This window comes from Syngnathus scovelli, chromosome 18 (assembly GCF_024217435.2).
Source record: "Syngnathus scovelli strain Florida chromosome 18, RoL_Ssco_1.2, whole genome shotgun sequence".
Classification (NCBI taxonomy): Eukaryota; Metazoa; Chordata; class Actinopteri; order Syngnathiformes; family Syngnathidae; genus Syngnathus; species Syngnathus scovelli.
The window spans coordinates 11,658,052-12,124,802 of NC_090864.1; the positions used below are offsets into that span (position 1 = coordinate 11,658,052).

Sequence of the window (466,751 nt, forward strand, 5' to 3'; positions counted from 1 at the left end):
CCAGACATTTGACAAATGTTATCTGAGGTGGTTGGAAAAACAATCACAGCTCTCATGACATCTGAGAAGAAAACATATCATTTTGGGGGAATGGAAATGAAAAAGTTCTGTGAAAAAAACAAAAAACTTTAAGAATAGCCTACACTTACATCATATCTATAAGTTAAAAAAAGTAAAAGAGCGGTTTAATTTTATTGTTTTTATTTTAGAACAAAAATAGAACATATTGCGAGAAACAAATGAAAGTACAACGACGCGTATACGTTTTGGATTCCCTGAATTTGACCCTAAGATAGCCAAAGTGTACCGTGTGTCGCCCTCTGCTGGTCAGTATGAGAAATGACGCCGCGTATATTCGTTTTGGTTTCCCTGAATTTGACCATAAGATAGCAAAAGTGTACCGTGTGTCGCCCTCTGCTGGTCAGGATGAGAAATGCTCCCGTTGATCAATTCCGGGAATCCAAAACAAAATATACGAGCCGTTTCTTGATTTGCATGTAGTGTTGTATTAGAAATAAAAATAGAAAATCCATTTTTCTTTCTACCAATCTTTTCAAGCAACGGTTTGCGATTACAACGCAACATATGAATGCTTGCATTGCAACTGTTCAATGACAATTAAAAGAAGTCCAAAAGTTGAAACAGACTTAAGAGAGTTCTTGATTCTCCAGTCCTCGAGCGGCCGCGTTCCAATATGTTTTCCAAGTGACCCTCGTTAAGCGCACCTGCGTGAAAAGTTTTAGCTCCTGCAGAACGCGAAAGGAGCTAAAACTTTTCACGCAGGTGCGTTTAACGAGGGTCACTTGAAAAACATGTTGGAACGCGGCCCCAAGGACAAGAGCTTGACACCTGTGACCATGATATTTCCCTAATAAAGTGGCTACTTTATTATCTTGTAAAATATGTTGGAATGCGGCCCCAAGGACGAGAGCTTGACACCTGTGACCTTTCACCATGAGATTTCCCTGATAAAGTGGCCTGTTATTAGGTGCACTTGAAAATGGCGGTGTACCTAATGGAGTGTCCGTGTGATTCCCTCGTTAAGTGCAGGTGCGTGAAAACTTTTAGCTCCTTTTGAACGTGAAAGAAGCTAAAAGTTTTCACGCAGGTGCGCTTAACGAGGGTCACTTGGAAAACATGTTGGAACGCGGCCCAGAGAACTGCCATTGGCTGCCATTGGATGCCATTGGCTGCCATTGGATGCCATTGGCTGCCATTGGATGCCATTGGCTGCCATTGGCTGCCATTGGATGCCAGTGGCTGCCATTGGATGCCAGTGGCTGCCATTGGCTGCCAGGTAGAAATAGCCGTCTGGTGAGTGACACGGGCTCTTGCTCGGTAAGAACTTGGTTCGATCCCGGGTGTGAGAATATACCTAAATGTGCTTTTATTGTGCAACTAACCCTTCATTTATTTATTCTTTTTTTTAACCTCGTGTAGTGTACCTATTGAAGTGTCCATGAGGCGTACCTACAACATATTGTCATATAAAGCAGTTAACCAAATGTCTGATTTTTCTGTTTTAATTGGCGAATAAAGAAACAAGGAATAAAACACCAGACAAGTTTTAACATAAATGTTTATCAATAATATTAAAAGTACATTTCAAACCAGCAATCTAATGTGAAATTGCAGTAGATATATTGGCTAACAATACTTAGGCGTATGTATGCATACACGTTATTTAAAAACTACTATAAGTGTTATACTACGATACAAGCGTTTACCAGCTCAGTGGCCTAAGAGGAGAGTGTCCGCCCTGAGATTGGGAGGTCGGGGGTTCAACCCCCGGCCGGGTCATACCAGTGACCATTATAACAATGGTACTCATTTCTTCCCTGCTTGGCACTCAGTGTAAGGGGTTGAAATGGGGCCCCCGCTGCTCACGATCATTGGGACTTTAACTTATCAAGATCATCTCCCCGTTTTTGCATAACGGCGCATCCCTTCATGCAATAAAGTTAGCCGTTAGCTTGCCTAAAAGAAGTGGTGCTTCAGTGAGTGGTTCTTTCTTTCCTTGGCAAATGGTCAATCGACATTCTGGCTTACATAGTTGACGCCAGGCCAGAAGGGAGACGCAACACGTTCACCGACTGATCCGTTGATGCGCGGGGGGGAAGGAAGGAAGGAAGGAAGGAAGGAAGGAAGGCAAGCAGTTGACCCACTGCCTCGTTCGCGAACGGGAAAGTCAGGATACATTCCCTCACTGATCCGTTCTCGCGACGAACTACAAATGCGAATCACTCACTCACAAATTCGTTCGTTGGTGAGCGGGAAATACAATTGACGACTCGTTCGTGAACGGGAAGCGACGTCATTTTCTTCTTCGTTTTGTTTTACGGCGAGGTGGCACCAGCTTCAATGGGCATTACTGACACCTATTGGTTGAAGTCATGAACTTTTTAGAACAGAGAAACTGCGCATGCGCCGCGGCCGCGGCGTTTTCGGATAAACACAAGAGCCGCACAAGTAATGAACAGCTGGATCGCAAAGGACCAACTCGCTATTCCTTTTGGGTCAGAAATAACATTAACGGTTGCAACAAATCACTGCTGCTTTGGTGTCTGCCGGAGCGACTCGCGATATGCTGACCGGGATCATATGAGGGGAGTTTTCTTCATATCTTTCCCAAAGCCGTGGAAGAACCGAGAGAAATGCTTTCGCTGGGTAGAGGCTTGTAAGCGGCAGGGATTTACAGTACCTAATGTCATGAAAGCCACATATATATGCATATATACGTATATAATTGACAATTATTCTCAAAGCATCCCCTGATCTTAAGCTACCAAGAGCGCAAGGAAAAACTCAACAAAAAAAACTAAAAGAAAGAAATAGTCGTATCATTTTATTTCATCGTATTTATATATTTATCATAAATGTATTATTTATTCATATAAAGGCCGCAAAAAAGGTTGGGGACCGCTTGTGAGCTACTTCATAAAACCATTAAAATTCCAAGGGAAAGGAGCGAGGCTTCCATAGTGTAGTGGTTAGTGCTCAAGGCTCTCGCCCCAGCGACCCGGGTTCGAATCTCAGTGGGGCCTAAACATTTTTATCATAGAAAATGTGCAACACGGTTGCTCGTGTGCTGCCCCATATAACTGTACACCTCCCTAAAGCATAGGGTTAGAGCTGGAGCTAGGGTTAGGGTTGGGTTTAGAGCTAGGGTTAGGGTTAGGGCTGGAGCTAGGGTTAGAGCTGGAGCTAGGGTTCGGGTTGGAGCTAGGGTTAGAGCTGGAGCTAGGGTTGGGGTTAGAGCTGGAGTTAGGGTTAGAGCTGGAGCTAGGGTTAGAGCTAGGGTTGGAGCTAGGCTTGGGGTTAGAGCTGGAGCTAGGGTTAGAGCTAGGGTTGGAGCTAGGGTTAGAGCTGGAGCTAGGGTTAGGGTTGGGGTTAGAGCTGGAGTTAGGGTTAGGGTTAGAGCTGGAGCTAGGGTTGGGGTTAGAGCTGGAGTTAGGGTTAGGGTTAGAGCTAGGGTTAGGGTTAGAGCTGGAGCTAGGGTTAGGGTTGGGGTTAGAGCTGGAGTTAGGGTTAGAGCTGGAGCTAGGGTTAGGGTTAGAGCTAGGGTTGGAGCTAGGGTTAGAGCTGGAGCTAGGGTTGGGGTTGGGGTTAGAGCTGGAGTTAGGGTTAGAGCTGGAGCTAGGGTTAGAGCTGGAGCTAGGGTTAGGGTTAGGGTTAGAGCTGGAACTAGGGTTAGGGTTAGAGCTAGGGTTGGAGCTAGGGTTAGGGTTAGAGCTGGAGCTAGGGTTAGGGTTAGAGCTGGAGTTAGGGTTAGGGTTAGAGCTGGAGCTAGGGTTGGGGTTAGAGCTGGAGTTAGGGTTAGGGTTAGAGCTGGAACTAGGGTTAGGGTTAGAGCTAGGGTTGGAGCTAGGGTTAGGGTTAGAGCTGGAACTAGGGTTAGGGTTAGAGCTGGAGCTAGGGTTAGGGTTAGAGCTGGAGCTAGGGTTAGGGTTAGAGCTGGAGCTAGGGTTAGGGTTAGAGCTGGAGCTAGGGTTAGGGTTGGGGTTAGAGCTGGAGTTAGGGTTAGGGTTAGAGCTGGAACTAGGGTTAGGGTTAGAGCTAGGGTTGGAGCTAGGGTTAGGGTTAGAGCTGGAGCTAGGGTTAGGGTTAGAGCTGGAGCTAGGGTTAGGGTTAGAGCTGGAGCTAGGGTTAGGGTTGGGGTTAGAGCTGGAGTTAGGGTTAGGGTTAGAGCTGGAGCTAGGGTTAGGGTTGGGGTTAGAGCTGGAGTTAGGGTTAGGGTTAGAGCTAGGGTTAGGGTTAGAGCTGGAGCTAGGGTTAGGGTTGGGGTTAGAGCTGGAGTTAGGGTTGGGGTTAGAGCTGGAGTTAGGGTTAGGGTTAGAGCTGGAGCTAGGGTTAGGGTTAGAGCTAGGGTTGGAGCTAGGGTTAGGGTTAGAGCTGGAGCTAGGGTTAGGGTTAGAGCTGGAGCTAGGGTTAGGGTTGGGGTTAGAGCTGGAGTTAGGGTTAGGGTTAGAGCTGGAGCTAGGGTTAGGGTTGGGGTTAGAGCTGGAGTTAGGGTTAGGGTTAGAGCTAGGGTTAGGGTTAGAGCTGGAGCTAGGGTTAGGGTTGGGGTTAGAGCTGGAGTTAGGGTTAGGGTTAGAGCTGGAGCTAGGTTTAGGGTTAGAGCTAGGGTTGGAGCTAGGGTTAGGGTTAGAGCTGGAGCTAGGGTTAGGGTTAGAGCTGGAGCTAGGGTTAGGGTTGGGGTTAGAGCTGGAGTTAGGGTTAGGGTTAGAGCTGGAGCTAGGGTTAGGGTTGGGGTTAGAGCTGGAGTTAGGGTTAGGGTTAGAGCTAGGGTTAGGGTTAGAGCTGGAGCTAGGGTTAGGGTTGAGGCTAGAGCTGGAGTTAGGGTTAGAGCTGGAGCTAGGGTTAGGGTTAGAACTAGGGTTGGAGCTAGGGTTAGAGCTGGAGCTAGGGTTAGGGTTGGGGTTAGAGCTGGAGTTAGGGTTAGAGCTGGAGCTAGGGTTAGGGTTGGGGTTAGAGCTGGAGCTAGGGTTAGGGTTGGGGTTAGAGCTGGAGTTAGGGTTAGGGTTAGAGCTGGAGCTAGGGTTAGGGTTAGGGTTAGAGCTGGAGTTAGGGTTAGGGTTAGAGCTAGGGTTAGGGTTAGAGCTGGAGCTAGGGTTAGGGTTGGGGTTAGAGCTGGAGTTAGGGTTAGAGCTGGAGCTAGGGTTAGGGTTAGAGCTAGGGTTGGAGCTAGGGTTAGGGTTAGAGCTGGAGCTAGGGTTAGGGTTGGGGTTAGAGCTGGAGTTAGGGTTAGGGTTAGAGCTGGAGCTAGGGTTAGGGTTAGAGCTGGAGTTAGGGTTAGGGTTGGGGTTAGAGCTGGAGTTAGGGTTAGGGTTAGAGCTGGAGCTAGGGTTAGGGTTAGAGCTAGGGTTGGAGCTAGGCTTAGGGTTGGGGTTAGAGCTGGAGTTAGGGTTAGAGCTGGAGCTAGGGTTAGGGTTAGGGTTAGAGCTGGAGTTAGGGTTAGGGTTGGGGTTAGAGCTGGAGCTAGGGTTAGAGCTAGGGTTGGAGCTAGGGTTAGGGTTGGGGTTAGAGCTGGAGTTAGGGTTAGGGTTAGAGCTGGAGCTAGGGTTAGGGTTAGGGTTAGAGCTGGAGTTAGGGTTAGGGTTGGGGTTAGAGCTGGAGTTAGGGTTAGGGTTAGAGCTGGAGCTAGGGTTGGGGTTAGAGCTGGAGTTAGGGTTAGGGTTAGAGCTGGAGTTAGGGTTAGAGCTGGAGCTAGGGTTAGGGTTAGAGCTGGAGTTAGGGTTAGGGTTAGGGTTAGGGTTAGAGCTAGGGTTAGGGTTAGAGCTGGAGCTAGGGTTAGGGTTGGGGTTAGAGCTGGAGTTAGGGTTAGGGTTAGAGCTGGAGCTAGGGTTAGGGTTAGAGCTGGAGTTAGGGTTAGGGTTAGGGTTAGAGCTGGAGTTAGGGTTAGGGTTAGAGCTGGAGCTAGGGTTAGGGTTAGGGTTAGAGCTGGAGTTAGGGTTAGGGTTAGAGCTAGGGTTAGGGATAGAGCTGGAGCTAGGGTTAGGGTTGGGGTTAGAGCTGGTTAGGGTTAGGGTTAGAGCTGGAGCTAGGGTTAGGGTTAGGGTTAGAGCTGGAGTTAGGGTTAGGGTTAGAGCTAGGGTTAGGGTTAGAGCTGGAGCTAGGGTTAGGGTTAGAGCTGGAGCTAGGGTTGGGGTTAGAGCTGGAGTTAGGGTTAGGGTTAGAGCTGGAACTAGGGTTAGGGTTAGGGTTAGAGCTCCAGCTCTAACCCTAACCCTAACTCCAGCTCTAACCCCAACCCTAACCCTAGCTCCAACCCTAGCTCTAACCCTAGCTCCAGCTCTAACCCCAACCCTAACCCTAACTCCAGCTCTAACCCTAACCCTAACTCCAGCTCTAACCCTAACCCTAACCCTAGCTCCAGCTCTAACCCTAACTCCAGCTCTAACCCTAACCCTAACTCCAGCTCTAACCCCAACCCTAGCTCCAGCTCTAACCCTAACACCAGCTCTAACCCCAACCCTAACCCTAACTCCAGCTCTAACCCTAACCCTAGCTCCAGCTCTAACCCTAACCCTAACTCCAGCTCTAACCCCAACCCTAACCCTAGCTCCAACCCTAGCTCTAACCCTAGCTCCAGCTCTAACCCCAACCCTAACCCTAACTCCAGCTCTAACCCTAACCCTAACCCTAGCTCCAGCTCTAACCCTAACCCTAACTCCAGCTCTAACCCCAACCCTAACCCTAGCTCCAACCCTAGCTCTAACCCTAGCTCCAGCTCTAACCCCAACCCTAACCCTAACTCCAGCTCTAACCCTAACCCTAACTCCAGCTCTAACCCTAACCCTAGCTCCAGCTCTAACCCTAACCCTAACTCCAGCTCTAACCCCAACCCTAACCCTAGCTCCAGCTCTAACCCTAACCCTAGCTCTAACCCTAACCCTAACCCTAACCCTAACTCCAGCTCTAACCCTAACCCTAGCTCCAGCTCTAACCCTAACTCCAGCTCTAACCCTAACCCTAACTCCAGCTCTAACCCCAACCCTAGCTCCAGCTCTAACCCTAACCCTAACTCCAGCTCTAACCCCAACCCTAACCCTAACTCCAGCTCTAACCCTAACCCTAACCCTAGCTCCAGCTCTAACCCTAACCCTAACTCCAGCTCTAACCCCAACCCTAACCCTAGCTCCAACCCTAGCTCTAACCCTAGCTCCAGCTCTAACCCCAACCCTAACCCTAACTCCAGCTCTAACCCTAACCCTAACCCTAGCTCCAGCTCTAACCCTAACTCCAGCTCTAACCCCAACCCTAAGCCTAGCTCCAACCCTAGCTCTAACCCTAACCCTAGCTCCAGCTCTAACCCTAACCCTAACTCCAGCTCTAACCCCAACCCTAACCCTAACTCCAGCTCTAACCCTAACCCTAGCTCCAGCTCTAACCCTAACCCTAACTCCAGCTCTAACCCCAACCCTAACCCTAGCTCCAGCTCTAACCCTAACCCTAGCTCCAACCCTAGCTCTAACCCTAACCCTAGCTCCAGCTCTAACCCTAACTCCAGCTCTAACCCCAACCCTAACCCTAGCTCCAGCTCTAACCCTAACCCTAGCTCTAACCCTAACCCTAACTCCAGCTCTAACCCTAACCCTAACCCTAGCTCCAGCTCTAACCCTAACCCTAACTCCAGCTCTAACCCCAACCCTAACCCTAGCTCCAGCTCTAACCCCAACCCTAACCCTAGCTCCAGCTCTAACCCTAACTCCAGCTCTAACCCCAACCCTAACCCTAGCTCCAGCTCTAACCCTAGCTCCAACCCTAGTTCTAACCCTAACCCTAGCTCCAGCTCTAACCCTAACTCCAGCTCTAGCCTCAACCCTAACCCTAGCTCCAGCTCTAACCCTAACCCTAGCTCTAACCCTAACCCTAACTCCAGCTCTAACCCCAACCCTAACCCTAGCTCCAGCTCTAACCCTAACCCTAACTCCAGCTCTAACCCCAACCCTAACCCTAGCTCCAGCTCTAACCCTAACCCTAGCTCCAGCTCTAACCCTAACCCTAGCTCCAACCCTAGCTCTAACCCTAAACCTAGCTCCAGCTCTAACCCTAACCCTAACTCCAGCTCTAACCCCAACCCTAACCCTAGCTCCAGCTCTAACCCTAACCCTAGCTCTAACCCTAACCCTAACTCCAGCTCTAACCCCAACCCTAACCCTAGCTCCAGCTCTAACCCTAACCCTAACTCCAGCTCTAACCCCAACCCTAACCCTAGCTCCAGCTCTAACCCTAACCCTAGCTCCAGCTCTAACCCTAACCCTAGCTCCAACCCTAGCTCTAACCCTAACCCTAGCTCCAGCTCTAACCCTAACCCTAACTCCAGCTCTAACCCCAACCCTAACTCCAGCTCTAACCCCAACCCTAACCCTAGCTCCAGCTCTAACCCTAACCCTAGCTCTAACCCTAACCCTAACTCCAGCTCTAACCCCAACCCTAACCCTAGCTCCAGCTCTAACCCTAACCCTAACTCCAGCTCTAACCCCAACCCTAACCCTAGCTCCAGCTCTAACCCTAACCCTAGCTCCAGCTCTAACCCTAACCCTAGCTCCAGCTCTAACCCTAACCCTAGCTCCAACCCTAGCTCTAACCCTAACCCTAGTTCCAGCTCTAACCCTAACCCTAACTCCAGCTCTAACCCCAACCCTAACCCTAGCTCCAGCTCTAACCCTAACCCTAGCTCCAGCTCTAACCCTAACCCTAGCTCCAGCTCTAACCCTAACCCTAGCTCCAGCTCTAACCCTAACCCTAGTTCCAGCTCTAACCCTAACCCTAGCTCCAACCCTAGCTCTAACCCTAACCCTAGTTCCAGCTCTAACCCTAACCCTAACTCCAGCTCTAACCCCAACCCTAGCTCCAGCTCTAACCCTAACCCTAACTCCAGCTCTAACCCTAACCCTAGCTCCAGCTCTAACCCTAACCCTAGCTCCAACCCTAGCTCTAACCCTAACCCTAGTTCCAGCTCTAACCCTAACCCTAACCCTAGCTCCAGCTCTAACCCTAGCTCCAGCTCTAACCCTAACTCCAGCTCTAACCCCAACCCCAACCCTAGCTCCAGCTCTAACCCTAGCTCCAACCCTAGCTCTAACCCTAACCCTAGCTCCAGCTCTAACCCTAACTCCAGCTCTAACCCCAACCCTAACCCTAGCTCCAGCTCTAACCCTAACCCTAGCTCTAACCCTAACCCTAACTCCAGCTCTAACCCCAACCCTAGCTCCAGCTCTAACCCTAACCCTAACTCCAGCTCTAACCCCAACCCTAACCCTAGCTCCAGCTCTAACCCTAGCTCCAACCCTAGCTCTAACCCTAGCTCCAGCTCTAACCCCAAGCCTAGCTCCAACCCTAGCTCTAACCCTAGCTCCAGCTCTAACCCTAACTCCAGCTCTAACCCCAACCCTAGCTCCAGCTCTAACCCTAGCTCCAACCCGAACCCTAGCTCCAGCTCTAACCCTAGCTCCAGCCCTAACCCTAACCCTAGCTCTAAACCCAACCCTAACCCTAGCTCCAGCTCTAACCCTATGCTTTAGGGAGGTGTACAGTTATATGGGGCAGCACACGAGCAACCGTGTTGCACATTTTCTATGATAAAAATGTTTAGGCCCCACTGAGATTCGAACCCGGGTCGCTGGGGCGAGAGCCTTGAGCACTAACCACTACACTATGGAAGCCTCGCTCCTTTCCCTTGGAATTTTAATGGTTTTATGAAGTAGCTCACAAGCGGTCCCCAACCTTTTTTGCGGCCTTTATATGAATAAATAATACATTTATGATAAATATATAAATACGATGAAATAAAATGATACGACTATTTCTTTCTTTTAGTTTTTTTTGTTGAGTTTTTCCTTGCGCTCTTGGTAGCTTAAGATCAGGGGATGCTTTGAGAATAATTGTCAATTATATACGTATATATGCATATATATGTGGCTTTCATGACATTAGGTACTGTAAATCCCTGCCGCTTACAAGCCTCTACCCAGCGAAAGCATTTCTCTCGGTTCTTCCACGGCTTTGGGAAAGATATGAAGAAAACTCCCCTCATATGATCCCGGTCAGCATATCGCGAGTCGCTCCGGCAGACACCAAAGCAGCAGTGATTTGTTGCAACCGTTAATGTTATTTCTGACCCAAAAGGAATAGCGAGTTGGTCCTTTGCGATCCAGCTGTTCATTACTTGTGCGGCTCTTGTGTTTATCCGAAAACGCCGCGGCCGCGGCGCATGCGCAGTTTCTCTGTTCTAAAAAGTTCATGACTTCAACCAATAGGTGTCAGTAATGCCCATTGAAGCTGGTGCCACCTCGCCGTAAAACAAAACGAAGAAGAAAATGACGTCGCTTCCCGTTCACGAACGAGTCGTCAATTGTATTTCCCGCTCACCAACGAACGAATTTGTGAGTGAGTGATTCGCATTTGTAGTTCGTCGCGAGAACGGATCAGTGAGGGAATGTATCCTGACTTTCCCGTTCGCGAACGAGGCAGTGGGTCAACTGCTTGCCTTCCTTCCTTCCTTCCTTCCTTCCTTCCTTCCCCCCCGCGCATCAACGGATCAGTCGGTGAACGTGTTGCGTCTCCCTTCTGGCCTGGCGTCAACTATGTAAGCCAGAATGTCGATTGACCATTTGCCAAGGAAAGAAAGAACCACTCACTGAAGCACCACTTCTTTTAGGCAAGCTAACGGCTAACTTTATTGCATGAAGGGATGCGCCGTTATGCAAAAACGGGGAGATGATCTTGATAAGTTAAAGTCCCAATGATCGTGAGCAGCGGGGGCCCCATTTCAACCCCTTACACTGAGTGCCAAGCAGGGAAGAAATGAGTACCATTGTTATAATGGTCACTGGTATGACCCGGCCGGGGGTTGAACCCCCGACCTCCCAATCTCAGGGCGGACACTCTCCTCTTAGGCCACTGAGCTGGTAAACGCTTGTATCGTAGTATAACACTTATAGTAGTTTTTAAATAACGTGTATGCATACATACGCCTAAGTATTGTTAGCCAATATATCTACTGCAATTTCACATTAGATTGCTGGTTTGAAATGTACTTTTAATATTATTGATAAACATTTATGTTAAAACTTGTCTGGTGTTTTATTCCTTGTTTCTTTATTCGCCAATTAAAACAGAAAAATCAGACATTTGGTTAACTGCTTTATATGACAATATGTTGTAGGTACGCCTCATGGACACTTCAATAGGTACACTACACGAGGTTAAAAAAAAGAATAAATAAATGAAGGGTTAGTTGCACAATAAAAGCACATTTAGGTATATTCTCACACCCGGGATCGAACCAAGTTCTTACCGAGCAAGAGCCCGTGTCACTCACCAGACGGCTATTTCTACCTGGCAGCCAATGGCAGCCACTGGCATCCAATGGCAGCCACTGGCATCCAATGGCAGCCAATGGCAGCCAATGGCATCCAATGGCAGCCAATGGCATCCAATGGCAGCCAATGGCATCCAATGGCAGCCAATGGCAGTTCTCTGGGCCGCGTTCCAACATGTTTTCCAAGTGACCCTCGTTAAGCGCACCTGCGTGAAAACTTTTAGCTTCTTTCACGTTCAAAAGGAGCTAAAAGTTTTCACGCACCTGCACTTAACGAGGGAATCACACGGACACTCCATTAGGTACACCGCCATTTTCAAGTGCACCTAATAACAGGCCACTTTATCAGGGAAATCTCATGGTGAAAGGTCACAGGTGTCAAGCTCTCGTCCTTGGGGCCGCATTCCAACATATTTTACAAGATAATAAAGTAGCCACTTTATTAGGGAAATATCATGGTCACAGGTGTCAAGCTCTTGTCCTTGGGGCCGCGTTCCAACATGTTTTTCAAGTGACCCTCGTTAAACGCACCTGCGTGAAAAGTTTTAGCTCCTTTCGCGTTCTGCAGGAGCTAAAACTTTTCACGCAGGTGCGCTTAACGAGGGTCACTTGGAAAACATATTGGAACGCGGCCGCTCGAGGACTGGAGAATCAAGAACTCTCTTAAGTCTGTTTCAACTTTTGGACTTCTTTTAATTGTCATTGAACAGTTGCAATGCAAGCATTCATATGTTGCGTTGTAATCGCAAACCGTTGCTTGAAAAGATTGGTAGAAAGAAAAATGGATTTTCTATTTTTATTTCTAATACAACACTACATGCAAATCAAGAAACGGCTCGTATATTTTGTTTTGGATTCCCGGAATTGATCAACGGGAGCATTTCTCATCCTGACCAGCAGAGGGCGACACACGGTACACTTTTGCTATCTTATGGTCAAATTCAGGGAAACCAAAACGAATATACGCGGCGTCATTTCTCATACTGACCAGCAGAGGGCGACACACGGTACACTTTGGCTATCTTAGGGTCAAATTCAGGGAATCCAAAACGTATACGCGTCGTTGTACTTTCATTTGTTTCTCGCAATATGTTCTATTTTTGTTCTAAAATAAAAACAATAAAATTAAACCGCTCTTTTACTTTTTTTTAACGAGCTTTCACATTTACCGTAGGCACGCTAATTCACTGTGGTGATGTGCATTCGAGTTCTTTTAAGTGAACTAAATCTTTATAATCAATTCACTCAAAGATTCGTTGAAAAGAATGGTTCACCAATTCTTCTTAGGCTCAAACATGTAGCCCTTTGCATCTATTAGCACCCAAGAAGTGAACTGTCAACTGAAAATGGAAAAAATGGTTCACACACACACTCATCGGTTTCATAAGCTTTTATTTACATGCAATAATGCTACAGCTCATGTTGGAGCACACACGCAGAAAAAAAAAAGACAAGCTACACTGTGAATTTCCTTCATTTTTGCTGGCACAACAAAGGCGTAATACAATACTTAAAACAGCGATGTGAGAAATACTGACACCTGTCACAGGTGGCTATTTTGGTAATGAAGCAGGTATGGCTTCAGCTTATCGGCGACTGATAGAAGGATGTCCACAATCCCGTTCAGTGACTTGAAAAAAAAATAAATAACTGTACAATATATCGTCTTTTTCACACAATGTGGTTATTTCTTTACATAATCGATAAAAAAAAGCGTTATTGACAGATCTATAAAGACGGTGTTGGAATGAGCCACGTGACAAGTGCTGGTTAAAAGGAATGGAAAGGACAAATTTTGAATTACTGTAAAAAAAAAAAGTTGCAGAAATTTATTTTTTTTAGAAAAAATGTATATTTTCTAAAATGTATTTTCTTAAATTAAAATTTGCTAAGCAATTGAGAATTCTGAATAAAATTTGCATTATTAACTCGTGACAAAAGAGCGGAACTCTTTGAATAGAACCTCTTTCAATATGAAAAGATCCTTATAGACAGTTATCAAACAGAGTATGTACAAAGGCATAAATACATAAATATTTGTGGTAAAAAAATAAATAAGATTTCTCTATAAACATTTTTTTTACCCAGTTGCTTCACTGGGCGGGACACTGGCTTCCTGTACGGCATCTTGGGATTGCGGCGTCGCGGCGGTCGACGACGACGTGGTGAAAATTCCTTCGTCTTCCAGAGATACGACGGCTGGGAAAGATGCCAGCTCTGCATTTCGAAAGAGAGAAAAGCGTCAGGAGGGATCGGGGGGGGTTAGGGTTAGCACATGAAGGCAACCATGACGTCTTCTTACTGTGTTACAAGTGAGCACTGGCTATAGTTGCATCGTAAAAGATACAAAAGTTCAATGAAGTAGAAGTCATTAAACGGAGAAAAACCATTTAGTACCATTTGTTTTTTTCTCTTTTGTTAAAATGTCTGAAAAATGTACTTTGGGAAAGCTCTTCTCCTGCCCCGTCCCCGTCCGGTGTGGACTCTTGCTGGCCGTCCAGGTGACGGGAAGACCCCAGTAGCTGCAGCGAGGAATCATCAACCGACTCAAACATCTGCTCGTGGTGCTCAGAATCACTGAGAAAACAAATCAGTCATGGGTTTGAAGGTTATCCCAGGTCAGCTGGCGTCTGTACGTTACGTACCTGGGGCAGAAGTGGTACCCGTTGGCCAGTCCCTGCTGCGGTAATAACCTGTTGCACTCCATGCCCATGTCTACCTCCTCCTACAACAAATGACACCCCATCAATACAAGCTCCACCCCTACCCCACAAGTTGTCAAGTACCTGATGGAGCCCTGGTAGCCCGTGAGCCAGGTGCCCGTGGTGGGCTTTGCCGTTGTGCTCGCTGGGAGGGTAAAGTGCGTGCGGGACGGCGAGGTGGCCGTCGGCGGGGCAGCGCCTCGCCAGGGCCAGACCCTGCAAGGGCACCATGGTGTACTGGCACGGCGACGACACGGGGGCGGCCGCGGCCACGGCCGGGAAGCACAAGTCTGACGTTTGTTCTGGGTACAAAAAAGGCCCCTTGTTAATTAATAATTTTGCAAAAAAATCATTACAAATCCATTCGACAGAATCATTACTCTGCTTGGCCCAGGCCCTCCACAGGCAGAAGGGGATGAAGACGACAATAATGAAGACAAAGGCGCCCAGGACCACCACGATCAGGTAGGGCAGGTCGCCGGGCCGGGGCACCAGGCCGCCCGAGCGGCCCGTCTCCCGCTCGGGGCCCTCGGAGGGGACGGGCCTGTGATGGTGGGGGCGGGCCTTGGTCTCCAGGATGACCACATTGCCAAAGTCGCTCTCGCCCTTCTCGTTGAAGCTCTGCATCTTGATGTCGTACGCCGTTTCGGGCTGCAGGTCGCCGATGGAGTGCCAGTAGCGGTCGCCCTCCACCACGTCCTTCTTGTAGTCGCTGTCGTTGTCGCTGTCCGTGGGCCGGTAGTAGATGTAGAAGCCGTAGATGGGAGTGTTGTTCACCGGAGTGTACTGCGGAAATTAGGAAAGAAAGGGAAAAATGAAAAACAGGAATTGAATTGAATTGAAGTCGAAACAATCCAAAAGTCCTTACCGTCCACTTGAGAATGACGGTGGTCTCATTGATGGCTTCGTTGTAGGTGATGTAGGGTCCGTCTACGGGGCGTTCGTGGGTCCTCCCGCCCACCACCGTGTAAGCCTTGGAGGGGGCGCTGGGTGGGCTGGACCCGATCACGTTGACCGCCACCACTCGGAACTTGTAGGACGTCCCTATGGGCGGCGACCAAAGCGTTAAGCGCATTTGCGTTCAAACCGTGGCCATCCAGTGGGCTGACCTTTCTCCAGGCCGGTGATCTCCACCGAGAGCCGCGAGGGCGGGATGTTCTCCACCGCTGTCAGCCAGTCTTCGCCCGCCTTCTTCACCTTCTTGTATTCCACGCGGAACGACTGGATGGGGAAGCCACGGTTGCCGCGCGGGATCCACGCCACGTACGCTGACGTCTCCGTGGCCGTGGACACCGTCGGCTTGTCCGGCGCCTCGGGAGCTGCACCCGAGTCAAGAACAGATGAGGACTTGTTTTACTCATTATCTGCCATGATGACTTTTTTTTTTCCCCCCAAACAAATATACTGTATGACGACAAATATTGCACATTTTCAGCAAGTTAGGTTTAGTTTGAAAGAAACTTACTGAGAGCTCATCCAGAAGACAGAAGTGAAAGAGAGACTGAGAAAAGTGGATGTTAGTAGTCAAGAAGGACATACAAGTTAATAGCGTGCGCCAACGGAGCAGGGCGACACTCACGCAAGAGGCTTGGCGACGGAACAGCGGGAGTTTTGGGCAGATCGTTATGACCTCCCAATCCTTTACGACCTGAAAGACACAAAACCAAATTTCAAGAGCAAACTTTGGTTAGCCCACGTGTTAGCCTGAAGCTAGCAAGCATAGCGGAGCTACCTTTCCCAGTCCTGAAGGTCATCATGGCCGGCTGGCCCAAGCCGGCGCAGTTCTTGGCCGCCATCTCCACCTCGTACAGGCTGTCTGGCTGCAGCTTGGCCAGCGTCAGCTTGTGCAGGGAGCCCGAGATGCTGCTGGACGTCCACTCGGCCGACGGGTCGCCCACCTGACAAGTGGCGTGCGGTGCTTTTTCATTTCAAATGCCCTCGGGTACCTACCGATCGCTCGCTCGCTCGCACACGGTAACCACTTTCTTACCTTCCTGTACTTGATCATGTACTCCAGAACGGGGGCTCCCCGCTCGTGCCGCGGCCTCCACGTGAGCTCGTAGTAGTCGGCTCTGCCCGTGCGAGGCTGGCTGAGGATGACGGGCGCCTCAGCCGGCAGAATCTGACCCGGGAGCGCCGCGCAGTCCAGAGGCAGCGTGGCCCCTGCCGCCCCGGGCCTCACGGGCGGCTGCTCCCTCAGAACTTTGTCCGGGCTGAGCGGGCGAAAGATGGAGGGCAGCTTGCCCCTGGATGTGATCCCTGGGAGGGAAGACAAAGCGGCATAAGTCCCGCTGCGGCGGGCGGCCGGACACATCGGGGGTAATCCACAACAAGAAATAAGCGGCTCACCGGTGGATACGGCGATGAGTCGAGCGGATGCCTGCGAGCTGCCCACGCCGTTTTCCGCCACGCACTGGTACAAGCCCTCGTCCTGCGGGCCCACGTTGGAGACGCGCAGCATGCGGGGCGTGAGGCGGTGTCGTGGCGACGGCGACAAGGGGATGGCGTTGTGCAGCCAGGTGACGGCGGGCGCAGGTTTGCCTCGCACCTGGCAGGTGAAGCGCACCGTCTCGCCCAGCGACACCTCTTGCTGCTGTAGCTCCACTGCCACCTGAGGAGGCTCTGCCCAAAAAAGTAGCATCTCTCAAAATGAAACCATAAAAAACTGGCAACGCCAATGAAATCCCCAAAATGCTCCAAAAATGGAACATGGACGCGTGCTGAGTTGATGGTTGACTTGTTGTAAATCAAGAGGGGGAGGGGGAGGGGGGTGCAGAGCTCTTTAGCGCAGAGCCGTGACTGTAATTCAAGGCAGCTGCCACAACATATGCAGAAAATCACTGGAAAAACACAAAGCCATAACCTGGACAGGAGACAAGCGAGATGTTTGTCTGCACCAGCTACTCTTCGGTTTACGCGAGAGCTTGGGTGACCGCATAGTGCTAATTTGGTGCCATTTGCAGAAAGGGCTGCTATTTGTCTCCAGGGTAAAAATTGTTTTGTCTTAACACATCTCTTACCAAACACTTGCACATCGTAGAGCACGGTGGCGGCCACGGAAGCGGCGCCGACGCCGTTGTCGGCCCGGCAGGCGTACGTTCCCGAGTCTCCCTCGGCGGCGGCGGCGATCAACAGGTTGCTGAGCAGGAAGCGGGTGTTGTTGTGCACGCGCAGGTCCTGGCCATCCTTGGCCCAGGTGACGTGCGGCGTGGGGATGCCGCTCGCCACGCACTCCAGCACCAGCCGCTGGCCCCGGGTCACCATGATAGAGCGGGACGCCGGCGGGTAGATGATGCGGGCCGCTTCCGACGTGGAGCCTGGGAGGAGGGCGGACGTCGGGCGGTTAGAATTTCCATCTTGGAATCCACATCACAATCCAGTGTGCACTTTCTTCCTTTGAACAGCGTCCAAGCGTTTACGAGAATTATGGCGGCCAGGCGACATCAAACGAACCGACTCAACTGGCAAGTGCGCGCCACATGTGGCCTACAAAGTGGCGGAGCACTATCAATCCGGGCGGGGACTTACGGCGTATGCGTAGGCGGTCGGCCGAGGACGACGTCTTAACCTCCTGAGTGACGGGATTGTAAGCGGCGCACTTGTACGGGCCCTCGTCCTCCCGCGTGGCATTGGCGATCTGCAGATTGCCCGACGGCATGATGAGGTAGTTCCCTGTCCAAGGAGAGAAAAGGAAAAACGTCTCTATCATTTCCTCGCAGATAAGCAAGCGTCTGCTACAGCTCGCAGGCATTATTAGCATACCGGCCTCAAAGCACGGACGCTTTTCTTCTCGTCCGGGCAACTTTGGACGTAAACACTTTGGAAAAATAAACAGCCCACAATTGCTGCGTTTTAACATTCTTGAGATAATCCGCCTTATCGGCGCTTTAATGATGGCCTTAGATAGCGGCGCTATGGCATTCCAGTAAATTATGGAGATAGGATGGGGAAGTCATGGGGTGGGGGGGTGGAGGGGCAAACCTTTGGATGTCTCTAGCCATTCCTGCTTGACGCTGTAGCGGACTTGCGCCTTGGGTTGGCTCTCGGGTAGGTGACACTCGATCACGGCCGTGTTGCCTTCGTCCACTTCGATCTCCTGCTGGTCGTCCGGCTCAAAGTCGCGCAGCTCTGAGGAAAGAAAAAAAAAAAAAAAAAGCGCCGGACGAGTCAGTTTGCACGATGGCAATGACGTTAAACGGACGACGGGAATGTCTGGAAAAGCCATTTGGAGTTGAACGCGTGCTTTATCCGCAGCTAACTTGATTTCCCAAAGCCTCCAAGTCGTCACAATTAATCCTGTCAAACTTTCTACTGGGGCCAGCTCACGTTCTGTGGGAAACGTGGGAGGGAATGGGATTAACGGGGGAGGGAGAGGCATGTGCCGCCAGAGTCCCGCAGGCAGACACACAGTCTGCAGACACAGATCTGACCCTTGAACCCTTCAACCCCCTGGCGGAGGGGTCAGAGGTGTCCGCGCTCTAGGGTTTCAGGGGCATAGATCTAGTTTGGGTCTGGGGAGGAAGCACCACTCACTGCTCTTAAGAGGCCGGAAAAAAGGCAGGGGGCTGATAGAAGGAGACGATTAAGACAAAAACAACACATTTTGTCTATTGTTTTTCCAGAAAAGCCGTGTGATGTATCCTTTACAAAACACGAGCTCCATCCATTCTTTTCCACGGGAAGGTGTGTAGCTCTTGGCAGATGGCTGGCCCGGCCCGGCCCGCCGCGGTGATTTGCTCAAAGCCAAAGAACAAACGGCAAGGCGGCTCTTGATTTACTCGCTGGGTCCTGCTGTCTGTCTGTCTGTCGGAGCTATAAAAGGGGGGGGGGGCGCAAATGCACACCTTCCCGCAGCCAAAGACACGTCAAGCTAAGTGCTGTGAGCGCTCCATTTGCAAAATCAATCAGGTGGTGTTTTTACAGCCGCTGCCCTTCCCCTCGTTTCTGCTCACCTTTCTCCTCCCACATTCTTCCCCGCATATGGGCGCCTCTCAGGTGCGTGCGTACATCCGAGGATTGATTGCGTTCATAAACCCGAGCGGAGCCCCCGCACCGGAGCACCCCCACCTCACTTAAATCCTTCATCTTTATGGATTCCCAATTGTAGTGCAAAGGGAAGATCTGTTCAAAGTACCCCCCCCCGCTAAAAAAAAAAAAAACACATGGAGACGGGAGCAGGCACGTACGCGCTCCCTATGGAGCAACTCACTCGGAGGAGTTCAAGGCCCGGCCGAGGGTGATGACATAGTTAGGCACGGCCTGTTTTGAAATGGTCAGTTCAACAAAGGCTGATTTTTGATTTTGGTGTTATTACACCGCAACAGTGATAAGGAACGAAAAGTGACGAGGAGACGCACAATGTGACAGCCGGGAAGATTTTCTGCGGGGGGGGGGGGGATCTTGTCTCGACTGGCCCTGAAACGCCTCCTGGTGTCATCTTCATCATCATCGTGGCATCCGACAGCCTCACGCATGGCATGGCATGGCATCACGCATGGCTACATGTTAGAACCTCATCACAGCACAGGGGCCAGCTGTCGGGGTTGAGGGCTACTCGCCAAGTCCTGGTCCCTCTTCCTGTTCTGACTGGCCCCTGGTGTCTCCCCCCCCTCACTCCCCTCCCTTCCATTCCTGTGCTTCAGGTTACACAGCTTCAGGCCTCCTCGCAGTCCCTGGACGCATATCAAATGTAAGCTCGCATACTCTCAACCCCATTAGAGCAAGGCAAGGCCAAAAAAAAAAAAAGTTTGGGCTAGAGTTCTGTAAAAGTATCCAAAAGGCTTTCTGTGGCGCAGAGTAGGGGTGCGCCAACTCTGTCAGGATGTAGAAGGGGGTGCTTGCTCAGAGTGTTTTTCTTTTTTGGGAAGAAAAATACAACAACTTGTGTTTCTTGGATGTTCTTTTTGGACAAAGTGGAAAAAAGTGTACAGTGTGCGTCTGTGTGCGGCGGCGCTTTACTCACTAGCTGCGGTGACGTCAGCGGGCACACTGGCCAGGGCCCCAACCCCGGTGGTGGCCACACACCGGTAGCGACCTAAGGTCACGTTGGACAGCGTGGCGATGAACAAGCCCGCGGGCCCCAGCGCCACGCCCAAGTCTCCGTCCGTAAGCTGCCGGCCGTTCAGGCGCCAGCTGATGGAGGCGGAGGCGGGGCGGGCGGCGCAGCGTAGGCTCACGCTGCCTCCGAGCTTCTGCACCACCGAGCTGGGCTCCTCTGTGAACTCTGGGACTTCATCTATGGGGTTAGGGTTACACAAATACGTCTTCATTCCAGTTCATCAGCTATTCGCCATTGACACGCAATATCGACCAAAATTGCATTCTCTAGTTCCAAGCAAATTGCAGCTGCCAGACGCGTTAACACGCCCACCCTGCCAGTCGGAATATTTTGTCCTTGGCAAAGCTTACTCGGCGCCGAAAAAAAGGCATCCTTGTACTTCTAACATACACCAACGTAAAGATCTACTCACCAGAGACGGAGGCGCTGCTCTGAAGGCAACATAGCAGCACGGCGCCCAGAGCGCACAATACGGGAGTGCTTCTTTTTCTCATCCATGTAGTCCAGTCACGTTTTCCAGACATCTTCCATGCAACACTCCTCTGAAACACACACACCCAAAAAAAAAAAAAACCGTCAGTAACTGCCATACTTCTTTGCATTTCCCCCAAGTGGTCTGGGATGAATATTACACTGTTTTAAATCATCTTTGCGAACAACACAAATGATATGCGACTTTCCATTCCAACTGCACATAAAGCAACAGGCGGCCATTAGGGAGGCATCCTCAGCGGCAAGCGCACAAATGCAGCCTTTCTTTGCTGACCCCGTCTACCTGCAGCCCCCCCATCCAGCCTCCTCCCCTTACCTCCAGCCCATCAAAAAGGCTCCCTCATTCTGTAACACGATGCCTTCCTGCTCAGGTGTAACTGATACAGGTAGAGAGGGTTTGGAGGGAGGGAGGCAGGGAGGGATGAAAAAAAAGAAAAAAAAATACAAGAAGGTCCATTGACGGGTGGGAAGAAGTCCAGCTAATAAGTACTAAGAAAATATGATGGAAAAAAAAAAAAAAGGAAGTAAAGCTAACCACCAAGAGACCTAAATACTAAATTCAAATAAATATTTCTAATGAATTGAAAATAACAAGAAACAGCAAGACTTCAAGCTAACAACTAATAGACTTAAACACATCAGGCCTGAGAACTACAAGCAAACAAAAAAACAAAAAGCTAAATAAATCAAGCTAATAAACCACCAAGAGAACCAAAATCAAGACCCAAAACCACCAATAGCTCCCCAAAGACGTCACCCTAACCACTGCTAATAAAAGCTACCTATAAGAACTAAGGGTAACATTTTACCACTAAAACCACCTAAAAAAAATAATAATGAAAAAACGATGCTAACTATGCTCATTGAGCTATGCTAACACAAATACTCTGCCTTTTAATGGTTAATGCAGAGAGAGCGTGCATCTCTTCTCCCTCGTTGCTCGCTGCCAAGTTTCCTGAATTCTTTCCTGGCAGGTTAAACTAACAACTTCCCGTCAGGATGAGGAGGGTGGTCCCGCGCCTCTCAAACCTCCCATTCTCCCCCCGGTACCAAACATGCGTAATATTCATACCGGGCTCCGTGTTCATCCGCATATCTGTGATTAACCAGGCCGCTGGGAGACAAAAAACAAAGAGGGTGAGGGGTGAGGAAGACGAGCGAGGGAGGGAGGGAAGAGGATGGAAAGGCTAAAGTTAAAATGAAGAGCTGATGGAAAAACTGTTGTGAATGAAAGCCAATAAGTCTGACAGACGAGCACAGGACCACACACTGTACGCCGTCAATGAGAGAGAGAGACAGAGAGAGAGAGAGAGAGAGAGAGAAAGAGAGAGACAGAGAGACAGAGAAAGAGAGAGAGAGAGAAAGAGAGAGAGCAATATTGGATTAGCGACCACCCTCCAACAGACCCACAAAAAAAACCCACACATGCCGTAATAATCACATCATTTATCCAGCCTGCTTTCACTTTTCTTCCCACAAATGTTCATTTTTCTGCAGTTACGAGCATTTTACAGCGATGCTGCTAATGCCCTGCTAATGCTATCCCAGGCAAAAACAACAAACACAACTCACTTTAGCTTCTTGTCATCCTACTGGTGTCATTTTGTATTATTTAGTCAACCACTGTTGTAAATACAAATTGGATTGTTATGAATGAAAGTGACCTTCATTAGCATATACAGGTGTACTGGTCATGAGAAAACAAGATGGCGCATCTCCTTGGCAGGCAAATATTTACCTGTTGGAATGGCGGCCATACATAAACAACCTGCAGCGTGATCACACACGCTACTCTTACATTTACAGGCTCGCTCGGGGAGGCCATTTAGTGGCGAGCGCACACGGTAAACAAACAAAGTGTGCGAGCCGGCGTGAAGGCCCTGCGGCTTTTGAGGCCGAAGCTGCGACAGCTGCTCATAAAAAGAGGCAAGCGTATGTGAGCATCCAGCCAGCACCTGTGCCCACAAGCGGGCTTACCACCACATTTTGATTTGGCGGGCAAAAAGAAAACGGCATCGCACAAATTAAAATTGTTTCGCTTCGGGCTTGATGGCTGGGAAGAGTCAACTATTACGTCTACAAAAGTCCATTTTCTATGTCGAGGAGAAGGGAGGACAGGCCCGACAGGAGATGAATGGTTGCCAAGACGGCAGTAATACGTCAGCCGTGCCTTAAAAACAGCCCTCCTACACATGATTCATTACTCAGCTGGGCCTGGTGTTTGCTTAGCGGATGGATACCCTGCCTCCAGATGAAAAGTTGCCCTGACATCTATGTCCAACTTTTTCCATCCAGGAAAAAAGAAAAAGTCAATAGCAGCATCCAAGCTGATGGAAACCAGAACAGTGGCCCCCACCACAAATCTATACATGCTCACCAGCAGCCGTAAAAACTCTTAGCGTACATGACAACAAGTGGCGCCTTCTATGTCCATGGTATTTGTGGTCACGTGACAGGACACCCCCATTGCCCCCCCTTCTCATTGTGGTGCCAGCAGGGCGGATAAATTCATTTTGACAACCTTGCTAATTGAACAAAACCAGGCTGGAGCCCCCTCCCGGAGTGCTCACATTCCATCTGCTTTCTGGCATGAGGACGACGACAAGGAGGAGGAAGGGGCCGTGGTGAGGATGGGGGGCTTGCTCGTAACCCCCCAACACTCTGTTGCATATTTATCACTCGCCTACCTCCCCCAACTTTTACGTCTTCTTACGCCCCTCCCTTACTCTCTTTCCTCCCCTTTAGATAAACACATGCGGTGTCAAGTGTGAGGAGTGGCGGCGTTTCAACAGGCCGCCACGGCCCACAATGCATAGCTGCGGCGCGGGAGGCCGGTTGCCCCGGGCGACGCTAACAGGCAGAACGCACCTTAATAGAGTGGAGAGTCATTGTAAAGCAGTGAGCCGACGCCCGGACAAAGACCCCCGCGGACCCCTGGAGAAAGGGGAGACGCTGCTCTGAAGGGCCCGGGGAAGAGCTGATGGGCCACGCTCAATGACCAAAGAGGGGGGATGGAAAGGGAGAGGGAGGGGGGGGGGCCCTCAATGACTAAGTAGGAGTGAGTGGAGGGTTTTATGGATTGATGGAGGACGGTGACTCCCACCAAAAGAGTGGACGAGCCCTTCAGCGACACAATGTGCCAACATATTTCCACCAAGCTGCTTGCTGGCCTCCGGGGCCCGTGCCACGGGCGGGTTACGAGGTGCTTGGGGGGGTTGGCGAAGGTCCGCGCTCTGCTTAACAAACAAGCCAGTCAACATAAACAAGTAGCGGCTACGTATGGTTATGTTCCCAATTCCCAGGCAACAGGTGGAGAAGGACTGCTTCTCACATGCCATTAAATTCCATACAAAAAGCTATCAGAGCATTGCTAACGAGACGCCCCCCCCCATCTTTCAATCTAATAATGAGCTATAGGTCGGTCCAAATCCGCAGCTCGGTCCCTGCGAACCGACACTAACGAGCTACACGGCGTCTTGGGGGGATTAGCCAGGGAGATCTGGACAGGATTGAAAGCTGGCTGCCTGGCCGACGGGCGTTCAAATCAATTAGGCGGCGGCGACCAATTTGCATGATTTAGATAACCGAGCCGAATTAACGGCGGTGGGCTAATTACAGCTCACAGACGGACGCATTCCTGCACTTGCCGTGAAGCGGCGGGGCCATGGGAACAGGACGCACTTTTAAAGAAGGGATAGAAGCCAATCACATGAGAGGGAGGAAAATTGACAATGGGACAAAGGTAGCTAGCTAGCTAGCTAGCTCAAGCTAGCCAATCAATCAAAGTGGTGCTGCAAAAGCCAACCAAAACAAATATCTTTAGTTAGTTTTCAAATCATTCCATGGAGTGACAATAAAAACAACTCTCCATTTCTCAACTATGTGAGGAAAAATTGAGTGTTGTGGCGAGTCATTACTAGATTTGGGCATCCAAACACGCACGCTGAGAAAGCTAACATAATAGTGGCAATTTTGCAGCACTCATCACACACAAGCACTTACATATTTTGCGTGGCCACAAGTATGTTTTCTCTGCCCGCCCGCGCATACGCGAGCAATCACACACATGTCCCCATTACATGGTAAAAGTATACTCACACAGGCGCAGAAAAATGCAAACCTCAGGATATTTCTTGCTTTTTCCGATACACATAAAAACAGCTGCCAATTAGATGCTAGATGGTGTGGCCGTGCGCAACATAAGGCACGTGGGCCATATGGAGCTCCTTTTGGTGTTCAATACGGCCCATCGAGAGTCTTTTCATTTCTTTAAAATACGTAGGTGAACTCACAAATATGCCATTTTAAAAATCAAATCATTGTTCTGTACTAACTGAACTTTTCAAACGTCATGAGGCACACGCAGATACATATATTTATTTGCTGAGTCTACCCATGTGTGTTCCTGCATTGCAGAGATTGGAGAAAGAAAGAAAGAAAGTAAGGAGGAAAAGGAAAGGGGGAAGGAGTGGGGTGGGGGGGGTGGACTTTCTTGCAGACTGAATGGAACCAATTATAAATCAAGAGCAATTTCTGCCTATTATTCAGCAGGAACCCGGGGAAGGATCCGCCGCCCGGCTCGGCAAGTCTCAGCGGGGGTACGGGGGGGTGGGGGGCTCAAATGTTATATGAAAAACAGACATTGGGAACTTGAGATAAGACCCGGCCGTAGAGTCACAAGACTCGTGTATAGGAAAAGCAGAAAAAGGAGCAGGCGGGAAACTGAAGTGAGAGCTTCCTGAGAGGAGAACCAGCTGGACTAAGATTCTGGAGGTGGTTAGTCTTTTTTTGTTCCTTTTTTAAAGCACAGCCGCCATTTGTCCTGTCACTCACAACCCTGGTTGTGTTTTCTCCCAGGAGGAAGGGCTGGCTGGCTGGCTGGCTGGCTGGAAGAAGTCGAAAATAGAGTAGAATCGCTAAGAGGCTGCTTGTTTGTATGAGCATTGGTCAAGGGATGGAATCAAATCAAATCTCAAGAAAAAGCAAAATGCACAGCCAAAAGGAACGGCTTGCTGAGCTGAAGTCTCGCTCTCACGCTTGATGCCGTCCGACTGACAGGAGAGGACGGTGGAAAATTCCAGCCCTCCATTACCCCGAGGCACCGGTGGGCTGGGCCGGGCCAGGCCGGGCTGCGGGGACAAGCATCGCTCTACCAGCCAAAATCAAGCCCTGCCAGCCTACAAGTGATTATCGCTTAACGGCCTTGGAACGGCGCCCGGGTTCCCGAGCGGGAAAGTCGATATGCCGGCATTTTTTAACACAATAATTCATCCAAGACGACAAGGTTAAACAAATGTGTGTGAATGAGCTATTAGCGCGTCGCTAACAACACCCTGTAATCTCTGTCCAAACATCTACTACACACACACACACACACACATACAGACACACTCCTATTGGAGTGGATCAGTGAGCAAACAAGCACTTAGACTTCACAATGTGTGTGAGAGGGCTGACTTCATTAGCGCAGGGTTTCTCAAACATTCTGGAGCCAGGGAGCCTTTTTTTCAGGGGACAATTTTGTTCCAAGGACCCCTGACAGGAATTAAACCGACCTGCCATGTGAGCCCAGTCATACTGTTTTCAAGAAAAAATATTACTGAGGAATAACAGATAGGTAGCCGGTTCATTTAGCAAGCTAACAGGATTCAGAAAGAAAGAAAGAAAAAAGGCGCGTGGGAAAAGGTTGCACATGCCACCAAGAGGCACCTGAAGCGGAAAGGGATTTCGTGCCGTTTGATGGCGGCATGTTTAATTAGCCTCAGAAGTCCTTTTTTTTTTTTAACTCTCACATTCCAACCCCTCAATGCTTTCCTGGTTGACAGCAAGGATCAGAAGTGGAGTTGGGGGGCACCTGCTTGGCCAGGTGTCCTTCTACGGATGGACAGAGAAGCCCAGATTCCTCCCATCAATCAGTACAGAGACAGACAAGGAAGAACGCTTTACATTTGGCTCAGACGAGTTACAAGCGTAAAAAGAAAGGAAAAGTAAGAGGCCGGCTCTCTATTTCTTCCCGTCCAGAAGGACCACACAGGTGAGGCCCTCGACCGCCCCCCAAAAAACGTCTGTTATGGCTGCACCAGCGTCCCGCTGTCACAGATGAAAGCGTGCCCTCGAGGATGGAGATTTCATTCTTCCCCTTCTCTTTTGTCGCCAACAGGGGTGGGCGACCTTGAGCCCGCGGGCCGTATACTAAAAACAACTCAAAGTCGACAAGGACTGGTCAAAAAGCACCATTGATTATTAGAATGCTAACATAAAACAAACCAGCGAGAGTAATCGAGGGCTTCAGCATTCAATCAATAAACAAATAGGTTCCCAGATTAGACCCCACACTGGAGTCGACGTCCGTTTTTAAACGCTGGCCCGCAAACGCAGCACGCTCCACAACAAGCTTATGGCATACATTTGGGCAACCACAGCACCAAAATACACTCCTTGACGGGTGCTAAACATGCTAATGCTAACAGACCACTGAACATACTTGCAACTCCTTTTATCATGAATTCATTTTATAGCGCAGCCTGCTCAGCTTTGGCAACTTGAGTATAAAAAAAGTCAATTTAACCTGAAAACTGTAACACAGGCAGCAGTAATCCCAAAAAAAAAAAAAAAAAAAATCTCTTCTTTTTAGTGTATTGGTCAATGGGGCTGGTAAACAAGCAGATAATCAGAACCGGAGTCAATTAGTTCAATTCAGGCCCGTCGCACTTGTCAGAACTGATCAAGAACAAGACAAAGAGTTTCTCCATTTGCCTCCAAGCATTTTTCAAAGAGCTTGTGCTCATTAGTTGTGGGTGAGCTGGACCCTATCCCACCTGAATTCAGGCCCGGACTCCTCGGCGGAAAATCGCAGGGCACACTCATTAACGCGCATTCAATTTAGCGTTTACAATCTTAATTCCTTTGATTTTCTCCATTTTTAATTCGAGTGACACTTATGTCTGTCACTGAGCTTTCGCAAAAGGCCTAAAAAAATCCAAACAATAAAACCAACACCTGTGCTGAGGAAACTTGAGACCACCCTTTTCCCCCCACGACCATCACAGTCATCAGCAGGAAAGCTTAGGTCAACATTTTCTTCTCATTAAGCAGGAATGGGATGCTGCAAAAACACCCCATCAGTTGTTTGATAGAAAGCACGTGACCCAAAGGGCACTGTTATGATTGGCCAGCATCGAAAGACGGTCAAGCAAATGCACCCACCCACACATACAGTACATGCACACACTCAATCTCTGCAGGAGAATGATGCGTTCCATGTACGCTGGGCAAAACACTTCACCACAGAGGTCCAGCAAACATTGTTGCTGTGGGGGTACGTCAACCTAGCAGAGCCCCGATGTGTTTATGTTCCCCGCAATGGTGGAAACGACATGGGCTGCATGCGGCCTGTACAACGTGTAATAGCGTTAAATAAACACGAATGCCAACCGCAAAAAGTCACGCAACGTGTTACTTTCTCCTCCAAAATACGCTCAAGCGGGTTAAACGTGATTAAAGTAGAGTGAAAAAACAGAGACGCTAACAAAGTAGTCCCGTCGTCGTGCGTCCACATGCCGAAATCACTTTTTGGGTAAAGCGCAAAACGCGCATTTGAGGTACAATTAAAACTACATTTTGTGTAGTTTCTCCTAAATCTCCATCGATAGGGTGCACTAAGGGGCTTCAAAACTCCACGCATGCTACCACGCTAACGTGCGTGACCAAGTAGCAACACGCGAACATCACTTTTGGAGTTTTCTTGGTGAAAGTAATCACAAGTTTGGCATCTATGCAGTGTCGATTTGATTTCAAAGTAGGGAGCGCGGAGGATTGAAACTCACCCAAACTGCTCGATTTAGCGCTTGCACCTCGTTTTTTCTCAGCAAAGCGATCTTCAGATGGACTTTCCCACCCCAGTAGTCCTCGTCTCCAACAACAAGAAAAACAAGGAAAAAACGTTTTCTTCCTTCTTATTCTTCTCGTTTTGCCTTTTTATTTACTGCGGCGGCAGCGACATTTTCTCTGCGTGCTCCCCCGAAAAAGGTTCTCACACTGAAAGGAGGTTTTTGGATGACTGAGCTCTCAAACAATTCTCCCCCCCACTCTCCGCCCTCCCACTTTTTTTTAGCGACGCCTTCCCAGTCCTCCCATTTCCCAAAGCAGGAGGAGGGACCTTAACAATGCTGGGACTGGATCGTAGACCCCCCCCCCCCCCCCCCCCCCAAAAGAAAAAACACCGCAAACACACACATTACAGCACTACTGCTTTGCATGCCGCAAACTGCAACCAAAAAGTCCACCTCACTGTTCAACACTTAATTTTAACACTTTAAAAAAAAATGCTCATTTCCAAATGTGCTGTAAGGGGCAATAAATACCCCCCCCCCCCCCCCAGCACTCCTGTTGCTTCCCTCCTCCTGATTTGGTATGCGCAGTTTGTATTGACCCCCCCCCCCCCCTCCTTTTTTTGTGGCCTGCAGGCCCTCCAGTGCAGCTGTGTTGTGGGTCAGTTTTTTTTTTTTTTTTTAACTGTACAATACACCCACACTTTCATACTACACTGATCACAGCTTCCCCGCTCCTCGCACTTCCTTCTTTAGGAATTCTTGACTTACTCAGCATATTTTTGGGGAAATGGAGGCAATCATTCCTGCTCTGTTCAGTAATCAATAGTGTGTGTGTGTGTGTGTGTGTGTGTGTGTGTGTGTGTGTGTGTGTGTGTGTGTGTGTGTGTGTGTGTATGTGGTCAAGTGTCATGGGTATAATCCTGTGTTCAAAGTACACAATCGTTTTTTATTTTTGACCGCACAATAATGGGCTCGGTTTTCCACAGGGTCTTGGAAAACATTGGCCGGATAATGAGACACAGAATAATGATGACAAATTTGATACAAGAAGAGAATAAGGGCAGCAAAAAAAGTGGGCTGCTGCAGCCAAGAATAAACAAGTGATAAGGAAAAAAATCGTATCGTTGATTTTTATCCAAGAGAAGACCACGGGCAGCGAGAAAAGGGTTCGCTGCAGCAAAGTGGAGACTGAGGACTATATTATCCCTAGTAGGGCTTATTCGTAGAAGGATGAGGACATCCAGAGGACACTGTGGGCCGCAAGTGGAACGTAACGCTCCATCCATCAATGATGGAAGTGACACAGCTGTTGAGGCAAAGCGGAGTTGGTCGTCACGGTAACCAAGTCAACAATGAGCCGTGGGGACATCTGACGTGTCATCGCTCCAGACCCTTGAGGGACAAATCGAAGCAGAGCGCTGCATGCTAGGATTGCATCCCTGCTGGGAGAGGGGCATTCGAGGGGAAGCGAAAGAGAGAGAGGGGGGTCCCACAGGGCAGGGCCTCAGGGGGATGCGGCATGTTTAATGGGCCTTTCATGGCCGGCCCACAAAGCCCTTTGTCCCACGCTAATTCATCCTGCCCGGCCGGCATGGACAGCGAGAGCAGGGACGGGGGGAGGGCCGATTTCACTGGGGAGCTGCGGGCCTTCCTCTTGCTGGGTTATACATGTAAACAGCATTGGCAATGGGGAAACTACCTGGTCAGCCAAGGTTCAATGTTACACTCCACATTCTCCGCTTTTTTGCATTTTGGCTCATCCCGGAAAAAGTTGGTCTCATCACTGAGAAGTAAATAAACGACTCCTATTGGTTAGACTCCTAGGGGTGCCTCTTAGTCTCCCCTTGGATTAAATATGAAGAATTCTGAAAAGGTTGCCCCCATTTCTATTTTCTTTCCCACTGTACCCAAACAGCCACGAAAACAAAATCTTGTCGTTGGTCATTAATCTTTGGTTGAGGCTTACATTACATCTCTGAGTCATAGAAAAATTAGTGGCTTTTATTACATCTTTATTTTTTTCCTCATGTTTTTGCTGCGACTTGAAAACGCCACGCGCGGTTTATGCGGGTTGACGACATGTCTGTACGTGCACGTCGCTGCGTCGTATTCCTTCCCGGCTAACGTCGCTAACGTCCGCGTTTTATGCGGCGGCGACGTCAATTAATGGAAGGAACCGCAAGTCAGCCTCGCCTATGACATCCTGGGAGCGGAGTCATTAACTCCAGATTTGATCTGAGGGGAGACTGAGGGCAGCGAGGAAATGGAGCACCTACAGCATAGTCGAGAATGCGGAGCATATGACAAAAAAAATGATGTTGCGTCTCCCGGGTTTACGTCTTCGCTTCTCGGTAAGGAAGCAGATATTGCCCCAGAGGGCCGAGCGAGTACGGCGACGGGAAGACTTGGGGAAATATAAAGTTGAACGAGCGGAGCCGCAAAAAGCGCTCGGTCGCGGTTCAAATCCCAACAATAAACGAGACACTTAAACAACAGGTGTCATTCTGCGTGTCGGTCAGAATAAGCGCGATTAATGAAGCATGATGGGTGGGAGGTACGAGTTTGCAGTATAGCGGCCCGAGCGCCGCCGCTTCCTGCGTTCGCCTAAAAATAAACCCACACGAGCTGAAAAAGCGCAGAGTCGAGCATATGTCAAAAGCTGGACGACTCATTGGTCTTCCTCTGCTCCTGAATGTATCAAAAGACTCCGAAGAACTCGTGGGAAAATGCGCATGATGAACGGGAAGAAATACTAGCAACTTTTTTTCGTGCAAAATATTTGGAAGGAACAGAGCAGGAAATGCGCTACAGAACCACTACATTTGAAATGAAGTAAAAGCAACTTGAGTAAAAAGATGTCGAGAAAATATCTTCCGCTCTTTACGGCATCATTTTTTAAACAATGTAGGCTAATCAATCAAAATCACTTCAAATCTAAATGTGGACTGTCTATTGTTTGCCAGCTTCAATACGCTTTTTACGGTTAAGCCACCGCAAAAATCCCTTTCAGATGGCAATATAGAGACAATATTGTGTAGCATAAGCCGGGCGGATATTGCGCGGAGCTTCTGCGGCCGCTGCCTTGCGGAACAAGCTTAAAGGATGCAAGAAGGATTCATTCCAGTTATGAATTTTTGGGACGTGGACGTTGGCGAGCGCTAGAAGAGTCGAAAGGAACGTTGGCCAAACAAAATGACATCCCGTCGTCTCCATGGGCAGAAAAACAACAACATGGAGTCATAGGGAGACACACACACACACACACACTAACTCACCCTGAGGTCCGACCCCACCTGAGCTTGGATGTGTGCCTCAGCAGCACAATCACCCTGGAATGAAAACACACACACACACACTGAGTAAGCTTTAATAATGGAATGAAAAAGAACAATAAAATCTCCGGATATGAAAAGTTCCCGAGGCGATGACACACGGCTAAACTCAAACTAGCTTCACATGCATGAAAGTCTGTGAGTGTTTTTTTTTTTGCGCATGAATATGTACTGTCGCTAGATCCATCTAGAATTAAAACAACAACAACAGTCAATCTTGATGACTAGAATTGTTTCTGAAAGTGGAAACAGCAAATACAATAAAAACAGGACAGGCCCCACAATTGAACCCTGTGGAACACCATACAACAAGGAAACTGATCATTCCCTTTCTTAATGTGCTCTGTGGAGTGGTTAAGAGATTTAATATAAGTATTGAATCACAAATTGACTTAACGCATGAATGGTGTCAGATTCATTCCGAATGATTCTCGTTTGTATGTTCAAAACAAACTGTTGTGGCGCTTTGACAGGAAGAGCCGCAAGCCTCGCTCCCTCCGTCTGGTGTCTGAGTCCCACACGTCATCAAGTGTCGTCGTCGTCTGAAAAACTTGTGAATTTATATCCCTAATGGCGCGCGGTGCGGTGCGGTGCGGTGCCGTGCGCTTCGCCTCTCTAACTGTGTCCAGATGCGGCAGACACTGGTAATTGGACCTGGAGCCAGTCAAATCCCAGGCCAGCTCCAGCTCCAGCTCCAGCTCCAGCTCGCCACCGCAGCTGCTCGGCCCACTTTTTCACTTTTAGGCCTGTGTGTTTTAAGTCACTTTTTTTAAATTTTTTTTTATTCAAGCGCAGTGTGTGCTAGGTGATGTTTGGTCTCAAGCAAGGCTCGGGGTCGGCCAGAGGGGGGGGGGGGGGGGGGGGGGGGGTGACAAATGGATGGCAGAAGAGGGCCAGACAGTAAAGTTAAGTTACGAGCGCAAGCTGGTTTTGCCTGAGAGAGAGGGTCAAAAGGTGGAAAAGCGGAGAATGCGGCTCGGCCTGGAATGCAGAAATAATCACCCCCACGTGAGTTTGGACTAATTGAACATGCTTTTGACGCGCAATGCACAAAATAGAAGAGCTACATTCCCAAAGGTGGGCTAAACTGGGATGAAGGCAGGAAAACGCACCTGGTTTTGCCATCCAAACTTGACTTGGATGTCTCCATCCTCCCTCATTGTCGCTCTCCCTCCCTCCCTCCCTCTCTCCGCTATCATCTATCTACCATCCCTCCCTCCCTCCCTCCCTCCCTCCGCTATCATCTATCTACCATCCCTCCCTCCCTCCCTCCCTCCCTCCCTCCCTCCCTCCCTCCCTCCCTCCCTCCCTCCCTCCCTCCCTCCTTCCCTCTTTCCATCGCTCCCCTCTTGGACTTCCTGCTTTCCAGGCTGCCAGACGGTCGTAATTAACAAGGAAAACGATAGTCCCCCCCCGGCCCTCGGGAGCCCTCCACACTGGCCTGAGTGCGTCTTTCGCTATGCATATGTGTGTGTGTGTGTGTGTGTGTGTGTGTGTGTGTGTGTGTGTGTGTGTGTGTGTGTGTGTGTGTGTACCTCCAGAATTGGCCAACGGTCCCACTTCACTCAATGCGTCTTTATGTTGGAAGCATGAGCTCACCCGCTCCAAGAAATACACCCAATGACTTGCAGGCAACAGAGCCGCCTGGTATCCAAGAGAAATAACACACACACACACACACACACACACACACACACACACACACACACACACACACACACACGCACACACACACACACACACACACACACACACACACACGATGGCAAGACGGCTGTCTAAGCTCCACATACAATGTTTGCGTGTTCTCCGTACCCTCTCGGGCTGCGGGGCCGATCACAGGGAGCAGCCGATAAAGAGCCACGATACACCGATGCTATCTGTCAGTCACAGCCAGAGGGCGGGACTCTGGGTCCCGATGGGGTCAGAGGGCCCTTTCTGCTTCGGTCCCTCGGCACATGGCCCCCCCCCCCCCCCACACACACACACACACACCCACCTCCTCCTTCCTTATCTAAACAAACAAACAAACAATGGCTCCTCGAGAGGCGCACACATACACAGAAAAAAACAGATTATGCAACATCAAAGAGCAAGTAGACACACAGTCTAATGGCTGCAATTTGCTATTTTACCCCAAAAGCACATCTTGAATATGGTAGCAAGAAAGCCACATTGTTAGATTTCACTCAATTGTAAGCTAGCTAGCTTAGCAGTTTTCTTGTCCAGTCTTGTATGTAAACATTCAACTGATGCTTGACGCTAAAAAAAAAAAAAAAAAATATTGATATATTTTGACTGACTCCTTCTATAAGGACGCGAGCAAAGTGTTGTTTGTTTGTAAAAAGAAGCGTCTGCGGAAAAAAAGCCACGCTGTTAATTTTCAGTTGCGAAGCCACAATGTTTCTCCAACTGAGAGTGGAGACGCTCCTCTTAGGGCGGTGGCAAACATTGGCCGGTGCCCAACGTCAGCGTTCGGCTTTGACAATGTCCCACTGACAGTCGCCTATTTTTTTCTTTTTTTTTTAAGCTCCCCAACGACAAATCATACGTGTCGACAATTTTCCAAAGCATGTGGAAAACATTAAGGTTTGGGAATCATTTCACCCCCCCTTCCTCCTCACCTCCTTTTTTGCTTCAGTCAGTTATTTCTCCCATTGGGGAATTCACGAGCACATCCATCAGCACATCATCACTGCGAACGACTTGCTGATATCGCAATACTGACACCATCATTGAGATAATGGAAGAAAACATGTCATTATCACAAGAGCTCATGGAAATGAAAAAAGTTAAACAGCTGAATCCTAATAAAGATTGAAAAGTTATGCCGAAATAAATGGTTTTAAAGAAAAAGTGAACTGAACTCGGTCATTCTTTCTTGTATCACTAGAGGGCGCGCATCAGCACGTTACAAATTGTTATATCGACTTCAAAATAAATCGGATGGGGATATAATCGTCAAAAAAACGTCAGTCGGATAGGAATCGCGATTTACTCATTTTGTGATTTTAAATCGTAATACCGATGATTTCATCCTGATACGGCCAAAATCACACCGCCGCAAACGTTTGAGCAAGTGCGTCCGAGCTCCAGTGCGAGTCGAATGTGTGCGCATGTGTGTTGGTGTAAATATTGTGTTGCGCTCCAGTAGCAGCTCTCGCAGTAGCCGCACGCTTTGGCTGTTTATTTTCTTTCCTGACGGACGACTTCTTATCAAATAAGCACACGCCGCCCTCCACAGGAAGAACCCCCTTCCCCTTCCCCTCCCCTCCCCTCCCCACCTCGCGGCTAATTAATGACTGACAGCGTGTCGGACCACAGATGTGGATGGCGGACGCTGAGGTTTGTCTTGCGACTGCTATGTCTGCGCTCGGATGAAGATAAGACCTTCACAATGCACCCGAAAGGAGTTGATGTGGGTTTCGGGAGTCACAACACAAAGGAGAGGATGAATTGAGCCAATCAGACGCTTAAAACGCACAAGCACGTTTGTTGTCGTTTGCGGCGGCCATTTTGGGAACGGATACTAAATAACATCAGATGGTGACGAAGCGGAAACTGGACTTGAAATTTTGAATCTTGACCTATTTTGCCCATATTGCAGCTCTGCTTACCTAGCAGCTCTGACATGAACGAAGCCCCTCTTTAAAGTTCAATGTTAGTCCACTGAAAGGCCACGATAATTCGATTGAACCAACTTTGCCGGCAAGAAGCTTTCAAAACTAAAACAAACAACAGTCATAACGTCTTGACTCTTTTCAGCTGTTCCCGCGAGCCACCAAAAACTCCAGCGTACCTGACTAAGAAAACACATTTATTTTGATTCTTCGTCCGCTTTCATGAGAGCGCGCCCTAACTGAAACCACCTGGCCATTATGAGACCCCCTCCAACTACGATGGGTGGGTCCTCAGCTTCATGTTTACGTCCACGTGTGAGCGATGACGTCGACATCACGGTGCGTTTGTGTGTTGGCGAAAGTGCGTGTGTGTGTGAGAGTTGTGAGAATAAACAAACACGGCGTGAAGGGGACTCACGTGGCGCTATTATCAGAGCTTGGAGAGAAGACAAACTGTTTTTTTTCTCCGCTGCTTTGATTCCAAGCGGCCTCTGCTGGCTTCCTCCTCGCTTTCTGTGACTACACACACACACACACACACACAAGCACACACACACAAGCACACACAAAAACGCACACCATCAATTCAACATGTGGCTCTAATCAGCACATTATTTTTAGATATTTTAATCACTCATGATTTTGTTTTCACCAGCCACGCACTAAAGAGCCTTGTCAATGAAGCTTTCCCGTCCTCTGACCTCTGAGGTCAAAGGTCGCCACTCTTTTTTGCTTTCTTGATTGCAATCAACGGTGACTTCTGGTGAAGCGGCCAAATCCGATCCAGTTTCTACCGCGAAGAAAATCCGCAAAATAAAAAGTTTGGTTTGGAGGCCGCAGATCAACCCACCTCCGACACAAACACACACGCTGGCTTGTACAGTCAGCATGCACACACACACACACACACACACACACACAATTTGTGGTGTAGTGAGGCATTCATCCTCCCTTCTTTTTTCCTCTCTCGCTTTCTCTCATACACACACACGCACGCACACACACTGACATACACTCATTAATCTGGGCCGACTCAGGAAACCGCTCCAGTAAGCTGGCCGGAGGCCCGGCATGGGAGGGAGAGTGATTTTGGAGCAGGGGAAGGGGCGGGGTGGGGTTGGCTGTCATGAAAGCCGGCGAGCAATATGCAATAGAAAGACGAAAGACTCAAAAGAGAATGGACAAGAAAATGTATTTTTTGCGTGGAGAAAAGGAAACAAGTTATTCCGATTTTCATGACATTGGCATCTCGCGTGCACAGGTACAGTTTTAGTCCCTTTTGTTGCGCGATTGAAAATAAATAAACATTTTATTTTCTATTCAATGTAACTGAAAACAGAATTGCCCTTGTAGCGGCATTAATAAAGGCTTGTTCCATTCTATTCTATTCTATTCGACTCTAATAGATCCCCTCCACCCCCCCTCAAGTCTTACAGGACAGAAAAAAAAAAAACCAAAACAAAACAATAAAAGGTTCTAGCAGAGCGGACCTGTGGGGGTCACCTACCGCAGAAGCCACCAACCCGCCCCTCCTCATTACTAGTCTCTCAAATATACAGTAAAAGGGAACATTTACGTTACAAGTGGCACATGTTGCTGCTTAGACGCTCCAAATGCAAACTCGGGAAGCTTTCACGTCATTGCCGTGTCCGCCGCCGCGAACCCCTCGCTCTGATTAGGTTGAAAAAACCCCAGAATGAACAGCCAGATTTCTGGGTGGTTTTGGAGCCTTCTATTATCCAACACTGGATCCCTTTCAGGAAGAATGAGTTTTGTGTGCCTTCGGTCAAATAGGATTGCGGGAACCAACAATTTCTGGAAAATACGCCTCAAATATCTAATCTAGGTATTGGAATTGAGATTTGAACCCGCTTGCCATTGTGAACCACTACTCCACTGTGCTGCGCATGGGCAATATAAAACATTGTGTCTTTTGTTTTTGTTTGTCGACGGTTATTTGCACTCAAGGTTTTGTTTTTCTTCTTTCAAGTGGGTGAATCAATTGCTCTCCTCCCTTTGAGCAGCTTGTATCATCCGCCGACACATCCCGACGCGCGCCGGGCCGTAGCCTGAGCCCAAGTGCCCATTACGGCGCCGCAAAGGCCCTTATTAAATGTATATATAGTCACGCTTCAGACCGTGAGACAGCAAGCTCTCGGGGAGGGACGGCAACGGGCCCAATCCAAAACGGCCCCGACCAGCGTGGGCGGGCGGGCGGCGAGGCCGCGTCGGGTTTCACGGCGTCCGTGCCAGCAACACACATACAGGCACACAAAAACACACACAATGACTCCTTCTCCTAGCCAGCTCTCATTAGGAACATCTCACTTTAGGCCAGCGGTGTTATTTTAGTGTTTGTAGTTTGTTATGGGAGTGTGTGTGTGGATATGTGTGTGTGTGTGTGTGTGTGTGTGTGTGTGCGTGCGTGCGTGCGTGCGTGCGTGCGTGCGTGCGTGCGTGCGTGCGTGCGTGCGTGCGTGCGTGCGTGCGTGCGTGCGTGCGTGCGTGCGTGGAGTTTGCAGAGTGTGATTCCAGATGTATTTTTTATGGTCCTGGCAGGGATGACAGACCTTGTAAAAAAAAAAAAGAAAAATCTACGGGGAGGGACGTAAGAAGGGGAGGGGTGTGTAGGTGTGGGGGTGTCATAGTGTTCAGAGGTTTTGGGAGACGTTCGTACACGGGCAGGCTTTAAGGCCTGGGGGAGTGAAATGGAAAGGCGGCAGGATGGAGGGAATGAGATTGCTTTTCCTGGCAAAATAACACTCGGCTTTATTGGCTCAGGTGTGCAGAGCTGTGAGCAAGTGTGTGTGAGTGTGTGTTTATGATTGTGCATAGTGCGTAGTTGCAGTGTGTGTGTGTGTGTGTGTGTGTGAGACAAGAAGCAGATAAACAAACAAAAACAAGACTAGATTAAAATTGAGGAAGCGGGGGGAATTGGCGACGTGTTTGTAAAATGTGATTATAACCATAGAGCTGAAAGAGAACTTATAGCAAAGTAGTAGAGTAGAGGGTCAGTGAGCCAAACACGCTTGCTTCGGGAATTTCACCATCGCGCTACCTACGCTAGCGTCATCAGCGAAAAAACATGGCCGACCGACATAACGACGACGCGGCTCCTGCTGTAGCTCATTAGCTGCGCTCGTTAATATGCGTCTGTTTTACGGTCCGGCTTCAAAGATCGTTTCATCTGCGGCCTACCTTCTGGAAGGCGGAGAAGAATTCGTCAAGGTTGAGGGGAGCGAAAACAGCTGCCAGGTCACCACCGCCGTGTCCTGTCCGGTGCTGGAAAAGGACGTTTGGTTGCTTCTTCACTACGAAATAGAAAGAAAGCACAATATTATTCAGTTATTTCCCAAAAAAAAAAACCTATGAAGAAGTCATAATGCAATAATATATAGCGTAGCGTGCGCTTCGTATTCCTAGCGCTGGCTTTTTGTTCTGTTCTGTTTGCTTTACACGTCTCGTTTGTGATCAAAGCTGGCCGTAGCTCACTCGCCCTCACGTACTACCTCGAGCCTCTACAGGCAGGTCTGGAGCGCAAAGCATTCTGGGGGATCACAAACAGATGTGCGCTTCTTCTCTCAACACGCACGCTGGCAGCGGTTCAGAACCGGCACCAGGACCCAGCCGGAGGCGACGGCCATGCGTGACCCTGAGCTTGACCTGGTCCAGCGGCACCTCAGACAGGAAAGGGCCGCAATTGCCTTCAGCTGTGACCCCAGCAACCTCGCTTTCTCATTAAGACAAACTGTTTTCAAAGGCAACGCCGCTTTCACTACCACTAAAGCCAACACCCCGGCAGCTCCGAAGGGGAGGGGGGAGAAATATGGCGGGACGGGGAATGGAATGAGAAACAAGTCAAAAGTGGAGCCATGGGGTATGAGGGAGGGAGGGAGGGAGGGAGAGAGAACAAAAGATCAAGATGAAGGAGAAAGTGAGACAGAAAAAGGGCAAAGTGTAAGAAAATCCAGACTGGGGAAAGATCGGGCAGGAGGAGGGGGGGGAATAAAAATCAGCCATATCACTTGCAGCTGTTGCACGCTTCCCACAATGCACTGCAACTTGGCACGCCGTACTTTTAATAAGACAGGGTGGTGTCATGGTTACGTTCGTGTCGAAGCATCCGCTACGGCAGCGGCGGAGGGGAGGAAAAAAAGATGACTGCGATGATAATGACAGATGAAGCCACGTAATCAGAAACATTCATTTCGAAATTCTGACCCGACCGACTAGGGGTCGCTCGCGGCAAGAGACTCGTTGCATCATACCCATAAAAATAATAATAATATAAAAAATAAAAAAAATATTGGAGAGCTGCACAACCCTACATTTAGTTTAACCAGGTTTAAGTTTAAAAAAAAAAAAAACCTGAATGGAAAGTGTCTGTCATTGAGTCTCTCCCAGTGCCCCAATTTGCACAATTCATGTTGCAAAGCCAAAGAAAACAAACTCAAGCGAGCATGCTGAGTGTAATGTGGTGGGGTAGGGGCTTTTCGGGGCTGACTGATGTGCATCCCAAATTGATTTATGAAAACGGCCTTTAATCAATTAAGTGTGGAGAAAGAGGGAGAAAGAGCGCATCTCAGTGGGGGGGGGGGGCAGAACGTTTGTGAAAGATGCTCTCTTTTTTTGAGAGGGTGGGGGATATGGGGTGCATGTGACGGATGCCAGAGCGGGCCACAGGTGTCCGACACGCTGGATGGCGTGTTTTGTCCCGTGGTAAAAACACTCGAAACATTCAATGGAGCTGATCCGAGCATCCATCATGGACTGCGAGTGTTGTGCATAAAGCGGGGGACTTCTGAAACTGGACTTCCTGGGCTATCGTTTGAAAACGTGACAATAAAACCCTTGGAAAGATTTCTCGCTGGACTCAGAAGGTTTGAGAATTGCCAATGTAAAAGGCAGCGACAAAAGTGGTGTTAGAGGGGCCATCGTAATTTCCGATCGCCTTAAATGGTGATTGTATAAAATTGGAGTTGAAGGTAATACAACTTTTCATCCATGCATGGCGACAAGGGGAGTTGTTTAAAAAGCCCTTTCCTTGCTCGGCCCATTGTGTTTGAGACAGGCATGTGGATGTGTGTGTCAGGAAGATGGGGGGGGGGGGGGGGGGGGGGGTCATGCTGAGAGATCGTTTCTCCTGGCTGTCAGAACTCTATCTGGGATCCAGCCGGAACTAATCAACTCCAAAAGGCCTCCCCCGTTACCCAGAGTGCAATGGGCCACGGGTCGGGGGCTGGCCGGTGGGAAACAGATACTACGCCCCTCCCTAACCCAAAAGGCTGGCCCTACACGCACACACACACACACACACACACACACACGAACACAAGTAGAGTCCCTGCACATACAACACTCCCACTGTTTCACGCCGAAGCAATAATAAACACTTGCGATAATATTTTCACAGCAAGCAATGGGCCGCTTCAGATCAGAACATTGCGCAGCTGCAGGAGACACGCCTGCGCACACTGGCACACGCGTACAAATAGCAACCAAAACACACGCACACACACTCCACAAAACATTCCATTCAGAGTCCAACTTTGAAATATTCTCAAACAGTCCCTTTAAGAATACTGTTTTTAAGATTCCGTGCAGTAACTACAATATTAAAAAAAAACGACATTTCTACGTTTTCTTTTGCGATTTAAATCTGATTTGAAAGTTCTAAAATAGCTCCAAGAGGCCTCAAAAGCCGTTTTATTGCAATAATGTCTCCCTCTAGCGGCAATAAGAGCCATTATCTTGTATTCAATTGAAATATTGGATAAGCAACTTTACTATTTGTACATTTTCAGACTATTTTTAAATGTTTCCAATGAAAACAAATATTACAGGAGCAAGTCACAGGATAGTGGCAAAAAGGTCCATAAATGGAATCTTTTGCCAATGAGAAGACATGCGCAATGTGTGCTTTGAACCTCGGCAACGTACGAGTGTGTGTTTTGCTGAGTGACTTGCACCTCCTTCACGGGGTTGAAGTGGGGGCACGTGGAGATGAACAGACCAATGCTACCCCCCCATTCACCCCACATGTCATTGCAAGGATGAGCCCGATGGAGTCTTAAATCCATATTTAATCAACGCGGATGTTATTATTTTACTTCATCATGACGCATTTGCGTGTTTATCTGTAAACAAAATGTCAATGTAAAAATACATTTATTTTAAGGTCAATCACATGAGAAAAGTCTTGAGTCCCCATGGTGATTGTGTGTGTGTGTCGGGGGGGGGGGGGGGGGGGGGTCATTGAGAAGCGCTCGGGTGGGGTTAATCCCCATTCACCCTTAACCCTTCACTTTCCCGTCCGGTCACAATGAGCTCTGACCTGCCATCCACCCCCATTTTTTTTTTTTTTTTTTTACCTCCTGATTAGGTTACATAGAGTACTACGTTGTAGTCATTCTTGAATTGTTAAAAAGTGCTGTATAATTTGGGTTGTAACATTATTTTCAGAGTGGGGTTGATTAAAACATATTTTTAAAATCTAAACAATCAGTCAGTTTAACAATGCCACACTTACCGTTGAGGCTTTGGGAGTGACTCCATGTTGCCATCTACTGGCTTTGCATTGCATTGCACTGCACTGCAATGGATCGCCTCCTGTCCGCTTTCCCTGCACACACCGGAGACCTTTCTTCGGTACTAGAGCTGCAAAAGGTGACCACGTTAAAATGAGACAACTCGTCAATTGAATTGAGTGCAAGAAAGACAATTTATTTATTTGCGTTCAAAGCAAAACATTGAATTATGACGATTTGGTCAAAGTGCTTTCCTTGTCATCATACGTGTGCAGACAGAGCAAAGCAGCTGTCCTGTACTTGCTGCGTTTGTGTTTGCTGTGGAGGGACAATGACATGTTTATATGCAGTAAATGAAATGCCTGACACACATCAATTGCGTTTGTGCGTGTTTACCGGCGTGCTTCCATCCCTCTGAGCCTCTTCATAATGCCGAGAAAAAGCTTGCGAACCGGCTGATCTATAGCATGAGGATTAAACAAGTTTTTATAAGATACCTTCTCAAATGATGAGGAGTATTTAAGCTCACCGTTTGTCGTCTGCTGGTTTCAAGAGGGATCCGCCGTCCATGCTTCCACTGCCACCTAGGTGACAACAAGACAGCCATCGCTTACGATCGATGAGATTATAATAAAAACACAAGGTAGCCGTGCCTAACGGTCTACCTGACGGTCTCGGGCTGAAGGCCGAGGGGGGCACGGGGGAGACGGACGGAGACACTCTGGCAGAAAGGGTTTGTTTCTGCTGCTCGATCAGATCCAGCAATCGGCCTCTGGCTGCTGCGCTTTTCCTGTTGACCTCCAGGAGGCGCTGTTGCACATTGCTCACGCTGTTATTATTCAGAGTCCCCTACAAGAAAGGCAAGGAGATTTGGGCCAGTTTATGAAGTCCTTGATGAAGTCTTTGTAGCTCACCTGATGGTTCACTTGGCTGACATGTTGACCGAGCCCTGCAGAGCTCTCAGGCCACGGCAACGTCCTGTCAGGTGTCACTCTGCCTGTGCCGACGGAAGCCGAGCGCTTCTGCTTCGTGCCGCCGTTGCCGGGCGACCCGCCGACGCTTCGGGCACGGCTACTCTGGGCATCGGCGATCACGTCCCTGAGGTGGCAGAGCTTGGCGATCTTGGCCTCCAAGACGTCGGGAGAGAGTCGCAACGCGAGGGGGAGGCTGGCGAGAGGCAGGCTGACGAGACTGGACGCCGAGCTGGGGGATCGGAATTCCTTGTAGGCAACCTGATCTGTCTCTGTGAGAAGATGATTTTTTTTTAATGAACTAAGTGTCTGACTAGTGGTGGTAAACAAATTGAGGTTACCAGGAATTGGCTGCAAGGCATCTCCCTGTCCAGGTGAGGAGAGTCGGATGGCGGGAGATACGGAAACCGGCGGTCGCTCGGCAACGGGCTGTGGAACTGGACAACACAAGGCCATTAAAGAGCAAATTTCCTGACTCCTGTGATTCTTCAAAAGCGCTACAAAGGCCATTAGTGCAACATTGGCGCCCTCTAGTGGTATGCAAATTAATCACAGTACAGACAAAGTTAATATGTATGAACCTGGAGCTATGACATCAGAGCCTTGTGGTTGGTTGATGTGCGTCGCCATTGCCGACACCACAGAGTCCAGCTTCCTCTCCAGCTCGGCTGCCCGCTGCTCCAACTCTGCCTGTAGACAAGAGAATTCTCAAAAAAACGGCCCGTGCAAGACAGGAAATGGAAAGTCTACAAACAGCTGTGTGTGTGTGGGGAAGTCCAGCCCACCACATCTCACCTTCAGTGAGGATGTCTCCTCTCTCAAAATCATGGTCTCTGCAGTGAGAGCGTCAATCAAGCTTCGTTGCTCTTTCAGCTTCTCCTCGAGCTTTTGTTTCTCCTCAATCGCAGTCTGTGCGTCATATTCTCGCTGAGGAACACAATTTCATCTCTGAGAAGCTCAGCATGTTATCCGTGAGGCCTTTTCAGACATTACGTTTTTGAGGAGCTGAACCAGGCGTGCGAGATTGGAGACCAAAGCTACGGAAAAGCCGGTGAAGCCTTGTGCCGAGCGTTGCCGACTCTGTGTCGATGTTTGCGGGCTCAAGGAATCCAAGTCGAGCTCCACTTGAGCCAGCATGGTCTGCAGCAGACCCAAGCCGGACGGTTCCGTGCTGAGAGAGGCCTCGGAGGACCCGTTCAGCTCTGGCGTCTTGCAGGCGCGCTTCCTGGCCCTGGCCGAGCGACAGCGGCCTACGGGATAATAACAACATTTACGTGCCAGTGTGTTGAAAATCATGATTCAAGAGGGTGTGGAGTCTGTTGCTACCTGGGAGCCTGGCTGAAAGATCAGGGTTGAGGACTTGCGAGACCAGGAAGGAAGGCTCCTCCACAGCTTCCTCCGAATGGTTGCGTCTGGACCGTAAACGCTGGACAGCTGCCGTGGCATTTAGGACTGAAACCAAAACCAAGATGAACTGCCGGCACATGTGGATAGTATTTTAAATCCAACATAAAAACAATTACCAGTTTGGGCTGGTGCGCAGGGAGTTTGAGGACTTGCAAATCTGCGCTCAGAGACACCGGGACGAATTCTTTGACGCTGGGGACCTCCCATCTTATTCTTCACCTGAAGTTTACTGTAAAAAAAAAAAAAGCTACGTGAATGTGTTTGACTTTAATTGTCGGTTTAGATTCAACGGAGAAGTGTTTACCTCTGGAGTAGTCGTCTAGTTGCGGGCTCTTCATCACTGTAGTAATAGTTGTCGTCGTCTGGTTCAAGAACAGCCTGAAAAGTTTGGTTTTTATTTTAATACAAGAGTATGTGTTAGAAGTGCAAAAACATTGTAGAAACAATTGCGGTACAGTCAAACACCTGTTGATCCACCATGGAGTCATTGAGAGGTGAAAGCCCAGTGGAGCCCAATGGAGAGTCCAAGATTGGAGCCACCGTCACACTGGGATGTCCTTTGAAATTAGACAAACATTGTGTGCATTTACATGAAAAACAAAATGTGGGACGTTAGTTATTCTACCAGTCTGCCTGCGTGGTGAGTCTCCAAACAGGTCGTTGACTACGGCCAAGGCTCTGTCGGAGCGGGCCAGCACATCCTGCAGCAGCAGTTTGTCAGAAAACACCTGCAAACAAATCCAATACAAATTTTTCCAAGTAGGAAAAGAATATTTGAATAAACAAACCTTTTTGAAAATAATGCCACACCTCTCTGATGATTGTTTGGCTGGCTTTATCCAGAGGACTACATCCAGCCTGCCTGAGGTGAGCTTTCAGCGCTTTCTCTCGCAGCTCCCACTGAGCGGCGGCCTTGTTGTGCGACTTGCGGATCTCATGGCGATGGTCCTGAGGACACACCAGGCAGGAATCAAAGTCAGTTTTGCTTGAAGACGTTTTAGAACTAAATCCTTAAATGATAGTTACCAGCTCTGCGGGGGTCATCTTGTGCACGGACAGGTCACTGATGGTGCTCTTAAACAAAAATGTTGCTTATAAGGGGGTAAAATAAGCAAGAGGTGACTCGCTAGAAATCTTTGAATGCATTATTTAAAAGTAATTTACAGCCTGCTTACTGTATGTTAGGGGCAGATTAGGCAGCGTTCCTATTTACGTACACGTTCATTTTACGTCAATAGCGTCGTAATCCGAGGACTCACTTGTTTTTCTGCTTAATAAATGAGGTTCATAAACGAGCATGTACTCACCACCCACTCTCTTTTGGGAGGAGGTGCTGTCTTCTTGGGGCGAAGGGGCTTTTTCAGGCCCTTGCCATGTTGCGTCCGACATCCACCTCTAGCAAATGACATGATGTACGCGGAAAGAAAAAGAAAAGCTATTTGACACGTCAGCGGTGTTGGCAGAAACGAAAGTTTGTGTTAGCATTAGCATTCGCCACTACCCAATTTCACGTCGAGCGAGCGAACAATTGAACTTAGCGCTTACTTGGAAAAGTAAACGTAAAACTCCCCGACGTTGCTTTAACAGCTGACGGGTTATTCTAAATGTTATATACGCCCCAAAATGTCAGTCGAGTTGTAACATTCAAACGTGTCTTTCGTAGTTTGTTGTGTGAGTTTTTCAACCGTCCCGCGCCACTTCCCCGTACTTGACGTCACGTACGCAAAGTGCATGATGGGAATTGAAGTGTTGTCGACCAGGGGTTGCCAATTTTTATTTTTTTTTAATTACCATGAACGGAATAATTCAGAATCTAAATATTGTTTAAGTAAACAAGTACACTTACGTGCAAAGTTATTTTTCTTTTTCGCATCTTTGCGCCGAGGGCATGACGGGAAATGTAGTACTTGGCGACAGGAACGTCTAACGTACAACCTTTTACCGTTTTACTTGAAAAACATCTGGTTTGGGCTTGAGAAAATACTGGTTCACTGTCTGGTATAAAATTGGTCGTGTAAATATCCTGCCTTTTAAAAAAAATAATAATAACACGATTTCGATTCGAAGTGAAATGATTACAAATTTTCGCTAGATGGCAGTGTTACAATGCAATTGATACTGTACCTCCCTTAGCCACCACGTCTAAAAAAAAGTTACACGAGTAACGAATGCAGACAGTGTCATTATATTTATATTCCATCTCCCCATTGCCTGAATTTAATTTACAATTGAATATATTAACAAAACAACGAGTCATTTTGATTGTTTTTTATTGGGTTAAACCGTCAATACAGTATCATTCGATTGGTGCTATTTTACCTGGCCAGCTGTCATTCCAGACTCTCCCCACGCCCCATTTGTGACGCAAAGTAGGATGTCTCGGGCGTACAAGCTTGGCCTGACCCAGCAGGACCTGGACTTCACTTGTGCTCTGTTCTCGTTGTGACGCCCCTGTTGCAAAATGCGAGACGCCACTCACGTTTGCAAGAGGCGCTCACGGGACCGCACAGACACTCGGAGAATACATTGGAGACCCCTCTAACCACTCCGCGGACTGGATTTACTGCAGAAAAGTCGCATCTGGAGACTCAAGTTGAACGTTGGGGGATAATCGCGTGGAGTCCTTTTTGGAAACGCAATTACGCACGGGAATTCTCAAACCAATGCCAGCGCATGAGTTGTGCATCACTTTTCTTAATTCCCACGGCTGCCCTCATAGTTCCGGTGAATCCTAGCAGCGGGCCTCTCTTTCTATCGCCCCCACGATGTGGGCCGGAGGACTCCCGGCCGCCGTGGCCGTGACCCTTCTGCTGGTCACCATCGACGTGCAGGCCAGCGGTGAGTACTGCCACGGGTGGCACGATGCCCAGGCAGGGTGGAAGGAAGGCTTCCAGTGCCCAGAGAAGATAGATGGCGTGGACGCCATTATTTGCTGCGGAAAGTGCGAGCTGCGTTACTGCTGCTCCAGCACGGACGCGCGGCTGGACCAGGGCAGTTGCGACAACGACAGGCGGGCCCTGGAACCCGGGGCCGAGGGCAAAGAGACCAAGGACTCCGATGCAGGTACGAGCATTCGCTCGCTCGCTCGCTCACTCACCCACCCACTCACTCACTCACTCACTCACTCACTCACTCACTCACTCACTCACTCACTCGGGTCTTGGTCATCCAGCACAGGGGGGAAATGAGTTTGGAAAGTACATTTCCAAACGCAATCCATTGTTGTCTTGAAATCTCTCCCGAACCGAGATTCTTCTCACGAGGTTTTAAGATTGGATTTGGACCGATTACACGGTCCCATGAAGCAAGCGCCCCGTGGTGCTGGTGCGTACACTAAGTCAGCAGGTTGGCAGCAACAGCTGCACAACAGACACCATTTGGTTGCTACGTGGGGCTCCCAAATGGTCCTAAAGTGCACTTTTAAAAATAGAATAGTGTTTGTCGGGCGCTGGTGGAATCAAGTCAGGACTCGAAGTGGATCGTGGGCAGTCGGCTCGTGCGCTGACAGCTCTGGCCCGTTAAAACATAGGCCCCTTCTCAAATCACCTTTGATTTTGGTATCCTCCCAACTTTTAAGACCATCATCTGCTGTCCAGGGATTCCTTCTGCTCAGCCACTATGACCTCCAGCATTATGGAAGTTTTAGAATTAGATTATAACTACAGCATGAATAACACAACTCTTAATATCTAGATTGAAATTTGTGGGTAACATTCATGTCCAGTTTTTTATCATGTGTGATGACTGCAGGAACTGCTGTATACATTTCATCCGCTGGCTCCCGGCCAACCTTACATTTTTTACCCCCCCCCCCCCCCCAAAGGCTCAGTTGCATTTTATCCATTTTCCTACGCTTTACAGGCTATTAATCACTCAAGGCAAGGAATACACACAGCGGCTTTGATGACTAACAGGCAGGACGTTATTAATGTGCTCCGTCATGAGGAAACATGTGGCGTTCAGGTAACGGGAGAATACCCGGAGGGCACGGGTCCGAGCGGCCCGTGTTCCTAAAAGTGGAGCTGCGACAGGTGTGGGACAGGCGCTGTGAGAAAAAAAAAGAAGACATTTGCAAAGCCATTTGTATAGCTCAGCTGTACGCCTTTTATCCCACGACGTTTATCAGCTGTGACGTGAATTTTAACCTTAGAAAGTGCTGGAAAATCTCCCTCACGGTTCAGGCATCTGTAGGCGGTTAGTCGAGCCCTGAACCGTTCAGATTTACAGATTAGCAGGACTACCTTGATGTGCGCAGATGCATAGGGCATCAGGCCAGGCGATACTCGCGTGCTAATAGAAGCAGCACAGATAAGATCATCGAAATGGTCTGTTTATGTTCATGAATAAATACAAAAAATCACAAAGAATTGCTGTTGAGAGGCCGAAAATGGTTCCAAACAACAACCTCAAGTACCTGAAGGCATTTTCAGGACATCGCATACACGCCAACGTGAAACCGTCAAAACATAAATACGACAAAACCCTGATGAAGAATACAATTGAGAGTGGGAGAAAGAAGGATACTTGATGCCCATATAAGTACAAGAAAAGAGCCCAGTGACCCGCCCACGTGCTCCCGGCCGGGCCCGAGGGACATTACCCCTATATGTGTAGCCATAACAGACTTATAGAAAGAGTTCCTGTGAGAAGCTGTTTATTAGGAGCGAGGTGTCGGGTGAAATATGTTAGAAGTTGACACCTCACTTCTGCCTTTGGTGTCACCTGTCCTCCTTTTCCTCCTCCTCCTCCTCCTCTTCTCCATCACGCATGCCCTCCTACTTTTTAAGTCGGAAGCCTCACATGCTGTAATCTGCACTAATACCTCTCTGCTTTTGATGGGCATTGAGAGAGAGGGGGGGGGGCTGCAGACAAAGGGAAATTGGAGCTAGTCGCCCGGTTCTCCACGTTACGCCCCGTGACACTCCTTCAGAATGGAAAAGAACTGCCGAGCCGAGGGGGGCAATCAAATCGCTCGTTCGTGTTTTGGTTGCCATTGGGAGTACACACTGGAAATGATATGGCAGGGAAATGCTTCTCCTAAAATTGTGATACTTTCAGTAATAAGTCCATTTTCACACAATTACCCCGCTGCCGCCCACGTCCCATTGTTCTTTTTCTGTGGATTGCTGTTAGATAAACCGAAGGACAACTACTACTCTCGCTACGAACGTTAACCATGACAGGAACGATAATTCAATCTTGAAAGCAAACTAATGGACACTCGGCTTATTTACAAAGGCCTCGCGAAGCTGGCAGAGGTCACTCGCTCGCTCTCCAGTTGCTCTTTGGGATATAAAAGTCGGCCAGACGAGACGGGCTCGCTTCTTTGATTTTCATTAAATCATTGGACGCTGAATGCCTTCTTTTCTTGAAGCGCAAGCCAAGCGCTGCAAAGTCCGGCCAGGAATAACTGGCTCAAGAATGTCCCCCTCCACTCCTAACACATAAATACCTTGCTTACACTCGCTGGCCACTTCATTAGGTACAAACGCACTGCAGTCTCCATAGATGTTTTTTATATTATTTTTTGTTATAGCAACTGCTTTGAAAGTACACAGAGCACTTTGGTATTTTTATTACGTTTGTGTTCCGGGGAGATGGCGCTGCACCAACTGTCAGGATGTTGAACTGGGTGCGTAGCTTCAAAAGTTTGGGAAAGGCTGCTAGAAAACACTTTTAGGTTGTTTTTTCTTCAGGGTGTTTACGGCCGATAGGGTGTGTCCCAGTCTAAAGGGACAGCGAAAAGAAGTTGGGAAAGACCCCTTTAAAGGAACCGAAAAGGTTTGCGCTGGATTTTTTGCCTGCTCGGAGGGGTGAGCACCAAATGTTGTTGCTTAAAACGTTTGGGACAGGCTGCACCGTTGCGGAAGTGGTCACAGCTGAAAGGTTTTTAGCTTAGCGCAAGACTCAATCTAATACATTTGGAATAATATCAACTGTCAGGAATTCAAATACTCAGATGAGTTGTCAAAGGAAATTCATTATTGACCAAATGACGTGAAAATGATCCATGTCTACTTGCACGCCGTGACAAGCGACACACAGTGAAGTTAGAGGGGACGCAGCAGGGGGGGCTGCGGATTAGACCAGATCAAAACAAAGTAGACAAGTGCTAATGAGAGTCTCGGGCTCCCTGGGAAGCAAATCCCGCCGCACCTTTCGCTCCGAAGGGGGCAAGCTTTCTGTGTCCTTGTCTCGGCCAATCAGCACTCAGTTGTCAAGACAGGCAGGAAGTAGCGTTCGTTCGGGGTTCTTACTTGACATTGTGGTGTCTCTCCGCAGTTCCCATCTACGTCCCATTCCTCATCGTGGGTTCGGTGTTCGTGGCCTTCGTCCTGGTGGGCTCGGTGGTGGCCATGTGCTGCTGCCGCTGCCTGCGCCCCAAGCAGGAGCTGGCGTCAGCAGCGGGCGGCGGCAGCGCCGCCGCCAGTGGCCGTCTTCTGGAGACCATCCCCATGATGTCCAGCTCCGGCACCTCCAGGGGCTCGTCGTCGCGCCAGTCCAGCACCGCCACGTCGTCCAGTTCCTCCGCCCCGTCCGCCGCCGCCAACGCCCGTCCGGGGGCCCTGGCGGTCCGAGCGCAGGCCTCCTGCTGCCTGCCGCCCGACGCCAGCGTCTTCGTCAACATGCCCACCAACTTCTCGGTTCTCAACTGCCAGCAGGCCACGCAGATCATGCCCCACCAGGGACAGTTCCTGCATCCGCAGTACATCGGCTACGCCCATCCGGTGTCCCCCGCTTTTATGGACCCCAACCAAGGTGGGTACAGACCCCTCCAGTCCCCTTGCCCTCCCCCTCAAGCCGGAGTCTCCAGTGAGCAGAAATACCCCCCAGTGACGGTGTGATGACCCGTCAAGCTCCACCTGAGCGGCTTCTGGTGCGTTCGTGGGACTTCCGGTGTTCGGTGTCGCCAGTGAGCCGAGCTCAGCTTACAAACGTGGGCTCCGGAATACTTGCAAGTATGAAAGATTTGTGTGTTTGTAGCAGCGATGACTGGGGTGATTTATGCCGCCGCGCGTTAGCAAGGTGCGCGCGTGCGTGCGCGAGCAAGCGCGTGCGTGATGACAAGCGCAGGCGGTCTCCCCGCGGACTATTTAAACGCTAATGAAGTGAGCGAGGCGCACGGACCGTGACGCTCCAGAATGTTTTTCCCGACGCCGCCCCGGCGTGAGAAAGCGCCGATGTCACCCAAAGGGTGGTGAGGCGGCGCTTTGAAGACGATACCCCCCGCACGCAACCCCCCCCCCCCCCCCCCCTCCCCTCGAGGTGTGTTACTGGATTTAACACTAGCACAGTTGAGTGCGTGTGGCGAGAAAGCAAGCAGTCGCCCGTTGCCTTCGAAATGCAGGAATGTGCACTCAGCTTGTGCTGTTGGTGGTGCGCTGGTGCCAATTTTCATATCAACATGGAACTAAATAAAAACAAAAACTGTCATTTTCAAGGAGGCTTGTGCATCTTGCTTGCTCACTTCCACAATCAAAATAGACCAAGAAATAAAAGCCACAACACACCAAGGAGCAAAATCCAGACAGAGTTGGCGCACCCAAGCCCTGGTTCAGATGGTGCGCAAATAGCTTGTTCACAATTTTTTTCGGTCGGATTCTTAAAGCCCTTGCAAGACACTAATGACACATTGGCAGACGGCTCCACCACCCACATCGGATGCTGGAACAAATTGCCGTCACATCATCAGACGCTCTCGGCGGGACGGAGAAGAACAAGGGGGGGGTTTGGCAAGGCGCGTACTTACAGTTAAGTAGCTCCGGGAGTGGATGGATTCTCCATACTGCGGCAGCTGCAAGTCCAGGAAGGTGGGCGGGAAAGGCATCTCCACTTGGACACGAGAGATTCGGAAGGGGGGGGGGGGGGGGGGGGGGGGGGGGGGGATGCGCTCATTCTTAAAAGGTCTTTGTAAATTGGATGCTGTAAAGCTCGGGAAAAGGAACAGATGAGAACCATACAGGAAATCTATAGGGGGAGGAAAAAAAATAACTGTAAACATAAAAAAATAAGTGCAACAGCCAATGGTTCCAAATAATTTACTAGACATTTCAATTTAAAAAAATAATCAAAATAAAATAAGCAACAACAACAAAAGAAGTTAGCTTTTTTGAAGTTTTATCATAGCAAGACCCTGAAACGGCTCATTTCACTTTTCACAGGAGATCAGGTTGTGTCGTCAAAATAATCAAAAAATAGATTTGCCCGTCAGTTTCCATTTGGCGCACACGAAAATCAACGCCGGGACTCGCACAAAACGACGATTGTGAGAGCCGCCCGATGGCGTGACCAAAAAGAAGCAGCAGACAGGAGGAGGCAGACGCGTTTCGGGATTGATTGGATTTAATGATTAGGACTCGGACGGACAGACGGGACAATGCGTCCCCTCTCTACAAGCCGTCATCGTGGCATTCCTGAAGCAGAGCACCGTCCACACAACAAGACGCCACATTCACAAAAACAAACAAAAAAACGACAAACAAAATACACCAGACCAAAAAGAATCCCTTTTTGTTCATTTGGATGCATACTAGCGCTCTTTCGGCCCTATCCTACTCGTGCGCTGAATTGTCTGAGCACCACAACACGCCAGTGCGCCTCGGTCGGTCCTTCTTCAATTGTTTTAATGGTCAATAATTATATTAATGCGTCCAATCTTCCTACTAGTGAGGACAAAGAGTAAAGGGACAATTCAGTGCATTAGTAGGACATCAAATAAGAGTCCAACGGCTCGCCAAAACTAGGTCAAGTCCAACATTCCTTCTGTAGGACTTTTGAGTACAAAAAACAGACAAAGAAAAAAAAAACGTTTGAAAAAAAAAAAAAAGATGGGCAAGATAGGAAGTGAGGCGATAAGGAAGATGGATGTTCCACTAGTTGGTTGGGAGGGGTGGAGAGGGCAGGAGAGAGGAGGGGAGGGGGTGGGGGGTCTGGGGGTGGGGGGGCGGGAGTCCGAACGTTCCGCCTCAGTCGCATCCCCTGTGGCGTTTGGCAGCGCTCGGAATGGAATTCATCCGTGCATGTTTATTTGGACGTGACCCCCCCCAACCCACAGTTCCCTTCTGATGTCGGCATGTGATGACTGAATTGCGAGGGGTGGGTGGGTGGTTGAGTGGGTTGGTTGACACACACGCACACACACGCACACGCACATGCACAGGCGAGTACAGCGGAACGCACCAATCAGGTTTCGCAGTCTCTGATTTGCGGTGCTTGAAAGCGTAGTCCGGAATAATCCATACGCTCAGAGTCCTCGGGGGTGGGGGGGGGGAGTTCAGGGGTTAGATGCTGGGCCGTTGGCGGGTGGTGTCGTACGAGCGCACCACCTGCGATTGGGACACCACGCCGTGCTCCTCCTGGGAGAAGGCGTAGCCATCTGTGGATGGATAATTGGTGGTGGTGGTGGTGATAGGGGTGGGAGGGGGGTCATGCGGTATGGCGTGCCGGTGGAGCAGACGTTAGCGGAGCCATTTTGCTGATGGTTAGTCACCGGCACAAGTCGTACTCACGCGTGACGGGCTGCTGCAGCGAGTTGGAGCGTCCGATGCTGGAAGGCGTCTTCCTAAAGACTCTTGTCAGCAGATGGGCACGTTCGTTTAGACTGCGGGCAGGCGGGCAGAGAGACGGCAGACGTTTCATGGTGAGGTTTAAAAAAAAAAAAAAAAAAAAAAGTGGGGGGGGAGGCACACACTTAAGCGCTAACTATTGACTCTACTGGGTCAACATTGATTCTGTTTACTGTTGCGGGTCGAAGAGCTTGGCGCACAACGCGGCCGTTCAACAAGAGCATCCTTGAGGACCTCAACTGAAAAAAAATGACAGTTGACGTGCGTGCGTGCGTGCGTGTTTTTTTTTTTTGCTGTTGTTGTTCAAATATATACCGACCGCTTAAGTTGCACTAAAGTTCAGTTAAAGAAGTTAAACTCGTTTTTTGACGGCAAATAAAAACGAGTCCGCTTTTCGCTCTTATCGGCGATAAACGTGCAGAACTAGCTAACATCGGAAGTTGCCTCTGACGAGGTGAGTTTTGCCAAACAGGACGTCCACAGTGGACTGGACCTTGGGCAACCCCCCCCCCCCCCCCACAAGAGAAGAAGACTGGAGCCTCTGTGTGAAGACCACACGCCGTCACGGCTGCTCTCCTCTCCCGCCGAACAAAAATAACGAAGCTCCTCGTCATCGCATCGCCGCAACATTTGCTAAAGTCGCAAAGCTGTCTTTTTGCAAAAGGGAGTTTTCCCGAGAGAACGGGACGAGCGAGTCGGCCGCCAAAACAAACGCCATCCGTTCAATAGAAAGCATAAAGGTTGCGCACCATTTCAACTCCTTCTACCTTTGCGCTGCTTTTCCCATCCTCCAAACACAGATGTGCTCCCCCCCCCCCTCACCGGACGCTATACTGTAACTCGCCTCATTCCAGATGATGAGTGGCAAGCTTCCTCACCCCGTGTGGACTTGATGAAAGCAAGCCGCGCGGAGGCCGGGGTTCGTGCCTATGTGCGTGCATTGCCTACGCTCGCTCTTATAGAAAAGCGGCTTGTGTGCGTATAAAGGAGCATTTGAAGGGAAGGCCGCTAATTGACGTCTAAGTGCAGCAGCAATCGGCCCGGTTGACTTGTTAACGACACACTTTGGAGGCCAAATGCAAGAAACTACTGCTTACTTTCTACCACTTCTACACACACACACACACACAACAAGTGTATCTCAATACAACACACCAAGTCCGTGCAGCAGGTCAAATTGGTCCACCTACAAAGCGTTACAATTTTGGGTTTTTTGAAAAATGAGAGGGAAAATAGAAATGATCAGCATGCAAAAACAAGGGCGGGTCGGTAAAGGTCAGAGGTCACACAGCGGGACAGTTGCCACGCGGGAGCGACGACTACCTCCGTTTCGCCTCTAGGGGACCTCGGCCTGGCCTTTGGTTCTGATAATGACGATTATAGTTATCATGAACTGAACTTTACGCCTATCCTAACATTAAAAGTAAATATATAAAATCATTTGTCGCTGACATAGAAAATATGGAAAATCGACGGGGCCGATGTGGTCAAATACGGCAGTGATGTCGTACCTGCGTCCGCTGGCGTCCCTGAGCACGGCGGCGCCCGGGTCCACGGCGCGAGCCTCCAGCTCCTGCACTTCCTCCAGCAGCGACTTCCTCACCGACCGACGCGTCCTGTCGACGAGCGTGGGGATTGGCTCAAATCAAATATCAGTGTGTGCGCGTGTGCGTGTGCGCGTGTGTACTTACGCCGCCCAAACGAAGTCCTTGAGCAAACAGACGGCGGGCACCAGGAGCAGACCTAACCAGAAGTACCAGCACTGCATCACGTTGCCAGCCTGCCAGCACAACAAGCAAAGCATATATTGTGCTCAAAATGGCTGCTCCCGAGCATAATGGCCGACTTTCTGTTCAATTTCAGGCGCGTTATGACAGATGTGTCCGCCCAATTTTATGCTGATCTATGCAACTGGTGTCAGAGGTTCATTTTCTTCCCAACTTTCCAGTGGCCCTTGTGTATCCTTTTTCATGACTAATCAATCAAACGGTCATCCCACTTTGGACGCCGTGCTCTGCTTAAAAAAATAAAAAAATTGGCCGCGTGTCTGTCTAGCATATCCGTTTGTGATTAGGGCTCGTTCGTTTGGAGCCATTCCCGAGTCGGTCAAAGTACGAGCGCTGGAAGCAGCTGTGGCCTCCGAGCAACTATAAAGTCCACGCAGATAATTTGGTTCCTCTCTGGGGAAGGACGGGATGCGGAAGATGCGGAAAACTATGAGGAAATATCTCTGGCAACAGTTGGAAGCAGAAATCAGAGCAAAAAGTCATCCAACAAGGCTTTTGAGTTATTAGTCACAGTTGGGACACAAATAAAGTTCCGACTTGGAAAGACGCAGTCGTGAGCCGCACAAGTCAACATTTCTTCTTTTAGCCATGCCACTGATGTAAATGACATTCAAAAAAAAAAAGGGTCAAAGACTGGTTGTCGCCGCAGTCGCGGGGGTCTCGGCCGCCCCTTCCGCAGTCAGCCGGAGCAGCTGCTGGGATATTTGAGCGCATTCCGGATCCCTGACACAAATTGAATTAATGGGCGCCCAGCCCCGACAGTCCCTTCCGCCCCCCCCCCCTTATAATCCCCCCAACGACTTTCTCAAATCACCCCGCTGTCTCTCTTCAGCAGCAGGAGCCACAGCAGCCCGGCCTCTTAAGTCAACACCTCCGCAGTAAAAAAGGTAGCGGGGGGCTCGGGTGACGGCAGGTGCGGGACGCCAGACTGCCCCCCCCCCCCACTACGCCCTTCCCCACCCGACACGGAACACCCAGGAAGAGATTCTTGACGAGGAACTTCAACCCTTTTTGTGCTGCACTTATCGGTAGCGTTTATGATTCATTCGTTGCTTTACCTGGCCAAGCATGTCGGGGGCCATGGGGAAGGTGGGCCAGATGGACGAGTAGACTCCAAAGAAGACCAGCCACAGGAGCATGCTCCCCCACACGGCCAGGTGGGAGAACTGCGCACAAAAAGATGACCAGGTCAAATAGCGCAAACAGTCCACGTCTCAATTTAGACAACCGGTGGTGTCGTAAAAGCCTCCAAAAATGTCCCTCTGTGTGTCGTGTTGCCGTTTCCACGCTCAGCTGTCGGCCGGCGTGCCTGCCGAGCTTCCGTGTCGACGGCGTTAGCCATGCTAGCGTGTGGGCGCACGGCTGTTAACAGCGCGTCAAATGTGTCAAACATCCGATCTGTTCCACATGTCTTGCCATGCAGGAGGTGGCGTTATATTCCATTACCACAGTGCGGGTCGGTCGGTCGGTCGGTCGGTCGGTCAGGTGGTTTGTGCGTATGCGTGTGTGGAGGCTCTTACCCGGGTCCAAGCGGTGGTCTCCATTCCGGCTTTGAGACACACTGTGACCACGACGTACTGCAGACACAACAATCCACAAAAGCTCTTTAGATGGCTGCCTCGGTACACGCATAAAAAATACCTCAAAGGTTCTCCCGGGATGCTAGGGAGGAACATTTCGATGGTGTGCGTCAGACGGAGACGGGAAGAGACCCTCCTCCGCCCCCCCCTCCCTCGCAAATATCATGCAAAAAAAAGGACAACTCACCGTGTAGACCATGTTGCCAACAAAAAGGTAGTCATTGCCCTGACCGGTTTTGAAGGGCGAGTCTGTGCAGACAAAAAAAGTTAACAATCATTTTAAAAAAAGAAACCTCATCATTTCAGAAAAAGTGTTATCCTCACCGTGCTCCAGCATCTTGAGAGGAAACCAAAAGAGAATAATCGAGTGAATCAGTGCGTTGATACAGTGACCCCAGAACACCTGAAGACACACACACACACACACACACACACGATATTGAGCACATGTAGGACAAACTCCAGACGGCCAAAGAAAGACTCCCTTATCCCAATCTCCCGAGGGACGCCATGGAAATGACCCAAGCCCGCCTCTTTCTGACACTTGTTTACTCGCCGCCCGTCGCGCCAAACAAATAGCGAGACGGCCAAAAAAGAGCGCACCTTGGTGTTGAAGCCCTCGGCATTCTGGGTGATCCGGTAGAGTTGAGGGAAGCGCAGCATGTTCTGCTGGCTGCACGGCCGGTCGAAGATGCCCAGAGTGAACGGCGGCAGGGCCGTGAATATCTGGCAAACAAAAGCGCTGGGGTTGGCGAGGACGGGGAGCCCACCAGCCCAGCGGTCCACGCCCGAGCTTCCTCACCACATTGTAGAGGCCGATGCACCAGCGCTCGAAGAGGATCTGGCCCGAGAAGCCGTTGACGAAGGCGAACCACAGCTGAGGACAGTGGGGGGGGAGAAACGGTCAGGAGAACCTTGCTTGACGTTATTTACTTCCGGCTTTTGTCCCACTGCTGTCAGTTTTGAATGGCGCCATGTTTGTTGTTGCCCCCCAACCTCGCTTGGTGTAAAGTGGAACAGCACCTGCTGGCATCTTTAATGTCAGACAGCTGTCAGCAGAGACAGGCAAGGGCAGCTGACTTCACACGCATATTACCGTAGGCAGAAAAAAATAGCACGATCATTGACCAAAATAGAAAAACAGGAACAAATATGGGGAGGAAAATACAATTACTACATTAGGGAGAATGAGACGTATTTTTTCATTTTTTACAAAATCGGAACTACAAACATCAAGTATTGGCGCATTTCTCTGTAGTCATGTTTGCGTTCTACAATGGCATTTGTCCCAAAAAAGCCCACTTTCTGTCAGCGTGCGCACACACACACACACACACACACACACAATGCTGATTGTCGGAGCCTCAGCGGCGCCTATCTAAACATTGGACACAAAGCAGACGCCACAAGGGCACCTCGTCCATCACTGTCCGACGTGTCGGGTAACAGCTGCAAAAGGTCTGTGTGAATGCAACTGTCGGTCTGTCAGTCTGTCTGTCGGTCTGTCTGTCGGTCTGCGTACCTCGATGATGTAAAGCACCACGTTCTTGTAAAAGCAGTAGAGGATGCACTTGGTCACACGGTTGTAGCTCCACGCGCCGTGCACCAGCAGCAGCTTCTCCAGGTAGGAGAACTGCCAATCACACACACAATCATATAGATTTGCCTTCATATTTAGTTATACATTATTGATCCTCTGTCAAGACCGACTCATATTAGTGCCGTATTGAAGAGGTGAGGCTAGTCGCACACCAGGAAAAAGAAAAAAAAAAAAATCTATATACCGTATTTTCCGGACTATAAGTCGCTCCGGAGTATAAGTCGCACCAGCCATAAAATGCCCCAAAAAGTGAAAAAGCCATATATAAGTCGCTCCGGAGTATAAGTCGCATTTTGGGGGGCAATTTATAGGACAAAATCCCACACCAAAAACAGTCATGAAATAGCAACAACAGGCTAAACAATAGCAACAACAGGCTAAACGATAGGTATGCTAATGTGACAAATACAAACAAAGAGCTGAGAACGGGCCTGACGTAACATATAGAGTGATTAAGCACAACTATTACATGAATAACATGTTTATAAAACCATCGGTGTCACTCCAATTCATTAAATAGCAACAACAGGCTAAACAATAGGCATGCTAACGTGACGAACACAAACAAAGAGCTGAGAACGGGCCAAATAATAATAAATAATAATAATAAATATAAGAGGAGCAAAAATAGAGCAAGTGTACATGCAGCAGACAGTGGACTTGGATATGGTGCTTTAAAGTGTTAATTGCTTTATTTGATGTTTTCTCTATTTTTTATGTTTTGAATATGTTCAAGATAAAGATATAAAAGCATGTGAAGTGATCAACTATACTAAAATTAACATGGGAAGTGGTCAACTATACTTGTAAGTAAGTGATGTCTTAATGATCAAGTAAAAATTTGTGAAAAAAAAACATATATAAGTCGCTCCTGAGTATAAGTCGCCCCCCCACCCAAACTATGAAAAAAAGCGCGACTTATAGTCCGGAAATTACGGTATGCGCTTAGTGAACCAATATGAAGGGGAAAGTGCAGACTCGTGTCGCCGCGATGGGCGGGCAGATAACGCCACGAGCCCTTGGGGGGCTGCCAGATAAACAACAGTGTCAAATGACAGTGCGCGTGTGTCCGTGTGTGCGTGTCACACTGACAAGATAAACTCCGCGATTAAGGCTTGAAATTCCTTTTGCCTTTCAATGTATCTGCTTTGGGGGATTTTTCCAATCTCACCTGCGCGATGGAGTAGTCGGAGGAGTTGGTGGCCTGCATGCCCTCGTTGCCGCTGATGCCCACGCCCACGTGCGCCGTCTGGATCATGCCCACGTCATTAGCGCCGTCGCCGATGGCCAGCGTGATGGCCTTCACGTGCTTCTTCACCATGTCCACGATTTCAGACTTTTGCAGGGGCGACACTCTGCCACACACATAGACGCACGCGTTGAAAAACAACAGCAATCGTGTGTGTGTGTGTGTGTGTGTGTGTGTGTGTCTTTCAGGTGGTCCTCCAGCCTCTTGACCTGTCCGCATCACCGATCTCGTGTCAGTTCTGTCCGTCCGCAGACAATAGCAAGGCTCCATTTGGGGATACTTCCCTTGAGGGCTACTCTGAGAGCAGTGAGGTCACAGGCGGAGTCGCTAAAACTAAAAATCCCACCGTGATTTCACCGATGTTTAATGTCGATATTAAGGTCGAGATCGATGCTAGCAGTCGCTAATTGCGTTAGCACAATGACGTGGGTGGAAAGCAGCCAATTCTGAAAGGAGAGATGAAGGACAGACAATAACGAGCCGGCGGTTTGTTTGCAGGGCCTCGGAGAGTAAAAGTCCGGATACAGCCTGGAAATGCAATGAGTCAATTACTCACCCCCCCCCCACACATAAAAGACAAGTAGTGGAAACTCTTTTGTTAAGCATTACAACTGCTTGTGAGTGGAAAAAAAAAAAAAAAAAAACGGAACGGGAAGTAAACACTGGAATGAAAGCAACGCGGCAGACACGACCCACCGGCAGCAGATGACGGCCTTGCACGATAGGGCCAGGTCCAGGAAGGCCTGGCGCAGCTCGAAGGACAAAGCGTACTTGAGGGTCTGGCCGTCGATGATCAGCGCTAGCTCGTTCTCCTTTCGCAGGGAGTCGCCCAGGGATGAGCAGTGCTCGGTTAGCGTGGAGCGGGTGGCCTGCAAAAACAAAACAAAACAAATTCTGTCAGGAGAAGTGTGACAACCCGTAATCTCCTGTTAATCCCTTCATTATGTTTGTGTTTTGCCTTCATTTGGGGGGGGGGGGGCGAGTAAAGGTGAATACAAACAGGAATTCTGGTATACAAAGAAAAACATACAGCCCCGGGCTGAAAAAACACGAGCGGGAATATTTAGGAGGAGGAGGGACGCGTGTTTGGGAAGACCAAGAAAGAAAGGCCGCATTGTTCGCGTAATTGTCTTGTGTGGGCTTGCGTGTATTTGGCGCTGTCTGAAAAAGCAATCCACATTTAAATTCAAGTTTGGGTATAATAAGCGCATTTGTAGGTCAAGTGTTGCTTTTTGTGGCGCTTCCTCTGAAAGGCATTTTCAGCAAGCAGCATGGCCTACTACTAGGAGCCGCTTTAATAGTCCCATAACTCCAATAAAGAGCCCATTAGTGCTTGTTTTGCACTCTCGTTAAAATCTTAAATGGCAAAAGTAGCTGAAAATTCTCACGTCTTCTGGCCGTGGTTTTCATGTGCTACGTTCGGACATCCTGTGTAAAAGACACTTGAACGGCATGCGGGTAATGAATTTGCCAGACGTAGACTCAATCTTAGGAACTTCATTGCCCTTACAATAAAAAATCTGTATTATTCGGAGAAAAAAAATCCTTTCATTGATCCAAGACTCAAGGTGGCACCAAAACAAACAAACAAACAAACAAACAAACGGCCAAAAATGCCTGAGCCGCGCTTTCTTGCACAGATCAAAGACGAGACAAAATGCTAAGTAGCTTTCTCACGCTAAATGGCCGCTTATTTTTGGAGGCTGAGGGAAAACGCTGCCATGCTCATTTGATTGCAACTTTTTTTTTTTTTTAATCCTCCAAACCAAATATTTACTTATCGCATGCATCTGAGCTCGAAGAGGCTGGAAAAACACACGCGCACACACACACACGCACTCACACTGCACTAAATTTTATCTGGATTATATTTGGAAGCCCAGACACGGAGGCGGGTTTGGTACAATTTGGAAGCCAACCAACTTTCTGTGGAAAGAAAATGCCCCGAGAGTCGCACTAACAACATCACGTGAGATTTCAGCAAATCCCGTGAGATTTCAACTTTCCGTCTCTCGGGGGTTCCAAACACGACTCGTGTGTTTTGATACTGTTATTGCGGATGCCACCGATGACGAATGCCCAGGAAATACAGGCGGCCATATTTGTATATATAATACGCAATGTATATGTATACAGTGCTAAGTGTGTGTAAAGATGATTAATGGCCAGTTGTGCGGGATTGTGGGAAAGTTGTAGGCGTGTGCGCTCATGCTCAGGAAGCGGGTCGCTGATACCAGCACCGATATCAATAACATGATATCATAATTCCCTACGTTAAATTGATACAAACTTAAAGGGAAATGGAACGGAAGCTTTGAGGACGCATGAGGTGTGATTGATGATAAGCAAGTTCTGGTTCAAGTCACACTTTGAAAGCTGTGAAAGGTTATTTTAAGTGACAGCAAGTGTCGCCAACACTTAGACACACTCACATAGACAACTTTGTCATGCAGGAATAACCCGAGGCATCTTTTTTGGAAGTCAGCGTTGACTCCACTTTGCAAATACGGTTATCCAAAGTCTATTAAGGATAATCCACTCATGCGACTAATTCCATTGGCTAAATATGTCAAAGAGTCAGACGTGGGTTTTTTTTTTTCTTCCTTCGCCAAGTGAGTCAAATAAAGACAACAAAACTTTCATTCATGGAGGAAGCACTTCACATGCTACATTAGGTGTCCAGTATGCAGCAGAAAACATAAAAGGCCGGCAATGTTTTTCAACCAGAAGGTTCCAAAGGCATTGAGTCACCATTTTTGGGATTTTTTTTTATTAGCTAAATATTAGGTTGTCAGGCAAGACGACGTTGGCAGAGCGGCCGGCAATTCGTCATTTGTCTAACAACCGTGATGAAGTGAGAAAGTTGTGAATGTAAATAGAAAATGTACACTTGAGCACATTTGGACAATAAACGAGGCCTATTTGGCTTTCACAATCTCCATGTGGCCTCAAAGTGTGTGTGCGTGCGTGCGTGCGTGCGTGCGTGCGTGCGTGCGTGCGTGCGTGCGTGCGTGCGTGTGTGCGAGACAGACACACGACAGGACAGGACAGGACAGGACAGGACATGACGGGACCATATCAACTAGAGAAGGCGCTGATATTGCCACTATCAATATTCAGTTAGTATCAACATTCCAGTATCATTGGGCCAAAGCCGGCGAGGATCGTGTGTGTGCAAAAGCGCCACAAAGACAGACAAAGCTGTCTCCAGAAACGCCGCAGGGGACACCGGAGACTTTAATTACCTGCGAGCGCACAAAGAGCGCCCGCCCGCCCGCCCGCCCACCGCCCACCCAAGTGGGACCACGCTCTGGTTCCCACGGCAACCGTACACGAAGGAGAGCTAGGGCGCTACTCACATCCAGGGAGTCCTCATTGACGATGATGAGGGACATGCCGTGCGTCACCAGGCGGCACGAGTAGCCGATGTTGATGGCCGTCTCCTGCTTGTCCCCGGTCAGGACCCAGATCTTGATGTCGGCCCGCATCAGCGTGGCGATGGTTTCGGGGACGCCGGCCTGGAGGCGGTCCTCGATGGCGGTGGCGCCCAGCAGCAGCAGATTCTGTTGGGTCGGTCGGTCGGGTGACAAACAACATTAGGAGAGATTCTTTTTTATCGTTTGCTTCATGCTTGATTTATTTAGGTATTGGAGATAGGTCCACGTAAGCGATACCCACCTTCAAATGAAAGTCGGCTTTGCTTATCTCTATTGATATGGCTATAGGTCTCCTTGTGCTTTTTAGTATGGAAAGTGTTGTAATTGCTAACTGCGGCCCGCTGCAACTCCTTCTATCCGTCCAGTAGGAATGTCCAAGTGCAAATTGTGCGGGACGGCTTGTGCGTGCATGCGTGTGTGAGGGCTCTCATCACGCCAAGAACATCATTCACTTCCAATTATGACGACGAGGGCCGTTGCGGCTCTTTTGGACGCCCCGTGACTTGAATGGCAAAAATCTCTCAGCCGGCGCGGCGCGGCACGGCACGGCACGGCGCTCCCCCCCCCCCTCCCCTCCCCTCCCGCCCCGCCCCTTGACTTCAATTTGCTCAGCAATTAAACGCACATGTATGCTTATTAGACACACTCAGACGCGCACACAAACATTTCCCCGCACGGTAACACTGCCGTGTTGTTGACTGCACTTTTATGGGGGGCTCTTGGCAGGCCGGCATGCGGGCTAATTAGCCTTGTGGTCTTCAAGTCTGAGCGCTCCTTCTCCTCCTGCTTCCTCTTTTTACCACCCAGCCTCCTTTTCGCACCTCCAAATCCTCCCTCCACCTCTGGCGCTTAAAGGCAGAGCATGCAACTAAGCCGACTGGACGTTACAAGTACGGCAACCGCGCCACCTGCTGGTAGTCGGGAATATCACACGGAGGTGATTTTTGACCTTTTCCAGTAGTTCATAGCACTCCTCCAGTTTTTGCGCCCGGTCTTTGAGTACAGTGCTGACGTCGTTGTATTTTTTCAGCCACTCCTGGTAGGCGTCCTCCCGCAGGTCCACGTAGGCGAAACACAAAGTTCTCAGGCCTGCGTGGACGGCAAGAGCTTGAGTAAGGCAGCGGAAAAAAGATAGATATCTACACTATATATATCTCCTTCCTAGCTGTGCTGGCATCGCTTACCTTCCGTGGCAAACTGCTCCAAGTGAGCGATGGTCAAGTCTTTGTACTGAGAGTCCTCGGTCAAACGTTCAAAGATGACATTATCCTGAAACACATGAGTGAACTTTGAGCGGTATCACGGTAGCAGTTGGGAGCACAACTGGAGCTGAACATACCGCTCCTTTGCAATAGAGCCTCAGCCGCCCGTTTGGGGTCCTCACCACCGCCGACATGCGCTTGCGGTTACTGAAAACAACACGTTGAATTTTCACAACAACCCTTCTTGGGAATTCTAGAACACAAGCGATACCTGGAAAACTCCAACACGTTCAGCAACTGGTAGCTCATCTCCTTGCCTCTCTGGAACAAAACAACACCACGTCGAGCCCTCTGCGGATCCCGACGGGATCGCTTCCGAGTTGGAGACTTACGGCTTCGATGATGACCGAATCGGGCGTCCGGCCCGTGAAGACGAAGCCCAGACCCTTGGCCCCCTTGACTAGAGCGCCCTCATCTGGCGAGGAGGCCTGGTAGATGATCTGGTTGTCGTTGCGCTCGGGCACCACCGTGTGGCACACGGCCATCATGGTCAAGAACTCGCAGATCTGAGGGGACGTCGGCTGCAAAATATTGATGACATTGTTGTATTCAATTTCATTTGGAAAAATATCAGCTTGACACTTACGTGGCCTTTCTCTATGTTCTGGATGAGAGCCGGGTCGTCGAACTCGGTGGAGTTGTTACTGCTGGATGGCAGATTGCTGTCGAGAACAAAAGCAAACAAATCAATCGGGAGGCTTCGGGGGTCACCCGTTAAAAAAATAAATAAATACAAATCAAGCACGCCTGACGGGAGGAATTTCTGACAGACGGACCGGAAGGGCGGCGGTGACGGCGGCGGCTCGACTCACCTGAAGTCCTCCATGGAACGATCGCAGTCGAGATCGGGGAAGTGGCTGCGGTAATGAATGAGGTTGCGGAAGGGGAAATCAAATGGATGAGTTGATTAGTTTGTTCTCATCTAGCATGCCGGAGTTAAATGAAACGAGTCAGTTGTTTTCACGAAGAGAGAGTTGCAAATTAGTAAACGATTAGAAGGATCGGGAGGTAGAAAAAGTCAAGCGAGAAATAAGATGGCTCACCCGTAAGTGATTCCCGCTATGGTGCACTTTTTAAAGTGCATGACGTTGCAGGTGAGCGTTCCTGTTTTGTCCGAAAACAAATACTTCACCTGGGAAAAAAAGAATTCGAATAAAACGGGTGAATGATAAACAAAACGTTTAACACCAAGCACGAGAGAACCTGGCCCAGCTCCTCGTTCAGGTTGGACGTTCGAGCCATGGCTGGCGTGTCCGTCTCGGCGTAGTACATCTCCACATCCTTAAAAGAAAAAAAAGTTGGGTTAGCCTAATCGCTAAACAGATAAGCTTTGGATATGCGTACCCAGTTGATGAAGAGGGCCTGCGTGAACTTGACCACCTCCAGAGTGACCAGCAGGCTGATGGGGATCAGGTTGTTGTACAGGATGATGAAGGTCAGCAGGTTGTACGCAAAGTTGGTGGAGATGTCACCTGGAATCCACAACAACCAAACATTTTTATGGATGAAAGAACGCGGGTCAAAATGTGGGCCTCACCTTGCCGGGACAGATACCAGCAAGCTTCCTCGGTGTACTGCCTGTTCCAAATGGCGGCGCCCACCGAGCTGACCAAGGCCATGACCAGCAGGATGCCAAACAGCACCAGGATCTGCATGTTGGTCACCCGCTCCACGTTGGAGCGCTTCAGGGGCGCCTTGGTGGAGTTCTTCTCGCCGGGGGGGGGGGGGGGGGGGGGGGGGTGAAACGTTTGAGTGGCGATCCCCGCGCAAAAAAACACGCCATCTTTTCTTACCTGCATGAGTTTGGAGTCGTGGCCGGTGTAGACGACGATTCCCACCACCCACTGGGTGTTCCGGATCTGGGCGCCACGTAGTAGGACCTGGTCTGGGCCCAGAGGAGCAGCTCTGAGGATAAAAAAATAAAAATAAAAAGAGACGTTATGCAGTGTGTGCGTGCGTGCGTGCGTGCCTGCCTGCGTCAACGCCTGTGTCGTACTTTTGATTTTCCAGCCGCAGGGTTCCGGTGAAGTCGTACAAATGTCTGTTGGGACCTTCGCACTCCAAAACGCCAGATAACGACAACAGGTCCTCGAGTGTCTGGAAGCCCGCTGTGAGCGGGAGACCCTGCCAGCGCGTCCACACCACCCCGTTTTCAAAGAAATCAACACACGCGTCAAGCGCAATGCCAGGACGTACCTGTCGGATCTTCAGGTTGGTTTCCCCATCCAGGTTGGAGGTCTCCGTGTAGCACATGGCCTGAGGTTCACTGTGGAGCAACAAATGAAGTCGTGAAAACAAAATGACACACTTGGACAGCAAAGGTGCATTCGCTGGCAGCCACGCTCTGACCTGGATGACACAATAACCATGTCGGCCGGAAGATGCTGGCCGTTGGTCACCTTCACGATGTCTCCGACCGCAACCTGACGGTCGCCACGGCAACGGCATGGCAAAAGCCAGGTGGGGAGGGAGGGAGGGAGGGATGGAGGGAGGGGCGGCAAAACAAGAAGAAATTAGTGAGCAGCCATCAGCGATGACATCAAGTGACAGCCGGCACGGCGGGACGTTGCTTAATCCGGCTTTCCAAATCATATTGTCCAAATCAGGACGCTTTGGCTCCAAAAATATACGGTTGCAAGTTTGCACCATCCGTCTCTTAAAATCTTACAACAGCGCAATACCAAACCCATTTGGCATCGTTTGTTGGCTGGATTTCTTCTCCCCCTTCCTTACCTGCTTCCAGATGATGGTCTGCCATGCTCCGTTACGCAACACTGCCAGACAGGAAGGACAGGAAGACAGGCAGCTGTCAGTCAGCCTATAGAGAAGAGCTCTCATGCACTATTCATAGCAAAGCGTCTGATGAGCCACGCACAACAGCCCAGACCAAACAAAATGGCAGACACGCAGAGTAGAAGCGAATTCCTTAGCGCATACCGGTGGTCTTCTTCTTGTTGACCGTGTTGTCCGCTTTATGTCGTTTCTGGGCGGAGACAAAAGTTGACACGCTTTTTAAACGCCGCCGCCGCCTTGGTCGCCGGCGGCGGCGGCGGCGAGGTACTCACGTAGTCCTCGATGATCTCCTTGATGCCAGCCACGGTGAGGATGAAGATGAGCGGCACCAGCGTGGTGTAGCGGCCGGTCGGGGAGACGTCGGGGATTTGCTGCCGGAGGGCAAAGGTTTAGGGAGGCTCGGACAATCAAAATCTTAACCACTTGCTTACCTGCATGAGTGTGATGAAGAGGAAGAAGGCGTTGGCGGCCCTGCGGATCTGCTCGTACATGAAGCGGGGAAGAAAGGAGAGGACGCCATACTTGGTGGTACTGACGAGGAGAAAGCAGGAAAGACAAAATGGCCCTTTGAAACCTCGGAGACCTCACGCCTATAAAGACATGACCACTCCTGCAAACTAAATTTGGAGCCACGTTGTGATTGATGGCAACTTTATATCGATCACGTAGCAGTATTGAGCGGCTCCTAAAAGGCCTTCAAAAAGGAACGTGTCGATCCAGAACCTGATTGGCGCAAAATGTACTGCCGTGACTCCAAGGTTGCGATCGGCGTGCATTTCCTGCAAGCAGGAGGCCCGATCGGTGCCAGCCGGCCAGCCTAATGGCATTACGGTCCTGGAAATGCAGCGGAGGTCTTCCTGAAACCCTTCGATAGCCGTATTGATTGCAGCTTTTATCTGGATCCTCTCAGCAGCTCCATATTTCACCCTTCTCTCTCTTCATGCAACCTGTGCATTAGCGCTGCTTTCCTGCACTTAGCGTCCACTATACAAACCTGTGTTCTTTATTTTTTTTAATCCTATAGCTTTAGCGAGAAGGGCTGGATTGTTTTTTCCAAAAACAGAAGACACCGACGGGGGGAGAGCTCCACACCCGCTGTGTGCAGCTGCTTACGCTAGGCCAAGAAGAAATGGAGATGGAGAAATACACAAAGTGGAAAAAACTATTTGCGTGCACGTATTGATGGAGTGAATTTTCAACTGTGGTCCACTTTGGGCCTCTCACCTTTGGAACTACGGCAAATAATCACATAATGGATGAGCTATTAAAGCGCCTGCCTTCCTTCCTTCCTTCCTTCCTTCCTTATTTGCTTCCACAAGTGTCTTTCTCTTGAAGACCATAACATACTTTTCAGCAGAAAATGGTATTAGAAAATGTACAGGAGTTAGAAAAAGTCAACAAACACCTGTTCAAAGGTCAGCCCAGAACGTGAGCGAGAACTTTTAAAAGCCAATCGGAATAAAAAACCTTATCAGGAGGAAGTAAGAAGTTCAAAAGTGAGAGAATGTGTTTGCACAAGTGTGCACACCCTCACATTCAAACGGCGTGTTGACTACGGTGGCCTACCTGACGTGGTTGTCGCAGAACTTGGTGGTCTGGGGCCGGTTGAGCAGCACGGCGCGCGCCGTGGCGTCTACGGGCTCCGCCTGCGACGTGGTGCCGGACATCTCATCATCTGCCTTGTGGTAGCCGGCCGACGAGCAAGCGGGTCCTGCGCCGTTGGATTGATGAGACAGAGGCGAGGCTGGGTGAGTAAGGGGTGGGGGTAAGGGAAGGGGGGGGTGAAGAGTTGGAGATAGACAGACAGACAGACAGACAAAAGAGGGTGGGTGGATGGCAGGTGACACACACACACACGCACACACACTCAAAAGACATTTACTGTAGGCTGAGCGTGTGTGTTGCCTTTTAGTGCACCCGTGGGACTCCCATCCCGCTCTTACTCCCCCCCCCCCCCCCCCCCCGTGCTAATAATGGATGTGCTGAGGGGTGCACAATAGGCAACAAACACACTGGGCCCACCTCCAGCAAGCAGCACATGGAGAACCCTGACAAGAGGATGCAACAGTCCGCTCCGCCCACCCCACCCCACCCCACCGCACACCGTTGACTCAGCTGCGGACCTGGACGGACAAACGGAAGGACCCAAGCGACGGCTCCAAGTCCGGATGTCAAGATGTGGGCCGGCTCGGCGGCTGCCCCATTAGGAAGCTCCCTGCTACTACTACAATCGGAGGCGTCTCCTCCCTCCGGCGTGATGGCGAGTGGCGCGTCGTCGCCGCCAACAACGACGGGAAGAAGCCATATGGAGTGGAAAGCCTCCGCGAGTGGGAGGAGGGAGAGGTGGGGGGGTAAACTCGGGGCTCCGCTTTCTTAAAGGGACAGTAGCGTCCAAACGGCGACCGGATTCAGGAGTTTTACTGTGCTGATTCCAAACCTTGGTCGAAGGGGTTACGATAGTTTGGGATTTTTCAATGTTTTTTTTTTTCTTTCATTTTGACATTTGTTTTTCAAATCCTTTCATTTCAATTGTTTTTTTTTTAGAACAATTTGACTTGTTTCTTTTTTTTTTAATAGTATTAGATTTTGCATTTTTTTCATTACGTGAAGAATATTTCAAGAGCAAAAAGTCATTTTTGTATCTCAAAGTCTGATATTGTTATTATGAGACAGATTATTTCATGACGTGCGTTTGATTTTAAAAATGCATCTTCAGTCACAATTGCTATTGAAAGTCAATTTTTCCACAATCACTGAAACCTAATCCTCATGGGAGTCGGTGTGATTGTCTGCACTTTTTCTTTGCAAGTGAAAACAACAGGCGGGCCGGCCGGCCGGCCTAGTGCTTCAATAATTTAAAAGGCAATAAAGCCCGTCGGAGTCTGGTGGATTGAGTATCCCGCAGCACTTTTGCCATTCTACACCGAGCGGTCAGATCTCCGCACGGGTCAAAGTCCTTTAACGGCCAAATGATAACAAATGTCTTATCGGGAGATCTGCGAGCGGGCTATTACCTGCGGGCTAGTAAGTCACAATGGCAATCGCTCCACAGAGCAGATCAAGATGAGTCAACACTTGACCCCTAATGCACATGCCGCTGTCTACAAGTGACTTTTGTTACGCCTGCACCATTCCTGATCAATAGTGATATATTCTCCGGAGCCTCCTGAGCAGATCAACGCTCGGGTTACTCAGCACCTCTTGATGGGCGTCTTCAGCCGCGCAATAAAACAAAGCGGAGCGTGTGCGGCGAGTCCGGGAGGGCGGTGACGCGTTTGCGCTAACCTTTAACCCGACACTCGACAAGATATTGCGGCCTGATAGCTGTTAGTCTGTAAGTCCAATTGAACCATTTTGCTAATCGCTAAGACTCACTGGACGCCACATCAATTGCAAATTCACAATCATGTGGCACAAGGCAACGAGGCATTTGAGAAAATATTTTTGTCGCATTCAATTCAAATGTTTGAAAAACTACATCTATTTTTGGGGAATATATTTATTTATATATTATTGTGAGGAAACATATTTGTCAATATCAAAACACACAGACCTTTTTACCAAGCAGATGCTCTCTTAAATAAGGCATCACGGCTAATGGCAAGCCAGAGCAGGTTGCCTTGCTGCCTGGCTGCCTGGCTGCCGGCCTTGCTGGCTGGCTGGCTGGCTGGCTGGCTGGCTGGCTGCCTGCCTGCCAGCCAGCCTGCCTGCCAAGCACCACAACTGTCCATTACACAACAAAGCAATTTGAAAAGTCGATCCATGAGCAATGATATACAGTGCCGGGACTTTTAACTTGAAGTACTGTTAGCCTAATAGCATAATTGCTCCAGTCACGCTTAAGCTACTGAGCAGAACAATTTTATATATCGCTCCATTAATTGCATAATCAAATAGTTGTCGATTCATTTTTGCAACTCTCAGACAAATCACATCTTGTCATCTATGTATCTAAACAGCTTTTTTTTTTTTTTTTTACTTAGCACAAAATAGGTCAAGGGAACTGAAACAAGAAAAGCATTACCAACAGAACGCCGCCTGCCCGTTTGGCCGTTAAGCCCCATGGCGACCCTCGGCGGGGAGCCCCCTACTCCCCTTTCTTCTCTACTTGCAGGTTCTGCCCGACCGACCCAGACGCCCGCTTCGCTGCGGGCTCCATTTCCTGCATTGTCACGAATCAGCAAGGAGCAAAAAAGCTTCTTACGGGCCCAAGCATACAGTACGCTAATCCTCGCTATGTCTGCTCTGCAACTTTACCTGCCGGCTAAGCCAAGACACGCTGGTAATCCTCCACGTGAGAGTCACGTAACAACAAAGGTTCCTGATGCTATTCATGTCAAGTGCATTCATTCTGCAAGTAGGCCAAAAAACATTCATCCAATGACTCAAAACAATTCAAATAGAAAAATGCAAAGCAATCAGTCTCACACGCCAATCTGTGCAAATGACAAACATATTGGAGCAAGGTCCAAAACGTTGGAACAACACATGAATCAAGTCATTTGTTTTTTAAATGGCGTAATGTAATTTCACCATATTTGTACACGCATCTTTGCTCTCTTTTATTCGCATGTAAATAGATAGATAAATCATGCAAGGTCACGACATGCACGCGTACATTCTGCCGTTTGCAAAACATGTCCATCCATGACATGCATGTGTTGCACAGCATGCATGGGCTTTCCAGTGAATCGGCCATTCAACACTCCAGACCCCGAGCAGCTACACTTTTCACCTGGCGCTCACCTTTGACGCTTAACAGAACACTTCAGGCGGCAGGTTGCAGCTCTCGAGGGCCGGGTGGGGTAGGGGTTCGAGGGGGCATCTACTCCCGGCGCGCATGCACCTTGGCGGACGCCATCCAGTCCCGCATCACTCACTTTTGTCAAACCTGTCTGGGGGGCGGGCACCCGCCTTCCGGCTGGGGTCCTGGGGCTCAGAAGGGGTCTGCCTAATGGCAGTCAACACTAACTGCTCTGTGGGCCACGGGCGGGCGGGCAGGCAGGCGGAAAAGGCCGGGAGAAAACAACACACAACAAGACAACAGGTAAATGGGTCAAAGGGCTGAACAATTCATCCAATTCAAATCGACATGACAATGAAGGAAAAAGTAGCTTCTAAGGCGCAAAGCCTCCGACTCTTTCAAATGAATTCATATTTTAGCATATCCCATGGGACCAAAACATTTACGTATTTAAAATCTAACAGGGATTATTGTAATAGACAATTATTTATTGCTTGTTAAAAAATATATGGGAAGAGGACCTTAAAAAAAGACCAAATTAAATCTTGGGGTAACATTATTTTTCAAAATCGTTCAGCCCTAAAGAAACACACACAAAGAGCACACATTGGTACATGTGTGAGGAAAATGAATGGCGTTGAGGATGGCGGTCAGTCATTTACCACACAAGAGCGCCCCCTGTTGTCCAGCACCACGAAATACCCCAAGGGCCCACACACCCTTCCATTATCTACGCAGCACACACACGGTGACAGTTGGCCGTGCCGCACGGCCAAACACTCACACGACCCCAACCGCTAATAATAACAGCCTCCAAGCTAACAAATAAATGCCACATCTCAATCAAGCTCCGAATTCGAGCAAAGCCTCAAAAGCTCGCATACTGGAGAGACACACACAATTTCATTCCATGACTAATGATTTATCTGTTAATAATTTGCCCTGCTTTCTATTTGTGGAAGCGGCATGCGCAAGCACGCACGAACGCACGCACGCGCGCACGCACGCACGCACACACACAGGCACACACACAGGCAGACAAGAGCATAGCAGCAGCTATGTGCGAGTGACTTTTAAACTCACGTTCTACTCTCTTCGAGGGCATTTAAACTCACGTTCTACTCTCTTCGAGGGCAATCCACTGCAGTCTGTGCAGTACGTGCATGTCTCCATAGCGTTTTTGTGCTATCAAGCTATTTTGCAATTTTATAGTGTTATTGTAGCATTATTGCTGTCGCATTGCTTTATTTATTTGTGGCCGAATAGGATTATAAGCTTATGGAATGTAGTTCATCATTGCATTGCAGTCTCTCGACGCCGTATGGCGGGTCCGTCGTAAAGCGAGGACCGCCGTTCGTTCCTCTTACCAGGTCGGGCGCTCTTCAGACGGTCACGTGACCGTTAAATCGGCTTGCTAATAGGCTCGTCCTCCAGCTGGTGCACAAATCTTTGGCTCCAAACGAACACAGGACAGGAGCGCGCGAGCGCGCGCGCTTCCATCACTCGGCATGTCAAAACGACGCCGAGTAAGAAAGCTCACCTGCATAACGGACGCAAATACGACAGCGACATCACGACCCTCGTCTTTGAAGGGCGAGCGGGCGGGCGGTTAGACGAGGCGACGTTTGCGTTGTTCTCACGTCCATGGTCACCTTCCATACATACGCACATCGTATCGAGCCACCATTGGCGTCAGTGCGCAATTCATTATTGCAACGCTAATAAAAGGCTACACAAGCCGCTCGCTAGTGTACTGTTCGTTCGTTCGTTCGTTCTTTCTAGCTTACCTCCCTCGCTGTGGATCTTCTTGGCCCCCCGGTTGAAATACATCGTGCCAGTGGACGTGCTGGTGGTAGTGGAAGGAGCAACGTGGACATGCTCGCTTACGGCTCGCCCGCAGCGGAGCCGAGGCGAAGGCGAGTAGTAGTTACGGGCCGCGGCCGCTGTTGCCGCTGACGACCGGGTACCATGTTCGCTCTGACCGCTTCACTAGTGGATTAACAAGGTGGAAACAAGTGATAGGATAGCTAGTTCCGTCGGGTTGCTCGCATGTCAAAATAAGACGCAATGAGCGTACGAATAAGCTAAGATTGCTCCGTCTAACTATTTTCTGCATCTTATTCACAGTTTCACTAAAGCTTAAAACTGTTGGGACATGAAAGACACAAAAGAAATACGCACCCATACTTTTACTTTGAAGACGCCCTAGTCGTGCTAATAGCTTAGCTACTTCCGCAAGTTAGTTGTACATTTCGAAATAAAAGGTTACAGTCGCACAATTAATCTTATATAGTCCCCCTCACACTCTGTCATGTGTCGAATTTCGCAGTCCATGTTTGTAAAACCTGGACTCAAACAATAGTTGGAAACTTACGGGTAGAATCGAAAGATATAGCCATCAAAGTTTTTATTTCGGTGGGTAAAATGACAATCGCTTCTTTTCCGTCGCACGGTACGACACTGCAACTACACGAATGGAGCATCATAACGGTAATGAGTTCGCTGGTTCCGCTGCAGTTAGAGATAAAACGCTATACATTCATCTAACGATAATATGCTGAAGCTAACCCTCATTTTTTATCATTTCCTTCTAGTTTAACAAGTGTAATACAGGAAGCTTCGCATAGTGGTTATGAATTAAAGGGCAGGATCGAAAGAAATGCAATGAGGTTTTATGTTGAAAGAAATATAATGACGTCTACTCATATCCCATCAAACTTTACGCTATTTTGGCGTCCATCCACGCGAATGCGCCTCTGCGTAACGTCGCGTACATGTCAATACTCATTCAGGAAAACGTGGAAATAAATAAAGGCTTTTGAAGTTTGTAAATCGCTGACACAAGCATAGCGAGCACACAAACGCGTCAGCGGGCATAACAAAGCAGCGTTTATTGTTTTTGTCAAGGAGCAGAGTTTGGGCCCACCCACTCCCCACATAAGATTAGGGGGCACATAAGATACCATTTGAGTGTTTATTCACTGTCATCACATGGCAACATGATTTACACATTCGTGGTTTTCAAATTTCTTCATCTCATTAAATAGAAACGGAATAAATATTGACTAGTGACACCAGGAGCCTCTGCCAGGTCTCAAGAAAGGTGAATTCCTTCATTTGCACATTCTGACAGCTCATGAAGCATGACTTTGCGATCATAGTTTCTTTTTTGCTTTAATCTGTATGTATTGCACAGCTAAATGTCAACTCTGAATTCCTGAAAAATTGGAAAGCAATTGGCTTTTGGTATTAGGGTGGCTTCTGCACTGTTGTGTGTGTGTGTGTGTGTGCGTGGGTTGGGGAGGGGGGGCTTGACAAATCATAATGAACCTAGATTAATACAAAGTTTATTACAAATTAAATACAGAAACTCAAATACATTTGTCTTCATCCAATGATAGTGCTTATTTTATTTGTATGCAAGTTGGCACCCTCAAGGTAACCCTCCCTCCATCCATCCATCCATCCATCCATCCATCCATCCATCCATCCATCCATCCATCCATCCATCCATCCATCCATCCATCCATCCATCCATCCATCCATCCATCCATCCATCCATCCATCCATCCGCCCGCTTTGCCTCACGTGGGTTGCAGGCGGGGGACACATAGACAACCAACCACACACACACACACACACACACACACTCACACCTACGGCAAACTTAAGAGTGCCCCAGAATTCATTTTGTTAAAATGGGGACAATTTGAAATTGCGTCAATTATCGACTTGACCTGTGGTCAGATATTTACAGTCTACGGTGGACAAATGAAATTAAAGAGTCCTTTCTGATCAGGGGAAAGGTCTTAATGGTGTTGGACTGTGTGCAACAAAAGTTCACTCGCGGACAAAGTTCTGTCAAGACACAGAAAAGAGAAGTGAAATTAAAAAGCCTAAAAAAATAAAATGTAATTCTCTGGATTTATGCCTTCTCTTCTCTCCCTCTCCTGAACTTTAGCTTCCACGTTCTTCTCCGTCGAGTTCCTCACAGAAATGAACGCACTTATGTACAGGCGGCTGCAGAAGAGGAAGCCAAAGCGGGTCAGTCGTGGTGCACTGCGAGGATGGGCTGCCTGCAGATGGGGCAGGTGTTGTTCTCCGAGAGCCAGCGGTCGATGCAGTGGATGTGGAACTCGTGCGCGCAGGGAAGGCGCCGCAGCTTGTTGCCCTGCGCGTACTCGTTGATGCAGACGCTGCACGCGCGGCCCGCCTCGCCCTCCAGGCTGGCCTGGCCGTACGAGCGCGTGGCCAAATTGTCTATCTGCTCTTTGGTGAGGCCGCGCGGGTGCTCGTCGTCGTCCTCGTCGTTCAGCAGGAAGAACTGCGCCAGCCGCAGGATGGGCAGGGTGCCGTTTTCCACCAAGTTGTTTGTGTCCCGGCTGGTGGGCGGCGGCCGTCCCTCCGCCGCACTCGCCGCACCGCCGCTGAGCCTGGCCTGGCCGACCGGCTCCTCCTCGCCGCCGCTGGCCGGGCCCACTCGCTCTTGATCCTGCCCGCCCGAACCCGCTTGGACCGCTGCGCTCTCACTGGCGTACAAGCGGTCCGCGGGGCTAGCGTTTGTATTCATAATACCGACGTCCACGTGGCCGGGAGTCTCGGAATCGGCTTCCGTCTCCATGAGGGAGCTGAGTTCTCCGAAGCCAGTCATGATCTGGCGCAGGATGGAGCGCAGCGCGGTGGAGTTGGGCTCGCCCAGGCCCGTCTCGCTGATGCGCCGCAGCGGGATCCGAATGGTGCTGACGTAGGTGCGGATCCCGGCACGCTCCGAGCGCGAGATGGTGCGACGGAAGCCGCCGCTGTCGCTCTCAAAAGTGACCGTGTTCTCCGCCACGCGGGCCCGGGAGCGTGTCCTGCTGGCGATACTGTCGCGATCCCGGTTCTCCCCGGGTCTGATCCGCCTCACCTGCAGGTCCAGCATGATGGTGGGATGTCGGCGAACCGAGGAGGAGCCACCCGCGCCGGCCGAATGCGATTCCTGCTCGCCGCTCTCAACTGTCGGCTCTGCCGCGGTGGCGGCGAGTTCTGCCGCCGCCTCCCCCCCTGTCTCCATGGGAACCGAACCCGTGCCCGCATCGACGATGTGGATGCTTGAGCCGCTGATGGCGCTGCTGGACGCCGGCGTGCTCGTGGGGCTTCTGTGCAAGGGGGATCGACTTCTTCTGGACGCGCGGGCCGGGATGCCGCCGTTCCACGCGGCCGCCACCCGGCGCCAACGGCCACGCGATCGCATCCGACGCGCTTCCTGTCCAGGCGCCGGTGCCTGCGATCCCGACTGAGGCGACACTCGGGGACAGTCAAGAGATAAAGTCACATTGTCCTGGCTTTGCTCAAGTTCTGCATTGCTGGGCGCACGAGCGGAAGATGCCGACTCGTCCGAATGAGAACTCGTGGGCTGCGGTACCAAAGAGTGCGTGGCGTCGCCTCTCCTTTGAGGTGGGGGCGCAAGAGGGGCTGAAAGTGCAGGTGGGGTCGCGGAGAGGGCGCTGCTGCTGCTGCGCGTGCGCCGGGTCTGCATCCTCCTGCTGAGGGCGGGCCGAGGCATGGGATAAGGGGACGGCCTGGCTGTGCCGGCCGAAGAAGCGGCGCGGCGGGGCGGCGAGGTTGAACCCGGGACGGCGTCGGCGACGGGCTGCTCGGCCGCGTCTATGGCGTCAGCGTGCTCCCCCGCCTCGGGCTGGTCGTGGTTGATGTTGATCTCCAGGCTGAAGCGGAACTCACCGCTGTTGGGGTTGGTCCGGCTGACGGCGCGCCACGTCTGGTTGCCGCTCTGCCCGCTGCGGGTGGCGTTCCCAGTGCGCCGGAAAGTGTTCAACCACTCCAGCAACGAGTCCCCGTTGGACGATTCTGGCCCTGGCTCTGCGCTACCTGCAGAGAAAGCATGAGTGTTGATTGAGCAATACAAAACAATCAATCAATCAATCAATGATTGAGCAATACAAAACAATCAATCAATCAATCCAGCCAGCCAGCCTTTTTGGTCATGCTTATCCTCACTAGTGCGGCAAGTAAACTGGAACCTATTTTGATTTAAAACCCAAAGAAAAAATCAGAGACCGCCCAGAGGTAATCCTACCTGCTCCTCGTCTCCCGCTGGAGCCTCTCTCCTCTCCGCTACCGCCCTGCTGCTCCACTGGCTCAGCGGCAGGCAAATGCTGCTCAGTGCTTGGCTGGGATGACTCGCGCTCCTTGGCTCCATCCAGACGTTGCTGGAGCTCTTCGGCTGTCACCTCCCCTGTGTGACAAGTGGGTCGGGTTCTGGTTACGCGCTCTCAGAAATAATAGCAAGAAATTCAAAATCGGGTGCTAGTTAACTGCAGGGCTATTTGGGCCAATTCAGCATAAATGACATCCAAAAAGCGGTTGAAATATCGATTTGAATTGAAAAGTTGACGTCTGCTGGTAAAGATGAGTGCAAGGATGTTAAGGTGTTTTTGCCAAATGCTGCAATTAACACGCAAACTCAAAGCATCCCTCCTCACCGGGGGTCCCCAACAGGTTGCTGTCTCTCATAAGACGATACTCCTCTTCGCTCAGGTCATTTATAAAATGATAGTAGGCCTCCTCCCTCCGAAGACGCTCGGCCTGTCTCCGACGCTCGTCTCCCCCGCCAGGAGGGTCCATAACCATGAACAGTGCTGGTAAACACAAGACGGCATTGTCACTTGTTTCCGCTTGACCCACTCCAGTTATGCAATTAAAATCGCCGCCTAGGAAACCAAGAATAAGTCAGATTGCCTTGACTGTAAACAGCTACATTGTCAGCGTCATCCATTTTGCCTCGAAACACACTGACGGAAAGGAAAGGACAGTTAACGCGCTTAGCCCGAAGACCGGCTGCATGAACGCATTGTAAAGCGAACGTTGTCATCATTGACCCGCAAAAGGGCCGTTAAAGGACCCCCTCGCGTCGACGTGTTCGTCGCGGTCGTTAATACTGGCCAAGTTTCTCCTGACAGGAGCTCCAGAAGGCCACGTTGAATGAAGACAGGGGCGATAAAGCCAAAGCGGTGCTGTCCTCCCTGCGATTAGCAGCCAATCGCCGGCCGGCTGAGGCGGAGTGACAGGCCGAGTGACCAATCGTCGCCGCGCGGAGGTGGGACGACGCGGAAAGGACAGGGACTTCATGTAAACGAAGGCAAAGACAAAAGAATGTTCTGTTTTCCTTGTGTGTGAGCAAAAAGGCGATGACGGCGAAGCGTGTGTCGCCACGAAACGCGGAATCGGTTGGGCGTACACCGCAATGACACAAAGAAACATTTTGAATGCGCAACGCCTTAGTGGCTAGCCGTGTCCTAGCTAGTGAGCGCAAGCAACGATAGCGAATAGCAACCCGAACACGTTAGCTTGGTTAGCCGACCCGGAGCCGAATAATTTCCCCGATACACATGGGATAAACACTTATTCTATTAAGTCGACGTGTGCGATCGATAACACCAAGCACCGACGTGGATTTAGGTGAGATGACAACGACGTATAAATGGCACAGTACCCGATAGAGCAGCTGTAATATGGACGGTTCCCTTCGTTTTCCCTTCTCTCGCTCTACCCAAGATGGGACCAGATGGTGTTACGGCCTATACGGTCCGGGTTGTAACATAAGTTATTTCGGCTACGTTGGTTCCCGAGTTACCAAAAGACCAGTTTTGTAACGTCATTTTTCATAATTTCCAATATTTCATTTCATTTAGCCTAAAAATATTTTCAAAGACATTCATGTTCTGAATTTACTACATAACAGTTACAGTTGTGCATGCAGCCCTACTTTTTAAAATGTATATTTTTGTGTGTGTTTCAACAATCATACAAACAAAAAAAGAGGGGGTTTCTTTTAAATACTTTGTTAGACAATTAAAAAGTGCACAAACATGGAGTGTTACGTCTAATGTGGTTCGTGCGAAAACCCTAAAACGTGAACAACGTACGAATGTTATGTATTACTATGAATGCCCTGACCTTTCTTTGCTGCTTTTTACTTCATCTTTTTAAATGTATATCGATTAGTGTTGTTGTTTTTTAAACTCAATTTTAGCGCATTTGAACATGTACAACGAACGTCACTTTCCTTTCGTCAAGCTAAGATCAAAATTCACTGTGTGTGTTTTGCTACTATAGCTTTGTTTACACTGTAGCAATGTTTATTTGCATAGGGCCAATGTTAATCTTTTACAATATCCCTTTCCTCGACTTTCTCCACTGCAGAGTGCTCGAGCTGTCTTTTACGACATTTTACGACAGTGCCGCGCGTGAATACGACGTCGTTATCGAGTGAAGTGCGTCTCTTTGGAGCAGATACCGGCTGAGGGAGACGCAGCATCAGAAGAACGGGCTATAGATCGACGCCCGCTTTCCTAGCCGGACCCTCCGAGCACCGCACGTCCCCGCCGGCGTACCGAACTCGCCCGGATAGCCCGATGTGGACGCTGAGCTAAGTGAAGAAAGGGCCACGCCGGGGAAGGCAACTCGCTGAATTACCGAAGCCGAGCTCATCGGGAGTAGCCTCGTCGCCTCCCAAAGCGACGCTTACACAAAAAGAAAAAGAAAAAAAACGAAGAAGTAAGGGGACGACGCGTTTAAGGCCCTTAACAGCGGTGGGGAAAATGGACTATGATTTCAAAGTGAAGCTGACCGGAGAGCGAGAGCGAGTCGAGGACCTGTTTGAGTACGAAGGATGCAAAGTGGGCAGAGGCACCTACGGTCATGTTTTCAAGGCGAAGAGAAAAGATGGGTGAGTACGGGAGGGAGGGAGGGAGGGAGGAGGTAAGCAAGCGAGGCCTCCGTGCAGGTCGACCCACATCTACCGACGCCTTATTCTGGGCTTCCGTTGGGTGTTTTATTTGTATCTTTTTTCAGACGCAAGAGGGGAAGCAATTGCGCCTGGAAACACGCACCGCATATTTGTTAAAGCACTCAAGTTTGTCATTTGGACACTTTTCCAAGTGCCACAAACACACACAATTTGTCTACTTTTGCACGAGTACACCTGCCACATCCAACGAGATCAAAATATTGTAAGAGGCATATCATTTTTCTCTCAATTCAAAACCATCTCTTGAGATGCCACGACGACTGGAAGTTTCACAACTACTCGGGCTATGTGAATAACTTAAGTCAATTAGATCGACACACACCCAACACGCGGGACTGCTTGCCGACTGTACACTCACTATGCCAGGCCTCGCCTTCCGAAGCCATACATAATCAAAGTCACAGCTACAACGGTAGAACGTGACGTTACGGCCCAAAGCGGACAAAAATAATACCTGCACTGAATTGTGTTTGTGCAAATGTGTGTAACATTGCATCATTCAAATCGCCATGTGATCCATGCTGCAGTTTGTTTGCAGTGCGTATTATCACAGCTTGAGCCATTTCTCACTCGCCAGATTGGCACAAATGACCACTAAAAAGCCTTTTAGGGATGTTTGCATTGGCTGCTGTTTATGAGGGGCGAGGCACAAAGCACGGGTTTATACGGGAGCAGGGGAGGGGGGTGGCGTGCCAATCCATTCAAGTGGGGAGTCCCCCGCCAGCTGCCAGACAACTATTGTAGCCAGCCTCAGAGGTGAGCTTGATTACACAAATCTGGAGGTAATGCAAGTCAGACCCCCACCCCCATCTTGTGCCAGATGCCAAGGGATCCCGCCCCCCCCTCCACCCTTACCCGCTTTGTGGTCCATGGTCCGGTGTGGATATTGCTCAGCCTCACGTGTGTTCATAGGAAGGACGATAAGGACTACGCCCTCAAGCAGATCGAGGGCACCGGCATCTCAATGTCAGCCTGCAGAGAAATCGCAGTAAGCGGCACATTCGTTAACAGCAAAATAGCCATTACGACCGGAATCGGCGTCTTCCCTCCTCTGACGTGGCTTCCGTCTTTTTTTTTTTTTTTGCAGCTCCTGCGAGAGCTCAAGCATCCCAACGTCATCTCGCTGCAGAAGGTTTTCCTGTCGCACGCCGACCGCAAAGTGTGGCTGCTCTTCGACTACGCCGAGCACGACCTCTGGGTACGTTATGAATTGACCTATTTGGTGATCTGTCGCAAAATGATTTAGTACTTATTCTTATTTTGTCTTGTTTTTGTCTTCCTGCAGCACATCATTAAGTTCCACCGAGCGTCCAAGGCCAACAAGAAGCCACTTCAGCTTCCCCGAGGGATGGTCAAGTCTCTGCTCTACCAGATCTTGGACGGCATCCATTACCTCCACGCAAACTGGGTCCTCCACAGAGACCTTGTAAGCCGCTTGAAAATGAGGGGGGGGGGTTGGGAAGCGAAAACAAGGCAGAGTTCAAGCATCACTTCTGTCTGCATGTGATTAGTCACGGGTCTGTTGTTGTTTTAAACGGGGTGTTTTATTTGCTGTTACATTGCATTTCTATTTGCACCGTACAAATCAGATCAGTCATTCTGCCGTGTTCCTACCGTAAAAGCCTTTAAAAATATCTCAAACTAGGCTAATCTTGTCAAGGGATTTACATGAAACCCTTTCATCGGCAGCTGCAGTTGTTTCATGTGTCCACTAGGAGGAGTCATGTAAAGCGCTTGTAATAATTGTCTCTTTTGCCTCCTCAGAAACCAGCTAATATTTTAGTGATGGGCGAAGGACCCGAGAGGGGCAGAGTAAAGATAGGTAGGTGTGATTTATTTGGATTTGAAAAAAAAAAACAAAGGCTCTTGTTGTTTCATTCACGAGGGGGGATTGATTCTGTTGTGCAGCTGACATGGGTTTCGCACGTCTCTTCAATTCACCGCTGAAGCCTTTAGCCGATCTCGACCCGGTGGTTGTCACATTCTGGTATCGAGCACCCGAACTGCTGCTGGGGGCCCGGCACTACACCAAAGCCATCGGTGGGTAGGACACACGCACTCTGTTAAGTTCTCTCAACCCAACGTGTTCTCTGGCAGACATTTGGGCAATCGGCTGCATATTCGCCGAGCTGCTCACCTCCGAGCCCATATTCCACTGTCGGCAAGAGGACATCAAGACCAGTAACCCTTACCATCACGACCAGCTGGACCGCATCTTCAATGTCATGGGCTTCCCCGCTGGTGAGACACCGCAAGATGATCATTCTTTGTGTGTATCACAAGGAGATGGAGAAAGAATACCAAAAGAACTTTTTGTCAGATATTTATTTCGGTCCAAAAAACCATTCCCCCCCACGTTGGCGGTTAATGTGCTGTGAGAGCGCTCGCACAAGTCGCAAGCAGAAACATCCACTTGATACGGGTTCTCTTCCAGTTCAGTGAAGAAGCCTTCTTACTCTTGTTGCGTAATTCACCAATGATTGAAATTGTCAGACCAAAGCATGTAGCCTGGATTTATACTGCAGGTCCAAGCGGCCCATTCACATTGAACTATATGCAACCCATGTTGCCTTGACGCTCCTCCCCAAAAAATGGCATCGCTTTAACCATGCCCTTTAAATCCAGCCTAAAATGCTAATCCTAACTGGACAAGATGGAAGCAAGGGATGGGGAGAGGTGGTGGCTGTGACATGTTGTAATCTTGCCTTCATCTGACAGATAAAGACTGGGAGGACATCAAAAAGATGCCTGAGCACTCCACACTGATGAAAGACTTTAGGAGGAACACGTAAGTCTGGCCAGCTTGTCCCACTTCTTTCATACACTCACTGTGCTGGTTCCACATCCTCAGGTACACAAACTGCAGCCTTATAAAGTACATGGAGAAACACAAAGTCAAGCCAGACAGCAAAGCCTTCCATTTGGTGAGTGGCGGGCGGGCGGGCGAGCGACAAATCGTTGCCCCAGATTTGCCGCCTAATGTTTGCGCTGTGATTGACAGTTGCAGAAGCTACTGACCATGGACCCCATTCGGAGAATCACGTCGGAGCAGGCCATGCAGGACCCTTACTTTTTGGAGGAGCCGCTGCCCACGTCCGAGTAAGTTTCATTTGATGCTAGCAAAATGAACCAAAATAATCTTGTTGTTTTTCTTCAGCGTATTTGCAGGCTGTCAAATTCCTTACCCTAAAAGGGAATTTCTGACAGAAGAGGAGCCGGACGACAAGGCGGACAAAGTAAGACCAGTGGCGTGCCAAATTCGAGCTTTATTGTATGAAATATTTGCATGCTTATTTCATATGCACGCTACAGCTGAAAAAAATTGACTATTCATGTTTTGCCAAATTGAGAGTGTGTTTGTTTGCGCCCGCAGAAGAACCAGCAGCAGCAGCAACAGGGAAACAACCACACAAACGGGGCGGGGCACACCGGCAATCCCGACAACAGCCACGCCCAGGGCCCGCCTCTGAAGAAAGTGCGCGTGGTCCCGCCCACCACTACCTCAGGCGGCCTCATCATGACCTCAGACTACCAGGTAGCCCCTCCTCCTCTGCTTTTACCTGCTTATGCATCACACCTGGCACCCAAAAGCAGGTGTCTGTTGTAGTACCAAGGCTGACCTGTTAGAGGCAGTGTGGTATCTTTTGGCTGGGCCCAATAACTCCCAGAATGAAAACGTCTGTTGTGCTACCCCGCAGCGCTCCAATCCACACGCTGCCTACCAGAACCCTGGACCAAGCACATCACTGCCCCAAAGCAGCATGGGATACTCCTCTACCTCCCAACAGCCTCCGCAGTACTCCCACCAGACCCACCGCTACTGACCGCATCCGCACGTTGTCACAGCCACACACACATGACCCCCCCCCCCAACCCGTTACCCTCATTACGCCTGCCTGAAAGAATGTACTGAGGGACGTGGTGCGCCCCCTCTGCTGCGGTCCCCCCCCCCCCCCCTCTTCTTGTGAAGATTTACAAACAAACAGCCTAGCGCAAAGTGTTAGCCACACTGCTACATCGCAGAAAGCCAACGAGCGATAAACCACAGGGACGGGCGACGAGTCCACGCCCACGTCATGTGCCCCCCCTCCGCCTATGTGCCCACCCCAGCCAGCCGTCACTGTCAAAGCTCGGGACGAGACTGAAAAGCTGCTATTTGACTGCCAGCGTCGACAGATTCCACGTCCGTCTGTCCTCCTGTTTGTCTCGTCTGTCTCGTCTCTTTCCTGGCGTGGGCGCCCTCCCCGGGCGAGGACTCTCAACAGAGGTGCTGGGAGAATGGCGCTAGGCCACGCAACTGTGGTGGATTTTTTTGTTGTTGTTGTTGTTGCTCCGAAAGGAGAGAGAAAAAGTGACATATTGATTTTAGTAGTTTTTAATTTAATCCGTTTTTAAGCAGCTTGACCAGCCCCATACGTAGAGTGGACATGAGAAGTCGACACACTTCGACTTTTTATATCCACCTTGCGTAGGCCATGGGCCTTTTCAAATCCAACCAATCGCATGGAGGAAGACAGATGGAAATGCATTGTACTGTATTGTATTGAGATATTTTCCATGAAGCAAGTATCCTGACAATTAAAGTGAAAGCAGTCCTATTTTTGGTTATGTAAAAAATACCGACATAACTAGCGCGAGTCCACCGTTGCCTTTCCGAGCTGCACGTCACATTCAATCACAACAACCATTTTTAATGTTTGACTGCATGTTCCTCCAGCATGGCTCTCACTTGAAAATTACAACTACAGTCTATTATTTATAAAATATAAGGATGGGGGTCATCTGAGGTCCCTTCTCGAGGTTTCTCAATAGTATCAAGGAGTCTTTCTACAACCAGCTTTAAAACACCAGATCTATTTAAACCCCATAGTAATCCTCAACTGTTTTTTTTTCTCCACAGGATGCTGACTTAGCATATTCTTTTATGCACTCTAATACCGTCTCATCTCAACCTTTATAAGTGTCATCAAATTTTAATTGGGACTGCAAGTACAATTTAGAAAATCTAAACAACGCCCCCCCCCCCCCCCCTAATTGATATCCATGTCATTATTTGCTACTCCGCATTTCATTGGCTGTTACAAACGCCCGTCATGTGTCAAAGCCTCCGAATCGAGCTCTCATTGGCCAGTAGGGCGTGTCCCTCTCCTCAAAAGATTCCCCCCGGAGTGGCAAGACAGGCTGTGGGGCGGGGGGGGGATGCAATGTTAGGATGGCAGTGCTAATACGAGTATCTAACGGGACATGCGGACCGGCTGATTTTCTCTGCTAATTCAACAATAGGTGAGGGCTTTCTTATCATTTACTTCCAACAACCGTCGTCTCTCTTGATTAAAAAAACGAAACACGAGGGAGTATTTATATTTAATTGTCTTCTAACTCAGAAGTCGAACCATTGGACTAAGCTAGCTAACCGAGTGGGAGTCTCAGCAGCCGAAATGTCTTCTCCCAAATGGCCTATTTCTCGGTCTGCTACCTTACTCCACGCGTATTTTATTGCCTCTTTGTGTTAGGTAGAAACGGGTGATGTAAACGCCCAAAACGGCGGCGTCCGGCTTTGAGTTTTATAGGCTGTGGGGATGTAGGGGTGCTTCCGATGAACAGATGTGGGTCAGCCCATCAGATACGGGAAGCGACGGTGCGGAACGCTGATTGATTGCGGTTGCCATTCATGTTTGCGTGCGCGTGCGTGCGTGCGTGCGTGCACGCGCGTGTGTAAGAGAGAAAGTAGTGAGTGCTACTGACTCAGTAGTACTGAGTAAGTGTATCGAATGTCAAGGCATGATGCGCATGTGACATTGCAAACAATAATGGTGGCAGAGAAAGCAATCATGACATTGACCCATTGACCCTTCTTTAAATTGCTCTTCATCCATGAAAATGCAAAATCTATTCATTTTAGGGCTTCGCAACAGAAAGTCAGTCCGTAACACCCATTTGAAAGTTACTTTGACACTTAACTTAATTTGCCTATGGTAATACTAGTCGTATTAGCATTAGTCCTGTGGTTGTAGAACACCATTGCGCTACTTTATATATTCACAGTCTGTCACAATGATTATCCATCCTCTACTACTACTATCACTACTACTAAGAAGCTACGCTGTGCACCAACCCTATGATGAATATTTAATCACAGGTACAAGTTTTACAGCAGAAGGAGTGACATCACCCACGGAGCAGAGTGGCAGTGACGTAATCTCATATGCATTATTCACCAGATCAAAATATAGCCCAGCAGAGGCGACAAGCACCGGCTCATGAATTAGCGAGCTCTCCGCTCTGACATTTTGACACATATGTAGCCGAGGTGGCCATCTTGGCGAGGAAGCGGTCACCACAGGGTCAGGCATCGTTAACACACGGATTTGATATATCCTAACACAGCAAATGGCAGGACATGACAAAAAATCACATCAAAGGATAAATGAATGTAGTACATATTTTTAGCATCAGGCAATGAGTAGCACTGCATGTGGCAAGCAGGCATGAATAATAAATACGATCCATGTGGAAGTGATTCTCCAATAGCAAGTCGCAAGAGTCTTCCCAAAATTGACCATGTATTATAAAAGTCTGGAAAGAAGGTTTTCAGAATGAAATAACAGCATTGAAATGAATGTAAGCAGTCAAAGCTGGTGAGAAAAGTACCACGGGGTGTCTGGGGGGAGGTGGAAGAAGAGGAGGCGGGGTGAGAGGATGGATGCATGGGAGAACTGCTGCGGTTGCCGTGTGAACGCAGCACCATTGTCCCGGAAACCTTTCAATGTGGCTTCCCCCGAGGTCCCAATTTCAGTCATCACCCCCCCCCCCCACCCCCCCTTACTCATCACGTAAACACACTAACGCTACACATCATTTTCCACTCAAACGCACTCTCATTCATTTAATGGTCCACCCGTCTTAGCCTTCCATTTTGTCTAATGCGAAGGAGGTCTGCTCCCCCAGTCCAGCCGCCCCCCTTCCCACCACCACCAGCACCTCGCTGCTCATTATCTCGCCTCATTGATGTGATTGTCATGGGCGAAATGAAACACACGCACACTGGTCAATAGGGTGTTGCCGCGAGCAACTGCTGACAGTCTTGTGCAGTCTCACCACGTGATTTTTTTTATTTAATTTTTAAATAGCTCTTTGTTTACCTCATGTCTTTTTAGCCAATTGCTAACAAACAAATCAGGGCCCCAAATGGTCATTGAAATAATATTTTTCGTATTATATTTTTAGTTTGTAGTTAGAAACAGCGTCTCTCATTGGAATTAAGTTCAATAGATCTATTGTTGACATGTTGCTCCAACGCCAGATTGCTTTAACAGGTTCCGTGCTAATCGTAGCCACACAGGTCCAACGTTAAGTGGCAATGGGAGTCTTTTGTTCTCGACTTGCTTGTTGAAGAGTGGACAAAACACGATTGTTTGGACGGGAAGAGCAGAGCAGAGCAGAGGTGACACAGGCGGGAACAGGAAACAGGAATAGGCTGCCAAAATGGGAAGCCGGTCGCTGATAAGATGGCCGCTCCCATGAACGTTGGGATTTCTCCCGCTACTATGGAAAAAAAGAGTCACCAATCTGATCACAAGACATTTATTTAGTCATTTCACTGTAGTCGCTTGCTTTTGTACATGAGCTTTGTCCATGTGAGAAGAGCATTCTCGCTTTTTCCATCCATCAATCTGCGTTTGTGTCAAGTTTCCAGCTGGGCCGCCGACAGGCCGCCCTCGGATTAGCCAGCACGCTGCATCTTGCTATCGCTAATGCCTTAATCCTTGTCGACGGTCGTCGTGCTTGGCCCACGGTCATATGTCATTTTATAGTCCCCTCAATTTTTTTTCTCACATTTTTCTTTGTATCCATCATTTTTTGCCTAAATATTGTGTCCCAATTCATTTTGGTGTCTTTCAATTTGATTGTAATAGTTTCTGTCTTACGTGTGTGTCCCCGACAGTGGTGCGCTGGGTGTGAAGCGTCGCCATGCCGCTGGTCAAGAGGAACATCGAGCCGCGCCACCTGTGCCGCGGGGAGCTCCCCGAGGGCATCGGCAGCGAGCTGGAGTGCGTGATGAACAACACGCTCTCCGCCATTATCCGACAGCTCAGCAGCCTGAGTAAGACGCGCGCGCGGACACACGCACGCACGCACACACACACACACACACACACAGAAGGCCACGGCTATCCACACCCTGAGGGTTAGGAGGCTGGCAAATCTCCGACAGCTGCGTGTGTGCGTGTCTCATGGTGTGGTCATTCATGTCCTTTTTGTTTGGGAGCACTTGCAGCTGTGTGCGTTTATATTTACATTGACGTGCTCACGCGCACACAGTCGGACGGCATGCGTGGAAATGGTCCAGACGGGCGGCGGCGTCCGTAACACCCCCTCAGGGTGTGAGGTCAGAGTTGGAAGGGCTCGGCGCGCCGCATCCGGGATTCTTCCTTCCGCCAAATATTTTGTCCCGAAGCCCATCCTGTTAGCGGGAGGGTCGCAAATACCCCCCCCACCACCGCCTGGTATTTCCACTCCAGGCTTTACAGAAGCCGTGCCTGCCATTCAGTAACAAATTATTGATATGTTTTTCTACGTTTATGTTTGACATCACATTTTTAAAAGCAAACAGGTGCAAAATATTACACTTAATGAGTATTAGCCTGTCTATGGCGTTTTGCATTGTGCGTTAGCAGTAAAGTTGGCAGCAAAGCAAAATGTCTTCTCACCCGTTCTTTGCGCGGTCCGTCAGGCAAACATGCAGAGGATATATTTGGCGAGCTGTTCAACGAGGCCAATACCTTCTACCTGCGCGCCAACTCTCTCCAGGACCGCATCGACCGGCTGGCCGTCAAGGTCACGCAGCTGGACTCCACCGTGGAGGAAGGTGGGCCGTCGGCTTTTTATGTCCATCTCTCTTCTTATATTTTCTTCTTTACTTTCTTTACTGTCCATCCTTGAAACCGGGGAGCACATCATAGGCCATAGAATTATTTGATTCATATACGTATATATTATATATTGCCATACTATTTGAAATAAAGTTAAATGAATCCAAACATTCCTGCTCACTTGTCGTGTCCAGTTTCCCTGCAAGACATCAACATGCGCAAAGCCTTCAAGAGCTCCACCACTCAAGACCAGCAGGTGGTGTCCAAGAGCAGCGTACCCAACCCGGTGAAGGAGATGTACCATTTGAGTGACAAGCCTCCACCACTCAGCATCCTCTCCTCCTACAGGTTGGACATAAACACAAAAGAAAATCATAATAAAACTGTGAGCCTCCGTTTGGAAGTCAAAGTGTGAAGGAGGGGGAAAATAAGCACACAAAAAAAATCATAATAAAACTGTGAGCCTCCGTTTGGAAGTCAAAGTGTGAAGGAGGGGGAAAATAAGCCAAGAAAAATATTTTTGCAGGGATGACAAGAAGGAAGCGCTCAAGTTCTACACCGACCCCTCCTACTTCTTTGACCTGTGGAAAGAGAAGATGCTCCAGGACACTGAAGACAAGAGGAAAGAGAAACGGAAGCAGAAGGTGCCAAATTGCAAGCAGTTATTCTGTGAGGATGATGAGGCCAAGTGGACAACAAGAACCCACCCCATCAAATCTATTTCCACTCAACCCAGGAACAGAAGCGCTGCGTGGACGGAACATTGCAGAGGGAGGTGAAGAAGGTCCGCAAGGCGAGGAACCGCCGGCAGGAGTGGAACATGATGGCGCTGGACAAAGAGCTGAGGCCGGACCACCGTCACACCATACACAGAGACAGAGGCGCCTCCTCCGAAGGCTCCATGTCTCCGGAGAACAGGTAAGAATGGATGTGAGAGCGACGCAGACGTACGGTGTGTACAAAAAGTCGATGGCTTCACCCGTCAGGGCTCACGGGATGGACCTGCACCACTATCCTAACGCCATGAACCACGCCGGCCACGCCCACACCTACTCGGGCCCGCCGCCCAGCATGCTGGCGGCCCAGATGGCGGCGGGCCACGGCCCGCGCGCAGGAGGCGACCACGACGGCAGGGGCGGCAGGGGCAGGGCGGCTTATCAGGGCGGCACGCTCGGCCGCGCCCACCAGCATCAACAGCACGTCCCGCTGCCTCCTCCGCCCGCCGAGGCCATGAACGGCGGCTCCGTTTCCTTGCCTCCTATGGACTACAGGTAGCATTTTTAAACTTTCTCGTAAAAGTAAATGTGTTAAGAATGAAGCGACACCTGCGGCCACTTTATTCGCTGTGTGCAGCCTGGATGGTTACGCCAACACGGGGCCTCCACCCCCGCCCCCGGCTCCTCTCATCCCCTCCGCCCTGACGGCCTTCGCCTCGCCACCCGGAGGGCCCATGTCTCCCGGGGGCTACGCTCCGCCTCCTCCGCCCGTATGCGGCGGAGCGGCCGCCCCGCCGCCTCCTGGGCCTCCGCCACTACTTCTCCAAGCAGGTGCCTCCCACGCTATGGCGCACAAGATGTCGTCGCCCGTGCCCGTGGAGAGCAACGTGGTCAACGATGCTCGCAGTGACCTCTTGGCGGCCATTCGTATGGGTATGTGCATGTGTGTGTGTGTATACTATGGATGTACATTCATTTCACATTTGCCCTGCAGGCATCCAGTTGAAAAAGGTCCAAGAGCAGCAAGAGCAGCAGGCCAAGCGGGAGCCCGTGGGCAACGACGTGGCCACCATCCTGTCACGCCGCATCGCGGTGGAATACTCGGACTCCGAGGACGACTCTGAGCTGGAGGACAACGACTGGTCCGATTGAAGCGCACGCGCACACGCACACGCACACACACACACACACACAAGCACTGTAATCACATGCTGTATAAGCTGAAGGGTCCACAAGCTGTAAGAAGCACTGTAAAGAAGTCCATATACTGTAACCTTGACCACTTCCCGCAACTTTAACGTCTTGCTGGATGCTTTTCAAGCACCGTGAGGGGACCCCCCCCCTTCCCCCCAGCGTGCCTGTTGTAATGCTGCACTCACACGTCTCGTATCATTTGATGTATATGCCACTTGTGTTAGATTCAGCTAAAGACTTTCCTCCTGAGCTAACCCCTTCCTTTTTTTTTTTTTTACTCAACATGCTATAGATCCTCAGCTACAGCAGGGTGGGGCAACCTGTGGCGACAATGTGTTAATTCTGATCTGGAGCGAGGATTTGAAAGAAATGGAGAGTGTCAGGAGTGGAGTTAATGCATCTGTACAGTTTGACCAGTAGAGGGCGCCTATGAATCTCATAGGACACTTGCTTCTACTCTGACCTTGTTGAGGTGAGTTAGTACAATTTCCTGTCTTTTGGAAAATCACCAAACTTTGCCCACAACTCGCACTCCTTGAGTGCTTAATTTTGACCCTAAATTTGCGACTTCAAAGCAAAATGACAGACCTTCATGTCTTTTTGGAAATTGCTGCTTTAGACTTTTTTTACGTGTCTGCTCTGCTCGTGATAGAGATGTTGACCAAACTTTAAGTTTCTAAGTGAAACTGTCTTCAGTGGGCTAAAGAAGTGCAACCATGTTCCAAAGCCCAGATGCTTATAAAATAATCAACTCCGCTCGCTGGCATGCCCCACCCACCCAGACGCAATGACGACAACTCAAATTACTCCCAATCTAGAGTGCCTGTTGTCGCACATATGTAATTGAAATTACATAGCAATTGAACAAAATCTCTTGTAATTAGCCTCAATTCAAAGCAAATTGGCAGACTTTGTGTTTTTTCAAGAATATTTTCATGAGACTTTTTTGACTCAAAATAGACAAGTCCACCAAATATAGTTAAATGAAACCATTTCTAAATGCATACTATAGCCCAATAGGCATATTGGTTAAGCCTTAAAGGACCCCTGGAAATGTCCAGAATGACTCTAAAATGGCCGCATGCATGGATACATTTTGTTTACTGAAGAAAAAAAAAGGTTGCCCAGCCCTGCTGTGAACAGCGAGGAAGTAGATGTGATCAAAATAATTGACAGTCGAAGCTGTGTCATTTATACGGTCTAGTGTGAGCTTTGTAAAACCAGAGACTAATAATAAATAAATAAAACAAAAACATGAATGGAGCACACCGGCTGGCGACTCTCCTCACTGTTCGCTGCTGTCGTCACGCGTACTGTACCTGGCTCCCCTGTTTCTATGGTGACGGGAGCAGAGTTGCCACGGCAACCGGATAGGAAGCGGGGGGGGGGGGGGGGGGGGGTGAAGAAAACAGGCGAGGCGGGTGTCAAATGCACAGCACGTGTTTGTTTGTGTGTTTTTTAATAGAAAATTAACTAACCAAAGCAATAAAAAGTACAACTAGAACACTTTGGAAAAATAGACAGCACAGACTTCACACACGTTTTTTTTTGTGTTTTTTTTTTTGTTTTTTACAGTTAAATTAGTGCATGTTGATTTCTCATTTTGCAGATACTTCAATTGTGCCATTTTGATCCCCCAACCCAACCGAGAAAATAACAATAAAGTGCATTTCACATAAAAAAAACAACACACAATGCTGTTACCCCCCCCCGAGACATTCACAGGCCCCCCCTCGAGTGTCAGGTTAGTTAGCTCGAACCACTTCCAGCCCCTCATTGGCTACAATTCTGTTCACTGTGTTTGTGTGACGGATAGGTGTGACAGTCTTTTGCTATTCTCGGATACAAAAGCCCTTTTTGAACACTTTGACTATTTCCGGGGGTGGGGGGAGGGGCAAAAAAGTGGTGCGACCCAACTCCTTCCATTAAGAGTGACTGCTTTGGTAGCACCATGCACGGTGGTTAAGTCCCCCCATTCGGAAAGCATGCCGTATTATTATCATTATTATTATTTACACAACGTAGCCCAAGAAAAAAATCATTTTTGTGTCACTACATTCAGAAAAAAAGGCTTTACAGCGCCGTGATATCATCGTACAACATAAGGAATTCAAGCCGAAAAAAATAGAACTTTTCAATGAATATAACAAAATAGACTTTTTTTTTTTTTTTTTTTTTGTCGTCGTCGTGATGTCAACATAGACGGACGGGAGGGGGCCACGTCCCAAAAGTCTTGCGAGATCATTTGGAAGTGGCCCTCTTTAGCTCATAAGATCATTCAGAGGTCACTTGACCGATTTCCGCTGATTTCATCGCTCATCCTCTTTCGCTTTGGCTTCAAGTAGCGGCGCTTTTTAGTCCGATGACGTGGCGGCAGCATGCGGTGTAGCATTAAAAAAAAAAAAAAAAAAGCATTGTGGGAATTCTCTCCAGATGGTCAAGGAAGACTGGCAGCAGCGGTGGCAGCATCCGCGAATAGTTAACACCCATCTACGTATGTAGCGACACAATCCTCCAATCCTTGAGGAGCCCACATGCGGCCATGCACGACAAACAACACTTGTGGGAGCTTACAACACTCAGCTCAGGCAGCTCAGGACGACAAAACAATGCGCTGATACATTAATGACGTCCATCAAGATGTACTGTATTTTTCTTTTACCTTGGTACAAGTTTAAACGGCATCCATTTGCACCCCAAAAGAAATGTGCTATATCATCACATGAGCTCACAAAGCAACAAATGAAGCTTTAGCCTTTGTCACGTTTGATTCTATCCCCCTCCCTCTCTTGGCGTTGCTTCACTCTGCGGGAAGAAATCACAGTAAGGGTGCGTAGATGTTATTGCTGTCTGAGTATTGCTTCACCACTCTGAAAATAACTACCGTTCCAAAGGTTAGTTATTGCTGATAACATGAGAAAAACACTCAAGAGCTCTTGAAGGGCCTAAAAGCAGATGCGTCACCTTTAGAAGAGGACTCCATTAGAGTAGTTGTTTTCTTTCAAAAAATTATGGAGCACTTATTGTAAAACTGGGAAATCACCATGTCGACTATAAGAGCATAAAATGATGTACATTTATGAGGTTATGTATTAAGTATAAATAGAACTTGATTGAAGTGCTGTATTTTAAGGAACTCTAGAAGTAAGAGTTATTTCAGTAAGAATAAGGTATGAAAAAGACTTGTTTTTTTAAATGGACTAAATGCATGACAAATTCAGCATTTATAAATGAATTACCTTTTGTTTAGAATTAAACGGGATGTTTTTCACCAGATTTCAATGAGAAGTATAATGAAATGATGATCAAGATCATAAATCAGCCCAAAAAATTAATACGTGCCCCATAATCGCGTTGGATCAATCTAAGTGCCCTACAATCCTTTTGTCATTCTAATGTTTGTGTAATCCCATTTTGTCGATTGGATGAGAGAAGTCACATGGTTTTAATAACATCCTCATAACAAAATGGTGGAATTATCTTGCAAGGGCTGCATTGCAACCTTGCGTCAACATTCCAAAATTAAGTGAGGTGATAGAGTTGACACTGCAGCCCCCAGTGAGATTACAAATAGGGGGGGGGGGGGGGGGGGGGGGTGATGTCGAACACATTCACACAAGAATCCAATGAAAGACAAGAAGCGTAGCGAGGCCTCCTCAATTCCCCAAGAGAAGCCGGTGTCTATTTTTAGCTTGCCGCGCCTCGCCTCTTTAGCTTGCCACGCACGTTCAGTGCAGGCGGCGGGCGGGCATGCGGGCGGGGTGGATGCTGCTTCAGACTTGCTGCTGGGGGGGGAGGCGGAATAAAAAATAGGCCTGCGTGCTTGTCGTCGTCCGCCTGCTTTTTAATCTGCCTTTTGAGCGAGCAATAATCCCGAAGGACGAGCACGTGGCGGCCGAAGCCGCGTCGCTCCCCGTGCGGGAGCATGTGATGGCCACCATCTGCGGAGCGGAGCGGAGTGGAGTGGAGTGGGCAAGGGCGGGGCACCGGAGAGGGCGGACAAGGCTGACATGGTGAGCAGCATGCAACATGGCCGTGGCCTCACGTGAGGAACACAGAGGTAGAACACCTCATGTGATGATGTGAAACTCCCATGCTGCCCCTGGTTGTGGGCGCCAGCCTCCAAATGCTCTCCTCTTCGACCCGCTCTCTGAAAATCCATCCAGGTGAAACAAACCCTAACCCTCTCTCAAGTCCGACCCATTTCTCTTAAAACCATCCATTTGCCGACCGACCAACCAACCGCCCCTTCCTCAAATCCCACCTGGGTCAGTCTGTCACTTGGTGAAAACCAACCCCTCCCACTCTCTCTCTAAAACCCAAAGGCTCGATCCAACTGGGTCAGACATCGCTGGGAGTCCGCGCCCGCTGTGCAACACTGGCAGGAACGCAGCCGCAGCACACCAACCACAAGGCCTTCTGGATCTCCTGGTTCCGGAAGGCGTAGATGACCGGGTTAATGACAGAGTTGTAGGTGGCCGGCACCAGTGTGGCGTAGGTGTACAGCGGCGGGTACGTGTAGTCGGCGATGAGCGAGTAGACGGTGAAGGGCATCCAGCAGGCGGCGAAGGTCCCTAGGATGATAGCCAACGTGGAGACGCCCTTCCGCGTGGTGACGTAATGCGGCGAGGAGGCCAGGAAGTGGTGCTGCAGGGCGATCTGGTGAGCGTGTCGCATCACGATCTTGCAGATCTGCACGTAGAGCTGGAGCATCAGGCCGAACAGGAGCAGGAAAGAGACGGAGAGCACGGCCACGTTGTTCTTGGTCAGCGGGCGTACCACGCTGCACGTGGCCTCCTCCGCCAGACAGTTGACCCCCGTGACGGGGAGCAGACCCAAGCACAGCGAGAGCCCCCACAGGAGGACCAGCATGGTGTACGTGAAGGCCGCCGTACGCTCCGAGTTGTAGGTCAGGGCGTAGTACAGAGACAGGTAGCGGTCAATGGTGATGGCCAGCAGGCTGAAGACGGACGCCGAGAAGGAGGCCACCACCAGGCCCACGGTCAGAAGCTGGGCCGAGTCCGACTGGAGCAGGTAGGCGCAGGTGAAGTGCAGTACCAGGCCCAGGCCGGCCAGCAGGTCCGCCAGAGCCAGACTGCCGATGAGCAGGAACATGGGCGCTCGCAGAGCCGGGTTCTGCCAGATCACCAAGACCACCAGAGCGTTCTCGCAGGCGATGAGAGTCCCCGACGTGCACAGGACGATGTCCCACGGGTTGACCAGCAAGGGTAGCTGGCGGGGCGCCAGGGACTCCTCCGCCGGGACGCTGGCGTTGTCCGTGGGTCCCCCTCCGCCGCTGGCCCAAGCCGTGGGGTCGGGGCTCAGCCAGCTGGGAGTGGCCGCTGGCTCTGCGCTCATTGTGGCCCCCGTCTGAAGACACAGTCGAGCTCCGTTAGGACATAGACTTTCTATTTCGGGATAGATCTGGACGTTTAGCATCCAAAAAATAATCACATCAACCCTAATGCCAAAAATTCATGATCATGCCTCGACCGGACCGAGTCTGTGATCCCGATCACCGCATTTGGCAATACTTCAATGCCAGCATTACTAAGTAGATGCATTTCTCATCATTTTCATTAATATGTGAGTGAATCATCTGGATGAGAAGATAATAAGCCTAAGCACTTAGTGGGATTAAACTCAAACTACTCATCTGTTTTATGCACTAGGGAAACTAAACCCAGGATTTTTGTTCACATCTCAAGATAATATTATTTCGATATTTTCTCAACTTTTCCTGAATTTGCCATGTGCCCATGTTGATGATGTAACTTCATTGACCTGCCTCGGCGGATGTAGTCGCTTATGTGAAAACTACTCAGCTGATCTCCACCAAACTTTGTGCGTGGCCTAAGGAAACGGACCTCATGAGATTCTAATACAAAGAAAGATTTTACAACAATTCTCAATGAATCATGGTGACTCCCACATGACCAAATTTGGTTATACGGGCTGAATATCCAAAATGCTAGGCCCTTGGGCTGACAAGAGACAAGCATCCAAGCTCTATCTTTGGAGGATGAAAGGCATCATAACGAACGGAATGTGAACGCCGAGCCGAGCCGAGCCATCCCGCCCCCCGCACCGGCAGCGTGCACCTAAAGTGCATGGCCATATGTTACCGCGACCGATATATTCCCGCTCCTCCACGTCAGCACAAAAGATGCCGGAGTAGGAGGAAAAGGGGTGTGTGTGTGTTGGGGGGGGGGGCGAAAAAGGATCGGTTAATTTCCCATCCCACCCCGAGTGTCATGGGCGCCTCTTACCTTGAGACTCGGTGAGCTGAGCGAGCGAGCGAGCGAGCGAGCGGACGCCGTTCAGATGCAACCTTTTACATCCATGGTGCTGGAGGAGGGAGCGGTGGGTGGATGGAGACAAGAGGACAGGAGAGGAGATGAGAAGGGGTGGAGGGAGGGAGGGAGGGAGTCAGGGGGGATGCGGCTCTTCTTTCGGCTCGGTGATGCGAGGATGGAGAGAGCGAGAGAGAGAGGACAAGACTGCGGCTGCGTGAGGACAAGAGGGGAGGGGAGGAGTGGGCTCACGCACTGATGGAGGAGACAGGAGGAGGCCCACCCCCACCCACCTGCTTCTGGTCATTGTTTCTTGTACCATTGATCTTTAGTGAGCAGGGTTACCCCAACCAAAGTGATTCCATATACTCGAATTGGCCTGACAGCACGGTGGTTAGATGCCGACTCACAGTGGTGACCTTCTAGGTTTGGATTTGGCTGGCTGTGTTATATATGGACAGAAGCCGGTAACACATTTTTGGGTGCTCAAAAATGACGAGCTGTTAGATATCTATGGCCTCTTCTTTGTTGTTGCCACGCCTACCCAATTTCATAACTTTCTCGTGCAGCCCCAAGCACGCACCTGTCCCTAAGGGACTTCGAGGTGTTAAAAATAGTTCTTGTTGCAGCACAAACGAACGTCACAATAGCAGGTAGCACCACTAGAGGGCGACATTAAGCTGCTATGAGTCATCACTGACTTTGAAAGAAAAGACTACATCGCCTCAAGACTGGCTTTATTTCTTTTTCTTTAAAACAGAAAATGATCACGATTCAGGCCTTCTTCTTCTCCTCCTCCTCCTCCTCCTCAATTGCTCCCTCACGTTAAACTTACCAACACCTACAAAACGGTATCAAAAGTGCACCATAGTGTTATTAATACATCTCTGACATTGTCCAATAATATCTTTTTTTTTTTTGGTAATATTTATACAAATAACATTCTGTACACTGTAGAAATACACAATTCTTGTTACCCCTTGTGTCTTCTTAGTTTATGATGATTCCCAACTCAGGTAGGGGGAAAACTTATGAATGATCCAAGATTCATTCATCTCTCAAACTAGAACGCCACTCATAAATGAAACATCTGTACAAAGAGGCGCCGCGCTACACCCTTAAAAGTATCCTCTAGGCCATTTTGTTTGTTATTAGCCCACGGGCCGTTGCGACGCTACGTTCAATTGTCCGTTTGGCAACGTTCCGAGTTTAGTCCCTGGACTGGTAGAAGAGGATGTAGCCTGACTCGGAGTTCTTGGATATTTCCGAAGTGAGGCCGTAGAACTCCTCGATGGCCTGCGCGTCGATTTTCTGCATGCGCATAAAGCAAGCGATTAAAAAAAATAAAGAAATGAAATGTGTGTAAAGCAGGAAATGACATTTTCACCTCCACGATGTCATCATCAAACAGCAACCAGAAGTCGTGACTTTTGACGATGGCGATGTAGTGACCTCTGTTCGGACCACTGGGAAGGAGAGCCGAGAAAAAAACTGAAACTTTGCTAAATTGATCTTCAATATTCTTTTCTCCAGGTTGCTCCCGTACCTCCCACAATGCACCACCACGGCGACCAGGTCGTAGAGCCTCTCGGGATTGGTGGCGTCTCCGGACGTGTTGAAGAGGCGCAGCTCCAGCGGGAAGACGACGCGGTACGACAGCTTGGTGTAGCGCTGAAGCTGCTCCATGTACTTGAAGCGCTTCAGGTGCAGGGCCAGGATCATCGGCAGCTTCTTCACGCGCATCCTGCGGCACCCACGGCGAAAATTGGTATGGACCCGAGCCAGCTAATGATGTTCAATCATACCTCTTGTGCGCTTCCTGCTTGCTTCTACATTCTTCACAGTAGTATTTGTACTCGCTGCACAGTGTCTCCGTGTTGCTAAAGCCTCTGAGGGGTGGAAGGCGACTCAATTGAAGTTGGGCCAATCAATGGACGGAAAGCGGGCCATACGAAACGGCCGTTACCTGAGGCAGTGTGTGATGGAGGTATTTTGTTCTACATCCACAGAAAGGTCCAGAAAATCCTCATCTTTGCTGCTTATCTACGAGGAGAATATGGGACAAATGTGACGCAGTTCCACTCCAGGCGCTATTATAAAGGCAACTGAAAATGTGAGGTAGCATTATTAACACATTTGAATTGAATTGGTATTTTAAACGGTGTTAAATAGTTTGTCATTGGTGCCAAAAGATGGTTACCGTCTCGCAGGTGAGGCAGCGGGTCTCGTTGGTGAGGGTGCCCTGGAAGATCTCGTGCACCCAGGTGGGCGCGGGTGTGGCGTTGCTGTTGTTGTTCTGCGAGTCCAGGGTGCCGTTAGCCAGGCGGCCGTTGGTCTTCTCCTGCTTGCGCTCCTCCTGGAGCAGGTCGGCGATGGTGTTGAGCAGGTAGTTCAGGAACTCGTGGGCGTCCTGCTGCATGTAGTTGTCAAACAGCTCTGCGCAAAAAATGAGGAGATGGGGTTAGGATATCAAATGATCCCCCCCTATCAAATCTGTGCAACGTCTGAGCATTGTTCTTCTTACAAATGATCCCCCCTATCAAATCTGTGCAACGTCTGAGCATTGTTCTTCTTACCATTCTCTTTACGCAGGCGCGTGATGAACTTCTTTGGCGGAATGACGCCGACTTTCCTCTTCTGGTTGGCAATGCTATGGAAGAGGTCGGCCAGGCAGGTGAGCAGGTTCTCCTTGCGCCGAGGCTGCCCGCGATATGCCAGGATCTTCTCCCGGAACGGCCGGCAGAAGTAGAGCGCCTGCAACACCGAGTTGCAGTAGCAGGTGTTCCCAAACTGGAAAAGAAAGGAGCTTGTGGTTTACTTGCTTGGATCCACCCAGAAAACACAGCGACTGGTGAAGGTGACGTACGTTGACCAGGCCGAAGTAGTGCTCATTGACCGGAAACTGCTCAGATCCAATCTCTTTCTCCAGAGCAGAGGCATTGGCGCCCTGTGAAGGCCAAACGAGACGGATTGTTGATATTCATGTCATGGCATGGCATGGCATGGCTTGGCATGGCATGGCCTGCAGGTCACGCTAATATTTCCCGTCCGTCATTACGACTTTACTACTCCGTTAGCGTAGGCGGATACAGAATCGGGCGCGTTCCTACGTGCGTCGTAAAGGGAGGAATCCAGTTTGGTATGTATATGCGCTTGCAGTGGCCAAGGAGCTGGGAGGGAACGCTCCACAACTGCGCAGCTGATGTTCAACAATGTCGTCATTGCCTTGCGTTAGGAATACCAAGTAGCTCGGGCCAAGCAAGCATCTCAACTTGGCTCTTGCGTGCAGTTCGTTCCCTCGCCCAACATCATGCAATCAACGCGGGCGGGCGGGCTGCGTTTGCTGCAGATGTGCGCTCCAGTTGTTTGCGCGCTGTCACTTGTAGGCTGCTTGTTAGCCTGTCATTAGCTAGGTGGCTAACTAGCGCCCTTCGCTGCTTCGCTGTGCACACTCATGGACACAATCGACGGTACGGAATGCAAGCAAAGAAGCGGCCGAAGATCGCACTACTCTCACCATGGTACAAAAAGAGGCAAATTTGGAGACTGTCATTAGGATTTCCATTCAGCCAGCGCCATCTTCCGTGCACACCGCCTCGCTCAAGCAGATAAGCTCTCGATGACTGCTTTGCTAGGGCAGGAGCAGCAACCAGGCAGGCAGGCAGGCAGGCAGGCAGGCAGGCTCCCAGGCAGCGGAGGCGTCCAGAGGAGAATACAGAAAAGCGAGAGGATTCACTGCGTGTTACTTCCGCATTGGGCGGTACCTCCCACCGATCGTTGTTTTGGTTTGTTTTGGCAACAAGTATCCATCATTTTAGTTCGTACAAGCCACACGTGAAAACGAATGAAAGTCGTATGCTAAACACGTTCGACAAGCGTGATCATGTCACCAAAAACGACACAGTAACTCCAACTAGTACACGGATGGAGTGTATTTCTTGCGCATGCGTGTTAGTGATTTATGAAGCATCTTTTCCGCCTGTATAAAAAAATACTACTGCAAACAGAACAATTCACATTCATATCATGTACAAGACACAAAGAAAGATCACTTTACATTGTTCTTGTTTACATGCCAATAAACGCCCACTTTGTGTAGGGAGACAAGCAAAGTAAGAATTGTATTGCCCACTGTTACGGTTTACGGCACGTAACAAATAAACATTTTGAATCTTGAAATGATCATTTCATAATGAAGTAATGTCATCTACTTACTTTTGTACATTGGCTTTTTTGTACAGGCAATTACACAGGGTAGCCCCGTTACTCCGAGTATCAGCCAGCAAGGCGGAGTTTGAGGTCCTCAAAGTTCTCTTTCCGCCGTACCCGCCATCTTGTTGAGACCCGGGGTAAGATGTTCTCCGGTTAAAATCACAAATTTCCTCCACAAACATTCCCGTTTCATCGACATTTGCACTCACGTATCTCGCACAAGACCCCCGTTGTACGATTGTTGTGAAAATATCTTATCTACTCACCCGGAAAAAATAGTAATGTCCGCTTAAATGTGAGTCGGAGCTGCGGCGTGGTTATCCATGTGCGGGCCTCGAAGGCAACATGATCACATTGGACACGTTCGACATTTGTAACCTGTTTGACGGCGGTAGTTGTCAGTGTTACGCAGTCTTCTCAAACATTCTCGGATTGTCCTAAGTATCTGCATGTGACGCAGAGCTGTTGCCACATGTACAGCAATAGAGCGTAGGTTCAATCGACGAGTAAATGGTTAAAATCCTTGTCAGTCACTTCTGGGTAGAAAGCGTTCGTGGAGGCACATTTCATATATATTTTTATTTTGTTTCTCAGTAATCAGGCATCATGACGAACACCAGGGGCAAGAGGAGGGGGACCAGGTACATGTTCAGCAGACAATTCCGCAAGCATGGTGAGTAGTTTTCCGCAGTTGTGCAGTCAGTCAGTCGCTGGACGCCGTGCACGTTTACACGGAGTTTCTTTCCAATTTTACAGGCCCGATTCCCCTGTCTACTTACATGCGCATCTACAAGAAGGGCGACATTGTTGACATCAAGGTAAGCATTTGACCTGTAAATAACTCGCCTTTGTTTTCGGTGCACCAATCAAATATTATTTTGTATGCATTGAAAATGATGCATGTCATTGACATTGTGACTGCTTGTGCACATGTTCTCCTCCCCAGGGCACAGGTACCATTCAGAAGGGGATGCCGCACAAATGCTACCACGGCAAGACCGGGCGCGTCTACAACGTCACCCAACATGCTGTCGGAGTCATTGTCAACAAGCAGGTCAAGTAAGTACACATCAACACACAAGTCTCGAGTGGTTCTGCAACCCCATGTTCACTTTCCACTTGGACTTTTCGTGTCCATTGTCGTCATTCACGTGGGGGAAAGCACTCGGACCCTCAGCATCGTCGGCTTTGACGATCATGTTGAAGCTGAGGTGCTAGCGGGGGTTACAGTTAACATAGGCAGATTATTTATTTATTTATTTTTTAAATCAGGGCTGTGGCGCAAGTAAGCTTAAAAGAGCAAATTCCCCAATCTTGTAATGTTTGGGTGCTTTGTGCCTGCAGGGGCAAGATCCTGGCCAAGAGGATCAATGTGCGCATTGAGCACGTAAAACACTCAATGAGCCGCGCCAGCTTCCTGAAGCGTGTCAAAGAGAATGACAGCAAGAAACTGGAGGCCAAGCAGAAGGGCACCTGGGTCGAGGTCAAGCGCCAGGTAGGAAGGAGGAGCTGAGCCAGCTGCCATTTGTGGGGTTGTTGGCAATCTGCGTTTTGAGATCAATGTATTTTGTCTGCAGCCTGCTCCTCCCCGCGAGGCTCATTTTGTCAGCACCAAGAAGAACCAGCCTCAGCTGCTCGAGCCCATCCCCTATGAGTTCATGGCATAAAGTGGATGTTAAAATAAAAATGTTTGTACACAACGGTCACTGCCCAGGCTTCTTTCTCTTTTGAATCTGCAATGACAAATCTATTTTAAAAGCACAAAGGGATGCTTTGTTTGTTTTCACTTCATCTAGTGATGAATGTGACTCGATTTGAGTAATATGGAAGCAACCGAAATGATTTGAGATGCACTTATATCTGATCAAATTGTATAATTTTGGGATTAGTTAGACTGCGAAAATTTAAGTAATTTTTGTGAATGGTTAGTCGTTGTGGGAATTAAATAATATACTTATGAGATCCAAGTACGTTTTGCATTTTCGAGACGCATGTCAAAAATGTTTAACATTTTTACAAAACTTCATGGTTTTCAGATTAAGTCCATTTAAACCAGAGAAAGAAATCATACATCATCTCAACCTTGTTTAGAGAGTGCGCACTTTAAAATACCACCTGCGGCTAACAGCAAACACAAAAGTATTTTTTTTAAAAAATATAAGAAACGCTGCGTGATTTCGTCAGGAACGTTCGATCTACCTGTAATTTCAGATAAAGTCCACTAGAGGGCAGTGTGCACCAAGCTAAAACGTTTTTTGGGCTGGCGGAGGGAGTCGGTTGTTTTCTTGAGTTTTCATTGCACATTGCGGTTTATTCGTAGTACTGCAGTAAATTAACTTTTTAGTTGATTACTTTTTGTGTAGTTAACTCATCTGATTCATTTGGTAGCCAAGGCGTCCACGATCCACGGAACAAGTAGTAAAGTCATAATTGCAAATTCATTTACAATAAAAAGGATGTTACCAATGTTTTTCTGCATGTGTGGAGGACCATTTGTTTAATCAGTGCATGCCCAAGAAGCTTGACTGCTGAAGTGACAAATGGCTTATCTGTTCCAACCTTGGTACTTTATCCAATATTGACACAAATTAGCACCAAGCTAGAGCATGCGATAAAGAACCCTTTTTTGACTCTTGATGGAGTCTCTAAAATGGAAATGTTACCTGCACAAAGTGGTCCCCTTGTCTGTTTTCAGAATTGCATCAAATACTCTCATGGGCCCCAAAACCCGTTTCAAAGTTTTCCTCCTGCGAACCCTTGAAGGTCTCCCGAGGTCAGGGAATTCAGTCTTATCGTCACAGATTAGTATGAGGGATAAGATAAAAAGAAGGGAAAACAAAATGCAATTAATCAACTAGCAAGTTGGCAGTCAAAGCCCCTTCATATTGATCCAGGGTGTCTGCATTTTTGCTTTTTGTGTTGGAGATAGGAAGGGACTGATGACTTGGGCTACGTGTAGGACCATCTTGTTTTCTCATGAAGCCAAAACCTGACCAGGAATCCATGCGGTTCACATTTACGCAAAGACTCTCCCTAACTTCATTTGTTTTAAAAGAGTTAAGAACAAAAAAAACAGCACCCATGTGACAATAGAATGAGCCAGTCTAAAAAATGATAATAATATTTTTGTCAATGACACTTCACAACAGCTCACAGGTCCACCTTTGCCTGATGACTCACGGGGGGTTACTTATTCAATGAACAAGAAGTAAACACACAAGAGAAGAGGGTGAGGACACACAAGTGTGTGTGTGTGCGTGTGGGGTGGGGGGGTATTTGGATAAAAGCCGTGTAGAGTATGAACTTAATCACACGTTTGACACGCGCACACACAAACAGATTGAGCTTGTGCGCTCAGCCAGCAGCTTCAAGCAGCTGCATCGACCAGCCATGTTACATATTAACCCCTCTGCCACAATATTCTTTCTCAAATCTCGAATATATACATACGATATATATTTTTGCAGATTTTTTAAAGCGCTAATATCAGCCAATCAATCTCCAAATCAATTTGTATGCAGATTTATACACGTGCTTAAGTCGAAGTAAACGTAAGGGTGTGTGTTTGAGCGAGGTGTGTATTTAGAGTAGCAACAAAGACGGAAGGAAATCCCACTACGGGCCAAACAGAGTGCACACTGTGTCTGTGTGTGTTAGGTGTGGTGTCAGCCCAGCTGGCTTTATCGCACATTGGGGCTCATATATGTGTATGTACGTGTGCAGTGCAGACTGAGCCGCCGCGTGTATTGATTGTCAGCCTGACAGCGGAGGGGCTGGGCTGGGCCGGGCCGGGCCGGGGGATGGGGACCGGACGATGCTGATAAGCGCGTCGCCTGACCCCCACCCCCACCCCCCCGGTGCTGCGCGGCGCTCACCTGGAGCGTGGGAGGGCACCGAGGTAACGTCCAACAGGCTCTCAATAGGCCTCATTCACAGCGGCCAGTCAAAAGGTTTCACATGGGAGCAGAGGGTGATGTTTAGACAGCAAGATAGCGCTGCGGAATTCCTCACCGCTGTTTGTTTTCTTGTCATTGTTTAATTCGCTCACCTTCTTATTCTTTCATAGCTCGTACCGTGCTCTACTGATTCAAATGGAACCCAGCAGAAGCAAATACAGTGAAAACAGTAGGGGCCCCAAAATTAAACCCTGTGGAACTCCATACGACTGCGGGGCAGAGCCGGACCACAAAAACCTCTGGATCGTATTCATATGCAGTCCTTGGCATGCATTGATTTGATGTTTGAATGTATGCTATTTGTGTCAGGTTAAGTTCAATGTTTACTTTGGAACGCTCCATTCACTCCCAGTTTTGTTGTGTGCCTACGTGTGTGTGAGAGACAACTCTTACAGGATCTCGAGAAAACTATATTGGACTGCCGATAAGATTAAGTAGACAGAGAGAGAGAGAGAGAGAGAGAGAGACGCAGACGGCCGTCTCCCTGGAGTCACGGCTGACATTTTTAAAGCTGAAATCAATCAATCAAAGCGGATGAAAGAGTGGAAGACTTTTACAATGCTTGAGCAACAATGAAACTATGGCACCCACGCCAACCTTCTTCCTGTTTTGGTTGCTCTACTATAAGCCAATGTCAGCATCTTTTATAAAATACGTATTTAGACTCCCCTTTTTGTCATCCAGAGTGGTTCGATCCAATAATTGAAATCAAGCACAGGTGGAGGTCACTAATTGCCCTGCCCCTTATGACACACTTTGTTGTCGGCATCGTCAACCACAATCTGATGTTTGCTACTTCTGAAAGATGGGAGAGCAGTTGCAATGTCCAAAAAGTTACATCTGCTCCTTTTTGGAGTGTAAGGCCGAGTTCTCAAAGTCGTGGAAACTCGAGGCCCACCTGTGCAAGCACACGGGATTGGTAAGTGACCTGAAAGATTCAGCCAGTGTTTCCATAGAAGATTGTTTTTGGGTGCCCCCCCCCCCCCCCCCCCCCCACCTAGAAACCGTTCTCCTGCGAGAGCTGCGACAAAAGTTTCTGCTCCCGCTATGCGCTCACCAGGCATGAGCTCAACCACAGCGGCGAGAAGCGACACAAGTGAGAGCCTTGGCGTCTCCTCTTTTATGCAAAATGGAAGCTCTGAGATGTTTGCCGCTTTTGTCTTTCAGGTGCCCGACAGATGGAAGAATCACATTGCTCGAGTGCACCAGCACGAGGAGACACGATATAAAGTATAATTTTGAATTTTTGGGTCAATGTTGACACACTCACAGCAGTAGATAATTCCTCAATTAGGCCCTGTCCACCTTTTTGGCTACTATGTCATGTTTTTTTTCCTATTCAGTGTACACAAGACGGCTGCCAAAGTAGCTTCAAAAAGAAATACCAGCTGAAGGCCCACGTGGGGAACCATCAAGGCCGTTTGCCTTTTCGGTAAGAGCGCCCGCTCGGATGCGTGAATGCCTACCGTTCCAAACGTTTTCCGTTTTTAGTTGCGGTTTGGACGACTGCGTGCGGGAGTTCCCCTCGCTTGGTAAGCTGAAGCGCCACGAGAAAATGCATAAAGGTCAGTCTGGAAGCGCAACCTGTTTTCTTTCTAGATGTTTGTTTACAAACTTGACCTGACTTGAAGGTTACCCCTGTGAAAACGAGCTGTGCCCTTTTGTGGCAAAAACGTGGTCCGAGTATCAGAAGCACCGTAAGGAGCACAAAGGTATTGTTGACAGTTGTTTTTTCTTGCGACGGTTTGTTTTCTTTTCATTTTTTGCCGCAGTTAAGCTGCCATGCCTGACGTGCGAGAAGCACTTCAACAACAGCTGGTTCCTGCGCCAGCACGAGTTCCACCGCCACACCCTGGAAAAGGCCAGCTTCCCGTGTCCGAAAGAAGGCTGCGCCAAGACGTTTACCCGCCGCTTCAACCTGGACATCCACATCCAGGGGGAGCACGAGGGGAAGAAGCCCTTCAGTTGCGCGTACCCCAGCTGCGGCAAGAACTTCACCATGAAGGTAAACTGGACCTTGTGGACAGTACGCTGGAGTCTTCATGATAAATCCTCTTTATTAGGAAAGTCTGTGGCGGCACGGAGTGGTACACGATCCTCTCAAGAAAAAGCTGAAGGCAAGCCTGACCGCCTTTCCATACATGGTTGAGGCTTGCAGAAGACTTTTTTTTTTTTTTCTATCCTGTAGAAGTTGTATCCCAGGAAGAAGCAGCAGCAGCAGCAGCAGCAGACGTGGAGTGGCGCACAGGCCAAGCTGCAAGGTGCTGAGACCAACAAGCTTGCTGCCAAGTTGCACAAGATTCATTTAGAAGACCTTAAATCTTGAGGCTAAGTTGGCGAGAGAATTTCAGTTTGGGCATTTTTTTTTTTTTTTTTTCGGCTTAAAAATAAAACATCAAGAGTACTGCAAAGGCTTCAGTGACGCTCGTCTTGTTCTTTTTTTCAGGAAATATTTATTATAACAAAAAGGACACACATTCACATGTATAAAATTACAGCTGATGGGGCAGCTGGTTGCCATGGTGATGGAGCCTGAGTGCATGATGAGCCCCAGGTCGTGGCAGCTTTCTAAACGGAGGCCTCATTTTAGTCGGCCGGATCCATCGCTGGTGTTGAATGTGATTTTTTTTCTTTTGTTTTTTGTAATGGAGCCCTGGAATCTACAACGCTTTGTGAATATGGGTGGAAGGAGATGAATACAGGATACTGACCCCTCACCCGGGAAGCGCTAGAGTGAAGATGACATGAGCACAGCAGTGTGTTGTCGAGCGGCATGGCACGATCTCCTGGCTTTTTGGTCCCGGTTTAAATCCCCGGCGGAGCAACGGACAGACTTGACACGCCTGACTTTGTTCTATACCAGGCTGCCGGGCCAAGAGACGACGGTCAGTGCCACCCGGCTGCGCTGTTCCTTCAGCATGGGGACCAGCGCCGAGTGGCTCATTCCCGCCGTGGACAGGCCGTTGACCGCCACGATCATGTCTCCGCACCTGAAGAGGTCAGGCGTTAGATGTCATGCCAGGTCATCAAAGCGGCGTCCGACTCACTTGAGGCGGCCGTCGTAGTAGGCGGGCGTGCCGAGGACGATGGTCTTGATGAAGAAGGCCTGGTTGCCGTGGGTCTCCTCGTAGCCCCCCACGATGCTGAAGCCCCAGCTGCCGGGGTGGCTTCGCCGCAGGACGATCTCGTGGCTGCTGTGCAAGGAACTGCGGGCCAAATGAGCCCACATCAAGTTCTGTGGAGTTGGCCCCTCATTTCTTTCCTCCTACCTGGGGAGTCCCAGCCACATGACCCAGGAGGGCGACCAGTTGGCGTCAAATTCGCCGTCGTGGCCGTGATTCAGCAGCTGGTCGCGCTGGCGCTCCTCCACCATGCTCACCTCCAGCACGCGCAGCTGCACCGAGGCCGAGGCGGCGCTGGCTTTCAGGGTGCCCACCGCCTCGCTGTGGCTCAGGTAGGTCAGGTCCTGGCCGTTGATGCTCAGGAGGACGTCGCCTGACATCAAGCAAGAATGTCATCTTAGAAAAAGAGGCAGTCCTGCTTTTTACGCCTCCACAAAGCAAATTGGTTGTTTATTTTCCGCGGAGGGGGCGCTCTCACCTCGTTTGATTCTCCCGTCCCTGGACAAGCACCCGTGCGGTTGGACGCTGGTGACGAAGATGGGCAGCTCTCCGCTCTTGCTGCCCCGCCCGCCCGCCACCGTCATGCCCAGAGATTCGTGGGGCTCCTTCTTCACAGTGATGTGTTTCTCCTTGCAGGTGACACACTGGGACAAGTCCTGGAAACAGCAAAACATTATGGCAGGCAGCTGCCAAAAAGTCTGCTCCAGTCAAATGTGTTTACCCGGTGCGCGCTGGTGCGGGAGAGGTGCAAGGGCAACGGGCTGGGGCTGGTGCTGTGGTTAGGCAGGAAGTGATCAAGGCAGTAGAGATCTCTGGTGGAGCTGGATTTTGGCGGCGGAGGAGTGGCTTTGTTGGCTCGGCCGATCAGCAGGTGCACGCGCTCGCCGCTGGCCTGGATGATCTGCGCCGCCTGCTCCGGGGTCCCGTGGCGCAGGTCCTGATCGTTGACGGCCAAAACACGGTCGTTGCCCCGCAGTCGGCCGTCTTTGGCCGCCAGTCCCCCGTCCAGCAGGTCCAACACGAAGACCCCGGACTCGTCGGTCCGCCGCACCAGCTTGATGCCCAGCTGCTCCGCCGAGTCGCGCTTGTGCAAGGTGATCCTCAGCGACACGGGGCTCGGCGGCTTGCCCTCGGGGGTGGAGCAGGGGGCGTTGGGGACGGCGGCGGCGGCGGCGGCGGAAGGAGGCGCCCGCGACGCGCAGCGGCGTTCTCGAAGCACGGTCAGCTGCAGGGTGGTGCACGGTCGCGCCAGCGTGGAGCGGGCAAAACTGTGCGGCACATTGCTGATGTCCACGTTGTTCACCTTGCGAGACCAAGCCAGGGTTAATGGCGTTTAATTTGGGGTAATTATGACATGCAAGCCGGTGTGGTGTCCCTTGCACCCCTCCCAGCGAGAGGGATGGGAAATATCATCTCACTTGGAGTATCTGATCCCCCGCCAGCAGCCTTCCGTCCCGTGCAATCACGCCATCCCGGTACACTTCCTGGATGACCACGTTGATGAGGGGCGTCTCGTTGCCGCCCACGATGCTGATGCCCAGCTCCACGTACGGGTTGGCCCTGTGCACCTCCACCGCCGTTATCTCGCCTTCCGGGAGCGACGGCAACTTGACGCAGCCTGTCGGGGCGGCGAAGCAAGACGTCTGAAACGCCCGCTACAGCGAACGAACGAACGAACGAACGGCTGAACTTGATTGGACCTTCTTCTGCAGAAAGAGGAGGAGACTCGGGACAGTCCCAGCCAGAAGAAGTGGAGCTGACTGAGCGCAGGAGGTGGATGCAGGGGTTGCTGAGAGGTCGCTTCACCCTGGGGATGATGCACTCCATCCCCACCACACCTATACATAAAAGAGCACAATTCCAAACCAACTCTCTATGCGTATGTACATTTTTGGCACTAACTCACTGTCTTCCTCAGTGCTCTCCTCGAAGGCGGGGTTGTCCAGGCCGGCCTCGTCGGTCCGCATCGGCGGGTTGTCGCTGCCCAGCGGCGGCGTTCCGTCGCCCAGGTCGGTCTGCGGCGAACGAGGAGATGGCGGGGGACTTTTGACCGCCGGCCGGTCGTCGACGCTCTCCTTGCGTGGGCCGTCCACGCTGGTCTGCTGACATCGCGTGCCTGGACACCTTGGTAACGCCGGGCAACAGTCACTTAAGCAAAATGGACTTTTTTTAATATCCAAATCCTCGAGGGAAATGGCACCAAGCAGACGCGGGCTTGTCACTTTCCCTTTTTAATCACCTCGTCTGGAGTCCATCCACTTATACAACGGCGACACTCGACTCCTGTTACTATCTTGGATCTTTTAAGTCGCTAAGGGAAGCTCTGATCTTTATTTAAAAAAGGTTGGGCTAATACCAGCAAAGCAGGCCTCCATTGGTGTTTCTGGGTTACGGCCGGATTCTTCGGACAAAATCGAAGGCGTGTGGAGCGAGTGAGTGTGGGCAAGAGACAAAAAGACAAAGCTTCGAAAAAGGAGCAGAATCAGAAAAGCTTGGAAGTGCTTGTTAGCATTAGCCGGTTGATGGAAATCCCCTTTAAGATGCTCAGTGACAAGCGGATAAACCGTCATTGAGCAAAGCGCCAAAACATAGCAAATGACTTTTGAGGAACCCAAAAAGACTCCAGATACTGAGATCAGGATACGGCGGTGGCCGCGCCGTGTTCTTCAAATGCATGCAAAGCATCGGACTAGTCTTCCAATTTAATCAGAGATTACCATCCAATCGGACATTGGCCATCTACTCACCACAAACCGGGGTTGCCCTTGGCCGTCTCGCAGAAGAAGTGATTGAAAAGATCTCTGGTGTTAAAGTTGCTTAGCATGCTTGCCTTGCCAGAAGAAAAGTGAGAACGGCGAGGAGCAACTCATGACTGTATGACTTGGGAGCTACTAATCCCTCGTCACATGACCTACAGCCCTGTAATCCCCCCCCCCCCCCCAACCTTCTTCAAGGGATCGGAGCACCTGGTCCAAATGGGCCAATAGCCAAAGAATGTGAATTGAGAAGAACCAGAAGACTGATTTGAATGACTTTGAGCGCCCACCTGTGTTTGAGGTGCGCCTCCAGATCACATCTGGGCATGCTGAGCGAGCAGAGCGGCGTCAGCGGGCACGTGACCGACAGCTTGTCCAACAGCTTGTGCACCAGGATGCTGGACCTGCGGCACGCCGCCAGCTGCAGCCGCGTTCGGTCCAGCGGGCAAAAGTCTCTCTCCTGCAGGAAGCTGCGCAGGCATCGGCCGCAGAAGGTGTGGCCGCACGGCGTGTCCAGCGGGCGCACCAGCGGCTGCAGGCAGATGTGGCACACCAGGTCGTCGTCCACCTCCAAGCGGTAGTTGTACAGGTGGTTCTCCCGGCTGCGGTGCACCTGGCCGCACTCGGAGCACAGCGCCTCCGGGGTGGGCTCGGCGGTGGCGGCGGCGGCGGGCCCGGAGAGATCCGCCTCGCAACCCGGGCTGCCCATCCCGCCGGCTTTCTAGCCCATAAGCGTCACGGGGCTGGCGGCGAGGACGGACGCGCCCCCGGCCGACGATGACGCATCACAGAGGCCAGGCCGCCGCGACAGCTGTTTGGGGAAAAACAACAAGTGCGCCCGCCCGGCATTTATTTATTGGCGGCGGCGGCGGCGGCAAATACTTTGCGCACGTGAGCCCAGTGTGTCGCTCGCTCGCTCGCTCGCACGCCACAAAAGCCCCCACCCAGTTGAGATTATGTATCGCTGCTCCCGTCCACTAATCTGACAGTATAATCTCTCTTTTTGCTCTCGCCCCACTGCAATCTTCCAATTCCACCAGGAGGGAATTATCCGGGATTGAGTATGAGGGGAAAGCAATAGAAAGGGGAAAGCGGCCTGCTTTTAAGAGGCTGGAAGACAAAGGAGATTGAGTCGGACATTTTTCAGGGATTTTTTTTACTCCCCACAATCCAAAACAGATCACTCCAGGTGTTTTTTTTTTGTGTTTAACTGGGCAAGTGGTGAGTGACAACAATCACACGCTTGGCCCGCTAGCTTCATGCTAACAGACAATAGAGTCCTTTAAAACCACAGTACTCACTCATATATTCTTTATCCTTTGCAAAGAGCTAAGCCATCTCTACTGTACAGATGACAACAGTGACATTAATGAGGATAACGCAGCACATATGAAGAAAGGAAGCATTTGATTTTGTCCATTTCAAGACTGCCCTTTTAAAAATCATTCGCTGTAAAAAGAGAAAAGCAGTGTAAGAGATCAAAAAGAGTATAGAAAAAGCGTAGAGAGGGGGGACTGGGACGCATGAAAGAGATTAATGGCGTGGAAATCTTGGCGATCGAAACCAAAAATAGCTCAACTTATCAAAGGTGCCTTCTTTCTTTCTTTCTTTCTTTCTTTCTTTCTTTCTTTCTTTCTTTCTTTCTTTCTTTCTTTCTTTCTTTCTTTCTTTCTTTCACAGAAGCGTTCTGAGGTGTTTCGTCTGTGGAATGTTCCCGAAGCATGTGGATATGCCTGCACATCCAACACCAGGCCGTGCTGGCTGAACCACACTCGTCTGCCTCTCATTAGCTCCTGTTGTCGCCATGGCGACCGGGATGGGTACCAGGCCACCGAGCCTGCTCTCTTCCACGGCGCATGACATTCACAGGGTGCCGAAGAAGCATGACATGATGATCCCTCCCTCCCTCCCTCCCTGCCGCCACGCTTTTTCCAAGCCGCTGTCTCTTTTTGTCTCGTCTCCCTGGTTACGGTCCCCGTGACAACCTGTCTCCGCCGTCTCCTTAGCTACCAAGGTCCGGCTGTTAATTATTCCATCTTTTTTTTTTTTTTTTTAAAGGATGCTCTCTTTCTTTCTGCTTGGATGTGACTGGCTGCTTGTGTCTCCATCCCCGCAGCTGGACATGAATTAAGCATGAGGACACAAGGCTCCCTGTGTTTTTGTTTAAAACAAAGCTGTGACATCACCGCACCGCACTTGTAGACACCAACGAGTCGCTTGCCACCGATTTGAACATTTCTCAGTTAATCCCAAGGTTGGTGTCATCGCCTTCCTACGTCAATAAACCGTCAAACCTCATCTAATCTCACCACAATCCACAATAGGTTTTGCTCTTTGTCATCTGAGCCTTTTAAAACGTATCTTTGTGGTCCTTTTTGTGCTGTTTTTGTCTACTTTACATGAACAGGCCTGCAGAATCACCGTTTTTTTTCAATACTCATTTTGTCATTGTCCTCCATCCTGCAGGCTGGCACCGACACTGCAGTGTCACGATGGAAACGTGAGCATCTGTCTGACTCCATCTACAAGCCCTCAGCACCAGGGCAAAGCCGAGAGCCTCATCATACACACACACACACACACACACACACACACACACACGTGCACACGCGCACGCACGCACACGCATACACAAAGTGACATTGTAGACGTGCATGCAAATGTCATGTTACCTAATCGGGATGCTCCTCCGCGCCTTGCATCTCGGCACCAAGAAGGAGGAGAAGAGGTGGATGTGGTGCTGGTGGTGGAAGGATGCGATGGTTGGCGTCTCGCGCCTCAAATCCACGCACTCGCCGCCGCAAACTGGCGGCGTCCCTGCGAACCCGCACGTCAACGCCCACCGCTGTCAATCATCGGAAGGAGGCAGCGCGCGCATCTACTTCAGGGGTGGCTTGAGTAAATATGCCTGCGTGGACTAAAAACAATAACACACGCGCACACCCACGTTCACCTAATAGAATTGCTTAGAACATATTCTACAAATAGTACAGACACTCAAGTATTCCTAAATGTTTCTGTGGAGGATTGTTATGAAAAGGAGTTTCAGTTCTCTTTAATGTAGGCTGTATTTCAAATAAATATAGGTTAGCTCACAATGTGACTATTTTTTGCATAGAGCGTTTGTTTGTCATTGCAAGTTAATCAAATGAAAATTGTGTTGAAATTGACAGCAGAATTCAGCAAAATGGAATATTTACGTCCTCAAATCCGTGAAGGCTTTTCGATCAGGCATCATGTTGACTGCCTTCAGGTCCTCCAACCTAAGACCCCGGCGCCGTAAACAAGCTGTCAGTTCGTTTCTCTACAAAATCAAACAATCCATTTGAGGGAGTCTTTATCGCTTGACTTGCAGCCAACCGCGTTGTTATGACAGAAGAGGAGAAGGAATTGGAAAAGTACGTATGTAGCTGCCGTGTCGTTTCACGTTAGCTGTTTGCCCGGTTTGGGTTCAACCGAGACGCTGCCGGTCTGCTTACGAATGGCGCACGTTAAGCTCATTGGGTTCCTTCTTTTGCTTTTTGCGCCCTTCGTTATCCCTCCGAATTTTCGACCCATTTGACTGATTTGACTGCGTGTGTTGCAGACGTGCTGTTGAGGAGCTCCTGCGGGAGACCGACAGGGCTCGGCTGAGAGCCGAGACGATGGGCCCCGCAGGATGGTGAGTCCGCCGGTAATGACGTCAATATTGGTGATTCCCTTTCAACCTGGTACAGCACATTTTGAAACCATCTTTGTGTTCCTTTCTAATCAGGTTAAAATGTCCATTGCGAGGCACCAACAAACGCTTCCTTCTCAACACCCTGCGTTCCACAAGCCTGCAACGTAGGCCCGGCGAGCCCAAAGAGGGACACTCATCGCATGGTCCGAGTCGGAGGTCCCCCAGTGGGAAGAGCCGCAGCCGGTCGCCTCCCTCCAGACGGGACGGCGGACACTCGCGCAAGCAGCAGCAGCATCATCATCATCATCGCGAGGACATGTACAGCGGCGACGCCAAGAGGCGGCGGGACAGAGAGCGGGAGCGGAGTCACAGACGTAAGGGCGAGCGCGAGAGGGACGTGACGTCGGATGGACACTCGGCGGAAAAAGACAGGCGAACGTCAAAGACGAGGACGGGCCACTAGTCCGCTGGAACAATAATGGATCCATTTTCCACAGCGCCCGAGCCCGTCCTTTTTAGGTTCTTGCCTCATTCAAATAAGAAAGTGCTAGTTAAGTAGCTCAGGGAGGACATTGGCGCCAGTCACCATTTTGTGCTGATCTTGATGTCATTTTTCATTTCAATGCTGTGTTTTGGCAACATTTGAGGACACACAGATGGTTCAAAGAGCTCCCGCCATCTGACTTGTTTACACGTTTTATTGTTTGACGTAGTCGGTCGGGTAGATGTGACTATTTCACGTAAGTCAATTCCGCTTCGTAAATCGCGTTATCCACGTGGAAGATATCTTCCTTTTGAACTACTTCCTTCCTTTTCCAAAGGATGTTCAAATATAAACGCCGTCCAGGCAGCCGCCGATTGGCGTCACTTACTCTTTTATGGCGTGTGTGAGTGCCCTATTACCATGCTGAGCGCTTTATTGTCTCTGTTGGACAACTGTAACTTCACAAACTGGCGGTGGCAGTAAAACGGGGCCAAATCCAGATGAAGTCGGGATGAAGTGGGTTACCCTGTCCGTCCGTATGTGAGGAGACTGCGGGCAGCGTCACCGCGTGAAAGCGCTCGCAGTCGCCACACGCCAAGTCGCTAATTGAGTTCCAGCTTAATCGACTAACCAGGAGAGGCCTTGCTTAATGGGGTCTAACGCGGAGTGTACATAGAGCAAGACTAATGGCCGGTCAACATGGTGCGAGCGCGCCGCCTCGGAGCTGCTAAGTGCTGTTAAATGAGGCGGCCACATCGGTGTCACGGCGCGGCGCGGCGCAGGTCTAATGCGCTCACATGCCCTAACAATTGGCCAAAAAGGTTTTGGAAAAGCTGCCTGAACCAACTTTTTGGGAGGAACAAAGAACTCATTTGAACAGTTCGCCATTGGTGGTACGGCTTTTCTTTTACAGTCTTATGTTCCTATTTGATCCTCCAACTAGAAGTGGAACTGACCAGCAACTTTTTTGTCGATTGAAGATTTTACATTGGATGTTAGTTTTATTGTCTGTTGCTTGACCTTCATTCTTTTGTGTCGTCATTCCCATTCGCTTGACTCCCAGTTGAAGCCACTGCTAATGACAGAAATTGTAAATAAAAGAACTTTGATTTGGACTGTTTAACATTGTTACCCATCTTATTTTGTGACGTTTTAACTTCCTGTCATTTCAATATGTGTTTTGTATGAAAAAAAACCGAGGCTGCTGTACATAAATCCAGTGAGTCAACACGTGGCCCTATTGACTTTGTTCAATTTAGCGAAGGCTCCGCTCAGCCAATGGATGGCCTCCCAGCCAACTCACGTGGTCCCAGCGCGGGCACACCTGCACGCGCCAAGTGGGCGCAGCCAGCCACCAGAGGAGAAGGTCCACGCCAGGGGCGAGGGCCCTGTAGCGAGCGCCAGCCATGCATCGCGACAACCACGCGTACCAGCAACTCCCGTTCAAGGACTCTTGCGCGTACCAGAGGGCGGACGACTTCGCCCACAACCCGCCGCCCTGCCTCTACATGAGCCGGCAGGTGCAGGCCGGGTACCCGGCGGGAGCCACCCTGGAGCCGACGGACGGCCTGGCGGAACCCGCCTACGGGCTCTCGCTGCGGGAAGATCTCGGGATCCCGATGCTGCACCACCACCAGCACCAGCACCAGCACCAGCACCAGCACCAGCACCAGCAGCAGCAGCAGCAGCAGCAGCAGCACCCCAATCAACCACAACAGCAGCAGCAGCAGCAGCACCCGACCCAAGCGCCGCAACACCCGCCGCCGCTCACACCCGCCGCTGCCTTCGGCGACACGGCCGAGCACAGCCGATTTCACCTTCCTTTCCCCTGGATGAAAAGCAGCAAGGCCCACTCCCACGCGTGGAAGGCGCAGTGGACAGGTAACGCGTAATACATGATCATGATGATTATTAGGTTTGCATTGTATTAAGTGACTCACGGGGAATCATTTTTATGATCGGTTAACCTTGTCGGGTCATTATTGAAAACCAGGAAGGTCTACTCAGCTTTTTATTAGTTCTTATCTTCAGAAAAAAGTTAATAATCAATCATTTTAATTGGAAAAAAAAATCAAGCGATGACCTAGCCTCGTTTTAAATTCACATTCGTTCTAATTATTGTTGCACGCTTTAGATTTCGCTATTTTCCTGACCGTTTTCTCATCACATTCGTGATTTCATTATTATTATTATTATATCAATTATTTGATTCAAATTATACATTCGTTTTTGGTCATATAAATGGCAGTATAAAATAAATGTAAAATAAAACAAGAATTGTCATTTCAAAAAATAGGCTTAGTTTTCGTTCAATATGTACAGGCACTTTTGGTACGTTGACATGATGTAGGACGTGTTTATATGAATAAATAGCATTTTCACGATTGCATTTTTGATGGCATTAAGTACAAACTTACTGTTTTGAAACTGAACCCGCTGTATTTGTTCAGGTCCGTACATGATGGCCGAGGTTGAGGAGAGCAAGCGTACGCGCACGGCCTACACGCGTGCTCAGCTTCTCGAGCTGGAAAAGGAATTTCTTTTCAACCGCTACATCTCCAGGCCTCGCCGCGTGGAGCTGGCGCTCACCCTCAGCCTGACCGAGCGCCACATCAAGATCTGGTTCCAGAATCGCCGCATGAAGTGGAAGAAGGAGGAGGACCGGCGGCGGGCTCGGAGGGGTGAGCCCGACCAGGACTCGGCAGTCACCTCCGGGGACCAGGGAGAGACGGCGCCAGCGGGGGTCTCGCCACCGCTCTCCCCAGAGTCCCGCACCCTGGACCAAAAGAACACGCTTTTTTGAAGCCTTATAAAGCTCACCATGGATGGAAGCAGGAACACGGGCTATACATGTCATAATAATCAGGGAAAATTCAAGCATTTTCCATCCCTTGCTCAGTTTTTAGATGTTTCTGAACAATTATCCCAAGTGCTTTTTTCCTCTTTCCTCGTCTGCTCTTAGGGTGTGCAATTGTGTACGTATGTTCAAGCAAACCTATCACACTTGTATAGTGGTTGGTGCCTTGAGGTATGAAAAACATTTTTGGGCAAGGAAAATTACTACTCTAGAATAGTGTACTTTTTGAAGACAGGGAGGAATCAAACAATTAAATAGAGTGTGAAAAATTAAGATTGTGCATTATTATTTAATGCTGCAGTTCACTATGCTGTTCCATCTGGTGTTCCCAACCTGACCACTGGGGGCAGTATAACACTCATTCAAACACAGACGAAGAAGAAAAGACCAATTATTACAGCTGGTAACTTCATTGACCGTCTTTTTGTGCATTTAAAGACTACAAATATGCCTGTAAGTATTGTTTTTATTTATTTTAATTTATTGTTTAAAGTTCAGTGACAGTAATCTTCAACTGGGAAAGACTTTTAAGAATAAGCAGCTTCGTTTTGAGGAATTGTTCAATACTAGCTAAACTGCTGCCCGTGACTTTGGGTTGATGTCTCTGTCACCATATAGCACCATCTCAAGGCACCACTGTCAAAAATAGTCGCTTTATTTGTTAAAGTAACCGAAATAACTGAACTGTACTCAGACAGTAATATTCTTTCAATTCTAATCACCAAATGATTCCCGAGCGCGGCACCGCTGCTGCTCACTGCTCCCCTCTCCCCCAGGGGATGGATTAAAATCACATGGGGATGGGTTAAATGCAGAGGACAAATTTCACCACACCCAGATGTGTGTGTGACGATGATCATTGGGACTTTGACTTTAACTTTAATTAATGTGAGAATCCTGCCAAACTTTTTTTTTCTCATTGACCTCATGTGGCACCATGCCACCTCTCACAGGTCATTCTTGGTACTACAACAGGCAGTATGTGGTGTTTTACACGAGTTGGTCATCTGGAGGGAGACAGTACACAGTCGGAGTACTACGCATTCACTTCATATGTCTATTATATTTCAAATGTCTGTTCATCTAAGTGCCCACACAGCAAGTTGGAGATACTAGTATCTCCATACTCGAATGCTGTGGTAAAATGGTGCTTTGAATGTTTGACTGCCTCCCGGTGGAAACGTGTGCTACGACCGTATGCGCGAATCAGTACAGCACAGTATTTGCAAAAATGGTTTTATTGGTTTCTTGCCGTTTGTCACATTTTATCTTCTTGTAGGCAGCCTTTCAAGGAGACACAAGGGGGGGGGGGGACTGTTTGTATACAAATAGGAGCTTTAGGCAGACCATGGATGGAAAACTACTTATAACAACATATACATGAATACTCACAGTTCTGATTTATTTCATTTCATTTTTTTTTTGCAAAATTGGCATAATCGTAAAAGTTGTACCAAAAAATAAACGATTGTTTGAATAATCATAATTTCAATTACCAAAATAATTATGATTGGCATTTTTTCATAATCAAGCAGCCCCGACGTGTACTTTTTGCAATACTATGTCAAATTAAAACCAGCATTTCAGGCTACATGTTATGTGCCATTTAAAACTGGGCTGTGGCGTCTGCCTGCACAAGGTCCCGAAGACGCAGAGAACATATGTTCTTGACCTCCTGGATGCTGCGCTCTCTCTCCTCTGTGCACCCGTTTGCCATGCGACTGCGCATCTCCTGGAAAATACTGGCCTTGTCCCTCATGCGAGTGCAGATGACGAACGGGAAGCCGAAGCGCTCTTTGTACTCTTCGTTCAAGCAAGACATGCTGTCCACCTCGTCCGCGCCCAGCGTGTCGAAGCCCACGGTCGCCTGCTCGCTCATGGACTCTTGGGTCAAGGTGCCGGCCTGGAGGTCCTGGCCGGCGAGGTCTGGGTGGCACCTGAGGATTCCCTCTTTGCCTGGAGAGAAACCAAATGAGCCAAGATCTTTTTGGGGATACTTCCTTCCTATTGACAAAGTGACTCACCCGATTCAGACAAAGCGTCAATAAAGTCGTAGATGGCCGTCTCCAGGGCCTCGACGTCGGCGAAGGGACGCTGGGAGCAGACGGCCGCGGCCACGATGGGGCACTTCTCCACCACGTTGCCAAAAACTTTTATAAACTGCTCGTATGGAAGCTCGTTGACTTGAGAGAGCTTCATGTTCTCCCGAACGGCTGCTTGGCCACCCGAAAAGTCTAAAACAATCATTCATCAAAAGTCCAACGTCCTTCTCAACACCAGCTCGACGCGTCCGGTTAATGTTTTCACGAGGACCTTGGCTGGCGCGTACGCAACAGGATGTTTTCTTTTGTGTATACACAAAGAGACCAAATCATGGGATGTGGCTAATCAATTAAATGTACTCTGGCGTCGGACGTAACGCAAACGCACTGACCTAAATATTGAGCCGTGTCATCCTCCGGTCTCGGCGTGTCGGGCATCATCGTGTTAAGGTCGGGTTTGGTTTGCCCAGAGCTCAACCACCTTGGAAAGAAAAGAAAAGAAAAGCAAAGCAGACGTGCGTCTGTTCAAAGTCATCCAAGCTAAAACAAACAAGCCTCCAGAAAATACATAGCAGCAGTACTTTTGCAAGGTATGCGGATGCGGGAGATTGATATGGAGACACTCTCTCAGGTAGTCGTACGCCTTTGGGCCGTGGGAATGCAGAGTGGCGGCAAACTCCCGCTGCTCTTTGGTATATTCGTGGCTGTGTTTCGACAGGAGATGAACCGGAAGATCTGGAATTCAGTTAGCCCAGGGCAAATGATCGCATCGCATCGCATCGCATCGAAATGACGAGAAAGTCTTGAAATGAGCCAAAGTATTGTAACAAAAGTGAGCATTTTTTTTCTTTACAGGTCAAGTTGGCTGGCTCTGGTTTCTCATCAAGCCAGGTAATTCATTTTTTTCTTCAAATGTCTTTGATGATATTCAACAAAATATGCAACGAGGTGGAACCAAAACGGAATTGAATCGTAAAATCTTTACTGTAAATCGTGAAAAAGTTTGTGTCTATTTCACCTGAGTACATGTCGAGCCGCTCTTTCAATTCGTCGTTCAGAATTTTCTTCACCTCGAGATCCTCCTGCAGGCAACTCACGGTGTTCCTTGCCCTCCTCTCTCTGTCCTTGACGTTCCGAATCTCTCTTTCCAAACTCTCCACCCTAGTCAAGGCTTCACCGAGTTTGACCCTCAGCTCTTCAGGTGTCGAAGCGTAGGCGTGGTCCTAGTCAAAATAAGAAGAATCATTAATTGACTTATTGGATTGATTGTTTCAGTCCCGGCCGGGCCTAGCAATTTTTGACTCACAACAGTGGGCACGATTACAACTTTGGGCTCAGGCTGGGGTGGGGGATCTTTTTTTGTTGGCAGCGGCTCCCTGGCCTTCTGGGAGGTCTGAGACATCCGGGGAGGCTTTGCATTCAGAAAGGGGGAGAAAGAAAGACATTTTCAGCAAGGGGGAGAAAGAAAGACATTTTCAGCAAGGGGGAGAAAGAAAGACATTTTCCGCAGCACGTCGCGTCCAATCTTCCAAACCTTCCGCGTTGGTGATGCATTTACCTTATTATCAGGAGGTCTGAAACAGCAGACGGGAACGGTTCCCTCTCGGAGCCGGACTGTCTGACCTGTTCTGTCAAAGTCCTGTGGCCTGAAGTGCTCACTGCATAGCATGGTGGACGAATTGGAATTGAATCCTCCTCTTCTGACAGCTTTTTCCCATTTTTTTCGAAGGACTTTGTCTTTGGGGAATCTCGATTTGAAATGAGAAAAGTTAGTCAAAGCGGGCCACATACATACAATCGGGCCAAATTTGAGCAGTTTCTTTTTTCATTATTTTATTTCGCTACAAGTCGAGATGAAAAGAAAATGTTAATTTGTGTTTATGTGGGGTGTGCTAAGAGTGATTTCTTTTAATTTTATTTTCTGGCAGTCGAGGCCAACAATGTTTTAACTGTGCAATATTTGTTGAGTCAACACCAGGAAGGGCTTCAGGATTCCTTCTTTCCCGGGGCTAAAAACAAAAAAAAAGGAGACTGGGCGATACACAGCAGTGCCGAGGAAAAGATTTGTAAATATATTTTATAAATATAAAATATGATGGAGGGGCTTAACGGATGACTGAGAGGGGCTACGGAGTTTGGATGCCCCCCTTGTGGCACCGTGCTGGCCAGTCTTGGTACTACGACCAATATCGATTGGGTAGTATGCTAGAATACGAATAGAAAGAAGCACACACGTGTGTGGCCCGGTTAAGCAACTAACGACAAAGTTTTTCCTTCAGGGGCATTTTAATTTGATGCCAACTAATTATTCTTTGGAGTTGCTTTCGCTTCAGGCATTCCAGCACCGTGCAAGGGATTAGCCACCAAATCGGCAGAATTCTGTCAGCAAATTGACTGTATGATGGCCAGATCCATCCTTTTAAAACCATAGTTCGGTTTTACCTGTGAAAGCTAATCCCACGAGCTCTGGCTTCGGCTGTAAAACGGTTGGAACAAGTCAAGGAAGAACACGAATGGGGCATCTTGTTCTCGGAGCCTCTCGACTTCGCCACATTCAAAATGGCGACGAAGCCGACGCGTGATTATGCGCAAATAGCGATGGCTACGTATGCACGTCTAGGCTCCAAAGTGTCTTGGTATTACGTATAAAATGTGATCTTTGAGGGTGTGTTGATATATCGGTAAATCCAGTTTAAAAAACGATTAGGCGTGTGATCAGAACGCAACTGTTGATAACGACGAAACAACTGCACGAGCTAATGGCGGTCGTCCAATGGCAGGCATCAACCGACGAAAAGCTCACAGTCATTGGTTGATTTCATACTTCTGTTTTATGCAGCCATTGGCCAAGTTGCCTGTCATTCATTCGCAGGCCAGCGCAGCTCATTGGTCAGTTTCTGGCGTACAGCCATTATTACTATTATTTTATTCATGTCAATTAATTATTATTGCAGGTTTGATGAATATAAAAAAAAATACAAAGGCAAAAACTTTGCAAATCGGATGCCGCCGGTTATGCAACCATCTAAATTGAATGCATATTAACAGGCAAAGAAAACACCAAACAAAAAACACAAGTAATACAATCATGGTGTACATAATGGTGCGGCTCCACTTGAAAGGCGAATGCAAGCGGCATGGAGAAATTATGGCCTGTTTTTGGCTTTTATAGATCTTTAAAAGACGCGTGAATGTATTGAAATGAATGTTTAGGTTTTGTTTTTGTCCAACTGCGCGTCGTCCACGTTCTGTTGGGTTAAAATGGAGGCGTCCAAAATGACTGACGCATTCCGGTAGTCGCTGGATGTCTGGTTGACTATGTTGTGATACAGCTGAAAAAAAAGAAGGTGCTCTGTTATTGGAGTTGGTGTCAAATCACAAGCTTTGACCTAAATTGCGATTAGAGATGAACGTACCTTCTCCTCGCTGGCCATCAGACGTTCCAACATGAAGTCCACCAATTTGGAGAAAGAGGGTCGGTCATCAGGGGCCAGGGCCCAGCATTTGCACATCATTCCGTACCTGGTAGAAGGAAGCATGAAGCACTGTGACCGTTGTTTGCGTGCCTTTCTGTGACTCTTCTCGTCTGTCCGTAGCTCTACTACAACCTGCCGATGACACCTACACAGACTCGTCAGCGTAGTAAGGGCACTCCATCTTGAACCCACTCTGAATCATTGAATAGAACCCGTGGTCCACCTTCACGCCAGGGTACGGGGTGACGCCCAGAGAGAATATTTCCCACAGGAGGATGCCATATGCCCACACGTCGCTCTTCATGGTGTACATCCCCTGGAAGATGCTCTCGGGCGCCATCCACTTCACGGGCAAACGCACCTGCCAGGCATTTGCAGTCATTTTACAGAAGCGCCACAATGGAAAAATGATCTTTCCACTTACGTTTCCCTTCACCACATAGTTGGAATCGTTGTCGATGTCCCGCGCCAATCCGAAATCGCCGATTTTCACCAGTCGCCCTTTGGTTACCAGCACGTTGCGAGCCGCCAGGTCACGATGGATGCACTGTTGACACGCGCGTGTCATACAATTACGCTGCGGCCTCGGGGGTAAAATAACACAGCGTACAGCAATGGCCTAATTGAACGTACTGTCATCCATTTTTGCCACGAGGATGAAGAAAACGTAAATCACAGTCATCATGTAAGACGGCGGGCGTATGTAGTGGAGGTGACTTACGTTTTTAGAGGACAGGAACTCCATGCCTTTGGCCACTTGGGCAGCAAAGCTCAACAGGTCATCATAAGTCAGGGCCTGCAAGTCGTCCGGCTGTCCGTTGTCGTCGCTCTCCGGGTCTGCGGACGAAGCCCTTTGATTTGAATTCTCGTCATCATCTGCGTCGTCTAAAATTCTGTCTGCGCCACAGACCTTCAACACAGTCGTCCAAGTTGGGACAGAGGAGGGCCATGCGCTCCTGCCCCCTGACGGAGGCAGGGTGCATCGGCATGTAGTTGTCCACCACGCCCTCCAGCACGCTAATGATGACGCGACAAGGTCTTGGTTGGTATTTACAAAACACAATAGATATGACAAAATCCCTACGTGGTTGAGTTTTGGTTGCGATAGAGGTTGCTGCTGCAATCCCTGGCGAAGGCGTCCACTGCTGACTTGTGGTAGCACTCGCTGCGGCTCTTCAGGTAGTTGAGCAAGTCGCCGTGGCAACAGTACTGGAATATCAGATAGATGGGGCCTGTGCCGAGAAGGCACATTGGGAACGTTGGAATACTCCCAGACATTGTGATTGAAATGAATATAAACGTACCCGAATCCGTGCACGCTCCCAGCAGGTTAACAATGTTATTGTGGTGGCCGATGTGCGTCAGCATTTTGAGTTCGGACATCAGAGCCTCTTTCTCCACTTCCTGGTGTTTCTCTGCAAGCATTTGCGCATCTTACCGAATTGTTTGTATTTGAGCTGTCATCACGCAAACACTGACCTTTAAGCATCTTGACGGCCACCTGCTGTGACACGCCGGCCCCCTTGATGCCGTTCGCCGTGGCCTGCACCACCGTGCCGAAAGCACCAGAGCCCAGTTCTTTCCCTGAGGACCACCTGGGCACTAACTTTCCAACCCTACTCAAATTCAACCTGAATAAAATGATACTAACCTAATTCCAGGTTCTCCCTGGGAAACTCCCATTTGCGATCATACTCAAAATCCTTGAAGTTAATGTAGATATAATCATTGTCATTTGGGCCCACCATCTGGATCATCTGCAGCTGGGGCTGATACTGGGGTTTCTATTGGACATGTCAGCATTAGCCGCCGCCACTGCAAGTGTGCGTACGACGCCTCCCTCACCTTCTTCTTGATAAAGCACACGAGCGCCACACTGACGGTGAACAAAGCCACAAACAGGATCACGCTGCCAACTTTTAGCGCCGTGTATCGACTTTTATCCTCTCCTGAAAGCGCTCCTGGAAAAAAAAACTTCAAATATATCAATGGATATTAGGGAAGTATATATTGTGAAAATAAACCTGTGGAGGCCTGCGGGGAAGGCGGGTAGTAGTGCGGGGCCGAGCACCGGTAGCCAGCTGAGTTTTGCAGACAAAACTTTAAATAGCGTCCATGTGCCACATCGACACCGATCGAGCTCTGGACGGTTTGTCGGCACCGTACGTTAGAGTCGCTTCGCCGAGCGTCGGCGACCTCCTCCCAGAGGAAGCGAGCGTCACAGCTGAAATCAAACAAAAAGAGCGGGAATGTCACTTTGAGTCTGTTTGACACGGTCGCGGCGTACCTTTGGTTGCCGGGTGAACACGACATCCAGGTGTAATTTGCCGGTACGGCGCTGGACGTTTGGACGCTGATGCTGTTGTTGTGGACGCTGAATTGAAATTTGGGTTCGTCTAGATCAAGAAAGGGAGAGAATATTATGTTTCTATTGTGATCATTTGTCACTCTTTGCAGAGGATAAAAAATATCCGTCGGTTGCTTACCTACAACACACACAACCACGGACGCGCTTCTCTTTTGTCCACCCGCCTGCACGTTTAGCTTGTATTCTCCTGATTTGATTCCACCGCACAGCTTCACCGTCCTGACAGAACAGAAAATATTATTGTTGAGGATTAGTCCACTAATCATCACTTTTGGAACTTAAAACTGACACTGGCGCTCCAATTTTGTTGTTTGTGCAGGATTTCTGTCCACTTGGATGTTTTTTTTACCTTTGCACGGTGACCCAGTCCTCAGTGATGCACTTGGACACGTTGCCATCGGGCGTCTCCCACGTACACCGCTGCAGCGCCGGGTGGTAAAACACGGCGGCTTGCAAACAGGCGTCACCCGCCTCTCGAGCCCAGAGACATTTTTTGCCATCCAGCTGCACCGACAGGAAATCTTCCGCTGAGATTTAAAAAAAAAGAATAATAATGAGCCTGTTGAAAATGACAAATGCACGTGTCATTTGACAGAACCGACCCTGGACGCTGACGTTGACAGACTTGCTGGTGTGGTCTTGATTCCTGCAGGTGTACGTACCGCCGTGGACCGCGTCCACGGACTCGATAAACAAGTAAGCCATCCAGCTTTGCCTGTGCGAGTCATTTCGGACGCACATCTGGAAGGAAAAAAAAAATGTCGTGGGGAGATGTTTGTTTGTGTGATGGTGCAATGAGGCCGCACGTCTTCCTTGACTTTTGCAGGGCACGCTAATGCGCCAGATGTCAACAGTTGTCCGTCTTTCTCCCACACCGCCCATCGTTGGAACTTGCGTTGAATCCGGCAGCGAAGCAGAAGAGGCTGCCCGGGACTCAAAATCACGCTGGAGACCTGCTTCAACAGGTCACTCTCTAAGTCTTAAAACACACACACACACACAATGAGGTAACCTGTTTCCGATTTTTTTTCGAGTGACATCACACGGAAAGATTAGCGGGAGGGTCGATCACCGTAGTCGTAGAGTTGGGAGCATTCCTGCCCCTGGCTGTTAGTCGCACAACACATCACTCCTTTGTTTATGAAGCCAATACTGGGGATTGTGCTCTCACTTTTTCCTACACTTGCTACGGCTTTATCTTGCATGCTGTCCACAAAGAAAGAAAGTCACAAGCAACCAGATGAGGGCTTGTAGGACGTTGGAAAACGTGCGTGACGTCTTACCTTGACCACTTCAGAGTAGGCGTTGGGAGGCCTTCAGACGCACACTTAAACCAGGGAGAATACCCTGAGATGTTGACCCGGACCAGGCTCAAATGAGGTTTTGTGGGAGCTTCTAATAGGGAAAGGGAACAAAAGTTAGACCATGACAATTCATTCGCAACACAAAAAGGAGTAGGTGCTCGCTCGCTCGCTCACTCGTGGCTACATGTAGAGCAAAGGACAATGAAAAGTTCGGGCCACATCTGAGTGCGTACTCCCCAGAATGCCCCTCAGATAGTGCCGGCAAGACCAAGCTTCCATCTCTGTCGAGAAGGGAAAAAGGCAAGAAAAAAAAACACGTACGAATCCCAACAATCCTGATCAACTCTTCTTTAATCATTTCCACATCACTGTATTGTACTGGCCCTAGTGGGCAAAATCAAATAGCGTTACATGGCTTTTACGGCGTGTGATCCTCTGCTCAGGCTGCACGCGCCGCACCCGTGCAGGCCCTCTAAGGAGATGATCAGTCTCCTCCCCGCACCCACCTCCAGACGGACTGGAGCCGATGCTTTCAGGTGCTGCGCTGGGTGGAAGCACTCCACCTTGAAATACGTACATCAGCTTGAGTCTTGACTCATTTCCACGCCAAAAAAAAAAATATTCATGGAGGACTTACCTCGTAACTTGGTACGCAGTTCTCCGGGGCCGCCGTGCCAGTGCAGCAATGCACGCCGGCAGCGCACAGCAGCAGAACAGCTTGAACGATATTATTGATCATATTAATCTAATCATAATAATAGCAAATTTCAATGTTATGTAAGTTTGAGAAAACTGTTGAATTGCCTTTTTGGTCCCAGTTGTCCCAAAAAAAAAAGAAATCAGCAAAACACCACTGTAAAACTCAAATATGTCGAATATATATTCGAAACAACAAAAATCATCAGACTCACTTGCAATCATTTGACTGCGGGTGAACATCTGTCCGTCTCCGTCTGTTTGTCACAATGAAACTCCGAAGGTTGATTGGACTTTTTTTAAGAAGGGGAAGCCACGCCTGGCAACTTAATAAATGAAAAAGTCTACTTCCTATTCTAGAAACCCACATTTAAAGTTCCTAAAACTATTGCTACTTGAATTTTTTCCCCCCTACTGCGCCTACTTCTTATTTTTGTTACCATTGGTGGGACTTTTGTGCTGTATGTACAAGTACTATAGTCCACAAATACACAATTGATTGGCTTTATTAAAGTGATCCCTTTACATACCCTAATTTGACATGAACATTGTTCAAAGATCATAAAAATTCATTTTTATTGGCAACAGATGACAAAATGATCACAAAGTGGTAGAAAATAAAAGCGTTACACTGCAACGTGTAGGCCCTTACACCCCCTTTTTCGCAGCAAATCCACACAAAAGTTAGTTTTAAAATGTTACTAATTAATAATTAGTAACTAATACGGGAGCTCCCTCTAGTGGTACGTGAAAGTATCACTGAATTCAAATGTCCACTTGACATCCATGACATCCTGTGACGTCTTTCTTAAATCAGTTCAGTTGTATTTAACGTTTAAGTACATTTGCATTTGATTAGTTGTTTATAAACATTTATTTGGGGTGGTGCATAGATTTTTAGGTGTTCATGCAGAAATATTTACAAAGCACTCTTAAAATGAACGTTTAAGGTCATGTTCCACTCACAGGTGGATTTGGCACAAAGAAAGCTTGAACTACAATTGAACATAAACCATCTAACTCTGATGTGGGCCAAATCCATTTGCGTTGTAATTTTTTTTTTTTTAATTGGATAAGAGATTTGACACACTTGCAGAGCAGCATCAGTGTGTGCTGTGTTTTAAACAGAGTCGCTTACCCACAATGCAAAGCGGCTCCCAAGCAAGCAGTGCAGACAAGCCTGGCAGTGAGCAAAAACAACAACAGGCGACACTTTAAAAAAAAAAAAAAAGCATTGAAAAGCGTCTACATGGATGGCGACCCTTGGCATCGCTGTTCCGCGCGTGCAATGATCTAAAGTCCGGAAGCCAAACATGCACCCCAGCGTGATGACGTGAGTACCGCAGCGCATTTTTTAAGTGCTCCCGACGCCACAGAGGAGGCGAATTTGAGTCCGCGGAAAAGGGGAGACTCGTTTGCAGGCTAGCCGAGCAGAGCAGAGCCGAGCTGAGCTGAGCTGGGCTAGCTCGCTAGCTCCGTGCGGTTCTCTATGTTTGAGTGTCTTCCGGCAGCAACGGCGGCGGCGACGGTGCCATGAACAGCGGACTCCCAGCCTCAGCCGCTCCGCTCGGGGGTGCTGGGATACCCAATGTCAAGGTGAAGTTTTGCCGTTACTACGCGAAAGACAAAACGTGCTTCTATGGAGACGAGTGCCAGTTCCTGCACGAGGACCCGTCCATGGCTAGCCTGAGCCCCGTCCCGTTGTCTTTACCCGGGGGTGGCGGGACTCCGACGGGGTATTCCCTCGGAGGTTCCGCGGCCTCCGGCGCTGGAGGAGGAACCGGCTTGCCCAAGAAGAGCGAAGCCATGGGGCCTGCGGGGACTTCTCTGGACGGGTCGTTGCTAGCCAGTGAGTAACGCTTTTACTTCACAGCCGGGACCTCACTTGGGTGCACACCTGACTTTAAGAGGAGCACGGTCGGACTTGACTGAAAATCTAGCCCGGGGATTGAGTGAGGCCTCCTCCTTGTCTCGTCTCGTCCCCCCCAAACTGCGTCCTGCACATTTAGCCGTCACGTGCAATTCGGCATCGTCTACTTGGTGTTGTGGAGCTCTCTGGGTGGCTTTTCACAACTGACGTGACTGTTGTTGTGTAAATGAAGCATGAATAGCCTGTTGCCGCTCTGGTCAAGGAGGCCTGATGCTATGACAGCTGTGGATATGGACAGAAAGCGCTGAAAGTTAGCCCAGTGTAGCTTCATGGCAATCTGAAACCCTGGAATATTTTATGGTTTTCATTCCAGATCCAAATCAATCATCTCGTATGCTGTTTAATCCGAGCGAGTACGCGTGTTTACATGCTTGCTAACTGTAGCTGTGATGCTAAGGTAGCCATAGTAGCTAACGTAGCCTTCCACGAGGTATTGTTTGTTTGTGTGTTTGCGCTCATTTGTTTTGTACAAATCAACCCAAAATAGCGCCAAGTTATTTTGACGTTACAATACTCGTGTGTAAGATGTCAAGTGGCTTGATAAGGAAACCATGCTGGCGGGCGCTGCGTAGAGATTAGCATCGCCGTCGCTTGCATCTGAGGAACTGTTTACATTTTTTCCTAATGAGCCCTGTGATTGGTTCCACATAGTCGAGACCGTTCCATCGTCCTAAACGTCTTCCTCTACTTGACAGCATCGTTGCTCAATATTACAAGAAGTCCTTTTTTGTCCTTTGCAGTTCCAGGGATGGAGGGAGCGAGTCTGAGCGACGCCAACCTCACCAATTCCTACTTCAGCAGCAGCTTCATTGGCGTCAATGGATTTGGAAGTCCCGCAGAGTCCAAATACTCCATGATGCAGGTATCGGCAACTTTGTGGTTGTCATGCTTGACATGCTTGTTCCCATCTTTGATAGCGCAGCTTCCTTTCTTTTCTTGTGTTTTGAATCTCTCCATTTCTTGCTAGCGAATTACCACCAGCAGCAGCTCTCCCAGTCTGCTCAACGACGGTGCCAAGAATTTCAGCCACAGCACTCACGGTGAGTCCAACATTGCTCCAGTTGCCATTGAAATGACCTCAACTTTTTTCTCCCCCCGCCCGCCACGTAGACCCTGTCAACTCCCCAACATCATCGCTCTTCAGCGATTTTGGTGCTCTTGGCATTTCTCAACGGAGAAAGGTGAGGGAAAAACAAAACAGGGTGTCCCTCGTTTTTGAGGTAACCTGCAGTCGGTGACGCACCGACCCGTCGGAACGGTTAAGGATTTCTTTGGTTTTAAGGTGTGCGTAACAATCTATTTTTCTTTTAGGCGCCCAATCCGACAGCAAGCGAGTTCATCCCTAAGGGAGCTCCACGAATGGCCACCATGGCGCCGTCTTCTGTGCAGGCCTTCCCCTCGCCTGTCTTTGCCCACCCGGCTCTTAACAGCTCCACAGCTGCCGCTTTAGCTCCAGGTGCCGTCTCCTTTCTTTCCCGCCTCATTTCTTTTCCGTCCCGCTCCAAACACGCTTGACCATCTGCTTTCAGGCATGTCTTTATCGGCGGGCTCATCTCCACTTCACTCGCCGAAAATCACGCCGCATACCTCGCCTGCCCCGCGCCGCCGCAGCCACACCCCCAACCCCAACCCGGTCAACTACATGGTACCCACCACGGCGGCCGACCCGAGCGCTCACATCATCCAGAAGGAGACCGTCGGGGGGACCACATACTTCTACACGGACAATACCCCTGCTCCCATGGCCGGGATGGTACGTGGCGGCGTTCTTCTAATGACTAATATTCAGAAAGTCATGACAAAGTTTTGCTTTATCAGTAAATAGGAAGCTCGTTGTTTGTGGTTTCACCGCAGGTGTTTCCTACCTACCATATCTACCCCCCCACCGCACCCCACGTGGCCTACATGCAGCCCAAAGCCAACGCCCCGTCCTTCTTCATGGCAGATGAACTCCGACAGGTATTTCTCCGCCGTCGGGCCCACAGACGTGAGCCGCCGCCGCCGCCGTTAACGTCTTCCAACGCCCGGCAGGAATTAATAAACAGGCACCTGATAACCATGGCGCAGATCGACCACTCGGAAAACACAGGTGGAAATCCCAAACTTCCGGATCCTACCTTGTTAGCGTGATGACAACTAGTCATCGTCGGTGCCCTGTGTTGTGCAGACGTACCGTCTGAGGTGGACAGCTACCACAGCCTGTTCCCCCTGGAGGCCCTCCCGCCACCCAACCGCATGCAGAAGACCAGCAACTTCAGCTACATCACGTCCTGCTACAAGGCGGTCAACAGCAAGGACGACCTGCCCTACTGCCTGCGGAGGATACACGGTAAGCTTAGCACACGTGCCAAAGGAATATTCGGTAGACTAGTCCATTTGACGGTTGTTCAGGCTTCCGCCTCGTCAACACCAAGTGTATGATGCTGGTGGACATGTGGAAGAAGATTCAGCACTCCAACTCGGTCACCCTGAGGGAGGTCTTCACGACAAAGGCCTTTGGAGACCACTGTGAGTTGGAATGTTTCATTTATTAGTTTTTTCTACTTTTAAAATGGACTTAAACCCTTATTTGCTTCTCCATTGCACAGCATTGGTTTTCTCTTATGACTTCCACGCGGGCGCAGAAACCATGTTCAGCCGACACTTCAACGACCCGGCGGCTGACTCGTATTTTACCAAGAGGAAGTGGGGTAAGCGGCTCCTCCTCCAAATAATGTCCCCTTTTATATATGTATTCCAAAAAAAAAAAAAAAAATTGCCCTTTGTTTTGGTGACCCACTAATAGGCGTTAATGAGGTCACCCGCTTAGGCACGTCAATCCAATTAAGGGCTGGATATCATTTGCTCCAGCGGCTAGCACGGCAAGTCAGCCATGCGTTCTATTTTGGATCAAGTCTATTATTGACTGTTGGCCACTGTGCAAGCGAAACGTGGACCTAAGGAGGAACCTGTGGCTGAAAGTGATCCTGAAGGCAGGTGCTGCTGTTGACCTCATCCACGAGAACAGAGCAGAGCAGAGCAGAGCAGTGTGGAGCCTGCAGCACGCAAAAACACGCCACACTAGTTTTTGTGTCATGTTCAATTATTGGAGCCAATTTGCAAAAAATCAATTGCTGGAATCAAAACTGATCCAGACTTTTATTGGAGGCTAACATGCTAGTTTTCAGGCCATTGTCATTTTTGAGAAGCCCCACTCTAACTTACAATAAAAAAAAAAAAGGAAGTCGGTTTGCACGTCACTCATTTCTCACAAGCTGTTTTTGCCTGATAAAGTGCGTGATGTTTTTTTTTTGTTTTTTTTTTTTGTGTGTGTGTAGGACAACACGAGCCTCCACCTCCGCGGCAGCATGCCGGCCTGTTGCCCGAGTCGCTCATCTGGGCCTACATTGTCCAGCTCAGTTCGGCCCTGCGCACCATCCACACGGCGGGCCTGGCGTGCCGCGTTATGGACCCCAGCAAGATCCTCATCACGGGCAAGACTAGGTTTGCACATGAGAAGCATAAACAACCAGATGAGATCATCTTGTGACTTTTGACGCCGCTATCGAATTTTGCGTGTGCAGGTTACGTGTGAATTGTGTGGGCGTCTTTGACGTCCTGACCTTTGACAGCAGTCAGAGCAACCACCTGGCCCTGATGCCGCAATACCAGGTGCTCGCTCGGCCGAGCCAGCCGCTCGTCATCGTCGATTGAAACGCGTCTCTTGTGCTTTCAGCAAGCCGACCTGGTGTCGCTGGGCAAAGTCGTGCTGGCGCTGGCCTGCAACTCGCTGGCCGGCATTCAGAGGGAGAACCTGCAGAAGGCCATGGAGCTGGTGTCCATCAACTACTCGTCAGACCTCAAGAACCTCATACTGTAAGAGCCGCCCGCATTTGAGCCAAGAATTGTTCCCACCGTCTAACATTTGCTTCTCTCTCCGCTTCCAGATACCTGCTGACTGAACAGTCTCGTCTCCGGAGCGTCAACGACATCATGCCGATGATCGGCGCTCGATTTTACACGCAGCTGGACGCTTCGCAGATGAGGAACGACGTGATCGAGGAGGACCTGGCCAAGGTGATGTGCCGTATGCACAGTCAACAATGGCACTTTGAGCCGGCGGGCGGCAAAACACCGTTGCCCCTGTTTTTTAGGAAGTGCAAAATGGCCGCCTCTTCCGCCTGCTAGCCAAGCTGGGCACCATCAACGAGAGGCCCGAGTGAGTCCGCCGCTCTGTCCGCATTTGCGCTGTTGCCACGTCAACGCTTCAAAGCGCCGGCCGCGTCGTGTGAATTTCAGGTTTCAGAAGGACCCCACGTGGTCGGAAACGGGCGACCGCTACCTGCTCAAGCTTTTCCGGGACCACCTGTTTCACCAGGTGACGGAAGCCGGGACGCCGTGGATCGACCTCAGCCACATCGTCTCCTGTCTCAACAAAGTCGGTGACGTTTGCTTTCCGTAACAAACTGACACTCTCCATGGCACCGCATAGTCACCAAATGTTCCCTTTTGATGAATTGGCCAGCTGGACGCTGGTGGGCCGGAGAAGATCAGCCTGGTGTCGCGGGACGAGAAGAGCGTGCTGGTGGTGACCTACTCGGACCTGAAGCGCTGCTTCGACAGCACCTTTCAGGAGCTGCAGGCGGCCTCCGCTGGCTCACTGTAGCGTCGTCCCCTACTGGCCTTGGCCTGGTGGGCGCACTACTATTGCACTACGGCGGGCCATCCACCTTCCCAGCGAGCCGGTGGAAGGCTGAGCTCGTGGAGACATTTCAACATCAGCATTTTGGGCGGGAAGGCCTCAGTCGCATACACTGTCCACCGAGAAGGCTTTTGTTTCCCTTCTAAAGTGTATTTTTTTTTTTTTTTTTAGTCTTTCCTAAAAAAAAAAAAAGAAAAAAACCTGCAAGCTGGAAAAACGGTGTAAGAGATGGACGCTTGGGACGGCGAATTTTTTTTTTTTTTTTTTTAGATTTTGGGGGAACAAACCAATGTTTGAGGTTCTTCTTGAACATGTTTTTATTGTTTCTTTCTACCGCTGTTTGTGTGGGAGGGGTTGGTGAGTTAGGCGTTTTTTTTTCCCCTCAGAGGAGCCTGCACTAAGATTTTAATTTTTCCCCGGGTTACTTTTTTATGTGTGAATGAATTGCCCACAGGGTGTACAGAGAGTCTCACGCATTTATCATGGCGCTGTTAATTTGTTTTTTGCGCCCCCCCCCCCCATCTGGGCAGTTGCCTCTATACGGAATGTCACCCACTCTTCTTTTTTAGAAGCGCTTTTTTTGTGTGTGCGTGTGTGCGCGCGCGCGTTTTCGCCAAAGCGGGAGGGCTAATTTTTTAAAAATCTGTGGACCAATGCCAGCAGTAGTGAAGGGGAACGACACGCAGGATGACAAATAAGGTAGTGCCCCCCCACACACACAAACACACGCCTGCCACCCCCCCACCCCACCCCACCCGATGATTGAATGTGATCTGCCATCATTGGTCAGGATTGTTCACAGCGCCCCCCCAACGATGGTTTTTCCACGATTCTAAACACTGCTCTTGAACTCTGTTGACCCTGAAAAATGGACTTCATGGAAAGGATTTCATTGCCTGCTTGGTGGGTGGGGGTGCTAACTGTTAGCTCATCTGATGACTGTGGTGCTTTAGAACCCCCCCCCCCCCCAGCCGCTCCTCACACACGCACACACTCCACAACCAACATTTTTTCCCCCCCCTCGTGTTCCAATGTCTCAAACTTTGCAAAATTTGTGTGTACAGCAGTATTTTAATAAAGAATTCAGAAAGCAAGACAGCATCGTCACATTGCAAAAAATAAGTAAGGGCAGTTGAAAGAAAACCACACATGACATAATAGGAATTCCTAAAAACTATCCATCCAGATATCAGCATATAATGTCAGTGTAAGAAGGGCCTTTCCTCCCTTTGAGGTACCAATACAAACAGGAACTGTGACTTTTATACTTGGCGAACTGTGTAATAATGGGGGGGGGGAGCTAGAAGGAGGGGTAAAATAGGTTGTAGTCGGGAGGAGGGGAGCCCCCCAGGTCCGAATCCCACCTGGATGACCCGTTGCTATGGAGACGGACAGCTTCCTTGATGCCCTTGCTCCAGGAAAGACGCTGCAGCTCCTCTGAAGGTAGGACCATGCCGCTGTCGCAATCCTGAAGCACACGTCAAGTCTATTCAAGTATGTCTGTGTGTGTGTGTGTGTGTGTGTTTGTTTCCTCACCTCAGATCTGTGACGCGGATCCTCGCAGGGCATCTCCTCAAATGTGTCCAGTTTGGCCACCACAGCATGCATGTAACTGCACAGTACAAGCACATTCGTGGTCAACATTTGGATCCGTTCTTCTATTGAGCAATACATGTCAAATCATGGCCAGTGGCGGCGACCTTAAGTTAGTGACAGCAAGGGGCTTTTCTCCGCTCTTCCAAAATTCCACCCGAGATCCCAGAGGAATCCAATTCTTCTCGTCCTGCCAATATAAATCAACATTGTCGTCAATATTAACGGCTTCCGACGACTCGGGTTGTGTTTGATGGACCAGTTTGACCGTGGAGCGAAGCAGATCTCCGAGGGTGTCCGCCAGGTGGGAAAAGGAAGGTCTCTCGCTGGGCTCGGCCTCCCAGCAGGCCAGCATGGTGCTGTAACTGGGCACCGGCAAAAACACCACGTGAGCTCGGTCGGGACGGAAAGCCAAAGCCGACTTGGCGTCGCTTTCTCCTCACATGTCGGCCGTGCTGTACTCCGGCGCCCTCATCCTGGTTCCCGCCTTCAGTCTGCGACAGAAGTCCTCGTCGACGTGCAGGCCGGGATACGGTGAGGCCCCTACGGTACGTGTTGCCACGACATCACTCGTTGCGTCCTAACACCGAGTTCCTCTTGCTACTTTGCCGAGTGTTTTAGGGTCAGCTCTTACCCAAAGAGAAGATTTCCCAGAGCAGGACACCAAAGGCCCACACGTCACTCTGAGTGGTAAAGACCTTGTCGAAGATGGACTCCGGAGACATCCACTTGAGAGGCAGGCGAGCCTAACAGCCAATCAGGTTAGAGAAAATGCAAAGCAAAATGTTGGAACTGAAACAAAGCTGGTGACATTTGTCGTATGCAATTTTTGTGTGTGTGTGTGTGTGTGTGTGTGTGTGTGTGTGTGAATGCGTGCGTACTCACGTCACCCTTTCGCACATAATCGGGGTCTTTGTAGATGTCCCTCGCTAGGCCAAAGTCGCAAATCTTTACCACGTTGTTGTCAGACAGTAAAACATTTCGGGCTGCCAGGTCTCGATGAATGCACTAAAGTGGAAAAAAAAACCAAATGTTGCGCGCGTCACCCATTGAAGATGATAAGGGGTCAGACCTTGCGCGACGCCAGGAAGTCCATTCCTCGCGCCACCTGGAAGCTGAAGGAGATGAGATCCTCCAGAAATAACGGCGAGTCTGATATGTCTTCTGTTGGAAATTGAAAAAAAGAATATCCCAAATATGATAGACGGTGACAAACTATTGCTAATAACCGCTGGCAGCAATTACCGCCAATGTTTGTGTCATCATTCATTTCTCTCTGGATGTTGCAACTCTTCTTTCCAGATTTTCTTCTGGCCGCCTGGAGCATAAAAAATAGAAATCAAGTCATATATACGTACGTACGTATATATTGTAATTCGGTCCAAAAGAAATGACATCACAAAGAATTTAGAATCAAAAGAGAAATAAATTGCATTCAAATGAATGACTACATTGAAAGTAAAACTAGCATTGAAATTTCATTAATTTGGTCCTAACTCAACCTATAAATGAAAAGTTGCGGAAGTTGCCATGAGAAAGCTGACATATGGTGCCGTGCCATGCCGTGCCGTGCCGTGTTGGGTTAATTGCGAGAGGCTCAGAGGAGCTATAGGGAAGTAAAGGTGAGGCAGATAAGGTCTTCATCTCAACCGCAATACAAGATTACAGAAGTGACTTTTTGTGTGCGTGTGTATGTGTGAATGATTCGACCTTTTCGGTATTGCTTAACATAATGACAAGAGAGCCCGATAGCATCTTGAACAATTCAACAGCACAGTCACCCCAAACATCTCTCGTTTGCTTCTCAGGAAGCTGGACAGGTTTCCATGGCGACAGTACTCCACAATCACCATCAGCGGCCCTGTAATGCAAACACACACCACATCAAAATTCTCCTCACCCTGATCCAAATCATAAAAGTTAAGACTTAGTCTGGAACCCTAATTGCGCGTGTGATCACGATCATCCACAAACCTCCCGGCTTGGTGCAAGCTCCCAGTAGGTTCACGACGTTGACATGGTGTCCGATGTAGTTGAGGATTTTCAGTTCGGTCATCAGGGCTTTGTGCTCGCTGACTGTGGCGCCCTCTAGCGGATGAAACGTGCACACACGTACATACATGGGGCGAAAAATCCAATCCAATGGATTGAAGAGCTCGCAGAAGACCTTTCGTACCTTTGAGCATTTTAACAGCAACCGTCGTGCAGCTGGAAGCGTTGTCCATTCCAAACGCAGATGCCTGCACCACTTTACCAAAGGCTCCTCGGCCCAAATTCTTGCCTGCTTGACAGGAACACGATACTGATTGGAGTATTATTCCAAGTGAAGACTTGAAAGCTTCGTCATAACCCAAATTCTCGCTTGGGTGTGCGACATGATACTCGCTTCTCGCCCATCCTGGAAGTGAGCGTCTGATAAGACACAACTTCCAAGGCCATCAGGAGAACATTGGACTGAGCACCACCCTTGTGGCTGATTAGTGTCAGTAAACACTGGGCTTTTAATTACCCAGCCAAAGACAATACACTGATTAATGGAACCTCCCAATGATCAGTCGATAAGAGCTATGAGAAAGTCGGAGTATCGCCGAGGCCATCTTAATACATCCTCTGCTTACATTCCTGGAAGCAAACAAACGAGAGGAATACGAAATAAGGTACCTAATTTGAGACGCTCTCGAGGGAACTCCCACTGGTTGGGATCATACTGGAGTCGTTCGGACTGCTCCCGGACGGGGCCGTCTCCAGAGTCCAGTATGATGGACAGGTACTCGGTTTTACTCTGGGAATTGTCGGGCTGTAGAAAGCAGGGACGCCGAATCGTTAAGCTAGGATCGCACAGGGGGTGGGGTGGGGTGGGGTGGGGTGGGGTGGGGTCGGGTCGGTTCGGTCTTCCTGACCTGTCGTAGTTTTCGGATCAGGAGCGTCAGGAGAAGCCACAGGAAGGTGGCCACCACGCACGTGCACGTCAGAGTAGGAATCTCCATGGACGGCGTTTCGGGCGCATTGACCCATATGTAGGCGGAGCTCTCCACAGAGCCCTTCTGGTTGCTGGCCTGGCATGTATACAAGCCCTGGTCCTCCACGGTGATGCGCTCGATATGGAGCGAGCCCTCCTTAGCTGACATCGCAATACCTGACAACGACGAAAAGGAGAGTGAGGAGAAAGAACTGCATTTTACATCGGATAGCTAGCGATTCCATTTTTGGGTTTTTACCAGATCCTGCCGACAGAGCGCGTTGGTTCTTGTACCACGTGACAGCGGGTGGCGGGACGCCCTCGGCGCGGCAACGGAGGCTCACCGAGCTGCTAACGTTTACCGTACGATCCGTCAAATTCTTTAGCAGCTCTGGAGGCTCCAGGGCTGAGCAGAAAAACAGAGGACGCAGTTAGACCCCACTCGACGCTTGGGGGCGGTGCAGGCGATTGTTGCAGAAACACTAGAAATACGTACATCCCCGTATGCTATCACTTTTCAATTCTATTCCGCTAACATCTTGCGGCGGCCAACCCAACTGTGATGTCTATCGCAGTTCCCTTTCCTGCTCCTGTACTGTACTTGATAAAACCTTGAATTGTGTCTAGTAGATTGTCAAGTCATAAAAGAGCGATTGTATCAGAACAACGAATGCACCTACGACCAAACTATTTTGGTCACTATGACACATTGCTATTAACTCATCAGATTTTAACCTCACTCACCCCGAAAGCCACTTTTCTGTTTTTTTCTTACTTGTGAAGGAAGTGGACTAATTCTTTTTTCTCACTGGTCACCCAGAGTGTGTGTGTGTGTGTGGGTGGGGGGTCGATTCCCCAAGTGGGGGTCTGGACGGAGGAAGTGGACGTGTCAGGCGTTGATTGTTATAGCGAGCGGCCGTCCGCAGACATGAAGCAAAGTCACTTAAGCCAGGCGACTGACTGATTGTTGTTTCCCCCATCTTCGGACAACAATTGATGATTGTGCGAGCGGGGGCCTGACAGTGTCTGATTGGCTGATTGTTCCCGCGGCCCAGCGCAGGGGCCTGTAAATGTGGCATTGTGGGAAGTGCCATTGTGTGCTCTTCCTCCAGACCAGATCCCATTCCCACGTGAAAGAGGTGCCGAGCAAAGGCAGGGTGGGGCCTCAGGAAGCCGAGGGGACCCGATTCCCAAAGTCCGTGAGAGACAGAGAGAGAGAGAGTGGCTGTTTGTTTGTTTGCGACATATGTACGTGCACAAAGACATCAGGATGTCCAGAAATAAGGAGGCCCTCATGCTGGGATAATTACAACACTCTGCTTGCGAGCTTAACCAGATGATGGAAGCCTGGCAATGCCTAAACGACGGAATCGTGAACTCACCTGAGACCCTCACCTGCGCCACCAAGTGGGCCTCCTGCCCTGTCAAGCGGTGGTGGGCGGTGCACATGTAGGCGCCCGAGTCTTGCGCGCTCAGGTTGCTCAGCGACAACAGCAGAGAGCGTGAGAACTCTCCCGTGGACGGTTGCCCGCTCAGGGCGGTGCCCCCGCCCCGGTCGGGATGCAAGCGTCGCCACGACAGGCTGCTGTACAGGTGCTTGTTGGCGCTGCAGGTGAGGCGCAGATCTCCGCCTTCCCTGGCGTCTTCCCCCTGGCTCAAGGCGAAGCCTCCTGGAACGTCTGATGAGATAGATCGAGTGATTTTCTTTTTTTTTTTTTTTTTTTTTTAACCTTACCACAAATGGTACAAGGGCTCCCTCTAGTGGTACGATAAGAATCGCTCAATTCAAACTAACTAAGCTTCCCAGTCCAAAATGGCTAGCCTGGTAGCTAACATTAGCTCTATGCTACAGTATACATTTCAGCGTCAAGAGCACACGATTGAAATCATTCATTACTGCCATTAATCCGGGCAATAGAAAAGTCAATCGATTAGTCACTCCCACAATTACCGCCACAATCTTCACAAAGTTTACATTTGAATCAACTTGCTCCTTTTTCTTTTTCTTTTAAGGGCTCTGGCTACAACGAGAGAGAAGGGTTTGTTTGCAAGTGGCGCCATTGGAGACAGCACCTGCCATTCACGGTGACCGAGCCGGCCGCCATTTTGGAGCACCTTTTGATGTATATCCGTGGCCAGCGTGAAGACGGCGAGAAAAAGTCTTTCTATTTACTTTAGCCCTCTGAAACTTCCCGTGGAAACGGCTCGAGAGCTTCCTGACGGCGGATTGTGTTTATCTTTCCCGAACACCCCGAGGCCTCCCGAAATAAAGCCGAGCTGCCAGTCCGAGGAAATGCGCCGTGCGGGACGAGGAGGCGGACGGGGTTAGTGGAATGATAAGGGCCCACGGGTTCCTGTTTCGTTCTCGCATACATACACAAGCTCAATTATACTCGCACGCGCTAAAGAGCAACACAATGAACCTAACCCAAATTTATAGTGAATACACAGTTTAACTTAACGGAGATGCTTTTCGAAATGTGACTTTCCGCGAGATTCTGCCTAGCAACAAGTGACCGGCTTGCTTGCGATTTTCCAATTTGTCCTTATTTGTCGGTGTGCTCACCTGTGACATAGAAGGGGATGTCCAGGTGGTCCAGTCCCACAGAGTTGGAGGCCACGCAACGGAACACACCTGACACCAGAGCCCGGGCCACGGTCGCAACACCCACCGTCTAAGCACGCACGCACGCACGCACGCACGCACACGTGAGTCCATTTCTAATCGGATGACATTAACATATGTATGTTATCACGCTGGCGTGTCATGTTCCACCTTGGTCTTCCCCTGAAGCACTTCCTGTCTGTGGCTCACACTCAGGATGCGGTTGTGTGTGGACGTGGCGGGGAGCCCCTCGCTCACGGGGATCCACACGGAGGAGGATGTCGGAGCTGCGCACCTTCAGTGAGGAAGAGGAGGACACTCAGCAGCTGTACATACATGCATACGTACAAGGTATGTTTTTGGTCTTAGTCACAAATCGGCATCAAACACCTTCCGCTCTAAATATAGATCGGATTCCTAATATGGATTCCTTCACCGCTGCTCGCTACGCGTTGGACGCACACCGAGGAACAATTTGTAAGCATTAGTGTCTCTGGATTCCGGTAGGAGGCGACGGGACTTCCTGTTTTGGACGCCTCGGAATGGCCTCCTGCTATTTTTGGACCGCAAAACTTCGATTTGAGGTCAGTTGTGCAAAGGTACAAATATCTACTTGTGTTGCTAAGTTTTAGCTTGTTGCTGACTTTTATGGAAGTAAACTTTGTGTACACATTGAATAGATCAAATGTTAGCTATTTTGTCCATGAGGTGTTACTTTCTTTTCCCTGATTGCTCTTCCTCTTGGGTTGTACAATGTGTGCGTCCCACCCAGTGCGCCTCCCACGCACGCACGCACGCACGCACGCACGCACACGCACACACACAGACACGAGCGCGTCTGTGGTACTCACTCCAAATGGAAATAAAAGTGTAAGATTTTGCGATAAAGATTTGTTAGTCACACAAAGACAAGTAGACAAGACACACAACAATCACTCCACAGTCACTCAGTGTATGTGTGTGTGGGTGTGGGTGTGTGCGTGCGTGCGCGCGCACGTACGTATTCACTAACTACACCTAACTGTTCCTGTCTACAGCCCAAAATAACCACACAGACATTTAAAAGAACAATGCACATATATAAGTGAAGTTTAATGCAAAACAACATCAACTGTTACAAACAATTTAAAAACAAATATGTTTTGACAGAGTCATACAAATATTTTTGCTCATATGTAAGTTAGTTGTATAAAATTATTAAATATTAGCTTCATATATTACTCATAGAACATCTTTATACAAGGGGCGCATTTGCAAACTTGCACGCACCCATCCGTACACACACGCACACACGCTTGCATGTCAAGTGTATGAAGGATAATTAGGACCACATGGGTGGGAGCAAAGATAAAGCATGAAAACAAAACAAAAAACTTCACTATTACGAGTAAAAAAAATCTCTATACATGTATATATAAATATACACATTATACATTATTAGTACATATAAAGTACATATGTATATGCATACACATATATATATATATTTTTTTTTTTTTCCTCCTCAAAAATCAGAGTGGCCCTGTTCATCCTTCATGCAAGTGGCTCATCGCTGTTTCCGACACACAGACAATTGGGGCTGTTCTAACCGCGACATAACTCTCTCGGCAGACTTCCTACATGGTAGGCGTCCGGCTTTTTTTCAACTATGAAACCTTGTGTCCACTCCCTCTTCTCTTTTTCGATTTCTTTCTGGAGGAAAAACAAACAAACAAACAACAAACCGTAAAAACTCACAGCTTTTGTGGATGTGTGTGTGTGGGCGGGCCAGGGCAGGGCAGGGCAGGGCAGGGCAGGGCAGGGTGTCATGTCAGGGCTCGGGCGGGCGGGGGAATGGGGGGGCGGGGGGCACGCACCCATGATAGTACCACTCTCGGACACAAAAAAACAAGCAAAGCAGCTTCGATAGATGTGGCTGGTTGCATAGCATGGAAGAAATAAATAAGTGAAGCAGCAGGTGTCTACTATGTTTGCTTGTAAGTACGTATACGTATGACTCTTGCGTGCTGGGGCTCCACTGCTCAGCAGTGTTGCAAGTCCACTCCAGCTCAACAAGGCTTCTTCCACCGAGGATGCGGGATCCAAACGAGTACGCTATTCACAAAAAGTTTGGAATATTTAGCTTTCGGCGTAAGTTTCAGGAAGACGCTTCAAGGCACCTTGGAATGCAGTACGCAACTTGAAGCCTTGTTATATGTACTGGGAGAAATGTAAGTTTAGCTTTTAGGGTCATCCTGAACTCCCACCTTAAAGCTTAATATACTTAACGTTTTGTAACTAGCGTATGTGTGTGCGTGTGCACTGGCGATGGGGGCGGCGGCAGCAGCGGCAGCAGCAGCAGCAGCAGCAGAGTTCTGGTGATGGGAAGACGTGTGTGAGGGTGGGAAGGGGAGGGGAGGGGAGGGGGGGGCGTCTCAAGAATAGATCAAGTCTTTCGGAAGCAGCCCTGTGCCACGTTTGAAGACGAAGGGGACAATCACGCTGCTGGGAAGCGTCTCGCGTCGGGAGAGGAAGCCAAACAACGAGAGGAAAAGCGCTCTGATTTTCGCACAGGAAGCCCAGCGCGCCTCCTGCCCGGGCCTGATAAGAAGAGCTGCCATTCCCATGGCCGGACCAGCGCCCGCCGGCGGACCCCGCTATGCGCGGGGACCCGAAAGAGAAGAGCTCCTGGGCCCGGCGAACCCGGCCCGGCCCGTCGCGCCCGCCGGGCCTCCTCCGGCTCGGCGTCAAGCTTGCGGTGCAGCCGGGCTGCGAAGAACAAGTGAGGCCCAGTGAGGATCCGGCACGCAGCACAAGACAAGACAAGCACAAGCACAAGATAAGCACAAACCACACATTTAGAAACGGTGACCTGCAAGTTTCCCATCACTATTAAGCAACAGTGACCTGCAAGTGTCCCATCACTATTAAGCAACAGTGACCTGCAAGTGTCCCATCACTATTTAGCAACAGTGACCTGCAAAGTGTGAGATGACCTGCAAGGGTGGGATCACTATTTAGCAACAGTGGCCTGCCAAGTGTGACATGACTATTTAGCAATGGTGGGATCACTAGTTAGCAATTGTAGCATAGTATGAAAAACAACTGCCTGCCATACAAGTGAGAAACAATTTGGGAAATCGTCATCGGAGGCTGCGAGTTGCTCATGACGGTGGTGGAAAGGGAGGGGGCGGCCTTGGTTATGGGGGTCAAAGTTCGAGTATGTGGATGATGTCACCGGCGTCCCTGCTCTCAGGTAACACTTAACCTCCGCGGCTGGCGCTCGCGAGCTACACAATACGTCTTTGACCCCCGAGAACCGTTCCGTCTCTTCTTGCCAAGTGTGCGTCTTGCGTGCGTGCGTGCGTGCGTGTGGCCGGCTGGCTGGCTAGCTGGCTGGCTGGCTGGCTGGCTGGCTGGCTCCGATAGAAGAAAAAGCATCGGAGGATGTGCTGTGCAATCACAATAATAAACAGGCCTCTCACCCTAAGCCCTGCGCAGGAAAGCCATTAAATCATCCACGTTTGATTTGGAAGGCAACAAATCGGGCCTGAGAGCACGGAACTGCCCTCTATTCAAGTCTCTCTCCGTGTGTGTGTGTGTGTGTGTTTGTGTGTGTTTGTGTGTGTTTTCCTCTCTCCTTTCAAGTCTCTCATGTTCTGTGTGTGTGTGTGTGTGTGTGTGTTTGAATGGACCATGCACACCACACTTTGCATTAAGGGATTAAAAAACAAAAAAAGAACGCAAAGACAGAAAGAAAGAGAAAAAGTGACACAATGAGACACACGCATACACACAAAGCGCACACGGACGTTCTGACACATTCAGACACACATGAAAGCGCCTCAAAGGCATCTGTTCTCCTTACAAGAAGGAAACAGTGTCTGGACACATGCTGAAATAGACAAAACATGGCTTGTTTACTCAATCACACAATGCACACACACACACACACACACCATTTAACGCACAACAATAACAGCAGAGGGGACGGGTCACTTTTTTTTTTTTTTTTTACTGTGACATTTCAGCATTGGATGTGGATGTGGATGCAACTAACCATTAAAAAAAATAATATCAGCAGTAATCTGCGTTCTAAGACGTCACAAGGACATTTATTTTTCAACTTGGTGGTCACTAATTAAAAACAATCACCTTAAAAGTGACAATGCCAATAAAAGATAAAAAACCAGAACCCTCCAAATCAGAAAATCAATGTATGATTAAAAAGTGGTCCTAAAAGTCACGGCAAAAACAAACAAACAAACAAACAAATAATAATAATTGTAATTCAAAAGTTCACCTCAAATTTGCCTTAAAACGAGCAAAGTCAATTTGACCCAAATCAAAAAGTCAGCAGGGGACAAAACAAAAAGCCTGCTGGATTCAAAACGACTTCCTAAAGGCCTCATTCAGCGTTTGCGTCGGTCGTAACGCCAAGCTAGCTCGCGTCAGGTGCGTGCGTGCGTGCGTGCTTGCGTGCGTACTCACAGGCCTTTGGGCGGACACGGGTGCCAGAGCCAGTGGAGGTGCGGCGCCGGGACGGCGTGGGACGTGCAGTGCACGGACTGTCGGCTCCCCCGGGGTACGGCGCCCGAGTCCCGCGACGACACGGCTTTCTCGCCGATCTGAGGACTCGCTGGGACACGCAAATTGGCACATGTAATACAAAGCGAGACATGGAAACAAAGCTAGGCTTCCCGTCGCGCTCTTACCGTTGACCACGAGGATTAGCGTGAGGTTCTGGTAGAGCCCGTGCTCCTGGTTGCGGACGCGCACGGTATATTTGCCCGCATCTTCCTCGGCCACGTCGCGGATGACCAGGGAGTGGCCGTCCAGGAGGTAGCGGGAGCACCGCTCGGCCGCCACCGTGCCGTCTTTCAACCTGCGGCGCCGCGGGACTTTCACGTGTTTGAACTGAACAAGCGTGCTTTTTTGCGTGCGCGCGTCATCTTACCAGATCACTTGGGGCGCCGGGAAGGCTCGCAGCTTGGGTGAAATTCGGTAGGACTTCTGACCCGCTCGGGCCTCTATTACCGAGCCTCGTCTGGGCTTCAATCGGATGAAGGGGCGATCTGGCCGGAGCAAACAAGCAATGTCCAAGCCCTGGCAGGAGGCAGGCGCCTTTGTCACCTTTCAGCGACGGCCTTACCGTAAACGGTAACGGTGACTTTCTGCTGCTTGGTTTTGTTTCCGCTGCTGACGCGACACGTGTAGAGGCCGCGGTCGGTGCGCCGCAGTTTGGGGATGGTCAGGATGTTGTAGAACAACATGTGGGTCCTGTGTTTCAGCAGACGCTTGGACGTGGAGCCGCTGCTGCTCGTCTGCAGACGGACAAATGAGCTTGTTTTCTCAGATTGTCCCGGAATTTGCTCTTTTTGCCTACCTTTCCAGGGTAGTCCCACGAGATGTTCACCCTGGTGTTCAGCTCCCCGGTGGCGGTGCAGTTGAGCACCAGCCTCTCTCCCTTCAAGGCCTGCACAGGACCAGTACTGTTGAGGTACACGTCCAAGATGTTGCTCACTAAGAGCACACGGGAAGATGCAGATAGGTGAGTTTTCCCAATCAAAGCAAAGCCTTGGTTGTGGCCTCGTCCCGGCAGGCAGACCTGGTCTGTGGACAATGTAGATGCGCGACTTGTGCGTCACGCCGTCCACCAGGGTCTGGCAGAAGAAGAGGCCGATGTAGTAGAAAGTGGGAGAGCGGATGGTGAAGCCCCGCTTGCTGTTCCACACGATGTTCCTTTGGTCAGGACTCAAGCTGCGGTTGGGGAACTGCGGGAGAAGCACATTTCAATTTCCAGAAAGGATTCCCTTCCGCTTTCCAATTGGCCCAAGTGCCGATTCACGGCGATCGGGAAACTGCGGGAGAAGGAGTTTTCGTTTTCCGGAAATGATTCTCTTCAAAATATCAATTCATGTGAGCGGAACACTTGTTTCCCAGCCCTTCAAATACATTATGGAAGTGGACACAAAATGACCTGCGGTATTTTTGGACTCCAATTTCCGGTCCCGCTCTAAATCCTGAGAGCCGTCCAGATGCTGATGAGTCCTGGCGGGCTCTGGCTTCTGTGGCCGAAATCCTTGCGTAACTCTTCTTGTGTTCTTGGAGGTCGCCGTGAGGAAATGTTTACCCGTCACGGAGAAAAAGCCTCCCACCCTGTCTCAGGGGAGCAGGTAGGAGCGAGGTGACCCTTTTCTCATTTTTTTCTTCGCCCCCTCTTACCTAACCGCAAGGTGGCTAAGAGAGGTCCGAGGAGTCAGGATCTGGCAAACGTGATTGGATTGGATTGGATTGGGGGGCGTGTCACTTTCACAGTGCAAGGCTAGTAGGGGTGGGGGGGCTCAAGGGTATTGTTGGATGGAGCTAGCCAAAAGGAAAAAAGGCATTCCAGGAAGAAAACACTCCAGAGGCCTGTGACAGTCAGTGGATGAAGGGAAGGATGAGAGCTATTTTTACATTGGTTCCCTTTGTGCTTACAAGAATTTGAGAGCAGGACAAATACATTTTGTACTGAACAAAATGTACCACACGTATGGCTTTTTTGAAAAAATATAGAATCATTTTTCAAAATGTTACCATTTCCCGTCACGCGAAAACCTTTGAAATGGCGTGGTGTAGGAGGAAGCTATTCTTGCAACGATTCCCATGACGCTTCCTCTTTGTTTTCATTATGACTTGAATGTCGCTTTGCTAATCGTGACTTATTCACAGAAAAATGAGCAATTCTTTTAAGAATGGAGTGAAGCAAGCGGCTATTTACTCATGCAATCCATGTCATTCTGGTCATTTTTTCTCGTGACTCATTTATCCTAAAGCCAAGCTTTGGCTGCATTCTGCTTGTTTGACAAATTTGCCCCGATTTAGTCATTGGACAATTGGCACGCCGGCCGGCCGGCCAGCCAGCCAGCCGGCCAGCCAGCCAGCCAGCCAACCAGCCAGCCAGCAGGCAGCCGTAATAAGAGGCCGTTCTGAGACAATGGCGCGAGCTTCGGGGGGCCGAGCGCAGCTACTTGGGCTTCCTCTTGCCAGCTGTTTTAAGCATCATGGCCAAAAAGTTGGCGGCCAGGAGTGCGACTATGAGTGACGCTGTGGGAAGTGATGCTGGCTGGGGGCCAACGAGGCACTCTGGACCTAACGTCCTGTCTCCAGCCGGCTTCAAAACAAAACAAAAAAAGATCGGAAAAAGCTTGTTAAGAAATACAAAACGTGGCCATCATTTGGGACATTTTTTTAGCCTGCTTGACTTCTTTAGCAACATGGCAGACTTTTCAGCCATGGCTTCTTGAGACAATTTCCAGTTGTTAAGTCAAACTGATTTTTTGGTTTAGTTGGCATGGATGGTCACAAAATCTCTTGGAAGCCTACCTTGACCAGCGCGCTGGTGATGTTGGGGTGGGTGACCCTGCAGGGGATGACCAGCGGCTGCTTCTCCTTCATGTACAAAACGTCGGGGCTCATCTCTGAATGCTCCACAAATGGTTGCCGACTATCTGAAAGCCAAACACTAGCGATCAGGGACTCAAATGGCATGCACATTTATCTATCTGTGCATTCAGTAAAGGTGTTCCGCAGGGCTCCCTCCGTGCCAGGGCTACTTTCTGTTCCATTCAATCAGCGCTATTTACCGTTTTGTAATGGTGTCCGTTGAAAAAAAAATATAGGAATAGGTAAGAATGTTCTAAGTCAAAAAGTAACATTTAGACATACACCTAAATGTGCTATTTATTGATGCTAATTGTTAGCATGTCGATGATGCTTTCCATGAAGGTAGCGGGGGCATTTCTAACATTAGATTAAACTGTTTATTTGTACTCTGTCGGTGGCTGTGTCCACTATTGTGTAGTCTGCAGTGCTCTGTTGTCACTGAAGCCACCGAACCTGCCCCCACCCCCCCGACCCGACCCGACCCCCACACGAATGGCCGCCAGCCGGCCACAATAAACACCCAGATTGTTGGTAGGCAATCATTGCAGCGCATTGTTTGTGTGTTCGGGGCTGTTATTCAAGGAAAGCTAATCTCTGAACGCCCCCCAAAACAAAAGTACCCCAAGGACCGACCCACTGAGCTGGGCTTCCTTCTGCCGCTGCTTTGATTTGGGCCGTAATGGACGAGGAGGCCTGAGCAATGGACGCCACCCCGCTCCTCCCCCTGCGTCACCTTGGTGAGGGCAGAGATGCTCTGCGGGGTCGAGGGAGGGGTCGACCATTGCAGACATTGTGCCTCCTCTTTGCTTTGGCGGCGGCGGCCTTCATCTTAACCTCACACACGCACACACAAACATGTTCACATACTTTGTCCAAGAGTTAGTGTCCCCCCCCACCCACCCACCTCCCTCCCAACCCCTGGCCTCCTCCCTTCAAGCACAGGATGCTGGAGCGGGGCAGATAAGGCCGATGCCCTGCATGGGAAACTCTGCCCAGTCTTGAGCCTTTCAACAGCTGGCCCATTCCACTCCCAAAAAGACTTTTATTTATATACAAATATCTGGGAATAGAAATACATGGAGAGCAGCGCAAGGTGCTGAAACGGTGCCTGAAGTGTATAGAGATCGTCGGCGTGACTGTTTTTAGCACTTCCTCTTGAAAAAGGTCCAGACTTTTAAAAAGTAGGACAGAGAAAAGCGGAGTACACCCTGGAGTGGTTGTCAGCCACTTGTAGTTTGCATGTCACACAGTTTAAGATCGTGATACGTATGTTTCCGCAGTGATTCAATGTGTTCCTTCCTTTCTGTACCGACAGTCCTTTAAATTTCCATAGTGTACGTTTGAAAGTAGCTAAATATAGTGACAAAGTTGCTGCAACAATGAGCAGCCCTAGCTTTGTCCCTAGCTTGGCCCCCGGCTGTCGTAGCAAGCCTTCAAAGTGCCCCAACGAGACAAGACGCAAGTGTCTTCTTACCTGTCACGTACACGTAAACGGACGCCTGCTGCTGCGCTCGGTGTCGGTAGCGGCACAGGAAGGAGCCCGTGTGGCGTGGCTGGGAGCCACCCAGTAGCGTCACGCGACTGCAGTGCAGCCGCTGTGACCTGCCGCAGCGGAATTCCTCCACGCGCATCTGGTCGTGGGGCAGGTCAGGCGGGAAGGACCACGACAGCTCCCAGCGACCTCTAGATGACAAGAACAAATGAAACCTAGGCGGAGCAATTTGATTTGGCTTCAATTGACATTGTGCTGCTCCTTGGCCACCAGTGGGCAGCGCAATACAGGCCTAGTACACATACATGTGGAGCCTCTTTGCGGAAGATAAAGAATAGATACGAGTGAGGATAATAAATATCTGTTGCCCCGTTGCGCAAATCGTTTATGACAAGGTTGTTAGCATTGTTTGTTAGCATTTAGCTGGAGTGACCTGCATCTGAGCTCCAGGGTCTGGTTGATCTCCAGAACTAGCTGTCTGTGCGTCCCTTCCAGCACGGGCACGCTGTATTTGCCGTCTGCCTCCTCGTCTGCACCTGCGAGACATAAGGGCACTTTGAGGCAGGTGGATTCGGGAGCAACCATAGACATTGCCCATAGGTTGGTTGGGTGAGATGGATGAGAGCGCCCGAGCCGCGTTCATTGTCGGCCTAACGGCTCCCTGCGGATGCCTCATTCACAGTAAGTTGCCTTACTCATACTTCCGAGAACACTTCCTACTCTTTGACACACGCTCTCACACATACGTAGTTTGCCTGATGCCAAGTCTATTCAAAATGGAAGATTAAAAAAAAAAAAAAAAAAACATTCTTAAAGGGGAACCCCCAGATGTTTATACCAGTAGAGATTTTTTACATGATATATTTAGTAATGAAAGCTATATTTAAGAAACCTCCCCCGAAATGATGACTGCCTAAAAAAGTCCGTTTAGATTATTTTAAAATGTAAAAAATGGCAAGGATTTGTACTGGGATGTTTTATTTAACAAAATGAATTCAAATAAACGTGTCTATTTTTTTTTTTTAACCCCAACTGTCAGGCGTTTCAAGTAAACATCATATTAAAGACAAAATAATGTATTCAACAATAAAATCCTAATACCTATTTCAACCTACTTTAAGTCTGAATAAAAACATGAAAAGTCTGCAAGAGAAAACCAAACTATTTGAATTTTTAATAATATTAGAAAGCAAGATAAAACCTAAAACATTCCAAAAGGTTAATATAGTTAAAAATAAAAACATTAAAATTAAAAAGTTGAGTAGCTCTTATGAAGGAAATTGTCCAAAAAATACAAACCAAACCCCCCAAATAATACATTTTAAAATATCATGATTACTCCAAATTGCTGATGAGTTACATATTTCTATCAAAATGTCAAATGAATAAAATAAGCATTAACAGTAGGATGGAAATAGCACCACATCAAGCCACTCAAATGGAATAATGTTGCAAACACATGAGTTTTTTAATTCATCACTTTGTCGCATGTGTGTAAAGTATCCCAAAAATAAAAGTTATAAGTAGGGTATTGCCCTGAGGGAGGGAAATTAGTACTTTGATCCAATTGAAATGACCTATCAACACACATTTGAAGACACAACAACCGAAGCGCTTCTCATCGAATTCGCGTAAAAGTAGTCGAAAGTGAGCGCAAGTATGCACGAGGGATCCAGTGATGGCTGGCTGGCTGTCTGTCCGACTGACTGACTGACTGTCCGACTGTCCGACTGACTGACTGACTGTCCGACTGACTGACTGACTGTCCGACCGTCCGACTGACTGACTGACTGACTGACTGGCGACTGACTCACCTTTGGCAAAGAGCGCGTACAATCCACAAAGCAGAAAGGTGAGCAGAAAGTTCATCGTGTTCGTCCAACCACCGATAATGAAAGACACGGGCCGTGCGTTTAAGTCCTTTTGGATGAGGAGGAAGATGACGCACAAGGAAGACAAGTGACTTGAGGGACTCCTGCGCGACGCGTTGCCGCCGTTGGGCCTTTATAGCGTTCCCACAGTGGGGGCCACCGGATGGCGGCCTTCCGTGACGCGCGCGCAAGCGCGTCCTGCCTGACACACCCAAGCCAAGCGCGTAATAGCCACCCGGTCTCGGATCCACCCGACCGGCCCTCAACTCGACTCCCAGCTTCCTTCGAGTGCTCCAAACTAGGGAATAAATCACACCGACTGGCTCTCAATAACAAGCTGCATGTACACATTTGCCTCCCTCGGTTAGAATCCACGAGGTGACTTGCACGTACGCACCTTTTTTTCCCCTCAGATCACAAATGGGAACACTGCAAACGTCCAATACGTACACACTTGTGTAACGCTCCCAGAAACCTAACTAAAATGTTTGGATATCACGCCAGGAAACAGATATCAAAATGGAATATCTCATCGTTATTTCAATTTAGTTTAGAAAGAGCCCAATTGAAAAACCGCTTGTTCTTCTCATTTGCGTAAGACTAATAGTAGTTTGGTTTTCAATTTGAAATTCCCAAAAATAGAATATCGTACCAGACACACACACACACACACACACACACACACACACACACGCGCGCACACAAAAAAGCGGCTCGTAAATTTGCTTTAGATTCCCACGACGTTATGACTGGCAGCATTTCTCATACAAACCACGAGACGGCGATAGTGTAGCGTCTGAAGACAGTCTTGTGTTATAATCCATAAATTCCACAAGCGCTCATTGCACACGGAGGCAAAACTGTTGGTCATCCTCTATTTGTGTAATAAATATCATAAACACACAAATGTACTAATATACACATCACAAACTGCGGATGGATCCTCCAAATAGAACTAAGTAGGATGGGTGCAGTACAACATTATTCCTGCAGAGGACACACTCCCTCTATAGTTGTGGTTGGCATCGGTTGATTGATAGTTTGTCACTTTCGATGCTAAATAAATTGTTAAAAATAAGCAAGCGAATTATAGCTGACCAGGAAGCCGTTTCAAAACAAACAAAATGGCGTAGTTTGTTAACATAAGCCAGCATTAAATCCGTTTGAAACCCGGGAGACAACGACATTAGTTTACTTTGAAAGCTTTACCGGAAACGACCTTGTTTTTCCATGGTCGCTTGAGCACCATTTAGAGCGCTCCAAGTGAGCCAGAGTGTCTAAAAGTGTGTGGAAGTCACATGGGCTGGCTCACTTGAAACGGGCTCGCATCTTTTTCACCCTTTACCTTTCACCACTTTTTACTACTTTTTTTTCTTTCTTGAAATTGCTGCAAAGTTAACAAGCGAGCAGCCCCCTATTTTAACTATGGCCGAGAAGGTGTAATTTTCCTTTTGTTTGGCTTTTATTTTCGACACCATGACAGAGGAGAGCAGAAGCGAACACAGAAGTGAGAGCGGGAAGGATTTGGACAAGCAGCTCCGCTTGCGAGTGTGCGTCCTCAACGAGCTTCTGAAGACGGAACGGGATTATGTCGCCACCCTGGAGTTCCTCTCGGTGAGTTGGACTTGAAAAATCCAGTGTTTACACGCCTGCTGGTGTGCAGGTGGCCGCACAGTTGGCCGCTGCCGCCGCCGCCGCCGCCGTGTACGACGAGGTATCACGGTGCACATTGCAGGTGCTTCACTCATCAAGTTAGCATCAGTGTAGCTTGAAATGCAGTGAAATAACAACAAAATAAAAACAGATATTTAAAAAGAAAGAAAAAAAACACCCATCTACGAGTTGAGAAAAAACACTTGACAAGACAAAAGACACACATCCCCGTATGTAAACAACAACAACAACAATAACACTTGGGCGTGCGCATGGTATAAACAAGTTTGGAAAGGCTCCTTTTATTCTTTTTCCTGAGCAAAAATGTCAGGAAATGCGCTCAAGTGTGCAGTGCTACAGCATCCTCATATGTGAGCCAAACAAAACCAACCCCACTTGGGGGTGCGCATATTGTACACACGTTTGGGAAATGCTCTTATTTTCGTCCTCTGTTCAAAGTGCTTTTATGCGGCCTTGTCGATATGTGATGTGTGCACCCCTGAAATGAACTGTGTACTAACTGTGCTATGCTCCAATATTTGTATTCTGTGATCATTCTTCTGCACACCCAGGGCTGTGCGTGCCACAATTTGTTAAGACCTTTTGAGTCCCATAATAGGGCCAGATTTGGTTGTATTTGCTTTTCTTCTTCCTGTAAATAGGATTCCCATTTTTTTTCTCCTCCATTGAGTTTGTTAAGCAGTACTTTTGAAGAATACCTCGAATAAACAATTTGAACGCTATGAATTGCAATCGCAATATGAGGCAGCAAAAAAGACACCATAGAAGGCTCAGTCTTCTTTTGTATTGCTATCTCAGGCCCGCATGTTTCTAATGGAGCTCATATTAGGGACGAGTGGGGATGGGGTGGATCGCAATCTGGCCTTTCTTAGAAGAGCCGTCAGAGAGTGTGTGTAATGTTGCGAACGTGTGTGCGTGTCCTCGTTCCTCCGCCTCCTCACTCCGTTTCATCTCCACGAGAATTCATTTGGGGGGGATTGGCTGCTCCGTTACAAGGCGAGTCTGTTCTGGCCGGAAACGGCGGTGCCGGATGCGTCCAGAAGAGCTGAGAAGAATCGATATGAAAAAGGGGGTTCGCTTAACCGGAGCTGGCAGATGCTCAGGGAAATGAGTGCGGAAGGTGATTCGGAAATGTTGGAGTCGGGATATTTTCCCGCACCGTTCACTCCCAAGTACTGATTATTTGAAGTGGGGAGATTTTTGGGCCTGGAACAGATGAATTCAATTCTTAGTCATTCCAAATTTAGGGGCTAAATTCAACTCAGTCCACTGTAGTTTGTTGGTATATTTCCTTTTTTTTTTCTTCTGGCGAGGAGGGGGCAACCCCTCATTGTTCCACAGCATTTCCGAAATCTCGGAGGAATTCCTCCCACAGGAAGTGTGCTTTACAAAACCAGTTCCACAGAGCCTCCTGGCCAGTGTCCACTCTCTGTGACCCACCCTGTACTTTTGCCTTTCACCTCCTTGAGCAACCCTACACACACACACACACACACACAGACACACACTTGTGTCCAAGATCAAAACAGGGACATTAAAAGTAAAATTGAGCCCACTCTACGCTAGGACTTCATTAGTGACATTTCCACATCATGTTTGAATGTATCAGGTACTCGTTGAAACCGCCGATACAAGCAACCGATACCAAATGCACACAAAAAAATCGGACATGCAGTAAGTCCTCCCTGACAGTAGTTGGTACAATACTGCAGCAAAAAATGCTATTGTTGAAAAAAAGAATTGTCATTGTGGCAAATGAAGTTTTATATAAATAAATTCGAGCAGTATCGGTGCTCGGTAACGATGATCGAAACCCCAAGAGGTGGAAGTGGAGCTATTAAAAATGACTATGTTCACACGGGGGCCGGAAGAAATGCAGCCTTTATCTTTTTTCGTGCACAAAAATAGCCGGCGGAAAATCCTGGTGGTACTAAAAAAGGTTACGAGATGTCCCAAATAGGTTTGGATGTTACATAAAGACTAATTATAACTGGAGACAGTGGGCGCTTGTGTTTATCTTTGGCGGAATGAGCTAGAAAGAAAAAAAAAAAAGACATTATGTAAACATTGCGTGTTGCAGGCCTTTGCCATTGTCATGTCTGACATGAACATAATGAGTATGACAAGATTTACGTGAGGCGTTTAAGCGCTCCCTTAGCTGCCCCTTTTCCTTGGCTGGACTACAAAGCGCAGTTGGCATACGTTTATTTCAATTCATTTGAGTGCTTTTCACAAGCACAGCCTTGATGTGAAATGAAATGAGAACCAAAAGCCTCCTGATGCTTTGGCAGCCATCTGTTGCCAGGCAGATTTTGTCAGCTGTAGTAATGGCCTGTGAAGGGGTGGAGACTAAAAAAAAAAAAAAATAATAATAATAATAATCTTTTTATTTTCATGTCTTGGAACAATTTATTCAAGAGTTTCAGGTGCTTGGCTTAAAAAACCATCCAGCGCTTCCTGTCCATTTTTTGTCTTCTTTTGTCTCAGTGAGAACTTGTCAAGCAGGATTTCCTTCCTTCCTTCCTTCCTTCCTTCCTTCCTTCCTTCCTTCCTTCCTTCCTTCCTTCCTTCCTTCCTTCCTTCCTTCCTTCCTTCCTGGCCCTCCCCATCTTTTGCATTGTGCTGCACGCTTCCTGCTTCAAGCAAGGCGCGGAGAAATCCACGTTGAGCTCAGAGGAGCTATTCTGAAAAGAAAAAGAACACAACCGCACACTGTCTTCGTTTGGATTCCATATTAAAAGCCCATCCAACTCAACAGCACGCTCGCTTCTTTGAAAGTGTCAACGGTCAGCGTCGGTCGGTCGGTCGGTCGGTCGGTCGGTCGGTCGGTCGGACGTGACGCGGATGGCCAACGAGGCCGGCCGGACATGCGTCACCGATGATGCGCTACTTGGGATTCAGGCCTGGCCGGCCGGCGGCGTCCAGACAGCCTGGATCCATTGTCGCTTCTCTGGAGCGGCGGATGCAAACAATCGGCGCTTTGCTTCGTCGCTAGTAAATAAAACAAGTCAATTAAAAGCACAACGCAATTAGGCAAATGAAGTGTATATTTATGGGCCGTCCTGAAAACGGGCTTGGATTCACAGTCGGCCCGGGTCCATAAATCCAATGAGTCAGCTTGCCTGCCCTGCCGCCTTGGACGTCTTCCAGGGCTTCCCTTTTAACGAAATTAGCTTTGCTGTTTTTCCTCAAAAGGAGCATGTTTGTTTTCTTTCCCTTCCCTGGGACTTTATTCCAGGAATAACATACACGGTGACTTCATTTCATAACGATGATAGCGAGCAGGGACCAACAGTAAACTACAAAAACGTCTCGCATGCTTAGTAGTACTGTTTATTTTTGAAAAAAAAAAAAAAAAAATCTCACTATATATAGATCTATATTAGATATATTTTTTAACATTCTTAGTTTGGCTCTGGCGAGCGTACCTATTTTTTGACTTGGAGCACTTTGTCGCTCGGGCCCTGTCGAGGTCCGTGTACTCCGTGTTTGTACATATTAGACTTGCTAATGGCATGCTAATGCCGCCCAGTGTCGGAGAGTCGCGAGGCGAGGTTGGCCGCAGAATGCTAATCAGCCAGTTGGAGTGCAACAAAGAGCCTGAAGTAGCCTCTTTTTTTTGACAACCAAAAAAAAACAACAACAAAACACACAAATTCCATCACTCACTGTTTCAATTTTCCTCTGAAGTGTTTTTCTGTAATCAACTGACACGATTGCTTGTTTCTCCCAAAAGTGAATTCAACTCAAGTTTGTTATCATAGTTTTAGATATGCAGCATTTATCTTTTGTTTTCAATTTGAGTTTTTGTCCGTTTTACAATAAGCTCAATTGTCAAACGTCAACCTGTTTTCCTCTTCCAGGTGTTCCTGCATCGACTGAACCAATACGCTGCCACCAAAATGGACAAAAACATCACGGAGGAAACGGTCAAAGTGAGGAGACTTTAATGAACCAATTTCCGGGGGGGGTGAAAAAATCAATACAACAAATTTGACAGGGCTCTTGAAAATGCCAACGCACCCTCCACACGCCGTAAAAACATTTGTGTTGAATTTCTCCTCTTGATGTTTTAAATGAGCAGATTAAAGCAGGCATGACAAAGCCGCGACGTGCTTGAGTTTTGCTTGGCCATCTTGATCCCAGACACTTTCTTCATTGACTCCTCTCAGATGTTGTTCTCCAACATTGCGGACATCCTGACGGTGCACAAAGACTTCCTGTCCATGGTGGAGGAGCTGCTGCAGCCCGACCCGCACGCTCACCATGTCGTCGGACGCTGTTTTTTGCACTTTGTGAGTGATGATTCTCGGAGTCCAAAAAAAAAAAAAAAATCTGACGTGCACATTTGTGTTGACTTTGCAGAGGCGGCGTTTCCAGATTTACGGCGAATACTGCGGAAATCACGAGAAGGCGCAGCGGCTGCTGCTGGAGCTCAACAAGATCCGCACCGTCCGTACGTGCTTGCTGGTGGGTGAGAGAGAGAGAGAGAGAGAGAGAGAGAGAGAGAGAGAGAGAGAGAGAGAGAGAGAGAGAGAGAGAGAGAGAGAGAGAGAGAGAGAGAGAGAGAGAGAGAGAGAGAGAGAGAGAGAGAGAGAGAGAGAGAGAGAGAGAGAGAGAGAGAGAGAGAGAGAGAGAGAGAGAGAGAGGACAAAGTGGCACTTGGTGTGCTTTGTTGAAAATACTTATATTTGCCGTGTCATGATTAAGGAACCTTTCTCAACCAAAACATGTTGTGTCGATAGTGCAGCCGTGCGTGAACGTTTAGTAAAGACTCTCCCCTGCCGGGGCAGAACATTAACAAGCCCTGTTGTGTTGCGTTTGAGTGAGCGAGACAGCTGATGAGCGTGGGAGGACTTCCACTTCCTGCCGCGCTCCGGGAGACTTCCACAAGGGGAGCATCACGGAGCCGGAAGGAAGGAAGGAAGGACCAAAAAAAAAAAAAAAAGTTGCATTCCCCTTTCAGCAAGGTTTGTGTCTTGTGCAGAACTGCATGTTGCTGGGAGGGCGGAAGAACACCGAAGTGCCACTGGAGGGCTACCTGCTGGCTCCCATTCAGAGGATCTGCAAGTACCCGTTGCTGCTCCGAGTGAGTTTCAGGAAATTCCAAATCAGCCAAAATCAATCAGGCCAATCGAAAAGCTCCAGCTGTGAGGTTTCGCTTCGTACCTGTCCTCCGCGCGTCACTTGTCAAATATCCGTGTTCAAAGGCTCGGGTCTCCTTCATCCTGTTTTCACGCGGCGAGCCCGGCCAGACTTTGTCCAAACGCATGCACACGTGTAAGACAAATGAGGTCATTTGACACCGGGATGTTTGGAGGCGTCACAGCTGTCAGGTCTTGTCTTGTGGAAATCAGAGTTTAGCACAAAAATACGATAAAACTCCCTCGAGTGATCCCCCCCCCCCCCGCCCTCCTGTCTTTACCAGGAGCTCCTTAAGCGGACGCCCAAGAAGCACGAAGACTACGCGCCGGTGCAGGAGTCGCTGCAGGTGATGAAGGCCGTGTGCTCCGGCATCAACGAAGCCAAGCGGCAGATGGAAAAACTGGAGCTCCTGGAAGAGTGGCAGTCGCACATCGAAGGCTGGGAGGTGCGTTTCAACATTCCGCCTTGGGGTCTTTTCATGATTAGCTCTGCTGTGAATTGTACCAGCAAACAAAAAGCGCTGGGCGCCTCCAGATGCCACCTCAACACAAATCCAAAAGAACATTTTTGACCTCAAGTAACTTTTCACCGTTTGGTCTTTCCCAATTGGTCATCCACATCTCAGCTTATTATTTCTGGCGGCTAGAGGAAATGAGAAATGAGACGAAATGATACTATTAAGGTCTGCTTTGCTTTTATGACGGAAGGAAGGAATGAAGGTGCCATCAAAATAACTAAACAGCTGTTGGAACGCTTGTAAGGGCGCAAGCTCACTAAACACGTGCACTTTTTTTTTTTTTTAAGTGGATATATAAAGTCTACACCCGCGTGTTGAAATGTCGGCTTTGGGTGATTCTCAAAATGTTACTTACATATGCACCCCCCTGTTGAAATGTCACCTTTCGGTGGTTCTCAAAATGTTACATATTTCATTCCTTTTCAAATCAAGATTTTTTTGGGGAAAAAAAAAAAAAAAATCTGCTTCGTTTGGAAAGGACCAAACATGAAGATCGAACATGGAATAATAGCGTGCCGAGGCTAATTTGAGCAAAGTGCGTGTTTAAGGGAGCGTCTGGTCCTACAAAATGACTTGAACATCTGTTTGGCCTTATTGGATGTTCAAAAGGTCCTAAAAGAGCAATAGAATGTTAAAAGACTTGCGTGGCGCTCCAGTTATTTTTAGCTGCCAATCAAACGTGGCACGCCAACTCACCCGGGAGCAGGCAAGGTGAGGGAAAAGACACCGTATAACACACGCACACACGCAGGATGTTATTCTATGGACACCAATTGAAGAGGAAGCGCTGTGGGTTTTTTCTTTTTTCTTTTCGCACCCCAGAGAGGTTGGACCGGAAAGGAAAGGCTTTTGTAATCTCCTCTCTTCCCCATGTGTGAATATTCAATATTCCAACGTCTCTTTAACACGTGCGCGTGTGTCGTCAGGGTTCCAATATTACCGACACGTGCACGGAGATGCTCATGCACGGCGTCCTGCTGAAGATCTCTGCCGGCAACGTGCAGGAGAGGATCTTCTTCCTGTTTGACAAGCTCCTGGTCTACTGCAAGAAGAAGAGCAGGTGGCTGGCTTCCACTCTGCTCTTGTTCATGTTGTTGACTCCTTTTCCTGCGCGGTCTCATACGAAAGCCGTTTGTGTTGTCTCCCAAGACGTTTGAAAAACAGCAAAGCCACCACGGAGGCTCCTCGCTATCTGTTCAGAGGCAGAATCAACACCGAAGTGATGGAAGTGGAGAACGTGGACGACGGAACAGGTCTCTTCTTTGATTTTAGTGGAAGCCCTTCATTTCCCAAACTGGCTTTCTCTCTATGATGGACGCGGCAGGCGGGCGGGCGGGCGGGTTAGGCAGCCAGGCAGGCAGCCTGGCAGGCAGGCAGGCAGGCAGGCTCGTGGGTGTCCTGCCAACACCGCAGGCGGGCTAGCATATCATGAAGACAGTTTTTTGCTTTCTGCCAAGCGCACACTTGCTGCCAGAGGTTGACAAAATGACCTTGAGCTATTTTCAAAATAACGGCAGACGCATACTGATGATGCTTGGCATGCTTGGATGGACCACACACACGTAAGAGTGGATCCAATTCAAGTCCCGGTGGTCAATAACTAAGCCTAACCCACCCCCTGCAGCCGACTACCACAGCTCCGGCAACATCGTCAACAACGGCTGGAAGATCCACAACACGGCCAAGAACAAGTGGTTTGTGTGTATGGCCAAGACGGCGGAGGAGAAGCACGAGTGGCTGGAGGCCATCATGAAGGAGCGCGAACGTCGCAAAGGTAGGTACGTCAGAAGCTCCAGCTGTCCCAGTACTTTTGCCCACCTGCTATGTGTCTGTGTGTATCCGTAGGACTGACGCTGGGCATGGAGCAGGACACGTGGCTGATGGTGTCCGAGAAGGGGGAGAAGCTCTACCAGCTGATGAGCAAAGGGCACCTCATCAAAGACCGCAAACGCAAGCTCAGCACTTTTCCAAAGTGCTTCCTTGGAAGGTGAGATTCCCCAAATCTGCGGACAAGTGACTTGATAACGGAACGGGGCCAAAATGACAACAGCTTACTTCACAAGCTAACATTGAGTGTTAGCGTTAGCAAGCTCCCCTCAGTTTTCCGCCAGCTTGCACTCCTCCCACGCCGTTCCGGCTGCGGTGTGTCTGAGAGCACGACGACGCGGTCGTTGCTCGTTCTCAACGCGCCGCGCCGCGCCGTGCCGTGTAAATTCGGCCGCAGCTATGTCCCTTCCTCCCGCGCCGCACGCTTTTAAAAATAACAGCGGTGTTATTGTAGTGCCGCCGTTCTTACCGCTCATCACTGCTGACGTGAACTCCAAACACGTGAGAAGGCCAGTTGGAATTTGTCATCTTTTAAATAAGCGCACGTCATTCCTTCATGGTACAAGTATAAAAATGTTGCCGCTGATTGGTGAGCCACCATATGCTTTTCACTTTAGTAGAGACTTTTTATTTTGACAAGTTTTGATTCATTATTGACAAAACATACGATGTTAGCTTCACAAGCTAGTGTTTTTTTCTTTCTTTCTTTCTTTTCCCCCTCACCACTCGCGCCATTTATGTTCCTGAGGGCATGAGAAAGTCCTTGCATCTTCTCTCCCTTCATGGTTTACAATTGGACATGATGGTGGAGTCTCATTTTGTCGCCGACACGTCAAGGCCAAGCGCTTGAGAAGAGCGTAATGTTTGTTTGGCCGAGGCGGTCAGACGAGGAACGTCAAGGATGAAATCACGGCGGAACGAAGCCATCAGATTAGCTGGCGTGTTTGTCGTTCCGCCACTCGTGCACTTGTGATGTTTTCGCATCCAATATTTACTTCTGTCTCTCTCCAGTGAGTTTGTATCCTGGCTGATGGAAATGGGCGAGACGGGCAACCCGGAGGAGGGCGTCCACCTCGGTCAGGCCCTGCTGGAGAATGGCATCATCCACCACGGTCTCTCACCGCAGCTTCATGCCCCTCGCTAGCCTCGTTAGCTACATGAGAAGTGCTGCTTCTTATTGGTATAACAGTAAAAATGCAAATGAAAGCAGAAGCTAACAAATGAGCCACTATTGCATTTTCACTTCTTGTCAAACGTACTGTATGTTGCTGACGCTAGCTAACCTCCTACGAGCATGCCACAATTGAGCGCATTTAACCAGGCGTTGTTTCTGTCTGTCCGTCCGTCTGTCTGTCTGTCTGTCGGGGATTATTATGAGCATTCATTTAGTTGAGCTGCAGTGTTTTAGTGGCACACTTCCTGTGTGTTTAGCTCATGAAGCTCAAGCTGCAATATGTTTCTTCACGGTCCAAAAAGAACACTCGGCGGCCCTTTATTGCTTCCCCGGAGGAAAATGAGCGTGTGGGAAAAACAACATCTATAAAAGTTGGATTTTCTTTTTCAGTGACCGACAAGCACCAGTTCAAACCCGAGCCCGTCTTGTATCGCTTCCGCTACGACGACGGCACCTACCATCCCAGGAGCGACATGCACGACGTCATATCGAAGGTAACCTGCCCGATGATTGGAAAAGAAGAGCTTGATGAAAAGGAAGCAAGTTGATTCCCTTGTCATTCGCAGGGCGTTCGCCTGTTCTGTCGGCTTCACAGCCTCTTCACTCCCGTCATCAGGTGAATTCAATTCTACAGCTTGACACGACCCAACCAATTGACAGCATTAGAATGCACAACAGCACCCCAAAATGAGCATTTAACACACTGCTCCTATTTGATAACACACGCACATGCTCAGAACCACTCCTGTCTGTAGGCAGACTTGCACCGGCCCTTTCCTCATCCCCAAAGCATGGCGGAAATGGTCTTTTCTGAGAAGAATGACAGTAATCCAGCCTTGAGGGGTCACAAAACAAGCACGGCCCATCTACCACGAGAAGAAAATGACGATCTTTATCCTCGGCCTTTGTCCCACCACAGAAATCGGTCGAGTAATTTTCGGAGCGATCCTGCCGACGACCAAACAAACGGCTATAATCGGCCATTTTCTCTTTGCGCAGCAAATTGCAAACAACCTCTTTCCAACTCAGCCTGTTTCCTCGTGCTGGACATATGGGTGCTCACCAGACCGCAGTCTGCCCCCCATTTGTCACTGGTGACAGGCTCTCCTATTCAGCGGGGGAGGGCACGGCGCTTTTGGCTGCCTCGTCCCAGACGCATCCAGTTACATAACACAATAAGCAACAATCTCCTCATGAGTGTGCTGCAAAGTCATAGCAGTGGTACTGGATTTTTCCCGGGGGGCTGTAACTTGGCCCTTGTGCCGAAAACGAGGGGGGGGGCCCCGCTGTTCATGGGAAAGTCACGGCCCTGTTTGTATCTTTGGCAAAGTGAGCGCGCAACACTGAGGAGGGGGAAGGGGGTGCGCTTAGGGTACCCCCGGGACCAAACACTGCTGGGGCCCTCTCTCGCTCGCTCACACTGGAATGTTGTTTTCCTGTCGCCAATTGTCCAGAACGTGGACTCATTTACCGCCATGACGTAGACTTTTATTTTGGGTCATTTATTATCATCATTAGACAGCGTTAGTGCTCTCCTTCACTTTGTCCAGCACAAAAAGGACGAAGGAGAAACCGATTCCGTTTGGATGTAAAAAGTCGCGTTTCATCCATTCACAGGGACAAGGATTACCATTTGAGGACGTACAAATCAGTGGTGATGGCCAACAAGCTTATCGATTGGCTTATAGCACAGGTACCGTACCTACCGCTTGTCTTGTTTTTATTGAGCAAAAGTCATCGATGGCTTTTAGCGGTCGTTTGTTGCGTTTCTCGCAGGGCGACTGCAGAACAAGAGAGGAGGCGCTGATTTTGGGAATCGAGCTGTGCGACAATGGATTCATGCATCACGGTAAATAAAGCGCTCGTCGGAGTTACGGTCCAACCTCCTGGCAACGTGCCGTACGCTTGGTTGTCGGAGCGGAGCAAAATACCACATCGTTTCTCTGAACGTTAGCATTTTTGCATTCATCAATCAGTGCTGGAGAAGAGCGAATTCAAGGACGAGCCGCTGCTCTTTCGCTTCTTTGCCGACGAGGAGATGGAGGGCTCCGACACCAAACACAAGCCGGTGAAGCACGACCTGAAGATCGTGGAAAACGTCATCTCCAAGTGTCTCCTGGTGAGGGAGGGCATCCGGACTTCCCGCCACGCTCCAGGCTTTGTGACGCTGAGCCACCGAGCTTTTTCTTCTTTCAGATAAGACCCAGTGACGCAGGCTACGGATTCACGCTGGAGGAGAGGAACAGGCTGCCCATCATCAAGTCGGTGGAGAAGGGCTCACCTGCTGAGGTGAGAGTGCTCTCAAATGATGATCGTTTGCATTGTGGAAACTCAACGTGATGGCCTTCTAAGATGGCCGGCCTGGAGGTGGGGAAGAAGCTGTTTGCCATCAACGGAGACCTGGTGTTCCTCCGGCCTTTCTCCGAAGTGGCCCTTCTCCTCAGGCGGTGTTTCCTCAGCAAGGGGCCGCTCCGGGTCCTGGTCAGCACCAAGCCCAGGGAGTATGTCTGACTTTTAAGTCTTGTGATTTCAACAACCAAACAACAGGCTGAACGAAGGAGCGCTTAGCTGAAAAAAAAACAAAAAAACCCCAAAACATTGTTGCCTTAGATGGTTACGGTTTTCAAAGCCAATTTGAACACAAACGGCGGAGCTACGCATGCAGGCAAACGATATCCGAATACTCAGAGGCGTAGATTCTTCATCCTCTTCAAGTAGGACAGCTTAGTATTATTTCTAATTCCAGGACTGTGAAGATTCCCGACTCGGTGGACGGTTTGGGCTTCCAGATTCGCGGTTTCGGCCCCTCCGTGGTTCACGCCGTCGGAAGAGGTAAAATAAAAGGACGCGTCTTACGGCAGGCGGCACAGCTTGCGCGACTCCTTGTGTAATCTGCCCTGTTGTGCTCATCTAACCTAACGCAGCATGTTAGGAAGGCCATCGAGGTTAGTACGCAAGGGGGCGGCGGCAGCATCCATTTTTTTGCTCTTGTGAATCACGTCCCTCCAGATCAACTTCCCTCCTCTCCATCCTTTCTCATCATGCAGAATGTGGAACGCGTTTCGTTTCCTATGTTGACCATCTCCTCCCCCACCAGGTACGGTGGCGGCCATGGCCGGGCTGCACCCGGGCCAGTGCATCATCAAGGTGAACGGCATCAATGTTAGCAAGGAGAGCCACGCCAGCGTCATCGCTCACGTGACGGCGTGCCGCAAGTACAGGCGACCCTCACAGGTAAAAAAAAAAATGATGACAAGAAAACATGAAGTGATGACACTCCAGACACATTGTTAGTGGTTGAAAAGTAGGAAAACAGACATTGGTCTTCATCGCTGATTTTAGTCTGGCTTCTTGGGATATGGTGGATATTAAATCAAGACATATGGGGACGGCCCTGCTTGAGCAGTCGTGCACTGCGCCACCGCCGAGCGCAGCAAAGCGTGTCAACGTTGGCCCGAAAGCCACTTTGGGGTTTTGGGTGTGGGCAGGGCAGAGCAGAGCAGAGCAGAGCAGAGCAGACGCACCACCACGAGATGGGTCGCCGCGCTGGAAAACCAAATGCCAATCGTGTTTGTTTGCACACGTGCGTGTGAAGGAAGATGGAGACGTACGGTCAAATGCAACCAGAAGTATTTGGAGCGGAGATGAAAATCTTTCTCCTCTTGGCCAATGTAGCAAGATACAATCAAGTGGGTGTATAACAACAGTGAGAGCGCCCACGAGGACAACCAGAGGAGCAACCGCGAGGCCACCCCGGAGGACAACCCTGACGTCTTTGAGTGCAAAGTTGAAGGTGTTTATTATACCCCGGACAAAAATGCTTTGGAGTTAGCGTTAGCATTAGCAATGTGCTGTGTCTCAGAGGCGATGGACAAGTTCAACACCATCGCCATCATGGACGGCAACAAGGACCACGTGAGCCTTACGGTGGACAACGTGCACCTGGAGTACGGCGTGGTGTACGACTACGACAGCACGGCCGGCATCAAGTGTCACGTCTTGGAGAAGATGCTGGAGCCCAAAGGCTTCTTCAGCCTCACTGCCAAGGTACTGGCTTCATTTAGCGCAACGCGTGGAAAGACGCACGCCTTCAACGTGCCCCTGCGTAGATCCTGGAAGCTCTGGCGCATAACGACGACGCGCTGGTGCGGACGTGCGGTAAGCTGACTTCCGGCGGTGACGTCATCCCCGAGGAGCTGCGGACGCCGTTCGATGCGCTGTGCGCCGAGAGGGTGGAGCACATCAACCGACGCATCACCAACTACAGAAAGGTGACTCTCCAAAATAGTCAACCTCATAAATATGCTGTGCGTCCCAATATTTTTGCCCAATGTGGCCTTTTGATTGATGCTGTATGTCTGTAGGCGTAAAAAGGACTCGGAGTTGAAACTGGTCTTGCATTAATTAGCGGTCATTTTATAAATAGCACAGCCACAAGCAGGCCTCTTTTATGTAACATGTCACATTCCTTCTCAAGAACACGGAAAGGGGGAGGGAGGGAGGGGGCGGGGCGGGGGGGGCAAGGAATGTCAGCAGGGAAGGAAATGACACAAGGGAAGGCCTGGAATTGTCCAATCCACTTGCGGTGCTCACCTTGTCCACCAGGATCACATCAATGATCCCTATCAGTGCTATATTGTCTCAGTAGCTTCTTTCTAATAGCATGAAAACAACAACAAGATCTTTTTCTCCAGAACAAACTTTTTCAGTGCGTCCTTTGTGTTGCATCAACAAAAAGATTTCCATTCCAATTTCCTTGAAGTGACTCAATGTGAGAACAATTATCATGACGTCCGTCGTCTGTCTGTGATTCATTCATACCATAAGAAAGCTCTTTTTCAATCATGAATTCCTTTCTTCCTTCCTTCCTTCCGGCCGAGCTGTAATGTTGCGCAAACGCTTCTTCAACTTGCTGTATTTGCAGTTTGCCCGAGTGCTGAAGAACAGGGCCTGGCCTACCTTCAAGCAGGCCAAGGGCAAGGTGTCCCCCCTGCACAGCAGCGACTTTTGCCCCACCAATTGTCACGTCAACACCATGGAGGTGTCCTACCCCAAGACCACCACCTCCCTGGGAAGCTCCTTCGGAGTGCAGCTGGACAACCGCAAGAGCACGCCGGAGAAAGGCGGGCGGTATGCTGCTGAGCAGGGTGAGGCTCGACCGACTCTATCAAGACGGAAACGACAACGTGTAGTCTGTTAAGAAATGCTTTTACGGCGGTATGTTTGCTAGCTGCCTACTTCCTGGTTCGTAGAGGAAGGGTGTCAGGGCTGAAGCACTTTTTGACTACGAGGTGGTTCCGCTGTCCCTCCAGGTAAGCTGAGCCCCACGGTCCACATCCAACACACCATCACCTCCATGGCGGCCCCCTCGGGACACAGCCTGGGTCGCACCGAGGGCCACGGCCTGCGCTTCCTGCTCCGAGAGGACCACCTCCTCACCCTGGACGCTTACCAGAAGCTCCTGGACAAGCTGGAGACCGTCGTCAAGGAGACAGAGACGCACGGCGGACATATTCACCAGTGAGTTGCGTCGCCGCGTCGTAAACAACGCTAGGCTTTGATCCAACCTTGGTCACCTTCCACCTCAGCCGTGCCTTCTGGTCTTGATGAGCCAATTGCAGGGTTCGTAGGGCGTTTCCGTGGCGACCGAATGCCACTCTACTGTGGCGGGCCTTTGTGCGAGTGGGCCCTAATGAGGAAGGATGTCTCTGCGAATATCATTTAGTTGTATTCATCTACTCAGCCTCTTATCGTCCATCACGTACCCGCCGGCGACGGAGACCAAGAGCTCGGAGAGTTTCGTATCGGCCGAGAGTGACAACGACAAGGGCGAGCGAAACGGGAAGAAGGTGTGCTTCAACGTGGCAGGGGACGAGCAGGAAGACTCGGGCCACGACACCATCAGCAACCGGGACTCGTACAGGTAATGAAGACTTCATCAGTAAATCATTCGCACTTCCCACTAGAGGGAGCCCACGTAGCGCACTTCAATATAGTTCATCTTTTCAATCTTCTAACATGTTGTGTTGTCCTTCTACTTCACCCCCCACCCCCATCCCGTCCGATGACAGTGACTGTAACAGTAACAGGAATTCCATCGCCTCCTTCACCAGCATCTGCAGCAGCCATTGCAGCTCCTACGTCCACAGCGACGAGATGGACTCGGGTACGGGCTGCCAGCCAAAGCGTCATCGTTCGTGAACGACACCCGAGACCCAACCTGGCTTATGTCATTTCAGGGGAAGAGGTGGCATCCAGCGTGTGGCTGTCTCATGAAAAGCAGAAGAAGCTTCACAGCTTCCTGGAGCACCTTTTCAGCCAGGTGAGAAGAGGCTGGCAGAGAGAGAGAGAGAGAGAGAGAGAGCGAGAGCTTGTCCATGATGAGAGACAGACATTTTCTCCTCAACTCTACCCCAGGTGGACTCCATCACCAGCATGCTGCGAGGAGCACTGGTGGCACGGGCTTTTGAGCAAACCAAGTGCTTCACGCCCGGGAGAGGCTTTCAAGGTTCGGGAAACATCCAAATGCTAAGCTAACGTACAGCTGTATCACTTTGGATTTTGTGTGTCAGAATTTGAGCGAGAGATGGAAGCCGAGATGAACTCCGCCAAGAGCTTGCGTCTCCACGTCAAGCAGGATCCGTGGAACCTTCCCGCTAGCGTCCAGACGCTCACGCAAAGCATGGCAAAGTTTGTGGAAGGTGGGACTTATTGCCTTCAAAGTCTTAGCCGCCAAGGGTGAGAAAACATTTCTTGTCTATTTTCTTGGTTTGTCTGCAGAGGTGAAGACCAGGCTGCTCTTAGTGCTGCTGCAGTATACAGGTTGGTCCCCTCGCCGTCTGCCCACCAACAGGAAAAAAAAAAAAAAAAAAGGCACATTTGATTGGACTTTATGACGTGTAATTAAAGAATTAAAAAGTCCTCATAAAGCGAGCAGCGGGCGGCATCGGTCCAACGGCGGCGCAATAAAAGGCTTTCTAACAGGATGTTTATTTGCATTTATAACCCCCACGGACCACAAATGGCGGCGATGCTCAAATGGCCCCGCATAAAAGCGGAATTTTTTGGTCCAATTCAACGTGTTCCCTCCAGATTCTGACATCCAGTTGCGTCGAGATATGGTCTTTTGTCAGTCGCTGGTGGCTGCCGTCTGCGCCTTCTCCGAGCACCTGCTGGCTGTTCTCAATCAGGTAAGTTCAATCTTTATTTATTTATCTATTTATTTTTTTAAAGCTCGTATGAACGGTGATTGTGTGTTTTTGTCTCCGTGTGCAGTTCCACTGTGCAGGCAAAGAGTCGGAGTTGGAGCAGGACCCCCAGGACCTGCAGGAGGTTCAGGAGGCCAGCAAACGATGGTTGGAGCAGATTGCCAGTGTAGGGCTGCTCTTCCACTTCCAGTCGCTTCTCTCGCCTAACCTGGTGAGAATCCCAGCGACTGAAAAAGAAAAGTGGCAAAATCTGCAACTCAGGATTCATATTTTGAGGCCATTTTGCCCTCTTTGTTTTTTAGACCGACGAGCAGGCCATGCTGGAGGACACTCAGGTGGCGCTGGTGGACCTGGAGAAAGTTACCTTCTACTTTCAGCACTTTGAAGGAGAACCCCGAGTGGCCAGTGTGTACACAGCCATCGATTTCTCCCCCCCACCCCCCACTCAGCTTGGGAACTTTATGATGTCCTCTTGTTTCCAGACATGCCTGTGTGGTACCACGTGGAGGGCACCAGGCAGCAGCTGAAGGTTTTCCTACAGCTAGAGAATTTTTACTTCTCTCAATTGCCAGCCCGGCTGAGAGCCGGCAGCGGTGTCAAAATCCATCCCGTGCTCTTCACGCAAGGTACGCTAGGATTGTTTTTTTTTTTTTTTTTTTGGGTGAAACTTTTCCGATTTTCAACACACCATCGCTGTCTAGCGCTGGAGAGCATGGAGGGCTACTACTACAGAGACAATGTGTCTGTGGAGGAGTACCAGGCCCAGATCAACGCCACCTCGTTGGACAAAGTCAAGCAGTACTACAAGAGGCTGAGGTCATTCAAAAATATGCATGCCTTAAATATTTCCCCAGCAAACAATTTAGGCTCTTGTCATTCTTCATTCTTTCAAGCACTTGATCCAAAGCTAGGAAGACAACAGCCGCGCTCCATGAAATCCATCCCATCCCATCGCAAGCCGACTGAATTAATTGCAGAGCCGTAACTTCATGGGCGCCGTCAAGTAGCCGCCGGATTTATAGTCTCAGCGCTCCGCGCGAGACAAAACATGGATTTATTGGCTTTTAATTTGTGCAAAATGTTGTCCCTGTCATTGGAGATAATCAATCGATGTGCCTCGAACGGCACCGGCTAATCTTATCTTTTCTACAAATCGGGTCGAAATAGGCCAAAATAGGAAGTAGACATCAAAATCAAAGCGGCAGCCATGTTGGGCTCAATGTTCAAAAAAAGGGTCTGAAAAATCAGACCTTAACCTAACCTTCAGTGGTTTTTGATTTTTTTATTTTATTTTATTTTATTTTTCTGGAAATCTTTTAATTGGCCCAGAGGAGCGTCTCCAGACTTGTCATATCGACAGCAGCTTTCAGCCGGCCAGATTTTCCCCGCCTTGCGTCAGCCGCTATCGATCGCTAGCTACCAATGTCAGAGAATCAAGAGAAACGCCACCGCTCGACTCGGTGGACTTGTAGTCTACCTCGCGGAGCTAGCGTACAAACTACGGACAGTCGTCGTTTCTATTGGCTAACAAAGTCATCGCTCACTCGTGTACGTAAACGAGGGTGCTGGTTAACCACGACACCGACACTTCAGCCGTCTTCTGGATGCAAGACGTGTTCTCGTCATTCTTGGCCTGAGCGGCGAGGCCGTCTTGAAGGAATTACACGGGCCCTGGCCAGGAAACAGATTTATGGGACGCTAGCCGGCAGCTGCTCTCTGGCCTTAATATCGCAGCTCTGGTCGATGCGCTACTGTACGACTGCGACGGACGCTTTAGTACAAATCCCTATCCGAGTGGAAAGCAGCAACCCTGAAAAGTCGGGTCCTGTTGACACATCGGCGGGAATGTGCACCGTGCGTCATTATGACTCGAAGTCAAAGCCCGTGCGATTCGATTACACCCACTTTCATCTAGCCTAGTGTCGCTATTCTTAGCCCGCTAGTAGATTACGGACATTTTGATGGAGTCTCACACTGCTGAGTTTGGACGACGTGGAGGACGTGCGTAACAATAATTAGGGGTGCTCCGGCTTCTCTCCCAGGGCTTTCTACATGGATCAGTCCAACGTGCCGCCCAGCTCCGCACCCAAAGCTGCTCTCCTAGATAAGGTAAGACGTTCATCCGTCGGTATTGTGCTATTGCCAGTCTACATGTTGCGCCACCGTTTGTGTTCCAATATCGATATTGCTTTCGGGGCAAGTCTCACAGGCGTTGTTGTCTGCAGCTGATGCGTCCCCTGAACGCCGTGGACGAGCTCCGCCGTCTGCTGGAGAGCTTCATCCGCTGCCGGCGCGCGGCCGCCTGCCAGTACACCGCCTGCGGGGCGTCCGGGGTGGGCCTGCTGACGGTGGCCTCGGAGCTGTGCTCGCGCCTGGGGGCCGCCCACGTGGTCATGTGCAACAACGGCGTTCACCGGTGAGTGCGTCCCCATTAGCATTGGCGCGGCCGGCGACTGACTGCCGCCTCGTGTGCCCCGCCCGCCTGCCCGACCTGCCCCGCCCGCCTTTTGAATGCCACGTCTACCTCTCACTTTGATGCCGCAGCACTTCTTTAATTAGCGCCAAGGATGTTCCACCTAATTGGGCCCATTGGTACTTACTTGCTGCATGCTTGGCTTCCCTCCACAGTCTCCACAGTCGCAGTACTGTTGAATAAAACATATATCTATCTGTAAATGGCACGTAACATACGTACATATGACGATTGTCTTGGAATTCACGTTTCCATTTGAGTCAAGGTCACACAAACACTGCCACGTGGGCTTAATAAAGTGTCCAAAAGTTTCCATTAGCGATCAGACCGGCGTGACGTGATCATCAGTCAAATGCTGCAATCGGGCGCGAGCCAGACGGAAAGATATGGATAGTGTCACGGCGGCGGCCGAGGAGGAAGACGAAAGCCGGGCGGGCGGGCGGCGGTGACAAACGATGGGGATATTTCCGTCCCGCCGCCCAATTGAGAAACGGCGGCTCAGCTCGGGGCAAATTAGCGATGGCCGGATATAGCGCTGGATGAAAAAGGAGGCGATTGACTGCGCTCCTTGCTGTCCAAAAGTGAGAGGACCAACTTTGTATTTACTTCCTGACGAAACTTAGGGCAGGAAGAGGCTCCTGCGGGAAAGGCGGCACAATATTTTCATGCAATACGTATGTATATTATATGAAGTCCTTGACTAATGGCTTCACGCTCCCAGCATGCGTCGTCACTTTGTTTTCCAAACTTTAGTCCCCGGTTTCCAATCTCTCGCACCCCTCGGGAGAGCCAGTCAACAAGCACGACAGGCTCTGTGCCAATTTTGGACACTTCTATTTGCAGTGAAAAGACTCGCAATCGATAAACCAGCGTGGCTTGTTCATGCCGAAAGGTCACCCGATGGCTCGCTCTCTTTGCGCTGCCGTTACGCGTACTTGTCACCTATGTATACGTGCTTGTGTTTAACTGTGTCAACACACGCACGCGCATGCACACGCGCACGCAATGACTCACCAACTGGTGTCAACAACTGTTTTCCCCACTTCAAACATTTTGGGAAGGAATGCAAATCCCAGCCCCAGAACCGCAGCAGATGCGCGGACAACCGGGAAATGCTCCCTCAAGATGCAAAAAAGTCGTTTTTCATCCCATTTCGTATGTTCGTTCGTTCGTTCGTTCATTCATCGGACTGGATTTTTTTGTTCCCAGTTGCACTCTGAGCGTGACGCTGGAGCAGGCCATCCTCTTAGCCCGCAACCACGGGCTGCCGCCTCGCTGCATTCTGCAGGCCACCGATGTCATGAGGAAGCAGGTAACGGCCGTGGCGCCGCTCAAATATTGACATTGCCTTTTGTCGGCGGGTGGCCAAAATTGACAAATGTATCGACAGCCCGATCGACGTTGTCAAAACGTAACAAATGCGCTTTGCTGACGTGAGCCTTGAAAATGAAAAGGTCACGGCGGATAGTCATGTGTCACATGGCGCTAAAGGTCACTGTTTGACAAACACCTTCATATCCATGCCACGTATTGCTTTTGCCTGTTCAAAATGTTGTTTTCCATGGAAATCAAAATTGTTTTCAATGTGCATGCCAGGCCACTAGTTGGCAGTGTAACAATCTGGTAGATGCGCTAACAAGGAGAAGGTCATTAGAGTGATTGATTTATCGTTAACAGGTAATTGGGACGGATGATATGTCGTCGGTTGATCAGTTAGTAGGTTGGGCTGGGCTGGGCTGGGCTGTAATTTCGCCCTTGTCCTCAAGAGGTCGCCAAAGAGCCCTCAGATCAGTAACCCGCTCAACAAGATAACGACAACAGAAAGCATCAAGCGACCTCTCACAATGGAGTCTGAAGACATTTTCAAGAGGCAGCTCACATTTTCTTGCGTTATCTCCAACCGTCCATCCTTTCATTGGCGTTAGTGGCCATCTTTGTCCGCCGGCTGTGATGGGAATGGAATAATTGCTGATGCTATCCTGCTATCAGTAGAATGTCGCCATGACCGCTCGCTCGCGCGCGTGCCTTCTCTCTCTCTCTCTCTCTCTCTCTCTCTCTCTCTCTCTCTCTCTCTCTCTCTCTCTCTCTCTCTCTCTCTCTCTCTCTCTCTCTCGCTTGTAATTTTATTGTGTGTACGTGTGTGTGGTTATTTTCTTTTTGTGTCAGCTCAGCTTTCAAAATAAAGCTGCAGTGTGTGCACCAGTGTGTGCTGACTACAGGAGCGTTAGCCTCCTGATTTTCCTGACTGGCCATAATGATAATTAGAACAAGAACACGTCAACACCATTGGTCTCGAAAACTCCTTACGACTCCATTTGATCAAATCCAGGAAGACAAAAAAAAAAAAGACCTTTTTGCTCGTCGTCTCTTCTCAGGGTGCCCGAGTTCAGAACTCCGCCAAGAATCTCGGGGTGAGGGATCGGACGCCGTCGTCTGTGCCGAGGTGAAATAGGCGACAAAAACAAACTCTGCGTGTGCAGTCTCTGAAAAAGTCACGTTGGGGTAACTTCATCTCTCCTCAGGTTGTACAAGCTGTGCCAGCCTCCGCCCCCTGACGGCGACCCGTAATGTATCGCAAATATGAAGACCCAATTTGTTTTTGTTTTTTATACACACATCAGCATATAAATATGTCCAGCCTTTTGTGTAAATAGAATTTTTCAAAAGCATACTAATATTTGCAACCTGTGTTTGGAACATCTCCACTCCTTATACGTATGTTTATTGTAAATATACATTTTTATGATGATTATTTCCAATAGTACTATGTTTTTTTTGAACTGCATTACTCAGGTTCCAGGCATATAGATTGCATATTAGCACCGATGGTAGCTCGCGACTATGCAAACTGAAAGCAGCACCAATAAGCTAGCTTTGTTTTGTTTACCCAAAATAGTATTATACAATACACTAAAATCACGTCTATGTGTAAAAAATATATATATCAGGAATTTCATATCCGAGAATGAAGTATTGTCGGTTTTTATTGCATGTGTTATGTTAGAGGTTTTTATATTTTTGTTTGTATTAAAAGATGTAATGGCTTTATATTTGAATAGCATGAATCCATTGATTGTGAGTCAGTTGAACAGCATGTCACACTGTATGAAGATTCGATAAAAATACTTGACTGTTGACGTTTTTACATGAGGTAAGCAGTGTTTTGATTTTGGAGTCGCATCAACATGTAATAGTTGATATACGTACGCGATTGATTAGAGTCAACTTCCGCCAAGTGGCTTAGGGGCAGCGATTAATCTGTTATTGGAATTTTATTCTGAAAAAAAAGTGTTGCTCTGGCTCTACAATAAACATTGTCTTGATTTTCAGTCAACTGAAGCGCATTTTCTCCACCTTATGAAGTGACCACGGTTAGCTGCCTCACTCGTGATCAATATGTTGTATTGATTGATGCCTACATCCTGTGTGAGGTGAGTTCAATTTCTGATTATTAATCAGCAAATTAAGTGGGATGTCTTATTCATGAGCTGTGCGCATGCGTGGAGAGAGAGAGAGAGAGAGTTTGGGGAGGGTGGGGGCCCGGGTGGGGTGTGTGTGTGGGGGGGGGCAGTCCACGCGTGCATCCATCCAGAGTGGGGGGCGGGAAGACTTGGAAATCTCCGCCGCTTGCTGGTAGCTTGGTTGCCACCCACCGGAGAGGGAGCCAGCCGGTGCCCGCAGCCGGAGATGATCCGCGGCCGAGCGAGCGAGCGCCAGCGTGAGGCGGGCTGCTTGAAGCGGGCGGCCGGCAGCCAGCGCTCCGTCTCGTGTCGCACGCCTGAAGGACGAATGACTGCTCAGTGGATGAACTCATCCCGCTGAAAGCTCTCTGGAGAGGGACAGGAGACCCCCCTGAGCAGCCTCCCTCCCTCCCTCCCTCCCTCCCCCTCTGCACTTTCTCCATGGCGTCTCCGCAACAGTCCAGGATTCAGTCCTATCTGGAGCGCAACAAAATTGGAGCCTTATTTGAGGTAAGTACTCTTAAACTTCTTGTTCTCATACAGAAACTGTGGGGGATTAACGCCTTGCTCATAGGCACACTCACAGCTTGCATCACGCATCCAATTTGTGGCATTGCTATTTTGAATTCCATACTACTGTATTGTTTTCAACCTGCTTGATCAATATTCTTGTTAGTACACCTCAGCTGTGAGTAGAATGGGGATCCAGATAGATCGTTGCTCACGGGCCAAATTTGCACCCACACACTTGCGTTATTTTGTTTCGTTGAACCTGAGTGACCACGCTGAGCTTTTTATTGCTTCGCTGCGAGACGGGACAAACAGCTCCATCACATGCACTTGCAGGTGTGTGTGTGTGTGTGTGTGTGTATGCTAACGTAATCACAAAGTGCTGACGTGACACTTTGGCGCATTCAGCTAGTAGCAGCACGACACTGCACACATATACACAGGAAGCGTATGCATGCTAAGCAGATGTGAGAGAGGTGTGCCGTTTCAGCACCACACACATGATAGTCACACACACACTCAGCCCTGATGTCCATTCACGACTCATTACACACAGTCCCAGTGTGCTGATTCAGTCTCAAGAACAACATGATATCAGCTAAACCATGTGAAAAATGGATTTTATATTAATATTCCCATCTTGTTAGATTGTGAAATGTAGTGGTTCTGGCATTGAACCTTGTGGAACACCAGACTCTTTTTTTCTTATCATTTCTTTACAGACAGATTGTTCGAAATGTCCACATACATCAGCCTACTCTCCTTTCCTTTTACGTACATTGAACCGAATATCTCGGTCACTTCTTGGTGGAGTTCATGATGCACTGTCTCCATACGGTGGAGCAGGCCCGTTTCCACATCAATAACAGCAGAGCGCACTTTTCTCAATTTAGCTCGAGTCAAACGTATTGGCTCTTGCCAATTTGACTGCTAATTGTCATGATTCTTCTTCTTCTTCTATTTGCCTCGAAACCAGACAAATAAGCACTCTGAGTTCACTCCAGCTCAACTTTACGGTGACCGCACATCTTTCATCCTTTTCAGCGCCCAAGAGATAAGCTTATTTCCGTAGTGTGTGTTTCTGTGCATCACCACGCTGGAGGCTAAGTTTGCCCTCTGGGCAAGAGTTTGATCACTTTTTTTTTTTATTTTTTTTATTTTGGTTGGAGGTGTAGCTTTAAAGAGTAATTACATACAGCCTGAGGCCAAGCGCATCACCAGAGTTTAGAGGATAATATGGAGAGAGCGAGAGCAAGTCCAGTATGAGGACGCTTTCCAGAGAGGTCGGCGGCGGGGATATGATTTGTGGAAGGACGGCAGCCCGGAGGAGAACGGAGGCTGCATGCTAATGCCTTAGCATGCATGTGGCATCATGCAGTCACCGACTCGCGCGCAAAGCTTGACCGACATTCTCTAGCCAATGACAGTCATGGTACTTGTTGTAATTGGCGGATAGATAGATAGATAGATAGATAGATAGATAGATAGATAGATAGATAGATAGATAGATAGATAGATAGATAGATAGATAGATAGATAGATAGATAGATAGATAGATAGATAGATAGATAGATAGATAGATAGATAGATAGATAGATAGATAGATCCATCGATCCCTTAGAGAGGCTCGACTGGTGTGGTTTTTACGCACTCATTCACCCGGATGACTGGTTGCATCTTTCTTCGTCAAATGACGTGTTTTTTGTTTTCTGCCCACCCCAAACGACAAGCAGCATCTATCACTTGACAGCAGCCCAACCAACATCAATTGTGGCCGCAAGTGGGTAAATACGTAGCGCCTCTCTCCAAGCATCTGACACTTGTTATCATAGCCCAGAGAGAGAGAGACGTTGTTTCACACAAGGACGATCCACGATGACAGTACGTCTACGTTTCATTGCGCTCGACCCAGCGGTCGTGACAAGCGTGTCGATGAATTGGACGTTTGGCTCACTCCGGGGATGGAGCCATAAATTGATTCATCCATTTTTGATGGTTGGAATCGGAACAGTCTTGAGCCCGCTAGGAACGTGAACCACGATACTATTCCAGGAGATATCGACGAGAGTCTCAACGGGGCTTGTTCCCACACCGATTGCGTGGGAGCTTCCCGGCCGGGTACAGCGACTCACTCCATCATCCGTCATCACCGTCCGCATACGGAGGGAGGGACCTGCTTATTGTTGACTGCGATGATGTCATAGCGGCCGCTGCATTAGTGTACATTAGCTCGCTCGGAACGCCAGATGGGTCGGCCGATCGATGTACGCTCGCGCGCCGCTGCTTGCCTTTTTTAAATACAGTACAGACGTGAGGTGAGTGCAGATTTGGCGGGGACATTCCTTCCGCAATGTCGGGAAGGAACTGCAGTCTGGAGAGGTTTACTTGGTCAAGCAGAGTTCATTTTCCCCACATGAACCGGTGACGGCCTCAAAGCCCTTCCGCATTTAGCATTTGATTTGTCGGTGCACCCCTTCAGGAGTTGATGACGAAACTGATAAGCGAGACCCCCGATCGTCCCATCCCTTTCCTCATCGACCACCTCCAGAGCAAACAGGACAGCCCGGGAAAAATGCACCGGGCCTTGTCCGGATCGGCGGCGCTGTGGGCCCAGAGCTCCCCGGGTGGGTGTGACGCACATGCGTCGTCTTAAATCCAATGCAATGGAAACAACTTTGGAATTTGCTTTGCTGTGTGTTCCAAAGAAAGCAAAAACACTCGAAGAGACCTGCGCCACAATGACAAGCCGTGGCAAATTCAGTCCAGGAAACCCAAGAAATCCAAAAGTGACCTGGCCGTGTCCAGCTTGTCGCCTCCCTCGCCGGAGTCCACGCCGCGTAAGTCGGCGCCGTCCGTCCGTCCGCCCGCCCGTCCGTACGTCCGTCCGTCCATCCATCCATCCATCCATCCATCCATCCATCCATCCATCCATCCATCCATCCATCCGTTGATGATATAGCACGGCCGCTCTAATTTTCCGGCTTGTTTCCCCGTCACACGCCCCACCGAGTTGAATCGCTCTTTTTAATTTGATGCGATTGTCTTGAATTGAAATTTGTCACAGTAACAGTGTTGCCTCACGCACGCAGGCGTGCACACATTCTTTATCAATGTGCTTTACTGCAGCCGCAACATAACTGCAATCTATTTCTTTGATACTGTGTTCTTTTCAAGGCTAATCATGATGTATTGGATGTACTTGTTTCTCTATAAATGACAATTCATTCTTAAATCCAATTCATTCTTTCGTATTTTATTTTTACTTATCATAACGGTATTTAGTTGATTGCACGCGTGTGTGGGGGTTTGCATGCAAATAATGTGAAAAGACAAATTGTTACAATTTGGAACTAATAATCAATGCGGCTTTTGTGCCAACACAAAATCTGGTTGGCCGGCCGATGCGGGCGTACCTAATGGCGCGGGCGCGCGCTGCAGTGCGCCGAAAACCCTGGAGACGTCAAGGCTGGGTCAAATGTGGAGCATGTCGACCATTTGAATAATTCAACTTGGTGCCGCCAGTCTATTTCAGGGTGCGGTCAGCGCGTGGCTGAGAAATGAGGCTAGGAAGTGAAGAGAGACCGAAATTCGGGATGCTTGAAGAGACGTGAGACGTATGCCCGTTGCGGCTCGGCTTGGGAGTCGGATGGCATTAAAAATACATTTCGTAGGTGTTGGTTGGGGTGCGCGCGGCTCATGAAAAATGGAAGGCGGATTGAACATTAGCACGCAAGCGACACAACTGTGAAGACGAGCGCCATTGGCGATGCAACAACGCTTGGACTTTGGTTAAGGACATTTATTCCTGCCAGGCCGGGCCGGGCCGGGCCGCCGTACTTTGGTGCATGTAAATGGACACGCACGCACGCACGCATACAACCGTTCCGTGTATAACTGTCCGTTTTCTGTGTCTATTCCAATTGTCAGTTTGTGGTGTTTTTGTCAGTGCCTCAATGTCCATCGTGGGACTGGCGGGACAGCCGCGACTTGGACGAGCTCAACCACATCCTGCTGGAGAGCAAGAAGCTGGGCCGGGCCCTGGAGAGCCTTTCTCGCAGTGAGACAGACCGCTCGCTCGCTCGCTCGCTCACCCCTTCTCATTCGTCATGTAACGCTTGTAAAAGCACCAGGCGACCTTTTGACAGTGTTGCCGTGAGATCCCTGGTGGTAAATCCCATTCAGGATCAAGCGGACCGTCTGACAAGACCACGTGGACTCTTGTTGTCTTCTTTCCCTTCATGGGATTCTTTTGGCTTTTTTTTTTCACAGGCATCGGCACCTCCGATGACATCGATCAGGTAACGCTGACTCGTCGTTTTGAAACAATAGTCAGTTTGTACGTCGCCATTTTATCATTGTGCTGCTCCTTGTGCTGTTACAGCTTTGGCCACCAAGAGGCAGTATTTTATATAATAGCAAAAAAGTCATCAGAAACACCAAATATGAATCTATTTCGAAAAGCAGGAAAAAAGAGAGCAGCGCAATGAGGCATGGAATCACAAAATGCCTTTTTTTTTTCATTCTAATTTGTCTTTTTCACATAGAACTTGGGAGGCTTCAACTCGGTGCTGCGCCCCCGCGTGGTGGGCGAGTGGACGGGTCGACCCGAGGAGGACGCAGACCCGCTAGCGGCCGAGATGCTGCGGCCTCCCGTCCCGCGGGTCCAAAACCATGTTGGCTGGAGCGGGGACAGACTTCCCGTTGTCAGGTTGGTCTTCGGCGTCCACAGGAGGAAATGAAACAAATCCCAGATGCTGCTTTTCAAGTATTGACTGAGTGTACTTTGCGTTTAAGAACAAATATTCAAATCTCTCAAGCGGGCATTCTCAGCAAGATGAGTGCCCCCCCCCCCCCCCCCCCCCCCCCCCCCCCTCCCTCCTCTCCGCCGCCTGAACTAGTGTGATAATCCCATTTCAAAGGCTATCCGGCGCCAAGCTCGTTTGGAATGAAAAGTAATGGCGCGTCGCTGGAGGCTATGGTGCACACGGCGAGCTTGTTATCAAAACATTTGCCGCCCTAAACTGCGTCTTTCCTCGACCTCTCTCAAGGCTGCTTTTCTTCAACCTGCTGCATCTTTAAGCGGCGTCGGTGTGATGTGATTTGTACCGTGGTGTGACTAATGAGAGGAACACAAACGCATTCATCACGCACGCACGCACGCACGCACGGCACGGCACGCGCACAGCTCATTTCTTTAGGCTGCCGAATGCTGGCAGGAAAATCACTTTGTTCGCAGCTTGAGTGGGGAGGTTGTGTCTAGAAAGTGTTTTATACACATGCAGTCTTGTTCTGTGGCCATGGTCACACTCATCAATGTCTTTGGTTGCCCCGCCCACCCTTCCAGTCTCAAGATGGAGGCCAAAGGCAGTAAAGGGCTGAAGGCGTTACAGCAGCATCACCGGAATCTGCTGGCCGCCAAGTTGGCGCAGGAATCCTTGGACCCGCTCCACGGTCTCACGCCGTGCCTCGGAGAAGACGAGATGGATGACCGCGATGACGACGACGACGACGCCATGGAGCTTCTGGGTAAGTTCACTTTACGGGAGTGGAAGGCCTCTGGCGGATTTGTGGCGCTCATTTAGGAAGACAGAATGTGTGCCACGGATGACTGATGGCCGCCGGACTGGCGGGCTTGGACTTATTGATTCCCAAAAGGTTGATTGATCAGCTCTCCTGGGCTGCTGAGTACTGCCTGAGTCACTTTCTCTTTTTTTGTGTTTGTGGATCATTTTTTATGGCCGCCGTCCGTCCCAGTGCGGGAGGCATGTGAGGAACTGAATTTACTAACGTTAGTGCCCTCTAGTGGTAGATGCGCGTCATCACCGTTAAATAGGGAAAGTTACAGGTGACCGGAGGGTTCCGATAAAAATAGAGATTTACTTTTTCATTACTTAGTTTCAATTTTAATATTTTTTCTTTGACATTTTTTTATATTTCAAATTATTTATTGTAGTATTTGTGTGTGTTTTTGACGTACTTGATACTGTGGATTAATGCACGTTTTGACTCAATGATAAAATATATGTATTGATATATTTTTTAATGTATATACTTTTCCCATTCCATTTCATAGCCGCAGCGCACCTTCGGTGTGCACCTTGAAAGTGCACGGCTGCTTTAAACCGCGAGAGGGCAGCATTGTTTGGCAACCGGCTCTTACTGCGCTTAGTGGTCCGTCGAGAGTTGAAACATTGATGGTGGCCGGTGTCACTTGACCCTGGCGCGGCCGGCCGGTGTCACTTGACCCTGGCGTGATGACTCGTACGTCGTGACGTCAAGTTCTGCTGCGGCGCCCTAATCCCTGCTTCTACCAAAAATAAAAATCAATAATCAAAAAGTGTGGTTAGAGGCAGTAAAAAGGTTTACAGCAAATTCTATAAAACTTTCCTCAATCCACAGGGCTGTGATGTGTGTGCTGCGACATCTGATTCCCATCACCAAGTGTGTGTGTGTGTGTGTGTGTGTGTGTGTGTGTGTGTGTGTGTGTGGTTGTGGTGGGGGTCCACCATTGGAAAGACATCATTAAGAAAGGCAATTCTGGCATGCTGCTTTTTATTACAAAGGCAAACAAATGTGTCTCCGCCACCACGCACATCAAAGTGTACGTGTCGGTGTAGCTGGCGTGGGATGGCTTCACACCCTTTTTCACATTCGTCACGGGACTGACCGGCAATAGATCCGAGGTGGTGTCCACCTTCATTTAAGCCAGCCGATAGTCAAGTCGTTCATGTCGTAGTTCACATATTTGCTAGTGTAGCGGTTGACGTTGCCTGTCATGTATTTTGTCCCCCCTCGCAGAGGACCTGGATGACTTGCGCATGGAAGGCGTGTGCGGGTTGGCTCCGTCCGGCTGTAAGTTCAGTCAAGGACGCAGCTCCTACTATTCAGAACCTCAGGCCAAAGTAACGCTCAACATCTGCTCTCGATGTGCCAGGTAGGCCTTTGTGGTCCTCCGTCCGCTAGGGAGTGTAGCGCTTCGCACAGAGTCGACGTTAGCTAGCGGCCATTCATTGGCATAGGACAAGGCAAGCTTCAAACTCGACCGTCCGTCCGTCCGTCCGTGTATGCAATCTGGCTGCGGGTACGACGTCTGGACGCATCAATGGCGCTCGGCGATAAGCGCTATCTGTCGCTACGACGACGCCGTGTCGTCATGCGCCCGCGCGGCGTGCCTTGCCTTGTTTGGGCTGTGCGGCGTGCTCGCGTCTTATCAGATGGGGAAGTTTTGGCAGGTCCCGCACCGGGAGGAACGTTATCGCACGATCACACGCTCGCGGTTTATGTAACGGCATGGCTTGGAGTGCCGAGTTTATACCCATTGCACCTTCGCGTAGACGTCTGTGCGGTTCTTTTGGGATTTATACCGAATCGACAAAATACATAGTACGTGATTATGCAGTCACGTCTCAAACGGTTACGGGGATGAGCGTTTTTCATACCTGGCCTAACTTAAGGCTGACTCGGGACAATCGTCAGCTAGCCAAAACAAAGGGAGCTGTCATGTAAACAGACTGATTCCATCTCAGTCTAAAGTTTTGAAATGATTGTTGACCCTCATGGTTTCCTCCTTGCTCATCGTGGTGCAGGTTGCAGGGCGACAGTCTGACCACCAGCAGGTCCCAGGAAAAGCTGCCACCTCACCCATCCGAACAAGCCGTGCCTGACATCTCACGTGAGTGGCTGACAAGCACGTCGCGTCCGTCATCCACGTCTGCTAACGTGCCGTCTCGTCTTTCTCGCAGCCGCGTTGCCCAGGGTGGACGCTTTGGCTTCGGCGGCGGCGGCGGGACGCTTGCAGGAACGCCAAGCGCCGTCTCAAGTGTCCAGCTCTGTGAGTGATGCTAATTGGACGGCGGCCATCTTGTTTGTTCACAATGTGGAATGTGTCATGGTTCACATATCTTGGGATCAGCATCAGCTCATTGAAACCTTGCCGCACAAAGCAATTTCAATCAGATTCCAAACTTGTGCTTGGCACGTGCTACAATTTAGAGGCCGTCGCGCCAAAGAAGGTGCTCGCTAGCTAGATAGATAGATAGATAGATAGATAGATAGATAGATAGATAGATAGATAGATAGATAGATAGATAGATAGATAGATAGATAGATAGATAGATAGATAGATAGTGTTGTGGCGCTACCCTCCAGGTGGACATGTATTAAAAAGGTTTCTTTTAATCGCAGCGGCAGCAGCGGCAGCGGCAGCAGCAGGAGCCGCCGCCTCGTGACGTCGGCCGACCCGTCGCCGGCCGCTTTGATTGGGTCTGCTCCCGGTTAGCGTGGAGCCGCTCTGCATCTGCCGCGCACACCCGCTCATGTCTCGGCTGGTTACGGGGGATTTGGGATTTTCCAAAACGTCTAACACTTGGATGGGGGCAATTATGAAAACAAAAGAGCGAGAGTGAGAGGAATGCTTTTGGAGGGGGTTAACGATGCAAAAGGGCGTCTTGGCGGCGGCGGCGGCGTTATTGACGGCATGTGAGACGGCCCAAGAGACGTTTTGGAAAAGGCATGGCAACTCCGCTTTTCTAGTTATAGCATGGGAAAGATAATCAAACTAAAAAGATCTAAAAATGAGAAAATCTATTTCAGAATTCATTTACTTTTTGACATATAGTGTACATTTTCATTCAATTCCGCATTTAATCTTTACGATTGCATCATTTGAAAAAGTGTCAAAAAAACGTGCTTGTCACTTCTTCTTTTTTCCACTTTATTTTTCCGACATTTCTTTGAAATGATGACATGTAGCTTGTAAAAGCTGTTAATGGCCGTTGCGATTGGTCTGGCCGGCCGGCCGGCCGGCCGCCCCTTGCTTAAAGGCGATAAATGCCCTGCAAATACAAGAAAATATCCCCAAAGATCCCGCCGCCTCCAGTTTGTCGGCCGGGATCAAAACCCGTTGCCTGAGTGACGGGGCCGTCAAGCAAGCAAGCCTGCCTGCCTGCCTGCCTGCCAGGGGGAAACTGCTCATTTGTTCGGCGCGAGCAGGAAAATGAGCGTGATGCCTTGCGGCTGATAGAAGGCAGACGCGGCTGTTGTGACGCTTTATGTTCCGTTTCCACGGCGATCTGGCCATGCACCGCGCGGCCCTCCGTCTGTCTTACTCTTCTTTTTATCATCTACGTTATTTCATTTTAAAGCCCACAAAGCCGCAACTCGACTCCACGTCATCCGTTTCAAACATGTAAGTTGGCGTGGGGCTCATCACTCATGGAGCTGACTGATCCTGAGATTGACCGGCAGCCAGACTTGTGCCAGTGTAGCGGTTCAACAAAACACGTGGTGCACCACGATGATGGCGGTTTCAGCCGACATGTGTTTCATATGATTCCCGGTTTAGCGTGCAATCGCTGTTGATTTTTGAACGTCTAGCGAAAGCCAAAGATGGAGTTGTGATTCCCTGCAATCTTCCATACGCACTTTCATCTCCTGTGTTTTTTTTTGTTTTTTTTTTAATACAGCCTCCCAGTTTTCTCACCCTCAGCAGATTCGGCTCTGATATTTCCAGTAATGACTGAACGTGATATGAAAGGAGCTTAATTGAAGCCTTGCTGACTGTTTTTTTTTTTTTCTCCCTTTTAAAAAGTCACTTTCACTCTTTTTTGCCTCCCTCCCTCCCTCTCTCTTACAGCGTCAGCCTGTCTGGGAGTCTGATCTCAAAGCTGGGAGGACCGGTGGCCTGCTGCTGGGGGACCCCCTCTTCTCCAAGGAGCTGGAGAACATGGGCAAGCAACTCGCTGGTGAGTTGTTCAATTTGGTTAGCAGCAGAAATGACCAGAACTGAATTTTTTATTTATGCTGCCGTATTGTATTTATCATCACGGTGAAAGCCTGCAAGGGAATCCGGAGGGCGTGCCCCCCCCTCCCCCCCCCCCCCCCCCCCTCACCCCCCTTTAACACAACCACACGCCTTGACATTATTATAAAGAAAGGGCTTATTATTTGTCCTCTCACATACATACATACATACATACCACGCTTATTTGAAGCATATTGCTAACACATTAGCCAAGACTTTGCCCCCGCTCACAAGAAGCCTCATTTTTCATTCGCAGATCTTCTCACGTGGTTTTCATTTGCACATGTCTGACGTGGGGCTCCCGTCGGGCGTCTGACTGAGCTAATTGGGCCCTTTGAAGTCTTTATTAGCCGCTAACACGTTCCACGGCGGGAGCCGTTTCATGTTTGCGATCGGTGGCGCTGAGGTCGCCCACGTCGCCGTGGCACGTTTCTGATAGCGCCTTCTGTGGTCTGGCAGAGGTGGAGAAGGATTTGGCCAAGCTGGCAGAAGTGGGGAAGATGACGGTTCGAAACAACCCCCACGGCAGTCTCCTCCGCGGTCCGCTGGGCCACCGGAGCCTCCCCGACACGCTGCCGCTCACCAGCCTCCTCTGCAGGCCTCGCTCGCCGGCGGGCAAGACGTGCGCCGCCAGCGGGCTCCCCCTCGTCAGCCCCGGCTCGGCGTCCCTGCGTCCAGGCGGTCGTGCCTACAGCAACCCCGGCAGCAGGACGCACACGCCCGGGACCACGCCCGACAACCTGCGCTCGGGCTTCAACCCTCACAAGGAGGTGACGTTCAGGAGGTGCAGGAGTCGGCCGGTCACGCCCACCGGGCAGCCGGCGCGCACCCGACCCTTGCTCACGCCGCCCGGGCTCAGCACCACCGACAGTCTGGGGGCCAGCCTGAGGGCCTACCTGGCTGAGGTAGGACCAACATCTCGTATCAAATGAGAGGCCTCCCATTTATTTAGGATTACTATGAATATTTCATGTTATTCAAATGTCATATTATTTCGTATTCAAGCAAGCTTTTAAGGTCATCGGTTCAAGTTGCCTGCCTGTCTGTTTCCCCTGAAATCATCCCCCATATTTATAGTGTAGCAATAAAACAATGACAAGCAGGACACCCAGCGTGTATAAACGGGAGCGTTCTCCGACCCAATGCTTTGGGAAGAGTCAGAGCGTGTGCGCCAAAGGGCCCCGTGCCTGGCCAGGCCCGGCCCGGCCCGGCCCGGCCCGGCCCGGCGGGGACCGTTGGCGGCGGGGACCTCCTTGGCGTCAACTACACAGCACGCGTGTGCTTGGTGTGGAGTTTCCGTGGCGGAAACCATCCAATCCATTTCATAAAGACATCTAGTATATTCCTTTCATGTAGGTGCTGTTAAACAAGACGTCAGGCCGTTTGATGGCTTTATTATTAGTTGCTTGCTTTTTGACACTTTTGGTTGCCTACGCATTGATTGATTGATTTTTTTGCTTTTGTTCTTGCCCCTGCTTCAGGATGAATTCTACCAGCAGTTGCAGGCCATGCGGCAGCCTTGGCACATCCCCAGCGACACGGACAGCGACATCGTGGAGCCGCCCGAGCAGGACAAAAGTAAGTGAACTTTCCTCCACACGTTCTCATTACATCACCGCGGCGCAAACAAAAAACGCGGATCTGAATTTTGCGTTGACGTTACAGAAGAGGAATTCCAGTTTGGCAACAATCAAAAAAACACACACAAAAAAAAAGGCAACCGCCGTTGTCGTGGAAACATAACTCTGGCGGTTGCTTATCTTACATAATGATAACAATGCTGGCACTGGGGAGCCATGTTGAATGAATCACGGTCCCCCCCAAAAAATTGTGGTCATCGGACTTCAAATATGCAAATTCTATTTCACTTTCCGGCCCCGAATAAACAGAAAGCGTGTCGAGTTCACCGAAGGGTCGTTGTGCTTTTGGATGTATCCATATGGTCGGTCTTCTTTTTGTCGTCTCAGGTGCCAGCAAGCGATCCGTCTTTTCAGGTAAGACTCTGTTGCACACTCCTGAGAAATCTGGAGCCTGACTGTCTGCTTATGACCTCACTTCTTGAATAAGCGTGCGGAAGCCACCGAACTCATTTCATTCAATTATCCTGGCGAGTTAAACGGAGGCCGTTGCCCAGTTCCATGAAGTCACACGGGGGTACGGCGTTTACGCGCTCGCTCGCTCGCTCGCTCGCTCGCTCGCTCACTGGCAGACAGAGCGCAGTCACTGACGATCCGGCTCTGTCTGCTTTGTGGCTTGTGTCTGCTGCGGTCGTTCTCTTGTGGTGGCCGCGGTGCTGGAGCCGTTTGCAGTGTGCCAGCCTGGAAGGAGATGTGAGAGAAGGCTGCTGCTTGGCTATCACAAGAAAGCCAGACTGCCCCCCCCGCGTCGCCACGGCAACACTCCGAAAGCGCAAACTTCATTTTCCAGCTTGACCGTGACACAGCAGAATATGAGTCTGACTGCAGTGCTGAACAACTCATTGTAATATCTTCAAATATAATCGGACTTTTGTGTCCTATTTTCAGGCCTATGAAGACGTCAAAGATCCCGTCCGCCAATTATGCAAGCCGCCGGACATTTTGAACAAATTCAGTTATTTTTATAAGTCCTATGAATGATATTGTATACCTTTCTTCTTTTCCACCAATATTTCCTATAGACTGTTATACTATGTATATGATATTTTTGTTTCGCATGCATGCTATGGGACTCCCTGCATGGGTGCACTTTGTGCTTTGACAACCTCTTTCCAAGGCAGTGCACAAGCGAGACAATTTCTTGCATGTCTGAGCAAGCTTATGCCACTCGGCGGCGGCAACAATTTTCAAGTGTCGGGAAATCCAATTGAATATTCTGACCGTATTCACGAGACAGAGTGCAAGTACTTTTGATACGTTCAATTTGAATAAAGACAAAGAATTATGAACAAAGATTTCCATTTTAGCTGTGCTGCAGTGTAGCGCCAACTATTGGTGAGGAGAACTACTATGGCTACTTGAGTTAGTATTAGCTTGTTTGCCTGCCGGCCTGCCTGCCGGCCTGCCTGCCTGCCTGCCTGCCTTCAAATGATCCCTTAATGATATGCTCCCTGAAAGAGGTTTTCAAACATCTCTTGGAGGAGGACACTAAAGAATGCTAGTATGCTAATAAAATGATTTGGTGCTCATCACTTTGGTGCAAGATTCCATTTCACTCCCTTTTTTCACTGCAGTACCATCAGCTGGATCTGGTTGGGTCTCAATGGAGCCCCAGCGGTGCCTTAATCTCGCCCCCCCCCCCCCCCCCCAAAAAAAAAAAAGTCTTTTCAACCTTCACATTCCACATTAGCAGTGCACCACAAATCCATACGTCCACAAATCAACCCTTTATACACGCGCTATTTTCTCTTTCAGTTCATATTTCTTCACCGCCCGGCCGTTTGTTATGTCAGCAAAAAGAATCAAAGCATATGGAAGATCTGGAAGGAGATGAAGACTTGAGTTCCCACCGCAGATGTCACTCAAAACGCTGACGCTTTATCTCCATCTGCTCACATCTGTGTATTTACAAGTCATCAAGCGCCATGACCGATTCCATGTGATCTCTTTCTCTTGACCGCGCGTGTCATTGAATGACAAATCAAAGGGATGATGTTTCTTAGTGATCCTTTTCCCCCCTCCCCAGAACCATGCTAAATAAAGTATTTGATGCAAGCAAATGTGAGGGCCACCCGTGCAGCATTGCAACTCATGGGGGAGAAGAGAAAACCTGATAAGACATGGAGCCTGTGAGCCTGTGTATTGTAAAAGTTGCAGATTCATGGGGAACAATATGAAATACATCAATAAATAAAGGGTTGCTTGCACAATAAAAGCACATTTGGGCGTATTCTCTTCACTGGGAACAAAACGAGTTCCTACCGAGCAAGAGCCCGTGTCACTTACCAGTCGGCTATATGGCCGTCTACACTCTTTTGTACTAGTGATGTGCATTCCACCTACTGGTTGAAATCATATGAACTGAAAAAAGAACGAATCACTTTAGGAAGTGATTCGTTCACTCTCGCTCACTGAAAAGATTCGTCCGTTTGAACGAATCGTTCACTCACGAGCCAACTCTACTCACTACCGCCCTCTGGCGTAAAGGAAAACGAACTTGTCTGCCAGTGACGTCAAATTGTACACGCTAACCTTTCGACCGAATACTTCTTCAAATAGACACCACAAAGGGTAAAATAAAGTTCATATGATAAAGGAATCATAAAGTCATGTTTTAAACAGTAACAATATCGCTGTAGTAATGTAAAGCTGCCATTTTAATGGTTTAATGACAGGACTGCGAACGACTCAAAATGGCGTGGGTTCCTCGTCCAACTCGCCCCAAGGGACGTTTTAAAAGGTAAGCGCATATTTTCTTGGTATTGTTTACACTTGACTATTCTCGGCATGTACACTAAACGCCGTTGCAATGCTCAATAATGAATCAAAATTGGGGTATGTCGCTTGCGCTACGCCATGGCCTTCGTTCGCCTAACTAACAGCTAGGTTAACGCCTTCGTGTAACTACTGTCCGGGTTGTTTATTTGAGTCCACATTTTCATGCAGTTTCATGTGCGAAGCAGGAGATGGCTGTCATGTGTGGAGGATGTTATTGTTGGCCCCATTGTGTGAATTAAATCAATCTATTGTTCCTCACTGGAATAGAATTTCAGCTGCTAGTTTATGGCAGATTTTATGGATCATATTGTGGCCACACGTTGGGCTTTACACGGTTCTTTTGTGTCAGTCTCCATTGTTTTGACGTGCTGTGTTCAGAGAGAGGGCAACATGGTTGTGTGATCCTCAGCAACATCATGTATTGTTGTTCTAAATCCAGGAGGATTACTTAGCAGAAATCCTGTATGATTGTGGGGCTTTTCAGACTAAATCTTCTCTCTGTTCAAATCGGAGGCCTCATTAAGTGAGCGGCAGTCCCCGAGTCATGCGGTATGTCGTGTCTTTCTATCACCCTTCACTTTCTTTTTCACTAATACATGGTTCTTGTTCCTGACCGCAGCGCCGGCCGTCGACGTTCCAGACGTTTTGGGGATCATTTCAAAGGCTTGGCACGGACCCCTTGTCGGGTGAGGCCAAGAGACCTATGGGTCCGATGACTCATCACGATCCACCGCTTATTCGGAGCCAAGGAGTCACACGCCACTTATTTGTCTGAAACACTCAAATCCACTCTTAGGCAGTGTGTGATGTTATCTGTATTGAGGTTGTTTTAGAAGAAGCAAGGACACAATCAGTCAATCAACTTTGCGAGACAGCTTCCATTTGCCGCCGTGTTTCATTGACCGTTTCATGTTTCTCTTTTATGCAAGCGAGGAGAACGCCACCGCGGAGGAGCCTCCGGATTCCTGTTCTCTCGCAAGCTGGTGGCTTGTCACCACCGCGCCTCGAGAACTCAGCGCCATGTGTAAAGGTATGCAAATATGTCCAATTTACAAGGCATGGTTATGGATACCTTGCCTTCTTAAACCAAAGAGCCTAGTAGCAATAAATAGCAAGCAAAAGTCGATCAAAAACAAACGTTGTGAGACGGCTAAACAAAACAAACGATGCTTATTTTGTCCAGATGACTAATCCTTTGATTCTAGCTGCAACGTGGTCTTAGTGAGACTTTTTCTTACAAAAGAGCGACCCCTCCGCGGTTGGTCCGTCTCGGAACTTGCCGGCCAACAATCCGTCCGCATCCTGCTTTGTTGTTGATGTTTTCATTTACATATAAACTTATGTGTGCCATGGCTTTCATAGTTAGCCTGTGATTTATTGCGCGCCGCATTATTCAAAACAGTGCAAGTCATTTAATTATGCCAAAGCCTTGCTGATGTGAGTTTGTTTGCCGAAGAAGCCACGACTTATCCGACACGACTGCTTTGAAGCTAAGTGGAATGAAAAGTAACGTTTTCGTGAAAGTCACCAGATTCTGTGAAACCTCACAAATTCAATACGCTGAAGTCATAACAGAAGATCTGACGTTTATTTGGTCACTTTGTTCAGTATCAGGTGTGCCCTCTAAAATACTTTGAAAGTGGATTGATTGTTTCTGGCGGCAGCAAAAGCCCCCCCCCCCCCGCCACACACACACACACACTCGCCAGCGAGCTTGCTAGCGCGATACACCACTTTAACAACCCAAACGAGAGTGTTCTCACTAAAACACCATCCGTCTTGCCGTGTGTTTGCGAAGCTCGGTCTCAGGTGTCAGATAACGGCCGTAAAGTGCCGTCCAATAACACGGAATCATTTGGCTCGGCGGCGTCTGAGGTCGTTTTGCGGTGTCGGGGAGAAGAAAGATGGCTGACGACTGATTAATGCTGATGGCGCTGGCGATAAGCTTCATTCAGGAATCTCGAGGGGTGCCCAGAGAGAATGAATTTCAGCCTTCTTGCACCTGTTTCAGCTTCTCCCCGTAGCTCATTTCAAGGAGGCCAAGTATCCTGGTAATCGTTGCTAAGCGAGACGCATCCGGTTCTTCGCCGGCGCCGCCGCTCGCCCCCCAGTCGATGCCAGAAAGCCTGATGTCACTTTCCCCATCATCGTCACAGCGGGAAATGGAATTGCTCGGCGGAAGCCTTTCTCGGGTGAAACGAAACATTGACGGACAAATGGGATGGATTCCGACCGGTGACTCACGGCTTTTAGCGCAGTCAATCACTGCCAGTGCAAAACAATAAATTGTTCTTAAGGGATTAACCGCAGTGTATTACGGTCAGGCCTCATGGCATCTCGTGCAAAGGGCGAATGAGAAAATGTCCATGATTTATTGGGGAAGAACATTTGGCACCCCAAGCAGTTAGGGGACAGGACAGATTGTACGAGGAATTGCTCATGTAATCATATTCAGACTTTTCGTGCGTGGCGTGGCGTGGCGTGGCGTAGCCTAGCGGTCAGTGCAGCGGACAGCTGTTTTCTTCTTACGTACCGGGCAGCTATTCAAAAGCTGTCGAGTCGAAAATCCAATTAGTTGACTAAAAGCAGCAGCCACTTCTGGCCTTTTGACGTCTTACTTTTGAGGCTTACATCTGTACTGATGCACAACTTTGACAGGAAGACTACTGGACTGTATTTTTGGATTACTAATCGCAATATGTACAATTTGCACCTCGTTTGGAGCAGCCGAAGAATGAAGAAAAGTTGAAACAATATGGTACGCTGGAAAGAAAAAGCACTTTACCACCCGACAAGCGACATTGACTTATTTCTTCCTCCAAGTTGTCCTGGTTGTTCTTTCCGCAATGGTTTTCTGACATCCTCTGCCCCTTGCGTCATCCCGGCCGGGTCCCACGCGGCATGCCGGCCTGCCTGCCTGCTTGCCGGCCGGCCGGCCGCCTGGAAAATCCCCGTTAAAAGCACTTTAGCTATTTTTGCCACACTTTGGCTCATCTCAAAGACCAGGCCAGCGAAGAAAGCAAAGTCGCTTGTGGCTAATGAGGCGGTGTTTTTCAGCGACGCCGGCGACAAGTCGACTCGTCAATTTTCACTGCCAGAATTGAAGAACGTTGCAATGAGCCAAACAATGATGGTTTCTGCGGCCGGCCCGAGGCCGTTTCCTGCGACACGTTGCCTGGAAGCCAAGAACGGGAAAGTAGAGAGAGCAGCTTTGGCATTGATGGAAGAGACCAGAAGGTCAAAGTGAGCCGGCCAGCTTCTCCACAAGAGGGCACGGATGACGTCTGTAGGACGTCATGGCCGCTTCGTACTTTCTATTTACCTTTGGTTCTTGACTAGCAAGATCTTACATGAACAAATCCAGATCAAGGTAGCCTCTGGACAACGTCATTTGAAGCCCTCAGAAATGAAGAAGCATGGACCATTTAGAGACTTAAGTGAACCTAGCATGGATGTTTTTGGACTCGTGTGGGGAAGCCGGAATACTGACGCAAGTAAGGGGGGAAACTCCAAAGAGCAAGGAACCTCAGAATTGTGAAGATGCCAAGCCAGAACCTTGGAACAGTAAGGCAAACGTGCTAACCGCCATCACTCCGCTGGCTGTTGGACCAATTGAAACGACATGTCCACTGGAGTGACGAATAGTTGCATAGTTTGCCGGTTCCATTACTTTTTTCATCAGCTTTCACTTGCAGGGATGAGTTATGAAAAGAAATGTGAAAAAAATGCAATGTAGCCTACACGTGCTATTTTATGAGCCTCCTTGGCTCCATAAACATAATTGATGGCCAAGTTTGGTGCTGGAGTGTGGACAGACGGACAACTGGTGAGACACCCCTGCGTCTTGGACGGACGGAGAAGCCACCGTGATATAGTGCCGCTCGGATCCCCACCCCCAACCCCGCCGCCTCGCTCCCTCTGTGGCCGTCAGAGCTGCACGGAGGCGTGGAAGCGACCACACAAAAGCAATATTTGTCCAATCTGTCCAAGCAAACTCCCGCAGCCCCCTCCCCCGATCGAAGAGGACCCCGACTTTCTCATCGCGCTCGTTCTGTGTAATTGAAAAAGCGATGCTCGGAATGGGAGCTGGACGGCTGGAGGTGACTCGGGGAAAATACCCGCAGAGCGTGATGGATTATAAACATCGATAACAGTAAAACCGAGCCTCGTAAAAATGTGACATTCAAATATATTTTCCCTTTCAGTCGAATATTTTGAGTGACGAGAGCGCTAGAGAAGACCAATATGAATTCACTGGAACGCTGAAGCTGTACAAATAGATTTTCAACATCTTTTTTTTCACACGCTGTACTAGATGGCCAACAAGCTGTTGTAGTACCAAGACAGACCTGTGAGAGGCAGCAGCTCGCCACTGGTCGATGCATAGAAAACGAAGAAGAAAATTGGCTACCGTTCTTTTCCGTCATGAGAGCAAGTTTGCTCAATGTTAACAAGTGAGCTTTTCGAGACGCCCAGCTTTTGCTGACTTTAATCAGAAATGTTTAGTTTGGGTTGATTGTATTTATTTTCCCTGCTTTAAATATTGAGCAGGTTTAACATTTACAAATGTCTCTTGTGGCCATTTTCCAGGCATATCCAACCCACAACATAAAAGATTGTTCAGAGCCGTGTTTCGTGCCGCTGCTGCCCAAAATGTGTCGCTGTGCGCGTTGCGTTCCCTCAAAGTTACGTGACCAAAACAAGACTGCAAGAAGTCGAATTTCACACTTAATGGGTGACGTGCAGACGTGCCAAAAGAGAGAGCCAAAAGTCCATTTCTCATGTGCCTCCACTGAGTTGCCTTATTTTCTTCAGGGGATTTTTTTGGTCCTATTTCGAAATGCAAACTATTCCAATTGGATTGGACCTAAAAGGTTCCTCTGTGTATTTTATTTGTCTGTTTTCCTTTGTTTCCCCTTTCTGACAGCTTTCCTTCTGGAGGTCGGAAGTCCCCTTTTTCAATGCAGCCCTGCTTAAATAGGATGTCGCAATCTGTGTGTGTCAAGTGAAAAGGGTTGCCAGGGTGGCCAAAAGCGACTTGTTTGCTCAAGTCCCGACCCGTAGAATGGATGAGGACACAGATTGGGGCGGGTTCTTTCTTTCTTCTGACCTCAACTCTGTTGCGTGTTTGGGGAGACATGGAAACCTCGGCGGGAACGGACAGGCATCCAATTGAACGCAGGAAGATGTCTGAATAGAGCGAGACGGGCAGTGAAAGTCGATGTGTGTGGGGGGAGGGGGGGTATTGCCATGACGTCAGTATAATGCGAGTTGTCTTTAAAACAACTTTTCTGGGTACCGGCGAACCCAGTCACCCGAGGTTGATCCAGCGGTAGCGCTCTGTCCAATACAAATCAGCTGAGTCCGGACCTTGACCTCTCCAGGCGCCACGCAGCCGTAAAACTTCAAAGTCCCGCGACGTAGGAAATCATCTGGCTTTGTTTCTCCTCCATATTTGCTTCCCTCTATATCTTCTTGTGGGAACCAAGTGAATCTCTGATAGGGTTTTTTTCCCCCCGAGAAAGTATACAACACCCTGGCCGATACTGAAGCTATGCTGTCTGTTACAATGCACAATGTCCCAGAGAGGAATAATTAGGTTTGGAATCTTTTGAAAGTACAGGCTTCAAAATCATCTCAAAAAGCTACTTGAATAAATGCAACCGAGCAAATGGAGGTCGGTCGCTACCACCCGTCCCGGTAAGTACCACTCTCGCCGGTTGTATTTTTGAGGGGTGGCTAAAAGTCTCAATATGCCCGCAGTTGAGTTGTTACGCCAGGTGACGGTGGCGGTTCATGTATCACAAGTGGGGGGTGGGGACGGACGAACGAACGGACGGACGGACGTCTGCGTTCCCACAGTGCAGTTGTGACTTGCTGACAGGTGGCGCACAACGGAAGGTGAAAGTTCACTCAAGATGGCTCCAGCGATACAAGTCTGGAAACGCTTGTGGATGCAGTCTGACAGTGTGCTGTCCTCGCTTCATCTTGTGTCATTTCAAGTCAACTGATCATCAAGCGGCGGTACGATTGTGGATCTGTAAAAACACCAACAAGTGACTCTTCCCCCGACGGTGGAAACCGGCCGGGACTGCCAATGGCAGCATGTCATCTGTTGCCGAGCGTTGCGGGGCTTCTGAAATCAGGAATACTGGCGCTATGCGGCAAACTGACTGGCTAGTAGCAGACGTCTACCCAAGGCAAACAGCTTGACTTGGCCCCCTGATTGCCAACCCTCACGGGACCCCCAGACGGGCGATCATATTCAATGGTTAAACTGCGTAGTATGCCGCCCTTGTCCTCCTCCTCCTCCTTCTGCTTGTCTTCCTCCTCCTCCAGCTGGCCAGCAGATGGGAAGACCTGTTGGCCCAGACGGGGAGCAAGAGAATGAGGAAGAGGAGGGCTGAAAGTAAATGATAGCGAGTGATAAGCACACTTGTGGCTGATGTGAACTTAGATGGCCCTGATTGAGTATGTGTATGGATATGTGGGCGGGCAATGTTTACAGGTCCTCACAAAGTACAGGAAGCCCGACCGTGCGGGGGTAGGTGATGACGATGTCGGAGGACGGGGATTTGAAAGGGAAGTCGGCATTGCGCTTGCGCTTGTGTGTGTTTGTCCGAATGATTACCCGCCCCCCATCCTGCTTTTTATTTACTTTTTTGGAGAAAGTCAGCAGGCGTGTGGAAACCAACAGGGACTGCTAAGATTCATATAAACATGAGGTGCTCACCCTGTTGCTTTCTCCGTGTGTTTATGTGTAAATGCGTGTTGTTGTTTTTTAAGTCGTACACACAGATGGTTGCAGCAGGACAGGAACTTGGCTCATCACCTCGTCGCTTCGTTGACCGGAATCATGAGTGAAAGGCTGGACGATGAATTTATTTGAAGCTAGCGGAGTCCTTGTCCATTTTGTTTCTATGACCAAACCGTACGAAAAATATTTCCATGTCGAATTTCCGGCCTAACCCAGTTTGCCGCCTCATTTAACCCAGCGTCATTTGTCCCGCTTGTTTGTTTTGACCGTCGGTCAATCGACCTCCTCCGTCGGGTGTCCATTTTGTTGTTTATTGCAAGCGGCTACGCTTTTACGGCAGCGTAAATGACAACGACTCGTCACCTGGCTTCCTCTCCTCCGCCTCCCTACCCTGTTCTCAATCGGACCCTCCTCACAAGCCCGCGTCCATAAAATGCAAATTTTTCCCATCAATTGTCTTCGACCGGGACAGTCGAGCGAGCTGACTGCGAGAGAAAACGCTCGCCTCAAGGTTGTAAATAAAGCGGGGGTCTGCTTCCGATAATATTCAGGCCTCGCTGGACCTGACCTTATAGTCACGTACTGTTGTCTACATTTTTACAGCGGTCTGCTCGGAAGGGAAGTTTCGGTGCTCCGCAATTTAATACGCTTCATTTAGCGACTTGAATAGTCGGTAGAGTCTAGCAGGTTCGTTTGAGTGCTGATTTGAACCTTGGGCTAAATGTGTTGTTTGTTTATTTGATGTACCGCAGTGTGGTTTTATGTCCGTCTGGTCTGGGTGGCGGGTCAGAAACATCCTTTGGGGATTGCCTGTAAAGTTCAGCAGTCGCCATCCCCCTCGTCGTCTCTTGGGGCGAGAACATGAATGGAAAATTGTGGCGCATTCACCAGTTGTACATGGGTGTCCAGTTTTTGTTTTTTTTTTCCACGTCAAGCACACTCCAGGTCGTGTGTCATACTGTCAGCAAATTGAATTCGTTAAATGCCGCCAGACTGTTTACACATGTACGTTTGTGACAATGTGCTGGTTTTTGTTGAGGAAGAATTCAGGACACGTTAGCAGTCTTTCGCAATGTCTCGCTCAGAATCGTGTCGATTGTCACGCTTTGCCCCCCCCCCCCCCCCCCCCCCCGATAATTTTGCCGATAATTACCACAAGAGCCAAAACGCGGGCATAACTCATCAGCACATTTTGGTTTATTTTTACAACTTCATCTTGGTTTGGGGCATTGTTCTCGGGCCGGGTTGCAGATTTCTCCCCATTAGCCACATGTCTTGTCTTGAGTTGTTGTTTCCAGAACATCTGAGGGGGAATAGCAGGTTTCCGCTTGTGAGATTGTTGGTCGCAGTGTTTGTCCCAGTGTTTGTCAGGCTCTGCGGTACTGGCGAGATGTTGTCGCGTGTGATTGAACAATGCAACGCTTTGAGTGTGTTAATGGGCTTTGTACTTTGACTGGGTTTCATTTAGCAGCAAGTGATTGGAAATGACTGTTGGGAAAGATTTTTCCCATACAGTGTCTTGTGATCATTGTGTTTTCTTTGACCCCTCCTTACTTTCTTTGACTCTTTCAAATCATTGACAGTCCTAAATTGGGCCTTTCTGGCAAAGCACACCAGGCAGGTCCCTTGTGAGCGCTTGTCTGCTTTTTCACAGCCACTTTTGGGAGCGCCCTTAATTTACGAGTCATTTCCTTGAGAAAACATTCTGTCTGAACAAGCCCTCATCTGAGGATGCCTATTTGGAGGCGTTTGATTACAGAGGAAGGCCGATGACAATGGCGACTTGTTAGGACCGATCAATGAAGTCTGAACGCCGCGGTTGAGCTGCTGGCGAGTGGCCGGCCAAATTCAAAGGCCGACTGGCACAGATGATTGCTGACGGCACGCCGGCCGATTGATTTTTGTGACCACGGTTACAAATGGTAAAAACTGGAAGTTGATCCAGGCCGCTTGGAATTGTCCATCTTCAGGATCTTCCATTTCGTCATCCAGTCCATCCTTGCGACACCCCAAGTGTTAGTTAGACCTCCGACTTTGCCCGTCTTACAACACTTTCATGTCAACCATCCGTGTCAGCAGGTGGCTTCAATTTCCATTCCACTTGAAATTTACTGGGTAGTTTAGCATCGCTCTGTGTAGTGCCACGGGGTCTAAATAAATACACGGTCGGCCTGTAATGCTGCACTAGAATGTTCTGAATTCAGTCAAGTTTTATTGGACACCAAAAGTTAAATGTTTGCAGTGATTCATCGCAACATAAAAGCCTTCACCAGGTGTTGTTGGACTCTGCTCGTAGTGGATTACCGCCATTCGGGGTCACCCTCAAGGGGTATCGTTCATATCTTTATGGGCTCACATCGTAGCTGCGGCCTTCAGGTTATAGTGTTCCATCACCCCATCTGGTTCTTTTCAGGGGGCTACAAGCAGAACCAAGTACCTGCGAGGAGGCCGCTCTATCTATAGTTGTGAACTCCCTTTCATTTTCTGGGCTGGGTGAATCCAGATGTCTTCTGCGCCACTTTTTATCGAAGGACCTTTCCGGGTAAATGATCTTTTCAGATGACGGCGCAACAATTGCCAGTTTACATCACACACCTGACTTCTCCTGACCCAGCGCGGCACTTTTTTTCCTCTCCCGCCGCCGCGTTTTTTTTTTTAATAAAGCTGCCATAGCAGCTGTTTTTCAGTCACGATGGTCTATTAGTTTACCGCCGCTCTGGTACTTAGAGGACTCACCTGACAATTGTGGCTTTTGAATCTCACTTTTCAACCTCATAATTCAGCTTCATAATTTCAGAAAGTGCCAAAGTTAACCTCAGCACCAGAGAGTATTCATGAGGGGAAAAAATGGATCCTCCCTCAGGGGTTCCAGATAAAGACAAGTCTTTACCGTTGCGGTACATATCCCAGCTGTTGTTAGCATCTGTATAAGGTATGTGCAAAAAAAAAAAAAAAAAAAAAAAGGCCCGCTTGTTCCATGGCAGCACAACACAGACATTTATCAGTGGAATAGTTCTCATAAATTCCCTGTTGTGCACGATTAATGACTGACGAGCAGACATTAATTCGCCTGGAGGATTCCGTGTCAAAAAGGAAAGAGGCCAGTTTTGTTTTTCCTAACAATACCGGCTTTCTCATTCCCCATTTTCTTTCTCTCTCTTCCAAACTTGGATATTTCTGTCTTTGGGGGCAGGAGAGAGATAGATCTACTTTTGGATATTTTGCCCTTCAGCTGAGGACCATAGGCCCCCTTCTTTTCAGCTGCGCGCAGAACAAGGTTGCTACTTGTCCTAGAATCTTGGTGCCGTAAATCAACAGACGCGCTAGACTTGGACTCAAACTTTTTTTTTTTTTTTTGAAGTCCCGCCCAATAGAGATGCTGAGTGTGAACTACCGGTGACTTTGCTTTGTCAAATCAGGCTGGAGAATGCCGCCATGTGGCTTTTGGTGGAGATCCAAATCATTGCACCGCAGAGCATGTTTTTTTTGATACACGGATAAGTCAAGACCTGCTCTCATAAATAGTGCTGCCAGAAGATTTAGCGTCTTATTTTGTCCCAAGATACCTACTCGTCTACTGCTTTGCATTTAACTCGACGGCATCGGACCCTTCCGAGATTTCGTGTTTGTGAAAGTACGGGAGAGTTTTCAAAATGATCCGTTAACTTGCCACGCCACACACGAACGACTTTTGACTCCGGGATGTCCGATTAAAAATATCTTAACGACGTGCCGGGAACATTATCTCCTTCTGCGACGACGTGGCGATAGGGAGTATGAATAATGAGCCGAAGGGGACGCGAGCGACAGACAGATGGTGTTCGCATCCCGTGTTTTTCGGTGAGCTCGTCTGGGAGCTCTGCAGCTGTGAAGTCTGTGTGAAGCATGTGTAGCGCGGAGCTGTCATTGAACAAAATCCCGGGACGGCTGGCGCTAGGTCGTTTCTTCTTAGACTGCCATAGTGAAGAGGCGGGAGATGGTCAAACTCGAGCTCTTCTAAGTGAAACGGCTTATCTCGGAGAACTGCTGCCGTGGTTGGGATTCCCTCTGTACCTCAGTGCGCAGTCACTACAAGAATTGAGTCAGTTGAGATGACGGCGCTGCTGTGATTTTCCACGGGAGCAGTACAACTTTTGGACCGCACCGGAGGGGTCGTTTGTCAAAGCTGTGTCAAGCAATGACTGCTCACTCCAGTGAGTGTGATCCCCAGCGAGATAAGGACAGGCTTGACGAGATTGGATTACCCCCACTCTCACCCGCCTCCCTGCGAGCACAGGTCTGGAGCGTGATAAAATACCTCCCATCGCCTTCATGATGTCTAATGTCTAATCTTTTCCATGCTCCTATATCCTTGACACCCATTGGGTGTGTTGTTCCAGCCTGACTCCAGCTGGAACGCTTTTCCAGGCCAAACTGAAGGGAAGGGTGTGAATGAGCGTCTGACCCATCATTTTGCATTCCAGCTTTAAGTGTTTTGAATTAGCGCCTGCAATTGAGGGAGGGAGGGAGGGAGGGAGGGAGGGAGGGAGGGAGGGGGCTTTTCAATCTGCAACTTTGATGTCTTGCTATTCCATGAGTCTTGGACTACGCATATGTATGCATTTGTTGGCCTTTGGTCGATTTGTTTTGTTTGAACTTCCTGCATGTGTGCAGTTGATCAGGCTGAAATGACCTGGATGCTTTTTCCCTCTGGACTCTTTATTGTATTTGAAAACGGAATTCCCAGTCTTCTTTGCATTCCATTTGAAAAGACTCGAGTCATTTTTTCAGGCGCCCGCCCGCCCGCCCGCCCGCCGCCACACTGTCAAGTAAGCCAAAAATAAACCCATGAAGGTAGATGAGAGCTTGCAGACACTTTTTGCTTGTCAACATGTGTTTTCTTTTTCCCCGTTGACCTCAAAGGATTCCAGTAATGTTAATGAAAGCAATTTTCAGATAAAGACGGCCTTTTTAGCATCGGTAGCATTTTAGACTCTGAAGAGCGGCCTTTGAAGTAGCCTCTGGTTATTTTTTCTGCTTGACAGATCAGAGCGGCTTCGCAGGAATCTTAAGGGGAAGTGCCCCGCTGCCCCAGGTAAACGCTAACTTTGCAACTAAGCCGGCCCGTTTTGAAAGCTAATACAGCAACCGCCGAGTTCGGGGCCATCTGGACAATTTGCCCTCTTGAAAGAGACTGTGAGCTTCACTTGTGTCTTGCGGGACTGGGGCAGAGCATACGTGATGAAAATGAAGCCCCTTTCAAATGACCTTGAGCCCTAAAATTACGCTGTGGACGCGCAGAGTTGGGACTGGAGTTATCAATCGAAAAATATTTTTCCACTTTGGTTTCTAAGCAAACACTTCACTTGTAAGCTTTGGCTTTTAATCGTGAGCAATTTACTCCTAGAGTTGACTTGTGGAGCTGGAATCTGTTTTGAGATGGTTAAGACTCGCTCGAGACCCAAACAGTGAAGTGAATTCCGGCCCGCCAGTGAAGTTGTTGACCAAGGCTATCCGGGCATGTCTGACCAATCCCCATTCCTTTCGTAGGAATGCAGGGTGCTGAAATTCTCATTTTGTGTGCGTGTGTGTGTGTGTGCGAGAAGCATCCTTCATTGCACCTGGGGAGTTCTTTCTCCCCCAAGAGAACAGTAGGTATTGAGGGATGAGACATGGCCAATTTAGCTGCCAGATGAGTGAGTTGTATTTTTTTGCAAATTCCCAGCACAAGCAAGAAAAGAGAGGAGGGCAAGGAGCGCAGCGTTTCAAAGCAATGGCATTTCGTGATCCCGCTTACCCCCTGAAGGTTTGACAACAAATACGGTGGCTTTGTACGAAATGACACAAAGCCGTAAGCTCGCAACCGATGCCGAGAGAGCACGTCTGCTTCTCGTTGGAAGGAAAGGAGGCAGGCAAGCGTCGTAAAATGATTTTTTTAATGGCGGCGTTGGATACCGTTCAAATGCAGAGCTCGCAGTTGAGTCGTGCAAATGTCTGACGAAATTCATTCTGGGGGATCGCGATCGCTTTTCCTGCCTGCCTGCCGCAACTAAATCATTTTTTGCACTATACCGCGTCATCAATGTCAATATCCTGCACCAACTTGATGGGGCCATCATTTTTAACCATTACAACAGAATCTGGCCATTATCAGCGCACCATCTTTACCTCGGTGCGTGCTGGGTGCGCTCTGGTGCTAGATTGGTCAGCATATCTTTGCAATAACAAGTACTTTGTGTTTGCCTTTCACACACAATCAAGAGCTGATATCCGATCAGCTTCTCCTATCCAATGAACGGCCAGAGCAAACTTGCCACCGGTAATGATCGGTATGCGTGTCTGAGAGACCCAAGCTGAGCTCCGCTGCCTGCCGAACAAAAAAAAAAAAGAAAATGCACCTCTGGTGTCATTCTTGTTCACTTTCACCACCTGATGACATAACACTATGCTCATGATGTTGCCTTCATTGGATGCGGCGCAAATCTTCTGCTGACAGCGAGAGGATGCAGTATGTTTTGCATGGAGTCTGAACATGTTTTAGCCCCTCGGGGAGTTACCTGACTTTTTGCTTACCGGTTCACGCCTCACACGTTGGGATCCGTAGCGCTGCATGGGAGGAACGACGTTGCTCGCAAGGATTAAATCATGGCTCGCTGTGAATCTAAACAACTGGTTCCTGGTCCTGAATCGAGCCGATTGCTTCTTCCAACTGGTAAACTTGACCGCCACTCAAGGCGGCATAGCTGACTATGTTTTGCTCCACTCCATTTTCTCCTGAAGAGCCCGCGACCAAAGTCTAATCCCTGACCTCCGTGACTTCTCAAATCCCGGTCAAAGGTCCTCCGACCTTCCCCTTGACTCTGGACGCGACACCCAATACGTTGGGGGTCAGGCTATCTGAGAGGAAGAGCGCGATATTTTAGAAGACGGCTGTTTCCTCTGGGGCTTTTCACCAAACGCAATTTATGACCACTTGACTGCCGATTCCTGATTTGTGTTTCAAATCGGGATGAAACTGTTTTTCTATCCCGTACGGGCCGGGCCGTGTGTCTCTGTTTGACTGAATTCCATGGAATAAATCTAATCTTAGCCGTAATCTGACCACAGTCATTTCCGCGACGGTGGTCTCCGAATACGCTTCCCTGATTCCCTATCTCGGAGGCTCCAGAGATTTGCATTCCCCAAGCGACCGCCGCCGCCCACGTTATTTATGAGCTTTTTATATTCAGTCAGCGTGCTGTTTTGATTCCAGCTTCAGCTCAAGTAGCGAATAAGTAATGTGTGGCGAGGGCGCCGTAAAGCATCCCACGTGCTCCATCTATCTGGGTGCGTCCGCCGCCGAGCCGAAAAGACGTTATTTCATCTTTGTCAGGAAATCAAATTGGAAATTTCCGAGTACAGTTGGCTCGCAGGACTGTTGAGTTCATTACGAGCAAGTCCACTCGTACCCAGTCGTTTATCACTTCCCTCGCCAAACATTTGTGGCTTTGAGTTAGTTTTAAGGTGGCTGATATTTGCTCCCATTGATGTGAACCATTTCTGGAAAAAGAGAGCTGGACGTATGCTGGTATGACGCGAGCCCACAGGCCGTGAAAGTTCCGTCGCCGATGGGATCCTTTGGCCATCTGGACCCGCACAAGAACAGGATATGAAGCATCAGGAACGAGTCTTGGTTTTCAAATATGAAAGCTCTCAAATGAAACTGGAGATGTTCCATCCAGCCGCACTTTTCACCTGGCCAACACAAACTGGGTTTGATGTTTTGTTTCATATATTTTCCTCCCCAGTTTCCCCCTTTTTTTTGGTTCCTTCCTTCCTTCCTTCCTTTCTGTAAACATCATAGCTGTGCACTTTATCAATACGAGTCCAGCCGTTCACTTTTATGAGACAGTGTGTTGGCTTAGCCGCATAGCATTCGCTCCACAATCTGCGGGCTATGCGAAAAGGGATCCATTGAGCATACATCTGTATAAATACGTCCACTCTTTAGCGCTTCAACTTTTCACCCTGTGAAAGGTGTCTAGGGGAAAGAAATGTCAAAAATTCCTCTTTTTGACCCTGCGGGAAATTGACGATGATGCTCATCTACGCAATCACGCATTGGCCCGACAGCTTGATTTGAACGACTTCATCGCGAGCGGCCCGGCCCGCCCGCCTGCCTCCAGCCCCTTTTGGCAACATTTCGGCGCTCCCTTTGCAGCATGTAGACGAGGCTTCTAGCTTAGCTTCTCAAGATGGCTTGTTAGCAGCCAACCACGGTGTTAAGAATGAATTGATATTTGTGCATCAACGGCTTATTTTCGGGGCTCCTCACTTCAACCACTTCCTGCTTTATTTGTATGGCAGTTTATTTTGATGACCTTGTTCCTGTTTATAAATCCCAGCGTCAGAATCCTCTCGTGAGATCTTGGGTCGTATGCGCCGCACACAATCCCTCCCCTCGACCGTCCCCCCCCGCCCCCCTCCCTCGTCATTGCGGCTAAGATCTTGCCCCGTGAGGGATGATAAGCTCTTACTCACAGGATATTCGGAATTCCTTGACAGATTGTTTTCGCCTGCGTCCCCGCTGTCCTCTGTAGTTTATTTGTTCAGACGAGAGGAAAATATGATGGTAGTAGATTTTGTCACGCTATTTTTTTTTCTTTTTTTTGTTTCTGCGTGGGTGATGGTTTGTGCTTATTACTTTCCAGACAAAAAAGTCTCCATCATGCATATTCATTCATGCCCGTGTACACACAAACTGACTCATGCTGTGAAAGCAAGCTTGGCTCTTTCATAAAGCGTGCTGTCCTGTCTTGGCCCGGAGAGATGTTGACTGCCAGCCAAGCAAGACGTTAACAAAGTGATGCACGGGAGGCCTAAAGCTCCCCCCCCCCCCTCTCTCTTTCTCTCTTCCCCATGGCAGCCGAACAGTACACACACGCAGAAAAAAGGCCTTTTTGTATTCCCCTTTCTCTGCTCATCCTTTTGTCTTTTCACTTTCCCCGACTTGGCTGCCGTCGGACAGTTGATTCCATTCGCGCGTATGAAAGGAAATGACGTGCTTAATTGGATTATTGGGGGTTTTCTTCAAATGAGTGCTCACCCAGCCAGCCAGCCAGCCAGCCAGCCACTCAACTGAGTATTTGAAAGTATTTTCTTTTTCTTTCCTGTGGAAGCCATCGTCAGCCATTTATTATGATTTTACTTTATTTTCTTTTTCTTTCCTGTGGAATCCATCCTCAGCCATTTACTGAAAAAGTATTTTTACGCTGCTGCACTGCATATTGACAGATGGTCGGTGAATGCAATCCTTCAAAGCTGGAAATGTCTGGCATATTTGTGGTCATGGCCTACTGTTTCTTCGACGCAGACATTTGAAAACAATGAAGCCGATATAAGAGCAGGTGGAGCAACTTGGCTCGGGTTAATAGCCCGCAAAGATATCCTAAACTCAAGATGGCATTACAGGAATTTGCACCTGCTCCTGAGACTTTTTTTTTTTTGTGTACTCGCGAGGGTTTTTACCTTAACCAAAATCTCTCAAACAGTATCTACTTGTTTTTCTCTCTCTCTCTTTCAGAAAGACGAATGGTGTTTATAAATTTTCATTGGAAGCTACTGACACACACATGGGAGGAAAAAAAAAAAAAAAAAACCTGGTCTGTCTGTCAGGGTCTGGCAAGTGCAATGTGGCCTTCGTCCTTGCGGTCAGTCCGTCGCCTTGGCAGTCGTCGCCGCTTGTCAGTGGCTTCTCTGGTTGACTAAGCGTGTCCAATCTGCGGCGGCGGAGGCAGGTCGTCGGGAGAAACAATCCGAGTGTCCGGTCTTGAGAGGACGTATTCATTTGGGTGTACGTTTATTTATTTAAGTCGGTCGTAGTAATCAGAAAGACGACGTCGCGGGCAACATCAGTTGCCAGTTGAATACTGGCCGAGGTCTTTTGTGGTGCAACGTTTTGGCCCGGCCAACGCAACCATCTACTTTGCTTTCACACTCTTTAATAGCTCATCTGTTTCTTTGCCTCCGCAGGAATGTCCTCACATGTAGTGCTTTCAAATGTAGCCAGAATCCTAAAAGGCGACCACCGCAGATTCCGTGTTCGCTCTCCTTTGGCTTGGCTGCCTGGCTGGTCCTATTTGCTGATTGCAATTGACTTTGGTTGTGTGGCCGTCGAGACTGTTCATTTAGCTTGTGACGGAGCAAGCGATCAGATCTCCGCTCGTATCGTGGCCAAGGGCCAAAAATAAAGCCTCTGAGAAGATCAATGAATGGCCTTTGTACCTGAGGCAAATCCTTATTCCTGCTTTGTGGGATTATTTTGAACATTGCCGACCGAGTACTCCAGCCTTTCCCTCCCAGGGGAAGCTTTTCACCTTCTCACCCGAACGGGATTAAGATTTGCGGGGACCTGGAATTTGGTGACGATGTGTGCAAGACGGACGGGAAGGAGATGGAGGTTAGGGCTACGATGACCGCGGTGGCTTTGAACGGAGTACACACAATTGAAAAGGAAAAACAAACACCCGTGGTGCGGATTGTTTTGCTGCTCGCGAGCCTGACTCCGGTCAGTGGTTGGTGCTTTCTGAATTATTTGCTAAGGCCTTGTTTGCGAGTGTTGATCGGTGTCCTGATATGTTGCTCTCTCTCGTATCATCGCGAATGAGCAAATCAGGGACAAGGGTGGCTTTCGCTCTCATCTGATCAGTTGTCGGTTTCTCTCCTAGCAGGTCTAATCCCGTTTTAAAGAAAATGTCCATTTTTAAAGAAATTCAATTCTCTGACTGGTGCCCAACGGTGAAGAAATCAAGTGAACGCCAGCTCCACAACTGTGCGTGAAGTATTGCCGGCATCTTGACGGTTGTTGTTATTTGTGGAAAAGCTGGATGTACTTTTTGGGGCCAGTAAAATCCAGTTGTAGTCGAACGTGAACTGCGGACTCAACTAAGCGTTTGCACCTGTTGATCATTCCGACAGCCGAGGAGATTATCTCCGTCCTCTTGTTTGTCCTGCTCTAGCAAAGACTGTTTCTGAACTTTTGCTGAACCTATTACATTTCGCTGCAGATCAGCTTATCTTTTTTTTTGGCATTAAATTTGGCAGCTGTACAAGCTCGGTCGGCGAAGAGCGGGACTGGGGCGTAGGCCAAAGGATAAGAACATTACATGCTCGACAAACAGACGACGGTTCCCTTAAGGATTCTGCTATTGTGATTTAGAGGAAAGCGAATGCAGGGTGAGGTCAACCAACGGCTTTAACGAGGTGTCATCATCATATAGATCTACAAGCCGTGTCGCATTTTTACCGTCCTGTAAATCCCGTCGTTTGCGGTTAACGACCTCATTCCAGGCTTGCGTATTCTCTTAGCCTATTAGCGGCTTCGCTCATTATCTCCAAAGGTGGGTCATTTTGAAACTTTCATTTGACAGGGTCTTTAAGAGCAGCTCCGTTTCGAAACGGCCCACTGTTTTGACGTCTGCATGGCCCAGCGGGATGTATTTGGAACCCGGCTGGCCTACTGTATTCATGCCTTCCGTCTGTCTTGCCTTCGCCATATTTTTCGCTCGTCCCTTTCATGATCAACTGTGCGTGTCGCCTCCCGGCCTCCGGCCTATACCTCAGCCGGCAGGAAGTCGACATGACACCGATTGTCATGAGTTCTCGATACCAGCAGGACGCCCTGCCCTGACGTTGAGTCATGGCCATCTTTTGGCCTCCCCTATCTGCCGGACCCGCCATCTCGGAAGGTCGCTGTCTGTCCCCGAGCAGATGCCGTGCTTGCCGATATGACACCCACCCTCATTGATGTCATTGAGTCTCAGAGAAAAGGGCTAGTGAAGCGAGGACTTAGCCACCCAACCGCAGACACTGGCCTCTCTTTGCACCTGCGGGCCTGGCGGAGCGGAGAGCATCCACTTGATGATAGCATTAGTCCATTGGGATGATTCCTCCTGCAATCAAGAACTGCTTTCTTCTAACTGGAGTCCATTTTACACAACGCCTTTTCGCATCTCGCATTTCTGGCATGTTTCTGGGTGCGATAACCCCTTCTTGTCCCGGTGGATTTATGATGTTTACAGATGTGCTCAGCTCCTGGAAAAACAGTCCAGCTCTCCCCAGCCCTCAAGCGGGGGCAGCCATCTTTAATCCAGTAAAGAGTGTAGGGATTTGGCCCCCGCATGAAGGCGCTTTGGAAACCCCTCGGCCGTGAGAATGGGGCGATGGGGGGTTGAAGTTGTGTGCAGGGGATGTGGGGAGTCCATGCAGCGGGTTGGGGTGGGGTTGAACCCCCCCTGCCTGCTCCCCACTCTCCATCCGCTTTTGTGAATTTAGTTAATCTAATTTGAGATCCTCACAACACCAAGTCTTTCTCTCCTGGAAGAGACTTCCTTGCCCAACCCCCTCCCCCCCCCCCTCCCCCTTTCAAACATCAGAACAAGATGGACTAAGTTTCACGCATTAGTGGTGAAAATGGGATTTGCTGGGTTTAATCCAATATCCTCATAGGAGTCACAGTAGTAAGTGGAAGCACCACCTGAAAAAGTGACGTTCAAAAGATGAAGCCGATACACTCGTCAAGCGCATAAACGGGTTTTATATACATTAGGGTTCCAACGCGCCATGTGCAAAATGGTGGAAAGTCAACTGTTAGATCCGTAAGGGTTTTTTTGTCACACATACAAAAATAAAAATGCTATTTATCAATTGGGAGGCAATAAAATCATAAAAAAGTAATTCAAAGATTTGGTTATTTTGCACTGTAAAAGTAAAAAATGAGCTCACATTTATGAATTTCAAAAAGTCATTTTGTCATGTTTTTACCTGTGGGATCAAAGTGGGATTTTGATTCCTAATGAATTATTTCTCAATTCAATGACTTCACAATTGGATTATTTAAATGTTTGCGTTTCATTTTTGCCTATCAACAGGCATTGTTTTGACTGTTTTTTGGGGGGATGCTAACAAGAATGCATGCCTCAGAGCTCTGCGTCGACGTGTTTGAGCTCATTGTGTTTTACAAAGGCTGTTCACAGGATGCAAATGGTGCGCTGCCCCCCCGCTGCCGTTTCGCACCTCTGATTAACTCACTGTGATGTCGTAGGATATCAAGTGGGCATTAACTCATTAGGGCCGTCCCCTTTGAAGTCACCGGCCATCATCAGGGTCTCGTAATCCCTTTTTAATGGGCCTGTGAGTGGTTCAACAAAATGACAGCCTTTTTTTTTTTTGTGCACGAACGAGTGGAAAATTGCCTGATTCATTTCGGAAACGAGTCACTGTTCTCCAGCGGTGAGGCGTCTGGTCCAGCAAGGCCCGACCAAACACCATCTTCCATGGAATTGTATTTGATTTTTCCCCAAGTCTCTTCACTTCTTACGTCCTCTTTCTGAGTTTTGCAATGTGACCCCCCCCTCCCCCCTTCCCCCTGCCCCTCCTTTTTTAACTGGAGGCAATAAGGTGATGAGGGCCAGGAATGCGGCCCGTGGAACTGTAAGGATTTATCACACAGAGGTGTTAGGGCCGCAGCGGCGCTGCGCCGCCGCTGCTGCTGCTGCTGCGGCTTCGACGGTGTGCAGATGTAACAGTTGAGTTCCCACCATGGGGCCAATGCCTTGTTTTACGGCTTTGCAGTTTGAGCAGGCAGGACGACAAACGGAGAGGCCGTTGACCCTTTTTCTTAAAATTGTTTTTTTTTTTTTTTTTTTTTTCTTCCTTTCGTTTGTCTTTTTGGCTCCAAAATATTCTATTCACGTTATAAAGCGTTGGGAAAGAAAAGCCTGTGAAATAAAAATTCAGCTTTACCCGACAATAAATTCCAGACATTCTCACCCCCTTTTGAAAGCCATTAAGTTTTTGTTTTTTTTGTTTTCTCATCTGCTAATCCTTTCAAAATGTCAATTTTTGGTTTCAATATAAAGCATTTTTTTCTGGAGGGTACCCACAGTGTGGGAATTCCTACAAATGCATAAATGGGATTCTCCAAGATGAAGGCCCGTATTATAATTAGATATGAACTTAATAACACCACAATTGATCAAACTGTAAAGTAAATCCAAAAGTCCACCATGCTAAGTATAGACTATAAAAAATGGTGCAATAAGTATTGTGGTGCCAACTTGTCTTAAATTCAATCAAAGAGGCCTTCAAACATATTGAGCAGTTTTTCCTCAAACCTGCAGATACCCGGGTGTCTGTCATTATTTCATGTTTGTGGCAATATTTATGAACGATATGCCACCATTCATCTCCATCTCCCTCCTCGACTTTGTCTCTGACACACACACACACACACACACACACTCACTCATTTTGCTCCCCCCTCCCCCTGCCTCCCTCCCTCCCTCCCTCTTTTAGTCTCTCAGGTTACCAGTACCAGGGCTTTTCTTGCTTCCCAACTTGTGATTGTGTGTCCTGCGCCGTGTCCTTGTCCCTGCCTCCCGGTTTGCGAGGAGCCACCCAGCAGCCGGCCTGTGATTGGGGCAGGCTAGCACAGGGTGGGAGGTGGCAGCGCAGGAGGGAGGGAGGGAGGGAGGGGGGGTCTCTCTCTCTCTCTCTCTCTCTCTCTCTCTCGACACGGCGGCGGGTGAACTGACTGCTGCGGGACGTGTTTCAACAGATGGTCGAGGTTGGAGGGTGTCATCACATCGGAGAGGGGATTAGAGGAGAGAGGTTGTCTTCCAGGAGCTGTGTGGTCCCCCCTCAGTCCTCCCTCCTCCTCAGCGCCATCAAGTCCTCTATGAGCGCACGGAACACTGGCAAGACTCCTTTTGCTGCCAGCCTGCCCTGCTCTGCCCTGCCCTGCCCTGCCCTGCCCTGCCCTGCCCTGCCCTGCCAGGTAGGTTTCCAAATATTCCGCTGGAGTCGAGATTGGTAACGGTGCTGCGTTAGGACCTCACTTTTACAACTCGGGATGACAGGAATTCCCTCTGTGGCAAATTCCTCCGTCTCAAGGGATTAGTCTGCGGCACATTCCATGAATGTCATTTTGTTTCACCGCCTCCTGTCTGAAAGTCGCGAGGCTCTCGTATGGCAGAGCGAGAATCCCAAATTTGCCCCATCGGTAGGAAAATGACAAATGTCCGTGTTCCGTTAGGGACACGACGCGCTCGTCACCGCGGAAACTCACAAAGGCTCTGAATGTCCGGGACGTATCAAATCTCTATCAACGGTGTCCATCTTAAATCTAAATGGACGAGCTGCTTGCGGAGGAGCTGTCAAGTCTTGGCGCTCCTCGGCACCTCTCTTTTGCCACTGGGTGTAACTTTACCTCGAGCGAGAAACCAAACGGTCCAGTATTTATATCCGGCGACGGGGTCTCTGTGCGCCGGCGCCGTGCCTGAGCTGTAAGAAGGCGCACGGGACGGGACGGGACGGACGGGACGCAGCGGCCGGCGGCGGCGCGAGTGAAAGCCGCTGTTGTGCGAGCCGGTGTTGACCCTGGTAAACCAGCCGTAGCTGCGCTTCCTGCCCGCTACTTGAAGTACTTAACCCCCGCTAGGTTGTGATGGTTGCGGCTTTTTAAATCAGACGCTCTTGAAAAATGAACAGATCTCGATAGGGAGGGAGACTTTGGGTTGCCGTGCTGTCTCGTGTGAAATGATCAGATTGAACGTTGCCCAGTCCAAAGTGAAATATTTCAATGGCAAATGTCGGTGTTACGCCATTCCCAGCAGCTGACGTGTCGCCAAAACTTGTCAAATGTAGCGAAGGGAAGCAACCGCACAACAGTTTTCTTGTGACTCGACCGCTGACAGGGTTCATTCATATTTGACCAAACACAGCCTGGAATTGTTCTTGGTCCACTTGTTTGCTGTGCGTCAGGGTTCGGTTCTGATGATAGTCTTCACTTGGACAAAATGCTGGAGTTGATTTTTGCCAAACCTGACAAGTGTTCACAACAGACATTGGTCTCAATCCACACTCGTCCACCCGCTTCTTTTGTGGGCCTTGGTTGATAGCGTTCCCACTTGACCAAAGGAGTTTGTTCTTCCTCTCACTGTGTGGTGGGTGTTTAGACTGCAAGGGTGATCAGTTTAAACAGTTTAGCTTCAGCGCGCTACAAACAATAACATGAGTGAGCGACAGCTGCTGCAAATGATCAGGACTTCGGAGGGTTAGGGCTTTTTGGCTCTGGCCAAGTCAAACATTATTCCAGTAGCAACTCGACCGTCTTCGGAGTCACAAAACTGCCATTCCCGCCGTCACTGAGTTTATCTAATGACTAATTGGCGGGACAAATTCTTGCGGCTCCTTTTGGAACGGTAGCAGCCAGCTATGTGTCGTATCAGGAGATCTGCTTGCGCTCCATTTTCTTAATTAGTTTTGGTTGCTAAGGGGTGGGGGGGGCATATCTCACGGATCTCTTAAGAGCGCCCTCTGCTGGTGACTTCACCGTTGAACTCATTTACACAATGTTTGGAGTGGGTGGCCAAACAAAGAGTTTTGATTGATTCAAGAGAAAGGCTATCATTGACATGATCACAAACGGGATTAAGGTCATCAATGTCCAACCTGTTGACGCTTCAGCGATGAGCTTTCGTGCGCTTATTTCTATATATTTTTAGAAGGTATCTCCAGGGGTAACACGCCATGCAGCATTGAACTATTTTAAAGCTCCCAATGCCCCTGTCCCCAAGCTCCCCCACCATGTGTTTGTTCAGCCTCTCATTTGAGCGGCGAAGGTCAGAGCAGGCAAACATTCGAGTCCTCGCCATCACTGGAAAGAATTCTCATGCATTGCTTTGCTAAATGAGCCTTTTGCTCACTGCGTCTGACCAAAGCGGGTTACCAAAGCCGCTGAAAATAAAACGGTAGCGCGTTCTTTGAACAGTTTTTTTTTCCCAAAGCCAAAATCCATAAGAATTGATCGTTTTGCTCTGTTGTCAGACAATCGGTAGCATTCGCACAGCACAGCCACACGCGATAAATAGCCGACTTTGATTGGGGCAGCGTGACAAGTGATTGGGAGGCACGAGCGTAATCTTCCCGCCTGAATAAAAGAAACATTGCAGAAGGTGTACACACGCGCACACATACGCACACCATGTGCAGGCTTTATGTGGCACCCCCCAGAGGGCCGCACTGTCCCTGCTTTGTCACCCCCCTTGTCTAATAATCCCCTCCCCGCGGAGAAGCAATCTGTTTTAGACAGGAAAGAGAAAGGGCCTTGTCTGTATCGTGTACAATTAAGCCAGCCTGTCGGAATTCGTACTTTTTTTTGGTGTGTGTGTGTGTGGGGGTGGGGGGTGGGGGGGCACTTTCCTCTCATGAGCCGCTTTTCCAGAAAAGAGATAATGGGGTGGGAGGGTCGGAGTGAAGGGCATGGATGGAGAAGGGGGCGAGAGGGGGAGTTGCAAATGAATGAATTCCTCGCCCCTCCAGTCCAGCACTTCCACTAATAGAAGCTCGCGTTTGTTTCAGCTCGCCTGCTTCTTTTCTTCGCTTCACCCCTGGAGCCGCTCAACCCATTCAGCCTCCGCCAGCCAGCGCGCCCCTCCTCTAGCCGTGCGGCGGACCAACTTGGCCCCGTGCCGCTCGCTAGCCTCCGGCCACCGTCGCGTGGACGGACGGACGGACGGACCTAAGGTACCCCCGGCTGGCCACCCGAGCGTCTCCTAGGCAACAAAGTTTACAAACGAGGTTACGGCATGCCTCGGAAAGCCGCGGGCGATGGAAACGCGAGCTCCTACAGGTTTTGATGTCTGCGTCTGTTTAACTCTGACTAATCTTCAGTGCGACCCACACGGCATACGATCGCCTCCCCCGTATCCACTCACTCACTCACTCACTCGTGAATGCCCACGGGGGGGGGAGGGCAGAACTGGCACAGGTGCAATTGGGCGAATCGTTTTTTTACGAGCGCTGTCACGTCGGCCGGCGCGGCGCGCGAGACGTATTTGTTGTTTGCGGCGCGCCGGGTCACGCTGGCGGCTTCGCGTCTTTTAAACAAGAATACGCCCGCAATGCATGCAAAGTCCGGGGGGTTAAGTTTCACTCACGAGCCGCCGCTCAAATAAAATGGACGATTTTATCGAGAGTGGCCTTAAATGATACTCCCCGCGGGGCTTGACGTTTACTCCAATACTGTGATTATGACTTTATCGGTGACTCTCAGTTTAGCTATTAGTGAAGACTCAGCTCTTTTGTGTGCTTCTCGGTACAGCAGTGTTACAAGAACTTTTGTTCTGGAGGGCGCGGGGCAATCCCAATTAGCATCATTAAGCCCTCGTTTGGAGGTGGTAAGACATTTAAGAAGCGACTTTTGCTCTTCAACTTTCCGTTTCACACATCAAAGTGGATCAGAGCGCCGCTTCTGAAGGCCGGATTCGTGGAAACGCGAGCCCGCCGCCGTATTCTCGCCAATTACCTCAGCGGAAAGCCCTTTCAAGCAATTAGCCCTCGCTCTCGTTTGCGGTCAGAAGGGGGCGATCGGGACATATTTGACGTGTGGGTCAAAAGACACGGGCGCCACCCGTGAGAGCCGCTTGTATGATGGTTCTCTTGACTCTCTCCAGAGCTCCTGCGGCCTGATGGAGTCTTTCTGATGGGGCAACGTGGCTGGAGAATTACAAACTTATTTCATTCATCGGAGGCTCACTAATGCAACTTGGCATGAGTGGGTTTTCATTGAATGCTCAGTGGGCCGTTTGTGGCCCGGAGGCCGAGTCTTGCCCACCCCTGCAGTCTGCTGGTACGACCTTGGCTGCGCGTGCTTTAAAATCATTTTCCCCTCTTAGCTGCTTCAAAATTCAGCCGACCACCTCGTGATTTGGAAAACCTTCTTGGATCAGGATTCATTTAATTACACATGAGTGACGGAGTTTGGGAGGGTATGGCCTGGCAACCTTGGCGATATAAAGGGTCTCTTACCAAGTCGGGGATAAAAATGTGCTTGGGTGAGGGAGTTCAGTATAATAGTCAAGGCTGACGTTTGGCCAAGGCAAGGTCGTTTTCCTTCAACTTGTCATGTTGATAGAAAGTCGTTTTTAAATGCAGCAATGCCGTTCGTTAGCTCGCCTGTTTGCGGTGGTTGCCGTTCTGCGTTAGCATTAGGCTAACATTGCTGTTGTTGGAAATAGGTGAACATTTCTTTTTTTTTTTAATTGCAAAGTCCCCCATGAAGGCACAGTGTCAAAGTACACATTTTTCCCAGCGCTGGATTTTGGTCAAGCAAATCATCAGATTTAAGGGTCTGAACATACATGGGTGAAGACCCACAGCCAGCGTGAGGACAGAGCTCTCCTTCAGGGTGCTCAGCGCCTTTAATGGGGAGGCCTAAGCGGGAGCTGTGCGGGACGCCGTTAGCCTTGGCCCGGCCGGCGTTGGCGGCCGACCCCGACACAGGCGCTCCTCAGTGTAAAAAGGCCCTCGTCAGTCCTCGTGGCAGCTGACCAGCCAAATTCCCTGGGATTACAGAAATATTTGGACAAGCCTCAATGTTAACATAAGGCCTTCCCATAATCATTTTCCCCCTCTGAGAGCGAGCGAGAGAGAGAGAGAGAGAGAGGGGGAAATCAGAACGCCCGGCGCTACGTCCCGGCGTTTTGTCCCGTAGACGGACCGGAATAAGTATCCAGGGATTTTTAGGTGCTCCCAAATGGCCATTGTTCTCGCTCGCCGGTTGACTGATTTATTTCCCAGCGGCGTGGCATCTGGTTTGGGTTTTGACTCGCATCTTGTTGTGGGAACGTGAACCTCCTCACCTCTCCCGCCCGCCCTCTTCATGTTAACGTGAACAAGATCCAGCCTTTTGGCCAGACTTTGTGGATACTTAAAGTGGAGAGAGAGTGGAAATACCTGGATCGATTTTCCGCCGTGTGTCGGAGCAAAAGCATCGGCTTATTTGTCTGCTCGCCGCCGCGTCTGCTGTTTTTCAGTGACAGCTGATAAATGTTCAGAGCCAACAGAACCCGAGCCAGATGCAGCCTCTTGGCCATTGTTGAAATAAATACGCGAGCCAATCCCAACCAGAATCTGACGTGACTTTGGTTACCTTGGTTACCCCCACCCCCACCTTTGTAAGCCACAGAGTACGTGCGTGCGGGTAGCCTCAGGTTGCTGAGGTTGGCTTCAACAAGCCACCATCAAAGCCACATGACCACTTGGGTCAGGGCACGGTCAGCATGTGGCTCGAGGGCCCCGAAACCAGAGGATGCGAACTGCCAAGCCAGTCAGTTCGACAGCACCGCTGCCCCGCTTGGTTACACAAGCGAGCGAGTTCCTCTATTATGTTGGGCGCACAAAGCGCACCGCCGTCGCACTAAATAACCGGCAGGAAAGCTGCTTGCGCCGTCGTGAGTTGCACAAAAATGTCTCGGGGGGGCAGGGGGAAGAAAGATAAGGTGAGGTTTTGGACGCAAAGACTTTTGGAAAGGGCCACAAATGTTTGCTTCCAGCCAAAATGCCAAACCTTTGTGGCTCTGCTCGTAATAGACATGCAATTCAATTTGAGATTTTGAAACAAAACTGGTCCCGGCCGGCCGGGGGTTATGTTTTTACGGACGCCTAAAAATTGCTAACACTACTCGAAAGGGGCCACTTGAAAGCAAAATAGTACGCCTCGTGGTTCTTTTCGGGGACGGGTTCTTGAGACCACTTTGTGGCTTTACCCGTGATAGACGACGTCTCTACCAAATTTCATGGTGCAAAGTAAACGGAGTTTTGAAGCTGCTCATGTCGTGTTTTCTTTTCTTTTTTCTTTTCTGCTTTAATGACAAAGAATTTCTGAAAATGACATCAAAGTTTCGGGGGGGGTTGTGGATTCAGCCGCAAGTGAGCTTTGTTATAAAGTGTGATTTACAAGGCAGCATGTAATGATTTCCTTCTTCAGGCATTGCGTCCGCATGAGAACGCCATTTGAGTCGGAGGATCCCACCAAATCAATCCAGTGACCTAGTAGCACCATTAGCAAACATTGGCTCGGGTTCGTTAGCGCCGATAAACCTCGCATGAGCGCGAGCGGAGCCGAAGATCGGAGGTGACGCGCAGTTGGAGCGGACGCCGCCCGGCAGCTGCGTGACCGCCGCTCGGCCCGTTCCGGACAGCGGAGCTATTGATAGCCTTTTAGCCGAGCGTATCGCTAACATGGGATTTGTGGCAAATTCCACAATGACCTTTCTTGTCCTCGCTTTAATTGGCCTCACGTGATTCTGGCGGCGGCGACCACTCGTGCATTTCCCCTTCAGGCAACACGTAGAGAGATCTGATTGGTCCCCCCCAAATATTCTCACGGCATCCAAGAGAAATGGTACAAAATGAATGAAGACACTTTGCTTGCACAAGTATTAAGATATAGAATTTAGGTTACAAACGTGGTTTAGTGGAGTATCAGTCTTTTTTTCTTTTTTTGCGTTGAATGCCTGGCTGACAGTTGTTTTCTCAAAGTTGGACAGAAATAGAGACGTGACATTTATTTTAAAGTCCCAATGATCATCGTCACACACACATCTGGGTGTGGTGAAATTTGTCCTCTGCATTTAACCCATCCCCATGTGCAGAGTCATTGTTTCTGGGAAGCGTTGCAGTCGGACCCTCACCGCAGGAATACGTGTTTTATTGCGAGAAAGTCTCTCCGAGACTTATGCCTGTGCGAGAGATTGGCTGCGAGCTTGCGTGTTTGTCCACGCGGCCGGCGCCAATGTTTGTACAGGGCTGTCACGATGACTGGCTCTGGCTGTCTCATCTGCAACGGCGGAACGGCGAGCGCACAAAGTGCTCTTAAAGCGCCGATTATCACACTTGTTGTCATATCGCCGGACGAGAAGCAGACGCGGGCGGCGCGGCAAGAACCAGCGCCTTTGGTCATTCAGTGGATTTGTTGAGGCATTTAAAAGACGTGACTACGGCCTGGGTGGATTACGTTCATTTGCAATTTCACCGGGTGCCAAGCGTCATAACAATAATGATTTCAAGGTCATGTTTGAGGGCCGTGAATATAATATTAATTTGAATAATATATAATATGGCCCACAAATGACTTGAGAAGAATTGAAATGGGACGGAGCCATCCAGCACAACTCAACAAGGCTCAGGTGAGCTGCCATTTTATGTCAAGCTCATTCCTTGTGAATAGAAAGCGCTTTGCCAAAAGCTATTTCTCTTGATGTGCAATCCAATGGTGGTCTTTTTATTAGGATGAATGTTTGGAAGTGGTTCATTTTATACTCGGCCTTGTTTTACGGGCGGGCGGCTATAGGGGCCTTGACACGGCGAGCGGCTGCGAAGCGCTGCTGCTTATCTGTGATTGGCGACTGCGGCGGCGAGGTTAATGTGGCGGAACCCTCTCGCTGCCCCCTAAACGCCTCGTCCTCCGCCTCCTCCCCTAGTGTGCTCTCATCCTCCCTACTGTGTCACGCTTGACTCATCGCGTGGGTGCAAGGAGGGGGGAGGGAGGGTTGAGTGATGGGCAGTAAGCGCTCCGCAATTGGCCCACGCAGGAGAGCGCTCGTGAGCCCGAGCGGCCAATGGCGCGGGCTGGATGAGGTAGGGACGGAGTCGTTTCCACGTGCGCCGCTTCAACGAGAGAACGTGATGTGAGCTGGTGATTGGAAGGGACAGGAGCGAGCGAGCGAGCGAGAGAGCGGCGGGCGGGCGGGCGGGCGGCCGGGCGGGCTCCTCTGTTTCTCTGCTGATTCGATTCTCTTGGTGCTTCTTCTCAGTTGAGCACAGTCGGGCGCGAGTGAGCGGCCCGGGCGGACCTCGCTCCCTCCCTCCTTCCCTCCCTCCCCTGGACCTGACTAAGCGCTCCCCAAAGATCCAAAATGCTGCCGCGGTGGCTGTCCTGCCTGGCGCTCCTCTGGTGCTTGGCTCCCGGCGTGTCGGCCTACGCCACCACCCGGGCCCAGGGCCTCAGGGGCCGCATCCAGAGGGACCGCCGCAACATCCGGCCCAACATCATCCTCATTATGACTGATGACCAGGATGTGGAACTAGGTAAGGTGGATGCAAAATCTCGATATTGAGGCTGAAAAAAAACCCAACAAATAAATGTAGTGGCTCCCATGAAATATTAAACACGGCGGCCCCCCAAATGGCCATCTGTCCCATTATCTGTGCACATTGTAATAATTGAGAGAAAATGTCGTCTGGAGCAGAAGCTTTGAGGCCTCTTCCTCTTCTTCTCCCTGCAGGCTCTCTGCAGGTCATGAACAAAACCCGCAAGATCATGGAGGACGGCGGCACCTCCTTCACCAACGCCTTTGTCACCACTCCCATGTGCTGCCCGTCACGCTCGTCCATGCTGACGGGCAAGTACGTCCACAACCACAACACCTACACCAACAACGAGAACTGCTCGTCGCCCTCCTGGCAGGCTCAGCACGAGCCGCGCTCCTTTGCCGTCTACCTCAACAACACGGGCTACAGGACAGGTGGGCCACGCTGCTGCTGCTGCTGCTGCTGCTGCTGCTGCTGCTGTTTTGCACTCGCTTGAAATTGTTTCATTGCCCTCTTCTCGTAGCCTTTTTCGGCAAGTACCTCAACGAGTACAACGGCAGCTACATCCCGCCCGGGTGGCGCGAGTGGGTCGGACTCGTCAAAAATTCCCGCTTCTACAATTACACCGTCTGTCGGAACGGTTACAAGGAGAAACACGGCGCCAATTACGCCAAGGTATGTCTTCCCGTGAAATCCTGCAATAAAACTAGAGACAGTCGATCCCTCTCACGCAATTGTTGCCCACAAAATGACAGACAGGTTAGCTCTCCTCCTTATAAACACAGACGCGGCTTCTCTTATCACAATGCTGCGCAGGAATTCTGGCGGAATTAAAGGGGGTGGGTGACTTTATTAGGACTCGCCTGGCATCAGTGTTTAGACGGTAACATTTAGGTTGCGATAAACACCGCTTTGGGCTCTAGCTCCATCAGGAATGCCTTTGTGGGAAGTCATAAAAACCTCCCGTACAGCAATTGGGTGGTAGATTGGGTGTTCGTCACTTGACTATTCTTCTGATGGCTTTTTACTTTGAAACAGATTGCTGTTCTTTCTCTTGCTCCCTTTGTGGAAACAGGCTCGTTACTATCCAGCGCAATTGCTTTATTGGTTTTAATTGCTAGCTAACAGGCTAGCTAGCACCTCTGGTCGCCTAAAGGAGGTAAATGGGTACTTCTGTCTTTAGTCTTTGTACTGTTAAGTACGGACCGGGAGTGCTTTTGCTACCTCTGAAGGAATGCGAGGGGAATTTGGCCAGCAGCTGAACGAAGATGAACCCGCCGGCGGGCGGTCACTCCTGTCCCTTTTTGCGGCCGTCTGGCCTGCGTCTTTTCCGAAGAGCTGTCAGTGAGCGTCGGCGGTGGTGTGCCAACATCTTCCCACAGTTGCCGGAGATTCATAGCTTGTCAACCTTTCGTGATGGACGGACGGAGGGACGGGGCAAACAAATGTTTGAACGGCGGCGGGAGGCACATGAGGTGTTTACAAGGCTCCAACGTGGTCAGCAGTTTGTGGTTTTTGAAGCAAATGGACACGCTATTTCCTATTTGGTGAGGAAAAATAAAAAAGTGGACTCGCACCAGCACGACAAGCAGCCCAGCCCAGCCCAGCCCGGCCGTCTCCCTTTTAGACGCTGTTAGGACCTTCTTCAAACATTGTGACCTGATGAGACTCTGGTGAACTCAGAAGCACCACAATCTGGGACTTGGGAAATACCTTTAGCTCTTTTAGCTCAGGCCTGTGCTAAATTAAACTAACAAATGGAACGGCTCGTCTATCCCCATTTTTATGAACCACTACTAAAATAGCTGGAGAAGAAATCTTCACCGTAGCGTAGAGAAGAAAACAGCTTTTCCAAAGCGACAGTGCGGCTTGTCTAACATCTATGCACACCAATTGACACGGTATTCATAAAAGCCTATTTGTGACAATCTACCTTTCCCCCCCTCACTCGGAGCACGCGGCGTACGCCAGGCTCTTGGAAACTTGGCAAATTGGGGCACATTGAAAAGCAGAAGACACTGTGTCCACAATAAAAGTTTTATTGATTTTTTTCCCAGAAAAAACCCCGAAACGAGTGACTGCAAAAAAACAAAAAACGGCAGCAGACTGTTCGGCATCCGGCGGAGTCACGTTCGATAGTGCAGGGATACCCGAGCGAGGGAACAACCCTTACTCTGTAGCGGGCGGGCGGGCGTAATGCCAGCTGTTGACTCAACAGATCGGTGCCGGTGCCGCGTGTACTCGCTGAACCCGCTTCACAGCCTTCTCTCGCGCGCTTTCCCCCGCTTGCTCTTTCAGGACTACTTCACCGACCTGATCACCAACGACAGCATTAACTTCTTCCGCATGTCCAAGAGGATGTACCCGCACCGTCCGGTGATGATGGTCATCAGCCACGCCGCCCCCCACGGCCCGGAAGACTCGGCCCCGCAGTACGCCGAGTTTTTCCCCAATGCCTCTCAGCACATGTGAGTAGTCCTCCGGACAGTCCAAAAGCCACTATTTTCGGACAAATCCACCTATTTCTGCGCTTTTTCAAAACAAGATGAGTCTAGTCATCGGTCCAAGGATATGTCAGACCATTCAACTGAAAGTCAAAGTTTAGCCTGGGCTGTCAGTGGAAGTTACAAAGAGTGCATTTGCAGGTTGCCGTGACAATGGCGAGTCTCGGCAGCTCACGTTGGCTCCCTTTAGGTTCCCGTAACGCACTTTCCAAGCAAAAAGTTGTCTTGTGACTTTCCCAGCGCCCCGCTTTCACCGTCACTTAGCCCACTTAACATTCCCTCCCTCCCTCCCTCCCTCCCTCCTGTTTGCTCTGTCGCTCCATTCATCCCCTCCCTCTGTTTCTTTCTTAGTTTTGTGCCCTCCCCTCCCTCACATGGGACTTCCTGACCCTGTCCATATCAATCAGTACTTTCTCTCTCTCTCTCTCTCTCTCTCTCTCTCCCCGCACATCCCAGAGGAATGCATTGTGTAGTGTGGAGAACACCCTTTGTGGCAGGCAATATTCATTTATATTTAGGATGACCAAAGGGGGATCGGATCATGCGTGGGATGTTTTGGTGGCGCTTACACATTGGAATGGATTTGCTTTTCACAGAGTCCATCTTTAGTCGGTGCAGGGCAGAGCAGAGCAGAGCTGAGCAAAGCATAGTCGTGTCACGGTTAACAAGCGTCACCTAGAAAAGTGATTGCTGATTTGAAAAAAAACTCCCAAAAAAGTGCAGTTGCTGTTACTATGCAACAAAAACAAGACAGCAGGGTCACCTTTTTATCACACAGAAGTGTGTGATAAAAAGGTTTATTTCTTTCAATTTTTGTAAAAATATTCAAGAGTGCTATTTTTCTTATTTAAAAAGAAGACACACGACCAATATTTATGTCTGTAACGACTTGTTTGCTATTAGACAGCGTTTCATCAAACTTTGATCTCCAGTTCCATTAAAAGCGCCACACACACACACACACGGACGGACGGGGAAGCCACAAAATGCCGCTCATAAAAAATAATACGCATATTCGTTTGTGTTGTGAGCGGTGTTGTCGTGGGAAGAAGCTCTCGCTGGCATCAGGCACCATTAAGCAGCCATAACTCTGACTGCATGGAGTGGCGAGGTGGCAGGAGTAGGCGTGGGCGGCGGCGGCGGCGGCTCGTAAATCATAAGCGCAGTCTGTACTTTGGACAGCGACGCTTGCCGGGGATGTGTTTTATTAATGCGATTAACATTCCTGTAGGTTTAACCGCTGTGGATGTGATGCGCTTTTCCCAACAGTGTAAGAACATTGAGTGTTGCTCAAGGGAATGGCACTAAGGAGATATTTCTTCCAGAAGCGAGCCTTGGTGTTATCCAAGTACCTCGTGTGACCTCCGCAGCGCCCATCTCACCAGAGACAGGTGCCTTTTGTTGGGGCTTAACAGAGCGCCCGCTCGCCCGCTCGCTCGCTCGCTCGGCTGAAGAGTTCACGCTTGCTCACAAAAGCAACGCGGCTCTCCGAGCAGCTCCTCATTAAGGCTCCCATGAGTGGAATGCGGCCCGTTCCATTTGCGGGGGAAAGTACCAGGAACATTTGGTCCTTGACTACATTTGCATTTCGCGAGAAGGAAGTATCCAAAATGTATCAAGGCACGTATTGTTTATCCTCAGCGAAGAACGGCTATTACTGCGGCTTTGTTTTTGCCGTCTGACAGACTGAACGTGGTCTCGCTAGCCACGCAGACAGGTGAGAGCCGTCTGTCAGCAGCCGTCCTCGGAGCCAAAAGCGCGGCGGCTGCTGCTGAGTCTGGTCTCTGTGCGAGAGACCGGCCCGTCTTGGCCGGAGAGGGGCGCTGGCACTGCACCGTCGAGACCTTTTCCCAGGGCGAACACAGGCGCTATTGACGCCTGTCAAGCGTGGCACCTGTTAGCCAGCCAGCCAGCCAGCCGCCACAGACGGCCTCTCGCAGCCTTGCGTGCAAACATTGCTACAAGAGGGATCTTTCGCAATATGGCCTTTGGAAACGCTATTAAGATAACATGCTGGAGTCCGAGAGAATAAACGCATTATCAGTCTACGTGTGTTGCGCCACCATCTGTGTTCGAATGAATTTGAATTTGTTTTTGGTGTTCGCTCACTCACTCGCTCACTCACTCACCGGTCGGTTTCCCACCAGCACGCCCAGTTACAACTACGCCCCCAACATGGACAAGCACTGGATCATGCAGTACACGGGCCCCATGAAGCCCATCCACATGGAGTTCACCAATTTCCTCCACCGCAAGCGGCTGCAGACCCTCATGTCCGTCGACGACTCCGTCCAAAAGGTACCTGATACAGCCTTTTGTGGGGTCCCTTATTTTGTGGCTCACGCTCTCACATTGTGCCGCAGGTTTACGACATGCTGGAGGAGACGGGCGAGCTGGACAACACGTACGTCATCTACACCGCCGACCACGGCTACCACATCGGTCAGTTCGGGCTGGTCAAGGGCAAGTCCATGCCGTACGACTTTGACATTCGCGTGCCGTTCTTCCTGAGAGGGCCCAACGTGGAGCCCGGCGCAGTGTAAGGCCACCAACCGCTGACTTGTATTTTTTTTTTTTGTATGCCTGCTGTCAAGGTGAACACTGTTGTATTTTAGAAATCCTCACCTGGTGCTCAATATCGACCTCGCGCCGACCATCCTCCACATTGCCGGGCTAGACACGCCCCCGGACATGGACGGGAAGTCCATCCTTAAGCTGCTGGAGCAAGAAAGGACCGGCAATAGGTTGGTGTGGACACGACGACGAATATTTGTAGCAAACGTTCCAAATGTAGTGCGTGAGCGCCCTCCGGTGGTCTGCAAAAGAATCACCGCTAAGTCCGGTTGTAATTGCCGTATTTATTTAATCTTTGACATTGGTTTTGTTTTGTCCGAAAATGGCCCCCGTGGCCGCTTTGTGTCAGCCAATTGGACGCTCGGCGAGAGACGTGCTTGAGGTCGCTCCGCTGCGATTTATTGTTTCTCGACACCGCAAGGGGAGGGCCGAGTGGAAACTGCCGAGTTTACTTTGTGGCATTATGGAAAACAAACAGAGAAACAAAAGCCAGATGAAAAGTATGTCACTTTGACAGTATCAAAAGCATATTTCAGCTTTTAATTGGTCCAAACCTAAATGACGGCAAATAGTTTTAGCTTCAGCTTTCTGAACGATTGTAATAGTTTAGTGTTTGTAAGCGGCGTGCGTGCCTTCCATCCTGTCTGCGAACACCCGGCCGGCCGTTCACTACTATCCGCTTCTTTGTTTTCCTAGATTCAAACCCAACCGGAAACCCAAAGTCTGGAGGGACACATTCCTTGTGGAGCGAGGGTAAACCGGAGCTTTTTCTTCCTTTCTCCCCCAACCTTTTTCACCACATCCATATCATCCAAGCACTTCTGTGAACCTCCAATGTGTTTTTCCAGGTGATGTGTGTGTGATCTGACAGACGGTTTCGGAAGTCTGTGAGGGTCAAGCAAGATTTTTTTTTTTTCTGGAGGCTAGACGTACAATATCTATCAAACTCTGAATTTTCATTCGAAACCGGAGGGAGCGGCCAGAGTTCATACGATTCATTATCATTTCTTATTATAGCGAGAATTGCCCTTAACTGAGAAATTTGATTTGTTTACTAACTGCACTATAGACCAGACAACCTCCCACAAACACATTAGGTGGAAAAAAAAGACGGCACGAGCTGACGTCTTCATTCTCCCAATAACTTTTTTTGCCCCAAATTGCCTGGCTTGGCTCTGGCTTGGCTCTGGCTCGGCTCTGGCTTGGCTCTGGCTTTGTTTTTTTCCACTCGTTTACCAGCAAACCATCTGCTGGCTGGCGCACGCACTTTGGCTCGTTTGGCAGCGGCCCTGGCTTTTCCCTCGCCCGATGTTTCTGACTTGACGAACTGTTGGCGAGCGAGGTATGCCAGGTAGAGAATAGACCGACCTTCCTAATTTAGTTATCAGCGGCAAGACGGCCTGTTTAATGACGGCGTGCCGAGCCTTGGCGTCACGCCCTCAAGCGCTCCAGATGGCCATCGCAAAGGGGCAGCTTATTCACTTGCCGTCACTCTGTCTGTGGCTTGCGCGTGAGGCCCGAGTTGGCAACGGGAGAAGAGGAAGGGGTGAGAGAAGAGGGGGAGGGTAGTTCGGTTGGCATGGGCCCGAGTGGTGCCTCAGCCAGGTCTTGCGGCGGCGACTGTGGGGCCGATGCCAAGCTGAGGTCAAAGCTGTGGAGAAATGTAGATTGTTTGTTAAATGAGCTCGACCGGCGATGACCCGGTTCTCGCCGCTTACAGGAAGATCCTCAGGAAGAAGGACGACTCGGCCAGCACCCAGCACACCAACAGCCTGCCCAAGTACATGAAAGTGAAGGAGACGTGCCAGCAAGCCGAGTTCCAGACGCCGTGCGAGCAGCCGGGACAGGTACCAAAAATGCCTCAAATCTTGTTTCATGAAGATTGTTGGAGTGGAAGATGAAGAAGGATTACGTTTAGTTTCAAATCAAACATGAAGCAAAAGTATAAGAAGTACCATTTGACTTCCAGCAACTTTACGACAACTGTGTGAGGTCAACGTGCTCCATCTCACCCCTCCCTCCCTCCCTCCCTCCCTCCCTCCCTCCCTCCCTCCCTCCCTCTCCCTACTCCTCTTCCCGTTTGTTTGCTCTGCTGAACCTCCGGCGCGAAGGTTCGGTGGAAGCGTAAAGCTAAACAGATTGTTTTCATCCTCGGCTCATTCTTTCGTTGGACCCCCGAGCGCCGGCCGCTCTTCCAAGAGGAATGTGCCCTCGTTCCCACACTACAGATGTCTCTCGTCCACTTGCCACTTTTTTTTTTTTTTCAACTTAATTCTTCCGCTGAACTGACTTCATCACGCCCGTAGAGAAAGACAGAGGATGTGCGAGAGAAAGGGCGTCGGTGTGTAATTATACGCTGACGCATTTTGGAGCGGACCCGACCAGCGAGTGCGATCGGAATGTGAAAACAAAATTTGAAAAAAAAGAAGCGGGGACTCCCCTGACACATCCGATTCATTTCGTGTGGTCGTGATGTTTGACGAGCGCCAGGCGATGAGCTCATTCCTTCTGACGCTTCCATCTAGAAGTGGCACTGCGTGGAGGAGATGACGGGCAAGTGGAGGATCCAGAAGTGCAAGGGCGGCTCCAAGGAGGGCGGCTCCAAGGAGGGCGGCTCCAAAGAGGGCGGCTCCAAGGAGGGCGGCTCCAAGGAGGGCGGCTCCAAGGAGGGCGGCTCCAAGGAGGGCGGTTCCAAGGAGGGCCCCCGCAAGAGGGCCCGCAGCCTGAGGCCCCGCAGCAGCTACGACACCCAGGAGAGGGGCTGCCACTGCTCCGACGCGCTCTACAAGGCCTCCAGGTTGGAACGGCGCTCACACCGCCAGACTTCCCCCGGACAGCGTGAGTGCAAATCAGAAAACTGGCCACCGCTTCAAAGTCACCAAGGTCACCAATTAAGTGGTCCGCGGATGTTTTGGCAGGTTATCGGCCGCGTTTCGTCCACACGCGGGCCGCCAGGTCTCTCTCGGTGGAATTCGAGGGGCAGATCTACGACGTGGACCTGCAGGCCGACGACCGGAGCGCCGTACGACGCCGCGCCCTCACCAAGCGCCACCACGCGCCCGAGGACGAGACGGACTCGGGTTCGGACGACGGCTCCGAGGAGATGCTGGCGGACGACACCAACGCGGTCGGGTACCCCAAGTCCCTGAAGGTCACCCACAAGTGTTACATCCTGATGAACGACTCGGTCCACTGTGAGAGGGAAATCTACCAGTCCTCCAGAGCCTGGAAAGACCACAAGAGCTACGTGGACCAAGAGGTGCGTTTAAAGCACACTTCAAATGGCAGACGTACCGTGCGGACATTTCACAAAACAAAATGTCGGCAGATCGAAGCGCTTCAAGACAAAATCAAAAATCTGCGGGAAGTCCGAGGCCATCTGAAGAGGACGCGGCCAGATGAATGTGACTGCGGAAAGAAAAGGTACAGGAGAAATAATAGGCATATGCCTGTGAGTGGTGTTCCACGCTATGAGATGGATGGATGGATGGATGGATGGATGGATGGATGGATGGATGGATGGATGGATGGATGGATGGATGGATGGATGGATGGATGGATGGATGGATGGATAAGGATGGATAAGGATGGATGGATGGATAAGGATGGATGGATAAGGATGGATGGATGGATGGATGGATGGATGGATGGATGGATGGATGGATGGATGGATGGATGGATGGATGGATGGATGGATGATGAAAAATCCAGCAGAGGAATTATTGATGCTAACTGTTAGCGCCACTGTTGTCAGACTGTGTGTTTGTGTCTCTCCACCAGTTTTTACAGCAAAGGGGAGAGAAGCAAGGCTGAGAGGTTGAAGAATAGGAATGATCAGCTGCATCCGTTTAAGTGAGTGAGTGAGTGAGTGAGTGAGTGAGTGAGTGAGTGAGTGAGTGAGTGAGTGAGTGAGTGAGTGAGTGAGTGAGTGAGTGAGTGAGTGAGTGAGTGAGTGAGTGAGTGAGCGAGCGAGGCGAGCGTGGCGCTTTGCAAGCTTGCATGCCCCCGCTTTGAATTCCTCAATTGAAAGTCAATTTTTAAAGCCGACGCCATTCAAGTGGCAAGTCTCAACTTTGTCCCACTTTCCAATTTCAAATTTGGATTCGTGTCAAGAAACGCAGCCTCCAAACGCAGCTATGTATTTTTTGACGAGCAGCAAAACAGATGACTTTGTAACCAGAAACATTTATTAGGCCACATTTGTGTCTGCTACAAGCAGCAAAAAACCTGACAAGCAACGGGAGAAGGAAAGCATAATAAAATCAGGAAAAATAAAAATAACGTGTCATGTTGGCAACTATTAAATTTGTCGACAAGCCTATCAAATAGACCCTTGTTTTGTTTTGTTAGCATTATGAGAAATGAAAATGACAGGGCCGTGGCTTTGATTTTGTTCCTATTGCGTCTGGAACTGATCAGGTTGCATGCAAAGACGTGATGATTCACCCAAAATCTTGCAACAGACACAAAGCAGCTGTTGTGAAGTCGCTAGGCTGGAATGAGAACGGACCACGCACGCACGCACGCACGCACGTGTCACCAAAGGTGGAAAAAAGTACAAACTATGAGTTGTGCAATTTGTACAACACGCCAACGTTTAGCATCGCTATCACCCTTCAAACTTGTAATCGAGTCGTTAGGGAGCGGCCATGTGACAGTGTGTTAGTTATTTATTTATTTTTTGATTGTTTGTTTGCATCCCAGGGAGTCGCCGCACGATCTGGACGGCAAGACGCAACTGTACAACGAGATCCGCCGGCGCAAAAAGGAGCGCAAGGAGAAGAAGCGTCTGAAGAAGGGCGACGACTGCAGCCTGCCGGGCCTCACCTGCTTCACGCACAACGACGACCACTGGCAGACCGCCCCCTTCTGGACACGTACGTCTATTACGGTCAATTCCGCTCAAATACGGTTTATCCAAATGCTGTCAACGTTTCTGCTACAGTGGGCGGCTTCTGCGCATGCACCAGCTCCAACAACAACACTTACTGGTGCCTGAGGACCATCAACGAGACGCACAACACACTCTTCTGCGAGTTCTCCACTGGCTTCCTGGAGTATTTTGACCTCAACAGCGATCCCTACCAGGTGGGACGCGTGCCAATTGACGCAATTGCCAAACAGTCAACGAAAGCACAAATGATGAAATTAGGCAAAAGAAAAACCTAGCAATAGAGGGGCAGAACGGGACTCCGAGCTAACACAAATGCTCCCATTTAGCAAAATAGCGACTAAACCAGCATCTGTTGTCGTCCGTCAGCTGACCAACGGCGTGTACGAGGTGGATCGCGACGTGTTGAACTCTCTTCACGGCCAACTGATGGAGATGAGGAGCTGCCAGGGCTACAAGCAGTGCAACCCCAGACCCAAAGGCTCGGACGCGGGTACGTCGGCACTCGCGCGCGCGCACGCTCCTTATGATGACACTTGACCCCGCGACCGACGCACGTATCCATCGGCATGTCGCATGATTGTACTGGGAATGATGAGCGGCCAACGGCAACGTAGCCAAACGGTGCTCACGGAGATGCTCGTGAATGAGTGATGTGATGTTTGATTTCACCCGCGCGCGCGCGCGCACGCACGCACGCACGCACACACACACACCCGCCCACCCACAACCTTCTTCCTCCTCCGTCTTTCTTCTATGTGTGCCTGACTGAAGTGGTGTTGAACATAAGTGAGTTCATGAGTTGAAGTGAACCATCCAGCTAAATCAAGACAATGACACTTTATGGAACATCAGCAAGCACATAACTTGGCCTCAAGAAATGATGTTAGCTTCATGCTAACACACAATGCCAAACGCCATAGGCGTGCTAACAATACTAGCATCTCTAATGGTGGTTATTCTTTGCATTTGAGCACAAACAGGCCTGTCATCTTTTTCCTCTGCAAAGAACAACCCGATTTACTGTAAGCCTGTATTTTGCTGCCTCCTGGTGGCCAAGGCAGGCACCAGAAGGAAGAGCAGCGGCTCAACTTAATTCCCTTCCTTCTTTTGCCGCCGCCGCCGCCACCGCCACCGCCGCACACACGATCAGCTTTGGTTCAGTGCGAAAGAATCTTTTTGCCCATCTTTTCGGCGTCTCCTTTGAATCAGATGATTAACAATGGATTGCTTTTATGTTCCTGATCAGGGGGTAAAGATGGAGGCAGCTTTGAGCCACACAGGTATCCACATATTTGTTTGTCATTTCTGTGGCTTTTTTATTTTTGGCCTCTTCTCCAGTCGCGTTAACACCTGCATGGGCCCCTCCTTTGCACTAATCCATCCATGACGTTTGCCAGTCTGCATGGGGAAGGCGCTAACATTTGACGCGAGCCGGCCCGAACTTTTTTTTCGCAGCTTGGTTTGTCAGGTCGGATTGCCGTCGTTTTCTTTTCGGAGCGGCGAGCGCTCTCCACCTCTTTTGGGAAACGCATGATCACAGTCCGTGTCGGCCATTCTAATGCACGTCCGTGACATGCATGACATCATACCATCATTACCATACCTCCGGGGATAGTTTGACAAATGAATATACTTCCAAAAACGTCACGTAGCAAAGTATTGGACTCCGCAGTCTCTGCTTGGCTGTCGAGCTCCCTTTTGGACAATTTGAGGCTACGTGACTAGAAACAAACATGCTTCGTTCCAGCTTAGTCTGGAAATGTTCAAACGTTTGCTTAACCCGGCCGGGAACTATAAGAAAAGAAAAAAAAAAAAAAAAAAAACCACGACGTGCTAATGTTAACTTGCCTTGCAAATATTAGATTCCAGAGTTCTTGCAGCTTGCACGCTGCTCTCACGTGAAATGAGTCGGGTCATGACAAAAACTAAACACCGGTGATCTTACCCTGAGTGAAGAACTCGGCTGTCTCCACTCGGCTGCGGTGTTCTTCTTCAACGCTGGAGAAGCAAAGGGAAATGTCAAACTATTCCATCAATGTCCACCATCATCACGATCATACTCATCTCCACGGTCATCTCATCCGTGACGAGAATCTCGATTTGACGTATGTTTGTCGCTTAGCAGGCGACAGCAGCACGGAAAGCGCTCAAAGAGGAGACCGATCCTTTCCTTCCTGTGAGTCCACTAGTCGGGTCTCACCACAACACACACAAGACAATGCATTTATTTAGCATCCCAGGAAGCTTTCATCGTTTTGCTTTCTATTTTGCATTCTGCTGCTGCTGCTGCTGCTGCTGCTGCTTTATTTGCAGATTTCTTTGGCTTTTGAGTCCAGGTTGCAGAGCGACCGCGCATCTTTTCACTTCCCGTGTGGGGCTTTGTTTTTGCGGCGGATTGTCGCTGCAGCGTGCGTTTCCTCTGCGCTTCTCGGCAGCGGCGGCATGCGTTTGCACTGCTTGACCGAATGCATGACGCTGGAGCTCCATCCAAATTGCATCCTCCCGGTTCGGTCCCATATACATCCTTAAATGTCTTTCCATTCCTCCTTCAGGGCACTCTGGGACGGACGACAGGGTTAAACTGCCCAACCTGACGGAAGAGGACGTCAACTGGCAGGGACTGGAGGATCTGTATAGCATCAACGAAAGCCTTTACGACTGGAGGCCCGACTACAGCCCGGGAGCGGACGACTGGGCCAACTTCCGCAAGGACTTGGACCGCCTCTTTCAACCGCCTGTTTTTTTTAACCAATCCCGCCCCACGCCGGACGACGAGCTGGGCTCTGGGGGCGCGGGCAGCGGAGAGGAGGCTGGGGATGTCTGGCCAGGCCAGGACGTCTGGTTTAGGGGAGACCTTCCCAGGGTCATCACGCTCAGCCCTCCGCCGTCACTAGAGAACAAACCCGATCCCGTTGTCAACGACTTACCCGAGAGGAACGCAGTCCAACCCCAGGGGGACACCTTACCCACTTCCATCCTATTGCTGACACCCGAGCCAGATCCCGTTATCGACGACCCGTCAAAGAGGCAACGAGAGCGGGAGACGGGGCAGCGACCCCGGTGCGTGACTCCGGGGGCCGTCGTCATTCCCGGCCCCAGCTCAACGCCAGCATCCTCCCCGCCAAAGAAACAGGACCCCGTTCGGACAGACTCGCTCCAGGTGCCGAGGTCGTGGCCCCAGGTGGTCCCGCCGACGCCCTCGTCTGCTCCGACGCTTGAGAAGAAACCAGATCCTGTGGCCAAGAGGCAAAGGGGGGGCCGGCCTCAGGTTCCGGTGCGCCAGCTGGAGGAGCTGGACGGGGACGTGTCTAGCGGCGAGGGCCCGACCGAGCTGGACGCACGGCACGACGCTATCCTGCGCGCTCACAACACCCGAGAGCTCCACCCCACCCACGTGGACGCCACTCACCCCGGCGCCATTGACGACGAGGGCAACCTTTTCCAGGACCAAGGCTTCCTCCCTCTGCGGCCCAACGTGAGGTCCGGCACTACCGGGAGCCCCCGAGACCGGCCCGCCCCGCCGAGTCGGGGCGCCGCAGTGCCGCCCCTCGCGTTGGTCTTGGAGGGCAGCGGCTCTCCGCCTCAACCAAGCGATCCGCAGCTCTGACCAGACACATGACTGACACGTCAGTCATTCAGACTTGCATAATGACTTTCAAAGGTATTTTTTTACATTATTATTATTAAATTTATTATTAGCTGACAGTGTTATGATTTCTTTCAAGAAAAAAAAAATTATATATATATATATATATATTTAGATAAAAGCCTTAATGCAGCTAAGTGTTGGGATTGAAATGGAATAATTCCATGCATTTTCTTTTTAAGGAGTGTGAGTGCGCGGAAAAAAAACAACGCTCCCCAATGCACTTTGGAACTTTTTTTTAATGATTTCCCTTTTTTTGAAATATGTTGGATGCTACGGTACAAGAGATTTTGTTGTTGTTTTGTTTTCCACTGGTTTAGCTCATAAAATGTTGACTTATTTACATTGTAAACACATTTAAACACTTGAAATTGTGTATGCGTGTGTGTGTGTGTTTGTGTGTGTGTGTATGGAAGGTTCATGTCCCATTAGTCATAAATAATAGCAATCAAAATGGATTTTCAGACACCAATTTCAATCAGTTACATTCATTTTTGCACATTGGTTTGGATTGTAAGGCATGGTGCTCCTGTATGATCGTGCGTGCGTGCGCCCGAACGAACGAACGAACGAACGAACGAACGAGCGAGCAGATGCTGGTTGCTGGAAAGCCATGACAATAAAAACCTCTCAACCATCCCAGCATGGTTTGTTAACGCATCACTTTTTGTCACATCGTGGAGGTCATTGTGCTGACTAAGCTCCTGGTGAATACGTGCATACTTTAACTCCAGTTTAAAAAAAAACATTTATATTAACTCTTTAATTAATTTAATGAAGTAATTTGCTCAGGTAGCCATGGTTTAACGTGGCCCCGCCCCTCAGCAGCGCTTGTTCTTCAGCATGTCGAGCACCTTCCGGTTCTTGGTCTTGAAGGCCAGCACGAAGTGCTGGGGGCTCACCTTGCCGCGGCCCTCTTCGTCCACGTGGCCCATGAAGACGTAGTTCAAGCCTGGTGAGGTCACACACACAGAGCCTGAATGCGGCGGCGGTGGAACGACGGAGGGGAGGGGAGGGGGCCACGCGTGAGAATGTGCGCCACTTCCACATGGGTACGGTGGTACTCACCTCTCCTGACCAACGGGCACTTCTTACACAGGATGACAATCTTGGTGCTCATGGTCTTCCCCGCTTGCTGAATGGCCAGGTTGCCTTCTTTGTACACGTTCATGATGGACACAGTTGCGTGGACGCTGCCGCCATGCGCCACTGCCGAAATGACCGTGCCGCTAATCACTGTCACAGACAGCGGAAGAAATAAGACAAATTGGCTGACTGTATTTTCACAAATGGTCGCGCAAGAACACATTGGCTTGTTTGGACAATTTCACACTTGATTGGCGGGCGGGCGGGCGGGCAGGCAGCTAGGGCATAGCGTCAACTATTTCGACACACACAAGCAGTTGCAGAAGTACTACATTTTCCATAATTATGCCTTTCATATTTTGGGTTTCCACCCGAGCCTGAGGTGCCCACACCAAACACGGCCCCGATGCCAGTCGTCCTCCTCTTTTCAGGAATGCCAAGCAAACCAAGTCATGCGGTAAACATCCCGCAGAGGTAAACACCGGCGGGTGAATACACGTCTTTTACGGAGGCTTAACGCCACAGGAGCGCTTTCACTGTGGCCGTACTGTATGCTCGCCTGGCCTGGCCCGGCCCGACCCGGCCTAACCTGACCCGGCCCGGCCTCGCCTGGCCTCCCTCTCAAGGACGCCTGCCTATCCAGAGGCTCCTGACTTCAAGAACAGAATCATTGTCGATAAATGCTTCAAATAGGAAGGATAAATTGCGGACAGCCTCACCAAAGTTGCTGGAGCAGAAGTTGCTCTCCAGTGTGCCTCGTCGTTTGCACTTCTGCCGGCACAAGGCCACCGAGTACTTGAGTGCTGCAAACAAATGCGCGCATCAATAATACATTGTCATTTTTCCGAGCAAGATATCAATTTGTCTGTTGCGGAAATGGCCACGGCGCATGCCCCGCCCCCTTTTAAGGCACATCCATACCACAGTGGTTTACAGTAGCTTAGGATGAGCCCTGTTTTGACTTTCCAGCAATATTGTTCGTGATCAGCCGAGCGCAATGCCCGAATGGCAAACTAACAAGGCTACATGACCGGAGGCGCTTCTCCCCGAGCGTTGTTGCCATATCCGCCGAGATGTAGGATGAATGTTGCTACCTACGTATGGGCCTGCTCGTGACCGGCTGCGTGCTTGTGGGCGGCGGCGGCGGCGTGGTGACGGAGAACTTCTTGGGCCGGAACTTGTACTGGGCGATGAAGCCGTCGGCGGTCAGGCTGAGATCCGACAGGAACTGGACGAGGAGCCGGTTCCCCTCGGAGAAGACGGGTCTGCCAAGCCGTATGACATTGGGGATGTGCGAGACGGGTCGTGACACAACGAGCGAGGCGTGAGACCACCTACGCCGGGGGGCTGTCTCCGCAGTACTTCCCGATCCTCCTGGCGTCGTTGATCTCGCCGCCGTTGAAAATGGACACGTGGTCGTAGCGGCAGTAGTTATCACGCTCCACGTCGAACTTCTCGAACTTGACTTCGATGATCTGCGACCAAGGGGGGTGGGGGAAACGGGAGTCTTCCATCATCAAACAAGATGATTAGAGGGTGCCAGTGCAGTTTGTGGGATGACGCAAAAGCATCTCACATTCCAGCCTCTGGAAAAAGGCTTGAGATGATTTTTTTCAGCTCTTTACCTGGTTCTTTGGCGCCACTATGTGCCAGGAGCAGGTGACACCGGCTGGGTAGTCCCTGTCGGGCCAGTTGGGAGTTTTGAACGTTCCAGAAGGTTTGTCCAGTCTGCCCCCACAGTACTGATCCCCTGTTGAGACAAGGTTACTTATGTCCAAGGACTTGGACAGATCCCTCACATGAATGCTATGCTATGCTATCAGCATGACGTGGACCCCGAAGTGATGGGGGAGTCCACACACTTCCTTGACACCAATGACTTTCTTACTTTTGCGTATTGTTCACTTGGTAAATCAAAAGCTACAAAGCAAAGTGATTCGAAATGCCACTTCGCCATGTCGGGAAAGAAAAACTAGTCATAAGTGAGCCCTGTGATGGTGTTTTGTTGGACGGCAGGCAACATGTTGGAGCCAAGCCAGCTGCCTGTCCTACAGTTGCTCTGGAACGGGCAACCGGTTATTAAAATTCCTCTTGGAAAGCAAAGCGGACCAAGCTAGCCTGCAGAGAGGAAAAGGCTGTCTGACCATGTATGTGTTGTTCTTTGCGGGGGGGGGGGGGTTAGGGCTCAGCATAAATGCCCGAGAAATTTCACATCCGGCTGAGGGAAGATGTTGCTCGTTGTTGTCCAAGAAGGAGAGGCTACCTCTCTCGTGCGGCTGCGCGGCAGAGAAAACGGACAGGAAGCCGCTGCCGGCCGTGTTGGCGTCCGACACCATCTGCAGCGTCATCTTGTTGCCGGTGGAAACCAGCGCCCCCGGTTTGAACGTGCCGCAGAAACGCCCGAGTCGCTGCCCGTTGACGTGACCGCTGTACACGTCCACGTAGTCGTAGCGACACAGGCTGTCGTTCTCCAGGTCGAGGGAGCGGAACGACAGCACCACCACTTTGCCCTCCGGGACCTACAGGGGGCAGTGTGGATACATTACAATTGTTAGAGTTTCCAGTAGCGGGCTCGGTCGGACGTGACATTTCCAAATGACCGAGATCGGGAAACAAAGTCATGTAAAAAATACAATGTATGATGTTAACGCTGCCTTAGCATAGCTTTGTGACAAACTACGCGATTCAGGCTACATTGTCAGAGCTTTGTCATCTACTATTACAGTATTCGTGCCATTGATTGAGATTCACTGGTACTAATAGAAGAATATGTCTTTCTTTTCAGCCCTTTGTCAATTCAGATTAGAAAGCACACGCTAATAATACATAGGAACAATTAGAGTACAATTTGAATACATAGTGGCATGAAATAGAGCCATAAATAAATTGCTTGCTTGCTTACTTACTGTGATCCTCCACACGCATTTAGTATTTGGGGGGTAAACTCCTGGGTACCCCTGACTCCCGATTATTCCAGATTGTCCAGTGATGTTTCCCCCACATGTAAAAGAGGGCCTAGGGGAAACAAAACCAGAAGACTGAATACACAATCTGCTCCATAGTGAAGACAAGTATGCACGCAGTTAACCTTCTCTCCGACTGCCCGTTACAGACTTGGACGAGGAGGGCGAGACACCACGCGCAAACCAGCCCGGACACTCTCCACATTGTCGGCCTGCCTGACTGGAGCGGGCTGCTCGCCTGCTGCTCCGAAGTAAAGTGGTGGAAGTTCCCGCAGCAGTAGCAGCGGCGGCAGCAGCGGCAGCGGCAGCAGCAACGGTAGCAGCGAGTCTGCAGTCTGGAAAAGATGAATGCAGCGTTTGTTTCGATGGAGGAGGAGGGAAGAGGAGGAGGAGGAGGAGGAGGAGGAGGAGGAGGAGGAGGAGGACTTTTTGTTTTTCTACCAAAACATTATTTATCATGTTAACATATGCACATTATATAGAACATTAACAGTACGCACACAGCATTATATATAAATAAATAAATAAATAAATAAATAAATAAATAAATAAATAAATAAATAAATAAATATAATTCTTACTGTCATAACACAAATATAGCATCGAATTACATATTCTTTACAGATAAATAGTAACCACATATGCTTTACGTTATTGTATCGTCAATATTATTTTGAATACATTAGTTTTATTGTTTTAAATGTTTGTTTTTTTAACTTCGATTTTTAAAAAAAATCCAACTCAAAATATTTCTTTTTAACATGAAGGATTCCTTCTTATTCGTTGTAATACGGACGTTTTTCGGCACTTAGGAAACATGGCGTGATCGGTACTCGATTACAAATACGTAGCCTAGCTTTCACATTGGCCTCATATGATCCATTTGTCGGTGATCGATTGTGTTTGAGTCCCACACGGAAAAATGGCGGACCGACCGCCAGGAGGTTCTCAAAAGGCTAGCGCTAAGGTGAATTCACGCTTTCTGTTTGGAACCACTCCGGCATATTAGTGTAATGTGTAAACAAAAGTCGTATTAATATGGGCCGACCGGCGGTAAAAATGTTAACGATCGGCCGCGTCTAGCGTGTACGCCACGGTTAGCACTAACATGCTAACCTTCGCTTGTGTGGCCACACTTGCTACTGCGTTAGCTTAGCAACGGTAGCAGTTCCCGGTCGCAATCCCGACGGCCGCTTAAAGCTCGACTTCGATGCATATTACAGCGCATTAAAGGGAAATGTATGTATATCGCTAGTCTTGTTACGGTGATTTCACCTCTGTGAATGGAGATTACGTTTATCCAAGAGGCCTTAGAGTGCCAGTGGTGAAGGCCACTTTATTTATGCTAATTTACTGCTAGCATACGGACAGTAACGTGAGCTTTGCAATAACCATGTGAAAACAACGTGTTTTAAACTTCCCCGTCTTGAAGTAAGCAGTGCTACTGCCACTAGCTAATAGTTAAGCATATGAAGGTGGTGATGATGACAATGCCACGTGAGTCCACAACAGCCTCTCAGTTGTACTTTGCATCCAAAGGCGCTGCTCGAGAGCAAACTCAAGTCTTTCAGCATCGGCAAAATGTCCGTGGCCAAGCGAACCCTCAGCAAGAAGGAGCAGGATGAGATCAAGAAGAAAGTGAGTGACCGACCATGTAACGAGGGAAATGTCCGGCTCGCATACTCTGCACAAGGGTACCGATAAATGGTGTGAATTATTTTTGCCATTCCTGCGTTCAGGAGGATGAACGTGCTGCGGCGGAGATCTACGAGGAGTTCCTCGCAGCGTTTGAAGGCGGCGGCGAGGGGAAGATTAAAGCTTTTGTTCGCGGCGGGATAGCAAATGCCACAAAGGGTACCTAGCGTATTCCTGCATTTGAAATGAAAGTACACAGCTGCAGTTCGTTCACTGCCCGTTGCGCTAAGGCTGCTATTTTTTTCCGAATGTATCAAATGCTGTCGGTCTTTCCTAACAGAGGAGGCGGCGACGGACGAGAAGAGAGGCAAACTGTACAAGCCCAAATCCCGCTTTGAGAGCCAGTCCAAAAGCATCCTGCCCCTGGAAACCCCGGCTCAGTTCTTACCAGTAGACAAACGACACGTGAGTATTGCTTTGGGTTGAAAGATGCGAAACACACGTACACACTATTGTCATCCTTATTTTTTTGCTGCTGCTTTGCAGTTTGCCAAGAAGACCAATGAAAAGGAAAAGAAGAAGAGCAACCTGGAGCTATTTAAAGAAGAGCTGAAACAGTACGTCCCGACGTTCACTATCATCAGAGGCAGTCCGGATGCCTTAACCAATATAGAAGGAATTGTGATTTTTTTTTTTTTTTTCTTCTTCAATTTCCATTCAGAATCCAGGAGGAGAGGGATGAAAGGCACAAGATGAAGGGGCGAGTTAGTCGTTTTGAACCACTGGGTGGCACGGAAGGAAGACGTTCGTGTAAGTGTCCCGAGAAAGCTGCTCCACTGCGTGTGTGTTTTTTTTTCTTTTCATTTTCAACGGTGCGTGTGTAGTTTTGGACGACTGCGCGCCCGGTTCCCACGATGTCGGCGACCCGTCCACCACTAACTTGTATCTGGGCAACATCAATCCGCAGGTATGATCATTCAGTCTTGCACACATGTACGAAGCGGCGTCACACGCCCTGCTTTACGTTTTAGATGAACGAAGAGATGCTTTGTCAAGAATTCGGCCGCTACGGACCACTGGCCAGCGTGAAGATCATGTGGCCCCGGACGGACGAGGAGAGGGCACGGGAGAGGAACTGCGGCTTTGTGGCCTTCATGAACAGGAGGGATGCCGAACGGGCTCTGAAAAACCTCAACGGTATGTGCTTTGTTGGAAAAGGAGGCTTTTGAAAGCGCAAATGCCGACCATGGGCTTGAATGTGTCCAACCGACGCAGGGAAGTCAATCATGAACTTTGAGATGAAACTGGGGTGGGGCAAAGGCGTGCCCATTCCACCCCACCCCATCTACATCCCTCCGTCCATGATGGAGCACACCCTGCCGCCGCCTCCCTCGGGCCTTCCCTTCAACGCGCAGCCCCGCGAGAGGCTGAAGAACCCCAATGCACCCTTGGTCCCCCCACCCAAAAACAAGGAGGACTTTGAGAAGGTAACCACCTTTTCTTGTGCGTTTTCTCTCATTTTTAAAACTAAGTTTTGTTGTTAAATGTTAGCGTATCATGAGTGAAAGGTAGCTGCTGTTAGCCATCATTGTTGCTTAAATGAATTAGCTTAGACAGAATGTTGTGTTTTTCATAGAGGTGTTGACTAGGCCAGTGTCACTATTCAAATGCATTCTTTTCTTTATATTTCCCATGTTGCCTTGTTAACAATACTCACGTTCTATGTCTATTATCTGATGTGACTTCATATACAGACTCTGTCGCAAGCCATAGTCAAAGTGGTTATCCCAACAGAAAGGTACATGCTTTTTTTCCTTTTTTTACCCCTCTAAATTGGTGCACCAACTCAGAAAGCCAAACAAAACAGACAACATCCCATAATGATCATTTGATCACTGCATGCTGCAGGGGGGCTGGTCAGTGTGTTTGAGCAATGGTTCAAGTCGTCTCCCCCTACACACACACACACACACCCGTATGTGGCCATTATCATTCAAAGTCGGTCCAAATTTGGGCAAATTCAAAGACACGAACCTCTGTTGAACACGGTTAGTTCCGTCCAAATAGAACCTCATTAGCGCAACGACGACACATTTCGACATTCATTGCATGTTCTTTTCATGTAACTGCAAGTGTATTTCACTCGTGTAGTGTCTCAGTCTGAACACTAGAGTGCACTGTTTAAAAATATTACCACTGCATGCCTGACTCTATTAAAGCCCAAATTAGTCTCGTCTTTAGTACCGTTTAAGTACCGGAACATTTCTATGAAGTCGATGGAGTGCGTGATGCTTAATTATGGGGGGGTTAAAACTTCAATGGCAGTGAAGAGATAAATAAGTTCAAATAAAAAAAACAAAAAAAAACTGATTGCCCGGTTCCCCTCGTTAAGAGATTGTCATTACGCTAAATGTTCTAAATGCTCGTTTTCAACGTCTCCCATTTTTTTGGAATCACGGCCGTGCACACCCGCCATCTGACCATTGCTCACGTTCGCCGTCCTCCCCTCGTGGCCGCCTCGAGCCAATCCGGCCGGCCCCACTGCCAAATCCAAACAAGCCACTCTGACTTAGACTAGCCATGACCTTTGACAATGGCCTTGGTGAGCAGCACACGTTGAACTGTCTGCGGCAGCGCGGGACCCGAAAAAGGCGTCATGGGATGGATTGGGAAAGTATACGGGATTGTACCCCGCCATTGGTACGATCGGCTCCAATACCAAGTAATTGTGATCTGTGTTGACATCATGAATTAATGAATCCATCAAGTCCAATTTGGCCAGCATCTCCTAAGAAAAGAAAAGAAAAGAAAGAAATCACCGTCAACGATCCACTCGGCATCAGCGCTAACTCGTTGATGCTCTTTGGCACACATGACATCATGACATGACATGACAGCAGCCGGGGGGGCAGAGTGACACGCCGAGAGGCCACGTGGAAGCGGCGTCCTCTCAGTGTGTCACACGTGTCTTTCAAAGAGTCTGAGTAGTAGTTTTAAAATCAACTGCACTTGACCAGTAACCGACATCTGGGCATTCACACAAATTGATATTTGTCCTTCACATTGAAGTAGGCAAAGTGATAGATTGATTGTTTGCAATTTATGCATGGTCACATGACGCGTTTTGAACGTTGCCTTTCTTCTCTTAAGACGCATTTTAGTCTATAGCTAGCGCTCGTTCCTCGTGTCGAGGCTTTGGTAGTTTGATTGCAAAATATTTGGCAATAACCAATGCTGTTTTGACAAATCTATTGTTTCTAGGATCGAATTAGAAAATAGCGACTTTGACTTGCGAATCAACCGCAGCTAAAACAAAGGGCTTGACATAAGCACAAATGGAGACAAGTGACTCGAACATGGCAGTCATTTCAAAGGAATAAAGTCCTTTTTCTATATCGCCCGCCGCCGCCGTTGGGGAGGCAACAATTCAAAGCGTTTCCACACTGCCGAGCATAAATGGAAGTGTTTAGCGTAGCCCTTTAGACTTGCCAGCTGGTCTGAATCTGTTTGCTTTAACTGTGTCTTTCTTGTAGGAATTTACTCTCTCTCATCCACCGAATGATCGAGTTTGTGGTACGCGAAGGCCCAATGTTTGAAGCCATGATCATGAACCGGGAAATCAACAACCCCATGTACAGGTCGGCAGGCCGCCACCGCTCACCCCTTGTTGTCCTCCGTTGCCGTTTTCACATTTGCCTTTTGTTCTTCAACCCTGAAGGTTTCTTTTTGAGAACCAGAGCCCAGCGCATGTTTACTACAGGTGGAAGCTCTACACCATACTGCAGGTTTGGAGCACGCCCATCCAGTCGAGCGAGCGCGTGCGGCCCGTTCGGATTGGATTTTCACCCATGACCTTTCCAGGGCGAAGCGCCGGTCAAATGGCGAACGGACGACTTTAGAATGTTCAAGAACGGATCCCTGTGGCGCCCCCCGCCTCTCAATCCTTACCTCCACGGCCCGTACGACGAAGGCGACGAGGAGGAGGAAGAAGAGGACTCGCTCAAGAAAGGCTGCTTAAAAGAAGAGTAAGACGCAGGAAAAAAAAAAAAAAAAAGCTCCAAATTGTTGCCAAATGATATGTTGTACGTTTTGCAGCGAGCGGGACAAGCTGGAGGAGATGCTCCGCGGCTTGACGCCCAGGCGGGGCGACGTGGCCGAGGCCATGTTGTTCTGTCTCACGCACGCCGAGGCCGCCGAAGAGATTGTGGAATGCGTCGCAGAGTCCCTCTCCATCCTCAAGACGCCTCTGCCCAAGAAGGCAAGCGCGCGCGCGCGGACACACACACACACACACACACGCACGGACGAACGCACGCACACACACACACACACAAACACACAGACGCCTGGAACGATGGCTCATTCTTTTCACTCCAATCCACTCCGCTCACACTTTTGCAGATCGCACGGTTGTATCTGGTGTCCGACGTGCTGTACAACTCCTCTGCCAAAGTGGCCAACGCCTCCTACTACAGGAAATAGTGAGTGCCCGCTTACACATGTGGAGGGAGACAAAAAGTGGCTTTTTGCCAGTAGAATTGGATTTCAAGCTAGCTACTGCCAGCCAACTTTGAGCCATTTTCTTCTTTCCCCTTGACAGTTTTGAAGTCAAGCTCTGCCAGATTTTTGCAGACCTCAACGCCACGTACAAAACCATCCAAGGTCACCTTCAGAGTGAAAACTTTAAGGTATGCGCGGGAGGGAACGAATCCCCGTAAAGTTGGACGCCGTCGTTCAGCCGTCTCTTCTCTTGGCTCCCAGCAACGTGTGATGTCGTGCTTCCGAGCGTGGGAGGACTGGGCCGTGTATCCCGACCCCTTTCTCATCAAGTTGCAGAACATATTCCTGGGGCTCGTTAACCTGGCGCCCGACAAGGAGCCTGTGGGAATTCCCGTCGAGGTGAACGGGAAGAGTACATTTATTTACGCTCAAATATGGATTGGCGCTAACTCCAAAGGAAGAAAAAATGTGTCTGAACGCTAATGGTATCTGCAGTCCGAGCCCGCGGAGGACATCGACGGCGCTCCGATAGGCGAGTTCGCGGACGGCTCGCCGATCGAGGACGTGGACGGGATGCCCATCGACGGCGGGCCCATCGACGGAGCCACGATCGACGGAGCCCCGCTGGACGACCTGGACGGCGTTCCCATCAAGCCTTCGGAGGAGGACATTGACGGAATACCTTGTGAGTCGAAAATGGCACGTCAGATGAGCGTCCGCAAGTTATGTTGAAATGACTCTTGTCTTCTCTTGTCAAGTCGACCAGTCCAAGGAGGCCACTTTCAAGGTGGCACCCTCAAAATGGGAAGCCGTGGATGAGTCGGAGCTGGAATCTCAAGGTGGGAGGCGTCAAACGTTTTATTTTCACATGCAGTCGTAAGCTGTGTCTAAACGCCTCTTTTTTTGGGGGGCCTTTAGCTGTGACCACGTCAAAATGGGAAGCATTTGAGCAGCCCGAAGAACCAAAAAGGTGAGCTGGGATTGTTTTGCAGCATGGGCCGCCTGTGGGCCGCCTGTGGGCCGCCTGCGGGCCGCCAGTGGGCCGCCAGTGGGCCGCCAGTGTTGCTTCTTAACCAGCGGGCGTGCGGGCGTGTTTGAAGGTATGCGGAGAACAGCGACGAGGAGCGGAGTCCCCGCTCGGCGGTGGCCACCCCGAGCTACTCCAACCCCGCCAGGGACGACGCCGACCTGAAGGCCAAACTGAACGAGGAGAAGAGGAGCAAGCTCCGAGAGATAGAGGTGAGGGATGAAAGAAAACTTTTAGTGACCAGTGTGGAGGCGCAATCAATCAATGGCACCATCATTAAAGGGAAATGACATTTTTTATATGAGTCACAGCAAAATGTTTGTTAACATTGCCAACAAGGTGAAAGTCATGAAGTTCCAAGACGAGCTGGAATCAGGGAAGAGGCCCAAGAAGCCCGGTCAGAGCTTTCAGGAGCAGGTGGAACATTACAGGGACAAACTACTGCAGAAGGTAAAAAAAGTGCAATTGTGGCTCTGGAAGTTTCCTACTAAGTTTCCCGTTGTGCCGCTGCAGGAGAAGGAGAAGGAGAAACAAGAGCGGGAAAAAGAGCGAGAGAAGAGGGACAAAGAGAAAGCGGACACCAGGTTGAAAGACTTGAAGAAGGACAAGGAAGACACGCCCACCAGGAAAGACAAGTGAGTCAACCTTGCGCTCGCGGTTCCTCTCCAAGTTCCTTCTCCGTAATGAGCGTTCACCTCCCGCCCGGACAGGTACTCGTCCCCGGCCGTCGAGAGGAAGCGACGACACAGCAACTCCCCCAGCCCCTCGCGTGGCAGCAGCAGCAGACGGGCCCGCTCGCCGTCCCCCCGCTCGGAGCGGTCTGAGCGTTCGTACTCAAAGGATACGTCCTCGCGCTCTTCTCACAAGGACTCCCCGCGCTCTTTGGTTAAGAAGTCCTCAAAGAGGTAGTAGTACACACAAAATGAATGAATGGATGGATGGTCGCAATCAAAACGGCTGACTAAGCTCAGGCCGAGCATATTATTATTTTTAAAATGGAAACGTGCGTTAGCTCAATTGTAAATTCAGTCGCTCTTCATTTGGCATCCTTGTGTCCTCCCAGATCTCCGTCATCACCTCGCACGCCCAAGCGCTCGCGGAGGTCGCGCTCCCGGACGCCCAAGAAGTCGAGCAAGAAATCCCGCTCCAAGTCTCGGTCCCCGCACAGCCGATCTCACAAAAAGTCCAAGAAGAGCAAACACTGACAACCTTTAACAAGCAGAGCCGCCACTGTGTCACGGAGTTGATGGGGCCGTTGTAATATAAAGACAATGAAGCGTGCATGGGCGGGCCGGGCCGGGCCGGGAGTCTCCTTTCTGTTTTATATTGTATAAAAAATCTGCGTGCGTGTGTGTGTGTGTGTGTGTGTGTGTGTATGTATGTGTGCGTGCGTGCGTGCGTGTAGCCCACAAAACAACACTCAATTTGATACGAGTGTGATGACAATAGTCCGCCGTTAATTCATGCTGTCATTTTCTGTTTTTGTAGTCCTCATTGAAAATAATTCCTAATAAAAGTTTCATTTTCATTCCGCTTTGTGTCTCAGAAGTCCTTAAAAGCCAACATCATTTTTTGGGGGGGAGGAATAACGCAGCATTTTTTTTTTTTTTTAACAGTTTGTACCACAACTGTAAAAAATGTTTGTTTTTTTGTATAAAAACTATGCATTTGTTTTACAATTGAATTTAATTGCGCACTCTGCTGTAAAAAAATGTTTTTGTCTAAAATCGACGCATTTGTTTTACAATTGGATTTAATTGTGCACTCTGCTATCGATTAAGAAGTCTGTCGTCAAGTTGAAAGGGACGCCTTTTCCTTAGTTTCGGAGAGCTGCGCATGCGCAGGACCCGGAGGTGAAAAGAGTACAATTTTCGTCACTGTGGCGTCCTAGCAAACATGCAAGCTTTCTTTTCCGAACCCCGACGGCAGCATGCATAACGAGAAGGTACATAATTGCTATTTTACGCTTTCATTTTGTGATACATGACGCTCGTCGGGTCGGTCAGCTAATCCGTAGCGTCAGCACGTCGGCGGGGAATTGGCGTCGTCGTTCGGTTTCTCACGAGCATGTTGCTCCTTTTAAGCGCTTTACACAGCCACGATGTCCTCGAATGTTATATTTTCCTCAGAAAAGAAGCATGGAAGACACCTGGTCTGCTGCCGAGCTGAAAAGACTACTTTCCAGGACTAAGGAGCAGGAGAAGGAGCAAGAGCACGACAGAAAGCAGCACCGCGGTGGAGAATCCGCGGAGAGACGTTCTAGGGACTCCCGAGGGGACCGAGACCACAGGTCATTACATAATACAAGACTCCAACTTTATATTTCATTGATTCTGCTCAGTCAAGTCATCTGAAACACAAAAAACACATCCCATCCCTGCCAGAGACCATCACGGAGCCAGACGGGACTTGTACGCAGAGGAAAGAAGGGGTGACCGGGACAGGAGGCCGGAGCGAGACAGGTTGGAGGACACGAGCGGACGTGCACGCGGCTCCAGAGAGGACAGAGACAAGCGGGATAAATGGAGGCCGAGGAAGGGACATGAGGAGGAGCGGGAAGACGCACTCAAGAGAAAGGAGGGTAAGGAGAGGCGAAAGGACGAGCGGGATAAAGAAAGACGGCGGGACGAACGGGACAGGAGGAGACACCAAGGGAGACGGGACGACCAAGACGGACGAGAGAGGTGCGACGACAAGAAGCCATCGAGGGAAGAAAGAGGTAAACCTTGGCGATTTTGTCAGTCACTTTTCCAGAGTCTCGACATGTCACATCCCCACAGAACAATACCGAAAACAAAAAGAAGAGCGAGAAAGGAGACACAAAGAGAAAGCGTATCACGTAAGCATTTCCAATGTTACCTACGGACATTTTACCCGGTGCTAGTTTGACTATTCCTCGCCGCCCTTCAGGATGAAAAGCTGAGGCGAGAAGAGGGGGCAGAGGAAGAGAGGAAAAGACGGAAAGAGAGGCGGCAAATAGGTGACGCTGAGAGACATCACAGCAGCTCCAAGGACTCCAGACCGAGTCACAGCCGTGAGACCAAGACGAAAAAAGCTGAGGTCAGTAGCTGCCTCATCCTTTCAAACCTAAATACATGACGTCGTTTGTCTACTTGATGCGTTCAGGGAACGTGGCAGCTAAAGACGCTGGCAACGTGCTAGCAACATTCCAAGTCCCACTCAACATTTTTTTTTCCCCGGTGTAGAGTTTACATTGCTTCCGATATTTTTGTGCAGGTAGCCGAGCATGAGCCTTCGCCAGACTACGAAGATGACTTTGAGGTAATATGACTCCGCCCACTCACATTTCTTAGTGCTGTGTCTTATATTCCGTTCATTTTTTTCGTACCTGTCATTTGTTAACATTTGCATGCTCGAATTGGTTTGCTTAACAAGAAAGCGGTAAGGGTATTTTTTTATTTTTTTTACGCCCGTTTGTGCAATGCATCATTTTTTTCACCATTCATTCACGTGTCACTCCGGCAGGATTACGAAGAGGATTTCGACGAACTGGACGAGGACGCAGAGGAAGAGGCCGAGAAACTGGAGCTGGGCGAGGAGGTTGAAGCCATCCAAAAAGCCATGGGCGAGGAGAACGAACGTGTCCGAGTCTCTATTTCTACTCTTAGCAAAGACAGAGGAGAGGAAAAGCCTGAATTGCCCAGAGGTTGTTCTGATGTACCATTTCCAATCAAATCGCTGCATGTGGACTAAAAATGATTCCTTCACTGTCAGTCAAAAGCTCAGATGAGAGGAGCAGCAGAGGCTCCCAGCGAGGAAAGTTTATCGACTTTGTGGCGGCGAAGCAGCGAGAAGTCGACAAGAAAGTGGCCATGAAACAAAAGTAGGCTCGGAAGATATCCGAACTGGATCTTTCATTTTTTTCTTAAAGGGCCAATTTAATTCCCTCAATTTTGCAGGAAACGCAGCGCCGAGCTGCTTCGTTTAATGGATCTGGATTTCTCCACCACCTTCTCCCTTCTGGATCTGCCTCCCGTCAGCGAATATGACATGTACATCCGGAACTTTGGAGCTGCAAACACAAAGCAGGTCAGTTTGCGTGACACGTCGTCACATTCTGTGCTGCTGCTGATGATGATGGTGATGGTGGTGATGATGATGACGGTGATGGTGATGATGATGGTGATGATGATGATGATGATGGTGGTGATGATGATGATGATGATGATGATGATGATGATGATGCTGATGCTGCTGCTGCTGCTGCCGCTGCTGCTGCTGCTGCTGCTGCTTCCGGCCAATCCCCCCTCCAGGCTTACGTCCAGTGCAACGAGGAAAATGCCGAGCGGGACGTCCAGACCGAGGAGGTGGACTTGAGTGACAAGTGGACGCAGCATCCCGCAGAGCACAGCGGTGCCTGTGGCGGTAGGACACAAACAAAACTGTCTCTCCATAAACACAAAATGTAATAATGTGTCAATTGCAACAAATTGACCATATATTGAATGAAAGAAAAACAGCTACTCGCATTTGTTTTATCCTACCGCTAGAGAGAGCCGGTGTGCCAATATAACACAACGGTTTATTTCAACAATTTCTTGCCTTTTTGTCCCGAAGATCCAAAGCGGTCACATGAAAGTGGAAACGTGAACGGAATGAACTTGGATTCAAGACGTTTGGCCGTCTTCTTGCGTGCCGCCTCCCAGGTGACTTTTCTCTATTTGGATAGCTTGTTAGCTCCTTGTCATTTTTGCACCCGGTCGACGACAGGTAATGGCGGTGCTGCTGGAGGAGGATCACACCGAGAGGAGTTCCTTCAAGGGCCGGACGACGCAATCGGACACCCTGTCTTTCAGCGACGGAAGTCTGCGGCTCAACATGGACTTGCCTTTTCTCCGCGGTGCGCAGGTGCCATCACGTGGGCTTGAATTGACCATACGTGTTGAAGTCAATTCATTTTGGTTGTAATCCAGGTCGCGCCGTCAGCCAGGTGCTCTTCTCTCAGGCGCAGAGACACACGCTCCTGTCTGTTCACAAGCCGCCAGCTTCACCCGATGATGCCGAGCAGCATCGCGACTGCACCGTCATCTGCGTGTGGAACATGTGGGAGCCGTCCAGACCGCAGAAGATCCTGCTCTGTGATTCAGAGGTGCCTGTCTCGTCTCGTGGCTCCATTTATCGCCAAGTGCGCTCACGTATGTTTCAAGCGGCCACTCCTGCCCATCTTCTCTCAGGTGCAGTGCTGCTGTTTCAGCCCGGGAAAGGCCACGCTGGTGTTCTCCGGCACGTCCGTCGGCTCCGTGGCGCTGTGGGACCTACGAGAGCCCGACGGCGACCACCAACGGCTGAAGGTGGGCGGCGAGGAGTGGACCTTCAGACGGCCTACCTTCTCTACCGGTATGTCGTCGCGTATATTATAGTTTCCATTATATTAGTTTCCTGTTCTCAGGAGGTTGCGGCCGCTTCAAGCTTTTTTGCTTGCAGATGCAGTGCCCTCGGCCCATTCCCTGCCGGTGACGTCGGTGGAGGTCGTTGCCACCAACGCCGGAGTGGTCTTTTTAGCATCCGAAGAAGGTGGAGCATCTCGTATGCCCGGCCGGGATGAGGAGGAATGTGTTCAAAGTGTCCTAATGAGAAACATCTCCTCTAATATCCAGAATTGTTGGGCTTGTCCTTCCGGTTGGCCTCTCTGGATGAGAGCGGGCTCTTGAATCTTTGGGTAGGTCTTTTTGTTTGTTTAAAAGGCAAAGTATTAAAGGTTGTTCTGTCTGCGGCCTGTAGGTGGTAGTGCAACTTCCCAAAGGCAACGAGGCAGGCTCCCAGACAGATCTAGGCAAGTTCATGTTTTGTTTTCCTTATAAACATACACTTTTGAATTGCAAATGCTCTGTCTGAAGTTGCATATTAAAAATAAGCACTTAGATTCGCATCCATCAATACGTTTGTGATGTTGACAGATTTAGTTCTTCACTAATAGCTCTGCTGGGATTCAAAAAAATCCAAATCGCCCTCTGTAAATGTCAGTCTGAGAGGGGAGAGAATGTCCAGGGCTGGGCTGGGCTGGGCTGGGCTGGGCTGGGCTGAGCTGGGCTGGGCTGGGCTGGGCTGGCCTGGGCTGGGCTGGACTGGCCTGGGCTAGGCTGGGCTGGGCTGGCCTGGGCTGGCCTGGGCTGGGCTGGGCTGGCCCGGCCCGGCCCGGCCCGGCCCGACCCGGCCCGGCCTGGCCTGGCCTGGGGACCTCACAGCTGTCTTGTGTGCCAAACATACTGCGTTGCGTGCGCTCGTATTTCTTTTGCAGGTCTGAGGCCGGGTGGAAAAGTGAAGCTGCTGCACAGCTCCGCCTGCGTGACGGCCGAGGGGTGAGCTATGACCAACATCGTGTGATGATCGTTTGTCAACGCCGGGCGAGCCCGCTCAAAATAGGCTGGCGGCCGCAATGGATTTAAGGGGAGCGGGAGGGGGCAGGTCACATGATCTTGTTGGTTATGCTGTTGATTTGATGGCCTCAGCGTTTGATGGTAACATATCTGCGCACCAGTGGTTTTTGGATGGGCATCTTAAAACCCCTGACCTTTGTCTACCTCGCAGGGCGTCAGCGTCGCAGTTGGACAAACCAGGGGCGCCGCCGCCGCAGTGCCTTCATCTGAAATTTCTTCCCACTGACCCCAGTCATTTCTTCATCGGCACCAACTTGGTGAGCATGGGCCAAATTTCAGAAATAAAAGTTGGAAGAGGTTTTAAAACGACATACGTTCCTTCCACTCAAGGGTCTGGTCAGTCACGGCACCACTCAGGGTTTGAAGGCCCTGCCCAAGCGCTACACCTCGCAGGAGTCGGCCACCCGGCTCGTTGATGTCAGCGCCGTCCACTTTTCTCCTTTCAGGCCAAACTTGTTTTTGGTAATCAAATGGAATCTTAATGACTGCTCTGTAATTCTAGCGAGGCTTTTAACGTTAACACGTTTACCTGCCAGGTGGGCTGCGGGGACGGCAGCGTACGGTTACACGAGGTCAGCTGCGAGAAACCGGTGGACGAGTGGACGGACGGCACGGCCGGCGAGGCGGTGGTCTCGCTGCAGTGGAGCCAAACTAGGCCTGCGGTCTTCTGGGTGTTGGACGCCGCATCTCGCCTTCATATCTGGGACCTGCTGAAGAGCGACAAAGCGCCTGTTGTCACAGAGCGCCTGGACGCGGACAGGTGATTTCTGAAACGCTTCGGGGAGGAACCGAGCCCGGCCGCAAATTGTGAAAATCAATTTGACTTTCTCAGGCTGACGGCCATGGCTGCATTTGGAGATCCGGGACAACAGAACATGTACTCTGGAATAGCGACGGCACACCGTTCGGGTAAAATCGAAATGCACTATTTCACAAGGGAGTTCACTGTCCAAAGTTGTGAAGAAGAACAAGCATTAGAAGCAAAGATTGTACAATCTCTTTGAAACACATTTTGTCAGTCGTGTATATAGTTGCATATGTAAATTTCAACTTTTGTGTTTTCCTTTTAAAGCATGAAAGATGACTTCACTGTTTATTTGTTTGAGAAATACGTGTACATATTGTGTAAAAAAAAAAAAATCAAAATTTTTTTTTTAATGATTGCTACATTTTTTTTAATTGCAGCAGGGTAAAAGCTGCCTATCGACAGAGTAGCGATTTAGTACACGGGACACCAAATGAGTTGGAAACCAACGTTTGTTATTTAAGAAATGAAGTATGACGACTTGTGCCGCTGCTCACCATTATGACAAAAGTTACATTCTGTTGAGTATAAAAAGATAGGAAAAGAGTACAGGGCATTCATGTCCATCATTCTGCTGAGTCTTTATCATAATTGAGCAGGTCGCAAGTGAGCACAATGTCCGAGCGTCCGCAGTCCTTCAGCACTTTTTTGAGGAGGTTGCCGGTGGCGTCCGTGTCCGTTGACTCGTCCAGAGGCCAATCCAGGAGCTGAGCGCTGGAAGGCAGCTCGGGGAGTCCCGGTTGGTAGTCCTCCAAGGGGTTGGGGTAGAGCAGCTGGCGCATGGAGGCCACCCTCGCCGCCGTCCTCACCGCCTTGACCAGGCCGGCGGTGGTCAGCGGGTTGAGGGCGAGGGCCAGGCTCCGCAGGGACGAGCAGCAGCCCAGGGAAGGCAGCAGCGAGCCCAGCAGCTCGTCGCTGAGGCCGCAGCCGCTCAGCGACAGGTGGCGGAGGCTGCTCGACGCTTGCGACAGGAGCCGGCGCACGGAGGGCAGCGAGCGGGCGTCCAGACGGTTTTCGCTCAGGTCCAGCTGCTGCAGGGAGGAGGCGTGCCGGCTGCACGACAGGTAGGACAGATCGCCCGCGCTCAGGCTCAAGTAAGGCAGCTCCAGCACCTCCAGGGGCTGAGACAGGGAACTGAAGAAGACATTGAACAACGTCTCAATAACCAAAGGAAGAAATGCTTTTAGGCGTGTCTCTACCTGAGCAGCACTTGAAGTTGTCCCGGCAAACGCAGCGCAGTGAGGCTGAGACGTCGCAGTCCCCGTAGCTGCGCCAGACCCTGGGAGAGGTCTCGGAGCGCCTCCTCCTGCCCCGGCTGGTCCCGCCGAAGGTCCAAGTTGCAGTAGTGCAAGCAAAGGGAGCTCAAGTTGGGGAAGGCGGCCAGCCGAGGCAGCAGCTGAGCCAGACCCGCCACGCCCAGGTTGCTGTAGCGCACGTCTACCCCCAGCAGGCCCCGAGGCGGCAGCAAGTCCAGCAGGGTCCCGATGCTGGACACGGAGACCTCCTCCACGTGCAGGTACCGACACTGTAGCTCCAGGGGTCCCGCCGCGCTCAGGGCCGCGCACACGCGCTCCCAAGAGCGGGCGTTGACGAAAAGGTCCGCCCTGACTTGCAACGGCGTGCCACTTTCCTTGCCGCCTCCTTCCATCGATGAGCTCTCGCGCCTCTTCTCTGTCTGCCTCACCTCCTTCACCAAATCCGCTTCCCCTGAAACTCCAACAGACCCTTTCATGCAATTGCTCGTGTCACCAGTTGCCTCCTTGACTCTCTTGCGCTGGCCCCTCTCTCGTTTCACGTCACTGTCTCGTTCCAGAGCGCAGAGCCTCTTCCTTTCTCCGGCTCGGGCCTGGACCACCATGGTGCACAGCGCTACGGTCAGGGACCATCCCCCCATAGAATCCACTGTTGGACCCTCGTCCCCTTGCAGACCGCAAAGGTCCAGTACTTGCAGGGCAGATCTAGTTGCGGGGGGGGGGGGGGGGGGGGGGGGGGGGTTGGGGGTTAGGGTTAGGGTTAATGAGCTTACTAAAAACATCAACTATGCATAAAGTGTATAAAAAAAAAAAGCAATCTTGCTGTCCCACCTTCAATCACACCCATCCCATGTTTATTTTAATTGTCATTCAAAAATGTAACAGACGCACTTTTATTGAATTAAAACCATTCTTGTCAATTGAAAACGTTGAGTAACATTGTAAATATTAGATCCAAATCAGACTAAATATGTTGGGGGCAGTTTGTGGCCGCTTCTCCAATATAAAACAAAATGTTCTTTATGATCTTCAGATTGTACGGGAGTAGCAGTCAGCATCCATCACCAACCTCTGATCGGAGAGTCCCCTAACGACAGCGAGCAACAGAGCCTGCACACAGAGGCGACTCGGCGGCCGCTGCCCTCGGTTCCTGCGCCCGCCGACTCGCAGCCGTCGCTCGGGCCACTTCTGCACCAGTTCCCCGACGGCGAGCGGTCTGCATCCGGCGAACGAGGCCTCCAGTAGCGGCCCGTACAGTTCGCGGGGCACCCAGCGCAGCCAGTGTGGCGACGAGCTATGATCGCTCACCACCTCCTTCGCGCACAGGCTCAACAAGGAAAGCGCCATCATAGAGAAGACATTCGACGTTGACGACAACACTTGTTATTATTAGTATTATTGCTTTTAAAGTGATCAGCAGCATATTAACAATGACCAGGAAGCTAGTGTTTGGTCCTTCATCTTTGCGATCGAGTGAGTGAGCGAGCGAGCGAGCGAGCGAACTGGCTGCCTACGGTAAACGAGAAAGCTCAATTCAAATAGAACCAAACGCGTTCTTGCCGAGGCTCCTTGTTTTGACATGTCACTGACGCAGCAGATATTGAATAGTCAAATATTCCTATTTTCACAATTTTGCCCACATTTACAAATGCAATGGCCTGTTATTAGGTGTGGCCAGTTATGGTGTACCTAATGAAGTGTCCAGGAGGGACGTCACAAACAAAACAGCCAATGTGGCCCGTTTCACTTTCAGTTCAGTTTTGGCCATGATTTTTCCCTGATGAAGTGGCCTATTATCAGGTACACCTGAAAATGGCGGTGTACCTAATGGAGTGTCCATAAGTGACATCACAAAGAAACCAGCCAATCAGGAGGTGGAGGTGAGGGCGGATGTGGCACTTTACATGATTTTTCCCTAATGAAGTGGCCTGTGATTAGGTACACCTGAAAATGGCGGTGGACCTAATAAAGTGTCCGTGTGACGTCACAAAAACAAGCCAATCAGGAGGTGGTGGTGGTGAGGGCGGGTGTGGCACTTTTTACCTTCAGTTAACCTTTGAAAGTTTTATGTTTTCTTATCAGCTGTCGCGAGAGCTGTGATTGTTTTTCCAAGCACCTCAGATAATATTTGTCAAACGTCTGTCTGGCTTCCCGACCGTTACAGTTGCGGCTCAGCTGGGGGAAGCAGACGGTAGGCGTCCTGGTGGTGGGGCCGGCGTACAGGCGCAGGTCTCGAGCCGCCGCCGACGACGTCTTGGGCAGCTTGACGCACGAGAAGGGCGAGAAGACTTGCGGCTTTGCCACGGACGGCGAGGCCGGGATGGGAGGTGCGGTCGAGACGAGGAGCCAGCCAGCCGATGGAGGTAGGAGAGGGAGGGAGGGACGGACGGACGGACGGACGGCGTGGACGGGAAGCGTGTCTGCTCCAAGCCTAGAACGTGAGGAAGCTGCGGCATCTGTTTACACTTTTACACTGTAGTTGATGGTGTTATTATACCTAATGTGTTTGGGTTTCAATAAAAGGTTGAACTAGGAAAAAAAAAACAACTTGTACATTGTCGCATTCTTATGACGTAGAGCGCATGAAACTGACGCAATGACGCATTCATGGGGGGGGGGGGGACAGTGAATGACCGCTAGGTAGCAGCAAAATCTCAATCTTTTTGCGTTTATGGCAGGCCTACGGCATACTGCAATACATAGTATATATATATATATATATATATATATATATATATATATATATATATATATATATATATATATATATATATATATATATATATTATATTGTTGCATGAGTCAAAGTCTTAGGATATTGTGATTATTTTTTTCCCTCTTTGTGACTTTCTTTCATACCAAACAAAATGCCTTCTGCTATTTTCAGCAGCTCGAGTGAACTCTAACTTGTGGCGTTCCTACGAGTGTTTCAGAGGTTGTGGGTTCGATTCTGACGCAGCCTTCCTGTGTGGACTTTGCATGTTCTCCATGTGCCTGCGAGGGTTTGCTTCAGAAAATGGATGGCATTTTTATGGCTGAGCGCCATTCCCATTGGTTCAATATGGAGACTCCAATCAAGCAAGCATATTGAGTAAGCGCCATAAAAGCCATTTATGACGCTTTACGACTTGCTGGAGCGCACAGTCAAACTGAGCCTCGCCATACTGGACAAATTCATGTCGTAGACGTCAGCAGGCGTCCGTGATGTGGACATTTTGGCCATTGTTGCTGGTGGCCTTGACTTTGGCGTTCTTTACTGAGCCTTGTTTGATTTCGCACTCTACCTGCGCTAATGACTCATATATACCCGAGGATTGTGCGTGCGACTTCACGGACGACCGTGGCGACGAGCGACGCTGTAAGTCACTCGAGCGCACGCACGCACGCACGCACCCGACTGATATGTTGATATGACAATAGATGGTAACTCAACGAAATGGATGCCACGGGCCTCACTGAAATGGCAACAGCAAGGAAAGTTCTAAAAGAAATGAAAAGATCTTTTCCGTCTCACAGGTTTCAACTCTAAGAGATGTGACTTTAACGAAGGCTTCTGTGACCTGATCCAGCCCTCATCGCAAGCGCTTTCTCAATGGAAGAGAACCACGGCGGTTGCGCTCATCCAAGGCGACCACACCGGCAACCAATCAGGTTTGAGACCTTGGGTTACTCTCTGCGCTAAAGAAAGGCTCAATCAATACACTTGCATTCTTCAGCCTATTTCCTGTCCCTTGTGCCTGAAAGAGGAGACGCTAGCACCGCACAGCTAATAAGTCCTCAGTTTGGGCCTGCCGACACCTGCCAGGTAGCACCAAATCCAGGCGTCTCCTTTTCAGACCGCCCGAACCGTAACCCAAACCATTTGTGCGTGTTCGTCGCTAATGGCACGCGTTCTCATTAGATGAGCTTCTACCATTACGTCTCGGCCCAACACGGAGCGCTTCAGGTTCTGATGGAGAGCGGCCCCCAGGGTCACGGCACTGTGCTATGGAAGCGGTCCACTCCAGCCCAAGCGTGGCAGCGAGCTGTTGTCCACTTTTCCAGCAACAGCACTTTTCGGGTGTGTATGGTTTTGATATTCTTCTTCTTATTTGAATGATTTTCATGGTTCAAAATGTACTTGTTTTGCTCAGTTGATCATTTTTGTCATGAAATACAATACGACTTGATTTATACGTATTGTGGCATTTTGAATGAAAGTTTAAAAGCCCAACTTTTCAATCCAAGCTTCTTCCACTTCCTCCTCCCCCACACGCCATATACGACAGTAATAAAGATCCAAAGTCACAGATAAAGACGCCTCGCGGACTTTGTCACTGCGTGCACCCAGAGCAAACCTCAGGGGATGTCGCAAAAAAGACCTCTCAAATACAAACACATACATGTCAATTACGTGACGTCAAAAAAATCTATATTTTGTGTGTTTGTCTGTCCACCAGGTGGTAATTGGAGGGAGTCTCACAGAGGACAGTGACGCAGCAGAGGTGCTGGCCATCGATGACGTTTCCTTTAGTCCCCACTGTGAGCCAGGTACTGACATGTCTACAAACATTTCTAGAATTCACGTGGAAAAAAAAAGCGTTCAAACGTGGGTTTTTTTGTTTTGTTCCGCAAGTCTTGCTTCCGAGTGTGCCCCCACCTACCGTTGCTTGCCCGCCGTCCTGGTACGCTTGCGAGGGCGGCGGCCCGTGCATCGAGGCGGACAAAGTGTGCGACTTCACCCGGCAGTGCCCGCACGGTGACGACGAAAGCGACTGCCGTAAGCGCTTTGGTCGAAAATGGATTGATTTGAAAACAATTGCATTTCGTTTGAAATGGAGCCAAACTACTGAAAAAGAGGCGATAGTGTCCGACATCTACCTACGTCTTCCTCCAGCTTCGGAATGCGACTTTGAAGACGGCTCCTGCGGCTGGTACGAGCTCACCCTCGGTGACGGTTTTGACTGGGTCAGAGGCTCGTCCGCCGACGTCCCGCCGGAGTATTACGGTCGCCCGCCTCCTCCGGACCACTCCAGTAACAGCACGGAGGGTACGAGCAGATCCCTGAACACCAAATGCTCCATCCACCGTCTGTTGTTTTTTGCTTTTGGTCCCAAGAGCTTGAGTGTGGCAAGTCTGCAGATATGACACAATTCCTCTGCCTGCGTATCATGAAATATGATCCGTACAACCTGGAATTGAAGTAGCAGTGTCAGGTCAAGGAATAGAACACCACGGGAAGCTGAATTGTCGCTCCGTTGCAGGTCACTTTATGTTCATACTGAAGAACAGCAGCAGTCTTTACCCGAGGGCGGTTCTCAGAGGACCGTGGTTCCAGCAGTCGGCCTCCGGGTGCACCATGAGCTTCTGGTGAGGCCCACGGGTGGGTCCTCAGCGTCCTATTTAGCTCAATTGCCACACGTCATGCCCTTTTGCCAACTCGTTCTAGGCATTACAACTCGGGCATATCCGTGGGGGCCGCCGACATGTACCTCCGCATCCGAGGGGTCCAAAACAACACCATCATATGGAGGACTTTGTACGAGCAAGGCAGCCGCTGGAACCGGGTCAGCGTCCAGCTGGGTCGCATCACGCGGCCCTTCCAAATCGCCCTGGCGAAAATCAGCATGGGCGTGTTTGACGGCATCTCGGCGCTGGACGACGTGTCCTTCCACAACTGCTCCATGCCGGCCGCCGCCGTCCAGTGCCCGCCGCGCACGCATTTCCACTGCACGCGCACCAGAGCGTGCGTTGATCAGCTGTTGCGCTGCGACTTGGTGGACGACTGCGGCGATGGTTCGGATGAAGAGGGCTGCTGTGAGTGTTTTTTGCCAACCCCGTCCATTTGAGTAGGTCATGAAGGATTGCCGTTCTGCAGCCCCCGAGCTGCAGTGCAACTTTGAGGAGGGCCTGTGCAGCTGGAAACAAGAGGCAAACGGCGGCGGCGGCGACGTCTTCGACTGGACCCGCACCCGCGGCCCCACCCCGTCTTTCAACACCGGGCCCTGGAAGGACCACACGCTGGGTACCAGCTACGGCCACTACCTCTACATGGAGTCTTCCGTCCCCCAAGAGTTCAAGGACACGGCGGTGCTGCTGAGCCCGGCCTTCCAGCCCACCCACGGGCGCGGCGAGGACCCCTTCGACTCCCGCAGCCCGTGCGTGTTCCGCTTCCACTACCACATGTTTGGCTCGCACGTGTTCTGCCTCGCCATCTATCTGAGGACCGCCTCGACGGGCCGCGGCCAGTTGCTGTGGGTAGGCTACGGGGACCAGGGCAACGTTTGGCACAGGAAGACTCTTTACCTCACCAGCGCTCGACCCTTCCAGGTATGACTCGGCCTGTGACAAATTTCCCGGTCAAAGAAAAGTGCTTTTATTTCCCTGCGGTGTGGCCAGATCGTAATTGAAGGTACAGTCGGAGATGATTTCAACGGGGACATTGCCATCGATGACCTCTCCTTCCTGGGCTGCGTCCCGCACCGAGGTAGGTAGGTAGGTAGGTAGGTCGGTCCGTACGGACGGACAGACGGCCGTCAGCTCAGCTCGGCGACGGAGCGATAAAGCTGCGCCTCATTTGCCGAGGAAGGCGAGCTCCCCGAGGCCAACGCCACGATCCCCGCGGTGACCACGCCGGCCCCCTCGGTTCAGCCCCACCGTTGCCCCCAAGGGGAGTTTGCGTGCGCTTGGCTCGGCCAGTGTGTGGCCCGTGGCAAAGTGTGCGACTTCAGGCGGGACTGCTCGGACGGTTCCGATGAAAACGACTGTGGTAAAAATGATGCTCTTGGAAAAGAAATGGTTGGAAACTTGATGAATTGAGCGTCTCAACCTCTTTCTTTCTTTCTTTCTTTCTTTCTTTTTTCCCGCAGTGGCCGAGGGCTGCGATTTTGAAGGTGGCAAAAGCTGCGGTTGGGAGACGATTGCCCCGTCCCCGGTCTCCTTGCACGCATTCCGCTGGTCGCCTGACCAAGGGGAGAGCGTTCACGCCGGAGAGCAGTACCATCGTCCCGTCGCCGACCACACCCTGTGAGCAAGAGCAGACTGCGTACTAATGACGACGAAGCGGCACTTTCTCTTTGCGATTGATTGACCGCTCGGCCGACGTCCGTTCCCAGGGGCGGCCCCGAGGGTTGGTACATGTGCGCCGACAGCTCCAACGGCGGCTACGGCCAAGCCACCGACCTCCAGACGCCAGTCATCGCGTCCACCGGGCCGCATTGCAGGCTGGTCTTCTGGTACCACATGGGCGGATTCACCGTGGGCTCCCTGCAAGTGAGACGGCCGAGCGCTGCGGCGGGAATCGCTTCTTGCACCTTGTTAGCGTCGACAGCTGTACTCTTTTGCAGCTTTTGCTGAAGCGTGGTAACATCACGCATGAGGTTTGGTCTCAGAGCGGTAACCAAGGCAACAAGTGGAGACGAGGTGAAGTGTTCTTGGGGCTGTCAAATGACTTTCAGGTATGGAAATGCTTTTACTCTAACACGCCGCTATTCATGAGTGCATGCTCATTTGGAGCATCTGTACATTTCTGCCAGTAAGGACTTTCTTCTTTTATGGCAAGTCATTCAAACATTCGGGAAACTCCATTTTTTTTTTTTTTTTTTTTTAACAAAATGCAGCACCGCTCATCTGTCTTGCTACCGTTCAGGCACAGCTTACAGAGCTGAATTTTCTAAATTCTTCACCTTCATTCATTTTTGCTGCCACACACAACGATGAGCATTTTTAATTTGAGTGTGGCCAAATTGTCACATCAACCGTGTGAGGCAAAATACTTTGCAAAATACTTTGCACGAGTTTGTCTTGGAAGTCTCGCAACAACCAAAATGAGCCTAAAATGGCTGCAAAAGTTGATGAGACGCCCGTTTTTGTTTTTTGTTTTTTCTCCTGTGGACTCGGAGAGAGTCCGAGTGGCCTTTTGGAATGAGCCTCATAAATAGTGAGCGTTTTAAAATTTGAGTGCTCACCGGGTGTCATCAGTCATAGTATGAATAGAATACGTATATAACATTTTCTATCTCAAAATGTAAACTTTTGTTGCCCGTCAGGTGGTGTTCCGAGCCAAGCGCGGCATCAGCTACATGGGCGACGTGGTGATCGACGACGTGGCCTTTGTGGACTGCGCCCCTCCGCCGCCGCCCTCGGGAGCGCCCTGCGGCCCCGAGCGCTACGCCTGCGCCAACGGCCGCTGCGTCCCCCGCGACAACCTGTGCGACTTCATCGACCACTGCGGGGACGACTCGGACGAGGAACCTTACATCTGCAGTTAGTGTGCAGCTGGCCTGAAATTGTGGTGGGAACGGGTCGATTTCCACTCTCTCTCTCTCTCTCTCTCTCTCTCTCTCTCTCTCTCTCTCTCTCTCTCTCTCCCCCCGTTTGTGTTTCTCAGAAGCCTTTAACGGCCGTTGCGATTTTGAGTTCGACCTGTGCTCCTGGCGCCAGAGCTCGGACGACGATTTCGATTGGCAGATCAAAGCCGGCGGCACCCCCACCCTCGGTATGGGCCCGTCCACTGACCACACCCTGAGGGACCCCTCCGGGCACTACCTCTACTTGGAGAGCTCCTTCCCTCAGGCGGCCGGAAATAGCGCCCGCATTTCGGGGCCGTTGCTGAGCCGCAGGAGCTCCCAGTGCAAGGTCTGGCTCAAATTCTTTTCCATGTTGTAACAAGCAATCATTTGCAGAAGAAAAGTCCAAAATAGATTGAGAATTATTGCTCGTCAACAAATATACGGCATCTTTTCATTTTAGACATTAATTACGATTTTAGCAATGAGATACAGTGTTTAATAAAAATCGCAGCTGTCAGCCTGTCGGCGGGATTAATCGACCGCCCCGCTCGTCTGTCGTCTCGCGCCTTCGACCTGACAGTCGCCCCATCGATCGATCACGCTAGCGGCTAAATTAGCGGCAGGGTTGCGCCAACCTCTTGAGAGAAACCATCCATCGCAGACAAATAAAGCATTCAAATCAAACACAAAATGAGCATCATTGTGACATCCCCCCCCATCCCCCCCTTCAGATGCGCTTCTTCTTCCACATGTACGGAGACGGCATCGGGACGCTGGCCGTGTTTCGGCAGAGCCGCCGCGGGGGACTCCACCTCCTCCTCAACTTGACGGGCGACCAGGGCAACTACTGGCAGATGACGGAGGTCCCGCTGAGCCACCCCGAGGACTTCCGAGTCACGTTGGAAGGACGGGTGGGGCGGAATCCCACGGGGGACATCTGCCTGGACGACGTCACCTTTTCGTCAGGGTGCCTGCTGGCTTCCTCGGACCAAGCCGCTTCTCCTCCTCCTCCTCCTCCTCCTGAAGGTACGCCCAGCAGAGGTCATTTCCCAGCAGAGGTCACTTTCCAAAAGGGAGGCCACGTTGATTTGAGTTTGTCCTTTCCAGGCGGCTGCGCTCCGGGCTTCCTTGCGTGCGCCAACGGCCGCTGCTTCTCCTCCGAGCGGAGCTGCGACTTCCGAGACGACTGCGGCGACGGCTCGGACGAGGAGCGCTGCGGCACGTCCTGCTCCTTCGAGGACGGCCCGTGCGGCTGGAAGAACTCGCTGGCGGACAATTTCGACTGGTCGCTGGGAAGCGGCTCGGCGCAGAGCGTACGGCCGCCGTACGACCACACGCTGAACGACGAGAGCGGTGTGTTGTCGCCCGCCTCCTTGCCGTTTTGTGGAACGACGACGTGACGCCGCTGGTGAAAACGTCCTCAGGTCACTTCTTGTATCTGGAAGCCACACCGGTGGGACTGAAAGGCGACAAGGCTCACATCAGCGGTTCTCAGTGGAAGGAGTCCAGCTCCATCTGCAAGCTCTCCTTCTGGTACTACATTTCTCACAAGGCCTCGGGAACCATCCGCCTGCTGGTCAAGGTAAAGCAAAGTGCATTGCCTTCCATCCGCCCTGAGCGTCTTTTTGTTCCACTTTTTCCCCCCTCCGTGCTTTGTCTCGCGTCGTTTTGTTGCGCGCGGTTCAAATGTAGTCACACTTTCCAGGAGGAGTTCTCCTTTGTAGGCTCCTAAAATTGTGCTTTCAAAGCAAAACGAAAAAGCCATGCTCATTTTTGCGCATACATGTTGGATGTTGCCTTACCACAGAACAACAAGGTTCACATGGTTTTCATTTGATTTCTCATCCTACGATTGCACATCGAAAGGAAATATGGCGACGGTTGAGGAGCTGCCTGCGGTCGGTCGTGACAGTATTTCGGTAGTCATCTTGCGAATGTAAAGCCGCTTCCTCTCTTTTGTGGCGGGCGTACGGTATTCCGAGCGAGCGAGCGTGCGAGAGGAACGCCGTCGGCCGGCCTTTTTAATCGAAAAGTCTTGATCCAGTGCTAGAGCAAGAAATGCGACCGCTTGTCACAGAAAAGCTGATTGCTGCATTAATGCAGCTTAATTACACATCTCGCTAATCACTCCCGAGGTGACGCTGGCAAGCGGCTGGACGACGCGTGACGCGCGGCCGGCTGATGGCGGCCCGCTCCAAGTCCCGCTCCGCTCCGCTCCGGGGTCGCATCGCTGGTTCGAACGGCGCATTAGTCACCATGTGGTGCCTGGCTGCTGCCATGGGAAAAGACTTGCGGAGGAATTACATACTTGGCCTCCCTCTCTTTTAATATATTCCATGTGCGGCGTGAGAGCGGCAACGATAACTGGAGACACAGTCCGAAAAGCCACAAATGATGTTAACGAGGAGCTTCGCTTGCTGGCTAATGAGTCTTGTTGATGTGTCCCGCTAATGAGCAGACGGAGAACGCCATGTGGGAGGCGTGGAACAAAACGGGCCACCAGGGGAACGGCTGGAAGCGGGCCGAGGTGGCGCTGAGGAGGCTGAGGAACTTCCGGCTGATATTCGAGGGCGTGAGGTGGCGCGACGTCAGCGGGGGCGCCGCCTTGGACGACCTGGAGTTCAAAGACTGCGCCCCGAGTGAGTGGAATGATGAAATTGCCTTTGCAACTTGACTTTTTCTTATGTCGACTTTCTCTTATTTACGCCTGCCTTTCCCGTGCGCTACTATTTTCCTCTCTACCTCCCGCCCTCTCTCCCTCTCCTCTTTCCTCCCCCTTCCTCCCTCCCTCCCTCCCTCCCCCCCTCCTTGCTGCCTGTTCCTCCCCGTCCGTCCGTTTTAAATGAGGTGCAGCAAGCGGAAAGATGCTCGGAGCTCTCTCGACATCCTTTTGTCGGCCGCTCGCATCCTTCCGTGCGGAACGGGGCAGGCTTTGTTTCAGTAATGATGAACACGTGTGTGTGTGCGTGCGTGCGTGCGTGCGTGTGTTTTATGTCCATTGCACAAAATTCATTTGTTGAAGGATATACGGGAGCCCAAAAGCACCTTGATGTGCATTTGGCACGCGTCAGCCATGTCTTTTTGAAATAAGTTCATCCGACATTCAAGTACTCAAGAGCAAATACTTCCGAGCAGGTCTGGCTGAGCCACCGAGCTGTCCCGCCATCACCGATTTTGTGTGCGACGGCGGCCGCTGCGTGGAGTCCCGCCTTTGGTGCGACGGCAAGCCCGATTGCGGCGACCGATCGGACGAGTCGGACTGCGGTGAGCCATTCCGTTCGGCTTCCTTTTAAGCGGCGAGTCAATTGATTTGATAGTTTGACACGAACCTTTAGGCGGCGTACTCGCCGTGCCGGGAGCGTGTAATTTCGAGGCGGACGACGGCCGGTGGGAGGAGAGGTGCCAGCTGGCGCAGGACACCGACGACGACTTTGATTGGCGGATCAGTCGGGGCAGCCAACGAGCGGGAAGTGGACCCACTTCTGACCACAGTCCCGGTCGGCGAGGGGCTCTCATTGCAGCCTACAGACTGTTCCGATTCTTCTCAAGCGTAGTAAAAGCTAAAGGCTAATGGTACATGCTGCATTTGTCTCCCAAAGGTGGCGCGGGGAGCTTCCTCTACATCCACTCAGCCGCTCAGCAAAACGGCGACGTTGCCCGAGTGACCACCGTTAGCGCCTTCCCAGCCAGCGTGGGGCTGTGTCACCTGCGCTTCTGGTACTACATGCACGGCTCGGAGAGGATGGGAACGCTGAAGGTGCCGGAGCTCCGTTTTGGAAAAGAGCCGCGCGTAAGAATGAGAGACACGATTGGTTTGTAGGTTTTCACGGTGGGAGCGAGCGGCGCGCCGCTGCTGATGTGGGCCTTGGCTGGGAACCAAGCTGAGGGCTGGACGTACGCCAGCGTCATCCTGTCCAACCGGGCGCCTTTTCGAGTGAGCTTCCAGGCGGAGGCGGGCGGAGACATGTGGACTGACGTAGCCCTGGATGACATCACCTACACGGCAGAGTGCGTGACTGGAGGTGAAGGCCACGTCTTTGTTTGAGTGCCGCCGCCCATTTAGCCGTTTCATTGCCTTTCTTGTTGGAGCCGGCTAACCTGGCCTGTCATCCGCAGCTCCTGTGACTCCGCAGCCTCTCACCTGCAGCTCCGAGCACTTCCAGTGCGTCTTCTCCTTCCAGTGCATCCCCAGAAGCTGGCGCTGCGACGGCGAGTCCGACTGCTGGGACCGGTCGGACGAAGAGCGTTGCCCCACGGCCGTACCGGGCACCCTCCCCCCGCAGGGCGGCTGCCCCGCCGCTCGCTTCCGGTGCTCCGACGACGTCTGCCTCCCGGCCATATTGCGCTGCGACGGCGTGGCCGACTGCGGCCGCGGCGAGGACGAGCACGACTGTCGTAAGCGTCGCCGACGACTCGTCTTTTCGCTCGGTGCCTTCTGCAAACGCTCCCTCCCGTGTGTCCAGCTTTGCTGCAGTGCCGGCCAGGAGAACTGCTGTGCGACGCCTTGTCCTCTTGCATTCCTGTGGAGAAGCGCTGCGACCGCTTTGCAGACTGTTTGCCTTTCTTGGCAGATGAGTCCAGTTGTGACGGTAAACACCCTTGCCCCAACTTGCCACTTTGAACTTGGGTCTTAAAGTAGCTTCGATGAGACTGAATTTTATACTTTTGACATCTCTGAGTGAAGCTGTGCCAAAAGAGGGCCTCGCACGCACGCACGCACGCACGCACGCACGCACGCACGCACGCACGCACGGCACGGCACGGCACGGCACGGCACGGCACTGCTCTGTATCTCTGTGAGCTTGTTAGTGAGCATATCTCCTGCTTTCTTGTCAGAATCTGTCAGCTTTCTTCCAGAATTCCTCATTTCCTGCTCTCTACCTGCCGCCCTGACGTTTGACACGGAGGCTTAAAATTGCTTCCAACTTTCCATTAATTGCGTGTCACCCACCATGTGACCTTAAAATAACGACATTTGCACGCTTGCGATGACGGCGCCAGTGTTTCTCTTGTTGCTAAGGCCATCCATCCATCCATCCCGTATCACATATCGCATTGCGTCACATGGTCAGAGAACAAACAAATCAGGTCATTCAAAAATCTGAAACCTAACTTGTGAAAAAAGAACACATTTTATTTTCATGTCATGTTGCCCAGTCCTAACAAACACAACACTCAGACTTCAGCGCTAATGTGATGCCGTTTCCACGGCAACAAAAACTGCGTACTCGAGGCTCATTGTCATTCAGTATAGGCGGGGGGGGGGGGGGGGGGGGGGGCATCTCAGCGAGACAGGCTCGGCATATGCTAATGCCATAAACGTGAATTATTAATACTACCCGGTTGTCACTCTCATTTATTGATTGGATTTGATTTATGATGCAGATTGTCCTGCCATGTTCTGCCTGGGACGAGGTCTGTGCCACGTGGAGGAGCACGGACCTGTTTGCACGTAAGCCGCGCACACGCAACCTTATCCCGCCTGGTGAGACGTCATACATAGAAATTGCATCCGTCTCGCTCCGTGAAACATGCAGCAACCTGTAAATTACGCTGGCTTTCTTCCTCCGCCAGGGTGAGCGGTTTCTCACCTTGATGTATTTCACCGCAGGCGCGACGGAATCGTTGATGGATCGTGCTGGTCAATATTTAAACACGAAGCATCCGTCTGCTTGGCGCTTTGGGACTCTTCGCTTACAATGTGGGAAGATGGTGGCTCATTCTATGTGCTTGTCAATCTCAAATTCTGTTTTGAACTGTGATGTGTGTAGGGAAGAGAGCAGCTTTTTTACCGACCTGCACCTCTAAAAAAGTCTTCTCAAAGTTTTCGGCCACACCCCCTTCAACAACCTGACAAAGTCGCCCCCCCCCCTCCCCTTGACTGCACACAAATCAAAACCTCTTGAATACATTTCGAGCAGTCTTTTCCAAATCATTTTAGCTACGCACAGCTTTGAAAGCAGCGTGTCCAAGAAGAAAGGCCCGCCCGCGGCCATGACCGCACGCACGCACGCACGCACGCACGGCGGCCCCGTCCGGCCGTTCACACGTTAGATGATAACGACATCCCGATAGATGCGTGTTCCACATTTGAAGTGCGGAAAGCCCGCTGATACTGAACAGATGTGGATTTGGACCAACATCTTGGTTTTGCGAGGACAGGGCCAAATCGTTCGCAGCTTTGTGTCCAGCTGTGAAATTTCCACCAGTACTGGAATTGTTTTGTGTGCTACATTTTAGAATGTGGACTGTGTTAACATTCAAAAGGTTGGCTTTAGCATTTAGGCACCAGAAGCTCCTAAAGGAACATCACAGGCCCAAGACGCTAGTTAGCATGCTAGATGTTAGCATTGTAACATTTTGTCTGGGTCGTTCTTGGTTTCCCCGTCCTCCCTCAGGTGTAATCCGGGCTGGACCGGCAACCGCTGTCACGTGAGGGCCAAGCCGCCGCTCTCCACTCCGACGCCACACGGGCTCGAGGCCACGCGGCTAGGTAAGGTTTCAACATTTGCGTCGATCGGCACGGCACGGTCCAATGAGGAAATAACAAATGGCGGTTGTCAGACGCGGTATACGCCGGCATTGCCGTCGGGATGCTGCTGCTGGTGGCTGGCGTGGCCGTCTGCGTCCTGGCTCTGTGCAGTAAGCGACGGCGTGCCATGTGAGTCGTCGTCCGTAATGATGTTTGGTTTTTTTCCCCCTCCCGATAACGATGACGCCGCCTCTTCCGCAGGAAGCGCAGCCCGACGGACTACGGGATGATGGATGGCCCCGCCTTCGACTGGAAGGCAGAGGTGATGGCAATTCCTCTGGGGCATCATTAGTGTTCACGGTCGTACAAATTGACAAGAGAGCAATGCCCGGCCGGTTATTGGGGTTCCCCGCTGATGCTTACTATGGCCCATATCATTTAATTAGTGAAAGTCCTGCAAAAAAATGGGATTCCCAAATGGTGATCAAAATGAACGGCTTATCTTTCATTGGATTGAATTTCACAAATGTGATGTTACGTTTCTTCATCAAGTCTTCATTGACATTTCAATCCTTTTTCATTCATGCACGATTTCAGTTTGAGCGCCGTGCAATCAGGCGCCGCAACGACGGCGGGGGTCTCTCCATCAGCGTGTACCCTTGGAGGCGGGAGACCGAGGTGAGCCTTTTTCTTTTTTTTTTCATTTTTCCTCCTCCGTTTCTCTAATTGGCAAATATCAAATGGATGCACGAATCTCATCTTCCTCACTCGGCAGAGCTCGTCCAGGAGGGACGCCAGGCTGTCCTTTGCCAACCCGTTGTACAATCATCATCATCACGTGAACCCCGATGAATATAGGAGCTCTCGGGCGTAAGATAAAAAGAAGATGGACTCAGGGAAAGGGAACACATGCAAAGATCAGTCAAATTGTGCAGATCTTTTTTCTCCTTGGTCACGTGTTGCTAGGCAGAATTCCCAAGGCTTGACCATAAGTGCCCCCAAAGGCCTATGAAAAAAAAACTGGATGTACGTAGTATGTGCTAATCATTTTGAATGAGGCTCCGGGAATAGCAACACTTGGTAAGTAGAAAACCAGAATTTCTCAGGTAACGTTTTCCTTGTCACTTGTCGCGAGGCAGAATTTACAGAGCACATCCACCGGCCAATGAACGCATATAATAGCAATGCTGCACCATTCGTCGGACTCATCCCTTGTTTATTTAGCATTGCACATGAACTGTCAAGTTATGATAAACCTCGTGTTTAATATCCGTATCATTTGTTGTGTATTTAATTGACATTTGTCACTTTGTTTTGATTCTGATCTGATTCTCTTGGAAAAACGTTAAGACAGCACAAATGCAGGGTGACTGCTTTGCAACAGGTGTGGACAACGTTTTCCAAACTCGGCTCAGCTCAGCTCAGCTCAGCTCAGCTCATTTCAGTGCTCGCTCGCTCGCTCGCTCGTTTGCATCAAGCAACCCAGTGACACTGGAAGCGACGACAATAGCACTTTATGCACCTTTATGCCAAGCTTGCACACTGGCGGGCTTTGTTTTTGCTTTTGTTGTTGTTTCGTCGTCTCTGGTCCATTCGGTATTCATGCCGCTGAATGGCACGTAGCGTAGCGCAAGCACAAGCGCTGTTTTTGTGTCGTTAGTGGGATCAGCTCACCCCGTTTGGGCTTTATCGCTCTTGTCCAAACAATTCAACCCAATTGGGATGGATGGCTTGGAAAGAAATGGGTTGTTTTGCTAGTTGTCGGGAAAATGATATGACTCACTTGAGATTGTTTTTTGCAGTTCATATGAAAAGTGTAGCTCTTCATAAAAGTTGCATTGAAATTGCATGAAAGCAGGACCAAGGCATGCAATGCGTAAGAATACATTTCACTCCAGTTTCATCCCCACCGGCACCGACCGAAATACACGGAGCGGGTGACCTTGTGCAATTGCTCGCTCACGGCCGAATGAGCTCAAGTGCACTTTGGGCTCTGATTGCCTCAATAGAAGAAGATGAATTGATCGTGATTGGACGAGATGGGAACGCTGAGACCAAACGGATTGCGAGGAAGACGCGAGAAGCTTTCCCTTGAGCGATGAGATGATCCTGTGAGGTAAATACATCACACGCTTTGCCGTCACTCTTCTCGGCGCAGATACCTTTCCGCCACGAGGAGGGCGCTGATCAAGTCGAGCTCCGAGATGTTATGCAAGAAAGCCTATGATGGGAGAAAAACTCCAGAGATTCATGAAGGTCACTGCAAATGCTTGGTAAAACTTGACTCACTTCAAATTTGCTTGGGGATGTTCATTGAAAAAAATGTCTTGTTTAAAAAGGGAAGAAAAAAGCTGTTCTGGGGCATGATGACCTTTTTTGGTGGTGAGGATATTTGAAGGCGCAGCTCTCAAGTGTTAATATTTGATGGCAGCAGCCGAGTGATCCGTAAAAGCGCTCCTTGATTTTTTTTTTTTTTTTCAGCTTTTCCGCGACCGCTCCTGAAATTCCCTCAGCGAGGAGAGTCGTCATTGCAAAGTCCTCCATCCCTTAATGGGCCAAAGGGAACGGAACGAACGCCATGGCAGGGGAAGGGAAAAACCACACCCAACTACCACCCCCTGCCAATGTCTGGCCGTCTGTGAGGAAAACACACATGGTGATGTCATGGTGACAACACTGTAGCACTTGTACCTGCTTAAAGGTGACCGTAACTACTTCTGGCGCCACATCAAGAATGGACAAAATGACAAATGTTGGCTTCATGGCACTCTTGCACCAAGTTCATATTGGGAATGGGCATACTTTGACTTTCCGATGGATGAGCCAATTTGATTCGCTTGTAAGATAGATTAGCAATCGATTGCTGTCGTCAATATTGACATCATGTTTGCTAACTATTTTCTTTCATTTGCCGTTTTTCTCGCGTCATTGTCCGTCGTGGACATAGCCGAATACGCGAATAGTAGTCAAATGTCTTACAAGCGAGTACTCGCAGCATCCAAAACGACGCCGTGTCATTGGCTGCAAGAAGGCTGTGACGTCACACGCGCACTTTCTTTTCCTCCAGGAGCGCAACATCGGACCTCACACACGCACACCGAAGCACACCGGCAGAGCGAGAGACAGAGTCAGAGAGAGAGAGCGGGCGCGCTCCGATGCCTTCAACTTGTCCCTCCCGCTCGTCACATTTGTCTTCTTTTTGGTTGACTTGAAGAGGTGGTGGACGCGCCATTGTGTGGGCGAAGCGAGAGCCGTGGAGGACAAAGCAGCAGTTTCCTTCCTTTCGATTTGCTCCGGGAGAGTTGCGGGGTTCTGCCGCCTCGGAGGAGTGGGGCGGCTCACAAGACAAGACCAGACAAGCACTGCACTGGACATGGCGCTCGACAGGAAACTGGACCTGCTACTCGGACTTGTCCTGCTTGTGCAGTGCCAGTGCCAGCGCCAGAGCCAGAGCGTGTACGACGCCGGAGCCCAGACGGGTAGGAGGAACATGCTATCATTTGCCGGTCACATTATTGGTATTGGCGTTGTTGTTCTTTTAAACCTACTAGGAAGATTTTGCATGCCATCTTTGAGTGTGTTAAACCTTCTTTGTCATCTGGTTAAATATTCAATAACATCAATACAATGTGGAGCCAAGATGGATGTTAAAAAGATATAGAGGAGGAGGAAAAAACAAAACAAAACAAAACAAAAATAGGGCTCCAGTAATCCTAACATGATCACCCTGAGCGCGCACTAAGCAATTAAGTGGCTTACAATGAGGGGGCTGGTCCTCCTGTAGGCTAAATTCATCCCATCATTTTAATTGTGATGTTATGAGGCAGCACAGCGGCTAGTGTTTGGCATGTCTGCCTCGCAGTAGGGAGGTTCTGGGTTTGAATCCTTCCTTGCTCTCGCAGCACGTATGACAGGTTCATTGACGACTGAACTGGCCATAGGTTTGAATGGGATTCACGTCGTTATTGTGTATTTGTGGCAGCGGTGGAGTGGTTGTCATGGCTGACAAATCTGGAATGAAAACATCACTTTGTCCCAGGATCATTTTGCGGAGTGTAATACAGAACTCTCTCCGTGTCCGTCCTGTGAGGTGCATTTCGTCTTGGACTGAGACCGAGAGGTCACGTCGGTTGTATTCCTGGGAGAAAAGTGGCCGCGTCGGTCGACATCAGCACGCTGCACACACGGCAGCAGCCTCGTCTGCTTGGTCCTCGACAAGCGAGCCTTTTATTGCTGCCAGTGCATTTTCACCAGACAGCGGTCGGGTGAATATGCGCAGCTGCTGACACTGACGACCGCAAATGAAAGCAGCGTGTGTTTTGTGAGCGAGACGACTCGCCGCCCTTTGCTTTTTCTATCGGGCGGCACGTGTGTCGTAGTATTTCTGCGCCAGCGTGCTTTTGACGCTTCAGTCAGTTTGCATGTGGAGCGCGTTTGAAGGTCCTCGCAGGAGGGAGATGGACCCGGTTCAACAGAAACACGCCGTCTTTTTCTTCCATCTGTGACTTGTCCTTGTTTGTGGTATGTAGGACAGACACTCCACCAGTCGGTTTGGTGCCCAAAGCACAAAACGGCACGCTTTGACAAAACAAAGCATCATATCAAACAGTACAGTACCTCTTGTTGGAAACTGTGGTGAACATCTGGGCCAAATGACGCCACATCCTGCAAGCATTTTATTTTTTTAATGCCATTCTCAGCACTGGCACGCCAAATTGAGGCTGATTTCCGAGATAATTTGCGCCCCGAGTGGAAAAAGAGATGTTCCTCTCGGGCCTGGAATGCGCCGGCATACGCAAAGAGCGTGCGTGAGAGCTGTGGTGGCCTTTTTCGATCGGAGAGAGGGAGAGGCCGGCGGAATGATGTTGTGGCTTACTTGAAATGCCTGCGCTGGAGGTTGTCCGTGTGCTAAAAGCGCCACGGCTCGGCTCGGCTCGGAGCGCACCCGAATGCCGTGTGACTTCTTTGCGAGCGGGCGGCACGGGGGATGCACGGGAAGGGGGAGGGTGGCTTCATTGTGCCGCCACAGCAGCCAAAAAGCGGGGTCGTCACCCGTACCAGCAGGCGACAGCAGCACCGGGCCGGCGCATTAGTCACGCCCTGGAACCTCGGCCCGCTGTGGGAAGAAGCTCACGAGTGGGGGGCGGATTTAGAGCTCGGAGACAAAGAGACGAGAGGCCGCTAGTTAATGAAACGCGGCCGGCGCAGTTAAGCCTCTCTTTGGCAACTTTGGCTCCTCCCTTAGCTGCGCCGCAGTCCACTTCCAAGGCCCGCTTGAAAAGGACACAAGCGGGAAGCCTCGTCATGGATAAGAGTTTGGTCGAGCAATTTCTGACATTGATAAACAGCTAGCTAATTGGCTCGAGCAACAATCGGGTAACCTGAGTCGCCCAATGTAACCCTGTTGACAAGGGAGGGCTTCATCTCCTTAATAGCTTTAGCTTGAATCCAGACTAATTTCATGTCAAAAGACCAAAGCAAAGAGATCGATCGGTGAAAGCAGCCGTATACAAACGGTGAACTTTCACACCAACGCAGGCAGGCAGGCAGGCATGCAGGCATGCGGCGGCATGCCGTAAACCTGGCCCAGGACAATTTGCTTTGTGGCAGGCCCCTGCCGACTTCAGGATATGAAGTCTGGATAAGGCGAAGAGGAGCGGCCACCTGTCGGTCAGTCGCTCGCTCGCTCGGGTGCGTTATCTTCTTTCAGCATGCCTCCCTCCGTTTCATGGCAACAAGGCATGGAGCACTTGGTTCCCCTTCTTCTCCAGGCTGCTTGAGGAGGATTATAGGCACATGAAACCATGCTTTGAGCTAGTAGCATGTGCAGGCACACCATTGTTTGGAATCAGGTTCAGGCTTCCAATTGCAAGTTTTGCGCAGGTCCTTGCCTTGGCTATCTTAGCACAGTCCCAATTGGATGAGAGTGGATTTTTTTTTTTTTTTTTCACTTGGTGTCATTTCTTCTAACGCCTGCCACGACTTCCTTTTGAATGTCTGCAAGTCATTTAGGAAGGCCCATCCATCTGGCTCTCGCTCCCCTCGGACATAAAATACTTGGCACGGCACGTCTGCGACAGGTCGAGCGAGTATCCAGCGTGAGATCACTCCATCTGGGTTTCGCATCATTGCCTCTTATTTGAGATGTTCCAGCAGGTCGAGCGGTCAACCGTTTTTTATTTTTTTATTTTGTTTGCCCATAAGAGCCGGTGGCGGAAATCGCACTTGTTTTTAATTTTTTTAGCAATGTCTGTTTGATACTGTTGGTTTTTCAAGCCCTTTCACCCCCAAATAATTCTAAGAGGGGATGCTCAGACTTGTGGGTGTGTTGCCACAAGTCTCTCCATGTTGTTGTTTTCGCCTTGCTGGGTGATCTCACCGGAGGCCGGCCGGCCGGGTGCGCTCGCAGTGATTCAGCGGGCTCGCATCATTTTAACGAGCGCCATAGATCACGTTTGCGGTCTGGCAGAGCCGACTTGTCATTTGGCAAGGCCGGGCCGGGCCGGGCCGGGCCGCATGTGGCATCTCCGGCAACGGCGGCTATTTGCTATGAAAAAGTGCATTGGCTAACGTTCATGTGCCCGCGTCCTCCCACTCTCCAATAACTCACCTTTGATTCTCATTTGGAGGCATTCTTGGAGTCTAACCAGATCCATCCATCCATTTTTTTGGAGCCCATCCTAAATGACTTATGGCGGACAACATTCTTGGTCTTAAATCAATTTGAGTAAAGAGGAGGCTCTGGTCTGGAAGGCAACAGTGCACTGTAGAAAAGTGGAATCTGAATGGATGTGCCTAGACCACCATCCAGTTGCGTAGACTCCACTTCTTGATGACAATGACGCCGCCGTCCAAGTACTGTGACGAATGGCCTTTGTTAGTCATGCTTCTTTGTAAGCAGCTGAGAGGATGATACAAATCGAATTGACTCTCGTTTGAAGGCCGTCCGCCCGCCCGCCCGCCCGCCCGCCCGCCCGCGCACGCTCATATCGCAGCAACCCAAATTAGCGTGAGCTCTTTCATTAGCCATCCACTCATTTTCTATACCGCTTGTCCTCATTACCTCTAAACATTCCGTTGGCTAAAGACTCACTATTGACACATCACTATTGGCAGTGTATTGAATCATTTTGGCTTATTTCGTAAGAGATCATTGAATTCCACTGGCGTGCCACCCCCTCCCCTCCCCTCCCCTCCCCTCCCCAGCCATTAAAAGCAGACATGTGGAACGATCTATCGATTAATTGTCTTCTCAGCTCAGCTCAGCTCAGCTCAGGGTTGAGCCAAAAGGCCTCTGGCACTGCGCATTGTCACATTGGATGCTTGCACACTGCCAATTGCGCTGACTCCAAACATAAATAAACAGTCACCTGGATCTAATTTGACATGTGCAATGCAATAAAACGTACCTCTGTTGAGTTGGACCTATGTTAACTCATTTGCATGTATTTTTAACCGGGCTGGCACTGAATGAGTTCAGAGCACTTATTATGAACTATCCAAGCGGCTGCACTGAGCTGCTCCTGCCGTACTTTGGCATGCTCGTGCGTACGCAAGGGCGCTAAACACATTGGCGCAGAAGGCGTCGGTCGGTCGGTCCGTCGGTCCGTCCGTCCGTCGGTCGGTCCGTCGGTCCGTCGGTCGGCCGCCTGCCTGCCTGCCTGCCTGCCTGCCGAAAGGCGCCACTTGGCAGGAAGCCCGGCACAAACGGCGCAGATAGTAGCTAGTATGCAAACACCAAGACAGACACGGAGGCAAATGCACAATCAACACCCGGGAGGACATTTTCCTTCTTCTACCAGCTGCTGTAAAAGCAAGATGGTGAGCTCTGCACACTATGTAGCTTCATCTCAATTCCTCTCTTGAAGTTTTTAGTCAATGAAGCATTTGCCGGAGATTGGATTTCTGGAGGACTTCTTGTCCGTCCGCTGTGTCATTCCTGGCTAGCTGCGAAGTAACGGAATGAGAAGAACGAGCGATGGGAATAGCGTGTGGGACTTCACATCTGTCCTGAAGACATAAACAGGTCCGGCCTTGTCAACAAGACAATGCACAAAAGGGGAGAATGGAGAGCCGGTGCCAGGTGGACAGCTGCACTTTGGATAACAGCAGCATCCTCAATCGATCGGATCTCTGGCAAGCTCAAAGGCAACAAGTGAAGTCCCAAAACGGCTAATGCGGTTCCTCCTCCCTACTTCATCTTTTTTAGCTATAGGAGCTGTGACGACAGCTCATATCACACATGGGATGTGAGATTTGAAAGGTCAAAGTGAGTCATCAAGCTGTGTGCAGATTGTTATTGCGCCAAAATCAACATTCATCACGGGTCGGCCGCCAAACACCACGGCGTCCGTCTTTATCCCTTCTCGTGTTCTTTGCGCTTTAGTTGGTCCTCTGGCGAGCTAGCTTTCAACAAAAGATGCTACCAGAAGAGTCGGACGGAGTAAGACCCCGTCTTCCTTTTCACGCTCTCATTTTGAAGGCATTCTTGGTATTTTTGGCCCCTTCCAAAGTGGGTCAGCGCTTCACAGAGCGTCTGTTGTGCACAATCTATGCTCCTCGAATCCGTCTGTCGACAGTCAAGGAAGGATTTTCCTTTGCGCTTAAGTGCGTCTGCCAATTAGCTCGCAAGGACAGAGTGTAACAACGCGCCAGTCGGGCATCTGCGGTCCGTAGCCAGTCCATCGTCCGCTCTTTAGCGCCTTTGATTTATGATAGCCGTTGTAAGGCCGTCACTCAAACTGAGAGGGAAACATCTTGAATGCCAGGTTTCGCGAGTCAAGGTTGCAAGATCGAGGAGTCGGCCGGGCATGTCGGAGCAAGTTTTTGTTTTTTACGCGAGGCCACGGCAGACGGCGTCGTAAACACAGCGCGGCGGAGATTCATGAGAGGGGACGACAGCCGAGCACACCGCTCGAGTGTCTTGGCCAAGGAGCCGCAGGTGTTATCTCAAGCTGGTTTCGTTTTTAGTCGTTTCACTTAGTGCAATGGGGACGAGTCTCGGCCAAGCATTATCCTGAATTCGGTGCCAGTTGAATGATAGCTAGCTTTCAGCCAAAAAGTCCGGTTACCTTGATTCAACATCTTGATTTTCTTCTACCTGCCAAACGGGCAAAAGTTGTCTGTCTTTGAACTGGGCTGGCTGGCACTGAATGAGGTAACAAACAGCTTTGAGTCTTTTGGGCTTTACTCGCACTTGTCCATTTGGACACCTTTGTTTGCTTTTATGGCCAAAGAATGCTCCAGGCAGAACACCTTTTATCTCCATCCGTATGCTCGGTCTGAATCTTTCCTTGGGCTGCCTTTGGCCCCCTCGAGTGTGAATCTTTAACAGGCCCTCGTCGAAGGGGTCCTGGTTGATTCGGAGCCAACGCAAAGGCAGCCGTAGTCTTCGGTCCTCGCTCGCACCCCACCCCCCATGGGAAAATGTTGAAGTGGAGGCTGAGACTGCCAAGCGCCATCAATGCCCCTGCGCCAATGCCAACAAAGCTTGCTCCTCTTTCACTAACTCTCATCCGCACTGACGCTCTTCAGAGAGCCAAGAGATGGCTCGCTCGCTCGCTCGCTCACTCGCACGCTGCTGATGGATATCAAAAGACTGTCTGGTCAATCAATCAATCTCCCCTTGCAGGCCATGAACAAGCTTGTCCCCCGCTTCTTGGAGGTGCTCTGTTGACCAAAGTCTGATGATTGACGTTGAGCACCCGGGGGTCCTTTGTACTCTATATCCTCCACAAGATGCATCCTCCGGACCATTTCCAATTTTCAGCTCTGTTGAGCAGAATTCTGAGCGAGCGAGCGAGCGAGCGATTTCAGTCGGACTGAGCTACAGCCACCCCTTGTCCTCGACCAATTCCATTTTTAGAGCTGGCTTAGCCTGCGACCTTCAAGAAAAGAATCATATCGCTTTTCGGACAACGGGAAGAATAATGGCTTTTGGGGCGAGTCCAGTGTCGGTAGATGCTCGCTTAATCGTACGAGTGAGAGGAGCCGACGGTGGCAACGGTAAGGCTTGGTGCTCCTGCAGTCAATCGCTCGATCTTCTCAAATGAGAGAACGATGGCGCGTTTGAGCGGTATCCGAAAAACACCTCCCCGCAGTTTTGGTCCAGCATCTTGGCTTGTTTGAGCAAACTGCTGTCGTAAATCATGCGGCTGACACGCAAATCCTATGTGATCTATTGCAAAAGTTCACAAGTGGAATCGATTTGCCCGAGCGGGAGTCATTGTTTTTTCCCTGCTCGCCGTTTGATGTCAAATATTTTCATGTTCAGGTTTTCCTTTGGGGTTGATACATCTTGATTGTTTTAAAAGCTTTGACTATGGGGGAGGAGCTCAATTGAACGTTGAATCTAATGGACAGCATCCCCATTCTTGTGAAATGAGCTACTTTATTTGCTCATCCAGTTTAAATGTCACCACTCAAGCCAGAGTCATAATTAGAAATCACTGGCCAGAGTCATAATTAGAAATCATTGGAGCAGAGTTTCACAGCAATAGTGCGCTCCACTTTGGATTCTTGGCCATGAATCATAGTTGACACCGTTTGGTTGTGCCATTTATCCATATGTTGTTGTTTACATCCAATTTATAATCTCGGCAAATGTCTATTGTTGATTCTTTAAAGTGCTTTTGTATTTCTTTGGCCTGAAATGAATCCCAGGTGAGCGAGCGCCTTCAAATCTTGGACGCTGCCGTTTGTTGTCCTTTCTTTGGGTTGTCTGTAATTCTACTTGGGTACATTGTGGCTGTTGCATCATACGGCGTATTTACATGGCGCTATCCATGGCAAGTGTGTGAGAAAGCGGCAGCGGCGGCAGCGGCAGCGGCAGCAGCAGCAGCGGCAGCGGCAGCAGCAGCAGCAGCAGCAGCAGCAGCAGCAGCCTTTATCTGCCGCTCCAATCTGAAGCCCCGAGGAGCTCCGTGGCCGAGTGTTTTGACTGGGACAAAACGTGACTAATCATCCATGAAAGCAGAAACGATGGTGGGGAGACCACCAGGAATTTCAAGTGCCTCTGCGTTCACTAGGGAAAGTGGAGGAATTCACATTTATTCCAAGCATCATAGCGTGTGTGTGTGTGTGTGTGTGTGTGTGTGTGTGTGTGTGTGTGTCAATGTTTTGGGGCGTAATTGCTTTGAATGGGAGTGATGGAAAATGAAGCTTCAAATTAGCATCACCTTTGTGACAGTCGTCCATCAGCGGTTCACTTTGTAAATGCGCTTAAAAAGCTCACCGGGGCTATTTGAGGTGGACGGGAAGACAGCGTGAAGGTAGCATCGCCGCAAAGCGCCCAAGCATCGTATTCAGCGTCCGAAAAGCAAAAGAGGCAAAGACCGAGAGGCCTTCCATCAGCCTCGTTTGTATTTGGTGGCTGACAAAAGCGCTTTTCTCTTTGGAGGCAATGCCGCAACGGCGTTCCTTTCTTATTTCCGGTGAGTCAGGTGGGTAACGAGCAGAAGGGAAAAAAAAGGGGGGGTGGGGGGGGACAAGACCTCCATTCTGCCACTTTATGACCTGCTAAATGTCCTTGAAAGGTTTTAAGTGGGGGGAAAAAAACAAAAAACAATGCCGGCGGTTGTGAAGCGATTAGGGCCCAGGCTCCGGCCAACGTGGCTGTGCAGAGGGAGACGTCAGAAGGGAAACATTTGCTTTCCAGCTGAGCAATGGTTCCAAAGCGGGGCGGGGCGACACCTTATGGCCTCCAGGGTGGCAGGCGCTCTTACAGCCATGACGCACAGGTTGTCTTTTTTTCCTCCTTTGTCAAGGCTGACTCATTGGCCACCACTCTTGGTGACTTGCTGGGAAAGCCACCACGCTATAGTGACGTTTTTTTATTTATTTTAAGTACCTGCTGGTTTGCCAGCTTTCCATCATGCGCTGATGAAGTGATGATGATCTTTTTTTTTTTTTTTCTTGCCGAGGCCTTTTCAGTTTGTATGAAGTCCCCCGGGGCCATCTTAAAATGATAATAATCCACTTTTCACCCAAAACATTTTTAATTTTGTATGTGGACTCTATGCTCAGCTAACCACATTTGTAAGAAATGTCCTGACTTGCCTGCCACCAAAGCTTTGACTAATAGTAATGAGTGTTTTGAAGTGATACATCTGGCCTGGTCATCTGCGGGGGAGGAGTCAATCCTGGGTTGACTTGACCTTTTTTGTCATCATCTTGTCACCATTGTTCTGTCATCTCATTTGTTGCGAAATGTGCCAGGATTTATTCTGGGCTCCACTTTCTTCATCACGACGACTCCCTTTCACATGTTCTTTATGGCGTCTGATTGTCGTTGCCGCGTCCTCAGGGGTCCCTTACGCCTACGTGCAAGCGGCGGATGACAATGTGGTGGTGAGGACGCACGAGCAGCGCTGGAGGAGATGGCTTCCCAACAGCCCGCGTCACATGGACAGCAACAGGGCCAGTCAGGAGCAGGAACGCCAGGAGGGGGAGGAGGAGGAGGAGCCCGCGCAGGAGGAGGACCGGGCCCAGCGCTTCCCCGGCCTGATGTCAGCCCAGGACGTGGGCAACAGCTCGCAAATTGAGGTGGGTGGCTGTCCGTGTGCATTTTATTGGATCTCCATTTTAGATTTATGACCAAAATGGGATTTAAATATATTTGCGCATTTAGAGTGCAAACTCAGGAAAGCTACTATGGAATTTAACGATTGCCTTCTCGCAGAGCAACTTCCATTAAAAAGCTCAGCGCGGTCCCTGGCGTCGAGATCATTTAGTATGGGAAATGAATCCATAAAGTCCGCTGCGAAAAGTACTCGGCCGTCAGGGGGTGGCAACAGCGGACAAAAATTGCTCCAGGTGATGCAAATCAAGTGTGTGGATTAATAATGGCGTAGCAAATTAAGATCAGGGGGGCCTAAATTTGTGCAAGGGAGGGGGGGGGGGGGGGGCTTTCGAAATTGGAAGCAGACGGCAGAGCAGGAAATGAAGCCAGTGAGGCAGGCACAAGAAGTTGCTGAAGCTACTGGAGATTAATGGCGGGGCTCTGTTTATGGGAGCATGCCAATTAAAGGTAGCAGCCGCCGCAGCGTATTCAGCCCGTAATGACGCCGGCATCCCTCCGGGGGGTCTGGGCGCCTCGTTATGTTTTTTTTTTTTTTTTTCCTTTCCTTCAAGGGCTTCTAATCTTGATGGCTACACAAGCCCGTCCGTGCCTCCCAACAAGGGAGGCAGAGAGAGCTTTGATCGTCGGCTGTAAATGTCCAGACACACATGTCATTTAAAGACGCCTTCATACTGCACGCGGCACTTAAAAGAAGGTGAAAAAGCAGTTCAAAGCATCAACCTGCTTGTGAATTCACCTATTCGCAGGGTGGAGCTAACTTTAGCCTAGATTGCTAGACGGCACTTTGTTTGGACCTGCTGACAATCACTTATTCCACTCTTTATGGCCACTTGGCGCCATCTTTTTTTATGGACTGTGCGCAGTGGTGGGAGGGAGGGAGGGAGGGAGGGAGGGGGCTGTGTTTGGGTTAAGCGGTGCCACCCGACCCGGCCCGGCTTGGTCAGCTTTGGCTTCCTCTCACCTGGAAATGTGAGTTTGGACCAGCGGTGAGGTGGCCGGCCGGCCCCGTGACAGCAGACGCTGTGGCGCCTGGGGGCTCTCCAGGTCATGAAGCCCCATTGGAAGCGGTGGCTAGCTGGGACTGGTACTGCAAGCCCGCTTGACACTGCTCAGACAGACATATTGCTCCCAAAGCAGTGGCGTGCATTCCGCGGGCTCATTTTCACACCCTGCTGCTCATATTTACACAAGGCACGGGCTGTCTTGAGGCTTGAACCCATGTCAGACGCCAGTAAAAGCAAACGGGAGTATGTGGGGTCCGACCAGAACCTGATTGTGTGGCTGCTTCTAATGTGTGGGGCGTGCTTCACGGCGGCGGCGGCGAGGTTTCATGTCTGCGTTTGGACGGGGGGATTCCCACAGCCCGTATTGCCTCAGCTCGTATTGCCACAGCGCGAGCGACGCTCAGCCTCAGCTAGCTTGAGCCGACCGAGCAAGTCGAGAATGCAAGGTGGGCCGCTCAGACTGGATGTCCTCCAATCAAAATACATCATAGCGCAATTGGCACATCAGCACAGCACTTGCCTTTTCTGTTTGGGTGACTCACCAAACTTTGCCGCAATGATGGCGTTGCTAACGATTTTCATTTGATTTGCCCCCATCTGCCTACGAGCCTTTGCCAACCGCTTTTGAGCACACCATGGCACACCACAAAAACAAACATACAATTGTTGTAAAAAGAGCAGTTGCGCCTGTCGCCGCTATAGCTCATTTTGCAGAAATAGAGCAGAGATGGACACCTGGTGAGCAGGGGTGCTGCTGGCTGGGCTTGACCTGTCCACGTGCTGGCTGGCTGGCTGGCTGGCTGGCTGGCTGGCTTGAAATCAATGCCAATGATGAGAGATTGATGTTTTATGGCGAGTCCTCCATCTGCTGCTGCTGCTGCTGCTGCTCCTCCAGATGTAAAGCACTTGATGCACAGATCGCTGGTGTTTCTTCTCCCCCTTGGCAGGAGGACGCCGATCACAACTACTACACATCCAAAACGTACAGCCCGGCCGATGCCGCCGGCAAAGCCTTGTGGGTAAACATCGAGCAGATGGACAAGGAGAAAGTGAAGATTCACGGGATTCTGTCCAACACGCATCGACAAGCGGCGGTAAGCCATGGCCGAGTCGCGCTTTTGACTTTGGGGCCTGGACAGGAAATACAAACGCAATTTGACCACATTTAGCCTTTCGATTAGTCTATAAAGTAACAAAGCAAGCAATAGCTGGAAATAATCATCCCGACTTTCCATCTGCGCCCTCGACTATGATTTACAAAATGAAAGAAGTCATCATTAATGCAATTTGGTGTTTGTGGTGCAATGCTAATATCAAATTACCCCCCAAAAAATAGTAGCAGCAGTCGCTCACCACATGGAGATCGCCTTTCATCACAAAAACAATTACTGTACTCTCAAATCAACTTGGATGACGAGCCCCTGTTCTGCTTCACGCAAAGACGTGTAGCAGCCTGTTTTGGGAATTTTCCGTGGCAAGCTGCAGAGTCGTATAAAAAAACAAACAACAAAAAAAAAAAAGCCTTCTGCATTGTGCATTCGACCGCTTCTCCTTCAGCTGATGATGGATTGAGGCTGGCCTGGCCTGGCCTGGCCTGGCCTGGCCTGGCCTGGCCTGGCCTGGCCTGGCCTGGCCTGGCCTGGCCTGGCCTGGCCTGGCCTGGCCTGGCCTGGCCTGGGGCCTGGCCTGGCCTGGGGCCTGGTCTGGGGCCTGGGGCCTGGGGCCTGGGGCCTGGGGCCTGGGGCCTGGCTTGAAGTCAAACTCTACGTGCCTTCATTCCAAATAAGCCAGCTTCTGCCTTTAAAGGTCCAATTGCCATTGGATAGCAAAAAAGAAATCAATCAAAAATTGAAACAACATGGACGCCTCTTTTTCCTCGTCCTCACAGAGAGTCAACCTGTCCTTCGACTTCCCCTTCTATGGACATTTGCTGCGTGAGATCACCGTGGCGACCGGCGGTAAGTCAACACAAGTCACTAGTTCACGCTTAACTATTGTTATTGGATACGCCGTCTATGCTAGCAGGGTGCGCGTAGACACATTTTTTTTACTGCCTGCGCTGCGGTTTGGCGGGGGGACGCGGCGGGGATTCATAAAGTGCCGAGGTATTTCAAAAATGTACGGCCTATGTGCACGTCTACGGCAACCTGGTAGCCTCTTAGCTCTGAAAAGCGTCCGACTGCAAAAGCGTCGCTGACAGATCCTCCGCTCGATCTCATCCAATTCGGACCACAAAAGTCGTTCTTCTGACACATGACCATTTGCAGCTCTCACCTCGGCGGCGGGAACGGAAAAGTGGCTCAAAACAACCCCCCCCCCCCCCTATGTTCTTGGAGGGAAAGCAGCCGTTGGCTTTGGCCTGGAAACAAGCGAGCCTCTGCCAAGTGACTTCGCCCTCATTGATAAGGCGGCGGCGGCGGCGGCGGCTGTGTTTGTGTGTCTAAGTGTTCCGCATGGGAAGCTTTTTTTTTTCCGTTCGTAATGACGTGAAAATGAGCCGAAAGCACCGCAATACTCTTGCTAGCCCAGTAGCTTGCGACAAAGTAACACTGAACTGGATTGTTCTTCTGCCAACTCAAGCACATGTTCTACACCTGTGCTTCCTCCTTGCCATTAACATGCGTGCGTACGTTCTTGAAAAAGTTCAGAACGTGTAGGCAAGCCGGATAATCCCCCCTTCCCCTTCACAAGCTGTGTCCCGAGCGCCGCTTTTGGGGAAACGCCAAAGAAAACATCAAGCAGGACTGAAGTGGAGCTTCACTTTATTGGTGTTTACACAAGCTCTTTTTGTTCTTCTCCGCCCGATACTCGGCGTCGATCGCATCGCCACGGCACGCCACGCCACGCCACGGCACGGCACGCCCGTCCAACAATTTTTGTTGACTCAAGCTGTCTTTCATTACTAATTGATGGAAAAGCCAAAGAGTCGGTGAAGTGTTTTCCAAGCGTAAGTGATGGAGCACATTAAGTGGAGCGTAATCATAACCTCATCACCTTGGAGACCTTTAAGAAGCGTTTAAGATGCTGATGTCGTAAACTGCTACTCAATAATATATTCAGACATTAGTGACAGATGCTAAAATGAAAGATTGGAGGGAAGGACGGAAGTGAGAAGTCAAAGCCTGAGAGGGCCTGCAGGCGCAAGATAGCTGTTGCCTCCTCCACCTCCTTCTCTTCTCTTCCTCGCTCTCCTCCCTCCCTCCCTCCCTCCCTCCTTCCTTCCTTCCATGTGTCTGCAGGAATGCCTTCTTATCTATCAGCTGGCTCGCCGCCACCGCCACCCAAATGTTTCGTTTTTTTTTCCAAAGACGCCACCTTGACATGGCCATTGGCGAAGGAAAACAGCGAGCGGTAATCATGATAAGAGATGCGTGGGATGTGTTTTTCAAAGTTGTTCCACTCGTTCGCTCGCTCGCTCGCTCACATGTTCCGGAGCATCTCCGGAGGGTTTGGCCAACAGTTGTCTTTGATGTGATAATTGTCGGCCGGGCGGTTGTGGTTTTTGCCGCCAAGACTCAAGAGTGGAAAAATGCCGGCTGCCTCGCCTTGCGTCTTCTCATTTGCAGCTCCTCAAACAAACCCATTCAAACCACTATTAACTGAAAATGGTCGACAAAAGTGCGAGAGTGGCAGTTTCTTTCAAACTGTGAACTTGGGTCGTTTGTGCGTGAGCGGCCCAGTGTGAGGCGTGGCCAACAGCAGCTCCTTGCGATTTGGCTGCGGGTGACCACGTGAGGCGGCGCTATTTTACTTGATCGGCAGATTTCAAGCGCGCTTGAAGCTCGGATTCTCCAAGAAAAATAACTGGAAAAGCTTATTGAAGCTTTTTTTATATACGATTTTTAGTTGTTTACGCATTTGGATTGGGAGCAAGTGAATGGAAGCGTATCCTGCTATTGGCACTTGGCTAAACTCTACTGACATCCTAAACGGCGGCGCATAGTTGGAATTATTGCTGAGGTTCCGAACTGAATGGTGGCGATGAAATCAGAATCTGGATTCCTCAAATGTGCAGCTTTTGCACTTCTTCCCTGATTTATGCTCCGCCGCTTGGATAGAAACGCTCGAATGATCTCGCCGTCTGCTTTCATTTGCATTCAAGGGCCCGATTTCTTTTCCAGAAGCCGCGTTTGTCGTTGCTCATTTGTGTGATTTGCACAAATGTTCAATACACCGCTTCTTTTTTACAAACGTAAGCACGTCGGTCGAGTTTGACACCGCAAAATAGAGTCTGGTGGTCCTCATACCAGCCAGCCCTGTCACGTACCCTTTGCTGACTCTGCTCAACATGGAGGTCTTGAGGGAAAGATTGATTCCTCTCTCTTCTGCTCTGCTCCTTCTGTGATCGATGTGTGTTTGCAGGGCTCCCTGCTCCAAGGCATGAAATAAGAGTCGTTAGCCTTAGTCTCAATGAGATTTCTCATCTCCAGGTATTCATCACCCAACTAGTGTTTACCGCTATTTCTGCGGTGTGACGTTTTCTGAATAGAAGCAAATAAATGCATGCTTATTTGTTCATCTCAATTGAGGATGACAAATTTCTTTCTCATTCGGTGGAAAATTCCCCATCCGGCGGGCGGCTGTTTGCTTCCGATGAATAATGGCTGTTTACTTGCTCGTGCTGGAGTCCATAAATAAGCGTGGCCGCTAAGTGGGCCAGATCTGGTTTGCGTCGAGCTCGGGCCACGTGTGAGGAGAAATCAATCCATTTGCGTGTGGCTCGGACCATCAAAAGTTGCCATGTGTTTGTTTTGCTGTCAACGTGTGTTCATCTCGCCCGCCCCGTGACTTCATGATGATGCATGAGTCACTCGGCGTATATTTGCTCAACTCGCTTCTTCTGTTTCTGATAAAGGATGCTACCGCTAATTAAAACCGTCGCTAGCAGCCTGGAGCTAGCGAAATGGTTCAACTTGTGTGGTGCTGGCTTCATTTGGTTGTTTGTTTGTTTGTTAGTTCACGAGCTAGCTATGAGCTATTAGTTGATTGAGATGAGACCTGAGTTACATACGTAGTATATAGTCGACTCCAAACGGTGCAAGTTCTGGAGCGTTCAGCAGGTACAAGATTGTTGTCATTTGCCTGTTTGCTCTCCTTCAGGGTTCATCTACACAGGCGACGTGGTGCACCGGATGCTAACAGCTACGCAGTACATAGCCCCCTTGATGGCCAACTTTGACCCCAGCGTGTCCAGAAACTCAACCGTCATCTACTTTGACAACGGTAAGGATTATTCTCGTGGTTTTGTTTCTTCTTCGTGACGGTCGTTTGAAACAAATATCTCTCCTTAATTGTCCACCGTGCGTTTGGAGTGGCCGTAAGCTATCCAAAGACATTGAAATGATTTGTAAAGTCGAAGAAAGCGAGACGGGGGATTTGTGTCTGCTTCGTAAGCTGATGTCATTGAAACACCAAAGCCTCGGCCGGCCGCGGCTAATTTCACTCAAATGAGCTTGCGGTAGAGCAATTTGTAGTTTGTGGAATGGCTTTTGTTTGTTTGGACCTTGTGCGGCCTGCTGAGCTGCTAAGTGGAAATCGAAAGCAGGCCAACGTCACCCCCCTTCCCCTCGGCCCACTTTGCGCAGCGGCTGGCTGGCTCGCTTTCCCCTGGTCGCTGACAGACCTCTTCCTCGTCGCGGAGCGTGTTTTCAAGCGTCTTGACCTCGTCGGTCTCTGAGCTCGCTCGCTCGTTCCCCCCCCCCCCAGCTCGGCACATGTGAATGGTTAGCGACTTTCCCGGGAGCTGTCAGCAGAAAGCTTGCTTTTACGTTAGCTCCAAGCCTTCCCTCCTTCCCTCCCTACCTCCCTCCCTCCCTCCCTCCAGCTGTAAAAATTGATGCGAGTGTTGGCAAAGCTCGTCGCTTGCTCCTCAGGGAACAATGGCTGTCTCATCCATTGCTTGTCCACCGTCCGCAGTAAAACTAAATAGCGCCAAAGATAACGCCCGAGGGCTCCTCCTCAATCCCTCACGAGCCCGCTACTAATGGACTTCTTATTTACAGGGAGCCCCGGCTTGCATGACATTTGATTACATCCATGTGTCTGCTAGGCGTGAAACCAAAACATGATGGTGTGTGTTCTTGACGCCCGGCTTCAGGTACAGCTCTGGTGGTGCAGTGGGACCACGTCCACCTGCAGGACAACTACAACCTGGGCAGCTTCACCTTCCAGGCCACGCTGCACGACACCGGGCGCATCGTCTTTGCTTACAAAGAGGTCGGTCGTCTTAGCGTCGGGGCGTAAAGACAAGCACGAGAAGGAATCGAAACGCGCCGACTCCTGTTGTTCCAGATCCCCGTGGAACTGTCGCAGATCAGCCCCATTAACCACCCGGTGAAGGTGGGCCTCTCGGACGCTTTTGTGGTGGTGCACAAAATCCAGCAGATACCCAGTGAGTCTTCAGCTGTCATCGCAACCTCTCGTCTTTGTAGAATCGCTCATTTTCAATCTCAGAACCGCTTTGGTCTGGTGGGAAGATATTTTGAGGCAGCATCCAAAACGAAATGGGCCTGAGCTTGTGAGTTATTAGGGGCGCTGATGGATGGCATGCGCCTTAAGACTCCCCGCCCGCCCGCCCGCTGGCCGCCCGGCCGGTGGAGCCAATGGCCGTCAAAATTGCCGCCTCCAATTGGCCAGGCGCGCTAAAGGAAAAATGGGCCTCCCCCGTGTGACCTCATTCCGCCTTCAGAGGGGGTGTTTGTCCCAATTTTTTATTTTTTTCCCCCTTCTCATTTCATCCCCTTTTTTCTTCTCTCTCTCTCTCTTCTCTTCTCTTCTCTTCTCTTCTCTTCTCTTCTCTTCTCTTCTCTTCTCTTCTCTTCTCTTCTCTTCTCTTCTCTTCTCTTCTCTTCTCTTCTCTTCTCTTCTCTTCTCTTCTCTTCTCTTCTCTTCTCTTCTCTTCTCTTCTCTTCTCTTCTCTTCTCTTCTCCAAAATGTAGACGTGAGGCGGCGGACCATCTACGAGTACCACCGGGTGGAGCTGACCAAGACGAGGATCACCAACTCCTCCGCCGTGGAATTTACACCATTGCCCAGTAGGAGACTTTTGCCCCTCCCCTCTGCCATGTTTTGGATTTGAACGAATGTCTCGTCTTCTCCAGCGTGTCTCCAGTTCAGCACCTGCGCCACGTGCACGTCCTCCCAGGTGAACTTCAACTGCAGCTGGTGCCATCGACTCAACAGGTGGGTTGTCCTGCTTTTTGGTCCATTGCGCTGGTACGGCGGCAATTTACCAACTTGCAATGTGTTAAATGTGATAGCGCCTGATGAACGATCTGCTCCGGCAGGATGTTAAACAAAGTGCGTTTACTGGAATGCCCCTTTTTTTTTTTTTCTCTCTCCCTTTCTCGATGTTGCGACTTGCTTTTTATGGCTCTTTTGTGTAAATACAAAGGGCACACTGCAAATGAGCGCACCGTCCGCAAATCTTCCGGCTAATGTGCTGCCAAAGCAATGACTTCCTCCAGACGGTAGAACCGAAATGATTCACCGGTCCAAAAAATGTGCAATGTCCGGCATACAATTTTGGTTTGGAGTGACCACAGCTGCACGCACGCACGCACGCACGCACGCACACACATGCACGCCTTCCTCAAATCATTTCACTGTCTCACGCACGCACTTTGAATGCCTTCCATATGAAATGTTCATCTTGGTGATGTGACGGACTCCCACGGGCTTGGTTATTTCGATCTCACCTCGAGCCTCGGAGGCAAAGTCCTCGATGTAAAAAAACAAAACCAAATGAAGAGATGCTGTTTGCCCGTCGCTGGCGTCTCATTAAGCGCCATTTTAATTAGCTACCCAAGTGTGCTTAAACAACCGCTCGGCACACTTTAGTGTCCGTCTGCTAGCTTCCTTTGCGCGTGGCGGTGCTCATTAAAAAGCACGTGCGCATTCTGACTGCAATCCATTCAAAGTGCTGCACATTTTGACTTTCATCACATGAGTGCTTTGCGATCCACAGGCAGCAAAGCCTGCTCCTCAATGACTTCTTGATAGTATGAATGTTTTTGCCGGCTGGCGTCGAGACGTAACAAAGGGGCGCTCACGCCGCACCCGCTGCTTACTTCCGTCCGCTTCATGTGATCTGGCAGTCGGAGGAATCTGTCTTGCCTGATTGAGCTGATGAGGTTGACAATCCAGGCGGCATGATTAAAGCAGGCGCTGGGAAACATCCCAATATGGGGGATGGGGTGTCAGCAGGGTTCACCACGGGGTGGGGTGGGGGGGGATTACATTTCAACCGCTGGAGGAGTTGAAGCTGCCGCCTCCAATACTGTCTGACTTTTGAAGGATTTTTTGAAGTCAAAGTCACGCAATCCACCTTGATCCCAACCCCGCTGAGGGAGGGAGGGAGGGAGGGAGGGAGGGAAGGAGGGAGGGAGGGAGGTTTGGGATTGGCCGGTCCCTTCCTTGAAGAAAGTTGTCATCTATAGCACGAGTTCAGCTGATACCTATTTTGTCCTATTCACTTAGATGCTCCAGTGGATTTGACCGCCATCGGCAGGACTGGGTGGACAACAGCTGTCCAGATGAGGTCCGACCGAGAACAGGAAGAATATCAAGCTAAGCCAAAGCCAACAGGTGTCATCTATGTGCCACTTGTCTTTCCAGACAAAGGACAAGCTGTGTGACATCATTGACACCACGTATCTCTCCCCATTCACCACACCGCTTGGCGCCAGGACCACACCCAGAAGCAAAGAGGCCCCGCCGTCCACCTCGCAGCCCCCGACCAGCGCCCCGACTGAAGGTACCTCGATTGGATGTGACGCAGCTGATGATGGCTGTTTGTTCCACCTGGCACCTTACTAAGCCTCCTCAAATTGCTGTTTCACACACACAAACTAACTAACTAGCTAGCTCATGGTCCATAAATGATCCTGGTAACAAATGACTTCATATCAACTCTTGGTGCACTTGAGAGAGTTTTGCATGAGAGGTCGCAAGGGTCACGCTTTGATATTGCGCCGTTAAGTGTGAGGCGCGAGGCCAAACGCGGGATGGGATGTTCTCTCTTATGCAAATGCGCGCACATTGTTTTTGCTGATGATAGTCAAATGGTGTCCTCCAAAGTCTGTTTACCTTTTTGGTCTTCCGACACTCACAAACACTAATCAGGCTGATCCGTATTCCCGATGGCTAATCGGGCCAGGGATTGCCTTTCACCAGCTGCTTGTTTACATCAGCCCATCTCATTTTCCAAATTCAAAGCGGTACATGAAAGGCCCTTCCCAATTCATTTGTTCACTGAAGCACATTTGCATATGTGGGTCACGCTGCATTTCCATACTTGACATTTAACCCAACAGTAGTCTGCTGGCATTTTTTCAGTTGTTGTAGTCAAAGAATACATTTTCAATGGAGTGTGCCAAATGACAAGAGGAAAAGAGGAAGAGCTTGCGGGAGCAATTCATTTTGCAGGCAAAACAAGCTACCGAGGGAGGCAAATATCGATTCTTTTGTCTGACTGGGTTGTTTGCTCTCTTGCAGATGATACCAAGATTGCGCTGCACCTCCGAGAAAATCAAGGTATGTGCTTCGACTTGTCACCGCGGCTTTTTCTTTTGACCTTAGTCAGCAGTTGGGTTGGAAGCAATTTTGGCCATGACCACTCAATCGATACCCAAGTGGGGGGGGGTGGATCAATACTTGAAATAGTCATCTGGAAAATATTTTGGGATTCGGACGACTCAAGTTTTAATCATCGGATAATGCTGAAGTGATGACCTTGAGGCTTTTCAGTTGGACTCCCAACCGGCCACACGTGAAGAAGGCTCATCTTTCAAATATGGCGCCGCACCACTGCTTTTATTGCATTCATTTGAGCCCACCAGCATTTCGAGGCCGCGTGGAGGCGAAATTAATCAGCCAGAATTTGTAGAGGACATCTTTACAAGCACAAAGTGTGATGTTCCTGTGTGTCGCTATAAAATGTTGAAAATGTTTGTGATGACTTTCCGTCGTCTTCCTTGATTCGTAATAATTGAGAGTGTTGACGGAGGTCGAGAGGCCAGTGGAAAAGCGCTGGTTTCAAGGCAACAAACAGAGCACGGCGGGTTCTACAGATGCTCTGTCGTTGGAATTCCATCAGCTGCTAACAGCCCGCCTGCCTGCCTGCCTGCAGCATAGCGTTGGCCTTTTAAATTTCCCACAGTGTGCCTGCCTGATGGACAGGGTTGATGGTTAAGTGGGTGCGGTGCGCTGGAAATCAATGAGAGCGGGAGATACCCATTTAACTGCTAATTAAAAACATAATAGGAGGAGAAATGAAAATGGTACTTACTTGCCTTTCACCGGCACTTTTTTGTAGTTGCGCATAAACACTCACAATTATGAGGGCATTTGAAAAGCAAAGCGACTTTTTAGTGGTCTATGTCAGTCAGATGAGCGCCACCTCTTCCTGCTCCTGCTCCTGCTCCTGCTCCTGCTCCTGCTCCTGCTCCTGCTCCTGCTCCTGCTCCTGCTCCTGCTCCTGCTCCTGCTCCTTTTGTGTGCCATGTATAGCCTTGTCCTTGACTTGCCATTAATTCTTGCTTGAAGCGCTGCAGCTCATGAATGGCTAAGAAGAGAGAGGAGAGCGCGTTTGCTTTAAGCCGAGCGCCCTCGATGACCTTTTTAAACAAAGTATCCCAAAGAAGACAAGTTGAGTCATCACAAAGAAGATATACAATCAATCCAAATGAATTTTGGAGGGGCTTTTAATGCGCTCAATCAAATTTCACTGCTGATTTAGGCCTTAGCAGACAAGTACAATTGGAAGCTGAGCGCTCCCTGCTGGCTGACAGGAGCACAGCAATACCTGACTCCCTCCTTTTGCATGAAATGAATATGACTAGTACGTACGTTTTGTGCATTTGCAGTGATGCCGGCGGCGGCGGCGGCGGACCGCTCGACGGGCGCGCACCCCCTGCACACGGGTTTGATCCTGGGCGTCCTGCTGGTGATGCTCATCATGGTGGCGGGCGTGACGGTCACCGTCTACATCTACCATCACCCGACGTCAGCCGCCAGCCTCTTCCTGATGGAGGTGAGACATGGCCTTTCAAATGACGAATGAAGCTTTGCAAGTCATCTGATTTGTGCGTCTCGCTCCCTCCCTCGTGCCGCAGAGACGGCCCAGCAGGTGGCCGGCCATGAAGTTCCGCCGCGGCTCGGGCCACCCGTCCTACGCCGAGGTGGAGCCGGCGGGCCACGAGAAGGAGGGCTTCATCGTGTCCGAGCAATGCTGAGGAGCGAATCCCCAGACGTTGGATCTGGAGGACGGACTTGTTATGCCGAGCGAGCGAGCGAGCGAGCGAGGGAGTGAGGCGGAGGAGCCAACGGAAGGACAACGTGGCTGGCTGCCTTGACCGCATCCTGGATGGTATCAGGAGAGAATGAATGATGCTTTGAAAAACTGTGTGAATGGATTTTTTTTCTTTATTGTTGCCGGGGTTCTACAATATAGCCTTGGAATGTCCATCTGGTTGTGTCTTTGCTTTTTCCTCACACAGCATGGCCTTTTTTTCCCCTCCACCACCAGCAGCAGCAGCAGCAGCACCACCCGCAACTGCTTTTTAACTTTTCTACAATGTTTATGAGCAAACTGAACCAACCTCATCTCTCACGGGAAAGTCCAGAAAAGGTGGTTGCATATGATTCATTTTTAATTTCAAGCACATCATTCAAATCTCATAAGATCTCGAGGTAAAACTTTTACTTTTGGTAAGAAATACTGTAATTTTCCTTTGTAATATTGCAACTTCTGCCTCACAAAATAAGACTTTCGGTTCCAATGCACCTTTGTAGCTTTTGACCAGGCAAATCAAATGGATACAATTGCATTTATGCACATTTTTTTTTTTTTTCCATTTGACATTTCTTTACTACGGTGCCATTTTGTATCGGAGACGTTTGCACTTTTTTTTCCTTTTTTTTGGTGGTACTAATGCAAAATGACAAGACAGGCGCTTGTGAGTGTGTATGAGCAATCTATTTTCTTATTGTGTGTGTGTGTGTGTGTGACTGGAAAAACAAAAGGACAAAAAAATAAGGGTTTTTAATCGTAGTTGGGTTTCCACCAGCCGGCTGAGCACATATGAATTGTTGGTTGATTGGCAAAATGAACGCAGCGGTCTTGCTTTTGATTCTTGTTTTGATTGTTTTTCTTTTTTTCTTTGTTTTGATTGGGCAGATTTCCTTGCTAGCGTGAATGCAGTCCTGTCTCGTCAGACATGAGTACAATACAGTACAGTCCAATAGGATAATAGAGCTACCTTGCTTGGCCAAAACATTTGCAGATTCAGGTAAATCGTGGCTCACATTTGCTGTATTGGGCAAACTATTTGTACAAGTGTCCTTTTCTATTGCGTGAAACTATTCCAGTCTTTCTTTTCACACATCAGCTTCTGGGTATAGGCTATGTGTATATATTTTTACCGCGCATATCAGAAATGAGCCCAACGCTAAACTGAGATTCTACTGACAAATATGTGCAATGTAACGCATTTTAATGTTCAAATTAAACAATTGTCCTTTTGAAAACGTTATTTTGTTTTGACCAAAGATGATCTTGTGTGGAGCGCAACCTGTCGCACCTCACCTCCATTCAATTGTGCGAGTTCAACAGGTTGAAATGTTTATGTCGAATTATATTTCCCCATCTTATTATACACCAATCTCATTCTTGTAGTTATAGTTTGGGGTTGAGTGCATTTGAAATAATAAAAAGAAAGGTTTCAAAACCAAGTACCGTGATTTTATCATCGTCAAGGCCGAGCTTTTATTCGGGTTGTGCTGGTGATTTTCATGATTTCTTAGCCTGCAGCGACATCTTGTGGTAAGGTGAAATAGTACACGAGGGGGGCCAAGTTGCTTAACGTGTGCATGGTGTGAGTTGTGCGCGTTGATGAGCATTCAATTGTGTCTGTAAGCACATTGTTAGAACTTTTGTTCGTGTTTTAGGCAGCGTTTTCCGTGTCCCCACGTTACTGCGTAGTGTTCGTTAAGTTAACATGTCGCTAAGGCCAATACCGGAAGTGGCAACAATTCAGTGTCACAGTAAGAGCACTAACCGGAAGTACTGTATTCGTTTTTGCAGGTATCGCTCTTGCCACAGGTGCTTCTAATTAGCCGGCAGGTAAAAAATACGATTCCAAAATACAACAGCCTGTTGCAGCGATTCGACTAAGATGCGGTTCCTTCCAAATACCTGTAGATGGTGCTGTTTTTTGAGATGAACAGACGCGTTCGAGCACATGATCCCCTGTGCGCGTTTTGGGAATGTTCATTGCCGCCCCGGAGCCGTGAGGGGAGGAGAGGCGAGGAGAGGCGAGGCGAGGCGAGGCGAGGCGAGGCGAAGCTGGCTGAGGCGAGGTGAGGTGAAGCTGGCTGCCTGTGCAGCTTTACTGTACAAGAGGAATGGCTTGTTAGGGCTCTCCGTGAGGGTTATGGCTCAACAACGGCGTGCATGTGAAGCAACCGCACCTCCCCTTTTGGACACTGGGAACACGGAGACATGTCCAGAGACAGCATGACGGCCGTGCGAGGAGCCCACGGTGGAAGCACCAGCAGCAGCGGCAGCAGCAGCACCGCAGCGGCGGCGGCGGCGGCGCCCAAAGAGAACGGCTACGCCGCGCCAAAGCCCGCTCCGCCCGGTGCCCGCTTCCATCGCCCCTCCGCGCCCGCCGATGACAGCCCCGTGACAGCCACCGGCGAGCTGACGCAGACGTGGGTGCAATTCGCCAAGACCTTCGTGCTCATTTTCCCAATTTATGCACTGGGCTACTATGAGTTCAGCTTCAGCTGGATGCTGATCGGACTCGTGGTTTATTTCTGGTGGAGGAGAAATGCCTTTGGGAAGCGGAGTCGCCTGAGTCGGGCTTTGGCTTTCCTTGAGAGGGAGGAGAGGAGCCTTGCGACGGCTCTGAGCACCTCGGACCTGCCTCCCTGGGTAAGACATACTACCTGTACTACTCTAACGTTGCCTGTCAGCTGACTGACTGACTGACTGACTGACTGACTGACTGACTGGAGGTGTAAAGCCGTGAGTGCGGGACCAGCTGTCCACCCCCCCACCCCATCCCACCCCACGTAAGGCGGTGACGTGGGATCCATAGCCCCATGCAGCCTGAGCTAAATACAGCAGGGTACAATGGTTAACCAGACACCTTGTTATTTTGGGATGGAGCCTCATCACTCTCTCTGATTGACTTACTTTCTTTCTATCAGTGTAACAGGTTGTGTTAAAGATTTGCGATCAGTAAGTCAATACAATGCCAGTACTGGCAGTTTGCAAACCCAGATTTTATTTGGTGTGTGTTATTTGCTACTGTTTGGAATTTTCTGTCCAAATGGGTACAGCATATTGGCATAGTGGAGACTCCTGTCCTGTCCTGTCCTGTCCTGTCCTGTCCTGTCCTGTCCTGTCCTGTCCTGTCCTGTCCTGTCCTGTCCTGTCCTGCCCTGCCCTGCCCTGCCCTGCCCTGCCCTGCCCTACCCTGCCCTGCCCTGCCCTGCCCTGCCCTACCCTGCCCTGCCCTGCCCTACCCTGCCCTGCCCTGCCCTGCCCTACCTTGCCCTGCCCTGCCCTGCCCTGTCACAGCTGTCTGGCTGGACGGATGGACGGACATGATCCCGACATGACCTCATCTCACAGTTGCCGCTTGCTCACAATGCATCGTAAAAAACACACCAATAAAGTTGCACGATGACTTTGCGCTGATTCGGCCCCGAGGATGCCCTGCGGTGCTGCTTTATGCAAAGAGCGTTCCAATTATGGGGGAAAAAAAGCATGGTGCAACCGCAGCATCTTCTCCGGAGCTTTAATTGAAGCAACAGAGTGAGAGACACTACCACGCACGATTGGTTGTTGGTCTTCACTCCTCACCACTTATCCGTCTCACTTCCACCCACTTGCAAAGTTGCTCGGGGCGGGGAAAGCTTTCTCACAACCTTTTAATACTTCTTGTCTGTCTCCAAAATGGTTCGTTCTGCAGCAGCATCCATTCTTCCCCACGAGGTGACATTTTGCAGTGGCTTTACCTGCTAAATCACTAACTTGGCCGCAGTCGGTCCAGCCACCCCCCAACCGCTGCAGCTTGTGCGTCGTGCGTGCGCCTCTCGCATGCAGTTCCATCCACAGCTTCCTCGTCCAGGTTGTTGCCGCCGCCTTAACCCTCTCTTGACATCCCACTTGGTTGCTCAAGATGACTCAATACTAAGTAGGACTTGATGCTCCTGCCGCATAAGCACTTTGGCGGGGGCTCTGGTGGGAATGGCACTGTGTTCTGACTGCTTGACTGCATGCCATAAGTCACGCTGCTGCATTTGTGTACTGAGGGGGAGGGGCTGAGTCGCATCGACCAGCTGGGCGTCTCCTTTGGCCCGTGTTCAATCGATCCCTCATTGACGGTCGGGCGCCGATCTCGCTGAGCGTCAGAGTGGGGAAAAAGGTGTGAGCGATGTTGACGATGATGGCATCTTGATGGATTGAATTTTTGCTGCTGATTGACATGGATGCAATATTGAACGGCCCTTTCGACAAAGTGAAACAAATCAAAGGGGAGTGGGTGTCTGGATCCAATTGGGCTTAATTACATCTGCTGGCGCACGCTTCATTCGTGCGCTTGTTTGTGCGCAACATTCTGTCTGCAGCTTTTGATTGACTTTTGACTGTGTCAACGTTTTCTTCTTTTCATCAGCCTTTTCCACAGCTTGACACAACACGGCGCTTGCACTGCACTGACTTTCGTTTTAGTCAGGCAGCTTTCACCTTCAACAATGTATTTACATCACAAAATCACTCAAGATGAGAAATAACATGCAGACTATTCAAGTACTAGATGTGATTGGAGGTCAGGAATCAGAACTCTGCTTCATCACTTGTTGCTCGTATGCAGTTTCAACATTTGGAGTTTCACTCAGGGAGTCGAAAGTTGGGCTCAGTTGGGCCATTGTGTATTTGCCCAGTTTTGTGTCCAACGGCGAAATGCAACGGCCTCATCGTAAATTGTTTGGCCCAATTTGTTGTTGTCCTTTCAAGCGTGGCCGCATATTACGTGCGTCTTTGTAGTTGACCTTTGAAGACATTTTGGCATTCATCAGGCTTACTGCGGTCCCTCCCACTGTGGGATTTGTCTGCTGCTCCCTCCCGCAGGTCCATTTCCCGGACGTGGAGAGAGTGGAGTGGCTAAACAAGGTAAAAGAAGCCGGCCGGCCGGCGGCAGCGGGGGCGGGGCGTCTGTCGGCATTATTGGCTGGACGGAAGTGCCGCCGTACGGTACATTCCAAAGGCCTCGATAAATCAGCATGCTCCAACTTTCATTTACTGCCCGTAGCAAAGATGGGCGAACACGGTGCTGGCCTTGCTCACCGTTGCTCTTGGTATTGTCAGACGGTGAAGCAGATGTGGCCCTACATCTGCAAGTATGCGGAGAAGCTGTTCCGAGACACGGTGGAGCCGGCCGTTAAGGAGTCCAACGCCCACCTCAGCACCTTTCGCTTCAGCAGGATCGACATGGGAGACAAAGTGAGCTTCCTTAATGGCTAAATAAAAAATCTGCTCTCACTAAGATATGTTTGCGTGCATGAAGTGCTGCAAAGTTGCCCAAATGCAAAATGAACGTTTCAACCACGCTGTAGCCTCTGCGGGTCAACGGCGTGAAGGTTTATTCGGAGAACGTGGACCGACGGCAGATCGTCATGGATCTCCAAATCAGGTACCATCAAAAGATGGCCAGCTAAGCTAAGCTAAGCTAAGCTAAGCTAACCAGGCCCGACGACAGACAACTCGGCACATGTCATTAACAGATGGCTCGTCGTTTGCTAGCTTTGTAGGTAACACAGAGATCGACGTGGACATCAAGCGCTATTACTGCAAAGCGGGAATCAAAAGCATTCAGGTCAGTTTTGGCACAAAGCACCTGTGCCCATATGTGTGTGGTCTTGACTCCAGCAAAGTGTTTTGTGGCTCACGCGTGACCTTCCCGCCAGGTCCATTGCGTCGTTTCCACTTGGGACGTAATCAACAGAGACTCTGTAGCTCGTTAGCAACGCTGCCCGCCTAGCGGCAGGCACGACTGCAAACACGCGGGTTGCTTCAATCAGACGGCAAAATTGGGCTTTCGTTGCTAATTGGCAATTCAGGCTAACGGTGTCTGTTTCTGTAGACCAGACCGCACCGCACCGCACCGCACACCTCATCTGTGTTGAAATGAAAGGAGGTGTCACTTTGATTAGCTGGCAATCAACACTGTTACCTCCCACAACGGCGCAAAGGGCCATTTCGAAATGCAAAAAAAGCAACCTGCTGTCGCTCGGTGTCAATGACAGCAGTTGGCGTCGTCGTCCTCGAACGAACCGCCAGTCCTTTAATCCCCTGTAATGATCTTAATATGTTATGAATGAGAAGGTGGAGGATGAGGCCGGCCGGGATTGTGTTTCCAACCTCCATTTCATTTGTGCGAGCGTGTTAACGTGTTCCTGTGCTAATCCCTCAGATTCACGGCGTGTTGCGTGTGCTGATGGAGCCGTTGCTGGGCGACGTGCCTCTGGTCGGAGCGCTTTCTCTCTTCTTCCTCAAGAAGCCTGTAAGTTTAGTCCATTCTTGTATGCAGGTTGAAAAAGTGCTTAGCACGTTCTGGAAGAATAAGAAGTGAAATACTGTCAATATTTATTCACTTCTTCCACACTTTTGCCATGTCTTAAAAGCTGAAGAAAAGTTTCGGTTGAACTCCAAGTCTTTTCCAGCGCTCCACTGTCTGCATACCATTGGCGGGTAGCGTAGGTGTCCCTAATGGAGCGTCTGGGGAGTGGCTGCCATATGATTGGAGGCCATAAAATATCAGTTCTGCCAAGCTCATTGCTTTTTCTGTGCTGCCTGCCCCACGTCGTGGTTTAATCTCCCAATGCTCTTCGGACACCTCGCCGGTTCTAAAACTCCACACTTTCGATGGCCCGCCCGATGGCCATAATGGCCGGCCGGCCCTTCTTGCACGGCTTTGTCCTCACGAGCCGCCCGCCGCTAAATTACCAAAGCTTACGTAACCTTTTGCGTCGCAATCATTCCTCAGCGATGTGCCAAGAATGCGTAATAGCAATGCGGCGGCGGATGCTTCTCCGTGGCAGCGTGCCATCAAAAGTGCGTGTTCATTGTTCCTCTTGTGCCGTCCGCAGCTGTTTTCATCTTTGAAACAGCTGTTTGCACATGACCTTTTGCACCCACAATGGCTCATAAACAGCAGCCAAAGAAGATGGCGGCAGTATTGTAAACTCTCTGGGGACGAGAAGCAAACGTGATGCCTTGAGAGGTGGTCCGTCTGTCTGGTGTCCCATTAATATGAAATGCGTGCGCGCGTGCGTGCAGTCACTATCCCCATAAGACGTGTCGTTGCGCTCGCTCTTCATTATTCTGTAGATCCAGCGGGCTGGAGTCGACTTGTGAATGGATAACAATTAAGAGTCTCTCTCTGTTTTTGTTCTTGTTTGTTTCTGGCAGCTTCTCGACATCAACTGGACGGGCCTCACTAACGTGCTGGACATTCCCGGGCTCACGTAAGCGGATTTGCTCCTTTTTGAAAGCCCCTTGGAGGTTTAAGGGGAAGTCAATGGATGTCAATTAAGGAGTAAACTTCAATACAATCATTTCTCCCAAAGAACCTTATTACGCAGAGCGAATATTGAGGCCATATTTCCCACTCCTTGGGGTCACATTCCCCCAACAAGAGTTCTTAAATCTGCTGTAAAAAGCCTGTTAAAAAGTTTGCCTCCCATAAACCGGGAGATGGATGGATGGATGGATGGATGCATGGATGGATGGATGGATGGATGGATGGATGGATGGATGGAGGGATGGATGGAGGGAGGGATGGATGGAGGGATGGATGGATGGATGGATGGATGGATGGATGGATGGATGGATGGATGGATGGATGGATGGATGGATGGATGGATGGATGGATGGATGGATGGATTCTTACCCCCTCCTGTTTTCATTTCTACAAGTACCAAGTACTTTTGCCACCTCTGAGTACAGCAGACATGTTTTTGCTGCCCTTTTCTGGTGTCCTTTGTGGAGGTGAAAAAGCTCAACGGAGCTTGTGCAATACAATACTCGTGTGCGTGTGTGTGTGTGTGTTTAGTTGTGGCACGAAAGGAGGTGTGGGCCGGTGAAGGAGAGGTCGCGGTGGTGAAATTAGACTGACAGGATCAACTGGCTGGCTGCACAGTGGCTGTTATTATGCAACACGTTCAGTGTGTGAGGCCCCCAAAAAACAAATCAAGTGAATATAATATATTATTATAAACATAGCATTAATCACCAAATAGCAAGAGAATTTCCAAAATCTACATTCTCTGGGAAATAGTTGCAGCCTCTGCCAACAGAATTTCTTGCTGTCGCTAGGCAGAATTTGTGAAAAAGCTGGCCTTACCTTAGAAGAAGAAGCTAAGAGACTTCTCCATCAAATTGAAATTGCAATGTCACGAAATGGAACAAATGGCAAATTGGCCAGTCGGCCAAAGTTTTTTCTTTTTTTCTCAGCTTCTTGAAAAAGATATACAGAATCGATTAGGTGCGCCTTTAATTGGTCCAGGCTAGTTGTTTTGAACTCCTTGAATTAAAAGCACGTCTTCATTAAAGAAGGAGCAGCTCCAAGCCACTTGAAATTGCTCGCCTTTACAATGCAGCGCTTCGATGAACCAACGGATTTGAAGGCTCCCGGACTGACACCCAATCAGCCGTTCTTTTTCACGGCTCAAATGAGATGTGGTGTTTTACTCGTCCGGTCGGTCAGTAAATAACGCACGGGCTTTTTGCTTGCTTTCCTCACAGCGGACTTTCTGACAGTCTGATTCAAGATATCATCTCGTCCTACGTGGTCTCGCCCAACCGGATTACAATCCCGCTGGTTGGAGACGTGGAACTGGCCCAGCTTCGCTTCCCCATGCCCAAGGTACGCCTTTGTTTGTGTTTCTCGCCACTTCCGTGAAGTCAGACTCGGCACCCGGTGCGGCGTGTAAAATAGACGCGATTCCGTTTTCCCGCGCACCGGCAACGCAACGTGTCAAGGTCCGGCCCCCGTCACCACGACAACGAGCGGGCAACAGCCTCGATCGGGACGCTTGCTTTTTTCGGTTGGGCGGTGAGCTCGTCTGAAATGTTTTCAGGGAGTGCTTCGGATTCACTTCTTGGAAGCTCAGGATCTGGAGGGCAAGGATAAATTCTTGGGCGGGCTCATCAAGGGCAAGTCGGACCCTTACGGCATCCTGCAGATCGCCAATCAACTCTTCCAGAGCAAGACCGTCAAGGAGAGCCTTCACCCCAAATGGAACGAAGTTTACGAGGTGACAACACGCACGGCCGGCAGGCCGTTTGCCGCGACGCTAAACCATCCATCGTCTTCCTCGTCAGGCTTTGGTTTACGAGCACTCGGGTCAGCACCTCGAGATCGAGTTGTTCGACGAGGATCCTGACAAAGACGATTTCCTGGGGAGGTGCGTCGGAGGGGGGGAGAGGTGGTCATGGTTTACCACCTGAAGCTGCGGTTGATCTTTTTTTTTATTTGATTTTTTTTACGGTCGGCAGTCTGATGATCGACATGACGGAGCTGCACAAAGAACAGAAGGTGGACGAGGTGAGCGCTTTTAAAGGCTCCGTTTCACCACGTCAGCAAATGTGCGGAGTGAGCATGAAAGTAAAGCCAGTCGTGTTTGAGTAGACAAAAGGGAGTAATGAGCCCGCTAAATCCACCCACCTCCAGTCTGCACAATGAGCAAAAATGCCTGAGCTGAGCTGAGCTGAGCTGAGCTGCGTTGGAGCCACATTATTCCATTTGTTCCTTTGGACCACCGGAGCTAAATATGTTAAGTTTAGCCCGGGTCGTTAGCGAGAGTAACTCAAACGTGCGTGCGCTCGGCAGTGGTTCGACCTGGAGGAGGCGCCGACCGGCAAGCTCCACTTGAAACTGGAGTGGCTGTCTCTGCTGTCCACGTCGGAGAAGTTGGAGCAGGTACCCCGAGCCGAGGCGAGCCGAGCCGACTGGCCCGGCGTCTGACTCCTGCTTGGGGGCCACTCAGGTGCTGCGAAGCGTGAGAGCAGACAGGAGCCTGGCCAACGACGGCCTGTCGTCGGCGCTGCTGGTGGTCTATTTGGACTCGGCCAAGAACCTGCCGGTGAGAAACGCGTACCACGAGGCTTAAGTTTGCTGGCTGTGTTCTTTGCTTTCCGTGAACTCCACGTCGAGACCTTTCTTTACTATCAAGCTCCCGATCGTACGGATGTACATACTTTAGCTTGGAGCCGAGCGACCCTTTCAAAACGGGTTGAAGCGACTGCTGGTTTATTTTTTCTTCCTCCTCATTGTTCCCCCTCCTCCAAGAGCCTCTTCAGCGGCAGCTTAGGCTGCGGCAATTTAAGCGAGAGACGAGCGTCCGGCCTGGTGTTTTGCGAGAGCGACAGCTCCGAGTATCGCACCATCGGCGTGAGTGCCTTCACTGGAGCATGGTGGTGTTTGGGCTGCGCTGCGCTGCGCTGCGCTGCACAGCGCTGCACGGCGCGGCACGGCGCGGCACGGCACGGCACGGCCTGGTGACTAACGCCTTGCTTTGGAGTGAGCGCAAACAATGGCCATGATGCGCTTGAAGTGAAACAAAACGTACTTGGAAGAAGTCGTCGGTCGGACGCCGTGGGTTGAATTTCATCTTTCAAGGCAGTTGAGAGCGAGTGGACAGCTTTGTTATTTATACCGGGTGTCAGCAAGACCGTATATTTCCAGAAAGTCTTCCTTCCTTCCCTCCCCCCTCCCAACCAACCACAAAGTAATCTCATCTTTTTGCAACCTGCTAACTGTGGGTTGTGATGTTTCTATTTTCCCTCCTTTCAAATGTCCTCTTTGGCTTTCAAAGAGCAACCTGTCGGATTTCACCTGCGACGGGTTGAAGCAGGTCTTTAAAGCCTTGAAGGTAACGTCGTAGAGGAGTTAGCGCACGTGTGACGAATGCCATCTTGCATGCTCTGACGCTCTTCTCGCATGTTCCTTCCATTGAGTTGTCTAGTGCAGTAAGTACATTTTCATTTGCATTAAGATGAGGCGGAATATCAAATGCGCCAGGCATCTATTATTCATGGGAAACCTTGCATGAAAATACGCTTCTGTCGTCTCATCTCGCACGTGGAATGTATTTACCAATGTCCGGAGATCAATCAATGTCTGCCTGACTGTCTGTCTGTCTGTCTGTCTGTCTGTCTGTCTGCCTGTCTGTCTGTCTGTGATTGTTTTCAGTCGGCCAAGAAAAGCAGCAGCGAGCCCAGCCCTTACGTGCAACTAACCGTCGGGCACAAGACACAAGAGAGTAAGGTGGGGCTCGCCTCCAGACCAGCTTTTATGGATGCTGAACTCTGAACGCCGAATGGATGCGGCCGAATGGATGCGGCCGAATGGATGCGGCCGAATGGATGCGGATGAATGGATGCGGATGAATGGATGCGGCCGAATGGATGCGGATGAATGGATGCGGATGGCAAGCCCGCAGGCGTCCGTAGAAATGGCCAGTGTGAGGAAATACTAGAGTGGCTCCATTGTTTGACTTGAATTATGCCACCGATTCATAGCATGTAGATTTGGGTGTAGCTATCGTTTTTGTCCACTTGGGCTCGCAACACGATCCTATTTTGCCGAGCGTGTGTGGCTTTGTAAGGCGTATCGTCGTCCTTGTCTTCCCGTCTGTTGTCAAAGATTCGCTACAAGACCAAGGAGCCTTTGTGGGAGGATTCCTTCTCATTTCTAGTTCACAATCCGAGGAGGCAGGAGCTGGAGGTCGAGGTAAAAAGCGTCCTTTTGTGTTTTGCCGCACTCTAGCTTTGCGCTCATCCACCAACGATGTATCGGGCAGGTGAAAGACGAAAAGAGCAAGTGCACCTTGGGCAATCTGAGCGTGCCGCTGAGCGGCCTCCTGGCCGAAGAGGACATGACGCTGACGCAGTGCTTCCCGCTCAGCAACTCGGGTCCCAGCTCCAGCATCAGATTCAAAATGGCCTTGCGGGTTGGTACAAGCGTGTTTTAGAATTCTCCGAGGGAATCCGTCATCGTTTGGTTTCTGCCGTGCGCCGCTTCGTTCTTCTGAATAATGAATGTCGAGGAAGGTTCTCACATCAGAAGCGATGCCTTTCTCTTTCTCTTTCTCTTTCTCTTTCTCTTTCTCTTTCTCTTTCTCTTGCTCTTGCTCTTGCTCTTGCTCTTGCTCTTGCTCTTGCTCTCGCTCTCGCTCTCGCTCTCGCTCTCGCTCTCGCTCTCGCTCTCGCTCTCGCTCTCGCTCTCGCTCTCGCTCTCGCCATGAGCCGAGGGGCGACGCGCGCTAAGAGCGAAAAACCAAACGACAGCGGGGCTTTATTGCAGTGCAGCGGCGTATCCCGGAATGAGTCATTGTACGGCTCCAGTGGCCTTTCTTCCGTGTAATTACGCACAACTCGAAACAAATGCAAATCAAAACTGCTGGGGGAATTGAAATTGCTCTGAGTGTTCAAGAAACCTGGGCAAATGGACTTCTGTGTCAAATGCGCTTAGATCCTGTCACTGGAGAAGCAGGTCTCATCAGACCAACCTTCTTCAGTCCGGGTCCGCAAGTCCAGTGTACCCCAAGCGGCCGCCTCGACCAGAGCGAGCGCCTCGTACTCGCCGCCGCCCGGTTCGCCCTCCCGGGCGGGGCCCCCTCCGGCGCACGCCTCCTCCCTGACGCTGCATCATCGGGACGGCGAGCCGTACGGCGCCATCCCGCCGGCGCCGCCGCGCAGCGTCTCCAGCCTGTGCGTGGGCATCTCAGCCTCCCAGAAGCACCTGGCCCACAACGAGTCCACGCCCAGCCTGGCCTCGGACATCTCGCTGCCCTTCGCCGCTTTGGAGCTCCAGCAGAGGCTAGGGCGGCTGCACAAGTAAAATGACTCATCAATGATTTACTACCTTTCAATTTCCTCTTTGTTGACATCGTGCTATTGCCAAACAAGGCTCTTGACTCTATGACCAAGGTGTCCATTGACATTTTGAGCAAGCAGATTGAAGCAGCCAAAGTGCTTTGATGTGCTTCCAGCGGCTCCACCTCCAGCCAGTTCCTCCTGGGTGAGGTCCACCTGACCATTCGACACAGCGCCCAACGCAACAAGCTGATCGTGGTGGTTCACGCGTGCCGGTAAGCTTGCGGCGGTGAAAAGGATTTCCGTAGTTGTCGCTGCGTCATGCACTTCAGAAGGTCCCGTATCTATTTTCTCGTTCACATAAAGGTTAGCTCTATTGCTAAGCAAAAGAGCAGCACCATGCAACTTTTGCCTCGTGTGTTTCCTCAGAAATTTGATGGCTTTCTCCAAAGACACCTCGGATCCTTTCATCCGCCTCTACCTGCTGCCCGACAAGAGTCGCACGGGCAGGAGGAAGACCGGCACGGTGAAAAGGAGCCTCAACCCTGTTTACGATCAAACGTGAGTTGTGTCTATTCGGACGGACCATGTGTTACACTTGAGCATTAGCATGAGCCCTGTTTGTTTTATTTGGAGTTTGAAGGATTGTTCGACTTGCAGGTTTGAATTCAGCGTGTCCGTCGTGGAGCTCCACAGAAGAACGCTAGATGTCGCCGTGAAGAACGGAGGGAACATCTTGTCCAAACACAAAGGCCTCTTGGGAAAAGTAATGTGCATTTCCTATTTTGGTTGTGTGCGGGCTGGCGGGTGGTTGGGCTGGCGGGCGGGCGGTTGGGCTGGCGGGCTGGCGGGCCCCCGCCTTTGAATTTTTACAATTCAAGAGTCATCATCGTTTTCAGTGAGCAGGTTTCCGTGTACAATTTCAGGTGCTGGTCCATTTAAGTGGAGAAGATATAGCCAAAGGATGGACGCAATGGTAAAGTGTTCAAAGAAACAATATGGAATCAATATATTTGAAATGATCTTCTCTTGTAGGCATGAGCTGAGCGAAGATGGTTTGCCGTCTCAAAGGAACATCGAGGAGACATTTACATTGTGATTTGTTTTGCTGAATTTAGTAACCGTTTTATTTCCACACTGTACATTTTTGTCAGCATGCCTTTTCCCATACCGACCGTCGTCGGCGCATCCAAATATTGTAACATATTGTCATCATAATGAAAGGTCTCGTCGCTGTTTGTGATATTGCTCGTTTGTAACTTAGCAGGGCATTAAAAAAAAAGAATGTGACAAACTCTTACCAAAGCAGCAGAATGAGTCCCGCAAGTCGTGTTTATATTTTGTCCTGCCGTGGATGCTTTTGACTTTTGTTATTTATTTAGTTTGATTTCAAACATGGAATGCACATCAAACTGAATGCTTTGTGTATTTCTAGGTGGACTTTGTGCAATATTGTTGTTTATCTTTTGGACAAGCATGGTCCTTTTGTGGGCATTTTATAGGGCTGCAAAAGATGTAGGAAAAAATATAGATACTTGAATTTGGGCTTTGGAGGGGATTCAGATGTCAGCCAAGTAACTAGACGAGAGACAACTCGTGTTTTTTGAATATGCAGGGCTGACAGCAAACTGTCAAAATGTTAAAACAAAGGTTTATATCTCGTTTTTGCCATGCGGTTATAACTGTTTGTGTTTGTTGAAGCTTTTTAATCTATCACGTGCCTTAAAAAAAATGAAAAAACCTCACCACCGTGTAACTTCCGCCTTCTTAAAAGTTATTCATTTTGAATGATGTGTGGCTTTTTGATGAATAAATTGTTTCCTTTCTGAAAATGGTGTGATTATTTCATTAAGAAAAATAAGTACACTTTTGTAATATATATATATATATATATATATATATATATATATATATATATATATATATATATATATATATATATATATATATATATATATATATATATATATATATAAGGTCGTAAACCGAAATTTTCCCCGCATTGAATGGCCAATGTAAAGCATATATGAGACGATGTCGCCATCCAGCGGCTAAAATTAATAACTGCATGTCAGTGGCGTCAGAAAGACGCTTTACGTCATGACGTAACAGGGCGTATGAATTTGCGCGGGTTGCCGAGCGGTGAGGCGGACGATGAGCTAGCTAGCTATCTTTATTCCCGAATAGTCGCTGCCAAAGGTAATAAAAGACGATTCTAGCTCCACTTTCGTGTTTCAATGTATTACGACTACAATACAACATTATTGTTGGTGACAGTTTACCTTTCTAAGTAACTCTTTCAAACGGCCGTGTTTGTTTTCACCGTCAAGTGGCTTTTTGGTGACACTTGTGTCCACTTTCCCGCAGCGCTTTTCAGTTCGACCAAACTTTCTTCTCGCATCAAAGCGAGTGAACATGTCGAAGCGTGCGGCTTTCATTAAAGCCGCTTGTAAGGAACATGTGGACGACTTCCTTCAGCTCGTCCAGCTTCACGTAAGTCATCGCAAAGCGTACACTTGGATGTCCAACATACTGCAAATTGTAAAACATTGTTACGTCATACTAATGTTACGCATGTATTTGTTACATTAAACAACAAAACAAAACGAATGAATGTGCGACACTGTATTTGAGAGAAAAAAAAAACGTTTTTTGAAACCAAAAGTGTGTAGAAATGCATCACATTCAACATTGACACACACTTGCGGATTTGCTGAGCAGAAGGACAGAACGGATCCTTTTGACCTTGAAGAGGTGATGGAGGAGATGTCAAGGGATCAGCGTGAGGCGGTGTGGGGAAAACTAGCCTCTCTCCTTGGGGATGTCCTTCTGGAATTGCCCCCGGAACGCTGGGATGAGGTCACGGATGCCGAGTCTGCGGTGGATCCCGTGTGTTGATTTGACTTTATTTTTTTGGAGGGGACGTGGGGAGCGGAGCGTTCTACTCATTTGCCTCTTTTCTCCAGAAACGCGTCGTGGCTGGCGTGACTCTGGTGGCCACCGTATCTCTGAAGGTCCTGCAAAATGGCGACACCTACAATGGGCTGCTTAACATTGCCCACCAGCTTCACGGTTTGTCTGCCACCGCTTTGCACGTTTCTCTTTGAAAATTTGTTTTGAGCTGAACATTTACATTTGTCGCATCCAGATGTTCTGGTGTCGTCGCATCCCAGGGCGGAGGATAACGTGCTGCTCCACATCCATACGCTGTGCGAGGCCTGGTGGAAGAAAGACCTGCTGAACAAAGACAAGTTTGGCCGCACCGCTTTGGTCATCGCTTTGAACAAGATCTTATATTCCAAGAAAATGGTGCGAAATTGAGGGGGGATGAAACGCAAGACATGCAATAGCAATATTGCTGCATAGGTTATTTTCAACCTATCTTGTCAGAACACTGAGCTCCAAAGAGCATGGAGCCTACACAAGGTGGTCTCCAATGTCAACTACGCCTCTGAGGACGGTCAGCAGCTGAGCGCGCAGCTGGTGCAGTGTTTCCGCGGTACCAGCTTCATCCGTAACGACGACGTGAGTGCAGAAGGGTTCGCTCGCCCCAGTTGCCAGCAAGCTGAGAGTATCAACCTGCACGCATGTGTGTGTGTGGCACCGCAGGGCAAGCGGTTCATGGTGTTTCTCTTCAGCTGGCACGTCGATTTCGTCCCACTCATCCACGAAACCATCAAAAATCAGCTGCCGTTCTTTAACACGTGAGAGGCCGCCCCCTATCTTTTTAGACCGCTATACTTTCAGTATTTTTCTTTTTGTCCACTAGGTGGCACCGTTTCTATTTTAATCGGCTGTGGTTTGAACCTCAATGTGTTTATTTAAAAAATGTTTGAGAAACAGCGATTGACTTGTCAAAAGTGGGGGGGTTAGGATGGATTGATGGATTGTATGGGGGAAAATGAGTGAGTATTTTAGTGATTTGGGGGAAATTGAGAGAGGATTTATTAAGGTCCTCTTAAGTAGTTTTAAGGTTCTGACTCACACCGTCATGGTCTCGTTCCAGGGTGACCACGGAGGACGTCGCCGAGATCTACTTCCGCGCATGGAAAAAGGCCAGCGGCAAGTTCCTGGAGAAGATGGAAAGCGAGTGCATACAGGACTTGATGAAGTGCGCCATACTGTTGCGGAGGTCGTCACCTCTTTGCCGCAAAGTGCGACAGGTAAAAAATGGACAAAATCCCTTTCAATGTTAAGGGCATGAAATGTTCTCTCTGTCTCTTCCTTTTCTTTCCCTCCTTCCCACAGATCATCTTCTATTTCCACAAGAAGAATGTCTGCCCCTCAGTGAGCAAAATGCTCAGCGCCCTCTACAAGCCCATTCTTTGGAAGTATCTCAATGTGCGTACTGGCCACCTTGTTGCCCTTTCTCGAGGTCTGTTCACAACATATTGCTCCTTACAGGTTCCTAATTTTGAGGTCCGCACCAACGCCACCGTGCTGTTCGCGGACGCCTTCCCCGTCGTTGACCCCGATACGGAAATCGAAGAGGCCCTTCAAAAGCAGCTGGACAAACTCAAGGCAGGCTTGTTTTTATTTCCGTTGAGTTCTCATGGCCAATCCAGCGTATTCACAGTTAGGCTGCTTATCTCCGTTTTGAAGGTCCTGCTGTTCGACAAGCATGACGTCGTGCGCTGCAATGCCATCCAGGGCGTGTGCAAGGTCCTCGCCAGGTGCTGGGAGTTGCTCCCGTCGGTCGTTATCGTGGACTTCCTGAAGAAATTGGAAGAGTTGGCGGGCGACGGCAGCTCCGATAACGTCCGCTGCGCCGTCTTTGCGGTGTGACTTCCTCTTGACCAAAAAGAGATTGGTTGTTTTGGAAAAAGTCTTGAATGAGCCTTTGGTTCTCAGTATCTGTGCATTGTCTTGGACAACGTGCTCAGCCACCCCGCGCTCGAGAAGCTGATGCCCAAGTGGAAGAACAGCCTCCACGATACCTCGGTGAAGGTCCGCGTGGCTTTCGTCGACATGCTCCTCAAGGTCAAGGCGGTCCGCGCGGCCAAGGTATTCTGAGGCGCCGTCCGCGATGCTTTCATGAGCAGAGCAACCCCATCCATCTTCACGAATTCAATGACTGCAGTTCTGGGACGTGTGCAGCCTGGACCACCTGGTGGCCCGCCTGGCCAGCGACACGCCACACGTGTCCAAGCGCCTCGCCGAACTGCTCATGGACTCCTTTTTCCCCGCCAAAGGCAGCGACAGCGACCGGTGCAACCGCTGCGTCACCCTCATCCAGATGAGCCCCGCGGCGGCTCGAAAGTTCTACCTGTACGCCCACGTGCACACGGGCCCCAATAACATAGGTAAAACTTTCCCGCGCCATGAGCTCGTTAGCGCTTTGAGATGAAACGCAGCTGTATGTTTGCAATCAGTGAAGTTCATGCTGGCCATCCGCCAAGTTTTGAACTTGAGCATCCGGCGCCATGACGACGCCGACGCCAATCTCGATGACAGCGACGAGGAAAACAGAGCGGTGAGATGAATACGGTGACATTTGTTCCATTGGCCCGCGTGACACCACCGGCTTGTCGTCACGTCTTTGAGCCCCACGCCGAGGTGCCCGTGTGTCGTTCTCCTCGGTCTCAGGGCGAGAAGCCTTTCGCACTGGAGAAGGACGTGGTGGCCACTCTGCTTGAAGTGGTGGTCATCTTGTGGAAGAACATCAGCAGGTCCCTCGAGCAAAACGAGGAAACCCGGACACACGTGCACGCCCAGTTTGGTCAAGTCATGAGCAAATACTTGAGCCAATTCACGGTACTCGCTCATACATGACCTTTGACTCGTTTCCCTTGTCTTTGAATTTGCTGCCGTTCCATCGCTTATGCTTGATGTTTCATCTCTCCTCTTTTCTTCAGGATGAGCGCTGCCAAGTTGCCCTCATGCAGATGGCCTCCTTCATGCCTTTCTCCACGGTGGCAACATTTAGGTGAGTGGCTCCAACAAGTGCATCCATCTGCCTCTTCTTACTCTGAAGTCTTGTCCCAGCTTCAGCGTGCTGTCCCGTCTGAGGAAGATGGAACCCGAAGCCCCGCCCTCCGTCTACGGCCAGCTGTTGGACTGCATGTGCAGTTGGGGCAAGACCGCCAGCGTCCTGGAGCTCCTCATGGAATGGCTTAGCCAAGCCCTGCCCGAGAGTCAAGGGGTTTGTTCCTCGGTCGGTCGGTCCGTCGGTCGGTCCGTCTGTCTGTTGTCATGGCAACGGCAACACTCAAGCCACTTCTCCCCCGCCCTCAGCCGCCCCATCGGGTCAACGCCAAGCGGAAGGTGACCATCCAGGTGACGGAGGAGGCTAAGCCGGACCTGGCGCTGGCCTACTTGGACCACCTGCTCCTTTACCCGTCTACACGGAACAAAGTCCTGGCTCTCAGTCAGGGTCCACTTAAGCGTCTCTACACTCTTCTAGGCAACTGCAAGGTGTGTTACAAGGCGCCTGTCTTTTTGTTCATTCCCCCCTCCCTCCATGTTTTGCATTTTTATTCACGCTGGCTATTTTCCGTCTTTTCCCCAGTCAGTGCTGTACTCTCAGCTCAACTCTTCCTCTGAGGGCGCAGCTGGCGCAGAGCTGGCCCTTAAGGCCTTCACCTATCACGGCCGCCTCAGCGTGCACCTGCAACACCACGTGAGTTTTTAGCCAGGAAAAGGAGAAGCCATCTTTTGGAAATAAACGGGCCTCTAACGCTCTAGCTGTCGGAGGGCCGCGAGTACCTGCAATCTCTGGAGTACACGGCAGCGTGGCTTGGCGAGAGGGTGCTGCCCGTCCTGGCCAAAGCTCATCAGGGACACGGCCAAGGGGAGGCGAACACTTCCAGAGCGTTGGCAGCGGAGATAATCAAGGTGAGTTGCGTGGTCTCAGGTGCGGGCTCGTCATATTTCCTCCATTGCGAGCGTTTGAAGACTCTTTCCACTCATCCATCAGGCCTTCCTGACCATGTGCGGTGACGTGGTGCTCTGTTTGGACGACGACGCCTTCAAGGCTCGCGTCCTGCACTTCTGCTCGCTCCTCGTACTCCCAACTGATGGTGGGTGGAGCTTTCAAAGTACGCCGCATCGATGTGCGTGTCCCTGACTTTGTGCGTCTTTTTGTCTCGCTGCGTCTCTCTCGCTCTGCGTGCTTGCGTGCGGACGCATCTCCCTCTGTCTTCTAGCCGCGAGCTACTTGTGCATTCCCGCCATGCTGCAGGTTCTGAAGGAGCTAATGGCGAGTTACTCCCCGGTTGAGCGCAAAGCATCTGGAGACGAGCGGGATGCTGCCACCAAGTGTCTGTCGGTGGTAGCAAACATATTCCAGAAGATTATAGAGCTCTTGGCCGGCCGACTTAAGAAAGAGCCCGAAGAGGGTAAACGGGTACGTGGACACTTGCACTCATGACTTTATTATTATTATTTTTTTTTTCTTTTGTTTGTTTGTAATGTGCCGCAATTTTCCACACTGCCACGTTGTTGTTGTTGTTGTTGTTGTTGTGGTGGTGGTGGTGTCTTAGCTGTGCCAGTCGGCTGTCAGCGGGCTCCAGGAGTTCCTTCGAGTGGCCCAGGCCTCGAAAATCAGCGCAGTCTTTGACACCCTTTTCGCCATTGTCGTGGTGGAAACGAGCTATGCTCTTCAGAAGGTAAGTGAAGCGGTCAGCGGTCTGGTCTTGTTGAAGCCCCTGATCAATGTATCGTAGGATCAGTTAAGTAGATACCACTCAGGAAGGTCATAAAGATGGCACGTTCATGAAAAAGCTTTATGGTGTGACGCCCCAAACCCCTAAGATGACGCACCCCGAAGAGGTGACAACTCCAGAGAAAGTGGATGACCTGCCTATTCTCTCCAGCACCATTCTGTCAGTCCTTCTCAATTTGTCGCCTGTCACCGGGTAGGAAAAAGCTTTGGGGGAAAAAAAATCAAGTTTGCGTCTGTATCCAACTCAGCTTGCGTGTTGTGTTGCCTTCAGGGCCTTTTGGGCAGAAATGTTCTCCTCACTGTACTCTGACACCTACTTCAGTCTGACTGAGCTGGCCGCTGTCGTGCACCTCCTGGCGGTCCTGCGACACGGTGGGCCCAGTCGATACTGACCGCCTCATTGAATAATATTTCAGTGTAACATTTCATCTTGTTGCAGCCATGCGGCCCAATGAGTGCTTGAAGAAAATCGCCATTATCGTGCAGCAGCGGATACACGCGCATGCAAATGCAGAGCACGATGTCCAAGGGTGGGCTCACATCAAATGAGAGCAATTTACAAAATAATAGTTGCTTTGTAAAGCAAACATCATTTTGTCTTTGCAGGGCCATTTATCAATCTTCTGTGACGTCGCTGAATGAGATCTTGACACAATGGGAAGTTTGAGAAAACAAAAAACAAAAATGGTACTCAAGAGTTGTTTGTTTTCTCTATTTTTCATCTTAAAAGCATTTATGAAAAAAATAAGCCTTCTTCTGTATTTGTCATACTAAAAGCGTTTCTAAAAAAATGGCACTTTTTCTGTATTTGTCATATTAAAAGCATTTATGAAAAAAGTGGCACTTGTTTCTGTATTTGTCATATGAAAAGCATTTCTGAAGAAAATGCCACTTAAGAGTTGATCTCACTTGTTTCTGTATTTGTCATCTTTCTGTATTTGTTTTACAGGCAAGAATGGTGTTGGGTTGCTGGTTAAGACTACACAACATACTATTTCATTGTTTTCAGGTATGATGTTCATGCCTCGCTATTCTACTGTCCGGGATAAAATGGCTGACATCCTGTTCACTTTTGTGCGTGGGTTCTTTGACGCTTTTTGTGCGTCCCGTCACGTTAGATGTCCGCCAAATTTGGTGTTGATTTGTGAAATTCGTGCCAAGCACTGTGGGTTTTTTTTCTTTTTTTTTCCCCCCGATTATTATTATTACTTTTTAATACTAGGTAAGTAGAACAGCTATAGTAAAAGAAATTCCCCCTTTTATTGCCACTCGGGTGCCGCTCCTTCCCTCCCTCCTTCCCTCCCTCTCTCTCTCTCTCGATTCCCCCATTGCATCGATGCAGCCCTGCCCATTCTTCTCGCGCACGTTTCCCCACCACGTCTCCGTGACGTCACATTTAGGAGGGGCTCGTCCATCTGACTCTGTCGCTGTTCTCGGTGCTGAAAACCAACGGCAGCGCTCTGCTCGGCTCGGCTCTGCTCTGCTCTGCTCTGCTCTGCTCTGCTCCGCTCCCCTTCTATTTTGCAGCCATTTTAGGTTCCTCCTTCGCCAGCCTCCCCCGCCCGAATCAAGCGAGCAGCATGCTCTTCTAGCTGCGGCGATTCCTCCGGGGCCGCTCCCACCTGGTGTCGGCCGCAGTCATGTGCTCGTAAGGCGGACATGGATTGAGCCAAGCGGCGGGATGGAGTCTCTGCAATGTCCCATGCTCGTCTTGGCCTTGGCCGGCTGCCTGTGCTGCTTCGCACCTGCCCGAGCCGACGGAAGCTTCGGTGAGCACGCCTCTCTCTCTCTCTCTTTCTCTCTCTCTCGTTTTTAAATGTTCTATTTGAATTGTCACGATACGGGTCCAGCTCTTGAATGTATAAAAAAAGTTGAGACCCCTCGTATGAAGTTCCACGCATGCATTCGGCTGCATGTTTACCTCATCTTCCCCCAAACCAACAACAAAAGTGTTCTAATAATAGTTTGGAGTTGCAAGGTGAAATCCATACATCCCCGTAGGCAGGTTACATCATTGACAACAAGGCCCAGTTGGCATCTTGATTTATCTTGATTTACTCCTGCTGGTCACAATATTAGGTACACCTGCAATTCAGAAGATGATGGGACGTTTTGAGGTATTCCTAGATATTTGATTGAAATCTTTTTTTAAAAGTGTATTCCAAATAATGACATGCATCTTTGTAATGATGATCATCTTCAGTGATTGGCTGGCATGGCCATTCAGTGAGCATAAATAGTGTATATTGTAAAAGAGCAAACGCTATATGGACATTTAGAAATGGTTATTAACATCCACTGCCTCCCATGGCATTGTGTTATGGAGCCACCGTGTGAATTTGAGGGATGATTCATACGGGCTGTTTAATATTGAACATGCCGTGTATATTTGGAAGCATCACGTGCGTGTACGTCAGCAGCGCAGCGTGGGAGACAAACGTCACCATCAATTGTATCGGCAGCCATCAAATGCTTTATGATTACAGCGTATGAATGGATTTGGAATATGAAACGGTGGCAGGCAGCTTTTATAAATTCACTTGGTGGCATTTGTATGCATTTGTGCAGGCAGAGCGGGGGGGGGAATGTAACTTGTCATATGGATGCTGCTCAACATTCCATATTGCTGATGTCTATGGCTTTTGACGGGTGGCATTTTAGTGGAGCGTGACAATATATCATGCCGGTTGCTCACCATATATGTTTTGGATTGCCACGTGGCAGTTGCCGTGACGCTGCCGTCTGGTAGGCACACGTCCAAATCGCATTCCAGGAAGCCACCGAGAAATGGGAGAATGTTTACTGACTGTTTAGGCTCAAACCAGAGGTTTTACAACAAGTCTAACTTAAAGAATGGCTCAAAACCATGACTGAATGATCGACATAGCTGTTGATTCATTTGGTCATCCATTAAGCTCTATCGGCTTTATATTGTGTAATTAGCTACAGTATATGGTTAGTGTGGTTAGATAGGTGGGATGGCAGCACACATTTCAGTGTGATCCTTCCTGTGCTGGCTGGCTGGCTGGCTGGCTGCCTGGCTGGCTGGCTGGCTAGAGGCTGGCTAGAGGCTGGCTAGAGGCTGGCTAGAGGCTGGCTAGAGGCTGGCTAGAGGCTGGCTGGCTGGCTGGCTGGCTGGCTGGCTGGCTGGGTGGCTGGCTGGCTGGCTGGCTGGCTGGCTGGCAGACTGGCTGACTGGCTGACTGGCTGACTGGCTGGTGTGATAACAGAAGGAGTGTGAAGAAGACTTCAATTATAGCGGCTAGCGTAGCCTCCTTCGGAGAGAGACGCTGTTGGCAAAATAACGCCCGGCCGGCGGCGCTCTCGTCGCCTGTGACCAAGCACACATCTGGCCTCCTGGGGGCTGTGAAAGTGGCTTCATGTGATAAGAGGATGAGTCATGGAGTCCGAATGAAGAGAACGGGAAAAGGTCAAAACATAGACCGTAAAGTATGTCCAAACGGAAGAAGAAAGGCTGAGCGCTGGTTGGTGAACGGCCGAGAGACACTCCGACATCATTGGATTCAGGCCAGACGCCAGGTCAAACTCGCCCATTTGTGGTTGTTGCCGTGGCGACGCAGCCATCTTTAATTCATGGCCTGGCTGTTGCCGGGCGGACAGGCATGTCGCCAGGAATTGGCAGAGAGCGACCTGCATGGGAATTCTGCGTTAGGCCCGCTCGCACCTGCTCCCTCGGTTCGTTCTGTTGCTTTCGCCGGAATCTCAAATGAGTTTATGGATAGATTTTCACCAAAAATGCCTTTTTTTCTGTGTGTGTGTGTAAAAATGTATTGTAAATGAAAAGCATGGAATTTAGAGCCAATTCAACCAGTTAGCTCGTGGACATTGGTTTTGTCATTGAGACTGGATAATTGTTGTTCCACCTCCATTCTTAATCGCTAATCAGCCACATCAACGTAGATAGACTACATTTGAATTAAAAGGCGTCGTTTTTAATCATCTCCGCCATGGCAGTGGAAGGAAGAGGATGCGAGCAGGCTCACGCTCGGCTGCATGCTTGATTTAATGGAAGGGCCTAATTAATATTGAGAGCTGACACGCTTCCTGATTAAATTAAGGCAAAAAAGTGATGAGGAGGTAAAGTAAGCCTGCCTGCCCGCTCTACAATATGCAAATTGCATGCTCAAAAAGCCCGCTGGCCATTGTTTTCACTCCTAGGAACACTTTTCTCAATCAAGCCTTTTTTTACGGTTAGAACCTCTCCTCAATCAGCCACCAGCTTTCCATTTTTGCCCGATGCATCTTCCTTTTCTTGTTTTAAACACGCATTGAATTTTAATTGTATTTTCCGCATGCATGTTTACTTTTAGGTTGCCGGTTTGAAGATGACCTTTGCCAAGCTTACGAGTTCTGTGTCAACGGTAAGACTACTTTTGAATTTGAGTTTGCTCCAAATCATCTATTTGAATGACATTCCGATTTTTAGACATACATTTTCAAAAGCCGAGGATGCGTTCATTTCCATACAAACCGAGTTTGCGCGATCCAGATTGGTCGCCACAGACAGTATGGAAATATCGCCGTCTGGTTTGGTTGCCTAGCAACCTGGCATCGCTAGCGATGAGTAGCAGGAAGTGTGCCGCGGGGGTCGGCCACTTCACTTCCTCCTCCCTGTCGTGCTAATCAAGCCCAGTTTCTCATGGAGCGCTGCGCATCATAACAAAAGTAACGGATGGGTTTTGATTATTATGTAAGGAAGGAAAGCAAACCGGCCGTGACATACCGGCTTTCCGCAGTGTTTGATGTGCAGCATCGCTCGTCGGTTTCCATGGCAACAGGCCTCGATGAATGCAATTCCCTTCTGGGAAGGCACTGACTCATTTTTTCTTCTTCTTTTTTTCTTTCTTTCTTCATTTTACTTGTGTCTTCCTGCAAACCTAATTCTATTCTACATTGTGAAATCCAAACAGTAATTACGATGAATTCATCTTTCCTTCTGTTCGCCGCGTCTCGGCTCATGTTGAAGTTACGAAGGGAGATCTTTTTTTTGAAGAGGCGTAAATCCAGACCCTGCAACCCACACACTCCTGCTGGCTGCCATCTAAAGTGTGAAGGAGATAGCTACGTGCGTCATTATGCCAAGACGGAGGCAGGAGACAAGTGATGACTTATTAGGACACTTATTATTTAGACGGGGTGTGATTGGCAGCGCTAATCGATATGTCCAGACAAAGCATGATGTCCAGTGCAGATCAACAGAGCCGTCAGGGTGCGTGCATGCATGCGTGCCATTGATGAAGTGCTGCGCTTATCTCATCGGACTCTTGTCTCCAGCTTGTCATGACACTTATTGTCAATACAGAAGCAAGAAACTTCAAGTTCAGCTCAGTCAAATCCGTTCATGCCTAATGACTTTTGGTAAAACGCCAAGATGACAACCCAAGTAGAAAGGCGTTTCCCTTCCAAGTGCTTACGATGCAGCCGAACGGAACCAAAGCTGTGATCAATATGAATTCCAATCATGCAACATACAACAGCCCCGACCGACCGACCGACCGGTGGGTGGGGAAGGTGACCACAAAATCACTAAAACACCCACCGCAGGTTAATTGTTTCTAACACAGAGAATATAAAAGCAGTAAGCTAGTCACAGCAAATGAAATGTCTTTCGTTTGGATTGCGCCATTTCTAGCCAGTCAGATGGATGGAATGATCTGCGTCTTTATTACATTTCAGTCTCCTCCAGAGGTCCCGGGCGCTCGTCCGGTACAACCGGTTGGCTCTGGTTGCCTAGCGACCTCAATCGAGCTAGGCTGATGTGCTCCATTTGCAGTGTTAACCCCCACCACCACCACCACCACCACCACCACCACCACCACCACCACACTTCCCGCTCTCTTGATAGTCTTTGCTATCACCAAAGGAGATGCCAATCGGGAGTGTCTTGCTTCCAAATGCTGTTCCTTCATGCTCGCTCTTCTTCTCCTGATGTGCAGATGGAGTATTCGGGAGGTGTCAGCAGCTGGCTGGCGCAGACCTGAATACATATGACGTGTCTTCCTCCGGCTTACTGCGTCTCAGGACTCTCTTGCAGAAACTGGCTCATCGAGGTACATGCTCACTTTGATCAACTGCTAACACACACACACACACCGCAAAAAATCAGTATGCTCAGATATAGCAAGATGGCCACCTGAGTGGAGAAAGTGATTGATGAGGATTTTCAATCTTTCCCTGTTGACGAATGTCACTTTAAATGACGAATGGCGGTCAATATGCCTGCCTCCCCGGGGGTGGGGGGGACATTAAGGTAGACTGATGATCATTTTACGTCGCGTCCATGGAGATGAGTCACTTAGTCCAAATTGAGCAAATTGTAGTTGCCGCGGTGACCCACCTGGGGGCAGTAGATGCCTTCCGCACAAACATGAGGCGGATTAAGTCCCCCACCCACCCAGTGCAAACATAATTGGCTTTTGCAGGACACTCTGAGCTTAATATCTTGTAACAGGCGTGAACCATTAACAGTCAGCCGGGGGGGGGGAAGCGAATAAAAAGTGGAAAAGGGAAGGGTGGCGTGAAATGAATAAACGCGGAGGGCCCGCCGTTTAAACTCCGACCTTGAGGCAGTGATGTCATCGTTTTGAATTGTATCTGCCCCACAATGCACTGCAGCCATTTATTTATTTATTTACTTATTTTTGTAATTGGCGGCACATCGTCTCGGCAATGTCGGCTTTATCGACAGCATTGTGTCGCGCGGGTGAAATTGCCGAGTATGGAGTTGGTCGGGGTGCGAAGATGGCGAGGAACGTCAATGGAATTGATTGAAAATCCCCCTTATCTCGAAAATGGCATGTCACTCACATCAATGGGAATCGAGCGCGCGGAAAAGAGGCATCAGACTAGCGCAATGGTATTTGTGCACACTCTATCCACACTTTGCTGAAATGAGTCCATTTTTCCATGACCTCTGAAAACGTCAAAGGCATTTTCTAGTGTTTTTTTAATTTTTTTTATTCACGGTTCCAGTGAACAAATCAAGTTTCCTGAAAAAGCCCTGATGAAAATAAGCGCGACCGTGAACGTACAATACACGCGGTGCGACGCAGGGATCACCCGCTTTAAAGTTAGCATTCAGTCGGCGTGAGTGCGAGGCGTAGGCGTCAGGGTCATTTGAAAGTAACCTGCTTTTAGCGTGAACAAATTCATTTCATTCCTTGTTGTTTTCTTCATTGTGTTTGTATGCGGCTTGTCAAGGTACCCGCCACCACTACAATACCAAATGACTCAAGCGGGGAGCTCCTGATGCATATTAGCTTAGCCTTTGGCCAACAAAGACTAGAACGAGGCTTTTAAGGTTGTCAAAAATGCCACAAATTGAGCTTTTGTTCAAAACTATCTATTCTTTATTAGCTGCTGTTTCTATACATTTTGAAGCATGTCTTACTTAGAATTAGGTTGTGTGTGTGTGTGTGGGGGGGGGGGGAATAAAAGCATTCTAACTCTCGGATGCAGCCACCAAACACAAGCAGCATTTGCTATTGTTGTTATGATCACATTTCATATTTTGATCTGCCGTAAAGTGGGCTGCAGTGCCCTTCCTTTCATCACACAGCTTGAATTTCTAATAAGTTACAAACAAAAGCTTCTTCACATTTTCATTTTTGTTAAATGCCATCTTTGTGAAAGGGAGGTTCCTCCACTTTCATTTTTGCCCGTGCACACTACCAAATTCTTCTTCTATACATGTCCTTAAGAAATCAAACAAAACTAATTTGAATCGCCTCGTTCCAAAAGACACCGGATGAGACCACGGGGGAATGTTTGAGTGGCTGAAATTCTTCGAAGGCCCAGACGGGCAATTCTTTGAATGCTGCGGCGTTAATTAAGCCAGCCGTTTGTGCTTCTCAGAGGCGGGCGGGCGGGCGGGCGGGCGGGGGCGTGATAATCAGTCAGTGGATACGAGCCGATTGGCACCTTTGCGCTCCCTCAGGTCTTGCCTGGCAGGACGACATCACCCAGCAGGCCGTCTCCGGAGCGCTCTCCAAACTGAGGAGCGGCGATGCCCTCGGCCATCAGGAAGCATCGGAAGTGCCCCTCGGGTCCTACGGCGGGACGGCGGGGAGGAAAGAGAGGCCCGGAGAGGCCGAGTTGAGCCGGAACCTTCAGCGCTTCCTGAAAGGTTCACGTTTCCCGCCACGGCTGCAGCCTGGAGTCCAACAAGAGGCGGCTAGTACTCGAGTCAGAAGCTGTTGCACAGTGGTCATTCTGCCGAGCAACAAGTGAGCAATCAAAACAACAGATTTCTTTCTTTCTGTAGAACGAAGGCGTAAGCGATTATGACGAGCGCGGTCCGCCAAAGTCGGCTTGGAAGGAGACCAGCGTCTACAGTCTCCAGAAGGCAGCCAACCAAGCCCCAATCACCAAGATCTTCTCTCAGAGCGGCGAGGGCAGGCACCCTGAGCTTAGCGCCCCCTACAGGCCCCTCTCCAACCACCTGGGGCAGCTCCTCACACAAGGCGGACCAACAGGGTCCAAAGGGAAGCTCCGTTACCTTGGCTACGTGCGTCCGCCGCCAGATGAAGTCCACCTGGCCTTTGGTCCCAAATCTCCGAAAGCCAAGCTGGATGGACTGTTGTTCAGGAGCGGGTCCGACCGACCGACGGCCGAGAAGCCGCCTCATTTCACCAACGGTAACAACCTGCTTGACATCTCCCGTTGAGATTCTCCGAGAGACTGTTGTGCCTGATGCTGATGGCTAACCTTTAGCTCTATCAATGTATCATTTCTCGTCTTTTCTTCTCTCCCAGATCTTATGATCCAAGATATGGTCAACCGTTTGGGAGGGCACGGTTTAAACATGGAGCCTTGGATGGCCAAAGACCTGGAGCAGCTGGCCAGCATCATCAGCGGCGCTCTGCGGGGAGCCCAGGCGGGGCAACCCCAGGAGGAAGACGCCGATCTTAGGGCTGACGTGGAGCCCGACCAAGTCTTGAGCGTAAAAGCGGAGAAAGTCAACAACCGGAAAGACCCTTGGACATTTGGACAAGGTAGCGGAAACCAGGGTTTGTCACCGTTTTAAGATTTACTCGGGTGACTTCTCTATCGCATGTTGTTTCCAGGCCAACGAGAAGATGGCGCAGCCAACAAGAACCCCGTTGACGAGGTGAATTCCAATTTCTCCGTCCCCGCAATTCACACGTGAATTTGCAGGATGAGGAGACGTGTCCGACCCAAAACTTGAGCACATGAAATTGATGGGGAGGCGCGTGCAGAAACAAATTGCAGTCAATGAACTGCACATTCGGACTCACTCCGCTCACTACTGTCTCAAGCAAAGCATTTGGTGGAGGAGGCTTATTCTGGATTTGAAAAAGTCACAAGGTGCCGGCCGCCGCTATGCTTCTGGGATATAAATATAAAGCCATGCAGGTCTTTTGCACACTTAATTCAACATATTCACACAGTCACTAGACCTTGGAACTTTATTGTAAACATTTTGAATACAATTTTTTTTTTTTTTTAATAACCAGATCTCTTTTTCTGAGACATGCCTTTCAATTTGCACTTTTCTTTAAAAAGATGCATTTTCAGATGAATGCTACCGTATTTCAAAAAAATCACACATTTTTTGAATAGAAAAATATAGACCTTTTTTGATGAAAAATATCCCATTTCAGTCTCGGGAGAATTTTTGGGCTACAAATGAATAGATCAAAATATACATTTTGAACTTGATAATATTCTCATTTTCTATTAAAACGGTACGACTTTATTCTCTTAAATGATTTTTTTCTTGTATGACAGCATACGGCCATTTTCTCCAAGCTCCTCAACTACCTCGACAAGATGGGTGACTCCTCTGAGGTCCAACCTGCTCCCGCTGAAAAAGCGGCGGGCCTGGAGAGCGTCCGGAGCCGGACCACACAGGAAAAAAGCAAAGCGTCAGCTGCTGCTGCCGGCGAAGGCTCGGCCTCGCGTCTGAGCGGCGGCGCTTTGCAACAGGCGCGCTCCCAGATGGAAACGTGGATGCAGAAGCCTGCCGCCAATGACATCCAAGTGAAAACTCAGCTGGTGCACGTCGGAGTCAAGGAGTTTTCCAGCAGAGGGAAGGACCGACATTTTGGATACATCATAACCGGCTCTGAGTGAGTGGCTTTCTGGCTCCAAATGAACGTTAGCTAGTGGTCGTACTTCCTTTTCTTTTCTTCTTTGTGTGGCCCCAATGGCCACCGATATCAATGTGCAAGAACCAAATGTGTGTTGCTGCACAGTAGTTCATGATGAGACCGCATGTGAAAGTGGGCGGGCTTTTGCCGACGGGCGGGTGGGATTAGTCATTAGTCTTCACATCCTCTCCGGCCGGCCCTCTTTCAAATCCCTTTATGGCGTTATCGAGTGTTGTGTCACGGGCTTGTCCTTCACCTGTAAAGTTGCCCCGCCGCTGTGCGTGCGTGCGTGGGTGGGTGGTTGGTTAGGTGCCGATGTTCCAGGCCAAAAGGCTTTTCTTTTGAGTCACTTAAAAGGTGAGCTTATCTGACAGACAGCTGCTGCTGCTGGCGGCGGCGGCGGGAAGAGGAGTTGCCGCGTTTGACGGCCGCTGGAATGCCTTCCCTTCCGCCAATCTTAAATAACTCGTTCAAGGCGGTGCATTTCCACTCCGCTGCTGTAGGTGGCGAGCTTGCCAAAAAGCTTGCTTTTCCTTGACCAGAAGTACACGCCAATGGAAAAGGGCCTGTTTTGGCCACCTTGATAGTGCGATTCTGAACATGTAACTAATGGTGATCCAACAAAATAGCCATTCAAGCAAAGAAATATTCTTGGAGTTTTCATTCACTAAGTCGTCTCAATGCCATCCCCGACCGACTGTTTGTTGACCTTGCCGCCTCTCGGCGCATTCTCGTTAAAATCCACAGAAACCCAGTGGCTTTCTTGTGTGTGTAGTTATTTTCGCCCCCCTCCTGCAAATGACCTTTTGTTTGGTCTATTTCCTCAGCCATTTAGTCTGCAAGAGTGAGAAGACGTGGACTGAGCTGAGATGAGGCATGGCTTTATCAGAGCGCCATTACACTTCACCTCCATTCCATTTGCACCTTATTATTCTCGTCTGGCGGCGAGGAGCAGCGAGGGGCGGCGAGGGGCGCGTCTTTCTGCCCGCCGCGTTTGTGTACTCTGGGCGTGAGGAGAGAGAGAGAGAGAGAGAGAGAGAGAATGGTGCGCAAAGAGCAAGAAAGATGAGAGGAGGAGGAGGGAAATGGCGGAGAGGCGCATCCATATGATGCAGCCATTACACCTCATGCAGGTTCCATTTGCACCTGATTGTTTGTCTCATTGCGGGGACAAAAGCAGGTGATTTAGCAAACCCGCCGCCTTTCCCCCTCTCCCCAGCCAGCCACATGCTTTGTGCGATTCGCCTACAAATACTTCCTTCCTGAACTTAAGTAGATTGTCCAAATGTCGGCACTCCAGTGTTTATGCTGGCATGCAAATGGCCCATTTGTGTATTTGGACAGAGCCTATTTGACGCTCGCTTGGCTGCGTGTGTGTACTTTCAGCTCCCTCACCTCGGAGCAGGCGGTGGACTTGATGGAACGGCTCACCCGGGAGCTGCACCTCCACGCCGCAGACCTCACGCAGCTATCGTAAGTGCCCGTCGTCCTCACCCAAGGCATTTCCGGATGGCTCCGCAGTGACACCGAATCAGCTCCGTCCGTACGTGCTCGGTCGAAATGTCCCGCCCCTATACGTACGGCCTTGTTCAAAGTCGAGACCAGAATGACAATGTCTGATTGTTCAACCTTCAAAAAGTCTGGCAAAACTTTGCAGTGGCCCCAGTGCAGGCAGGCAGGCAGGCAGGCAGGCAGGCAGGCAGGCAGGCAGGCAGGCAGGCAGGCAGGCAGGCAGGCAGGCAGGCCGGCCGGCCTTTGTTGTTTACCTGACCTTTCCGAGCGTTTGACTTCTCCGGCGGCCCTAATTACCTCCGGAACGCTTGCCATGTATCGTCTGTATTCAAACCACCTCCTCTGTCTCCGTACGCCTCGTCAAAGTAAAACAACAGTCGACCGAGCGAGTGGAGGAAGCGGCGATATGGACCACGCGTGTGGCTGGCGGCGGGGTCGCTAATAGAGCAAGTTGTTCCGTGGGAGCCGCTTAATGCGCGCTCGCGTCCTTGAACCCGAAGCTGTTTTGTTCCGCTACGGAACGGCGCGACTGGTGTCAGACCACGTAGGCGGCAGACCAGTCATGTTCCACGCAAATAAGACAACGGGCGGCGGATGTACTGTAGTATATTCAAAACGGGAACATTGGCATGACAACGCCGCTATATTTGAGAGGCTGACTTTGTCGGCCTTGGGAACGTCAGCGCATGACTGTGGAGTACAGTGTCTCTTCGCCAATCTACTGGGGGGGGGGTATATCTGTAGGACTTCACCCCTCAAAGATTTTGCTCTAATGAAATGCGATAAAGCGCTCTGTATACCGTGCACGCTGGCCAAATCTTGACCTCGAAAGAAAGTCCGCCAAGGAGATTCTCAATCTTTTCATTTGTGACGAGCAGGAACACCGGGACATGTCATCAGGCCGGCACTGATTGAGTTAATCCTGTTATTACAGCTGCCATATCACATCAGCGCTAATCAACCCTGATGCTAACGCGCTAGCTGGATACAGATGAGGAGCCGCCGATATGGCCAGACAGATGCGGCTCAAGTAAACACCAAACGTGAAATAAATAAAAATACAAATTCAAATGCTCACAAATGTTCAAAGTATGAAATAAAATGCAATATTTTTGTAAAACCAATTTACAATTTTGAACTTTCTATTCTTTTTCAAAACCATGTGGTGTAGTTTATTTATTAGAATATGGAACAAAAATGGGGTGCTTTTTGGAACAGATTGATGGCATTGCAATTTATTTCAACAGGAAATGTTGCTAATATGTCTAAACTCCCATATTTTATTTCCTAAAAACAGGCACTGATAACATAATTAAATAGAACATAAAGAAGTAAACCCTTTTTTTTTTCTTTCTTCAATTCAATGGCCATTGTGCTGCTCCTAATGGTATGGCTGCCAAGGCCGCCAGAGGGCAGTATACAGTAACATGATTGACTGACGCTCATAAGTCGGGGTTGCTTGTATCTCAAGGCACCACTATGGCTCATTACTTCCCACTGGTTCATATATGTTTTGCCCACAGCTATCTCTTAAGGACGGCGTATAAGCGGACTTGGTTCCATACAAAAGAGAAATGGAGAAAATGTCCCTCTTTGTTGCTCTCTAATGAAAGTGGAAATAGCCCAGGCAGAGGACGCGAGCGAGCGAGCGAACCCATTGTGCCGTGAGACCGCGGCAGGTGAGCGTTTCAAAACGTCCCCCTTGTCTGAATATGCTCGGAAGCTGGGTCAGAGCGCACCGCTCTGCTTTCCCTTTCGTGCCAGCTCTTTTTCTTGAACACTCCACCCCCCCCCCCCCCCTCTACCCCGCGATAAGGATTCGGCCGGCGGGAGAGATGCTGAGATGTGACAAACAGGCGAGGCGGACATTTTGATGAAGGGGCTGGAGTTTTAAGATAGTCAGGCCTGCGGTGATCTTTTTTCTTTTCTTTTCCAGATGATTGGCTGAGTGGGAAATATGAGCTTCTATTGAGATGACGTAAGGGCTGTACCCAGCCGGGGCGCTAGGGGGCGTGGGTCACACGCAATTTCACTAGCCGTCTGCATTTACGAGAGCAAACGGAACCCAGGTGAAGCATAAGAGAAGGGCACCCCCACCCCCCTAGAACTGTGCGTGCGTGATGGAGGGATGGTGTTCACAAATCAGTGCATGGCTGGCTCCATCTGTCTGCAAGGATTGGCTCATATTTTGCGAGAGTGCAGGCGACTGATGGCCAAGTGAGTTTGTTTGTGTGGTGGAACACCAGTCATTGGTCTGACAGCGGTGCCTTGAGATAAGAGTGACCCCAACGTACGAGTGTTATCTCTTTATTTTTTGCTTGGATTTGTGGGCCGAAATTGGCCATGCGGCAATTTGGTATGAAGTGAGTAAAAAAATACACATTTTCCCCGTGCACCGCTGGGAGTTGCTCCACTCCGAGAGCTTTAACTTGACGGCCAAGCTCGGCCGCCGACTCCCGACCGTACAGCGGCCAGTAAGTGCCGAGAGTGTGCGGTTACTCGGCTTTCGCAAGAAAGCTGAAGTTCCAATGCAGAAAGACATTTTATTGATATTCCATTCACGCCTCATTTTCTCTTACCGCAGCGTTCTCGGCCCGGCGTTGACTTTCCGGGTGGGCCCAAACTCCGCCAATGTAACCACAGCGGACCTGGTGACAATTGCAGGTACAGTCCATTCATCTTCTCAGCGGGTTTGTGGGGAAATGGACTTTTGCGCCAGATGTCGACTTGCGCTGCACCCGTCATCGTTTGCAGTGTTTGCTTCACAAAGGGATTAAAGGGGAAAGAAAATCCTGTCGGCGCTGTTGCCCAATTTCGGGACCAATTTTTCCCAGCCAGCCTTGCGAAAAAGCTAACAGTATTTTAGATTTGTATGTTTAAATCATCATAACAACATCGGGGGCTAACATTTTTTAGCAAGCCAGCGGAAAAGCAGCAAGGGTCGCTCACGTTCGCCTTTTTCCTGAAATTCCTGCCCCCCTCTCGAGTTTGACGGACTTTGATGAGATGTCGTGTAGCGAGCGCTAATGAAAGGCGTGAGCGAGGCTGAAATGTCAGCCCAAATGTTAAGTCAACATAATCGTCCGTCCGCCTGATGAATTATGAATCTCAGCCTACCTGAATAGCAACGGCTAACCAGTCCCGCTTCTAATTGGTCGTCGTCGGTGATCGGCAACAGACGCAAAGCCTCCACGAGGATGAAATTTTAAACGGCAACCCGCGGCTGACCTTTAGGATCGAGCCGTCCCAGCCGGAGCTCGGCTTCCTGACTAGCTGAGCTAGCGTTCTGTTGCATCAGCGCCCCGAATATCTCCTCGACGATGACTCGAACGCGACACGAGTGCGGCGTGTTTTTGCTTTTCTTTATGGTGGCCACCGACCGACCGGCTTGCGAAGCAACAGCGTGCTTTAAATGGAATCTGAAAATCAAAGTGACGCCCGCATGCAGCGGCCACCTGGGTAATCCTGGCTGACCTTTGCCTTATGTGTGACTGTGCATAAATGACGTGGCCTCCTAATGAACTCATCAAAACGCCACGCTGCGTTCTGGACTCAACCTGCCGCTGGGAGCCCGCGCAGCATGCAGCGTTGCGCTCACCGAGCGGCAAATGTAGTCTCCTCTTGGCCCAGGCGAGCGCCGATACAGCTAAAATCAGACCAAAAGAATGAATATAGAAGTCAATAAATGAAGAAATATCGAGGGGAAAAAAAAAAAATACCATTTCAATCATAAATAAATCTAAAATGTTTGTATTTCTTTCGGGATCGGATCAGCGCTAATGCTAACAGCAACTGAAAAAAACGCAACTTAGATTTGAACATAAACAGTGCTAAATTGAGGGACATGTATCCTGGACGAAGATGCGCTTCTATGTTTCTTCTCTTCATACTCGTCCACTTTTCTGCGGTTATGCCTGAGTGTACGTACGTACGTCCTGATAGAGGAAGACATGGAACAACGGGCCGGGCAAACCTCCACGGGGCGCTACCTTGACTGTACCCGACATTGTCTGCCGGAGGTTAATATGGTATGGGGTGGCGGCGGCGGCGGCGGCGGCGGCGGGCGCAACACTGCTGTCCGTCTATCTGCCCATCACTTTCCATTTGATGTGCTCAATGCCCCATTGAAAGGACGAGACAAAGAGACTCGGTTGAAAGGCACGGACAGTATTGAAGAGATTTGATAAGTCATTGAAAAGCATCTTTTGGGCAGCAGGTTCTTAGCGGCAGCGTGGGTGAAAGGCCTGCTGGGAGGTCTGACTGTATTAGCCGAGGTAGAGGCTCTTGTGTTCTGCTCAACTGGAAAACCGCAGGACAAAGACGCGCGTTGCCTAATCCCTGCTCGGCTGCAAAACAAAAGGGAAAGCTGCCGCTTTATCGAAACCACGAGGCCTTCCTTGTGTGTCTCGGTGTGTGCGTGTGCGCGTGCGCGCGTGCGTTTTGTTTGCGTGAGATTTTTTTTTTTTCTGCTTTTCTGCAGCTGTGTTCATACCGTGCCATGAAAAGTGCTTATTTCACCAGACGACCGAGCGTTCAACTCTCGGCTCCTTTAAGAAATTCCGTACTGGACTTTGCTTCCTGTACATGCTGTATTGAAATCGTTTTTTTTTTTTTTTTTTGTCAATATGGCTGACTTGGCTGGGAAATCAAGCCCAAGGTGAAGGGGGGATTACTGTCAATCAATTCAACAGGTTTTCTTGACACCAATGACTACTTGCGTGGCGTCGGCTACGATTGAGGATGGCTTTGACGCACGGGTTCGTGGTATCACCATTTTCTTCTCTCATTGGTCAGTGGACTCTCCATCACGTGTTTGTGCCTGTTTGAATAATAAGCTCACTCTCCCAGATCTCCTTTCTGTCATCACTGAAGTGTGAGGAAGTAACATTGTCTGCGTGCATGTCTCTGCCTGCCTCCTGGGGTGACAGCCGTGCGTCAGGGTCTCCTGCTCGCTGGCTGGCTGGCTGGCTGGCTGGCTGGCTGGCTGGCTCCAGATGGCCCAGCCACTGGCTCTCAGGGTTCCCTGCCTCTCTCGCTCTCTCCCTCCCTCCCTCCCTCCCTCCCTCCCTCCCTCCCTCCCTCCCTCCCTCCCTCCCGGCCTTCATTGACCGAGGGCCGGCGTTCTCACGGCCCGGGGGCCTGCAGACTCATTGCTGCGCTCTGGCCTTTGGGGGCCTTTGTGGCCTCCCAGGTCACCCGGGCGTGACAGCCCAGACAAAAGGGAAGGAACGTCCTTGCCCGGCTCCCACTGACTTAACTACAGTCAGGCAGTCTCTCCTAAAGCCCAAAATGTAATGTAAATAGGTACATATGTCAATGAGCTGAACCCTTTGGGTCTGGCATTTGTGGCTTTTTGCAAGTCATCATAAAATGTTTGGGCTGAAAATATGTTTGACTTGGTTCTATTAGACAGGGCTATGTCCTGAAGCGACTCGCGTCACTTGAACGCAGCTCCTTGCCCCTGAGAACATGGCTTTTGCCCGAGCACAACAACAGCGGATCCCTCCGTTTTTCAGCACACTGGACTGTAATGGATTGAAAGGCCAAAGCGGGCTTTAATTGCACAGCGTTTTAAGTTGGACTGGCAATTCTCCAGCTCTGATCTGCCACTGAATGCGCCCATGCACACTGGCAGCCTGTTTTTTTGATGTGGCGTTTGAGTGCTAGTCCTCTTTCCAGCTGAGCATATTAGCATAGATCTCCCACGCAGACAGAGTTGACCTTCACTGCTGCGAACACTTGTCAAAATGCCAATGATAATTACCTGCTCTCTTTGGCGAAAACAGCCCGGCCGGCCGCCCGGCAGCCCGGCAGCTTCATCTGCGGAGCTTTACAAGCCGCCAGTGTTGGGACCGCTTTTTGCGGCCCATCTGAGCCGGCCGGCGTTCCCTTTCGCTCGCTCTGAACCAACAAACCACCAAGAGGCTTTGAAAAACAAAGTGAGAATTACATTTTCTCGCCTCCGTTTTTTTTTGCCGGTGCTGTGGCCAAATCGAGGTGTTTTTTTAAGTCAAAATAAACAAGTGTGTGCTCCCTGAACATCTGTATCAGTGAGCTTCATCCATCCCCGCTTTCCCAGGGCGCTTGCTCGCTCGCTCGCTCACTCACTCACTCACTCACTCACTCACTCACTCACTCACTCACTCACTCACTCACTCACTCACTCACTCACTCACTCACTCACTCACTCACTCCTCTCTCCTCTCATGCATCACTGGCGAGCTCGCACCCCTTGCTGCTTGACTGCTCGAATGCGCTCAGTTGGGTGATCAAAGTCTTCCTCGGTCTCTTCTCCTCCATCGCCGCCGGCTCTGCAAGTGTGTGCGTGCGTGCGTGCATGCGTGTGTTTGATAGAGGCGAGCGAGCGTGCGTGCGTGCGTGCGTGCGTGCGTGCGTGCGTGTGGTACACACCATCCTCTTTTGCATCGTCTGCCGGAGGACACGTTAGCGCACAAAGACAGACAGACGTTGCGCATGTTGACGGACGGTGACGCTAATGCGATAGGACGCGCGCCGCGTTTTCCGTCTTCCCGAACGTTTATGCGCTGACGAGTTGACGAATACGTGCCATAAGAAGGAAAGAACACGTGTTGCTGCTTGCTTGCTTGCTTGCTTGTAGCCGGCCCCCCCGAAAAATGCTTTTTATTTCCTTTTTCGCCAGCCATCAATGAATTCAGACTCGAGTAAGCCAGCTGAAGATGTAAAAAGGCTCCCAAGGCCGAGACGGCGGATTGTCCTTTTCTTCTCCGAAGCGACCGCTCGCCATGCAGGGAGTTGTTTGTGACAGTTATTAAAAAAGCAAGCCAGCCAGCCAGCCAGCCAGCCAGCCCCTCTTTGGGAATCCTGCCTCTTTAAACGCTCCGCTCTCATCAAACACTCTTTCTTTCACTGAGCGCTTCTTCCACGAACGTTGTCATGTGGAAACATTTCTATTGTAACAAAAAGCCGAGAAGGTTCCAGACGATTAATGATTCGGGCAGTGTCTTTAGCTCCCCTTTTATCCCGTTCATCCTCGTCAGTCATGGTCTGGTCTTCCCCTTTCCTTTCCTTTCCTTTCCTTTGCTTTGGCGCTCTCCTCCATGCTCTCCTGCTCCTCGTTACTCCTCTCCACCGCGCTCGAGTGTTCACCTCAGCGTTGCTCTTGTAAACATGTTTAGTGTGGCAAAGAAGAAGCTCGAGACAGTAACAGGTGCCTGTCAACAGCCAGCCGCATCTCCAGTGCATTAAAGGATCTTCACCCATCGGCGGGGATTAGCGTCGCCTGGCATTGTTTGTTTGCTAATTCCATCTCCGAGGTATTTGTGGGGAAACGGTCATGAATAATTGAAAGACATTTCTAGTGGATCAAATCGGCAAATGGCGGGAGATTAATGAGAAAAGCGCTGCAACGCAAATTGAAGCCAACCCCGAAAAGTGAATAGGGCTGGAGTAAAGAACAGGTGACGTATTGCAAAGTGTCTCAAGTACTGGACGCGCAGCCGGCTCGGGATCCATTTCAAGCCCAAGCTTACCACCTAACTCCCAACGCAAACCAGCGGCTAGCTAGCTAGCTAGCTGGCTTCAGGCGAAAGATACCTACCTTTGCTTTGCAAACGTCATGTCATTCACATGTGTTAAGCATGTGAGGATTTGCTCATATTTGTCATACGAACTCAGGTTTCTGGAATATCCCGTTTTCGACCTGTTGCTCAATCAGCAGTACGCAATTTGGCAAAACAAAAAAGATCAGAAAGCTGCGTTGAATCGTTAAGACCAATCTAGAGTTGGACTACAAGTTGGCTGAGTGGAAGCCACATGGCTTATTAATCATCAGTGGATGTTGTCTCTTTCTCCTCAATATGATTGTGCGCCATTGAAAACATTTGTGGACGCAAACGTCTCCAAAGATTCACACTCGGCTTTGCTTTGTGTAAGCAAAGCTAATTATCAAACTCCTTTATTTGGTGCAAAGTGTTCCCGTTTGCCGGGACTCGGCGTTGCGCGACACCCGCTCTTGTAATTGAGCTCTTTGGATGGGAGCCAGAGTTGCCGCTTGAAAAAAAGAAATGAAAACGTGACTTATGTCGTGATCTCATTTCCATGCAGCTGAGCCACGCTGGCTGGCTGGCTGGCTGGCTGGCTGGCTGGCCATAGCAGTCGAATGGCTTGCTTTATGATTTTGGTCACACTCCTATTCATTTTCACAATGGAAACATTTTTGGGCTTGTTTCCACAGCAGATCAATTTAAGCTTGATTTCTGCCCAAATCAACAATCTTATCTGCTTCATCTGTCAAGGAATGCTAGGCTAACACGCTAAGGGGACACCTTGTTTCCATCTTGGTCAAGATGCTATCGTGTCGAGCCAACTTGAGTCAGCTAGCAAGGCTAGCTGCGACTGTTGTGAATGTTTTTACAATCTATTGACTGCAATGCCCTTGCATTTGCCTTTTTTCCCAAATGTCTTTATTTGCAACGCGACGGACGGCATCAATTCCCCGCGTTACTTTAAGGCTTGATGTAGGAGGTCCCTACCATGTTTAGTAGTCTCCTTGAGTTTTTTGTCACGGCTCCATAGATTGGAGGAGCAGAAGAGAGACGGTAGGATTAAAGCACCATGTTGAGCAGAAAATCCAAGCTCCTCTTTAGCGGCGGGCGGGCGGCCCCCACCGGCCGGCTCCCACCTTTTCCTCCTCCTGTTTTTTTTTTTTTTTTCCCTCGCTCCGCGCCGACCCTCTCAGCCTTCATCTCTTCTGTTCTTTCCGTCCTTCATCTTCCCGCATGGAACGCCGCCTCGCTGATGGCTCTTAGCATGTGGAGAGCAGCGGGTTCTTGTACACCGTCTTTTTTGTTTTGTTTTTTCGCATTGTGAAGCAGCTCGCACAAACAGCCCAGTAAATGAGCATCACCCCATCTTCCTGCCATGACTCATAATGTAATGATATCCAAAAATGCACAACCCCCCCATTATGCTAAATTGAAAGAAGCTGTGAAGATGATCTTGTGGAGGAGTTCACAAAAAGGCTTCATGTAGCGCTGATTCAATCACGCCCCCCTGTCCATCTCGGCAAGAGCCAAAATGACGTGAACTCGCTGTAAATCATTAGCGACGCCCACCGGTATCCAAAGTATAGCATCGTGTCTGGGGAAGAAAAACAAAAAAAAAAAGGACAACACCCACCAGTATACAAAGTATAACATCATGTCTGGAAGGAGAGAGAGAGAGAAAAAAAAAAAAGGAATACGACCCTCCGGGTCCAGCGATGAGGAATCTCACTCGCTACGGAAACATCTTCAATCGTGACCGTATTAGCTAATTGCTCCTTCTAGAAAAGCACCCTTTTATGACCCTTTTCATTTTTCAGAAATGTCGTCATGGTCTGCAAAGCCACGCTAAAACTATCTTGTAAAGTCGAGGATAATAGGAGATGATTTTCTTTTAGTATCTCATCAACGGCTGTCTGACACTCAACTGGAAGAAAAATGAAATAATAAAACAAATGATTTTGAGTGCACATGAGTGAAATCATATCAAGCTTTGATAGAACAGATCCTCCTTTAGCACGTACAGAGTGTCGACTTTTGTGTTACATAAAAGCCACGTCATGTTTTTTATGATGATGATTGTTCTTATGGAAGAAAAGATGATGGCTGTATATTTGCTGGATAGCGCAGGTGTGGGCATGCAGGTGTTTTTATTTTTTGATGTTCTTTGCCTACTAATGGTGCCTGTGTGCACTTAATTGGCCCCCGTATGCGCTGCCCTGCTCTGCTCTGCTCTGCCAGTGGTTTTAGTGCAGCGCAAGTGTAGAGAAACAAAAGGGAGCCGGCCGGCCGGCCGGCGAGCTTCAAAGCACGACGGTGACATTTCCCGCCATTCCCATCTTCAAAGCCCAATTTTTTTTTTTTTTTTATGATTTTGCTTTTGTACTTCTTTTTTTTTTTTTGGAGGGTGTAGGATTTTTTTCTTTTTTTTTTTTTTTTAACCAAAGGATTACAGCTGTCTGCAATCACAGTGTACAATTTGGATTCCCTTTCAGACCATTTTCAATAGAGGATGTTCAGTGTGCTGTCTGCTTTGAAGCCCATTATGCCTGAATTGTATTTATTTCAGGATTTGCTTTTGTATGTGTTCTCATATCGCCGCATATAGCGTGGGTGCTCTTGGTGCACGCCAATCAAAAGCCCAAAACCAAAAGCCTATATAATGAGGGCAAAATGGATAGGTGGATATTACTCGACGATTGCTACTGATCCAACAGAACCCGAGCGACGGTCTCCAGATGGCCGAGAGACGCATGGCATGCCCCCTCCCTCCCTCCCTCCCTCCCTCCCTCATTTTCATTCACCTGCAAACACATCCACACACTTACTTGCACCCCCTCGCCCCTCGTGTCTATAATTCATGAGCAGGTGCGGCAGCATCTTTCTTTGGCATGCGCCTGAAAGACAGCGGAAAAAAATAAGCAGATGTTCAATTTCCGCTTCCTTTGTGCGTTTTGCGCCCTCTTCTCCAGTGTACTTTGGACGGCCATTTTGGGGGGGATTATTATTCTATGCAAATGACATCACTGCGGTAATTTGGCACACGAAGTCACGGCCACGACTGACGGCTGCCCGCGTTGAACTCGTCGGAAGTTGACGAAAGCCTCGCCGCTACGATGGACCGGGGGTGGGAATCCAAAGTCGTACTCACAATTACGTAGAAACAAATGATTAAAAATACATGGAACTATTTGGACTTGCGGCGATTGTCATAGCCAAAGCTAGCTAAGCTCACAAGCATCTTTCTTTTGTACTCTGTCTGTCTTGGAGATACATAAATTACATACTACGTATATATTCTATTGTCCATATTCTACTTCAAGCGTTGAATCTTTATTTTAAGAAGAGGCTTTATTCTTTTTCTTTTTTTCTCAATTATTTCCGCTGTCATTAGTGCTGTAATGACGTAGTTGTTGTTGTCACTCGTTTCCCTCGGCCTGCATTTAACACCAATTTCCTTGTACGTTAGTTTTTTTTCACGTCAGCGATTGCAGCCATTGCGTCATCTGAAAGAGAAAGCAAGACGGCGCTGAATTATGGATATGCCGGCCGGTCGGTCCCTCCCGGCTCCCCCTCTGTCCTCATCTTAAATCGATAGCGGCTGGCTGACTGTCACGGGTCAGCGGCCTGTATACATGAGGTCAGGCCCCCCCTTGTCTCGGGCAGGGCTCTCCGCCGAGGTGATAACTCGTCTCTATCTCCGACTTCTCTTTAAAGGACACCCGAGCCCTTTCCATTCAACTCCAATATCCGCCACAGATTGACTCGGATTTCAGCTTCGCTCACTTGTTAAGTCGGCCGCCTAAGTGCTCGTTTATAGCTTTAATTGAGAAGATGCTTTTTGGATCACCTTTGAATGGGAGGCGGTACCGACCGAGTATGGAAAATTCCCATAGGCGATCAATCGGACGTTCAACTATAAAGGCCAATGCTACTTTAGTTAACCCTGCTATGGCATTTTGCCTTGCGTGTGAGCGTTAAGCTAGCGGCCTTGAATATTTGAGCTACCTGTCTGTGTTGCTTTCAAATCAAAGTGTAGTCGTTCACAGATGCGCGCACACGCACGTGCGCACGACTGTCGCCGGTGGCGTCCTCACACCAGATCCCCGTGTTAAGGCAACACGTGAACGAGGCGGGGAGTACTGTTGCGGAGAAAACAACAGTCTGTCCGTCCACTAAGCCCGGCGGGCAGATGCGGGCAAGCGTGAAAGGTGTGAGAGGTGTTACATTAGCACCTGGACGGATGTGGCAACAGCACACTCGTGACCTTTTAGCGGCAACCCATACACTCCCTGGAAAAACCTGCGCGCCTTCTGTTAAGTCCTCCATCAATTTTTCCCTTTCACCCGCCATTTGCTGTCCTTTGCGGCCATTTGTCTTTTGCAGCTACTTATTAAAGCGCTCCCTTAGGCGCCGTCGCCTCCCAGTTAATGACTGTTGACGATGAGAAGAAACCGTTTTTTCTTCTTCCTCAAAAAAGAGAGCTGCGTCAATTAGTTCCAACGCCAGGGCTCTTGCGTGTGCAAGTGAGATCCTTTGGCGAGCTAAGCGCAGCCTTTTGCCCGACGCAAAATACTCATTGGCGGGCGGCATTTGCGGCCTCGCTGGCCACGGCGTACTTACTCACAAATATTCATTTGTAATACGATTTCCTGTCATTAGTCCTGCCTTTTGACTTGCATATAAATTCAGGTTGCGTTGAATCCGTTCTAAGCTGAGACGCCCTAACATCAATGTATAATTATTGGCGCTGGCTGGCTGGGTGAATTCTATTCTTAGTGGGTCGGGCGCACCCCCTTGGCAATCTCTGGCGTCGGCTGGCTGCAACTCACCGCGCCTTGAATAGCGGGCAACTTTCTTCAAGTCACCTGCCACGGGCCCTAATTAGACTGATAAGCGGAATCAGATCGGGGCTGTAATCAGCCCCACGGAGGCCTGACAGACGGCCAAATGAGGAGGAAATGAGCCGTAGCGACCCAACAGGTGTCTCGCCACTTCAAGAGTTTTCCTGACATATGTAGCAGCCATTTAGGATATGCGGCCCATCGCCATGCGCGTATGGATTGAAATGTCACGCTGTGACTCACAATTGCAGTTCTGGCTGAAGGGGAAAAAAAACAAAAAAAAAATCGTTTTTTTTTTTTAGCTGTGCCCGAAGATTGATTTGGTGAGTGTCAAAAATAACAGAATACAATGGGGAATTTGTTCTTCTTTTGCCTTCTTAGGTCTTCTCGTCCTGTTGTGATGATTATCGTTTTTTGTTTTTTTTTATGATGCTGCAGGCAAGACATGGGGGAAGAAAAATACTAATACACAGTAGTAATTTGTGAAGGTGTTCATGAAACACTTTTACAGCTTCAAACAAGAGCAAAAAAAGGCGGCGTACGTAATAATATCAGTGTACGTAACGTCCCTGACGGGGAAATGTCAAGTTGGTCATGCTGACAGCTGAGCGCGGCGCTTGTGTTGCATCGTCGTCGTCGTCTTCTCTTTCCGCCCACCGGCACTTCACAGCTGCACGCGCAGATGACGAGCCCCACGGCCTGACGTTGTTGCCAGGATGCTCGTCGGCTGCTTCACTTTGCTTTTCGGGGCTTTTTGCTTGGCAACCGATGGCAAAAATGGCCTCGTACAAGGTTGCTGTTCATTTCTGCCATGATTTGGAGTTGACGTTTTGAGTGATGTGTCGCTCCCCTTACTGGCAGAAACGTCCCTACTTCCTTTGTCATTCTTTTTTTTCTTTCTTCTTTCTTTCTGTACCTTGACTATCAGGCATAGAACAGACGGAATCTTTCAATACCCCGGCTGCATTTAGTTATCAAACCCGATGTGATAATTGACATAAGCCCCGCAGACAACCCCCCCCCTCGACTTGAGTGATGGCGTCTGTGATTGCTAATGACAGTCGGAACAAATTTTCAGTAATGGGGTCACATGGGTTGTCCTTACCCTTAAAAAAAAAAAAAAAAAAAATCACCCTTCACAGCGCTTGTCTGTACAGTCAAGCTGTTCCTGAACTAGCTGACGAGGAACGGATCAATTCCTTCCTCTGCGAGACCTCCCTGCAGCCAAAATGGAAGCCTTGTCTGTCTGTTCTTTTTTTGATACAATGTCCTGACTCACTGGAGCTCACATCCTGCCCTCCTGTCCGTGTTAACACAAGCCAACCTTGAAAGAAAAAAACGGATACAACCATCTTTAACTGGCTTAACTGAAAAAGCATCTTAGAGAGCCCATTTGTGTAATCTTTCCCAAGCTAAAGCCCCCTGCACATCCCCTTGAAGTGTCACTGTTGAAGCACCCCCTCTACCATGATTCCAATGCTGTGCGCTTCTCCCGGCTTGAGCAGGATGTCTGCCCCGACGCATCACGGGCTCAGGCCGTTAGCTTGTCGAGAGCGAATGGCGGATGAAAAGCGCGTTTGTGCGAACATGTACTCGTTTTGCCCAGCCGTGCCTGCGTGTGTGCGTGCGTGCGTGCGTGCGTGCGTGCGTGCGTGCGTGCGTGCGTGCGTGCGTGCGTGCGTGCGTGCGTGCGTGCGTGCGTGCGTCAGTCCGCACCGCACCGCCTACGTATGCGCTCAGCGATGTGGTTAGTAATGCGGAGACTTGCAGGAGATGGTCCGTAGAGAGAGCCCGTAGGATAATTGCCGCCACACTGACAGGTAGGGCTGCCTCTGTCATCGTTGCCTCAGTGGGGAAGTACTCGCCTCTGTGTGTGCGCATCCCTTCCTCCAATAAGCGCTTCCCCCAGTAGGCTCTATTCAGACTGTAGCCGGCATCCGGAAAATTTTCATCCCCTGTCACTCACCTGCGCATCTTAAGATGTCACTTTTAACAAAGCTTAGTGGTATTTTTTTAATCAAGATTTTGCTACTTTTAATCTTGTCGCACGCGCGCGCGCACGCACGCACGCACGCACGCACACACACACACACACACACACACAGTGTTTGCTCAACTGCAGATGGAGAATTTTTTAGTGGTCATAGTTTGACAGATTGCCACATTCTTCTTCATCGTATGTGTGTGTTCTCTCACATTTCAAAAAATGGATGCAGGTGTTAAAAATCACTCCGACGTGCCGTTTTCCCTCGTAAGTCATTCTTGGCCCGCCGTCTTATCATTTGCGAGGGATTGTCATTGATTGACACGCCGTGGGCTTTCTGTCACATCTGGAGGTGGCGGCGGCGGCAAAACGTGAGTCATTTGCTGGCTCTTGCCGTCGCCGCCGCCACCGCCGTCGTCCGTGACCAATTGGTGTCAGCGCCTATCAAAGCCGAAACGGCCGTTTTGCACCGGGCCGGTGTCACAACAGCCACAATCTATTTATCAAGCAGCCAGCCAAGAAAGCGAGCACATACAGTACGCTACTTATTTACATAGAGGGGGGGGTGGGGGGGGGAGGCTGGCAATACTCACATGAGCTAAAAGACGTGCACATTCATGCAATATAAATGCGTGCCGCCATTTTATTCTTAATCTAACACACCGCCAAAGGTGCGCGCACACACTCCGCGTTTTATTAGAAGCACAGCGACTATTTGAGATACATACATGCAGCAGCAGCAGCAGCAGCAGCAGCAGCAAGGACTTGTGAAGGTTTATTATTGAGCCATCTTCCCAAAAAGCCTCCTAATAAGAAAAAGAAGGGGTGGGGGGGACGCAATTATAAAAGTGTCATGTGGGTTCTGTTTGAAAGAGGAAGGAGCCAGTAATGTGTTTGATATCAGAGGCAGGGTCTTTGGCGGACCCTCGGCGCATGCTAATTACGCCGCCGCCGCCATTACCGAGCCCAAACCGGGGCCACCGGCGCACTTTATTACCTTCCGCGTCATTTGTAATTGTCAGTCTGGAAAAAAAGAAGTGGTAAATGAAAGGATTTTTTTTCCGGCAAAGCTTACAAACGGGGTGGATTTTCGGCTCGTTGTCGGGCTTTTCCATCGGTGGAGGGCTGAATAAACAGAAGCGGAGCGCCGGGCCGCCCAACCGTGCTGCCGATCCATCCGTCGGCACCGCCAATCGGCCGCCCGGTTATGTCGAGCGCGCTGCGAAAAACCTGAGCGAGCCACCTTTCGACAAATCAACTAAATGAGCCATAGAATGAAGACTATTCAGTCGGGGCTCCAGATACGAGATAGCTCGTTCGTCTTGAGCTTTTAAATGCGACAGCGCCATCTACGGGGATTTGTTTGTCATTACAGTGGTTTACAAAGCTGAGTTTCCCCTGTGAAGTTTGCTAAATGTCCGTCCGTCCGTCCGTCTGCACCAATTTGATTGTTTTTCTTTCTGCTTCAATCGCTGCTGCCATTTTGACAAGTAGAAGCCAGATCTTAGGATGGCGGCGGGGCGGAGTCACGTGTGAGTTATCGTAGGCCGCTCGGTTCGGCTTCGTACTCTTCTTATTGTTTTGGAGTGAGATATGGATGGCGGCGAGCGATCTGCTGGGAGATCAGGTGCACCCTTTTTTCCCTCCCCCTTCTCTGTCTCCCGATTGGTGCAGACTCTGTGGTTATTTGGTGGGGTGATGTGCGGAATGGCGGCTTTAATATCCAAGCGATTGCTTACTGATAAGGCTAACGGCTGCGGCGCGAGCGAGCGAACGAGCGAGGCGTGAGCGAGGCATGAGCGAGGCTTGAGGCCCCCCCCCCCCCCCCCCCCCTTTCTCAATAAACACTTTCATTTTGTTTTCAACGGGATTGACGTATAGAGGGAGTCAGGAGCGCCCATCCCGATAGGGAGGGGGGAGGGACTTATCTGCGTATTAACAGATCAATCAGCAGGGCAGGGCAGGGCAGGGCCAGGCTGAAGTACGCCAACTCCAGCCGGCGGGAAGCCATCCGTCTCGTCTCGTCTCGCCCCGCCGCATTTCTCTGGCTTCCAACAATAACAACCACATGTCATGCGTCGCAGAAATGAGCGTATGTACGTATTCATGACGTTAAGCTCCGATGACTTTGCCGTAATCGTTGGGGGGGGATCTCCACCATGACGGGGACGCCATTACATTATCGGGCAGCATATGGCGGAGAAGCGGCGCGTTTGAATCCAATTATATTCAACGGCTGATAATGATGTTGAGTGCATATGCTCGCAAGTAATTTAAAGGTCACGTAAAGTCTGGCCGGCGCGCCGTATTTCTACTCCTCGTTGCGCACGTCAAGGATTGCCAATGGCTTCCAAGTGATTGAAATGGCCTTTTTCTTCCTCTTCCCGAACGAGTCCTTGATGAACTTTTGAAGTGTTCTCCAGCTCTTCCCACGCCGACGTTTGAATCACGGTTGTTATGGTGATGACAAGTGCTTAATTATTATTTGAAGTGACGTCTCTGGCTTCAAACCTGAATTGCGACCGTGATCCGACAGAGCCTTGAGAGGGAGGGAGCTTGTGCTTTTATTTGGAGAGGCTGAAATCAGGCCTCACTATCGGTATGTGGAGCTGGACCAAAAATCTCCTTTTATTGAAAGCTGATCAAAATGGAACGAGCGCATGCTGTTTTTCAGCATCGCTGGGAAAGATCAAGAAAAGGAGCTTCGGGGAATGGGCTGAAATCAAAGATGAGAGAAGATAGGCTCGGACAATGCCCATTAAGAATGTCTGGAGGAGTTTCTCTCAAATGAGACCCGACGTGTCTTTTCCACAGTCTGTCAGGAATATTTGGTGGCTCATTTGAAGCTCGTGAAAGCGGCGGCGGCGGCGGCGCGTGCCAGCCAGCGCCAACTGGAATTGCTGTTTTTAATCACTCCATATATATATATATATATATATATATATACGTACGTATATAATCTGAGTTTTACATCAGGGGGGCGGCACCCTGAAAGTCTTGCCAGCAAAACGCAGCTCATTTTTACTTGTAGGAAATACAGGATCGCAATTTGGACAGTTTTACTTGTTTGAAAATGGTTTTGGTACATTAGTAAATGTCCAAAGAAAACAAATTCAAATGTAGTACAACTTTATTTAGGGTGACATAAATGGAAAGGACGCTACGCTAGTCAGCTAGCAAACGATTGCAAGCCTGTGCTATTTTTTTTCCACCGATTCTGAATACGCTAACGCTTGTCGCAAAGTCAGCTTACCTTAAGAGCGATACATGGTGTTGTTTTGCGCGGCAAGAACGAGACGGCGTTAGCTGTAAGCAAGAGCAAGAGCAATGAGCTGTTGGCGCACGCTCGCTCGCTCGCTCGCGGCCCTCATCCGTCCAGCCGGCGGCTTAATGAGCTCTGTTTCCATTGAAAGCGTTGATTGGAGAGTCCTTCACCTGGATTGGCCGGCCGACCAATAGCGACCCGCTCGGGCCCGCTACCACGTGTCAGTCAGCGAGCCGGCGGTCACGTGCTGACGCGGCTGGGGCTAATCTTTTCGCCGTTTGCCGCCGTCGGGGTCCTCATTAGCGGGCAAACCTTGCGTGACCTTTTGAGTGTGCGCGCTCCTCCCCACCACCTACGCCCTCGCCCAGCTGGGCCCAATTACCTCCATCATTACAGCCCCCCCCTCCAAACAGCACCCAGGTAGTATCTCCCCGCCCCGCCCTGCCCTGCCCTGCCCTGCCCTGCCCTGGCTGCCAGACGACTAAATACATAACACGAATGGAAAATGAGCTTCATCTCAGACGCGTAGGTTGTAGACTCTTGCTAATGGCTCATTTTCTTGACTTGACTTACTACGTGGTGGCATTCTGACTTTTGAACATGTCTCCGAAAAGAAAAAAACCTGACTGGCCATTATCATTGAATGACTTTACGACATTCATCAATGGGACGGTCCGATTCTCCCCGGAAGGGATGCTATTGAATCCCATGCCGATTCTGATTTTTGGAGGAAAATGTCAGATAATCGATGGGCCGACGAATCAGTATCGAATGGACGAAAGGATCGGTTTTGTTTTGTTCCCTTAACGCTTACGACAACGACGGTATGAATAACGAACGGGCAGACCAAAGCATTTGAAATACGTACATATGCTGTCACGTTTGGGGAGAAAATTCATCCCAAGTTGGATATCGGTCTTAAAAATCCTGGTCGATTGTTATTAGTTTCTGGAAAAGGCCTCAAATGGTCTGTTTGATGAATTGCTCAGGCCCCCTTATGAGTCAGCATTCGCAGCCCTGCCGTATTGCATTGATTTGTTTCTACTTTTTGAAAGCACATTGAAACCCCTGGCCTACACGCGACCTTTCCCAAGCCCCATTTCTCATCCTCCACGCCTAAAATATACACGGCGTCACATTGACGAGATGATAGGATGATCAATGCGTCCTCCTGGAGCCGGCAAGACGAGATGGATGATTATCCTAAAAGTAGCAAGCCTAATTAGATGGAATGCCGCATACATTGTGGAATCACCGGGATAGATTAAAATACTAATTAAAAGAGGCCCTCGCCCGATGTGGAGTGCGAGGTGAGCTTGGGTCATTTGCATAGCCTTCATCTGGGGGGAAATGGGATTTTAAAGGAGCCACTCGCTGTAAGCGCCATTAACATGCTAACAAACGGATGCGGCATTTTGCGCGCATTGTTTCTTTCCTCCCTTTGATTTTTCTTTTTCAAGGTTTGCTTCAAAGGTAGGAAGTGACGGATGTGGCGGATTTACATGAGAATACGTCTGACCAAGCCAGCCGCTGGAAATGGCTCGCTTCGGCGTGTTTGATGAGATGGCGAGATGCGCCGCGTATTAATTATTGGAAGGACAAAAGGAGGGCAGGGCGGGGCGGGGCGGGGCAGGGCAGGGCAGGGGAGGGGGGCTTAAGTTATTAGCCGACACACTTCAGCTTCACTCGGTCCGGTCGCCCTCCCGAATGTTTTGCGTCGTTACGCTGTTGCTGCCAGAATGAAACGGAGCCTCTGAGCTCATCCTAGCTCGGTGCTAGCTTCGACTGAGCGCTCAAAGTACTCTTGTGGATTTCTTTATGGCTATTTATGTTTTCATTTGTATTATGCTTTTTGGGCTCAGTAAAATGCCAATGCTAAGTGTGATGAGTTTAGCCACAGCCTCGTCTCGTCTGAAATCATCTTTCTCCGTAAAATGAATTGAAAGCGCCAGAGACAGCGGTCGACTTTGCCACTTGCATCCCTGCGTGGGCGACTCCTTCCTTCCTTCCTTCCTTCCTTCCTTCCTTCCTTCCTTCCTTCCTTCCTTCCTTCCTTCCTTCCTTCCTTCCTTCCTTCCTTCCTTCCTTCCTTCCTTCCTTCCTTCCTTCCTTCCTTCCTTCCTTCCTTCCTTCCTTCCCTGCAATCATTTTGACATCTGACTCACGCCGTCTCATCCGTCGCGTCGCTCTCGGTATCGCTGACCGACCGACCGACCGACCGACTCGTTCCGCTCTGCTAAGTGGGAATAAAACAAAGGGGGAAAAAAAAGGTGCTACTTTGTCATTCTCTGCTCACACTCACCAACGCCTCCGCTTGTGTCTCCTGTGCAGTCCGAGGGAAGAAGCAGCTGGAGAAGGAAACAGGCCTGAAGATAGTGGAGGCTGGAGTCAGTGACGTAAGTTACGTTCACTAAAAATATCATAGTATATAGCAAGTCAAAAAATAAGTCAATATCCCAAAAATTCAAAACATACATATATATAAAAATAAAATAAATAGATATAAAAAATGTTACACATAGACATATATCCGGGGAGAACATGCATATGTATATCTATGTATATCTGTTTCACACAAGCAGCTTCATTTGTGCAGCCGCACGGCGTCGGCTTAAACCGTCCGTCCGCCGCATACCCGCCCGCTTAAGTGTTTTTGCCTTGATTGCCATCCCTTCCCCGCGTTCATTTCCTTTAGGTGGCCCTGAGAGCTTTTGTCGCCATGGCAAATAAAACACAACAAGACCACAAAAAAAAAAAAAAAAACAGCCAAAGGCGTTTTGCCGAGCGGCTCCATGCGCCGCCGCTGCGTCCAGATTATCTGGAGGGTCCCTGGCGATGCACCCGCGTGACATATTCATTGGGCAAAAATTAAGAGGGGAACCGGAGGACCCTCAAGAGTGATCCAGATGAAAGGAAGAGTAAATGTGTATTCACCCCACGCTGATAAATATTCATATGTGTCAGAGGTAAGGATCTAATCAAGCGCTCATTGATGCGTCATAGCTGCCTTACTAAATGAGTTTCTGTGCGCAAATGAGACAGACAGACAGCCTCCGAGAGCCCTCAGCTGGCCTGATCACGCTGAGATGAGTGGATGGATGGATGGATGGATGGATGGATGGATGGATGGATGGATGGATGGATGGATGGATGGATGGATGGATGGATGGATGGATGGATGGATGGATGGATGGATGGATGGATGGATGGATGGATGGATGGATGGAGGGAGGGAGGGAGGGAGGGAGGGAGGGAGGGAGGGAGGGAGGGATGGATGGATGGATGGATGGATGGATGGATGAATGGATGGATGGATGAATGGATGGATGGATGGATGGATAGGACGGTTGCCATTGGCAACAGCCGTCACGTAGACTGCTTTTGCTCCGTTTCTTTGCCCATCTGTCTGGCTTTTCTATGCCTCATCTTACTCCACATTGTCTCTTGACATTCTCCTCAATTATATCAGATTCATCTGATTCCATCCTTTTTTCTTTTTTTTTTTTTTTTTAAATTTCATCACAGTGACTTTTATCTTGTTCCTAGCCTGGCTTCCCTTTCATTCATTTATACCCGCACTGACTGATTTGGTGCACTTAGTGGCGAGGGCTGTGTTTGTCATATCGAGCTTATTTGTAGATAATTAGCTACAATAATAGTCCCTCTGCAGGAGAGAGGAAGGGGGGGGGGGGCCGCCTGCCTTCCACCCCATGGGGAGAAAATATGTGCCTTGACTTGTGTTTGTCGAGGAAGTGTCGCGTTTTCCATCCCACACAAAAAGTTGTCGATTTCTACTTTCTCTGGAAAGTGTGGGGGGGGGGGGGGGTGATGATGTCACCGGCGTGTTGAGAATAAGTTGCGCAAAATAGTCAATTTTAACAGGAGAGGCTGTAAAGTGGCCTCTTCAAATGCATTAAGTTGAAAAGGTGTTAAAGCAAAAGCCTGCTTGTGCAAAATTTGCTCTAAATTGACAGTTGTGAGCAAGTGCAGGTGAGGAGCGTGCAGAGTGGGCTTTTCTTTCTACCTATTAGCGCTGAGAAAAAAGATCTGCTGCTTCAGTTGCTCGGAGAATGCCTAACAGGGACAAATTAAGTATTAGTGTGGACGGCATTCTTCCACAAGCCGGCGCTGTGGTGGGTGTCATTAAGTCTTAACACCGGCAACCCCCCCCCCCCCCCCCCTTCTTTCATTTCTATTGAAGAGGTGACAAATGACAAAACAGCTTAGCAAAGATGTCCGGATAGAGCGCACGTCAATAGCGCTAGATGCGGACGAGGATAAGCAAATGTCAGAGTGGGGGGAAGGAGACATCCATCAATAGGCGGAGCAATATCCAGTCCATTCCGGATCCCGGCACCGTGCGCACCCCTAACGAGAAAATGCAACCAAAAATGTCAACTTTGTTTTCCGTAATTGAAGGTGGGGGGGGGGGGGGAATCACCGTGAATAACAGCCAAGTCCCGAGTGGGAACAAGTGTGCCCACCCAAATAGCAAATGGAGGTCGTCTGACAACATCTCGCAAGAGGTGTGGAGAAAAAAAAAAAAGTGGGACAGCAAATTTCTGCCGGTCGACAAAGGGACACATTTGGGACACGCGTCGTAGTCATAGTTGCGAGAGCAAGCCTCCCATCACCAGCAATTAGCCATCCATTTGGCTCCTCTTGCCAATAAGGTGCCACAAGGTGGTGCCAAAGTCCTGTCTTTATAGGAATTGATGTCAAAGAAGTATATACGTACATACAGTGTATTTATTATATACTATATAAGGACTAGAAAAGCATCTCTCTGCCCACTAACCTCCTCCCCAAGGACCTGGAAAGTGTGTGTGCGTGAGCGGGTGAGTGTGGGTGGGAGGGAGGGAGGGAGGGAGGGAGAGAGGCTACTTTCTCTGGTGTGGAGAGGTGAGCAGAATAAATGGGCTACTCGGAAGGCTATTTTTGAAAGGCGAGCCGAGCCGTGTGATGTTCAGAGGATTTCCAGGAGGCTTTGGCGACGGTTGGAAGCGCCAGACTCCACCAAAATGCCCCGGAGACCATCCGAGGAAAGAAAAAAAGAAAGCAAGAAAGAAAGAAGCATGGCCCACGTGCCGATAGTCGCTCTGTTGATTTGATCTTGTTGGGTGGGGCGGGGGGGGGCGACGTATTTGACTTGAAATCAGATTTGCAGATGCGCAAGCGGTCACTGTGTCTGAGGTCCGATTTTCAAATCTCGATGGGTGCGGGCCGCAAATTCAACAAAGGAGGTGAAATTTTGCAATGAGTTCCGTTTGAAACTCCTGTTGTTGTTGCTCGTCATGTTTTTCAAAAGACATGCGCTTCTCCCTTGAACTTGGAAAAGGGCACGGGTTGCGTTCCCCCTTTGCGGATGGGGTTTGGGCCCCCGCCGGCGTGAGCGTTCCCGACGGTGGCTGAATTGAGATCCGTTGACATTTTGACAGCGGGCTTGGTGTCGGGAGCGAACTCTGGCATACTGCTTATGTTAAGAGGCTCTCATTAAGTGGCAAATTCCCCCAGCTGCATGTCAAGCGGCCATTCCAGCGCTCCCATGTAAATCATATACGGCAGGTCGGCGAGCTCTCTTTTGTTTGGGTATGCGCGGTGGCTGTTCCTACTTGGGATTTGGAGTGGGACCAAAAATGACTTCCCGCACACTTTTTCAGAGTCAATACGAAAGCAGTGGTGATGTTTGAGAAGATGATTTTCAAATTTGGAAGTCATTTAGTCCAGCGTATGATGGATGACTTAGCGGTTGCACGATGGCGGTGATATGGAATTTTAGTCCAACTCAAGACAACACAGACCATTAGCTAGCGTAGTGCTAAGGCATAGTGTAGCGGTATTGTTACGATGCTTTCATGTCAACACAAATGATGAGGCGACACGTGTAGAAATACAAGAGCAAAGTGCTCACAGCCGGAAATGTTTGCGCTTTTCCTTGGCTGAGGCTGAAAGCTGAAATTCATGGCCTTTGTGTTCATTTCATGCTTGTGCTTCCTGCTAGCTTGACCTGCGCGTAACCTCCAAATGTCACATGACAGTAAATATTGGTATGAAAAACACGCGTAGGCAAGTCTATAACCATAAAACAATGCAATAAAGAGAGTCAGTCAGTCCGCTGTTGAGCGAGCAGGCCGTCTTGCGCGAGCGACGCAACCTTGAAAACCGTTTCAACCCAAGTCAATCTAAAACAACAAGTGGCTTTGATTTGGAAGGCGCGCTCGTTAAAAACAGACAGCTTTGCTCCATCCTGCTTCTACGGAGAGCCAAAGTGTATAGCAAAAGCATTTCCTCGGAGCAAAAGGTCACGTGATGCTAAAAGGTTGCCGGGAAGCAGAGCCGCCGCCGCTCGGGCTTTCGTCAGCGGGGAGGCAGCCAAAGAGGTCGGTCGGTCGGTCGGTCGGTCGGCCGAGTCGGCCAGAGCTGAGGGCGCAGCGGGGCTGCTCGCCGCTGACATTTCACATCGGGATCGGCGGGCGGCGCTAATGGCATTTCAGCCACTTTCAAACAACATTCCGAGATGCTTTCATTGTTTGGGTTCATGACATGGAGATTGCATAGGCCAATTGATTGGAAACATTTGACCAACATGGCAGCCTCTTCACTTCAGTCCAGAAATAGTTGAGCCGGAATCTTTTCCCCTTTCCACGCTCGCTCGCTCGCACGCATGCACAAAGCAGAAAACATTTCATTTGTTTCTCCAAATGATTGCGGCCCACTATAAAGACAGCGTGGTAAAAATGCATGCCCTCAAGCCTGCCTCCAGTGGCCCAAGGCTTCGTCCATCTTGAGATTGACGTCAAATGGACTGTTCCTCTTCTCATTCAGCTTTGCCCACTATACCATACACGCGGCGGCGGCAGCATCAACATGAATTCACTCTGGTGTGGAAAAAAAATGCCAGCATCTCCTTTGAACTCGGAATAATTTGTCCTCACCCGTTGCAGGAATTTGGTGCGTGTTAGTATTATGGCCGCCCTTTTTTTAGATTAAAGCAAAACAAAATGGGACTGATAACAACAGCGCGCTGGATTCCAAAAGGAAAACAAAAAATGCCAGGGATAAATATTCATTAGCTCTTTAAATCTTCCAAGTCGAACAAAATACAAATTTATTATTTATAAACTTCCACTTGTTGGAGTTAGCGTTGTGCGTTTGATATCAAAAGGACACGAGGACAAAAAAAGAATCTCATCTTTTGCACAAATGTAACCAATGAAATATCTTCCCAACCGCATATTTTAGTCACGATTTGGAGGTTTTCAAACCTTCTTGGACCACCAAAATAAATTGCTCATTTGATAACAATCCATAACTACATATGGACACGAATGTGGGAATAAATCCAAAAATAGATCCATTTAATGCCATAAACGACTGCATCATAAAGTATAATCTTACAAAGATAGCTGTTTATGCAAATGTGTTGACTGGCACCGCTCGCACCGGGGCCCGAGGGAAGGAAGGAAGGAAGGAAGGAAGGAAGGAAGGAAGGAAGGAAGGAAGGAAGGAAGGAAGGAAGGAAGGAAGGAAGGAAGGAAGGAAGGAAGGAAGGAAGGATCGGGGCCACGGAGGCAACCTGCGGTGTCTGCAGCTGGGCTAGCACGGCAGAGGATTTAAATGTCAGCCGGGATGCCATTTGGCCCCCAAAGCTGCATGCTGAGCTCGGGCAGACAGAGCAGGGGGCTCACCCGCTGCCATTTGTCATGCGGCTAGTGGCCTAGCACATCTGGCACTAAGCTACCGCTGGCTAGCTAGCACGGCGGAGAAGCCCTCGCCGCGGGCCCATGCCGCAAAATGGCAACCGGCTCCCTCCATCCACTTTACATTTATAACGGTGTATGTCAATTGAATTACAACAACGTCGGCGATTTAATTAAAACATTGAAGTCTGCCCGGAAGTTAAAATTAGCGCTAAGTGAACACCTAACTGTCGGAATTGCACATTTTGGATTAGCGGCGGACGCTGAGCGGGAGCTTTAATTATCGCTCGCTTAGCCCGTCAATTGAATGTAATCAAATGTCTTTTCATTTTTTATTTATGCCGACGAGCCTAATTGCCGATTCAGACGCAAACCGTCGACTCAAATGCTAATACCGCTTCTCTTCCTCAGGATATCGCATTTGATTATAATCATTTGAATCAATCAATACTCAACTTTCTTTTCAAAGGAACGCTTTGAACTTAGCTTGGATTTTGTATAGGCCGGGGTTTCTCGCAGCCAGTGAAATCCGGGCCGGGTTAGGGTTAGGGATTATCTGTTCGTTAGCCAAAGTCGACACCGGCCGGCCGGCATAAACCCGTTGAAATATTGATTTTGTGTCCCGTTGTGGACGCAAAATGTCGTACTTAGGCTCCGGTCAATATCCAGAACAAGAAGAAAGGATTGTATTTAATTGCCGCTTGCTTGTTGATCTTGGAAAGTGGCGTCCTTGAATGCATGCAATCACACGCCAGTCACAGTTCATTACGTTGAAGAGGGAGTGGGAAGGCTTCGGCGGCGGCGGCGCCCAGGCCTCGCTCGCTCGCTCGCTCGCTCACGCTGTAATTATGCTCGTGGGTGAAAATAGGCCAGATTGATTGTATGCCTTTGCAACAATGAGCCGTCAATCCATCGCCGCGTTGCATAGCTATCGGGGAAAAAAAGACAAAAAAAACCCAACAAAACTGACGTAAGTCATCATTAAATCTGTTTGCGATCAGCCCTACGTTTTGTTTGCGGCGTCTGCGACTCTGGAGGGGATTGATTGGCTTTTTTGAGGATGAGCTCGCTTTTGATTTTCGGCCCAAATTCCAGCACCAAAGTCGCCAATTGTTGAAGCGCTCTAAAAGTCATGCGCAGTATGTTCCAAATTTTCAAATGTATTCAAAAAGGCCAATTTAGACATAAAAGACAAGCAATTGGCAACAAGTCAAATTAGCATCGGCAGTCAATTTTACCCCCGAGCGACCCCTACGCCGCTGTCGCCATGGCGATAACAGAATCTCTCCCGAGGACCAAGCTGAGAAAACTCTCGAGCGAGGATGCACGCGACGCGATGCGACGCGACCCGACCCGACCCCTGCGTTTGGACATCCGTGGCGTCGCCGGCTGATCACCAAGACGTATGCTCGACCGCGTGCTCGCAATATGTCTCGAGTGCAGGAACAGGTACACACATGGGAGGGAGGGAGGGAGGGAGGGAGGGAGGGAGGGAGGGACCAAGGCAGTCAAGTTCAATCAGTATTTCCAGACATGCATTTACTTGTCGAGAATAGCCAAAAAGCGCTCGCTCGTTCGCTCGCTCGCTCGCTCGCTTTCAGTATCACCCTTTTCCACGCTAGCTTCCTCTACAGCCCGCCGCCACCGCCGCTACTCCACGACTTGATGTATTGTCTCGCTGTTTGCGTGTCTTTTAAAATTAATTGCAGTTTTATCTCTCCCCGAGCCTGCCGAGAACATAATAGTTGAAAAGTAGCGTGGATTTTATTCAAACAAAACAATTAAAGGCTCCCTGTTTTGCTGTCCGTCTTTAACTCTGGACGAGATTCCTTTAGTGGCGGCGGGCGCCTCTTTTATCTGTAATACAATAGAATGAATCATGAACCAAAATGTCCTTTTGCATTAGGTCATGTTTTAATCATCAGGCCACGGCAACAATCGGCCGCGATATTTTTACGCTACCAGGACACACATCACCAAAGTCTACCTGCAACATGAATTACACCCAAAATAGTTGAGATTCAGCTGGGCTTTTTCAAACTGGCTCCAATGAATTATTCATCCCCCAAAAAAACCAAAAACAACACCGGGAGTGCCGAGGCTCCGTTTGGAAAGGTGATGGAGGATTTGGCTTTGAACTACAATGTGGTAAAGAAATATATTTGTATTTTTTCCCCAGCCATATCCATCAGCTGCTAGCTAGTGTTTAAGTGATATTAATGCTGGCGTGCGCCTTCTGGGCTTGAAATCTATTTTCAAGCGAGTTGCTTATCCGCTTTCATTTGAAACTATTCCGATGCGCACGCCACTGATGTAATATCGCTGCATTTGGCGCTGGCCGGCTGGCTGGCTGGCTGGCTGGCTGGCTGGCTAGCTGGCTGGCTGGCTGGCTGGCTAGCTGGCTGGCTGGCTGGCTGCCTGCCTTGCGGTGCTGAAGCACAACTTGCACACAGATCAAATGCAAAAAAAATGACATCGCTGAGCCATTAGATGCCATCATCAGCAAAAAACCCCAAAAGAATTGAATCGAATGCCCTGAATGCGTTGTGCGTGTTTCCAAACAGGAGGTGATCAAACACCTCGAAAAGGTCCCAATTTAGCTGAATTGCAACGTCGCTCGCTCGTCACAAAGCTTGAATGTTTGTGCGTGTCACTCTGCTATTTTTCCTCTCAAATAACGTCTTGTCACCGTGCCAAGCGGTTCAAAGCGGCACACATCGAGGTAAATCCCATCTAGGGTTGTCACGTCCGCGATAGCCGACGTCCGCCACAAAAAGGAATAACAACCAAACGGCGTGGAGCAGGCCTTGCTTTTCAATGTTATTTGCCGGCGGCCATTTCACTTGGAAGTAGCCATTACAATTTCCAAGATATCCTTTTCATTGAGCTCCTCTCAGCTCATCAGTACGCCACTAATACATAAATGTGTTTTTCGAAACACGGCAAGGGCCGCGTGCGCGTTCACGTTGCTTGTAAAGAGTCGGCGAAGGTGAAAGCAAACAATCCAACTTGTTATTGTCTCCTGATCCCTTGGCAGTGGCCAGCGCCAGCATCCCAGGAAGTGCACTTGATCCTGACATTTGTTTAACATTCATTTTTTTCCCTCACTATTGTTTGAACATGTCCACCTGCTTCTCCATCTGTCTTTTTTTTTCCCCCTCTTCTTTTTCATGATTAGAAATATGAAACGTGTCACGGAGGCAAACACCGGCGCGGAGTGTCGAGGCAGATAAGCCTCTCTGGATTCTCTGCCACTGTCGGAACAGGCGGCACCTCGAAAAAGTACTTAGTGGCGGATCAAGCGGCCGTGACGCCGTAAATATATCGATATTTTTACAAGCGCTGACCGTCGGAGACTTTCAGTGGGTTCTCGCCGGGGGTTTTGTCCCAACATATCGACACACGTCAAAGGCTGCCGGCCGGCGTAAGAGCCATTAGCGCCGAAGCTCGCCCGCCCGCCCGCCCGCCCGCCCGGCGGCAGCAGCACGCTGTGTCGGGTCCTCGGCTCGGAACTCGTGAAAATCTTTCCGCCGAGTCTTGATTGGGCCTTTGCTAGGCCACGCCCTCTCAGAATCACTCCATTTGCTCTTTTGGTTGAACTATAAAGATGTGCGCTCATTTGCGTAGTCCATTCATATATTGGAATTGATGGCATTTGATTCTGCCACATTTCTATCTTGTGCGTATGGCCACGCCCACGCCCACTTCCAGTGCATCACAAAAAAACGGAATCATCTATTTGTTTGGAAGTGATGAGGATGCAAAGCAAGCAAGGCACCACTGTGGAGGATTTGGGAAGGTTGCTGCTGCTGTTTTGGCTAGCAAAAGAGTTGAAATTGACATGAAGAGATGTAAATCCGGTCGGTGCCTGTTGGTTTGCTTTTTTTTGTCTCGATGGGAAAGCAAAGTGTCTGGTTGGAGGGAGGGAGGGAGGGAGGGAGGGAGGGAGGCGAGGCTTTTCATTTCTTTGTCACACCTGGCAGTGGTCAAATCTTGTCATCTTGTGCTGCTGACAGGAGGTGTCTCAAAGAATAGAGAACGCAAACGATGGCTTTGGATTTTTGTCCAGCCTCCCTACGTCACTCACACTCACCGTATACGCTTGAATCTCTACCAAATTCGTCTCTTCAGCTAATTAGCCTGCTCCGGACCACGTTGGCAGGCGGCAAAAAACAAGTATGGATGGGACGTTTTCATAGCCCAAAATAATGTTCATGAAAAACCATTGAAATGAATGTTATGCGGCAAAGGCCCAATTTCACAATATAGTTTGCGCAAAGTCGTGCAAAAAGTATCATTACGATCATCCTAATCATAATTTTATGGGGGAAAAAAAGTCATTTTACTATGATAGCATATTTGCCAAGTGTACCGGTCGGTTCAGACCCCTGAGGTGCATTGGAGTGCCGCTCGCTCGCTCGCTCGCTCGCACTTTGGGAATCCTCCAATGTTTGCTATGTTCTCCAAAGTTGTTGCGTGCAATTTTTTTTTTTCTGCATGACATTATGGACACTGCGGCCTGGTCAGCGAGCACAGGGCTGGGGGGGGGGGGTTCCTCCCTCTTTTTTTTTTTTTTGTTCTCCTCTTCACATTGCCACCTCCAGCTGTCACACAGAGGGACAATAGAGGAGAGGTGGGGGTGCTCTCTGAATGGAAAAAATAAACTGGAGAGCCCCCCCCCCGACACTCCAAGCGCCACCTCCTCCCCCCTCCCCAAAGACTCGTCATCTGCATTTGACAGGACCCCTGTTCTCCTCTCTTCACCGCCCCTTTTCTTTCTCTGTACTCTCCATAATCCCCCTCTCTCTCTCTCTCTCTCTCTCTCTCTCTCTCTCTCTCTCTCTCTCTCTCTCTCTCTCTCTCTGCTAAGTGCAGCTGTTGCTCCTCATTGGAGAGCTCTTTTTCCCCATTTTTTTTTTTTTTTTTTTTAACACGCTGATTGCTAATTAGGATAGCATTTTAGCTGCAAATGTGCACTTTTTCTCGTAGGCAGATGTTGGGCCCAACGTGCATTGACAAAGGAGGGCTAGCGGGTTTCAAGTGTGCTGGGACGGAACAAAGCAACAAAGTACTTTAGTGGATTTATTTTTAAATGATGCCTGTACTTTTCTCCAACATTTTTAAGGAAACCCCAGAATGACATATTTGTTCAACAATTAACATTACATGGTCCAATGGCAACACTTAAGCATGGTTAGAAAATTGTGCAAGATGTGTGCAATAATTGTATAGATTTGGGACCAAATTGTAACATAGGAGGTAGTGGTAGATGTTGGCTAACAGTCATTTGTGGTGAAGCTCCTCCTCCATCTGAAAAACGACTAAATGAGCTTTTTCACATCATCGGCGCTGTGAGAACCTTTAGCTAGCGCTTAAACAGCAACGTGCCATCTAATATCATTTTTAGAATTTTATAGCAAGTAAGTTTATTAATAAGGAAACATCGGTACTGCATGTAAATGATGGTAAAAAAAATCATTTCATCTTCTTCCTTATGGAACGGTAGTATCTGTCCTTCTGCATGAGTATAGCATGTCGGTACTTTGAACCCCTCAAATCCCCCAAAGTGGAAAAAAGAAAAAAAAAAGGCGCCACTTTTGAGGAATCGAGCGCTTCCCCGGAAAAAAAAAAAAAACCCAAGGAGAAGCCTGAGAAAACAGCGCAGCAAACACAGAGACCCCCGCTTGCTCAACAAATGAGCGACGAGCCCCTGTGTCCATTCACCCCGCTCCCCCTACTCGCACCCCCCCCATCCACCCACCTCGGCCCGCAAGCCTATTAGCCAGGCATCGCTCCTCCGACATTCACCTCGACAACATGTGGAGGCGTCACCATGGCAACCGCTGCATATGACATGTGCGAGCGACAGAGTGGGGGCTGAATATAAGGAGGGGCTCAGCCTTAACTAGAAAAAGAAAAAAAAAAAGATCGAGGCGAGAGAAGAGGGAGCTCAGCACCTCCCAGTCTCTTTTCACCAGGACGGCGGCGGTCGGTGCTGAATGGACTCGCTCTTCGGGGGCTTCTGCACATTCTTCCGCGGCTCGGAAAATCAGGCGGGCATATCCCGCATTCTTCTCCCCTTTTTCTAATACCCCCCTTCTTTTCTCGCTCCTTTGTTGAGACCCTCGCTGGGGAACTTTTTTTGGGGGGGGGGGGGGTGCCGCCGGTGGGGGTTAGGGAGTGGGCGGCCCGGGGACGCATAAACGCACCTCGTAGCCGCCACCGGCGTCAGTGTGTAGTAAGCGCGCGCCTCTGGAATACAAGAAGACGCCGGCGGCGTCCATCCTGCCCACCGAGATGCATTGGGGTAATTATTTTTTGGTGTATTCCGATTGTCGTGTGTGAAATTTTGCATCCCGCTGAGGAACGATGCTGAAAAACTTGTGAACGTCACGTTGTGTTGGTGCCATTCCTGGTGATCATCCCTGAGCCCCACCACCACCACAATTTATTTTGGCTTGTGCAAAATGCAAGCATTCTTTTTTGAATAACAAATCCGCATAGCAGGGACTTCAACTCCATTGTTGCTTATCTTCCATGGAATGAAGTCAAAGGACCCAAATTCTGAATTTTGGCTCGGTGGGATCAATCGTTGCCGACGATGAATCCAAATTCATTGTCGTGAATAAAAATAACTTTCCAGAGTATTGGAGTATACGTTGTGCGACATTGCCGTAGATCTTTTTTTCCACACAACCCCCCCCCCCCCCTCTCCCATTTTGGTGTGAGTCAACACACCACAGCCTGACCTTTCCTCTCCCTTCTTTGAATAATCCAAAGCAGTCCCTCCCCCCCTCCAAAAAAATCCATCTGGCCCGGATCTTTTTCTCTCAATTGACAAATTTAACAGGGCCAAGCGCGAGAGAGGGATGTGCTTTTATCCATTCGATTGGGTTTTTACACGAGCGACGTGGTTAAATGTTGAGGCCTCCTGAACTTTGAAAGCTTTTCAGCCGTGCATCCTCTTTGACATCCGGTCGGCGCGCCCCCCCTTCTAGAAGCCGAAAACGTTCAGTCTAATGCAGTCTTGATCAAATATTAGTCGATGGTGAAAAAAATCAAATAAAATACATTTGGAACTCATTCCCCTAAAAATATGAAGCAGCATACCCCCTCTAGGGAAAAAGATACAACCAAGCAAAATCATTGAGAAGATTTCAAACATTTGGAGACGTCATCCAGAGCCCCCGAATCTGGACTATTAAAGCATTCAGTCTAATGTCATTTTTCGCCACGCACCCCCTCAGAAAGGAACCCATGAGGATGCATCTTTTAGGCTATTCTTCCAAATCCAAATTTCCATTTCAGCGGCTTGCTTTTTGTCCAAATAATGAGAGGTCTTGCTCTCTTTTCTTTTCTTTGATTTGCCACCATTGAGTCCCCGACATCATGTGTGTATTTGTGATGATGTCAGACAGAGTTTGAATAGAATCAATTCCATTTCATGTGCGCTTCATAATTTGTGATTTATCTGTCGTCCAGGCAAAAGAGTGGACCAATTTTGCTCCATTTTTAAAATACACCAAAAGGAGTTTCAGTGAAACAATTGTATGTTTGTGCTCATTCCTATTTGTGTGTTACTAGCGCTGCGCTCGCCCGCCCGCCCGCTCGCTCGCTCGCTCGCTGACTGCATCTGGCCTTCTTTTTGCTCGTAAACTTTGCGGAAGCATCTGCCCTGTCCGTGCGTGCGCTCCGTCCATTCTGACTCCGAGTCTGCTCTGTGCTTATTTAACCTTTTCAAAAGAAAAAAATCACCGAGCATTGTACGTTTAGAATGACGAGCTCCTCGTATGAAAGCAGCTGCGGTGTTCATCTTAAGACCTTGTGCGCTTGCTTTCTGTTTTTATTAGAGAAAAAAATTTGAAAAGCACAATCCCTGGCTAAACAATTTTGTATGTCAAAACTTTTTTTTTCTTTTTTTTTTTTTTTTTAATCCGTACTTCTGCTTGCTTCAACAAGCTAATCCAGCCAGGAGCTAATTAAAATCGCAGGCTTTTAGGCTGCCGACCTCCCTCTATGCAGCTGCACAGCGCCTGGCCCGGCCCGGCCCGGCCCGGCTGGGGTTGGGGGGCTTGTCTGAATGCACATTATGAGCTGGGGTTGATGGACCGAGCCGGACAATCTCATTTTTGTTCCAAAAGAGAAGCCTTTAAGGATGACATTGATAATGGCATGCTGTAGGCATGTCCAGGTTAAATGCTTCTGGCCTCGTATAGCAAGCAGTTCCTTTTTTTCCATTTTTTTTTTTTTAAATGCAAGCAAAATGCTTTTGTTTGGCTAAATATGAAGCAGTTGCCTGCCCAGCCCTGCTTCAAATCTTGGCTACAAAGTTTTATTAGGTTTTTGAAATGGGCCACAGGTTGTCTACCTGTGCTTTGCTGTGTTGCGCTGTGCTGCGCTGCGCTGCCGCTGGGCTGTTTTGACCCCCCCACCCCCTCTTTGTGTGTCCCCGGCAGAGGGGCAGCCTGGACCACATCCCGGTGGTGAAAGAGACCCGGGTGGAGTCGGGTCAGCTGGCGGTTCTGTCGGTGCTGTGCGTGCTCTTCATCCTGGTGGTGCTGGCCGTGTCGGCCATCTTCTTCTGCGTGCGCCAGCGCTCCCACCTGCGCATGAAGGAGAAACTCTCCGGTTTGGGCACTGACACCAGCAGCGATGCCACGGCAACCTATCAGGTTTGGAGACGCCCCCTCTTGCGCTCGCCGTCGGCCAATCGGGAGCCGCCGTTTTCCACTTCTAATCTGCCATTGGAGACACACGCACACGCACGCACGCACGCACACACACACACACACACTCAGCCTCATTTTTGTCCACGATTTTCAATTGAATTCCCTTTTCGAGTCAAAATATGTGACTACGTCAATTCAATTCACTTATTTTCAAGTCATGGTCAAATTTAAAAAAAAAAAAGAAGAAAAGCAATCAAAACTGGTGAAGTGCTTCAAGGCAAACGCATTGAATTTCAAAATTAAATACAACTAAATTGTACTTGGGTTGTGAATGAAAATGTCTGCCTTCCATAATTTAACGTTCACAAGGGAGAATTACTTCTAGCAGTAAGAGCACCAATCAGTCTCCATACATACAAAGAGAAAAAAAATAAACGAAATGAAATTGCAAAATTGCCAGCAGAAAAGTGTGTGTGTGTGTGTGTGTGTGTGTGTGTGTGTGTGTGTGTGTGTGTGTGTGTGTGTGTGTGTGTGTGCGCGTGTGTGCGTGTGTGCGTGTGTGCGTGTGCGCGTGTGCGCGTGTGCGCGTGTGCGCGTGTGTGTGTGTGTTCTATTGTATTGTCCCAATGCACGCCACTGTGCCCTACGCCTTTGGCGGCGGCCAAGGAAAATATTGATTGCTGGGGCTCAGCTGGGCACATTTAGCTTGTTACCATTTGAATATTTCATCAGGTTTAAGGCTGATGAAGTCCAAGGTTTTTTCATCACAACCGACCGAGGATGATGTTTTCTTTGAAATCGCTATTCTCCACGACAAATCGTTGATGTTTGCGTCGTCATACGTCACATCCCGACCGAGTAAGGCAGTGAGATTAATACAGTAACGATAAAATAATCGAAGAAAGTAATAATAGTCATTTTTTACATTTGATCTTTGCCTTGCTATTGCAACCTGTTAGCATGTCAGTGGCATCTCGCATTGTTTGTTAGCACGAAGCCCATCAGACCTTGCTGAGGCAAAGCTATGTCCACTTAGCTTAGTCCAAATGGCCAAAGTGTGGATTCTTGTGTCCTCCTGTTGCCATTCTCACTTTGAAAAGTGCTTTGCGGTCGCTCATGAAAAGCCGCTCGTATCTCCCCTCTGCATCCAACTGTGGTAGAGAAAGAAGTCGAATGAATTACGAGGTGGACTTGGATGTTGCCCCAAGGCCAAGGCTCGGAGCGCCGCTTCATGACTCCAATCATTAAAGTCTTGACGGTGCTTCCAGGAGCAGGGCTTAGCGGGCCCTGCAACCCTCGGGGAAATATCACGTTGATAGATCAGTCAGCAGATAGCGCGTGGCCTCCCTCCGCTCTTATTGAGCATGGAAATGAATTCGAAAGGAAGTGTCTGGCCCAAACGCTACATGATGCTTTTTACAGATTGTGGTGACTTGAACAGATAAGAAATGAGACGTCGTGTCAGACATAGAATCAAATGGAATAAGCTTTTATTACTCGGGCAATGGGGAAATTACGTTTTTTTTTTTTACACTCAGTATATTGGTGAGTGAAGGCACACAAGAATACTAATAACAAAAAAATTGGACAAATAGATCTTCAAAATGGCCTGTCTTCGTATTCTAACTGCACCATCCGAAAAAAAAAGAAAAAAGCTGAGTCACTTGAAAAGTTGTAATCTTGATAAAAGTAGGGGGAAGCATTTTTTTGTTGGCACACACACACACACACACACACACACAGCAGAGATATCTATCTATCTATCTATCTATCTATCTATCTATCTATCTATCTAGCTACCCATCAGTATATCATGCATGAATGCATCCCAGTCACTCCTGACTGGTTATTTGAATGATGGATGATCTCCGCTGCTTTGTTTTGGGGGAAAGGTTCCTTCATCCATCTTTGAAATGTCTGATTTGTTTGACAAAAGTGCCATATTGTTTTTCTTTTTGAAGAATCCCACAATCGGCACCCTGCTTCTTACGATCGAGGGGCCGTTCCACTTTTACGGCAGCAAATTAGAGACTAATAACATGAAATAATCAATCAATCATCCGCAAATATCTTGCATAATGCATCAAGCACTGAGTGACACGGAATCAATAGCGTCTCCACGCACGCAGGTGCGAATGGCTAAGTAGCGTCGACATGAGGGAGGGAGGGAGGGAGGGAGGGAGGGAGGGAGGGAGGGAGGGAGGGAGGGAGGGAGGGAGGGAGGGGACATACATACATACGTAGGTACTAGGTTAGGCGCTCACGAGTCAATGTCACGACCGCAGGCAATTTGATTTCTTCTTTTTGTGCCGGGATAGGAGCTGTGTCGCCAGCGTATGGCCGTCCGGGCGTCGGAGCGTCCGGAGACCCTGCGCCACTCGCGCCTCAACAGCGTGTCGTCCCAGTTCAGCGACGGCCCCGGGGCCGGCAGCCCGTCCACGCGCAGCAGCACCTCCTCCTGGTGCGAGGAGCCCGTGCTGTCCAACATGGACATCTCCACAGGTCACATGATACTGGTGAGCGATGAGATCTTTTTACGCCAAGACAGAATGTTGCTATGGAGACAAACGAACGAGGACGAGATGAAAGCCATTTGGGGGGTTTGGCATGTCAATCGTTCAGACCATTGAAGTGGTCTGACATGCTCATTTTGAAATCTCATTTTCTCATTGGGGTGTTTGTAATTCTTCCTTTGGGGTGGAAATAAGCATTTCCTTCCACACAATGGATTGTTTTAATTTTGCAGCCCGAGCTTGATAAAGAGACGGACGGACGGATAGATAGATGCCTGGCAGGGTTTCCATTCATGGCGGACGCATTCATCACACGCCACGTCGGCCTATCGTATAGACACACACATACATATATATATGTGTGTATACGCACGTATATAGCGGGCGGGGGGGGGGAACCTGTAATGAACCAGAAGGAATGTGAGTAATGCCTTGTAGCGCCGCTAATAGATGGCTTTTTCTTACACTCGTCAAGTCTCCCCTTTGAACGCGGCGGCAACAATAGTGCTCACAACGCTGCTGTGAATCATTTGGAGGAGGCCAAGTGTCCTCTTACTACTCTTGGCCTAGGCTTCTCCTTCTGTCCTTTAGTTCAAAAGTCCAAATTAGAAATTGGAGTCCATATCGGTCAACGAATTTATTGTAAGCTGCGAATTGAGAATTCACTTGGTATGATCCATCGATTTTTATGTGGGTGCGCTATTGCTTTTGAAAGCCAATTGTTTGGGGATGTCTGGGTTTTGGCTCTCACAAGGGTCTCTCCTTAAGATTCCGCCATCATCTCCCGTCAAACCATGTGTGTGATTGCCTTCTTATCGCTCATCTCGGGGCCTATATTTGCCCTTCTCATCTCATCTCATCTCATCTCATCTCATCTCTGCGTCGCTATTTGAAGCCGTGCCGTGCCGTGCCGTGCCGTGCCGTGTGGAGAGGGCTGATGATGAATACGCAACGTTCCAAAGCTCACACTCGCACTGCAAAGAAGAAAAAAAAAAGCTTTTAGAGTGAAATTGGAAGCCTCTTTGTGCTGAGTCATCAGCTTGTTGTTTATTTGGAACTACTTCAACACACCCTTTGCTATTTTGCATACTGGAGTCCCAGAGAACAATAGCCACAATGGCTACTTAGTTTTCCCTCTACTCCATTGTGGTGTACGGCAGATTTAAAATAATAATTATTCTTGCTTTTTGAAGTGTTTCAAATGTACACTGGTGCCTTCATTTCCAAGTTTGACGTAAAGGTAAGAAAACAAATCCACATTGTTTCAGAAAGGACCTCAGTACCTCCGTTCAGCACCACGGACAGCGCCAAAGAGCCAGCCTTTAACACGGCACCAACTCAAAGGTGCCATGAAGCAATTATTGGAGGGAAACAGCTCATTTAATTCAACAAATATGACCGGACTCACTTGCGCGCTATTAAAGAAGGGTGTGTGAGGCCTACTTTTCCCACTTGTGCTTTATCACGTCATCAATTGTTTGAATTTGGTGTTACCTGTTGCGTGCCGTCCGCCTTCATCCCCGTTTCACCTAGCGGCCGAGGCTGCTTATGGGATTAGACATTGTTTCCCTGACATCTGGGCCTCCCCCATCCCAAATCCCCCTGATTGGCACACCTAATCCTCCCCTCATTCGCTAAAGCTCGTCTGCGCAATAAGCCGCGCTCCCGCCGGGAGCTCGCCGCCTTGATAAGGGGGCCCGGCCCGGCCCGGCCCGGCCCAGCAGAAACAGCCAGAAATATGAACGTCGAAGGCAATCGATTCAGCATGTCGTTTGAATGGAATGAGATGCACTTGGGGGAAGATGTGATGCTGCTCTGGATGCAACATGACAGGTCACAGACAGGCAGTGATGGAAAAAGGGCTCCATTTTTTTTTTTTACTCGCGTAAAAAAGCACTTTACCATTCAGAAGGCAGGCAGGCAGGCAGGCAGGCAGGAGACTTGCGTAGTCAGGAACAAATAAAAAAATAGGCTGAGCGTGAAGCACTTCTTGCTTCCTCATTTTCTTTCAAATGTACACACAATGTTTAAGACAATTGTGTGCTGCCCGCTAGTGGGCAATTCTAGTAGAATTACATGCCTCTTGCAAACGTTCTTTGAGGAAAAAAAGCGTTCGAAAGATCACACGCACACAGACACACGCGTGGTTTTCTCGACAACATGCAAATACTGAGAAAATATGGATTATTTTCTCGCGTGAAACGAAAATCTCCCGGCAATTCCATGACTGCCGTTAAAAGGTAGAGCTGGAACACACTGTGCTGTCCCGACATTAATCACAGCGCTTGATTTTAGGACCTCGGTGGCACTAGTTTGCATAGCTAACAATAAACTTTGATTCCCATCATTAGTTCCATTTGTAAGGCCTGCTGAATTCATTAGCCATCAAAGGCTAATTACCCATTGTGTGCTGGACCAGGCCTATCTGTGATTAGCATCTATGCGACGTTTGGCTTTTTTTTTTTTTTTTTTTTTTACACTCCACAAAGATGTGCTTTAGCAGTTGACAGACAGCGCATACTCTAACAATGAAGGCGCTCGCTCCTCTTACCTACGCCACTTTTTAATATGGGATAAACCCGCAGCGCGTGTGGCTATCACTTTCATTGTATCAGCCAGCTGATCCCTGACATCAGTTTATGAGTCTGTAATCTTCCGCCCCGCACAATAGCCGCCTAAACCATTTAACCCCCGTCGGGAGGCGGGCTCCATGATACAGGGCAGAAAAGGTGCCTGCCTGCTTAAAAAAAAAAAAAAAAAAAAAGCCTCGACTTGCCAGCTACATCCTCTAAGCTCCCCAAGACTTGCCCTGATTTGGGAGTATACACACACACACACACACACACACACACGGAGCGCGCCCCCGCTTCTTTTTTTTGCCATCTTTGTCTCTCAAGCGAATTCAATTTTGTCCTCTGCGAGCGAGCGAGCGAGCGACGGCTTGAACGCACACAATCTTATCAGTGGCGGCGCAAGCGGTAAAGGCCTCACTGAAACACGCCTGGAGTATTTCCACAGCCGACAAACCTCTCGGGACTCTTAATTGTGTTCTTCACCCCCTCCCCTTCAAAGTCCAAAATATTAGCCCGTCTGGACTCCTTCCAAGCTCAAACTCTTGTTTTCTCCTCAGTCGTACATGGAGGACCACTTGAAGAACAAGAACCGTCTGGAGCGCGAGTGGGAGGCCCTGTGCTCGTACCAGGCCGAACCGGGCACCTGCAGCGTGGCGCGGAGCGAGCCGAGCACCAGGAAGAACCGCTCGGACGCTGCGCTAGCGTGTGAGTGCTACCTTCTTTACGTTCAGGCATGACGCTAATGGTGTGAAAGGGAATCCCGAACAATCCTCAGGTGCTCGGTCCCTCCAAAAGAGTCCTTGGCTAGTTATGTAGCGATTGTAATCCCCAGCACAACCATCGCTGTCTATTTTCCTACTGCGGCGTGTTCCAAAATGTTGAGGCCAATTACTTGATGCCAAGTAGCGGTTGGCTACTTGATTTTTTTTTTGGGAGTAACTGTCAATCACCCATGACACAAACACCCACTCTCGACCGGAACGGCCGAGATTAGAAGCTTGGCCGCCGTCACTCAAGGCGACGCCGCGTTCAACGGGAACAGCGAGGACTTGAGGGACCTTCTCTTATTGGAGAGAGGTGGAGAGATTTGCGTGTGATGATGAAAGAGTGATGAAAGCGCTCTTCTTCTTCTCCATTTCATTTTGCCAGCGCCATTGGGACGTGTGGGGAAATACGCTAATGAATGATGCGTCCTTGTTCCAGATGATCATTCCAGAATCACCTTGAAAGCTGAGAATAACCACAGCGGCTCCGATTACATCAACGCCAGTCCAATCGTGAGTCGCGTTCAATCGTTCTGTTTTCCAGCTCCTATCTGCTCTTTCTGTGTTTGCTTTGTCATCGATTTAAGAGAGAGTAAGCATTGATTTTTTTCCCTTTTTTTGCGCAACTCGTGGATCCGTCGGTGCTTTGAGATAACCTTTTTTTCTTCTTCTGTACAAAAGTAACAAAAGAGACGCATCTTTTGTTACAAGCAAATACATCTCCGGATATATCCGAAAGTATGCGGGAGAGAGCTGAGGCTATTTTTTTTTTATTTTTTTTTCCTCCCCCCCCGTCCCCCTTCCAGCACATTTGTGATTTCCCCCGAGGCTCCTGCATCAAAAGCAACAGGAAGCTATGCATTTCAAATACACTAGCCGCAATTTTCCCAACAGATAAACGAGGGAGCTGCGCTAAAAGCTCAATACGCCTCTCAAACAAACAATCATGCTATGCTGTATGTGCTCTCATGTTGGATGCGCGTCGCAACATTTTGGAGGCTTGCAAGTGGGCGAGGAAGTGGCAGGACACGGGCGGGCAGGAGGGAGGGAAGAGTGGGCGGATGAAAGGAGGGTAATTACTCCACAATAGGGACCCCCGGCTGTGTCTAGCAAAACTGATAATTACGTCTGTCAATGTGGCTTCTTCCTCTTCGTTAGCTCCGAGGCAGCGGTGTCCGAGCAAAAAGAATGGGGCTACTTCATAGAAGCTAAGTTAAGGGGCACTCCGCACGCAACCTTGCTGCGCTTTCGCATGCGGCACAAAAGTCAGGTGTCTTTGTGATAGAAAGGCGCCAGGCCATCATGGCAAAGCCGCCCTCCTGCATTTTTCGGGAGCCCAAGGAGAACGACCTCCGGCGCTCGCGCTTGTCATAATCGCCTCGTAACAACGGCAGCGAGGACGGGCAAAAAAAAACGCAGGACCGCTCTTTCATGTTGGCCTTTTAGTATTCCGGCGGCGGCGGCGGCGGCGGCAGCGGCAGCGGCAGCGGCAGCAGCAGCGCGTCTGTGTCCTTGAGATTGGCAAAACCAAACAGCGGCGCTCGCATTCATTCGCCTTTCATTTCAGCGAGGGGGAGGCGCCCCCGCCCCTCCCCTCCCCGGTCCTCCTCTAAGCAAAAACCATGGGAGGAATCTTAACCAGGAAGCATGAAAAGAAAAGAAAAAAAAGTTTTGCTGAAGTACAACAATGTTCCTTCTTGCACGCGTGTGATGTTTAAGGACGTGTACAAGATTTGTTTTGTTCTTTTCAACGTCAAGATAAGTGATGCTGCCTTTACGGATCCCTCATTTGGATGCAAGGCGAAGCTTTCAAAAGTGAAAATGAGACCAAATATTTCAGTGAGCGCTTTGAAGCCCCCACACGGCGTGACACTGCCTTTTCTCCCTCCCAGATGGACCACGACCCTCGCAACCCCACTTACATCGCCTCGCAGGGCCCGCTTCCCTCCACCGTGGCCGACTTCTGGCAGGTAAGTCTCGTCCCATCACTCAAAGTGATTTGTTTCTTCGGCCGTGAGGTTTCGGCATAAACGCATCAGAGGTGGGGGGGGGGGATGAGACATCTGGGTTACGGGTTCTTTGCTTTGCGACGGGAGCGCTCGGCGGGGGATCGGCAAGCCCCGCCGAGCGCCTCTCGTGTATTATTCCCGCTAAAAATATTGACTCAACTGTATTTTTAACAAGCGCCATGCTTTAAACAATGCTTAACACTCTTCTCAAAGTGACAAACAGTCGGGCGGGCTTCCGTGGCCCAATTTCCATTTAAGACAGACAAAAGGCGCAAGTTTTTGGGAAACAAAATAACAATCTGCCGGATGTGTGACTTTGCCGCTGGACTCTGTTGCCAACCAAACCAGTAGCACCTAGCCATCCTCTCAGATGATATCATCAGTTCACCTGCACCATTTTAAAGATAATCTTAGCTTATTCAAGCTCAAGCAGGCAAAGAAATTGCTCAAGCTATTGTTGGCGCTAGCTAAACCAGCAGCGCTAATTGAGGCCTGAAAAGAAACAAATGGCGTCCTCAGGTGGGCAAGGCAGACGCAGCAGATACCAAGTGACAAACAAACGCACTTTGCCAATAACGAGGCTAATGCATTCCGTTAATCACGAGCCGCTGTTAAACACAGCCGTCCGGCCGTCCGTCCGCCCGCTTGCGCACTAAATGATGCATGCTGGCCAAACGGCGTCCCCGTGTGTTAATAAGACGCCCACTGTAGTCATTAGCCGGAGCGTGGCGTGACGGGAGCGAGCGGCACGGCAGCCGGCCCGGCCCCTTTCGCCGTCCGACGTCAAAGTTTTCTCAAAAGTTGGGGACTTTTCATGGCCGACAATCGGCTCGCAGTTAATTAACAACACAATCGCTTGCTAGCTTTTAACTGCAAAGTGCATCCTAATTGTGCGGGAAGGGTTTGGGTTGGGTTTTTTTTCTACACCCCCCCTTTCTCTATTCAAACATGTTGAGTGGCTCGAATCAAACACTGATAATTGTTTGGTATTTGTTTTGTTCCTTTTTCGTGCCAGTTGCCAATCTATTATAGATGCTCAGCCATGAACCCGACGTCGCACTTTTTCCAATGACGTAGGTGGGAGGGGAAAAAGAACAACAACAAAATGGTGTTTTCTCCCTTCTGAGCAAAAGCCAGTCAATCATGTGTTAATACGGCAAGGGAGCAAATCATTCATGTCAGACAGTGATTCGGTGCTAATAAAGGGCCTCTAAAGAGTTATTCAAAACATTGAAAAATTCCAAAAAGGAAAAACATCTGTGTAGATATTTGCTAAAGGTAGTGTGCTAAAGGATCCCATTTGCCTTAACGGTCGCCGTGGGCTGGCTGGCTGGCTGGCTGGCTGGCTGGCTGGCTGGCTGGCTGGCGTGCGTTCGTGCGTGCGTGCGTGTTTCTCCCGAGCGCGCATTACACTTATGCACGATGCTTTATTGGTGCCACCTGGACCCGGATTAAGAAATCCATTTGATGGGGAATATTGTCAGCCTTGAACAATGGCGTCTCCCTCCCTCCCTCCCTCCCTCCCGCTGCAGATGGTGTGGGAGAGCGGCTGCGTGGTGGTGCTCATGCTCACCCCCGTCTCCGAGAACGGCGTCAAGCAGTGCCACCGCTACTGGCCGGACGAGGGCTCCGACGTCTACCACTTCTACGAGGTACGCGTCTTTTTCAACTTCAGCGCACGCTTGTCCTCGGCGTTAACGGCCGGCGGTGCGCACGCAGGTCAACCTGGTTTCCGAGCACATCTGGTGCGAGGACTTCCTGGTCCGAAGCTTCTACCTGAAGAACCTGCACACCAATGAGACGCGCACCGTCACGCAGTTCCACTTCCTCTCCTGGATGGATCACGGTGTCCCCAGCTCGGCGCGTACCCTCTTGGACTTCCGCAGGTACTGTAGCGTGGCCACCTTTGACCTCATGGCCGTTCAGCTCGTTCACCCCCTCCCTCCCTTCTTTTTTTCCCCTTCGCTGGCTCTAACAAGGTTTCTCTCCTATCCCCCCTAGTTTGGGATGTGTCATTATTTTGTTTCGACTCAGAACAGATTTTTTTTTTTTCTCTGAAACGTTTGTTAATGATACCAGATTTTTTTCTAAACAAAGATGCTTTTGAAATTTTGGGTGATTTTTTGGGGGAAATCTAACAACCTTGCTGTCCCCGCATCCCCCCCACCTCCCCCCTCGATGCAGCAACTTAACAGCCCCGCACTGCCTGGCTTGGCTTGGGAAGAGAACACCTCATTCAAAGAGCCAATTAAACGAGTGGCGCCTGACTAAAAATGCTTGGCGTTTGTTAGCGAGCGGATAACCTCGCCCGAGCTCCCCGCGTGGAGGGACAACAAATGAGAATGGATGCATCAGATTTGGGGATGGATGTGTGTGTGTGTGTGTGTGTGTGTGTGTGTGTGTGTGTGTGTGTGTGTGTGTGTGTGTGTGTGTGTGTGTGCGTGCGTGCGTGCGTGCGTGCGTGCGTGCGTGCGTGCGTGCGTGTGTGCGTGTGCGTGTGCGTGCGCGTGCGTGTGCGTGTGTGTGTGTGTGTGTCCCCATGCTTGTTAATGCAAAGTGGAGGGGATGGCGTTCTCTTTGCCATCTATGCCCCTCCTTCCAATGAGCTTGTATGCATTAGAGTGCACTTTTTTTTTCCCATCTGTGTGTGTGTGTGTGTGTGTGTGTATTTTTGTTGAGGTTTGGGCCGTATTTTGCGGTTGCCAGTGTCATTTTTGTGATGTTGCAGCTAGTAATATGAGCCCAGTTGCATAGTCACAAAAGTGATCATTGGAAACTGTGTCTCCTCAGCCAGGCCTGCGCACAACCTGACTCTCTCTCTCTCTCTCTCTCTCTCGCTCTCTCTTTCTCACTCGCTCGCCCTCCACTCCTTGCTATCTCGACCCTCTGGCTTTATTTGCATGGGACGTTTGGGCCGTCCTTGTGCTGCCCTCTTTGTCATCACATGGTATCATGTGAATTCCATTTTTTCAAGAATAAATATGTACCTGGGATAGAATGTCTGGATTGTCAAGACCTGATCATTGTTGTGAAAGATGAAAATATTTCATAGCCACCAACACTTAATCAGTGTTCAATAACCTACTTTCTTTTTTTCTTTGTCTTCTTCTATTCCAGAAAGGTTAACAAGTGCTACCGAGGTCGATCTTGCCCCATTATTGTTCACTGCAGGCAAGTATTGCAAGCACATCAAAGACACAAACATTCAATTTGAAATTCCACTTTTGTTTTTCTTATTTTGGAGGGAGGGAGGGAGGAAGGGAGGGACATGTTGACAGTGCACGGCAGGCTTAAAAAGTTGTCCCGCCTGAGCACTTTTACGCTGTGAAGTCATGCATGCGTAGCGGCCCGACGTGGATTAATGAAGCCACCGTACCCCCCCCCCCCCCCCCCCCCCCCCACCCCCCTTCCTTTATGGAAGAGATGTGCACGCCTTGTTTGCAATTAACATGCAGTGCCGCTGAATGGCCAGGGGGCACAAAGGGAGGCTTTTCAACACACTATCTCTGGAGAGAGAGAGGAAAAAAAGCAAGGCCCTCCAAAATAAAAAAAATAAAAAAGCTGTTCTTCACACCGCCCCTGGTCTCTCAACCTTCTCCTGTGCTCCCGAGGTGCACCATTTGAAAAGCCTTTGTCCTCTGGTGGAGAGCCTCCCCCTCAACTCAACTCTCCCCCAGCTCCCCCTTTGACATTGCCTGCCCAGACCACACATGCAAGATTATGAAGGCCAAAAAATCTCAAGCATGATATTCACGCCGGGCTGCGTTGGCTGTGTCCGCCGTCCGTCTCTGAATCAAGTGTGTCCTCCTTCCTTGTCTTTGTCTCACCGCAGCGACGGCGCTGGCAGGAGTGGCACTTACATTCTGATTGACATGGTCCTCAACCGGATGGCAAAAGGTAAACGCTTGGCTTTTTCCACTCCCTGCTCGCGTTGCCATAGCAACACGTCGCTTTCCCATAGAGGCTCTCGGTGATGCGTCGGAGGGGGAACAAAAGCCCCCAGCTCGCAAATGAGAAATCAAGGGGACCAAAAAAAAAAGAAAGAAGCCATTTGAACATTAGTAATTTAGTAGTCATTTGTGCTGCTGTCACGCCGTATCGACCTGCATCACAATTGCCGCATGAATTTAGATGGCGCATGCATGCCAATGAAACTGAATTCGTTTGCGGTTTGAACATTAATGTTTCATAGAAGCAATGTGTTCATTGGATTATTATTTTTTCCCCTTGATTTTTCAGCGGCCGCGTTATTGTCTTAGGGTTGCCATTTGCACGGACCGAGCCTTGCCGGCAAAAAGCAAATTCCTAATTGCGCACCATGACAGAAAAGCAATTACAACAGAGAAGTCTTCATTTCCCAGTCTAAATTTATATCATAAAAAATACATCAGATTGAACTCATAACCTTTTGATTAAAAACACCTTTGATGAAACATGATCAAATACATATTATTGTTGGTGAAACGATGATTATATATTTTTTAAAAATGGTCCACATTTTAGTTTGTACTGGTTGCTAATACAGTTGACATCCATATGCACCAATAAAAAAATTCTGGCATACATTTTGTACAAAATATTGCAATCGAGAGAAAACTAACATATAAACGAACACCAGGGGGCAGTACTGCAGTAATATTATCGAAGAGGCGCCTTGTCAAGATGGTGGTGACGTGACATTCAAAATGGATTTTGCTTCTATTGTGGATGTCGGCCGACCCCCAAAGGTCAATCTGTGTCAATTTGACGATCCCCCCCTCCCATAGCTCCGCTTGCCCTCCGACCTTTGCCTTCTCAACTTTGCCCTCTCCCCAACTCAAAATGGCCGCTCATTAGAAAAGGTCACGTCCGCGGCTGGATCTTGGAGCGTCCCTCGTAGTCGGTGGCGATGAAAGGCGCTCGGCGAGTCGTGCAGACAGCATGGCGGCGCGCCCTCCCCCCCCCGATATTTGATCAAGACGCACGCGTCGGCAGGCCGTCGTCCAAACCTTTCCGGCGATGAATGCAATCATTTACAATTGGCCTTGCGTGGAAAAAGAGGAGCCGGACAGATGTGAGCTGGATTAGCCAGCTTTGAAGCGCTTCCAATGTGGTGCGTGTGCGTTGCAGGTGCTAAAGAGATTGATATTGCCGCTACCCTGGAGCACTTGAGAGACCAGAGAGCCGGAATGGTCCACACAAAGGTAAGACCCCCGTCCCGTCCCATCCCGCCCCGCCCCACCCCGCCCCGTCCCTCTTCCAAGCCTTTGAGCTCAAGTGCTTGTGGGGAAGGGTGGGTCAGATGAAAAGAAAATACGCCTCTATTGTTTGATACAAAGAAAGTTTTATTGGATGCCAGCAACAATTTTTTTGCTCTAACAGTCAAGTATGAGCGAATAAGCCCTGCTTTTACTCCAATTTGAAGTTATTTTACAAGTAAAGTTGACGAGAGGAGAGATCCCAATAAAAGCCGTGTGCTATTTTGCACTGAAGCAGCTTTCCTTTCATAAGATCATGAGATGAGCATGTCAACAAGCTGAGCTTGGCCATTTTGGTTTGAGGCCACCATTTCAGGGTGCTCACAGACGAACCATGTCCGACGATGGGGAGGGCTGAACTGCCAGCCCAACTAGCCGAGCCTAGCCCTAAAACAGCGCCACCCAAAATCCAGGCAGGCAGAGACAGATGGCTTGATACTTCTGACAAGTTCAAAAATAGACAAATGTGATCGGCCACCGGCGGCTGCCGCATATCGATCTCCCTTTGGGCCTCGCTGTGTGTTGACACATCTAAAGGCCTGCACACTCCTACGCTGCTTTTTTTTTTTTTTCTCCCCTCCCCCTGAGCCTGGGGAGTGAAAGAGTGCAAAACAGCAGCAGCGGCAGCGGCGGCTCTGTGGGGTGGGGTGGGTTGGGGGGGGGGGGCAACATCAATCACGCTGTTGCTTTGCTCTCGAGGGGAAAAGCAACAAAAGACAAACAAAAGCGAAGCCGCCCGGCCAGGCTAGCTCACCTGCGTGGCTACAAATACTCTCTTTCTTCACATATGCTGCGGCGGCCTCTTGTCTTCCGTCCCCACCCAGGAGCAGTTTGAGTTTGCGCTGACAGCCGTGGCCGAGGAGGTGAACGCCATCCTCAAAGCCATGCCTCAATGAGTTGACTGCGCACCTCTCCTCTCCTGTCTCTCCTCTCCTCTTATTCATCTGCTTCCTCAAGATGTCTCTCTTTAGATCTAGATTCATCCATATATATAGATATAGATGAGCACTCTTATTGGGTGCGCGGGCCGCAGTGGCCAAAGATTGCGTTCAGGTACGAGCAGTCATCAAGTCAGTCGATGAATCAACGGTAGGGACCCGAATGCACCCTTTTCGTGCCACTGGCGAGCCTTGACGTCATGTCGAGTGAACACTTCTAGAGATGTAAAGAAATATATACGTATATATTTAAAAAGAATCAAACATATACACTTGTATGGATACGTACAGTTGACTGTATGGATTGAAATATTGTGTGAGAGTCCGAGAGGCCATTATTTTTGGAACAATTCCAGCAAGCAATTAGCAGGGAAGCGACAAACAAGAACACATCTCCGACCGACTCTTCTTTATTTTTCAAACCATTTTACCTTGCCGAGCATTGGCGTAAATATGGACGTGCTAAAAAGTCGACTCGCAATACAACTGCATCCATCCGTCCGTCCATCGCTGGTGGACACCGCGTGACCACGAATAAGAAGGAGAAGTAGCGTCTTGTCCTGTTATGGCTAGGAAGTGCTCTGCTAGTAACGTGCTTGTTGTATTTGTGTATTGCGGATGCATTGTGCTATGCTGTGCAACATGACAATGATATGACTTGGAAGCTCTTGCGTCTCTCTCTGCGCTAACCTTCATTGATAGTAAAGGTCAATTAAAAGCCAAACTGTCCTGTCTTTTTTCCACGTTCTCCAGTCCCAATGCAAGCAAAATGCAGAGTGATGCAAGACAAGTCCCATTTCCAAAATGCTCATTCATTTTGTCGTTGCTCTTACTTAACACACGAGGGAGGAGGCTTCAGTCGTTAGCTATGACTTCACACCCGTCGCAGAAGATTAATTAGTAGTGGGGCCATCCCCGAGTGTTTGTGCTTGTTTGGAAAAGTGCCTGGGATGGAGAAAAAAAAGCCCAGCGTGTGCGTTTTGTCGCTCGCTGAAAGGCGAGCAGATCGGCACGACCGAGCCTTCGTGTCGCTCCGAGGCCTGGCCTGGCCTGGCCTGGCCTGGCCTGGCCTGGCCTGGCCTGGTCTAGCACTGTGCAATTGTCAAAGCCAGATTGATTTCTTTTGCTCGGCTGAGGGTGCGACACTTTATTGCGTCATTGTTGCCGATAAACGCGTCGTGACGGGATGGAGGGAAAATGGCGGAGTCGGTCGGTCGGCCTGCAATCGGCGGGCCACGCGGGCTCAGACGAGTACGAGGCTGGAAACGACAGTGCATCAAAGGGATGACAATGTCGTCACCTTTTAGCTGATTGGCTGTGGGAGTGGTGGTTGCTGTTGCTAGGCAACTGTTACTAGGACCGTTGCCATGTCAGCGGCTCACCAGGAAAAACATTTGCTCGTATGCTGAAAAGGGCCACCCGGTGGCTATCTTGCCACACCTGCGCACTGACCGCAGTCCGCAGCCTTTTTCTTTTTTTTCCCACCATGCAGGTGGGTCGGTTGACGACACTTTCTGCTTTAAAATGACGGCCTGGAGGCAATGCGCGTGGAACACGGCACGTGACTCGGACAGAGCTGGGTTCGAACCATCCACTTGTTTCCATGCCAAGAAGAATGAGTGATGGAGCCAGACATTTGACAAATGTTATCTGAGGTGCTTGGAAAAACAATCACAGCTCCGACATCTGATAATAAACAAACAAAAAAAAAATTGGGCTAGAAATAAATGAGCTGTACAAAAAAACAAAAAACTTTAACATTAGCCTACACTTACATCATATCGTTAGATATAAGTTAAAAGAAGTAAAAGAGCGATTTAATTTGATTGTTTTCATTCTAAAACAAAAATTGAATCTATAGCGAGAAACAAAAGTACAACGACGCGTATATTCGTTTTGGATTCCCGGAATTTGACCATAAGATAGCAAAAGTGTACCGTGTGTCGCCCTCTGCTGGTCAGTATGAGAAATGACGCATATGTATTCGTTTTGGGTTCCCGGAATTTGACCATAAGATAGCAAAAGTGTACCGTGTGTCGCCCTCTGCGGGTCAGTATGAGAAATGCTCCCGTTGATCAATTCCGGGAATCCCAAACAAAAATACGAGCCGTTTCTTGATTTGTATGTAGTGCTGTATTATAGTTTTGGTTAGGAATAAAAATAGAAACTCAATCTTTCTTAGTTTTGGTTAGAAATAATAAAAATAGAAAGTCAATCTTTCTTTCTTTCTTCCCATCTTTCCAAGCAACGCAAAGTTGTATGTATGCTTGCATTGCAACTGTTCAACGACAATTAAAAGAAGTTCCAAAATTGAAACAGAGTTCTTGATTATTCCACTTGATTATTGTACTTTATTTTGATTCACAGCAAGCGACAACAACAATTAGATTGAATTTGTGCAAGAATGAGCAACTGTGACCCAATCGAGGTGTGCAAGGTGACTTGAGGGGCGGGCAAGTGAGATGCTGCAGTCATGACATCTTCGAATTGTTGAAAGAAAACAGATATTCAGGTTTGAAACTCAACCTCTGCTGCGTCAGCGACGAGTCAAAACAAGGAACGCGCTTGGTTCGATTTGAATGGACCTTTCTCGGTTACCGTAGGCGGGCACGCCAATTCACCGTAGGCCGGCACGCCAGTTCACCGTGCAGCAAGCCCGACCGGTGACGACGAACTGTTTTGAGTGCGTATTGCAAACCATTTTTTTCCCCGGCGTTTACGTGTAAAGATGCAGGAGCATCATTAGCAGTTTGTTTGTTTCTTTGTTGCTCGCTCGCTAGCTAGCCATCGTAGAACAATAGCAACAAAGCTAGGTGGCTTGTCAGCCAGCCCGACCGAACTGCCAGTGGCAGTCAGTGTTGGCTCGTGGGTGAAAGTTTCGTGGCAATTAACAACGCCCTCCGAACTATAACAGGATGCCTGAAAGCCACCCATGTGTCCTCCCTGCCTGTCCTTGCGGGAATAGCGCCGGCAGCCTCTCGACCGGCCGCCCGCCCGCCCGCCTGCCTTCGTCGAGAGGCTGCCACCCTCGTTCTCGCCATGAAGGCAACAATTACAACCGGCACATCCTGCACAACACGACGACTACTCCTCCAGCTCCACCAAGCAGACTCAATGCACGCCACCCCTTCAACATGGTACCACAAGAGATGCTCAATTGCATCCCTGAAGACATCTCCAGGCATGCTTGGCTGGCTGGCAGCAGCTCGGAAGCAGGAGTGGGAGGCCGCTGGACCCTCCCTCATGCACCGTTATATCTGGCAACCAGGAGACGGCGCCATAGGAGGAGACGAAGTACCTCGCCAGCAGTGGACCGCACTGGTGTTGGGCGCTTCAACACGTCTACGCGGACAGTGCGCCATGCGAGTGCGGAGACCCCGAGCAGACAGACGACCACATCATCAACACCATATCGGGATATAGACCACCCTCGGAGGCCGGCCTCTTTGACCTGGGACCAGAGATGCTGGTGCGGCTTCACGACACCAAGTTGGAGAGAGAGAGAGGGAGAGAGAGAGAGAGAGAGGGAGAGAGAGACAGAGATTCATTCAAAAGAACAAATCTTTTCAGTGAACGAGAGTGAACGAATCACTTCCTAACCTAAGGTGATACGTTCTTTTCAGTTCATATGACTTCAACCACTAGGTGTCAGTAAAGTGCATTGAAGCCGGCGAGGTGGCCTCGCCGTAAACCAAAACGAAGAAGAAAATGACGTCACTTCCCGTTCATCAACGAGTCAGTCAATTGCATTTCCCGTTCACCAACTGAATGGATGTGTGAGTGAATGAGTCAGTGAGTGATTTGCATTTGCAGTTCATCGCGAGAACGGATCAGTGAGGGAACGAATCCGGACTTTCCCGTTGGCGAACGAGTCAATGGGTCAACTGCCTGCCTGCCTGCCTTCCTTCCCTCCGTGCATCAACGGTTCAGTCAGCGAACGTGTTGCTGCTCCCTCCTGGCGTCAACTATTCAGCGAATGAACGTGAGCCAGAATGTAGATCAGGGGTGTCCAAGTCCAGTCCTCGAGGGCCGCGTTCCTCCATGTTTTCCAAGTTTCCCTCGTTAAACACACCTGGTTCAATGATCAGGCTCCTGCAGAACGTGAGGATGAACTGATCATTTGAATCAGGTGTGTTTAACAAGGGAAACTTGGAAAACATGTAGGAACGCGGCCCTCGAGGACTGGACTTGGACACCCCTGCCTTACAAAAGTCCCAATGATCGTGAGCAGCAGGGGGGGGGGGGGCCCATTTCAACCCCTTACACTGAGTGCCAAGCAGGGAAGAAATGAGTACCATTGTTATAATGGTCACTGGTATGACCCGGCCGGGGGTTGAACCCCCGACCTCCCAATCTCAGGGCGGACACTCTCCTCTCAGGCCACTGAGCTGGTAAACACTTGTATCGTAGTATAACACTTATAGTCGTTTTTGAATAACGTGTATATGCCTAAATATTTTTATCCAATATATCTACTGCAATTTCACATTAGATATTTTTAATAAACTTTTATGTTGTCTGGTGTTTTATTCCTTGTTTCTTTATTCGCCAATTAAAACATAAAAATCAGCTTAATCATGCTTTATATGACAATACGTGTAGGTACACCTTCAATAGGTACACTACACAAGGTTTAAAAAAAAAAGAATAAATAAATAAATAAAGCACAACAAAGTAACTTTTTTCGCACCTGGGATCGAACCAAATTCTTACCGAGCAAGAGCTCGAGTCACTAACCAGTCGGCTATTTCAACCGGCAATTTACACTTGCTTGCACTGTTTTGTTTAGGGCTCTTCTTTTGTAAGTTTAACGGTACTTCGAAAGTGTCATTTTAAATTGTACTTTGCTAGGTGTTCGTGTACACAATGTGTTGTGATGACATCTGCTGTGGAGTCTTCACTAAGGCGCTTGTGAGCTGCTCCATAAAACCATACATGTTCCTTGTACTGAGAGCAAGGCTTCCATAGGGTAGTGGTTAGTCCTCTGGGCGTTCACCCCAGCGACCTGGGTTCGAATCTCAGTGGGGCTCAAACATTTTTCACTGATCTAGTCTTCTTGTGAGCTGCTCCATAAAACCATACATGTTCCATAGCCTGAGAGCAAGGCTTCCATAGGGTAGTGCTCTGGGCGTTCACCCCAGCGACCTGGGTTTGAATCTCAGTGGGACTCCAAAATTTTTCACTGATCTAGTCTTCTTGTGAGCTGCTCCATAAAACCATACATGTTCCATGGCCTGAGAGCAACGCTTCCATAGGGTAGTGGTTAGTGCTCTGGGCTGTCACCCCAGCGACCTGGGTTCGAATCTCAGTGGGACCCAAAAATTTTTCACTGAGCTAGTCTTCTTGTCAGCTGATCCATAAAACCATACATGTTCCATAGCCTGAGAGCAAGGCTTCCATAGGATAGTGGTTAGTCCTCTGGGCGTTCACCCCAGTGACCTGGGTTCGAATCTCAGTGGGGCTCAAACATTTTTCACTGATCTAGTCTTCTTGTGAGCTGCTCCATAAAACCATACATGTTCCATAGCCTGAGAGCAAGGCTTCCATAGGGTAGTGGTCAGTCCTCTGGGCGTTCACCCCAGCGACCTGGGTTCGAATCTCAGTGGGACCCAAAAATTTTTCACTGATCTAGTCGTCTTGTGAGCTGATCCATAAAACCGTACATGTTCCTTAGACTAAGAGCAAGGCTTCCATAGGGTAGTGGTTAGTGCTCTGGGCGTTCACCCCAGCGACCTGGGTTCGAATCTCAGTGGGGCTCAAAAGTTTTTCACTGATCTAGTCTTCTTGTGAGCTGCTCCATAAAACCATACATGTTCCACAGCCTGAGAGCAAGGCTTCCATAGGGTAGTGGTCAGTGCTCTGGGCGTCCACCCCAGTGACATGGGTTCGAATCTCAGTGGGACCCAAAAATTGTTCACTGATCTAGTCTTCTTGTGAGCTGATCCATAAAACCATACTCGGGTTAGGGTTAGAGCTCGGGTTAGGGTTAGAGTTAAGGTTGGGGTTAGCGCTAGGGTTGGGGTTAGAGCTAGGGTTAGAGCTTGGGTTAGAGTTAGGGTTGGGGTTAGCGCTAGGGCTAGGGTTAGGGTTGGGGTTAGTGCTAGGGTTAGGATTAGAGGTAGGGTTAGCGCTAGGGTTAGGGTTAGAGCTAGGGCTAGGGTTAGAGGTAGGGTTAGGGTTAGCGCTTGGGTTAGTGTTAGGGTTAGGGTTTGAGCTAGGGTTAGGGTTAGAGCTAGGGTTAGAGCTAGGGTTAGGGTTGGGGTCAGCGCTAGGGTTAGGGTTAGAGCTTGGGTTAGGGTTAGAGCTAGGGTTAGAGCTAGGGTTAGGGTTGGGGTTAGCGCTAGGGTTAGGGTTAGAGCTTGAGCTAGGGTTAGCGCTAGGGTTAGGGTTAGAGGTAGGGTTAGAGCTAGGGTTAGGGTTGGGGTTAGAGCTCGGGTTAGGGTTAGAGCTAGGGTTAGAGCTAGGGTTAGAGCTTGGGTTAGGGTTAGAGCTAGGGTTAGGGTTGGGGTTAGCGCTAGGGTTGGGGTTAGAGATTGGGTTAGGGTTAGCGCTAGGGTTAGGGTTTGAGCTAGGGTTAGGAATAGAGGTAGGGTTAGAGCTAGGGTTAGCGCTAGGGTTAGGGTTAGAGGTAGGGTTAGCGCTAGGGTTAGGGTTTGAGCTAGGGTTAGGGTTAGAGCTAGGGTTAGGGTTAGGGTTAGAGCTAGGGTCAGAGCTAGGGTTAGGGTTAAAGCTAGGGTTAGGGTTAGAGTTAGGGTTAGAGGTAGGGTTAGAGCTAGGGTTAGGGTTGGGGTTAGAGCTAGGGTTAGAGCTTGGGTTAGGGTTAGAGCTAGGGTTAGAGCTAGGATTAGGGTTAGAGCTAGGGTTAGGGTTTGAGCTAGGGTTAGGGTTAGAGCTAGAGGTAGGGTTAGAGCTTGGGTTAGGGTTGGGGTTAGCGCTAGGGTTGGGGTTAGAGATTGGGTTAGGGTTAGAGCTAGGGTTAGGGTTTGAGCTAGGGTTAGGGTTGGGGTTAGCGCTAGGGTTAGGGTTAGAGGTAGGGTTAGCGCTAGGGTTAGGGTTTGAGCTAGGGTTAGGGTTAGAGCTAGGGTTAGGGTTAGGGTTAGAGCTAGGGTTAGAGCTCGGGTTAGGGTTAGAGCTAGGGTTAGAGCTAGGGTTAGTGTTAGAGCTAGGGTTAGGGTTTGAGCTAGGGTTAGGGTTAGAGCTAGGGTTAGAGGTAGAGTTAGAGCTAGGGTTAGAGCTAGGGGTAGGGTTGGGGTTAGCGCTAGGGTTAGGGTTAGAGGTAGGGTTAGCGCTAGGGTTAGGGTTTGAGCTAGGGTTAGGGTAGGGTTAGGGTTAGAGCTAGGGTTAGGGCGGGGGTTAGAGCTAGGGTTAGGGTTAGATCTTGGGTTAGGGTTAGAGCTAGGGTTAGAGCTAAGGTTAGGGTTAGAGCTCGAGTTAGGGTTAGAGCTAGGGTTAGGGTTAGAGCTAGGGTTAGTGTTAGAGCTAGGGTTAGGGTTTGAGCTAGGGTTAGGGTTAGAGCTAGGGTTAGAGCTAGGGTTAGGGTTAGAGCTAGGGTTAGGGCGGGGGTTAGAGCTAGGGTTAGGGTTAGAGCTTGGGTTAGGGTTAGGGTTAGAGCTAGGGTTAGAGCTAAGGTTAGGGTTAGAGCTCGGGTTAGGGTTAGAGCTCGGGTTAGGGTTAGAGCTAGGGTTAGTGTTAGAGCTAGGGTTAGGGTTTGAGCTAGGGTTAGGGTGAGAGCTAGGGTTAGAGTTAGAGCTAGGGTTAGTGTTAGAGCTAGGGTTAGGGTTTGAGCTAGGGTTAGGGTTAGAGCTAGGGTTAGAGGTAGGGTTAGAGCTAGGGTTAGGGTTGGGGTTAGCGCTAGGGTTAGGGTTAGAGCTTGGGTTAGGGTTAGAGCTAGGGTTAGAGCTAGGGTTAGAGCTAGGGTTAGGGTTTGAGCTAGGGTTAGGGTTAGAGCTAGGGTTAGAGGTAGGGTTAGAGCTAGGGTTAGGGTTGGGGTTAGCGCTAGGGTTAGGGTTAGAGCTTGGGTTAGGGTTAGAGCTAGGGTTAGAGCTAGGGTTAAAGCTAGGGTTAGGGTTTGAGCTAGGGTTAGGGTTAGAGCTAGGGTTAGAGGTAGGGTTAGAGCTAGGGTTAGGGTTGGGGTTAGCGCTAGGGTTAGGGTTAGAGCTTGGGTTAGGGTTAGAGCTAGGGTTAGAGCTAGGGTTAGGGATTGAGCTAGGGTTAGGGTTAGAGCTAGGGTTAGAGGTAGGGTTAGAGCTAGGGTTAGGGTTGGGGTTAGAGCTAGGGTTAGGGTTAGAGCTTGGGTTAGAGATAGGATTAGGGTTAGAGCTAGGGTTAGGGTTTGAGCTAGGGTTAGAGCTAGGGTTAGAGGTAGGGTTTGAGCTAGGGTTAGAGCTAGGGTTAGAGGTAGGGTTAGAGCTAGGGTTAGAGTTAGTGCGAGGGTTAGGGTTAGAGCTAGGGTTAGAGCTAGGCTTAGGGTTAGGGTTAGAGTTAGAGGGTTAGGGTTAGAGCTTGGGTTAGGGTTTGAGCTAGGGTTAGAGTTAGAGCGAGGGTTAGGGTCTGAGCTAGGGTTAGAGCTAGGGTTAGGGTTTGAGCTAGGGTTAGAGCTAGGGTTAGAGGTAGGGTTTGAGCTAGGGTTAGAGCTAGGGTTAGAGGTAGGGTTAGAGCTAGGGTTAGAGTTAGTGCGAGGGTTAGGGTTAGAGCTAGGGTTAGAGCTAGGCTTAGGGTTAGGGTTAGAGTTAGAGGGTTAGGGTTAGAGCTTGGGTTAGGGTTTGAGCTAGGGTTAGAGTTAGAGCGAGGGTTAGGGTTTGAGCTAGGGTTAGAGCTAGGGTTAGGGTTTGAGCTAGGGTTAGAGCTAGGGTTAGGGTTTGAGCTAGGGTTAGAGCTAGGGTTAGGGTTTGAGCTAGGGTTAGAGCTAGAGCTAGGGTTAGGGTTTGAGCTAGGGTTAGAGCTAGGTTTAGGTTTAGAGCTGGGGTTAGGGTTAGAGCTAGGGTTAGTTTTTTTTTTTTTTTTTTTTTTCCTTAAAAAACTACCATACACGGTAGTTTTTTTTAAACTACCATTTATTGGTAGTTTTTTTTTTTTTTTTTTTTCTCCCCCTTCCAAAAAAAAAAAAAAAAAACTACCATACACGGTAGTTTTTTTTTAAACTACCATTTATTGGTAGTTTTTTTTTTTTTTTTTTTCTCCCCCTTCCAAAAAAAAAAAAAAACTACCATACACGGTAGTTTTTTTTTAAACTACCATTTATTGGTAGTTTTTTTTTTTTTCTTAAAAAACTACCATACACGGTAGTTTTTTTTTAAACTACCATTTATTGGTAGTTTTTTTTTTTTTTTTTTTTTTTTTTTCTTCCCCCTTCCAAAAACAAACTACCAATAAATGGTAGTTTAAAAAAAACTACCGTGTATGGTAGTTTTTTAAGGAAAAAAAAAAAAAAAAAAAAACTACCAATAAATGGTAGTTTAAAAAAAAACTACCATACACGGTAGTTTTTTTTTTTTTTTTTTTTTTTTTGGGGGGGAGGGGAGAAAATAGAAAAAAAAAAACTACCATACACGGTAGTCCTAACCCTAGCTCTAACCCTAACCCCAGCTCTAAACCTAAACCTAGCTCTAACCCTAGCTCAAACCCTAACCCTAGCTCTAGCCCTAACCCCAGCTCAAACCCTAACCCTAGCTCTAACCCTAGCTCAAACCCTAACCCTAGCTCTAACCCTAGCTCAAACCCTAACCCTAGCTCTAACCCTAACCCCAGCTCAAACCCTAACCCTATCTCTAACCCTAGCTCAAACCCTAACCCTAGCTCTAACCCTAACCCTAACCCTAGCTCAAACCCTAACCCTCGCTCTAACTCTAACCCTAGCTCAAACCCTAACCCAAGCTCTAACCCTAACCCTCTAACTCTAACCCTAAGCCTAGCTCTAACCCTAGCTCTAACCCTAACCCTCGCACTAACTCTAACCCTAGCTCAGACCCTACCTCTAACCCTAGCTCTAACCCTAACCCTAGCTCAAACCCTAACCCTAGCTCTAACCCTAATCCTAGCTCTAACCCTAACCCAAGCTCTAACCCTAACCCTAGCTCTAACCCCAACCCTAACCCTAGCTCTAACCCTACCTCTAACCCTAGCTCTAACCCTAACCCTAGCTCAAACCCTAACCCTAGCTCTAACCCTAACCCTAGCTCTAACCCTAGCTCAAACCCTAACCCTAGCTCTAACCCTAATCCTAGCTCTAACCCTAACCCAAGCTCTAACCCTAACCCTAGCTCTAACCCAAACCCTAACCCTAGCTCTAACCCTACCTCTAACCCTAGCTCTAACCCTAACCCTAGCTCTAACCCTAACCCTAGCTCTAACCCTAGCTCTAACCCTAACCCAAGCTCTAACCCTAACCCTAGCGCTAACCCCAACCTAACCCTAGCTCTAACCGTAGCTCTAACCCTAGCCATAACCCTAACCCGAGCTCTAACCCTAACCCGAGCTCTAACCCTAACCTTAGCTCTAACCCTAGCTCTAACCCTAACCCTAGCTCAAACCCTAACCCTAGCTCTAACCCTAACCCTAGCTCAAACCCTAACCCTCGCTCTAACTCTAACCCTAGCTCAAACCCTAACCCAAGCTCTAACCCTCTAACTCTAACTCTAACCCTAACCCTAAGCCTAGCTCTAACCCTAACCCTCGCACTAACTCTAACCCTAGCTCTAACCCTAGCTCTAACCCTAACCCTAGCTCAAACACTACCCCTAACCCTAGCTCTAACCCTAACCCTAGCTCAAACCCTAACCATAGCTCTAACCCTAATCCTAGCTCTAACCCTAGCTCTAACCCTAACCCTAGCTCTAACCCCAACCCTAACCCTAGCTCTAACCCTACCTCTAACCCTAGCTCTAACCCTAACCCTAGCTCAAACCCTAACCCTAGCTCTAACCCTAACCCTAGCTCTAACCCTAGCTCTAACCCTAACCCAAGCTCTAACCCTAACCCTAGCTCTAACCCCAACCCTAACCCTAGCTCTAACCCTCCCTCTAACCCTAGCTCTAACCCTAACCCTAGCTCTAACCCTAACCCTAGCTCTAACCCTAACCCTAGCTCAAACACTACCTCTAACCCTAGCTCTAACCCTAACCCTAGCTCAAACCCTAACCCTAGCTCTAACCCTAATCCTAGCTCTAACCCTAGCTCTAACCCTAGCTCTAACCCCAACCCTAACCCTAGCTCTAACCCTACCTCTAACCCTAGCTCTAACCCTAACCCTAGCTCAAACCCTAACCCTAGCTCAAACCCTACCTCTAGCTCTAACCCTAACCCTAGCTCAAACCCTAACCCTAGCTCTAACCCTAACCCTAGCTCTAACCCTAACCCAAACTCTAACCCTAACCCTAGCGCTAACCCCAACCCTACCCCTAGCTCTAACCCTAGCTCTAACTCTACCTCTAACCCTAGCTCTAACCCTAACCCTAGCTCAAACCCTAACCCTAGCTCTAACACTAACCCTAGCTCTAACCCTAACCCTAACCCTAGCTCTAACCCTAACCCTAGCTCAAACCCTAACCCTAGCGCTAACCCTACCTCTAACCCTAACCCTAGCGCTAACCCTAACCCTAGCTCAAACCCTAACCCTAGCTCTAACCCTAACCCAATCTCTAACCCCAACCCTAGCGCTAACCCCAACCCTAACCCAAGCTCTAACCCTACCTCTAGCTCTAACCCTAACCCTAGCTCAAACCCTAACCCTACCTCTAACCCTAACTCTAACCCTAACCCTAGCTTTAACCCTAACCCTAGCTCTAACCCTAACCCTAGCTCTAACCCTAACCCTAACCCTAGCTCAAACCCTAACCCTAGCGCTAACCCTACCTCTAACCCTAACCCTAGCGCTAACCCTACCTCTAACCCTAACCCTAGCGCTAACCCTAGCTCTAACCCTACCTCTATTCCTAACCCTAGCTCAAACCCTAACCCTAGCTCTAACCCTAACCCAATCTCTAACCCCAACCCTAGCGCTAACCCCAACCCTAACCCTAGCTCTAACCCTAACCCAAGCTCTAACCCTAGCTCTAACCCTAACCCGAGCTCTAACCCCAACCCTAACCCTAGCTCTAACCCTACCTCTAACCCTAACCCTAGCGCTAACCCTAGCTCAAGCTCTAACCCTAACCCTAGCGCTAACCCCAACCCTAACCCTAGCTCTAACCCTAGCTCTAACCCTAACCCAAGCTCTAACCCTAACCCTAGCGCTGACCCTAACCCTAGCGCTGACCCCAACCCTAACCCTAGCTCTAACCCTAGCTCTAACCCAAACCCTAACCCTAACACTAACCCTACCTCTAACCCTAACCCTAGCGCTAACCCTACCTCTAATCCTAACCCTAGCACTAACCCCAACCCTAACCCTAGCCCTAGCGCTAACCCCAACCCTAACTCTAACCCAAGCTCTAACCCTAGCTCTAACCCCAACCCTAGCGCTAACCCCAACCTTAACTCTAACCCTAACCCGAGCTCCCACTGAGATTCGAACCCAGGTCGCTGGGGTGACAGCCCAGAGCACTAACCACTACCCTATGGAAGCCTTGCTCTCAGGCTGTGGAACATGTATGGTCTTATGGAGCAGCTCACAAGAAGACTAGATCAGTGAAAAACTTTTGAGCCCCACTGAGATTCGAACCCAGGTCGCTGGGGTGAACGCCCAGAGCACTAACCACTACCCTATGGAAGCCTTGCTCTTAGTCTAAGGAACATGTACGGTTTTATGGATCAGCTCACAAGACGACTAGATGAGTGAAAAAATTTTGGGTCCCACTGAGATTCGAACCCAGGTCGCTGGGGTGAACGCCCAGAGGACTGACCACTACCCTATGGAAGCCTTGCTCTCAGGCTATGGAACATGTATGGTTTTATGGAGCAGCTCACAAGAAGACTAGATCAGTGAAAAATGTTTGAGCCCCACTGAGATTCGAACCCAGGTCACTGGGGTGAACGCCCGGAGGACTAACCACTATCCTATGGAAGCCTTGCTCTCAGGCTATGGAACATGTATGGTTTTATGGATCAGCTGACAAGAAGACTAGCTCAGTGAAAAATTTTTGGGTCCCACTGAGATTCGAACCCAGGTCGCTGGGGTGACAGCCCAGAGCACTAACCACTACCCTATGGAAGCGTTGCTCTCAGGCCATGGAACATGTATGGTTTTATGGAGCAGCTCACAAGAAGACTAGATCAGTGAAAAATTTTGGAGTCCCACTGAGATTCGAACCCAGGTCGCTGGGGTGAACGCCCAGAGGACTAACCACTACCCTATGGAAGCCTTGCTCTCAGTACAAGGAACATGTATGGTTTTATGGAGCAGCTCACAAGCGCCTTAGTGAAGACTCCACAGCAGATGTCATCACAACACATTGTGTACACGAACACCTAGCAAAGTACAATTTAAAATGACACTTTCGAAGTACCGTTAAACTTACAAAAGAAGAGCCCTAAACAAAACAGTGCAAGCAAGTGTAAATTGCCGGTTGAAATAGCCGACTGGTTAGTGACTCGAGCTCTTGCTCGGTAAGAACTTGGTTCGATCCCAGGTGCGAAAAAAGTTACTTTGTTGTGCTTTATTTATTTATTTATTCTTTTTTTTTTAAACCTTGTGTAGTGTACCTATTGAAGGTGTACCTACACGTATTGTCATATAAAGCATGATTAAGCTGATTTTTATGTTTTAATTGGCGAATAAAGAAACAAGGAATAAAACACCAGACAACATAAAAGTTTATTAAAAATATCTAATGTGAAATTGCAGTAGATATATTGGATAAAAATATTTAGGCATATACACGTTATTCAAAAACGACTATAAGTGTTATACTACGATACAAGTGTTTACCAGCTCAGTGGCCTGAGAGGAGAGTGTCCGCCCTGAGATTGGGAGGTCGGGGGTTCAACCCCCGGCCGGGTCATACCAGTGACCATTATAACAATGGTACTCATTTCTTCCCTGCTTGGCACTCAGTGTAAGGGGTTGAAATGGGGCCCCCCCCCCCCTGCTGCTCACGATCATTGGGACTTTTGTAAGGCAGGGGTGTCCAAGTCCAGTCCTCGAGGGCCGCGTTCCTACATGTTTTCCAAGTTTCCCTTGTTAAACACACCTGATTCAAATGATCAGTTCATCCTCACGTTCTGCAGGAGCCTGATCATTGAACCAGGTGTGTTTAACGAGGGAAACTTGGAAAACATGGAGGAACGCGGCCCTCGAGGACTGGACTTGGACACCCCTGGCACTTTTCACTTTCAAATCAAATCCATTTTTATTTGCCAAGTTTGATTCATTGAACGATTCGTTTGAGAGAACGGATTCTAAAGATACAGTTCACTTAAAAGATGTACATCACTAGTGGCAGTCTGCCACTCAGCTTCTTCATCAGATAATCGTTGTTTTGAATGACGGACGACAGAGACAAAAATGGCTCATACACATGGAGTCTCAAAAACCTATTAGTCAGTCATTTTTGTGCATTTATTGCTTCATAAAAGTTCATAAAAATAACAACAGATACTTTATAACACATCCATATGTTCGTGGGGGGGGTCAAATATATGGAGAGAGGTTAGTCTTCATTTTTGTCTTCATTGTCTTTTTTTTCGTTTGAGGATTTGTGCTGCAAAATATGGAAAATTCCGATCCGTATTGGACATGACGTCAAGTTCAAAGTAATGACCATTTTAGAAAAAAGGACCAAAGCCTCCGAATGTGGGGAAGAAGAGTCGGGGTGGTGGCGCTCTTCTTCGTCTCGACTCCCTTAGCCAAAGTTTCTTCCTCTTGGGGTCCGCGTGACCTGGGAGGAGCCAGACAAAGCTTTGTCAAATTTGACACAATACATGTAATGTTAACGAGGATAAACAATCTTGTTTGAATGTCTTGGGCCAAAATCGGGACCCCCAAAACACGCACGGCCGGCCGGCCGGCCGGCACACGTTTGTCACCTCTGCTGAGGCCGTAGTCTCCTTCCTCGTCGCCCTCGTCGTCATCGCCAGCCGGGTTCTGGGCGAAGCTCCTCAGATAGCGCTGGTGGTGTGAGCAGGCGACGGGAAGATTGTGTCTGCGGCGGCGATGCTCGTCGTCGTCTGTTGGGACATCTGTTTTGGAACAACAAAATATATATACCTTCGGTGATGATGGACGGACGGACGGATGGATCTTGATGCCCACAACATGGGCGACACCTGACCACAACCCGAAATACATAGCAATGTCTATTCATATTAAACATGGCTGAGTTGATTGTGATTAGTCATGTAGTAAATAAAATGGAATTTGCTTATTGCTCCCTGCAGGTCATTTCCATTTCTTTTGATTTATGGGCAGCACCGGGGAGACGAATGACGGCACCAGATTACAGGCCCATTGTGTCGTGTAATTAAGTCGGCGCAAAGGAAGCGAGGGGTGGGGGTTCAGATGCTCTCCGAGCTCACTTTGTACAATTGTTTGATTTGCAATTTTAGGGAGGAGTTTTTTCCTCTCAAGTTCTCTCACTATGCTTGGGTCTACCGGATCAATATATTCTTGATCGCAGTGTGGTCACCCGGGTAACGAGATGGCGTTCGACAGCAATCCATCATGGTAATGAACGCAGGCAAATAAAAAGGAGATCAAATGGTGTTTGAAATCAATCACTATTGTGGAATTCCCAATTATGATTTAGAAAACTAGCAACAGCAATGCGTGACTCCAAACTAAAGCGCTGCTTCGTATGATGAATGTGGCACAACACACCTGAGCTGAGCTGAGCCGGGCCGGGCCGGGCCAGGCCGGGCCGGGCCAGGCCGGGCCGGGCCAGGCCGGGCCAGGCCGGGCCAGGCCAGGCCGGGCCGGGCCGGGCCGGGCCAGGCCAGGCCAGGCCAGGCCAGGCCAGGCCAGGCTGATGTACACGCCACGCCACGCCACGCCACCCCACGCCTTATGTGCCTGACTGTGAGTGACCTTGAAAGCACACGCATGCACATATTCTCCACACACACACACACACACACACACAATGCAGGACAATCGCGCTCGTTTTCGTCAGAAGGTAAAAGCGAGCAATTATCTCTTGAATGACTTGAAATTGAAATACTAGGCGGGGAGAAAAAACGGTGCTTTTTACTAAGGTAATAGTTTGCTTTGCCGAGCTAATAGAGCGCACTTGAATAAACCCAGCTTTAGCTATAAATGGCCACTAGGCGTCAGTGTGCCTCTACAAGAGCCATTTCTGCTCCTCTAATCAACAGCTCTTCCAAAGTTTATTTCAGTTCGTAGACAGGAAAATATAGGAATGCAAACGTATGATTGAGTTTTGTTGTATTCGACCGTTTTTTTACTTCGTTCAAAATGTTACTGAAAACACTGCCTGCGTTGAGTTGTACTCACTTACTTTGAATGACTATGTAGTCTTCACTAGTTCAATGGTACGGGCGAGCACTTTCTACTTGAACAATGCAGTATTGAGGTGGACAACTACTCAACTATTAAATTGACCAGTGATTCATTCACAAATTGATTTACAATTAGTTTGTTGGACAGCTGTCTGCCGTGTACCTAATAAAGTGGCTGTTGGGTGGGATAGAAAGCGCAGGCAGTCAAAGTTGTGGCCAAGCGGTGAAGGTGAGTCACCTCGAGTGAGATGAACAAATCAGTTATGTTGTGCACACACCCACTAACCCACTCACTCACCCACTCACACATGATGATGAGCATTAGAACCAAACAATGAGTGTCGTTTTGGCAAATAGGTTTCAAGCAATGTGTCAGACAAAACCAAAGTGTGAGAAGTAAGAAAACACACACACAGTGCAACTAGCGACAACGCAAACATAAAATGAAGTTTTATTGAACATTCTGCTCCTGGTGTTAATCAACGGAGTTCCAGGTACTAGCGGAATTTCAACACTGTGTTGCGCTGTGTTTATCATGAAAAACCAAATGTAACGTAATTCACATGTTCATTCATCACAAGCCACATGATGTCGGCTAACAGGTTAGCAAGGTGCAGTTAGAAGACTTAAGACAGCGCTGAGGAACCATTTGTGGGAGGCTTGGCTTTTTTTTTGGGGGGGGGGGGGGGGGTTCCCCCCATCGATGTAAGTACCCCACCCACCAAAGGTTGCCCAACCCTGACTTAATGTGTTGAAGCTCTCGACATGCCAACAATGTCATCGGGCCGTACGGGATCGAAATATACGTCACAGAATAGGGAAATACGGCTGCAATAAATACACGGCCGAGTGGCACGGCTTTTTTTGCGGCTGCTAAAGCAAACTTTACTTGTTATCCAGTCTTAGTCTGTCTTGCTCCTCACCGTTAACCGTTAGCGACTTGAGCTGGCCGTCCTCCTCCACCTCCACGCGCTCCTGTCCGTTCTCCACCGTCCTGTACACCAGCACGCCGTTTGGGCTCACGTCGCACCAAGTGATGCAAAACAACAAAAAAGAGGGAATACGTACCGCTTGGTGGTGATTTTTTTGCCGTTGATGAACTTTGTCGAAGTGGACACGGATTTGAAGTTGCCCATTCCTCCTCCGCCGCCGCCAAACGACGAGGAGAAGGAGGCAAAGCCGCCGCTGCCCATGTCGCCGAATGCGTTAAAACCTTGGCACGGGGGGGAGGGACATTAAAACATTCAATGGGATTCCGCTATTGGGATATACGCACCTGAGTTAAGCGACAAGCCCCTGAAATCAAAGGGACCGCCGCCGCCGCCGCCTCTTGTCCGGGAACGGGGAGCCCCCAAGTGGCAATTGTGCCCGATAAAGTCGTCAAAAGGGTCGTTGTCTGAAAACCAAACAAAAGTCACGTGACAAACTCTTTGGTGTTCTTTTCAAATTTGATAGACAGTAGTGTTCATATTTGGAGATTTGGAATTCAGCTAGTTTTCAACGAAACAAGGCACACAAATTGAAGTCGAAAGACACGCGGTCGACCTCTCAAAACTGAAAAGACCTGCGGACAGCTGTATTAACTGTGTCCTCCCTTTGGAGGGCGCCAGAGATGTCCCACTTTCAACTGCTCCAAAATGTATGCAGATGAGTTGATTTTAGGAGTCATTTCTTCTCAACATGTCCAACATGTGTTCTTAACACGTCAAACATGATGACTTTGGGTTAGGTTTTTTTTTCTCCCCACGTGCCGCCACGATTGCACGCACTGGACTACGGGTGGCTATTTTGGACAGCATTCCAGCCGGATGATGTCGACGCTCGCATTCAGCTCCATATTTAGAGCTGGGCTCTGCTCTGCCGTCCAGCGCACATGCGAAGGAGGCGGCCCCTCCCTCATGTGGTGGCAGCCTCCCTCCCTCCCTCCCTCCACGTTTGTGACATCATCAGCCGGCCTGCGGTGGCTATAGATGATTTGAAGCCAAGGCAAATGAAATGGCGCTCCATCCAGAGGAGATACTTTGGCAGCATCCTCACAGCAGGTCCCAGAGTTGAGCTGCCAAAGCCATCAAGTCCCATCCACGGATCAAATGGATGCTGCTGCTGCTGCTGCTGCTGCTGCTGCTGCTTCCATTATTTTTAGCCAATTTAATAGGGTGGAATTTTTGGGGAATTTTAGCGTTGAAAGACCAAAACATAATTCTCCTATTGCTCACGGATTAGTTTATGGCTTCTGTTTGTTTCAAAAAAATGTTCGGCCACTCACCGAAAAAATCCGCAAAGGGATCTCGGCCAAAGAATTCCCGGAAGACATCCTCAGGCTTTCGGAATGTGAAGCTGTGGCCAAAGTGATTGTTATGGCCTCCTGCGCGACAGAAAAAAAGAAAGAAATAAATAAAATCAAGCAATTTGAGCCATTTCTTTGATGTTCTTGCAAAATGTGTCTGTACTACATACAACAATGTCATTGTGTGTCAATTTAATGTCAAACGTGTCTGAATATAGTAGGTCAACACAATCATTTGCTTGAAGGAGAGTGAGGCAGTGTTCAGCTCCTTACCACCGCCGCCTCCTCCCGCCGCAGGCAGCCCTTGTTTGCCATATTTGTCATAAATATCCCTCTTGTTTTCTACGAGCAGACAGACGCAAAGGTTGGAGCAAACAATGCGTCAGGCACGTTTGCGTCGACGTCCTTCTCACCGTCCGAGAGCACCTCGTAAGCTTCGGCCAGCTCTTTGAACCTTTTCTCAGCCTCCTCCTTGTTGTCGGGGTTCTTGTCCGGATGCCACTTGAGCGCCTGTTTTCTGTAGCTGCAACAAAAAAAAAGAACAAATTCAAGGACTCAGAATGGCAGCAAATTTCATTTCATAAAGTGACTTTGTGGACCTTTAAGGAGCTTTGGCAGACGTTTAGCAGAAAAAAGTCAGTCAACTTCCGCCGTCTAACGGGCAGGAAAGCATTTCCTCTCCGGAGAGCTGTCATTACAGACGGAGCGGGATGGAGCAGACTTACGCTTTCTTGATGTCCGCTTGCGTCGCATCTTTGCGGACTCCGAGCGTCTGGTAGTACTCCACCATGGCTCGCAAGCAGAGGCTCACAAGCAGAGGCTCACAAGCAGAGGCTCACAAGCAGAGGCTCACAAGCAGAGGCTCACAAGCAGAGGCTCCTGTGCGGGTGGACGGACGGACGGACGGACGGACGGACGGGTGGGGAGACCAGAGGGCGAGCCGTGTTCAAGCAGGAACACAACGGGCATTCACTCACTCTTCTTCCAATGCGACGACCGAGAGCTAAAGCTCACCCTCAGGCTGTCAAAGAAGAAATCGTGCACACCCAAGAATTTAGTGTGTTGTGCTTACAACAGGTTGCAACAGGTCTCATATACACGCACGCACGGACACACGCACACACACACACACACACACACACACACACACACACACACACACACACACACACACGCGCGCACACACACACACACACACACACACACACACAGAGTAAGTGGAGACAATTACAACATAGTTTGGATTGACTGAAAATGTCATGTTCATTTGCTACGTTTTTTCTCAATAGGTCTTAGTTTGTTACTTAAAAACAGATCACGGAGTGACTCCTTTCTTTGTTTGAATTTAGTTAGTCAAATGACACAATCATATCAAAAAGGGAGTCAATTGTATTGTTTGACTCACTGCTTTTTGTGAAACAAACATAGTGGTCTACCCGTGCTTTTTGTTGATCTTCCACAGACCAGGATTGAGCTATTTCAAACATACAAACGCTTTGATTTAAAAAAGAAACTTTGGCCCGGTGGGCGCTTTATCATCTGACTGGAAATGTCTGCTGCAGTATGCTGTCGCAAGCTTCTTCTCATGGACTAGAGGGAGCAGCCTGTTGCCGGTTTTCCGTCAGCAGGCAAGAGCCAAAAATAAAAAAGCTCTGTCTGTACGTTGCTTTAAAGCCTTCTTTTCATTCATTTTGGGGTTCCCAGCATTGTACAGGGCAGAAAAGACATGAGCATAAAATAAACAAGACATGTGTTGAGCAAACTTGTCATGCGATACGCAAGCGTCGCTGACCTTACGGAAATAGCGCAACATCATCTTCCTCCACGGCCGGCCGTTAAGACGCGCCAGCGGTTGTCATAGTGAAAGAAAACACAAGGTAGGACTGTTTACACTTGAAACGTTGTTTTGCTGGCTATTTATAGCAGTGGCCTTTGCGCTTGTGTTTGTGTTATGAGCATTGGAGGGGCCGGGGGGGGCTTTGGCACCGCCAGTGGAAGGTGGGCCGGGCCATATATTTGCCAGACTTTAAAAAAAACATAGACAGATTTTGTCAGGGTTAAAAGTGTCCAAATCTAACAAGAACTAATTGTGTGTGTGTGTGGGGGGGGGGGGGGGGGGGAGGTATCCAAGATAAAAATGATAGTCACATCTTAATAAGTGAATTTCAAATTCCCCACCAGTACGTAATCACAAAACAGAATGGCGCTCCACTTTAGGACATGCAATTCTACACACAGTTGCACATATGGAGCAAGCTTTCCGCTTTGCTCAGCGTGCACCAAAACCGATGTGGCTACGTCAATGGGGTGATGCTCCAAGTAACATCACGCACGTCAAGTCATTTGCTGCAGCGTGAAACGGGTGGTTGCGTGGCCACATAGACATACGCTCCACAATACACAAATACGCCTTATTCTCGTAAGCAGTTATCTTATCAAGCCTTGTACTCTGTTGACTCATAACATTGCAGTCAATATTAGTGAGCAACAGCCTTTTTTTTTTTTTTTTCTTATGTTCAAAGAAAAATGAGGAGCCCTTTGTGCCCTCATTATACACACTAGATCTGTTTTTACTGTAAAACAATTGACTATTTCATGGAAATAGATTTTTTAATAAATGTACAACTTTTAACTTTTGGTAGTACAACTGAAATAAAATACTTGAAAATAAAAAAGCACTGGAACTCAATAGCATTCAAATGTACATCTAAAAAGTCTTCAGAAAGCCGATCGACTCCTTTAGTTGTGTATGAATTCACTATTGACGATTATTCGTGGAAAACGTAACGGATGCAACGTTATGAGTGTTGTTGAAGTCGAGTAGCGCCGCTCCGCTCTGCTCCGCTTGAATATGAAACGTTTTTTCTTGAAATAATTACTGTTTGTGCTACAACATTTGAAGAAATGAACAACTGTTTGGCTCTATCAAACTTCCCGCGTTCATTTTTGCAGCGTTTCGAGTTCTCTCCACGTGCATATATGTAGCTTCCCTGCATGCGAGAAATGTACCAACAATAATGTCTTACGTTGATTACAAAAATTGCTTTTTTTAAATGTAAAAAATGCGGCATTGATTGGCCATAAAAGTAGCAGCAGTTTAACATCCACTCACCTGGTTGGTTGGTTGGTTGGTTGGTTGGTTGGAGCTGTCTCGACCCGACGAAACTCCTGTGGCCGCTTTCTTTTGACGGACGGACGGACGGACGGCAATCAGCAGTAGATAACGCCGCTCAGCCGCTGGTGGTGCTGGTGCTGCTGCTGGTGCTGGTGCTGCTGCTGCTGTTTGCTGCTTGCTGCTGTTTGCTGCTTGCTGCTGCTTGCTGCTGCTGCTGCTGCTGCTGCTGCTTCCTGCCTGTCTGCCTGCTGCGACCTACAGGAAATGCGCTGCTGCGGTTGCGTTCATAACCGTCGGAGAATAGCCGGAAACGCACAGCGAAGATGGCTTCTCTGTCGTAGACAGTCAATAGCTAGGGAAAGGAATCAGTTTAAAAATGAACAAGTCAGAGTTTCTATTTTATTCACACACAATGTCACCACCTTGAAGCACATCTGACAAGACCATTTATTACGAGGGGCAATTAGATTGCATTTAACGTCCGAACGTACCAACAAGTAAAAAAAAAAAAAAAAAAAAAAAGCAATATCTAAGGTACAACACGGCATGCGTTCCATGTTCCTGCATCTCCAGGGGGTCGAAAGTCCACCTGCGCCACCTGTGGAGCATTGAAGGAAATATTCGCCCGAGGGCACACAAAAAAAAAGAAGCATGGCCACTAGAGGGTAGCACAACCCAAGAAAAGAACCTCCTCTATTGGGATTCTCAGGCCTTGTGATTTTTTGGGCTGTTTGCTTTTGGGAAAGATGAAGAACTTTCCTGGTGTCAAAAAAAACGATGAAAAAACGTCCTACTTTCCCCTCCTTTTTTTAGGCTACTTTGATAAGATCCTGGTAGGAAGGATGAAGCGCTGTGGTTGTAGAAAAAGATTTGGGTGGAGTTTTGCTTGAACCCAAAGACTAAAAGCTTTCACTTGCCGTTCAAATGCTTACCTCGGCGGGCGGGCGGGCGGGCTAAAGTGTATTAGATGCCTGCCGCTGATGATTCACAGCATCCCGCATTAACGCCGTCACTTCTAATCCATCATCTCGGGATAATTGAGATGAATCCCTCATTTCAATGACAAGTCGGCTTTTTTAAGAGCCAATTACTACTCGAAGTCGCACGCGGTGAAGGTTTGGGGGCTCCTGAGATATGCGATGTTGCCGAGAGGAGAGGAGATGAGATGGCATGGCTCCAAAAAAGCCATGAGTAGTGGATTTATGACAAACGCACACAAGCCTCCTTTGCGACCGACCGCCCGCCCGGTCCGGTAGGTAATGAATGCATCTCAAGGCCAGAATAATTCTGCTCAGTGTTTCTTAACTGGATCTTTCTTTAATTATATGTCAGAGGCCATAAAGAGCCAGGACTTTCTTTTACCTACCCCCCTTGTCTTGCTTTACGTCGCCACCGTTACTTGAAATGACGAAGAAAAGCAAGCTGAAAAAAGAAACGTGGATTTATTGCCATACACTCGATTGTTGCTACACGGAACTATTGCAACCACGACACACACAAGGAGGAAAACCTGTACAAATACTGAAGAAATAATGAATCGTTCAAGAGAACATGTACATATTCACAAATTCATCGCCCTGCTGAATAGATCCGCATTAAGAAAAACGTTGCACGCGTCGGTTTCCACGGCTATGACACGCTAGGGCTATTTGACGGAATCACAAAATAAATGCCGCACACTCTTCTTCTATTGCCTTTATATGAGGCCACATTATCTTTGGTGGGGGGATTAAAAAGATATAAGCGCTAATGTCGCTTTTCCACTGCTCAGCACTACTCGTCTTGGTTTGGGGCTCACTAGTCAGTTTTCCACCACATTTCTTTTGTCAAACTGCACCAAGAAAGTAATTATCCGCCATGGCCACCAGGAGGCAGTACAAGAACAACACAGCAGTCTATGCAGTCAAGATGGCAGCTCCTTTAAGGTCCTCGCAGAGGATAAATGACTACAACCACCATTATCGGAACTGTTCAAATCCCATCAGCACTGTTTGTGTTCAAATATCCAATGCTTAAAGGGGAAAAAGTAGAGGTGTGTGTGTTTCAACATGAGTCTTATGCGCGCGCGCTAGGTTAGTCTTCCACACTTTCATACCAAAACGTAGATTATTTTAGGCTGAAGAAGGTATGACTTGATTGGAGAAAGAAAAAAAAAAAAAAGACTGGATTCTTAGCATGTGGGTGAAGCGGCGCCATCTGGTGGACAAGTCTAACATTTCTAACCCAGGGAGGGAATCCTTGGTTCATGACTGTCTTGGTATTTGTTTTATATCCATGGCCTCGTTTACTACCCTGTCTTTTCCTAAAAAAAAAAAAAAAAAATCATAAATGTAATTATGACTTTACTGCACTAAATTAGCGATAAGACCTCAAAGTAATAGCGCAAAAATAGCTGTGAGAAGGTGTGCAGTGGACAAATGGTTTCGTTTCTTTAACTGAAGAAAAAAAAACGTGTTTAAAACAGAGGCTACGGCCTCTTAACGTGAAGCCCATCGTCCCCTGGCGCTCAACACGCATTCAGCACGCACACGCTCGTACACACAAGAAGCAGGAAAAGTCAGTGCAGGCCGTAGCTTCAGCTCAGCTCAAAGCCGGACGACGACTCGATGGCGTAGAGCAGCTTGTTCCTCATCTGATGCTGGCTGTAGAACTCGGGCAGCTTGAGCAAGTTCATGCAGGTGCTGGCCGTGGGCAGCCTGTCCAGGTCGGTGCCGCCGTTGTGGACGCAGAAGGCTGGGTACAACTCCTAAGGGGGGTGGGGGGAATTCAAGTCCACCAGTTCAGTACGTTCATTGCGAAGAAAAAAAAATATATTTTCCAAAAATGTCCAGCCTGTGCAAGGATACGCTTAGAAAGCAGGCCGCACTTTGACCTGGCAGGGAACGCTCATTTCATGTCATCTATCCTGCGTTGTTTTTTTTTTGGGCAGACTGTGACATTGAGCCTTTCCATCACAAGCAGCCTCGATTTCCTCTCCGCTATTCCAAGTCAGCAAATAGCCCATCATCCCGATTAAATGGTTCTTGGGGGTCTCAGCCGCAACGACCCCATTTTTCCGACAATTACCGTATTAAACTATCGTTGCTTATTGAGAACGTGTCGTTTCCCGAGGAGAGGGGAGGTGAAGGGAGAAAAAAAAAAAAAAAGGTGCAGTTTCCATCATCATTTTTAAATGGCTCTGCATGACAGCACCTATATCTCCGCTAATGAATCCCGGGCTCCTTTCACGATAGCTAATTAAGGCGGAGCTGGCTCCAGCCAGGGGGCCGTGTCAGGGGGGCTGCCCTGGCCGACCACAAATTAACGCCCGGACTGGAGGGGGAGAGAGAGAGAGAGAGAGAGCGAGAGAGAGAGAGACAGAGAGAGAGAGAGAGAGAGAGAGAGAGAGAGAAAGAGAACCGCCCACGCGTGCTGGCCAAAGTCAAATGGATTAAGAAGGGAGGTGGCGAGAGGAGGTAACAGCAGGGATTTGGATCCTCCATGCTAGCACGGGCAGGACAGCCATAAAGTTGAAGAAAGCTAATGAGGCTAATAAAAAGATACAATCCCAATGGACATCGTTGCTACTTCCCAAACCTTTTTAGCCCCAATTAGAAATGCGCTCATGTAAAGCGCTTAACACGTTGCCACTTATTTCGACCAGAGCAAATTTATGTTGAATTGAAAATTAGCACCAAAAAAATGCAGCCCCCGACCGAAAATGTCAAATGATACATTGATGACATCGCTTCCTCGTAAGCCGCATTACAAATGATGGAATGGAGACTCTCCGAAGAATCTGTGATTCAGCAACATTGCGGGGAAATGATGCGTGAAAAGTTCGAAAGTTCAGCTTAAATAAAAATGACAATATTTGTCCAGAGCGAGCAAAGCAGGGTCGTGAACCGGCGGGGCCCGATAACACTTAATGGCTTATCAGAGCGGCCTTATCGCTCCGGTCGGTCGGTCGGTGGCTGTTTTCAAGAAGTCGTCTATCTCTATCTCTCGCGCTCTCTCTCTCTCTCTCTCTCTCTATCTATCTATCTATCTATCTCCTGTTATTTGCATCCCAAACACATCAAAGCCACGTTTGGGCTTAACGGCACAGCGCCGCTGCCTTTCACATACTCGGTGGGAGCGCTTTCGGCGGGACACAAAAGACGCGAGGGTCCAACCTTGAAGCCGAGCAGAGGAGGTCTGGAGCAGCTGGTGACGAACTTGAGAAGCTTGCGCTTCTCTTCGTCTGTAAAGCCTTCCACCACCTCCCAGAAGATCTGGATGACGGGGTGCGTGGCCGTGTAGCCCCCTAAGGACGTGGCAAAGATGGAGCGGGAATCATTTTTTCAACCATTTTTGACATTGACTGCATTTTTATTTTACCAATGGTTCCTAGACGGACGGCAAATGAGTTGACTGGCCAAGTGGTGCACTTCAATTCGACCACGCCACCTACCTGAGTAGTTTGTAAACTTTTTCAGGTCATCGAGACAAATTGGCACGTGAGCGCCGGATATCAGCACCTGTTTAAAAAGCAAAAGTTGAATATTTCTGAACGCAAGGCATCGATCCTCCTCTCAAGTTTCGGTCACCTGGATCTCCTGCTGGTCAAACATGCGCAGCCACTCCAGGTTGACCACGTTGGCCAGCCCCTGCCTGAAGGCCAGGCAGTGCGGCCGGATCTGCTTGTTGAGCCGGTAGTCGGCCACCAGGTGGATGTACGCGATGCGGTTGGCCGTGGTGACGGGAATGTCCTTCCCGCCCAGCTTCAGTTCCACCACCTACCCGGACGAACGAACGAACGGACGTTTCGGGACATTCCGTCAGTTACAAAGCGAAAGCCGAAATAGAGGAATACATCCTTGATGGATGACTGCTTTCCTATCAGCTAAGTTTGGGCACAAAAAGCGCAACGGTCGGTGAACTCGTGCAAATAGGCCGGGGTTGAGCGTAATTGAGCGCCAGGTGGATGGAACTCCATCACAGGCAGGTCATTAAAACGTAGCACTCTGATTAAAGGTGCGTCAGCCCCGTCAAGTGCCCGCAGTTAAGTGCTCGGCTAAATATAGCGCGGCCAATGAACATCTGCTCCAATACAATTTGGCCCCGGGCTCGCTTTTCATTAGCTTTAGAGCAGTTAGCGCTTGATAAAATGTGCTCATGGCGGTTCATAAAGGCGGCTTTATGATGACATCACAATGTCTGCGGGAGGACAAGAACAGCCCCGCTAAATGGCAACTTTGTCACTTGCGCCCATTCTAAGTTCTTAGTTCTCTTGTGAGCGAGCGAGCGAGCGAGCGAGACACTTTGGACAGGTTGTTTACTCACCGCTGAGACATTACACCAGAGTTGAAGCACGGCCTGGCCTCTCTGACGCCGTGGCTCCAACAAAAAGCGAATGGTGATAAGCTTCCCGAGACCGTTGAGTCACAATGAAAGTTGCTGCTCAATTTTTTCTTTGCCATTATGTGCTAATGTACGAGAATTACGGCTCTTATCTGGCTCTCTCCCCGCTATCTCGCCGGTGGGGGGGCTGCTCCCGCCCGGCCGGCCGGGTGTGTGCCTAATCTTCCGCAAATGGTCCCCCCCCCTCCCTCCTCCCTATGATGTTTGCCGACTCGGCCGCTTTTCAGGCCGCTGTTTGACCAGAGCTAACAAGACGCGCTGAGTAAACAGCCCGGGCTCCGACTCTTAGCTTGGATGCCGCTCGCTTCTGTCATTTTTGGGTGGAGGAAATGTTTCACCTGAGCCTCTCCCAGATCGTTGTTGACCACCGTGAAGTTGAGACCCAGCTCCTCCACGTCGCCCTCGTAGCTCTTGAGGAAGAGAAGGTTCCGGTACATCTCTGGGTCCAGAGAGGCCAGATGGTGGATGTCCACGTCGGCGCTGGTGCCCAGCAACTTGGACAGGAAGAAACTGGCAAAGGGCAACTCCACCAGCATGTTCTCGTAAAGAGCCTGGAGAACCAAACCCAGGTCGAGTCAGGTGCGTCGTTGACGCTTCAAACTACCAAAACGGAAAAAGTCCCGACAGATGCTCGGTCCATTTTGTCAAGATTGTAAATATGCAACTGAGAGCAAAAGTCACTCCATCTGAAACTTTTCGAAATGCCAAGTCTCACCTTGACCTGAGACGCTATTAAGAAGCAGCGGCAGCAGGCAGGCAGGCAGGCAGGCAGGCCGGCAGGCAGGCAGGCAGGCAGTCAGGTGACTCATAAAACTCCAAAGCTAATGTACTGGAATCGCCGGAAAAAGAAGCCCTAAATATGCAGCTCTTTATAAATGATAGCGCTAAAAACCCTGAGCGCATCAGCTAAATGGATTATAAATCTCCAGGATTTCCATAATGCGTGCATCTTAAACACACACGCTCCGACTCGTAAATCAGGCCTATTTTCTAAACACGGCTTAATTGCGCAACTTCAAACATTGTCTATTTTTTATGCAAAATAATCCACTTAGTATTTCGCCGGTGGCCAGCGCTCGTTGAGGACCATATGTGCCGCCTGGCCCCCGGAAACCTATCAATAACGCTGGTGCCGGGAAGAGGCTACGTTTATGGATGGGGGAAGGGGAGGGCTCCCATCGTATTTTTCTTTTTTCTTTTCAACAACGCCACTTACTTTATTTACGAGTGTTTATTGCCAGAAATTGTGCCAAAATGACTTGGGGACGTTAAGAATTAATTATTATGGCCCTCGGGCGTTTTAATATAAGTGAGTGCAGTGGCAGCGCAATTAAAGCAGATCGAGGCGCCATCAGGTGGAATAAATGCCAGCAACAGTGCAGGTGCATTCTGTTGGCTGCCAAATAAATCGCCATCAATAAAATTATAATGCCTTTAAAAGGCATCAGCATCTATCAAAGGGGGGGGCACCTATACAGCTCACTGCACTCACCTTCATAGTTAGTTAGGAGGGAGCAAAAAAAAACAACTCAGTCTGTGTCCTGTGTAGTTCCGCAAGTGATGTTATGCAATAATAGAGAACGCCAGATGCTGGATGTTTTTTTTTCACCTATTGTGAGTTGATTTGAAATGTATCCTCCGCAATCAACGGGGCTTCCGCTGTAACCTGTTTCCATGTTTGCGCCTTAAATCTTCCCGCCCGTCACTTGGGTAGACAAGTGAGGAAGAAGGATGAGGAGCGGCGGCCGCTGCTGCTGCTGCCGCCGCTGCTGCTGCCGCCGCCGCCGCCGCTGATGCTCAATCCCATTTGGGTGAGTACCCGCAGCAGACGAACGAGCCACTCGCCGCGGCCGTAATGCATCAGCGCAACAATGGCACGCCTCCTACATGAATTAACTATATTAATCTCCCGTGTCCTTTGAGCCTCGCCCGCCGCCGGCCGGTGATGCAATCTATATAAAGGCTTTGCCCACTAAACAAATAGCGACGGGGCCGTGCAAAATGGCCGCTCAAACGTCCATTTTTATGGCGAGAGGGAGGAACTGGAGGTAGGGTTAATTGAAAGTCAAACTCACATTTATTTCCACACCCATTAGCGTTGGCGGATGAGCGAATACACAAACTCTTTGGATTGAACGCGATGGTCTAAGAGCCATCCGATTAACGTCGGTGGGCAAAGGCTCCAATTTGGGACGAGCTCGGGCCGGCCGCTCACCTTGCCCAGAATCCTGCCCAGAAAGTAGTAGTGTCGCGCAAAGGACTCCCCCACCAGCGTCTCGGCGGCGGGGTTGGGGTACAGCAGGCCTTCGTTGGTGGTCTTGAACATGCCCTGGTTGGGGTTGAAGCCCGACTTGAGGAGCTCGTTGAGGAACTCGCGGAAGATGCCCCCGCCGTCGATGCCCGCCTCGTCCAGGCCGTGGGCGTTCAGCAGGTGCACCCGGATTCTTTTCTTCAAGTCTGGCTCTGTACGTGTAAATAATCCAAAGCAATATTTTATTTTTGGATACATTCGAATCCAGCTCCGTAAAAGGTCCGAATAATGAACGCAAGGCGCGGCAAGGCGCGGCAAGGCGCGGCACGACTTATAGATAGACACATAAATGATATAGATCATGTCTTGAGCCTACTACTCATTTTAATCAGAGTGCTGGGGCCCAGCTCGGGTGGCCTTTTCCATTCAAAACACAAAAGAGGTGACTTAAAATAATTGATTCCGCCTTTTATGCCTTCCATTAGAATAATCGCAAGCACCATTACGCACGTGGCAGCGTGGGCGAGAGGAGGAGCTAACCTTCATTTTTACCTCCATATAAAGATTTGATAGGGGGCCGAACAAAAGTTGGAGAAAGAGTGGGGATATTGACAGCGCTTGCCCGAATACTGTCAATACGTCCCTACCGTTCTCTGGCGAGAGTTTGTCGTAGGCGTCTTCGTAGATGTAGTTACGTCGAATGGTGACGACGATGCCGTTGGAGAAGGGCCCGTCCCCCTGGACGTCCCGCTTGTCGGCATAGATTAACCTCTGGAAGATCTAACGCACAATACCGGATGGTTACATTCTTTTTTTTCTCGTCAGCCGTACGGACGGACGGGCTATAGCATAGCCGTTACCTTGACTCGCTCCTCGAACGGAACGACAAAAGGGAGCTCGGTGAGGATAGCCAGATGTCTCTCCTCCGACACGGACAGCTGCGGAGGCTCAGAGCCCACTGCAAAGTGCACACCAAAATAGTTACAATCGTTCCCATTCGAGAGGAAAAATAACATTTACTTATGTAAAGTACATGGCTGTATATGGGCCGTGTGCTGCATTCAACGGAGCTAGCTGTCCATTCGCCACTCATCCATTAAAGTGACGTTTGCTTTCTACCAACCTCCACATTTCGACCGTTAAGCCAGAATAGCAAAACTCCTCACTTGGCTTCCACTGCAGCTCAATTATTCTGCTCAATTAGTCAGTCTGATCTGCATTTTCCGTCTTTGAGTAGAAATACCGCCTCCGTCAGGGCGCTCGATATATGGCTCGTACATCAGCTCGGGGGAGGACGACGAAGGGTGTGTGTGTGTGTGTGTGTGTGTGGGGCGGGGCGGGGCGGGGGGATCCATTTGAGAAAATGAGAAAAGGAGCGAGCAAACAGCAGGAGCAGATGTGGCCGAGTTCAGCAGGTACTTTCAGGCTAATTGAATGGAGGCCATACAGCCTGGGAGTGACATTAGGCAGCTCATACACACATTGTTATCAGCTTGTTTTCACACAATGCAGTCACAAGCGCACAAGCGCGCACACACACACACACCTGGGCACTTTTCCTACTATTAGAGAGGCCTGGCTATGTTGTCGTGACAAGGCTCAATATGATCCATTCAAATAATTCATCTATTTTTACTGATAAAATTCTGCAAAGGGAAATCATTTATAAAGAAACGGTTCTGCTGTTCCACTCCAGGCCTCTAGGTGGCAATAATACTTATTGCATTGCAACACACACACTGGATTGGCATTCAATGAATCCTCTCCCTAAGCTGCCAATGTAACGTGGGCCTGAAAGTGTTAATATGTTTAGTGTATTTACAGTTCAAATGAAGAAAAAAACCGATAGTACCGTCCAGTGTTGATTGGAGCGGTCCGATGCGGCCCATCCTTCTGGTTCTCCACACGTGTCGAGCAGACGGCACGTAGAGCTGAGTGACCTGAGCGTGGAAACGAGCGTGACCGTTGCCGGGATTTTCTCAAGCTCAATGAAGGAAATGACTTTTGATGGAAGCGACGCTACCTTATCGGCTCGAATGTTGACCTCCTGAGAGAGCCAGTGTTCCGATGGGCAGAAGGGTCGGCGGATGTCGCGAGCCTTCAACATTTTCACCAAGTTTGTGATGACCTGGTTGAGTGCATACAAAGAAAGATGAGAGTTGCAGTAACATTGCAGTAAAAAGGATGAGTCAAAGTCGGCTGGTTTGTCATTCTCTTTGTTTCGTTTGGTATTTGGTTCCTCAGCAAAGACGAAAGTACGGCGAACTAAAGGCTCCTGGAATTGGAGGTTGACGACAACCGCCGTTTCACCTCAGCGCACAAAGGCCCCTTTAACGAGTTCTTCCGTCCCGCCATTTAGGGACCATTTCCATAGAACGCAAATGGAAGAGTTCTCCCCTAAAGAGCGTCATTCTCATAGGACGCCAATCAATCGTACAGCGTGCAGAGTGCAAAACGCTGTCAATGGAGCGTGCCGTGGCGAGCCAGCCCCCGAATCCCACAATGAATAAGCATTCCTTAATCAGCCCATCGGGTTAAGTGCCAGCCTTAATGGGCCTTTCCCAAACTCCGTCATGACACGCTTCTCCAAACATGGCCAAGAAGAAAGTTCCATTAGCAATATTAATACAAGCTTAGTTGATCATTTTCATTCAATTAGCTTCTTTCGATTAAATGGATAGCTCGACAATGGGGGCGATAAAAGATGGGGAGGGAGGGAGGGAGGGAGGGAGGGAGGGAGGGAGGGAGGGAGGGAGGGACGGCCGATGACACCAAGCAAACATTAGCGCGTTAGGGGTCGGCGGCGTTAAAGCCACTGTAAATCCCAGCGCTCAATTTGGAAAATGCACTTTTTTAATGGGTCCTTTTAGCTGACAAGCGGCCTTAGAGCGGATCTTTGATGAAAATCAAGCCCCTTCTCAGGTATTCGTCCACTTTCCTTCCGAGGAGTCACTTTCTACATTGGCCAGGTCACAGGTCGCGCGTGATTCCAGTGAGCGAGGAGGCGCAAAGGGGAGGGCATATTTTCCATCTCATTTGCTTGAGGTAAATAGTCAGCCCACGGCCTTTCCAGCTGCTCCTCCATTCATCGCTTTATGCTTGATTTCCAGCAAAGCACTGACAACGCACCGGTGCACATGCGCCGCCGCTTCTACCTTAAAGAGCTGCACCCAGCGTTTCTGCTCGGCCTGGATGCGCTGCTGCACCTCGGCGTTGGTCTTGACGCCCACGCTGCGGAAGGCCGCCATGTACTCCTCGCGGTGCTCCGTCTTGGTCTCCGGGTAGGCCAGCTTGATGATGCCGAGGCACGCGTCCCTCAGGCAGCGGGACAGAGTCACCAGCTCCAAAAGTGTGAAAGGCATGGTGGACAACTGGGTCTGCTGACCTGTTCCGTTTTTCCAATCATGAGAATATTGCAGAAGACATAGCGATCGTGGGAAATGCGGCGGGTCAGACAACGAGCACCTTCCGCTTCGTGCTCAAAAAACTCGCTGTCGTGCACGGAGATGAGCGAGTGGCTGAAGAGGGAGCTGAAGAGGTAGAAGAGCGGAATGATGCGGTTGGAGTCTTCGTAGGACATGGGCGAGCCTCTGGAGATCAGCTGCAGCAGCGGAACCATGGAGCTGGTGGAGATGGACAGATGGAGAGGACATGTCAGTGTGTGTGCTGCAACTGCGCTCGGATTTCAGGGCCCCTCCCAAAGCTCACCCGGTAATCATTTTGGTCGTCATGGAGGTGATCAGGTGCCAGAGATGCCGTAGGAACCGTGCGTTGAAGGCTAAACTGTACAGAAGTCTGCGGGAGGGAGAGCAAAAGAAAGGCGGGGCGGGGCAGGGCGGGGCGCAGGTTTCAGGAATTCAATGTCAACATTCATCATTTAACAAGCCGGCCAGAACAACTGCAAAGAGACCCTCGCTTAGCCGAGAAATAAATGACATTGTGCACTATCGTGGAATCTTCTCGGCCGCCCCGCCCCGCTCCAAAAGGAAATTAAATGAGCCATTAAGCTTTATTTAGGCGAGGCACCTTCCATTAGTAAACTAGTTGCTGCTGGGGGTCATAAACAGCCTCTGCGGCTTCCTGCTGGAGCCCCATTTAACTTAATGGCCAGTGGGGGGGAGATCAATTGGAGACAATGGAGGCCGGAGCAGGAGGTCCTCGCCGTGACCTCCCTCACAGTGCCAAACGTGCTCGCACGCTCGCGGAGAATGACATGATAACACAGAGGAGGGCCGGGCCGGGCCGGGCCGGGACGGGCCGAGCCGGGCCCCGCATACCTCGCGCGCCGAGGTGTGAAGCGCCTCATTGTTCACGGCCTGCCTGTGTACGCTCCTAAACTGCATGGCTTGTCACACAGCGGGCGAGAGCAGGCCACCATATTGTGCTAAGTAGGCCAAATTGAAGAGCCGTGCCTCCATCCAAAGGATGGCCCCTCCGTCAAATACTTGCATTCCATAACTTTGATTATTCTCGTCCTCAGACTGTAAAAGCCCCAAAAGACAATCGATAATTCCATTGGTGCAGGCAACAATGGATGAATTTGAACAGGGCTGTGTAGACTTTTCAGATCATCTCTTGAAGGATGCTTATGCTTTGACAGGACATCAAGTGTTGAGGGAGCGAGAACAGGTGTTGATCGAAATGACGCTGCTCAAATTCCGCCTCTCCCATCAAGCGATTCAATGGCCGCCCGCCGCCGCCGCTCTGAGCTGACCCCGATAAGGAGGGCTTGAAAAATGGTCCGCGGCCCGCCACGCGCCATCTGTCTACGCTACAGGGCTCTGGAGAGAAGCTCAGGGAGGAGAGTGCTCATAACAAGCCGCACGGGTGTTTGATTGAAATGGGAAACAAAGCACTAAATGCCAGCTGACGTGCTGATTTACAGCCTGCCCGAACCCCCAAAGCCCCTTTTCAATCACGGAATGAACCGCTAATAAACAAAGTCAAAAGGGGTTGGGGAGGGGCAAAGAAAGAAAGAAGGAAAGAAGAAAAAAAAAACAAAACAACAGCGCGATAAATCACGGCAGGAGGGATCCTTAGATTCCAGAGGTCGGAAGTGTCGAAGAGCCCGCCGACCGACGTTTGCTTTTCTCTCCGCTCGGTTCATATCCAATGCTAACCATCAAAATGGCATTAGGGAACGGGTGAAGGGATCATTCGAAAAGCAATTCCAATCTATTATCGGCTTTTAATGGCGCTCCGACTTTGCGCATATTTATGAAAAACGCAAGGTTGGCAAGACAAATTCAGAAAGCCACTCCTCCTCCTCCTTTAGTGGATCAGCACAGTAAATCAAGGGCGGGATGCAATTTGCTCCCCTTAGCCTCTTGTAAAGCTATCCCGTCCACTCTCGCAGTGATTCATCTTCTTCGGCCAGCTAATTATTTTGTACAGATATCCAATAATGATGAAAGACCAAGGGCGGGATTTATGGCAAAAGTGGCAGGAAAAAGGAAGGGACGTCGTAAAAAAATTAAGGGCATTAACGGAGCGCACTTGAAATTCTCCCGGAGAGGCAAAATCTACAATTAGGAGTCAACCGTCTTGCTCGAGTTGTAAATTTTAAGCGCGGACACATAATACGATCGTTGTCGTAATCGTTTTCAGGATCTCAATAGCCTCAACATACGGATCCGTTTTGAGTCAGGTTCTGCTACTGTAAATTCAACTGTTTTTTCCCTAGTTAACTTGTATTCAGCCAGCCAGCCAGCCAGCCAGCCAGCCAGCCAGCCAGCCAGCCAGCCAGCCAGCCAGCCAGCCAGCCAGCCAGCCAGCCAGCCAACCAGCACCTCTGACATCCTGGCCCTCATGTAATCAGCCTCCCGAGAAAAGGTAATTGCCCTCATCCAGCCCTGACAGCTTGACAGACATCTTCTGCTTCCTGTCGCCGCTTGTAAATGCCAGCGAGATGCGCTCGGCCAGCGGGCGGATGCCCTACCTTCTGCTCTCTTTGCAGACGGCCAGCGGGCGGATGCCCTACCTTCTGCTCTCTTTGCAAACGGCCAGCGGACGGATGCCCTACCTTCTCCTTCTGCTCTCTTAAACGAGGCTTACTGCGTCGAAACACGTCACGGTGCTAATTGTACAAATGTAAATGGACAATTAAGCGTTTCTTAATATTGGAAAAAAAATTTCAATATTGACCATTCCGTTACAGGTTGGAAAAAAATAGAACGCACAGACGCCCATTTGAACCTTTTGGTGGATGCTGCAAATTCACTCACCTGACTTTGGGAACCAGGAGGCGATGCTGCACCATGAGCGTGTGACAGATGGACGCCATCATGGTGAACACTTCCTCACTGGCCGAGTCCCTCCACACCAGGTTGAGTAGCGTGTTGGTCTGCTGTTTGGTGTCCAGCTTGCGCACGCATTCCTCAGTGATCAGCTGCACGGAGATGCGACTGTCATCCTAATGGGCCAAGAGGGAGTTTGTTCCGGTTAAGTTGATGAAGGTTGTCCGCATGCGTGCCACACACACGCACACCGTGTGCTTACGGTACCTTCACGGGCAGCGGGTGGATATCGGCGTCAGAGTCATCCTCGGAGTCGCTGCCCACCTCGGGCCGGTTGCAGCTCTCGGTCACGGGCAACAGGGGCAGCAATGTCCGCAGAGCACTTAAATACAGCAGCAGGCCTTCCTCCGAGAGCGAACCTGCCAAACGAATCGTGGCAGTCGTAGGTAGGTGAACGGACCGACGTGACGACGGCTGACGGAATCCACTCGACGGCTACACACCCAGGCAGTTCTCTCCTGCAGAGAGGACAAAGTAAAATATCCAGGGGGCGCGATTCTGGGCCACGGGGGAAGAGGTGACGGTGTTCCGGAGGGAGCCGAGGAAGGCCTCGAAGGGGAAGGCCAGCCGGGGGTCGGACAGGGCCGGGATGAAGAAGTGAAAGATCTGCTCCGTGAAGGGCGCCGAAATGAACTCCTCGGTGAAGGCGGCAAAGACAAAGTGCCTGCAAGACAATGACAGATGAGCTCCACTTTAAAAAGTTGCTTGGACCAAGAAACAAACAAAGAACCAATTAGGAATGAAAATGAGGGGCAGACTTTACGATGTGCGGGGCAGGTTGATCAGTCTGCTGAGCGAGCGCTCGGCTATTATGTCTGCAAACGGAGCTGCTTTGTGTGGCTCACATCTGTGTGGCGAACCCCCCCCTCCCCAAGTCACATAATGAGCTGTCGGACTGCGTGTGTGTACACAAGTTCCTCTCGCTCCCGCCTTGCTTTTCTTCAAAGAAGAAAAGGAGAACCCTGGACGTTTGCTCATAAGAATGTCTCGGACGCAAGGCAAACAGTCGCGAGACGACTTGAGGGCAGGGGGGTGAATTTTACAGCTTGTTGTAAATTGACTTGAGTGTCGACTCCGGGAGTAAAAGAATATGACAAAAAAGAAGCCTGACCCAGCTTGTCGTACCTGGCGCCCGCTGTGCAGGAGGAGTAGCTAAAGTGCAAAGGTTTGAGGATGTGCTCCAATAGTGTGCTTGCCAAGGGAATAGAAGGAGAGTCGCTGTACTCCAGACTCGGAGGGAGTCGGTGAGTCACCAAAATGTACAGCGACCTGTAATATCCTGAAAAAGGACGTCAACACATGAGATGTTCACAAATATTTCATTTCGGGTTGTTGACGCACGGACGGACGCACGGATGCACGGACGCACGGACGGGCGGACGGACGCACGCACGGACGGACGGACGCACGGACGGACGCGCGGACGCACGCACGGACGGGACTGTCGCCGCTTGCTTACCTTTCTGAATCATATAGTGCAAAATCTGCTCCACCGTTGACGCCACACAGTTGGCGTCAGCCAAGACGGGCAAGTAGACTCTCTCCGACGAGAAGATTTCCAACATCCGCATGGGAACGGCCACATTTAAGCTGTCGTCACCGCAGTTCTGCAGGAGTCTGGTTGGGAAAACATTGGAGATATTATCGAGTGGTTTTATTTAAGTTGCATATTCATTTGGGAAAAAACCCAAAAACAAACTTTTCAAAACCTGAATCTCAAACTTGGTAAGCACTAATGCACGACATTAGGTGCACAGATCCTCATTAGAATGCCAAAGTACCTGCAGCAAAAACCCAATAGCCTCTTGATCTGAAACATACACGTCTGCCTGTGTGGACCCACGAGCAGCTTGACAAACTGACAGTTGTGTTTCACCAGGTTCTGGCACAGCCATATCTGCAATCAAACACACGCCAAAACGACATTGGAGTAGAGAGACAAAGCCAGGCGAGTATAATCAAAGCTGTCCTCTCACCAATCGGTGCGCATCCACGCTCTGTCGGTAGAAAAAGATGAGCTGCCTCGAAAGCAGACTTAGGGTCGGGGCTTCCAAAACGGGCTGTGTCTGGTTGGCGCAGTCGTCAAAATGGGCCCTCTGGATCGCGTACTGAAGAAAAAAAGAAAATCAATCAATCCATCCCTCCATTTTAGAAAGAAAAAAATCGCCGAGATTCGAGAGGCAATTGGAGTATATTGAAGTGGGAAGAGGTTGACTATTTCCAAGATATAATAAAAGATTTTTTTTAACTATTTATTAAAGTTGTAGCATTTTAAGATTAAAGATGCGATATCACAAGAAGTCATTTTTGGAGATCGGCGTGAAAACCGACCTGTCGCTTCAAGTCTTGGTAGCCACGTACATAGGACTGAATGAGGATGGCGTTCTTCAGCCGTTTTCTATCATCCTGAGACATGACGGGGGGAAACAAGTGAGGAAATCATCTTACTGTAGAAAAACAATTTCTGACAATATGGTCATCATTTATATGGTTAATAGAATCATTCGTTTCTAAAGTGTGTAAACCCCAAAACTCCACAGTGGATTAGTCACCTCTCTTTTTCTTCTCTCTTCTTGAGTGCGATGCAGCAGGGATGCTTTCGCTTCCTGGGAAAAGCATACAATATATGACTGACCTTGTCATTTCGGGATAGGTCCAATAACCACACCTTACCTTTTTACTTGCTCCTCCGAGTGACACCTTAGGTCTCGTCTTGAAATCACCCTCGAAGCTAAACATCTTCACCTCTTTCCCATTGACTGATGGCGATCTTGACACTTATTCCTGCCCCCCCCCCAAAAAAAAAAAAAAGCTAAACCAAGGTGTAACCGAAAGCTAGTGGAGAGCTGTCAAAAATATGCTTGACAGTTGTAAGCAAGGAACAATACAGGACGCCAATAAATCACACAGCACTTGAGCGTTTGATTCCAGTCGTATTTAAATGTCAAACGTCATTTGTTATGATTCGGCTTCGACCACACTCAGTTCAACCGGCCGGCTTCCTTAGCTAGCAAATGACTCAGCAAGCAGGCTTGGAGCGAAACCGTCTACGTTGTACTAATCAAATATAGCAAGAATTGAGAGGGAAATGTGCACATTGGCGCAACGTTTCGACACCCGTGTTCGCGTAGAACGACTTTGTTGACGTTAGCGACTGAGCTAAGTCGCTAGCGGAGGCGCTAGCACTGATAAGGGCTACCATCACGGTGGGGTGCCCCTTTCAGACATCTGTGATAGTTAGACGGAACGGAGCGGAACTATAGGTGGCACATTGGCAGCCAGCGTGTGCAATGGTTACCTTTGGCGTGTGAACTGCGTGGGGGTTGCGGTGAGCTGTTTTAGAGCTGTATCCGGACGACTTATTTGCCTGTGTGCGCAAGAAGTCAACACACCACCGGGCGAAAGCGGAGACCCGATTACTTCCGCTTCCTGTACGTCTGCGAAGCCAATTGGACGAAAGGAAGGTCAATACTACGTCAGACGTAAACTGTATTCCAGTTAAACAGTTCAAATCTGATTTTTAACACGCAAATAGTGAATGGAGTGCAGTAGTACAAACGAAACAATAAAACCGGACCAAACTTGTCATCCATTTAATCCAAAAGATCATTGTCACGGGTAAACATAGTTCTATAATATTTAAACGAAAGCGTGTGCGCGCTTCACTGCTACTCTTAAACGATCGCAAAGACTGGAAATTTCAAATTTTCGAGGTACGGCGAATGCATCACGGGGCCACCGATGAAAGCGCACTCTCATCGAGGAATATGGATCCGATACAGTAAAGATAATTACATTTGATCGTTCATTGAATTGAAATGATAAGGAATATTTCTAATTTATATTTTATTTCTGTACATGCGTAGTACATGATTACATTACTGGCATTTTAAGTTTTTTCCTATTTTTGTCTTTAAATGTGCCTTTGACCAAATTTCCCTTTTCTAAAAATTAAAGTTGAATGAAGTTAACATTTGATCGAAAACGTTGTAGGTGTATGCAGTGAATGTACAAATATGAAATTCCGAGATTTATGGGAGCATCACGAAACTCAGCTGACAGATGAGGATTTAACTGTGGCTTCAAATGGGAAAATGCCGATAAAAGAGACCGCGTGAATCGGCTTTACAAAATGAGCACATATTGTAATTAATGCATTGTAAACTATGCCTATATGTCACGTTGATTTGTATTGTATCTAATTGTCCAAGTCATTAAGGGGCTAGATTAACAGCTCTCATGGATGATGAGGGGCTTGAGACAACCCCCTTTCTCTTCTTCTTGGATGTGATGGGTAAAAAAAAAAAAAAAAAAAAAAGAGGAGTGGCTGTGGTGGGGCTCATAAATCTGTAAGGGCCAATTGTAAATGGCTCCATATTTCACCGCAGCCTTAATTGAAATATTCATAGTGCATTTAATAAAATGAAAGCAGCTAGGCAGGCGCATGCAGACGGCTGTACAATCATCATGCGCAGCGAGATCTGATTATTGAAAAACAATCATGAAAACAGTAATAATTGTTTCATAAATACAGACTAAAAGAATTCTATTATAAAACAGAAAACACCTGAATACATAAGTAGAATAATAAAGCCAAATGGATCACTTTAATGAATGCTATTAGGTTTTCTTTTTTAAATAAAAATGACAATCATAAAAACTAGACAGCTGTTCTAGAGAAAATGTATATTCAAAGTAACAACAACAAAAAATACTCAAAATCAAAGTCACAAAGAGCTTCAATACTTTCGATAGATATAAGTGGGGTCGAATATTCGATTAGGTTTGTTTAAATGAAAGCCAATTTCCCAAGTTGGTTTTGTTTTGGTTATCTGCCCCAAACATTTGAATTCAGATATTCAGCAAAAATGAGTCATATTCTTTTGCCCCTGCTCTCTCTCTCTCTCTCTCTCTCTCTCTCTCTCTCTCTCTCTCTCTCTCTCTCTCTCTCTCTCTCTCTCTCTCATCCATCCATCCATCCATCCATCCATCCATTCATCCATCCATCCATCCATCCATCCATCCATCCATCCATCCATCCATCCATCCATCCATCCATCCATCCATCCATCCATGCACGTCAGCTTTCTCGTCGTCGTCCTTCTCTAGCTGCCGCTTATCATGGAGGTGCGCAATTAAATGGCGATCCTTTAGCTGCAAAGCGGCCGCTGACTTGTTGATTTCCCCCGAGCAAATAAAACGTCGGCCATGGCGCTGACGAATGGTGCAAAACTAATCAGCTTTATTGGTAGACAGGTTAAGGCCAACGGGGGTGTCGATAATTCTCGCGGTGACCTCCCTCTTCCATTAACTTTAAGTGGCTTATTAGACCTTGCACGCTCCATTCCAAGCGCAGCAGAATCGCCGCCATTGGAATTGGATTCATTTGGACGCTGGCTTCGCTCATTTTTATTTTTTTTTTTATTTTTCTCTTTTCAACATGTTGATAAGCGCATCCAAATGAGCAGTCCACTGTCCGTCGTCCGCATGGTTCCGTTTTCACTTGAATTTGCCGTGCATTCGGCCTCACACGTCACCTTCGCATGTTCGCGCGTGCCATTTTTCTCCACCGGCTGACGGTTATTATTAGGATTGCCGAATTACCCCGTGTGTGCACTTTTCTTTCATTTGTCATCTAAATCCAATTGGGGGCTGTGACAGCTCACCTTTGAAGCAAGATTCACAATTTAGTTTTAAAAAGGATTATGTCAACATTAAACCATGCCTTTAATAATCATTTGCCACCTGAGTAAAGGCGTCTCAATTATCCGTCACCCATTTTAAACCACGTTGGAAATTCAATGCATATTTTCAGTTATAAGCATATATATATATGCGTGTGTAGTTTTTTTGTTCATTTGTATTCATTCATTCATAATTCAGGTTGGAATAGAAAATTGTTCCGTTTTGTTTTCAACCACTTAAAAAACGAAAATCCGAGAAATAAAAACGAGATGTTAGTATAAAGCACTATTTGAACAATTAAAAAGTACATATATTCAAAATGAAAATGTCTCAAACTCACAACCGAGCACATACAAAACAGCAACATATATTACACATGTGATCATCCATAATCATGGATCAAAATAAGCCTCATATTCTTGCTGCAAAAAGGCAATAACATGTATTTCATACGAAAAACATTTTCCTGTGGTCACGTTCCAGGAAGTGACGTTTTTTTCTCTGTAACCAAAACAAATAATTAAAACGTTAAATAATTGAAATAAAACAAGAATTGGGCTCAGCCTTTGGGGGGTCATCCGCTAGAGGATTTAAACTCATTTGATCGACTGAAAACAAAAATGAACAAAACAAGGAAGTCCTGCACATCCAAATACATTTGATCAATATAAAAACCAAACCTGTACTGCCACACAGTTTCCTGCAGGAAAAACTAGTTCGCCATTTCTGCGTGCTGATTTTTGATATTCGAAAGCATCACTATTTCAAATAATATTAATAATGACCATAATACTAATATGTGTCTTGAAAAAGGCGCCTCGGGTGACCTTGAGGGGTGTGAAATCCTTCCAGTGGGCTGCACTTTAATTCCTTAAACGAATATTAACGACGAAGCTGTTAGTGTAAAATACGGCGCCTCGTTACAATGACTTGACGATGTTGCGTCTTTTGGGTGGAAGGTGCGTGACTGCACGCGAGCGCTAATGGAAATGAGGAGCGGAGGGAAGGGGAGGGGAGGGAAGGGGAAGGGGAAGGGAGGGGAGGGGTTACTTCTCCTCCCTCAGGCCGGCCAAGCGGCCAAGCGGCCAAGCGTCCGGCCGGCCGGCCGGCCAATCGTCTACACGGGACGAGCATTAAGTGTCACGCCAAGCTCGTCGTTGCTCCCACTCCCGGTCCCGTCCCAACTTTGGTGCGGTCGCTCTTAGCCGTCTCCCTCCAAGATGGAGAAGTCGAAAAACTTTCGCATCGACGCGCTGTTGGCGGCGGACACCCCGAAAGTGCAGACTTCCCCGCTGGCCCTGGTCACGTCGCCTGGAAGCGGCGGCAGCAGCGGCGGCGGCGGTGGCGGCGGAGCTGGAACCGGAGCGGCCAGCACCAACGCATCCTCCGAGCTCAACCCCGGGGACGCACTGCGCGCTGAGACGCCGTCCCCTCCGCGGATCTCCGCCCACCACGGCCTCATTCCAAAGCCCGGCTTCCTGAGCGGCCCTCACGGCGGCGGCGGCGGCGGCGGGATCCCCGCTCAAGCGCTCTACGGCCACCCCATGTACGCATACTCGGCGGCCGCGCTGAGCGCTCAGCACCCGGCGGCCCTGTCCTACGCGTCGTACCCGCCGCCGCCGCACGGCCACCACCAGCAGCATCAGCAGCACCACCAGCAGCACCAGCAGCAGCACCACCACCACCACCACCACCACGACCCCATCAAACTGACGGCCAGCACCTTCCAGCTGGACCACTGGCTGCGGGTGTCCACCGCCGGGATGATGCTGCCCAAAATGGCAGACTTTAACTGTGAGTAGACATTATTGCTTGGAATAAAGCCCCTGATTTCTTTCTATTTTAGCACAATTGCAATCAAGGGTAAGAACCTAAGCAATTAAAAAAAGCTAATTGATACTCTATTTGACTTGATGATATTATTACCTGCATGGAATGAGGCCGCTTTTAGCACCCAACAAGAATATGAATGTATCATATCTAAAAATGGCTGTTTTCCTGCACTTGGAAAATGGAACTGGCATTTGCGACTTATGGTGGCAATACGCTCTTTAGAAAATAAATCGTATCTGGTATACTTTCATTAAACTTGAGCTTTTTGTCTGGGTCCCATACAAAAATAATGTCCTTATCTTTTTATTATTGGTCCAGCTAAAGCACGCTGCCGTTGTCCTAAAACCAAAAATAATGAATTGACTAACTGCGTATATATTTCTCAAATATGTTGAGTAAAGAGGGCACGCTTTGGATAATAATACAACAATAAACTAAGCGTTTGAATGGATAAATAAATGCTAATAAAAGTTTGAAGATTTTAGTTTGAATTGGTTGTTTCAATTCTGAGCCAAAATGGCTACTGACCACCGAATACAATGTGCTGTTTACCCAATTGTAAAAATGACTAATGTAACTTGTTTCACATTTTAAAATGAAATAATAATTTACCTTTTGATTTGTCCTGCATTAATAATCGCTATTTGTGTTAAAAACAGACTTGTTATTGGAGTTGAAATTTGATGATAATAATAATAATAATAATAATAATATAAAACAAAGTTGAGTGAAATTTCAAGACAACAGACTTGGACAAAATTTTAAGATTAACACTATGTTTTGGAGACAGAAAATATGTCATCAAATTTGGCTTTGGACTGTGTAATGAAGAATTTGCCCGATGAGATCATAACTGGAATCGAACAACAACTAAGCAGGCTGTTGTTTTGTTGTTGCTTGTTTTGTTTGTTTTTTTAAAAGTATGTTTATGCGGTGGTTTAAAAAAATGTGGATATGTTTGTACGGTGGAAGCGAATGACGGCGTGCATACATACAAGGTGACACAGATGGATGATTTTTGGGAGAGGAACTAAAATGGACAGATAATGGACAGTGGGAAAGTGTCGGTGGGCTGTGAAAGCCACAGGGGATATGCTACTTGCTCAGCGCGCACACTGCCCTTTTTGTCCACGCTTGTTTCTAACAGATTTGGGGCAAAAAAAAAAAAAAAACAGCCGGCCCGCCGGCAGAGTTCATCTTCTATCCGGAGGACACTTTCATAGTTACCTGGGATACATTCGACCTACACAAAGGCTTTCATTCCACAATTAAAAAATGACTTATGATATTTCACCCCATCATGGAAAGTGAGAGCGTTCGTGTGTGTTTATAAGCAGCCCAAGCGCAATCCAACCTGCTGGGCAAGTGCAGGCGGCCGAGGACAGCGTTCACCAGTCAACAGCTGCTGGAGCTGGAGCACCAGTTCAAACTCAACAAGTACCTGTCTCGACCCAAACGCTTTGAGGTGGCCACCTCCCTCATGCTCACCGAAACGCAGGTAGCGCACATCTCGCCATTCTCTTTTCCGAGGTCCAAAATAACCGTACTAACAAGAAACTTTGACCTCAAGTTTGGGGCCGCAAAGTAAGATCCTGCTGGCCTCAAATGGCCCCCGGGCCTCAGGTTTCAAACCGCTGATCTAAATCCATCGACTGTGTATAGCTTTCTGTCTGTTCATCCACCCATCCATTAAGCCAAGTGTGCGTCCACTGTGGTTGTTTTTGGGGGGAAAAAAAAAAAAAAAGCTTCTAATTACAATGATGTCCTGGCCCGCCCCAAGGTGAAGATCTGGTTCCAGAATCGTCGCATGAAGTGGAAGCGGAGCAAGAAGGCCAAGGAACAAGCGGCGCAGGAGGCCGAGAAGCTGAAGGGCGGAGGCAAGGGCGCGCACGGCGGCGACAAGGGCGAGCAAGACGGCGAGCAGTCGGATTATGAGGGCGGCAAGACGACGATGGGCAAAAACGGCAGGATACGAGACTTGAAGGACAGCGACGACGAGGGCGACCGCTTTCTCTACAACTCCTCCGAGTGTTCCTCGGATGACGAGCGCAATCGGACCTGCGAGCTCAGCCCGCAAACTTAGAGTGCGCGGAGGGAGGAGGACTTTGCATGGAGAGACTTTTTATCATTGACATTTTTAGGAAAGAAAAAAAAAAGAATTAAAAAAAAAAAAAGCAAAAATACAGAGGTAATTTAACACTATACTTTGCCAACAGGCGACGACCGTACTTTGTGATATCAGTGGAAGTAAAAAAGTGCAGAGAAGCCAAAAAGATTTTCTATCGTTGAAATGTTACGATCAAATCTAACCAAGCAATTAAGTCTGTCACTTGCCAGGTAACCTGTAATTCTTTGCCAACATAATACGACAACAATGCGATACTAGACGAAAAACAAATTAGGCATAGGTATGGGATGTATTCATTTGTTTCCTATTATAATAAAAAAAAAACTCATCTCATTTCTACTTTTGATGTCTATGCAAAAAGGAGCTTTTTTTTTTTTTAATTTCATTTCATCTGCTTTGACAGCAATAATCTTGTTTTATGTTACGCCTTATTATGTTAAAAAAAGTTCAGTTTATTTTTCTATACTGTACTGTATTTATAAAAGAAAACAAGGCATGCTAAATTGTGGCGCAAACCGTGTCAAATAAATATTGTGATTTTTTTAAAAATACGTGTGTGAGTTGGAGCGACGGTTTGATTTATAGCGCAGGAGCAGGACACATGCAGCCTTGTTCGTTGACAGGCCGGGGTCATGGGAATGACTGTTAATGGCGCTGGCTGTCGGATGTGTGCAAACGTGCCGTGTGAGCAAACAGCGAGAAGAAGAAACATTTCGCGCCACACCACCAATGGACTTGCATTGAGACACGCTGTTCAAAAAAAGAAACTTTCTATTGAGACTCAATTGACCATTGTAATTGGGAACACAGATCGACATAACCGCTGATTTCGTAATATCATTTCAATGAAAACAGTTTTACTTGTCACAGTCTCGCAACGACAAACGGATGACTAGCGGCATTGCGAGAGGGGTGTGCGGACTTTTTAGATCCAGGAAATTGGATTATTTTGTCACAGGCTGTTTAGCGAGGGACCAGAGATTATCTTGTCGCCGTGTTTGCCTCGGCGGCTACGAGTTCAGGCCCGGGTCAGACCCGAGCCGAGCCAAGCGGGCGGGCAGGCAGGTAAAGGCTGCCGCGCAAAGGTCAGTCAGTCAGTCAGTCAGTCAGTCAGTCAGTCAGTCAGTCAGTCAGTCAGTCAGTCAGTCAGTCAGTCAGTCAGTCAGTCAGTGTGTGGAGTGCACACAGTGAGCCCATTGATCCCACTGTATACACCTCGGCGGGCGCTGAGTCAGGCCGTGTCACTTATTCACACTGCGCTTCAAAGCGGTCATCATTTACAGCCCTGAATCAAAAGGTTTGGATTTGATGACGCATTTTAGAGCCGTATAAAGTCTCAGCAGCCACAACCTAGTACGGCAACATGGTGAAATTTTCTTTTTGAATGACCACTATATTCCTTGTTTTGTTTGGAGTTACAGTTTAACTTTGGCCTCTTTGGCCTCCATGGCCTTGACGGCGATGCGAGCGCGCTCCGTCAGCGCGGCGGCGTCCTGCGGCCCGGCGCTTTTCAGCAGGAAGTGGCTGATGAAAAGCTTCAGGCCCTCGCGCAGCATTCCCAGTTGGGGAATTCCAGAAATCCTGGGCAACAAATGAAGGGATGATCCGGTCCACCATTAGGAATAGCACAACCATCTCCACGCACGCACGCACGCACGCGCCCGCCCGCCAGTCAAATGAAAGAAAATGTTGGCTTTTTCTTCATGCGTGGCTATAGTAACAACTTGTCTCCCCCTGACTTTGATTTGCTGCTGTTTGAGTTAGCAAAGCAGCAAGCTCTCTCTCACCTTGAAAAAATGCCGGCAAGATCCTCAGGCTCAATGTCTGTGAGCAGCCGAGTCAGGACTTGGCGCAGGAAGCGCACCTTGGGCTTGTCCAGCTCTCCAAACTCAATCACCTAGAACACCCAAATCACACCTGTGTGACCACGGGAACCAGTAGAGCGCAGAGCCCCACTGAGGCTTGACCCATTAGCACACAATTTGCATTACGACGGCTCCGGTCGGTAATGGAACTATGCTAGTTTTGTGAGCCGCTCTCAGCTATTTCGCATTATGTGTTAGCATTAAGCTACGTGGTTTGCTTAAATACAATAAAGAGCTTGAAGCAAACACACTTGAGCCCTTTGTACATATCTAAAACATTCTCTCCAGCTTCCTTACCTTGAACAGCGAGAGCGAGAAGCACTTGTTCTGGAGGAAGCGTGTCACCAGCTGGATCAAATTGTTAAAAGTCCTGGCGGGAAGGTTGGAAAGCTCCCGGAATTTATCCCACAGGCTGAACTGGAAGGTCATCTGTGGAAAAACACGGCAAGTGTCAAAAGCAACGAGGAGAAAGCTAACGAGCCGGCGCGCGAAACGCAAACGTTCCCGGCGCGCTCTTTCAGAAGGACAATAAAGTGGCGGTGGCCGATGCGTGGAGGAAGTAGTGTTGTTTGCGGTCACAGTTTGAGGGGTGCGAGAAGATCCCAGCGCACAGAGGAGATGAGTACGATTCGCACGCAAACTGATTAGCACTCAATGGCTCGGCACTTTGACCCTTTGAGGGCCATGAAAGAGACACGATGGCAAGGGATCTCAATGTGAGGTTTTGCCAAGCTACGCCACCTGGAAGCGGCGGTCGTGAGCGCAGAACTTCTCTCCCAGCACGGCGTAGAAGCCGTTGAAGGTTTTCTCCTGCAGGCAGCAGTCCAACAGCACGTGGACGATTTCCCGCTCCTGTTTGTCTTTCAGCCCCATCCTTCACACGACGCAAAGAGGTTTCAACGTCCAGACAACCTCGTAAGACCGCCCGCCCGCCCGCCCGCCTTCCAACGCACCTCAGCAGCTTGTCAAACGCATCCAGATAGTCCTCGCTGGTCATGAGCACGCAGAAGATGTTCCTTCGGACCTCTGTGTTCATCCGCTGCTTTCGGGCCAGTTCCAGAACTTTAGCGGTGAACTGAAACAGTTTAATAATACAAAAAAATGACAACGGCGGCTGACATGTTGTTGTTGTTTTTTTTCTCTCCCCCAATTCAATCAGAAAGGGCGCAATTCACTCACCTGTCCTTCACCGACGCTTTTATTCGCTTGCTCGCTAATCATGGGTGCTCCGCTCCACGATGAGCCTACAATCCACCAGCGGCCCACCTGCTCGGCCGACAGCAGGTTGTCCAGGGACACCCGCAGTTTCAGGTCGCCGCCTGCTGTGTTGCGTTGGATCTGCAAACATTCAGCGCTTAAAAAAAGTCATCCTGAGGAGCAACTGTCTCAAAAGACGGATTTTGCAATCGTAAGCCAGTTTGCAGGGAGTCTGCAAAGACAGCTCTTGTTCGCCACCTGGCGGCCAAAGAGCGAACTACTAAAACCGACAACATTATTGTACCTATCTGTGATGAATGGAATGAATCACTGTCAAGGATAGGAATTGTTTTTTTTTTTTTTTAGAAATTCACCCACCAAAGTTCTTTGCAGCTTCTTGAGCTTCTCAACAGGCTCGGGATCGTAGCCCGGAATCTTGCGCATGTCATTATTCTTCAACGCCAGCATGGTTTCCAACATGAACCGCACCTACAAATGTCGACGTGTTAAGCGGATAGATAAGGCACCCGGCAACCGACTCGGTCGCCTACCGTTAGGCGGACAAAATACACTTGGCTTTGGTGTCAGCGTACTCTGGTTCGATCGTGGAATTTCTTCCCGACGTCGGCCGCCTTGCGCTGGGCTTCGGCGATGAGCTCCTTGAGAGCCAGGGGGTCGTCCTTCCGCAGCGAGAAGCCCACGTTGCGCAGCACCAACAGCGCCAGCTCAATGTCCTTCTCGGAGAACGCCGCCAGCAGGCGGCGCAGGATGTCAAAGATGAGCAGCGAGTGCACCACCTGGAAGTTGTAGAGATGCGCCACGACGGCCAGCAGGTTGTCGCACTCCTTGCCCTCGCTCGGCCGCTCGTACGTGTCGTGGAAAAGGCGTACGACCGTCTCCAGGAAATGGGCTCCGACCTGGAATGTGTGTTCTTGAGTAGCCTGCCGCTTTGAAGAAGTTGTTTTGGTGCCGGCTGCCTACCTCCAAACCCACGGTGTGATGGAGGATGCTGAGCAGCAAGACGTGCTCCATCAGCAGCCGGTCGGGCATCAGTGCAGGCGTGACGCAGGCGGCCAGCAGCACCTCCGTCAAGGTCTCGTTCATGTCGTTCCTGCTGCGGCTCATGTAGAGCGCGTCCAGTTGGCGGCTGATCAACGCAATGTTGGGCTCGCTCAGCCTAAAAAAAACCACCAAAATCGGCCCGTCGTAAGCACGCCCAAATTTCCCCTCCAAATTTCTAATGAGAACGCGCGGCTGAACCCACATCAAGTACATAGCAGCGCCTATCCTCCGATATCATCACATCTACTTTCTGTTTTTGCGCTCAGGCCAAAGGCCTGAGCACATTGTTACTTTGACGGGCGGATTCTTGGGGTTGCGGTGGTCTTTAATTCAGCGAGCGTGCATTTCCATCTGTCAAGTTTTGCACCATCTTGGCTGTTACCTGTTGACAAGGCCCTTAACATTCTTCTTCAGTTTTTCCAACTCTGCTTTGCGCTGGTCTCCTCCGGCGTCACGCAGCTGAGGAGGCACGTACTTGCCCTTTGCCTAAATAACAGAAATGAATCAACTACATGATGATCTTAACATGTACTGTGAACTCACAATGTTGGAAGTGGGCTCTGCCATTTCTTCTGTTTGCTCATCGTTGTCATTCGGGTCACTCTCGTTCTCCAGGTCCTCGTCCACGGGCCCTTCTTCTTCGCTCGCTACTTCATGCTCCCCTTCCTCCTCCTCCTCCTCCTCTTCTTCAGCTCCTCCTCCTCCGTCGTCGTCGCCATCATCATCATCTTTTAAGTCTTCTCCTTCGCTCGGCAAGTCCTCATCTGAATTGTCCTCGTCCAGCCGTTCAAAGTTGTCCTTGGCCAGGTCCATGTTGTCGTCGCTGTCGTACGTCCCCGTGGCCAAACTGCCCGAGTGGAGAGCACCCAGGATGTAGTCCAGCCCGTCAGCCACAAATGACTGAGGTATGCTTTTCTTGTTTTTCCTCTTGTTTAATTTCAAATAGCGCTCTAGTTTCTTTATTTCACGCTCCTCCTGTTCATTGGCCTCCAAAAGTGCCTTCTTCCTTGACTCTTGAAGCTTGTTGCTTTTCTTAGGTGGCACTTTGGGCTTTTCCTGTTTCTTTGCACTCGTTGTGGGCCCTTTTCGGACCTCCTTGTTGCCACCCGTTGCCTTCTGATCATGAGATGCTACAGCCTGTTCAGCATCGCCACTAGGCAGATTTGTCTTTTGACCTTCGTAGTGATGTTTCATCCTGGCTTTCTTCAACTTTCGCTTCTCCTTGCGCAGCTCCTTCCTGCTTTTGCGATTGACCGACCTCAAGCCGGCGCCTTCTTCTGCTCCCTCGGCGCCACCTTCTCTTCCCTCGGCGCCACTTTTGCTTTTGACAAACTCGTCCAACGCCACCATGTACTTCTGCAACACGGTGCTGCCTTTGTTTTTGGCATTGGCCCGCGACTTCCATTTGCCTTTCATGGCACCAACGTGCTAATGTTTACGTACCCGCTAAACGTGCTCAAAATGCAATGCAAAAGTGCTAGCATCCATTCTAAAACGCTAACATTCTCTGACGATGATGTTAGGAAGACAAAAAATAAATTAGAACAAAATTACGGCGAATAAAAGCAGGGAACGCGTACACGTGCGATCCCCGCGGACAGTATCACGTGATATTGTGCTTCCGGTACAGCCAGGGTGATCGGCGCCTAGTGATGACGTCGATTATTTTGTATTTTTCTTTTTTTCTCTCTCTCTCACCTACAAGCGGGCTCCCTACTCCTCCGACGTTAAGCTTCTTTTTATCCAGCCACGGCGGGTTAAGAGAAAGAGAGAGGGGGAAAAAAAGCGTGGGAGACCTTGAGCACTTTGATCTACGATGTAGTGGAGTCTGGAGCCCCTCTGGAAATTTTGCAATATGAAGAATGGAAGCAGACGATGTTACTATCAGGGAGCAGAATTTTCACAGTCAAGTCCGAGAGTACATTGTGAGTACGGAAGCGGATAAGCGACCGCTAGGCGGCTAGCGACGTCCTCATAATTAAAATGAAAGGGGGGGCTAATGCTAAATAGCTGGAACTGTCACATAGACCGGCCTTAATTTCCCAATTTCAACATGTTCACTCGGTACTTAATTTGATTTGAGTTTTGGGCGGTGACGTTCACATTCCAGCAAGCACTCACAATGGAATGGAAGAACCTGTTTTCATTCTAAATGTAATAGCGTGCTAATAACAGGAAAATACGTGTAATGCGAAGCACAACAAAGAATAATTGTGTTGTAACATACACGACTCAACGGCTAAGCAATTTCGTTTTAAGCGAGTACTGCACTGCACAGTTGCTAAACATGACACTGATCTATATGTATAACTTTCAAGTTTGTTGGCTTTCCCATGACTGTGTCCATGTTGTCACAGAAATTGGATTACAGCCAGTAATCAGGTTGTCACCGGTATATAGAAGAATATATATGTAAGAAACAGGAAGCGCAGACTAATGTTACTGTAGAATCCTTCCACTAAGTCACAGATACTACAGTAGAATGTGAGGATGGTGATCCCTGTCCTTCACCTGAACAATGCAAAATCAATGTGGATCGCATCAACTGATGGGATAACGAGAAGAGTACAAAATTCAATAGCCGCCCGGCTGACCGCCCGCCCGCCCGCCCGCCCGCCCGCCCGCCCGCCATGGTACAAGTAGCGCTTGAGTGTTCCGTGTGGAAAGTGACTTAACAAAACGGCTCATATTGTGAAAAAGCTAAAAGTGTATCTGCACATCTCCACTTCCATTACGACTCCATGCCCCGTTAAGGTGTGAGATAGTGTGGACTATCCCGCATGTAGCCAGGCCAGGCCCGGGCCAGGCCAGGCCCAGGCCAGGCCAGGCCAGGCCAGGGTGTTGTCCTTTTTTGTTTTTCTTCTTTCAGCTTTATCAGCTCTGCGCAGCCGATCCCCCCCCCTGTGTTTTTTGGCGGCATCGCACAGGCTGAGTCATGTCGCGATGCTGACACAGCGCCAAGCGCTGAAGTCGCAGCTTCTCGACTTTCTATTAGTGGCGTCTCGCTCTCTGTCACAGGAGGAGGAGGGAATGTGGAACGGGATCTTGTCCGTCGGCATATTTAGACTCCACAAACACATTATGAGTGAGAAGCATGTGTGTTGGCCTAATTAATGTCATAAAGATTTTGTTCCCCTTTAGTCAGAGCTATACAGTAATAGGATATGATGACCATTTGAAATCGAGTCAGAAGTGATGAAAGTAACTTTGCAAACGTCTTCTCTCCAAACAAAAGAGGCAGACTCCTGCTAAACACATGACCCTCATTTAACGCCAGGTACTTTTTGCAGCGGACTAAATAAACACCCTTGGCCACGCCGGCTTTGAAATGAATAGCTTGTTTAGACTTTTGCACGAGTCAACGTGTTCTGAAAGTGGTCAAGGCTCATTTACAAAGTGACCACCCACCACCAATAAATCTTCTACACGTTGCCGTTTCAGATATGCTTCCTCCTGTTTGCCGTACTTTACATTGTCTCCTACGTCATCATCACCCGATACAGAAGGAAGACGGGTAAGTGTATCTTGGAAGCACCGATTTGTCATCGTGACCCCATACATGAGTGAAAAACGCGCAATTTCGTGTTCAGTCGAAAACCTGTTGTAGTACCAAGACTGACCGGCGGGAGGCAGCATGACGCTGCCGTAAAACACAAAGAAATGTGTGAAAATGCTCTCTCGTTTTCTAGATGACCACGAGGACGAAGATGCTGTTGTCAACAGAATATCGTGAGTCTTTCATTGTATACACGCACTCCCAATAGAAATATGATACGAAATTTAGGAAGGAGCAAATTTCAAGCGGAAGGGTGTGCAGTCCGACCGCCTCTGAGGATGACATCCAGGGCTTCAAAGTTATGCCAGAATCATGCAAAATAAAGGATGGGGGGATTGTTTTATCTCTGAGAAGCACACAGTAACACAAGGTTGTATTTGAGGGAAAATATTAAGAATGCCCCCCCCCCCCCGCCCCCCCCCCCCAGATTGTACTTGTGCACGTTCACGCTGGCCGTGTCGGGCGGCGCCGTCTTCCTGCTGCCCTTCTCCATCATCAGCAACGAGATCTTGCTGTCCTTTCCCAAGAACTACTACATCCAGTGGCTTAACGGCTCCCTCATCCACGGTCAGTGTGCATCGCTCCTGCTTGACAAACACCTTTCAACTGTGCTCTCAAACTGACTGACTGACCAACTGATGGATCGGACCTCCCGGAGGGCCAGCTGTCATGTCATCTGCTCTGTGCTGCAATGGCCAGCAGGGGGCGTGTGAGTCCATCACATATGCCACCCGTCTCAGGCTGCCATCAAGGCTCATCGTCAATTTTAGAGATTGGGTGTTATTTCACAATTCATTGAAAGGGGAGTGTGAATCTTGCAATCCACAGAGGTCAAACTAAATTCAGATTCTATAGACATACTTGTGTGAAGAATGAATTTGCCATCACTTGACTTTCTCCAGGTCTGTGGAATCTGGTGTCGCTCTTTTCCAACCTTTGCCTCTTTGTCCTGATGCCCTTCGCCTATTTCTTCCTGGAGTCGGAGGGCTTTGCTGGATCTAAAAAGGTAGGGGGAAAGAAAAAAACAAACCACCACATTTCTGCATGTACAGTAAACGGTGGCAGCAGCGGCGGCAGCGGCGGCAGCAGCGGCAGCAGCGGCAGCAGCAGGTGCCTCGTTGCGTGCCCTCTCGCTGACTCTCGCCGCTGACCCAAAGCTCATTAACCATGAAAGTGGGAATCTGGTCTTTGCCCCGCGCCACATCCTGACAAGGCCTCGCAATAAGGCCGCTTCAACGCGGCCGCTTCGGCCCCACTGATTTAAAGCCTGATTCCTCGTCGCCCCCCCTCCCTCCCAAAAAAAAGCCTCCCCGCTAACCCCCTAAAATAAAACTTCAAAAGGAGAGGCTAATAATCGAGTTGTAAGGCTCGGCGAACTTCCTAGTTTAATTGATTACACCCCACCCTGGTGGGTGGAGGGCGGGGGGTGGCCAGGGGCTCGTGTTCCAAGCATCCATAAAGTGGCAGCAACTCGCACGACAGCACAATAGAAGCTTGCCAAATGGAAGGAAAAAAATGGACTTTTAATACACTTCCATCCCGTTTGAAAGGCCCCTGCGTTATGTCATAAAAGGACATAAAAATGGCTACGTACTGGAGCCGCCGGGCAAGGCTAGCCGCCAGGCCGGCCGCCAGGCCAGCCGCCAGGCTGCCGCGTTTGTTTAGACGCAATTTGGTCAGTGTGGGAAACGGGAAGGGAGGGAGGACCTCTTTGCCTTTTCGTCCTGCTTTCTCGCTCCCGCATCGTCCGTGTAATATATATCGAGGCCCCAAAAGTCAAAGTCATGCTTTTTTTTTTTTTTTAGTCAAATCAAAAATTAAACAAGGAGGAAGAATACAATTCACAGGTGCGATTAAAGGGATTTGCCAGTGCAGGAACCTTTTCCTCGACCACTATTGGAAGCATAAATAATGGCAAGAAGAAAAGCGGCCTTCGTGCAGCAGCAGCAGCAGCAGCAGCTCCCTTTTGAGTGCGGAAATGAAGCCAGCGATGAACTTGGCAGCTAATGTCGCAGGCCGGGTCCGCCTTTTCATGTGGCCTTTGACGACGCACTAAAAGACGCGGCAGCGAGAAAAAGATGGAAATGCGGAAGTTTTCTTTCCTTTTTTGTACCGATTTAACTGTTCAGCTCGTTGTCGGGTGGCGGTGTCAGCCCGGTGATTCATAGTGTAACAAATTGTCCAAATTGAGGATGAATCGGAGCGGCTTAAGGGTCCTGACTTGTGATGTTATGATCCGAGCTTTATTTGCTGCTGTAAAATGTCTCCCCCTTTTACGGCCGGTACTCAAATCCTCGCAGAGGAGCTGCATCGCTCACAGGTCAATCTTGGGTTCAGCGGGGTTTTTTTTTTTTTTTTTGTTGAAATAGCACATTATCATCCAGCCACTGAGAATTCCATGTTTGTCATTTTTCAGGAAGAAAATGCTTTCGAGATTTATGGCCGCAATCAATTCTGACTCGCAATTTGATCTTTCGACTGAATTTCGGTCACCTCGCGACCGCCGGAAGAGGGCACGGCACGACGGGCGTGTTCCGACAAAGTGTATTTATCTCCCGAAATTAACCAAAGGCTTTCATTTGCAGACGTGACGAGTGGAATCTCTCGGAGCTATGTTTACTAGAAACAAGCTGCTAGGCCCGCACAAGCACGCACGCACGCTCATCGTTTAGCTTTGAAGCGCTAACCTGGGCTGTTTGTCATTTGTGATCCAAAATGAAGTGGAGTGGAGTGGTAGCCATCATTAAAAGATTATTCAGTTGTTCTTGAACTAGCATCCCGCTCGACTTTCAAGGTTCCACTGATGATTTTTGAAAGCGCGAGAAAGTGGCGCGTTACAAATAAGACCTGGCCGCCGTGTGGAAATGTGTTTGATCCTGAAATGAGTTGCAATCAGTCTGACCCCTTGACTGACCCAGCAGAGGGCCAACAGGTTTCATCTGGCCGTTAAAGAAACTCCTCATCAATCTCATCCTAAGCTGATGATGAGGAGGAGTGTGTTTATTGTGGGGGGGGGGCAGGAGAACGTTTCAGCGAGCGAGCAAAGACCATCAGCCCGAGCCCGTGTGCGCGCGGTGTTACTAAGATACTCGTGCTCTTTGTTGCGCCTCCACAATGGGGACTGGGATATTTATTTCAAATCTCCTGCACATGCAGACATTTTTCCCAGGCCTTCTTTGGGCCGGGAACAGAAAGCGCTGTTTGCATACCTTCCTTTGAGGTCACAATGTCTCCCTAAAGCTGTCCGTTGCAATGTGGGTTGCCATGGGAACATATTAGCTCCAGCCGGGAATTTAAAAAAGAACAAGCAAGTTGCTCAAGTTCCACCCCCCCCCCCCCCCTCCACCTCGATTGACGTCGTTTTCTAAACTGTGTAGTAGCTTCTTTTTTTTTTTTTTTCTAATTAAGATGTCATCAAGGCAGACAATATACAAGGGGTCGTCCGTTTACGACCTGCCGTATTTCGTCATTTAGAAGTGCGAGCTTTGATTGATGAATGGATGGCAAAGATGGCGTGGCGTGGATGGAAATGTTGTGCTTGCGGTCATTTTGTGGCCACCGTAAACACCATTTGTTTGAACGATACGACGTGAGGCTGATTATTTTCCATGCGCCTCGCGTCGTAACAGAGGAGAAGCCTTAGAAGGCGCCGCCATTGCTGTTGCTCCGGTTGGCCGGCCGGCCGGCCTACCGGCCAACCGGAGCTCTGTCCTCTCCTTTCCTCTCCTCTGCTTTGCGTCTCCCCACACGGCAGCGGTCATTGCGGCCCTTCAACCACGCGCTCGCTAATAAGGTCCCCGGGCATCTGGCGGGGGCCTTTTCTCCCTCTCTTAGTTAGCACAAGCGCCAACTCTGCATTCTCCATGACTCCCTGGCGAGGAAAGCCAGCCGCCCGCCCGCCCGCCTGCCCGCCCGCCTCCTATAGCCACACACATTCACGTCACAGATATGACAGTGCACAGTGCACGTCGTGTTGTGTTGTGTTTCTCGAAAGTGGCTCCAGTTCAAGCACGAGCCAAGCGGCTTCGGGGCGTGCTGAATATTTCAGAGCGCCTATATTTAGCCCAGAGCTACACAATTAGAATGTTGAGAATAGAAACTGTCTTTTATTTCTTTATTTGATGCCTTCCGCCAGTTGACAGTTCTTTTGATGGGACCTGCCTATTTATAAAGCACCGTTTAAAATGAAAGCTCACTCGCCTTCCCGGCTGAAAGCTCTGCGACAAGAATAAACCAGAGCAGAGATGATAGCGAGGGAGGTGACGAGCGTTGCCTTTGCCCTAAATGATCTGAACGCCTGCCTATAAATGACTGAGAGCCAGCCCATCTATCTCAAGGGAATGAATACACCTTCAGGATAGCAACTCTTAAGGTGGAGCGCTCGGTGCTCCTTAAGAGCGGACCTGAAAGCATTGGCGTTGGCATTGGCATTGGCATTGGCGTTGCCGTTGGCGTTGGCATTGGCATTGGCAGGGAGATGCACTTTCTGCAACACCTTCATTTCATTTGCAAAGTGTTAGCTGCCGATGAGCGCTTTCAAAGGGAGACCCCCTTTGCGTACCTGTTGGTTGGCCAATGCTGAGCAGCCGCCACAGCGCCATCCCTCTTAGCCGCTAACAAATTGCTCATGTGCGGCCAATTTTGCTCCCTCCCCCCTTGTTACCCACCGAGCTGACATCTATCTTGCGGCGCTAGACAGCGTGGCTCTGTGTGAACAGGTAGACTTTATGAACCACTCAGCGGTTTGTGACCCGGAAAAGGCAAATTAGCCCAAAATCCCGCCGTCTGTGCCGCCCAGGATACAACGGTGCTAGAGGAGCTCCTAATCGGGCCCAGATGGGAGGGAGGGAGGGAGGGATGGTTGGGAGGGAGGCCTGCTCTGGATCGCAGACAGTAGCTGACCTGGCACCCCTCCCTAGCCTTTCTTTTTTCATTTCAACCTCTGCCAGTGCCCCGTTTCCAGAGCGCCGCAATACGTGTGGCGTTTTACGCAATCACGGGCCGCCTTTATGTCGCGCGTGTGGCGTGACGAGAGGAAACGGGACGTCAAGGTCAGGCCCGTTTCCAAACAAATGCTTTAAGAGCTGTGGCGAGACGTTTGCTCTGTTTGTGCACTTTAGGGTATTAGGGCGCGCATTTTGGAGACCTTTGTGATGCTCTTCTTGCTGGCTCTGCTCATCTTGGGCATGGTGTGGGTGGCGTCGGCGCTGATCGACAACGACGCGGCCAGTATGGAGTCGCTCTATGGTACGAGCGAGCGCTCGCCACAAATTCAATGGCTTGTCAAGCACCAGAACGTTTGTCTCTCTGTCTCTCTGTCTCTCCCCGTAGACCTGTGGGAATTCTACTTACCCTACCTGTACTCGTGTATTTCACTGATGGGAGGGCTGCTTTTACTCAGTAAGCCCTTTCAAATGCTCCTCACTTGATCTTTTGGAACCGTCTAATTGGTTTTGCTTGCTAGTGTGCACTCCGGTGGGATTGTCCAGGATGTTCGCCGTCATGGGCCAGTTACTTGTCAAGCCGACGGTAGGTCGCGGCGTATTGCACATTTTGCTCGTCTCTCTCCGGCCGGGCTCCTTACAAATCCAGCCGCGGACTACAAATACGTCAGCAAGCGGCGCTCATCTCTCCCGTCCCACTTGGGGCCTAATTACTAGAAGCCATTTCCATCTCCTCTCCTTCACTCTTCAGATCCTGGAGGACCTGGATGAGCAGATTTACTGCATCCATTTGCAAGAGGAAGCCCTTCAGAGGAGATTAAACGGTACGTCTGTCCGAGACGTGTTGGCACATTAAACGGGAGGGAGGGAGGGAGGGAGGGAGGGCCTATTGGCTGTGATGGAGCACACTGCACTGGAATCAATTAGCGGGGAAGGTGCGGTGACACACACACACACACACGTGTGCTGGTGTCCCGCTCAGATTGAGGGCAAATCAGCCTCTGGTGGCAAAGGCCCTCTTCTTCGTTGTCATTCTCAGACCAAGAAAAAATGTTTGAATTGACTTTTCACTGAAATCTATAACGAAGACGGGGCGGAGGTCCTGCCGCGCCCTCCCTCCCTCCCTCCCTCCCTCCCTCCCTCCCTCCCTCCCTCCCTCCCTCCCTCCCTCCCTCCCGCGTCGACTTTGCTACAAAGCGAAAGTGGAGGAAGTTTGGGAAGGTGTGCCCGGTCACCTGCATTTCCTTTTCTTATGTTTGCAAATTCCTTGAAAAGAGGCAGGAAGTTTTGGCCCCCTTCCAAAAGCGACTTTAATATCAAGTCAAGCGCGAAAACCAAGAGTACAAGCAAGAGTCTTTTCACACCAGCCAGGGAGGTACGGGAGATGGACGGGCGCGATAGCGGCTCTTTTCAAACGGGATGACGGCCGCCACCTGAGCGTTGTGCGCGGCCGCCCGCGCTTTGAAGCAAACCACAGAATAATTGCAATCTCCGTCTTATCGGGAGCCGTTTGATCTATTCAAAAGAGCCTCTCCCTCCGTCCGTCCGTCTGTCCGTCCGTCCGTCCGCCACTCCATTTTTGCTCGGTTTCTGGTGGAAAACGCAGTTCGGGGAAAGTTCACGTGACACACTGCGCAGGTTTCGCCGCCTCCGTTTTGTGTTGACAGATACGCACCGTCGAGCCGCATCAGGCCAAGCGTTTGTTTAGTGACGATACACGTCCGAGCCGTGCCAAGCGTGTGGGCGGGCGGAACAACTACGGTGCCACTTGAGAGCAAATCAATCTTATTTTGGCTCACGCATGTTTGAAATTCAACATAACGGAGATTTGCTTGGGAGAATATTGAAAAGAAATGCCGTGTCCTTGAAAGCGTGACGTACAGACAACAGCGCTCGCTGGCTCGCTCGCTCGGTCCAGATGCTCTGCGACACGACGACCTTGCCTCGGCGTGCTCGTTTGCATACAGCCTCCCCCCCGCCCTCCGTCATTCTCCCGAAGGTTAGCGAGGTTAGGTGGCATGACTCGGGCCGCCGGAAGCCTGGCTCAGCATTCGCGCCTGGCTGTAAGTCAGTCTGCTAGTCGAAGGCAGGATATATTTAACTCGAATGACGTCACTACTGCGGTTGACACGCTGCCAAGGCTCCATTACTGCTTGGCGACGAGACCGTAGCGCCCTTTGTTTGCGTCGTTTGTCGGCTATTAAGGACTTCCCACGAAGCACTGATCTGCCGCGCCGAGCGAGCCGCAAATAATACACGGGAAGATTCCGTGACAATGACTTTGCTGGCTTTTGAAAGCACGTGACAAATGGATCCCGTTCACTGTCAATGATGTGCTCAAATGTGATTTTTGTGTCGGCGGTTAGGGTCGTCCACGTGCGCGTACACCCGACCGGGCTTCACTCATCAACTCACGAAAGAACTGGACAGCATCAGAAACATGAAGAATAAACTGGGTACGTACGTATTTTTGCCACACGGCTGAGTTTGAATTGAATCGAGTGGGACTTTTTTCTTGTTTTTGGGAACATACGTATTGCTGACCGGCACTCCCTTTCTCTCCGTCTGCTTTTAATTCCCTCATTTGGACGTGGACCAGAGCTGCCTGATCATTTTGCATCCATTTTAGGATATTATAAATGAGGCTTTTGGGGAGCAGGCTGACAGCAGCAGCGAGGGGGGGGGGGGGGGGGGGGGGCACTTAGGGATATTGGCAAACTTGATACTGTAGCCAGCCTTTTAGTGATGTCATTCATTTAGAAAGATGGCGCTTATAAAGTGCAGCTGGCAAACTTGCGCACTTTGAGAATAAAGAGCGACGAGGTCGCAAATTGAGCGGGCTCGTCACGTGACCCGTGACGGTCAGCCGCTGCGTAAAGGTGTCGGCCCGCAAAATATACGTCCTCCCTTCACTCCGTATCATCTCAGGTGAGATTTACGAGTGACGACAAAGTGATGATGAGCGCCACCCGCTCATTAAAGCGGTAGAGGCTGGCTGGCTAGAGGCTGGCTAGAGGCTGGCTAGAGGCTGGCTAGAGGCTGGCTAGAGGCTGGCTGGCCGGCCGGCTGGCTGGCTAGAGGCTGGCTGGCTGGCTGGCTGGCTGGCCGGCCGGCTTTGATAAGAGTGGACCACACACCTCTGACAATATGCCAAGCTTGAGGTTTGGTCCGTCAATGAATTAATGATCCAGCCAGCGGTGAGGAGCTGGGTGGGATCCAGTCAAGATAGTTACAAAAGTTTTGAGGATGTGTTGATTTAATCCCTTTTTGAAACTTGACATTTTCTCCAGAGAGAAGAAAGCAAGCATCTGGTTGGGAGAAAAACTTGCTATATCCTATTGTCATGCTGATCCTTCTGGCAGGAACGGTGAGCGCGTGCGCCCACCGACAGTTAAGCCCGGTGCCCGTGGTGCCCGTGGTGCCCATGGCGCCCATGATCGTCTAAAGCCTTTTCATTTGTGTGTGTCCGCAGACAATCTCAGTTCTTCTGGTGGCGCTGAACATCCTCTACCTTCTGGTGGACGAGACGGCCATGCCCAAGGGTTCCACGGTACTTTGCGTCTCCGCTATTTTCAACGAGCGAGACGAGGGCTCGGGCGTTTGGCCAAAGTGACACCTTTTAAGCCTCCCTCACACGCACAAAATGGGGAAGCGGTCCTATCTGACCCGCCACCTTCATCAATCAAATTCCGGATATGCTCAGGTGCGCGCTCGGAAGAAAAGCCTCAGGCAGATGTTAATCGGGGCCCCGACTTCTTTTGGGTTTTGTTTTGGAAGCTCATTGAGAGGCACGTCGCAGCACTTGCAAAAAGAAAAAGGCAGCGCACGCGGCGGCACGTCTCAAGTCCGCCACGGCTGAAAGAGCCGCGCTAGCTCGGGAGGGAGATTTTCATCGTCGCCTAACATGCCGTGTGTGTGTTAAACTGCCCTTATCTGCTCTTATCTACACTGACAGAAGTGTGTGCGTGCGCGCGCGCGCGAGCGGTCACATTCTTGTCTTGGCTGGGGCAACATCGTGCGTCGGATTTCTCCATCTATTCACTTTACGGACAGGCAGAAACATCTTGAAGAACATCTGGAAGCCGCTTGTAAAGTATTAATTGCCTTTTGATTGACACGGAATCCAAATGGAACATTTTTCCTCCGAAGGATGCAAGCCATCAGTGAAGAGGCGTGTCCTTAAACTTTTGCCCGTTTTATCTGCGGATCTAAATGATGCAAAGAGGCCGAGAGAGTGCGTTGTCAAAGAGATCCGGACTGTGGGAAAGTCAAATGTGGCTGATTGTTATGTAGCACAATGGAATTGCCCTGTCAATGTTTGCCTTCCCGACAACCCATGCTGAGCGGGCGACACGGCCAAACGCCATGACGCTAGCCATGATGAAGCAGCGGGAGGGCGGGCGGGCGGGCGAGCGAGCGAGCGAGCGAGCGAGCAGGTGGACGCAGGGCGAGAGGAGGAAGCGGAGGAAAGTCTGTCAGAGGACACCTTGTTTTACAGCCTGATGAACAAGCACTAAGAGCGGCTAATAAAATTCTTACTGCAGGCTAGTCCAACACTTGACACTGTATTTCCTTAAGTGGACTATTAGCTGCGGGCTCAACTCCTCCTTTCCCCTCCCCTCCCCTCCCTCGCATGGTTGCTGACGTCATAGCGACATGGCCAGCCCGAGCTCCACAATGCGACAACGAGCGAGCGCTCGTTCCTCAAGTGGGCTACTTGGCCAGCCAGCGGAGGCGCTGTTGATACCATCTAGCAATTTAGCGTTTGACTTCACTGTCACATTTCAAAGCATTCTAGATAGCATCAGTGAAATCAAATGTCACTCAGTCACAAATTGTGCCGTCATAAATTTGAGAAGCTCTGACGGGGCAGATAACGCAAATCTTCTCTCCTGTGAATGATGGCGCGGAGGAGCATTTGGAACGGCTCCCGCTCTCGTAAATCACACAGCAAGCAAGCGGATGGATAACGTCGAGCGCTACTGATGCCTTTTTGCGCAAAGTAACAGATGACATTAGTAGCCCGAACCTTGGCGTTGTCTGCAAACAATGCGTTGACGTGACGAGCGCCAAAGGTACGCACCGCCCTAAGCCACCTGCCCCCATTGACCCCCTCCCCCCGTCATCAGCCCAAAAGACAGCTTGAAAGAAAGTTTGCTGTCCTCGGCATACGCGCGCACACACACAAGCTTCCCTCCCTCCCTCCTGCCCTCCATTAATAAATGACATCACATGGTGTCTGCTAATTCCCCGTGTAACAGCACTGCACCACGGATGGCTCTGCAGTGAGCTCACAAGGGATGACAGTTGCATAAAAAGGCATGAAACAACCTGCCAGACCCAAGCCCTCCCCCTCCCCTCCCCTCCCCTCCCCTCCCCTCCCCTCCCCTCCACCAAACAAATCAAGATAATGACACTCAAGGTGGCTAGAAAGCTATAAAACATAATTAGAAAGAATAATCAAAAAGTTGGACCTGTGAAGCCTAAGTCAGAAGTGAATTTGCCCTGCCTGCCATGAGCTGGACTTTTATGCAAGCTGTCATTTGGCACCTTTTATTGACGCCGTCACAAAGCTCATAATTCTATCCGGCGGGCGGGCGGACGGACGGACGGACGGACGGATATTCCCGAGCCGTAGGTATGCTCAAAGATGTCATTCTATTTTTCATCCGTGTGAATTGCTTGTCCAGTGTTCCTCCCAAAGAGCAAATGCAAACGAAAAAGCAAATATTTAGCAAGTGACTGACTGGAGCAATGCAGGCTATGGATGTCTCCTTTTTTTTTTTTTTTTTGAAAAGCCTCGGTGGCGGTGGCGGCGCTGGATTATTGGTTGTGTTGTTTTTATGTTTTTGGCACGCTCGCCGACCCAACGCTCAGTTGAAGCAAAAGATTTTTTTTTGTTTTTGTTCAAACACCTGTTGACGTATTGTACGACAGGCCCGCCATTTGAAAAGGAACCTCTTTCATCTTGTTCCATTCATGATTTTGATTGGCTCGCCGCTCAAGTGGGGGGGGGGGGGGGGGGGGATCTTTGCGGTGGGTGCAACTTTACTTTGCACAATCTTCCGGTTCGGCACATTCTCATTTCTGTTGACGTTTTCAGTCGGCCGTATCTGATTTCACCGCATTTATCTTCATGTGCATGTCAATTGCACCTAAATTGCGCGCATGTTTTTGATTGCTGATGCGTGACTACAATGACTGATCCAGTTCTTGCGCTTTCCTTCCTTCCTTCCTTCCTTCCTTCCTTCCTTCCTTCCTTCCTTCCTTCCTTCCTTCCTTCCTTCCTTCCTTCCTTCCTTCCTTCCTTCGCTCCTTCCTTCCTTCCTTCCTTCCTTCCTTCCTTCCTTCCTTCCTTCCTTTCCTTCCTTTCCTTCCTTCCTTCCTCCCTTTCCAGGAGCGAGGAGGCATCGGGAACACCTCTCTGTCCACTTTTGGTGCAGCCCAGGCCGTGTTGGAGATCATCCTGTTGCCTCCCCCCCGCTAGCTGCCCCCCCCCCCCCCCCCCCCCCCCCTCCCTCAGGACACCTTCCGGAAGACATGCTGTGCGCCGCTCGCTTCATCACCTTTTACAAAAACCTGCTTGGTTTTGGGCATTTTGTCCTTGTTGTTGCCGTTTCTCCTTGACTGTCGGCAGTTATTTGATGGCTTCCTCTGTGGTTGGCTTCTACAGCCTGCGCCTGTTTGAGGGCCTGACGCCCAGGAAGGATGATACAACCATGACAACGGTAAAAAGCAGGCTCGGTCGGGGTCAGGGTGAAGTGGGGGCAAGGGTGCTGAGAATGTTCCAAAGGTCCGTTTCATCTGCTCCCAAATGTTTTCCTCCGGGCCTCTCAATGGCTTTAGCCGATGGCTCCAATATTTGTTTGTGGGCTGCGCAAACACTGTCAAAGTGCAAGCTCTTTTCTTGTACATCAGAGGGTTGGAATTGTCTTTTTGTTTTTTGTTTTTTTTCCACCTCCAAGAGGATGTGGGTTCTTTTGGGCCACAGTGCCACCTATTCACTTGGTAATGAGTTTGGGAGTGGTGAGGCTTGTTAACTAGCCGCAAGGCTCCGGTGAAAGGACAGAGAACCTGGTAATGAGCAACTTCACAGGCACCAACTGTACAATACGCCAAGCCTATTTAAGCATCAAGTGCTGCGAGCGAGCGAGCGAGCGAGCGAGCATGTGTGTGGCCACGTCAATTAGTGCCCGCCCGCCCGCCTCGCTTTGTTTGCTACCAATGAGCACATCAATCCATGAGTCAAAGTGACATCAATGAGTTGTCAATTGATTTGGACACGCTTAGTTATGACTAATGCATCTGTCCTGTTTGGTAGATTATCGGATGCTGCGTGTCCATCCTGGTGCTGAGTTCAGCTCTGCCGGTGATGTCCAGGACATTAGGTGAGTTACACTTTTCTTTCAGTCACACTTCAATTCTCCTAATGCTTCCCAAAGTGACCTTGCAAATGAAAGGAGTGCTGGAGCGAGCGAACGAACGAACGAACGAACGAACGAACGAAAGAAAGAAAGAAAGAAAGAAAGAAAGAAAGAAAGAAAGAAAGAAAGAAAGAAAGAAAGAAAGAAAGAAATATTTACAGAGGCGGGACTTTTCACGTTACAAAGGTACCAATAAACATGCTGAGTGCAAAGCACAGCTGTTCAAATAATGTGAGTGAGTGAGTGAGTGAGTGAGTGAGTGAGCGAGTGAGTGAGCGAGCGAGCGAGCGAGCGAGCGAGCGAGCGCATGCGGTGACTCACTTGGAAGCGTTACAAAATATCAACAGGTTGTGCTTTGTCAGAAGAAGTCCATTGCCCGAGATTGAGTCAAATTTTAGAATATAAAAAAGAAAGAAAGAAAAGATTGGTGGGGTGGGGTGGGGCCTGACTGTGGTCTTTTATCCCACCGTTAGATTTGCACAGCAAGTTGAAATGAATTGGCGGTCAGGCCAAAAGAATCAGAAAGTCAACGGCGCTAAGCTCTATGTGCTGGGGTCCCCCATCATCAGGCAGGCAATTTTGTTAAAGGTCCTTGATGCCTCCCAAGTGCTTACTGTGGCTGTAAATAGATCTTTGCAGACACCCAATCGATCGGCCAATCCATTTGACCAGAGAGGCTATGAAGATGTCACACGACTCCCTCCCTCCCTCCCTCAGTCAGTCTCATTTCTGCATTCAGATGACGGAGAGGAAACGTTATTGGAGCGCTTCTGCTCAAGAAAGATAGTTGTGCGAGCGTGCCTCGTAAGTGAGTCCAAGGTCACGGCCAATGAAGACCAGCCTAGTGTAACGACCCACTTTCCTCATCAAGGTGTCCACTTTTGCCAGGATGCCAAGTTTGAACGAGACCGACCGCACCTTCATTCGTCCTAAGCAGCTCTTTGTGGGCCGATGAGTCCTCCTGCATAACTGCAGTGCTTAGTCACCTCTAACTCGCCCATTTCCAAAGCAGCGCAGAGGCTGTTAATCACGTGCGCCGCCGCCGACGACCGGGCTTTTCTGTCGCCAGGCATCACCAGGTTCGATCTGCTGGGAGATTTCGGGAGGTTCAACTGGTTGGGGAACTTCTACATCGTCCTGTCGTACAACATGCTGTTTGCCGTGGTGACCACGCTGTGTCTGGTGAGGAAGTTCACCTCGGCCGTGCGGGAGGAACTCCTCAAGGCCTTAGGTAAGAAGTTACACTGGACAGTGGCCGCCGCCGCCGCCGCCACTCCACGCAATGTCTCTCATCCCTTATCTCTTATCCCTGGCCAGGTCTGGATAAATTGCAACTGTCGCACAGCCCCACGGACCCGGAATCGGGGAAGCTTTCGGCCAACGGCCATCAGAAGACTCTGTGAAAGGATTGACGGGGGAAAGGGAAGGGAAGGGAAGGGAAGGGAAAGGGCTCGGCGGCTCAACTCCATGAACCCGAGCGCCATCAAATGAAAGCGGAGGGCCGTTTGTGACATTCCGTCCTCTAACTACTTTATGGGAGTTGGGACACAGCCCAGAAGAGGCTGAGGAGTGAGATGGAGAAAGGTCTCTTTGGCCAGGTTTCCACCAAGTGGTCAAGTTTAGATCAGGTGCTGCACTGTCTGGGCCAATCAAGCGGCCCCCCAAAAATGAGCTGGCTGGCTCCAATATTTTGTAAACCTGAACAACAAAACCAGGAGGCGGATCGATTCAAAATGGTATCAAATGGAAAATTGCGCCAGATGATGTCATTGGATAGAACTTTTTAGGTGCTCTACATTTTGGACTATTTTGCCCCCCCCAAGTCCCCTCTCTAAAAAGGGCACTGTCTGTTTCTGTATTGACTTGTATATAGTATGTTGAATGGTTCTTTTTGCATTATTTGGAAGTAAAGGTAGTGGGCGCGCACCAAGCAATGTGGACATATTGCCTCCAAGCAAGCAAGCAAGCAATCAAATGCACAAAAACGGCGTGCAGCTTGGAGTGGCGTCAATGGGTCACCCTCGGTCCGCGGAAGCACCGGAAATGCCTTAAACGAGGAGCCCGCCGTCTCTTCGGGCTTAGCGTTAAAGGTGGCGTCTTTTCTTTTTCTTTCTTTTGAGTCGCTCTTCCACATTTCCACTGTGATCCTAGCCAGGTTAGACTGAAGCCAGCGACGTACGACGCGCCCTCCCTCCCTCCCTCCCTCCCTCCCTCCCTCCCTCCCTCCCTCCCTCCCTCCCTCTTCTGTTCGCCGTCAATGTTGTCATAGAAACGGTCGCCAGCCGGCAGGCCTGTAAAAGCCGCTGACCCATTACGGTGTCATATACTAAGGATGTGTTGTCATGACGACTCGTGATGTCAAAAAAGGAAGTTGTGTGTGAGTGTGTGTGTGTGTGTGCGTGTGCACGTGGGAACGTGTGTATGTGCGTGCGTGCGTGCATACTGTAATGCAATTTGTTTGAGGCAGGGACTACTTTGTTAAATATGCAGCTCAAATTGGATGTGAAATGCAAAAGAGGACCAAAGATCTGCTTTTTGAAATACTTTTGCTGGTCAAGTAGAGTCGTGCCATTTGAAAACTACAAATGATCAGATGCAAAGGGGACGAGGAGGGTTACGTGTTTTGTGAATGTATTTTTTTTTTTAAAAGAGTTTCTCAGTCAGCTATGTGTGTTTATTTGTTGTGTTTGCAAATAAAAGTTGAAGCATATGGCCGTTGTGATGCACTCGGACTCCGATACGTCAATAGCGCAATAGCGAGGCTAATTGAACGATACGACATCCTTTCCTTTCTTTCCACCCTGTCTGTAACCGGGCCGAGGTGTCGCTACCTGCTTCAGATGAGCTTCTTGCGGTAGGTGGACCTGCAGAGTGGACACGCGGGACTGCGGTCCGCCACAAAGGCCTCCAAGGCATCCAGGCAGACTTGGTGGAAGAGGTGCGAGCAGGAAAGGAGCACCGAGCGCCGCCGATGGAGCCGGAAGGCAGACGACCCCGGCGCCGCTCCCGGGTGGCACAGCGCCGTCAGGCAGATGGGGCAGTCGCCGGCCCCTCGCTGGCTCACCTGAAAACAGGCAGGCGGGCGGGCGGGCGGTCAGGCACAAGCACACGCGTTGGCTCAATGAACCATCATCTCTGTGTTGTGTCTGGAAATATGGTTTTTGTGGGTTTTCTTTTCTTTCTTTCTTTCTTTCTTTCTTTCTTTCTTTCTTTCTTTCTTTCTTTCTTTCTTTCTTTCTTTCTTTCTTTCTTTCTTTCTTTCTTTCTTTCTCCCCTCACCTGACGCTGTATGCGCTCCCAGTCGTCGGCGGCGGCGTCCTCGTCCTCCTCCCGAGGCTCGGCGACGCGCTTTTCTCTCTCCGGCTGCCGGAACACTCGGCGGCTCGATGACAGCGAGCGGTCGATATCGCTGAGAAAAGCTTCGGCGTCGGTGCGACAGCGTCGCACCAAGCCGTCGCTCAGCTCCTGCAGCTGATGACAAGAAAGCATTAGATCGGCACGACCGGCGTATCGTCATACGCCGTGCGGCGCCGTGTGTTCCAGCCGAGACTAATTACGTGGAATTGCGTATTGCCATGAAGGACGACTAATGGGAAGACACTGGAGGGAGACATGGAAACACACGGTCACGTCGTCTATTGGAATACACGCAAATTGATCATCATTCAATGTGCTGCAAAAGTGTCAGTCACCAAGACAACCCAGCAAACTGCTCTGTGATGAATTCCACTGACCTTCCACAAGAACATTTTAGGGGCAAAGGTCATGCAAGACATACGTAGAAGCCTTGCTGCGTTGACTCGGGATTGGAAAAAGTCAGATTTGTATTCTCAAGACGTTTATTGGCCATTTCCTTTGATTGTCTCCGTTCGACTGGCTTGCTGGATCGCCAGGGAAAGGCTCGCTCGCGCAGGTCCCGGCCCGGCCCGGCCCGGCCCGGCACCGACACGCCTGTTTGCATTACAGTCAGCTAAGCAAACGAGATCCCGGCCCCGCCGCCCCGCCCCCACCAATCACCCACCCAATGACTTGTCAGTGGCGTGTTCTTGAAGATCATCCCTAACGTGACAAAAGATACGAGAATCGCATGTCCACTCACACCACGGCTGAATCACATCGGTGACTGACGGGCGACGAGGAGTCGCTGGGCGGGGCCTAATGTGTCACGGCCCACTTAATTGACTCAGTAAATGCCGGAGTTTAACAAGAGGGCCACGCCAGGGACAGTCCTCGTCCACTTGTCACTCGCGCTTCGTCTGCCACTTCCATGTGCCCTGTTGGTTACGTGTGGAGTCGTACCAAACCTTGTCTGGAAAGTAGGCCTGACTTTTTTTTTTTTTTTTTTTTTTACAAAAACGTGATTTGCTTAACCGCGTCAATCGAGAAGTACGCGCCTCCGAGGCCCCGGTGGAGTTCACTAGGTGGCAATGTTCCCTTGTTGCTACGAGGCACCTTGAAGGCCACGCCGTCATTCAACACGGGTCAGAATGTGACCCGCACGCGGCTCCCTGGGCCAAGTATCCAAACACTACAGTCGACACACACACAAGGCATTAATCGATGAAGGAACGGCAGACCCAAACAAGCGCGGGAGGGAGGGAGGCATTGTGCTTTTGTCTGGAATGTTCACACTGTTTGACACAACACACAAAAACTCTCTCCGTATTAGCGAACAAACATGGAGGAGTTCACAAAGCATCAAAGGGGCTCCAGAAGGTGAACGCAGGTGAAGGTGTGCGTGCGTGCGTGCGTGCGTGCGTGCGTGCGTGCGTGCGAGCACTTGGGGTCAGAGAGTCTGTCTGTGATGCAACATTTGTCCATGGTGAAATTCAGTTCCTTATTTAGAATTCATCTATGTGTCCCATAAGAAAAGCGATTGTGACCATGTCATCCAAATCTCACCTTAGCCTCGAAGAATTTGCGCCGGAGACGCTTGTCTTTCGGGCAGACGGTTCTCCGAATGTTCTCGTAGCGCTTGCGGGCCACGTAGCCTCGCCAGAAGGCTTGAATTCTGAACATAGAGTCACATCACCAACTATTCACACAAGTTGACAGGTACGCGATCTCACCAGATGAGATGAATCACCTGGTGGCGCAGCGGTTTCGGAAGAGGCGCGCGGCCTCGTGGATGACTCGCGTTTGGTACGCTTCCCGGCGGCACATGGGGCAGCGCTTGCGGCCGGAGAAGCTCTCGAAGGCCCGCAGGCAGCTTTTGTGGAAGACGTGCGAGCACGACAGCAACACCTAACCAGACCGAGTGAGCGAGCGAGCGAGCGAGCGAGCGACCAACAGTGGCTCTAAAAAGTCTCCAAATGGACAAGCAACAAAGACAACTACCTGAGGCAGAAGGCAGAAGGCCTCTCTGCATATGGCGCAAGGCTGCTCGGATTCCCGGCGCTGGAGCCACCTGGCCTTCACCGCAGTCCACTCATCTTCGCTCAGCCTCTCCGGGGGCAAGGCCACCAAGCCCATCCTCTGAGCTGGCCAGCCAACACAAAAATGACACATTGGCTCCAATTGTAGAGTTTAGGTTGTTTTTTTTTTTTTTTATTTATTTTTTTTATCCCTAGCAAGCCACCTACGTACCTAATGTTGGAGGCGGCGGCGCGGGATCCAGCACATACTCTCGCTCTTCCCCGAGGCACCGAGGAACATCCTTTCGGATCCCTCTCTCTTTTGCGTGATGAAGTGCGTGCGCTTTGCTCCTGAATGTCAGCAGCGGGTCCATAAGTGAAAAGTTGGCTTCCAGAAGGTTCCTGGTGATGTGATCCTGAAGGGCCACCGAGGTGATCACCAACCTGCTGCTTACTTTGGAATCCTGTCAAATGGAGAAACATTTGCAAGCTCACATTCAGACCTCCCACCCTCCCTCCATCCAGCCAGCCATTTGATATACTGCTTATCCTCAATAGCAAACGTTTCAGTAAGAAATAAGAAAGTCACACCGAAAGTGATTCCTGATTCGAGAAGTTGATCGCTCAATGGTTTCAGCAGTATTCCAAACTTTATATTGATCACAGGAAAATGATACTTGCATCATGTCTGATATTACTGAAATTCGACGCACGTTGCATCGTATTCATGAAATGCAGCCAAGGGGAAGAAACAAAAACCCACTGGCGGTACAGAGTATCCGACATATTTGTTTAAAGCTAAAGTTTTAGTAGCGATACACAAACACGCGAGGCTTTTTCCACCACTTGTTCAAACTCTTCATTTGTTTTCCCTACAAAATCAATTCGAGGTAAAAGCCAAACCAACCTTCCTCATTGCCATCCTATCAGCGCAGAGTTTGGAGCGGTTGCTAGGTAGCCATCCCTTTGTCACGCTTTCACCGCTTCTGATTAGCTGAGCCGAAGAGAAAGCGCTTTCAAAATAAAAGAATCCAAAGTCAACCAATAAGACGGTCAAACTGGGAGTTATATGGAGCGTATATCCATATTCTCATCATCAATATGTATTGGAGAACGTTTCTTTGTAAGTGAGCATCATATCAAGGAGCGAGCTATTCTCCCCTCGTGTATGTATTTTTGATTTGTGGAAATAAATGCCGTAGTTTGGTACTCGGTGCCATGTCTCGATAATGATTATTTGATTGTCAGGCAGGTGTCAGTGCATAGTTGGAACCTGACCAAAGGGGGCTTGGCTCGTCAATGTGACTCACCCGGCCAGCTGTCGTCAGAACAAAGCTAAGCTGCTCATACCTGTGCAGTGAGCTCAGGGATCCCTCCCAGGTCACCTTCACATTGGAGAAAGAAAAATAAATAAATAAATAAATAAATAAATAAATAAATAAATAAAAAAAAATCTAAACTCATACACGCAAACAGCGTCCACGGCGGCGGCGGCAGCAGCGGCGGCAGCAGCAGCAGCAACAGCTACGGCCCCACCCCCGACCAAAAAGCTCTTGATGAAAAGTTTGTTCAATATCGAGTGAGAGCGGCGTGCCACCCTTTTTTGAAACACTTTGCACCCTTGACTGACGCTGCGCTGCGCTGCGCTGCTGATGTGCTCAGGCGCAAGGCGCAAGACGGCTAACGGTGAGGCCTGTCAATCCGTCCTAAGAAAACAAAAGCCGAGACGCCACGCACGCACGCACGCACGCACGCACGCACGCACGCACGCACGCACGCACGCACGCACGCACGCACGCACGCACGCGGGTGTAGGAAAGCGGCGAGCTTCTCAAGAGGCTGCCGCATTCTTGAGATTAGGGCAAGAAAAACGGAGACCACTGGCGCTAATGCCGCAGACAAAGGCGCGGAACAATTTATTAGCAAAGAATTCCAGCCCAGGGCTCAATCAAAGGCCTCGACGTCCAACCCTGCCAGACTTGGGGCTTTGCCTTGTTGTTTTAAGTAAATAATCACGCTTAAAAGATATGACGAAGATGGGGCTCAAGACCCCTCCTGCATTCTTCCAACTGTCATCAGAATGGATTTCAGTGTGTGCTTTTATTTTCAACAGCCAGCGTGTTTGTCTTTAGCGTTTTTAAAGGGCTTTTTATTTAACTTTCTTCACCCCCCGCATCTCTTAACCTGATCTTTGGTATTTCTCAAGACGGCTCACCTTGACGTGTAAAGAGCTGATGACGTAAAAAAAACAAAAACAACATCTTAGACAAATATAAAGCATTAGAATAGCACAACATGGATGCTAGTCATTAGCCCATGCTAGCTCACTTTAAGGCAAAGTTATGTCGGTTTTAAAGTTTGTAGTTTGAACGAATTGCTCTTTTTCCACAATCATCATTCTGATTGTTGTCAGGCGAGTCCTCGCGCTGAGATATAGATGCGAGAGGGCGGCCTGTAACGGCTAATGAACAATTATGTCAGCCAGCCGGAGAGATGAGCAGGCGGCCAATCGGTAAATCCAATTATTTTATGACTTGACCTATAATGCCTCCCCTAACATGACTTTAATGGCTCACGTGGAGTCCTGACTCCAGTCTGCGTCTATAAAAGAAGCGCGCGGCGCGGCGCGGCGCGGCACGGCGCTGTCATTAGCGCACCTCGCCGGCTTCTCGGCCAGACGGAGCTTCCGCCAGCCCGATCGCCCACCCGCCCGATGACGAGACGAGACGAGACGCGTCCTTTTGTAAATGAAATACAAATCAGCCGGCAGGCTTTTGGCTTGGACTTCATTTACTAAGTGCTACATTACCTCATAGGTTGGACCTAACAATGGATTTGCTATAAATCGGCGCTGGCTGGGTTGAAATGACAGAGGGGCTCACATATCACAAAATGTGCCAGCGCTTATTAGCACTTGAGAACTTATTGATCCGGCGTGATTAATATCAGCGGGGGAGGGCAGACGCAATTAGGTCCGCTTTGTGCTGACTGCCGCTGGACCCGAGCGACTGAGCGAGCGAGCGAGCGACGCTGTGTGAGGGTCACCGGTGCCAGGAGTGAACCACCATTGTCACCGGTGCCAGGAGTGAACCACCATTGCGCGTCAGCAAAAAGTAGCAAATCACCTCACAGCGCTCCCTCCACCTGCCACTTGGAAACATCGCAACCGGAAAGAAGCTGTCGGCAACTAGAAAGATAGTCAAGTACAGGCGTCCCAAAAGTGGCCACGGATTTTGGATGAAGGGAACGGCGTCGGGAAAGCACGGATTTGTCACGTCAACGCATTGCGGGCCGCCGCGATGAACGCGCTAATTTGTCGGCCGGCCGACCGGCGCCCTTCCTCCCTACGTGGCGGCCATCTTTCTCCGTAATGGACAATAATTGAGCCGAATCCATCAGGATTGCTGGAAATAGGCCCGCGTAATGGCCGTAAATTGTCGGTTGCCCACCCGCAGAGCGACTTCCTGCCTGCGTGGCTGGCTGGCTGGCGATTCCTTCCGACAGCCATTCCTTCCGACTTCACGCTGCTTCCGCAACAATACGCCGAACATCAATCCAATCATACCTTTTAAGCTCTTACCGAGGGGAGTGTCATTCAACAGCATGTACTACGTATGGAGGTTCGGAAAGAAATGACCGACATGTTTCATTTGAAAAACAACCTTGCTGTGATATAGTTTCAAAATTCAGATCAGGATAAAAAAATAGATGTCAGGCATGTCACGGATCGATTGGATGTAGCAGGGGGACCAAGTGCAGCTTGGACCAGCTTGCTTTATTGGAGGAAACAACTAAGACTCGGCAGACTGACATAACTCTCTAACAAAACCAACAACAGGACTGACCGACAAACACGTGAAACAAAAACACACGAAGAAGAAAGCGACGACGACAACAACGCACACAATGATCCGAGGGGGTGTGAGGGGCAGACAGGACTTGTATACACGACAGGTAACAAGAGGCAGGTGACTGTGATTATATTGATTGTGAGGCAACACGGGAGGGGAGGGGAGGGGAGGGGAGGGGAGGGGAGGGGAGGCGAGGGGAGGGGAGGGGAGGGGAGCGGAGGGGAGGGGAGGCGAGGGGCGGCGAGGGCTGGCGAGGGCCGGCGAGGGGCGGCGAGGGGCGGCGAGGGGTGGCGAGGGGCGGCGAGGGGCGGCGAGGGCCAGCGAGGGCCGGCGAGGGCTGGCGAGGGGTGAGCACGCAGACACAAACCAAGACAAAGTAACACGGCTGGGGACGAGACGTGACAAGGCATTTTTTCAAATTTTGCAAAAATAAATCAATTGTACGCTCCAACCACAATATAGCCCTCGCGTCATAATAATTACAGAACATCCACAGCATATACGTAATCCCCCCACCACCATCTATTTATGTCCCCCCCGGTAATGAGACGTTGCTGCAAATGTGGCTTTTTTTTGTCCCGCGGCGCAAAATCATTTTGTTAAGTGTAAGCTTGAACTTAGTGATGTTTAATTGTCAAGCACTTAATTGCCTCCCGCCCACCCGCATCAAGGTGACGACAGACGAGTGGAACTCGTATAGCTTCATTTGATGAAAACAACATCCCCCCCCCCCCCCCCCCCGATACTATTTTCATAACATGAGAACTATTCTCAGCAGAAGAAGGCATCATTTTTTTCTTGCGTGTATTTTGACACGAGAAGCTGACAGAAAAAAAAACAGTGAGCGGCCTCAGCTGTGAAAGGCAACATGTCACACAAGCAGCAAACTATTTACCCGCCAACCTTTGAACTGTCATTTGTGTGATGAGGAAAAAAAAGAAAAGCAAAACAAGATGGCGTGTCAGCAGACACCTCAAAGGTCGCGTGAGGTGGGAACATTTTCACGAAATCTCTCCCCTGACCACGCAGGCGTGATTACGGGCGCCTTGGCTGTACTGCTCAAGTGCGCAAGCACGCACGCACGCACGCATGCACGCCTTCAAAAGGAGATAATACCCCCCCCCAAAAAAAGCAAATGCAGACACATCGAGCCTCGCCTCGGCGTGGCCTTCAAAGCTTAATTATACCTGTTGACGTGCTGAGAGACACTTCACACAACCTAGTGATTAATAAAGAAACGGCGGCCCCCTGACAAGTCGCTGCTCATCGCCCACCGCTCGGCGCTTGGCTGAATCAAAGTGTATCAAACGCAAATCAAGTTGCACACCACGGGAGCAGCTCCAGCTGTCCAGCTTGGATGAGAGCATCTCGCCGAGCTTTCATCTTGTAGCGGGCAGGCCCCAGATCACTCGGCAGCGTCGCCCTCCCTCCCTCCCTCCCTCGCCACCGCCGCCGCCACCGCCGTTTAGTAAACAGGCACGGCCCAGCGATGAGGTTACCAAATACTGCAGCTCGCTCGCTCGACGAAGGAAGGGACATATTAGAAAAGGCAGTGTTGTCGAGGAGAAGCGCCGGCCGAGCAGATTCATTTCTGCATCCAAGCCATTTTTCCACATGACCATGTTTGTTGAGTCACACTTTTGGTATTTCCTAAGCCCGCTCCTCACTTTTAAGCCGCTTTAGCCAAACAAATGTGCTTGAGACTTAATCATTCCACTCAAACAAGTTGCTATTGTTTGACGCGGGTTTTTTTTTTTTTTAGCGACGGTGGCACCGGCAACTCCGAAGGAAGGCCCCGTTTAAAAAGGTGACGGCGCCGATTGATATTTTCATCAAAGTTTCACGCCTTCGTGGCTTAGCTCATGACGAGATGCAACAATGGTCGTTTTGACATAAAGCTGTCAGCGCTCAATCAAGTTGCGTTGGGGGCTCTGGTGGCGCAACGCGAGATTTATGACAACGTGGGCTCCTTCCCATTTGTTCTCATCATTTGTGTCTTCTTTGTTCATAAGTCAGGAAAACAAATGTGTACTCATTTTAATATGTAAAGTGACAAAGGTTTTCTTTTCGAAGCCTCATCTTCTAATCTCTGCTTTTAATGTGGTCTTTCATTAAGATGAACTTAAACACATAGCCAGGGCTGTAATTTCTTTTTACGTGTTAAGGCAAAAAGAAAAGAGAGAGGGAAAAAAAATCCCCTCCAGTATTATGATATCAAATGGCTGAACTTCAGTGGGAGCTGCAGCCGCGGCCGGCAGCCATCTTGTCTCTCACGGTGTTATTAAACGGCGTAATCATAGACGAACGGACAGACGGCGTGGATGAGAACAACTGGCGTTCTTTGAAACGGTTGAGCCTAAGTGCGCGGCTATCTGGGAGTTGTCTATTTTTAGCGCAATCCGTGTCACATCTATTTGCGTGATGATGCTTTGATGTTGGATGAAAATAGCAAAAAGACAAATCGTCTTTCGTGACATGAAATCTTGCGGGAAGACCGAAGCGCTTTCTACGTAAACAGAGGTGGCTGTATGTGTGTGTGTGTGTGTGTGTGTGTGTGTGTGTGTGTGTGTGTGTGCCACAGATGGGCCTGGACAAACTGCCCCCCTTGACCTTTCAACTCCACTGTCCGGCTTTCCCGCTCCCCTCTGTAAGGCAAACATGCTGAGGAAATTCCAAGGAGATTACGGTGACCACTGGGGGAATGCGAGAAACAAACGCTAGGTGGCAAACTAGCTCGTTAGCGCGCTTGCTTTGCTAACACTCGTTCATTAAAAGTGGCAAAATATTTGTTTGTATTGGTTGCAACTTGCATTTGGGAAAGTGACGCGAGGTGGCGAACTAGCTCATTAGCACACGTACGGACATTGAAAAGTTGCACTTGTAACCCAGATGCTAGGTGGCTAGCTACGCGTTCTGCCGAGCAGCTAACAGGTAGTCGGATTAAAATGTGACAAGAGAATCCCGGATTGAAATTTCCAATTTTCTTGTTTGGATTGAATTGTGCACGGGACGGCAGCTCAGCGAAATAAGAGGAAACTAGTCATTTGCAAAATCATCCCGCAGCTATACAGGCAGCGAAGGGGGCGGGGGCCTTCCGCAGTTATCGGGAGTTCCGCTTCTTGTAGCGCAATTTGAATTTGCGACCCATTTAGCAGATGATTGCTGGTTTTTGCTTTGTTTGTTTGCTTGCTTGCTTGCTTGCTTAATGAATCATTTTTGAAGGCACGCCTCACAATGCTGATTAACAGAACATTTCCCTTTTGTGGGCGTCGCACAAAGGTCGACCCATTCAGTCATTCCTTTTTTTCCCCCGTGTTGCAATTTACTCACTGAATTAGAGAAAAGTGTCTCAGGGCCCAATTATCATGCGGCAAGGAGGTGGTGAGGTGTGCGTTGGGGGGGGGTCTGTGAGATACTTGAGCCTTTTGAGCGGCCCTGCCTTGTTTCTCCTTGAGAGACTCGTGTTTTGGCACACAAAAGGAGGATCTTCAGAGATATGCCAAGAGTCTGGAGAGCGTGTTTGCCGGACCCGTGAAGAGAGCCCTTTAACGGCCCGGTGGGACAATGGCGCATGGGCACCGGCCGCGCTCTACTTTGTCCGCGCCAAGCATTTCACACGCACCCGGGGCAACACGGAGCGCAAACATTAGGGTTGGGGGGAATGGGGGGGGGAGAGGTACGGTTTGAAAAGGCCTCTTTTTCATCTTTGTCGCCCAATCGGCGACCACGGCGTCTTATGTTTGCAAGCCCTCGCCTCATTTATTCTGACTTAGAGCATCCGCTTTTGTGGCTTTGCTAATCTTTTTTTTTTCTTTGTCAAATTATCTTCAATTCAAAAGGGAAAGGGGAGATCCCGGACGTCGTTAGAAGAGTTATATATTTTGAATCATGAAAATATATATTGGGGGGGGGGGGATTAGGGTTTTTAGTCTTTTATATATTTATTCATATATAGTATATCTATATATACATATATTTTAATATTAAAAAATAAATGAAATTTTGTTTTCATTCATTTTTGAAAAGAATGAAAATAATAATAAAATATTTGTTCCTAATAACAAAAGGTCTTTTTTGCTATATTTGGGGAATAATATGCATTTTTAAGCACTGAATGATCTTTTCTGTTCAGCTTATCATTGAAGAAAAAAAGTGTTTTTGGTTGCATTTGAACGTGGTGACACATATTCCGTCGTAACAGTGAGCGTGATGGCGCGCGACAACACGCATCGATCACGCACGCACGCACGCACTCGACCGCCATAACTACTTTGTTATGGTGCTGCTGCTGCTGCTGCTGCTGCTCCTGCTGCTAAGTGTTAAATATTAACCCCGCGCGCGGGCTGCAAACATTCTTCGGAGCTGGCGCTCCAGTCCACCTGCGGAACGCCACGCCAACTTCCTGAAGCTCGACATTGTGGGAAGGAACTCCATTAGCGACACTTTTCCTAAATTTGCCTTGGCGATACCACAACAGGAAGTAGAAACCTACCCAAATAAAAGCACCAAACACACAGTGCCGTGATGAAGACATGGGACACTAAATGCGTGTGTGTGTAATCCTAAAGAGAAGATGCAGATTAATGCCACCAAGATGTGTTCCGCTGCTGCTGCTGAGGAGAGCACAAATGGGTGGAGGGCGGGAGGGAGGGAGACGTCCGATCCACCCCGAGGAGAGGGGCTCGCTATTCATTCATACGCTTCTTAATGTTAGCGTTGCTTGAGAGCTAGCTCAGTGTCACAAAAGTGGAATATTGCAACAACAAACATTTAAAAACGCTTTTCATGTAAATATGCTTTTTTTGCGTGTGTGGAAATAATAGATCGATCGATCGATCACCTGTTCACCAAAATGATGTGATATTTTTTCCCCCCAATACTAAAGCTGCAAGCTTTTCCTCTTTAAACAAATGGACTTATTTTGGATTGCGTCGTTTTCATGCTCTTGTTTCCGTTCTCACCAATCGAGAGCAACAGGAAAAAAAAGACAAAAAAAGCGAAAGTAATTGGGATCTCTTTTGTATGAAAATCCTCTCTGATTTCATTTACTGGCACTAATCCTCTCCGAGTGAGTGGCCCTTGTTGGAAGCGTCCACAAAGAATCCCGAGTGTCAGTGGGAGCGTCAAATATTGCCCAAAAGTTGAGATGTTGTGGAATGTGTTTGGGGATGATGGCCAGACGCTCCAGACTGTTTTGATTTCCCACTTGAGGGAGAAGGTGAAGAGTAATCCCCCGAGGATTCCCTCCTCTCCAGCTCTTTAGCCGCCGTAAGCCACCATTCAACAGGCCCGACCCGACATGGGCTCCATACAAGCGGACCGAGCGTATTAGCCCACGATCGGCCGGGAAGGGGGGCTTAATCTGGCTAAAGGGGGTCCCGGACGTGGCGCATTGAAGGACAGAATTCTTCATTAGTCAATTACCTCCCGGACAATGACGTGAATCCTCGCTAAGCTTCCTATCGACGTTTTTTGGAGCCGACAAATGGCAATGGCTTCTCATGCTGCTATTTTCATATGCTAATCATGCTAATGTTTTCATAGAGAGGCTAACATGTGTCTCCTTGCAGATAGTTTTTCTTCTTTTCGTTGGCTAGCTCTGTATCCAAACGTGAGCGTACAAAAATATCAGCGAGTGACAAACAATAAAAACAATATACTACGTATATACTTTGTCGATTGTAAAAAGATATTGTTCATTTCTCACGCTGTTTTTCATATCCTAATAATGATCCTATTTTCAGAGGATGGCTAACACGCGTTCTCGTCTAGCATTTGTTTCAGCTAGTGCCTTTCTGGGTCATTTTTGACCCATTGATAGGAGTACGCATAGTTGGCATTTTCAGCCAACACCAGTGAATAGAGAGAGAGAGCGAGAGAGAGAGAGAGAGAGAGAGAGAGAGAGAGAGAGAGAGAGAGAGAGAGAAAGAGATTGCATTTTTCTCAACGCAATTTTGCTGGGCTAGTAACGGCTTGGTCGGACATTTTCCCAATATTTGCTCCATTCCAAAGCGCCACGGCGAAGCGTCTGAAGCAGCGCGTGTCGGATAGGTGGCCTGACAATTATCTGGCTGGCTGGCTGGCTGGCTGGCTGGAGAGGCCTGGCATCGAGTCGGCCGGCGAGAGATCAGAGGAGGGAGGCTCCTCTCCCGAGATCCCAGGTATTAGCGCCACGTCTGAATTAACAGGATGCGCATAGTTTGGCCGACATGTCACGTCTTAGCCGCGCTTGGCTGCGAATTCTTCCGTGAAGCCCCCTTTTCTGCTTCTTTCGCAAGCTCCCAATGAGGCCTTAAGCCCTTCGCCGCAAGATGAATGCTGAGTGCTAAATTAATTTCAGGCATTTTCTTTTGTGCGCTGACAAAAAAAAAAAGAAAAAGGAACAAGCAGGTTGCTCGGCGGCTTCCGCGGCCGTTGACAGACGCGTGTTTGCCCAGGTGTCAGGCCTCCCCGCTCTGCAGACAGCGCGGGGTTTGTCCGCATGGCAAAAAAAAAGGGCCTTAATTGTACACAGCGCCTTCATTCAGGGCGGCTGGGAAAAGAATTCCAAAAAAAGTCATCGGACGGGGGACTAAATAGCGGCGCCCCTTGTTGAGATGTTGAAACTTGCCCCCCTGCATTCAAGTGATGCAGCAGCGGCAGCGGCAGCGGCAGCAGCAGCAGCAATAAAAGGAAAAGCGTGCATTCAGTGGAAGACCAAAGGAAGATGTGCACTCAGCGGCCTTTTCATTAGGCACACCTGCTGCTGCACTATTTAACAGGATCCGCAATGGCTTCTAAAAGGCTTTTCTAAACTGTTAATCAATTGCCTTTTCCGTTTTGTGGCATGATTCTTCTCCGACTCGCTATGTGGCAACTTTGCTTAAATACGTAAGTTTGCACATTTGTATGGCATGATGAATTATGATTTCATTGGATCATTAAGCCTTCACAAAGTGCTCGCTCGCTCGCTCGCTCGCTCGCTCACAATGAGTCCATAACTGTGCTCGTTAGACTTTTTGTGGCCTGATCAGTCAAAAATGCCCCCCAAAGCACTGTTTGTCTCACTGACTGTTTGCTCTGTGTGCACGTACGTATTAGGCTGCTTGTTATGTCTGCATTTGGAGCACTGGGCTGAGTGATGGCTGCGCAGCTGCCGTCCCTGAACTCCCTCTGGCCTTTTTTTCAGCCAACAAATGGAAGCCTTTTGGGCCAAGATGGCGCCGATGGGCACCCACCAAGCAAGCACCACTGCTTTCGAGCCTCGTCTGTCTGCTTTTATTGTCGGTGGAACGAAAGCGTGCTGCTATTAGCGTGTTCGCCCAAATGCTAATGTTAGTCACTCGCAGGTAGGGAGGGAGCGTCGCGGCTTGGGAACAAAACATCTCGGAGGAGGTCGTGTGCTCACACGCTAACGCGTCTGCAAGTTTATATTTGCCTCTTTCCAGTTGATATAAGGGATCCCCAAGTAAGACGGCGGGAGAAATCCAGCGACTTGAAAGAGTTCCGGGACAAAAAAGGGCGGAGGTGTTTTGGGATCGGTTTTTCCACCGGCTGGGAAAGGAATCGGAATCCTAATTTGCCGGCCGCCTTTTTCGCCTTTCTTTTTTGAAATACTCGCGCACGGGTTTGTTTTTCTAAGCCGCCAACACAACAAAGTGCGGCGGGGCCATCAGCACCTTAAGCGAGTAAAAGCATTTGGCTTTTATGAGCTAAAGCCGCCTCCTATTTGCTTTGCCACAATAGGGAAAAAGGACTTTTTAAAACAAGTGTGTGTGTGTGTGTGCAGGATGACATGAAAGAGCCGCGCAAATGAATTGAATGTTGTTGTTTTTTCCACTGAAGAAGGAGGAGGAGAGGAGAGGAGAGGAGAGGAGAGGAGAGGAGAGGAGAGGAGAGGAGAGGAGAGGAGAGGAGAGGAGAGGAGAGGAGAGGAAAGGAAAGGAAAGGAAAGGAAAGGAAAGGAAAGGAAAGGAAAGGAAAGGAAAGGAAAGGAAAGGAAAGGAAAGGAAAGGAAAGGAAAGGAAAGGAAAGGAAAGGAAAGGAAAGGAAAGGAGGGCCGATGGGATCTGAAGGCCTCGTTTTCCCACAAGCCTCGGCGCAGGTGATTCATCACGGCGCTCTGTCAAAGGAGCTTTCCACAACATGACACGAACAATGACGCTGTGATTGCGAGCGCGGCCGGCGGAGCCCTCGATTGAAAGATATCAGCCATACGCTCGCATCCACACACGACAGAGGAGGAGGAGGAGGAGGACGACGAAATCTGAATGGGGCAAAAAGTAGTTCACGAGAGAGCGAGAGAGAGAGAGAGAGAGCGAGAGAGAGAGAGGGAGGGAGAGCGGTGGAATTATCTACAAACATAAACGCATCGTTTGATAGTCAGCACTCGAGAAGCCGATATCTTTGGAAAAGACTATTAGATTATCAACGACATCCAAATATGAAACAAGAATGGTATTTATAGCATGTACAGAATATCATTTGGTGTGTATCGTTATAACGAAGGGAAATACAGGGGCCTCGGGATGGAGCCCTGAGGACCGCTTGTACGAAAGATTCTCTACAAATACAATTCAGCTCATTCTAAAAAGGGCAAATGAGAACTTTTTTTTTTCTTTCTTTCTTTCTTTCTTTCTTTCTTTCTTTCTTTCTTTCTTTCTTTCTTTCTTTCTTTCTTTCTTTCTTTCTTTCTTTCTTTCTTTCTTTCTTTCTTTCTTTCTTTCTCCGTTCCCAAGCGTTACCTCAGCTCATTACCTCAAATGCTATTTACACTGAGGGACGGGAACTAGCATTACCCCGCCGTCAATATCGGCACTTTAGGCTCGTAAAACGCTGGCCTGTCATTGAGGGAATCTCTAATTGCCAGTGACAACAACTAATATTACGGGGCCGGACCGACTCTCACTACTTGCAAAAAGCACCTCCTCGCCAATCTATCTATCTACCTTGGCGGATAAAATTGAATAAAACAAGTCAATATTCATCACGGCATCACGGGGAGGCAGTTAACCTGTAATTACACCGAACCAAATATATAATTATCAAAGATGTTCGACGTGTGTCATAAGGGGGGGGGGGGGGGGGGGCGTGTGAGGACACGTCGGCTGTTATGAAAACACAGGCTCTCCTTGTGACGGCAACATTGGCAACCTCCCGTGATTTCCCAGCCCGCTGCCCAAGAAAAAGCACAACATTCATTATTGAGCGAGTTCCACAGGAAGCCAGATGTGTGATATGGAGGATGGAGACCAAGACGCTCTGTAATTGCTTCTTTCCTGCATGCAGCCCGATGCATCCAAATAAATAAATAAAGAAATAAATGAGAGACTATCCCGAGATGCACATTTAGAGTGTGAAGCAAAATGATGAAAAAAAATCTAAATTAGCACCACATTCAAAAGTTGTGAAAGGCTGCGGAATTGCAACAATGGAGGCTGAGATGCTCAATTATACCAAATGCGTGCGTGCGTGCGTGCGTGCGTGCGTGCGTGCGTGCGTGCGTGCGTGTGCGTGCGAGTGCGTGTGCGTGTGTGTATGTGTGTGTGGTGCGCATGTGTAATGATGTAATATCAAAAGTGTTTTGATCTCAAGATGAGCATTACATCATTGCGAGCGAGGTGGAGATGAGTGAACCAGCAAAGCGAGAGTCACATGACTCCAAAGGATGGTCCGGGGGCCCCTATTGAGTCATTTTGAATGACAGGTAACAATGTTCACGTCATTCAAAATGTGACTTATCCAGTTTTGTGATGGACGACAGGCTTCGTCACAAATGTTCAGAAATAGCAAAGCCAATGATACAAAAGGAAGCAAAAAAGCCAAGACAAATAGCACTGCTCAAAATGACTACAAACAAATGAAATGTCGCAAATATGATATTTTGCGTATTGCGATTTTCTAGCAGATATTTGTACCTTGGCCACTAGGGGGCAGTAATACACATAGAGAAATACAACTTGGTGAAACAGGTGGTGCATGGAGGATAAAGAATATATTCCTGCAAATGTTGTTGAATTATTGTCATCGCGCGACATCTAATGAAAGTTTGGAATGCCCCGAGCTAACCAAAACGCATCCTGTCTTCAAAAGACTGGCGCTTCGAAAATGATCATCTGTGTGAAAACTTCACAGCGGCCCTTCAAAGGAAAAAAAACACCCAAAAGAAAAGTGTGGCTGACGGTGTGCAGGAGGCCTCCTGTAATTGGGCCACTCCCTCCCGGCCTCCCTCCCTCCCTCCCTCCCTCCCTCATGGAAGACTACATCAAAAGATTACAGATTACAATTTCAAATCAAACATAAGCAGTGATGATCACAAGATGCGCAAGCTCCGGAAAGACAAATGAACATCACAGGAAAGCGCGGTCAAGGCACTCGCTCGGGAGAGCGCTTCGACGTGTGGACGAGCTGCCACCCTGCCACGCTGCCACTTAAAGGGCACGCTCATAATTCACCCGCCGTGACCATCTGACGTTAGCGAGAAGAAAGCGCACGTGAGCCAGGCGGCCGGACGGTGCGGACGCCGTGTTTAGCGGCGGCAATCCCCCGACCGACAATCACGCAGGCAGGCAGGCAGGCAGGCAGGCAGGCAGGCAGGCAGGCAGGCAGGCAGGCAGGCAGGCAGGCAGGCAGGCAGGCAGGCAGGCAGGCAGGCAGACAGGCAGACAGGCAGGCAGGCAGGCGCCTTGCAATTAAACTGACTTTCTTCTTAGGAAAACAGCCATCCTCAATCATAATAATGAGAAGAAGCCTTCATTTGATAAAAGCACCTCTCGCCGTGTCTGCAGGCTAGCTTGCACGCGGAGGGAAAAAAATCATTAGCCACACACAGCTGGCGAAAATAATGCTCATTTTTCAAATGAATATCTAAACCTGACTGACTGCCTGACTAACTGACTCCAATTGATCGATCTGGGTGTGACTCGAGTTGCGGAAAGGCGCAAGAGGGCCGTGACTCATCAGAAGCCTTGCTCAGCGTTCCGTCATGACTTGGCAAATAATTGCCAGCTGGGAGGAGGTGCTGGTGGCGACGTTAACGGCGAGGTTTCGACCTTGTCTGCAGACTACAATAGGAAAGTCACAGCCCCAGTGTGTGTGTGTGTGTGCGTGCGTGCGTGCGTGCGCGCGCGTGTGTGTGTGTGCTGCGTCACACGACAGACCTTCTAAATCACTCGCCACAAATGTTTTAATCTCACAAATTGCTTTCTTTGCTTTTCTGCCCACGAGCGTCTTCCCTCGCTCTCTCTCTCTCTTGCTCTCTCTCTCTCTCTCTCTCTCGCTCACACTCGGAACAGGAGGTGATGTCACCGTCTCATCCTCTTAGCAAGGCACCAGCACGCCGTATATTGTACAGGATGGACGGATGGATGGAAGCGGCACCTAATGGTTCCCAAATCGAATCACGGCGCTCTCTCCCGAGCGAGTCCGACAGCTTCCGACCCAATTCCAGCCGCAGAAACTTGAAAACGCGACATTGAGCTTTTCGATGTCGGTCCAGATTGCAAAACGGTTTGACGGCGAGGCCCGAAAAGAGTCGTCGGCTTTCGCTTCGCCACATGTTTGGTTGGCGGCGTAATTGTCTATGATGAGCAGAGCCGCAACAAAGATTTGCTCACACCTTCCAGATGTACGTATTTTTTGAAAAGCGGGATTCGTTCGGCACATACGTATGCTGCCATTCGTCATGTTCAGACTGTCGGCTTGGAGCTCTACACCCGCCGCACGGATCAGCGCCTCTGTAAGGCTCGCCCGGAGCAGCCTCTTGTTCCCCGGCTTTGACATTCCAGGTACACGGAGGAGAGAGAGAGAGAGAGAGAGAGAGACAGAGACAGAGAGAGAGAGAGAGAGAGAGAAAAAAAAAAGCCGGGCCTCCTTCCTGTCGCTCGCCTTGTGTGGTGCCGAGTGACACGCGTCCGCTCGTCTCTCAGGCGCGTAATCAATGGGCTAATTGGTGTCGGAGGGTCGGCCGCTGTTGAAGCGTCCCCTCCTCTTTCGTTGGCTCGTTCATCTCTGTCACGCTCGCTGGCGGCATGCTGCATTAGCTGCACACGCGTGCACACAAGCAGCAGCGGCCTTTGTTCATCTCTTTCCTCCCCGTGCCATGAATCATACACAAGTGTGAGGCTCAAAGTTAGTTTCCGTCGGGAACCGCCGCTGAAGCTCAGTAAGAGCAAAGTTCGCCTCATCGTCGGTGGCCACACGACAAATAGTTTGCTACGTGCCTTGATGAGATTTGCTTCTGTTGTCTTACAGAGCGTGCCTGAGCTCAATCTTTTCTGGAGAAAAAAAAAACATACGCTCATATACTACACATATATTGGGGTTGCACAATCGATCCCAAAACAACACATTAGCATGTCGCAAATCAATGCGCCATTCTTGTGCTATCCATATCGAGGTACGGAATGTAAAGTTAGCGCCCCAAAAGTGTTTCGAAACGTGAGCCTGCCAAACACGTCCTCGAGCCATGCCGTTCTGCTTTTGACACTACAAATAACAGGGCAATGAGTCGGGAAAAAAAGCTGCAGGAAGAGAAAAAAAGAAAAAAAAAAAACCACCACGCAAAAGAACAAATGACGTGATTCCTATTCTGCATGCTGCTCAAGTGCGAGGCCCTTTCCACGCGGGGTGCCAATCAAGCCGTGATTAGACGTGGCTGATGGCGGCAGGCGGACCTCTCAGCTCTCACTCGTACTCACCTCTTTTTTTGATTGCAGAAAAAAGAAAAGGAAAAAAAGGCTACTTCACTTTGACTCTTGCACACGGGAGGAGCAGAAGGTTCAATTGGGCCCCCAGTGCCCCCTATAGGCCCCCCAAATCATCTGCGTGTGAGCGACATACTGTACCACACATCCCTGTCTTTTAAGAGACTTTGATGGTTTTCTGCTTCCATCGTACCCCTGGACAGAAACGCCAGCGGAAGCTAAGCCCGGGAAGATGTATGTGCTCTGCCGAGAGTCAGGAGCTCCGGGCAGGCAAGTCGTCGAGTCACGACCTCGTTCGCCTGGGCATTTGGTATGTTAAAAAAGACCAATATGAGTCAGGGCAAAATCTTTTCCGACAAAGAGCGCGGTACAAAGAAAAAACAAGTGCTTGCAAAAGTGTACACCCCCTCTTTCCAAACGAAATTGAAACTCGGAACCTTTGTGAAATGTCCTTGTACAGTTCATCTGATTTATGTTCATCTATGTTCATCTGAAGAATGTGGCATTTCAACAGGGGTGTGTAGACTTTGCATAGCCGTGCAGTCTAAAATGTCGGAATATTATCATTGCGGTAATTGCCTCTCCTTCTCCGGAACGCTAATGCTCTTAACATAGTTGAGTGCGCTACGCTGAGCCGCAATTAGCATTCACGCTGCAATAAAGACAAAAAGCCTCACGAACCCCGTGCACCCTTTGACACTAAGAAATACCGCGCTCTCTCATTTTCAACGGAATGGCCGTGAAAATCATCACAACATATCGCAACAAGCCTCAGATCGATCGGCATGTGTAACGATGTCCCCTAGCGGCCGTGGGCAACGTAGCCAGCCGACCAATCTTTTGCCTTGCTCCTTTTTTCATGTGCACAAATAGAATAGCACATATATTAAGATCCACGTCAAGCTTACCAATATGGCGCTGCTGCTGCTGAAGAGCAATGGAAAGAAAATATGAAATATTCATTTGACGGGTTTGAATGTGTTGCTAGCAAGCGTCATGAAAACAAATGGAGAAATAATCGTGAAACAAAGAGAATAGGAACAACAAACTGTTACACTTTTACAGATCAATTAAACACCGGCAATAAAATGATAGCGTTTGGTCCGATAAAAACATAAGAGGAAGAAGAAGAAGAAGAAGAAGAAGAAATTGCCGCCGCCCGCCCGCGCACGCAACACTTCAATGACGAGCGACGGACGACGGCCTTGCTTGATGCCTTTTTACGGGCAGAGCGCCCAGCCGGGGTCAGAGTACGAGCAGATAAGAGGGAAAACACAAGCAGAAAGTCCAACTCTGGCAAAAAGTCAAGACGATATGATTCAACATAGCCATCGGGCATCACAACACGCACGCACGCACGCACGCACGCGCGCACACGCCCGACTCAAGAGCCAGCGTTTTCACTGTCACTGGCCGCATTCCTCCCCGACGACTTTTCTCCAAAAGCACCAAAGTCGGAACATTCAACAGGTTTTTGTGTGCTCAGCCTGCAGTCTAGCAAGTGGGTGAGCTTTTATACACCCCCGTGTCACTTTTCAGGGAGCTGCGCAAGCGGGAGGATTTTTGCACCGAATGCTGAATGGGGGATTTTGGGGAAATAACCCTTTGACCTTTTCAGCAGCTCCCAGGGCAGGCAAAGAAATAAAAAAGAAGCGGATGCCAGCGTGCGCCGTGCATGCCGAACCAGCAGGGCGGCGCTATAGGCTGTAATCCTGAACCAGGCAAAGTCTGGCAATGTCGCAATGACGTGGGTAGTAAAAATGACGTTTTGATCACGTTACGACGTCAAACACCTGCACGTGCTCGACCGCCTGCCTGTGATCCTCTGGCTTCTGATGTCCTCTGCCTGCCTTTTCTAAACTTCCCTGCCCTGCCCTGCCCTGCCCTGCAGTCGGGAAATCCTTGGAGCTTTTTTTTTTTCTCCCCTTTTCTTTCTTTAGCTTGGAGGCAGGAAAGATAAAGGGTGTGCGTGAGGAGTTTCCCACCTGCAGCAGACGTTCACCTGGTCCGAAACAGGGCAGGCGTTTCTTATCGGCCCGCTCGCTCGCTCGCTCGCTCGCTGCCAGCGACGGGACGTACCCGAGACCCGAGCCCCGAGACCCGAGCCTATTTCCAACGTAACGATCACAACTCGTGGCTACGTCGTCAATCACATCAAGCAAGTGTCACTGCTCAGCATTCGAGCGACTTTGAAGACGAGATGAGGCGGCCCTCCCTCGTCCTCCTTCCTATTTGCTGTATCTGACCTCTGGCGGATGACGCCAACAAATATGGCGACTTGCCCCGACATGCCCCGTCCGTCCCAGCTAGCGCGCCTCGCGTAGCCGCAATTTCTTGTTTGAATTGTACGAACTTCTCAAAAGGTTGTGTGTTGTTTTGGAGGAAAGCCGCTTTGGGATTAGTGCCGCTTTACAGAGCGCAACGCTGAAGCAAAAACACTCGCAGGACGGCGTGTTACAACTAATTTCGAGTCAACATCCTTTTGACGCGCCGCCGCCGCCGCCGCCGCCGCTATTGGAAGCCACGAAAAGCAATGTTTTGTTAGGGTGCCCTGGAAGCTTGCAAAGATTGCTCCTGCTTTGTCGCTAAAACATTGTTTGCTAAGCCTCATAATAGTGCGGGTGAGCGGCTAATGTGGCTAGCATTTGCCTTTTCATACGTGTTGGCTTTTTTTATTTGGAAAAAATCAACATCGATTCCAGATCATAAATATGTGGTTGGATTTTGTCCCGCGTGAGCTTGCTACCTAGCACCATTTGACTTAGTCCTTATTTTCAATAGAACATCCCAGTCATATTTGCCCTCTACTGTAAAAATGATTTCAAGAAATGTCTATCGATCAAACACTCGGTGTATTCCTGAAGGATTTGGACGATTCATATGGAGCCCAACAGACTACCTAACAAAACGCTGGCTAGCTTGTGAGCCAAGAAACATTTTCAATTGCGTACATTTTGGTGAAGATTCTACTCTTGAATGTTTTTTGTCTCAAGTGAGAGGAGAGTTTTTTGTCAAATGTAACAGGTGTCAGTCATGGGCTGACTCACCTACAGAGTGCGCGCTTACACACACACACGCAGAGACACACGCACACACGCACACACACTCTATAGCCCAACCCCCTGGCCCTCTTTCACCTCAGTTCAAAGTGGCTGTGGCTGTCTAGCCTTGGCGTTTAATGTTTAAGTATTGGGAGCGGCCCCGAGGAGAGCAAATAAAAAGCCTTTACACATGCCGGATAGCTGTGATTCCAACATTTACTGTATTGTGACATTCCCATTGTGAGCGGCGCAGGCACGCACGCAGGCACGCACGCAGGCACGCACGCAGGCACGCACGCAGGCACGCACGCACGCACGCACGCACGCACGCACGCACGCACGCACGCACGCACGCACGCACGCACGCACGCACACGGCCGCCGCCGCCGCCGTCCTTTTCGGCTTCAACTCTCCAGGGGCAAAAGAATGTTCGGGCAAGGTGAAAAGCAAAAGTGGCAACTCAAACTCCGCGGCAGATGTTCAAAAGAAATAGGTCGTGTCATTTGATTTTTCCATTCAAAATGAGTCCAAAAGGAAATAGGCATGGCTTTGCTAAATGCTCATTTAGAAAGAGTACAGCTACTATTTCTACTTGGTTACTTGTCACAACACAAAGAGGAAAGAAAGCCTATTTGCCGCCAAGACAAACAACCCGGAAAGCCTGATACTACTTACATGTTTGTGCGCCATTATTCCCGCACTCCTAATCCGTCTAACAATGTTACAAAACATTCCGACACGAGGAGGCTTTAAGGTGCTAATTGGGAGCAGGAGGAGGTGAAGACGACTCAAGTCATGTCAACAGCGCCACCTTCAAACCTTCAAAGTCCCAAACAAATGATTCCTCAAAATGTCAGCAAGCTCAGCGGGCGGCCTGGCGGCCTGGCGGCCTGGCGGCCCGGCGGCCCGGCGGCCCGGCGGGCAATCACAAGCCAACACTGCTAGCCGACACTGCTAGCCAATGCTAATGAGTACACATTTCAAGGCAGCTCTCCTTACCTTTGCGCTTCTGCATTTCCCCGCCCCGCGCTTGCTTGAAAGTGCCTTTGGATCTTCACCCGACCGAGCTGATCGCAAAACTGCGTGTGGGCCATGACAGTGGATACGTAAATTACTAGTGCAGAGTTTCTCCAGTTTCCATGACATGCCCTCTTAAAAGTTGGTTGACTCCATACTATGCTTGTCAAAAAGTTGAAAAGAGAAAAGGAGCAAAAGTGGATTGGCCGTCACACGCGACCTTCCCACCAAAGGTGTCATCGTCCGACCTCAATCCTTCAACAAGTGTTTGTGGGGAAGCAGCCTACCAAATAAAGTGGGGGTTGCACCCCAGCCCAGTAGGTGGCAACGATGAGCGCTGGATTTACACCAATGATCCAAATCCAGGAGATAAACCTGTGAAATGTGAGCTAGCACTTTTTGCTTCAAAGGTCTACTTTTTGGATGTAGTCACACGTTACAATAAATAAGGTTCGACTCCAGGCGGCCAGCACTAACTTTCATATGAAGGGGAAGTAGCATTGGGTGGAATCTGGCCACAAAGACAGACCTCCGCCGCCAAGGCAGAAGGAAAACTCCAAAGGATTCATCACATCATGAACATTTGGAAACATCTTTTCATTCCACTAAATTGTCCCCCAGGGCAGCATGACTGCATGGGACGGAGGGGAATAATAAATCCAACAATTCAGCCACCGCTTGCCAAGCGTGCGCCATCTTTTGGCGGCGGCCGACAACGTGGGCGAGTGGCAGGTTGGTCGGCGAGCCAACGTGGAGGTCGGCCAGGGTGAGCTTTAATGAGACGCAAAGCGCGACCGAAGACTGCCGCCATCCAAATCACGCACACGCTCCCTGTTGTTATATACGTACGCTTCCTGTTCTATACCAGTCCATGATTTTACACACCAACTGTGTGTTGTTGTTGTCGTCGTTGTTGTTGTTGTTGTTGTTGTTGTTGTTGTTGTTGTTGTTGTTGTTTTTTGACACCACCATATTTTCATTTGCTTCACATTTGTGGTGGCCAAATGTTGGAAGCAGGGATTGATTTGCAAAAAAGACACAACAAGTTGCCCATATGGAATGGTCA

At 49.5% G+C, this 466,751-nt stretch overlaps 36 protein-coding genes and 2 long non-coding RNA genes across 95 annotated transcripts; 22 read left to right on the forward strand and 16 right to left on the reverse strand.

Annotated features, from left to right (window-relative positions):
* Positions 1 to 12,701: 12,701 nt before the first annotated feature.
* Positions 12,702 to 42,046, reverse strand: boc (BOC cell adhesion associated, oncogene regulated). Of its 3 annotated transcripts, XM_049749765.1 has the most exons (24): positions 41,892 to 42,046; positions 38,561 to 38,673; positions 35,781 to 35,881; positions 34,367 to 34,465; positions 33,558 to 33,782; positions 33,278 to 33,386; positions 31,686 to 31,739; positions 28,405 to 28,490; positions 20,499 to 20,628; positions 19,991 to 20,263; positions 18,010 to 18,156; positions 17,557 to 17,700; positions 17,049 to 17,345; positions 16,378 to 16,650; positions 16,019 to 16,287; positions 15,761 to 15,926; positions 15,608 to 15,676; positions 15,138 to 15,347; positions 14,897 to 15,072; positions 14,409 to 14,814; positions 14,113 to 14,330; positions 13,972 to 14,051; positions 13,767 to 13,903; positions 12,702 to 13,543 (listed from the first exon to the last, which is right to left on the reverse strand). In XM_049749765.1, the coding sequence occupies exons 9-24, from the start codon at positions 20,608 to 20,610 to the stop codon at positions 13,407 to 13,409; spliced, it is 3,114 nt and encodes a 1,037-aa protein (XP_049605722.1). In that variant the 5' UTR covers positions 20,611 to 20,628; positions 28,405 to 28,490; positions 31,686 to 31,739; positions 33,278 to 33,386; positions 33,558 to 33,782; positions 34,367 to 34,465; positions 35,781 to 35,881; positions 38,561 to 38,673; positions 41,892 to 42,046; the 3' UTR covers positions 12,702 to 13,406. The 3 variants fall into 3 exon arrangements, with proteins under 3 accessions (XP_049605722.1, XP_049605724.1, XP_049605725.1); XM_049749767.1 differs by lacking the exon at positions 41,892 to 42,046 and adding an exon at positions 38,872 to 38,886 and having other exon boundaries at positions 33,558 to 34,465; XM_049749768.1 differs by lacking the exon at positions 28,405 to 28,490 and having other exon boundaries at positions 33,558 to 34,465.
* An 18-nt stretch (positions 42,047 to 42,064) lies between these two features.
* spice1 (spindle and centriole associated protein 1) lies at positions 42,065 to 45,974 on the reverse strand. 2 transcript variants are annotated; one of them, XM_049749771.2, is made up of 18 exons: positions 45,813 to 45,970; positions 45,575 to 45,662; positions 45,294 to 45,341; positions 45,078 to 45,215; positions 44,893 to 44,995; positions 44,733 to 44,824; positions 44,572 to 44,645; positions 44,384 to 44,496; positions 44,187 to 44,312; positions 43,854 to 44,110; positions 43,656 to 43,787; positions 43,442 to 43,550; positions 43,202 to 43,297; positions 42,804 to 43,132; positions 42,555 to 42,738; positions 42,419 to 42,473; positions 42,286 to 42,349; positions 42,065 to 42,207 (listed from the first exon to the last, which is right to left on the reverse strand). In XM_049749771.2, the coding sequence occupies exons 3-18, from the start codon at positions 45,309 to 45,311 to the stop codon at positions 42,151 to 42,153; spliced, it is 1,947 nt and encodes a 648-aa protein (XP_049605728.1). In that variant the 5' UTR covers positions 45,312 to 45,341; positions 45,575 to 45,662; positions 45,813 to 45,970; the 3' UTR covers positions 42,065 to 42,150. The 2 variants fall into 2 exon arrangements, with proteins under 2 accessions (XP_049605728.1, XP_049605727.1); XM_049749770.2 differs by having other exon boundaries at positions 45,575 to 45,974.
* A 95-nt stretch (positions 45,975 to 46,069) lies between these two features.
* LOC125986223 (protein shisa-2) lies at positions 46,070 to 51,708 on the forward strand. The gene is made up of 2 exons (XM_049749778.1): positions 46,070 to 47,330; positions 50,550 to 51,708. The coding sequence occupies exons 1-2, from the start codon at positions 47,033 to 47,035 to the stop codon at positions 51,110 to 51,112; spliced, it is 861 nt and encodes a 286-aa protein (XP_049605735.1). The 5' UTR covers positions 46,070 to 47,032; the 3' UTR covers positions 51,113 to 51,708.
* Positions 51,709 to 52,592: 884 nt separating this feature from the next.
* atp8a2 (ATPase phospholipid transporting 8A2) lies at positions 52,593 to 74,485 on the reverse strand. 12 transcript variants are annotated; one of them, XR_007487560.1, is made up of 38 exons: positions 74,467 to 74,485; positions 74,073 to 74,274; positions 72,422 to 72,517; positions 69,108 to 69,285; positions 67,973 to 68,072; positions 67,814 to 67,912; positions 67,686 to 67,731; positions 67,482 to 67,522; positions 67,098 to 67,171; positions 66,945 to 67,014; positions 66,745 to 66,872; positions 66,542 to 66,653; positions 66,286 to 66,454; positions 66,093 to 66,220; positions 65,952 to 66,029; positions 65,792 to 65,880; positions 65,561 to 65,605; positions 65,335 to 65,410; positions 65,081 to 65,269; positions 64,960 to 65,009; positions 64,826 to 64,895; positions 64,671 to 64,755; positions 64,436 to 64,575; positions 63,409 to 63,612; positions 60,746 to 60,918; positions 59,972 to 60,155; positions 58,723 to 58,833; positions 58,003 to 58,077; positions 57,804 to 57,926; positions 57,525 to 57,603; positions 57,388 to 57,449; positions 57,141 to 57,197; positions 56,679 to 56,786; positions 55,525 to 55,613; positions 55,345 to 55,449; positions 54,989 to 55,019; positions 53,777 to 53,868; positions 52,593 to 53,643 (listed from the first exon to the last, which is right to left on the reverse strand). XR_007487560.1 is itself a non-coding variant. In XM_049749752.1 (37 exons), exons 2-37 carry the CDS (start codon positions 74,113 to 74,115, stop codon positions 53,549 to 53,551), a joined length of 3,663 nt encoding a protein of 1,220 aa, XP_049605709.1. In that variant the 5' UTR covers positions 74,116 to 74,274; positions 74,467 to 74,485; the 3' UTR covers positions 52,593 to 53,548. The 12 variants fall into 12 exon arrangements, 11 of the variants coding, with proteins under 11 accessions (XP_049605709.1, XP_049605714.1, XP_049605712.1 ...); XM_049749752.1 differs by lacking the exon at positions 54,989 to 55,019; XM_049749757.1 differs by lacking the exons at positions 54,989 to 55,019; positions 72,422 to 72,517 and having other exon boundaries at positions 69,108 to 69,252.
* Positions 74,486 to 75,151: 666 nt separating this feature from the next.
* rnf6 (ring finger protein (C3H2C3 type) 6) lies at positions 75,152 to 79,917 on the reverse strand. The gene is made up of 4 exons (XM_049749769.1): positions 79,778 to 79,917; positions 78,768 to 78,923; positions 78,362 to 78,520; positions 75,152 to 78,153 (listed from the first exon to the last, which is right to left on the reverse strand). The coding sequence occupies exons 2-4, from the start codon at positions 78,913 to 78,915 to the stop codon at positions 76,331 to 76,333; spliced, it is 2,130 nt and encodes a 709-aa protein (XP_049605726.1). The 5' UTR covers positions 78,916 to 78,923; positions 79,778 to 79,917; the 3' UTR covers positions 75,152 to 76,330.
* On the forward strand, positions 78,935 to 85,692 carry cdk8 (cyclin dependent kinase 8). 2 transcript variants are annotated; one of them, XM_049749774.2, is made up of 14 exons: positions 78,935 to 79,743; positions 80,488 to 81,013; positions 81,915 to 82,082; positions 82,182 to 82,292; positions 82,380 to 82,520; positions 82,859 to 82,916; positions 83,003 to 83,134; positions 83,192 to 83,335; positions 83,813 to 83,882; positions 83,946 to 84,018; positions 84,096 to 84,193; positions 84,252 to 84,330; positions 84,468 to 84,629; positions 84,793 to 85,692. In XM_049749774.2, exons 2-14 carry the CDS (start codon positions 80,957 to 80,959, stop codon positions 84,916 to 84,918), a joined length of 1,419 nt encoding a protein of 472 aa, XP_049605731.1. In that variant the 5' UTR covers positions 78,935 to 79,743; positions 80,488 to 80,956; the 3' UTR covers positions 84,919 to 85,692. The 2 variants fall into 2 exon arrangements, with proteins under 2 accessions (XP_049605731.1, XP_049605732.1); XM_049749775.2 differs by having other exon boundaries at positions 82,007 to 82,082.
* A 545-nt stretch (positions 85,693 to 86,237) lies between these two features.
* On the forward strand, positions 86,238 to 93,140 carry wasf3b (WASP family member 3b). 2 transcript variants are annotated; one of them, XM_049749773.1, is made up of 10 exons: positions 86,238 to 86,377; positions 89,040 to 89,198; positions 89,829 to 89,963; positions 90,162 to 90,315; positions 90,494 to 90,611; positions 90,704 to 90,885; positions 90,954 to 91,238; positions 91,321 to 91,616; positions 91,678 to 91,825; positions 92,170 to 93,140. In XM_049749773.1, coding segments are annotated over exons 2-10 (1,452 nt in total). In that variant the 5' UTR covers positions 86,238 to 86,377; positions 89,040 to 89,065; the 3' UTR covers positions 92,171 to 93,140. The 2 variants fall into 2 exon arrangements, with proteins under 2 accessions (XP_049605730.1, XP_049605729.1); XM_049749772.1 differs by having other exon boundaries at positions 91,678 to 93,140.
* Positions 93,141 to 93,301: 161 nt separating this feature from the next.
* Positions 93,302 to 98,363, reverse strand: gpr12 (G protein-coupled receptor 12). The gene is made up of 2 exons (XM_049749777.1): positions 98,147 to 98,363; positions 93,302 to 97,247 (listed from the first exon to the last, which is right to left on the reverse strand). Exon 2 carries the CDS (start codon positions 97,233 to 97,235, stop codon positions 96,219 to 96,221), a length of 1,017 nt encoding a protein of 338 aa, XP_049605734.1. The 5' UTR covers positions 97,236 to 97,247; positions 98,147 to 98,363; the 3' UTR covers positions 93,302 to 96,218.
* Positions 98,364 to 98,890: 527 nt separating this feature from the next.
* On the reverse strand, positions 98,891 to 102,093 carry usp12a (ubiquitin specific peptidase 12a). The gene is made up of 9 exons (XM_049749776.2): positions 101,688 to 102,093; positions 101,037 to 101,117; positions 100,747 to 100,960; positions 100,371 to 100,606; positions 100,137 to 100,213; positions 99,976 to 100,059; positions 99,717 to 99,914; positions 99,558 to 99,636; positions 98,891 to 99,481 (listed from the first exon to the last, which is right to left on the reverse strand). Exons 1-9 carry the CDS (start codon positions 101,733 to 101,735, stop codon positions 99,380 to 99,382), a joined length of 1,119 nt encoding a protein of 372 aa, XP_049605733.1. The 5' UTR covers positions 101,736 to 102,093; the 3' UTR covers positions 98,891 to 99,379.
* Positions 102,094 to 102,401: 308 nt separating this feature from the next.
* rpl21 (ribosomal protein L21) lies at positions 102,402 to 104,082 on the forward strand. Its single transcript, XM_049749779.2, has 6 exons — positions 102,402 to 102,519; positions 102,977 to 103,055; positions 103,139 to 103,200; positions 103,329 to 103,441; positions 103,727 to 103,877; positions 103,960 to 104,082. Exons 2-6 carry the CDS (start codon positions 102,989 to 102,991, stop codon positions 104,047 to 104,049), a joined length of 483 nt encoding a protein of 160 aa, XP_049605736.1. The 5' UTR covers positions 102,402 to 102,519; positions 102,977 to 102,988; the 3' UTR covers positions 104,050 to 104,082.
* Positions 104,083 to 107,059: 2,977 nt separating this feature from the next.
* gtf3ab (general transcription factor IIIA, b) lies at positions 107,060 to 108,756 on the forward strand. The gene is given in 10 exon segments (XM_049749128.1): positions 107,060 to 107,257; positions 107,340 to 107,434; positions 107,506 to 107,519; positions 107,522 to 107,568; positions 107,682 to 107,770; positions 107,830 to 107,903; positions 107,970 to 108,050; positions 108,111 to 108,343; positions 108,402 to 108,455; positions 108,527 to 108,756. Coding segments are annotated over 10 exon segments (939 nt in total). The 5' UTR covers positions 107,060 to 107,143; the 3' UTR covers positions 108,665 to 108,756.
* Positions 108,751 to 115,081, reverse strand: lnx2a (ligand of numb-protein X 2a). Of its 2 annotated transcripts, XM_049749125.2 has the most exons (10): positions 114,889 to 115,081; positions 112,507 to 113,027; positions 111,367 to 111,584; positions 111,161 to 111,298; positions 110,879 to 111,078; positions 110,182 to 110,763; positions 109,939 to 110,116; positions 109,608 to 109,833; positions 109,386 to 109,544; positions 108,751 to 109,328 (listed from the first exon to the last, which is right to left on the reverse strand). In XM_049749125.2, exons 2-10 carry the CDS (start codon positions 112,923 to 112,925, stop codon positions 109,193 to 109,195), a joined length of 2,256 nt encoding a protein of 751 aa, XP_049605082.1. In that variant the 5' UTR covers positions 112,926 to 113,027; positions 114,889 to 115,081; the 3' UTR covers positions 108,751 to 109,192. The 2 variants fall into 2 exon arrangements, with proteins under 2 accessions (XP_049605082.1, XP_049605084.1); XM_049749127.2 differs by lacking the exons at positions 112,507 to 113,027; positions 114,889 to 115,081 and adding an exon at positions 112,208 to 112,407.
* A 345-nt stretch (positions 115,082 to 115,426) lies between these two features.
* si:ch211-140b10.6 (protein POLR1D-like) lies at positions 115,427 to 117,484 on the forward strand. The gene is made up of 3 exons (XM_049749129.2): positions 115,427 to 115,614; positions 115,803 to 115,877; positions 115,971 to 117,484. The coding sequence occupies exons 1-3, from the start codon at positions 115,586 to 115,588 to the stop codon at positions 116,338 to 116,340; spliced, it is 474 nt and encodes a 157-aa protein (XP_049605086.1). The 5' UTR covers positions 115,427 to 115,585; the 3' UTR covers positions 116,341 to 117,484.
* Positions 117,485 to 117,659: 175 nt separating this feature from the next.
* On the forward strand, positions 117,660 to 119,491 carry pdx1 (pancreatic and duodenal homeobox 1). The gene is made up of 3 exons (XM_049749712.2): positions 117,660 to 117,995; positions 118,083 to 118,242; positions 118,812 to 119,491. Exons 1-3 carry the CDS (start codon positions 117,768 to 117,770, stop codon positions 119,162 to 119,164), a joined length of 741 nt encoding a protein of 246 aa, XP_049605669.1. The 5' UTR covers positions 117,660 to 117,767; the 3' UTR covers positions 119,165 to 119,491.
* Positions 119,492 to 120,438: 947 nt separating this feature from the next.
* urad (ureidoimidazoline (2-oxo-4-hydroxy-4-carboxy-5-) decarboxylase) lies at positions 120,439 to 124,045 on the reverse strand. Its single transcript, XM_049749709.2, has 8 exons — positions 123,703 to 124,045; positions 122,819 to 123,008; positions 122,567 to 122,671; positions 122,279 to 122,483; positions 121,842 to 121,995; positions 121,653 to 121,741; positions 121,243 to 121,452; positions 120,439 to 121,174 (listed from the first exon to the last, which is right to left on the reverse strand). The coding sequence occupies exons 1-8, from the start codon at positions 123,780 to 123,782 to the stop codon at positions 120,825 to 120,827; spliced, it is 1,383 nt and encodes a 460-aa protein (XP_049605666.1). The 5' UTR covers positions 123,783 to 124,045; the 3' UTR covers positions 120,439 to 120,824.
* Positions 122,002 to 127,589, forward strand: LOC137839643 (uncharacterized). The gene is made up of 2 exons (XR_011085672.1): positions 122,002 to 122,151; positions 127,424 to 127,589. It is a non-coding gene; the product is annotated as an uncharacterized lncRNA (long non-coding RNA).
* flt3 (fms related receptor tyrosine kinase 3) lies at positions 124,164 to 129,479 on the reverse strand. Of its 4 annotated transcripts, XM_049749702.2 has the most exons (23): positions 129,320 to 129,478; positions 129,046 to 129,125; positions 128,820 to 128,971; positions 128,583 to 128,689; positions 128,388 to 128,499; positions 128,177 to 128,310; positions 127,911 to 128,083; positions 127,707 to 127,845; positions 127,454 to 127,631; positions 127,223 to 127,323; positions 127,024 to 127,132; positions 126,761 to 126,960; positions 126,582 to 126,697; positions 126,388 to 126,520; positions 126,216 to 126,320; positions 126,041 to 126,151; positions 125,821 to 125,968; positions 125,647 to 125,753; positions 125,458 to 125,573; positions 125,161 to 125,283; positions 124,886 to 125,097; positions 124,677 to 124,782; positions 124,164 to 124,592 (listed from the first exon to the last, which is right to left on the reverse strand). In XM_049749702.2, the coding sequence occupies exons 1-23, from the start codon at positions 129,345 to 129,347 to the stop codon at positions 124,470 to 124,472; spliced, it is 2,913 nt and encodes a 970-aa protein (XP_049605659.1). In that variant the 5' UTR covers positions 129,348 to 129,478; the 3' UTR covers positions 124,164 to 124,469. The 4 variants fall into 4 exon arrangements, with proteins under 4 accessions (XP_049605659.1, XP_049605658.1, XP_049605657.1 ...); XM_049749701.2 differs by having other exon boundaries at positions 124,886 to 125,283; positions 129,320 to 129,479; XM_049749700.2 differs by having other exon boundaries at positions 125,821 to 126,151.
* A 749-nt stretch (positions 129,480 to 130,228) lies between these two features.
* Positions 130,229 to 136,809, forward strand: pan3 (poly(A) specific ribonuclease subunit PAN3). Of its 2 annotated transcripts, XM_049749703.2 has the most exons (19): positions 130,229 to 130,437; positions 130,616 to 130,953; positions 131,775 to 131,896; positions 132,002 to 132,074; positions 132,145 to 132,215; positions 132,346 to 132,490; positions 132,564 to 132,787; positions 132,889 to 132,993; positions 133,066 to 133,123; positions 133,202 to 133,363; positions 133,426 to 133,542; positions 133,623 to 133,724; positions 134,352 to 134,517; positions 134,598 to 134,685; positions 134,750 to 134,889; positions 134,961 to 135,090; positions 135,168 to 135,232; positions 135,313 to 135,451; positions 135,539 to 136,809. In XM_049749703.2, the coding sequence occupies exons 1-19, from the start codon at positions 130,418 to 130,420 to the stop codon at positions 135,677 to 135,679; spliced, it is 2,406 nt and encodes an 801-aa protein (XP_049605660.1). In that variant the 5' UTR covers positions 130,229 to 130,417; the 3' UTR covers positions 135,680 to 136,809. The 2 variants fall into 2 exon arrangements, with proteins under 2 accessions (XP_049605660.1, XP_049605661.1); XM_049749704.2 differs by lacking the exon at positions 130,616 to 130,953 and having other exon boundaries at positions 130,230 to 130,437.
* On the reverse strand, positions 136,767 to 153,903 carry flt1 (fms related receptor tyrosine kinase 1). Of its 2 annotated transcripts, none has more exons than XM_049749695.2 (28): positions 153,586 to 153,903; positions 152,205 to 152,307; positions 151,754 to 151,962; positions 150,220 to 150,344; positions 148,460 to 148,625; positions 148,238 to 148,374; positions 148,004 to 148,175; positions 147,809 to 147,926; positions 147,567 to 147,736; positions 147,343 to 147,490; positions 143,044 to 143,167; positions 142,834 to 142,942; positions 141,650 to 141,946; positions 140,527 to 140,673; positions 140,209 to 140,444; positions 139,970 to 140,105; positions 139,485 to 139,592; positions 139,283 to 139,396; positions 139,090 to 139,169; positions 138,554 to 138,626; positions 138,381 to 138,472; positions 138,194 to 138,316; positions 137,943 to 138,054; positions 137,752 to 137,851; positions 137,577 to 137,673; positions 137,416 to 137,498; positions 137,252 to 137,327; positions 136,767 to 137,183 (listed from the first exon to the last, which is right to left on the reverse strand). In XM_049749695.2, the coding sequence occupies exons 1-28, from the start codon at positions 153,638 to 153,640 to the stop codon at positions 137,016 to 137,018; spliced, it is 3,678 nt and encodes a 1,225-aa protein (XP_049605652.1). In that variant the 5' UTR covers positions 153,641 to 153,903; the 3' UTR covers positions 136,767 to 137,015. The 2 variants fall into 2 exon arrangements, with proteins under 2 accessions (XP_049605652.1, XP_049605654.1); XM_049749697.2 differs by having other exon boundaries at positions 139,485 to 139,589; positions 153,586 to 153,902.
* On the forward strand, positions 142,861 to 147,345 carry LOC125986196 (uncharacterized). Its single transcript, XR_007487558.2, has 4 exons — positions 142,861 to 142,976; positions 143,089 to 143,223; positions 143,380 to 143,456; positions 144,388 to 147,345. It is a non-coding gene; the product is annotated as an uncharacterized lncRNA (long non-coding RNA).
* A 999-nt stretch (positions 153,904 to 154,902) lies between the features above and the next one.
* prex2 (phosphatidylinositol-3,4,5-trisphosphate-dependent Rac exchange factor 2) lies at positions 154,903 to 176,716 on the forward strand. 2 transcript variants are annotated; one of them, XM_049749687.2, is made up of 41 exons: positions 154,903 to 155,256; positions 159,180 to 159,251; positions 159,489 to 159,611; positions 159,682 to 159,786; positions 160,304 to 160,405; positions 160,745 to 160,906; positions 161,905 to 162,038; positions 162,128 to 162,231; positions 162,603 to 162,752; positions 162,824 to 162,965; positions 163,817 to 163,917; positions 164,370 to 164,473; positions 164,546 to 164,595; positions 165,597 to 165,672; positions 165,756 to 165,828; positions 165,956 to 166,098; positions 166,176 to 166,268; positions 166,332 to 166,480; positions 166,726 to 166,811; positions 167,077 to 167,213; positions 167,655 to 167,772; positions 167,842 to 168,026; positions 168,089 to 168,250; positions 168,904 to 169,126; positions 169,292 to 169,499; positions 169,723 to 169,902; positions 170,051 to 170,145; positions 170,219 to 170,301; positions 170,397 to 170,487; positions 170,552 to 170,680; positions 170,760 to 170,801; positions 171,072 to 171,169; positions 171,255 to 171,398; positions 171,490 to 171,592; positions 171,670 to 171,813; positions 171,889 to 172,003; positions 173,230 to 173,296; positions 173,413 to 173,603; positions 174,870 to 174,972; positions 176,036 to 176,103; positions 176,183 to 176,716. In XM_049749687.2, exons 1-41 carry the CDS (start codon positions 155,119 to 155,121, stop codon positions 176,226 to 176,228), a joined length of 4,839 nt encoding a protein of 1,612 aa, XP_049605644.1. In that variant the 5' UTR covers positions 154,903 to 155,118; the 3' UTR covers positions 176,229 to 176,716. The 2 variants fall into 2 exon arrangements, with proteins under 2 accessions (XP_049605644.1, XP_049605645.1); XM_049749688.2 differs by lacking the exons at positions 169,723 to 169,902; positions 170,051 to 170,145; positions 170,219 to 170,301; ... (11 more) ...; positions 176,036 to 176,103; positions 176,183 to 176,716 and having other exon boundaries at positions 168,904 to 169,196; positions 169,292 to 169,440.
* A 425-nt stretch (positions 176,717 to 177,141) lies between these two features.
* Positions 177,142 to 190,708, forward strand: c18h8orf34 (chromosome 18 C8orf34 homolog). 3 transcript variants are annotated; one of them, XM_049749707.2, is made up of 15 exons: positions 177,142 to 177,631; positions 180,111 to 180,255; positions 180,337 to 180,468; positions 181,578 to 181,688; positions 181,901 to 181,929; positions 182,176 to 182,339; positions 182,976 to 183,157; positions 184,430 to 184,565; positions 185,218 to 185,303; positions 185,374 to 185,462; positions 187,266 to 187,374; positions 187,893 to 188,338; positions 188,915 to 189,011; positions 189,401 to 189,427; positions 189,959 to 190,708. In XM_049749707.2, the coding sequence occupies exons 1-15, from the start codon at positions 177,563 to 177,565 to the stop codon at positions 189,964 to 189,966; spliced, it is 1,830 nt and encodes a 609-aa protein (XP_049605664.1). In that variant the 5' UTR covers positions 177,142 to 177,562; the 3' UTR covers positions 189,967 to 190,708. The 3 variants fall into 3 exon arrangements, with proteins under 3 accessions (XP_049605664.1, XP_049605662.1, XP_049605665.1); XM_049749705.2 differs by having other exon boundaries at positions 189,401 to 190,708; XM_049749708.2 differs by lacking the exon at positions 177,142 to 177,631 and having other exon boundaries at positions 181,559 to 181,688; positions 189,401 to 190,708.
* An 837-nt stretch (positions 190,709 to 191,545) lies between these two features.
* On the forward strand, positions 191,546 to 235,758 carry sulf1 (sulfatase 1). 7 transcript variants are annotated; one of them, XM_049749692.2, is made up of 25 exons: positions 191,546 to 191,641; positions 191,746 to 191,810; positions 192,468 to 192,534; positions 192,778 to 192,878; positions 213,181 to 213,399; positions 215,985 to 216,149; positions 221,222 to 221,495; positions 221,693 to 221,932; positions 222,022 to 222,173; positions 223,797 to 223,966; positions 226,150 to 226,300; positions 226,366 to 226,541; positions 226,618 to 226,746; positions 227,273 to 227,329; positions 228,297 to 228,423; positions 229,102 to 229,414; positions 229,495 to 229,835; positions 229,905 to 229,999; positions 230,357 to 230,428; positions 231,281 to 231,453; positions 231,522 to 231,664; positions 231,837 to 231,960; positions 232,717 to 232,750; positions 233,593 to 233,646; positions 234,023 to 234,191. In XM_049749692.2, exons 7-25 carry the CDS (start codon positions 221,324 to 221,326, stop codon positions 234,048 to 234,050), a joined length of 2,751 nt encoding a protein of 916 aa, XP_049605649.1. In that variant the 5' UTR covers positions 191,546 to 191,641; positions 191,746 to 191,810; positions 192,468 to 192,534; positions 192,778 to 192,878; positions 213,181 to 213,399; positions 215,985 to 216,149; positions 221,222 to 221,323; the 3' UTR covers positions 234,051 to 234,191. The 7 variants fall into 7 exon arrangements, with proteins under 7 accessions (XP_049605649.1, XP_049605650.1, XP_049605648.1 ...); XM_049749693.2 differs by having other exon boundaries at positions 233,596 to 233,646; XM_049749694.2 differs by lacking the exon at positions 233,593 to 233,646 and having other exon boundaries at positions 191,549 to 191,641.
* On the reverse strand, positions 235,336 to 239,531 carry pcolce2b (procollagen C-endopeptidase enhancer 2b). 2 transcript variants are annotated; one of them, XM_049749711.2, is made up of 9 exons: positions 239,291 to 239,531; positions 239,109 to 239,217; positions 238,466 to 238,721; positions 237,828 to 237,952; positions 237,541 to 237,677; positions 237,301 to 237,467; positions 236,922 to 237,005; positions 236,185 to 236,352; positions 235,336 to 236,068 (listed from the first exon to the last, which is right to left on the reverse strand). In XM_049749711.2, the coding sequence occupies exons 1-9, from the start codon at positions 239,368 to 239,370 to the stop codon at positions 235,938 to 235,940; spliced, it is 1,257 nt and encodes a 418-aa protein (XP_049605668.1). In that variant the 5' UTR covers positions 239,371 to 239,531; the 3' UTR covers positions 235,336 to 235,937. The 2 variants fall into 2 exon arrangements, with proteins under 2 accessions (XP_049605668.1, XP_049605667.1); XM_049749710.2 differs by having other exon boundaries at positions 235,336 to 236,092.
* A 480-nt stretch (positions 239,532 to 240,011) lies between these two features.
* On the forward strand, positions 240,012 to 247,855 carry u2surp (U2 snRNP-associated SURP domain containing). Of its 2 annotated transcripts, XM_049749880.1 has the most exons (25): positions 240,012 to 240,132; positions 240,705 to 240,803; positions 240,905 to 241,019; positions 241,141 to 241,265; positions 241,347 to 241,417; positions 241,522 to 241,610; positions 241,685 to 241,767; positions 241,832 to 241,997; positions 242,076 to 242,287; positions 242,555 to 242,598; positions 244,334 to 244,438; positions 244,519 to 244,585; positions 244,662 to 244,825; positions 244,896 to 245,058; positions 245,202 to 245,281; positions 245,401 to 245,488; positions 245,562 to 245,699; positions 245,796 to 245,985; positions 246,059 to 246,139; positions 246,219 to 246,270; positions 246,401 to 246,539; positions 246,667 to 246,777; positions 246,841 to 246,962; positions 247,038 to 247,232; positions 247,391 to 247,855. In XM_049749880.1, the coding sequence occupies exons 1-25, from the start codon at positions 240,088 to 240,090 to the stop codon at positions 247,530 to 247,532; spliced, it is 2,886 nt and encodes a 961-aa protein (XP_049605837.1). In that variant the 5' UTR covers positions 240,012 to 240,087; the 3' UTR covers positions 247,533 to 247,855. The 2 variants fall into 2 exon arrangements, with proteins under 2 accessions (XP_049605837.1, XP_049605838.1); XM_049749881.1 differs by lacking the exons at positions 240,012 to 240,132; positions 240,705 to 240,803; positions 240,905 to 241,019; ... (4 more) ...; positions 241,832 to 241,997; positions 242,555 to 242,598 and having other exon boundaries at positions 242,082 to 242,287.
* A 280-nt stretch (positions 247,856 to 248,135) lies between these two features.
* Positions 248,136 to 254,077, forward strand: dync2i1 (dynein 2 intermediate chain 1). The gene is made up of 22 exons (XM_049749890.2): positions 248,136 to 248,272; positions 248,457 to 248,617; positions 248,712 to 249,046; positions 249,108 to 249,166; positions 249,238 to 249,387; positions 249,565 to 249,609; positions 249,814 to 249,994; positions 250,063 to 250,171; positions 250,248 to 250,377; positions 250,602 to 250,713; positions 250,906 to 250,994; positions 251,059 to 251,188; positions 251,262 to 251,437; positions 251,523 to 251,685; positions 251,773 to 251,862; positions 251,946 to 252,007; positions 252,070 to 252,121; positions 252,587 to 252,647; positions 252,877 to 252,982; positions 253,056 to 253,187; positions 253,262 to 253,485; positions 253,558 to 254,077. Exons 1-22 carry the CDS (start codon positions 248,258 to 248,260, stop codon positions 253,727 to 253,729), a joined length of 2,754 nt encoding a protein of 917 aa, XP_049605847.1. The 5' UTR covers positions 248,136 to 248,257; the 3' UTR covers positions 253,730 to 254,077.
* Positions 253,261 to 256,133, reverse strand: si:ch73-174h16.4 (leucine-rich repeat-containing protein 14). Its single transcript, XM_049749892.2, has 3 exons — positions 255,853 to 256,133; positions 254,730 to 255,488; positions 253,261 to 254,664 (listed from the first exon to the last, which is right to left on the reverse strand). The coding sequence occupies exons 1-3, from the start codon at positions 256,131 to 256,133 to the stop codon at positions 254,097 to 254,099; spliced, it is 1,608 nt and encodes a 535-aa protein (XP_049605849.1). The 3' UTR covers positions 253,261 to 254,096.
* A 543-nt stretch (positions 256,134 to 256,676) lies between these two features.
* On the forward strand, positions 256,677 to 270,800 carry malrd1 (MAM and LDL receptor class A domain containing 1). Of its 10 annotated transcripts, none has more exons than XM_049749871.1 (34): positions 256,677 to 256,810; positions 256,948 to 257,221; positions 258,300 to 258,434; positions 258,500 to 258,588; positions 258,685 to 258,843; positions 259,223 to 259,313; positions 259,399 to 259,542; positions 259,660 to 259,812; positions 260,027 to 260,132; positions 260,212 to 260,579; positions 260,641 to 261,092; positions 261,162 to 261,249; positions 261,352 to 261,531; positions 261,632 to 261,788; positions 261,878 to 262,034; positions 262,109 to 262,219; positions 262,811 to 263,027; positions 263,152 to 263,399; positions 263,785 to 264,079; positions 264,161 to 264,406; positions 264,478 to 264,635; positions 265,512 to 265,692; positions 266,189 to 266,317; positions 266,389 to 266,550; positions 266,653 to 266,810; positions 266,874 to 267,075; positions 267,170 to 267,448; positions 267,517 to 267,642; positions 268,439 to 268,505; positions 269,452 to 269,546; positions 269,618 to 269,714; positions 269,787 to 269,847; positions 270,123 to 270,203; positions 270,301 to 270,800. In XM_049749871.1, the coding sequence occupies exons 2-34, from the start codon at positions 257,104 to 257,106 to the stop codon at positions 270,397 to 270,399; spliced, it is 5,409 nt and encodes a 1,802-aa protein (XP_049605828.1). In that variant the 5' UTR covers positions 256,677 to 256,810; positions 256,948 to 257,103; the 3' UTR covers positions 270,400 to 270,800. The 10 variants fall into 10 exon arrangements, with proteins under 10 accessions (XP_049605828.1, XP_049605827.1, XP_049605831.1 ...); XM_049749869.2 differs by lacking the exon at positions 256,677 to 256,810 and adding an exon at positions 257,671 to 258,141 and having other exon boundaries at positions 257,158 to 257,221; XM_049749870.2 differs by lacking the exon at positions 256,677 to 256,810 and having other exon boundaries at positions 256,835 to 257,221.
* A 146-nt stretch (positions 270,801 to 270,946) lies between these two features.
* On the forward strand, positions 270,947 to 295,637 carry plxdc2b (plexin domain containing 2b). Its single transcript, XM_049749891.2, has 14 exons — positions 270,947 to 273,004; positions 281,830 to 282,068; positions 284,057 to 284,203; positions 284,998 to 285,067; positions 288,210 to 288,332; positions 289,207 to 289,325; positions 289,401 to 289,500; positions 290,048 to 290,143; positions 290,210 to 290,291; positions 291,588 to 291,648; positions 291,726 to 291,864; positions 292,605 to 292,643; positions 293,975 to 294,141; positions 294,224 to 295,637. The coding sequence occupies exons 1-14, from the start codon at positions 272,899 to 272,901 to the stop codon at positions 294,341 to 294,343; spliced, it is 1,608 nt and encodes a 535-aa protein (XP_049605848.1). The 5' UTR covers positions 270,947 to 272,898; the 3' UTR covers positions 294,344 to 295,637.
* Positions 295,638 to 295,982: 345 nt separating this feature from the next.
* Positions 295,983 to 308,831, forward strand: esyt2b (extended synaptotagmin-like protein 2b). 7 transcript variants are annotated; one of them, XM_049749882.1, is made up of 23 exons: positions 295,983 to 297,045; positions 299,251 to 299,373; positions 299,488 to 299,622; positions 299,736 to 299,812; positions 299,923 to 299,995; positions 300,593 to 300,682; positions 301,591 to 301,646; positions 302,926 to 303,046; positions 303,261 to 303,437; positions 303,505 to 303,587; positions 303,679 to 303,727; positions 304,013 to 304,102; positions 304,170 to 304,265; positions 304,472 to 304,573; positions 305,375 to 305,449; positions 305,828 to 305,914; positions 305,985 to 306,134; positions 306,656 to 307,020; positions 307,176 to 307,274; positions 307,429 to 307,560; positions 307,660 to 307,765; positions 307,926 to 307,975; positions 308,035 to 308,831. In XM_049749882.1, the coding sequence occupies exons 1-23, from the start codon at positions 296,611 to 296,613 to the stop codon at positions 308,096 to 308,098; spliced, it is 2,835 nt and encodes a 944-aa protein (XP_049605839.1). In that variant the 5' UTR covers positions 295,983 to 296,610; the 3' UTR covers positions 308,099 to 308,831. The 7 variants fall into 7 exon arrangements, with proteins under 7 accessions (XP_049605839.1, XP_049605840.1, XP_049605841.1 ...); XM_049749883.1 differs by lacking the exon at positions 304,472 to 304,573 and adding an exon at positions 304,998 to 305,054; XM_049749884.2 differs by having other exon boundaries at positions 299,251 to 299,292.
* Positions 308,832 to 309,096: 265 nt separating this feature from the next.
* ncapg2 (non-SMC condensin II complex, subunit G2) lies at positions 309,097 to 315,731 on the forward strand. 3 transcript variants are annotated; one of them, XM_049749971.1, is made up of 28 exons: positions 309,097 to 309,198; positions 309,367 to 309,492; positions 309,721 to 309,888; positions 309,966 to 310,071; positions 310,148 to 310,308; positions 310,390 to 310,524; positions 310,609 to 310,703; positions 311,006 to 311,162; positions 311,248 to 311,340; positions 311,404 to 311,520; positions 311,602 to 311,778; positions 311,851 to 312,003; positions 312,080 to 312,302; positions 312,372 to 312,472; positions 312,586 to 312,753; positions 312,855 to 312,925; positions 312,985 to 313,153; positions 313,234 to 313,413; positions 313,508 to 313,618; positions 313,684 to 313,833; positions 313,916 to 314,018; positions 314,145 to 314,344; positions 314,481 to 314,606; positions 314,752 to 314,855; positions 314,934 to 315,034; positions 315,102 to 315,192; positions 315,269 to 315,349; positions 315,612 to 315,731. In XM_049749971.1, the coding sequence occupies exons 2-27, from the start codon at positions 309,415 to 309,417 to the stop codon at positions 315,327 to 315,329; spliced, it is 3,399 nt and encodes a 1,132-aa protein (XP_049605928.1). In that variant the 5' UTR covers positions 309,097 to 309,198; positions 309,367 to 309,414; the 3' UTR covers positions 315,330 to 315,349; positions 315,612 to 315,731. The 3 variants fall into 3 exon arrangements, with proteins under 3 accessions (XP_049605928.1, XP_049605929.1, XP_049605927.1); XM_049749972.2 differs by having other exon boundaries at positions 312,985 to 313,141; XM_049749970.1 differs by lacking the exon at positions 315,612 to 315,731 and having other exon boundaries at positions 315,269 to 315,502.
* A 97-nt stretch (positions 315,732 to 315,828) lies between these two features.
* ptprn2 (protein tyrosine phosphatase receptor type N2) lies at positions 315,829 to 375,050 on the forward strand. Of its 3 annotated transcripts, XM_049749973.2 has the most exons (22): positions 315,829 to 316,431; positions 318,994 to 319,044; positions 320,620 to 320,733; positions 322,620 to 322,867; positions 322,947 to 323,319; positions 323,437 to 323,676; positions 323,749 to 323,792; positions 324,434 to 324,774; positions 326,182 to 326,268; positions 328,892 to 328,971; positions 346,255 to 346,319; positions 360,080 to 360,295; positions 362,611 to 362,808; positions 365,936 to 366,083; positions 366,582 to 366,655; positions 368,035 to 368,112; positions 369,684 to 369,803; positions 369,871 to 370,037; positions 371,269 to 371,322; positions 371,984 to 372,048; positions 373,261 to 373,334; positions 374,213 to 375,050. In XM_049749973.2, the coding sequence occupies exons 1-22, from the start codon at positions 315,999 to 316,001 to the stop codon at positions 374,282 to 374,284; spliced, it is 3,342 nt and encodes a 1,113-aa protein (XP_049605930.1). In that variant the 5' UTR covers positions 315,829 to 315,998; the 3' UTR covers positions 374,285 to 375,050. The 3 variants fall into 3 exon arrangements, with proteins under 3 accessions (XP_049605930.1, XP_049605932.1, XP_068504872.1); XM_049749975.2 differs by lacking the exon at positions 362,611 to 362,808; XM_068648771.1 differs by lacking the exons at positions 368,035 to 368,112; positions 369,684 to 369,803; positions 369,871 to 370,037; ... (2 more) ...; positions 373,261 to 373,334; positions 374,213 to 375,050 and having other exon boundaries at positions 366,528 to 366,655.
* A 13,748-nt stretch (positions 375,051 to 388,798) lies between these two features.
* Positions 388,799 to 396,366, reverse strand: dnajb6b (DnaJ heat shock protein family (Hsp40) member B6b). Its single transcript, XM_049749977.2, has 10 exons — positions 396,115 to 396,366; positions 393,728 to 394,023; positions 393,416 to 393,525; positions 393,276 to 393,344; positions 392,982 to 393,080; positions 391,992 to 392,111; positions 391,784 to 391,928; positions 391,639 to 391,709; positions 389,288 to 389,440; positions 388,799 to 389,139 (listed from the first exon to the last, which is right to left on the reverse strand). Exons 2-10 carry the CDS (start codon positions 393,790 to 393,792, stop codon positions 389,027 to 389,029), a joined length of 945 nt encoding a protein of 314 aa, XP_049605934.1. The 5' UTR covers positions 393,793 to 394,023; positions 396,115 to 396,366; the 3' UTR covers positions 388,799 to 389,026.
* Positions 396,367 to 397,540: 1,174 nt separating this feature from the next.
* ube3c (ubiquitin protein ligase E3C) lies at positions 397,541 to 413,482 on the reverse strand. Its single transcript, XM_049749976.2, has 24 exons — positions 413,345 to 413,482; positions 412,720 to 412,830; positions 412,599 to 412,652; positions 412,378 to 412,452; positions 412,023 to 412,154; positions 411,828 to 411,943; positions 411,506 to 411,663; positions 411,172 to 411,325; positions 410,490 to 410,710; positions 410,254 to 410,405; positions 409,975 to 410,162; positions 407,459 to 407,545; positions 407,216 to 407,373; positions 406,906 to 407,135; positions 405,774 to 405,878; positions 405,603 to 405,690; positions 404,611 to 404,708; positions 404,398 to 404,530; positions 403,715 to 403,962; positions 401,838 to 402,050; positions 400,686 to 400,874; positions 400,550 to 400,616; positions 400,272 to 400,402; positions 397,541 to 398,863 (listed from the first exon to the last, which is right to left on the reverse strand). The coding sequence occupies exons 2-24, from the start codon at positions 412,783 to 412,785 to the stop codon at positions 398,693 to 398,695; spliced, it is 3,234 nt and encodes a 1,077-aa protein (XP_049605933.1). The 5' UTR covers positions 412,786 to 412,830; positions 413,345 to 413,482; the 3' UTR covers positions 397,541 to 398,692.
* Positions 413,483 to 416,689: 3,207 nt separating this feature from the next.
* mnx1 (motor neuron and pancreas homeobox 1) lies at positions 416,690 to 420,026 on the forward strand. The gene is made up of 3 exons (XM_049749030.2): positions 416,690 to 417,525; positions 418,902 to 419,062; positions 419,345 to 420,026. Exons 1-3 carry the CDS (start codon positions 416,952 to 416,954, stop codon positions 419,645 to 419,647), a joined length of 1,038 nt encoding a protein of 345 aa, XP_049604987.1. The 5' UTR covers positions 416,690 to 416,951; the 3' UTR covers positions 419,648 to 420,026.
* Positions 420,027 to 420,460: 434 nt separating this feature from the next.
* Positions 420,461 to 425,427, reverse strand: nom1 (nucleolar protein with MIF4G domain 1). Its single transcript, XM_049749014.2, has 11 exons — positions 424,360 to 425,427; positions 424,199 to 424,302; positions 423,736 to 423,931; positions 423,348 to 423,671; positions 423,133 to 423,243; positions 422,737 to 422,895; positions 422,511 to 422,632; positions 422,299 to 422,431; positions 421,855 to 421,986; positions 421,480 to 421,589; positions 420,461 to 421,273 (listed from the first exon to the last, which is right to left on the reverse strand). The coding sequence occupies exons 1-11, from the start codon at positions 425,230 to 425,232 to the stop codon at positions 421,108 to 421,110; spliced, it is 2,430 nt and encodes an 809-aa protein (XP_049604971.1). The 5' UTR covers positions 425,233 to 425,427; the 3' UTR covers positions 420,461 to 421,107.
* Positions 425,428 to 425,495: 68 nt separating this feature from the next.
* On the forward strand, positions 425,496 to 442,449 carry lmbr1 (limb development membrane protein 1). 3 transcript variants are annotated; one of them, XM_049749018.1, is made up of 17 exons: positions 425,500 to 425,741; positions 427,258 to 427,330; positions 427,506 to 427,545; positions 427,800 to 427,939; positions 428,275 to 428,378; positions 432,493 to 432,619; positions 432,704 to 432,772; positions 432,837 to 432,901; positions 433,067 to 433,139; positions 434,682 to 434,771; positions 435,606 to 435,682; positions 435,788 to 435,865; positions 438,713 to 438,786; positions 438,953 to 439,043; positions 439,637 to 439,703; positions 440,809 to 440,970; positions 441,057 to 442,449. In XM_049749018.1, exons 1-17 carry the CDS (start codon positions 425,679 to 425,681, stop codon positions 441,140 to 441,142), a joined length of 1,479 nt encoding a protein of 492 aa, XP_049604975.1. In that variant the 5' UTR covers positions 425,500 to 425,678; the 3' UTR covers positions 441,143 to 442,449. The 3 variants fall into 3 exon arrangements, with proteins under 3 accessions (XP_049604972.1, XP_049604975.1, XP_049604974.1); XM_049749017.1 differs by lacking the exons at positions 438,713 to 438,786; positions 438,953 to 439,043; XM_049749015.2 differs by lacking the exons at positions 438,713 to 438,786; positions 438,953 to 439,043; positions 440,809 to 440,970; positions 441,057 to 442,449 and having other exon boundaries at positions 425,496 to 425,741; positions 439,637 to 440,440.
* On the reverse strand, positions 428,226 to 446,763 carry rnf32 (ring finger protein 32). Of its 4 annotated transcripts, XM_049749024.1 has the most exons (10): positions 446,560 to 446,762; positions 446,444 to 446,478; positions 446,001 to 446,087; positions 445,326 to 445,557; positions 445,077 to 445,219; positions 444,826 to 444,983; positions 444,642 to 444,750; positions 443,019 to 443,210; positions 442,571 to 442,803; positions 428,226 to 428,370 (listed from the first exon to the last, which is right to left on the reverse strand). In XM_049749024.1, the coding sequence occupies exons 3-9, from the start codon at positions 446,013 to 446,015 to the stop codon at positions 442,576 to 442,578; spliced, it is 1,077 nt and encodes a 358-aa protein (XP_049604981.1). In that variant the 5' UTR covers positions 446,016 to 446,087; positions 446,444 to 446,478; positions 446,560 to 446,762; the 3' UTR covers positions 428,226 to 428,370; positions 442,571 to 442,575. The 4 variants fall into 4 exon arrangements, with proteins under 4 accessions (XP_049604981.1, XP_049604983.1, XP_049604985.1 ...); XM_049749027.2 differs by lacking the exon at positions 428,226 to 428,370 and having other exon boundaries at positions 442,311 to 442,803; positions 446,560 to 446,763; XM_049749026.2 differs by lacking the exons at positions 446,444 to 446,478; positions 446,560 to 446,762 and having other exon boundaries at positions 446,001 to 446,146.
* Positions 446,764 to 466,751: the final 19,988 nt, after the last annotated feature.

Coding starts and splice junctions, on each gene's coding strand:
- si:ch211-140b10.6 (XM_049749129.2), top strand. CDS start 115,586: ATGACAGAAGAGGAGAAGGAATTGGAAAA. Junction 115,615..115,802: donor GAGGAGAAGGAATTGGAAAA/GTACGTATGTAG, acceptor CGTGTGTTGCAG/ACGTGCTGTTGAGGAGCTCC. Junction 115,878..115,970: donor ACGATGGGCCCCGCAGGATG/GTGAGTCCGCCG, acceptor CTTTCTAATCAG/GTTAAAATGTCCATTGCGAG.
- LOC125986223 (XM_049749778.1), top strand. CDS start 47,033: ATGTGGGCCGGAGGACTCCCGGCCGCCGTGGCCGTGACCCTTCTGCTG. Junction 47,331..50,549: donor GACCAAGGACTCCGATGCAG/GTACGAGCATTC, acceptor GTCTCTCCGCAG/TTCCCATCTACGTCCCATTC.
- spice1 (XM_049749770.2), bottom strand. CDS start 45,676: ATGTCATTTGCTAGAGGTGGATGTCGGACGCAACATGGCAAGGGCCTG. Junction 43,788..43,853: donor TGGTTCAGCTCCTCAAAAAC/GTAATGTCTGAA, acceptor TGTGTTCCTCAG/CGAGAATATGACGCACAGAC. Junction 42,350..42,418: donor AAACCAGCAGACGACAAACG/GTGAGCTTAAAT, acceptor CTCATGCTATAG/ATCAGCCGGTTCGCAAGCTT.
- pan3 (XM_049749703.2), top strand. CDS start 130,418: ATGCACCCCAGCGTGATGAC. Junction 130,954..131,774: donor GGACGGGTCGTTGCTAGCCA/GTGAGTAACGCT, acceptor TGTCCTTTGCAG/TTCCAGGGATGGAGGGAGCG. Junction 132,491..132,563: donor AGCTGCCGCTTTAGCTCCAG/GTGCCGTCTCCT, acceptor ATCTGCTTTCAG/GCATGTCTTTATCGGCGGGC.
- si:ch73-174h16.4 (XM_049749892.2), bottom strand. CDS start 256,133: ATGATGGCGCTTTCCTTGTTGAGCCTGTGCGCGAAGGAGGTGGTGAGC. Junction 255,489..255,852: donor AGGGGACTCTCCGATCAGAG/GTTGGTGATGGA, acceptor CCCCGCAACTAG/ATCTGCCCTGCAAGTACTGG. Junction 254,665..254,729: donor CAACTTCAAGTGCTGCTCAG/GTAGAGACACGC, acceptor TGTCTTCTTCAG/TTCCCTGTCTCAGCCCCTGG.
- dnajb6b (XM_049749977.2), bottom strand. CDS start 393,792: ATGGTGGAGTACTACCAGACGCTCGGAGTCCGCAAAGATGCGACGCAA. Junction 393,081..393,275: donor GGCGGGAGGAGGCGGCGGTG/GTAAGGAGCTGA, acceptor TCTGTCGCGCAG/GAGGCCATAACAATCACTTT. Junction 391,710..391,783: donor AAAAAAATCACCACCAAGCG/GTACGTATTCCC, acceptor GCTGGTGTACAG/GACGGTGGAGAACGGACAGG.
- flt3 (XM_049749699.2), bottom strand. CDS start 129,347: ATGTTCACCCGCAGTCAAATGATTGCAA. Junction 128,972..129,045: donor ACTGCGTACCAAGTTACGAG/GTAAGTCCTCCA, acceptor ACGTATTTCAAG/GTGGAGTGCTTCCACCCAGC. Junction 124,593..124,676: donor TGATGGCCAGCGAGGAGAAG/GTACGTTCATCT, acceptor CTTTTTTTTCAG/CTGTATCACAACATAGTCAA.
- rnf32 (XM_049749024.1), bottom strand. Junction 444,984..445,076: donor CCTTCTGCCTTCTGCCTCAG/GTAGTTGTCTTT, acceptor CGGTCTGGTTAG/GTGTTGCTGTCGTGCTCGCA. Junction 444,751..444,825: donor CGAAACCGCTGCGCCACCAG/GTGATTCATCTC, acceptor CTCTATGTTCAG/AATTCAAGCCTTCTGGCGAG.
- nom1 (XM_049749014.2), bottom strand. CDS start 425,232: ATGAAAGGCAAATGGAAGTCGCGGGCCAATGCCAAAAACAAAGGCAGC. Junction 424,303..424,359: donor CAGAGCCCACTTCCAACATT/GTGAGTTCACAG, acceptor TCTGTTATTTAG/GCAAAGGGCAAGTACGTGCC. Junction 423,672..423,735: donor ATCACACCGTGGGTTTGGAG/GTAGGCAGCCGG, acceptor CACACATTCCAG/GTCGGAGCCCATTTCCTGGA.
- cdk8 (XM_049749774.2), top strand. CDS start 80,957: ATGCAAAGTGGGCAGAGGCACCTACGGTCATGTTTTCAAGGCGAAGAG. Junction 82,521..82,858: donor GGGTCCTCCACAGAGACCTT/GTAAGCCGCTTG, acceptor TTGCCTCCTCAG/AAACCAGCTAATATTTTAGT. Junction 84,331..84,467: donor CGGACGACAAGGCGGACAAA/GTAAGACCAGTG, acceptor TTGCGCCCGCAG/AAGAACCAGCAGCAGCAGCA.
- rnf6 (XM_049749769.1), bottom strand. CDS start 78,915: ATGGTTATGGACCCTCCTGGCGGGGGAGACGAGCGTCGGAGACAGGCC. Junction 78,521..78,767: donor CAACCTGTTGGGGACCCCCG/GTGAGGAGGGAT, acceptor CTTGTCACACAG/GGGAGGTGACAGCCGAAGAG. Junction 78,154..78,361: donor CAGCGGGAGACGAGGAGCAG/GTAGGATTACCT, acceptor CTTTCTCTGCAG/GTAGCGCAGAGCCAGGGCCA.
- ncapg2 (XM_049749971.1), top strand. CDS start 309,415: ATGTCGAAGCGTGCGGCTTTCATTAAAGCCGCTTGTAAGGAACATGTG. Junction 309,889..309,965: donor CCGAGTCTGCGGTGGATCCC/GTGTGTTGATTT, acceptor TCTTTTCTCCAG/AAACGCGTCGTGGCTGGCGT. Junction 310,072..310,147: donor CATTGCCCACCAGCTTCACG/GTTTGTCTGCCA, acceptor TGTCGCATCCAG/ATGTTCTGGTGTCGTCGCAT.
- u2surp (XM_049749880.1), top strand. CDS start 240,088: ATGGCGGACCGACCGCCAGGAGGTTCTCAAAAGGCTAGCGCTAAG. Junction 241,611..241,684: donor CACGGAAGGAAGACGTTCGT/GTAAGTGTCCCG, acceptor GTGCGTGTGTAG/TTTTGGACGACTGCGCGCCC. Junction 244,826..244,895: donor AAAGGCTGCTTAAAAGAAGA/GTAAGACGCAGG, acceptor TACGTTTTGCAG/CGAGCGGGACAAGCTGGAGG.
- sulf1 (XM_049749689.2), top strand. CDS start 221,324: ATGCTGCCGCGGTGGCTGTCCTGCCTGGCGCTCCTCTGGTGCTTGGCT. Junction 221,933..222,021: donor CAACACGGGCTACAGGACAG/GTGGGCCACGCT, acceptor CTCTTCTCGTAG/CCTTTTTCGGCAAGTACCTC. Junction 231,665..231,836: donor TCAACAGCGATCCCTACCAG/GTGGGACGCGTG, acceptor GTCGTCCGTCAG/CTGACCAACGGCGTGTACGA.
- ube3c (XM_049749976.2), bottom strand. CDS start 412,785: ATGTTTAGCTTCGAGGGTGATTTCAAGACGAGACCTAAGGTGTCACTC. Junction 412,653..412,719: donor TCGGAGGAGCAAGTAAAAAG/GTAAGGTGTGGT, acceptor TGCTTTTCCCAG/GAAGCGAAAGCATCCCTGCT. Junction 411,664..411,827: donor CTATTGGGTTTTTGCTGCAG/GTACTTTGGCAT, acceptor TTTCCCAACCAG/ACTCCTGCAGAACTGCGGTG.
- atp8a2 (XM_049749752.1), bottom strand. CDS start 74,115: ATGTATTTCAACCGGGGGGCCAAGAAGATCCACAGCGAGGGAG. Junction 69,286..72,421: donor CCCAGACAGGTTTGACAAAA/GTGAGTGATGCG, acceptor TTACTCACCCAG/CCTCGCCTCTGTCTCATCAA. Junction 60,919..63,408: donor TCAATGAGGACTCCCTGGAT/GTGAGTAGCGCC, acceptor TTGTTTTTGCAG/GCCACCCGCTCCACGCTAAC.
- ptprn2 (XM_049749973.2), top strand. CDS start 315,999: ATGCAGCCCTGCCCATTCTTCTCGCGCACGTTTCCCCACCACGTCTCC. Junction 319,045..320,619: donor TTACGAGTTCTGTGTCAACG/GTAAGACTACTT, acceptor CCTGATGTGCAG/ATGGAGTATTCGGGAGGTGT. Junction 368,113..369,683: donor CCGTGGCCGACTTCTGGCAG/GTAAGTCTCGTC, acceptor CTCCCGCTGCAG/ATGGTGTGGGAGAGCGGCTG.
- mnx1 (XM_049749030.2), top strand. CDS start 416,952: ATGGAGAAGTCGAAAAACTTTCGCATCGACGCGCTGTTGGCGGCGGAC. Junction 417,526..418,901: donor CAAAATGGCAGACTTTAACT/GTGAGTAGACAT, acceptor GTTTATAAGCAG/CCCAAGCGCAATCCAACCTG. Junction 419,063..419,344: donor TCATGCTCACCGAAACGCAG/GTAGCGCACATC, acceptor GCCCGCCCCAAG/GTGAAGATCTGGTTCCAGAA.
- pcolce2b (XM_049749710.2), bottom strand. CDS start 239,370: ATGTGGAGAGTGTCCGGGCTGGTTTGCGCGTGGTGTCTCGCCCTCCTC. Junction 237,678..237,827: donor TAGTGGCGCCAAAGAACCAG/GTAAAGAGCTGA, acceptor CCTTGGTCGCAG/ATCATCGAAGTCAAGTTCGA. Junction 236,353..236,921: donor CTTCTGCTCCAGCAACTTTG/GTGAGGCTGTCC, acceptor TGTCTGTGACAG/TGATTAGCGGCACGGTCATT.
- usp12a (XM_049749776.2), bottom strand. CDS start 101,735: ATGGAAATCCTAATGACAGTCTCCAAATTTGCCTCTTTTTGTACCATG. Junction 100,214..100,370: donor GCTGCCTCACCTGCGAGACG/GTAACCATCTTT, acceptor TTCTCCTCGTAG/ATAAGCAGCAAAGATGAGGA. Junction 99,915..99,975: donor AAGCAGGAAGCGCACAAGAG/GTATGATTGAAC, acceptor TGGGTGCCGCAG/GATGCGCGTGAAGAAGCTGC.
- pdx1 (XM_049749712.2), top strand. CDS start 117,768: ATGCATCGCGACAACCACGCGTACCAGCAACTCCCGTTCAAGGACTCT. Junction 117,996..118,082: donor TCCCGATGCTGCACCACCAC/CAGCACCAGCAC, acceptor CCACAACAGCAG/CAGCAGCAGCAGCACCCGAC. Junction 118,243..118,811: donor GTGGAAGGCGCAGTGGACAG/GTAACGCGTAAT, acceptor GTATTTGTTCAG/GTCCGTACATGATGGCCGAG.
- rpl21 (XM_049749779.2), top strand. CDS start 102,989: ATGACGAACACCAGGGGCAAGAGGAGGGGGACCAGGTACATGTTCAGC. Junction 103,056..103,138: donor CAGACAATTCCGCAAGCATG/GTGAGTAGTTTT, acceptor CCAATTTTACAG/GCCCGATTCCCCTGTCTACT. Junction 103,878..103,959: donor GGGTCGAGGTCAAGCGCCAG/GTAGGAAGGAGG, acceptor TTTTGTCTGCAG/CCTGCTCCTCCCCGCGAGGC.
- gpr12 (XM_049749777.1), bottom strand. CDS start 97,235: ATGAGCGCAGAGCCAGCGGCCACTCCCAGCTGGCTGAGCCCCGACCCC.
- lnx2a (XM_049749125.2), bottom strand. CDS start 112,925: ATGGGCAGCCCGGGTTGCGAGGCGGATCTCTCCGGGCCCGCCGCCGCC. Junction 111,299..111,366: donor GGAGAGCACTGAGGAAGACA/GTGAGTTAGTGC, acceptor TTTTATGTATAG/GTGTGGTGGGGATGGAGTGC. Junction 110,117..110,181: donor CCCGCACCAGCGCGCACCGG/GTAAACACATTT, acceptor TGCTGTTTCCAG/GACTTGTCCCAGTGTGTCAC.
- malrd1 (XM_049749869.2), top strand. CDS start 257,988: ATGTGGACATTTTGGCCATTGTTGCTGGTGGCCTTGACTTTGGCGTTC. Junction 262,035..262,108: donor TCACCGTGGGCTCCCTGCAA/GTGAGACGGCCG, acceptor ACTCTTTTGCAG/CTTTTGCTGAAGCGTGGTAA. Junction 263,400..263,784: donor GCAGGAGCTCCCAGTGCAAG/GTCTGGCTCAAA, acceptor CCCCCCCTTCAG/ATGCGCTTCTTCTTCCACAT.
- urad (XM_049749709.2), bottom strand. CDS start 123,782: ATGCCCCATTCGTGTTCTTCCTTGACTTGTTCCAACCGTTTTACAGCC. Junction 122,484..122,566: donor TTGTAATCGTGCCCACTGTT/GTGAGTCAAAAA, acceptor TATTTTGACTAG/GACCACGCCTACGCTTCGAC. Junction 121,996..122,278: donor GCGGCTCGACATGTACTCAG/GTGAAATAGACA, acceptor ACTGAATTCCAG/ATCTTCCGGTTCATCTCCTG.
- esyt2b (XM_049749882.1), top strand. CDS start 296,611: ATGTCCAGAGACAGCATGACGGCCGTGCGAGGAGCCCACGGTGGAAGC. Junction 303,728..304,012: donor AAGAACAGAAGGTGGACGAG/GTGAGCGCTTTT, acceptor TGCGCTCGGCAG/TGGTTCGACCTGGAGGAGGC. Junction 304,574..305,374: donor CCGAGTATCGCACCATCGGC/GTGAGTGCCTTC, acceptor GATTGTTTTCAG/TCGGCCAAGAAAAGCAGCAG.
- flt1 (XM_049749695.2), bottom strand. CDS start 153,640: ATGAACTTTCTGCTCACCTTTCTGCTTTGTGGATTGTACGCGCTCTTT. Junction 151,963..152,204: donor ACCCTGGAGCTCAGATGCAG/GTCACTCCAGCT, acceptor CTTGTCATCTAG/AGGTCGCTGGGAGCTGTCGT. Junction 147,491..147,566: donor GCTAATCCTCGTGGTCAACG/GTAAGAGCGCGA, acceptor TGCGTGTCCCAG/CGAGTCCTCAGATCGGCGAG.
- prex2 (XM_049749687.2), top strand. CDS start 155,119: ATGACAGAGGAGAGCAGAAGCGAACACAGAAGTGAGAGCGGGAAGGAT. Junction 163,918..164,369: donor GAATGGCATCATCCACCACG/GTCTCTCACCGC, acceptor TTTCTTTTTCAG/TGACCGACAAGCACCAGTTC. Junction 165,829..165,955: donor CAATGGATTCATGCATCACG/GTAAATAAAGCG, acceptor TTCATCAATCAG/TGCTGGAGAAGAGCGAATTC.
- boc (XM_049749765.1), bottom strand. CDS start 20,610: ATGTCTGGAAAACGTGACTGGACTACATGGATGAGAAAAAGAAGCACT. Junction 16,288..16,377: donor ACTCATCGCCGTATCCACCG/GTGAGCCGCTTA, acceptor CTTCCCTCCCAG/GGATCACATCCAGGGGCAAG. Junction 15,677..15,760: donor GACCTTCAGGACTGGGAAAG/GTAGCTCCGCTA, acceptor TGTGTCTTTCAG/GTCGTAAAGGATTGGGAGGT.
- dync2i1 (XM_049749890.2), top strand. Junction 248,618..248,711: donor CGAGGGGACCGAGACCACAG/GTCATTACATAA, acceptor CATCCCTGCCAG/AGACCATCACGGAGCCAGAC. Junction 250,172..250,247: donor AAAGTGGCCATGAAACAAAA/GTAGGCTCGGAA, acceptor TCAATTTTGCAG/GAAACGCAGCGCCGAGCTGC.
- lmbr1 (XM_049749018.1), top strand. CDS start 425,679: ATGGAAGCAGACGATGTTACTATCAGGGAGCAGAATTTTCACAGTCAA. Junction 427,331..427,505: donor CCGATACAGAAGGAAGACGG/GTAAGTGTATCT, acceptor CTCGTTTTCTAG/ATGACCACGAGGACGAAGAT. Junction 434,772..435,605: donor AAACATGAAGAATAAACTGG/GTACGTACGTAT, acceptor CATTTTCTCCAG/AGAGAAGAAAGCAAGCATCT.
- wasf3b (XM_049749772.1), top strand. CDS start 89,066: ATGCCGCTGGTCAAGAGGAACATCGAGCCGCGCCACCTGTGCCGCGGG. Junction 91,239..91,320: donor TTGCCTCCTATGGACTACAG/GTAGCATTTTTA, acceptor CGCTGTGTGCAG/CCTGGATGGTTACGCCAACA. Junction 91,617..91,677: donor CTTGGCGGCCATTCGTATGG/GTATGTGCATGT, acceptor TTTGCCCTGCAG/GCATCCAGTTGAAAAAGGTC.
- c18h8orf34 (XM_049749705.2), top strand. CDS start 177,563: ATGGCGTCTCCGCAACAGTCCAGGATTCAGTCCTATCTGGAGCGCAAC. Junction 182,340..182,975: donor GACAGACTTCCCGTTGTCAG/GTTGGTCTTCGG, acceptor CCACCCTTCCAG/TCTCAAGATGGAGGCCAAAG. Junction 187,375..187,892: donor CATGGGCAAGCAACTCGCTG/GTGAGTTGTTCA, acceptor GTGGTCTGGCAG/AGGTGGAGAAGGATTTGGCC.
- plxdc2b (XM_049749891.2), top strand. CDS start 272,899: ATGGCGCTCGACAGGAAACTGGACCTGCTACTCGGACTTGTCCTGCTT. Junction 284,204..284,997: donor ACACGCATCGACAAGCGGCG/GTAAGCCATGGC, acceptor TCGTCCTCACAG/AGAGTCAACCTGTCCTTCGA. Junction 290,292..291,587: donor TGGTGCCATCGACTCAACAG/GTGGGTTGTCCT, acceptor CTATTCACTTAG/ATGCTCCAGTGGATTTGACC.